Source organism: Falco punctatus (assembly GCF_963210335.1).
Source record: "Falco punctatus genome assembly, chromosome: 3".
Classification (NCBI taxonomy): Eukaryota; Metazoa; Chordata; class Aves; order Falconiformes; family Falconidae; genus Falco; species Falco punctatus.
Window position 1 is genome coordinate 36,881,501 of NC_137582.1, and position 576,716 is coordinate 37,458,216.

The 576,716-nt window shown below is 42.1% G+C and overlaps 5 protein-coding genes and 1 long non-coding RNA gene across 17 annotated transcripts; 3 read left to right on the forward strand and 3 right to left on the reverse strand.

Moving 5' to 3' along the window:
- Positions 1 to 5,184: 5,184 nt before the first annotated feature.
- Positions 5,185 to 27,213, reverse strand: LOC308060927. 8 transcript variants are annotated; one of them, XR_013926971.1, is made up of 6 exons: positions 13,159 to 27,213; positions 12,954 to 13,058; positions 12,475 to 12,608; positions 10,243 to 10,308; positions 9,455 to 9,633; positions 5,185 to 7,490 (listed from the first exon to the last, which is right to left on the reverse strand). It is a non-coding gene; the product is annotated as an uncharacterized lncRNA (long non-coding RNA). The 8 variants fall into 8 exon arrangements; XR_013926972.1 differs by having other exon boundaries at positions 9,455 to 10,308; XR_013926973.1 differs by having other exon boundaries at positions 10,243 to 12,608.
- A 32,795-nt stretch (positions 27,214 to 60,008) lies between these two features.
- Positions 60,009 to 89,913, reverse strand: ZBTB10 (zinc finger and BTB domain containing 10). Its single transcript, XM_080380555.1, has 5 exons — positions 88,709 to 89,913; positions 80,918 to 81,815; positions 67,799 to 67,972; positions 65,505 to 65,680; positions 60,009 to 62,751 (listed from the first exon to the last, which is right to left on the reverse strand). Exons 1-5 carry the CDS (start codon positions 89,645 to 89,647, stop codon positions 62,446 to 62,448), a joined length of 2,493 nt encoding a protein of 830 aa, XP_080236681.1. The 5' UTR covers positions 89,648 to 89,913; the 3' UTR covers positions 60,009 to 62,445.
- A 102,286-nt stretch (positions 89,914 to 192,199) lies between these two features.
- Positions 192,200 to 320,369, forward strand: LOC308060924 (tumor protein D52-like). Of its 5 annotated transcripts, none has more exons than XM_080380245.1 (8): positions 192,200 to 192,353; positions 220,170 to 220,285; positions 222,050 to 222,198; positions 223,007 to 223,108; positions 224,149 to 224,175; positions 229,101 to 229,142; positions 230,509 to 230,557; positions 231,612 to 233,112. In XM_080380245.1, exons 1-8 carry the CDS (start codon positions 192,332 to 192,334, stop codon positions 231,726 to 231,728), a joined length of 624 nt encoding a protein of 207 aa, XP_080236371.1. In that variant the 5' UTR covers positions 192,200 to 192,331; the 3' UTR covers positions 231,729 to 233,112. The 5 variants fall into 5 exon arrangements, with proteins under 5 accessions (XP_080236371.1, XP_080236368.1, XP_080236369.1 ...); XM_080380242.1 differs by lacking the exon at positions 192,200 to 192,353 and adding an exon at positions 214,528 to 215,184; XM_080380243.1 differs by lacking the exons at positions 192,200 to 192,353; positions 224,149 to 224,175 and adding an exon at positions 214,554 to 215,184.
- Positions 320,370 to 320,515: 146 nt separating this feature from the next.
- LOC308060923 (uncharacterized protein) lies at positions 320,516 to 373,216 on the forward strand (the record flags this gene model as incomplete). The annotated part of the gene is made up of 2 exons (XM_080380241.1): positions 320,516 to 330,759; positions 371,348 to 373,216. The coding sequence occupies exon 2, from the start codon at positions 372,290 to 372,292 to the stop codon at positions 373,214 to 373,216; it is 927 nt and encodes a 308-aa protein (XP_080236367.1). The 5' UTR covers positions 320,516 to 330,759; positions 371,348 to 372,289.
- Positions 373,217 to 373,279: 63 nt separating this feature from the next.
- Positions 373,280 to 376,816, forward strand: HEY1 (hes related family bHLH transcription factor with YRPW motif 1). The gene is made up of 5 exons (XM_080380240.1): positions 373,280 to 373,594; positions 373,715 to 373,790; positions 373,868 to 373,951; positions 374,065 to 374,146; positions 374,971 to 376,816. Exons 1-5 carry the CDS (start codon positions 373,392 to 373,394, stop codon positions 375,552 to 375,554), a joined length of 1,029 nt encoding a protein of 342 aa, XP_080236366.1. The 5' UTR covers positions 373,280 to 373,391; the 3' UTR covers positions 375,555 to 376,816.
- Positions 376,817 to 384,663: 7,847 nt separating this feature from the next.
- On the reverse strand, positions 384,664 to 444,710 carry STMN2 (stathmin 2). The gene is made up of 5 exons (XM_080380247.1): positions 442,631 to 444,710; positions 416,593 to 416,688; positions 415,783 to 415,955; positions 405,725 to 405,916; positions 384,664 to 402,904 (listed from the first exon to the last, which is right to left on the reverse strand). The coding sequence occupies exons 1-5, from the start codon at positions 442,647 to 442,649 to the stop codon at positions 402,845 to 402,847; spliced, it is 540 nt and encodes a 179-aa protein (XP_080236373.1). The 5' UTR covers positions 442,650 to 444,710; the 3' UTR covers positions 384,664 to 402,844.
- Between the last annotated feature and the right edge of the window lie 132,006 nt (positions 444,711 to 576,716).

A 576,716-nucleotide genomic window follows, 5' to 3' on the forward strand; every position in this document is an offset into this window, starting at 1 on the left:
CCTCTGTATGACTCTGTCCACTGTAATTGCAAGTGTGAAATTGTGAATCTCCCGGAGTGCTTGAGAAGAGAATTTTGCAGTTAGGCTTTGTGAGAGGGCTGGATGTGTACCTAGGCACATTTGTTTGGCTGTCGGAAGATGTTGGCTCAGTTTATAGTAATACCGAAGTGGCCGTGCTTTGGATGCGTCACTTAATGACAGGTTTAAGAGCTGTTAAGCACATGGTATTCAGCCTGTAATCCATCCCACTGATACCAGGCCCTGGGAGAAGGTTTCTCAGAATGGGATCCGGAATGGCCAACCTGTGTGAAGGGAGTCACCACTGTAGTCTGTGTGCTGTCAGCTGGAGCAAGCGCTCCTGTCTTTGTGTCCGGCTTGAGGGAGGTGGTTATCTTCATTAATTTGTGACCCACAGTACAGAACGCTCTTTGAAGAGTATTCTTTCATTCAGAGATCAAAATTGTTGGGAGAACTTTCATGTTAAAGTAAGTCACTGAATAGGTTGCGGTATTGTCAGGGCTGAAATCAGAAGTGGTGGTTTCCTTCCTTGCAGAGCCATGCTGCAGCTCACCGCCCGGGCTGTCACGGAGTCCTGTAACCTTAACTAAGTCTTCTTCCCCAAGATTTGTTGGAACCCAGCAAAGAGCCGTAAAACCAGGGCAGTGTGAGTTTGACCCCCAGATAAAGGAGGCTCTTTCCAACTCTTTCCCAACTCTTCCACTTCCTGAGCAAGTGTTTTGTTAGCAGACTTTTATAAAGAGGGTATTGCTCCATCATTTTCCAGTGGTATTTCTAACAGCACCAGCCACCCCTGTGTTTGGAAGGAACCAGACATGATCTCTGTTAGTCAGGGGGGTTGGGGAATGTTATTTAGATGTTTATCTCTACATGTCACCTAATGCTGTAGTTCCACAGCAGGTTAAGTTGGCATAAGCTTGTGCTACTGTTGAAAGAGCTGTCCCTACCCCCAGCAGAGACATTTCTAGAGAGAAATAGCCAGGGTTACGCTGGCTTGAACCACTCCTAGAAGCGCAGGTCTGTGTACAATGCTTGAAGGCTAGATCAGTATATGGCTTGCTGGATTTACCTCCGCTCCTCATGTGGCAGGCGTGACAATACTGCCTTTAGCCCACCCTGTCCTGGCTGGAGTCTCATTAAGGGCCTGGACTTGCGCATGCTCCTGCAGCAGCTGGCTCGAGAGCTCCACAAACAGCTGGTGTTTAGCACTACCAGAATACCCTTAAACAGCATTGATTTTGGTGTGAAATGGAGTATATAGACAAAAAAAGAGGAGTTAGATCAATAATTGTACGTGTTAAGACTACATCTTAACTGTGTCATTGCTTTGTTAAGCAGATATTGGAGAAGTTAAGGGACGTGAAAAGCAACCTTACTGGACCTTGCTCCTCCTTGACCCCGGGTGCATCCTGGAGCCAATCTGATCTTTGTCAGGGTAATCTTGGGCCAGGCAAGGTTTATTGGGGGGGTTGGGAGATGAGATCTCTGTATGAGATCTCTGGGCTGCAGAAAACCAGAGTATACTTCTTATCCAGACATGGTAGCAAGTAGGAAGGATCGTCAACTGCTTTGCTAGTGCAGTTTTTCAGCCACTTTTGATTACAGCACCAGTGTAACAGCAATGGGAATGCTGAGGAAAAGGTTCTTAAGGTAACTGAAGATAACTGTCAGCACCAATTGCACTACATTTTTTAAACTCTGTGAAAGAAGCAATTATGTTTTCTTGTCATCTGGTACTCATACGTTGTTTCATGTAAGAAAGTATTTCCATCATAGAAGGTGATGACTTTAGCACAAGTTAAGCAGCTGTAGGAAAACAAAAAGCCCAGTTGCCCGGTTTTCATGAATATGGGGTTTCTCATACGCTTGGCTTGCATAGGGCTGCAGTATTTAGATTGATGCATATTTTTGTCTCGCTTCAGTCACAGAAGGGAACTATCTGTATTGTTCTTCCTTTGTTTCTATGAAATATTGTTTTGTAGAATATAAAGCAAATGTAAGTTTTTTAAAAAACATTTTTTCTGAATTACTATTTTCAGGGCCAGAGCATTTCCTCTTTCACTTGGTGTAAAATTACTGAGCTTTAATTTGCTCTGCATTGCACTTTATATATTTTTTCACTCGTTGGGCCATGTATTTTTGATATACAAAACAATAAAGGTTTTGTTAATCTAGTTTTGACTAGAAATTAACTATGAAACTAAGATGTTTTTATAAAAATGCAAGTTCCATAAAATACAGCGTTTTTAATGATATTTTGAGAAATATTATAGCTTCTAAAATGATTTACTATTTGGTAAATTCAATACATTAATGAATAGCATGGTTTAAAATGGAATATGAATAAGCAGAAGACAAAGTTCTAGATATTGGATTTGCTTATATGCAAAACCTGCATTAGTTTAATTGATATGGGTCTTAAAAAAATTATCCTAATCTAATTTAAAGAAGTATAAGTCTTACTTGGTAAGCCTGGTTAAAATTAAAAGAGCTCACTGAAAAGTTGAGAACAGTTTAACTTAATTACCAAAGAGATGTGTTTTTCACTACACTAGTGCAGTGCTGTACAGTGGGCAGTCTGAGAAGCCCCTTGCCTCTGGAGGGGCTGAATGCATTCAAGTGTAAGACACCACCAGAAGCCGTATGTGAGTATGTACTTCCCTGCTTCCAACAGTAGCGCTCCAGCCTCTTACGCTTACAGGCCCACTTCCAGGTGGACAGTGGTATTTTCATTTAGTTTTTCCTACCTTCATCCCCTCTAATTTTGGGAATTGGTGTCCTAATGACAATCTTCCTAAATGAGCTAATGAAGAACTCATTTTCCCTGTGGTCGTGGTGTTAAACTTCCAGCCCTAATAGTATTGTATGTAGTTCAGTGTGAGAATTTTTAGATGACAGTTTCAACTAAACAAAGAACAGCTACTCTGCACCAGCACAGAATCCCTTCAAATCTTGTGGAGTATATTGAAAAATAAAGACCTTTTTTACTTTTACTTTGTCCAAACTCTTTATTCCAATTCACACCTAGAGAAGTGGAAGTCTGCAGTGACTGGAAAATAAGGCATGGCAGTAAAGAGGCAGGAGAGAGACAGCGGTGCTCTTATTTTCTTCCCAGGGTGAGTCCTTCCTGGGCTCCCCTCTCCCAGGCTGGTGGGCCTGTGTGCGTGCAGACCACCCACAGCTCTGAAGCCCTTGACACCATGATGTGAAATCCCTGCAAAAGTGCTTTGTCAGCCACTTCCAGGCATCCCCAGTTCCTTTTCAGAGACTTTCAGACATTCTGCTTTTTCATTTCAACATCCATAGGTAAAAGTAAAAGCTAACCGCTGCTCCAATAGCATAAGTACAGTCTCACCTTGGGCTGAAAATAGATCTTTAGGTTTGTAACCATGCTTCAGTTTTGCCTACAAAAGATGGGCAGGATCTGGGCGTTTCTGCATGCTGTAAATCTGTTGTGTCCTTCCAGGGACTGCTGGGAGTCCCTGGAGTATGGCAAGTGCACCGGCAGCGCCATGTAAGCTTCATGCTTAACGCTGGTGAGCACGATGATACCTGTGCCAAAGAGAAAGCATAGATCCATGTTACCCATATACATCGTACCGCTGAGCACTGCACAGCACTGCTCAGGTCTTGCAGTTGTGGGAAAAGCAAGATCAGAACCTTTGCACTACGCACAGGGTGCCTCTGCAAAGTTGGTTTGTGTTTGGCTGAGGAGAAAGCAGTGACAAGGCGGCGGTCCGTCGGGAGCACGAATAACACATCCATTGCCCGACTAGTTTCTGTGTTTTCTTGTATGGTTTGGAGGAAAGCTCAAAAGAGAAGACTTCTGCGGGTAGGTGAGGCTCCTCCGCAATCTGAGTCGGTTCTGCCCTCTGGGGGCACTCAGCCAGCACTCAGCCGGCACAGCAGATTTAAGTCTCTGGCAGTGGAAGTACCTTACCTGCCCGCAACAAAAAACTGTTTCTTAGTAGAAGTGGGTGGGGGTTCTTTCCTTTTTCTTCAGCTGAAGAAACACAGAACAAAATGCCAGCGTGCAGTCCTGTGTTAAACTCTCGCTGTCTCCCTATAGCACCGGCAGCTGGGAGAACTCCAGAATTTGGAGGACCTTGGCTGTAACTTGTCAAAAAGCCTCTGCAATCTATTGCCGCTGAAAATGTTTTAGCGCTAGGTCAAAAACAGACAGACTTGGGTTCTCCAAAATTACTCTTCAGAATTCACTGTTACTTTATGTGGAAAAAAAAGTGTTAAAATCTTTGTATCTGCGTCTGAGTCAATTCTGCCTGCTGAACCATGAGTACTGCCTGTGGACTTCAGATAGTAGGGAGTCATTCTCAGTACAAGTCATGACACTCCAAACATTTCAAATATTTTTCTTAGATTACAAACATCTGCAAAATTAGCAATGTGTACATCAGTGCCTAAAAGTCTATAGAAATGGTTGAGTTTAAATACTAAGTAGTATGTGCTTGTACCTGAAAGTTTAAAGAAAGACTAGACTACGGAATTACTAATTTGCTAAGTACTAGCTCCTGAGTTTTATTAATGCACTAAACCAGCTTTGGACGGAGTAACTTTTTCTAAGAGTCAAGGAGGAGTATTTTTTTCTCAAGTTATTCAAGTGGTTCAGGTAATGAGTAGTTTATTTCTGGTCACTGGGTTTTAGAAGGAGCAAATCTCATCCTCTTGCACTTCTAGTGTTCATTGTTTGTACAGAAAAAAATCTTTTCTGCTTTTTCATTTCCCAGTGAGAGATCAGTTCACTAGCTACAGGCAATGATTCTTCAACTAGATTGCAAAGTATGCTTTGATAAATTTACTCTCCTCCATATGAATCCTGATAATCCGATTATTATATTTTTCCTAGCTTCAAAAATGCCTTTGTATAATTTTCATAGATAGAGTTGAATAAAATTGCAAGGAAGAATCTAAGTCATCTAATAAGGACATTAACTGGTTTTTTTCCTAAGTAAAAATTAAGAACATAAAGAAACATCAGCTATCATGAACAAAGCCAGTCCGTTAGTGAGATAAATATTTGTAGAACATCTTGATTAGTAAAAAGCAGTGGTCTTTTTTAAAGTTACATTCAGTAGAAAACCACTGTCTTTTAGTAAGTACCACAAGTGAAAAAGCAATTTTTCTTCAGGAAAAGCACAAATGGAAAACAAGATTTAAAAAGTTCTTTTAAACCAAGGTTTTCTAATTGTCTTTAGGCCCATCCTGCCTGGTACATTACTGTTGCACGTTCAGGGATGCTCAGGACAATAGACATTCCTCATGGGAAGCAGCTAGTTCCAAAGTGTTAACTGAAATAAAAGCAAAAGTGAGCAAACTTGTAGAATTTTCTAAATACTAGCTCAGCTATTGCCAAAAAAGTAAAAAAGCACTACTCACTACTGAACTAGGATTTCAGCATTTTAAAAGAATTGCATTTTAATCTAGCTCACATACCATAGTTAAAACTAGATTTCTGTTGGTTTGTTTCTTTGTCTTACAGGACTTATACTTGTTAATAAACCTCGGATCAGGGTACACCAATACTCAGATGACCATGGTTGAATTGGAATCTCCCAAAATCCCAAATTCTATTAAACATTATTACAGAAACGACAATCTTCAAGTGAAAAACTACTTTATCTCAAAAAGCAAGAAGAAAAAGAAGTTAATTCTTTGTTTGGGAAATGCCATTCAGCTACCGTTAACTCCGGAGCTGCATGCTCAGCTGGTCTCCCGTAGCTTTGTCAGGTCGCATTTTTGTTGAAAGCAGATGGTGATTAAACTACATAGCAAAGAACTTTCCTTTGATCCTTGAAATTGAATGTATACAAACAAACTATGCATTTTTGTACAGCTGCATACTGTATCTTGAATCAACTCCAACCTTTTCCCCTAGGTTAGCAACCCCCAAACTTCAGGAGCTGAAGGTGCTCCCATCTCCTTTAGCATATGGTTGTCTCCCATCTTGTTTCTGCGCTCCAAAACCCCAGAACGCAGGATGGAGGAGTGCCGAGCTGCAGGGCCCCAGGGCAGAGTGGCTGGGGGCCTGTGGCTGAGGCAGGGACCCGGCATGCCCTGGGGGACCAGTTTGGACTCCCAGGCCCAGCATGGCCAAGCAGAGGGACGCAGTCCCTGTGCTCACTCAGCCGGAGCTGCTGCTGCTCCAGCCCCAGCACCTCTCACGCTTCTCACCAGTGTCTTGCATGCTCAGGCAGCGGAGTGGGACCAGCAGCTGCTCTCTCACGGGGTCAGTAGGAGTTTGCAGCAACACTAGAACAAGCTGTGCCAAGGAGGCGGCCACTGCAAATCGGGCTTGCAGCCATGATCCTCCCCTTCAGGAGAGCCTCTCCAGCCACCCTACCTGCCCAGGTTCGTTCTTACCACTTCTCCAGCAGCACACCACTTAGGAGGCATGGAAGGCTCCTTAGGGGTTGTGGTCTCACGGCTGAGACCTGCTGCTTCAGATGATATATTGCTCAAAACACTCTATACTTCGTCCTAATCAAAGACCAGATCTCAGGGCCGGGATGTGTAAGAAATGAAGGATCAGACCTTATTTTTTTAGCATACCATCTATTGGAAGGGAGTGGGAAAGGTGAAAAATGGGTATCTTGTTCTTGTGGCTGCTGTAATTAAATGAAGGAAGAAGGTATTGCATGAACATTACTACTTAAATTTTGGGTTGTTGCTGTAACATATATCAGCCCAGTCTGGCCAATGAATGAAGTGTGTTTCTTGCAGTTCATCCTACAGGAAGAAAGAAAAAGAAAAATAAAGATACTGAAAATATCCTTGCTTTAGAGCAGGGGTCCTCAAACTACGGCCCGTGGGCCAGATACGGCCCCCCAGGGTCCTCAATCCGGCCCCCGGTATTTACAGAAACCCCCCCCCCCCGGGGGTTGGGGGGGGAAACCAAGCAGCCGCAGATGACTGCCTGCCACTGCATCCGCGTGCCGGCCCCCTGGTTAAAAAGTTTGAGGACCCCTAGTTCACATTTAATTGAAAAATATTTTTGCAATATGTATTTGTATTTGATGGGCTATGGCCTTTAATTTTATATTCTTTACAAGGATTAGTGTGGAAATTTTGTTTTCCTATTTATTAAGCTACCTGCCCATGCTAGTTGTTCATCTGCATAAAGAATAATCCGCTACTTCAGAGGTTTTTAGGTTGCTGATTTTTTTAAACACTGTTCTGTTAAAAAAAAAAACGCAGTGTTTTTTGTGTGTTTCTCAATAGAAAAACAGCCCTTACTCAGGCCCCTACAGTGAGATCCATAGAACCCAATGACTTGAAAAAAACGCTGGAGGGCAGGTCTTCAGCGGTTATCAGCTGCCATATCTACCATAGCTGTGACCATATACATCAGCGGAAGACCTGCCCCCAGAAGGGTTCCGCAGAGGCGGCTGTAGGGATGCTCAGCGTGGCACAGGAGGCTCTCTGGCACTGGCAGATCTCCCTTACCAGGATGTGGCCTACAACAGCAACAGAAAGACACTATTGCACTTCTCTGCAATCTGCAACTGTCCCACGGGCTTCGCGCAGATCCATCTGCAGTCCTTTAAATCAAAGCTCTGACTGCAACTGTCAGCCCTTTGCTGTCACTTACTATCACAAAGTTAACTTTTTAAAATGAGAAAGAGCTTCCAACTCTGGCACTAATGGAAATACAGAATACTTTTAATATATATATATATTTGGAAAGTATTTGAAAAAAGTGTTTTGTCTTTTTTTATACAACTTTTAGCCAAATAGACGTATTCTGATTATTACTTCTGTGGATACCTGTCCACCTGTAAATAAACTCATATATTCAGGTACATGAACCTGAAGCAAAAAAAAAAAAAAAAAAAAAAAAAGACTGTTCACTGGCTATGCGCTTTGCTAGCTCTTGGTTCCTTTGTACATAAGAGGTAACTGTTTAAATGTTGGGTGGGGTTGTGTTTGGGGTTTTTTTTAATTATTGTTCCTCTAAAGAAAGAAGAAGAGAAAAAACTTTTGACTTTGTTTTCTCTTTTCTGAGTTAATACAAAGATTTTCTAACTTTTTACTGCAGAAATGGATAAATACCTGGTGCTATGTGAATTTGAATCAAACTGGCCATAGCAAACACACCAGTTAGAATGCACTTTGCCTGTGGCACACAATGTATTTTCTCAGAAGGGACTTTCAAAGGACCATCAGATGTTTACATTTCTTCTTGTTGCCCCAAATAGTTTTGAATATTGAAATATCTCCCAAAAATAAAATCATGATCCATTACTGATGCGACAAATCCTTACATTTAGGTATCTACGACAGGTTTGTACAAATACCATTTTAGAGATAGTTGAAATATTGGGCTTTCATACTTTGTAATGCTTTGATGTGACAATAAATATGCTGTTGCTATCTAGTCTAACCTCATTGTAGACCTGTAACTTCCTGTTTATGGTTATGTCATGAATTGCACTGGCTTGAATTCAGCCAAATACTGACTGTTCAGCTGAAATACTCCGACTGTTATGATGTCCACAAAACATTAATTAAATGCACTTGTATCTGACTGCCGCAGACTATGTCAAATTATTAATGTAATAAAACCCTTGTGTATAACTTTTGCTACTTGTTTATGGGAACTTTAGTTCTTTTACAGCCATGAATGTCAGCACAGCAACCAAGGACCAGCTCGAGTCAGCCACAGGCTTTGCATTGACTTCATTACAAACAGGACTGAATTCCTTCCCTTCAGTCGGTAGGCAGACATTTAAACACCACAGCATGAGCTAAGAAACACATGACAGGAATGTGGCCCTTGGATTTTAAGTTTTGGCCCTGTGAATTTTAAGTGCAGCATTTAGCTAGTGACTATGGTTTCCCAGTTCGAGGCTCATGCTATAAACCTGGTCTTCTTAATGCATTAAGCTAGCAACACTTCTGTCCTGCTCTTGCCTGGCAGTGGAGGAGCAGCGTCCCCCGGCACAGCAAAGAGCACTCACTCCTGATAGGGAAAGCTTCGTTTGAATGGGATATGCCTTTCTCATGGTGAAGTTAATGAAGTACTGCTCTAAACTTGGGAGTTGGGAAGGCATTCCTACACAGGGAGTAGTTTCTTGGGGGGGGGGGGAAGTATAAATTAATACCATTTCTGTGCAAGTTCTCAACTCCTCTTCTGGCTTTGTTAGGTCATATTTAGATTTTCCTTTGGCTAATGCATTCCTACCCACTGCTGCAAAGCCAACTCCAATATAAATAGCAAGGTTATTAAATTTAATGAGCGGTTTAATCACCTTTCTTCTGTTCGCATTTTCCTCCCTTCAAGCAACAGCTCCTCACCACACACATGCATACTTGGTCATCCATCTCCAGTAAAGAAGATCTCTAAACTCATCTGTTCTCTCAGCCAGAGGCAAAACAGCTTGGACAAAGAGACCCTGCCCTGGTGCCCAACAGCACATACCGTCACTGACAGTCTGGCCTGCCCAAACGGTCCGTTCCCCGTGCTGCTGAAGCGAGCAGCGAGTGCTCCTTGTAGCTTCTCTCGGAGTCAGTTGTCTTCGTAGCCCCACTCCTGCCGGGCAGGTACCCAAACCTGTCTGATTTGTATCACCGGATTAGGTAATCCTACAGCTGATTCCTCTAGATATAAAAAAGAAAGGGATTTGAAGCCATGTAATTAGCAAGGGAGCATTTTAGTGGTATTTCACATTGAATTCCACTAATTAAAAGAGATAATAATCTCTGCTTTAATTGATTTTTCTGAAGACAGGCAGATGGACCGTTACAATTTTCTTTACACAAACAACATGTTTTCTACTTTTGTACATTAAAGAAAAGAGATTTCATTTTAGCCCCAAATTCAATACCTCCACTCCCTGCTCTCCATGCCTGCACAGGCTTCGCCTCTATCTGAGCCAGTTCTGAAGAGTTTTAAGAAGTGACTACCCTAGGTGCTTTTGCTTTAGAAATATTTCACACCTTCATGTACTTCCTTTAGAAAACTTTGAGACAGAATGATTCCTTCTCTGTCTGGATCAATAACTTCCTCTAACCTCATTTCTTTTCATTAAAATAATTCACTAAATTTAAATTATTTGGGCTGCAAATACTCTTACCCGCAAGAACATTTTTTTGAGATGTCCTGTGCATTTTGTACTTCAAATGCTGTCATTGTCTTGCTTTATGCCACTACCTTTGAGACCTGTTCTCCAAATTTGGTGTTACAGAATCATTATGTTATAATCTTACTTCTTCTGCGAGGTCCTAGTGGAAATCTGCTGCACCAAACCAACTTTTTAGCAATGAAAATACAACCTAGAGAACAATAACATCATTTTAGTGCCCTTAATTGAAAGCATTATTTTCTAGTTTATTTCCTTAAACTGCCAACTTTTTTTCTCTCTTTCCCACCCACTCTTTTTTATGATGCCAAGAAAAATATTTAGGTTATAAAAATGCCATATTGGTTTGAAAATTGAGCTACATTTCTCTTCTTAGCTACAAAATAAAACCCAAACATTATGCTAAGATTTATGTTCTGAATTTAGCTTTGGAGAGGAGAAACAGAGAGAAAGAATATGCACCTTCCTGAATTATATTTTCCTGCTTTATCCCCAGATGATGCCACAATGAACGGATGCAGGGGTTTGGGTTTGTCATTTTGTTTTTTTCTTTTACAGTTTTTGGGGAAGGAGAAGAGTTTTCAAACACTTGTTTCAATGCAAGGCAAACGACAAGCAAATTGCTCACTACTCTTTGGCTCAGCTTTGCCTTTTGGTCACTGTAGTACAGCGTCTTTCTCCGAAACGAGACTTCATTGATTTTTTGCAAGGTCATAAAAACAAAACAAAACTTATGGATGAGGAGAATGGAAGGAACCACTACCAAGAATTGGGTTAAACGACCAAGTTCGGGTTTTAACCAACTCTATGGCCTAACTCCAAGTGTCTCAACATGACTCTGCAGATCACTGGTCCACCAAACTTTAACTTCACTATTTTTCAGTAATATGTGAACATTCCTTTTTGGCTAGAAGCAGACTTACCCTTCCTCCCCAGACTTTTTAACTGTTAGCATTGCAGGCTTTTTAGCTTTCCTGCATAGTACTATAAGCAGCATTTTTAATATATATATAATAATATAGGTAATCTATGTGTAGTAATATATGTGTGTGTACATTTATACAGAGTGTGTGTGTGCATATACATGAAAAGGATATCTGAACCATGAAGTTAGGTTTCAAAATGAGAACATGCAGAAAAAGGGAAAAATAACTAGAAAACAGTCCCTTTTTAGGAGAGATGAGATGAACAACACGTGCAAACTGACAGTGTATTACATACAACTGTTACTGAAAGCCACTCAGTGCTCACCGGTTTTATCGAAACGGGTGGGAGCCGCACAATCCCGACAGCTGAAAACTGTCGGGACCGTTCCCCTGCGGTGCAAACTTATGCAGTGCTGCCCTCTAGTGGTACGCAATAAATCTGCAGTCGCCAAACAGAGTGGCGGGAGTCACCACCACGGCGAGGCTGGAGAACTGCCGCTGGGTTGGCCCTCCAGACCCAGGCTGGGATCCCAACACAAAGAGCACACCCCAGAGGGCGGGCGCACACCCCCACCCTCCCTTAAAATCTTCATTTTTAACTGCTGAGCACACAAAATCCTACATCTTACGCAGCACTGAAACATGGTGAATCTGTCAAGTAAAAACAGTTCAGAAATTTGAGAATTTATGTAAATTCCTCACAAAGCGTCAGGAAAAGCTTTAGCTGGGAAACACTAGAGTAAGAGAAATTTCGCCATTGATCCTTGCAGATTAGAGCTGTGTTTCTATCATTTTAACACCAATACTGAATTACCTTGTTGTGTACAAGGCACGTCGCATCCCTCTCTTCATTACCGGTGGTTGCGTGCATTTGACTGATTAATCTGTGGAAGTCCAAGTCTCCTGCCTTGCTTCTGATATCTTCCTTGTGGCCTCATTTCCCACCAGCATGGTACAACACGACTGTCACAGTGAGGCATATATGCTCTACGTCCCCATTATTCACTACTCTAAGCACTTACCCATATCACTCAAACCACTTCAGCTACTCTACTTGGGCTCCAGAGGATCAGAAAATTAGTCAGCAAGTGAAAACCCAAATATTTTTAAATAAAGTCCCCCAATGGTGAGCCCATTTAAGGTCAGAGGAAGCAGATACTACTACCTCTGCCAGGTCAAATGTCAAAGCCCGAGGGCTGCGACAAGGGTGACAGGATTAATCACATTTGCATCCCACTCTGAGGTCCAGCTGCACTGGGCACCCTTTCATTTTGTTACACCTATACCTGTCCCACTAGACCTGCTTCCCACTTCCTGGGATACACCTCACCCACTCTCCAACTATGTAGGGCGTCCCCTGCCCTCAAAGCAGCAAGGCTCTCGCTAACAGTGCCCGTACAAGCAGTCAGTAAAAAGGGTACCCTGAGTCCTACCTCAGAAGAGGGAACAAATTCATTCCTGCAGCCTTGCTCTTTTAGCATTGTCAGAAAAAGCACATCTTCCCACTGCACCCTTGGAAACAGGAGCACACCGAGGATGCCTTCATCTTCCCACTCAGCTGGAACTGCTATTCAAAGGCAAACATGAGAGCCCTTCTAGTTCAAGCTCATGTACTTTAAAGTCTCACCCCCTCACAGTGAGCAGAGGTCAAGCCACCCCCAGAAATCATTGCCAGACATGCTTTTTAGTCCTTTTTAGGCCATCAACACAACTTCTAGCCATCTTAGAGCAGAAATCGGGTCTTTATTTTTGCTCCTCTTTATTTTTCCCCTCTTTTCTGTTCCTTGCAGGTTCCTTGTTCTGGTGTATGTTAGTATCGCCACCGTTATTTCCTGTCATGCCTGAGGTATGAAGTTAGTAAAGTGGTGACTCACGTAACCAAGTTTAGCCTGAGCTCTTAGCTAGGACTGACCAGGCTTTCTGAAGTGCTGTAGAGTGGAGTTTTCTGTTAGGAGACTCAAATGATGTCCTCTTCAGAAAGGACTGGTTCCTTCCTTCTGGTGACGGACCTCTTGACCTGTGAAACCAAACAGGATACAGAATAAGGGAAGGAAGGAGGAAAGAAATTGTTTTTTACTTCCACGGGTTTGGTAGCAATCAGAAACTTCCAAAAATACCTGCAAAATCCCACTCCCAGGCTGCTGCTTTCTTGGGTTCTCTTTTCTTTAAATGTTTATGTTTTCTCCCAGAATGGTGGTCAGGAGTTTTGGCATTTCAGGCTGAACTTACAGCATGTGGCTTGCTACGTGGGGTGATTTTCAGAGCTCCTCCCTCTGCCAGCCCTGTTGCTTCCCAAAGTCAGCAGCAAAATGAGAAGTACAGCCTCTCACTGAAGATGTTTTATATTTAGGATCGGCACTCAATAAAGATGGATTCTGCACTGCGCTGCTACAAGACACGTGGAGGGAGGCAGACCCTGATGCAATGTCAGAGCTGGGGAACTAGAAAGCTATCAGAGGAAAGCAAGATGAAAGTGGAAGGGAAATGAAGTAAGTGGGTGATAAAAAAATTCTGTTATATAGGGAGAAAGCCAGGAGGATCAAAGGATCTCTTTTATTTGCATTTTATCCTCATTTCTGTTCCTTGCAGTTTCCTTCCTCTGCTGTATATTATTATCACCTCTATTATAAAACTTTCTGGTTGCTTGAAATTATCCCCAGCTTTAATCTCGTGCTAGGCTCTTCCCCTTTGATCCAGTGCAGTACACGCCTTCTTGCCATATGACTGATTGTGTGACTGCTGCATATATATGTAAAAACACACTTTTTGTTTTTGACCTAATTTCCCCATCATGTCTCTAGTTTAAGTCTAGGCAAACCTGTGGGTCCTTCAAAAAATCCTTTCTGCTTACCTCAGGGTGGATTAATCTCCCCAAAAAAATATTACAAACTGAAAGCTCCTTCTAACATCTTCATTTTATTTTTGCACATAAGTTACAGTTATAATTATATACAATAGAAGAACACAAGCTACAGAGAGGGACACCTAATTATGCCCTTCATGTCAAAGCTAAGCCGAGTTCAATGAGAAGAGAGAAACCTGTTACTGGCAGACCCTTGATTCTTTCTCTTTTCAACTTATTTAAAAAAACAAAACAAAACAAAACAAAACACATACCTCCTCCTGCTGTTCCCTCCTACCAGCCTCTCCTGGGACCACAGCTTGCCCTGTTCCTGCAAACCAGGCATGATGCCAGGGCTGAGATATTACTGAAGAAGTCTGGGACCTGAAGGCCAGGAGAAGAGCCCTGCGATGACAGGGGACAGAGCAGAGTCAGTCAGAACATCAATAGGAAAGATGCTGCTTTTCCAAAGGACAAACCAGTGCCTCCTTCTTTGGTGGGAAACAGAAGGCAAAGCAAAGCTGCCCAGCTCAGCCGGGCCCTATCCCTCTGCAGAGGGCAGCTGCTGTCTCACAGGGCTGACCCCAGACAAGACCAGGTGAAGCCCTATTCTCTGCTTCCCCTCCTTCTCACTGGTTTTAGGTCATATTTCTTTCAGCTGTGCTCCACCTTTTTGTGTGTATGGAACACACTGACCCTGGTTGGCAAGAAAGTCTCATCTTCATTCTTCAAAGGGAACCCTGAAGGGACAGTTCGAATGGTCTGAAGTAAACAACTACATTTCGGAATGCTATAAGGAGTGTCAAAAACTACCAAAGCCCGCATAATATTTAAGCAGTTTGTAGCACAAACACTGTTAACTAAACCTTTCGATTTTAAGAGGAACACAGAATCATGAAATGATAGAACGTGACAGAAAATTTATCCTTTACCTTGATCACACAGGCTGAACTCCAGTCACACAGCTACAATAAGCACCCGGATAGCTCAGGAAAAAATGAGCCACTGAAAGGAGCTAGGACAGCACCTAAATTGTAAGTCTTACCCTGGCCTACACAATCTTCCACAAAGTAACACATCTTCCAGCAAAATCAAGCTTTTATTCTCCTTTTATTCTCCAGAGTATCAGTTCCTCCTTCAGATTCGTTCTCCAGCATTCCTTGACTTCCATACTCAGTTACAAACTCCTACCCATCACCAACACCACGTTGCCTTCACTATCAACTTCCTTATGAAGACGAGAGCTATTTGAGGGTTTAAAAGAGCAACAAGTGATTTCATCTTGTTTTCCTTCACGTGAGTTTTGTACTAATAAGCACTAAACAAAGGATCTGCAAAGATTAGAATCACAAAGCATATTTAGATTTTTTGCTTTAAGCTCTTGCACATGCAGCATTCTCTCTCTGGAATTGAACGGGACCACGGTTGTTTCTCATGCTGCTTTGCATTCAGATAAATCCACTAGTTAATAATGCAAGATGCAGCACCTCATTTTCTAGTATTCTTAGATCACAACATGACCTTGAACATCTTCCCACTGCCACCTTCACAGACTACACTGCAGAAACAAAGAATTTGCATATGTTATTGAGTTAAAAAAAAAGAGATACCGAGATCTTACCACCTCACACCCCTCACACGCCCTACTCCCCTCAACACATTAGCATGCATCAGATGATGCAGCACAGCTTTCTTTTACTCTTTTTAAAATCTCGAACAACGGTGAGTTTATTGATGCCACCCTGTGCTCTGCCCTGGTGATAAATTACATTCCCCTCTCAGAAATACACTTCACTTGATATATCATTGGAGGTTCTAACATCAAGAGCAAGAAACTGAATCTTGCTATGCAGGACTGAAAAGCCCTGCACTAAAACACCTTTTGCAGCTGTGAGTATCAACACCCACTCATCACCTTGCCTTTCTCAACCTTCTTTTTAGCAAGATGCATTAGTCAGGCTCCTGAAATAAGCACCTGCAGGGCTTATTTTCTGTTCTTGTGGTCTTCCTTTGAACTTAAGCCAGCCTGTACCTTCCCAAAACATTAACAACCATGGCAATAAATATATCTGATAAAAGTTCACAGAACATTAACATTAGCAAGCCAACAAATGGCTAACAAGTGTTGGAGAGCATTACATGCAGGGGATATGTAACAGACTGTGGAGGCCCTTTAAGACCTCCAAAGGGCAACTGCCCTCCTGGGGAGTGTGGATGGGCACAGCTGACATGAATTGACTCACAGGGCTGGCTACCCAGCTCAGAGACTTCAAAGGCTTCCAGTTTGGGAAGGGACCATGTTGTTTGCCTTGGTGATTCAAGTTTCGTATGATTGACTTGAAGAAAGAAAGAAAGAAAGAAAATGGGCTTTGTTAGTTCATTTTTGCTGGGTAGTGGTGGTCTGATTTTCTATGCTTCAGGAGAGAAATAATGTTTTGTGTGCAGTGCTACCAAATTAATAGTGGTAGCAGTTATCTTCATAGGCTGGTAAGAGGCATGACATGTGGTCAGTCTGCTAGATCACAACGTGAACAACAAGTTGTGGATGTGTTTTGGGGCTGGAGCTAGAATATATAGAGCATTGATGAAATATGTGTGCAAATGTGCTCTTTGTCTTATATGGTGATGTCTGACATCCATAGAGGGGGGGACAGATACACCGGGGGTAACTTCTGATGTTGTTCCCATGAGGTATGGGCTCTGGGGTTCTCTGTGTTAGCAGTACAAAGCAGAAGGGCTTTGTGGCCATTCTGGCAGCTCAGATTTCCTGGGGTGTCAGAACCTCACAGGCAGCCTCCCACTGCCAGGAGCCCAGCATTGCAGTGTGCAGGGAAATCCCATAGTGGCCTGCTCTCCTAGCGTAAGCTGGACTCCAGTCCCCTGAGTGTTCCCCATCATAAGGGGAGAGAAGTGAATCACTAGATACTGAGGTCTGCCTCGGGTTTGATGTTTTCCCTTCTGATCTTAAGGCGTGATCTTGAGTCTGTGTGGCAAATGCTTCATCAGGAGTCATGTGTCAGTAGCATATGTAAGGGCTTTTCTTTTTTCATAGCCTTAAGACTCAAGGCTGTGCTCAGTCTGTTCAGGTGCTGTTTTCTCTTGGATGCCCACAGCCTATATTTCATCTAGAATGATATCAGAACAATTCAGATACGCAAAGGCTATCTACCACATTCTTGTTGAACCGTATCTTAACCACCCAGCAAACCACATGGAAAACTCCGGTGGGAAGTGAATCGCACTCTGGCTAGTTAAATCTGCAAAGGGGGTATAGGCAAGCAGGGTGTAGTTATCCAAAGTGGAAGCTGGCCAGAGCATAGTGCTGTGGCTCCTCCTTGTTACTCCAGGTTACTTCTAGGGGAAGGGGAGAGTGTGCTGAGGACTGCAACCCCACAGTTCAGAAAGGAGTCTCTGCAGTGCGTATTGTTCACCTGCTGACTTCAAACGTTGTGTCAGAGCACAGATACAAAGGCTGTGGGGGAGAAGGATGCACAGGGACTTCAGAGGAAACACTTGGTTACCGTAGCTCTTCATCCAGACAGACGGGAAGAATTATTGAATTTTCATTGTAGGTGTCATAACTGCAGGTGTTGCTGGGAAATTCAGTGCAGCTGTCTTAAGGCATAGACAAAGACAGTAAAATTAGAAAAGCAGTACCTCCAGCTGAGGTACAGTCAGCAGTGAGGTTATTTGAACAGAAACTGGTATTCTTAATGACTTGTGACAGGAGATGAAAATACAGTTTCTATATTGTGAAAGCTGCAGTATTGAGGACTTCTGCTTCAATTTCACAGTAACGTTTCCTTGCTGCTTGTTCTATTTCAAATTAAACTGGCTTCTTGGAACTTCTGAATGGCGTCCTTCCACCTCTGCTCTTCTTCTGAGACTTCAGTTTTATTCTGAGCTGATGCAGAACTTGTGGCCATGCTGATTTCCTTCTTTCACAACAGAACTGATCTGCATGTGCTGCAGACAGCAAGAACTTGGTTACTGGAGGGGAAGCTCAACATCTGGGGAGAATCAAGTTGGAAGTGAAAATTCTGTCTAGGAAAACTATGGTAAAGAATAATCCAGTTTATGGTAGTTCTGTTCAGTAAGCATTTGAACACTTTCTTTTCTGACCAAAACTTTGAAGAGTTGAGTCTGGGTGTCCTTAGCCTGTATTAAGGTCCATTAATAAGAGAATGATTGTCAAATAAATTGTTTTACAGTTGCTCTAAAACTTGCAACAAAACACTTTCTGTGGAAAAATGCAGCTATGAAGAAGCTTCTTTTTTTTTCCCTAGGAAAGAACAAAGTATTTAGTCAGTTCAAACATGGCTTGCAGGAACACAAGGGAGACAAACTAGATCAGTTTGGTAGCAACCTGTTTGTGCCTAAGGCCCACAAGACATTGCTGGGTGATACAGTCTGAGATACTTAATCCTTTTTCCTCTGTGAGACAGTTCTTCCTGTCAAGATGTTTTCCCCTTAACTCTAGTCTCTGGCTGGAATGGAACACCGTACAAGGACAACCATGACTGTGTTGAATGGGATATAGATCCTGAGGCTTGTAAAGCAAAGGCACTAAAACAACCTCTGAATATACATCTCCACGTGAAATAAAGCTGAAATGAACGGTTCTGAATTAGAAAATGTCAGAATAAAACTTTTCATGTGAGAACATTTCTAAATATTTCATTGGGGATGGGGTGGGGTGGGGTTGGTGGTGGTGGTCTTTTTCTGTCTTTACCCTGAACTTGAGACAAAACCATAGTGTTGAAGTATCAGAACTTAAGTGTTCTGATTTCTTACTTGTTCAGCAAAACGCCTACAACTTCCACTGAGGTCAGTTCAAGTCAAAGTTTCCAAAAAGATTGAGAAGTACAATAGGAACAAAGCTCTACCCCAATGCTGGATTGTGCAGCCAAGAGGTAGGGTGGAAGATGTCTTCTTTCCTATAGTACGTCCTGCTAGGAAGCATCCTTTCCTCTTGCAGCTCTAGGATTGCACATATGCTTTCTTTGAATGCTGACAGAGTATGTAAAGGGGCAACCTACTGCAGTGTCCTTGTGCTGCCCTTGCCTTACGGTGCATTCACAGGTGAGCAAGCCAAGTGTGGTCCCCATTTACACAACCTACTGTGCAGACTGAGGGCTTGTTGCCTGGGAGTTGGAACACATGTGGGGTTCAAGGGTGCTCTCCACTGAGAAAACAGGGTGCTGCGGCTAGCCCAAAGGGCTGGCAAGATGTATTCATCAACAGAGAGCCGCTTCAAACCAGTACTGCTCAGACTGCAACAAGTGCAGATCAAAACTCTTCCTTCATAAGAAACCTCCCAGGTGCGGAAAAGCTGTGTCTTGAACCAGACAGGAAATGTGGCTTGCTTAAACCAGCTTGGTTCTAGCATAGTGAAGGCCAGTATAAATATATATATAACCATTTCTGAGGATATTATTATATTTCCCTGGCAGGTTATAGTAGGCAAAGATTTCTGCCTTGTAAACTGAGCAAATTATTATTTCTAAGGACAGGCCACCAGATGTTTCATGTCACCTAGTTTCTGATTTAAAAACAGTCTTTTTAAAACCTGACAAAGATGTCTGGTGGCAACTTCTTTGATCTGCCCCTGTTAAAACAATTCAATATGATTAATTAAATCTACATGGAAGGTAATGTATGCTGTCAGAGGGCAAGTGATGGTCCAGATTAATAGGACTTGGGTTAGATGTCCAAGGCACCTATCTTGTTTGTTGAGGTAATCACAATTATTACTCTGAGAACACTTCTATTCTGCTATTTGTGCCATCCATATGAGTATAATTCACATCTTTGTGCAATTCTGTGTTTCCTCTAGTAGAGGTAAAACAGGAGGCACCCTTTTGTCGATCCTGCTTTTTGAAAGGCCGGTGCTTGTTGGCCTGCTGTAAAGATAAAATTCTGAGCCCTTCTAGTGCACTTCATTATACCTCAATTGGTGGATCCTTTTTGCACAAGCTGAGGTAGGAAATTGAAGAATGGGCTTGTAGGGACAGCAGCCACAGGAAAAGAACAGACAAAAGATAAGACAGTCTGTGCTCATCATAGAGCTGTGCTTAGACACAGCAGAGGTGTCTTCTTTTAAGCCAGTGGTGACTTCTGTTTCTTTGGTCTATCAATGTACAGTTGGGAAATGTAACATGAGAGGCTTCAAAACTGGGTGAATTTTAACATAGTATTTTCTAAAGTACCTTGAAGTTATCTGAGAGATGTGATCAGACAGTTGGTGGCATGGAAGGGAAAAGGACTAGAAAGTAGCGGACAGCTAATGAGCACCTTGTGTGGAGAAAAAGGCAGGGAGAAGAGGAACTTTCCCAATGGGGAAGGGTGGGAAAACCAGTGAAACGTTTGGCTTAGATGGCAACATAAATGACTGGGGTGGAGGCCAAGACATTTTAAAGGTCTGGCTGATAAACTCTGTAAAGCACTGCCACAAAACACAGCACCATAAAACAGACACACAAGTGATTTGCTGAAAGTGTCTTAAAATTTCTTTCTTTTTTTTCCTCTCTTCAGCCTTTCTGTACTCCTTTAGCTATCTGCTGTACCTGTCAGCTGTACTGCTGTGCACTGTAGTTCAACCCTTTACCATGTTCACGTCTTCTCTTCTTGCCACTCCCCTTTAATGTCATAAGAGCGCACAGAAAGAGTTTGACATGTTCAGCCCACCAGCCTTTTTAAAAGTGGGATGGGAGAGGTTACTAGTGTCTAAAATATGGGTTGTTCCAAGGGGCTGGTGGCTTGCACACGTCATGTTGAAGAGTGCTATTTCTGTAAAGGACAAGAGGTATCAACTCAGGCCTGAAAGGCAAGAAGCAAACAAATAAGATAAATGAAGGACAAGTTCTATCATTTTGTTTCTTTCAATTCAGCGCCTAATACACTAATTTCACCACACAAAATATGAGCTGTGGCAAGTACCCCAGGAACTAAGAAAAAGGAGGAATGGGGATGTTTTCTTTTAGAAGTGGTTTTCATGAGAAATTCCAAAGATGAAGTGCATTTTTAGCTACTTATTAGCTTTAAAAATATGCTATACAAAAATCCATTTGAATTTTCTGTAAGATTTAATTTGAGTTCACATACAGTTTTCTACTGTTCTCATATTTGACCACTAGAATTGTTTAGGGAAATGTAAACATTTTTCTAAATTCCACAGTTCTGAAGAAAGACTGAAATTAAAAGGGAAATAAACAGATATGTGGCAGTAAACTTGTGTAGGTTGGAGGCTTTTGACACATACAACATCACGCACAGAAAGCCTTCCACTTAAGAGTGATGCAAAAGCAGTGACAGCTCATTTCAGAAGCAGTGCAGATTTCTTTGGGTCAAGCCAGGATGCCCCTCCTGTAAGATAAGGAGTAGGTTCAACAAGCATTTCAAAAGAGACTGCTCCTCCTCCATACTGATAAGGAAAACCCAGAATCTTTGAAAAACTGTTAACAAAAAAGCACAGTGGCTGGAGTTGTTCAAGGATGCCACCCTCACTGAAAGGTGGCACTGCTACGGTCACTTCATGGAAGCACACACTGACATTGCTTCTAGTGAGAAAATGATTACCCAAGAGTCACTTAGCTCTTCTCTTTGTGCCCTCACAGTAAGTCTGTGCTTCTAATAACTGCATTTAAGCATGCTGGTACCACTGAAAATTGAATATGTAGATCCCAGAGGCATCTTTGGAAATGTCACTCTTAAAACAAAGGAGTATATGAATTCAGCATGTTACCTGTGCAAGTCTGGATTAAACACATCCTGATTCCACACACATTCAGCTTTGTGCTGGAAATAGCTCTCCTTCTCTATCATATGCATGTGTATAACTTTTTCCTCAACATCTATGTCTTCCCTACATTAAAGAAGACCTGTCTTAAGTACATAGCAGGTAAGCCTTTTACTTGATTCATCAACTCCATAGCTCACTTGCTTTTCTACAGACAGCTGTTTTGGCGTATAAGGCTGCTTCTCTGATGAAGCTTCAAGTCAGCAAGACACTTTCTCCAGTGAAAGTCTGTGACTTAAACTCCCCAGGTATTTGTACAGCCTAACAGGAACAGAGAGGTGCAAAACTTCAGGGATTTTAAAGCTGAAGCTGCTTTAGAAGTGAGGACTTGCATTTGCTGTCTTGTTTTTAAGGAAGGACGTTTCAAGGTGCACATAGGCGCCCTTCTGTTTCCGAGTTTAACTGGACTTCACTGTTTTCAGGTGTGGCAACCTGTGAATCAGACAAATTAAAAGCATTTGGAGTTGACTGCACAGACAGCCTTCTTGCCTGAACAAACATCATCCAACCCTGAACGTGGTCTTAACCCTGAAAAACTGTCAAGTAATTGCTTTCAGTCTTAACTGATGCAATAGCTCAGAAGCGAGTACTGCCTGGCTTTTTCCCTGATTCTTTACTCAGGCTACTTGGTAAAAGGGCAGTACTAGGCGAGGCCTCTACTTTCCTCTGGTCTTTTTTTCCATTCCCTATTTCTGCTCTTATTATCACAAAGCCATATTCTCTAGCACTGAAGGAACACACTCATTCCTACAAAATTACTGTGGTAAGTGGAAACTTTGCAAGAAACCTAAATAGGTGACCACAGACATTATTTAGGGAGAACCCAGGGGGTTTGGAGAGGGAGGGGAAGGGAAGCTGGAATTTATTTTGTTGTTTTACAGCACTGGATCCCTAAGTTCGGCGCTTGAATAGCTGAAGCAGCATGCTGAAGGAGACAGGTTCCTGACATCTTCCTTCTTCAGACTGATGTTGGTCTCTCACAGACAAATGCTGGCAAGCTTAGCAGTAATGCCTGAAGCATGAACACACCCAGCTGATGCGACCACTCGCTGCCAGAGGTTGTAGGCTACTAGTAGGAGAAGAAAATAAACATTTACAGCTTCTTTCTCCTTCTACCTTGTAGCTCATATTTCACATCCTAGAGGAAACACACATTTTTCTGAAAAAAGACTGCTCAGATATATCTAGTGCAGCTGAAATCTGCATTTTGTTACTTAAATCATTATCCACTCTCTAAAGAAACCAGGCAAGCTCCTCTGTACACCATACATTCTTCACCAGCTTGAGACGCTCCTAACAGTTAATGCAGAGGACCGTGACCATTACACAGGAAAGGTGTAGGACAGTGAAGTACTTAATGAAGCTGAGATTTGTGACACTGCTTCATACTAGTTACCTGATTATCAAAACCTGAAACATCAACATTGTGAATCTATGGCCCTGAAAATGAATAAAAAGAAGATTTGTGCTGTATGTTAGGATCTCCTACCGCTTGCCCTGGCTGCTTCACCTCACTGTTTGCTCCTCAGCCTTCCACTCAAGAATTAGAATTTCCTCCCTTATAAATCATTTCAGTTACATCCGTATTAGCAACGTGAACAGGGTCAGTGCCTGTCCTCTGGCTCTAAGCGCCACTGACACTGCCCAGCTTGTGTACATGTGGCAGCATTCTCCCCCTCTCTTAAAACAAGTCTCCACGCTGCCTACTGGGAATGGTTTCTAGCTTGTACTCTCAGTAGTACTGGCTGCATGGACTGATGCCATCCCAAGAACTGTGCTGTCAGTGTGAACAGTCACTCATCAGTCACCACTTGTGCCCTGTTTAGCTCATTATTTTTGTATCAATTACTAAAAAAAAAAAAAAAAGGTGCTGTTCATATTTTCCTATTGAAGGGAACAAAGTTATGAAAACAATTTCTTTGAATACAGACTTACAGGCAGACGTGCAGTAGTAAGGCAGAGTATGGAGTGCTGTGGGGATGCAAAGAACAAGTGCTTCCAAAAACATATGACAGCTCAATTTGCATTTTAGGAGTTTTTAGACCATGATTTTAGGAACAACTAAAAAAACCCCGAAGTAACCATGTCTGGCAGCCTAACTGTTATTTACTAGGAACCATAAAATAAACTCTGGAGGCAATGTTATGTTCTTAAAGAGTCACTGGCAAATTAAGAACAATAGAAAACACACTTGCATTTCAAACCTATTTGTCTCCTGGTGTTGTATGTCACACAAACTGCAAAACAGATGTTATTAGCAACATTTTTTTTATTTTGCCTGGTGTGCTGGCCATCTTCGGGGCTAATTCAGTGGATCTTCTGCACAGCAACAGGAAGGAGAAAACATTTTTTAAAGTGTGATTGTAAAACCGCAAAATACCAGCTTGGGTACTTGGACACTTGTCACTGAAGCTGCCCTTATTTCAAACCAAAAGTAACCCAATAAACATGCACTAAACTCTCTAGATTCCCCACCCTGACCAGTCACCATTTCCTCAGCTATAGACAACCTTAAAACAGTCTTGAAAAAAACTGTCACTGCTGGATGGGCTGTGCTACTCAGTAAATAAAGAGGTTATTCCCTTCTCTACACCCAGAATCCTTAAACCTGTTTCCTCGTCTCTTTTTTCCATAAGACAAACAGAACAAAGGAAATTTCTGCCCGTCCAACTTCTGGCTTTCCCAGCGCGTTCTCCCGGGTCTGCTGAAGCATATTCATCTCTGGTGGGGCAAGCTACCCTCTCGCAGGGCCCAGCTGCCCTGTTCTCTCTCTGCCCTCTGGCAGGAGTCACCCCTGGCAAGTCAACAATGTATCCGAGAGCCTGCCTCTCCCTGGGGAACCCAGGCTGCCTCTCCACCGCGCAGCGCTCAGCTCACCTGCTACTTTCAGAGGAGGAAACGAATGCTGCAGCCCCTGTCTGGCTCAAGGGCTTTGCTGGGCTGGGCTGCCCCAGCAGCAGGCAGGACACGGAGGCCCCTGTCAGCTCACTGCCGCTCCTCAGGCACCAGGATACTGCCAGCAGCCTGCAGCTCCCTCCCAGGTGTCACAAGCAGGTTGAAATGGAGAAACAACTGTCCTGACCAAATCTGAAGGGGAAGAGAGGTATTTTTGAATAAACAGAGTATCTTAAAGGAAATTAGTATTTTAGTCAAGTGCTGGCTTAAGAGCTGTGACCTTTGCTTAGCCCCTTGCACAATTCTGCGAGGATGCAGTCTTCAATTACAGGCGGTGTTCTAGGGTGGGATTCTGGCATTGTTTGGTGAGCAGAACAATCAATGACCGCTTGGTGAGTGCCTGGTCAGTAATTTGATTTCTCCTCTGTTTTCCCTGTGCTTCTGTGTCCTTATACACCAAATACAGCCCCAACTCTGCTCTGCACAGAGAATTATTCATCAATGTTACTTAGGGGCTCAGATGACAGTTACTCACCAACATTAATATAGATGTTGTTACACACCTTTTGGAAACAAGGGGCAAGGTTTCACACCATCATTACTACTCAAGTGATGAGGGACTCAGGGTGTAGTTATAGGTAGTTATAGTTTCCTCCCACAGCAAAAGCAGTTGAAGATATTCCCTCACTCTCGGCCTCCATCTCCAGCTGTCCCACTCTCACAGCACAGTTCACTGCCTCCATAGTAGCGCTGATGCAATCATTTATGAGATTGGCCTGTAAATCATCTGCACTGCAGGCCCACAAACGGTTTCATTAGTGCATTTGGGGAGATGGTAGCTGCCCTGAGGAGGCCAGGAACAACGTACGGGCAGATGTGATGTGCAGAAACAGGCTCTAGCTTTGGTATCACAGAAAATGTTCATTTAACTAAACCTTAAGGCTGGTAAAGAATATGAACAAGGAACACTACTTTGGATTCTCAGTCTGAGACACCTCCAACATTTGTTTCTCTTACTTTTTCAGAGTGTCTAGCATTTTATTGCACTCACTTTATTGGGACTAGAAGTCTGGTGATCTCAGCTGTAGCTGTGACAGCGCAGGCTGGACAACACACCAATGGAGCACACACCTGCAGTAGCCAGCATGCTGGAGTTTAAGTTGCTTCCCAGCATCGTGCATCAGCTCTGTCACGCAGGCAAAAAGAGACTGCATTCTGCAAAGTGGCATTTAACTGCCTTGCTTCTGAGACCATTCCGTCTCCCTCAGACCTGCCTCATGTCGCTCACTATACGTGTTCCAGTTCTGTAAAACTGAAACAGGAGCCAGCCAGATAACATCCCCCTTCAGTGCCCAGCTACAACCGTCTACCTCACACACTGAGGAAGAGAGGCATCCTGTGGAAAAAAGACACACAATCATGCCATTGAAACCTGCAACGTAATAAACATATGCAGAAGGAGTATAAATTAAGAAGAAGTCCTGCAGCATAATTTTGCAGGTTGTATTAAAAGCAAAGACACTCATCCCATCATCTGAATTCACGTATGTTACCACACGATCATTAGCAGGCTTGATGAACACTGTAACTTCACAACATGCCCTTCTGTCATTTGAGCTGGAGGATTAACATCTGTCAGTGGCAAACTGCCATCTTTGATACAGATGAGCAGTGCAGGGACTTGATGGTTTCTCGCTGTTATTTGTTGACAGCAAAAGAGTAGCAAATTTTGGGTGCAGCTCCACATTTCCAGCCCAGCTGGTCTATTGGCAGGGGACATCCCACTCCTCTCAACTCTGCAGCAGTCAGTAGCCCCTCCACCATTCTGCTTCCTTGCCCTGGTTTGGGCAGGATTAGCAGAGGGCAGCACAAGGGATGAGGAGAGACGGAGCGAGGCAGAGGTGGAGGGCCTCGCAGCAGCACGCCAGCAGTGGCTGGCCCTGGGGCCAGCTCAGTGTGTGGTCAGTTTGCACCCTGCGGGGAAACGGGCCCTTCTCCACGTTTGGGAGGGGAACAGCAGCTGATGAATAGCCTTGCTGCCTTTGCTCTTCTCAGGCAAACCTTAGATTCCTCCTGTTGAAGCCACCGTGTTCCCTTCTCTTTGCCTCGCTTGGGAACCGTCCTTGGCTCTAGCTTCTCTGTGCCTTCCCATCCACACTAGATCCCTCCGTGCTGGCTGCACAACACATACTCCAGTCCTTCCAGCTGCTGCAGGAGGAGACTTGCAGCTCCACCTGCCTACACCAGATCCCGCCCGACCGCCACAGGTGCCCCTTCCAGCCCGCTGTCCCACCGCCGCCTCCAGCCCTGTCGGGTCCTGCCACGCCTCCCGGCCCGCCAGCACCCCCTCCGCGCGGCCTCCCCCCTCCGGCACAATTCCTCCCCTTTCAGCCAGGAAAAACTCCCCACCAGCGCGGCATGCTGCCGCTTTCCTCGGTTGTTAAACGTGAATACATGTAACAAGTGGTGCGCTGACTACATTTGGACAATTCCCGACCCCTCGCCCCTCCGCCCTCGAAACAGCACTTCGTGGCGTGAAGGAGACCCCCTTACGCAGCGCTTTGGGCTGACTTCTCTCGGGTTTCTCTCAGCCCCTCAGCGGGGCAGGACGGGACGGAGCCGGGAGCGGGGAGCGGGAGCGGGAAGCGGGGAGCGGGGAGCGGGGAGCGGGAGCGGGAAGCGGGGAGCGGGGAGCGGGAAGCGGGAAGCGGGGAGCGGGGGCGGGAAGCGGGGAGCGGGGAGCGGGAGCGGGGAGCGGGAGCGGGGAGCGGGCGCGGCGGGCCCCCCCGGCCCGCGGAGAGGGATCCCGTCTCCATGGCGGCAGGGGCCGTTAAGCCGGCTGGGCGGGAGGCGGGCGGGAGCGCCGGCGGGCTTGTCAGGCCCCGGAGGCCTCTCCGAGGAGCCAGGAGGGAAAACGTGAGGGAAACAGAGAGCTGATACGGGCACATCTTTTGGTTTTCACCCCAAAGTATCCTCTGTTACCACACGCAAGCCCTGAGGACAGCCTGTGAGAGGGGCGCAGCCCTGGGGGCCACATCAGTGCCTCAGTTTCCAAGCCAGCAGTTTTCCCCATCCCTGGGTAGGCTAGCAACAACGGGTGGCCTTTTCCAAGGGGAGGCTGGGTTTCCCCAGGAGATTTACATGCCCCTGTGAAAAACACGCCGGTGGCTTCCCAGGACCTGCTGCGGGGTCAGGCACCAGAACTGGGAAGTAGCAGCCAACACACAAATGCATGCTGTGTCAAGAAGAAGGCCCACAACCTGTGTCTTAGCCATTTTGGGGAATGCAGATTTCCAGGATAGCTCTTTTCCAAGCACAGACCAATACTCCACTCTCAACCATTTGAGTTTTTACTTGACCAGTGGGTCGAGGGAGGTGATTATCCCCCTCAGCTCCTCTCTCTGAGATCCCACCTGGAGTGCTGCATTCAGCTCTGGGCCCCCAACATAAGAAAGAAGAACAAGCACCTGTTTCAGAGAGTCCAGAGAGGGCCGTGAAGATGATGAGAGGGCTGGAGCAGCTCCACTATGAGGACAGGCTGAGAGAGTTGGGGTTGTTCAGCCTGGAGAAGAGAAGGCTCCAGGGAGACCTTACAGCGGCCTTCCAGTACCTAAACGGGGCCTACAAGAAAGCTGGAGAGGGACTTTTACAAGGGCCTGTAGCAATAGGACAAGGGGGAACGGCTTTAAGCTGAAATATGGTAGATTTAGATTAGATATTAGGAAGAAATTCTGTATTCTGAGGGTGGTGAGCCCCTGGCACAGGTTGCCCAGAGCAGCTGTGGATGCCCCATCCCTGGAAGTGCTCCAGGCCAGGCTGGATGGGGCTTTGAGCAACCTGGTCTGGTGGAAGCTGTCCCTGCCCATGGCAGCGGGTTGGAACTAGACGACCTTTAAGGTCCCTTCCAACCCAAACGGTTCTACCATTCTGTGTTTCTATGATGAAATACGTGTATTTCATGGAAAACTCAGTGATTAGTATTTGAAGGTCCCACTGCTGATCAATGCAGGGGATGACGTGGTCAAATTGGTCTGAAGCCAAAAATTATTATTCAAGGATATCTCTATTTTTTTTACATAAGCAACATTTCAGTCACAAATAAGACCAGAAGCTCCAGCAGAACTGTTAACTCTGCTCATTTTACTCACAATTTTGGTACTGAAATCTTCCATGAAAATGGAGAACAACATGTTCTTACAAACACCAGGGCTGTTGAAATTATATATGACATCATTCAACTTTAAAAAAAAAATCAAGATCATTAAATGTAGCCATCAATAGTGTATTGATAGTGTGTGCGTAACCACATACATTATGTCATTTCTTATTCCAGGAAACTTAAAGAAATCCACTGCTTCCAAAATGATTCACTCCTCCAACCTGGCACCCAGTTTCAAGTGAGTAGCGAAGAAGAGTAACACATCCTACACATTCCCTGCAAACTTTGTTTAAAAATCAGATTCAGGAATCCAGGGCTGGCAGTGCTCTGCCACAGCTGAACTATATACACGTATTGCCTTGTGCTTGATCCCACTTGGCTATGTAATTGTACAAACTTGTTTAATATTTTGGTTATTTTGTGGCTGCTAAGAACTCTCACCCAAATAATTTCAGAAGGTTGCTTTCCAAGCACATGTGAAGATTAGAAGCCCCTTAAGGTTCCATTTATGGGCTATTAATTATATTATTATTATTATTATTTATGTAATACCCTTCTGTGCTAAGTACTTGTGACTCCATGTGCTTAAGGAGCTTACTGGATGGATTCCAAAGTAAGGATGTTGCAAAGAAGGAGAGGAAAGAAAAAGCTTGCTGCTTTTTAGAGGAAGGCAGTACGTTATGTAGGGCTTGTGGAGGACGTTGTTGTATTTAAACATATAGAAGGTGGAAAGCGTAAGAAGAAGGGACAGTAGGTGGGTTTCAGGTGCTTGCAAAGTCAAATCATTGGGAATGAGAAGCTAAATTCATGACGGGAATTTAAAAGGTTCCAGGAGTTCCTTTTAACTGCTCTGATACCTAATAGAATCCACAGGTTTGAAATAAGAGACCTGTTCCCTCCTGAAATGCCTAACATCAGCAAGCTGAACAGGGATCTCTCTGAAAGAGCTGTAGGAAATGCTAAGGAGAGAGCCACAAGTTAACCCCAAGGGACTTAGGCTCAGATTCTTAGAGGTAATTAGGTACCTTTAAATACAAGTTAGACATCTAAATCTTCGAGGCTCAGGATTTTACTTAACTAACTCTGGACTGGAGGAAGTCTCCTTAACTGATTCACAGCCCTGAACCCTTTCCTGGATTTGGATCCTGTTTTGTCTTTCAGAAACTGAACAGGTCATAGTTTTATTATCATGACAATTAGGCTGGTGTGGCAGGGACTCCAGGAGTCTCCAGGAAACAAGAGAGAAAAAAGTGAAGTGGATAGGAAATGTTATAATCATCGCTTTCCTGTGGGGGAAAAAACCATCTTGCTTTTGGTCAGCAATGAGGTTTTCCTAATATAAGAAAACCAATAAACGTGAGGAGAGAAAGGCCTAATTTATCATGCAATGGAGCAGAATCTCAAAATTCTCATGTCCTTTGATGGACATCACTCATTTCACAGCTATATTCCTATATTCTGGGAATATAGGAAACTTGCTTTTATCCATCTCAGGCATAAAAAGCCTTGAAATTGCAATCAGAGTAATTTACACACTACATGCAGGAATCCTATAATATTTTAAATTAATTCCTTGAAATACTTATGTGTGTTCTTTGTTTTGGGCCTCCAGCACATACTGCATTCCACACACCAGTCTTGAGGGGTTCAAAAGGATTCATAGCATACATTTTCTGAGAGTTATATTATTAGAAATGTAGTCATATATTTGCTTCTGTATAATGTTCTGCTTTAAATAAATGACCTTCTCTCTTTGTCTCTGTCTCTCTCCTGTCTCTGCTGCCCACTGTCATAAAACTACAGTTTTTCTCTTTAGGAATCTTGAAATTTATTGTTTTGGCATTATTTGGAGTATAATACTCAGTATTTATGAAACCTTTCCTGCTGTAATGTCATGAGGTAAGTAAAGAAGAGCTAAATTTAAAAGCATCAAGGCTCATTTTGGTACAGTGTGAGAAATTCATAGTAATAGAAATGTTTCTGTGATTTAAGATCCAGTGGAAATAGTTTTCTTTCAAGTTCTCTGAAGCATTTACAGCCCATACATTACAGGTTTGCAACATTTAATGACATACCTGTTAGAAATAAAATGTTTGTTTCTTTTTCTTTGCTGATGGAGTGAGATTCTGGAAAACTGATTTCTTTTTTTTGTATTTCCATTTTTAATAACTTGGAATGGAGCAAACAGAACAAGCCACTTCCTGAATAATGACGCATTGAACTAATTCACTCTTTTTTCCACAAAAAAAAAGATGTCAAGTGCGAGTCTGAAGCATGCTCCTCTTTCTTGCTGCGCTTCCTGTGGAACTTCTCCTCCCAAAGGACTGCGGGCCTTTGCAGCTCCTTTCCTAGTCTCCACGCAGCTATACAGCTCCCATCTCCCTACCCCTTCTCCCAACTTCTTTCTGTCTTAAAAGCCTTTGCACTCTTTAACACCTGGCTAGACTAGAGCCGTGTATTTGTACTCATGTTGTGCACAAGGGAATTTCATAAGGGCCCTAACAATTACTAAGGATCACATCAAGCCCAGGTTATTGCAGCTGAAGAATCATAAAGGATCACAACCATAGTAAGAGAATTGCCATATCTTGGGAGCTGTATAGGACAGTCATAAATACTCCCACACAGTGGTTGCTGTACAGAGACTGTTCACTGTGGTGTCTCTTATGTGCTATAGGGGCTGCTGGAATGAATTAAAGGAGTTTGAGGGCTGCTGAACCAGATTCAGTCCTTGATGTGTGCTGATCCCCTAGAATCCAAACAGAAAAAAAAAGAGCTGCCAATGTATGTTTAGTTATTTCTGCATCCCTTCCCCCCGTCTGTGCCTTTGAGAGGTGATACAGCTCAGCATTTGGTGTCTTGTTATCCAAGTTAGCAGATGTGGTATAAATCTAAAGGGTTTTCATAGCAGGAAGTGGTAGGTGGAGACATCCTAAGGGCTGGAGCAAGGCTAAGACACAGCTGCCAGGGAAAATAGGGCGGGTGGGTGGGAGGAGGAGGCAAGAACATGCCTGGCAAGAGGGAGTCTTCCCAGGGATGAACACAGCTGAGAGGGAGAGTGACAGGGAGAGTGTAACTGAGCAGCGGTAGCTGGGGTGAGGTTTCTGCAGCACTCTATTTAAGGTCAGATGCAGAACCCAATTCCCTCCATCGCGTCGTAGAGAAGTTAAACTGGAGATGTGTGAATCTCCTATCTTATGCCTCCCTACCTTCCCCCTCTCTCTAAGTAGAAAAGGAAACTTTATGGAATGAGGGCATTGTTTCCTTAAAGCCCAACCACCCATTTCACTCATCCCAGCATTCCTTTCACAGTGTTTATTGATTGTGCTCTTGTTACCAGCAAAAGAATCTGAGGAACTGTAGTCTCTACTGGAGCAGAAAAGTGTTCTGAACTGAGACCTAGCTTTCAGCTTAGAGATGGAAAGTGAGCATCAGATGACATGCATGGAAATTCCAGCTGTGTTGCTTTCTTTATAGGGCCTAACACTGCATTTGTTCTTGAAGCCAGCTCCTGGGGAGCATCACTAGCAGGCCTGCTGGCACCTTCCAAGGACCAAGTTGGCTGGAGCAACTAGCAGCCACTGCTGCCCATAAGGATGTAGGGAAGATACTTAGGGTGTAGGCTGGTCAGAGGCCATGCTCCCACTAAGTCTGATTGCTTACCAGCTTCTCAGAGGGAAAAAAAAAATCACTAATAATTAGGTCCTGATTTTATTGGGAGATATTGCTACAGTAATTGAGAGGTCTGCCTGTGGGCTAAAACAGCTCTTATAAAGTTGCAAGTGAGAACTTGATACAAAGCACTAGTATAGGGGAAAAATCCAAATTTCAGTCAAGAACTGTAGATTTGCACATAACTGACATTGTCAATCCCATCCAGGAGCTCACAGGCTGGTGTTACAAGTAACACAGAAGTAGAGGAGGCTTTGCTGGAACTGGAAGACAAGGGCATGTCAGCTATGGGCTCAAAGGCAATTTTTTAAATCCACATGAGCGTAGCAATCTTTGACCTTGAGTCCTAAATCCTGGTACTCAGCAAAAGGCTATAGAGCAAAAGCAGATTAGGCAGTTGTTAAGGCTTTTTTTTTTCCTTTCCTAAATGAGTTACACACATCTGGGTTTAGTCCCTTTGTTCTGGGAGCAGTAACAAATATTTGTCGTATGAACATATTCTCTACAGACTTCAGGAAGATAGTTTGTATTAAAAAAAAAAAAAAAAAACCAACAAAAATATGCTTTTCTCCTTGTCTCTGCAGACAGACAGGCTCTCCCAAATTAATTGGAGCAGAGAATATAAAGAAGCTAGAGAAACAAGTCTGCCTACCGGAACCTGAGGCATCATTTCTATATATTTTTGCAAAAACAAAACTGAAAGCATAGGAACTTCAAAACTCAAGTGAATGTGTCCATCTAGGAACATATACTTAAAGTTTCTTCTAGAGGAAAAATGATTCATTTGACTTACAGTAGGAAAAGAGGATGATTTCCTTTGTTTAAGACTCCATGGATAATTCCTTATTTGGAAACGTGTGCAGTTCCCCCTGTTTGGGAGAATGTTTGCTGTTTCCTAAGGGTGTGTGCCTAGCTGTGAGAACAGCCCAGATTTTAAAGGCAGAGGACTTTCTTCCCACTAGGAATGCAGTCTTCCAAGCTGCTTCAGCCGCTTCTCTGTCCAACTGCACACTTGTCTTTCATTTGCATATTGAATTTAGTTATCTGTTTGGAGAATACAGATTGAATGACCATCTTGTTATTATGTCCTTGTTGGATCCTAAACTTAAAACAGGCAGATAGTTTTAGCCATTTAGCTGAAACAACAGGTGGCTTGATTAGAAAAATACAAAACATAGCAATAGATGAGAAATTACGCAGCTGGAATAAATTAAGTGTCTCTATGTAAAAGTCTGTGTTTACTATGGCTCCAAGAGGGTTTTGCGTTCATTCACTAAAGTGACAGCATAGGGATTTGTAGAATGGGGGTTTTATGCATGGCAGCAAACTAGAAAATGTCAAAGTGACTGGGAAAATTCCTTAGGATTTATGTTTTGAGTTAATGCTTAATCAGACTTTGCAAAAGCCAACCAATCTGATAGAGTGGTGAGATAGGCGTCAGGTCAGACACAAAATCCCTATTATAACATTGGTAATAACATCATAGCACCATAACTAGTAGCTTTGTTTCTGAAGTAGGCTGTAAAATGTGCTCTGGGTTGAAATACAGTGTATGTAATCAGATTTTCCTGCAAAACTTTTTTTTCTGGAGGGCTAATATTCCCAGCTGCTCGGGGGGGGGGGGGGGGGGGGGGGGGCAAGAAATTAAGAGAAAACCTCTAGAAGACACATCAGAACTCCATGCAGAAGGAAAAAACATAAGTTTGTATTTTTCATGGTCTCATTAACCTGTTAGTACTTCTGGCTTCCACATTTCTGCAGTATCAGAGAACAGCTGCATCTCACGGCTCACCAAAAGGTTGTTGGGTTCTAATATGAAACAATTGACTTTTTGCCTGAATTGCAGTGAATATTCACGCATTATTGCTGTGGCATTCCTTGGAGGGGATCTACATGCCCAAGAGCCAGGTGGTGGAACCTGGGCAGATGCTGTCATTTTGCAGATCAGAGCAAAGTCATGCAGGTAAGTGGACTAGTGCGGGATTTCTTCTGCTAGTACAACAGTCATGGTCAGATGTCCTCTCCAGACATAAAGATTTATGGGACAGAAGAGGAGAAGTTACAGGTCTTCATCCTGTTCTGGTACCATTCTACCTGCAAAAAGGAAGCTGTAGGCCTTATGTCCACATTCTGCATGTGGTCAGTAGCTGCATCTAAGAAAGACACAGTATGGAGGCTCTGGGTGGGCTGCGCATTCTGTATCTGGGCGAGTTTCTTTTACCAAAATGAAAAGCCATTCCCAAAACAGCTGGGGACCATGCTGTACTGTCAGCCCCCACTGAGGACTGGAAGGGAAATTAGTCATCTACAGTGGAGCAGTAGGAAAGAAAAGATAATAAACAAAAAAAAAAGTCCTGTGCATTTTTTTGTCTTTACTTCTAAACCTGAACTTTCTCCTGATGGAAGTAATGCAGCAGCCAAGGATTTCAAAGGGAGGAGAGGCATAAAATCGTTATTGTAGGTGACCTTAGCTCTTGCTTTCCTCCTTTTCAGTGGAGTATGGCAACTTCTTTATTTTGCTGTCTGCACATCAGATCAAGTAAACCAAAGACTGTCTGTACTGCTGCAGAGAAACGTGAGAAATAAGCTACAGCCTCATGTTACTTGGAGACCTGTGCTACAGGCCCATCCCGTCATTTGGCAGCTGTGCAGAGCAGGGCTGTACCCACCCATGCTAGGGGCACAGTTTTGCCATTATAACTCTTTAGTTAAAATATAAATATGTTTCCTCGATTCCTTCTTATGATAGCATGAAAATCTCTGAAACTTTGCAGTATCTGATACTTAAGTAGTCTGCTGCTTACAACTAGGAAAGTCTCTTCATTGCTGTTTTTCTTCCAACTTTTCACACTTTCTCCCAGATTTGGCCCTTTAAATCGCTTTGGTGTTTTTGTTTGTTTTTAATGACAGCTATTATTTTCCTTCTGAAGAAACTGCATACATGACTTCAGTATAAAAACCTCACAATGTAAATCAGCATCATGGTTTTATGAGTTTGTAGTTTGGCAGTATTGGTGATTTTTCTAAGAGATCAGAGACTCTCAAGTCTGTAATATACAACTGTTAATTAGGTTCTGCTGCAATTAAATCTAAATAAAGATTTGCTGTCTAAGCTATTTAGCTTTGTTAAGACTGTTCAGCCATCAAATAAACCTGCTTTGTTATTACACCCAAACAGCCTGTATCGCGAACATTCAATAAAGGCTCTTGGACCATTGTTTCAGCTTTACACCAAAAAAAGAAACCTACAGTCGCACTATTCACCGAGTTCTGATCAAATCAATGTGAGCCTGAGCAGACAGTACTTCTCACAAAATAAGGGCTGTACTGGGTTTGCATGGCAAGGTTCTGGTAGCAGGGGGCTACAGGGGTGGCTTCTATGAGAAGCTGCTAGAAGCTTCCTCTATATCTGGTAGGGCCAATGACAGCCAGCTCCAAGGTGGGCCCGCCACTGGCCAAGGCCGAGCCTGTCAGTGATGGTGGTAGTGCCTCTGGGATAATGTGTTTAGGAAGGGGGAAAAAACCTGCACAACTACAGCCAGAGAGAGGAGTAAGAATGTGTGAGAGCGACACCTCTGCAGACACCCAGGTCAGTGCAGAAGGAGGCAGGAGGGGCTCCAGGGTTGGAGCAGAGGTTCCCCTGCAGCCCATGGTGAAGCCCACGGTGAGGCAGGCTGTGCCCTGCAGCCCATGGAGGTCCATGGTGGAGCAGATCTCCACCTGCAGCCCATGGAGGACCCCATGCCAGAGCAGGTGGGTGCTTGAAAGAGGCTGTGACCCCATAGGAAGCCTGTGCTGGAGCAGGGTCCTGGCAGGGCCTGTGGCCCCATGGGGAGAGGAGCCCAGGCTGGGGCAGGGCTGCTGGCCGGGCTGTGACCCCGCAGGGGACCCACGCTGGAGCCAGCTGTGCCTGAAGGATGGTACCTGGTGTGGGGGACCCACGCTGGGGCAGTTCGTGAAGAACTGCAGCCCGTGGGAAGGACTCACGTTGGAGAAGTTCATGGAGGACTGTCTCCCATGGGAGAGACCCCAGGCTGGAGCAGGGGAGGAGTGTGAGGAGCCTCCCCCTGAGGAAGGAGCAACAGAGACAACGCGTGGTGAACTGACCACAGCCCCCATTCCCTGCCCCCCTGTGCTGCTTAGTGGAGAAGAGGTAGAGAAATCAGGAGTGAAGTTGATCTCAGGAAGAAGGGAGCGGTGGGGGAAGGTGTTTTTAGGATTTGGGTTTATTTCTCATTACCCTACTCCACTCTGATTAGCAATAAATTGAACTCATTTTCCCAAGTCTGTTTTGCCTGTGATGGTAATTGCTGTGTGATCTCCCTGTCCTTATCCCGACCAATGAGCTTTTTGTTATATTTTCTCTCCCATGTCCAGCAAGAAGAGGAGTGATAGAGGGGCTTGGTGGGCACCTGGTGTGCAGCCAGGGTCAACCCGCCACATTGTTTTCCAAATTTAACAGCACTTCAGATAGAAGTCATTTTTTAGACAGTTGTAATCTGAAGTGAGAAATGTGAGATGATGATTAAGACTGGCTGAACTGTAAGAACAAACGTTTTGTCACAATGCTCCTCAAGCACTCCAGAAATAGCCCCCTTTCAGTTATTTTCAGAGCGTGTATTTGTGTGTGTGTTCTATTAAGTCTACTCATTTGGTCAAAGTTATGAGTGTTAATTATTTGTCGATTTGGGCCAGTAATTCTAACATCTGCTTAACAATTTCCTCACGGTTTGTATGATCATCATCTTTAGCCTAACATAACATCTTGAGGTTGAAATGTTACAAGCCAGTGCTAACCCAAGGAATAAATATAAAGAAATAATATGACATTTCCTGATAAGTTTTGGCAAAGTTGGCTCTAACAGTTGCTGTGAGTATGAAAGCATTTAGAAAATGAGCACATTTACTTGTTACTAGTTGTCATTGCTTTACCCTTAGTCTTGCATCATAGGTGTTTTTTCCCCATAAAACCTTAAATTCCATTGTTGGAGTTAAGATTATGCAGGAATTCTGTCTTTTATTTTCTTTGTCATTGATAACTCTAATGGTTGCAAAGAAAAAGAAGAAATATATTCCATAAGACAGTGGAATTTAAAAAGAAGCAGCAATGCTTTAAGTTTTCCTATCTTCTGGTTTAGAGAGGCCTGACTTACTGTGGCTGCTCAGTGCCGCACATGGCTACACAGGCACTGTGAGGGCAGAGAAGCCACAGAAGGAAATTTACTAGTAAATTTTGCAACAGTTGGGAGTGTTTATATTTCACTAGACACATTTTTCATAGTAGCTGTTACTAACTCTTAGATTAAAATAAAGCCGTTGGATAAACACATTGCCAGGATTTCAGTAGGTTTGTTTGGCATTTCAAGTCACTTCTCTGAGCAGCACTCACCTGTGACAGATCACTATGACTACTAATTTAGTCTCAGCCTGTTTTACATTAGCTTGTCCTTTCCTAACTCCAGTGACAATTTGTTTATTTAGTTTGTGGCAGATGTGCCAAGCTTGAGGATTAAAAAAAATTAAGAACTTCTCCCTGCCCCACACCCCCTAGTCAGGTGCCACCACACACTGTGGTTATTTATTTTGGGCAACATTGTTAGGTTCTTTTATTTGCTTTCTGGTTTCCGAGCTTGAGGGTGGACCTGACTCACATTTTCCAAGTGCTGTGCAAGCTGTAGGACTTAGTTTATTTTTTCTTTTGAAAAGTTCTGTTCTATTGCAATTGCTCTATCCCTGCAACTCAAATCCCAAAAAGGGAAAATCTGTTACAAAATGAGCTGCAACAAAACCCACAGAAGCTGACACCTCCCCGTTATGCATTATTTAAACAAGGTGGAGACTTTAGGAGCAGTATGCAGTTGTCTGTTTGTTGCAAGATGAGAACAGTAGCATCCATATTATTTGTTGTATCAAAATACTATATTCTAGCCAGAAGAAAATTGCAGCTAGTATGTGATTCCAATTACCACATGATTTTTGGAAAGAACAAGCCCATACTGCTCTATTAACAAGCCAACGATTCCTGAACAGTAATTTATAATGAGAGCCGTCCAAAAAGGCTACCAGCATCCATCCAAAACCCATTGTTCACGCAGAACAAGTCTTGCAGAAGATGAAGGTAGTTTTCTAATTCTAAATACTTACAGCTCCCAGTTATATTAAATCCCTGAAGTGTGACTCCATAGCCTCTTTCCCCTCGAGATGTATGTTCTGTGGTGGCTGCCCTCTGCTACACTGCACCAGTCCTCCCCAACCAGTTTGACAAGGCAGTACAATCACCTCCAGCTTGGCTGGTCTCATTTATTCAGGCACTGTTACAGTTACTGCTCTTACAGTTCTGGCTACAAAGCTCTTACTCTGTGAAGAATTTGAGAGTAAAAACTTTCATCCAAGTGTACACAGTGAATTTCCACTCCCTCAGATGAAATAGCTCAGTAGAACTCATTCCCTCCCTTTTCTTGAGGTGCAAATGGGGAAAATATATTGCAGTCTATCACATTCAGGAAAATTGCTGGAGGAGACAGAGATTTTTCCTCAGCCTAATCCCAACTACGTTCCTTTTCTTTTTAAAATATGACCTAGTGTGCTTATAGCAGTTTCAATGCTTAGAGTGCTCTGCCATGGTCCCGAGTAGTATCTCCCAACTCCATTTTGTGATACTGATATTCTCATATATTGGCCCAATTTTTATTTGGTGTCAGACACAGACAGCCTAAAAAAGAAGGTGGAGCTCAAAACAGAGTGAAAGGAGTGAAGCCTACATTATATCTGCCACCAGCACAACCGAGGCAGAAAAAAAAATTACAGAAAGCTCTGTGCCATGCAACTCTCGGACTACAGCTCCACTAGACATACTCTAAGGCACCCAGTACAGATGAAACCTTCGCAGGCACAGAACCCAAAACATTAAACAATTACAAACCCATTTGAAAAGAAAGTTTGGAGATGTAACTGTCATTGCTGAATCAGTTATTGTTTTCAATTTGCCATATTGATCTAATTCCATAGAATTTCAGGTATCATTTGTCATCCTTGAGTATAAAGTGACCTTAAAAAGACTGTATGGACTAGTCTGCACTTAATATGCTTATGCTGGCTATAGAGCTGTGGCATTAAGCATATGAGCCTGTATAGTTCTTGGCATTTAAAGCAGGACTGTCATTCCCGTGCTTGAGGAAAGTAAATTGTGTCTGTATGCAAAAACATAAAACCCAGTACTAAAATACTGGGCATTGACTACAAAAATACTTCTAACTAGACTGGATTTGGCCAATGCTCTTGAGCATCCCCGCCCCAATACTAAAATCTTCATACAAATCAATAGCCACCAGCAACATACCATATTTAACTTTGCAATCAGGACAGAGAACGTGCTAAAATGGCTCATGGGAAGGAAGTGATGGTGCTTGGGAGTCCTGTAATTCATTGCAGGAGGAGCCAGGCAGGTGGTGTGGTTGGGTCCCGGTGTGGTTCTGCAGCATTAGCTAAAAACTGCAGGGTGTCAGTAGCCCTGATGCTGCACGGGGCTGAGCTACAGCACCTGTTGGCCCATATGCAGGAAATGCTTCAACTGCATCTGGGTTGAGCAGATTAAAACAGATAAAAGTGTTACCAAAGACATTTTCCTCTGTTACTTTTTCAGGGTAAATGTTCAGCTTATTTGTCTATGTCTCTCCTAAAGAACATGAAGTAGAGAACATTAAACCCATGTGGTCAGGTAGAGCCATTTTGTTGAAGAGTTGCTGCCAGTTTTAACATCATATATCATATTTGTGAGCATTTTGAGACAGTGTGCTTAGAGAATTGATGAAGATTTAGACATCCTCCAGGAAAATATCAGTCAGTCAAATTGTTTAGAGGTAAAAAAAAAAAAAAAAGTTTTAGCACACTGCGGTACTGGAAATATTTAACATGTCTGAATAGTGAGAGGATTTTGCAGATGAGTGAAAAAAGAGAAAGAAGACATTATTAGTGTTCTAAAGTACAGCATTACAGCACATTAAGTATCTTAAATGGCTGCAAATGCGATAAGGCCTAGATGCAAAAATAATAGGGGTTTCATTTCTTTAGAAATAGAAGCGATAATCTAGATCTCTGTGATGATACAAGGGAACAACAACAAAAAAAAAGTTGCTCCATGCAGATCTGCCTCCTGCTTTTTTGTAACCTCTTTCTAGTGCTAAAAGGGTTTGCCTATGCAGACACATATGGTGACATGTTTATGGTGACTGCATGTTTAAGTTACCATCTTGTCAGCTGAGTCACAATACCTGTGCCTGCCTCTAAGCCACTGCAATAACATGGAGTGAGACTGAATCATCACTGTATGTAACTTAGCATCCCCTGATTATCCTTCTTAAAACTCCTATGATATTTGTGAATAAACTGTATTAACCTCTGCCTGGTGATTTGACTCAGCAAGTCTCACTGCAATGCATTTTTGCTGCATGGGTAATGGCTGCAGTGAATATTGGAAGCAACGACTTGTACACGTGCATGCTCAACAAAAAATCCATAATATGAACCACAGTTACTGAAGTCTGCATGCACTATGCAGTTTTAGTTAGCACAGGCACGCACGCTGATGCTGCTGAGTGCTCCTTTCTTTGGAAGTTAAGCATACATTCCAGCAGACTTAAGGCACCAGCAAAGTGGTTCTGTAGTATCTTAAGAGAGTACAGTAGGTGAGGTTGCTTTACCCTTGTGTCTGCAAAGGTTACTGTCCACCTCTCCCCAGAACAAGCAGAGCAGAATAAACTATACATTCCTGTCTGAGCTGCTCCCGGTCCTGGCTCTTTACATGGGTTTAACCTACTGAGAAAGGTGACCCGAAGCTGCTCGCGAGGAGGCAGCTGCGGCACCGCCACGGATCTGTTGTAGCCTGATGTTGTAGACTGATGTTCTTTCTGCTTGTTTAGCGGATACACACACTCTGCTCACCTTAGCTATGATGTCCACCACCACTGTGGTGTGGTTCAAGAGAACTCCCCTGCTGTCTCAAAGCCCCTTACCGTAGGCTGGGCAGTTTGTGTCAGAGCTAGGATTCGAGCTGGGAGGCTCCCAATTGCTGGCCTCATCTTGCTTATGCCCAGGCTGGGTCTGTGGTGTCAAACTGCATTGTGGTTATAGGTTGGGGAGGGTCAAAAGATTACAAAAGTCATTTCACTGCAACACAGGTAAGGACTTGGATCCCCAAAAGCACTTTTTAATCCCTTGCTGTAAGAGTCTGGTACTTGTTCTGCAGAATATGCTACTAGTACCAGGGTCAACGTACATTATAAACCTCAAGTTTTTCCCTTCCCACAGCTATAGCATATCTACTCTACAGTTGGAAAACAGAAGCTGGTAGGCCAACAGTTCCAGTTCTGGCTACGTAAAAAACGAAATGCCAAGATGTAAATATTCAGGCTAATTTCTGACTTCTCTTGCCTATAGTGCCACTGCTTTCTAAAGCTGTTCACATTTCATTTTGACAAAAGACAAAATAAAGTTTAAGTCTTCAAGCCTTTTTAGAAACAAATTTTTGGCTCATCAGCAGAATACATGTTGTCCTTTGAGATGAGGACAGGATCATCAGTGGACAATAGCAGTGCACACAAGTGGCAGAGTGTTGTAAATTCACTGTTGTATTGTCTAATTTAGATAATAAATTACAAAATTGAAACAGAAGCTGTGATGGATTTTGCAGTGGAACTAATATGACCGTCCCTTTCTAAAAAAGTTTATGTAGGAAGCTCCAATAACTGTATACTTTTATGCACATGGTTAACATGCACTAAGAAAATTGAGCTTTTCATCCAGATTTAGCGACAACCACAGGCCTTTGTCACTGTTGATATATTTTTATAACAAGACGGTTAGGAAGAGAAAACTCCAGCATTTCAGATACCAATATTTCAGGTTTGTTGGTTTTATGTTTTATTGTACTATAGCTAAGTTTTAGAGACAAAAGTGCACTGGTAAGGTTGTTCCAATAATTAAAGCATTGTGAAATGCAGAGCGAGCGAGCCCTGGCTTTCCTTTTACAAGCACTTGGCACATCATAAATAAAGCATGAGTAAAACAAAGGAAGTAAAATTGTGCCGGCCCCCAAAGCACCTTAAAGCTCATTTGTCAGAAGTATTTTCCCAGTGAAGGGAAATTGCTTATAAAGAAAGACGCAAAGCAATTGATACTGGCAGCATTCAATTTGCCTATGTATCTTATCCATTTTGTTTTATTCTACTGTATCACAATTTCTTATGTTAGCAGCTGCATATGTGGTAAGTTCAGGTTAGATTAGGAATGAACACTTCTTTAAAAATTCTACAGTTTTTACTGTTGGGAGACTAATGCATTATGATCAAAGATGCATTAGATAGCTAAGCACTTCTAATAAAGTTTGAAGCTGGGGTGACCTACACTTTTGTAAAAGGGACTTACTCTTGCAGTATGAACTGGCCAGCAAGTGTTCCCCTCAAAAAAAAAACCAAACCCCAAAACCAAGGAACTTCTCATATCAGCCCATTCAGCTATTTCTGCATCTGTGATATATCTATTTGTTTTAATCCATTTTAGTTTTACATAAAGTCCTTCATTGAGTTTATTCAACATTAGGAGGAATTACCCAACACAAAAGATGTTTGTAATAGCCTGTTGTATATAATTTGTAGTGTGTGTTTCTGCAAACATATCAGTCAATTGAAACTAAAAGTAGCATGCAAAGAACTCTCCATCACCATCCCTGAAAAAATGCAAAACGTTTTTAGCAATTCTTTTAAAAGACCCTGGATCAGCTGGACAGAAAATTGGAAATTCAGATACACAGACCCAAAATCCATCCTCAGGCTACAGGTACAAAATTTCATTAACTTCCAAGTCTAAATATCCTAGATTTAAGGCTTGTATTCCATTTTTTTCCTCTTAGTGTGGATCTGCTGGTGTGCTTTCATTCATCATCAGCTCCTCCATGTCTGTCATGAGATACCTGTGTATTGCGTAAAAGAGCTACTTGGATCTACTTTGAGCTTACAAGACCCAAAAGCATGACAACGTGCTAGTTCAGGGCTCAATACTGACTAACGTCTGTTTTCCCTGTGAAGTCCTAGGATGTGTTTTCTGGCAATGGAACAGAAATGAAACTCAGGAAGAAATCTGAATTCCAGTAACCAACAGTTTTAGTTCTCTGTCTAGAGATCCTGCATTAAAAAAAATTGACATTTTTGCACAGTCTCAGCCGAGTCAGTGGGACTACCTTCTGGTGGGCCTCAGGTGCCCTCCTGCCTTAAAAAGATGGAAGCTGTAATAGCAACTTCAACTTGAAAATGAATGAAGAACAAAAAAGTTATATATATTTTTACCGGTATTCTACTACTGTGCCATTACATACTGTGGTTTCTAGAATAAATGCATGAGACCATGTATGTTTAAGCTTCTTTATTAAGCATTTTATGAGCAGGTATGACAGACTTGACAAGAAATTAATGGCTAAATATAATTTTACAGCTACATGTATTTTTATAGTTTCCTGAAAGTTAAAGTTTGTACAGACTTGCTTTAATTACCTAATTATAAAACAATTCATAATGCCAGCCAGCCATCAGTTGACATTATCTGTGTATGTCAGCACCAGGTTGTTTTGCTGAGCTTTTGCTTAACTCCTGACTCCCTTTAATTATTATACTCTGTGAATCTATCAAAGGTGAATAATACAGCTTCTCCCACAATAGATTTTCTGATATTTTCCACACATTACAGTGTTAATTATCTAATCATAAGCAGCAGGCACTTCTAAAGAAATTCTGATCTAAAGAACTGGATTCCAATCTGAGGATTTCCTTGGCAGACTTACTGTGGCACTGTTTGCCACAGCTTACTCATACACACGTGAAAGTTGCTATACCACATTGTTTTGCGAAATGAAAAATAAAGGATAAGTCTTACTCTTTGGCGCAAGTAGCTAACAAAAACCTGGAGTCCTCTGGATTGGTGAAGACAACTATCAACTGGCTTTTCCATGCATCCCTATATACTTAAACCCCGTTTCCCTCAGCAGAGAACAGGACGGATCATCATCATACACAGCAACATTTAGCTGGCAACAAATATTTTCCAGGCCTTTCTCAAGGTCACACACCCAGTCAGACCATTTAGGCTGGAAAAGACCTTTGAGATCATCAAGTCCAACTGTTAACCAAGGACTGCCAAGTCTATCACTAAACCACATCCCTAAGTACCGCATCTACACATTTTTTAAGGATCTCCAGGGATGGTGATTCCACCCCTCCGTGGGCAGCCTGTTTCAATGCTTGACCACCCTTTCAGTAAAGAAATTTTTTGCAATATCCAATCTAAACCTCCCCTGGCATAAGTTGAGGTCATTTCTTCTTGTCCTGTTGCTTGTTATATGGGAGAAGAGACTGACCCCCACCTGCCCACAACCTCCTTCCAGGTAGCTGTAAAGAAAGCAATAAGGTCCTCCCTGACTCTCCTCCAGGCTAAACAGCCCCAGTTCCCTCAGCCACCCCTTATAAAACTTGTTCTTGAGATCCTTCACACTTCAGTGTTGCTCTGGGTCTCCACCAGGGCTGTCTTTCAGCTCCTCTGCTTTTTTGCCTCATGGACTTTCAGAAAGGAATAGCCACAACAAGTACAATTGTTTTCTGACCAAGTAAAAGGCAGGCTTTTGCTCCAGATCAAGACACTTAAATTCAGATCTCTACCTGTCTAAAAAGGCTCAATGGAGTCTATAGAGGAATTCTGTTTACCCTAAAAGAGACTCTCAATACCTTGTCCCCTAAATGGCTTTTTAGTCTACATCTGAGCTGAGCTTCCAATGCAGTCAGTGTAGCGAGTAGCTCTCCACTGACTCCAGTGGAAGGGTACCTCAGATGTAGATGCCTGCATTGGTTTCTTGGCCAATCTCCATCCCATGGAATCAATTCAGGACTTCCATTCTTCAAAACATCCATGTGGGACTGGCAAATACCATGCAGGATCTACAAGTCACTCATACGCTTTCTGACCAGCAACTGAAGACCAAGTGAGATACCCTAAAACATCTGAAATTGAGCAGTTGGATTGAGCCCTAACTCCCTTCATGTGAGAAGGGTTTCTTTTATAATAGTTAAAAAAATCATAAGCACCTCCTGGGTTAAGTTCATCTTGTTCTGAAGCAGATGTGTGAAACGAATGAGGTGAACCTAGACAATCAAGGTGAAATGCAATCTAGTGCTGACAGAAATCTGGCCTGTATTCAGGGTAGAGACTGTGACTGTTTCATATACGTAATCGTAAATCAAGACTAGCAGCTACATTCCTCAATCCTAATGAAATTTTACTATTTCAGTCTTCCTAGAGCACGGAATTAGGTTCTCTTTGCTTTAATTAATAATGTGGCCCACATGCTTTCTCTTTGACCATTTTACTTCATTTTATTTTTTGCTAAGAAGCTTGGCCTCTTTTCAGAAGGAAGCTTTGATGCCTCTCCTGACAGAGCAACCCTGAGAAACACACAGAATTTTCATTCTTCACTTCCATCTTAGTGGCAGCAGGCAAATAAATAACGTTCAGCCAAAACTTGGGAAGAATGACAGCTGCACTAAGGTTTTAGGGACACAAAATCAAACCGTGTGGAAATGTCTGCCAACTCTGTCAAGGATTTAAACATCATTCTGCAGGCAGCACTCACCTGGGGCCCTCACAAAGGCATTTTGTTTATTGAAGGATCATTTTTAATGAATATGAACGTGTCTATTAAGATTAAGTACAGAGAGGTGAAACTATTTGAACACAGTCTATCACAAGACAAAAAGTGTAGATGGCACTCGAAATCACGCTGGGCGCTGTAAGAGCAGGCCCTGCTGTACTGGCTCAGACTGAACATATGGATCTTCCCATTTGTCATGCGCTCCAATGGTAATCAAAGGCAGTTGCATAGGTAAGAGCGTAGCAGCAACACTTATATGCCATACTTCCCTGAAAGCAACAGCAGCTCAGGGACTGGAGAGTATGGGACAACACCGAAGAGAGGACCATGACAGCACGGTTCAACAACATAGGTAGCTTTAAAAAGCAATATTTAGAAGCGATCAGTAGGCTAAAGATAAATGAACTTTTTTTTTTTTTTGTAATTTCACCAAGATCATTTATAAAAAAAGGTGAAGAACAAAGAACTGGGTCTTGCTGTACCTCATTTTGACACATACAACTGGGTCCATGCAGATTCCTGCAAATCAAATGTAATACGCCTACTTCACTTCTTGACAAGGATTAAAACAAATGGGATCTGGGGAGATGCTTCAAAGGGAAGAGAATGGGATTTTAGGAAGGTATTTATGTCTGAAAAAGAACTAATTGTTCAATTAAAATTAATTCTTAAAAGTGACTTAAAAAGAAGGCTCTCTAACATTCTTTCACACATTCTAATTTAACTGCAAATACTTAAGTTTTTCTTCCCCTCCCTCATTTTCCAAAGTGTTACTCAATATAGCAATTCAAGAGAAATTAAATCTGAGAATTCTTTGTGCCAATCTAAGGAACAGATTAAAATCTATGCAACAGCTATCTGGGTGACTGATTATTTTACACAAATGCAAATGACAGGAAAGCTGTTAATGAAGATGTTACACAGCTGAAGGTAGTTGATATTTCCATTCAAGACATTTCATAAAGAGAATACCAGAAAGAGCTAAACAAAACCAGCGACTATCAAAGAAAAAACCATTTTTTGAAAAGATGAATGTTGTGAAGTAATATGATCTCTTTGCTGTAATTCCTAAATTAATTTTCATGGATTTTTAGGAGTTGGAAACAGGGTGCTCAATCTGAAGTGTATAAGCCAGCCTACTTAGAAAGCATTTGGAGAGTAAAGGTTTTCACTGCAATCTTTGACCGATTCCTGTGACTGTCGAGCAATCCCCAAAACTCTGCATGACTTGAGGTAGTAAGTATTTAAACTTTCAGCATTCAAGTCTATGCCCTAAATTTCTTTTGAACCTGTCAGTATCTCAGAGTACTCAGTGATCAGTATCAGGCCCTCAGATATTAACAAAAATTAAACCCTGGATTTTTGAAAACATAATAAAACCTATACTTAAGTGCTTTGAAGAATCAGGGCATATAAACTAGTCAAACTTCTGGAAACATTTGATTAAGCTTCTTCAAATCAAAGTAGCAGCATTTTAAGAAGTTGGGATGGATGAATTAAATGTTTGCTTTGGATGGTTTGCACTGGATTTGCCAGCTGTCAAGAGTAACTGGTGAGAGTAGCAAACCCGTGTAAGATTGTACATGACCAGACAAACTAAAAGTGGCATATAACAAAGGGATGAGTGGCCAAGGCATACCTAATCAATACAATTTTGACTGAGTTCTAAAAATCTTATGGTAATATTAAAAACCAGTTGGGTTTTAAGTGTTACAACTTCATTATGAAGCGAAACACCTGAAGATAGGGGTGGTTGTTTTCAAGACGTCTCTGTACATGTTGCTCCTGACTATCACTACACTGACAACCACCTCTCGCTGGTTTACGTGGGAATCATTAGATTATGTTCTACAGGTTCAAAAAGATGACAATAGCTAAAATGCTTTTCCATGCAGGTATAAACCCCCCCACCTGTCATATTCAGAGGTGCTTAACTGAACTAAGCCACCAAGGCTTAACTAGGCATACCTTGCTGGAGCAGGCTGGGGTGCAGGGTCTACAGATACGGGTCCTGGGTTCCTCAAAAAACTCCAGAGTGCTCTTTCCTGAACTAAAAATTTATCAGTAAGCAGGACCCATACCAACTGTGCCAGTCAAATACCGGGTTGAAATTAATCTCCTAGATTCACATTAAGTCCATTGCCAAGAAGCAAAAATACTGGTTGCCCTGTGTAATCCAAGTTCAGCCTTAGTCTAGCACCTTTTGGAGGGCAAAGACTTGTGATCCTGGTGGGTAAAAGCCACTTCCACAAATAATTCAGTATCTGTTTGCCACTAACAGACAGGCCACATCAGCTGGGGGCAGAGGGGAGGGGGAAGACACCTCATCAGCTCCCTGGCACTTTATGACATCTCACAAACAGCTATTAAAAAGAAAAAAAAAAAAAAAAAAAAAAAAAAAAAAAAAAAAAAAAAAAGAGACAGACGTGTGTAGGGGGAATCTTTCAATTACACCCACTGATAATACTGTGCAGGTAAGAACAAAATCAGATTTGTCTGTTTTGAAACCTGCATCCCAAAGACGTCCCTTTCCTCCTCTTTTCTCCTCCCAGCAGAACTCACTCCACTGGCCTGGTAAAAGACACCAGCATGGCTGTAGTTATCCCGCCCTCTGCAAGGTAGGTATGGTTGCTACCCGCTTTGCATTATCACAGTACCATCAATGTGATCTCTGGAAGGTGCCCAATTTGTTGCCACACATTTAAAATGTTTATAAAACCTGGTTGATGAAGTTTCCTACCTTGTACAATCAAAGTTTGATTAGTGATTTGTGTGAACGCTAGAATAATTAAAAGGCTAGTTTCCAAGCTAACCCTCACTCTGAGTGCACGCTATTGTATTTTAAGCAACCGGGTACAACAAAAATCAAGTATAGTTTAGTTCCTCACATTACCACTCACCTTTATTTTTCACGTTCAATACACTTTAAACAATAATGATTGCCTGTCAAAGTGTAATTTCTACAAATGCGATGGAAAGTTTAATCACACTGAAGAAAGATTACAATCAACATTGCTGTGAGCACTTAATGTGATAAGGACGGACAGTAGAAGGTTTCTGAACAAGTTTTGCAGTACATAAATGCACTCCTTTATGTTAAGGTACTTTGATAAATTGTCACTTAAGTAGTTTTTATGCTTTCTAGGACCCAGAATAGGAAGGAAAATTGCTTGGCTTGAGAAATGGTACTTTTTTCAAGGGAAAAAGATACAAAATCCAATGATTACTTGGCTTTTCAAGAGATTTTTAAAAAATAAACAAATAAAAATTGGACTCTAGGCAGGTTCAATCAAACATAGGGGCCAAAAACCCCACTAAGCTTAGTCAGCTTTAGCTCTATGTCTACAAATGTGTTTTGCAATTATTTCTGTACACCATCCACACACCACAAACTGCTCTGTGATAAACAAAGCAAAGTGGACACTCAAGTCACACCAGACAGCTCCTTGTGTGTGCATGTCTCACCTGGACACTGTTTGCAGAAGGCAAAACCAAAGCTGTGATCTACCAAAATTATGACAGTAGGGTGTAAGGCAGTAGCACGATTTGGTCTCATGTTCAGTCAGCACAAGCATTTAACATACAGCAGTGCAAAATGGCTAATATTTCCATTGTGGTGACAGGCATTGAGCCTTCATCAGCAAGATGCTCAGCAAACTGAGCATTCTTAAGTAAACAATTTTATTGCTAATGTTTTCCAGAGGAATAATGGGAGCCTCTATGAGACCAGAAGCATCACAACACCCCATGAATAGGAATGCACCTGGACGGCTCTAGAACAGTGGTTATCAGTTTTTCCCCCTCCACCACGTTAGAAAAGGTCACAATAATCATATCCACAACTTACAGAGGTAATCCTGCTATCACGACTGTCACTTCCCCTCCCCCACCTCCAGTTACTGTCACTACTTCCAGTAAAGCCACTATACTGCCCCAGAAGAACAGTTCTAAAAAGGAATTTAAAGATTTTTAAATTTTAAGAGATTTTGTTGGTTTTGGCCTCATAACAAAAATTAAGCAGGATAATGAAGCAAGACAAAAAGTGTGTGAGAATGTGCAAGATTTCAGGTACTGCTTCATCAGCAGGAAGATAAATACTGCTATATCTCCCAGGCTGTACAACATCACACTGCTAAAAACATCAGTAGGAAAAACTGCCAGCAATTATCTGGGTTTGCAAATCACTTTCCAGTAACTACTTTGGAAGTTAAGAAATTCTGTGTCCTCATTTTGGTCTTCAGTAGAGTTGATGCAAGCAAAAGCAGCACAGCTCCAGGGTAACACTGATTTGGGACCATTTCAACCATGTCTTTTGTGACCCCATAAAAGTAGATCTGTAAATAGTTGTCCAGACTCCACACACCTCAAGGAAGTTTTCCTTTGAACTAACTCTAATTTGTTCCACGGACAGCAAAGTATTCATAGTTGAAGCCTATCAGGAGCACTCCTGAAGTGTGTCTTCAAGTTTCCTCCAAAAGGAACTCAATGAAGCGTTCAGAGCTCTGCAACATAAACTAAAGCTGGGTAAGCGGGGAGGAGAGTTCTGCCTCAAAAGTAACCTTCCGATTCAAACTCACCCACTGACTTGGATGCACACTTAGTTTTTGACCAGTGGTACTGGAAAGCAATGCCTTTTCTTTACCCAAACAGACTTAGGTTGAAATGCCTGCACCTTGACTCTGTAAGTGATACAACATAGTTCAAGACTTCTGGTCTCTTACCAGCTCAGAAACAGCCCGCAGCAATGCAAAGATGAGCATTGGGTGCAGCGTGAAGTTCTAATAGGAGCTGGACAGAGAGCCTTCATTGTTTCTCCCCGCACCAGTCTCAGAGGGTCACCTTTTCTTCAGTGACAGAAGACACCTGGAAAACTAAATTGCTTTTGCTTCATCATCCCCTTGGGTTTGGGTGTTATTAACATATAGGGCCCAAGATATTAAAGAATACTAGCAAAAATACTCAACCTTAGGGTGGGTTTGGGGTGGGTGTTTGTTTTTTTTTTTTTTTTAACTGAACAGAGTAATAATGAATTGCACTTCCCCTTTGCAAGGTGAAAAGATGGGATCCAAATGTCAAAGTTTAAGTTTAATGAGCATGTGATTCATGCAGTATTTCAGAACAATACATCATTCAAGTTTATAATTATGACTATGTATTACGCAAAGAAACCAAAAAACCCTAGAAGACAGCTCAAAGAAAAAGAACTTTCTACTGATTAAAAGTGTCTACACAACAAAATGTAAAGATTGTTGACACCTTGCAAAAGAAATGGGTCTTTTTTACGTCTTGACTACAGCAAAAGCCAGAAGGCAACTTGACAAGAGTTTTTTGTTGTTTTTTTTTTTAAAGCAAGTTCATTCAGTCTAAGGGGGGGCAGCGAAGGGTACTAGAAAAGGTGGTAGTTTTACAGTTTGCTGGAAAACAAAAAAATTGGTCACAAGTATGTGAAAAATTGGGGCACAGATGTATTTTCAGGAAATTATTATTCTGAAGAGGATGTCCAAGTACAGTAAATTCTAAACAAGCTAGACCTCAGTAACAGTGGAGTTGTCCTTTTTATAGCATCCATGTTGATTCCCTCATTATTTCTTTTAAATTGTAATGATCTGACAAGGCTGATTTGTACTTTACTTAGGTTTAACAACAGCAGTAGCAAACTGATAAAGCTTAAGAGTAAAGTAGCTTATTAGCACTGGCAGCTTAGCCAGCAAACATCATAAAAAGGATTTAAATCAGAAATTCAATCCCCACCCCTTGCTTTTTAGCTGATAACAGCAGAAGATACAGGAAACCAATGAATCAATCGCATCAGTCACTGACTGCTAAAACTGGTAAGAACCAAGAGTAGTACAGGCTTGACAAAAATCTGTCAATACTGAGCCTGTCATCCCTATCCTCTACATACTGTGTGATCTCTATTAAATAAAGGCAAGAGAGAGATCAGTTCAAACTTGGAAAGCTGAACATACCACATACGCCATCTCTCATGACAGTTTACTAAATATCTGAAGCCTCAACAACTGTCATGCACTTACCCACAGTATTTAAAGAGTGCAAATTAAATAACAGCAAGCTCAAAAGAATAACCCTCTCCCTGGAAAGAAAGTAGGACACCTGATGGACTTGCATTTTGTCCCTCAGAAACGATGCCAAGGAGAAAACCATGCACTGCCAAGGACAAACATTGCTTCTTAGCAGAGAGCAAAAAAGGACATGACCAAGCTTTCAGAAGAGCCTTCCATGTCACAAGGCTGGCTGGCAGTGTTTGTGCCCTAGTAGCTTGAGCTTTAGCGATACCTTGATTTCTTCCACTTCACTTGCCCCAAAAGATGGGCTGCATACTTTAATACAATTGCATTCTGTACCATGTTTTATTCATAATTGCAGTTGTGCCTGAAGGCACACATTCTGACATGGAACCAGAGATTGCTTCGAGGCAAAGTTGATGTTACATTAATATTAAACACATTAATAAGGTATTGCTTTGGCCATACTGAACATAAAGAGGTCAAATGCTCAGGAACAGCCTTTATTTTAGCACCTGAAAAACACTGTGCTGCTTCCTTTTTTTTTTTTTTTTTTTTTTTTGAAAGAATTATGTAGCCTGTCAAAAACCACCAAGCTTCAAGTTACCTGCCTACCAAATAAGCTAAACACACGGTATGAGGAGTTTGATGTTTGAGTTGGTACAGCAACAGCAGCTGAGAAAGGTGGAGAGCAGCTGCATTTCAAAGCTAAGCTCTGAGCTAGTCTCCGTACAGGAACAAAGGCAGGCACCCCGAGCTCAAGCTCGCTTATCTGAAGTAACAACTGCAAGATGAAACACAAAACCCTTGTTGCATGTGAAAAGGTACTATATATTTTATCTATCAATTGCATTAAATACTGACTACACACAGGGTGTCAAGCAAGGGATTCTCAAATGCTCATGTGGAAGCAGCTTTAAAAAAAAAAAAAAAACCAACAAACCTTAAGTTGGGAATTTAAACCAGTTTAAAAACAAAATCTGACCTTCACATGGCAACAACAGGTTGCAGACTAAATGCTACAGCCTACTAACATATACTGTTAAAGGGGATGAGGTGTAAGCTCAGACTTGAAATATCCAAGTGCCCTAGCACAAAAGTTCAAATTCCAACAGAGCTGACTCAGTCCTTCCGTCTTCCAAAGTACATAAATCTAATTCCATGCAGTTTTACTATGAAAGGAATTCTTAAAAGCAGGGGTCCTCTTCCCTGCTGTGCCAAAACTGAGGGTTCCCTCTCCTATGATATTTTCAGTTGTTCCCTGCCATTCTTCCTGAGAGAATGTCACATCCAGCCATCAGGTGGTTATTAAACATACTACTTTGAAATCCCAGTATCAAGTTACAGAATTACAAGTGATTTGCAGTAATTTACAGTTAGTGCAACATAGTTCCAAATACTGGTTATGTAATAAACCCTGATTTAAGATACTTCACCTAAAATGTTTTTAAAGAGTGCCATAAAATCCAAAATGAAAAGCTATTATTTGTTTGCTTACAAGTGATTTAGTAAGTTTTTTTTAGCATGCTAGCAATCTTCAGGACACACCACATTTGCAGGCAATTTACAGTCCAGAGTTGTTCGGCTGAAGTCGATGATACATTCACTTTAAATATTTACTGTAACTGTTCTACAGTCAGTAGGTGTGGGGAAAGCCAATCTTCACCAACATCAGTAAAGGCAAGGCAGCATCACAAAAAATAACCACCTAGCCCAGTAGAACATACTTAGGTTAAATAATTTCATTATTCTTTCTCCTTTCTCCATTATTTAATTCTTAATTATTATGATCACGTTGAGAAATATCAAGTGTGTTTTACAACTATCACCTCTCATTGAGCAAACCCAGTTTTCCCTAACTCTACAGGGGTTCTTCCTACGTAACTCCTTTCCAGAGTTTTCACATCTCCAGTAAGGAAGGAAGTCCACAGATCTAGAGGAACAATCACTTCAGAGCCAGCTAAGAGAAATAGAAAAAAAGATAATTACGAGCTGGATTGAAGCATTCCACTCTTGAAGAAGGGGGGGGGAAAAAAAAAAAAAAAGTATCCTGTACAAGATAAACAGGTAAAAGTGTTTCTTAGAGAACAGTTGTTTGAGATTTTAGCCTGTGATGATAAAGAAATGAGTCATCATCCGTCACAATGAATATACTATAGAGTTAAATCATTTGATGTGGTAACTTAAAACCACATTCACTTTTAGATTCTTTTCTAAATCTACATCAAAGAGGAGGAACTTCCAATAATTCTCATAAAACACCACAGATTTACACAGGTACTCCAATACTTGGGCTCTTTAATAGCATTTCTCTCACCACTTCAGGAGAGCTTTATGAAATATCTCAACAAAAAGGAAAAAGAGACAACAATATAACTGGGGGAAGACATATATGGGGCAAATGAACCTCGCCAGGACTAGCCAGAAGGCCATGGCACAAGCGGACAACAAAAGGGCTTTTAAAAAGCCCTGTCAAATGCTGTGATCAGACTACACCACTTCGATAGCTACTGTCAGCAAAGCAGTGCTAATAGTAACAACTGCAGTTAAGACCTGTGCTGCACTATAATGAGACATTTTTATTAACTTGAATGGTGTATAAGCACCAAAACTACCGTACCAGTTCAGACAGACTAGCAGTCTCTGTACTACTACTCAGGTTACAAAACTGAAATGCTTCAGAGGGAGGTGCAAGAAATTCCAAGGGAAAAGTCTGCTTTAAGTATGAATACATATGCCTTTTTGCCAATTCAGTTCCCGCCCACCCCCCCACCCCCCATGAGTGCACAATGGGCACCATGCCCCCTTTCCACATCTTCCACAGTAAAAAACATCATTTGAAGATGAATCCAGGGCAGAATAATGCCTTCCAACAGAGTCACACAACTTCTTTGTGAACATCACATATTCCTATCTTGCTGTTTGCAGAAAGTGAGTAGATCCTCTAGAGTTGTAAATCATGTTAGAGGTATGACAGCAAACATGATTTTGATTACAACTCCAAGTTTTGAAAAAATAATTAAATACGGCAATAGCAATTTTTGCAAACCTAGCCAGAGTAACATCATATATATCCCGTGCAGTTTATAAACATCTTGGCATATCAAGTCTCAGTAAGGCTTAAAAACAATCTTCCTAAATTCCAATTACTCAGAGATTAAAGATAAACCTTTCCACTCTCCCCTCTTTTCCAATTACCTCTATTTCTGCGAAAGATGACAAAAATGCATAGACATACTAATATGATATCCTATGACCTCAGCAGTCTCATTTTTCAAGTGGATGCAGAGAAAAACTTACCAAAAGATGGTATCTCAACACTGAATAAGCACATGCAGGTCACTCACCAAATCAACTTCCCTTAAGAAAATAAGTTACTTAAAGTAAAAGTATCTTTCAATTACAGCAGCACTTCAGAAGCATCTTCCTACATATTAGCAATGAAAAATATAGTAAGAAAAACATTCCCAGGTAGGATTTATTTTGTGACACTTCTTCATTGGTAACATTTGGCAATCTTTACTCAGGAGGAAGAATTCTGAGCTTGTTTGAAGATGTAACAACCTAGGGAGACAGTATCTTGGGAGAATGCAGCACATACTGACTGATAAAAGCAACCCTTCCAAGCTAGAGGCATTTTAAGAGTTAATAGGAGTGGGACACACTTACCGTTTTCCAATCAAGCTGGCAGTTTTGGTATTCAGTATTAAGAAAACCTTTGAATGAACTGAACTAGTACTATGACTCCACTGTATGAATTTGGGAAATAAATGCATTGAGGTGGTATAATTACACTCATTTGATCTGAAAATAACTTAGGCTGTTTCTCAGCGTAAGTTTGGCATCTTTTAACAGTTAATCTGTAGATGTTTTCAAGTTAAAGGGCTAGAAAGAAGATGACTGCTTAGAAGCTGATATTAGGCCTATCCTTTGGAGGTGAGCATTGCAAGAGTTAAGGAATTTACAACATCAACTCAACCCTGCTGCAAAGATAAGCATCTCTTCCTGTCCTTGATGAATGCACCTAGACTTCAGATCCATTCGGAAAGCTAGTAGAGACCATTTCATTCAGAACAAGCTTTTCTCATGACCCTCCTACAAACTTTGCAGCTCATCTTCTACAACTGCTTGCTGTCCCTATTTTAATTCTTAATTATACTACATTTGCTGAATTTTTACAAACATTTCTTCTCCTGCTGCTACTTTCTAGCTACAAAGTTAACACTATCCTGTGGAATCTGAAGCTCTTTTCCTAACATACTTAGAGATAATGTAATAGTTTACATATATTTAACAAGAAAACATCGCATTACTATATAGCATTTAATTAACAAGCTGAAAATATATTGAAGTCTTGAAACAATTCTGAGAAATGCCATTCAGATGATTTTAAAAGTAATCCAGAAGTTTGTTCAATGGCCTGCAGGTTATCTTCAAGGCTATCCCAAAACCAGAGCTATTGTCCCCGACAAGACATTTTTTTTTTATGTGCTTTATCTATGTATCAGATAGAGCTGTGCAGAGCCAGCTAGTCAGAAAAGCTAATCAGACAGAAGCCTTAGTCTTCAGAACCCTCTAGTATCCAAGTCAATACATACAAGCAGACTTGTCTATCCAGGATAGAGAACCTAAAGTTTTCACTAACAGGGCAAACAGAAAATTCCGAAGTTTTCAATCCTTGAAAGGACTTAGAAAAGGCTGATCGTTTTTTAACTTAATGAAACCACTTGTGCATTACCCACTAAAAATAACACTCAAGTAAGATGACAACAGAAGCCAAAGGATCAGTGCAAACACACATTCGGCATTATTCAGCCAAGCAGCTTTTGGGAAACCCAGGAGAAAGCATTTCTTCCAAACATCTCAGGCTGGTGGGGCTAGAGAGAGGAACAAAACACCAAGGTAAATGTTTTGGGCACACAGTGCAACGGCACTTCTGAGGGGATCCAATCCTTCTGGTACACACTAGAATGTCTAAAGTGTCCCTTAAGTGATCTCAAAGTTGCACTAAAGTTTGCCTAAAATCCAGTTTTAGGTAAACACACCTTATCTGGGATGCTGGTTTTTGGAAGCTACCTATCTTAAAAGTGATCTGCCTTATTATGAGAAAAGCTTAAAATACAACCTTAAAATAAACTCTACTTTCCATAAATGTAATTCTATATGAGAAGCAGAAATTAAGTCATTTGCAGCAAATGACTGTACATTAATACTTACCCATCCAAAGAATTCTCTCTGCATATACTTGTGGAGGGGAAGGAGGCAGGGCACAGTTAAAAATAGATAGAAAGAAACAGTCATTTTTTATATTTATTTGCAGCATGGTAACTTAAAAAGACTGGTGCGCATAGCATTAGAAGTCTGGAAATTATGTTTCCATACCAATGTTAGTGAGAAATTACTTGTGTCTGTATTCCCAAGTCACTAATCCAAATCAATTCAGGTAAGAAAAACATTAATATATAGCTTATTTTAAACAATTGCTTCAAATTGCAATAATGTTACATACAAAGTACTCAGCCATTTTTTTTTCCTCCAGTTTAGGTCATAGGATCCTTCTAGTGTATTTTACCTTTTTTCACAGAAAAGTATTTTTAAAACCCATAGTGAATTATACGTGGGATCTTCCAACATCTCAAAAGGTTCAGCTAGCAATGCCTGAATTAACCTGTGTTTTCTTTATTACAAAAAACTTATTTTATTATAGGTTTGTTAAAGGATACTATATGAAAAGCAACTTATGTCTTTTTTGTGTTCATTGTGTCAATATTTAACCTTTACCATACTGTTTAGTGAAATGCAGTAATGTGCTATTAAAACATATCAAAGGCAAATCTCAGTTCTAAGGAGCAAACATTTATCAAATAAAAAAAATGGGAAACTAATTACATAGTGAAGAGGGATATTAACAGAAGGCTACATCGTAAAATACCTACAGAAAACTACTCAGTGGTACTACCTCTACAGAGCATGAACCACATTCTGGAGACACAAAATAAACTCAAAAGTGGACTTCTTGTACAGCTTCTTCATCAGAAGCTTGTCACCAAATTGTGCTAGAAAGAAATGCAGCGGGTTGTCCGAAACATTCAAGTAGCAAACTAGAGGAATTGTAACAACTCAAATCCAAAAGCCTTTTTCTCATCATATTGCATTCAACATTTTTCTCCTTTTTCACCTTCTTTTGGCACAACAAGTTTTTTGGGCTGCTGCTGGTGTCAATTATCTTGCTTTCATTTCTCTTGTTAGTTTCCAAAGCTATTTAAATACAACAAAATACAATGTAACAGCCAATAAGGCACAGTTCTTGCAAAGTTATTTCTGCATCTGTATGGAGTCAGCAAACTATATAAATATTTGGTGGGAGACTCATGTTATCGAGTGGCAAGAACAGGAAAAGTCAAATGAAGCAAAACTTAAAGCAAACAAACCAGATTGGCCTCAATAAAGAAAATCCTATTAAAGGCCTTACCAACTTAAAGCTAGGCAAAGAAAGCATCTTCTGCTAACAGCATTACTGCTGTGACTTGCAGCTAGAAGCCTACTCCATGCCAGTGTCCCGGCCCCAAACTTTTCTTCACCTACGGGTAACACTGTTGTCAGAGGTAAGAGGGGCATGTAGTAATAGGTGAAAACTGCATTTGCAGAAGTATATGCATGTCAAAAAGTAACAGTGTATATACTACGGGGACCTGTTAATTTCAACTCTCACTTCTTAGGGTGCACCACTGTGCTGACAACCAAGTATCATTTCTGGCTTTCAAAACTGGTTTCACTTCAGGAAATGATTTTACCAGAAGATCTGTTTGCAAACTGAACTATGAAATTTTCTACACAATTAAAAAAAATGCCATTTCTCCTGCAAGATGCAAATGACATGACAACTGGAAGGAGCTTGCTATTGCATTGTAATAACATTAGCATAAGACAAATGCATTTTATGTTGTCTGTCCTCCCTACATCACACCTACTTTAATGAAAGTGAATTTACTTACTGATTTTATTTTGTTCTGCATTGCAGTTCCCTACCAGAAAGTGCTCTGTATGCTTATTTCTAAAAGATAACTGCCACTGCTTGAAGAGACAAGGTAAAAAACCAAGCAAACCAAAAAAACACAGAAGGGGGGAATCCCAACATCAGAACTCTGTTAGTCTGATTTTATAACATACCTGATTCTTTTCATAAAACTACTCTTGCGTGGCATTGCCCCAAATAAGCAAATCTCAGACATTTGGTTTGAGAAATATTTCATCAGAAGACAAAATAAAAGACTGGGTATCTTTTAATTTGATAAGGATGACAGTTAAAGCACACTAGTCTTTCTTCTTTTAAAGAGGAAAAAAAAGCCTACCCCCAAACTCAACACCAAACCAAAATTCACTGCCATGTTACTACAGCATAGCTCCAGTGTTTAAGAGGGAAGACTACGTCCAGTGCAAACAGAAATCTCTTCCTGCTTTTTATAATAAATAAACTTGAACTGTCCCTTTTAAGGTAATTATTTGGAAATTTACTTTTATCAATTTAGAGCTCCCCAAAGTAATATATTTAAAATAACTTTTGAATAAACAGCTCAGAAAAGATAGCACCCAAACAAATTCTTTTGGTTCTTCAATATAAGAACAGTGGATCTCCATTAAGCTATTTCACACCATTTGCTAAAGAACTAGTGTCACATTTCATTAGTCATCCCTCTCCCTCCAGCCTTCCTAAGGGCATTTTGATGCAACTTCTAAAAGCAAGCAGTTAAGTATCACCAAGGAATCAACGATTGTCACAATGCAACAGAATATTAAGGCCAGTGAATAACAACTGAATATTTATAAGTAACACTAATTTCTATCAAAGCCTGCTTTTCCAAATATAACCAGAACAAAAGCACAACAATTCTGTAGTGTACCAAGTGTATATTTCAATTTACTGTATGCAGTCTAACAACAAATTTGGTCATAATTTACCAGATATACATAAATGATTTAAGTAGTAAAAGAAGATTCAGTTCCAAGATAATAAGTTCATACCTTGAGGGGAAAAAAAAAAAAAACCAAAACAAAACAAAAAAGGAAAATACATTAAGAATGTAGAGCCAGGTCCAGTTTCTAAGCATTAAGTGAGCAGTATTCTAATTAAAGCAGATTTAGGTGAATTTCAGATATATATATATTTATATATATAGACAGATCTACCAATTGTAAACTATGATTTTAAAGGGGATAAATGGGATGGAAAAATCTTTATGCTATACTTACATATTCACAAAGCAGAACATTACTTTAACGTTTAAAATATTTTTTCATTCATATCATCTTTGCCCAACTAATTTCTACTTTGGACCCCACCAGAATTACACATTACTCATTTTAGTCTAGAACAATGAGAATAAGATGTATTCTTCAGTGTAACAAAAAAAAAAAAAAAAAAAAAAAGAAGGCACCCACCCTCCCCACCCTCCCCCAAAAAACTAATCATCTGTCAGGTTTACAATGATGTGGAAACTACTAATGAAACAAGTGGATGATAAAAAAAAGCATTTTAATTCCCATATAACTGTAGTTCAAACTTAGCTTCAATCAGCAAAAAGAATGTCTTAACATTATGTTACTGTTCTACTGATGTAAAGGACAACAGTAAAGCTTGTCTCTTTTAAATATATACCAACTTTGATCAGATGGAGCACCATTAAGATTCTGTCCGTCAAAGCATAGTTCAAAGTTATCCACACAACTAGCATAATTTAGTTACCCAATATAAAATAGGAAAAAATATACTCATTTTAAAATTAAACAAAGCTGAAAAATAGGGTGACCCTCAACTGGTTTTTATACAGTACTGTCACACTGGCCTAGCTATGTATCATGATAAATGCTCTGCATATTTACTCGTCATGACATAATAGTACATCAGATGTATTGTTCCAATGATTGCCTGAATTCATTTGCCTTAGGCTAGACAACACAGAGGAGTTTAAGATGAAGGTGTAATGCCCTCCCCTCCCTATGAAAGAGGCCTGAAATCATTGGTACAAGTATTACATGCTTAGGAAAAAAATCCACGTGGCTACAAAAATTCAAGTTTCAACGCCTCCTAGAAAATTTGAAATAAAGAGTGTAGGGAGTATATCATCCTGAAAAGTAGACAACTCAAAAAGCATTTATTTTGCTTTGGACTGTTTGTTTTTCTTAAAAAAAAAAATCCCAGCAAATTAAGTCAACAAGTTAAATATAATCGGTTTATATTAAAGACTAGCAACAACCCATTAAGTACAAAAGAATAAAAAATTATTTGTGTTCATTTTAATGACAAACGATGGGCACAATAGCCTAGTGTCCAATTCACATCACATAAACTAGCAAAAAACCGGACAAGTAAAATTATCAACCAAGAAGTCTTTTAATATGACACTTTCTCCATTTCTTGTATTTTTATTCTGTGGGACTGAGGTATACACCAGGGAATTAAAAAAGTTTGAGAGGAGGGGGCCTTGGAAGGAGGAAACATTATTACATCGGATACCTTTCAGCATGACTGTCTCCTTAGACTAAGTGGTAGAAGAGTTACCCATGCTCTGATCAGTCTACTGTTTCATTATTGGTCATTCCTTCTGCAAGATCATTTTGGAACTGATGAATCAAGAGCAACCTTCTTGAAAATTCAAGACTGTGAAGAAACAGACACTAAATTAATGCCATTATTAACTTCTCCAGTGCTTATCACCTATAACACTTGCCAGCATAGAGCCAAAAGTTTTAAAACCAAATTTCCATATGGTGTTGGCATTACCTGTGATGCATATTTAAATGATTGGCTTTCACCTATCAGAGTACGGGAGAGGTAAGGTTTGTATGGTAAAGACATGCTTGTGGAAACAAGAGCCACTAGCTCAGATTAGCTTCACTGGTTCACTGACAACGTACAAGTGGATTTGGGAAAGCTATCTTTGTATTTCCATACCAAGTTGCCATTTTCTTCATTCATGTTAACAGATACATGAATGTGTAACGTAAGTACAGTTACTACTATGTCTGAATAGGACCCAAGTAGCTATATCCTATAAATAATAAAAAATACATTTTTCTTTTCATAACTGACTGTAGATGTGAGGACTCTGTATAATTCAACCAAATGGTTGTATGCTGTACAGTCCTGTGCAAATATCATTAAAAAATTAATAATCCTTTTTTGCTATAAGGCTTTGACCCTACATTTTTCACAGCAACATAACTACCATCCAGCCTGTACCATATTTCGCAAGCCTTCAGTCCAAAAATTCAAATAGTCAATCCATATAGTGTCCATTTGCAGCACCCTGAAGTCATATGCTCTGTCAGTCATCTAAAGGCATACAAACTTCCCCAGATTCATCCCATCGAGACTGGTCGTTCTGTTCTTCTACATCATCACCAAGCTCCTCATCACCTTCTCCCACTTCATTTTCCTCGTATTCTTCATCCCTAGGGAAATCTGTGTCCTGCACCTGGTCTGCTCCCTCTTGCCCTCCAGGTTGAGATTTATCTGCACAGTCTACACAGACTCCATAACGTCGTGATCCATGTCTTATTCCAACGCTGGCTGCTAGCATGAAAATCTTCTTACACACCATACATTTATACTTTTTATCCTTTTTATGCACCTATATGGAAGAGAAATATTAACAGCTGAAAACGTATGTATCAGGTTGCATTTGTGTATAGTAGTAGAAAACTATGAATAATTGCCAATACAAAAAAATAATTTTTGAACACTTCCAAAAGAATCCCCAACACTGTTCAGAGAAAGAGAAGCACTAATAGACATCCATTTTGACTACATGAGCTATTGCCCACAACCAAACTACCTGCTTACTGTTCAGCAGGTAGCTGAATAGCTGCCTGTTCTGTAAGCAGGTGAGTGTTCTTTTTATGACTACTCACTGTATAGAGCAAGGCTCTGAAAGGCAATGAGAACAGTATAAGCATTTACGTTGCACACAGGATCATATCTCTTTTAGAAAACTGCCTTTGTAATTTTAAGTCCTAGAAACATTAAGAACAAGCAGGAGTTAATAAAATCTGCATGAATTAAAAAAGCAAGATCCTTCTTCCATGACACCTCTCTCCAAAATAACCTTTCCAGGTGCCTTTGGTGAATTTTTTGTCTTGTATGTAAGTGAGCTTGTGTGCAAAATCAGAAGGCTGCTGGTGACTAACTTAACTAAACATAGATTTAAATTTTGAATTCAGGAATACGTTAATTGTTCAAGTAACTGAATTCAGCAACCAGGTATAATAGTTAGCATCTTGGAAAAAAATTAAGTTGAAGACTTCTTTCTGCTGTCTAGTGTCCTCAAAACAGATTACAATTATGTGCTTAAATATCTCATTTGAGGTCACATTGAAAAAGTTACCATTTAAAACAAAACAGAAATTACCATGCAGGTAAGAGGAAAAAAAACCAAGATCAATATATAAAGTTACTTTAGTCCCACTGTGTAATCTGTACATCTGATACTACATGTTCTTTCCTCAGCCTCTAGACTTGTTATGATAATGTTTCACACAGAGCAGAATGTTTGAGGCATTTGTTGAACAGGGGGATAGGGGGCAAAAGAAGTGTTCTGACTCCATCGGGGACAGCACACTTCAGTTACAGCACAGGGCTGGGCTGAGCTCACTCTATAGCTATTTTCACCCTGTCTGACCAACTCCTAATCTGGAAGGAAAAAGTCTTCAGCTACAAAAACTTGTTAGATACTGTAGGACAGGAACCTGTAGTCCTAGCATACTCTTCCTGGTAGACTGCCTACCACCCACTGTTGCTACCTTCCCTGGTGAGCCCCAAAGGAAGGAGTAGCTACTGGAACATGTTACACTGTATCACCCACCAATAAGGCGGTAATGACCTAACCTCCTCTGCCCAGCCACAGTTACCTTGTACCACTCATCACCTCCATCCCTGCAGTCACCTCCATACACTACAGCACAAAATATCCTTCTACCTTGGTAACATTATGGGTACCTCCGCCCTTTGAGCATCTAAGCCTTCATCAGGTGGTATGGGAGAAGGAAGAAAGGCAGCAGTAGCAGGATGGAAAGATGCGTATCTAAGATGAAAGAACTCCAGTGGAACAAAAAAAAGACGCTGGTTCTAAAAATTACACAGGATCTGTTAATACAGCTGCCCTACCTTCACAACCATTTAAGGAATACTTAAAATTACTACAGTGGTCTCATAACTATCTTCTAGAATTACATCTTGGTATCACTCAGGTTATTATTTACTTATAATAATGTTACTAGCTAACAGGAAGTTCATTTCATGATAGCACAGGCTAGAAAGGAAAGTTAGAAAGACTTACACCAAAAGCTCTTTTCTGCATCCCCATTAGAACTTGGAAACTCACAACCACTTTTTCTACTTGCTGTGGAACAAAAGGCCAACTGCGAGAAGGCTACAGAGACTTGTGGAACACCCTCATGAGGGAGAAAGGTGGTCCACTGGTTCTCAAAGGGCTAAGGAAAGCTACCAAAACTGAGAAGTGCGATTTACCCCATTTCATGTACTAACCTGTTTTGAGTATCTGCAAAATTAGTTGTTTTTTTTAAATCACAGCTTGGAGAAATGTTATTAGTTTTCACCACCAACCAATATGATCTTGCTTTTATTACTCCCTTAAAACACACCCTGGACTTTATACAGTAAATATTATAACGAAGTCCTAATTTCCTTACAGACTAGACACAAAGTACCTGCAAAATACCCAAGACAAAATTCTCTCTGGATCCTCAGATAAACAGTACTCAAGTCAAATCCTGAGTTACACAACATGCACAGGGCAGGGTAAGCTCAACTGCTGATTATGGTACTGGTAGAATACAAGTCAGAAGGACATTTACTTTCTGCATCTCGGATATTTTTCATTCTTTCTGAACCTTACAGTAAATACTATACTATAGCTTTCTCTAGTTGTGAAGTAAGTATTTTGGAACTACCCCAGGATATCACGCAATTGCTGATTAACAGGGTATCCTCACAGAAAATGGTGGTACAGCATTACAGGACAATACGACATGCTATTCTATTACAGTAACACCAAGACAGAATTCCCTTTCGTTATCTACAGAATATTTACATCTCTTCATACGTCATTTTCAAAATCATCTTGATATTATCTCTATCAGAATTCCAGTGATTGTCTTAATTGATACTGCATTTTCCATTAAGAATATAAGAGGTACAGTTATCACAAAGAGATGTTTATCTTTATCCATTTTAGATTAAGATAAAACAGTTTACGTTATGGCAAATCAGAGAACAGTGTTTCTCCCAGCTACCAAAACATCTGAAAAAACATAAAGACCCCACTCATACATGTGCATACATACACACACACATGCAGTTACCTACCAAGGAATGTCTCTTTACATGTTCTCTTCGAGTAAACAGCTTCCCACAGATGTCACAACTGAAAGATCTCACGCCTGTGTGAATGAGCAAGTGTCTCTTTAGTGTTCTTCTGTATTTGGCTACATAATTACAGTGTGGACACTTCAACTTGTTCATGATTAAAGCAGAGGAATCACCTACAAGATAATAAGCCATCAGGAGAAAAGATGATGAAACACAAAAAACCTGTTTCAATATGTTCTGCTTGGTGCACAAAAATAAACAGGTGCCAAAACAATAAAGCATCCACGTGACTTCTCATCAGACAAATCAGGACAATGCCTGCCTACAGAAACCAAATACTGGTAGGTTCTGCACATACAATTTTGCTAGAAAAATACCTACTTCTAACCAAGGAATTTTTACTACAGAATTACAGATCAATTCTTTGAAAAGACGTTTTATTTCATGCATAAGAGTAAATTAGCTACAAGCTAGTGGTATTCCATTTTCTAGATGTCACCTATACCAGAAAATACTTTATTCAGGATGAGAAATCCCCTAGCTCTCCGACATTTAGACAGTCTTCCCCCCTAACCTTCTATTGAGAATTATGTGCAGAACTGCCTGCCAATATCTGACTCTACAGATAAATAAAAAAAGAAAGTCTAACTAAGGAAGAACAAATATTGACAAAAGGAGTAGGACAGTAAGAGGTAGCACAATTCTTATATAGCTAAAAAGGGAAGTTATTGGCTCAAACCTTTGCTATACCTAACTCAGTCTAATTTGGTCTAACAGCAGAAAAAAATAAGGAGAACACTAAACTTCTGGAAGTAGCAATATCCCATTTCTTTCTTATGATGGAAGAATAGGTATTTACATATCCTTAGGCCAAGGATAACAGAGCTTGCTCAAAGGATATGTGCAAAATGGGTTTACTACCTGTAACTGTGTGAAACTGAAAAGCACAGGATGCTGTGACAGTTATGAAGGTGGCCATACAGGAATGCAAGGATTATTCCAAGAATATGGTACTGGCTCAACTTACAACAGATGAGAAGTTATGAACATGATCATAAGCATCTAGAACAATCCAAAAAGCACTGGCTAAAGCTTCATGCTTATATGCATATGAGTTTTTAATGCTCATGCTGGCAGGAAGAAAGCAATTGTGTGTTATATGCATGGGCCTGAACGCCTTCATCTAAGATGACTTCTCTCAGTTTCAAAATCCATCATAACACGAAGTTAAATTTTGCTAATATTCAAAAGTTTGTCTTGGTATAATTGGAGCACTCATGCAAGCTGCATGTCAACAGTGTCACATAATGGCTTACATGAAGAAAAGCAAGTACAAAAAAAGTTTAAATTGCAGTCTTATACACATCAACAGGGGCATGACAGACAGGCAGATGTCAGGACCGTAAGAAATATGGGAATTTAATGGTTTAAGAACAGGCAGACCTCTAAACCCTTGCCTGCTACTGGATTGCACCTTCTGATGACCCAATTTCTTCTACTGTAATAAACCAAAATATTTAAAGTAAACCATAAACTACATCCCACTAATAGCTCAAAAGTTACAGAGAAGAAGTAGGCATTACTATTACCCAGTTCTTAAGATCCTCTTTTTACTGAAGACTATGTATGTTAAGGACCTAACAACAATTATTTCAGATGTGGTGTTTTTTTTGGTATGTTTTCAGACAGAAAAATAATATATAGATAATTGCCTGCTTGAACTATTAAGAAAGGCACAGAATCTGTGAAAAAGTAGGTGATATAGCACAGGTCTGAAAAGGGTTGTTTGATGCAGTTGTAATTCTTCAGTCAAAAAAGAAACAACAAATTCAAAATTCTTTATTGCAATGAAGTTTTTATTTTTAATAGCAAGAAGTATGCTGTGAGATCTACCTTTAACATTACATTTAATTCTGTACCTTCATCATCCAAGTGTTAACTTCAAAGCCCATTTACCTGTAGTTAGCTTACTAAGGTGTGTGCGTGTTTGGAGAAGCTATCAGATCATTAAAGACCTCAGGTATCTTCATATTCAGGCATAGTACAAGAGCTGATATAAATCATGTTCTGTTTTTACTTTTCTATACATTTTAATTCTTTTTTCTCCCTCCAAGAAAGTACTCCTATCTACACTATCCAGAAAGGCAAATGATATGGAAGAAGATTATGTAAACACTTAATCTTAGAAAACTCTAAACAAATTAATCAAATATTACCAGCAGTGACACAGAAGATAAAGAACTCCTCTCAGAGGCAAAAAACCAACATCCTCTCCCATCAGAGATACTTGCCATTTTCCCAAGCTTCTTTTGGCCACGATTCTGGCAGCAGTCCGTACTTGAAGTCACTTGAAGTACCCGGCAGCAGTCCGTACTTGAAGTCACTTGAAGTACCCGGCAGCAGTCCGTACTTGAAGTCACTTGAAGTACCCGGCAGCAGTCCGTACTTGAAGTCACTTGAAGTACCTATTACAAACACAGTCTTACTTTAGCTTCCCAGGTTCAATTCAGTCATGTTGTTTAGCAAAATATACATCCTTTTTAAACTGTGATAAAAAAAGTTTCAAACCTTAAAATAGTAATTATAATATTTTTTCACATAATCTTCAATATGGAAGTGAAGAAATAACTGCATCCATAATTTCAGTGAAATTAGACTTCTTAACTACTCTCCATAGCACCGTTTCTTCTCCCTATCCTGAGAAAATTTCAAAGACTTTTTCATACTACAGGAACCTTTATAGTAAGGATATTTATTCCTTCACTATTATCATGACAAAGCTAAGAAGTTTTCCACTGGCTTCTCTTTACAACTGTTTTGTGCAGTGACTTTGTCTGGTCTACCACAGGCAACCTAGTTGGTACAAAAGTAAACATTTTCTACTGGAGGTGTGATTTTCTTTATTACTTTAAAATACCTCAGAGGTATACAAAGTGCTTTAAAGACCTTTATTTAAATAAAGTATTCTACAGCTATGACTAAATCCTTTTTCAAATAATCATCTCCATTACTCTATAACCACATTAATTCAGGAGACCATAATTACTTGGAATATATCAGCTTAAAAAGACTAGCTTGCACATTTACATTTGGTCTTTAGAAAAGCTCTTCATGCAGTTTGCATGGTGTTTGTAGCTTCTTTCCCCTCTTTAAAAGAACAAAATCACTCAAAAGTAAACAGTGCCTTAAAAAGAAAGAGATCTTTGCTTGTTTAATTCTATACTCTTGTAACAAGAATTGCATGAGTGATTATGGAATCACTATTAACACAGTGGAGAGAAAAGAACTATAAATAGTACAATAGAAAGCTGCACCAGGCATTTGACAAAACCTTATCTGTGGGGCAAAGACTCTTCTGGCAAGAATGCAAATCAACCTTCCCCACAATACCCAAGACTAGAGTTTGTTAGAAAACTCATAAACCCATTACTTTTCTCACAGGCACACAGTTGTTAAACTGCAGTGGAAACTGGCAGATTTCCTTTTATTTGTCCGGGTGGTACTCAGGTCCTCACACTAGATTCCCAATGTCACTGTTATAAAAACTTTTGCGAATGGCTTCATAGCAAAGAGACACATTTTTACTTTCAAGTCTGAGACTGTGTATTTTAATAGTCTAAAGAGTCTTTCCTTTGCCCCTACACTGCTCATTCTAAGTGTTTTTTCCTGGAAAGGAAATTCTCTTAGTGTAAACTAGAATTTTAAGCAGCTAGTGATAAGCTGCATACTGAAACACTCAGCACTTGCAGTTTTACTGGAAAAAAATACAGGCTACAAATCCTTACAGCACTAGACACAGACAGTAGTTTCATTTACTGCTCAGACAGTGTACAGTTGGCAGCAGTGGTTTCATCTGCAACATAAGACAACAGTTAAAGAGGAAATCAATTAACAAATAGGAAGCTTATAATTCCATCCTATTTGTTAGAGAGTGGCAAATGCTAAGCAAAGCTGGATCACAACTGCCAAACTAGGTATTCCATCAGGGCTTTTAAAAAGCAGAGCTCGAGTGGATGAAGGAAGAGAAATCCCAGTATTTTAGCTCATCCACCTTGCTATTTTGGTACAAAAAGAAAGAAGGGGGAGGGAAGGCAAAGGTCAGGGAATGAATATCTCTGGCCTCTAAGAAAAAAAGTAGCAAGGAAAATATTCTTTGATTTTTTTTTAATTACTGACTCTAATAGCTGTTATGTCCAAAAGAGACAAGAACTCCTTACTCAATTTGGAGCTATGGACTCCAGCAATGGCATCTCAAGGAATAGAACACAGACACCCTACAGACATGCCAACTACACATTCCTTTGAGGTGAGTAGTAAAACTTCCTCCTGTAATATGCAAGAAAGGATTAGTGAGGAAGCAGTGTTGTACAGTTCTGGGCAAAAGCAAAAATGATTACCTCAGGGCTAAAAACCTCCAAATCAAAGCAAGCTTCAGGATTTAGCAGAGAAAAAATAAAAAACTTTTATAACCAGTTTAAAATATTAGACCTTTTCTTCATAGGTTTTTCCCCTCTAATAGAGCTGTCCTGTCTACTTGACTAGTGAAAGATCAGTGATCAAAATATTTCAGTCACTTTTTCCCCCACTTATGGGAGGAATATCTATAAGATTAACACACTAAGCCTTTACTGCTCACAGATGTAACATATATGCTGTGCACAGACAATACTGTATAGCTTCCTTCAAAATAAGCATACAAAGACTGACCATAAGCCAGAGCTGTACCAAGCTGAGCACATTTATAATGCTGTCAATTTGACAGTTCTTCTGGATCTAAGAGAACACGAATTTATTTAGGCACATTTATGCTCACAGCTGATATTGAAGTTTGCGGGAAGTCAGGAGCTCAAACCCCTGCACAGGTCTAGAACTTAACAGAAGACCCAGCATAGAGCCAAACACACTTAAGAGCTGTTGTATAGTGTAGGTAACAGCTACTAAATCTTTCTACTTCCTATTTGAAGAGAACACCTGCTATAACATGAAAGAACATCGGCACAGATACCACAAAAGATAAAAGGCTGTTACAGACACTTCAGTCTCTGCACAGTACAGGACTAAGGAGATCATAACTAAACCTAATGCTTATTCCTAGAATAATTCTTTGACCTAGAAAACCTGCTTTCTAGATTAAGCACACATAGAACGTGTTCAAAACAAAACAAAAAAAGGCATTTTTTATGTCTAACGGCTCATCCATACAGGAAATACATGAATTGCATATAGACCGTGAAGTGGAAGTGCAATACCTAGCCTCTATTAGTTTCCCCAAGTGGACATATAGCCTACATCAGATAAGCTTCTGACTGTAGCTGAGCCAACTACAAGATGTTACAGAACCCTGCGGCTTGCAACAACTTCTCCCACTCCTCCTCCCACCCAGGCTACTGCCCCCTGAAACCTGCTTGCAAAATTACAGGTATAGACATCTAACCTGTTCCAGTCAACTTAAACCCAGATGATTTTGATAGGAGACTGAAAGCAATTACGTATGTGGTTGTACTGGTAGATTGGGTGTGGAGTGCAAAGGGGGAAATAGTGACAGCAGCGAGAAACTTTTTTTTTTTTTTTTTTTTTAAGAAAAGGGTAATCTGAAGCCATGATGTTCTCTATTTCCAGACCAGGTCATCTGACCACAACATTCCTCTGATCTGAAGATACCTTGTTACAATTTAGTTGATTCGTAAAACAGGTATAAGTTAATAATTCAAGTGTCAGTTAAGCTCTTCTCCACACAGGGTAGAAGAATGGGTAGATTCTGGAGCTTCTATGTGTAACCTGATCTTAAAAAAAAAACCAACCAAACAAAAACCCACAAAAACCCCAAAACCAAACTCAAAATAAAAGCAATACAAATAAGCTGATTAACTATCAGCATTAAAATTCTCAAGATGTTAATTTGAGAAGAGATTAAGATAGTCTGAAATACAATGAAGTAGTTGTGTAGGCTTTTACAAAAACTTTAACAAACTTTACGGAAGGATTTTATGTTCCAGTGTATGTATTCTCTGGGAAAAGAATAACCAGAAGTCAGACACACCGACTGTCAGTTTTGAAGGCAAGAATATAGGGAGTATCACCAGAAAGACAGAACATATCTGAGCGGCAACATCCTCAGTTTGACAAATTCTGCTTTTTTTCCTGTAACCAGAAATATGCTGATTTTTTGAGAAAAGGAGACATCACTGAGTAGGGGATGATCAAGGAGATTAATGAGAAGATGAATGATAGAAGCCATTAAACAGGCCACTATTGAAAGGGATATGGATGTACAGTGCACTGAGGGAGAAAATATGAAGCTTTGCATTAGATACAGTTGGCTGTAATTAACTTCACTTCTGCTTATTTTATACATACAAACACGAAAAACAGTGCCAAAGCAAGAAAGAAAGAATACTATTTTTCCACCAGGTTTTCTCATATTGACTGCTCGTCCAAGTCAATTAAAAAAAAATGACAGGAAGTAGACAGGATAAGCAATTAGGCCATAGCTTTCAAGGATTGTAGAGAGCGCAATGGTAATCTACTGAGACAATCTGGATTGCTATTAGAGAGCTGGATTTGTTGCTTATGTTGGGTAACGTGACAGACAAAAAAAAAAAACAACCCACCACTGCCAAGACTGACATTCTGGGAAGGTGGTGGAAAGAAAATACATTGTACTCTGTTTGTTCCCAGAGTACTACACACATCTTTAACCTTGCTTCTGAAAAGGGGTTCTCAACTGTCTCTTGCAACAGAAGGATCAGACAAACTGAAGACATTTTGCCAATGCAATCTTACTCATACTCTGTATACTGCTCCCAATTGCTCTTAATTTTTACTGTTTCTCATTAACGAAAAAATGGTTTCTTGCTTTGAAAATGGAGGCAGTTCTGTCACCAACCAACCCGGCCAGATGACCATCAATTGATACCAACTATATTAACCACTTGCTTTTCCAGCTTGCTTATCATATATTCCCTGAAAAACTCCTCCCTGAGAAAGGGGTGCCATTCACATTAGAAAGCTATTTTGCTGATCTCTTCCCACAAAGGCTACGTCAGCAAAACACAAGATAGTAAAAGCTTTCCTCATCCAGACCATTTATTTGTGGGGCAGTTACTATTCTCGGGAACTATCACAGATTCAAACAAAAACTTAAATCTGAAGGGACCTCTGAAGATCACCTAGTTCAACTTCCTACTCACAGCAGGACTAACTTCAAAGCTGGACTGTATGTTGCTTTGGACCTTGCAAAGTTTTAAGTATCTGCAAGGATGGGAGATTCCATAAACCCTCTAAGCAATCTGTTCCAGCACAACTGCTCTCATGGTCAACAGTCTTCTTCATATACAACTGGAATTTCCTTACCTACAACTTGTGACAACTGACTCTTGACCTTTCACTGTGCATCTCTGGAAAGCATCTGGGTTCATTTTCTCTGTAACCCCCTTAAGGTGGTAGATGTCAGGTAAATCCCTCAGCCTTCTCCATACTAAATAAATTCAGTTCCTCAGCCCCTCCTTGACAACACATTCTTCATCCCCCTAACCACCTTAGTGCCCCTCTGCTGGGCTCATACAGCTCGCTGGCATCTTTCTGGGCTGCCCTAAACCAGGCACAGGATTTCAAATGTGGTCTTGCCAGTCCCGAGTACAGGGGTATTATCACCACTTCCTTCAGCCCGCTGGCTATGTTCTTGCTAATACTACCGCTATGAGGCTGGCCTTCATTGCTCCTAGGATGCACTACCGAATCACATTCAGCTTGCTGTCCACAAGGACCCCCTGGTTCTTCTCCACAGTTACTACACAGCCACTCAGCACATACTGATGCACAAGGTCGTTACTTCCAGAGACAGGACTTTATATTTGCCTTTGCACAACATCTTGAGGGTTCCTGTTGGTCAATTCCTATAGTGTTGAGGTCCATCTGAACAACAGCCCAACGCTGTCCCCCCAGTATATCAACCATTCCCACCAATTTGATGTCACCTGCAAATTTGCTGAGAGTGTCTTCCGCCCTGCTATCCTGATCACTGATAAGGAAGGATGTTAGAACTGTAGGTGACTCAGCAAGCTGTTTTTGGGAAAATGGCCCTTCTTGACTTCACTGTCAAGACAATACCTTCATCCATAAACTTCTGGACTATGTTGTAAGCTCAACGACCATATCATGAACACCACAAACAAGTCAATTTAAAGATGTATCTCAAGAGCTTTCTCAAGTAAAGTATTCAAGAGAACTCAAGGACTTTCTAATATAAACATTTCACATGCTCTTTTCATCATGTCTTGTATTTGAAGTGTTAATATAAGTAGGACTTTCAAGAAGATATACATCTGAAAGGCCGCATGGAACTCCTACAGACTGGCATTTAGGATTATGAACCTTCAATACAATAAAAAACACCAATCATTTCAGATACCCTGGTAACCAAATTAAGTGTCCTGGCATTATGTTCTGCTTCTTGCTAACTCTTTGAAAAAGCAACTACAGAACAAAATCCAAGGAAATGTTTGATTTGTCCTCAAAGCTGCCAGTGTCTCCCTAATAAAGGGGGTAAAAAAGCATCCAATTTAACACCCCGAAAGTTAAGTTTATTCCCATCTTAGCTGTGATACAAGGGTTCTCTACACAGTAAAGCCATTAGCTATGTCCTGCACCAGCATCAGAGTACTGCTATTGCCATCATTTTATCAGCTACATACTGTAGCTTGTAAATATATTTTCTTAAAGGAAGGATTAAGTGTCATCTTGAGGGACAGGAAATAGAAGAATCATCATGATCAAAGACCAGTGATGTCACTGTAGGTGAGACAAATACACCAAAAACTAATACAGGTCTTCATCTGTATTTATTCTTATGTAAAGACATAAGCACAGGTATCATTACCATGTAAAGACTGTTTTGGTCCAAACTTTTTTATGCTAAAACAGCTAAAAGGAAATGCTAAGGAGATTTTCACTTCATGTTAGCTTCTCTGATTGCAGGCAGTCTTAAAAGCAGTAGCATAATTGACCAAAACCCTTGGGTTGAACTGTTATCTCAGTATCATTCATTTCAGACTTACTTTGCCAAAGCCTAACTTTGTCCAGGAATATCAAGGGATTTTGTCTTTACACTGGGCTTAGGAGAAAAGTAAGGTACAAGACAGAGGTGCAAATCTGTAAAAATGCCAAAACAAACAAAAAAACCAACCAGACAGCCCAACCCTTAGAATTAAAAACAAAACAACAAAAAAAGCCCAAGAAAAACAACAAAAACCCCAATCCAGATACTTCCTTGGGAACTCTGCAAAATAGGATGTGGGAGCACCTGACAAATGAAGCTTGCCAGACTGGCGTTACTTTGTAAGGAGAGTGCAACACCCAACATTACTCCCTAGAGAAAGGGGACCAGCTCAAGTCAAAAGCAAGCAAACGTGTAACAGATTGGAACTTTTACACAGCTCACACTTTTCATACAAACGATCTGGCCATGAAAGGCAAATGTTACTGTTTTTTCCCCCCCAGCTTTAAAGATCACATTCTCTCAACACCCTCCAAAGACCTGGAAAGACTAGAAGTGACTGAAGTTCTGCAATTGTGGCTACATTTTTACAGTAAAATGGCAACTCTGATCTTGGTAACACCCCTCTCCATTGTTCTCAGTATGACAGGATGAAGCTTGTAACTAACAAAGCTGCACTGATGAAGGCTAGTCATTAAATTGAAATTGTCTGCTAAAGCTGTACTCCTACCAACACGTGTACTGCAAGTACTACAATGAGCTTTAGGGTAAACACATAGTATAAGCTTGCTATGATAGAGTATTTTACTTTTATATAAATTTCCACACTATGAACATTTCTGGTTGGATATATTTACTGATACCTGCCAAGAACCGGCACAAGTAAGAAATGCTGCCTGCCTCTGTCCTCCACCCCAAAAAATGACTCCAAGTTCTGTACACAAAAATTCCAGAATGTACACAGAGAATAAATTGTTGAGCAGTGAGCAAAACAACTTGGCAAGGAAACAGAACCTGAAGGAATCATTTTTTAGCCAAGTTACATGCCATTTCAAACCTATTCTACTCAGCTACCAACACTGAGGATAACCTACCCCTTACCTCAAATTTTAAAAAAAACTCCACAAAACCCCCCAAAACCAGACAACACACTAAGACTCTTAAGCCCAGAGACCTGAACAGCAGTTGATCAGTTTACATTCTATAAACTCCTCTGTGACAAAGCTACTCAGTGTTGAGTGCTCTCAGAGGGAGTTACAGTGGTGTAACTGAGCTGAATAGGCCTACCAATGCAGAAAGCCTACAGGTTAAGTAAGAAACTTAACAGTGTTACATTGTTTTTCTGTACCACATGTCAGTGAAGGCATAAAGAATATTATCTTAACATAAGTCCTTCATCATCTTTTAAGCTTTGTAAGTATCACAGGGGAATGGGATAGGCATATGAGGACAAGTGTGTAGGAGATAAGGGGGCTGTGGATAAAAACAAGGCTTCATCTTCTAGGGTAATTACTATCAGAAAAGCTTTTTAAAGGATGCTGCATTCCAATCTTCATAACAGTTTGAAAAAGCTCCACACCACTCTGAAAATCAGCTACAATCCAAAAGGATCTGAAGCATCTGGAGTAAAACCACTTTCACTGCTCAGAACGTGATAAAATTAATTAGATTTGACTTACTGAGCTAAGTCTTTGAGACGCAGGAGGGAAGCTAGCTGAAGAATAGCACAGGTAACTTCTGTGGCTAAAGTTATGGTGCCCAAATTAAGATATACGGCCCCCGGTTTTCTTTATTTATGGATTTGCTGTCATCATCATCACTATTTCATAAAGGAGGTAACAAAAAGTCAAATCAGTGCTTCAGACTGGTAACTTTTTAGACGCGAACGCATTGCGCCTGTGCTTCACTTGCACAGAGGACCAAAAAAGTTTTTCAGGAAGAAAAGGTCTGCAGACATCACAAACTTCTCCAACCCATCTACCTTGTTTTACTTGTAAAAAACCACAAAACAACCAAATGCACAACAGTGATATGCAAAATACTGCTTCAAATTGCAAGGTCAGTGGTTGACCATACCATGAGAATGTGACAATCTGTGGGATCATCCCCAGCAGAAGTAAATTTAATGAATTGGGAAGAGGTTGACCCCAGATTTTACTCTCTTTAGATTACTTCTAAAAACCTATGAGGGCTTCAATACCAGTTTACATAGGGAATGGGGCAAATGAAGTTAAAGGTCCATTAAGCAATTTAATTATTTCAAGCAGGGTATCAGTTGGAGATCTGAGGAAAACCTGACTGTGAGTCATAATACCATGGAACAGGAGGAAAAAAAGCTTCATTTTCTTAATACTGTTTTTCTTCTTTGTAACTCAGGCAGTCAAGTGGGGTTTATCCCTACAAGAAATATATACACGTCCAGGTAAGTCCACGAATCTTTATTTCTCCAAATACAAAGATACCTTGTCCTTATTGTAAAGTTCCGATTAAGTTGCGTTATGCTGTGTTATCATAAAAAAACCTTATGATCAGCCATTAAGAACATGACAAATTAGAATCACTAAACTTTTATGAACTGGAAACTGACTAAGAGATGCTGACTGCACTGTTATTTTCACCATGGTAAATGGTTAATTGTAGGATGCACCATGGCTGTAAACAGTGAAGACTTTTTTTAGCAGATTATCAACTAGAAGGGAAAACAGTGGAATAGGTGGTAATACTCAATGTGAAGAAACACAGCTATTTTAATTAATATATCTAAAACTGAAGAAGGCTTGAAAGCTTCAGCAAAAATAGATAAATGAAGTAAGACAGTATACGCAATTTAAAAATCCATCTCAACTTCATGGGAGTTTTTTGAAGCTCACAGTGCTACTTTTTACAGACAAAGTGTTAAATATAAACTCACTGGCAATGCCGCAAGAAGCAGCCTATAGATATCCGTAAGGATATGTCAGAACTCACATTCGGCAAGGAGCAGTTTAACCTGTTCACTCTACTGGGACAAGAGAGGTAGCAGATAGTCAACAATAAAAGCTTTCTAACTACCCAATACTTCCCTAGCAGTACCCCATGAAAGTCCATTTACTACACAATTCACGGCAGTGGCTTTTAGGGTGAATTTTTGTAGTGAGAGTAATGTTTTTAAATAGGCTTCCCATCTACCATATCTATGGTACTTCTTTCCCCTCACAAAAAAAACCCCAGACAACCCAAAACCATAATCAAGGACACAGCAACTCACTCTGCATGTAACTGGACCTCTCATAACCACAGCTGGTGTTGGTTATCCCCATCAGCACATGACAAAGCATAACAGTAGAAGCTCATTCTTTCCCTTTCCACCACTGAAGGGACAGTGCACTCCTTGGCTTTCATTGTAAGAATCTACTATTCTTTTTCTTCTCATAGCATTGTCTTAGATCTATTCCAGAAGACATTTTCTTATGCATTTTTAACTCCCAGTGCCTTTTTTTTTTTGGTAGATTTTCATCTTCACAAGAAATTTAATCCACAACTAAAAAGTTACCATATAACCTGCAAGTTACTCTACAACTCATTCTTGTCATTCTTCCAACTCTCCACTCCTCCCTCTTCCACGTTTTCTTGGGCATAGAGAGCACAATTGAAAGAAGAGTGTTTAAGAGTGGAATTTACCTGCAGAGCAAAGAAAAAGCTAGCCAGCTGTAGAGGAGGAAGAACTGAATGCTGAAGGCCAGACTGGGTAAAAGTTAAGCCCTACTTCCAATATCTCTTCTTGTTTCAAACAATGTGCATACATGTAAGAATTTCATAAAAGTAAAGGTCTTATTATAAAATTGTTAGATTGGGCTTCCAAAATAGTTCTAACACTGACAGAAAATATTACTTACTTGAGACCACTTATGTTGTGCTCTGAACATCCCAAGTAGATCATTAGTTGACACTATTTTACAGTTCAATGAAAGAAACTTCCCCCCCCAAATCACAAAACTTTCATTGGTTTTGGATGGACACCACAGCACGAATTCAGTGTGCCTCTTGCATCCAATACATTGCTCTTCAGCGAAATGTTGCATGAATGTATTTTGTAATTTAATGCTTTTAGCACCAGTTACTGGAAACCTTGGTGCTTCTGTCCAAAAAAACTGAATAAGGACCAAACTTGTTTAATTGTTACTGCACTGCCCATATCCTCCATTATTTCTTCAAGAAAGCTCTACAGCACGTTTGCATTCTGCAGAATGCAAACAAGTGTTTATTTCTGTTGCTGGGGTCATCATTTAGTAGACATGTGGTATTTCCAACCGTAAGTGAGGCTGAGTACCTACTCCATGTAAATCAGAAACAGAAATCACATGCTAAACTGTCAGTAATTTGATGTTTGTGCAATTAATATACAAGTTCTCAGCTCTTGCTCCAGACCCTCTGCTGCCCTTTTTCATACCACTGCAACTGAGTATGTATTAGCAATTAGTGTAGTCCAGCGCAGGCAGATTTGTTGTGTGGGTGCTGAGGACTCAACATCCTCACTATATACATCTAAAGGTGTTTTACTTAAGGTTAGATCTAACCTGGTGCTGTGGACCTAAGGCCTGTTAGCAGTTGGCACACAATAGGCACCTTTCTGAAACAACTTCTATTTTCATTTCAGCCAGAAGAAACTCTATGCAGTCCAAGGAAGCTTAGACAGTAAGAAAAGATCAGGAAATTCACTTTACAAGTGCACACTCCCAAGCTGAACTGCAAAGCTAAAGTACACCTACCCAGAGTTCAGAGATGAGCAAACCCCCTGAAGCATTTACAGAATGAACGTTAGCTCCGCACAGCTACTTCAAGAGCTGCTTCAGTTGTGCCACACTATTTGCAAACTTCGTGGATGTATCTTGCACGGGCTTCTCCTGCTCATGTGCCAGATGTACATGTCCACAGCTCCACACCGCAATGCTCTATACTGTTCCATGTCATTGTGGTGCTCACGCACATGTACTGGTATGGTACAGAACAGTGCAGAGCCACGACATGCACTGTGCAGGACTTTTATTCACCTATTGTCTCCTTGCCCCTTGGCAGCTGCCAGCCACACAGATGGGCATCTACAACACTGCAGGCAGAGGCATGTCAGGGCCCCAGTAAAAACAGCCCGTCCATGCAGCTACTGAAAGAGTTTTTCAGCCTTGTTTTTCAACAAAACTAAGGGTGCAGGAAGAAACTAACATCATCCCTCCTTCCACCAAAATAAATACAGGTTCCTAGACCCTCCCAGAACTGAGGTTGCTTTCTGATCTCCATTTTGTCCCTGGAATACCAAAATATCTGGAAATACTCTATACCCACAAATATGAGTGCCGATTTTTTTTTTTTTGCCCTCAATTCTACCCCTTGAACCTCACAAACAGAGGATATCCACAGTCCCTTGATGTCTGAAGGGGGCATACATTTTAAAATGCTCAAAAAATACACACATCTAAAAAAGCCTGTTCCAGCTATGTCTCAAATCCCCCCTTAATTTGACTCCTAAACCGTGGTAAGTTTTCAAAACTGCTAATTCATCTACATGATACAGGTAAACAGCAGTACTTAATATACACTTCAACTATTCATACAGTATAATAGTAATTCAAAAAATAAAACCCTGAACTTAATTACATTGCCCCAAACCCCAATTACACTGTGAACAGTCTGCTTATAATTCTTTGTGTGACCATATTTGTTTAGCAAACAGATGTTTAATCTTATTCTAGCATTTACATTAACCACAGAACCTTAAGGAAAAAAATCCTATTAATTCAGTCACTCTCAGTATTTGTTTAAAGAACAGTCCAATAAAAAGATACTCCCTCCACTACATGTCATCGTGGCATCTCTTTCCAATCTGTTTCACAAATCTGCTTTAAGTGTTTCTATTATACTAGTCACAATTACTCCATTATGTAGCCTCCCAGATACCCCTACAATAAACAGCAGCATAAAGTTGAATTCTCTTTCTGGGTGACACTCAGGTAAGAAAGATGACCAGAAAAGTCTTTTGCTAGTGTAAGGAAGGAAGTTAAAGGTCTTTTTGCTCTATGCAACCAGCTAACGTCCTTAACCACCAGTTATCACTCCTTGATTTTATGCCTAATAGCAGCTACAGACTAAATGTAAACAAAAATTTTAGTTTCTACCTGCTGGTAAGGATCCCCAACTCAAGCATCAAATGCGAACAGCATGTTACACACTGCACAGCACAGCACTGTCATTCCATTCTCTAGCCAAAGATACACTGCTGTGTCCCAAGGTGGACAATCAGATTACTGATTTAGTAACCTGACTGGTGTGCCGAATTTACTAAAAGATCCTATCCAACGTATTTTATAAAAGTTACATTGTCATGTACTTTATTCATTAATTCAGTTTTCACATGACATGATTGACATTAAGCAATATTTACCTGCTTCTTCTTTAATAAATGACAAATCTTCTTCCGGATACGGGACTGATGGTTGCAACACTGAGCAATCTTCTGAGTTCTCTTCAGTATTAGGTGGTATATTATAAATAAATCTCTTTGTAGTTTGGTTTTTCCTTCTTGCTTTTCCAGGCTCTTGAACTGATTGACCCTGTGCGCCCATGTCATTCCAAACGAAAACTTTTCCCTCACCTTGAGATTCATTTTCAGCCATTTCAGGTGAGCTGTCCTGGACCCAACTGCAGTCATTCATTTGGTAGCTTTCCATTTGGCCCTCATCAATAGAGTAACCATCATTCTCAGTTTTTATGCTACTTGCCAAGTTGGTAAGGTTCCGTGTTGCCCAGAAGCTGGCAACTTTCTGATCCCTTGGAGACAAACCATCCCTACTAACAGATCTTCTGTTGTAATCCACGACAACGGTCTCTGGAGCTTCTGATTTTATACTTATGTTTAAGGCATCTTTAATGAAGTTGCGGCAGGACTGGACAACCTCCGTCATCTGAAGGTAGCTGGCCACTGACATGACTTCAATGGCATTTTGGCTCGTAAGCACGAGGTTACCAGAATATAAGAAGTCCAAGATGACAGAAAAACCTTGAACAGCAACAACGTCTAAATAGGTAACAGTGGTTTGGTTACGGCTTTCTTTGTTTGTAAAGCAATAGAGAGTCTTAAAGAAGCGGCTGCCTGCAACCAGGATGTTCTTGTGAGCTCTGAAGACCCTCCCGCTCACCACAATATTAACATCACAAAGAATGCCTTTCTTCCTCTGCTCATTGAGCTCTTGCAGGAGCTGATAGCAGTAAGAGTTCTCATTTGGCCTGCTGTTAAAATCACAGTATCCTTCATTATTCAGTTCTGATGGTAACTCCGATTCCTGCAATTAAAAAAAAACCCACAACCATAATTAGCGTTTAATGAATGCTTTCCTTAGTCCAACACTATAATAAGGATATGAAAATAAACTGAGAACACAAATAACAAAAAAATCATATGAATGAAATTAACGTTCTTGGTCATAGAGGCAGGAATATGTAATTAAAAAAAACACTTCTGAAAACTAACAATCACGATCTCATTCTGCACCCTCCACCTCCAAATTTGAACCAGCACTAGCAGAATGGCCTTGAGGGCAAAGGAAATGAAATTTCAGCCAAAAGCAAGGAAAGATTTGAGTGTGAAGTACTTGTTTGTCTTAAGCCACATACATTAAAGGAGTCTCTTTCCAAAGATTTAAATACATGGCTCTCACATATCCAACCTCCCATTCTTCCCTAAAAACGGCCACTTAAATGGGCAAGTAGAACTCCGATAACTGATTCAACATTTTCTCATGCTCTCCCAACCACAGAATGCTTTAGGTTGAAAGGCAACTTAGAGATCATTTAGTTCCAGCCCCCCTGCCATGTATGTCTTAAAGAAAACATGTTACTGTAGTAGTTATAATAGTAGACGTATTCCTTACACAGTTCTACAAATTAATCATTTAGTCTTTATTTTCTGGTAGTGGCAGGTTTAGGATTAAATAGCAGTACTGCCTGACAAATTGACAGAATGTTGCAGGCAACTAAACAGAACTTCAGCTTCCTTTACATTATTTAACCAAGACTTTCTTCAGTCAAGCTCCACTGAAACTTTAAAGTAGCAACACCTTTAACTGGTACATACTTATTACACAAGACATGATCTCAAACATGGCTTCAAAACTTTGCTAAAAGTAGTATCAGACAATCCAACACCAAGAAATTAGTTGTTATTAAAGATTAGTTCAGACAGTGAGGCTGCTAAGTAACAGGAGATCTGAACTAGATATGACAGCATTTAGAAAACTTCTAACTGATGTTCAGACAATGATGATTCAGAGTTCCAACAAAGCAGCAGCTAGGACAAAGCAGAAAACACCACAGGCTGATGTATTTGAGACCATACTTGTATCGATTAACATGTACTGCCATCAAGAGCAGCAACAAAGAGAGAGTCTTTTCCATACTGGATCTCTAAAACTCTCTTCTTTCCCAAGCAAATAAGAACAGTTCAAAACTGGCTGGCTCCAATATGGTTTAGGAAGAGAGATCAGATTTCATAAATGATACCATTATTTTCTCCTCTTGTTTCCTAAAACTCCTCATAGATTGGGGGATTGAGGTATCATTAAAAGCTTGACTCCCTCAACATTACAGGTAAAAATCAGCATTAACAGGTAATGTTAATGCTGTCACAAGCCCATAATCTATACTGGCACTAAAATATATATTGCAGAAAAGTACTACGCTTAATTTGGGACTATAGCAGAAACCAGCCATATATACATATATATATATATAAAAGGTCACTTTCTACCACACAGGAATTGGTGCATTAAATCAGTACTCACACCTCAAGTTAAAATCCCAGTGTGGATCACTGGGATGACAACTGAGGCTGTAACTACATCCTCTAAAATAGTATTTACATCTATAAGCAGCAAATACTACCCAGCAGAACCAAAACAGAAACTACCATTTCAGCATCTTCTGCAGGCATTCCAGTTTATTGTCACATTCAAGTTGTTCCTAAATCTCTACCCTTCACAGAAATACACCTCAGTGAAGAGGTAGAAATAAATCCAATTAGGCTTTTATGTGACAACAAGCAAGAGATCTTTGTCCAACTTTGGCTTAATTTTTTCTGAATATGCTCCAACATACCCAATTACTCTTCCATATCAGACCTCTGAAACAGAAAGTATGTCCCAAACGTGTGACAGCTAATGGAGAAGCACTGTGTAGTTTCAACACACCTTGGATCAGATCAAGACAAAAATTATCATACCCTAAAGTGTTGTCACTCCAGTTAAAGTCAATCATCAGTGACTTGCACCTCACACAGTAAATGTTAGGTATGATAGCTGACCATTTCATTCTCTGAAAACACATTAAGCACTACAATTACTATTTTTTTTTTTAATTCTGCAGTGGTTTGGAAAGGAGCTGCAGATCACAAACGTGCTACAGAAACACAAGGCTGAAGTCTTCATTATGAGAAGATCAGAAGGCTGAGTGAAAATAAGAGACATTATGTAACAACTGTCCAAGCTACAGGGGTGTGTACGGGGGAAGAGATCAGTATTACAGCTTTACAGAAATGGGTGCATAAGCATTTTAAAAACTGTAATACTGGAAAAGAACTGTTTAACTGCTGGTATGAGAATGCCACATCTCAAATGAAATGAAAGCCCCAACATCTGAACAGTCTTCAAGCCTATGTACACCAAACGTGACAAGTAGCATTAACATTTACCGTGAGAAAAAAATATCCCTTGGAGAGTTTTAAACATCTCCCCTTTGTACAGGAGAAGTACAGTACCATTCAATCAAAAGTAAATGCAGAAAATAGGTACAGAAAACAAAAAAGCCCCTTTATTTTCAAGCTTTTGTTACTTATGTTGCACTCACGGCACATCATAAGGGTACTGTTTTTCAGATGAGAACCAAACACTAATAACACTTGCTTAGAAGTCAATATATTTTCAGAATACAGACCAAACATACCCATCACCTAAGTGATCTAACACCAAACCACTGACAGGAATTCTAGAATCAAAATCAGGACTACTTCAGTTTTATCTGTGGAAACTACAGCATTGTAAGTCTGAAAAGCTTCTCGCTGTAGGTGAGATTAAGAAGCAGTCTAACAGAACAGAGACTGCTCAAGGAAACAAATACTGTGCTCAGTTTCAATGAATTAAGAATCATCTGAATACACCCAAAGAGAAATTATTATTTCGTATATATAACTCACTAATTAAACTTGCCTAAAAGCTAAAAGGAGCAAAAACAGATGATCAAAAACTGCTACAGAAACTTGCTTTTCTTTCTCCTCCTGTGCCATCAGCATACTGTCTCCTGGGAGCAATGGGGGGTAGGGAGGGAGGCAGTGGTGAAGAAAAAGAAAAAACACCACATAAAACCCCCAATCTAACCATAGATTCCATCTCAACTGTATGTATATGAAAAGTAGTTATGCCACATTTTTGTAATCCCTTCCCCACTACCACACCTTACTCTACATCAGTTCCCTATGCCCCCAAATTAATCTCAGCCTGAAAAATGGATCCTCTAACAGAAGTGAACTATCAGGAGCTTCTTAAGCATGTGCAGCTGCAGAGGAAAATTATTTCAAAATACGGTTCTATCAACTGCACATATGATGCTCTGCTGCTGTTTTACATGCTGTATCACTGCTCACAGAAAACTTGACGATTTTAAACTGTTCAGTTAAGTACCTAACGTCCAATCAAGTAGTTCAAGCTCTGGTAAAAACACTACATAAAAATATGGTAAATTATGATCCTTACCCTGAAAGCCTGACTTCCTCCTCTTTTTTTTTTTGGCTCTGCGCAGAGTAATTCAAGAAATTAACTTAGGACACTATAATGCAACTCTTACATCTGAAGAAGAACTTCTATTCATCACTGCTCACAAAGCAAACAAATACAGTTCACATGGAAAAAATAACACATCAAAGGCCTTCCTCCTTTTGCAGAGCTTCTGCTATAAACCAACATGCCTGTTAGACTAGAGAAAGCTTTTCTGGCAGTATTTCCAAAGCTCAGCCTCAAATTATGTCCAGAGAGAAAATGTTTTAAGAAGCTGCTTTAAGGGGTAAAACCCCCAGCAGCCAATAAATCTGCATCTTACAGATCTAAATTAATCACAGAATTAAAATATTTTGCTGTGATTTCCCAGTAAGTGTCTATTTCTTAAGATTTTTTTGCAACACAATAGCCCATTCATTAAAAAGAAGAACCCACGAAGGTAGTTTCAAGCCGATTATAATTTTCCTTAAGCTTTACTATGGAGACATTATTTTAAAAACAAGAACAGAAAAAAAGTCAAGATTTTCGTCTTAGAAAGCAGCACTGACTGACAGCTCAATACCCTTGAATTACAGCAGCTGCAACCACTTGTGATGTATTTTGGCATTCCAAATTAAATGTATCCCAAAAATAAACTGAAATCATCACTCATTTCCTCATGAGTGTAATATCCAACAGACCTATAGAAATTTCCACTGCTTTACTGTCTTAACACCTACAATTTCCTTTTTGCACTTGAACAGTGGCACTATGCCATATGTTTATTAGCAGCTGCTAAACATGCCCTGCAGTTGAAGCTTGTCAAGTCAAGAAAACATGTGTGTTGTCTCTAAGACAAAGGCTGAAAGATCTCTCCCAAGTTTCATTAAATCTAAATGGCTTTGCGGCCTCATTATGTACGTTGGAAATATGGTCAGGGTACAAATTACCTACTTCTGTTCCAAGTATCTGGTACATTAAGGAAAAAATGGGGTTATTGTTTTGCTATTAATTTAAACATATGTATCAAGAGAAATTCAAGTGTTATTGAAAGTGTTAAAAGTGTATGGAAATTAAACACAAAAGCAGAAAGAAAACAAAGGGTCTTAATCAGATTTTTCAATAAAGTATAACCCAAAAATGCACCACAAAAAACTACACGTTTGAAAAATTGCAATTCCTTCCCTTGTAAGAAGTTTTAAATTGAAATGTAATTGCCCAGGGATGCATCCAGCACTGTTTTCCACTTGAAAACATCAATCTGTAAAGTTACTTCACAGAAGCTTACTTTGACCAAACTTTACCTTTAATACAGTACAAAAGAACCACTGATGCATTTCATCTATCCTACTGTTTCATTTATAATTAGTTACTTACAAATATTTTTTCTTAAAACTATCAGTGGTATAAAAGCAATAGGACAATAAAAGGTTAATCTCAAAATAAACATTCAGGGTGGTGGAAGGGGGGACAGAGTATTGGCTTGCATGTCACAGTAGCCTAGAAGTTAAAGAAGTATTTAGTGGTCTTATGACAGACTGGGTGTAGGAAGACAGAAAGAAAAAGCTAGTCAGTTTAATAGGAAAAACTGCTTGGAATATGTTTTATTTACACACAGCTTGATGGGGGTGAGAGAAACTTCTGAGTGTGGCATGAATTAGCAACACCTAGTGACACTGGAGGCTACAGTGACAGGACATACCTTTACGGGGTAATCATTCACAACTCAAAAGAAACTAGGCAACAAGGTGGCAAGGAATACACTGCAATAACATTAAACAAGAAAAACATTTTCAAAAATATAAAGAGTTAAAAGAAATAAGGAATTAAAGTTTCAAAATTAGAAACATGTTATTTCAAGCAAGTTTGGCTAAAATACTGCAGAGTGAATAGCAAACCCCAGATTGGAGGAAACCAATAAGATGACCTACTGCCATGAAATGCCTGTAACAATACCTGCCTTAGAAATACTACCTTTTCAGTAAATGTATTACTTATCTTGAAGGTGAGCATTGCATGTGTAAATGCAAAAATAGTATTTTTGGATAACTGATATTCATGCACCACAAGATTTTTCAACCCGCTCTAATAAAATCTACATTCACCTAACATTTTATCTGTCATCTTGACATCCTCCCCAAACATTAGAATCACATATTAGAAACACAGCTCTTGTCCAAGGTACCCTGAGCTCCTTAAAGGCTTCAAGCAATAAGCTCAATTTAACTACTGCGCAGCAATTTGTACTCGACACATTTATCCAACCAAGGTGAGCGTTTAATAAAAACCGAACTCTGAATAGCGAAAAACAGAGCCATCAGGAATTAGTTTTGGCTAACAGCTCAAGTTCAACCTAGCAGTTCAAGTACCAGCCTAACCTGAAGCACATTCATTAGCTTGTGCCCGCTGGCAAGTTTAACGCCAGCTAGACGACCTGCGTGAACTTTTTGCAGCGCACATATCCTTAGGAGGAAAGGCTACAGAAGGCTGGTGATTCAACACGAATATTCTTTAGGAGCTTTGTATCCACCTACGTTCTAGGGTTAGCCCTGCCTTATTCGCAATAGCTGCCAAGAAACACAGTAATTTTAAGTTCAGCGGGGAACATGATGAGTTTCGCTAGTCCTAAAGCATTAGAGGAGAGCTGGCATATTAACATGGCTTTCAGGAAACCACATGTTTATCTCGCACACCAAGCGACACTGCAGACTTCTTGCTCAGTAACTCAATCTAAAGCAACACAATCGGGGGGAAAAAAGATTTAAACGAGAAGGTCTTGACTACACAGTTAACAGACTAGTGCCCTGGGACCACGCCGTTAAGAACGGCAGAGCAATTCTAATTTCACGCTGGCAAGTATCCGTTTCACACGCAGCCGGACACTACGCTCCCTTCCCCGGTACCGCAGGAGGAAGTTGTAACGAGTGTTTTTAAATCACTGCTGCAACACTGGTACGCGTACGCAACTTTTTCCCACATTGCCGGTGTATCTTCGCGAGATAAACAGATGAACTAATGAAAGCGGCACCCGCTACCACCGAACAGGTGACGTTACAGCCACAAACAATAGCTGGTGCAACCGCTGCCGAGCTGCACCAGGGCAGCGCTGTGCTTGCCCAAACCCAGCGGGACAGTCGCCCCGAACGGGAAAGCGGAGCGGACTCGCCTCCCGCTGCGGAGACGGCGTGCGAGAGCAGCACGGCATGCCCGGGCGGCCGGGCAACAATAAACAGCACAGGAAGCCATTTAAAGAAGTTCACCCACGGGGGTATCAGGTTAAAACAAAAAGAAAAAAAAAAAAAACCAAAACCAACAAAAAAAGAAAAAGCCACCTACGCGAAAGGGAAGGCCGGCCTCCCCGCGGGACCCGGCCGGGAACGTCCCCCCTCCCCCGCCCCTCCTCCGCCACCCGGCCCGACCGCCGCGTCCCCTACCTGCTCGGCGCTGACGGGCTCGTTTAGGCGATGCTCGGCGGAGAGGTGGTGCCGCAGGAGCAGGGCCCGCTTGTAGTTGCGGGTGCCCTTGCAGAGCTCGTCGTGCCCCCCAGGCAGGGCCCCGCCGGCCATGATCAGCTCGGGAGGGGCGGCGGCGGCCGCGGCAGCGGTGCACCAGGCGCAGGACATGAGGCCGGTCTCCTGGCAGTAGTAGAGCCATGGGAACTCCTTGAGCCAGGAGCCCTGGAAGGAGATGTGCAGCTTCTGCAGCAGCGACTTGGGCCTGGCTAGCGGGAAATGCTTGATGCTCTCCCCCTCCCCCGCGCCCACGCTGCTGCCCTCCGCCTCGTCCCCTCCGTCGCCCCCAGACCGCCTGCTGCTGCTGCAGCTGCCGCCCTCGGCGCCGCTGCCGTCGCCCAGGCTGCCCCCTTCGCCGTCCTCCTCGTCGTCGCTGCTGTCACTCAGGGATCCCCCGTCCTGGACCAGCTCCTTCCCCTCCAGCAGGCCCTCCGGCTCCAGGCCCTCCGCGCCCTCCAACTCCATCTCCTCGTCCGCCCCCCGCCCATTGAAGTGTTTCCGCGGCCAGGCCGGGGCTTCGCAGCCATTGTTCGCGGCGGAGGGGGCGGCCAGGAGCCCCCCGCCGCCCCGAAAGGCCAGCGTCCGGCGGTTTCTCTCGGCGAACATGGGGCCGGCGGCGGGGGGCGAGACCGCGTCCTGCGGCAACAGCAGGTCCTTCTCGTCGGCGGCGCCCTCCAGCTCCTCGGCCTCCAGCCCCTCCAGCTCCACTTCCTCGTCCGCCCCGCGCCCGTTCAACGGCTCGGGGTCCTGCCGGTCCCAGGCCTCGGCCGCGCCGCCAGCCCCGCCGCCGGCCGCCGCCGCCGCGGTGACCAGGCCGCCGCCCCGGAACGCCAGCGTCCGCCGGTTCATCTCCGCGAACATGGCGCGCGCGCGCGCCCCCCGCCCGCCGCCTCCTCGCGCCCCTGGCCCGCCGCTCCCCGCCCGGCCGAGGGCTCTGCCCGCGGGAAGGGGGAAGGAGGCGCCGGCTGCCGTGCGGGAAGGGTGGGGGTGGCGGCCGAGAGAAACGGAGTCCGGCGGCTCCCCCCCCGGCTCCGGCCTAGATCACCGCCGCAGGCTCCCCACAATGGATCCCGCTCGGCGGCGCTTCCGTCCCAACAGGCCCCGGATCAGGTCGAATGGCAAATGAACAACGGACTGCTCCCACAATGCACCGGGAGAGCCACCGCAGGGGAGGGGGAGCGCGAGCGGGGGGCGGGCAGGCGGGGGGCCGGCGGGGCGGGCGCGACAGCTGGGGCGCGTCACGCGCCCCTCGCACCGCCCGCCCGCCCCGCCGCGCCGCGCGCGCCCCGCCCCGCCCGCCCCGCGGCGGGCGACCCCCCTCCTCCCTCCCCCCTCCCCCCCGAGGGGCCGCGGCCCCCCCCCGCTCCGGCGCGCAGGCGCGGCAGGCCGGCCGCGGGTCCCGAGGGGCGAGCGGCGGGGTGGGGGTGGCGGCGCGGCCGAGCCTCCCGGGGCTGCGCGGCGCGACCGGGTGCGGCGGTACCGTTATAGCCGCGGCGCAGGCGCGCGGGCTGCCCGCACGTGCCGGCGGGGCGGGTCCCGTCTCCTCCCTCCGCGGGGCGACGGCTCGAGGCGCGGCAGCGTGCGCGGGGGTGGGGGGTGCCGGGCGGATGGCGAAGGGCGACTCCGCCGGGCCCGCCTGCGCCCCGCACCCCCGGGCGACGAAGGGGAAGGGCGAGGGGACCGGCGGGCCGGGGTACAGAGCAGCTCGGTGCGCGGAGAGGCGGGAGGAGCACGGAGGGACGGCAGCGGCGGCAGTGGGGCGGGGGCGGGCGCGCCGCACCCCGCGGGGGTCAGGCGGCCGGCCCGCCCCTGCGGAGAAGGTGGTTCGGTGCCCCGGCCCCCCTGGCGGCTCTCCGGCGGGGCACGGTGTTCGGCGGCGCGGGCTGTCCCCTGCGCAGGTCCCGTCGTCTGCTCGGTGGTGTCGCCTCCCAACCTCTCTGGCACCCCCGATCTGTCCCCTGGAGCGGGGCAGAGTGATAAACGGAGCGAGCCTCGGTGCCGTGCAAACACCGCTCGGCGGTCGCGGATCTAAACCGCAGCCCCCCCGGCTTGCTGTGAGGGTCGTTAACTGCGTCCCCGCCGGCCCCAGGGCAGTAGGCAGCAGATGCCCGAGGGCTGTGGGCGCCTCCAGGTGAAGCGCGGCGTTGTGGCTGTCGCGTAATGCAGCTGCAAGTATTCGGTCGTAAAAAAAGATGCGGCTCTCCCCTGGCCTGGCAATGCGCAAAGGTCTGCGAGAGCTGGCTTGGGCTTGCGCTTCGGAGAGGACTTTGCAAGAATACTATAAATGCTATAAATACAAACTGCTGCAACCAAGAACGCGTTCCTCTTTCTGAAGTGTCCCTGGGAAAAGGAGACCTTTGGTAGAAAAATTTATACTTTGGAAAGATTAAGGAAATCTTTCTATAATTCTCAGGGGGAGAGGAGGGTCGGGTCTGTCGTGGAGAAGGACACTGTGAAGGGCAGGATCACGTTGCCGGGAGAGGAGCAAAGATGGTCTCAATTTGGGCAAGGGGGCAGAGGAGTGATGGGAGACAGAAGAATTTTGAAATTTGCTGTGCCTCACTGGGGCACAGGGTGGAGACAGGGATTCAGATCTGGGTCCGTGAAAGCAAAGGGTTCCCCATGGCACAGCCTCCATAAAATACAAAGCAGACCCGTATTTCATAAAGTTTTAGGCTTCGTAATGTATCAGTCAGTGTTTTTGCATTCCTCTGGCGCTTGGTCCTTGCCTGTCAGCATTTGTCAGCTAACTAGCGCCTCAGCACTTACCTACATTAGAATTTCTTACCCATTTTATAATTTTAAAGAAATGTTTGGTGTGGTAGATTATTTCTCGCTGTATGTTTAGTGCGGATTGCAGTGAGTGTATACAGAGAGTTTACATTAAGAATCCCTGCTGGGATTCACATTTAGAGAGCAGGCTACTTGTGATCTCAGGAAATGTAACTGGCACCCAGGACTGGTATGTTTAAAACGTACGGAGTGGACATCCAGGAACGAGCTGGGATAAGATAGAAGAAACGGTAGGATCATGAGCTCTAGGGTCCCCATTTTGGAGTGCAAAGAGCTGTTACTTGATTGCAGCAGGTAATCTAGAGTGCTCACGAATCGATACAGAATCATAAAATAATTTAGATTGCAGGAAGCCTCCAGAGTTCACTGAGTTCAAAGCACGGCCAACCTCAAAGTTACCATAGGTTGCTCAGGGAGCGCATCTCAGACTCTCATGGACTGTTTGATGAGAAGACCTTTGGTAATAGCTCCTCCCAAATCGTCTCATCATGCTTTTGCTTTGTCAGCTTGCTCAGGGGATTCCACCACTGTGCAGAGCACTCAAGAAAGGGAACTTCGCCGAATCATTGTGGCTAATTTAGTTGGTCTGTAATGGCTCTGTCTGTAATGGCAGAATTGAGGTTGTGTTGGTCCATTTGATGATTCCATTTTGCTGAAGTGTCTTCATGGACACAGGTCTCCCCAGGTAATCTTAACTTTTGCATAACTTTTTTTGTCACTGAATAATTTGCAAAAATTTTCAAACCACTTAATCTTCACTGCAGAAATTCTTGATTTCAGACTGCTTTGTTGCAAGGAGGTTTTTTATTGCATTCATGATGGGACTAAATATTTTAAAAAGCGTCATGAGATGCTGTAGCAAAAATGCATGTATTTCGTATAAACTTTAATTTGCTGTTTCTTCATCAACTGTTTTTCAGTTCCCCTATCAAATTCACATGCTGCTAAGGTTCGTAAGTAAAAAATAATCATCGATGTACACCTCATGGTAATTTTTTAACATACCTTTTTCACCCATAGTCTCTTGAGAGTCAGTAGTACTTACTGCCAAAGGTCATAAATTTGGACAGCAGCTAGAATGTCTTTGCTTTTCCACTCTTTCATAGGACAGTATAGGAAAGAAATCCTTAGAGGTCAACTGTCTTAGTCCTGTAGATAGCAAATGCTATTTTGTTCAGTCTGAAACCTAATTCTTCAGATGGAACATGCAGCTTCCTTATTTCTCCAATAGTCCTTTGGTTCTTTCTGCTTCTTTCTCCTATGTTACAGAAAGACATAAAAATCTCCAACTGTTCATTGGGAAAGAATCATACTGATTTGGCTCCCTGCAAATGAAAGGCTAGTGCTTCACACGAGAGAGCGGAATTAATAATTGATACATCATGGTATCTACACTGCTGCAGTGTGGCATTTTGCTCCAAATCTAGAATAACCCAAGTCTAGACTATACAGGTGCCAGTCACTGGTAGCACTTTGTGCAGGGTACATACCCTAGGAAGTCATCGCTTGACACTTATTTTTGTTTTCCAGGATCTAAAAATCTGATATTTAAAAATAAATAAGTAGGCATAATGCCATGAAAGGGAGTGAACATCAGACAAAATCCTCTTTATCACTCCAGCTGTATATGTATCTGGGGAGAGTGGTTTATAAAACTCCTGTGTGCATTAATATTGTCACTAATCAATTCCATATTTAATACTGCTTCTGTTATGTACTAAAGCCCATTCTACCAAAACATTTAAATCTGTGTTTGTACATTCTGCTGAATTAGGGTTTCAATGAACAAATTGCAAGCTTCTACACAAAGAATAGGATCTCTTTGCTTTTAGATGATAAAACACCTTGTGGAAGACTGAGGATTAAATTTTTATACCTGCATGATGCCTGATGTAGAGTACCCGGTTGATTAGGGACAGTGTATTATCCATAGGGGTAGTGAGCTTGTTGCACAAATCCAGTGTCTCCTTTTGTCACAGCTGAGGAGAGCTAACTCTTACAGAAATGAGTGAGGAATAAATCATGCCCTGAGAGACATGTTGCAGTTCTAGCATATACCAATCATAGCATTTTCAGCAAAATATTACTGACACTAGCAGCATGTTACATCTGGAAAGATTTCTGTCCTGAAATTCCTGCTGTGAACCTCAGAAATGCTTTTGCCATCAGGCTGACTCTTCCAAGATAGCGTCTGAAACCGATGGATTGTTGTCCTATCCCTAGAGCACATCTCATACAGTAAGGAAGAGTCAAGATTTTTTTCAGAGGGATTTCAAGTTTCACTAACATGGTTTCTGTGTTACTGGAAATCAATATTCCTGGGCATATACTCCTGCATATTGATGGATTTTGGAAGCTAGAAGATCACTAATGGGAGAGGAGGCTCTTTTGTCTCTCAAGCAAAAGCATTACTCTGCAAAATAGGCTGATCTGCTGTGAGGATCACACAGCAAGGTGTTGGACTTGGAGCCTTATTACTGGGGCAGGAACAAGCACATGTTTGCCCTGATACATCAAAAGTGGAAAACCAGATCATAGCAGAAAATAAATAGCCTAAGCTATCACTTTGTAGTATGAACTGTGCTACTTCACAGGTACCAGGAGGATAATACAATGATTGAAGCTCATGAGGAAGGACTTTGAAACCTTGATGCCAGCCCTAGTCTGAGGTTATGCTTACACTGCATGTTCAGGTGCTGCTGTAGTAGGCATACCAAAGTAGATTTTGGTGGCACAGGTTCAGCAGCCTAGGGAGTGCTGAGTGCCTTGGGAAGGCTTGTGTGCTGAGATTTCATTGCTGTCCAACCTGGCACAGGCACATCTGTTCATGTTGCAATCCTTGCTTCCAGATTACAATTAGAAAAGACTCTCAGAAGTGTGATTCCCAATAATAGAAGCTTGCACATTTGTACAGTGTCAGCAGAGTATTTGGACTACAATCAGTAGCTGTATCTGTAGTAAACTGAATTAAAATTGAGTTTCTGCAGTTACCTGTCTTGGAATACCTTGTAAGTGATATTTGGAAAGGTAAATCACGACCTTTTTCAGGTCAATTACTTAATTTTGCATAATCATACCTGGTGATCGTAGGTTAGAAAGTTATCACAGAATCACAGAATGGCCAGGCTTGGAAGGTACCTCTGGAGATCATCTAGTCCAACCCCCTGCTAAAGCAGGTTTGCCTGCACAGGTTGCACAGACTCATGTCCAGGTGGCTTTTAAATGTCTCCAGAGAAGAAGACTCCACAGCCTCTCTGGGCAGCCTGTGCCAGTGCTGTCACCCTCAGAGTAAAGAAGTTCTTCCTCACATCCAGGTGGAGCTTCCTGAGTTGCAGTTTGTGCCCGTTGCCCCTTGTCCTGTTGCTGGCACCACTGAAAAAGCCCGGCCCTGTCCTCTTGACACCCACCCTTAAGATATCTGTAGACATTGATGATATCCCCTCCCAGCCTTCTCTACTCCAGGCTAAACAGGCCCAGCTCTCTCAGCCTTGCCTCAGAAGGGAGATGCTCCAGTCCCCTCATCATCTTCATAACCCTCCACTGGACCCTCCCCAGTAGTTCCCTGTCCCTCCTGAACTGGGGAGCCCAGCACTGGACACAGCGCTCCAGATGTGGCCTCACCAGGGCAGAGCAGAGGGGCAGGATCACCTCCCTCACCTGCTGGCCACAGTCCTCCCAGTGCCCCCCAGTATCTCATTGGCCTTCTGGGTCACCGGGACACACTGCTGGCTGGTTAATGTAATTGCATTAACTTTGTATTTGCTGCAGAATAAAATATACATGTGGACAGGTGTTGTGCACGTAAGATGCTATAGCTTGTGCATACTTGTAAAGCTATGGATAGGCAGCGTGTTCCAGATCTAACTGTGCCATTTGAAGATTTTGCCAGTTCGCACCTACATGCTACCCCTTTGATGCTGTAGTTACAACTGCTATAGCTCTGCTGGTAAAAGGGTTTGTTTAAGAGCGCTTTCATTTGCTTCAGGCAAAGCGAGCAGGCTGGTTTAGACCTTCTTTGTTGACTAATCCATCTGACTTGTTGGAAGCACACGAGGGAGTGCTCACTTAATTCTTTTTGCCAACAGAGCTGTGGGGGTGGAAGCTCTCAGCATAGGAGTGGTAAGAAACAACTGGAGGAATATAATGTCACAGACCAGCACACCTGTCTGCGAGCGGAGTGCCAGTGCATGACTCAGTCCTGCATGCGCTGTGGGTATTATAGCTTTTCCAAACACATCCATGCCTTTTCTGTTACACGTTCCTGGCTTAATTCTTTTATACTAAGTACTTTTATATTGCTCTGGCAGTACAAAACAGTTTGAAAGCATCCAGAGGTGTTAAAGTCTTCTTACTCAGCAAAACAATGGGAAAAGGTCTAACAGGTGAATATCAATGACTAGTCTTGCAGAACTAAATCCATAATTTTCTTTTTCAGAACTTGAGCTATTCCTTTGAAGTGTGCCAGATGCATGGGGAGCCCTGGCTATGGGGTAGCACTACTGCCCCTCAGCCGAGGGATGTAGAGGAGTGAAGCTGGGTTAATTAACAACATACAGCTGTGGGCTGGCTTCAGGGGCGGTGGGTTGGCTGGTGTGGATAAGGTGCAGCTGTGACTGGTTCCTGCTAAGTGGTTAAATAGCTCTAAGGGGGATGAAAGAGGAGTAGCTAATGAAGAGAGACTGGGAAGAAGGAGGGGGAGGAGTGAGAGTGAGTGTCCTGGAGGTAGGAGAGACAAGAAGGCTGCAGCAGAGGCAAGAAGTGGAGGGACTGGCCTGAAGAGTATGAAGAAACAGCATGGATGGTAGATGAACTATTGAAACTTTGTGGGGGGTTGGTAGCTGTGCAGGGCAAGGCTTGGGAACTACTTACTGAAGTTAACCTGGTATGGGGGGGTAAAAGCCTTGCTACAGCTGGCTAGTTTTGGGAGTGCTGCAACAGAGGGACAGTCTGCTTCAGAGCTGTGTCACAGTAATTTTACGCTATTGGAGGAAGTCTGCATCGTGGAGTAGCATTCAGTCCTAGTTTGCATGCTTTCTCATGGTTGTTGTGTGTGTGTGACCTCAATTATTCTTAAACCTAGGGCAGTCCAGTTACACACAGGCTCTGAGAGAGTTTTGTCTGCCTGGCCGTGAACAGTTGTCCTTGTCACCCTCTTTCCAGGTGTATCTCTATTGTTGTACAGACTTCTTCTCTGGTTACATTATCACTTTGCCTGAAAAGCCCATAGGATGTGTAGTGGCATCCCTCCTTTCATAGATCCCCCCACTGCCTTTGGATAACTGTTGCTGTGTGGCAGATTCATTGCATCTGTTTTCTTCTCCTCTTCAGTGTTTTCCTTCTCTCTTTAGCTTGTATTTTCTTGGATGTCTAGAAGCTCCAACATCCTTATCAAGAGATTGTGCTTTATCTGCTGTTGTTGTTGTTACTACTAACTATATTGCTTCTTCTGGAAGGTTCTTAGTCTGATCTTTTTAATGTTGTAGCTTAGCACTCTTGGTTTTGTTGGTTTTCATTATTTTATTTTAAATTCTACACATGGACAGCGCTGCTAACTTAGTCACCTGCAGCCTAAAGGGAAAAAAAAATTCCCAGCAAAACTCTTGAGCATGTGTTTACCTCTAGATAAGTGTGTTTTCATGTGCTTCCATGAAGAAAGGACATAGGGTTTTGCTAAGAGATTTATTTTTTTTTTCCCCTGAAATAGGACTGGAAGAGCTAATCTGAAGGGTGCTGCAGGAGGTGGTGATCTGCTTGCTCCTTGGGGTCAAGTGCTGAGGAAACGGAGGCATTTTTTTCTGTATTCCTATGGCCATTTTAGTCTTAGCAAATGCAAGGCATTTCCTCTTAGTTCCAGTCCTCTTTTAAAGTAACATAGCCTGTTCCTACCTAAGATTTTTTAGTTTGTCTTAATCACGTATTTCTGGTCCTTTTGTCTGTCTTTGGGTTAAGGTGTTTACTCTGAATGGAAGTCGGCTCTGAAAGCAGCTGGATTTCAACCTTTAGCTGACTGGAAAAAGTAGTACATTCTTGATATTTCATGTCTTTGGGGTTTTTTTTTTATGGTCCTCCTTCCATAGCAGTCCTGTATTTATCAGTCTTTTTTAGGACAGATATGCTTTATCAGGGAGTGAATGAGCCAGGGGTCCTCAATCTGGCCCCCGGTATTTACAGAACCCCCCCCACCACCCCAAGCCCCACTGGGGGTTGGGGGGGGAACCAAGCAGCCACAGATGACTGCCTGCCACTTCATCCATGCGCTGGCCCCCTGGTTAAAAAGTTTGAGGACCCCTGGAATGAGCTGTGAAAGATACACTCTAATTAGGAAAGCAGTGAAGCTCCTCTTGTGGGTATTTAAACAACTGTGCTTTCCCTGTGACTTTGATCAGTGCCTGTTCAGTCAGGTTACAGCCTCCTCCTAGTGCTCTCACTGCACTTAGTCAAGTTTAGCCCCCTCTCTTTAGCCTACTACCCATCTCTTTATTTTTCTAGATGATCTTATACATTTTTGTTACTTCTAAGTCTGCCCATGGGCTGATGGTACTTTGTCTTAAGTTACCAAAGTTCATAGGAAGCGTCTATCTCCATTAAGCCTTCCTTATATTAATTACTGAGCAGTTATTGCAGTTATCATGGGCTGCAGAATCTCAATTGAATGGAGTTAGTCCACACAGTGGTGAACAGGAGTGAAACTTGAAAGTTCTGTTTATTAAAATGTCCTCGTTGTAGGACAATGTTTGTGAATCCCTGTCTTGGGAGGAGATAAGGAAACAACACAAACTGATTTATTGTGGCACACTTTGCTAGTTCTGCAATGCCATACAGCAGCCATAATTGTATTTGCTGGAAAGAATTCAAGTGATTCCTAAAAATATTTTTACAGGGTATCTTTAATCACTCAAAATCAAATTTAAACCAAAATTCCTTAAATTGAGTGAAATCTGTCAGCAAAGAGGCTAATGCCAGGCCAGTAAGGAACAGGGTTAGCATTCTGAAATGTCATTACTGATGTACTCGTTACAGGATGTTGCAGTTTCTGCTGTTGCTGCCAGACATGGTCATGCAAATCTCTTCTGGCAGTCTTTGGCAGGCAATGCACAGGCATAGCTGCAGTGTAATTCAGGCAGGGACCAAGGGGAAGAGACCCAGCTTTGAAGCAGGTCCCAGGGGAAGGAGGGGCAGCCCTGGGTGAAGCCTCCCTGCATTGCTTTCCGGAAGAGTTTTCCCCGGGGTCATCAGCTGCACTATCTGGATTGGCCCTGAGTCCAGGCAGCCAAACCCCCAGGAGGACGGGAGTGGGTTTAGAGTCCTGACACTCCATTTTGTCCCTGATGAAGTCCCCTAGCCACTTCACCAGCCATTTCCTGACCTACTGCTTCCTCCACCCACCCCACCCCCAGAGCTGGCTAGTGCGAGCCGAGGGGAGGGGTCCACAGAAACACTGCCTGCCTTTGCACTGTCCTTGTGCTATTCTTCTCCCTAATGTACATTTTCCCAAAGCCCTCGGCTGTGCCAGCGAGCTTCTTTCCACACAGAATGCTGCATGGGTTCCCACATCCAGTGTCAATGACCTTACACCTATTTCATTTCCCTATCCAAATTATAGTAATAGTAGTAATGCCCATATGGCCATCTTGGATACTCTGTTTAGGGTCTGGGAAAGTGTTGCCTAAACAGTGGTGGCTATTCCCTTCTCTATGGCATGGACCTGGAGTGTGTCTGCGAAGCATCAGCTTGCCCGGAGTATTCTTGCTCAACATCATTTTCCTCCTCTTCCTCTGCTCTGTTGGTAAGGAGGGGGTGTTGTCCTAATCTACTCAATCTTAACAGCCTTATGTTGCTGTGGGAAACATTGTTGCCTGAGGGGTGTTTCAGAAAGGCATGTCTCTTTTCACTAGGGGAAAAAAAAAAAATGTTTTTATAATATTGCTAAAATGTGAACTTTAATACTTTGTAAAATCCTGGTTTAGTCAGGAAAACTTCAGGCTTACCTCAGTTCAACTACTCAGGCTTTGGTGGAAGTTGTAAGTAAAGTGGAAAGCATTTAATTGTTTTTGTGTGTGAGAGAATGTATGAAGTTATAGTATTATTAACATAAAACAAAGTGGCTACTTGACTTTCTGTCAATGTATTCTGTAAGCAATCCTAGAAATTAGAGCATATATCATAACTGAGTTAATGACATTAAAGTAAACAAAAAAGCCCTGCAGGCACATCTATGCACATGGATTTAAAAAATTAGAATTGGCACCTTTGAAACATTTTGATTTAATCTAGGGAGGCTACATTTTCAAAACAAGATGCTAAAGCACTTGGTGCTGGTCACCCAGCTACATCAACATGCCCATTTCAGCAGTTTGGTTGGGTTTTGAGGATGTGACATAACGGTATCAGTTCTTGGGTCAGAAATCTCAGCAAGACAGAAGAGGTGGTCACAAGAATTTTTTTGAAGAATTTGTGCCCACTGTAGGTGCTGTTTTGAAAATGCACAAACCCACAGCTTGTTCACTTTACAGCTTGGGAGCAATTCTACATTTCTTGCTGACGCCCAAATGGGAGATCAGGAAGCCAGCAATGCTTAATCATCTGTTTGGCCAGGGACTCCTGTGTCAGCAGCCCATCTGTCGTGCGCTATGCTTGTATTCCTTCCACTCTTGGTTAGACAGCAGCTACACACTTACTTTTGCAGAATATTCATGGTACCAGGGAAACCCATGTGTTGGAAGATTGTAGCAACTCTTCACAACAGCAGCAGTTCCTTTAAGTATGCCTGGAAGATATTTTTTTGGGGTTTTTGCATTGACTTATGAATACTGATTGAAACTCGGGATCTCAGTTTGTGTTATTAGGATGCACTATCATCAGGAAACTGCTATCTAGAACAGTGGTCACCAAACTTTTTTGATAGTGTACCACTATCACTAAAAAATTTTGAGCATGCACCCCCAATATACATGTGTTTTTTAATTTATAAATTGTATGTAATGCTGTTACAAGCATTCCAAAACATACACAAAAATAGAAATTAAAGGATAAGCTAAAGATTAAATAAACACCTTTTTTATTAATGGTACAAAATGTATTTTCTTGCCACACCCCAAAGAATTGTCTTGCATACTCTTGGGTTCTCACACCTTACTTTCAAAACCAGTGATCTAGAAGGTGAGCTGAAGCTCAAAGCAGGAAAAAAAAAAAAAAAAAAAAGACAAAAATCAAGAAACAAATATTCACTCTTTGGCCTTGATGTATTCTGTGCAGGAGGTTAAAGACTTTCGAAGTCTGGTCCAAGACTAGGGAATGAATTCCCTCAGGAGCTAAGACTACCACAAACATAATCGTATAAATGTAAAAAAGATTTCTTTAAACTACCTTTATGACATAAACGCATTGCAACATATACATTAATGAAAAGCACCTAAATTATCAAAGCAAATCATTCTACAAACCTCTCCCCTGGGGCAGAGGAAGGGAGAACAAACATGTTGCTTAATGCACTACTGGAAAGCAACTGGGTATTGCTGCAATAGGGTGAGAATGTGAATAGACTAGCGTGTGACAGAAAACTGTTTTTGTTACTGTTTCTACTCGATTAAAAAGCTGCAATGTGAATTAAATGTTCATTTCAGGTCAACAAACATAATATATTCATTTTTTTAATTAGATGCTACATGTTTGGGATTCTTCTATTGTTTTTTTTCCTTCTGCAGTGGCATCCTGACTGGAACTGTAAGCAAATTACTGTAAAACATTGACTCTAGCTACTGTCTATAAATACTGTAAGTTTTACTGGTTGTAAAATAAGCTGATTTCTTCAGTTCAATTCAAGAGGTTTCTTGGATCATATTTCAGTAAAGCTGGGTTGCTTTGTTGGCACAACTCTAAACATAGATCAACCTTTAAATTACTTGCTTCCAAAATTAGTTCGAAGAAGTATTCTGAGTCAGAAATACAGTTAATACACAGGACAGTGAATCCCAGCCTTCCTGGAGGTACACTACTGTTTTACCTGAAGGATGAAGTTTGTCATCCTTGGTGTCTGGCTAACTCTCCCAGTCATTGCATGAGTTGGGGTGATCCTGGAGTTAAGAATTTCTCCGCCATTGGGCCCTTTGTGTAAAGGGAAAGTACTAGAAAAGACAGGATGCATGCTCCCACCTCATTTATGACAAGTCATTCACCCAGGATCTAGTTTGTAGGTACATGTAAGAATGGGAAAAGACTAATTTCATAGTTCATCCACCATTTTCCTGATTATGATAAGAAAGCAGTCTAGGTTTTAGAAGTGATTAGGGCTGGCTATAAACTTGTGTTTTACATTGGAAAATGTATTTTCTGAAAAAAGCTGGGATTTTTCTTGGCAATTTTTTATATTGTCATGGTATCTCTGTTTAGATGATGTTCATGGCAAATTACATCTTTCACTGTAGCACAGTGCTTTCCCTCTGACTACCTAGGCTGGTATGTTACAGAAGATGCAGTTTGACCAGCGTGCTGCTCCTGTGGGAAAGAACGGGGCATCTTTACTTGAAACAACAAGCTCTTTCAAGCTATGGAGCTACACCACAATAGGAAATGAAAGTTTAGCATTGAGATGACTGGAAGCAAAGATTTTTAGCCTTGTTTCAACATGATTCTCTACCACAATGTTTCCTAATCAAAAGCTTTGGAATTTGTGTTCTGTGCTTGTCCAGGATGTACCTCAAAATAGTACCTTTAAACAGTCAAACACAGCTATTGATATCTTTAAGTGTGGGAGACTAACCATTGGTAAAAAATACAACTGTGTCAACAAGTATAACAATAAATATAAATGCAGCAGAATTGACATCTATTAATAGATTCTAGTCTAACCCTGCCATGGGCAGGGACACCTTCCACCAGACCAGGTTGCTCAAAGCCCCATCCAGCCTGGCCTTGAGCACTTCCAGGGTTGGGGCATCCACAGCTTCTCTGGACAACCTGTGCCAGGGGCTCACCACCCTCAGAATACAGAATTTCTTCCTAATATCTAATCTAAATCTACCATATTTCAGCTTAAAGCCGTTCCCCCTTGTCCTATTGCTACAGGCCCTTGTAAAAGTCCCTCTCCAGCTTTCTTGTAGGCCCCGTTTAGGTACTGGAAGGCCGCTATAAGGTCTCCCAGGAGCCTTCTCTTCTCCAGGCTGAACAACCCCAACTCTCTCAGCCTGTCCTCATGGGAGAGCTATGCCAGCCCTCTGATCATCTTCTTGGCCTGTCTCTGGACCAGCTTTAACAAGCTTATGTCTTGCCTACTGCTGAAGTCTGATTCTTGGTGATGACTAAATGCTCGTTTCATGTAGGAAACGTTGAAATGTCAGCTTTCTTTGGGATCATAAAACAGGATGAAAACGGATACTGACACTTCCTAATTTCATGATTCTGAATTTAGCTTGATATAAAGCAAGATCTTCCTTGACAAGTTTTGCATAAACCTATCACTTAACTTTTCTCAGGTATTTAATTTTCTTCTGAAGCTGACTTGAGTATGAAGTAGGATATTTTTAGTAACATTTCCATAACATTTTGTGTAATAGCTCAGTAAGTATACTAGCAACTTGCCTCTTGTCTGGTCTTTCATAAATAATACATGTTTTGTATCAAAGCCAATATTTTAAATCTACAACAGACATAGAAGTCACAAACAAATGTTAATGTGGGAAAACAAAAATGCAGGATTAACTCTGTTAGTCTGTGAAATATTTGAATCTTGACTATATTAAACCTTATTTCTGAACAACTTTTTACTTTAACCTTTTACTCAACAGTAAGCTGTGGTGTGATGGTAAGTAGACTGGAAGATTTGTGACTGGAAGTATGGCTTTCTAGTATTTCTAGAAGTGTGTCTGAGGAAATCAGTGAATATTATTGAGAGTTAGCATATTGCTCAAATGGCTTTTACAGAAACATGTATTTTTTTCTGAAATTCTTGGCCAAAGCATCACCACTAGCCTTCTTTGCTTATATTCCTCAATTAATGCACTGGATGCATTTTTCTACTCTTTCAAGTGGATTAATTAATTCATGCTTGTGCAGTGTTTTCAAGACAGAACTGCCTACTGTGAACCACAGTACCCTATGACTGCTCCCCAAAATCTAATAAAAATTGTATTTGGCATAACTAATCTGTAAATGACGTGCAATAGTAGTAGGATTTTACACAGTGTAAATTTCGCTTTAGACTTCTGGAAAAGAATCACTGCTGAATGTTCGTTCAAATCTAGTATAGTTTTGGTTTTACCCTCATCTTAAAAAAAAATCATATTGTCAAGTTATATAGGAAATCACAAATGCACAAAGTTTCCTACTCTCACTCCTTCACCTACCAGCAAAGGTGGTTTCACACTTATTACCAGAAGGCTTTTGGCCAATGTGTGAACCCGATAAACACAGATGTAGACTCAAATCCTTTGAACTGCGGCTAAATACAGCTGCTGTCAGAGCTGGAAGCACAGACACAAGAATGGTCTAGTATTACATGGCCCGAAGTGCGTGTTAAACCAGGTAGTGCTGATGGGGAGAAGAGAACTACAGGTCCTTTAGCTGCTCCCCTTCCCCTCCAAGTACACATACCCCTGGATGTTGTTGTTGATGATAATAAAGAATGTTGTTATTATGGACCTACCACCATGTTGGGGAGAAATAAAAGTGCAAATTTGAGTGTCCTGTTCCAATTATACATTGAATGCCATGAAGTTTAGGCAGATGTTTGTGTTACTGCAAACAAGCTAAGGTATAAACAGGCAATGCCTCAGCTTCACTGTGTGGGTGTTCTTACTCTGCAGTGAGCGTGAAGCACCTTCATCACTGAGCATGTGGACCCACAGAATTACCCTCTGATATTCTTACTCAGTGTCCCAGTCTGTATCATAGGATGAAGCACACATGCTGCTGTTTACACAGTTTACATTGAGTTTTCAGGTCTGTGTCTTTTAAAAAGTGACCATGATGTTTCACTGTAGTACCCACAACTGACTTGCCAACATTGGGCTGCTTAGTCCAGCTTCCAGGCAGCAGCAGCAACGTGCTTCTGAGTTGGGAGGGTGTTCCTCATAGCCTCCCCCAGTGCTGGATGATTGGGTTACATGGTTCACCTTTAAGTTCTGTCGATGCTGTTAACTCTTCCAAAAAGTTTCAGGACAGTGGAGCTGCACTTCTCTGAGGTTATGACCCTGCATCGAAGTTGGGAATTGGCATGGACAAAAAAATCTCACAACTTGCATCAGGTGTCTTCAGTCTGTCACATCACCAGCAAATCCATGTGACTGCATCATCAAAACTTGCCTTCAGAGATCAGGTATTGTTGATGACATGTCTGATTTAAATCCTTGCCAGTTATCAAGGTAGCAAAATGCAGGAACAGATCAGCTTCCTGTTCTGGATCCATGTGGGGCAGCAGGGAGAAGAGGTGTGATGAGCCCGCAGAGCATGTCAGCAAACACTGGTGGAACAGAAGCCTAGATGCCCTGGGATCAGCCAGGGTAGACAAGCTCTCTCACAACACCTAATATGCACGAGCTTAGTGCTAGTGAGCATGGATGTTTTCTCCAGAAGTCCCAGCAGGTACTGTGTCTTACGGGACACACTAGCTGCTGTGCAGTTCAGTTAGGGTAGATGCTCATTAGCCTGTCCTAGTAAACTCTGCAAAGAGGAGGTTCCCTCAGACACACGTTCTTCAGAGAAGTATGGAATGGAGTAATTTTGCATAGGAAGGACGCAGGAGCTCAGCTGGAAAGAAAGTCTCTTCCCCATCCCTTTCTTTTTGTCACTGTGGGCACTTGCAAAATCTCTTCAGCAAAGCTGGCAAATTACGTTTTATCTGTGCCATTCAGCTTCTGGTCTGTGCAGGGGGCATGTGGCCCGCAGGGTCACAAACAAAATACCACATCTCTTTAAGGAGAGTTTTGGCCATTGAATCAGACCACATTTTGTTCAGCTCCTTTTAGGTGATACCACAGACTGGAAAAACTTCCATATGAAATTCTCCAGCAACTCCATTGTCCTAGAATTTCCTGCCAATAACATGGTGACCTGGTGTAGGGAATGTTTCCTCTGAACTGGGTGTGGACTTTGTGTGTCTTACCACTGTAATTCTTTGTCTTCAGTCTTCTTGTTTCACATTCTGGCATCTGTGACACTCCTTAGCATTGACTGGCTTCTGCTTTTCATCTTGCTCACACCTTTGGTTGTTGAATGGAGCTGGAGAAAGTCCAGGCTTCTCTCGAGTGCCTAATTCTTCAAATCCATCTTTGCAGGTTTGGTTTTGGCTTTTGTTTTTGGCTAATGAAGATAATGATACCAGCATTACTAAAGGTGATACTTGCTCACAAACTTTTATCTTTCTTCCACTCGTTTCCAAGGTCTGTCTTTTGCTTTCAGTCTCCTGTTGTGCAGATGCATTTTGCTGCATTTTTAACTGTTATTCATCCTTCACTGTCTGATCTTTTGTCTTGTTTATGGCCTATGCCACAGAATTTGTCCTTTCTATTTTACTGGGTTGTCCTGGTCCCATACCCAGTCTTACTGTGGGATTAAGCCAATCATAAACAACCTACATTTGCCTAAAATTCTTCTAATAAAGTCTTCAGCAGGCAGAGGCAGTGTAACAGTCTCAGTAACAGCCTGTCTTTTGCAAGGGATCCTGGCGCAAAGACCACTGTCAGGAAGCGTCTCCTGCATCCCAGCTGCTCGAACAGTTGAGAGACTCCCCAGATACCTTCTTGCTTGTGTGGCCAGCTCAGTTCAAATGCAAAGATGAACCTAGCCATGTGTCCTGTGGCAGTTTTTCTTCTCCATGGAGAACGATTGTTTTTACACCTTTCCTTTTTTCAGTCTTGCCTTTTACAAATTCTATATTTTATTTTGTATGTACATCTGAGTATTTTCTGCCTTGCCTTTATCTCCCTCATATGGTGGGATGATGAGCTGTTCCATTCTCCAGGAACCTGTCATAGGCTGAACAAGCATCGCCAAACCTTCCTTTCTTTTCAGGTTAGAGGCTTCAGAGTTTTCAATCTTTTTTCTGTACCATTTCTTCTGGGAGATTCCCTTGAGCAAGACTTTCTTTCAAAACATTTTGCTGAAGATGTGATTGCACCCCCTTTACAGTTCTTCCTTAAATAAATGTCTCATTTACTCATATCCTTCTCAATCTTTCATCTGCTACCATCTGTCATGGGCTGCGTATGTCCACCTTTTCCTTAGCTGGATAATAAGTTTTTTTTCATAGATCCCATCTTACGTTTCTGACTAGTCCTTTTCAATGGCTTGCACTGGCCAAGTTTTTTCTGTGTGGTTATGTTCCCTCTTTTCCTCCCTTCACAGACATTCCTCTGGTATAACTCACTCCAGATTTTCCTTAGGCTATTTTATAGGCTCCTGGCACTTGAGTATTCCTTTCTTTTCTGTCATTCATATGAGCTCTTCTACATCTTTTTAGTTATTTTTCACAAAGCATCTGGCTTCCCTAAAATCTGCATGCTGTAATGTCCTTAGATGATTAGCGGTTGTAGCACCACTATCCCTAATACATTTACACTGTGAATATCCTTCACTTGAAGTAAAATGTTGGCATGATTTGCTAAGTCTTTTCTTTTTAAACTTGTAAGAATCAAGCTGTGGTCGATCTACTCCCCTTATTTGTATGTTATTTCTGGCAAATACCTTGACTATGACATTGATTATATGCTCATCACCTGTGTCATATATTTATGGATAGAAGAAATCATAACTTAGAGACAGCAGAACTTTTTTCCACATGCAATCACAGAATGGATGCCTCTCTGCAAATTGTGTTCTCCAAGCCCCTGCTCAAAGCAGGGTCATCTAGAGCAGGTTGCTCAGAACCCCTGGGGTACACCCCCAGTGACCAGTCTCCAGCTGAGCTTTGCACCCCCATCACAGCCCTCTGAGCCCAAATTGGGACCAAGGACAAATCTGCATCCATCAGTGCAAATACTTTTTTTTTTTTCTTTTTTTTTACATTAGTGTATACAACATTGGATTCTGGTCTTTGCTCTAACTTTTTCAAGTAACACTTAGTAGTAGCAAAATCTTATCCAGTTACTATTCGTCTGCTTGTTAATTTGGGGTTTTTTTCCCCCCTAATTTCTATACTCGTATTTAGTTTGTTTTCTTTTGTCCACATGGGCCTGTCTGACTGCTGTGAGTGCTCTGCTAATGACACCGAGGGATAAGGGTCATTTTGCCAGACACTGGTACCCCAGAGTGTCCTGGCTGGAACGTGACACATCCATGTATACTGATGGGTTAAGCACAGGACCTACAGGACACCCACGCCCTACTGGAGCAGTAGATGGGGTCAAACAGGACTCTCTAGGGCACCTTGAGGGTGGTAAAAAATGACTCATTCAGGCAACTGAATTGAGTCCCTATTACCAAACCCATCTTTTCGACCATTCCCTCTAGCTGAAATGACTACAAATGTATTTTTTTCCCAAAATAACTGTTTTTCCCCACTCTAAAAGGTGTTACTATAGTCACACACCTAGATTTTCTTTGCAAAGTCTGGACTGTAACTGAAGCTACTACATCAACTTGTCTGAAGTTTTTGCAGAAAATAATTTTGGTCTAGCAAATATAGCAGGTGTGGGGAGCTGGGTGCTCCTGATCTGAGCTTGTTCCCAGGCTGTAGGCAAGCCTTTATCCTGCTTCTGGCAAAACAGTCTTATTGCCTTTTGAAGCCTCCCTAAGCTTTCACTTTTGCTCTAGCTGTGTACGCTGTGGTTTGCTAATTTAAACCGCTGGTTGTTTATCTCCATTGTCCTCCAGAATTTGCTCTTGGTCTTTTGCCAGGCTGCGGAACACACATGCCTATTTTGTGAGGAAAAAAAAAATTATTCCAAGTTTAAGTCAGGAGCTTTTTCTTTGTCTTGATTCTCTTCTTCCCATTGCTACAGATGACACAGATCTTCTGAGGCTGCTGAACCAAGAAGTAGCTAATCTGTTGTAAATGACCTGAAAGTGTTTGCCACTTGTATATTTATATATGTATATCTTATAGAAATATTTTATATATGTGGGTTTGTCCCAAGTTTAGTCTTTGTAGGACTGCAGTATATTTGCGAGTGTGTCATGTCAAGATCTTCTCTTCCTACGTCTGCACGTGGGATCTACCCTTTCTCCTTGCTGTCTGCCATCCAAGCAGAGCTGGACCCTTCTGGCCTGGCCTGCCCAGCTTTCTCACGCTGCGGAATGGGGGTGGGGGGTGTGGGGCGCTGACGGCCAAGTCCCAGACTGACTGAGGAAAGGTACTAAAAGCCCATGGCATCTGGTACCCCACTGCTTTGCATGGCCAGTAGCAGTCTGTGCTGGTGTATTTCGCCCCCTCCTCTGGGCCACTCTACATCCTCAGGAATCCCCATTAGTCCCTGGCCTCTGCATAACGAGTCGGGCGGTTCGGCACCCCTTGATGGTACCAGCAACTCCTGCGTGGCTGAGGTGGGGAGCGGCACCATCCATGTTAGGAACTCCTGTTGCCTGGCCAAGGTGGGGAATGATGGCAGAGATAATGAGTCATCCCCTGACAGCCCTGGAACATTCCTGACCCGAATCGTAGCCCAAGTGGAATGGTGCAACTGTCATTGGAATTTTGAAAAAATTACAGACTCAGATTATGTCTAGGATGGAATTTTATGGATCACCAGTCGTCTCCAACCCTATAAACAGTCATCCTAACTGATGCCCTTAGAGCTCTCCTGGACCAGAGTGGGTGCGACCAGCATCTCCCTCTGAGTGGGATCCCACTCACAGCTCACAAACTCCCACGTCTGTGATGCTAGGGGGACTGTCACTGACAGCTAATGACGGAGCCTGGGCCGATACCCCTGCCCCTGGAGACTCAACCCTTCGCCCGCAGACAAATGCAAAGACATTCAATGTATTTCACTGAACTCAATGGGAACATTTAATAGGTATACCTTTGTACGTTTATGCATATATATTATACATCTCCCTATATACGTATTTCCCTTATGCTTGTGTGTGTGTGAATTGATTTAGATATCTCATAACCACCACACTAGAAGTGTTATAATTTCAGATCCATAATTAAATCACCATTATAACTTAAGTAAATCCTATTGATTTGCTTTGTAAAACTTAAATTATTTGATGATTAATTGCTGCTAAAATCTTCTGATCGACCTTAAATTGTGAATAAACTTTCACTCTTTCTATATTCTTAGATATAAACTGTTGACCAAGTCTGAGACTAGGATTGGATCTAGCAGTACCTAAACTCTATCAAGAGTTTAGAAGGCAAGGGGGTCCACTCTGATCCTTGTGGCTCAACGGAAGGATCTCCCTTACCCTTTTGTCCTACTCTTTATATCACTTCCATTAGACATAAACCATCGACAGAGTCTGAGACTAGGATTAGTCCTAGCTGCACCTAAGCTCTGTTAAAAGTTTAGAAAGCAAGGGGTTTTACTCTAAACCTTGTGACTCAACAGGAGAATCTCCCTTACCCTTTTACATCTTTGATCCCTGTTTAAATAATTTCAGCTTAATTCTAATTCGATTTTAATTTGATTTTTCTTTGTGTGTTCTATCCACATCATAAGTAATAGAGTGAACCTTGGCATAGAACTTGGTGAAGCTACATTCCCACAAATTCATATTAAAACTATTTCTTTCATTCCTTTGATGGTGATTCCTTAGGCAACTTAACCTAAACCGCTCATCCATGACACAGTTGCAGAACAGAGCCCTGCCTGGGAGTGACAGAAAGGATCACACGGGAAGTCACAGCAGTGTTTTGCTGTGAAACATCTTTGCTGAGGAAATCCAGCGTTGATGGGCTAACAAGAATGGCTTCAATAGGAATCAGTTAATACAAACCTGATGCTAAAGCTGGGCTCTCAACATAAATCAACTCATCTAGAAGCTTTTATCATATTTGTCGGAAGGGCTCATGTAGGCAAAAAGGGGGAAAAAAGAAATGCTTGTGTGACCAGCTTCCCCTTCTGTAAATAGAAGAGGTCACTGCTTGTATAATTAGATCTGAACGCAGGATATATATTGGCACATGCAAAGCAATATGTCTAAGGAGAATAATACATATTTAGTCTAAATCTGTGCTTATGAGAGAGAGGTTTAGGTCACAGACTTCACAAGGTTTTCTATCTGGAGAGAATGGTAACAGATCAATAGGACAGAAGAATTTCTTTACCACCAATAGCTAAACATTCTTGTCTCCAAATCAGGTGTTGCCCAGTGTTTCTCTAAATAAAAGAGGTTTCCTGATCTTTGTCACTGGAAAAGGCACTACATATTGTCCTCAGGTCTGATTTTGCTTCAGGCCTCTGTAACTGGAGAAAGAGGGAGGTGAGGGGCCAAGAACCTGCCCAGTGCCATGGCCTCCTTTGTGACACTCTTTTGAAAAGAAATTACGCCCAATTCCTTTCTCTCAGTGGCAGCAGCCTTTTTGCTGCTCTGAGCTGTTTTAGTGGGTTACAGTTTGAGGACTGGCGTATCCAGCCTCTGGCTGAGCTGCCCTTCTTTTGCTATGAAATACATGATGAGCTGCTGAGGATGACACACGGTCTTGCAGAATTTTTGGTGGAAAGGTGCGAGCTACCCTGGCTGAGATTTTGAGGTAATCCTCCACTACAGCTCCCTGCAACAAATTGTACAGCCTTATTACCAGATAGCTGGCAAAGTGCGAGTGGTTGTTACCAGGGCTGTACAAATGGTTTGTGTGCTGTAAGGTTAACGCAGTCTATTGCTAGTACCAGGAATTGGAGACCTTTTCTTAATGAAGACTCTAGACCTACAATCATCTTAGGAAAAAAAGGCAGTGACAACTGTGAAGGCTGAGCAAAGACGTCCCAGGGAGGTCCTCATGGCATCCAGCTCGCCGGGCTGTCGCTGCCCTGCTGAAGCCACGTGTGGGGAAAGGAACCTAACTGAAGCAGCTCATTTAGTGAAAAGGAGACATGGGGCTGTATATTACTACTTTGTTCGTAAGATGACAGTGGAGCCTGGAACATTTCAATTTCTCTTTATATATACAGGGCATGGGTGTGAGCTGCAAACAAAATAGTCTTTATAAGGCAACAATTCCTGTGTGGCCGAGTCAGCGCTAAGCAAGGGTGATCCATGCTCTGCCCCTGCGCAGCTGTGGGCGAGTGGGGGAACCTCATGCTTCTCTGCACTCGTTTTTCCTCCTGTAGGTACAACAGGGTAGGGGAGCTGGGTGAGGTGGCTTTAGTGGCAGCCTGCACGGAGATGCTGGAGCAAGGTCGGGCTGTTCAAGGTGGGTGAGAGCTCGGGGTCCTGCAGATCAGTGTCCTGGCAGCCACTGTGCAGAAGGCGCTAAGGCTAGATTGTAGCTGAGAAAGAGGGAAAAGTAGTTTGCAACCTAAATTCTTGGCAGCAGCAGAGGCTGCATGAAATGGTATCAGCATTGCTGTGGCGGTGGTCTGTGAGCTGCAGAGAAGCCAGGATCCCCACTGCATTTGGAGTTAAATTCTTCCTATGCAAATGGCTTGCTGTCTTCTGCCCTCTGCTATGGCTGCTTATACAGGGGGGCAGTATAGGGCACTGCTGGAGCCATTTTTATCACCGACAGATTTGAATTGGTTCTAGCAACCACAGGCAACAATCCAGTCACCCTAAAAGTTTGTTGTCCCTGATGTGGAAGCACAGTTGCTCTGCATGCATCCGTGCTGTAGAGCAGCCCCCCTCCTCTTGCGTGTCCTGAGGGCTCCGTTCTGAGGTACAGAGAGTCCAGAGGTAGAGAATGCCTGGTTTCTTCCCAGAAAATACTGCATTCCTTAAAAAGAAACCCACCTTACACCAAAGAAGAGACATTTTTACTGCACTTCAGACTGGGCTAGAAGTCTAAAAAAGGCATTAAAATGATTTTCTTTATCTTGGGAGGTGGTATATAGTACACACTAAAAAAAATCTCAACTAAATATTCAAGATCTATAAGCAGCGGGAATGATGTATATGAGATTTACTTAATATATTTCAGCTGAAGCAATGTAATATATCTGCAGCTAAATCTGAAATTTTATGTCTTCCTTGTGTTGAGCAGCTGAATGCATTGTAACAGACTTCTGCCAGGCATGTTTTGGGTGCTAAAGATGGCATATGAAACCTAGAAGGAGCCTGGAATGTGCAATGTGAAACTGGTTAGATGGGCAGGGAAGATGTTAGAGCTGGTGCTCACTGTCCTTTGTACAGTCTCTGACTCTCCATTTGGAATAGTCACCATCATTCAGTAATAATTGAGTAAAATAGATACTGTAGAGTTTAAGTGGCTGGATTTATTCAGTGTGTGGTCTTTGTTGTTGCTAAAGGTTGTGAAAGCTTCTTATTGCAAAGTGTCTGTACACGGGAGTAAAACACCGAGATCAGTGCCCTAACTGCTCTCCAGGTGAAAAAATTGAAACTCTTGTCTTGAGAAGCAGGTCAGATTTAGAAATGTTAGATCTCTGTGGGTTCCTGGGGGAGTGAAAGCCTGAAACAGATGTCTTTTGTCACAGGAGACTGTAAAGGAGCTGAAAATGGCTAGAGAAGGCTCAGCTCATGTGAGAGTGGGTCTGGGGTGTTTTGTTGTTGGGAGGGTTTGATTCTGCATTTACTCAGCGTGACTTTCTTATTAACTTCAGGAGAGTTAATCCTGATCTGCTCCCACATGAGTGACAGCAGAAGCAAAAACTTTTTGCAATGCCTGAGACTAACAAGGTGCTTCTGAACAGGTTAATAGATGTGAATTAACACTGAGGAGCTAAGACTTGTTTGTATGACAGCAATGCTTCCCATTTGTAGTCCCTATCTCATTATATGGGAAAGTAAGTATCGTTCCCATTTTGCAAGTAAGAAAAGGGAGACAAATTGATTCAGCAACCTGCCAAAGGTGAAGCTGACGATTGTTGAAAGAGCTTGAAATAAGGGCTTATTTCTCCTGACTTCTGAGTCCTTTGCATATACTGATACTATTCTGTATATCAGAACATGTCTCTGCTCTTGTTAAAACTGTGGATAAACACCCACTAACCACCCTGATGTGAACTCACCATTGTATTTTTCTTGAATTACCCAGAACATTACAGTTAATGCCATCTGGACAAGGACAGATTACACCTTATCAGGAAGAAAGAAAAAAAAAAAAAAAAAAGGGAAGAAAAGTCTTTAAGGACAAAACTGCTTCTTCAAACTTTTAAACACACTTGAACTGGCAGAAAGATTTTGCGCCACTTCAACACCTTTTGTCAGATGGCTGTGATGCATTTGAGCTGGCAGCAGGAGCCCTCCTGCTGGAATTAGTATCCCATGGAGTCACTGCTGGGTGTAGCACCCCTGGAAGCAAAGGCACAATCAAATGCTTAAGCCTCTCTGATGGTGTTTTCCATCTGTTTCTCCACCAGCGTGCAACATGCAACTCGCCACCGTTTCTAGGGAAGCAAAACTGCGTGATTGCTTTTGTGTCTGTGTGTCCCTCTCATTAACATCTTTCAGTCTACTGGCAGCTTTGACCATATTTAATACAAAGGTATGTCTCGACATGAAATTATGTTTCTGCATGTCCTGTATAAATAAGGTACCAGGGAGAGGAGAGACCTGAGTTTGACTAAGCACAAGATCCAGCCTAGTGACTTCTGATCCTGACAGCTGGGTTGCACAGCTGAGCTTGTCAGAGGGCACGTGGCTGGCAACCATGTGTACCATGAACCTTGTTAAGGTTTTATCTACACAAGACAGCCAATCAAGAAACAAAAATCTTCAGGATAAAGGGCTTCAGTAATTATGCTACAAATGGCACCCGTTGGGCAAGAAGGGAGATAACAAATGTCATGAACAGCGGGCGTTTGGTTCAATTTTTTTTATATTATTATTTTTTTATAATATTATAATTCTTTTTTTTTACAAACTGTCTGGCTTTCCACAGATCTTCCGTTTTAACCTGTAATATATCCCCCTGATTCTGAGATAGGAGGGTGCTTGAAGTATGCAACTGCATATGCTTAATTGTAAGCCAAACTAGCTAACATATTTGCTCAGGAACCTCTTTACTGATGAAAATCATGTGTTATCAACTGAATATGTGTTTATTCTCCGAGCTTAAAGCATTGAATTTTTTAATGTAGAAGAAAGACACTCAGACTGTATTTTGAGGGGGAAAAAACCTGAAAGTTGAGAGAGATATTTTGGGTAATGTCCTTCACACAGCACACATGCTCCTATTTTAGGGTTTCTCCAGGAATAACATAATACTGGAGACACCAATCCTTCCCTCAGTCTTCAGCTCCTGAGCAGAACAAAGTGGATAAGCTAACATCAAGTGGACATGGCCTGTGATCCTAGTACCTAATTATTGTCTATGTCAGCAGCAACATGTAGAGCAAAAATTCCCTGACTTTTGCACAAGGGAGAAAGTCTCAGGCCAGACTTTACACTGACACTCCTTTCAGTCTTGAGTTGGGGCTCTGCAAACTCTCCATGGCTTTAAGAGTATAGGTTTCCTTCTTGCCAGTTGGTGTTAGTCTTGAATCTCGGTCCAATGTACAATGTTCAGAGATCCAAATGCTGCTGGTATTTGCATGGGGTGGGCTACTATGGCGGAGAAGGAAGAGAGTGAGGAAGGAAGGAAGAGAGAAAGGAAAGGAGGGACAGAGGAAGGGCAGGAGGAAGGATGGTTTAATGTTAGCTAGGTTACAAGGGCAAGTGCTTAAAAGAGGAAATTATTTTACTGCTTGTGCCACTGCAATTATTTCCCCTTCGAGCATGCTTAGGGTGGTGGTGACATTAATGTCAGAACTGTAATTAAAGTAGTTCATGTACTCACTGACAGGACAGCACAAAATGGATTTAGAAGAAAACAAAACTGCAATTGCACAAATCTAGTGTTTCCTAAATTCTAAGTGCCTGACTTTGCCATTCAAACAACATTATTTTTTAATAGCTTGGGTTTTACTGAGTCAATGCTACTTATAAAGCTGTCAGGATCGGAAAAAGGCAGAGAAGCCTCTCAAGGACGGAGCCAGGAAGCTTCACAGCCAAAGCACTGACAGCTGGAGGGGGGGATTTGAGGCTGCTTTTAGTTTTAAAAAGATTGATGCATTTTAAGAATAGGCCACCATGTCAGTGGCAGAAGAGAAACAATCTTTTATCCCACAGTAGGCAGTCTGGTGCAGAAAGCACCACCTGAACATCAATTCTGCTTTGCCATAAGCAAAGCGACCCGAGTGCCAGGCTTTATGAGGATCCCTCTGACCAGCTTTCTACCTGGTCCCACAGATTTCAGTTGCTGTCTGGCTTCCAAAGGTCAGCTGTGAGCATGTTCACCCAGAGTGTGCTGCCCAGGTGGTTAAAGCTCTCTTCTGACATGGGGTTCAGTCTGTAGGCTACACAGATACTTCAAAACACAGCCTCTAACTCCTCATCCTCAAAGGACTACTGTACAAGCTCCAGGTGTGGTCTTTCTGGAACCTCTCCTTGAAGGACCCTCTGTGGCCACGATGCCAAATGTATGAAGTGACATAACTTTTCCCCCAGTTCCATATATTGTTGGTGAAGGAGGTGAACACACTTGAGCAGGCTCAATTGCTGCTGGGGTGCATATAGTCCCTGTGGTATGTTGTCAGAAGAGAGGGGGAAATGCTTGAACTTGATTGCTCTCCAGTAATTGTATAGAGTGGCTGAGCAATATGTCATTCAGATTGGATTGCTTCCCAGGGCCAAGTGCTTAAAATGATGATGAAGTGGCATCTATGTTCCACCTTTTTTTTTTCCTTCCCACAGAACCTTTCTTACAGGATTTGCCAAAAGGAGAAGGCAGTTTCCTTTTCTGTATTTAAAAGACTTATGGGCTTTGGTGTGAGGAGAAAAAGAAACTTAGTTAAACCAGCGTATTCTTATTCATTGTTGTTCCTGAGATTTGATCCCACAATGCGTTTATAAGGACAGCACTGCTGTCCCATCAAGCATTAATGCATCCAAGTAACTTTAAGGAGAGCAGTCCTTGAGCTCAAATACATGTTGGAGTTAGGGCCAGCGTTCAGGAAACCACCAAGTCCACAGAGAGGAAACAAACTGTGAGAGTAGGAGGTTTGTCTGGTGAGGGGTGTCTTATCGATTCAGAGAAATGCCTGATGGGGAGATATAACAAAGACTTAGTAACAGAGGTGTAATAATATGACATAAGACATAATAACATCTAATAATCACATAAAAATATTATCACATATTATGTTATAGTATGACATAAGACATAATAACAAATAACAAAGAGAGGCAGACTCTTCTGAGCGGTGCCCAGTGAAAAGACAGAGGAAACTGGAACAAATTAAAATAGAATAAATTCTGTTTAAATTTAAGAAAGAACTTTTTTGACTGTGAAGGTGATCAAACCCTGGCACAGGTTGCTCAGAGCAGCTGTGGAGTCTCCATCCTTGGAGATATTCCAACCCCAAACAGGCATTGTCCTGGGCAACTCGTTCGAGGTGACTCTGCTTTGAGCAGAGGGTTGGACTGGATGATCTCTGTGATTCTGTGGCTCTGTGAAATCCACTTCCAAAGTAGAGGAAATTTGGCAGCCTTGACAGCGCTGTCTCCAGCAACAGCCAAGTCATCTCACTGAGAGTCCAGAAGCCATGGGCTGAATGCTGAAAGGCATTGGTGCACACTAGAAATCCTGCATTAATGATGTGATAGAATGCTTTCATTAATTAACTTATAAAGAATCATGGTAAATAATAGATCTGTGTATTGATCAAAACACTTGTCATACAGCAGAAGTGGAAATCTATGCCTTTGCCACTGTCCTGGGCTTCAGTATTTGTACACACAACTATGTTTCCTGCTTAACCATGCATGAGCTGCTAGCAGTGAAAACAGCAGAAATTGTTTCTTTAAAAATACATTGCTGTGTAATATTGTGCTTAAAATACTACATGTGTATTGTCCCAGTGACTTTGTGAGCGCAGCTCAGTGTTTCTGAGTTCTGCAGTGTTTCAGCATCTGTAGCTTGTGAGGCAGAGACATCATTAATTAAGGAACCCAGAACCTTTGGGGACATTTTTAATTACATACGTCAATGAATGTCATTTTAATGGAGCATAAATATATAAATAAAATCTGTGTATCCTTTTTTTTCACACTGTGTGTTCTCAGGCTGAAGATCCTCTTTCTTGTTATTTTTCAGTGAGGTTTAAATTCCTTTCCGTACCTTGCCTCACCCTTACATCATTCCTTAGATACCAGAGCATCCCATGAAATCTGATTCTGTTGGTTTCAATCTTTGGCCAGGCGTGTATGTACTGGATGGACAGACAGAGCAACTACAAAAGCTGGGATCATGATGGGAAGGGAAGAAGAGGAAGAACATTGCAGGTTTTTGCTGTTCTTTTATCCACTTTTTCTTTTTTTGCATGAGAAGCACCAATACTTTTTAGTTTGCATTTAGTTACTTGATACTGGAAGTAGCAAAGGGTCCATTTGCTACTCCTAGATAGTTATACAGCAGCATTAATAATAACATAGTTGTTTAAAATAAAAAATATTTCTTTGACAGCCACATCTTTATGTTGAACTTCCTGGTTACTCTTTTCTGAACATGTTTACCTCAATCTTGCCATTACTCTTGGATGTTAATCTAGCATAATTTTCAGATATTAACCATAATGTTAAGATAGATATTGAGACAAAGCCCATTGAAATAATCAATGTTTGATCTTGGACAAAAGAAACTCCACCTGCCAGCATTCGGGGGTGGGAGGCTGTACTCACCAGACACAGTGACATTTACATTGTATCATTAACATTTGTGGACTGTTTCTTTTTATTTTGTGCTGAAAGGGGCTACTTCTGTTCCGGTCTCAGTGCTAATTCGGAAGAACTCCAGTGAAATAAATAGCAATGACACAGTAGCATCCGTACAAGGGCAGAGCAGCTGGAGGAGGAAGAATCTGTGGTTAAGGCACTGGACCAGGATTTAGAAAATCAGAGATTGGTCTCCTACTGCACCACAGATTTCCTGTGTAAATTCAATATACAGCCTGATCCAGAAAGGCAACCACATGCCAAATGTACAACCCAGGTGGAATTTTACTGCCTAGACCCAAATGACAACAAACCTGCCTCATCCTGCAGTACCTCCCTCTCCTGGGACACCTGTGTTTTTACCTGTAAAATTCCTTAGATGCCTAAAAACTTATTTCCTGAGCCTCACCTTAGCTAGCCTGTGCTGGTCATTTTGTTGCTCTTTCATTTCCAGCATTGGGGTCATGAACTGAGCATCCCCTCCTTTCGAAAGGACCAGTCTGGTAGGTGACTATGCCTAATCCAGACTGACTGCTCAGAGTCGGCAGCAAGGACAGGCATTCATGTGAAAGTGTGTCCTGATGTAGGGCTGGTGTTGGTGCTGCTGGTGCTCCTTTTATATGAAATACCTTTGTCTACAATTAATCCTTTTCCCATAGGGTAGCGGACAACAAACATGAAGCCCTACAGCACAAGCTTCTGTTTATGTTACTTGGTCAGAGTAAAAGTCCTGCTTGTTTAAAGCCTTATGCACCAGATATCCTCACCAGCTTTGCTTAATGAATCCTACCAGTACATCTCACACAGACATCACACAGGCCACTTTCTAACTGGCCTGGTCAGGTTTCCTGTTGGCAGAGACAACTACTGTTTTTTTAAGCAGTAAGTTTGATGTTTGATGTCTCAGAAGTGCTGTGTGCGGTAACTCCATGCCTGTGCAGCCAGTGCATGCAGAAGAGACCTGCTCATGTGCAGCAACCCTCTCCAGAGGCAGCTGGTTTTCACAAATCCCCCCAAAGCATCCCAGTAACAATCCTGATGCTGCATCTGCACTGCAAACTGCTGAAACCTTTTCACCAGGGATCTGTGTGACAGGACTCCAAGGAATATCCCTGTCAGCCAACTTCAGCAGTTACAGAGAGATAAAGCCTGGAGGAGAATGTGCTATTTCAAATGGATGCACATATATTTATTTTCTAATTTGCTAAGGTTTAAGATTATGCAGATACACAGAAGCGGTTTAGCCTGGAGTTAAGGCAGCTATGGAGGGTGTGCAAACATAAAAGGGTGCATTGTTTTGACTTCTTCATTTAGAAAAATGATTAAGGGTTGTTGTTTTTTTTTTTTTTTACATACGTGCAGCAGGAAAGACAAAGACTGGCACGTTGCTATATAGAACTTATTTTCCATGGCCATTTAAGAAATTAGTGCCCACCCTTGACTGCCCTTGCTAAATGCTTGGCCAAGCAACTGAGAGACAGGCATAAATGGAGAATGTCATGGCTGTCACCCATCATTGCTGCAAAGCCCTGCCAGTTAAATGGCCATCAGAGCTTCGGAGCCAGCAGATAGCTCTGAACTGCCATCAGCACAATAGAAACGACACTCTTTGGAAATATGACTAATGGTCTTCAACTGTATTATCAAAATTTTTTATATTTATTAACTGCAAATGCCCATGCACATTTGAACCCTGGCACATGGTCTGAAGTTCTCCTAAATAACAGGTAATCCAGGAACAGACTGGACATTATACACCATCATACATAAATGAGTAACCAATTAAATTAAACTATCATCCTAAAAGCTTATATTTAGTGGCCAAGCTTTCAGGCTTCATCAGTAATTTCAGATTCTGTGGGAGAATTAACGTCTGCATCCTGACTTCTGCAGAGTTGGGAGGTTGTGAACTCCACCCACTGGTGACCTACTTTTTGGCTGTCTAGTCAACCTCCTCACAAGCTCTTACCGCAAGATGCCACTAGCAAATTACTGAGCTTGCATCCAGCACTCCTAACCACACACAAAACAGCTCAGTTTGGGAGCATCTTGCCAAAATAAGCACATCCTCACCCACATTGGACTGTCTGTCTGAAGGCAAAGGCAGTGAAATAGTTCTCTGGAATATGTTTTTTCTTGCTGGAAGGTAAAAGGTCCTTGTTTCCATGTTGATGTACTTCCAAACTCTGTCAATCCTATTCATGTAGAAATCCCTATTCTGCAATACACATTGAAAAGCTTGGCTTTGGGATCTGTTTTCTTCCCCTAGCCAGAACTAGGTGGAGTGAAGGCATCTTTGAAGGAACAGGACTTGTGGAAAACCAAGTTCAGCAAGTCTGAAGCAAAACAAAGCCCGGGGCACTCCCCGATTTGAACGGTGGTGTACCCTGCTTGCTCCTTGCCTGTGCTGGACTCCACTCCCACCTGAGAGTTTTGTCCACCCCTGAGGAGGCAGCAGGTGTCAGAGCAAAGATGGCCAAAGCAGTTCACTTGGACATACTGCTTCAGCTGTCTGCAGAGGCAGGCTGCTCTCGCTTGTCTGGCTGCCAAGTTCTGCCCAGCTCTGTGTGTGACATCTTACATTCATTTTGGAATGAACTAACGTGCACAGTTGCAAATAATTTATATGAACATATGCCTCTGCTTACAGTAAATATATCTTTCCAGAGCCATGGTAGGCAACTGGCTGCCCAAAATCATGAATTTTGGGGAAGCCCAGTGGGAATGGGTTCCAGTCAGGAATGCTGGATATTTTGATTGAAGGGTGGATGCGTCGCGGGGGGTGGGGGGGTTTCGTGGACACCATCTGGCATTTCTGTGTTTTCTGTTTGCTGCCTAAAGGCTAGGTGATGGCCAGGATTTGGGATAATTTTGAGGGTGCTGGCTGCAGGTGGAGGGAGTGAGAGGAAGTCCTGGTGCCTGGTGGTCTCAGCTGGATGGGCGGAGGGGCGTGCATTTCTGGGGAGAAGAGGTAAAATATGCTGGAGGCTGGGAAAGAGGGGCTGTAGCTGGGTCACTCCAGAGGACAGAGATATGGAGTCAGCCTGGGATTATTTTAGGAGAATAAGGGAGCTGAAGGAAATTTTTCAGGGAAAAGAGGAGACTAGAGTTCCTCTGATGAGGGGAGTTGCACTGATGGCAGGTGAGAAGATTTTCAGGTCTGTCCGTGCCTGGTTCTTTGTGAAGTGCCAGTATCTCTCTCCCTGACTGCTCAGGAGGCAGCAGCTGGAGGCACGTGGCTTCCTCCTGTGTTAAGCCCTGCCAAAGATGAGGAAACCCTCAAGATGCGATAAGACACATCTGATAGAGAGTTTATACTTGAATGTTTTCAAGCTTTTCTTTCATTCCACATGATAAATGAAGGAAAGGAAAAAGGAAAGCCTTGAGGGAAAAAAATATAAGGTTAAAAAACACCACTAAAAATCACCATTTTCATTTTTTGCCATTAAAAATATTTTTTTCCTGCTCTGAAGGAACCCTAATTGTTTAATTGACCCCAACAAGGAAGTGGAATTTCTGTTCTTTATAAACACTTGATGTGCTGACATTTTCCATCCTGAATTAGAATTAAAACAGCTACAGTGAGTAAACACTGTTTATTTTATTCATCAAAGAACTGAGACTATTTTGAGGGAGGGGTTGATGGAGGCCATAGTTTCATGTTATGTTTTCTTTGTGAGCAGTGCAGCCCTGGATATGTTTTGTTTGGGGGTTTTTTGGAGGTCTTTTAACCCAGTTAAAAGATCAGGTCACTGATCAGGTTTACCGGGCAGCCCTGCACACGGTCAGTGGGCAGTATAATATCAGCGCAGGAGTGGGGACAGGCAGCTCTGGACAAGCCTGTCAGCCAGCTTTGTTGGAGAACAAACTATAACGTGAAACTCTAACATCACCTGTTTTTCACCCATAAGTAAAAAGCAGTAATTTCCAGAATTAAATGTGATGGGTGGCTAACAATATTTGATAACTGCACAAAAACAAAGGCTAGGAGGAGAGGAAAAGTCTAACTAATCCTGAAGAAAGAGACTCAGGTCTATTGTCTAGGTGTATTCACTAGTTTGGGTTGGGGCTACATGTTTTAGCAAATAGTCCCACCAGAGTTCAGCTCAAGAAAATAGACATGTTTGTTCTTTAAGATAATTACCCTCATCAGCTCAGGATGCATGTTATTAATAGACTTTGGTATCTGATGACATTTTGGGAACTCGGTTTTGAATTGGCCTTACATCTGTAATTGTGCCCATAGGAAAGGCTGGTCTGAAACAATGTTCCTTTATTTACAGTAACTTCACTTCTGTCCAAACTCATCGAAGTCAGGTAGCTGCAATGATTTGTGCTGGTGATTGTTGATATAGTAAAAACCCATGGATTAATGTTGAATAGCCACATTCTGAATAGTTAGGAGAACAGGTTTCTTGCATGCATCAGTTAATTAAAAGGCAAGTGATAAAAGCAACTGAGCGTGAATTGCAGCAAAGCTGAGTTCCTGTCACCTGAGTCACCCACAGAAGGAGGAATTCAGAGCCCTTGCACGTTGCAGAATTTATAGTTGGTCAGGGGCTGGAGGGCTGCCTGGCATGGAACAAGGCAGCTGGAACTTGCCAAGGAGTAAGGACACCCCAGTCACATCTCTTTGCCCTAATGTGGTCTCAGAGGCTCCATCTAAGCTGGAGCACCCAGGCACGCTTTCAGATTCCTGCAACAGGCTGCACGTCTCGGTCACGTCCTGTTGGGCAAGGCACAAATACACGGGCTAACTGTGGGCTGCGGTGTGCTGCAGCAAGTACTCAGTCTGGATACCTGTAGGACCGAGACCCATCAATAGGTTGTAACGTATTTCAGCCGCTCTCCAGCTGAAACAGCAGCTGGAATATCCCCAGAATGCAGCCTGCAGGGACTGCCCATGCCCTGTGCTAGCTGGTGTTCTTGCTGAACAGTTAACGTTTCTCAGACACTTGCGAGTTTGTCTTACAGTACTCCTGTGACTCCAGGGTAGCAGAAATGAGTTCTAGGGAAGCGAAGGACCTGGCTGAAGCAGTTATTTAGTTATTTAGAAGTGCAGGTGGCTTAAATGCACCCTGGTCCCTGAACTTTAAGAAAGAGGGTAGCAGTAGACCTCTGGGAAACCCCATGGGATTTGTACCCATTTTGATGAGCTAAACAACAGGTGTGGCTTATCAATAGGAAACATCAAGACCAAGGACATGCAAGGTAATGCAAGTCAGAGGTGATCAGCTGAATGTTCTGTATTAAAACCTGTTTGTAAATGGATTTAGTGACACAAACCTATGAAAAGTTGCTCTGATCATATTCTGAACCTGCCCTCAGTATTAAAAGAAATTACAAAGCATTCTCTACACATGTATTTGAGTTCTGATTTAGAGTTTGCCCATCTTTTGCCTGCATTTTGAAATGCATATTCTTGTAGAAGAAAAATGACTGACCAATGTTTGCAGAGCAGACAATTCCTAAATTAATAGCTGTGTATTCATCTTGCATGTCTCCCTGTGAAACCTGAGGCCTAAAAATAACTGTGAAGTAGTAGAACTATCCTGACAAGAATATTTGCAAAATGTCTAACAGCACAAAGCTACAGTAGCAATCTGATTCTGAGTGTAAAGGCTTAGGTAGAAGATGTGTGACCTGCTGGTCAATCAAAATATTATCTCTCAAATTTGTGCTACTATCAAAAATTTCTCATAAATTGATGACCTTTAGGAATACTCAGTGAATGAATACATAAGAATGAATTTGTAGAGGAAATATGCAAAATCATACATCAATTATTTTCTCTGAGGTGTTAATTCAGATAGGTTTTTTTATGGAAGACAATGAAAATTGAATTAGTCTTGGACAATGAAAAAAAGGAGGAAAACAATAAATAGCAATCAAAACATGAAACGGTTCAAGCTTTTCAAAGATATTTTATTCCTCTAGAAGAGCTGAAAAGAATAGAGGAAGAGCCATGCAAAGTTCCTACTGCATTTTTGACCCTTATTGGTATTTTAAAACTAATCAGAAATTGCAAAGAAAAGGAACTTGAAAAGCTAATCTAAGAAAACAAAAATTACTATACCATCAATAATAAATCACTCCCCTCAACTCTGCTGTAACAGTATACTGGACAGTGTGTATACAAATACTAAAGAACTCGCATTTGCAGTTTAGTGAACACTATAGGGAATTTGTGCATATATATGTGTGCATGTGGGTATTTGTACATGTGCGTTTGTGTACAAATATACAGATATGCACACGTGTTTGCAAAAAAGAGAACACAAACAAGTTGGGGTGGAAAAGCTGTTTAAAAGGCAGAAACCTGTAGTGCAAATAAGGCAGAAGAAAACTGTTTTGAGAAATGGTAACACGTGTATCTTTTGCTTATTACAGTCAAACCAATGTGCCTAGAACTAAAAGAAAGCAGTTGTTGAAGGAAAGCTGTTATCTCAAGTAGAAAATGTAAGACAAACATCACAATCTTAGTCATACAGGTTAACAATACACATCACTGTCCCATTTCTGTAAAATTTCTCCTTCACATGATGTCCCAGGTACAGAGAAACCCAGGGCCATCTTCAGAGGTCTGGAGGTCTTGGGAACGGCAAGTATCCCGTGTCCTGGCTCCTAACATCCATAGTATTTACAGTCCCCTGGCTCTGGCTGGACAGATGGGCTGGTGTGCGCAGACCAGCCATGCACAGCTGACCGACGGGACCTCCTTCGGACTGGAGTTTTGAGGCCAAGTCCTGGTGGCCACACACTAAGATGGAGCAGCTAAATGGCTGAGTCTGTCTTTTCATCTGGCTTCTAAGCTCAGCCTTGGGAAGGGCTGAATGCATCTGCTTCTGGCTTTACAGCAGCTTGCATCCGGAGTTCACAGCACGTCCGTAACCAGATCTGTATCACACCTAGTTCACGTTGACCTTCCTCTGTCAAAGGTATTTAAAACACAGTCTACCAAAGATGGCAGCCAATTTGATGTCTGCAGTTTTAATAACAGCTAGGCTTTCCCACCAGTGCATGAGCTGCCGGAGGAGAGGCTGTCGGCTTCAGACCTCATGTGGTTTTCAAGTAGTTTCATGTGGTGTGTACGATATCACTGCATAAGCCAACTCCCTCTAGCTCCTTCTAAACATCAGTCTGCCTGTGATTTCTGTAGGTAGTGTGTCCTTCCTATGGTTCCTGAGCCTCTGTGTTACTGTTGTTGCATATTAATCTGAAATTTAAACATAGCTGATGCACAGAGATACCCCTGACCAGTTAGGTTGTGCCTGACTCCGTTTTCCATCTGTGCATGTATGTACTTCACTATGTGCCGTCTCTTCTGTTTTGATCCTAATATGTTAACCAGGCGGACGTGGTGTCAGCCATATGGTACGGTTTACTTTTGGCATCTGCTGGCAGAACACGCTTCCTAAGGGTATCTCAGAGGGGGAGTCACAATGGACATATTGTTCCCCTTGGACACCATGGCCTCTCTTCGCTAAGTCATTCTTCCGTTACATCCTTGGCAGAAGGAGAAGTTAGCGCTCAGTGGAGTTGCAGCAATTCATTTTTCACTCAATATTCACTTTAAAAAGCAGCAGAAAAAGGCAAATAGAAGGCAGTTTAGGACAGTTAAGGGTTTGGGGGTTTTCTTCTTTTTTTCATAGTGCTCTTCGATCGTGCTATGGGTAAGGCGAGTCTAAAGCAAGGCATAAAATGCAGCATCCCATGCAGTGAGCGTGCAGCTTTCTTTACACCCAACAAATGATAAAGCTTGTCATGTTGTAAGGCCCGCTCCACTTTATGACCAGAAAGCAGTCCAACAGCTATGTTAAAAATGGCTGTGCCTTCAGGCAAAGCTCAAACACCACCTCTCTCCTCAATGGATATGGAGCTTTTCCTCCCCAAACAGCCACCCTGAGCCAGGTCTGTTCATAGACTGGGCTGTCCTCACCCAGAGCCCAACAAAGAGGAAAAGGAAGCTCCCTCACCCCACATGTGCACTGGCAGCTGCCTCACTTTCTCCCCGAGAGCAGGGAACGCAGCAGCCAACTCTGTTTTCCTTGGACACAGCTCTTGCTTGGAGCTGTGAAGGCTGTGGAAGAGGGCTGGGGCACAGCGCCGCTCCTTAGCTGGTCCATAGCCAGCTGTGTGCACAGCGTCGGCAAAACACCGTGCAGCTGGGTGGTTTTTTAAAAAAAAGCCCATACAATGACGAAATGAAACAATTAATGAATACGTTCAGTATGATTGCCCTGGAAGTTACTTAACTGGTTATGCCCCACGTCTGAATATGTTTCCGCTTTATGGAGATGAGGGGTGTGAACCTGTGTGGGAGAAATCTAGTGTGCATAAGCTCACACTGCCTCCTGCATCAGACGACTTTGTTTTGTGCAGTTTCTCAACATTGTGCTTGAGTGTGTTGTGTATTCACAGAACTAGAGACAGCTTTGGTGTTAAGAAGTGATCTTGACAACAAACAAGATTTTTTAATTTCTTAATTTCTCAACATTTTCTGCTGCTAAAACCAACAAATCATTATTATCAAAAATGCTGAGATGGATTAGTAAGAAAGTCAAAAAGCAATATAGAGGAATGGGTTGGTTACTGGTCACACCATGAGGGTGAAGTATCTTAATCTGTACCTTAAATCCCTCTGTGCAACAGGAACCATTGAACTGCAAAGTCATTATTTTTCATATCCCACCTTTTATACTTTGTAGTTCATCAAAAGGTGGTCATATGTGGGAATGACTTGAGAGACATTCTGAACTGACCTAAGTTCTACCCTGCTTGCCTAGTTCAACCGGTTTGTCTCCATGAAGTGAGACCTGCTATTTCCTGACCTCTCAGGAAGACTTCTGGGCAGCTGAAATTTTCCTATTCCAGCCTCAAAGTCTGGCTAGTGACATCCAGTCCAGAAGTGTTAAATATGTGATCACTTGCTATTGTCTTGAGATCACAGCTCAACTGACGGATCCCATAGGGATGAATCAGATTTATTGACTGAAGGAAGCTGTTGGACCCTGCTGGATTAGTTAAGGAGGTGAAAGAAGCGTAACCAAGGAATGGGGCATTGCGGTGCAGAACTGTGCTGTATCTTTGGCTGCCACAGGAACCTCGTACATGCTGCTAAAATCAGACTTTTCAAAAGAGGCTACTGGTGCTGTATCTCTCTTCCAGACTGCCTGCTTGAGAGCTGGCTGCTTCATTTATGAAAATATTCTGGGCATCACTAATTGCATCTCAGCTATTAGCTGTGAAATAAGGAATTCACAGCAATTCTCTTCTTCCGGAAGAGGCACTGTGAAAAATAAATTAATTAGTGGTTGTGGTGTGCTTAGATAATAAGATAACACTTCTTCAGGACAGCCTGGGAATAAATTAATAATTCTGCCTTCAGAACAGCGTTTCAGTAGTGTGTAGTAGGTAAGGGAAGAGGGATTGAAAACTAGGATAGACCAAACGCACATGGGCTGTACCTCACCTTCCCATTCCCAGTTAGGCAATGACTCCAGCAAAGCAGTATGTTCTTGCATGACTGAAGACAAGATTAGTGTAAACACACTCTTTTACTTCTATCCTCTTAGTCCTGGCTACTATTTGTAAATATTTGGCTTTGCAGCTTCTAATGTTTTTTAGCTACTTCTTGTTTAATGGCAGCTAGTATTAAAACTCTCCAGATACACTAAAACAAAACAAAGTTCTCATTTTGTTAAGGAAATAGCAATGCTATCAGTACTGGTATTCTCAGGAAATAAAATCACGTGGAAATAAAATGAAAAAACTAGGAAAATGTACTCTCTTTTCCTGGTAGGTGTTACTTTATCTGTACCTCTTATGCAAATGGATTCAATTTCCTTTCACTTAGATATTCCGATTGCTTGCTCCTGCTCACAAGAGATCCATCCATGCAGCCAGTACAGAGAGGCGTAGAGAAGGAAGAAGTGAATAGGGTGGTACAGTTTACAAGCATTTTATAGTTGTAACTCATTAACAAAGACCTTGGTGTCCAGTGAGTGGAACAACTTTAATGTTCAATTTGCCCTTGACATTTTTCTTGCAGTGACACAGCCTTAAGGCAATGCCTACTGTGAATTTTATTGTAAGCCTATTTCTGATTATTTCTTTCCTTTTTATGAAGCAGGATGTCTGGTTATCCAGTAAGTGGCAGCAAATGGCTTAAATATTCATCAACAGTAAATTGTTATCCAGTGAATCTTTGACCAGTGAATGAACAAAAATAATGGATTTCTCTACACGACTGCAGTAGGTGAAAGAGAAAGGAGAGGTGTGCAGTCTCCACACTTGCTAACCCTCATAAAGAACTTGCTTTTAAAGTCCCAACCAGTAGAACCACCTCAGTTCACAAGCTGCTTTAGCAAAAATGAGGCATCTATTCAGTTTGGAAGAGCTCAAGCTGCCTAAGCCAAAAGATGATCCTTTTGGCTTTTTGGTGATGTCTTATGCATGTGTCTCGTGGGTGGTGAGGAAAGGGGGGGGGGGGGGAAGAAATGCTATGCAAATAACCATTTTTATCCCTCTTTTGTTAAATCTTAGGAAAGTAAGTAAATAGGAGAAATGAGGTATTCAGGAAGAGGAAGTCATAGAGAAATGCATTTCAAGATCACCTGGGGCTTCCCACTACTTTTCACTTCCTTTTGTACAAAAAAAAAGAAACTGGATTACAAACCAACATTAGTATTTATGAAAGAAAAGGAAATGGAAACAAATATTTGCCCACAAACTAGCTAAAATGGTATTTCAGTTTCTAAAGAGGAAATGTGTGAAAGCAGTATCTAAGAAAGAAGCTGTATCTGGTAAATTTTTTATGGAAAAACCAAACAATAGTATGTTGAAACAGCAATTAGAAACATTATTTTAAGCATTTGTCTTCTAGTACAGGGTATTTTTCAGAGTGGAAAGATATATTAGATTCACCTAATTCTGAGATGACAAAGCTCCAGGGCAGTGGGCTGGGTAGCAGGGCAAACCATTATCCAGCCATTCTAAGGTGTGCATGAGTCCACTGGTGAATTTCATGGGTAATTCTGGACATTCTCAGGTAAGGTAAGAGTTACATACTAGTAAGTGCTGTGCTGGAATAATCGCTTACAGTGAAACAGAGAGCCATTTGCCAATAGCAAAGAACGAGCCTTCATGGTTTTCATCCTCTTTCCAAGCAGATACAACTGTTTATCTGCCTGATGTGTAAGTGGTTACCTTGACTGTTTGTGATTTAAAGTAAGGCTGACAGGGTGTGGGGGGGGCTCTATTGTCATCGTTGTACAGAACATGTTCATTTCAGCACTGTCTTTCCATTTAATGAAAAGCACTCTGCTAAGATACACATATGGATGACTATGAATTACAAGTGACCTGAAGAAACTAGAAGGGGAGTCATGCAATGGAGATAATTCTATACAAACTGTCTTTCAAAGACACACATTGAGATTATCCTTGTAATAGATGACAGGTAATGGGTCCTGCTGAATCCATCATGATCACTTGAAGCTGCTATCGCAGGGCAAGGGATTAGAGCCATCTCCTGTAAGGTGAGCTTTACTGTATTCAGCCACAATTTAGTTCTCTGTGGATCTAGATGCTACAGTGTCTTCAATTTGAGCTGTTATTCAAGTCCATCTTGAAATGAGGTCTGGTACAGACTAGCTGTCCCTTCTCAATTGTGATAGTACAGTTTAGGATGACTACATAATTCTGGGGCTTGAATTTCTGCTCTAATGGCAGGAGCAATTCAAGGAATTAGTAATGATCTTTAAAGCTCTAGATGAGTGATGAGCTGATTGCTATCAAGGTTGTCAGAAGGATCTGAGAAGTACTTAGACATTAAAACAAAAAAGCACCCAATGGCAAGGCAGGGGTTTTGTTATTGTTTTGTTTTGTTCTTAATGATTGAATAACTGGAGGCAGAGTGTCTGAAAGCGAAGGCTTAGTTTTTCCCATGGTAAAGTCCCAGACTGAAAATCTTGGGGTCTTGAGGATGTGTGAGAGGTACAGAAGAGACATGCAACTGGAAGGGACTACCTGTGTCACTGAATCTAACCCCTTCTATCATAGGCAACCCTATCACATGCTCACTCAGAAAGTTTTTCCTCCAGAGGAGGAGTTGATGCACCTTCCTTGAGTCTCTGCCTTATCGCTGTGCAATGGCACAGGCAGCACTGTCACGCTGTACTACACTGTCCTACATCAAGTGTCTCACTCAGCCCAAAGCAGAGGCCTCCTCTGAACTTTCTGTTCACTGAATCTCATTTCCAAACTGGTCCATTTGCATGATGGAGGTCTCTGCCATTTGGGTGTCCTGCTTCCTACTTGGGAATAACACCAGGTAGGGTGGGGGTGAGGAGCAGCACTGTTTGCTGGAGCGGGTGGTGCTCAGTGGAGGGGGTGAAGTGGGTGGAACAGGAGAGACAAGAAAGAGCAGTGGAAGCATAAATGAGAAAACAAGGAAAAGGAGTAGAATAACAAAGAGATAAAAGATAAAATAAGATAAAGAGATAAAACCGCACATGTCCAGGCTATACAAATTACAGTTTACGTGTTTCTTTTGCCTGAAGCTGGAATTTCTGCTGCTATGCTTGAAGAGTTGTGGTGGTTCCTCTCTATGTGTTCTAGTACGAAATCACACTGCATACATACAGGTGAAGAGATTCATATTCAAGATTTCAGAGGATGCCTAAGCCAGGCCTTGCAGTGTCATGTTCACATTCCCCTTTGTCTCCCGAACGTACCTCAGTAGATGCACCCTTTGATCACAGTTTGCCTTTTCCACAGTCATTTCACAGAGCTCTAGCATAATTGTTCTGTAGCTGACTTCTGTGTATGGATCCTGCTCTATCGTTTCCAGTTTTCTCAGGTGCCGGGCCACAGTCTTCTGTTTTAAAGTTTTTCAAAAGCTTTTGGCAATCAACTTCCCCACCCAGCTACTGCAATTACTGGCACTACTGAAGTGTGTGAAAGAAGGAAATGTGGATTTTTACTATGGAAAGAAGTTCCTTATTTTTCAGAAAACATGTCTGAAGTGCAGTCGTAGTCCCTACTATTGGGCTGCACCAGACAGTGTGCTATTTTCAGTGTGATATCTGTGCTGATGCCATAAGATGGACTCTGAGGCTTCTTGCTCAGGCCATATTACTTGGTTTAAGTGTCCTGAGCAGTCAGGACACACTATGCTGTGCTTTCCGCATCAGGCAGACTAAGGTATATAATTAACCATAGAGCACGAGGAAAAAAGACATCGGTGTACTTGTAACCCTTTAGCAGGTATAGGTAACAGTAATAAATTTAGAGAGGGCATGTGTTCTGCTGGGACCATGGTCACATCCAGAGTGATGCAAAATCTGCTGGAGTGGGGCAAATGCGTTAGAGCATGCTGATAAATCTGGGCTGCTTTCACCTGCTTGTATCTATTCCAACAGTATCAAGTATCATTGTCTCGGCCAGTAGCCAAGACAATCTATGAAAAGCGGTGAAAACAACTGTACGATTAGCAGCCTTTGAATGACTTCTATTAAATCCTGGTGATCAGTGCACTTTAGTGCCACTCGTACAGATGTGAGATGTAAACCTCAGGACAGCTTGCCCTGAGGTCTGTGCTGGGACAAGATGGCACTTGCCCATAGGGCCACTAGCCTGCAGTCATGGTTTTGTGGCCTCCTGGCAGAGAAGTGACATATGCACTGGGGAGCTGATGTGCTGCTGAGGAACATCCACAAAGCAGCACTGTAATCCCTGCTGTGATGTCCTGGAAGATAAACAGGCCCAGCACTAATAAACTACACAATTTCCAAAATTCCCCACTTAGCAGCTTGCTGAATGTGAAGGTTTGCAGTGCTTCCCACAGCTCCAGACAGCAGCAGGTGCCTTTAGCTCAAGCCTGATCGTGCTTTAGCCTGCTTCGCTAAAGAAACTGTGGTCTCCCAGTTACCCCTGAACCTATCCAACGGCATTTCAAAGACAGGCTTGCAAAGCAGCAACACTCCTTATGAGTTTTCCATAAAGATCAGCTATGGTGCAGAAGAGAGACCCAAAGTCACCTCCTTCCCCAAGAGAAAGCTGGTTGTCACCAGCAGCTCTCCTGGATGTCTTCTAAAAAAACCCCCTGGGGGGCTGCTGGGGCTGTGGCTGGGCTCAGGGAGACAAGCAGATGTGGAAGGGGGCTGGGGGGAAGGGTGTTAGTATCATGGGAGTCTGCTACTGGTGATAAATTCAGCTTTCAAGATGCAAATCCACAGGAAAAGCAGAATGCATTAGTTTGTTACTTTGAGGAAACTTTCTGAAGTTGTTCTCACAGTTTTCTCATCTTCAACAGAGGCTGAGATTTTGTCAGGAAAAAGTACACTTAAAAAGCTTGGGACTGGAGGGTAGGTGATGCATCTGCTCCTAGCCATGGCCAAGGCTTTCTATACAGCCCTGAACAAGTCACTTCATTTTCCCATGCCTCAGTCACCTCATTTATAAAACTGGAATAAAGGTACCTTTTATCACCAATTATCTGTGGTAGCTATAAATAGAATTTCTTAATCAGTGCCAAATATATAGTATCTGAAAAGCTTTTGATTGATTGCATCTTTTCCCACACAAACTTGGTATGAGATTTCTACTTTTGAAAAATAATATGTCTTTCTGCACAGATATTTTTAAAAAATGACATTTAACATTGCTTTGGGTGAGATCAAGGCATTTAAGAAGGCATCCATAAACAAAAACAGTTGCTGACAGAGGAAGATTAGCCCAGACCATATGATCAAAGCTGATTTTCTTTTTTATTCAGAGAAAGATCCACTCCCTACAGAGATGCTGCTGATAAGTTCCTCAACCAGGGGATTGCCAGAATGACCCCACCACTGAGTGTGCCCTCAGGAGAGAACAGATTTACCTAGCAGCTGCTTAAAGCTGATTCAGCCTGTCACAGGCATCACATGCAACTGAGGTGTCTCAGGACAAGCTCAGGAGGTGAGTTCTCACAGCCACTTCACTCTCCCTTTCCCCTATCTCAGCTCAGTGCTTTCCCTGTGATATTGTTCCTCAAGGAAACTGTAAGTATTTTGCAATGGCTACGTGGTATATAATGTACACAGTGTTTTCAGCAAAGGGTCTGTCTATGCCTCCACCTTGTCTCCAGCAGCAAGCATCACTAGCTACGTGGCCTTCAGCTGGCTGGCCTTTTTGATATCATATTGACGATACCAGGATACCAGGAGTGACTGTCAGGTTTCCACTCCTCCTTTCTGGGTAAGACCCAAAGCAATGGCTTTACTGTCTTTCAATGTGGCATATAGGGAAACACTCTTTTATTTTTTCCTTTCCCCCAGCTTCCCTACCAACATTACCAAGTTCCTCTTTCAGAATTAAAACCTCTCTGTGTGTGGGAGCACATGTCAGAGCACTTCTATATTGCGGCAGCGACTTTTCCTTCCAGCACTTTGCAGCTTAACTTGCAAAACCAGCCCCTTCTGACACAAAGTTCAAAAATGACCAACATGGTCAGGGCCAGCACGGAGATATGCGCTTGCAAATAAAACCTGCTCGTGTCTGGATGGCCCCAGATTCAGCCAGTGACCTTTCCTTCCCTGGTTAAGTCCTGTATCCAGAAGGAACCTGTGCACCTGTAGGGAAGATCAGGGCAAGAGCCAGGAAGGTCTGTAGCTGCAAGGCGACAAGGTGGCCACTTGGCAGCAGTCCCTTGGGAAGGCTGCTGGGGGAAGATGCCTTCCCTTCTCAGCAGGGCCACCCTCTTTAGCCACCTTTCAAACTCCTCAGCCAAGCTTGAGCAGCAGCTTGTGCCTGACAGGTGTGCTCTGTAGAGGATCCCCTGTGCTTTCAGGTTTGGCAGCATTTCTGAAAGGGTTCTGCTTACCTTTTCCCAATAAAGCTTTTTTTCCCTGACTCCAGCCCGGAGCCCCTAAGCGCATGTGCTCTCCCTGTGCCAGACTTCACCCTTCTCTGCCCGGCAGCTATGCAGGGATCTGCTGCTCCAATCTTAGAGCACTGAAAGAACTAGCTAAGTAGCTCCTTTGCTTTGGGAGAAAGAGATCTTCATGAATATTCCTGCTAACCTAAGGAAAAGTGAATATACGTCCTTTGCTTCAAAACCTGTGCCAGGCTCCCTCCGCCTACTCACTTTTACCATGAAGCAGGGATTTTGGTGGACTGGAGGGCTGCATTTTGTGCAGAGAAAGACCAAATATGGCCCTTATTCCTGCCTCCTGGGTAACCTTAGGACATGCAAACGTGGCTTGGATTTTGTTGTTGGTGGTTGTGGATAAGGACTGAACTGCGGCGTTAAGCTTCTCAATGCTCAAGGAACACTAAGCCCACTATAACTTGCATGGTGAAATGTTGTTTATGCAGAGGATTAACAGATCCCTCAGATAAATGTGTTTGCTTTGATTGTTTATCTGCCCTGGGGAGGGCAGAGGAACAACCCACATGCTTTTACATCTAACTGTACAGGCTTTTCAAAGAAAACTCAGTAGCATGACTGGAGTTAGACTGCAGATGTCTAGTTTCTGTTGAATCCACTTATATTACACGACATTTTCCTACCAAGCTTGTACTTTTTCCTTGCCCATAATATGATTGTTTGGTTTCGTTTTATTTTCTGCTTTTTGGTAAAGCTACACTGAGAGTTAGCTACCTGTGTGTTCTGTGCTAATTATTTTTGTCGCTCATTTGGTGATGAGAGAGGAAATAATTCATCCTAGGAATCAGTTAGGGTTTTGCAGCATTTTATATGCCACTGAGTATTACTGATCTTGTTCCTGGATACAAAGTCAGGCCACATCTGCCAAGGAGAAGGAACCTGGTTTTCTGAGACTGCTATAGGTAGTCCTGGGCTCTCTGCAGGTGCTTAATTTGCTTGTGTTTGGAGGTAAACCTGCTTAATGAAAGCCTGATTCATCTAGGTTCTCAACCCCCTTGAATCTCCTTTGTGGTACTAAAGTTTCTAGGGATTTATCCCAAGTTATCATGTGCCAAACAAAACAGCTGGTCTGCAGCACACTGTGAGATACCCTCTGGCTGGCAAAGTATTTCCATTTCTTGCCTTCTAACATATTTGCTGCTTTGCAACGCGTGAGCCTGCTCAGCTTCACATCTGAGATGCAATCAGAGCTCCTCATGATGCTAACAATGCTCATCCGTAAGTGGGCAACTGTTGGAAGTACTGGGGACCTCCAGGTCCCTGTGATATTAGAAGATGGAGGGCAATGAGGAGATCGACAGAGTACATGGCTGAAAACAGCCTTTCGTGTAACACACAAGAGCTGGAAGCCCTGTCCAGGAGCCCCACATCTGTGTTCACCAGCCATTCGTGATGGCTGAGGGGTGGAGATTTTCGGAGGCCGTTCCTTATGATGTTTGTCTCTAGGTTATCAGTTTCCTTTCTACAGCGTGTTTATTCTTAATCCACCAAGACTGTGGCCCTATTCAGTGCCAGCAGCTTACGGTTCATTTTGTGTAAAAAGAGAACATAAAGGGTGTGAATTTATTATTGGCACTAACTGCTTGTTTTAACCATGCTATGGTAAATCCAAAAAGAATTGCACTGTTATTTTAAACACTAAGAGACATTTAAATGGATGAAACTTCATGGTAGCTCACTCATGACATGTTTTATCTGAAATAGTGTTGTAAGCTTTTGGTGGTGAGCAGCTGCAGTAACAGCATCCGCTTTAAAGCTCATCAGAATCTGATAATGTCTTTTTGCAAGGTCTGTGCACCAAAGAGGTTGTTTTGCAGCTTGTGTGCATGGTCAGTTTTCCACAGGTGAAGAGGGACACAGTAAAAGTTGCTAGTGTAGGAGAGACATGGTTCCCAGTGCTTGAGAGCCAAGGAGTGGAGCCAGCAATGCTGGGTGCCAATGGCGCTGGGTGCTGGCGATGCTGGATGCTGGCAATGCTGGGTGCCAGCAGTGAAGCTGGCAGCGTGTGGCTGAGTGGTTCTGTCCATATTCAACAGAGGGTGGTGGCACACATTCTGTAGGCAGCTTCTCCAAGTAACTTATTTACAGTGACGAATTCTACTGGCCTATTTTGCTTTAAACATCCAAGGATATTGGTGTAGAGACTATATGATTATGTTCCCACTGTAAAGGGATCTGGGTATATGTCCTCCAGCCGACACAACATGGGGTCCCTTCCTTAATATGTTACTTGATCCTCTTTTCCTCTCCTCATTTTAGGAGATGTGGCCTCATAGATACAATTGAAAATAAGAAAGAAACAGATGTGTGGGTTGTGTATGTCCATATACATGCTGTAGCTACTGCAGCAGTTTTCAAGTGTACTCTTTCCTCTACTTACTTAAAACTCTTTTCTCACCATTTGGTAACACCATCCTGCCCCACAAGCAGGTAAATGCTTTCTTTTCACCCAGGAGGGGGCAAGGGAAGGAAGCAACAAATAAATGAGGGAAGGTGGGGGCCTCACTCCCGCCCATCCCTTCCTCCATCTCTCCTTTGCCTCCTGCAATCCAACAGCTGCCATGATGGGGATATCTGCAGCCCCAGGTACTCTCGGTCTGGGAAGCAGCTATTAGGACATTGAGAACAGAGGTGGTATCTTTACCTCACAGCTTTTGTCCTCGTGATGGGAAAGGTCCTGGCTACCTCCTGCAGAGGCCACATCTGGGGATGGACTCTTAGCTGTGACCAGACTTCACTAGCTCTGTCTGCACCTCTTCCCTTTCCCCTGCAGCTCACATTAAAATAACTCCATATCTGTATGCCTCTACACCTGCACTAGTGTGGCTTCAGTAGCAGGGAGCTCAGTGTGGGAGGTGAAGCCCACTGGAGTTGTGCAGTAGACACTCCAGCAACAGAGCTCTGATGGGTATGGTTCAGCTCTGGTAGCTCTGTTCTCCTGGCTGAAGCCCTTTTCTATAGGGCTGTGCATGGGAAACAGGCCTGCCCTTGGCTGCAACACTGCTCCCTTGGAGCACAGGAGGTGCTCAGAGCTCTGAGGACCTTCAGCAACGTGCAGGTACCAAGATCTCTCTGACAGCACATGGGGTTTGTTGGCAGGACAGCAGGCAGTTGTGGCAGGAGGGTCGTGAAGGGGATTTGTAGGCTGGACTGTGGGCTTTGAACCTCTGTGCTGTGACAGCATAAATGAGGGGGAAAAGGTGCAGAAAGGAGTTGTCACCTTCTCGCCTGCTTGAGGATATGAATGGCTGAGTTGTTCTGCAGGTGGCTTTGGGTGTTGGGCTGTTCTTTGTTCCCAGGAATGCTGCACAGCTCCCTGGGAGAAACCCTCCCACCTCTGAATTTCATAGGGTTTTAAATTCACAGGTCAGACGATAACCAGGAAGACCAGATGCTTGTTTGCCTTCCCCCATTTCCCGCACCCCTTTAGTAGCTGAGACAAACCAGTGTGGGAGGCTGTAGCTGCTATTATAGCCGCCTTTTTTTTTTTTTTTTTTGTAGTTCGTTCAAATGAAGGAGCCGGTTGACTTTTTCATTTGCAGGCTTCCCTCTCCAGGCAAATGGAGAGAAACACAAAACCTTGCTCTTCTTCCAGCCGAGTGTCCACCCTCCCTGGGGCTTGTGTTCTGCATGGACCAGACAGCAAGGGTCAGCACTCTGTGAGCAGAGCTCTGGTGCTGCACCGTGGGTGATGCTCACGTATTAACTCACGTATGTTGGTCTAGTCTAGACACACTTTGCTACAGTTTATGCTAATTCTCAATACCAACACCATCTTCGGACCTGGGCACAAATAACTGAGGCCCATGCTATACCCAGGAGGGTTCAGTTAACTTTTAGATGAGTGTGTCAAAAACAGGAACAGACAAGTAGCTTGACTGATATAACAAAATATGACTGTATACTACAGACTTGCTATATCCATCCGTACAGATATAAATCTATTAGCTGGGGCATGGTAACAGTGCTTCAAATTTACTGTGAGATCCATCTGTGTGAATTCAAGGCATGCATAAAAGACCACCTAGATATAAGGGGGCATCCAGCTACATGGAGTGAGAAATAATAAATCATCAGATGCAAACGCTGGACACATTGCTCTCCTGTGTGTTGTTGACTGTTGAATCTACCAGCTCACAGCTTTGGGATCCAAATCTGCTTCTAATGTTACATTTTTGACTGGTTCTTGGGAATTTTTGAAGAAACCACAACAGCAAATTATCAGCTACTCTGCTGCCGATAAACCTCGAGGTATAAATAAATAAATCAAAGTATAAACCTGACACAGTTTGATTCCCTAGGCCTTATCTACTATAGCAACTTCTTCCTTAGATGTAATATAACTTATCAGTTGAAGTGTATTAGGCAACAGCCCTGGCATAGTAAATGCAGCTGATAACAGCAAAAAAGACACAACTTGTATGCTGATCTTGTTTTAAGAATTGCAATAACCCGTCAGAATTACCTGTTAAAGATACAAACTGCATTTATTAAATGACCAATTGCCCACCCTTTTGAGAGATCTGACTTTAGCTTGCAAACCATTAGAGCAATGAATCATTTCTCCTCTCAGTCCCCAGCACAATAGAGCCCTGCGGTTAGAAGAGCCTTCAAGCTGATTAGTCACACAGCAACTTGGGTTTCTTCCATGTGAGCACTTAATTAGATTGAAGTCTGCTAATTTGAGAGATAACAAGATGAGGTTAGCCCAGTTAAGTATACGTGGTGGTTTTATCTTTTGTCACCGCTAGGCTTCCCTTGTCTTTTTATCTTACAAGTGTTTAACAATTCCCCACAAGGTGTTATCAGCCCTCACCTGAAAGAAAAGGACCGGGGAGCTCCCATTTTGCGGGGAGCGGCAGCCCTGGGGGGAGGCCCTGCAGAATGGGCAACTCAATGAGCACTTTGCAGGCTTTCAGAGGGTGACAATGGCCAGTGTTTGAAGCCTGGTGGGGGGCTCGCTGCCAGTTAAATTGTGCCCGAGCAGACATACGCACTCCGCCCCCAGCTAGAGCCAGTACTGCATTCGCTACAGATATAAGCAGAGAAAGTGTTAATTGCTCCCATATAAAATACACTGACCGTAAAATTATGTTTAAGCCTGCCCTATTGTAAATGATCCTAATCGGTTTCAATGGAAGTGACCTTCCAGGAAAAACTGTACATCCATCCATCCATCCATCCATATATGTACATATACATGTATATAGCCTCAAGACATGTAGATGTGCCTAACTTGAATATGATCTCTGTACAAGTTTATCAGTAATTACAGCTGCAGAACTTGTTTGACTTGAAAGGTTTGCCGGTTTCATAATTTCTAACTTCAAACACCCCCAAATAATGACTCAGACCTCAAAACTGTTATTTAGGCTTTCAAAAATGTAAGGAACTTGTGGGCTTATTTGCTCACATTTCTTTAAGTCTTTGATACCATGTTTCACACTGCTAATAGTTAAGAGAAAAAGATTCCATGGAAGCTGAGATTCCCATCTGAGTTCTTTCCAGGAACCAGAAACATAAGATAGCTGTAAAAACACCACCACCACCACAACAAAAAAAAAAAAAAAAAAGAAAAAAGAGAGAGAAAGAAAGAGGAGAGGGGTGTTATAAAATCATAGGCTGGGAGACACCAGAGCTGTGTATTTTGTAAAGTACTAGGGATTTCCAAGCTAGGAGCAATTGTGCATGCTTGTGTCCAAGTTTGCAGAAGCCTGCAGCTCCTACTGATGTGAGGGCACAGGAGCTCACTGCTAGGACGAAGGCAGCTGCTCTGCTAAGGCAGGGAAGTGATGAACCCAGAGTACCTGCTGTTTATGTCTGAACGATCCTGGAATCAGCCACCACCGTTTCCTCCAGAAGCTGGAGATGCAGAGATGCTCCCTGACGAGCAGCATCTCTTGGTTAGTGGCACACCATTGGGACCCCATATCTGTTGTTCTGTGCTGGTGCTGAGTTGAATGATCCAGCACACAAGAAATCCAGACAAACTGATATGGGGTTGTGACTGCTGGTTATGATCTCATTGCATCTGCCCGGACCTGCAGAGGAGCTACAGTAGGAAGAACAGCATTTCTATAAGCTCCATTTGTATTTCAAAAGAGCTGACTTCAGCCTGCTCCATGGTTTGGAGGGCAGAAGGGAGAATAAGGACACAGGGCTTAGGCAATGCTGTTCCTGTGTCTAGAACAATGAAGAGAGAATGAATCAGTACGGATGAGAGAAAAGCTGTTCTCGCTTTGTTGCTCTTGTTATATTTATTATTACTAGCATTAGTATTATATATTAATGATGCTATGTTATCATTACCATATATTACATTATAACATATATTATTGTTATTAAATTTTATTTAGTTATTATACTATTATTATATATTATGAGGTATTATTGTTATAATAATATAATTAGTATCATTATTATATATTATGAGGTATAATAATAATAATAATATAATTAGTATCATTATTATTCTATTAATCAGAGAAAACATGTGCCTGAAAAAATTCCTCTCCTGGGAATGGTCACTTCAGGTCCAAGTAGAGTGAGAAATGCATAAGGTATGCAGGGAAAATGTTCCTTGCTTCTGTCTTGTGCTGTCTTGTAATAATAACTTGGGGCTTCAAACATGGAACACAGCCTCCCGTAATCCTGTACTAAATAAACACCAAAATGAAACAGTCTTCAGAAGTGCCTACAACTTGTGCATAAGGTATCTGTCCTGCAGAGAGAGGACATTGTTTTGAAAAGCTATCTGCATGCCTTTATTACAACCACCATATTCAGCCAGATACTTGCACTTTATTTTATTACAGTTTTGGAATTAGTTCAAGTCAGTCTTCCAGTCTCTCATCATGCTGTGATTCATGCAGGTCTCCCAGTTCATTTAGAAATTAATCCTATCTGAGGGTCAACCTATCTACAAAATTAGTCACCTGGCAAGTGCTGGCATCTCAGCTGTTGTACATGACCTGCTGCAGATCACTGGTAGCAGCATATGTAGTACCTCCAAGCTCACTTTGTCATGCTAAACCTCATTAGTTCTACTTAATTCTGTCTTTTTAAGGTTAGAATGCCTAAAAATACATGAATATTGTAATGATTAATTTTTCTCATGTTTATACTTTCTTGAAGTTCTCATTTGCGTAGGCTTTTTCACATGTGGCAGACTGAGGACTTGATTCACAAGCTGTCCATTTATCACCACCTGGTGTGCATGATCTTTAGGTATGCTTTTCTCTTTCCCTTAACATATAGGTGTTAAGCTCTCTTGTACATGTTTTTAAAAGGTTTTGATTTTAACCATCAGGAGATGCAGTGATTGGTCATCTAGTATTCACATTTTGGGGCTAACTTCAACAAATGACAGTAGCATGGGACAGATTATATGTATAACGTCACTATCACATTTATCTAACAATAATCAGACACCTGTAATTCTGTATTCATTAATTGATTTTTAACATAAGCTGTGCTATGAGATAGCATTCTCTTTTTGGCTACAGAACAGTTTAAAGGGGATCACGAGTTCTGTGTTTGGCATTGGGGTATTGTAGTTCAGGAGTAAAAAGGTGATGCTGTAAACTGGCGATGTTGGCCGAAGTAGATGCTCTCCCTGCATGTGTCTTTGCAGCGAATGGCATCACCACAGATGTAGCAGGCAGGGAACACTGAGAAACAGCCACAACCTTTCGGTATGTGCAGCAGCATGCTGTGCTGAGAATATTTGTCATATCCTACAGGTCCTACTAAGCTGCAGATGAGAAGCAAATTAATCTAGTTTCAGGCAACAAAGAAATTAGTACTACAGCTAGTCTTTCCATATATTTGTGTACTACATCCCTATGTAATTTTTATGACAGTTTCCAGCATGTTCCCCTGAAACATGAGAATGGGGGTCAATAAGTATTAAATATTAACATAGGAACTAGGTACTAATGTCTGACCTTATCGCTATTCTAAAATTGGATATTTAATAAACGTAATGAGACAGGGAAATCTCTTCTAATAGCATTATGAATCTTTAAAGTGCGGCTTCCCTTTGCTCCATTTCCTGCAAGGAGCTCCATCACAGCCTCTGAAGATACTTGCCTAAAGGCTGAACTTCATGCCAGTTCTTTTTAATCTTTTTAATATTGTTTGTAGCACAGTTTTCAGTGCATTGTCTTCTTTAGGTCCTTCTTGCTGCCTCTTCTTTCTTGTCTTCTTCTTTTTTCCAGTTCTGTCTTTCCTTGTTTTCCTTTTCTCTTTCCCTTCCCTTCTCCTCTTCCTTGTCTTCTTCCTCTTCCTATTTCTTATCTTCTTCCTTTTCCTTTTCCTCAGAAGGCCTTGCCCATCATCGTTCAGGCTATCTTTTTATTTCCTGGTCCACACCCATGAAGCAAGCTGGTACAGAGCTTGCTCCCTGCTGTGCACTCTACATGTGCACATTGCTCACTCTGGGGTCCCTGTAGCTCAGTCCCCCATGGCCACCCTTCTGAGGGCAACCCACCGTGGGCTGCCTACATGTGCGATGATCCCTCTGATATGCAACACCAACAGTTTCTAGAAGAGACTTCATAACTTGTCTGCCAGATGTTGGGCTCAGAACAGCATTGCAGAAGATCAGGTGAGGGGAAATTTTTATTTGACACTGTAGCTATATTACCAAAAGGAAAGGAGCAGTTTCTGGGCTCTGAAGCATGACACTGCACCATTACACTGGGAGCATGGTACAGGCATGGTTTGGCCCAGGCCAGTTTGTGCTATCCCAAGGGTTTCCTGGGAGCAGATCAGGAACTGGCACTAATCCTCAGCAAGCATTTTCCCAGTGGCCACCCTGATCTGAATAAGATCTGGATCAGAGACTTTAATATCATGGAGGTTAGCCATCCTATACAGCCAGCCTCCATGTGAAGAGGCAGTTCCTGGCATGCTTAATTTACTAGTACAGCTATAACAACCTAGAACACCCTTGAAATGGGTATGCGTTTAGCTTTTGCAAAAATATTCTCCCCCCCCTGCCTGTGGAGTGGGCCTGTGTTAGATTCTAATAGGTTTGAGGCTTGTTTCCAAGCAGCACGGACAGGAGATGAGCTTGGGCTCAAATGCCAGCTTGGGACTACTGCAGAGTACAGCACCTCTTTTCTCCCTTTGAATGTTCCCTCCATGTTCCCTTTCTGACAACTTTCTGCATGTTTCACTACCAAATTGATCTTGAAGTAGAAGAAGACAGATGTGGTGAGACCTGGTTCTAGTGAAGACTTGGTGTGATAGGCAGCAGCCTCCTTTCTCTGCAGACCTGCATGAGTGCCACAGGTTCAGCACATAACGCAAGACACCCATGATCAGAAGCCTGTGGTCCCCATTACGTTGAAACCTGGAAGTGCCAGCTGCTACTGATAAACTTATGGGGGTAGATCAACTCTTGGAGCTACTGTAATGGAGAATTATGAAGTAAATTGACACACCTGAGGGATGGGATGCCATTCAGAGGCACCTGCAAAAGCTGAAGAAGTGGGCCCATGTGAATCTCATGAGGTTCAACAAGGCCAAGTGCAAGTTCCCCAGTATCGGTACAGGCTGGGAGATGAAGAGATTGGGCGCAGCCCCGAGGAGAAGGACTTGGGGTACTGGTGGATGAAAAGCTGGGTGTGAGCCGGCAATGTGCACCCACAGCCCAGAAAGCCATCCATCTCCAGGGTTGCATCAAAAGAATCCTGGCCGGTGGGTTGAGGGAGGTGATTCTGCCCCTCTACTCCACTCTGGTGAGACCCCACCTGGAGTGCTGCGTTCAGCTCTGGAGTCCTCATCAGAGGAAAGACCTGGACCTGTTGGAGCGGGTGAGGAGGAGGGCCGCAAATATGATCAGAGGGCTGGAACACCTCTGCTTCGAGGAAAGACTTACAGAGCTGGGGTTGTTCAGTGTGGAGAAGAGAAGGCTCTGGGGAGACCTTGTTGTGGCCTTCCAATATTTCAATATTTAAAAAAAAAAAAAAAGAAAGTTGAGGACAGACTTTTTAGTATGGCCTGTTGCTATAGGACAAGGAGGGGTATTGGTTTTAAACTAAAAGAGGGTAGATTCAGACTTAGATACAAGGAAGACACCTTTTATGATGAGGGTGTTGAAGTACTGGAGGAGGCTGTCCAGAGGGGTGGTAGATGCTCCATCCCTGGAAACATTCAAGGTCAGATTGGATGGGGCTCTGGGCAGCGTGTTGTAGTTGAAGCTGTCCCTGCTCGTTGCAGGGGGTTGGAACTAGACGACCTTTAAAGGTCCCTTCCAACCCAAACCATTCTATGATTCTATGAAATTATGAATGTCATTGCATGAATAAGGTCTGTGACCTCCTCATGACGTTGTTTTATGGTGGTGTTTGTGTGGAATAGCTTTTTGAAACTGTATTTTGATGACTTCTCTGCTGTACAAAACCTTGGACTTCATTGATTAAAACTGGTACTTTCTACCACTGCCTAGTTAGTCCTGGTGTAGATTTAATAATATTAATCCATCTTGCCTGGAAAATGCATGAATTCTCGTTTCTTTCCCCTAATGGCTGACTTTGCTAGCATGGTGAACAATGTGGAATAAGGAACACCATCTAACTGTGTCTTATTCTAAGGGAACTTGTTTTTCGTCTTGTAACTTGGATGATGAAAGCTTTTGCTAAAGATTTTACTGAAATCTTGATAGAAAATAACTGTTTAGCTATAGGGTGAAGTAAATGCTCAGTGCTAAATGGAAGGCTGGAGGTGAGGATTAGTCTGTGTGACTCATGTCAATAAATCCAGTCCAGTGCATAATATGAGCTCAGCCATGAACAGTTTTCCCTTTAGGTTTTCAAGTAATCTTCATATAGCCTTGGGTTGTTAGGGCACCACATGAGAGCCCAGTTATAGTGTTGTTCGGCCAGTCTCTTTACTGCTTCTCTCAAAAATACCAGCTTATGTAGCCGCAATCATGCGGCTCCCTGCATCACCTGCTTTTCTGAGGGCCTCTGAGTGGCTCCGTGTGGAAACACAATACAGAAATAAAAGGTAAGGGAGAAGACGCGGTCCAAGTGCTCATTCCTGAGGCAGGAGCATGCGCTTGCATTTGTGTCAGCATTTGTGCTGACAATGGCACAGTGCCACAAATTCAATCTCAGGGACCCAGAGCAGGACTGTACACAGGCCATCACAGCGGCTGGTCACGCACAGTGCAAAAGCCATGTGGGAAGGCAACAGGAGAACCACTAAAATAAACATGACCAGAGAAGGATTATTGCAGCATAAAATCTTTGTGGCTGATTTTAGCAGGGGAAGACCACAACAGCAAACTAGTTACATCCCACAAAGGAAGCATGTCACATGCATGTAAATCTTTATGCACAGTCAAGCATCTTAGGGTGGGTAATGCATATGTGTAAATAACTCCTTAAAATCTATGCTGGTGCAAGTCCACCTAGCCATCTATTTCAAAAATGCTTAAAAAGCAGTTCTAAAAATACCACATGCAGTTGCTGTGGGACAAACAAGCTAAAATTTTCATTATGTTCTTATAAATGGACTCAACATCAGTGAGATAAGCATGAGTCTACTAGAAGAAAGTCCCTTCTTCGCTTCTAAGGCTGAATAAAAAAAGACTGGAGAGACATTCACACATCCTACTATTATTCAAAATAGAACTGTACATAAACTGTGGAGTTTGAGTAAAGGAAATGAGATCAGTAGCAGTTGTCAGGTATGAGTCATGCCTTCACAGTTTTTTGGACCATGAGAGTGAGCAACATGTTCCAAGCAATATGCTTACTGGAGTAAAAAATTCAGTCACCACAACCTATTTACATCAGACAATATTATTGTGGCTACAGCCTCCAGGGAAAAACTGAGCTGAATCCATAATGGAACTTTTAATAGCAAATAGAAGTAAATAGAAATACTGGGAGGAAAACTAATGTAATGTATACGGTTTATTTAAATATTTATAGAATAAATCTTGCTCCAGTATGCATTCAGAGTAACTGAAAGAAAAATCTAGCTCTCCCCTGTTTAAAATATGTACTGGGTAATATTTAATTCAAATAAAAAATGCTTATGATTAGACACTGTAAGGTTGCATTGCAATATCTAACGTCTAAATGTCTGGCTTCCTTAGTGAGATTCAGAATGCAGAGCTAAGCACCCAAGCTTCCTTTGTGGTGTATCAGGAAAGAAGTAGAGGGATGCAGAAAGAAGAAACTGCATACTAGTTTGTTGTGTGTGGTTTTTTTTTTTTTTTTTTTTTTTTTTTTTTTTTGTCAGCTGCAATTTATTGTGCACCTGCAGCTTCATTGTTCCTATGTATCACACAGGGCAAACTTTGCTTCATTTAGTCTAAATTTAATCAATTTCAAGCAGTCTTTTGCCTGACCTACATTAGTGTTTTTGTTGGGAAATGTGCTTTTGAAACAAATTGTCCGGGTGTCCCCACTTACTGCATCTGGTGTGGCATGGCTGGAGTCTGTAAGCTATACTCCTTTCAGATTAAATTAAACTGTGAGATGTGCTCCAGGAGCATGTCTGATGTGTTTGAACCACAAGTGCATGTTCAGTCCATTGGACCAGACAAGAGCTCATCTTAAGTAACCCTCCTAAAAGGCACCTAATGTAGATGTCAGGTTTTCAGCATGAACTGTTTCACTCTGCCGATCCGCTCCTATTACACTGCATTACACATGATGCAGACAGAGCCCTTTTCTCAGGTCACTGCAGGCGGCTTGGAAATTTTTTCCTGCTTCCCATTTACCATTGGCCTACAGCTAGCTTTCACCTTCACCAGCGTTCAATTGCCGCTTCAGAAATCATCAAATGGCTGCACAAAAAAAAAAATATCCAACCAGAATCACCTCTGTAAAGTGCAAACCACATATGAGTGGACAAGTAGTGAATAACAAGTCTCCTGGCTATGGAAAAGACAATGAGAACCAGCACTTTATGGATTGGTAAGAAAAACATCTTAAAAAGTTTAATACGCGTCTGCTTCACTTCCCCTTAGCTGCATAATCACTGATGCTTTGAACTCTCCCAGCAATCTGTTAACACAAGAGTACGTGGCAGAGCAGGTTTCTGGCAAATCCCAACTACCTTGCACCAGTACAGTCAGGCCTCCATTGGATACCCCTATACGATCAGCAATGTCAATACGCTACATAACCAAATGCCTCTGTTTAGCTCACAGAATCAGTTACGTAGACAGTTTGGGTCTCAAAGTGCTCCTATGGCCCAGCTTGGCAGGTTCTCCTTCTTTCCCTGGCTCAGCTATCATTTTCTGCACGGAGACATGCGCTCGGTGAGAGAGAATGGGAATGCCTTTGTACAGAGCCCATCCTGTGGGCGTGCTCGGCGTGCTCAGAGCAGATGGTGCCCCTTGCGCGGGTATGGGTGTGAAGAACCTGGTTTCTCAAACTCGGGCACTTCAGCATTAGGTAGATGCTGAGTTGCTCTCCACTGTCAAAGCAGAGCTACACCACAGCACGCTCTGAAACAGCACTTTATGTGTTTGTGACAGGATAAAGTAGGGAAGAAAATGGAAGCAGCTCCTGAGATTCAGAATTTCCTGGCTTAGGATATGAAGATGGAGCAGGTTGTAATTCATATAATTTCAGGGCACCTGAAGTTTCAAAACTGACACCTCTTTGAACCCACTGCATGTCAAGAGCAATGCAGGAGGAAGTACAGAATAATTATTGTGCAGCAATACATACTTCTGCTTATTTCACAATTATTTTCCACTGTCTCCTGAGTCCTGTTAGATCTGGCCTTTAGTTACCGTTCACACAAGTGATTAGAAGTGTATCTTAGTACTCTAATAGGAGCTATTTCAATCTGAAATCAAATAGCTTTCTATAGACAGAAGGTAGAGACCTTGTTAAGAACAGCACGTAGACTGTGTAGGGTTTCTCCAAGTTAAATGGAAAGAGAACAGCTTCTGAAGGCCATGATAGCTAAAAAGAGTAGGAACTTGCATAATGCATGGCATGAAAGAGTATCAGGAACTAAAACCCAGCCTGATGGAATGAGTTGCAAATGCTGAGGAAAGCAAGTTGGCTTTTGGAAGTGCATTAGAGGCTGGAAGCCAGGAAAAGTAAGAAAAAGTAATGGAGAGAGTTGCCCTGGGACAGATCTGAAGGCAGAAAATTTGGGCAAACAGGGCTGGGAGGAAAAGTAGTCTTGGAAAGAGTGAGCAACACAACTGTGTGCTGTCTGTTTCCAGGTTGTTTTGGGGATGTTGGCATGCATGTACTCCCCTGTAAGCAAACAGGACTGAACAATCAAGAATAACCATACTCATAATAATTTTCTCTTCTTGCTAGAAATAAACCCACATTGCCATTTAATATTGGCTGACTGAAACAAAACAGTCGTATAATAGGAGCATGAAAAGCAGGCTCCTGCTGTATTGCTGTATCTGACCCCTCATGCACAGGAATCAATGTGGACAGGGTCCCATAGCAAACATGTGTCTGGAAGTCATCAACCCTCCTCTAAGCAGCATCTTAGCTCTGGAACTGGTGGCTTCTGATTACATATCCAGGTCCAGGTTTGTCTTCAGTGAGAAGGAAACAGCCAAGCAGCAAGGTCTGAGATGGCTGTATGGCAGTTACAGGGTCAGCTCACACTGTAGCTCATCTGCAACCCCTGTAGCCCATGCCTCCTCCGTAACTATCAAACACTATATGCCTTTCCTTGCTTCAGAACTCCGGTGTTGATAACTGAACTCCAAAAAGTTGGTTCCCTGACAGATAGCCGCTAGACAGATTTTGGCGTTGACACCAATCAGCTAGTTCACCTAGATGACGAGCACTGTGCGTTTTACACATGCTTAATGCCATTTTGTTCCTCTGCATCTACCATTACGTTCTGAGGTTTGTGCCTACTCAGTTCCTTCCCCCACTGTCTCTTCCTGTCCCCTACCCGGCATGGGAGGCAGGCCAGGCTTGTGCCTTATTTTTGAACAGGCACTAGTGCAGCTGTGAGCCAGCATTCCTAAGTGCACTGTGCAGAGGCAAAAGAAACCTCGGTAGATGGGCTCTTCACTTGCCTACACATCATTTGATATGGTATGCGGACCCTAGCTCCTCCTGCTGCTCCAGACCATATGTTTACTTCATGGTCCTGTCCTCCATCCCTACCATCCCCAAGCTGCAATGCGGGATGAGTCCCATGCCACCCATGTGGGGCTGTGTGGCTCCCCAGCTGACCACTCCCCAGCTGGGGCTGCACTCACCCATCACAAACACAGTTCAGGGCAGGCTGTGTTAGGATGAGAAGGTCATATCTCAGGGACAAACAAAGCAGGACAATTTGGGGTCCATGACCAGCCATGCTCCGTCCACTCAGCTTTCCACCAGAGGCCATCTATGGCTCTACCTCTCAGCCTTAGTGCCCTGCAAAGCCTCAGTCTCCTGAGCCTTCATTTCTGCACAGTCAGCTTTTGAAAGCAGGTAGCAAGGCTGGTACACATCTTTTCAGGTGGGCTTCCAGGAACAGGGTCTGTCGCTGGAGCATAGTCTTCCAGGTAAATGGTCAAGGCAGAAAGGGACCAACTGGGATGGTCCTCACAGAATGTTTTTCTGCCTTCTCTGTTGTCCTCATGCCTGCCAAGGTGGCACGCTGCTTGCCAAACTTCTGCCAGCTCCCTGTTGCTGCCATCCCAGCCCATGTTACTGCCACTGCACCGAGTATGCACTTCTTGCGGCATATTCACTCACTGTTGTATGGAGTTATCTGTAATATGCTCACGGTGGGATCTTTTTGGCCATAGTCTTCCATGCTTAGAATATAAAAAAAAAAACCCTCTTTGAGTACCTCTGCAAGCATTTATCTGGATGGAGGTGGTGAGGGGGAACTGCCATACCAAAGCTGTACTGCAGACATACCTTGTTCCTGTACATACCTGTACCACATGCCTGTGAATGCCTGAGATAAGATCTTGTCCCATTCAGGAAATCTGGAGCCTTCTGATCTGTACAGACTTTGATTTAGGCAGAACCTCTGAGGTGGATGCCCTCTGTAGTTTATACACAGGTCAACACAAATGCATTCAGGTTTTGGGGTCACTGCACTGGAAGGCTGCTACTCCAGACATGTAGCTCCTTGCCACTATGGGGGAATTAGCTCCTTTTTGCTCTGTATTTCTGTAAGGGCTTAGTGGGTATTACCCACCTTTGCATCATGCCATGTGTATGGCATTAATAAGTCAGAGTGGTGGTGGAGATGATACTAGAAGGGCCTTGCAGAGCAGCTTGCAAAGACTTAGAAGAAAAGCGTCATGCCAAAGAGCATGGGATGTTCTCAGGATCTGTAGCAGGTGCTTAAGTTCAGTGCTTCTTCATGCGGCACCCAAAGGGGCACCCTCAGGTTTGATACAAAAGCACTATAGATATGACTCATGATTCCTCACAACACTACTCATCAGCAAGAGGATTCCTTAGGTGCACTGTAATTTGGTGTGCCAAGTTATTGCTCTGCAGAACTATCAAGATCTTGTCATTCAGAAAACATGAAGAAAAGTAAACCTTTATTTAAAAATACAGGCCAAAGCTATACGTGTTAGATAGTAACATAGCTCAGTTTCAGGGGCGACTACAAATCATACCCTGGGTTATAGCTCTTTTGACAAGCCCCAGCAAAATATATTTTAGTTTCAGACCCAGAAAATTGTTAATTACATGATTCAGTCATAACATAACATGCTTTAAAGGAATATCGCTGCCTGTTCCCTTTCAGTCAAACACTAAATAGAACCCTTGCGATGTGGCCATGAGTAGGTTATCTTGGGAAAACCTCAGCTGTTTCAAAGAAAATTACATCATGCCCACATGATATAATACCTTTCAGTGAGATAAATCAGGTTTAACCTGGGAAATTTTACCTGGGTCTAGTCCAGGGTAGTCCTTCTCAAGACCAGATGTTCGTTTTCCCATAGATGTCTCCAAGACCATTATTTCCAGACTTTTCTTTCCTGTCAACTCTATTCATGTAGTTACATCCCTAAAAAACCAGACTCCTCTCAGATGTATGTCAGCTGGGTCAAACTCTTTTGGTCAGATGCAGCCAAATCAAACGCTTATGGTCTGACCTTGCCATGGTGATTTTGAACTTTGTGCTTTACTCACCCAGACAATGTAAGTTAACAAGGAAGAGCTGCTTAGTAACAAACTCATCTGCTAGAAGTGGGACAGGCTCCTACACCAGCAGTACAACACAGCCCAAGCCTGCTCATCACCTGGAAGAGGGACAAATGAAATGGGGGTTGTAGAAGGAGGGAGGACATACACATTCAAGTAGGATGTTCCTCTTTCACATAAATGAGCTCTAAGGTAACAGATCTGTTTTAGCATAGCTGATGGAGATCCTTTTTCCTATAGAGTCCTCTGTGGAGACCAACTGACCCTTCAGATTGTGTCCACAAGGATAATGATAGCATTCACTGTTCCATAAAGGTCTCTGATACGTGCAGCAATAAGTCTTATGTCCATTTTTAACACCCTGCTTAATGGTATATTTATGGCAAGAAGAATGACTGTAGCAGAGGATATACAATGCTATATTTAGTGACGGACTTGTCTGTCAGTTGGAGGTCTCTGGGCAATGAAACTGTCACCTTTAGACTCTCATCCCTCAGGAAAATGGGCAGTTGTATCAAGCCTGCAGACAGCAAGCAGTGGTGACAAGACTGGCTCTCAGCAGGCAAGCCTGGAGGAAGGGTTCTCCCAGCAGCTTCATATCTCTGGCTTAGGAATGAGGGGAGAAGAAGAGGGGAAATCCTAGCGGAAAGTGTTGACACCATGGCTGTGACACCATGAGGGGAGAAGAAGAGGGGAAATCCTAGCGGAAAGTGTTGACACCATGGCTGTGGCACCATTTGCTTCAAAAAGGGGTAGAAAGCAAAGTCATAGGGATATCTGAGGCTATGAATGCAACTCCATCACTGTTGGTAGCTGTTATGTCACAGTTTTACCAGAAAGAAATAGGGGCTTTACCTGAAATCACAGATTATCATTGGCTGCACTGTGGGAAAATCCCTTGTTGAGTGGTAGCTTGCAACTTGCATATACCATGCAATGAGTGAAGTCAGAAACAAGTACTCTGTGTTGCATGTAATGCTGAAATTCCAATTAATGAGTGATAGAGAAGGAGGCTTAAAATGCCCTTTCATTGAAAAAGAAAAATCTTGATTCTCAGTTTCATAATTAGCCAATATGAGTGACAACAGTGACATGAGGAGCAGATTGAATATAAATGGAACATAACCAGCAGCAACGTCTGAAATGACTTTTGAAAATGGGAACAGGAAGTACAGAAGGTCAAGGAAAATGTCGTCTCAGTACTGTCCTGATGATGTACTGTTAACATGAAAAATGGGCTTTAGCCACAGCAAATACCAAGTGTGTAAAGCACAAGTAAGCCTTCTGTTGAATTATCAGCTGAAACAAAGGCAGAAAGAATCTCTGTCAAAAAAATGACTACAGTTCTACCTGTCTTTCTGGGCATCTTTAACGGCTATGCATTCCTAAACATAGGCCAGGAATCTGTGTATAACACAAGGAAAACTGCATTCAGTAGAAAGCGAAATGAAGCAGCAGTTTGGCAAACCTCCTGCCGTTCTGAAGGCATGAAAGAGAAGATGCCTTCTTCTCCTGTAATTTTAGAGGTAACCCACTGACTAAGTAACCTAGCTAGCAGTCCAGGCTACCATGTCACCATCTGGTATGGTGAATGATCTTCAGTACTCAAGTCACTCACAGGCCAGAATTCTGCTTGTGCTTTGGTATCGATGGAGAGTGTCATCCTACGCTTTGAGGGTCATTTAGACCAACCTGATGGAAACGCTGCCTACTTCTGTTCCAAGCCTTTACACAGCTCAGCTCCAGATATTTCAGCTTTATTTAGAGGCAAATAGGAGGAGCCTCATCCGTGGTTACTTAGCACTGGTGCTGTCATCTGCACCTCTTGCCTTACTGCCTATAATACAGTCTGACAAAAGCACTATAGCCTTAGGGGTGAAAAAAGAGCATTATTCAAGGCCCTCGTGCTGATCCTTGCCACCTTGGCAGAGGGAAGCCCTCTCTCCTCCCTGTTTATGCAGTCTTACTTTATACACAGCTATGATGATTGTGAAAGTATGTCACAGGAATTCTGGACAGAAAGCTCCATGCAAGGAATAATTTTTGGGCTGTCCTACCAGCTCCCCAGGGGTGTGCTGAAAGCCCACTTCCAGCTCTGCAGCTCTGGGCAAGCTGTGTAGGAACCTGCCATGTGGCCACTTCCCTCTCCTCACCTGCAGCAGGACCTGAGGGCTCTTGCCTGCATCTCTAAGGGGTAACTCTCACTTGGGAAATATTAGCAGAGTTAAAATGTTAAAACAGACTGGAAGAAAATGCAGGTCAGCTAGCACTGTCTTTATCTACTGTCCAAAAGCAGTTGGACCTGACAATCCTTAAAACCCAAGAAACATGGAAAACAAAAGCACTGAATAATAGTATATTTTCAAAGCATTCTCACACGTGTTCAATAAATGTCAGCTGCAAATGAAGAGGCACAGTGCTATGTATTTGTAGCCACACCTGGAACTGAGGTAAAATCTAATCATTATTACTCCAGAAAAGGGAGTTTTACTGACATGCCCTCTGTAACTTACCAAAAGGACTGAAAATGGAAAGACACAGTACAGGTAAAACATATTCTTTGGGCACAGCATTTCAACTGATATTTATTGTAGTTTATTTTTTTAAACTGCCAGCAACAAAATGTGCAGCTGGGCTCTGAGAACCAAATATCAAGAAGAACCTTGGAACAACAATGTGATGATAAAAAGAGTAGAAATGGATAATAAATCATAATTGATTAACAGCAAGAATAATGCCTGGGACCTAGCAATTATCAAATTATGTAAAGTCATTTGCAGTGAAGCAATTGCCTTCCACAGTATTTCTGATTTTCACAGTAAGTGGCCAGCTCTATTGATTCAAGATACATCTATAATGTCAGGAGCTAAAAAAAACTGTTTCCATGCCTTGGGAATGTAAATTCTGTTAATGCATGACTAGCAAATCCTGAAACCGAATATGGGACAAAGCAACAAGAACATTGACAAATACCAGGGCCAGGGTTACTACGACACTGCTATATTGTACAACAATGCTGAGGAATATGCTGACCATGCTGTTTAATTTATTTCCTGTTGTTCCATTAGCTTTAGTCTTAGACTTGCTATTGTGTTTAATTGATTGATTTTAAATTGTACTCTTTCATGTACAAATTTTAGAGGGGATTCTCTGCACTTCTATATTTGTGAAATGTTAACCTGTGCTAAAAAGGTGTGTGCTGCCTTGTAAAAAGTTGCTATAAGCAGCTTTTTGTTTGCCAAAAGGGGAAAAAAACCCACCCCACCTTGAATGATTTACTATCACCCATGAAAAACTTACCAAGTTACGTGATTATGTGAGAGTATCAGCTAGGAGCTACAAAAAAAAAAAAAAAAAAAAAAAAAAGATGCTTTATGAATGACTTATGGTACCCAGGTTAAGCACAAAGAGATGAATCTTAATGTGCTCAGCTGGTTTGCTCTTCTTCCTTTCAGTACATCTGCCATAATGAATGGGAAGAATTTGCAGAGGATTTGCAGGCATTCTGCTAAATGCAGCAAGACCTGCCTTAAGTCTGGGTCTGCCATTGTCATGTTTATCACTGTTACCATACTGGTGGGGACATGGACAGATAATACGCCCAATAAATATAGTGGCACTGGGGAACTTTGTAATCTTTGAAGTTATATTAGCCAAAAATGTACTTTGATTGGTACAACTCATTTTGTTTGGAAAACTAGTAGCAGCTAAGCTAATGAGATAACTCTGATTAATCCCTTGCTTACATGAAAAGGGACTTGTCAGCCTAGATAAAGTAACAGTATTAGCTCAGCAAAATTTTTAAAATGTAGAAGCCAAAGTGGGGCCTGAATAAAACTGAAGGCTCAGAATACCTCCTTGAAGCTGGACCTGTGAGGCAGAACTGGAGTCAATATAGCTTGAATCTTTCAAAAATTAATCACAGTAGATGAAGTCATGCAGTGCTGGGTTTCCTCTTCCTCAACTCAAACTCTCTGGCAACCAGGGTGCTCTGGTATCAGGCCAGCCTGGGATCCTGCTTAAGAAGAGTATTTCTGGTGAACAAAGCATGCATAAACCCAGTACGACAGCTTCAAGCTGCTTAGCATTTATTCACCATTTATTCTGGGTCAGTCAGAGAACAGCACAGGTCCCTGTACAGTCCCTGGTCCAGCACCCACTTCACAGGCTTCAGGACTAAGGATGGGGAACTTTATACTGATGATAAGAGCACGGCTACTGGTAAAGGGACCTGCAAGCAAAGAGGCAAATAGTAAAGCTTGGGTGCTCGTATCCTTTATGAAGCAGGCACACTGATGGGCACATAGCATGCTCTTACATAGGAGTTATTTTTCTAGAGGGATGTTCCTGTGGTTGTACATGGGCTCTCAAAGGCTCAGCCTGGACCCAAACAGGAAGTGTGGCATCTGTCCTCTTGTTTTCACCCATATAAAAGAAAATGCACTGGACATAGATTTCAGTCACTGGACCACAGATCGGCAGCTGGAAAAGTCTGAATTAAAACCCAAATTCACAAAGCTTTCAAATAAAAACTTTATTGTTCCACCTGTTGTAGCACTTGAGGCATGTGAAAGTCACAGTCAAACCCATTAAAATATTGCACAGAAGTTAAAACTTGCACAGGCAAATACAGTTAAATCATTGTGCCAAGCCAAATGCCTCTGCAAACACAGGCTTTTGAGAGGATTTGTCCAGCTTCAGGAAACTGGAAGTGGTGGGGAGGTTCTCAAGGCATGTACAGCTCAAATTCAGCTACATCTCTTGTTACTTGGAAGCCCTGTGGCCTATCAAATCAACCTTTAAACTACATCCCACATCAATACCAGTCTTTCAGAAACCTATGTTTCATAGGGTTTTCAAAAACACTATGGCTTAACAAGGTATGGACTATAGCTTTTCTTTTCTTTAACCTTCCCCTCTGATTTCTGCAGGGAACCTGCTGCTCCGGGTTCATCCTCCTCAAGGCTTCTCTGTCCACAAGGATCAGCTTTGAAACAGAGCACAGGGAGACGGGAAGGGAAAAGCAGATAGAAATGTGCTTGACAGCATGTAGAGCTAGAAACTAACAGCTGTCTGCAACAGAGCATGGTGAAGCTCAGCTGTGTTCAGACATCACCTACAGGGTGAAACCACTTACAGCCAAGCTGCTGAGGAAGCTGGGCAGCAGGCACCGACTATGTCTCTGTCACACCTTGCAGTTTGCTGAAGTGTTTTAGAGCCTGGGCACTAAAGGGAACTGATATAATGTCTCAAGTGTAGACCAGATCTACAGACAGACAAAGGAACAGAATTTAAGTTAGTCCTAAAGGTACAGCTGGAAAACCCACTGGCAGAGTTGTCCACATTCCTCCCAGTGCTGGATATCCTAAAAGACACCCACCACCTTTCCATTGCTCATTCAACCTGAACTGAGGCTCCTTTGTACTCACCAGGTGTGGTCTTCGGTTGTATCATTTCATAATCGTGCAGGATGTGATCTACTCCAGGGATTAATTAGAGCTGGTGAGGAGGCTGTGGTCTGTTCTCTGAGACCTTTGCTTTAAATATTGCAGGAGTTTATATTTAGAGCACATGGACACGGAAGGGAAAGGGCCTCACTTTACAATGCAGGGAAGGCTAGAGAGCCAGGCACTGCATTCTCCTGAGAAACAGTAAATAATAATAAAAAAATCATTAAGGATAGAGTAGCAGGGCCAAGCTAAATATGATGTATGAAATACAGGTTGATCAGCAGCACTGTGTCAGCATAGCTATGGATGAAAGTGTAAAACAAGAACAGACCCAGACTGCATGTTAATTTACATATTGCATTTGCAAAAACTTCAGTGTGGACTTACACAAGGGTAATGAAAGTTACCTTGTTGAATAAGGAAACTGGTATTGGCTGTAGTAATGATATAGCACTTTTGGTAATTTAAGCTGCATCTTTACTAATCCTGCCCAGAGAAGCTAAGGGGTTTTGTTCTCAGAGGAATAATACTGTGGTTTTAGAAAAAAATCCCAACAAAAAAACCACAAAAAACAAACGCCCAAGGAAAGGGTGTTGTTAAGAAGAAAAATATTTGGAGATACTGCTGATAAAAGAGGGGGACAATTTAAACAAGGGAGGAGAGATAGAAAGGAGCTGCGTTCTTACGTTCCTTTAGCAATCTCTTCCGAGGTGCCCAGACCCTCGCGTGGGAAGGTGCTTGTTGCTCGCTTAGATACTCCTGCTCTTTCATCCACTATCAGACTTCAGCATGGTACTTCCCAAATCTCTTGGGTGTGTTCTGCTGGCTTAGCTTTGATGGGATAAATTGGCTTCAGCACCCAGAGTGGAAGCATGATCCCATTGTGGTTTGAATGTGTTTATTGGGAATTGAGAAAAGAGAGAGGGGAGCCCGCTTATTCCTAAGGTGACAGCTGTCATTACAAACCTTCAGCCTCTTATTTAAAACCCTGTAAACAAAGAAAAAGCAGCTAGAACAGATAATCTGAAATATTTACTAGCACTTGCATTTGAACAAAATCTCGTATCATTTCTTCCAAGCTGCTAAGAATACTAAAGCCTCTTTTGGCATGGCCTTTAGGGTGATTAATGATGGGAATGAACATTCCTTTGGGCTACAAAAGGAGGAAAAGAGTAAAAAAACATCTAGAGCTCCACTGCTGTAGCTAATGTGCAATTCTATTTCCGTGAAGAAAAAAAAGACCCAGAAGGGGCAGAATTTTTAGCTTCATTCTCACCACAGGACAGATTTGATCCAAGGGACAAGGGTTTTGGCAAGGAAGGAAAACACCAGGAACACGGGGGTCGGGGGACGAGGCAAGACAGGAGCTCAGCTGTTACATTTCAGATTGTCCTGGAGGACTGGGCCAAAGCCCCTCTGACTCAGCCCCATGGGTCCCCTGGGAAGGCGGGTTTCCTCACATCCCAGAGGAAATCGGGAGCACAGTAGCTGGCTCCTGCCCCTGCCAGGTGGCTATACCTCCCACCCACTCACCAGGCTGGGCCTGTCCCACCACCCCAGCCAAGCGTGTGGAGCTGGGGGCACCATGGCAGCCCCAGCCCTGGCCGCCAGGCTCTTCCTGGGGATGGGGACAGGCGGTGGGGGCCCATGGCCGGGCAGGGCAGGGCTGTGGGGAGCTGGAGGCCAGCCCTGCCATGGTGTTGCTGCGGCAGGGGCTCACAGCCCAGGGGGCTGCTGTGGGGCCCTGGGCAGGTCTGTGGAGCCCAGGCGGGCTGACAGGGCCAGGCGAGGCTGCGGGTGCCTTGATGCTTTTTCCCCCTCCATCTTCTCAGGGATTTTAAGTTCTTTTAATGTTGTTCTTGCAGCTATTTCACTCCTTTTTTCCAGTCCTGATATGCACGTGACAGGTCAGCTGGTGGTTCTCTACCATCCAGCCTGGGCCACAACAGGGCTGGAGGCAGCGGGTCCTGCCGGTGCCTGCCTGCTGTCTCCCCTTTTTCCCTGGGTCCCGGCCCCTGACACCCCAAGGTGGTGTGGAGTCAGCAACCCTCCGTGCGGGCACTGCGCAGCCCCTGGCACCAGCCTGAGGCATGGGCGGCCAGCCCCTCAAAGGCAGGGCATGAGGGTTAGCAGGAGGCAAGGCAAAGAAATGAAGGGAGGACAGATGATGGAGGAGGTATTGACTCACGGAGCTGTAGCGGTAGTGGTGTCAGAGCTGTTAGTAATATAATAGGGGCGATATTTGGGGGAGAAAGGGATCATTCTGAAGCAGTAGGTTGCTTATTCTTCCAGCTGTTTCAAGTGCTGTAATAAAAGCAATCACTTTGTACAAACCTCTGCATATTGTCAAGTCTAAGGTGAAAGAAGGAGTAAACAAACAACTGGAGTGACATCAGTTGCATCCTGGTGCCTGCACTCCCCCCTTATATCTGCCCATTTAATTTATTTATGCATTTGAACTTGCTACATTTCCCCACTCCTTTCCCTCCACCTCCCTCTCTCCCTGCAGGGTTCTCCTCCCCCCTCCTGCTGCCTCCGGCTGGTGGGGTCCCAGGGCTCCCCAGCCCTGCCGCCCCTGCTCCTGGGGCTGTGGGACAGCTTGACAGCTGGCTGTGGAAGTTTTACATTGTGATAGTTTTCATGGGAAGGGTGGGTTAATTAAGTCATTAAATACTTTCTTATCTCTGGCAGGCAAAATTAGGGAGTCACCTTTACTGGAAGTATTTCAAAGCAGAAGAACTTCAGTTCTGTTTTCTCCTTGCTGCTCTTTCAAAGCCCAGCATTTTAAAGCACTGGCTGTTTCAAGCTTTAATGTAGCTTCTGTTACTTTTTGGTGTATCTTGAGGTTGATTGCACCAATTCTGCCTTAGTATTTTGTAACATAACAAAATAATTTCCTTCATTCCTCCTGTGCTACTACGTGTCTTATCAGGAATGCATAATCATCCTTTTGGTTTCTTTTACCTATTTTACAAAACTAAAAGTTTTACCCATGAAACACAAACAATTTAATTTGAACAATTAAAGAAAAACAACTCATCTACAATCCGCTGCCATAAATTCAAGACTTTTTCCCAGTGAGTGCTTTTGGGGAAATGGTGGTGACTGGACCCAGCAATGATTTGGTTTATTTTTCCAAAAAGGGCTGAGCTGAGCCGAGTCAGTAGTGTGCAGGATTGAGCTGGAACTGCTAAAAAGACTTTTCAAACAAGGCCTGATGAAAAAGCTTAAAATACTGTTCTCTAAAAAAGGAAAACAGCGTTTCCTATAACAGCAGAGATACTGAGTTTTTATTGCCTTTGAAAATCATTTGGTACTTAGGAATACATGTTGGAAGAGTAATATCATAGACTCTGCAACACATTTAAATTGTACGTTTTCCTTCATCATTTCATGAAAGATGCTTCTTATGTTTATTATTTCCAATATATGCCTCTATTGGAAAAGTGTAATGTCATTTTCAAATAGAATTGGTAAATACCTTAGTTTTAAATTCAAATAAACTATGGCTGAACCCCCAAACTCATTGCTCCCCAAACCAGCATATAAATTTTTAGGGATAAAGGGAGATATTGGATCTTTATCTGACAATGGCTGAGGCTTCTCATTTTCAGGCTTCCTTGAGCATGAAGGAGAATTTTCTTTAAAATCTTATTGTAAAGCAAAGGTTGAAATTCTTCACAATGAAATAATTCCTGAAAGCTTTAAAGAAAACACTAGACACTGGAACACATTTTATAGAATTTTTAAAATGCAATACAAATTTCATTGTCCTGTGAGAGTTACTTAAAGCAAAAAGTATCTATATCTACATCTGTTCTTTTGTTTGTTTGTTTGTTTTGGGTTTTTTTTTGGGGGGGTGGGGTGGGGCGTGGGTGGGAATGTGGACCAGGAAATATCCCAGTCTTCTCAGACAACACTGATGTTCTTCTCATGCAGCTATTGATCCAGGGGTATTTCAAAGACTGGGGGCTTGTGAGGTGGGCTTCATCAGATCCTTTGAAGTGTCTCCCCTGCTGTGTTTTTGTTATAAATTGTAATTTCTGAGTGTGGTATTGCTCGGTATAGTTATTATTTTCTGCTCTGCTCTTTTTGTACTTTATACATAAACTCCATCTCAAAATTAGGTTTAAAAGTAGTCATTTATATAAAGATAGCCTTCTGAAGGGCTCTTTTATTTACTTTTGTTTGCTTGGAGGGCAGACTTTTGCCAGAGTTGCCAATCCCTCTTCTGTTGTAATTAAACAGTACATTTGGAGCAAAAGGAAAATATGTAGTGGTTTGTTTCAGGAGGAAATGCTTGGTTTTATTTTAACAGATTATACTCTTGAAAAGGAACTGGACCAAAAATAGATCCTGAGCCAAATTCTGCCATTAGCTACGTCTTGCAACCTTAAGCACTGCTAGAGACGTGGAGAATGGGTCCCTGAGCAACTGCAGAGTCTGTGGTGGGGCTGTCTCTGCGGGAGAGGTGATCATAACCTTCCTCTGACAGCTAGAAAAACCGGCCTTTTGTCTGCTTGCCTGCCAGCTCTGACTTCTGCCTGCCTGCAGGGGAGAGGCTGGGTAACCTACTCTGCTCATGTGGTACCCCCAAGGCAGGGGGTCCCCTGGGCACATCACAGACCAGCTGTGAATGACTGCGGGGAACAGGGAGAGCAACTGCATCTGCGACAACCAAGAGATACCAGCTGAAATTACCAGTCTGATAAAATACACCATGGTTTTTGCACAGTCACCTTGAACTCAGCATAGAAAGTTCACGCACCTTGTTTCCAGTGCTGGCTCCCATAGGCAGTTTGAATACTTAATTCTGCTTTTGGAGATACCTATATGAACCAAGGGCTGGAAACAATTTTTAGCCAGTTATCTTGTGATTTAGTCTCAGTATCAAGATTTTGTACAATAAGGGCCCACTCTTGCTTAGTCTTGGGGTACCTCTGCAGTGCAGGTACAGGTAACTGAGCCAGCGCTGCAGCGCGGAGCACGCTAACTTCCTGCTCCCAGGTACCATAGTGCTGTTCTGCAACACAGGGACCAGGCTTGGGAGGCACATGAGGTTAGTGAAGGGTAATAAAAGCTTAATGATTTTAATTGCATTTAGTGTAATTCTTCCTCTCTTTTTAAAGAGGCAGACAAAACGCCCTGTATGTATTACAGTGACAATGTCCCACCCCTACTTATCGTTCTTCTCTGCTCCAGGTCTCCGTGAACACAGAAGTAAGGGAGAGGTGGGGATGGGGAAGTGTGTAATCCATTAGGGTGAACCTGTTTTTCTCCCTTCCAAAAAAACCCCAAATCACAATCAAAGAATTTAAACTACTGGGAGTTATAGCTGCGTATTTCAGGAAATCAGGAAATTTCAGTCAATTAGGAAACAAAAAGGAGAAAGGAACTAAAAGAATTCCCCGTGTTTGTCATCTGCTATGCATTGCCATGATTCAGCTTTCTTCCTGTTTGTGTGGAATGAGATGATGAGAGGGCACCTAATGTTGTTAGGGCTCGGCATCCTAAAAGGGGAAACTGTGGTCGGTACACCAACAGGTAGTTTTCAGCAGCTCACTGACAGGGAGCAACAGCTACTGTTGAGGATGCCCATGTTCAAGCTCTACAATTCTATCATTTTAAAGGTTTCATCTTTTGGTCCTCATCTCTATCTCTTTCTTACAAAAAGCAAAACACTGAACAATAGCAGATACCTAAGGAAGAATAAAAAAACAGGAAAAATGCAGAGATACTGTATAAAATACTTTAATGATCTGCAGCTACTTACAGCCTTGGACCACCTTAGGTAGAAGGGGCAATTTGTATTAAACAGTATTTCATGGCTTTTTCATCCTTTTTCATCTAATTGCTCCTTGAACTTATAGGAACTTCCCAGAGTCCTAGTGCCCTGTGACAAGGAGCTTCACAGTTTAACTCTGTATGGTGCTAAGAAGTACCTTCCATTATTTTAAGTGTTTTGTTTCATGCTTCCTGATTTTTTGTTTTGTCATAGAAAGCTGTTCTCTGTTTTTACTGTCTGCACTAACCATGATTTTATCAGCTGCTACTTTAAGTCCCCTGCCTCCTTAATTTCTTTTCCTTGAGGAACAGATGACCTGTAAAATGGAAGTGTATGAAATCCTTCCAGGTACGTTTATCAGAACATGCAGTTATGAAGTGTCTCCTTAAAACACCAAAAGCAACAGCCTTAGTCTGTGCTACAGAATCTTCTTTCTTGAAGGAACATTTTTGTGCAGGATAACACTCAGATTTGAGTCCTAACAGCAAGACCTTGACCTTCTGCCAGTCTAGTTGAACTAGCTTTACAAGTATTACAAATCCTGGGCTGGTTCAAAGATTTTGAACAACTACACATTTATTTTGAATCACAACAGCAACAAAATGTTCATGTTGCATTCCCATGACAACTTGAGTGACAATTATAAACTTTGGAGAAATGAAATGTTACTTTCAAGGCTTTTAGATAAAGGATCTATTTTAGGAAATTATTTTTAGTGTCTGCAGGTAGTGTTTCTCCTCTTTGGCTCTTCTTTCTTTAGTATTAATTGTACTATATTTCCCAACAAACTGCATCTGCCCTCCAGTTTTGGGAGACTCTAGCAGCTGTATTTATGATATGCAGAATTTGAAGGTGTTAAGAGTTGATGCTATTATGCAATGGCTCTACCGCTCCACCTGCAGGCCCGGGGCTTATCTTTAAATGCACATTTCAGAGGCAGAGGTACGTTAGAACAGTGTACATGTCCTGACAGCAGTGAAATTGAAGACCTGGCAAGAGATTTTATTGCTATTCTGTTTGGGAATAATTTTATGTTGGAGAAAGTGAAAACATTTATCTGGCACCTATAAACCACAACATTTGGTTTGAACGTGTTTTCCTACATGACTTCGCCCTCACATGCTTATCCTGGTTATGTTTGCAAGTGCCTAGGACAATGTTGGAAAACAGCTCACAGGTGCGTTGAAAAGCAAAACCAGCCCTTGCAGCCCTGCAAAAGGACTTTGGTGTGAGAACCCAAAGTGAAATCACACTTTATTTCAGACAAAGCTGAAAAGCTCAAGGACAGCGAGGAGGGTGGGACCAGCTGGGAAACACTAAGCAAATCAGCCTGAACACCCACATCTCATTCTACTCAAATGGCCTTGAAATGTGTTTACAGACAAAAGATCTGTGAATTGTGCTATTTGACTGTGCTGGTAATTACTGTAGGAAATCTGTGTAGGAAGCCAGGGTTAGTGTATTACCTTCACAAATCTTAAGAAGTTATTTGTTAAAATATTATTGTGTTAAGAAGCAAAGCCTTTCCTATATAGCATTAAATTTACTGCTGGCCTTATTTTGGTAACAAGCAAAGTACAAGGAAGGAGCACGTTGCAAAACAAAGCCACAGACCCCTCTGGCTCTGGAACTGCTTGCAAAACAGGACTGATGATTGCACAAGGAATCTGATCATGGCCACAGGGGAGATAAAATGGTATTTCAGATTCAGAGACGGCTCTAGCAAGGTGCTCTTGTGGCTAGTCAGATCTTCCTTTTTACTAGGTTGAGAGAGATGTCCGTGTTGCCTGTGGCTGAGCATGCTGGAAGGAGGCAGTGACGTTATGAGCACTAGCACCCCACTGTGCCTGGTTCTGATGGCTGTTCATAAGTGCACTTTCTTTGCTGTTTGTTACGCAGTTCAGAACCTGGTGCCTCACAGGCAAGAAAGCTTGCAGGGTATGAACACATAACACCTGTTTGCCTGCCTTTGCAGGCAGTTCTTACCCAGATGATCTCTTAGACCTGCCTTGCTTATGCTGCTAATTAGACTTCTCATCCTATAGCCGCAGAACCAATGCAGCCTCTGCCAAGAATCAATAAAATGCAAAGCAGCAGGCAGCTAGTACACAGCTCATTGGATACCAGATGCTCTTGCCAGGGTGCTTTCCTGTATCAGCACACAAAGAAACCTGAGAGGAATATCTGAAAAGGACCCCGTACTTCTAGGGTCTTGCAATATCTGTGCAATGTCTTTGGACACTGCTTTCCACAATTAGATGTGATGTGATTTTTAGCATTGTTACCATGGAAACTAAGCAACCTGGAATGACCCAACTCATCTTATCCCTCAGACCTATGCTGATCTGGGCACGAGAGACCCCTGCATGGTCTCAAAGAGAAAAAGCATCCACTGCAGCTGCAAGCCTTCTCCCAAACTTCCATTGTTTCAGTGTAAATCACTTTTATCCATTAATTTAAACTTCTTTGTTTCCATGGTGTACATGTTATCAGTGTTTGCACATTTGCTGCTGTTTGCTTTTTTAGTAGGTGTACTTTAGGGATACTAAAGTTGCTTTTTGTTCAAATGTAGGAATATTTTTGTGAATGTTTTGGGTTTCCTACACAGGATTCCCAAAGCATTTGCAGGACAGCCTTTGTACAGATTATGAACCTACCTTAGCCTTGTACCCCAGTGTTTAATATTCATGGGGCACCAAAAGCACAGCAGGCCCCAGTGATGGCTCATAACACAGTCAAATATGATGCACCATGGGATGTATGCATCCCATATATTGTGTCCCATGTGGTCAGGTTTTCAGAAGGGACATTAAAACCTCTGGAAAGTCACTAAGCCTTCATGTCCCAGCCATGGCAAAGCTTGCTCCTTTGCTTTCCCATGTGCTGTGCAGGATGCACAATTATGGTTTGAGACATGTATTGCTTTGTTGCCTTATTCTGCCTGTTAACTGCTACCAGCTCATTTTCCTAGTCACTTTCAGTCTCAGCTTCAGAGAGGAGAGTTGAACAAGTCTTACTCTGTGAGGTGGTAGAAGGCTTCTTTGCTTTCTGCAGGAGAGGACGGGGTGCCTTAGGATACGAGCAGGAAGGCTGACTCTGTTAACACGCATCAGACAGAAGAAGAGGTTACAGTGCTTTAGGGTCCCACGCAAAGAGGACCAGCCCATATGTCAGAGGTTCAAATGACCCTGTACTCACATAGCTACATCTTCCTGCTGTGTGTGGCATTCATTCTCCCTTGGAAAAAAACACCTGAGAGATCTTGAGACACAAGCAATGGAATTTACTGCCCTAACACCATCACAACATAAAGAGCTACCATGCCCATACCTGTCTGCTGGCAGTTTGAAAATGTCACAGCCTACCTGAGCAGTTGGGTGGGGTGGGGAGAGAAGAACCATTCAATTTGCCCCAAAGACTGAAGTTACCTGTGCCATGTGTCCCACTGAGACTCACCGAGCAATCCCGTGACACACAGAGCTCAGTACAACACAGGGAGCATTGCCACACTGAGCATATACATGGTGGAAAATTCCCAATGCATTCCCAGGGAAGCAGTGAGAAGCTCCTCTGTAAAAGATTGTTGCTCATGGAGATGCTCCATTTCATGTCAGACAGTATGAACCTGAAGGAAATAATTCTGAAATCACATCCACATAGGCATGTGAAGCAGACAGGAATCTAAATAACATACCTGCCCTTGGGGCGAGCTCTCCCCACATATGCCTTAGCATTTAACCCTTTCACAGTGTTTTTGTGGGGAGGCATACACAGCAGAAAAGATGGTGAGGGAGAATTCCTCTCTCCAGCACTTTGGGCAAGCATGATTCCACACAAGATTTGCAAAATTTCTGCTGTTAAAGTTAAAAAAGGAGGAGTGAAAAGAAAGTAAGCCAGCCCTCCTGGCAGCTTGTTCCCCTCTACCTTGGCTAATGTTTGCACGGGAGCAGGGAAATGTCAATGGGGCTCACAGAATCATTAACTGCTCCTGCCAAGTTTCATGGCCTCAAGGTCGCAGAGCAACTGGAAGGCTATGGGAGTGCAGCAAAGCAAGTCTGTTAGTGCTGGGGGGAACCAGAGCACCTTGTCCATGAAAGGCAGAGCTCTGTGCACACCTATAAATCTGCATCCAGGTTTGCTCCCAGGATTCTTCATCCCTGATGCTGACACAGCACTAGGATGAGAACACTGAACCTCCTAAAAGCTGATTCTTTAATTTTTTTATTATTTTTATTTTTCTCCTTTATTGCAGTTCCAGGGAAAAAATTAGCCCTAGATGCCTAACTGTAGTTATTGCCTGCTAAATTTCTGACATCATGGTCTAGTTGCCTTGTCTTCAAGGTCTTATTTTCCTGGCTGGACAATGTGCTCCCTGCTCTCTGGTTAGTACTGGTGTTGCTGAGAAGATTAAATCTAGCTCTTCTCCATGAACACCTGGCAGCTCCCCCACTTGCAGTGTGATTAATGAAGCATCTTCTGGGTGAGAGCACAAAGTCATCTCCTTTCCTCATGCCATTGAGCACATGCAGAGCCTTTATCTCAGGTCATTTGCTTCTTGTAGTCCACAAAGCAGAAGGAAGAATTGTTTTCTTGGTGTGGGACACATATTTTGACCCTATTTCTCACTTCCCAGCCCAGGTGAAAATAAAGAGCATTTGGGGAGGAGGAAACCAGATTTCTAATGCCCCCCACGCACCCCAAACTGTGTGCCCTCACCAATGAACAGATAAGTGTCTGCTTCCTCTAAGTACATCCCCTCTCCTACCTCCCTGACTCTAAGAGTCAAACTCCACCTGTGTTCCCCCTGCAGTGTTGGCATCCTGTTTCCAGGACCGAGCTATAGCTGCTTTGCTGCTTTGAGCTCTGCCTGGTGCCTGAGGTCCCTGTGCCAGGGATGAGTCACAGCACTGCAGCACAGCTACCCTGCAGTTTTCTGTGCCCAGAGCTTCAATCCCCAGACATCAGCCCAAGGCCACAGCACCTTCCTCCTGTAGCCCATCCTCCCTCTTTCCTTATAACATGACCTGGTGCATGGCATCCATGTGCACTGACATCCAGCCAGCCGGGAAGGTCTGTCTTAGTATTTACAAACTTAAAGGTCAGTACATCTACCTGGCATGAGCAGGAGAAACACACCAACCTTGTAGGAAGACTGATGTGTTACTGTGTGCAAGTTTACTTTTGTGCAATGTAAGCATGTCCCTGAGTTTTCAAGGGTTGCGCTCACCTGCTTTTTTATTGCAAGGAAGATGCAGTCATAAAGATGCTGCCAGCATGCAAGGCCCTCATATAATGTAATTAACGTTTTGACCACTGGATGTTACTCTTGCTCCAAACATCTGCAGGGGAATGCAGGCTAAAGGCTTACTGGCAAAGCTATCTTCTACTTTTTAAACCTAGAACCTAGCTAAATCAGACAGTGACCTGTGAATAGGTGGAACACCTATCACCATCAACTGAAGATGGATAGCTGGAAAGTTGTTATTCAGATATAAGGGAATGTCTGCATCCAGCAACATGCAAGTAAATGATGCAAGTAAATTTAAATGATTAAATTAACGGTACGGGACTGAGATTTTAGTAATGAAGCAGCAAGTGATTTTTCAAACTGTTATGCTTGGAAATTCTAGCACATCGCCCAACACAGTCAAATGGTTTTGTATGTATTATAGTAGTGGTGCACAAAGCCCAAAAATAAGCCACATTTTTTAGATACCTTCAACCATTTACACTGCACTCATTAACCACCTCCCATAGAACAGTTAGTTAGTAAGCCTTATGCATAAGCAGTTTCTTTTAAAAATTTGTGGGTTTATTATTATTATTCTAATCATATGCAAACATTTTTTAACACTTCCCAGATCTCCAATTATTTTTGCTCTCTACTTCATGCCTCCCCTTTGCCTTTGGGTACAGTTCCTGTGCACTTTGTGCATACACCTTTCACTGATGTAAAGCAAAGTCTTCCTACCAGATGAGCACAGTTGGTACAGTTGAGGGTGCCCAGAGCAATTCATTATTTATTGATTGACACCTCTGTGGAATACTTCCTTTTGTGCATACTGTGTTGCAGGAGCTCCTGTTTTCATCTTTCCCAAACAAGGAGAAGAGCCTTTTCAATATGCATGATAATTTGTCCACCATAGGTAGACACCATACAGATGAACAATATATCCACTATAGGTGGACACGACCATTACTACACTCTACATAAGATGACAGAAATTTAGTATGCAGCTGCACACCAGTTGTCCAGAAAGACGGTTCTGTGGGTTTTGTGCTTCCTTTTGATTCCTCACATATTGCAGGAAACATCCAGGAACTGTTCCCTCCGCAAGGAAGTGGTTTTTATAGTATCGTTTTACCTGTAGACCCAGTAACTTTATGCATTGTCTTATCATTCCACAGTTCCAGTATGTCCAAGTAAGCATTCTGAAGAACAGGTTTTGCACACTTTTCTGAGTTTTCCATGTGATTTCTGAGCCAGTTTGTTACATCTGAAGGTACACCTAGCTGGAAATCAGAGGTAAAACTCCTGCCTAAGATGTGAAAAGTATGAATGTACACAGACAGTACTCAAATTGGGAACTACTCAAGGGGAATTCACATTGCCTATTTTAGCTGCTTCAAGTTAATGATTAATGCTCCTAAAGGGGTGAGACAACTGATCTATGGCAGAAACGTAATCCAGAAAGATATGAAACTCATGATGGAGCTACTGGTTTCTGACCATTTGTGTGTTGAATGGCAAAGGGAAGGCTTCATCAATGTATATACCAATACAGCATAGACTTATTGGGAAAAAAAAAAAGAAGAAAAAAAAAAATCAGCTTTCTATTTTTGACTCAGTGTTACCACCTAAAAAGTGGCTGGCCAAAAATTCTGAACCACTTTCTTTATCTCATCCTAAGAAATTCTTAAAGACTTGATACTGAAAATTGTTTATTTATAAAACTTTCCCTCTCTCCGGTTTTTTATATCCTAGTTTCTGCGTTGTCTCTGAAAGACAGCTAGTGGGCTGATGGGGTATTTTAGCATAGAAGAAGTAGGAGTTTTTTAAAAGGACATGTAAATGTTTCTTTATATTTGAACCTGCTGTAACTGTATGCTTGCTAGGGCAGAGCAGTCTACACCTTTAACTACATACTTGCTTGTTGTCATGATTTACACACCAGATTAATGTGAGGGATAATAAATTAACAAATTGTAGCTCCATAGTGCATAATCCTCAGTGCTTTAAATTAAAACTGTCTGCTGTGGGCATGAGAGTGATCGGAGCAGAACTTTGCCCTGCAGGCACATTTTTCACCACCCCATCTGTTGCCCCAGATAACTAGGGATGGAAATGCCCATTTTGCTAATTTTTCTTTTAGGAGATTGTTCTTTTTTCTCCTTTAAAAATGGTTTTCTTATAGCTTCTTTCTTGAGACTATTGCAAATGACATCTGAAATACACCATTCAAACCATAGCACAGAAGTGGAATGCATGCTACAAGCAAAGCAGTGTAAAATATTCAAAGAATGAATTCTTGTGTATTTAGGTCAAGTAAACTGAGGGATCCCTGCAGTCACTTCCTCTCTGTGACTTTTACGTATTGTTACTCCTTAGTAATTATTTGCCTGGAATGTCTTCTTCTTTTAGCTCTCTTCAGCTGAAGAGTTGGTGGCTTGAAGTCCCTGAATACTTTTCTGTGTGATTTCCAGCAGCTTGAAGAAGCAACCTTAGCTTACTCTAACCTAGTGTAAGGCATACACGATACCCAGAGTGGAATATGTCAAGTTCAAAGCATCACATTGTCCTGTCCCCCTGAATCTAACCAGGAGCTAGTTTCTTGATTTCTTTGGAATTCCCCATGAGTTAATCAAAGTGAACTCTTGGCCAGATTAGGTCTGAAAGGTTTGGAGAGGTCAGTCCAACTGCAGGCCAGAGCAGCATTTATAACAGTTTTATCTACAAGAGCTTAGCTTTCCTCTCCCTTTCTTCTTTCTTCAGGATCATTATCTCCTGCTATGGGCTGGAAAAGCATCTGTTCTGGGAGAAGATAGAAACATGGGACACAAATTATTGTGAATTATTTGCCTTTTATTAAACCCCTTTGATTGTCTATTCTGGCATATGCAGGGCCAACACAGTCTTTTGAGAGTACCAAATTGTGCAAAATTCCCTCCACACACATTTTTGTCTCTTTATTCTTCACATATTCTTTGTGTAATATTGCAGCAGTGACAAGCCTCTTTGGCATCCCTGAATCTTGCTCAAAGCAACCAATATATTAGAGTTCGGATGAGAAAAGTTCAAACCACTCGTTTTCCACAGCAATTTACCAACTCATGGAATGAAAACTGCTAGATCAATAAATATACATAGTCAAGTTTTTAAGCTTTGCACACAGAAATACATGTCTAAGTCAGTGAATGTGTGAAAGCTGAATGGTTGAACATACTTGCATTGATCATTTCATGTAACTTTTCAAGTATGTATTCCTGCAATATTCCTGAGCTGTATTGCTTCACAGCTAAAGCTTTGCAGCTCCCTTCTACCTCATGTAAAAAAGACAGCATGGACCAAATACCTATCTTAACTTACACACATGTAGGATCCCTGTAGGATCTGAATGTCAAATGGCAATGTCCAGGCTTCGGGGATTGTACCAGCTGGTGCTGAGAAAGAGCTGATGTTGTTAAATCTTTGCAATGTGTGGAATGAGGATGGGGAAAATGGCCTTGATTTTCCTGATCTCCCATTCCATCACAAACTACATGTCCACTGCTACATTTAGAAAGAGGTGCCCTGGGAATTCAATCATTCCAGGTCCAAATGCTCTGACAGTGCTTGCTTCAAACTCTTCCTTGGGTGGTCTGCTCCATATACCCCTAGGACCCTGCCTCCTGACTCCTGCAGAAGTCTCTGAAGCTCTCCAGGGCACCACAGCTGAAAACCTGCTCTCTAGTGGGTTCAGGTCCCCATAAATATCTCTCCCACCCTCAGAGGTGGATAAGTGATATCAGATTCCTGATGGTTCAGGAGGGAATTGCTGGCCTCCACAACCAGACAGGTTGCTACCTCTTCCCAGTTGCTGGGAAGTAGTAGGTGGTGGCTGCTCTGTCAGTGAGGAGTCTTGTGAACATCAAAATTAACCTCTGGGTCAGGATTTTCCTGTCCAATTCTGCTCACTTTCTAAGTTCTTCTTTATTCAGACCTAATTTAGGCTCCATCTCATTTACAATGTGTGGCTACTCACCTTCAAATTGCTGATATTTAAGTAACACAATAAGCACTGAAAAGTCAGTTTATTTAATACTATAACTGGGCCATATGTCCGCTTTCTGGCTCTCAATGTGCCTGTTGTCTTCTCCATTGCAGTTTCTTATCACCACACACATTTATGCCGGTAAAATGAATAAAATGAAAGCAATCACATTAATTGGAGTTTTGCTACCTCTTTTCACAGATGTTACCATTGGTACAGAAGAAAGAGGAAGGAGAACTTACGCTGTATGCATTTCCATCCAGTGCTGCTGGATGCAGCCCCAGCACTGATGTGCACAGCCATTCCTTGGGGTCTCTGTGCAGGAAAACTTCAAAGGGGCAAGGGAAGCCACCGGGCTGCCCATCCACTTCAAGCCTACCTGAGATACCAGTCCTCACTTCGCATTAAAGTCACATTAACGGCACGGCCCCTCCTCACAGTCCAGACAAGGTGACAGATGTGTTTAGTGGTGGGAACAAAAGTAGCAATAACATGTGTTTTGTGGTTTTTTTTGCCAAGGATGGACCAGCTCTGCTCAGTGGATTAACCTACAAGGATAATCCCCTGGCTTTTCATACAGCCTGTAGAATGTTAAAAAACTCTTCCCGGTAGCTTATCTAAACCTGTCTTCTCCTAATCCCCCAGTTTTAGACTTGAAATTAAAATACACTCGCTTTCTCCTTTTATTGTGAAGTCACTCAGCAATTAGCCTGCTGAAGATTTGGGGAAATTTTAATTCACACTAATAAGATACAGTTCTCTTCTGCCTGCTATCTGTCAAAGGAGATTAGGAGAAGGTGGAGAAAATAATGTTTCTAAATGAGGATGGAAAAACTCAACCTTCTTGCCAGGGTGCTGGGCACATTTCTGGAGCACAGCCGGCTGAGTCCAAGGTTGGCTTCTCTGCTGATAAGGGCTGTTGTGAAGGAACACAGAAGCAAAGACCTGCTTCTCCTGCCTTGTGGGAGCTGCTTTTCAGCTGAGCCTTTACCTCTGGCCCCCACCTGTGCTACACTGCTGCTGTGCCACAGTGAAGCCCATGCTCTGGCTCCTGCTGCTGCGATTCTGGCCCTGAACCAGCTCCACCGACTCAGCTTCCTGGCTCACCCTTTGACATGTCGTGCTGCTGTGGACTTGCTTGGTCACCACCCGACTGCGTCTGACCCCAGTTACTGCCCTGGACCTGATCCTGCCCTGGAGTGGCTGTTCAGCACCCTGTCCCCTTGTTGGTGAGGGCTCTGCACCGCTGGCTGGGCTGCCACGGAGCAGCACTGCGGTCCTCGCAGCACCCTGACTTGCTTTTGGGCTTTCCAGAGAAGGATTTAACCCCGTTTGTCAATATTCCCTCCAATTCAAAACACAAGTGAGACTGAATTGGCCTTGTGCGGCCATGTGATGAAACTGTTTCCACCCAGCTCATTATTTCCAGTGAGTAATAGTAGATTTGTCAATATTTATACTGCATCCTCAGTAAAAGTCAGCTTGTTTAAACTGAAGTCATTATAAATGGCCCTGATTCATGCTGGCTGAAAAATCTGTCTGCATTTTCTAAACACTTCAGTCAAGTTAAAATCCTTGCATCTTTAGAACAAGAAATATCGTGTGTTAATATCTGTGTTAATATTTTCCCATTATGTAGATCAGAGACTGGGGGTAATGACATTAGCACTTTCCTTCAGCACTGTTTATAGATTTTTGACAGCTTCCTGACATTGATAAAGTGTGCTACGAAAATCAGAGTCAGCAGGCTGAAGACACTGACTGAGTTCTGTTTTTATTCAGCTGTCATGCCATGTCACGAGTAAATATTCACACGAGCTTCTAGTGAAGCAATGCCATATATGCAAACAGTGTCTGTTTCCACCGTAGCCTTTGCCGTGGCTGTATGGACACCACACCAGCAGAGAGAGAAGGGAATGGGGGTCCTGAATCACAGATCCACCCCTCCTGGTTTGTGGGTGACCCTGGGCAAAGGCACAGGACATACGAATTCCTGGGCTCTATGAGAATGGTGTTACCTTCCAGATGGCTATATCAAATAATAAATAAACATTTAAAGCCACTACTTTCACTTCATTTCTCATGTGAATAAATGCTCTCAGATTGACCTGCTTTATAAAACTCAACTATGAACTCAGCTGAGATGTATTATTTGGAGATCTCGGACATCTCCCATTGCAGTGTGTACCTCACAAAAAGCAGAGATATCTGTTTGCGTACTGGACTCAACGAAAACCATGTCCCATGGAGGTACACCCTGACTAGTTCAGGGATTGATGATGTGTAGGTGTGCAAGCCTGGGACTCGTGCTGCGGTCTGTATTTATGCTGCTTCTCAGGTAGATTTTGCAACCTGCAATGCAATTCCTTGCTCTGCAGCTACATTGCTGAAAGACCCAAAGCTAGGCACTGCAGAGCTGACCTGGAGTCACCACAGTGATGTGGCACAGCAGGTCCTTCAGCCTGCCATGACACAACAGGGTGATGGACAACAAGAGTGGCAGCAATGGTACCATGACTGACTGGGACTGTAAAATTTTCCATTTTAATCTGGTATCATTTTGCCAGTAGAGACAATAGGAATAAGCTTGTAGGAGTGATCTAAAAATGGTAACTAATGGGTTTTGAAAATGAGTTCTGAGCGTAAGTCATGAGATCTATGGTAAGCAGGTCTTGCAGCTTGATGTGGGAGCTATAGTATTGGGTGTTTTTTCTTTAAGTCCCACTGTCTCCCAGCTCTTGTTTACCTGTGGAATTCACCTCAATTTTTTTTCTTCTTTTCTTTATGGAGTAGAGTTAACTAAGCTGTTTTGACTCTAATGTGCCTGCGATACATATGAGGATAGCACCGTGTCATTAAAACTTCCCAGGAGGCAGAAAGATGACTCTGAGGACATGATCAATGCTCCCTCAGCCTTCTGGATTGGAAAAGAAAGTGAAAAGAACCAGAATTATATCAAACACCATTTTTTAGCCATTTTCATTATTTTAAAGATTTTATCCTGTCTTCAACAGTGGCAATGAGAAGGCAGCTATTTAAGGAGAGTGCATGAGCCTGGCCACTTTGCGCTGTTCAGCACATGTACGTTAAGTACATGTACATTAAGGCTGTGAAATGGTATGTTCTTGCCAATTCCTCTTTATTGTCCTGCTGTCCTTCTATAGGACAATATGTAAGACAAGATAAATAAAGACAAGCTATGTAAGAAGCCTTATGAGAAAGGAAGACAGCTGGAGCTTTGGCTTTTTTTCTCCTCCACCCCACGGTGCCTTCCTCCGGCTGCAGGTCTCACAGGTTTTTCCTGCCCTCAGGTCTGCTGTTCTCTTCTTTCCTTGTGCTCTGCCCTGGGTGAGAGATCCATTTGGTTTGCAGTCTGAGAAGCTGCAAGCAATGCATGATGAGCAGTGAGAAGGGATTTCACTGTCAGCAGACCAGGCTGCTGAACTACAGCTCCTGGAAACATTCATTGCACAACGCCTGGAGGTGCTTGGTGGGGAAGCCCATAAACATCACATGGAAGGTACCAGTGTTTCCCCTGGCTTTGATAAATGAGCATGTGTACTTTCCAAATGTTGTCTGATCACTCTGAGACAGCATAATTGCAGTGAGGTGGCAGTTGCTACAGAAACAGGTTGCTGGAAGAGCCAAGCAATTAGGCAAGTAAAAGCCAAGGAAATCATCTATGTGTAAACTGCCTTCCTAAACATCCACACCTCCTCTTATTTTATGCACTGGTGTGCAGATAAATGGAGTGTGTAAATAGGTGGAGTATTTACCATTAGCCAGTTTGAGATGTTCTTTTTTTATTTTGGGGGGAGGAGTGTACATCCTCTTTAAAAATGAAAGAAATGACCACTTAGAGACAGAGGAAGCTCTGTTAAAAGGTCTGTCTTCCCCTGGCCTTATTTATTATTTAGTTCTTCAGCTGATGTATTTAATACTGCAAGCCACTTGGAGACTCTAGTTTGAAAGAAATATGCTGCACAAAATGAAGTTTCCTCACAGGAGCAGGAAACAACCTCCAAATTTCATTGCTGTTTCACAATTAAATAAACCTCTTTACTACTGCTCTGCTCAATAAGAAAAATAATGTGCAGCATGTCTTTAATTTCTTCAAGATGCTTGCTATATGTGTAGCCCAATTCCCCTCTCATTTTCTGTTTTGATAGCAGTGGAAACCTCACACCAGTGAGTTGACTCTGACTGTATCTTGCTACATGCAAGAAGATAATTAGGTGTGTTATCTGTGATATTTTTCTCTTAAGGCTGAAATTGAATAGAGACACAGAGCTGCACACTGGTTTACTTCGTAAACCCTGATGATAAAGCACAGAAGAGCTGCAGAAGACACTTCGTTCTAGGCTGTTTTAAGTCAACAGCAGTAGATAATACATTAAATGGAGAGCACAATGGAGACACCACTGTATACTATCATCACAAGAAAAATAAAAATACACAGGTCAGTGTTCAGAGACAACAGCTGTAAATACTAGTTCTTCACTCAGGTAAGCATGTACTAGCTCCAGGCTGAGCAACCAAACTTTGCATGTCTGTTTCCTTCACAGCAAACAAAAATATTGCTCATAAAGCTACTGTGACGACCTCAGTTATATGAATAATAATCATGGACTAGTTAGAAGGTGAATTGCAGGACATGCTGCCTCACAGCTTTTGAACTCACACACTCTTTTATACCCTTGTCCTGGTTTCATCTGGGATGGATTTAATTTTCTTCCTAGCAGCTGGTAGAGTGGATTTAGTATGACAATAATGTTCATAACACGCTGATGTTTTCAGTTGTTGCTAAGTTGTGTTTATACTCAGTCAAGGACTTTTCAGTCTCTTGGGCCCTGCCAGCGAGAGGGCTGGAGGGGCACAGGACACTGGGAGGGGACACAGCCAGGACAGGTGACCCAAACTGGCCAAAGGGATATTCCATACCATGGGATGTTGTACTCAGCATATAAGCTGTGGGGAGCAGATTGCTGCTCAGGGACTGGCTGGGCATTGGTCAGTGAGTGGTGAGCAATTGTATTACTTCTGTGGGTTTTTTTCCTTGAGCTTTACTTCTCTTTCTCTTTCTCTTTTTGTTATCTCTTTTTTCAATACAATTATTATTATTATTATTATTATTATTATTATTATTATTTTGTACTTTATTTCAGTTATTAAACTGTTCTTATCTCAACCCACAGGTTTTACCTTCTTCTGATTCTCCTCCGCATCCCATTGAGGGAGGGAGGGAGTGAGTGGCTGCATGGTACTTCCTTACTGGCTGGGGTTAAACCATGACAATCCTTTTTGGCTCCCAACATGGGGCTTGAAGGGTTGAGATAACACCAGATCTGACAAAAGCATAAAAAAAAAAATTGTTACAAGCATTCATTGTGTTGGTTTAATAGTTGCTGGTCACAATGTTGATTTATTTGCTCTCAGAGTTGTGCGTGTTCTCAGAGTTGTGTTGTGCAGCACCTGACTTGCAGTAAGTTGTGCTGTTTATCACATCTGGGACCTGAGCTAAGGTTATAATTTTGTTGTACTTTGTAATACTGGCTTGTGATCTGAAAGAATTGCTGGTCATGAAACTAATCTGGTATGTGTACTCAGCATTGCTATCACCTCAGTACTTCGAGAGTCATCTAACAGGAACCATTAATAATTACACTTTTTTCCTCTTCTCCTCGGAGACCCAACCTAATGAGATATCATTCCACATCTTCCCCTTCCCTACCAGGTTAATTACAGTAGCATGTGAGAATTTTGAAAATTTTGAATATCCTGGGGATGTTCAAACCAGCATGGTCCTACTGCTAGGAATGCTGAATGTGTTCCAGGTCTTGTTTAAGTTTAAACAACTAGTTAAGAATACTACCCAGAGAACTGTTCTGAAGTTGGATAATTATGAGTAGCAGGGTGTGTGGGATAGTATGGGCAAGTACCTAGGACAGTGGGCACAGCCAGTGTTTAGAAACTTCACCCCTGAACAAGTGCAAAATCCAGAAAAACTAGTAAAATACTTGGAAAAAGTATGCTGTCACCCTGGCAATTCCAGAGAGGCACAAATCACTGCAACGTGCTGAGGCCTGGCCCATGCCTACCAAGCCCTGTTCAACACTCTTCAGTGCCCTCAAGGGGAAAAGAAGGTCTCTAGAACTGACAGCAAAATGACAGATGCTGTGGCTACTCCAACCCCAATGACAGACGCTGGCTGAACCAGAGAACCAACCCATGCTGGAACCAGTTGCCCCTATACACAAGAAGAAATGGACATGAAAGTCAGGTCATTTAGTAAAGGAGGATGAAGCAGAGCCATCACAAGAACAGGAGGAAGAGGCAGAACAAGAGGTAACCACAGGATGCCTATCCCTGAGTGAGCTGTGTGAGGATATGTGAAAAAATTTCAGCCATCATCCAGGTAAGCACATTATCACCTGGCTTCTTTGATGCTGGAATAATGGGGATAGTAACCTGGAATTTAAGGACAGGGGAGTCGAGCAGCTGGGATCACTTTCTAGGGGAGAGGGCACTGGCAAGGCAATTGGAAAAGGCACATAGGTCCTCAGCCTCTGGACACAACTTCTGTCAAGCATGATCTTGAACCTTCAAGAAAGATGTATGTCACCTAGCCAATAGAGAGAGGTATCTGGTACGTGAGGCAATTAGCCATCCTAAAGATGTTTTATAATGACCCAAACAACATGCAGTTACTCAGACTCAGACAAAGTCCAACATATATGATCCACATGGCAGAAATTTGTATGGAGCACATCATTGAGGCACTGGCAGTGGATGACGTGGCTTGCCAACTCTGGCAATATGAAGAAAATCTCTCTTCCTCCCTAAGAACTTGTGTCTTGGCTGTGAAAAAACTGTCAAAAAAGTGTGAAAAACTGTTCTAGGAGTTCCAGCAACAAAAAGAGGATAAGTTGTACACCCACCTGTATGGACCAGTATCTCACCTATTAACAGTAAGCTTTCTTCTGCTCAAAAGAGAGGATATAGCGGGTAAACACCGCAGATCACCCTGTGGTTTTACCTGTGGGACCATGGAAAGGACATGAGAAAGTGGGATGGAAAATCCATTTCAACCCTAGAGGCATGGGTATGTGAATTGCGAGGAAAAACAATCACAAATGGGGGTTCTTCCAGGAAAACTGCTGCTCCAGTCTCTAGTGGGCAGTTCCCCAGACAGAGTGGAAGGGCTGATCTTACTCCTGATCCTGTGGAAAGGAATTTGTTTTTACAGGAAGTGGAATCCTATGACCAGGACTAGACTGGCCCTGCCTCCAGCCAGGTGGGGGAGAGGGGCAACCAGGTTTACTGAACTGTGTGGATCCGATGGCCTGGCACATCAGACCTACAGGAGTATAAGACACTAGTAGATACTGGTGCACAGTGTACCCTAATACCATCACGCTATACAGGTGCAGAACCCATTTACATTTCTGGAGTGGCAGGGGGATGCCAACAGCTAACTGAATTTGTGGTTGAAATAAGCCTGACTGGGAATGAGAGGCAAAAGCACCCTATTGTGACTGGCCCAGAGGCTCCATGCGTTGTTGGCATTGACATCTCAGGGGAGGGTATTTCAAGGACTGAAAAGGGTACCAGTGAGTTTTTGGTATAGCTGCCTTGGAGACAGAGGAAGTTAAGCAATTGTCTGCTTTTCTCAGTCTCCTGAAGGACCCTTCTGTTGTGGGGCTGCTGGAGGTCGAAGAACAACAGGTGCCAATTGCTACCACAGTGGTGCACCAGCTGCAATATTGCAACTGAGACTTCCTGAACCCCATCTATAAGCTGATCCATCGACTGGAGAGCCAAGGAGTGATCAATAGGACCTACTCACCCTTTAACAGCCCCATATGGCCAGTGTGAAAGTCTAGTGGAGAATGGAGACTAGCAGTAGACTATCATGGCCTGAGTGAAGTCATGCTGCTGCTGAGCGCTGCCGCACCAGGCATACTAGACCTTCAAGATGAACTGGACTCAAAAGCAGCCAAATGGTACGCCAGCACTGATAACGCTGATGTATTTTTCTCAATCCCTTTGGCAGCAGAGCGCAGGCCATAGTTCGCTTTCACTTGGAGGGGTGTCCAATACACCTGGATTCGATTGCCCCAGGGTGGAAACAAAGCCCTACCATCTGCTGTGGACTGATCTAGGCTGCACTGGAACAGTGTGAAGCTCTGGAACACCTGCAATACATTGATGATATCATTCTGTGGGATAATAGAGCAGAAGAATTTTTTGAGAAAAGGAAGAAAAAAGTCCAAATCCTTCTGAAAGCTGGTTTTGCCATAAAACAAGGTAAGGTCAAGGAACCTGCACAGGAAATCCAACTTTTACAAATAAAATGGCAAGATGGACATTGTGAGATCCCAATGGATGTAATCAGCAAAATAAAAGCTATGCCTCCACCAGCTACTAAGAAAGAAACACAAGCTTTCTTAGGCATTGTGAGTTTTTGGAGAGTGCACATTCCAAATCACAGTCTGATTGTAAGCCCTGTCTACCAAGTGACCTGGAAGAAAAACAATTTCAAGTGGGCCCCTGAGGAACACAAGCCTCTGAATAAACAGGAGACAGTTCATGCAGTAACCCTTGGGCCAGTCCAGGCAGGGCAAGTTGCAAAAAATGCGCTCTACACTGCAGCCAGGGAGAATGGTCCTACCTAGAACCTCTGGCAGAAGGTGCCAGGGGAGACTTGAGGTCAACCCTGAGGCTTTTGGAGTCGAGGGTACAGAGGATCTGAGGCCCACTATATTCCAACTGAAAAAGAGATAGTGGCAGCTTATGAAGGTGATTGAGTTGCTTCAGAAGTGGTTGGGACTGAAGTGCAGCTCCTCCAGGCACCCTAACTACTGGTGCTGGGCTCTTCAAAGGGAGAGTCTCCTCTACACGTCATGCAACTGATGTTACATGGAGTAACTGGGATGCACTCATCACACAACAAGCTCGAATAGGAAACCCCAAACATCCAGGAATCTTGAAAGTGATCATGGACTGGTGGAAGGCAAAGATTTCAGAATGTCATCAGAGGAGGAGATGACACGTGCTGAAGAAGCTTCATTGTAAAATAAATTACCAGAAAATGAGAAGCAGTATGCCCTGTTTACTGATGAGAACTGTCATATTGTAGGAAAGCATTGGAGGTAGAAGGTGGCTGTATGGAGTCCCCTGAGAAAAAGACTGTTGTGGTTTAACCCCAGCCAGCAACTAGGTACCAGGCAGCTGCTCGCTCATTCCCCCCACCACGCAGTGGGATAGGGAGAAGAATCAGAAAAAGGTAAAATTTGTGGGTTGATATAACAACAGTTTAATAATTCAAATAAAGTAAAATATAATACTAATACCAATTGTAATTAAAAGGGAGATAAAAAGAGAAAGAAAAGTAAAGCTCAAGGAAAAGAAACCCACAGAAGTGGTACACAATGTAATTGCTCACCACTCACTGACTGATGCCCAGACAGTCCCCAAGCAGCAATCTGCTCCCCCCAGCCAACTCCCCCCAGCTTATATACTGAGCATGATGTCGTATGGTAAGGAATATCCCTTTGGCTGGTTTGGGTCAGCTGTCCTGGCTGGTCCCCTCCGAGCTCCTTGTGCACCCCCAGCCTGCTTGCTGGCAGGACCTGAGAAACTGAAAATTCCTTGACTTAGTGTAAGCAACAGCTAAAATGTCAGCGTGTTATCAACACTATCCTTATCCTAAACCCAAAACACGCACTCTACCAGCTGCTAGGAAGAAAATTAACTCTATCCCAGCTGAAAACAGGACAACCCTCAAACCACAGCACCTTGAGATCTGTGTGTGTGTGTAGGGGGACTGCCATGCATTGACTTCTCCTGGTTGTGTGGAAGGGGGTACATACAAATTGTTTCAGTGGAAGAAGGAAGAACAGGCAACTGGTTATTTTCTGAGACTCCTTACTGGTGCTAAGGATGTTATTATTTGTTAGGTTTTACAGAACAGACTAAAAGTTTTCCTTTGGTAGCAGTCCCTTACTGCAGTGCAAAGCAAGTGGCATTAAGTGTAAAATGCACTGCTTCGAGCCAGGAGCCCAACATACCCACCTGGTAAAGGCTTAAAAGCACAAGGCTGTGACCAAAGTTCTGGCCTGAACTTGCAGAGTCCTGCCCATGGAAACCTGATCAAGACCCCCCAGCTGCCATCTTTGACTCTGAGGATAAGGGAAATAATTGTGAGTTGGAGTAACCAAGTATTCTCATGGCTATGTGAGGAAGAAATGGAGCAGCTGGGACTTGATGCATATGCAAAAGAGGACAAACAAGTGTGCACCTGAGGGACTGGATGGGTGTGTGAATGGCTACGTTACAGAGCGAGACCTGGAGGTTAAACAAATCCAGACTGTAGCTCCATCCCCTGTTGTACTGCACACCAGGAGTTCTGCAAAGAGCTTTACATTATTTATCTTCCAGCCACTTCTAGTCAGCACCAAGAGGCAGCCACCCTGCAGTGAAGTACATCAACATGACCGCAATGACTTTCCTCCAAATCTGCCAAGAAAACCCACCTTGTTAACAGCACACTAAGAATGCTCAACAGCCTTTGCTGCCATGAAGGGAGCAGGATCTGTGAAGGTGATTGAGTTGCTTCAGAAGTGGCTGGGACTAACCCAAATCTGGCTATTAATCAGATCTATAACAGAAACTCAGACTGTTTATTTAGTGAAGTGATGGAAATTAAAAATGTGTAATGCAAAAATATGTTTTCAGAAGGTAGGGGGATTTTTCAGGCACAAATGTTTCATAGCTATTCACCCAGTTTGCATTTATGTATCGACCCAGAGAGCTGCTGCTGCGGTGAGAACTGAGCCTGGAGCTCTCAAAGCATCAACTGAGCACATCTTCAGCTGAAAGAAAGAGCTGAGAGATGCAAATTTGGAATGAGGGTGTAAACAGCTATATGTAAGCCCAGCTAATGCTATAGGAGGGCAGGGTACTATTCTAAGAGACGTAAGTTCTCCTTTAGGTTACCAGTCAGATAACTGCATGTGCACTGCTTGCAACTGGCCAGTGATGTTGCTTTATTGTGGTTTACATGCACACCCCCTCAGTGACTGCATGGGCAAAGAAGAATACCCTCATGCTTGCATTTAGCATGTGCACTGATGTATTATTCATGCACAAATATACAGGCTTTTGCAAACGAAACAAGTACCAGGATTTTCTCTTTGAAGTGAGAAAAAATAAAACTGAACCCCCCTCAGTCTGGGGGTGGTACGAGGCTGACTTTGCAGAACCACATCTGTGCCTCCTTGTTGCTGATGAACAAGGAAGTGTCTGCCCCATTTTTGAGGCCTTCTGGTGGAGGGTTAGGTTATCTGAGAAATCAGATACACTCTGTGGTGCCTTTAAACAAATGTATGTATCGTAGGAAAAGAACAGAAGAGGCCTGATTTCTCTGTTTTATTATGTCTGAAGTTGGAAGTATCACAGTATCATGATATTATAGTATGGTCAGGGTTGGAAGGTACCTCTGGAGATCATCTAGTCCAACCCCCTGCTAAAGCAGGTTTGCCTGCACAGGTTGCACAGACTCATGTCCAGGTGGCTTTTAAATGTCTCCAGAGAAGAAGACTCCACAGCCTCTCTGGGCAGCCTGTTCCAGTGTTCTGTCACCCTCAAGGTAAAGATGTTTTTCCTCACATCCAGGTGGAACCTTCTGAGCTGCAGTTTGTGCCCGTTGCCCCTTGTCCTGTTGCTGGCACCACTGAAAAGAGCCCGGCCCGTCCTCTTGGCACTCACCCTTAAGATACCTGTAGACATTGATGATATCCCCTCCCAGCCTTCTCTTCTCCAGGCTACACAGGCCCAGGTCTCTCAGCCTTGCCTCAGAAGGGAGATGCTCCAGTCCCCTCATCATCTTCATAACCCTCCACTGGACCCTCCCCAGCAGTTCCCTGTCTCTCTGGAACTGGGGAGCCCAGCACTGGGCACAGCGCTCCAGATGTGGCCTCACCAGGGCAGAGCAGAGGGGCAGGATCACCTCCCTCAACCTGCTGGCCACAGTCCTCCCAGTGCCCCCCAGTATCCCATTGGCCTTCTGCGTCACAGGGACACACTGCTGGCTCATGGCCAGCTTGCTGCCCACCAGCACTCCCAGGTCCCTCTCCACAGAGCTGCCTTTGAGGAGATCAGCCCCAGCCTGTGCTGGTGCGTGGGGTTGTTCCTCCCCAGGTGCAGGACCCTACACTTGCCTTTGTTGAACTTCATGAGGTTCCTCCCTGCCCAGCCCTCCAGCCTGCCCAGGTCTCGCTGAATGGCAGCGCAGCCTGCTGGTGTGTCAGCCACTCCTCCCAGTTTGGTGTCATCAGCAAACTTGCTGAGGGTGCACTCTGGCCCTTCTTCTAGGTCATTGATGAATAAATTGAACAGGACTGGGCCCAGCACTGACCCTGGGGAACACCGCTGGCTACAGGCCTCCAGCCAGACTCTGCATCGCTGATCACAACCCCCTGAGCTCTGCCATTCAGCCAGTTCTCGACCCACCTCACTGTCCATTCATCTGACCCACACTGCCCGAGCTTACCTATGGGGATGTTATGGGAGACAGTGTCAAAAGCCTTGCTGAAGTCAAGGTAGACAACATCCACCAGTTTCCCCTCATCTACCCAGCCAGTCATTCCATCGTAGAAGGCTATTAGGTTGGTCAGGCGTGATTTCCTCTTGGTGAACCCATGTTGACTGCTCCGGATAACCTTCTTTTCCTGCATGTGCTTAGAGATGATGTCCAGGATGAGCTGTTGCACCTCTGTTCCAGGGGTGGAGGTGAGGCTGACTGGCGTGTAGTTTCCTGGGTCCTCCCTCTTGCCCTGTTTGAAGACTGGAGTGACACTGGTTTTCCTCCAGCCCTCAGGCACCTCTCCTGTTCTCCATGACCTTTGAAAGGTGATAGAGAGTGGCTTTGCAGTAACATCTGTCAGCTTCCTCAGCACTTGGAGGTGCATCCCATTGGGGCCCATGGATCTGTGTGTGCTAGGTTTGCCTAAATGATCTCCCGTTCTTTCTTGACCAAAGGAAAGTCTTCCTTTCTCCAGACTTTTTCTCTTGCCTTCAGGGTCTGGTATTCCTGAGGGATGGCCTTAGTAGTAAAGACTGAAGCATATAAGGCAAGCTATAAAGGCTGAAGCAAAGAGGCCATTCAGTAACTGTGTTCTCTGTGTCCTTTGTCAACACAGCACCCACCTTATTCAGCGGTGGGCCCACATTTTCTGTAGTCTTCCTTTTCCTGCTGATGTACTTGTTGTCCTTGAACCTTCCTCACCAGATTTAATTCCAAACAGACCTTAGCCTGCTTTGTCGCATCCCTGCATGCTCTAACAACATCCATATATTCCTCCAAGTGGCCTGTCCTTTTTTCCATATCCCATAAAGTTCCTTCTTCTGTTTGAGGTTTGCTAGAAGCTCCTTGCTCATCCATGCAGGCCTCCCACCCCCTTTGCTTGATTTCTTAGCCATGGGAATGCACCTGTCTTCAGCTTGGATTAAGTGATGCTTGAATATTAGCCAGCTTTCTTGGAACCCCCTTACCTTCTAAAGCCCTGACCAATACAATTCTTCCAAGCAGGTCCTTGAAGAGGTCAAATTTAGCTCTCCTGAAGTCCAGGGTTGCAATCCTACTTATTGCCCTGCTTCCTCCACGCAGAATCCTGAACTCCACACTCCACCATCTCTCATGGTCACTGCAGCCCAGGCTGCCTCCAACCTTCACATCGCCAACCAGCCCTCCTTTGTTTGTTAGTAAAAGGTCCCACAGCACACCTGGCTTTGTTGGCTCCTTCAACACCTGCATCAAAAAGTTAGTATCGGTGCTCTGCAGGAACCTTCTGGACTGTGTGTGGCTGGCTGTGTTGTCTATCCAGCAGATATAAGGGTGGTTGAAGTCCCCCATGAGAACCAGGACCTGTGATCATGAGACGCTCTCCAATTGTCTGTGGAAGGTCTCATTGACTTCTTCTTCCTGATCAGGTGGCCTGTAGCAAACACCCACAACAGTGTCACCCATGCTAACCTGCCCCTTAATCTTTACCCATAAGCTCTCGACTCACTCTTCACTAAGCCCTAGGCAGAGCTCGATACATCTGTGCCCACGTGAAAGAGCAGCAGTGGATAGTAATCTGTCCTCTTGGCAAGCTGTGCCACCCTCTCAGCAACACCTTGGACCTTAAGTATGGTCTGCCTTCTTTGGGGAAAATTCAAGGCAGGATTTTTGCAAGGAGTTTCAAAGTGAGCTTTGTAAGACCAGGTAGGAACTATGCTAAGAGATGTAATGCAGCTAGCTTTGCAACAGTCTGAAGGAAAAACTAACATACATGAGCTATATCTGATTTGTGCATCTTGTATGTTGGAAATATGTTTCTATGGGAGATTCTGATGGAACTGCCTACTGGCTGGGTAAAGGCAGCAGGGAGTAAACATTGTTACTAGTAAAAGATTAATGAGATCGACGAATATTTAATCTCAGTGTTCACACTCTAATTTGTTGCTCTTATTTTCACTTCACATTCACATAGCTCAGTGAAATGCCTTGCCAATGAAAGCAGCTATATGCTTAGAAGCTTGAAACAAAGATTGATTCTCTTCAAGAGGCTAGATGCTACACTACCAAGAAACTGTGGGGCTTGACTTTTTGTTTGCAAAACAGAGAATAAAAAAATGTCTACTGAGGGAATTTAAAGGCTGGAGTTCTATGTCTTGTGTTATGCAAGGGAGCAGGCTTTTGCAATAGTCTTTTTCTGCTTATAAAATCCATAAACAATTTGCAGCAGGTTTAGTTAATTGTGGCATTGCCTTTTTTCTCCCTTGTAACCTTTTAATTGGACTCCTATATATTTCTTCTGGCTCCAGTTCTGCTTTTTTTTTGTCTGCTTCTAGCAAATTATAAATAATCTTTCTGTTTTGGTTTACCAGTAATGAAGTGGACCTGGTAATACCTAATCATCTCACAAGAGCATACTGAAAGTTAACTACAATTTGAAAAGCAATCCTAGATCCCCTGGTTCTTAATTACTATGTAGTAACTGCACAGCACTGCAGCCTTAAAAGTGATTTAGTAATGAGTTACTGAAGACATGACCTCATTTCATTCCTAGCATCAATTTTTAGAACATGAAAACGTTACATTTAGTCCATTTTCTGGAATAGAGTATTTGTGACTAAACTAATTAGCAGCAGTTAGTTGACACAGATGCAGTTTAGCGAAAGCTTTATCTACAGTATATTTACTACAGCAATAAAGGTACCCACTGCAGATGGTAAAGCATGTGACAAAGAAAGGACTGTGCTCCCCAATCAATATATTTATGTCATAACTGGAAACAGCTTGGAGTCTTGAGAATATCACATCATTCGAGGAGCTATAATTGAGCAAATGTTATTAAAGGAAGTTGTGGTACAAAAGTGAGTAAGTATTGAGAAGTTAGAAACATTTCTTCTGCTTACAAGACGTAGTAAAGAGCGGGGGTGGGAAAAGGAGAAATACAAAGTATTCCTAGATATACATGTGGTTTAGTAACTCTGCAAAGGAGAAAAGTAGTGACATTAACATCAAATTAATAGTTGCTTTATACCATTGTCTTTTATGTGATGAAGCTTACAGCAGTCGCTGCATCTGTGTGCTGAATGTCTTGTATCTCATGCAAAATAAGCCCTGTTACGAGTTTTGGTGTCTTAATTGAGATAAGCACTTAGGTACTCTTCCTTCATTGCAAAATGACGAAATAACCAGGAGACAAAATCTAAACCCATAGGGTGCTCTAGCTCTCCCCCTAGTGCCCCTGCAGCAGATTTAACAAGGGGTTTGAATTTCTATTTATTTTTTTATTTATTTATTTTTACACCACACCACATACACCCCAGTTTGTTTATCCCACACTTGCTACAGGTAACAGCCTTTTGCATGCACCCAGCCAGATTAGTTACAGGAAACGAGCTTCATTTGAAACCATCTCCAACAACCCTAAATGTATCGACACCCAAATGATTAAACACTGAAGGGTAATTCTCTTCTAAAGCACTTAACCATTCAGAAAAGTGGCCTTGGACTTCAAGACACTCAGGCATTTAAAGAGGTAGAAAGGCATCCGCAGATATTTTTGGCAACATACTGTAGCTTGTGGTGAGGTGGGAGCCTACGGGATTTTAAAGTCCCACTGGGCATCTGCTTATGCAGATACAGATATGCACACACAGGTATGATCTTGACCCTTAGACCCAAAGAAGTGTGAAGGCTTTATTTTCCACAAAAGGCTTTTAGCAGGAAATACACAAGTCAAAACCATAGACTCTTTGACTCGCTAGTCAGCTGATATCCAGCCTTCAAGAGGCACTTAGATGTTCAGTGTCTCTTTTTGATGGCACAGTTAATTGGGCACAGGCAATTCTGCTTCTAGGGATTTCTAATGCTGCCTCAGGTGGGCCATATTGCATAGGATTTCTGATCCAACATATGCCCCTCTCTGGCTGCCAGGACTTTGATCTATTAAGTGCTTTAGAGGGAGGGAGTGTGCTTGCTTGTCTCTTTTTTTCTTTTTTTTTTTTCTTCCCTAATATCCCAGGGATATTCACTTAGAATATGGCAAATATAGGTTTGTTGAATAGCTACAGTTTTTATTTGTCTGTGATACTGGTGGTTCAGTATGTACTTGTTTCCCCCGCCCGCCCCCCTGAAGGGGTTTTGAACTTGCACTTTGCAGGAGAGTGGCCCAAGCCAGCAGGCTGTGAGGAATGGGCTACCAGTTGAACCAGAGAGCAATATGGATACTGCTTTGACATCAGGGCTGTCATGTGGGGAGGGAAAAAAACCCTCTCTGTCTTTAGCTACATCACACAATATTTAACGAAGTCCTTAGTAGAATGCAGCTGAGTGACCAAACCTTTCTCTTGCTATAAGTTAATATCAGACTCCTTTGATCCTGTGAACATTTTTTTCATATGCAGTGGAACAACAGTTTCCATTGGAGCATTATTTCCATTGGAACATCATCCTAACCTCCAGCAAGGTGCTTTCCCCTGAGCTTGGGACAGATTTATGGGAGATAAGAGCTTAATTCCTTGCCTAGAAGAGATAGCTGAACTCAGGTTTAGGTTAAAAAAATCCTTCTAGGCACTGACTTACAAAGCTAAGCTGATGGTGCTCTTTTGCTGCATTTTGAAATAAAACATGGGACATATTCCACTTAGGATGGATTTCTCCCAGATTACTCAAGGCTGTGAATGAATGGAGGACATTTTGTGCCAAGTAAAGTACTACAACCCTGGCAAGGCAAAGGATTTGGGACAGATATCTTTAGCACTTAGTGCTTAGGTTATGTGATCTTCGTGATTCAGGTCTAAAATGTTTTGGGACATAGCTCTCTCAGTAGACGCAGCCCACCCAGCACCCTTATAGCTGTACAGCCTTGTTTGTGTATGCCATTAGATGAGCATAACAACTATCCTGAACCAGTGTAACATCCTCATCTGGTTCAGCTCTCTGTCCATAGGAAGGTATCGGTTCAGAGGGAATTGCATTTGTAACTATGGCAGGAAAGCTAAAGGTCGCCAAGGTTCTTTGAAAACTAATTAGTTCTCTTAAATCTGGATTCTTCAATGAACTTGGCAGTATTAATTCTTTGAAACCTTGGCCTTAATTCACTTTGGAATGCCTTGCCTGTTATTTTCAATAAACAGCTGATCTAGGGGGAACATACTGAAAAACTGGGCTCTGACTCCACAGCAGGACACCTAACCTATCTGTACGGCAGAGCACTGGCAAGGCTCGTATGTTGTGAGTGTGAAATGAAATGTGACGTACAGCTATAATGTGAGCTGCTTCTGCATTTGCTGCTCTATGTGTATTCACACATAATACACGTCCCTTGTACAGGACAGGCCCAGTCTCACTTAGGACAAAGTATTTTGAAGTCCTGTATTTAGGTGGGCAGTCCAAGTACAAATAGGCTTGCCTTCTACACAGGTATGTGTTTGGCTGTTTTTTTGATAACTGACTGGAGGAAACAAGAAATCGCAGGCACAAAGCTCAGTAGTTCGGTACACCCCTAGTCCCATTGTCCTTCAGTTTTGTCCTTTGTAGTAAAGACTACAAGACCTTCAGGGCAGACTCAGTCTTTTCTTCTCAGTTCATGTCTTTGTATCCTATTATCATAACTGGAGCTCACAGGCAATATTTGTACTACTTTTAATAGGCATCGGTTTGAGTAACAGATGCTCATTTACAATGATTCCATCTCCTCACTAGTCAGGGCTATGTGTAAAAAGGGAATTCATCATTATATTTGGAGATGGTGGGGTTTGAGTGTCTCTCTTCTGGACAGTACAGTTGGGAACCTGTTTGGGATCCAGTCCCACAGGTAGCCCCATTGCAACTTTGTGTGGGCCACAGTTGTTAGGGAACGTGAACTGCAGAATGCCTAAGGGGACTGGGAAGGGGGGATTTCTAAACTTAAGAGACTGTGTTCAGCAAAACACGGTGCAAGACCGCTTATGGTAAGGTTACACTTGCATCGAACAGGGCATGCCTCAGCCAGGCAGGTGGTGAGCCAGCAGTGGTCCACTCAGACTCAGATGGGATGGTGGGATTGTCACTGGCAGAGGGCACTAAATCAGCTCTCCAGGTAATACCTGATCACTAGCTCTTGCTTTTTGGGATGTGCTGGTGAAATACCCCTGCCCCTAAAAGAAGCAGTGTGATGCTAGCAGTTTCACAGCTCCACAGGTTGGTTCCTGACAGGCATTTCAGCACTGCCAGGGCTGCTGCTGCTAGTGTGAAGTAGCTGCAAAGGAGGGCAAATTTTAATGCTGTTGATATTCTTCCACTGTGATTACAAATCATGTATCACATATCAGCTTCTCAGTGAGGAACCTTGGGACTTCAGCTGGAGTAGTGTGGGAAAAAATCTATTATTTTCTTTAAAAATAAAAAGGTAAATGTACCATCTCAAATATCCGTTTGGGTTTATTTTCTGAAAGTCATAAAACAGATGTGTGGGATGAGCTTGTGGTGAGAATCGTATGTATAAGCAGATAAATTTCTGTGCTACAAGATGAAACAAGTTATAAACATGTAGGGATATATTTTGGTCTACTTGTTATTTTTATGGCACCATCAATACAACCTCCTGCTGCAGCTGTGCAGATCCTAGAATATAAGCAAGCGTTCTTTTCCCTACCAGATCTCATGTTCCGCAGATGCCTTGTCGATTGAAAAATACCTGGATTTGCTGCTGCTGTTTGTTATCCAAAGCAAGGACATCCTGAGTTGGCACCTCCTGACTCTCTATTGTGCTCTGCTCTGGCATGTGACCGCGCATGCTGGCCGCTGGTGACAATTTAGCCATTCACACAGCCCCATGCCGCGGAGGCCTTGCCGCTTGTTCTGTGCAAACATTGATCTGTTGGAACAATCAAATCCATAGATGTCAAGGCCGGGGATTTGAAAAAGGTGGAGTAAAAAGATCTATTTGGTAGCTTAGTATTCTCGGTAGTCTTGTAAAGCAGCCTGCTGGGCAAACTATGTAATAATGCAAACTTTTCTGCACTTAATGTTATTTTAGTAGAAAGAGCTCAGATTGCAGCTAGGACAGTTGCTGGGTTTCTCTTCAGCTGTTACAAGTCTGTTTAACCCGGCCACCACGCGTCGGCTTGCACGGTGTAGGTGCTCGGGAGTCCCGCAGGGGTTATTTCCCGTAGCGGCGCGCCGCCGGTGAGGGTGCGCACGCCCCGCCAGCCAGCGCCCCGCACGGCGGAGGGAGCGGGGCCGGCAGCGCGGCCCGCACGGCGGCACGGCTGGTGTCTCCGGGGCGCAGCCTCCCCGAGCGCGTTACGGCAGCAGGTTGTTCGGGTCGCTCCTCAGCCCCTGCAGAGCCGGGCCAGCAAACGCAAACGGCAGCGTCGCGCTGGTTGCAGCGAGGGGCAGCACCGCTGCCGAGAGCCAGGCGCCGCCCCGCAGTGAAAGCTGCAGCGGCGTGACCGAGGGGGAGCCCTGCGGCCGCAGAGACGCTGGCTGCGCTGGGGCAGGCCCCGAAGCCCAGGTTTAGGGCGCCCGGTACCGGACTGAAAGCGCTGCGGGCGCCTGATGCGAGGACCCGATACACTACAGGCTCGCCGGGCCAGGCGGCAGCGGCTGCGGGCCCGGGGCCGGGTGGGGGCTGGCCCCGCCCCGGCACGCCCCGCCACGCCCCGGCTGCGGGGCTGAGACCCCGGCGCTGCCCGGCCGCCCTCACCTGGGCGGGGCGGGGCCGCCGCACGTCAGTCAGAGGCGCGCCCCGCCCCCGCGAGCACGGGCGGTGCCTCCGCTGCCAACCAGCGGCGGGCGGGGGGAGGCGGCGGCTGCCGAGCCGGGCTGAGGCGAGCTGGGGCCGGCGCCGGGGCCGCCATGGAGCCCCCGAGGGACCAAGGTAGAGTGGCGGGGGGCTGCCGTCGCGCCTCCGGCGGCTCTGCGCGGCGGGTGGCGGTGCCTGGCGCTGCCGTGCGGCGGGGGGGGGGACGGGGGCTCCTCTCGCAGCCCTTCTGCCAGGGGCACGCTCGGCCCGGACCTGCCCCGCCTTGCCCTGCCCAGCCCCGCCAGCCGGCGGCGGGCCCGGCGCGGCCCGTGTAGCCCTCCGCGCCCCGGGGCTGGGCGAGGGGCTGAAGGCACCCCCGGGGTAACTCCCGTGGCGGGCTTGGGTCCCCCGCAGGAGCTGAGCGCGCCCGGCTGAGGGAGCTGCGCTGGAGCCCGGGGTCGGTGCCGGAGAGGGTCCCCGGCCTGTGGCGGGGCTGCGCCTGCAGTCACGCCGTCGGCTCGGGAAATGCGGAACCGGGGGCGGGTGCTAGCTTCGTGCCGGGCGGGCGGCGGAGCACGGCGCGGCTGCGGCCACCCCGCCTCCGCCGGCGGTGCCGCCGGGCCGCGGGCAGTAAACCCCGACTCTTCCACCGGGGTTGGGGAGGAGAATAAACTTTCTGTTTTCCCTCTGGAGTAAGGGCGGACCGCTTTCGTTTTACGAGCGTGCGACTTTTGATTAACCAGCACTGTTGGTAGGGTTTGCTCCCTCCGAATTCCCTGCGTGTCAGGGCTGCTCAGCAGCTGGCGTGGCCGTTTCGGCAGCCCCCCCCGCCCCCCCACCCCCCAGCTGCCGAGCGTGGCCGGGGTGGCACCTCGGGCGGGCGGCCGCCTGTGTGGCCCCGTCGGCGCGGCAGGCGACGGTGCTGGGCCGGCGCCCTCGTGCTGGGGGCGGCTGCTGTCCTGGCCCCCGCGGTGGCAGCGCGCTCCTAAACTTCATAGTTTATTTAAAACCCTGACCTTGGGGCTGCAGCCTGAGAGAGTAGTTGGTGCCTTGATGAGGGCTGACCTGAATGTGGGCCAAGCAGGATCTCTGGCTGTAAAAGCTTTTCCCACAAAAGTGTATGACGTATGTCCTACCGATCTGTGTATCCACCGGGAGTCTTTTGTAGGGTGTAGTACTGAACTAGACACCGGCTGCTTTCCACCGGACGAAGCAAGGCTGGCTGGGGTCAACGAGCTACTTTGTTCGAGTAAGCTGGTAGGGCTGCTCGGCCCGGCTAGGCATCCACACCCTTGGACTGATTGCGTTCAGCATTTTCCCACTGAGCATGCTTAGGGTGGTAGGAGGTGTTCACTCGCAGCGGCAGTGGTGTTGGAGGCATACAAGGTGCTGGAACCCCTGACTCTGTGTGGTCCAGCTTTCTGCTCTGCCAGGTGAGCTGCTTCAGGCAGCAGCCTCGAGCTGTCCATGCTTTTGTTTTAAGTGCTTTGAGGCAGCTGTAGTACACTTGTACAATTATCAATTACTTCTGTCTTTCTCTATATAAGAAAAAAGGGCAAGTTATCTTTGCCAGAGCAAAAGATAATCTGGTGAGGGGCTGAACCTCCTCAGGGTGATTCCTTCAACCATTCTGAAGTCCTGTGTCTACCATCAATATATATAAATTAAAAAAAAAACAACACACCTCAAACCAGCAACAGAAAAAGCCAACCAAACCAAATCCCCAAACCCTGTTCTTAGGGACTGACAAACAGAACTGTTCAGCCAGAAAACAGCACAGCTGTCGGTTTGATCTGTATTTTAATTCCAATTGCAGGAGCGTTAACAGATTTCAGTGTTTTTCTTGAAGTTTGTTCTTTGTATTTGAGCCTATTAAAAGGCGAACACTGTTACTGCAACTGCAGGCTCGGTTTTGAACAGCTTCTATTGGAAAAGGAAAGTAAAATACTGTGATCTTCTGAAAAGCTTTAGTGACAATGCCGACACTTTCTAGAGGCTTGTTTTGCTGTTAAACTAATTTTTATATAAATACTGCTTTGTATTAAGAGGGAACCACACCTCAGGCTGTGTATCAGAATAGTGTATGTAGTGTGACGTAAGTGACTGTTATGGAGCAAACATGGTGCAACACCTTCTTCCTCTATTGCCTTTTTGGATGAGGTGGAGACCTGTGGGTACAGCAGGAAAATCTAGAATAGCCAACACACTTGTGCCTGTTCAACTAATGGCTTCTAATATCCTGCTATTTAACCCATTTCCCTGTAGTACTTGTATTGAAAATTGTGCTTGATGAGATGGTATTACATACCAAAGCCATGTACATGGCTAAAATCCAGGCTGCCAGGTCCTGTCTCTGGGGCTGGCTTAAACATCCTGGATTGCTGCCTCTAACCAGAAATTAATTTGTTTAAAAGTGTGAGTCAGAGGTTTTACTTTCCATTGTTATGATGACAGCTTTCTCAGATAGCTAAAGTTAGGAGGTGGGAAGAAAATCTAGATTATAGTTAAGACTGCAGCCAAACTAGACAAGGCTAATGTTATAGGTGTATAATGTGTTTAAGTCTTCACTCTCTCGTGAGTGGTCAGGTACAGCAGCATTCCTTAAATAGTTGTTACTAGCCTACTATCATCAGCATCAGAACCACTGAGCAATTTTTCATTTGAAGTGTCTTTGTTTTCAGCAAAGAGATGTAAATCTGGTCTTCCACTGTGTGGACTCAGTTGCAGAATGGACAAATAACTGCAGGTGTGTTTTCTGTTTTCACAAAGATTCTGGCTTCCCACCCCTGTCACGCCCACCCCCCCCCAAAAAAAAAAAAAGAAAACCAAACTAACACACCCCCACCCCCACTAGTATACCTGGTTTTGCTTGCAAAAAGAGTTTCTCTCTGGCTTGCTGCCGCTATTACTGTTAGCACTGGTACAGTTCATCACTCACTGGAGAAATAAGGACGAAGCTGCCCCAACAGTAGAAGCAGTGTGCTGATGTGTTCTGAATAGGGAGATGGTGCCACTGAGCAGTCCCATGAAGACATGCAGCATAGCACAAACAGTTATCTAGTCATACTGCATTTCTGACATTGTGTTTAGGGGGTTCCTCTTAAGCTTCAGCAGCTCTTTGCTTATGTAATCCAGCGTCTTTCAAAATCTTCTGGCTTTGTGGGACTTAAGAGTCCCAAAACACTACACATGATTGTTTGAGAGAGTATGTAAGCATTTCTTTTCCTAGAGCCTTGACTTGCATTTCTGCTGACAAAATGAACTTTAATGCTCCCGTTGTGTAGAAATTACTTGTTGCAGGCAGTAGGACAAGACTTCCCCCATTGTTCTAATGGGTGAAGCTGCACCTTTTTCTACAGCTTTGTTTGTTTTCTTTATCACTAGGTACTTGCAGTACTGTAGATAAGAATTGTTTTTTCCTTAATGTACAATTGTGAAATCAAGCACTTGTAAGTAAATACAAGTGGACAGCTGTTGTCGGACCTTCAAAGAATGATTTCACTGAACTGAGTGTCTGTAGCAGTGACTTGAAAGAGGAAAAAAATAGAACAGTTACATCAGAAGTCCCTTGATCAGCAGCAAGTCTTCCCCTCTCTTGCATGTAAAATTCTGGGGGTGTGGGCGGGAGAGTCTTGTTCTAACTCAGGCTGAGGGCCCTGGCTTGATAGGGTGGTGTTGCTGGCATTGCTATCCTCCCCCATCAGCTGGTGCGTGAATGAGGTGCTGGAATGGCGTGGGGTGGGCAGCTGGAGGCTAGAGCAGTGTCAGCTGTTCCTGCCCTCTCCAGTGCTTGGGCATTGAAACATAGCTTAAACTCTTCATTCATGCTCGCAAACACACTTCAGGAAGAGGTGGAGGAGGGAGCCTGCCCAGCTTTCCAGCAGTGGAAAGAATCTGTTGCTTGTGGCATGTGTGGATCTTCTGTCCCGGTTCCCTATAACCGGTGCTGTCACATGCAGTCAAGACAATCCTTCACCCAGCTAGAGTAAAGGCTGCTTTCAGACATTTTGGGGTAGGGAAGGCTTATCTAAGGATCTGCTTCCTTTGATCCTCTGATGAGGCCAAGCTGTAACTAACTGCTCAGGGCTTTTAAAATCGCAATGACATGAAATTGATGCAAGTCGTGCTTGTTCCAGTTTCCCACACTTTGAAGCCCTGTGGAACAGCCCCTATGTTCCCCTTTCACCCACTGCAACCAACCATCTAAGCAATGGGAGACCTTGGAGGCTGGGTCTGACCTTGCTGGCTTAAAACAAAGCACTGTGCCTTGGCTCTGGTTTAAGAACTGTGCTGGTGCAGCCTGGGCAAGTGCCTTGCTCTGCTTGATCTGGGTGCTTTGTGGGTGAAGTGGGAACAGCTGATTTTTATGGCTGAAGTTGGCTGCCATCTGTTAACACCTCTCCTGAAGCTGGCCTGGGTATGAGTGCTACTGAACTGCTTTCAGCTGTGCCTGGAGACTTCTGAGCACAGCCCTTTCCATCTGGAGGGGCTGGCAGTAACCACGTACTGCACTAGTCTGCCTTGGGAATTTTATTTCTATTCATCATCTTGCTCCTGTCTATCTTGTACATGCATTTCTTTTTTTCTTGGCTTCTACAGTTGCTAAATACAGTACCCCTTGACTAACAGCCTCTGCTTCATGAGCCAGATTTAGCGTAGTCCTGGGAGGAGCGGGGTGATGGGGAAACACATGTAGGGGCTTCTGATGGTTTGTGTCACATGCTGACCATGCTGGGTGAGGGCACCCCAAAAGCTGCTTTGGCTGCCTTGAGTGCTGTAAAGACTGGGGTGTTGGGTAGGCTTTGTCCTCTTCAGTCACAACAATTTGCTCCTTTGATAGGAAGGGGTCTGGACAATTTTCATGGGGAGAGAACCCCTCAGCCAGCACCAAGAAGTCTTGTGTTAAGTCAGGAGACTAATTTGCGACATAAAATCAGGGAGCAGTTTGTGGATTGCTGATTTCTGAGGGTGCTGGACATTACTGCAGGTAAGGGAGGATATCAGCTGTATCTCTTAAAGTGATGTTTCCATGGCAGCAGATCCAGTACAGGGAGTCGTCTTGAAAGCCAATGTTTGCTTGACCAGCTTTCAAAAGAAAAAACCAAAACCAACAAACCCAAAAAACTTCATCTTTAGTTTAATAGAAAAGAGCAACAGTGTAGGTTGCTGAACCCTGTGCAGCAGATATCTGATGTGTATGGGGATTTTCATGTTTTTAAGAGCTCACCTCCAGGTAGGATGATGATGACCACACTGAAGTCTTTGCAATATGGGCACTTCTGTTTTCAGATTTGCTGGATGGAGGAAGGGAGGTGTTTACCCTTGTCCTTTTAATATCCTGCAGTGAATAAGCAGAAAAATATCAAACAAAGGGTGCCTGAAAGGGAAAGCAAGCATTAAGTGAGATTAAGCACTAAATTGAAATGCTCTTGTTCAGCCAAAACTGTCACTCTGTGTCAGCTTCAATTTAAGACTCCAGAGGGACAGCTTTCTCTGCTGTTAAAGGTAACAAGCATCTTCAAAGTCCCTTGTATCTGAGTGTGTATTAGCCAGAAAGATTAGGAGCCTTCACTCAAAAACTTTGTATTGGAGGGCAGGCTTTCAACCACAAGCCTTCTCTTTTGAAAAGGGCTGCAGTAACAGACCAGCTGCACATAACCTTGTAATCTGGATCTCTCCTGAAGGTTCAGTGTCACTTCTGCTATTTCCTCTTGCTCGTCTTCCTCCTCAGCCTGGGGTGAAGGGAGGTGAAAGAACATGCAGCAGTGTGTTGACTTTGGCAGTTTGGGAGTGGTACCACGAGCTAGGGTAACTGAATACTGGTGCCCTGCTGTGAAAACACTTCTCTCTTGCAGAGGTGTAGACAGATTTTTCTGCTATTGCAACTACAAGGGATGGCAGTTGTCTGCATGAGTCTGCAGCCATTGTCCTGGCAGGGGAACGGTGCAGTGGAGGGGACACTGGCTGCCAGTGAATGGTGGTGTGTGGAAAAATGCTTATTGTGCTGTTACTTGCTTCCGAACAGAAAGGGGGTAAATTGAAGCTATCTAGCAAGAAACCAGTACTACTATTATGGTGTGAATGCTGTCACTGAAAGAGGCAGCTTTCCTATTTCACAAGCAGACTTCTCTATTGCAGAGTGTGAGAGCAGAGCAAGAAATGTCCTGGATTCTCACTGACAGTGGAGTGCTGCAGCAAACGTGTACCCTGTCTTAGCTGACCCTGGGACACTCAGTTTCTGCAGAGCTGAGGTCTGTAGGAACATGCTGTGCCACACCTGGATTAGAGTGATAGGCTTCTGAACTGCCCCCCTCCTGCTTGTAGCCTACCAGAAGCACAAAAGTGTGTGCTATGCTTAAAAACTTCATAGGCAGAGAGGAAGCATGCTTTGTGTGTGTGTGTGTATATAAAGCAAATAATTTATTGTTTGTGTAACTGGAATTTTAGCAATCTAATTCAAGAATGATTATTAGTTTAGCTCTTGCTATGGATAAAGACTATGCAGATGAAGTCTTGGTAATAATAAAGGTAATGTTGTATGCACTTAGTTTTTACACCTTTTCCTGGTGTTATTCTCATGGCCACTGAGGCTGGTAGCAACATTTTTGGTGTATTATAGCAAGTTGTCAGTGTTGTCACTACTTTGCTGGGAAGAACAGGATGTTTATGGCTGCTTCTTCCTCACTGTATGATCCACTGGGGTACCTCTTTCACATTTGCTTTTTACACATTTGCTCTTTCTTTTATTGTCCTGTGAGCTCCATGTTGCATCCAGATCTACTATAGAAAGTGCCTTTAAATGTAATGTTAGATGTTATTTCTTTGCTGTCTTTGTTACCTCTAAAATAGTTTTGTTCAGCTGCAGATCTCCATTGCTAATTGATTACTTTCTTATAGCTGTAAGGTCACCAGTGTTGACCCTGTGTCCTGTTACTTATACCACGCCTTTGTCACATCCCATGTTCTACTTTCTGAGGTACACCAAGTAAAACAAAGCTACAGGCAAGTCAAGAATAGTTCAGACAGAGTAAACCTGACAAACCTCTGGTCCTGAGGCCTTGTAAACTTGGTTCAAAGCTTATGGCCTCTTACTAGTGATTGGCAATATGGTATTGTGGGATAACAAAGAGTCTGGTCAGCATCTGTAGCTTGTTGGGGGTGGTGGGAGAGGCTAGCAGAGGCAGAGCAGCATTTTTTTTTCCTGTTTTGCTTTCCTTTCTCTAGCAGTTAGAGGGGAATGGAGTTTCATGAGCCCCCTGAGCCCAGGATATAGATGAAAAGATGTGCCAAGGGAGGCAGCCTGGGCTGGAGTAATTGTTTTTAGTCAGGTGCGTCCCCTGTGCTTTGCTAGGATCAGAGCCCATGCTTGGCAGTGATCTCAGTTCATGAGAAAAAAAGTAAAAAAAAAAAAGGTGAAAAAGAAGCTTTGTGAGTAATGCTTCTTAGCTGCTCTTTAGCATGGTAAAACTGTTTCAGCTGTGCACCCTGGTGGTGTTGCTCATGCCTGTTTTGCTTTGTTTACTTTAGAAAAAAGTACTTTAATTAAACTGCTAGCAGGAGTCCCAAGATAAGCAAAAAGCAATCCTATGATTCCTCTCTCTTTGGCTGTTCTCTGCCTAAACGTATATCACATCATGGCATTAGAAAGTTGATTAACTTGATTAGGATAGCAGAATTTAAAAGAAAGGAGTTATCAGTGTCTGATGATCGTTGCAGTGCTCTACAGCAATCCAGTCCCTGGGAATACTCATATAATAGTGGACATCTGCAGCCGCTGGTAGGAAGGGCTGTGTTTGAAGAAGGCCATTTCTATAAACTTGCATCTTCTGGTCCCCTGTAGTCTCTGCAGAGTAGTTTAGGGTCCTGATATGTCACCTGCTTTTCCTCACACAGGCTTCCGAGAATGGAGCTGTACAAGGACTTTCCTATAAGCATCTTTAAAGAAGCTGTCCTGTAGGTAGGACCAACCAAAAAGAAGGGTCAGGGGTATGAAATGGGCACAGCTTGCACTGGCTGAAGTGCATCTTGGTCTTTAGTCACTGTATTGGTCTGTAGAAGACAAATCCCTTCAGCACAGTTCAAAAGTGTTTTGCCTGCATCTGAGGAGTTTCGAGAAGCAGGCTGAAGGCAGAGCAGAAGCCCCCAAATCAATTGCTGTTTTTAACTAGACTGCTGACTCTTCTGTGGGCTTTGATTACTGTTTGCGAAGCTTAGTTTTATGCCTGAACATAGACAGGCTTCAGTCTGCATGAGTGGATCACACACTACTGCATGCTGTTTCCATAAAACCACTTGAATCTGTGCTAGGCAGTCTTTAAAGAGGCTTGCTGAGCAGCTGATGTGTGCTCAGGGATGAGGAGCATCAGGAGTAGTACCAGCCTAGTGCACTGGGTGGGGAAGGAGCCTTATTTAAATATTGACTTTCCTTTTGCCAGATGTCACTGTCTTGGCAGAAGGAAAACAGGCCATTTTACTGCAATGTGCTTTGCTTGGAGCCATGAGCTCTTAAAGGCACCGTTCATGCTGTGTGTTTCATCTCCTTGACAAGCTGCTTGCAACGCTGGGCTCCAAACCCTTTTTTCGAGAGGACACTTGATCTTGAGTAAAAGGATAGACCTGCAGTGAGTCTTTCTCTTCTCCCAGGACTGCTCTGGCGCTTGCCTAGCAGGTATTTGTTTTACCTTCTTGTCTTCTGGACTGTGACAGCCCTTTGTGTCTGCTGCCTGAGCAGACTCTTCAGGTGCTGCACAGCTATAGTGCCTGGAGTAGGTAATGTACGGATCCTTGAGCAAGGGATGCATCCTGGATGTGTCCACCTGCCATATGCAGAGTGTTGGCATGTGGTCTGTCACTACCTCCAGAGGCACTTGAAGGAACAGGGAGCAGATGTTACTGCAGAGATAATTTGTCTGGACATCTGAAGAAGGGTGGGTGATGAGTCTGAAATGGCAAGCTGGGGTTGTGCTGCTGCCTGCCAAGCAGTTGCTCATCCCTGATCTTACTGAGCACAGCATGGATCTGGCGTTGTACGTCTCCCAGGCCCTGGGCCATGTTTGGACCCTTGCATTATATCTTTCCCACCAGCTCCTGCCCCAGGATGTGTGGGGACCTCGGCCCAAAGCTTGGGCTGGGGACGCACACCCCAAACCCAAGTTAAGGATGTGTGTGTGGGGATCCAGTGCTCCATAGAAGTTGGCCTTTAATTTATGTAGCTTAACTGCTGAGAACTCTAGTGTGGCTTCTAGCTGGCTACTGCTGTTGTATGATTTAAGTGCAGTAATTTGGAAGGAGGGGAAGACTTTAAAGCTTTACTGCTGTTTTCTCCAATAAAGCAATACTTAACTGCAGTGAAGGTGTCTTCAGGACACCCATGTTAAACCTCCTCATCTGAAGACTGAGGAAGGAATAAACAGTCCCTGCTACCACTCAAATAACTGTTTTTAGGAATCAGTGTTAAATACTAGTCTTTTCTGAAGTACATTTGTATTTCTTAATGCATGTCTAGCAAATGCTGAGGTACAGTGGTGAGACCTGTCTATCTTGTGAACTGCTCCTTGAGTTTTGTCTACTGATCTTGATGCTCTGCCAGGGCTGCAGCTCAGTATAAATAATGGTCCTTTCTGGGTTTGGTGCCTTGCTAAAACATGTTTAGCACTTTACTCAGTCTAGCAGAACGAGTGTGAATACTCAGGATGTAGTAGTAAACTTCCTTGGAAAAGTAAAATGCAGTGGCTGCATGTCTTTTTTTGAATAAGATCTTGATTTCTAGACACAAACAAGTCCTGCTTTCCTGCTCTTCATGTGAATATCTAAATACTCAGTCAACTGTGTTTTTCTTTTCTGAAGGAATCTCTGATTATTTAATAATAGGGGCAGAATTCAGTTTTGGACTGCATTGTTTCCATCGGTTAATTTGTTCAGAGAAGTGTGTCCACTGCAAATGCATCCTTTATTACTTAGTTCCAGCAACCAGTGCTGCTGTTCGATATAAACTTGTTTAGTGGTGTTTCCCATCAAGGGAGGAAAACCCCAGAAGTTCACAAGGCAGGTAACAGCTGCTAGAGATGCCGCATATGTTGCAAGGCCCTGCCACCATGTGCAGTGCCGCACAAACTGCCCTCTGGTTAGGTTGGTTAGGTAGTACAGGGTGATTCTGTAAAGAAGCAAGAGTTTCATGGCTTTGCTGGAGTGTGTATGGGAGTACTTGTTCAGTATGTTTCTCCATGAGTTGTGGTTCTGAAGACTTTGGTTTTAACAGTCCAGCAGTCCCGCAGGAAAGGCAGTCGGTGCTTTGAGAGCATGACTGGAACAGCAGGGGTGACCTTTTTGCTTAATGCATCTCTCTGGGTGCATTGCTTAATATCAGCTTCTGAGCTGTAAGTTGTTTGCATTAAGTGTATAATTTGTTCCTGCAAATTGTTCTGGGTCGGGCAACCCCCAGTATCAGTACAGGCTGGGAGATGAACGGGTTAAGAGCAGCCCCGAGAAGGACTTGGGGTACTGGTGGATGAAAAGCTGGGTGTGAGCCGGCAATGTGCACCCACAGCCCAGAAAGCCACCCATCTCCAGGGTCGCATCAAAAGAATCCTGGCCGGCGGGTTGAGGGAGGTGATTCTGCCCCTCTACTCCACTCTGGTGAGACCCCACCTGGAGTGCTGCGTTCAGCTCTGGAGTCCTCATCAGAGGAAAGACCTGGACCTGTTGGAGCGGGTGAGGAGGAGGGCCACAAATATGATCAGAGGGCTGGAACACCTCTGCTTTGAGGAAAGACTTACAGAGTTGGGGTTGTTCAGTGTGGAGAAGAGAAGGCTCTGGGGAGACCTTGTTGTGGCCTTCCAATATTTCAATATTTAAAAAAAAAAGAAAGTTGAGGACAGACTTTTTAGTATGGCCTGTTGCTATAGGACAAGGAGGGGTATTGGTTTTAAACTAAAAGAGGGTAGATTCAGACTTAGATACAAGGAAGACACCTTTTATGATGAGGGTGTTGAAGTACTGGAGGAGGCTGTCCAGAGGGGTGGTAGATGCTCCATCCCTGGAAACATTCAAGGTCAGATTGGATGGGGCTCTGGGCAGCGTGTTGTAGTTGAAGCTGTCCCTGCTCGTTGCAGGGGGTTGGAACTAGACGACCTTTAAAGGTCCCTTCCAACCCAAACCATTCTATGATAAATCACAGACACTTTCTGAATCTTTAATTGAGAAACTTATGTTAGCCTTGAAGAGTATTTTCGGACATCCTGCTTTGATACCTTTCTGTGTGGATTGCAGATGAATGCTAGGGTTGACAAGAGCAGTGGTGAGCAGAGAGATTTAGTTTCTGCATATTTCTAAATGATAGCAAGTGAAAACTGTTGGAATTAGTGCTCTGAAGCTGAAAGGTTTCAGTTGGCTTGCATGCCTGTCACTGAGCATGTTTTCTGGCATGGAAGATTTTTGAAGATTATATAAGAAAGCAAGCAACTTAAATGTCAGTGGAATCATCAGAGCAACCTGTTGAGTGTTTCTTGTAGAGATGAGGGAGTGTTTTTGGAGTAAACAGCAAAAAGGAGAGCTTTACCAGAATAAATTTACCATCATCTTAAATTCCATTCTAGCATGCTGGTACATGAGGTCTTTAATATGATTCTGTTTTTTATTTACAACTCGAGAACAAACTTTACTTTGGTGAATCACAGAAATGTACTTCCCTCCCATCCCTAATGAAAAGTACTTGCCTATTCAAGAAGCATCTTTTGAGAAAGTGAAAATACGGAATGGCAAGAGGGGATACTGAAGTCAAAGGAAGACCTCTGCATGTCATGAAGAGGAGGTGAGAAGACTATTTAAGCTCTTAGGGAGGGAGAACCGATAAGTTGAGGACAAAACAAGTTTCAGGTAAAATGACTAAACTTTTATAATCTGCCTGTTTTAAGGCAGTGTCACTAGAGAGGTCTTGTTTCGCCTTCATGCAAGGTGGTGGCAGCAGCATTTCTGAGGGGTGTGATGGCTCCTTAATAATAATGCCATATCACAGCTTCCTAGCTAAATGTGCATGCTAGAGGATTGACAGCTGGGAACAAGCAGTGTGCAAGTCAGTGCTTGGACTTTCACCTCTTCAGTATCCTGGTCCAGTTTTTATATGACAATGCAGAATTAAAAAAATTTTGAATTACATTATTAGTAACTATTTAAGCTCTGAATTATTCCGAGTGTTTTCTGTGCTGATGGATGAGCTATGATGTGCCAAACGTGATGTAACAGTAACCTGCTGGGTTTCAGCTAGACCAGTCCTTACGCATCAAATCTGAAAAGTTTAACAGTCTATTCCATTAAACTCAGACTGGAACATGTCCAGTACTTACAGTGGCTATGAATATATGATTTTGGTTTGGTGGGGTTTTTTTGTTGTTTGTTTGATGTTTACAGTTGTGAAATGGGGTATATGATGGGTTAGCTTGTGCAATAGAGAATGATGCTGAACTTAGCAGTGCAAAGCTTTATTCTTAGAGTTAGCAGTGATGTTCAGTTCTTGGTCAAATACTGTGAGGAGGCAACTTGTAGAAACAGTGCAGTGCAGTTTTGGACCAACTGCTCACTAAAAGCAGTGAAGGTGTGCTTTCTTTAAAAAAACCAAACATAAAAACCAAACCCAAACCACACAGAACCAAACACATCCCCCCCCCCCCCCCCCCCCCCTTCTCCCCTGCCCAACTTCTAGAGCTGAAGCAGTTTCCTTCAAGACACGCTGTTCAAATTTCAGTCCTTCAAACCCACTGCACTTCTTCCCTCTCCCTGTAGTTTCCATCATGCTGGCTGTACCAGAATCAGGAAAAACGTCTACCTGACTTTATGTTCATCTAGATGTGTCTTTACAATTTGTCTACTCATATACTTCAGTAAAATGTTTTAACTTGTTCTATTTACACCACTGTGAAACGTGAGGAGTCTGGAAATCAGTTTATCCAAGCATAATGATGATAGGAAAATTTACCTTTGTATAGAATGGACTGGGACACAATTAGATCATGAGCAAATATATGACTACTGCTTGGAAATCTTGAGAGATTAGTACTTTTCTGATCTGAACCTGTGTAGGCTGTAGAAAAGCAAATACAGATTGTCTGTAGTGTCACCCAGAGGCAGAACGTGATGCCTTGTGTCCAAAGTCTGATCTGATGGAAAGAGGTATGCTCAAGTTCTTCTAGGACCTGGAGATCTTTGAAAGCTCTATCTCTTTGTAGGGAATAATCTCTGGACAAACTTTCTTGACCCTTTTCCTTGCTTTCCTCTGCTTTTGGAGTGATTAGTGTTCTGTGACTGTCTGTTGCTTTTGTGTGACAGCAGTATCTCTCCAGGCTAACAGTTTAATTTACTGCCCTAGTCTGACTTGGAGTAGGAGCAAATGTCTCTTAACAGGATTTACTCAGCTCAAGCAGCATTAAAAGTCATTCGAGGACATACCAATCAGATAAAATCTCAGAGTACTTATTAATATAATGGAAACTTCAGTGGTCATAATACCTTAAAGGTAGTGCATTATCTGCTTTATATTAGAAAAAAATAAGCCAGTAGTGCAGTTGTCTTGTTAATGAATTGCCTGTGGTTCATTGCGTGCACAGTTGCAGAATTCTCCCTTTTAAATGAGATTTAAGAGCAGTTTGCAGAAATGTTCAAGCCCCATGTCTTGAGTTTGACCAATTTGCAGCCCTGGCAGAATGTGGTTCAAGGTCCCTTTGCTAGTGACAGCCATTGCTCCAGATCAGTTTGGAAGCACTGCAGGAATTGGTGCTGCCCAGCTGGGCATGCCCTGTAGCAGTATGGGCAAGTAGCAGCCAAACCCCATCTGGAATAGGGCAATTCAAGCACTGCGTGGTTGGATGGGTGACTGGTAAATGCTGGACTGTAGAGGAATAGGTAATGTATCTTGTTCGATGCTGCAGAGAAAACAACACAACTTTGTGTTTTCAAATGAGAGATACCCAGTAATAGTGAACCGCTGCATCAATGTGCAAGAGTTCTTCATACCAGCAATCTGTTGGTGTGCCATTAGTACTCCTGTGTTGGGCCTTTCTTATGTTTAGGTGAGCTCACCAAAATGCTGCAGTGGGTGAGAAATGTAAATGAGTAATACAGTAATACTTCAAAACCAACAATAGACACTGAGGCAGTTACATACCTTATCTGAGCAGATGAGCCCATACTTTATGGGCTCATCTGCTCAGATAAGGTATGTAACTGCCTCAGTGTCTATTGTTGGCTTTGAAGTACCTCATGGACAGGCTGGTTCTCTGAAGGGTTTGTGGCAAAAAGCATTGCTAGTCTAAAGGTGTGATTTGACTGGTTGAGGAAGGGAGGATCAGTAGCGTGTTCTTATGACTTGAGAGATTTCTGGGGCACGTATGATTGCATATTTATTGTACCAGTGCACTTCTTCTAGTTAAGCGAGGTTTTGCAGTTTCATGGACGTTTTGCACTATGTTCTCAGATAAGGAAAGTGCAAAAACATTAATAGGGTTTCTACACAGCTTACTACTTGTGATTGCTTGTGTTGGAGAAATTATACTTTGTGTTATGCAATTACACTTATTTGAAAGCACCAGTTTAAGATTTAAAGTTGGTTAGTCAAGGCCTCAGAAGAGAAGAGAATATCAACCTGATGGTTGCCATCGACATGTTACATTATTAAGCCAAAAGTTTCTGTCACACATAACTGAATAACTACATGTAGCTTAAGCAACGCATGTTTGGAACGTTTTGTGCCAGCTTTTGTCTGGACTGAAGAGCTTTGCTAGGAGAACCTGAGAGCAAGCACTAGGGAAAGTTGCTGGAGGAATAAAGGATGCTGCACTGGAGTGGTGAGGAATAAATTGAGGAGACTGAGAAGGAAATTAAAAGACTTCAGACTAGTTTCCCCAGGCTCTGTTTAACAGATAATTGAAGGGTAAGAGGAAGAGAGGTTCCTGATATAAGGTAGCTTTAGTGTAATGACACTGATGCCTAATTAGTCTACTTCAAGCTTTTCTTTGTATACAAGAGTGAACTCTTCCTGATGCAGAGGCATACTTTTCATGTTCCTCCGGGGGAAGGCGGGGTCAAGCAGTAGCGGATGGCTTTATAAAACGTATTTGCTAAGAGCTTCTTCTGTGTTAAAGGTTTGGAATCGTGTGGGGCCCAAGAAGTTGCTTGCTCATTCCTCTTGTGAGCAAAATGTAAGCCAGTCCCTCCTACGCAAATACAGGACTTTCCCCCCTCAGAATCTGGCCCAGTTGATCACTACCTTTTCCCTGCAGACTTCTAACTGCAATCAAAATAGTCTCTGCCGTTGTAAATGCACTTGCCTTGCTTGTCAGCTGTCATAATACTCCCGTACACTGGGGAGATGCGTGGAAGTGCAAAGTCTCTTGCGAAGTCTCTGCCCATACCTCAGTTTAGAAAGGATAGGAGAAAACTGAACTTCATTCTGTCAATAGACAGGTATTTGCAAATCTAACTCATAAGATGAAGGGCTGGCCACAGACCTCCTATGGGGCAGGACACCGGGACTCGCTTGTGTTCCTGAACTGTCTCTTTCAGGGTTGCAGACCTTGGAGGATCTGGGTGAGCAGCCTGTGACTTTGTACAGCTGTTGTCTTAATCACAGAATGGTTGAGGTGGGAGGGGACCTCTGGAGGTCATCTGGTCCAACCCCCCCTGCTCAAGCAGGGCCACCTAGAGCCGGTTGTCCAGGACCATGTCCAGATGGCTTTTGAATATCTCCAAGGATGGATTTTGTGAAGTACATACTCTAAGCCATGTTGCTTCCATCAAATTTTGTGCTGCTTAGGTGCTTCTGTACTCTGTACTTCTGTCCTCAATAGTAAATGGTGCAAATTCTGTGCTACACCAAATCCAGGCACGACCTTGGTAATTATGTGGTGGGAGCTAGTGTGTACTTCAGCCATTGGAGAGTGCTTGCTGGTATTACTAAGGTGCTTTGGGTCATATTACTAAGTGCTTGCTAAGATTACAGATGATGCTTTTATTTAGTGATTATCCTTTCAGATACCACAGTACATGATTCAGCCTAATACATAATTACAGCCTAATCAAATCTGCTGTGTTTTTAAAACTGCAGTATCATTGTCATGGTGGGACCTGATACAGTGGTGTGGGAATGGTGGACTTTTCTGGAGCTGCTTTTCAGAAATAGAAGCTCTGAGGTACAGTGTTGAAGAGGAAGGTTTGCTTTAAGGGTGCAAAAGAGCAGACTTGTCTTCCAAGGGAGGTTGGGAGTTACTCCAATCAAAGTCACTCAAGTAAAACTTTTAATTAGATTGCAATGTTACATACTAAAACTTTGTTTAAAACAATCCCTTTCTGCAGTACTGCCTTTTCTTTCTAATCTTTTTCCAACTGTCGTCTGGCTGCAGCTCAGCACTGTCTCTTCAGCATTTTTGACAAGTTCAGTCTCTGGCCAGGGATCAGACGCTAGAGAATGGCAGTGTAACTGGGGTAAGTGGCTGAGTCAAATAACTAAATACGTTCCTCTAAAATCTACCTGACTGTTCTAACACTCTTATCTCACTGGGAAATGTTTCTGTGTATTTGCAGAGTTTGGCTTGACTTCTTGGAAGTCAATGCAGTGCCCCTCCTGATCACTGGTTTTGGAGTGCTGGGTACTGTGTCCTTTGTCCTGGACTCTTCCCATAGTCTGGAAACACTTTTCACCTGCTGTTGCTGGAGTTGACAGATGTGGCTGCTTTGGCTGCTGTTTGAGACACAGAACTTTGCCATAAGTCTGGGATTTCTGCCTAATGAAAACCTTGTCAGTGCTGGAGCAGATATCTGGTGGTGGAGAACCTGTGCAAATGCAGAGACTTTTGTCTGATATGAATGGGTTGAGTCTTACTGTGGTATCGGCTTGTCCAGTGGCAAAATATGCTGGAGTGTGGATCTATTCCCTCACAAGACTGCAGGAAATGAGCCTGAGTTTATAATTGGATTGGGAGGAGAAGAGAGCAGAACTGCTGCCTTTGCTAAGATGTACATCAGCTGTCTGAAAGGCTGTGGGCTGAGACTTCGGTTTAAGAAAAGAGCAGTACTAGCAACCCTGTAATCCTTAACCGTAGCACTCAAAAGTGTTTGTGTTGCAGGGTGATACATCTTGGGATAATACTGATCATTCTAAGAAGGTTTTGTTTGTTTGAGCTTTTTGGTTGTTGGGTTTTTGTTGGTGGTTTGGGGTTTTTTTTGAGTAAGTGAAGGCAGCATTTAGTCAAGAAAATGCTGGAGAAGATATTTCTATATGAAGAATCATACTGGACAATGCTGTTGCATCATGGAGAGCTAGTCTAGAGGAAGCACGTCGGGGGAGGCTGAAGAAAGGAGGTTAATATGGTGGTGTTGAGTTGGACTCTCCTAGAAGATGGCAAATGCCTAAACCCTTAAACCACAGTCTGCTGACTATTACTAACAGGGCTGCAGAAGCCTGTACGCTTACTGTTCAGGAACTGGTATAGCTGTGTGGCTCCATTCATGTAATGCATAAATCTCGGGGCCTGAAAGCATTATCTGCTGTTAAAGGGGAGCAGAGAGAGCACAATATGGGAATAGGAGCATGAATGTACTGATTTAAGGCTTGCTTAGTGTTTGGGCTTCTGTCCTATTGCTACCTGGCTTCTTTCTCTCTTAATGCAGTTTTAAGGCCTTGGATCAGGTGCTGAAAGGCTTTAGTTGTCTGTAAACTGGTAAGACTTTGAAGATCAAAATGATGCTACACAGAACCTAGATTGGCTTAAGATGCTTAAGTAGCTTTATAGCTCTTAAAATGGCTTATGCCCTGTAAAACTCGGTTGGAACGGGGAGAGGACCCTGACTGTTGCTGCCTGATTGGGACCTACCTGGGAAAGATGGGGTGGGGGAAGACCTGGCTGGAAATCTTTACCCCAGCTGCAGTTACTGGAAGGCCTTCAGTCAGTCTTGCTTGTTAGCAGACTGTAGAATATTCAAACTCAGACCATGTACAGGCTGAGCAGGCAACTGAATCTTAACGGTCAACCTTGAAACAAGAGAGTGAATCTTTTTGCTATGCCTCCCAAAAAGAGCAAGTGTCTCTTCCCCCTCTTTGGCAACAAACTTTTCCCCTCATCTTCCCCCATCCTCTTTTGCTTGCTGAATTAAGTGCTGGATAATGGTAGCCATTCCAAAAGTATGGGCAATGGCACACAAGTTTGGTCTCTCTGTGCTTAAACAGGACACAAACACAGGATGTCCAGGATGGTGAAGGTGGTGTCTGTGTAGCAGCAGAACTCTGATTTAATTATGCACGGATCTTGTGGATTCGTTCAGGTAGCTTTATCCAAAGTATTGTTTGGATCTTGTGCTAGGGTAGTGTCTGTACTCTAATTCTGAGGCATTAGTAGTAGCCTTTGTATTGTGAGTTTAACTCTTTGTATGAAACACTACTGGATACATAGCTTAGTTTCTTCAAAGCCCAGAGGTGGTATTTAGTCACACTTGAACTGGATTTGGTTTCTTTAGGGTAAGAGGGATATAACTTTTTCATGTATAAACTATTGTTCTGCTAGACCTAAATGTGGGAAAAGCTTCCTTCTCTCCAAGGCTGCCGTAACATCTTATCCTTGCTTAGCTACAACACGGTAGAAGTGCTCTAATACTATATTGTTTTACTTAAATTGCTGCTAGGACCTTGGACTAAGGTGGAAGCTGCTGACCTGGATAGCAGGTGGTATCTGAAGAAAGAACAGTGTCTGAGACTGGAAGGCAAATACCTGCTTAACAGTGTTTGCTCAAACTTAATGTCTTTTCTAGCTGTGCAGTAAGGTCCGTCCCTTTTGATTCGGGCCATGCACAATCTGTGTTGGCTGTTGGTGCTAAATAGTTACCTGGAAAAGCTTTAAGCACACTCTAACCTTAACAGAGGAGATTACAACATGATTAATGGTAGGAGTTGTAATGGTAACACTTTGCTGAGGCTTGCTCAGCCTTCCTGAGCCACTTTGTGACATTCAGTTGAACTTGTCAGTAATTGGTTCAAGCATCCTTGACAGAAGTTATCTACCTCAATGCCAGTCTTTCAAACACTAGCTTCTAAAATGGCATAGATGGCTTCAGTACCAATCTCTTAGTTATCCCAAGTTAAGGCCAAATGAGTACTTGTTCTGGAACAGAAAAATCTTTAATCTCTTACATAGTGAGCACAATCTCACTGCTCCTTGTCTGTGGAGCAGGTGCATCCTTGGGCTTCAGGTACTGACTTGCAGCTGATACCTGCAGTAACTACTAAGGTACACCTCTAACAATTGAATTTAGTATGCAGGGCAAAGATCAAAGATACTTGAGCATCACAGTAAGTACTCTAAGCCACGTAACAGAAGTCTAAACTTAAGCTACAGCTCTAAAATGTATGTTTTGCACTGGGAAGGCAGAGTACATCTAGGAAGGTATGGCTCTACAGCCTCAGTTTTACCTCAGGCCAGCTGCATGTGTTCTGAATTACCATGAGCAGTGAGGAGGAATGCCATGCAGTGGGATATTTAGGCCCTGGGAGGGCCCTTTAGGAAGGCCTCATAATGAGCCTGTTTTCATAGTGCAGACATAGCTTGGTTCCTGCCATTGCCTAGCTACGTTCAGACTGAGAGCTGTAAAACTCGTCAAAAAGCTTCATGCTGCAGAGCAAAAACTTTCTTTTCAGTTCCATGTGGTTGCCATCTGTCATCCCATCCTGCTTTGTTCCCTTGGGGCCATCACTTTAATCTGGAAAGTCCTTTGGAGAGATTAATTCCTCCTCCAAACGTGCCACACTAACAGCTAGCAGGACCTATCTTCTTCCGTCTGCCTTTAGGCAGTATAGGGGAAATTCTGCCTTGCTCTGCCCGGGATGCCTGCGTGTGCTAAGCTGCTACTGGGGAAGAAGCAGATAAACTGTTACAGCTACTAAGGCAGTACTTGTCTTGCCTGAAGTGGATGAGTTAGGAATGACAGGTAGCCTAGAAGTTGTCCTACAGCAGGTTTGGTAGGGTAGACTGCAGTCCTTTCTTCTTACAGCTAGGTTGGCTTGTACTTCAGCGTGAAGACTGTCAAACTTCCGTAGGTGATAAAGAAGGTTGTTCTGCATGACAGCTTCCTTTATAACCAGGTAGGATGTGTAGCTGAGAGTAAGTGAGGAGCTATGGTCCTGTAAACTCCTGCAAGTAAGAGAGCCGAGGCTGATGTGTTTAGGCAGCTTGTTTGGGAGGTGCTATAACAACCCAGCTGTATGGCCACTATAAGGTAGATTAATCTGAGCAAAGAGGGTAGTTTGAAGCAAGGAGTGCTTGCAAAGGCCCTCTCTTGGCAGGGATCTTAGGACAGTAATATTTCTAAAAAACAGAGAATCATCTTGCATGACTTCTGGGCTCATGCTCAGGTTATGCGTAAGCCAGGGCAAAAGCAGAATTCAGCTTCTCATGTGGAGTCTTGGGCTTGTAACTCAGCAAACTTTCCCTGTAAGCCGAAGTTATGTTCTAGCGTTGGGCAACGTCCTGTACTTGTGTCTGCAACTACACTGAAGATGTGTCAGAGAGTTTGGCCCATATGCGCTTCCTGTGGTGATGACAGACCAGGTCAGCGGTCTCAGATTTGCAATCCAGATGTTTCTAGGGAGATGAAACCAACTTTTGCACAATAAAGATGCAAAAGAGTACTAGATTTCTTTGAAGGGATGGTATGAGGTAAAATTGAATGCAGAGAGTTTCCTGTAAATTACAAGAACATACGTGTTGACTCCAGTAAGTGCCCTTGGCCAGGAGATGGTAGTGCTGATTGTTAGCAGGGATGAGCAAATCTTTGTAAGGGCTCTTTTTCCTATGGTAGCTACTTTCAGGCATTGTAGCGTGCTAGCATTGACTGGTGTTACATTGAATGATTCTCTGGGGTTGGGAAAAGTTGTAGGGGGTAGCTTTACTTTCACACTTTTTCTGTGTTGGGAGAGTGTCAGTAGAACACACCCAGCTCTTCCAGTGTGCCACATCTGATAAGTTGTCATTTTGTCTAATCCAGTTAGTACAATTACTGCCCAAGCCTTTTGCAGGGAATGCAGTCCCCGTCTGCTGAGTTACAGGAGGGAAGGCTGCAAACCAGAATCAGTAGCTATTCTTACTAGCGTGTGTGGTTAATAGAGAGTATATTATCCCTGTAGCTATGTTAGTTCTCTGCTGCCTCTGGATGCTTTAACTAGAATCTGTGACCAAAGCTTTGACCTTTGTCAGGTGAACTTTGTAGTATTTCTGGCAGATGCCACAGTCACGTGTCGGAAATGCAGAGGGGCATTGCATTTTCCTCTTTTCAGTGGGTTCGGAAGATGGCAGAGACCTGTGTTTCTGGTTCTGGCACTCTCATTGTCATGAGACTGCAGGGAATCTGGACCAGAAGCCAGTGTAGGTCGGCAGCCTAAAGGAAGTGTTCTTTAATTAGCTGGAAGGTCAGTGAGCACAGGAACAGACTGCAGTGGAAATGGGAAGTTAAAACTTCAGAAGTGGTATGCTTTCTTCCAGGGAACACATTGTCGAGGCTTGACTTGGGTATGCTGCAAGGCTCCTTCACTTTTGCAGCACTGAGCAGAGGGTGGTGTGATGCCTCTGACTGTCTCTGTCTTAAAACATCACTCTTATGGTGGAGAAAAAGATTAACTTCCATTTGGTTATGCTTTTCTGTGTGCAGGCTGAAGTGAAGAGCCGAGGTGGAGGTGTGAGGCTGAGAGGAAATTGTTGCTCAGCTGTAAGGGCAATCTACTTACTGCTAGTAAGGTTGTTTCTCAGTGAAAGAAGCTGGCCTTGGGGAAAAAAGAAAATAGTGAAGCACTGCAAAACTGTGCTGAGTGCCTCTTTTAGGTAAGAAGTACTTCTGTTTCCCAGAGCTAAATCCTGTACCCCCAGCATGAAGTCGGATGGTTTACATAAGTTGATCTTTCTTCATGGTATACGTGTCAAAACATGAATACATTTCATCAGGACAATGCATTCCAGTGTTAATGGTTCATGGCGTAACTGGCTGCTCTGAATGACACTGGCTGAAGCACCAGGGATATAGGGCAGTGCACTTCAGTAATCTTTTTTGGAAAAAAACCCAATAAAACAAAAAATAAAACCAACCCACAAAAACCCCAAAACCTCTCGCATATGTTTAGCCTCATGGGCAAAAATCATAGTGCACATTAGCATGTTCATTACAAAACCTAGACGGTGGTTATAGCATAGCCTTCAGAGATGAGTGCTGCTTTCCTCTATTTTGAGCTCACACTAAAGCGTGATACCTGGGCAGCAGAGGCTGGGTTCTGGCTACTGATAATTACACTGGCAGAAGCAGCTGGAGAAGTAGTTACGCACACAGAATTTTCCATTAATCAGAGGAAAAAGTCCTACACAGATGGTATATAGGATAGATTATGGCTAGTAATCCTTTTGTGTCCTAGAAGATTAAGAATATCCTGGTGTAGCTGCAGTCAGCTGACCTTTTTTTACTTAAATCATTGAAAATTCTTGATGCAGTTCTGCAGAGGACCAAGGCTTTCCCAGAAGCCACAAACGGTGTGCTGTGAATGTTTGTTAAAGGAACGGTCTGTTCAAGTCCAGCACCGGCTTTACAGGAACTTAACTTTGTGCCGTGTAAACAGCAGCAGCTACAAGATGGCTAAGAAATCACTTGCTAGACAGCTCTATCAAATCTAACAGAGGCATAAGAGAGCTCAATTTTACGAGGAGGTATAGCGAGTGGTCATGTGAAGGAACAGAGGGTTTCTGAATCCTGCTGTCTGGGTCACCCAGAAAGCGAGGATGAGCATTTCAGTGGAAGAAGAGGATGGCTGCGCGTTCTGAATTTTCTGGCATGGATCTGTATGAGGATTACAAATCACCCTTCGATTTCAATGCTGGAGTGAACCGAAACTATCTTTACCTGTCGCCTAGCATAAACCTTTCTCCACCTGGATCGCCTACACTGGTGAAGTCTGGTAACTTCTTATTTTTTTTTTTTTTTTAAAAAAAAACTCTAGATGGAAAACTTAGATTAATATCTGTAAAAAGGAACTTTTCAAATTAAGAATCTATAAAATTTGGCTGAAACACCAGTGTAAATGAAGGTGAAAGCTGATCTGCTGTAACTCTGGTAGTTTATTAGCTTTGGTGTGTCATGTAGGTAGTATCTCATGCTATGCATTTACCAGCTTTACCTTATTTGATACTTCTTAATTCAGTAGAAAGGCAGAAAGGAAAACAAGGTGACCCAAAAAATTAGGAACAAAAGCACATCTTCTGCAAGATTGAACTATTTGGCTTAGTTTGACTATTAGCTTTTTTGTGGAGAAGGTAGGAATTGCATACTTAGTATGACTTCAGAGCACTGGATAGTCTAATGTCTGCTCTTGCCTTAGTACTGAAAATACACTGATTAATTAAAATGCCCTCTAAAACATTTACTATGTTCCACCTAGTATTTAAAATGCTGTAAATCTTATGCCTGCAGATACTAACTGTACTTGCACTCCCCTGAGGAAGTGGCTGTTGTGTGTTGTGCTGGAGCAGTGTCCATCTAGTGCTTAACCCTACTAGTTTCTAGCTAGTAAATGGTACAGAACATTTATGGCTGTGCCCTCCAATGCATCCTAGTCTGGTTTTACCACCTTTCCTTTCCATCATGTGCTGCCAGACATGATCTTCCAGAGTAATTAAAAATATAGAAAGCTTAGTCCTACTTCAGGTGTGACAAGGCAAAGCAAAATTACAAAGGTATTGACTTTTTATTTAATGGGCTTGTTCTTAAAAATCTTAAAGAAAGGTGCATCCCTTGGGGAACTAAAGGAAACCTCTGAATTTGTGAACTGGGGCCTCTGGGAAACAGTGGTCAGCTTTCACTTCTGCAATTACTGTATCTCCTATCTCTTCTAAAGCAGGGGGGAGCAGTCCTTTGTATCTGGTGGTGATGCATCACCAGAAGCACTAACCTTTGCTGGGCTTTTTTTTTTTTTTCCTTTTTCATTCACTTTGAATGAATGTATGATTAGCGTTTGGGAGAAGCCCAAGAACTTTTTCCCCTGAGCTGAAGAAGTATGTCTTACTTTGCCTTTTTCACTGAGATAAATGGGAAGCACTTCAATTTGATCTTTCTTATATGTTGCAAAATAAATATCCTCTGTAGCACTGTATGTTACTCAAATGTTGGAGTGATCTTAAACCTTGTAACAGCTTGTTCTCCTGAACTCTGAAGCGCCTTTTTTCTTTAGCTTTGCCAACTGTATAGTGACAGCCAAAATACTCATTCTGAGTGTCTCACAGAGAATGTGTCTGAAGATAAACCTTTGCGAAGGCTAACCCTCCCCCACCCCAAAGGCTGCTCATCTGAAATGACCACTACTTCCTTAAACTGCTAATGTTTACTGCTGATCTCTGAATTCAGGCCAGAAAGAGGTAGGAACCTCTGGTCAAAATAGGGCACGAACTTTGGTTGAAACTAACCAAAGCAAATGCCAAACCAGGAATGACTCCAATGCTTTGCCTACCCTGGAAGAATAATAGGCATTTAAGTGCTGTCTCCCTAAACGTAGTCTATGGAGTCCTAATCAACTAACCTTTTCATGTCTTTATTTGGGTCATATAAGTAGATCTAATAAACTGCTGGGATAATATGTTAGTATTAGGAATACAGACACCTAAAAACTGACATTAAAACTAGTTACATTTTCATAATACTAGATAAGTCTTCCCATTTTTCCCCCCCCAATGACATTTTTACTCTGTTTAAGAGTTTGAGATGCAAATTGTTCAGCTAAACTTGGTTATAGCAATCAGAGTACCAAATGACTGAATTTTGAGTCCTTTGCAACCCTGAAAATGCGAAAGAACTAATGTAATGAAAGGTAACAAGTTGGAAGCCAATAACAACAGTTCTGCTGGTGAACAGAAGACCACAATTGAGAAATGCTCTCTCAATAACAGACTGAGTTGAAGTATTTCCATCTGTTGGCTGACTGCTCTTTCCCTTTGTGGTTTCTTGCCCCAAACCCCACAAAAATGTCTAAGGTAGGCTGTGTACCTTTCCTTATGAAGCTTGCTTAAAGTCAGGATCTTACTGTCTGTCAGCCCTAGCTGATGGGTTGCAGCCACACCATTGTGGAGGTCTGTGGGTTGTTACCTTCTTGGTCAGGCTGCCTAACACTGCCTTCCTGTAGCACAGATGAGCTCTGTGTTCTGCAAGTATTGAAATGAAGGGAAGAATGGGAGCAAAGCAAGCAGAGAGGTGAACAGTTACAGGGGAAGAGAAGGGAGATGACAGAATAAAGATTTATGGAAGGTGTTTGCATACTTCAAGTGCAGCTAAAGAAAAAGTAATAAATGGAAGGGTGGCAGAAGGCAAAGAGGAGAGGAAGGCATGGTCAGATGTCCAGAGTGAGGTATGGAGGACTCTTGAGTAGCAGTGATTTCCTGTATTCCTAAAAGATCTAGAAATGGGAAGGGGAGGAGAGTTCATTCCCTTGCTTCTTACCATTGTGTCCTAAGTTCAGTGTAGGCAACAAGCAGCACAGACTCCCTTAGAACAATAGTTTTACAAAGGGAAGAAGGTGCATTCCCCAAACAGAAGCTATTGCTGCAGGAGACAATCCAGCATGTTTTCCTACTGCTGGATTGACTTGATCTATTTTTGGTAAGATAATCCAGATGACTTCATAACCAGATTTAACAGGCTCAGCTGGATGCGCTAATGCTCTTGGAGTCAGCATGGGCTTTTGTACTTGCAGACTTTCTGAAATGGCTTTTGCAATGGCAAGCTCTGTAGTCCTTGAAGGGCCTGCAGATGGAGAATAAGGTCAGGAGTCAGAGGCCAGCCTCCTGGGGGTCATACAGAGTGTCAGGGGAAAATGCAGTTTAAATGGTTAGTGTTCCTTCAGTATAGGCATGTGTAACTAATAGGATAAATAGCAATTTGACTAAAAGGTATGGCATTCTTAACCATTTGATGTATAAAACAAAAATTATCTGATTGTGAGACCTAAGCTGTAATCCTCTTTTTGGTGCTGTAGTGCTGTGTTTTGGTTTGGGCATTAAACTTGAACTTTTCTTCTGCCCTAGATTTCTGCCAGAAAAATAATGTATTTGGAAACCTGTAGGAACGATGTTATGTTTGTGTAGAAGACAGACATAAATCTCTGGGGAAATGTGGCGTAGATGTTACATATAATTGCAGAATGGGGTTTCATTTGCTTTCTGTACACTTCCTTCCTGGTGTGCTCTGTGGTAACTTAACATTTGCAAGTGTTCTGCCCATGTAGCGGTGTGCTTCTAGAGGATGAATGTTCTGGACACAAAGGCAGAAAACATACTGTTTCAGAAAGAACTTGTGGAATTGAGTTTTAACTGAGTTCAGTAACTTGATCGAGAACTTCTTTTCTTAGGCTTCACCTGCCGCTAGGAGCATGTTTCTTAGAATACCTACAACTAATTGCAGACTTACAGAATTGTTTTTTCCCTAACTCTTCAGTTGATTGTTATGCAGCTATTTGATATCAAGCCTCATAATGAAATCATAGTGGTGGTCTCATTGCACATTAATGAGTTTTTGGATTCCCAGACCAAATGGTAGTATGGAGTGCCATCAGAAGCTGCTGAAATGAGAATGGAATTTTATCTGGTTAATTACTATAGTGATTAGTAAGGGAACATTACTTAATATGTCCTCAACTTGTCTGAATTATAGATTTATATACATATACACACACTCACCCTCTCTTCTTACAAACTATCAATCCTCCTGGGTTTTTTTGCTTCTGTTTTAAGATTTTCTTTTTTACTATCTATAAAGCTATTTTACTTCTTGAACAGAGAATTAGTTCTAGGAATCCGTAACTATTCCACCATGCAGTCTCTCTGCAAATTAGAACAGAATTCCTTAATTCTGGCAAACCATGTTTAAGTCAGCTACAAGGATTCAAAATGGGAAGTCTTTTGCTGGAATATCTGTTTGTTGCATTAGAAGATGTTTAAAGTGATCTTACTGCAACCACTGAGGACTAGCAATAAATGAATCTTTAAAGCAAGCACATCATAGTAATACAAATAGTATTTTTCTCTCTCCTTTCCCTGAAGCTGTGAAGCTGAAATTTGAGGAAGACCATAGGGATGTTTGGGATTCATACAGAGGAGTTTGGCAGTGTTTTAGTTTCTGGATTTGGAAGGGGAAGAGGCGGCAGTGTGAGTGGATGCACATCCCCATCAGTCCCTTCCCAGCACTCCACTGCTTTGTCTGAAGTGACAGCCTTTTGTTCCCAAGCTCCTTCTCTGGGCTTCTCACCTGTCTCAATGTCCAGGTGCAAAACCAGCAGCTGACTTCTAGTTCCGTGGTATCTGCAACTTTCTAGCCACAGTGGTCCCAGTTACTAGGGTCAGAGAGATTGTGCAGGGTATGGGGGAAGAGTTCGTACTTGCAGTGCAACCCTCCGCTGTTGCTGAGCTTGCTTGTCACCATGACTGTTCCCAGTGTGCTCAGAAAGGGCATTTTTTTTTTTATCTGATCCAAAGAGCAGTAAGGGAGGGAGCCTCAGCTTTGGTCTTGAGCACTTCCAACGCTTCCAGAGTTTCTGTGCCACATGAGCAAGAGCGAGCAGAGTGTGTAAGGACTCCTGGGCAGAGGTTGTATAGGAACCATTGGTTGGGACGTTGTGTTCTGCACCTTGCTTTCTATGGTAGTGGGCTGCATTGTTCTCAACGTGTCTCCAGTCTCCTATTATAGCAGTAGCTGCAATTATATTGAGCCTTAATACAACCTGATGGAACGAAACAGCCAGTAAAATGCCTCTGGTTTCCTGTACGCTGTAGTACTTGGGGAGTGTGACTGGTGTCACATCAGGTTTTTTTGTGCACTGGCACAAAAGGGCTGCATATTAACATTACCTGCTATCTGGCAGACTCGTGATGATCTGACTCTTAATGGTTTATTCACCTCAAGGGCTGCTGAGAAGTGACTCTATACCTGAGGTCGGAGAGGATGCTGCTGCTACAGTCGGTATGGCAGAAACACTCTCAGAAGAAGAACAGGATGAACTAAGAAAAGAGCTTGCTAAGGTAAACCTCTTGCAAATAGCTCTTAAACTGGTTTTGAGAATGAAAATCTGGGGTAACGCTGTCTCTGAACATAGAGTTAATGCTTTGCATATTTATTCTGTGAATGTCTAAAGCTAGATATGGCACTCCTGTGTATTGTGGGGAGGGAAAGGGAAGGTGTCAAGGAGGAAAGAACAGCCAGTTCTGGCTGTGGGGAATTAAGCTAGAAGTACTGAGTATGCAGATCTTAAACCAAGATGTGTAAATGCCTAACCCTTTTTTTTTCCTCAGGTGAGAAGGGAGTAAATAAGCTGTCACACAGAACATGGTTGGCAGCCAAAACCAAGTGTGGTCTCAACTGGTGTGGAGTAACTAAAGCTGTTGTTTTCATGAAGGATATTTTGTAATAATATTGATGTAGATACTGTTATGCTAATATCTAACCACGTAACTATTCTTGTCCGTAGTTCATGTAACAGAATTTTTTTGAGAGGGTTTAAAGTAGTAGTCTTTGAAGGACAGTCAAATATTCAAGCCTGATACATGCATTTCAGAAGTTGTCAAAGTCAACCTTTGAGTCAATCCCTTTTCTTTTGTAGTTTTGTGTGGCTTTAGGACCCTAATAGAAGACACTGACTTAAGACCAAGATTGGTAAATGAAAGTTAGCTGTGAAATAAACGCATTTAGTGCAGTCATGGTTTTGGTAGTCCCGAGTATTATTTCATGCCAAAAAAAATCAGCTGAAGATGAGGGAAATCTAGTCCTGCTAGGGTTTGTCACGCTGGACGTTGAACAGGTATCCGAAAGAAAGGTGCATTGAAAATACTGGTATTTCCTCGAAGGAGCTTGAATGAGTGGGCAGCCTGATACTCTAAAGTAGGGTGGTCCAGTCTGGTTGAGGAAGTAGGATTGATGTATGCCCTCCACCTTTGTACTCACGACCTTAGTGCCTCTGTAACATCTGTATAGCCCACAGAATGGCATCCTAAAACTATTTTTGACATGTCTGGACGTGATCTGGTCATGCTTCTCTGAGAGACTGAAGTAATCATATGTGTAAGGAAGGAAGTATATAAACAATACATGTTTTCTAGTTGCTGAGCAGGTGCTGTGTTTTTGCTGTTGTGTTTTTTTTGTTAGTTTTTTTGTTTGTTTGTTTTTGTGCTTTGTTCTGAGTTTTTTTTGGGGGTGGGTGGTTTTTTTTCTTGCTCTTGTTGTTTTGGGAGGGTGTTTTGTTTTTTTATAATTGCTCAGTCTGCCACCATTTTCACCCCTGCTCTGGGGAAGGCATTCCTGTAGTTGGATCCAGCCTGCAGTTGTTGGCTTAAGCCACAAAAGAACCTTTCTGTTCAAGCAAGGAAGCAAAACTTGTGTGTGGATCAGACATGCTCTGAGCTTCCTGATACTTGTCATACATTGGTATCTCTTCTGATGTGGAAGGAGAATACAGGCTTGGCAATTGTCCCAGGTTTGACTAATCTTCAAGCTTCACATAGGCTAATGTTGTCTGAAGGTAATGACTTCTAACTATATAATCTTTTAGTTACCAACTTCCTTGTGCATATCCCAGTAACAGAGCTAGCTGCTTGTAGATTGCTTTTTCACTGGCTCTTGTTGTAGACTATATTGGATTTTCCTTTTAGTGTTTAGAAAAAACTGTGAGGCAATGTTAAAAATGTTAGCCCTCTCATTACTGATGCCTAGTAGATGTTTTAAAAAATACATTGTTAAATAGCTGGGTATATCGCTTGTTAACTTATCTCCCATCAACTCTGCTGGCACAGGTGGAAGAAGAAATCCAGACGCTCTCACAAGTGCTAGCTGCCAAAGAGAAGCATCTAGCAGAAATCAAGAGAAAGCTGGGAATTAACTCACTACAGGAGCTAAGGCAGAACATTACCAAAAGCTGGCAAGATGTGACATCAACCACAGCGTATGTACCAGTTTGTGATGATCGTCTCAGCTGTTGGGGTGAAAACTCTGTAGTTCTTGTGTGATGTCTAAACCCTCTGTTCTTGTGAAATCAGATGAGTGTAAATAACAAAGTTAAGTTGCACTAAAACTTACCTGGATAAATCATTATAGATTACTTTAAAGAAGGCCACTATTAGCTATATCATCTCATGCAAGATAAGAATGATTGACTGTAATATTCTATTACACTTTTTGGCTGACGGATCTGAGATACAGAGGTGTCCAAAGTCCAACAGAACACCCTTCTTTTCCAACCTGCAAAATTGTTGTAAACTGAGCTCGTGCAGGAAGAGTGCAAAGTCACAGTTAATGCTCTCGCCAAACACAACTGTTAGCTTAAGGTCTAGAGTGAAACACCTTCTGCAAGTAATGACTACACAGAATGTAAGAGGATGTACCTCAAACTTTTTATGGTGAAGTTTCTTGACAAAACCATTTGGTACAAGATTTTATATGCCTGGCACAAAACCCAGACCTTTTCTCTTTTTTGTGTGTTTTGTTTTTGTTAATGTCCTACAATAGCAGATCGCATCTTTTCTGCAGGTGGGGTAGTAGTACATGTTGATAAACCTGATATGAAGTCTGAGGTGGCAGAGATACTGTAGCCAGAAGGGACTGCAATGGCTCAAAATAATCTCTTAAGTAGCTTGTCCATTTGACCCCAAAGCTGAAGTACACATCTGGGTTTGATGTGAATTTGCGTACACTAAAAGGTTCCTTATGTTTTCTATTAAAATATCTACAGACTTAATTTTGTTTGAACACAGATACAAGAAAACATCAGAAACCCTGTCTCAGGCTGGTCAGAAGGCTTCTGCTGCTTTTTCATCTGTTGGTTCAGTCATAACCAAAAAGTTTGAAGATGTCAGGTAGGTTTCTTCAGCTTTTCCAAAGTATTTGCACTTTTGATTTAAGCAGGTGATCCCTGAAATTTATGCTGTTAACGTATCTAGCACTTCTAAGAGTTAATCTACCAAGAGCCCTTAGCATCTCGTTTAGCAGAGCTGAGCAACTTGCTGCAAAATCTCCTTATATGTCCTCACTGATGCAGAAGAGGTCTGTGGCGTGTATTTTATATAAGCATGAGAAGCAACTCCACTGCTACTCTTATTTTTCTGATAGGGTTACAGGTGGCAGTTTGTCTGCCTGCCTCTGTGTGATGCATGTAGCATTGCCATTTCTGTTCTCTGACTTTCTCAGCATGTGGAATACTACATTTAAACAACTAATGTCTTTCACTCTTTGTGGTTTGGTTTGTTTGTTTGTTGTTTGGGTTTTTTTTCCTGTCTTGTGTATGGATTCCTTTCAGGTGTGTTTTATTTCTTTGTAAGCTGTTTTACCTCATAGCAGGGGTTTGATTTTATTACCTTTTTACTAGACTATTGGCACATTAAAATTCTTAAATATGGGCATACAATGTATTTTGACTTGTGTCAAATGACACAGCCCTTCATGCAAATTAGGTAAGTGTGGTGGTCATTTTTAGCACTATTGTGAGCTGCATGCAAAACTCTATCTGGATGCAATCCAATCATATGCTTAGCTTACAACTATTTCTTTGATGATTTAATTCTTACTTTAAGTTTTTACTTTTTTATTTTTACTTTTTATTTTAATGGAACATACAGAAACATTCATCTCTGCTTGTAATTTGTTGCGAGTAGTGAATCAAACATATTTTTAAATTATTGGACAAATAAAAATTCATGCATTCTAACAGAATGTTGATGCATTGGAAAGCAGTGTAATAAAATCAGCCCTCTGTTTTAAAGTGCTGCCATTAACCTCTTTCTTGCTTTTGAGGTCTAGTGAGAAAACACTTTGAGGTGCAGCTACATAGTTACACATTTTTCTTCAGATTTATCAGAACTTCCTTTCTCTCTTTAATGCTTACTCTGGCATTGTGCAGACTACAGGCATTTTCACATTCCTTTAGGTAAGGTGGGCGCAAGAATTGTTTCTGAAACTAAGCATATAGTCAGACTGTCTCCATTAAAATCTTTAAATAAGTTTTGTCTGTAAAAGGTAATTTCCTTTTTTCTCCAGTGTTAATGTAAAACTGAAGCTCTCAATGTCAGGGAAGATGTTTCATGTTCTCCTGGTAACTATCTCAGAACATGAAATCATGAGAATACATAATAATAATTAGTCTCTCTTCCTTGTAAGAAAGGAATCTGTTTAAATGCTACTGCATGTTTTTTTGTAATGAGACAGAATATGGTTTTGAGGTCAATGGCATGCAGCATTCCTCTTTCTCTTTGTACACTGTTTGTGCTTTGACAGAGTAGAAATTTTCCCTTTTTTTGTCTGTTACAGTGGCTGTTTACCATTGTGATTCTAATCAAATCACTAGAGTCTAAATGTAAAATAATTTATGCATTCTTTGTTCATAGTTTGTCTAGTGCAACAGTAGTTATCTTTGAGTTGATTACTCAGTGTCTGGAGCTGCTGAAGTATTTTAGTTACCTTGTCTGCATTGCCCTTTATCTGCCTAGTCTAAGCAAATACTCAGTGTTAAGTTTTCAGTAGTTAAATTTCCTGTGGCAACTTCTGTCCATTGCCTCTCATCCTGTCTGTGCACACCTCTGAGTCTGGCTTCATCTTTTCTGTACTTTCCCACTAAGTAGCTAAAGACAGCGGGATCTCTAAAAAGATGTAGGGATCTGGCTTCTAGAATGCTAACTAGGAGCTGTAGCCTCAGGAGCAGTGCCTGGGGAGGAGATGGGCAGGGACAGGACGGGATGCTGTCAGAACTCAGACTCTGAAGTGAGCTGTTTGCTCAAGTACAAGAATAGCAGCCTGTCTGAAACAGTTACCCTTTAGCATCAGCGAGACAAACGGAGCCTGAAAGATGTCTTCTGTAACTTCTGGATACAGAGCTTGACTGCTCACTTAAGAGGGTTCACCTTTCTTCCTTAAGGCTATGGTGTTCCGCTACTAGTATTAATTATTGCATTTGGCAAGGACAAGCACAGACTTATAACCCACTTCTGGAATTTAATACTTCAAAAGAAGAGTGTCCCAATTTCGCAAGTTAGTAGCTAGGTGGGTGTTGAGAACTCTTAATCAGAAACTGGGCCACTGGGAGGGAGTCCACACTGTTGGTGTGCTTCTTGGGAAGAATCTTGGCAATGGAAATTCAAGGTATTTTATAAATTCAGGAGCAGCTGAGTTTAAAACAAAGCAAAAAAAAAAAAAAAAAGTGGGAAGAATTAGTGCTGTTCAAGACCTTAGTTGCACTTAAACAAGAGATTTAAAACCCTTGAGTATTTTTGCTTTCATGATGACCAAGTTCATCTGGGATTCAGTCAGTGAATTCAGTGTTGTGTTGACCACTCAAGTGGCATCTGTCTTTAAGACTGCACAAGTCTGAACTTCAGAAAAGTTTATATGCCCGAGTTCTTTCCTGGAAATGAGAATTGATGGGCCTGATACTTACTTGAATAAATACTGAATACGCAGGTGAATATTTATTCTTAAACTCTTATGTGGCTTCTTCAACATGGTTTTTCTTTTCTTGTACTGTTTTAGCTTAGGGACTTCTCAGCTTTAATAGCATGACTTCTGTGTTCAGCTACTTCCACATGTTCCATGCAGTAAACATCACATGCAGGTCTTAATTACTTTGCACTGCAAGAATGATGTTGGAGGGAGTTGCGAAAGGGAGTAAGGCAGCTGGTGGAGCTGTGAATTTGGAAAGTACTGAAACAGAAAGGAAGAGAGAGGACTGGTGGTGTGAAGTCTGTGCATTATTGCTTCCTCTATGTGTGTTTCTTCTGCTTTTTGTTGTGCTGAAAATGCACTTTGTTCCTTCTTAGGTTTCTCTTAATACCTTCATTCTTCTTTATAAGAATATCTTGAACTTTTGATGAGCTAGCTTTCCTTATATAGGCAACATCAGTATTATGTGCAAAACAGCAGTAGTACCAAGATCGTCGAATCACAGACTGTCTGAAGTTGGAAGGGACCTGTAAGGATCATCAAGTCAAAATCCCTGCTCCTTGCAGGACTACCTAAAACGAGATCATATGACTGAGAGCGTCATCCAGATGCTCCTTCAACTCTGACAGGCTTGGTGCCCTGAATACTTCCCTTAGGGAGCCTGTTCCAATGACGGACTACCCTCTCAGTGGAGAACCTTTTTGTAATGTCCCATCTGAAGTTCCCCTGGTGCAGCTTCGTTCCATTTCTTTGTGTCCTAAGTCAACTAGGCAGTCACTAGCATCATCTAGTGGAATGCTAGTCCTTATGGAAATATATGCATCAAATAGCAATTAAAATGATGTAAATTGTTGGTACCTCTCAGACTGATTTTGAGAAACTGTAAGTTATAGTGGATCAAGATAAAAACTAAATTCTGCAGATCTTTTGCAGTTGCTTTCAAATCACCTTTGGGTCTTTCCTCTAGCAATCTGCAAACTTCCTGAGCGTTGACTTTGTAATTAGCTCTTCTTGCACTGCATCCATACTATGGAACAGAAATCCATCTTTGCTGTGCTCTGAGACTGCAGAATAACTTTCTTTGCTTGCTTTGGAAATCTGTGAACTGCTGAATATTATCATTTATCAGCATATCAGCTGAAAACCTATCTATGAACAAAAGCAAATAACTGGGGCTTACACAGTCTTTAAGCCCCTGTTTTCCAGGCAGGGACTCTGGTATCCTTCCTTGTGCATTTTCAAAATGTGAGGCAATGTAGTAGCTATAAAAAGTAATTGTATAAAGGATAGGAAAACTTTCAATGCAATACAAAATACATGGAAGGCTGGAGAGCAACTTTTTGGGGTTTATATATATATATATATATTAAAGCTAGGGGCTTGCTCATGAGCACTGTAAAAAGGGCCTCTCTTTTTCAGACTGCCCAACTTGATAGCTTACTTGAGTAAGTGCTTTGATGTTGCATTCCGTCATTTATGAAAAGAAATTAAATACAGGTTCTCTTCTTAAGGCTTTTAAAGGTTTAACTGTGCTTCTTTGCACTACTTGAACAGGTGATTTGATGTTTAAAAAAGATCAACTGCATTTATCTAATCCAATTCTCTTGCAAACCAGATCATTCTGTGATAAAACTATATACTATCTTATGGTGACATTTTACAAGATGGATATGGAGTGTATGTAAGTGTACTGTACAACAGCAAGTAAATCCTTCACAATGTATTAATGGTTCTTCAATTAAATAATCCCTATGAGATTAGATTTCCCTAGACACCTGTTAAAAGATCTGCAATACATCACAGGTTGTTGCTTTTCAGTGTAAGCATGCCTCCAGGTTGTAAATATATATGGGGAAAAGAAGGTCATTTTCACCCTCTTTAGCCTTAAACTTATTCTGGCGGGGAGGCCCTTCTTGCAGGGTGAGGGGAAGCGGCTGATCACAAATGGACAGAGAACTGTTAGTATCAGCCTAATGCTGTACTAAAACTTTGCACATAGCAAGACCAGAACTTGTAGTAATCGGCAACACAGTGCGGAATACAAATTACATTCCGAAAGACAGTCAGTTTCTATGTGTTCTGGAAAAGCTTGTGGAAGCCAAAGCATCTGTGAAGATGAAACAGCAGAAAAGGGGTTGGGGAAGTGGAGGAAACACGGACATGCATTACTGGCGAGTGTCAGGACAGCATCTGGCCTTTGTGTATCTGATCCCCAATACACTACCTACAAACCAGCCTTCAGTTGTGCATCTGCCATAAGGGATCCCAACCTGAAGGGATCTTTTTATGTGTATAGGTTTTTTTCTGTCACTGTATTCTACTGATGAGCCTCCTGAAAGCATCTCTTAAAGCTCGTTTTGCAATGAACACAGAACCTTTTTGCATGTGTGAATGTATCTTCCGTTATGCTGAAATACGAACTGGAGTTTTGGAGGTGCAGCAAATGTGAGTGTTGGGGTTGTTTTTTTGCGCCGCCCCCCCCCCCCCCCCCCCCCCCCCCCCCGAAAGTATTCTCTTGAAAGACATCATAAAGCCCACTCAAAATTTCATTCCAAGTATATTTATGAAAAATTGTGATCAACAGTTTTTCTAACATACTATTGTGGAATTTGACAAGAAACATTTAATGTATAAGACTAATTTGTATCAAGAGCAAACAGGGATTTCCTAGAATATGAAAAATAAATTAAATTCCAGGTGGTCTTGCAGTTATTTGGGAGCTTCTTAATCCATATCCAGTCACCTTCCAGGAGTAGGTGTGTGTTGTCACTAAGCAAACGGTAACTGTACAGCCACTAGCAGGTTACAGAAATCCTCAGTGAATTTCAGAACAAGGTTGAGACAAGGACTTTCCCCCTGCCCCAAGGACTTTCCCCCTGCCCCCAGCATAAACCTGGCCTTGAATACAGATTGAGGTGACTGCTGTTGCTAGATAATTTATATTGACGAGTAGGTAATTTTTATTGATGAGTATGGAAATATTACACTGAATTGAAATGGAAGCCTTCTGAATGGAGGAATAATTCTTTCAGTAGGAAGACTAGTTGATTGGTAAGACTCTTGAATGTTGACTTTCTACTTGATATTGTCGAAACTGTAAATGCATGACTCTCACTGCTTGAGAAACTTAATGAGTAGGCAAACTGTTGCAGCTAAGCAGAATGCGTACTAACAAGCATGGCACTTGAATCCTTCTAAAAAGAAAAAAGTTGTTGCAGCTTTTGCTCTGATGTACTTGTGTGTGTGCATGGCTAAGCAATTTTAAAAAAGCAAAACCAAGCAGTTACTATAGAAGACTGTAAGACTGTTCAGCTATTTACCAAAGATAGTATTCAGAAGTCAGCTCTCTAAGACAATTTCTTCTCAGTCTGTCTCTCAAACTAACTTCTCGCTTTCTTTTTTCTTAATGCTGGCATTTAGTATACGCTCCATACAGCATTCAATTAGTATGCCTATTATGAGGTAATGTATGCATAATCTAGCTGTTTTGTTTGTTTATTTTCATGTGTGGAACCAAATCGTATTGAACTTAAGTCAACTACTGTAGATTTAAAACAAAACGGAAAAAACCTACCCAACTTTGTAATGGTTTTCCTGTACTAACATACGGGATAAAATTTGTTTTATTTCTGCTTAATGATGGTGGTTATCACGCATCTGGAATGTGACCAAGTGCACTTCCCTGCTGTTTGGAGAACTATGACAACTTTTCCCTGCCTGTTAGAAATGTAATGCTACTAAATGATTCCAAGTTTAAAAGGCAATAGCTTGGCATCTGTTTTAGAACAATGAAAGTGGACAAAAACATACTGTGGTTTCACAAAAAGTCTCTTGCTGACTTGAAGTGCTTGCCTTTTTCTCTCCCCTTGCTTGGCACTGTGTCCCTCCCTCTCCTGAGAGAGTCTGGTTTGAGAGAGAGATAGATATGTCACTGTGTGCTTTCCCAAATGAAAGAGTTCTGCTAAGTGTGGGTGACTTGCATAAATACCAAGCAAAGGGGTAAGGGAAGCTTAAGACCTCTTCTGAAATAGACCTCTCATCTTTACGTAATAATTTTTTTAGTCTGCTATGAATCCCTAGTCCTGGTCCACTGAAGGCAAGCATCTTCCATCCTGCATAAAGGCAGAAAACGTGCACAAGCTGTTGCGCAACTTGCAAATGGCAGTGACAGTTAGAGCAGAAAGCTGCTCTTCTGACCCTACTAAATAATAAACTGGCCCTCAGAATTGAAGATCCCAAGCTGTCCTGCTCTTCATATGCAGAATTTACCATTTGTCATCACAGCTATCTCCAGCACTTAAAAGGCAAGGGGGAGTCTCCCTTAAATTTAACATGTTAGCAAAAAATGCCACTGCGAACCATGTTTTGTTAATTGAACACATACCCTATTAAACTAAACTGATTTTCCTCTAACAAGTGAAAAGCCTCCAATTACAAGGCTTTCTTCAGCAATAATGTACTAGGCTATCCAGAAGTGGTGACTAAGCTTTTCCAAACAAATCCTTTAAGCCAGAAACCTGTTTGAAAACATGGGAATAAGTTCTCCCTTCCACGGGGTGATGAAAGATCCTATTGCTAAGCTTGGCAATGCTTAGTTGCCAAAGACACAAATGAGCTGCAACTTGAGTGTGTTTGAATTTTAGTTTTGTAGTACTTTGGGTGATCCAGATCTAAATTATTTTTAGGCTACTCTTAAAATAAGGAAAGACCCCCAAATAAACAAAACTCATGTTGACATTGGGAAAAGTAACTGTCTGCTTGTTTTCTGATGTTCATAGACTAATCAGATACGTTTTTAATTTTGTGGTTCCTTTTATTATTTTCCTAGAAATTCTCCTACTTTCAAATCCTTTGAGGAAAAAGTTGAAAGCTTAAAGGTAAGCATTACTAAAAAGCCTTGGGGATTATGGAGCTGTGGATGTGGAGAGAAGACTGAAGTGGACTCTGGGTAGCCTGTTTTTTAGTTGCTGGTAAACTGCTGAAGGTGCTTAGATGATGTCATTTTAAGTACTATGGAAATGGTTTCTCTGCCTAATGATTTGAGAATAAAAAATGGGCTTCCTGCACCTCTTACAGGAGGATGCTTTTAACTAGAAGGACTAAGAGCTAGCTAACCTGCACAGCCAGTATAACATACGTAGTAGTATGTAGCCAAAATGGTCTAGGCTTTTATTTCTGTGCCTCCCTAAGGACTAGTATCCTACACAGGAGAGTAGCTTGTGATATTTCTCTTATTTCTGGCATAAAATATGCAAGGGCTTTGTACCTTAACTTAAAATTTACTCACAAAAGCCTCAAGTGCCAGAAGCAACCATTAATAGCTTCTCCAGGTAAAAAAATCATGGTAAAATAACTAATACATCTAACTGGACCAGATTTGACTGTTCTTGTGTACACACTGGGTGGGATGAGAAGCTTGCAAGTGATAGCATGGGCAACTAGACATTCCACAGGGTATATACCATAGAAGGAAGCGGAAAGGCAAACCCATTACCTGGAGAAAGTAAAATAGTTGCTATGCTCCACTAAAAATCTTGGGAATTGCTGTTGAGACTGCAAACTGTTCAAGGTTATTTCTTGAGCAATACAGAAGCGAGTTATAACTCTGAATCTTTCAAAGGCTGCATACCTGTCTCCATTTTTAACTGCGGGTGTGTCAATCTGCAGACTCCCTGGGATCAGGGCTGCTTCATGTTTTGTGTATCTTGAAGTCAGAGGGAGGCTGCTATGTTGATCTGGTGCTTGTTTTCTGCATGATACGTAAAGACTTGTCTGTAGAGTATTATAGAGGTAGCTCAGTCCTGAAAAAAGCCATTCTGCTGAAGGGAGTTACTAAACTTACTCATGCACAGGTACTGATTTTATGCAGGTAAGTGTGTTTGGCATGTCAAATAACTGCAATTTTATGTTGAGGTGCTCTCTGTGTTCCAGTCTAAAGTTGGAGGAAGCAAACCTGCTGGGGGAGACTTTGGAGAAGTTCTTAACTCTGCTGCCAATGCCAGTGCCACAGAAACTACTGCAGAACAGACACAGGAGGAGACCCACTGAGATTCCTGCCTCTGTCCTGCTACCCACTGCCAGATGCTGCAAGCAAAAACTAAGCACACTTGTAACATTCTTTGCGCTCTTTCCACCAGATGTGCTTTTATTTAGCACATAGCTATTTTACCAGATTAACTGATACCAAGCTTGTTTGTTGGGCTCAAACTATTTTTGAAACTAAAATTCATTGTTTGGGGTTTTGTGTGGGAAGGGGAATTTTTATGCCTTTCAAGCGTTTAAAGGACTTATCTGTAATTTGAAGGCGACCTTTAAAATATAGCAATGAAAAAACCCTCTTTTGAGAAGTTAATTATACTGTACATATACTGTGGATACATAATTTCTTTTGAATCTGTAACTACTGCTCAACTTAATCATTATGAATCTACTGCCACTGCCAAACTGAAGCTTGTTACTGCACTCCCTTGTGATTTTTTCAGTTAAGTGTTGCCTGCACGGGACACCGAACTAGAAGGATCACTCCCAGCTAAAGAAAGGACTTCTGCTTCAGCAGGCTTTAAACAAGTTATTCACAGCAGGATTACACATGGGTAGGAGTGTACTGTCTTATGAGCGTGTTCCTCATACAACAGATGCAGATAGGATAATACATAACATCTAAAACTTACTGATTTGTCTGTGGCTTATCCACCTAGGAAACTTCTGACCATCACAAACGGAAGCAAGATGCCTAATAGTACTGGTTTGGTTCAGTTACAATAACATTTTCAGTCTTGCTTTTTGTACATGATGTTAATGTGGCAAGAGACACTCTTCTGAACTTTTGATCAGTCTTGAATAGATTCATCTTAGTTCACACATGGTGGCATCACATTTGCACCAAACAAAGCATGGACTGTAAAAATAAGCCTGAACACAAAAGTGGTTCTTTCTTGGGCATCAAGGGAATTGCTCTCAAATGCTAATGTTGTTTCCCTTGTAGGCTGATCGTTGAAAACATCTGCTACACAGTTTTGTTTTTTTTTTTTTTCATGTGTTAAAGGCTTGTACCACTAGCACCCCAATCCCTGGTTAAGACCCCAGAAATCTGTTTCAAGAGGTGCACAGTGTCATATCGCAGCATAGCTCTTACAAGATCTGTTCTCCTACCTGTTGCTTTATCTGATGTACTTTTCCAGGTTCTTGCATTTTGTATCTTTCTGGCACATGGCATCAGTATAGTTAGAACTCCCAGCAAGTGTTTTATCACTGTGCTTAGAACTGGAACCAAGTTTTGAAACGTTTGTGTGAAATCCATGGAGCTTCAACTGCCACAAATGTCTGGAGGGAAAAATGTTGGCTCCTGACAACCATATTAGCATGTCAGATGTAGTATATATGTTTAATCACATATGAGAAGCTTAATAAAAACCTGTATGTGAGGAATGTATTGTGTTGTGAATATGGAGGCTTATATAAATAAGTTGGTTTTATTTCTAGTTGAAACAGTCCTTTGAGTTTGGTTTCAAAGTAGTGCTGTACTAGGGGGAATGTGCATGGGTGAGCTTGGCATTTCTGGAAGAGACTAGGCCTAGGTTGACTTCTAGTAGTTTACAGAAAATTAAACTGCCCTGATTACACTTGGAAGTTCAGAAAATGGTTTGAGAGATACCCTCAGCCTCTGACAGATACACCTTGACAAAGCAATGGAGAATGGAATGACACAGTGAGTGGCGCTCTTCCTCCATAGGGCAGGTCCTTCTGGAACATGGGCCTTGTTCTATGGGTTCCTACTTATCTGAATAATTAGGGTCATCTCATCCAGAGTTGGGCTTTCAGGGTTGTGGAGTAATTGATTAATTTTTTTTTTTTTAAGGCCAGGTGCCTGTATCATTGGATCTGTAATGTAATTCACTCAGCTTTGCAGCTGCGGCCTCGTGTAACCTTCGGCTGCATCTTCCTCTGCCTGCACCTTCCCCTCGAGCGCAAGCAGCCTTCGGGTGGCTGTTGCAACTGAAGTTTTTCCAGGCTGTGCGTGTTAATGTCGCAGCCGCCACCTATTCCCTGCTCCTCGAGGCAGGCCTGTCGCCGCCTCTGCGTCTCGGCCGGCCGGGCCGGCTCCTCAGGCGGCTGCGGGGGCGGCGGGGCTCGCTCCTTCCCCTCACCCGCAGCCCCGCGGGCGGGAGCGGGCGCGCGGCCGGCAGCGCCTGGAGCGGGACGCGGCGGAGCGGGCAGCCGGGTGCGCCTTTCCCGGCGCTGTGCGCGTTCCCCCGCAGGCCGGTGGGGGGCGCCGCGGGCAGACGGGCCTGGCCGTGCCGTGCCGTGCCGCCGCCGCAGGGCGGAGCCCAGCGCCCCTCAGCCAAGATGGCGGCCGCCCGCCTCAGCCGAGCCCGGTGCGCTTGCGCCCGCCGCGTGCCCCTGACCCGCGCGTGACGCGGGGTCAGAGTTCAGGCTCCGCCCTCCACGCGGACAGCCATGGCGGCGCCGAGATGGGGCCTCGCCGCCGTGCGGGCCGGGGTCCGGCCGTGGCGGCTGCCGGCGGTGAGGCGGTGCGGCGGCGCCCCGCCGGCGGGAGCGCCGGGTGCCGGGACCCTCCCGCAGCAGACGGAGGAGCGGTCGGGCACCGGGACCGCGGCCCCCGGCCACCGGCAGGTGAGGGCGTGGCGTGTGGGCCGGGCCGGTGTCCGCGGGCGGGCCTGGCCCGGCCGCCCCGGCAGTGCCCGCCGCGGGCCTGCTGCTGCCGTCTGCCGCCGCCCCCTCTGCCCGCTGGCCGGCGCGGGCGGCCCGCTTCCCCGCCGCTGCGGCCCTTCTGCCTGCGTGCCCGGCTGATTTCGCGTGGTTTTCTCTCTCTTCTCGCTGCTTCACCCTGCGTAGTAAACATCCTATGGATGCGCGGAGAGTTTTTATGCTTTGCTTTTAACGTACTCCTACAAAAATCCGGTCTAGAAAGCGTGCAAGTACTTCTGGTTGTTTAGGAAGCAAGGTACAGCTCCGTGGGCAAAACTGCGTTGTGACGCTAGTCAGGCAGGGAGGATGTGGGAAATCTTTAATTAAACACTTTTAGCAGGCCAAATCAAAGAACTGTTAAACAGGCACTCGACAGATTTGTGGTGGAAATATGAAGGCTGATGTGAATGAAACACCTGTGGAAATGCATACGTGTGAAGGTATCAAAGAAACAGCAGGCCAGGGGTTGAAACAGTAGTGTGTGTTGGAGGCCACAGTTCTCCGGGAACTGGTTCGTGGGAGTAAAATTGAGGCTCATGATGTTTTTGCCAAGGCCTGTGCTGTGAGTCTGCAGCACAGATGATTTGTCAAGAGCAGACCCTGCTTCCAAACAACAACAGGAGGGCAGCAGGCTTGTCACATATGTGCCATTTGCTTTCCTCCATTTGCTCCAGCGTGAAGACAGGGAGAGACACAGTGAGCAGCAGCCTGCTGTTATTGAGGCTGCAGTGAGATTCTGGAGCAAAGGGCCACCCTGTAAACAAGTGTTGGCACCTGAAGGGTGTGAAGGGTTTGTCCAAAACCTAATTCATCATTGCCAAACAGGAAGAGTCTTGGAGCTGTGGTGGGGCCTCGATAGCTGGCATTCTTTGTCCGTGGTGCCAAGTGGTCTTGCCCCAGACCACTTTGGTTATACACTTCTTGTTGTGAGTCAGTGGATATGAGAATATGAGCTAATGAAACTTGGGAATGAATTAGCTGAGTGGTAAGATGAATGTAGAGATTTTGTGAATAACCATCACTTTCTCTGGCTGTTGAGTTGGTTTTCATTGTGCTGATTTTTCTAGTGCCTGTTGTGACAGTGGCCATTAGCAGATGTCTAGGGAAACAGAAAAAAGCTCTGTGTGTGTGTGTACTAGCACATTGCAGAGTATCTCTTCCAGGGTGAAAAATCCTGAGCTCTGACTTTTCCTCAAGTGGAAGTGATTCCATGCTGCTCTTGATCCTTGTCACATCTTTTTCTAGCTTTTCCATTTCTGTTTGACGATGTCAGGGGGTGGGGTTACTTGTATTATGCCCAGTAGGATATGGAGATCAGTGTTGTGAATTAATATTGCTGGAGTAGTTTAGTGCTGGGAGTATAGAACTAGAAATGTCTGTGTCACTGAATCCAGGACCTGATAACCCAAAATTACTGCATAAACTGTGACACTTTTACAAGGGCGTGTAGTGATCAACAAGAGATAATGACTTTAAACCGAAAGAGGGTAGATGTAGTTCAGCTATACGGAAGAAAGTCTTCACTATGAGGGTAGTGAGGCACTGGAATGGGTTTCCCAGAGGAGCTGTGGATGCCCCATCCCATCAAGGCTAGGCTGGCCAGGTTGGGTGGGGCTTTGAGCAACCTGGTCTGGTGGAAGGTGTCCCTGCCCATGGTAGGGGGGTTGGAACTGGATGATCTTTAAGGTCCCTTCTGACCCAAACCATTCTATGATCCTGTTTTTCATTGAATATCCACGCTAGCAAGGCGGGCTGTGCAAAGACAAAAGGTTTGCCTGAGCAAAGGTGCTGGCTCAGGTGGTGTCCAAGGCGGATGTCCACAGAAGAGTTTAGGAAGGGATTCACTTGATTTAGGTGTGGAAGAAACTGAATGCTACTTTGGGGATTTGGGGAGTAATTTTTTTGTTTTCCTTTCCCCCCCCCCTTTCTTTCTTTTGAAGTAAGAAGCTAGGAATGTATTCTATTTTGTTTCTATCTATAAATAAATTGTCATTAAGCCTTTAAAGGTTCTAACTGACTTGAATGCTACATAGCATTTACAGCATCTTTTCCAAGTGGAATTATATACACAAATAAAAATAATTCAATACACAAATCAAACTAGGAAAGTAAAATGAAGAGCTGGACTACAACTCTGCATTGCTCTACACTTTGCTGCATTATTTTCTCACTCAAACAAGAGGAAGACCAGTAGCTTGCTTTACAGTGTTGTGGTGATGTTAAAAGCATAACAATGAGATGAAGAAGATTGTTATGAATCCACTTTCGTGCTGTTCTTAAGCCAGTTAGCAAAGTGCTCAGTGAGCCCAAGTGTGATTGATGTTATTCACTGTTTGCTCTTTTAAGAGTGTGCAGGAGAGAGAGTGGGGTTTGGTGAGAATGAGTTAGCAGTGGAAGATGAAGTACTGAAACGAAGAAAATGAAGGGGGTCTGATTTGGAGTGTAATCTGTTGGTTCTGTGTATTTTTCTTGAAATCACCTTTTCACCAATTTTAACTGTTTTTTTGATTGCTAGGGGTGTTACTAAATAAACTTTCCACATCTGGGAGCAATCCTGATGCTAATGTGGCATAAAGCTGAGCAATACTTACGGGAGAATGTACTGGATGCTGCTGGAAAAACTGAAAGCATTAGAAGACCTTTTGAGAAAATCCTTCTGAGGGGAGCAACTTGCTCTCCTCAGGAGAGGGTGCGGTGGCTCTAGCTACAGTCCCTTTCGGGTGCCACGCAGCTGCAGGATCTTTTTCAGGCAGGAGAAAAGTGGTTGTGCTCATCCTTTATCTGAGTTGCAGCCAGAGGAAGGTTTGTGCTCCTTATCTCTGCAGGCAAGTAGACGGGTACAAAATGCTGCCTGGATTTTGGTGTACTTACACCCTTCAAGAGCACAGAGATGTTATTTGGGTCCTTAGTGTTTCTGTTTCATTTTGGGAGGAGGGGGGAGGCTTAATGTTTCGGTACTGATGTCCTGTGTCAGATGTTTTTCCCTCATTTTTGAAACGGAATGAATACTATGATACTTGGTAGGCAGTGGCTTATTTTAGGCAAATGTCAGGAAACTTGATAAATGGGTGTGTTGAGATGTGTTCGTCTAAGATGATTCAGAAAGCATGATGATATTTTCCCTAGGTAGCTTAGTAAGTTTTTTGGGCACAGCAGCAAATGCGTACTGCGGATAATGTTTCATAGTTGCCTGGTGGTATTTTCTGCTGTGTTGGTAATTTTTTAGGGTTTTGTGTTTTATTTTTCACCTTCAGTTTACAGTTCTGTTATGTTTTGCAAACAGAGCAGGCACTTAAATATTGATTGAAATTGTTAAAAATCAACTTGGTAGGCAAAATATTCTGATAACACCCACATGATGTTCAACTTTGTCTACAGCAGGCAGCTTACTTCTTACTGCTTTTTCCTTCTGCATTTTTATAATGGCTAAATTTTGTATTCTAAACTGAACAAAAAAAGGGCAAGTTTAAAGTTCTTTTCTTCACTGTGGAATTGTTTACAGAAATCTTTTAGAAGGACAGGAAATGCTTTAGGTGTTACCTGTATTTGCAGATTGAAGCTGCCTGCCTAGCAAAATGGGAAACCTTGACTTTTAAAAGGAAGGATGTGATGATTTTTGTTGATACAGGTAAAGAAATGGTGGTTGAGCTACTTTCTTAGCTAGGTTACCAACATTTGAAGAAAATGTTAGACTTAAATAACTAATTAAGAATAAATTGCACATTTTCGAGTACTGTGAACTAAATAGTCTAAAAATGTTTTGAAGAATGAGTGGGGAAGTTTGTCACATATATTTTTAGGTAGAAATGGGTTATCCCTATGTTACCTTGCTGCTGGTCTGCCATGTGTTACAATGTGCTAAAACTCTGTTGGTACCTTTTCACTTTACAGTAACGGTACAAACCATCAGGTGCGTGTCAGAGATCAGTGATGTGAGCAGAATCAGTGTCTTTGTTTCAGAAGCAGAGATCTTCAGCCTCTCCACCAGGCTGCAGGTCCCACCGAGGCAGGGATGCTGCGCTAGGGTTTTGGTGAAACTCCACACCCGGCACAGCAGAGGGCATTGCTTGTTTCTGGATCTCACAGAAGTAGCATGTTTGAGGAATTTCCTATTTAGTTCCTTGAATACCGTGTTTTAAGGAAAGCATTTATTAAGATGGAACATAACTGGCTTTGTCTAAAGTTCAGATGGAAGGGACAGGGTTGGTATCAATACATGATAATAACTAATTTCTGAAATAGGTAAAGTATTCTTGCAGAAACATAAGTATTTTTAAATTTACTTGTGTCAGCTACAGGTTCTTTCCTGAAAGGATTCAGAAATCTGAGGAGGGTGTCTATTTTAATTTCTTGTTACTATTAAAAAAAATCAATGTTCATAAAGAGAAGAAAGTAAAAACTTTTAATAGGTGATATAAAGAATTATGATATCTATGTATGTTTTAGGGGAGAGATTAAAAGCTAAAATACAAGTGAGAATTTTAAAGAAGTGTTCTGTTCTGAATATTCTGGATATTCTTTATAAGTGATGTGTATCTGCCTTGCTTATGCAGAATCTTGGCAACCTTGGTTTAAAATAATGTATAACACTGGATGTTTTGAAATCAAACATTAAAAAAAATAAGAATTATTTTTAATGTAATTATAGATGGGAGGTATTTCTTTCAATCTATCTTCCCACTTAAGTTAACATTTAGAAGATTATTTTACTGAAGTTGCAGTTATTTGAGAACAAAAATACTTAGTTATACTTGGTGCAATTTTCACTTGTAATTTTCACAGTGTAATATGTCTTAGGACACCCATAATCTTTGTGTAGATGGAGTGCTTTTCTAGTGTTAATGAATAACTTAAAAACATTTTTTGATTGATTACAAATATAACAGCATTTTATAAAACCTGTATGTCAAGCACAAGGTTACTCTTTTAAGTAGATTACCTTCTGGCTAGCATTCAAATATTGGAAACTGCTGACTAACTGAGAGTGAGTCTTGCCAGTTGTGGGAACTGGAATGAGTTTTCATTACCTGGAAGTTTCTCTTGGCTTACTTTGCCAGCTTATACAGCTGTGTTTGAGAAACTTGGGTTATGTCTGCCCCTGCTATGCTGTGAACGCATCCTGGTGCCTTCAGGTTCATGCTAAATAAGGACTGCATCGCAGGCTTCTTGCATCGTCTCAGCTAGATCTGCCTGAAATGCTGGTTTGCATTACAGTGGGAATGAGCCTGTTTGTCCTTCTTTTGACCTCTAGGAAGGAGCAGTTCTAGCTTGCGAATGCTCTGGCTGAGGCACCAAAACTTGGCTGTTCTGACTTGGGTTTGTCCCAGCTGTGGGTGCAGCTGAGTCTGTCGGATGACCGCCTTTGCATATGACAGAAATGCCTGCACAACAGAATTTTGTAAAACTCAACATGGTGTTGGAGCAACAGTCTCTGAAATGAAGTAGACAGACTTCTAATGTTGTTGGACAGCAGAGGAATGGTGCATGTGACTTCTTTGGAGAATGTAATTATACTACAGTAAAATTGTACACAATTGCGATAGGCAGCAGTGACTCAGGAACACAAATCCACATGGGCAGGCCCTGAGCACCTGGCACTGTTCTGGCCTTGGTTGGCATGAGGAAGACCGCAGCGCTGGAGAAGCAGCGGATGCAGTTGTCTTCTGGAACTAAGTCCAGATAGCTCTGGGTTGGCAAGTGATCACTTTGGCATGGCTGGAGGTCAGTGAGTGGTAGGCACGTGTGATATGCCTTGGATGACTGGCTGGCAGAGTGGAATCCGAAAATTCAAACTGTCTTGGCACTGTCAGAGTCATGGAGAAAAGCAAGTGAATGCCAGCAGCCTCTTTTTTTTATCATGTGAGATATCTAGAAGAAGGTGTATGGAAGCATAATGTAAAGGTTAAATGGGCACTGAAATCTGTCCTAGTGCTTATTATCAACAGGATATTTACATCCACTGTTGCTGGGAGATCCCAATTATTCTCCTACTGTGACTATTGAAACAGTATCCTGTCCCCCAGGAGACTGGAAAAAAAGAGCCTGGAAGGGCAGGATTGCGATAAATGGAGAAACTGTCAGGCTGAAGATAAGAAAGTGCTGTTGTGTGGCATTGCCAGTGTCCCGTTTCAGCATGGCAGCCCTGTAGAGCAGCCTAAAATGCAAGGACACAGATGATATTGCTCAGAGACATGATGCAGAGTTATGTCTAAGCAATCTAGCTGCACAGGCAGATGTTGGGCCCAAAACACTGTGGGCCGTTCATAGGACTGTGTGTGCTGGCATGATTTTGTTTTTGACATAATCCATGCAGTAGGTTCACCTGCTTTCCCTGATATAGAGACTAGGTGATTTCTGTTCAGAGTTGCACTGGAGGAGAGTTAGACGCTTTGGGTGTTCCGCAGGCTGTGAGTTTTGGTAAGCGCACACTGGCAGGTGTCTGTGTGCTCCTCAGTGTGGGTGGGAATCATACTGTTGAGATAGCTGATCCCAGCTCATTTAGGAACTGGTGCAGGCGTAGGGGAGGAGTGTGTGTAAATTGGAGGTAGGTGGGAGGAATGTGAAAAGCCATGGACATACAGGTTCTGGGCATTGTAGGAATCACCTCCTGGTTCCTGCTTTTTTTCATCTCTTTCCATATACATAAAGTAGTAAAAATACTTAAATAAGTATAATTAACTGAATTTGTTTCCTTTCCTGTTACTAATAAAGAAATTGTAATAAGACTCAGCTCTTCTTTTATTCCTTAAAGCAGAACATCAATAAATTTTTGTCTGTACTGTTGTCTTCACCTCTGTGTTTTCATCCGTTCTTTCTTTCCACCTTTGTGAAACCTTCATGTTTCATTAATCTTGTATTGATGCCATTGCAATGTTCCAATTTTTTGCTATAAAGTAATCCTTGAAAGAAAGACATAAATACTTTTTGTTTTAAGTTATGGGTAGAAGTTATTTAAATTCAAGAAAAATAAGCAGCTCTATTGTGACCAGATTATGTACTATTTTGTGTTATGAAATAAATCCCTAGCTCAGCATTGTTTAGTAGATGATCCTTCTGGCTAGCCAACAGCATATTTGCAAAGCTGCGTTTGAAATTCTTTATGGAAGTCTTGGTTTGCAGATTCTGCACTGTGTACCCAATCAAAATGTGAAGGTAATTGGAAAAACCTTTGTTTTACTACAAACACAAATAAGTTGGTATTGAGTCAACTAGTGCAGCAGATTGTACATTTATAAGATTTGTGGGTAAGCGGTGGTGATTTGGGTAACATGATAGTGCGTTAGCTATATGACTTTGCTGCTTTCTAGTATTTTAAATGGGCAATTGATTGATGAAGAAGCTTTAAAAAAGGGTCTAGAAGCAGCTGTAGATGGTTAACTTTCTTGATACAGCTGTGGTATCTTTCCCCTCCCCAGATGTACCCTATTGTTTTATGCTATTCCTCCTACAGACAGTTGCATAAAGTCACAGGAAAAAGTAGTAAAGTTTTAAATTGTAGTCACGTGTGGTGGTGTATGTAATACCACAAAATTCAGACTCAAACAAAATAGAGTATATCTTTGACTCTTCTGATAAGGGGCAGGTATAGCCATGATTGACTAAAAAAAAATCACCTGTCTTCAGATTTACTATTATAGTGCAGTATGTTGTAGGACATACAAGGTTAGTCTGTTAATTCTATTAAAAGCAATGTATGTTTTTTGTATTATGAACAGTCTTGATTTAGCAGCCTGTAATAAGACACTGGTGACTTGTCATTTTACAAAGTATTCTGAATAATTATGCTCTTTCATGAGTTTGAAGAGCAGTTAATAGACTTACCATCAAGATGCAGTACAAGAAATATCCATCTTCAAGTAGAAAGAAGGTGCAGAGAGCCTTCACAAGAACTTAAAGAGATTTCTAGACAGCAAAGAAGTTTGGATACAAAAGTGCAGTTCAGGAAAACCTGTTAAATATTATGCAGGGTGTACAAATCCCCTTTCTGTGACTTTTTTGCTTTTGAGATCTGCATGATCCTACTTGAAGAATGTAATTATGAGAGACAAAGGTTGTTTTCATCATAGTATTTTATTGGTTAAGTGCTCCATGTATTTGGTTAATTGTTATTTACATCTCTTTGAAAAATGTGCTTAGTTCACAAGATTACATTGTTCATTATTATGAGGACAATATATATACAAATATATACATACAAGTATACTGTGTGCTCTCTGCACAGCTGAAATACTTTTAATTAGAAGTTATTCTGTATGCAAAAATAAAATTAGGTTTGGAATATGCTGTATTCATTGGTCAGCATTGCAATGCGTATCAAAAGTTGGAACTTGATGGAAGGGTGTGGATGAACATAAACTGGTATCAAATAGAATATGATGAATCTTGCATTGTTTTTAAAATACAAGTGTAAAGGAGAGTAGGTTTAGGTTGGACAAAAGGGAGAATGGTGAGGGTGGTTGGACACTGGAACAGGTTGCCCAGGGAAGTTGTAGAAGCCCCATCATTGGAAGTGTTCAAGGTCACATTAGATGGGGCTTTAAGCAACCTGTCCTAGTGAAAGATGTCCGTGCCCATGACAGAGGTGGTTGGACTAGCTGATCTTCAAAGGTTCCTTCCAACCCAAACCATTCTAAGAAAAAAGCATCAATCGTAATACATGCATGTAAGATAGAAGCATCAGAGTTCCTATTCAGTATTACTTTTGATGGTTTTGACTTCTAAAGACAACTTGGGTACCCACTTAATATAACTGTCTAAATGGGATTTCCTAGAGGCTTTTTTTTTTTCAGTAGTATTATAGTTTACTTAGGACTATATTGAAACATAAAGTAAGATACTCTTCATTTTCCCGGGCTTGTAGCTCAGCTGGTTTCAGATAGATTGGCAAGAGCAGCTTTAAGTTCTCTGGTATATAGCTAAGGTTTAAAATATTGCCAGATTGTTTTGTCCAAGGCAAGCTGCACAGAGGGCTTACGGAGTAGATCATGCTCTCTCAAATGTTCCACAAGGGGAGAGGGTGCTCTTCTCCAGAACTTCAGGTGTGTTCCCAAGTTGCACTGGGACACAGACTTCTTTCTAGCACATTGCATGCAGGAAAGTCACTGCCAGATTTTACCTTCAAGTTAGCAGTGAGTGTTGAGATAGCTTAACTTCTGTACCTATGCTCCTTAAAGTCTAATCCTGCAGCATTTAAAAAAATGAGCCAGAGTTTTAATGAACAGGTCTTTACAAAATGCTGTTAGACTTGCACGGTAAATTAGTCATCAGAAAACCTAATATCTACAGTGAAGTTTACATGACGCTTTGCCAAAACACTTAGTCACTGCTTTTCACCAAGAGATGCTTAAATGCCTAATTTCAGCTTTTTACTTCCAGCCTTTTTGGCTGAAGAGTTTTGTTTTGCTTCCTAAAATAAAACCATGTTTCTTTGCTGCGCTGAGGAGAATGTATGGATGTTCCTCTTGATTGAAACAGCAGAAGTTTGCTTTGCTTTGTGGTAGTTCTTTGGGGATACTTGTAGTTTTAAGATTGTGATGGGAAATAACTCTGGACAGTTAAAACCCTAAGTATGCAAGGGTTTTGAAAGTTAATAAAGATTTAATAACAGTAAGAATGAAAACATAGCAGTCAATTTTCCTCATCCTCTTCTAGGCAAAAAGAGCTGTTTTCCTTTGCTTTTTCCAATCATAAAGTCTGAGGTTTTTTCCCCTCTAAATTTTGAAGTTTTGGAGGAAAAACTTTCAGTGCTCACATGCTGCTCTTGAGTACTGGTTTTGTAGTACCATATTGTATTAAAAGGTGGTTCTGTTTTCTTCTCCCCTCTCCTGCTTTTTTCATAACTTTCCTTTAAAAAGATGGTTATAGACACTGTTTATGTTTATTCCAAAATGATGTAATTTGGGGTTTGCTGCCATTGAGGGTACAATTCAAATCTCTACTCAAGTATGGGCAGAAATTAATGAATATGGCATCTGCTAGAATTTTTAGTTGCACTGATATTTCTTCTATTAGATTGTAGATATTAAATAATCAATATTAGTATATATTAGAATCCTTATAACTACAATAATTCCCTTAAAGGGTTCAGGTCATCATAGTGTAAATTGGTGTGCAAGTGCTGTCTTTACAGAAACTGAGCCTTGTAACAGTCTTCGCATAGGAAGTGATTCATATGAAGCTTTTTATAAATATCTTGCTTACTAGCAGGGAAGCTTCTGGTTTTCTCCTTGACTGCTTTCAGAGCTCTTCTTTGTGACTTTGCAGTCATTAATCTTAGATTTTTCCTTAAATCACTGCACTTTTTTCTGCTTTGAGTCATGGATCCTCCTTTTATGCTTTCTCTTCGGACTATTTTCCTTCAGTAGGTTTAATAAATAACACAAATCTTGGTTTTGTTTCAGCTTTGTATAGTAGTTAATTTTCAGGACCTTTTGTTAGCAAGAAGTTTACTTAGTTCTTTACTTTTATCTGTTTGTATAGAATAAAATGGAGAAATCTCTTGTTCAAAGGAAGCTGAAGAGAGCTTCCTCATCTTTGTGGTTGCCGCATTTGGGTTGTAAGTCGAATCTATTGGGCAACAGTATGAATGTCAATTGTTTGGGTTTTGGTTTGTTTTTTTTTTTATAAGGCAAAACCTCAGGCCACTAATCGAGGAGGAAAAAGCTAGATTATGGTGGGGAAAAAACGCAAACCAGTGGACTTTAAAAGAACAAGCCGAGTTCATGCTGTCTTTGATTGTAACTGTGTGCTGTAAGTGGGATGATGTGCTGTCACTTACGAGCCTTGGGTGAATTTTATGGCAGTTAAAACTTGTGTCCTAGTTTGCATTATGCAGAGCTGTATAAGAATAACCTACATGTTTTCTGTTACATGCATAGTTTCATGCCTGCTTTATCCATGAACATTTGGGTTTTTTAAACAACAGCATTTTAATACTTGCCTTGGTATATACTGCAGAGTTAAAATCAGGCTTCAAAAAAGGCTAAATAGCCTTATACACCTCTTGGACACTGGAGCATCAAGATGGTGTCTGTGGTGTGTATTCTGCATGTGTGCATAATGTATATTGTGCTAGTGATTTGCAAATTGTCCTTTTTAATACTACTTGAGACAAATGCTTTTTGCAAATAAGAGGATAACAGGTAATTTTATATTTTCTGCGAATGTCTCTTTTTCAAAGGGTAGAATGGAGATGGAGAAGAGGAGGTGCATGTCATACTGAAGAGATGATTCCTGTCTTTGTATAACTGTTCACATGAAACTCCAAGTGATGCTCCAGAGTTCTATTTTGTCTTAGACTTCTGATTTCTCCCAATACTACAAAATATAAGCGAGTCATGTACTGTATATGGCAAGTACAAGTATTTTTCAGATTTTGTTTCCTGAATTGATTTGGTCGAGGGGAGACTGAGAGCTGTACATCTCTGAGATAAGGGCCTGAGGCCTAAAATTTGAATGATTATATTCTGAGACCAGAATAAGATGTATTTGACTTCTCAATAAAGAGTCATCAGCATTAGACCAAATAGTTTAATGTATGAAAAGGTGGCGGCACCCAGAGAAATTACTTTGAGCTGTAATTGCTTGTATGTTGAAATTTCAGTCACTGTAATCATGTGTCAGTCCTCTCAGTGCTCCTCCTGAAGGCTTCGCCCTCGTTTCTTGCAAGAACTTCAGTGTGCAGGGAAACCATGGTCGTGAAAACAAAGCTTGATGCTTGTTCTTTGATAAACTTAGGAGAACATTTGAGCTGGCAATGCTTGTTATGCTGCTTCTGGATGGAAGGCTGTTGACTGTTGGATGTCAGATTTTTGCAGTATACTGAATTGGTCCTGTTGCCTTTAAGGTGATATCCTTCTGCACAGTGGAGTTTTGACTTGAATGCAACAAGCCCTCTGAGTAAAAAAGTATTAAAAGTACACCCAAGAGGAGTTTGGTAAATGAACTGCATGAATCACTGTGACCTGTTAACCTAGTAATGCCTACAACAACTTTTTTAAAAAATCCTGGGATTTAGGTGCGCAACATCTAACATCTAAGCAACTGCACACTTTTAGTAGTTACAAGGTATGGAAAACTGAGGTCTGGTAGGCTCGTAGATTGTGAAATTTCTTTAGGTTGCTTGGTTGAATTAAGTGCCTTATCAATATATACTTGGTCAGAGAGTAGCTTAATGTATTGGGGTTTGTTTTAATATTCTTTATAGCAGGCTCCCAGTCTTCCTAAATTAAATAATTTAAGTTGAAAGTGATCTCAGGAGGTCATCTGTTCAGACCCATTGCTCCAAGCAGGGCAGACTTGGTTCAAGTGGCTCAAGGCCTTTTCCAGTCAAGTTTTGAGTATCTCAAATCCATTAGGCCTTTACCTATTGTGGCATTGTACTAACTTGTTGCTGCAAATCAGTTTTCCCATTTTGTTGTTTTGTGTAACTAGTTTTGGACAGAAAAATCTTTCTAGCTATGGATGACAGTGCTGAGGAATACAAATTTGCTAATTATGGAGGGTTGTGTTCTTTGCATGCTGTTTGATGTCATTCACCCATTAACTGTAGCAGTCAGATTACCAATCTCCCATCCTACTTCCCCATGTTTATCCTTATCTCTCACATTCCAACATACATGATACTTGCCTTTGCAAGCAAACATAAAACGTGTAGCTAGGGTTTTAAAAACTTATTGCTTAGTGGGTGGGATAGGACCACCCTGTTTGTGTAGTCATAGGTTTTGCTCCAGAAATAGTATGTTACATCCTCCATTGGAGTAACTTCTTTCATTTGGATCTTACTGGGGTTTAGATCTATGACTTTCTCCACTCTCTGGTTAATATATATCATCTTGCAGAGTATTCTGTTATTGAAAGGGTTACTGGTTTTTACTGCACTATGCACACAGAAAGTGAATGGCATCCAAGTATTTGTGAAAAAACTTAAACCCGAGAAATTGGATGGAAAATCAAGCAAGTTAGGCATTTAAGAAGGAGTAGGGGGAAAATGCCTTTATACTTCAGGTTCTCTAGAAGAATGTGCCCTTTGTGTGTCTGAATTTTGTAATATTCTTCAATTTTTGCAACTTGACATGTTGTTGATGCATTGTCTATCACAGCTGTGTGCCTAACGCTCCTTGAGAATCAGAAGAGTGCGTAATAAAGTATGTTGCCCTGTTATCTTAAAGTCTTCTTTTTCTGTAGTGCTAATGTGGGAAGCCAGTTAAGGAGATTTAGAAATCATGGAGGAAAGTACTCAAAATGTCATTAAATCTCTTTAAATGCTTGAGGTAATTACTGTTTAATGAGATCTCCTTGAGGTTATGTAGAAAACTGTAGAGAACACTGTATTTTAGCTCACTCTATTTCTAGACTGTCCACAAAAGAATCCTTGATGGCAGTAGCCAGTGGAGTTTCTTGAGAATTCTTGTGTATGTAAATCAGATACTTCTGCTATTGAGAATTTCCTCTCCAGGTAGTGGAATGGATAATGCTGCAGACTTGTAGAGCTGTGTTAGAATTCAAACAGATTCCAGGTGGCTTCTTGGAAAACTGTCCACAGTGAAGAATGACCAAGGATTTATTTGTACATAGCATCTGTATCTTAGTGAGTTTAATCTCTGTTCTAATAAGGAATGACCACATCTGTCAGTGTGTAAAGATGGCCCTTGTGGGTTGGGTACAGAGATTATTTCATAGGCAAGTTTGTGAATGGGAAGAATTTTGTATCTTTATTTTTTCCTGCCAGAGAGATAAAGTAGAGGGATGTTGTTAACTAGAATGGACCATTTATAGGTGATAAAACCAGGAAATCCATAGGATGTTGGTGTAACCGTCTTCAGGATGTGGAGATAAAAATGTCACAAGCAACATTTTTTTAGGGTACGGAGCCTACTGTGTGTGCCACTGTATGAAGGCAACAAGAATGAGGTGAATGCCATTTAACAAGTATAATTGCCGAGAGATGAAGGAATTTACTGTATATTGTTCTGTTGGTTAAAAAAAGCCTCACTATTGCTCAGCACGTTCAATGGCCATTACTAATGTCATCTTTCTAGATAACTTAGGAAAATCTTCAAACTAAAATCAGAAGTTCTCTTGATCCTCTCTTCTAGATCACTGTTTGTTTGTTGGGTTTTTTTTCCCAGTTGATCTAAATATAAGAAAAAGCAGTTCAGTTAATGGAAATTGATCATCTAGCGTAGTGTGTGATTCTGCTAGCATTCATTAAATTAATCCAAACCATGGGTGGACCTCCTCACATCCTGTTGAAATATGAAAAGAAAGACTTGAACTTAGTGGGGAGTATATATGCATTAGCCTACAATGGTAACATCTGCCTTTTTTGGTGGTTTTTTATTATTAGTAGTAGTAGTATTTTGGTGTGGTTTTTTTCCTAAACCAATTTTCTTATTAGTTTGCCTTGCTATGAAGGATAGCTGAAAATATTCTGGGATGAAATTATAGTAGTCTGTATTATCCTGAGTTTGTATGTTGCTGCCTTGTTCTTAACTTTCTACTTGTTTGTGGGCACTCTCACACTCTTGTTTGTTCATCCTGATACTCGCTTGGTCCTTTGGTGATCTAGTTTGGAACTGAGACCAACAGAAAACCGTTCTTACAAGAAAGTAAATAGCTTCTGTTTGTTACATTCCTGAAACAGGCTTACTCTGGGGTAGTACAAGTTTCAGTGGTGGCATAAGGGGACAGGAGTTCTGTCTTGGAGGGAGTAGAGAGGGCAGGAGAGGGCATGGTGGTGGTGCCTGCTTGGTTGATTTAAACACATAGACTTGTATTCTAAATTAAGAAGACTTAACAGAGATTTTGGAGGACTGCAGAAATATTTTTGTCAGATGTTTGGTCTCATAGATGGAGCAGCAAAAGTATTTGGAAAGGTGATTTATTCTGAAACACTGGTTCCTGAAAAGCCAGCATCTCTGCCAGCTGATGATACTGTGCTTGTGTGCATCTCTTCAGTATTGTATATGCTGCCCTTCTGCATTTACATATGTGTATTTCTTAAGTCCCTGCAGGCATCTCCCTTTGATAATGTTAACTCTTAATTGGGAAGTTGTTTTTGTTTGTAGCACTCAGCTACTTCCATCTGAGAGACAGAGCATCTACTAGAAATCCTCTGCTATGAGCATTCCTGCTATCACTTTCTGAATGATTGTTTTCATTGGCATCATCTTCTCTAGACAAATTGACTTAAGTCAGGTGTGAAAGACAGAGAAATGAGATAACACTGGTTAGGGAAGTGGGGAATTGAACAATCAATTCAATGGATAAAGTAGTTGACCATCGAGTTTTGTTGTATTTGACTGCAGTAACTTGGTGTTGAGTGGCAAGGCATAGTCAAGATGAGATGTATCATTTTTGAAAACAATGATTATGTGCGTACAGGATAGTGGAAAAGTGTTCTATTACTTTACAGGAGCAAACAGTTGAATTCCAAACCAATCGGATGATTCTGCAAACTCACTAGAGTTCATAGTGAAAAAGCTGGTGGAAGACTATTACATTTTGCACTTTGTTGTACCTCAGTTTCCTTTAAAACAGGTTTTGGCATTTTCAGTATGAGGATTGATTTATGATCTCGTGCCCAGATGGAGTAATTTTTAGGGGGTGTTAATTTTGAAATGCTTACTTTTAGCTTATGGCTTATACATGGATTTAAAGTTGCATCTAGACTGCTGCTGCCCCCTCAATTCATATCATGAATCTCATTTAAATACTTCCTTTTATTGCTTCCACTGTTTTGCATGTATTCTTGGAGCACTTACAAATGCATCCTGTAAAATTAATTTTCATCTATTTGAATTTAAACTGCATTGTGAAATTCAAACAAACCTGCGTTTGGAACCTTATCTGATACTAGCTTTTCTGTTTAAAATCCTATTGCTCTGTTTGTGTTCTACTATCACCCTTGTTTTTGTGGTGTGTGTCCATACACCTGTGCAGACGTTGCACTTTGTCCAGCCCTTGTCCTTGGGACGCTACATTTAATAGTTCCTGTTTCTAAAGCAGCAAATTTATCAGGTGTCAGATCTCTAGCTTGTAATTCCTGAGGCTATGTCATGTCAGAACAACCCATGCTGTTTGTGCCTTCCAGCAGAGGTGTAATTCAAAACTGTCTCTTGTTTTGACTTCCCCAAGAACAAAAGCTTCCAAATGTACAAGTGGAAAACAATGGCATTATGCTCTGTTCACACAGAATATAGATGGATTTTCAGCATTCACTTGAAGTGGTCAATGGGAAAGTGTGTCATGCAAGCCAACAGATCTCTAAACGTTCAATTGCTTGATTATTTTTTTCTTATTAGCTCTTCTGCTGGCTTGAAATTAGTCTGAAATCTTGCATGAAGTAATTATTGGATCAGTTAATTACCACCAGATGCGGGGGGAAATTAATTTCATTTTTTTAATCTGTTTATCCATCTATGGAATTATTTCCTTAGTTTCACTTTCAGATTTCAGGTACGTGTTGCTTCCAAAATGCATTGACCCTTTCATTTGTTACTGGCAAGAAGGTTTTTCTTACTAATTGAATTTCACATCTTAAAAAGTGGTCAAATTTAGTCTATCAGGGAAGGTGTATCTGAGTCTCACTTAGATACAACTGGGTATTTTCACCTAACATACAATGCGTAGCCTGTGATAGTCAGGTTTTTCAGATCACAGAACAGAGATGTCTCCATGAGAAAGAGCAGGAAGATTTATGTTCTTCCATTTTCCAAAAGCTCTCTAAGAAGAAACTGGCATTTTATTTAGTTAGTTAATGAATTAAAATATTTACTTTGATATTGTAGGTGAAAAATGAGAGAATCACAGAATGGTTTGGATTGAAAGGGACCTTTAAAGATCATCTAGTTCCTACCCTCCTGCCATTGGCAGGGACACCTTCCACTGGACCAGGTTGCTCCAGGCCTCATCCAGCCTGGTTTTGAACAATTCCAGGGATGGGGCATCCACAGCTTCTCTGGGCAACCTGTGCCACTGCCTCACCACCCTCACAGTAAAGAATTTCTTCCTAATATCTAATCTAAATCTACCCTCTTCTAGTTTAAAGCTATTCCCCCATTTTCTGTTGCTACAGGCCCTACTAAAAGGTGATGGTTTAGCATTTTTTAATGTGTTGTATCAGTCCTGTGCATGCCTTCTACTTTTGCTGCTTTGCCAAAATGGTTTTGTTCTTTAAAACAAAGATTTAAGTATTATTCATTATTAAACAGCTGCATGAATAGCTGCAAGGTACTAATTCTGTTTTGGTTTTCACCAAAGACATGACAGATGTTCTTTTTCAGGAGCATCTCCTGACACTGGGAATGCATTTTCAAATCAACTTATGTAATCAATAGTAGAACTGGCAGATGTTTTCAGGAGATCCAAATTATGTTTTTGTGTGACTGAATTAATGAAAGCTTTACCTTTAATGGGTAAAATGGTTGGGGCTGGAGAAATGTATCAGGTGCCTTCTTAGAAGTCTTTACTAAAAATGTGCCAGACACTTGAAATCTTTGCTTGTAATTTAGTGAATAAATTTTGTGTGTTAAGTTTAATTTACTTCCTCCTTCTGAGAGTTTGTTTTGTGAAATGTTTTTTTATTATTATTTATTTATCTGTAGGTTCCTTCAGAGAAATCGGAATCCTTTGCATCTATGTTGAGACGCTCTCCTTTAATTCAGATGGGACCTGCCAAAGATAAAATTGCCATTGGTCGAATATTTCATGTTGTGGAAGATGATCTTTATATAGATTTTGGTGGCAAGTTTCACTGTGTGTGCAAAAGACCAGGAGTGGATGGGAAGTAAGTAATAAACTTACGGTAAGCAATTAACATATGTGAATGACATACTGAAATTCTTAGTTAATGGGATTTGACCATCTTCTGGACTGAGCTTGGGTAGTTCATATGAATTTTGTGGTTTAAACTGTAGAAGTTAACATGTTGTGCAGAATAAAAGTATGGTCACAGACAAATCTGGATAGCTCAGACATCATCTAGAACGCAGATTCCTTTGCAAGTTTGCATTGTTGCTATCTACATTTTTCCAGCTTATGATGACCAAGGGAAGTTACTGGGTGTTTTGTCACTGAGGAGAGGGGACATCACTATCATCTGAGTTGTTAAACCAAGCACTAACTATTGAAATACTTGAGAGTTTTGTGGATGTGGAAATTTAATCCCATGTAAATGGTAAGCCTCCTTAGGCAAGAACTTTCTGTGCTAAATGTATATACGTGAGGTGATGTACTAGGGAGTTTACACATTATTTGTGATAATACTGTTTATAAGAGATGATCAGTGCTAATGTGGTCAAATATTTCGTATTGTAGAAGAAGATTTTGTATAGACTTTGGTGGCAAGTTCCACTGTGTGTCCTGAACTAGAACAGGTGTCCTGGGGAATGCAGTAGTTAGAGCTAAAAGGTAAGAAAGCAACAAATTCTAGTGGAAGCGGCATTTGTAAGTTTACTGAACTGTCTTTAACGCCTCATGATTATGTACTATTCAAGAATATCTTGTCTATTTAATTTGTCTCCAGGTTGCTTTAATGCTTAGTTTTTAATATGTAGGCAAAATACCATGTGTTCGAATTCATAACATCACTATTATTGGTCCATCTCTTTTTCCCTCTTTCTTTTTTTCCTTGAGAGAGGAGGAATATCATTGTTAATCAGCAAGGTCACTGTGTCTAAATCGTGTTCCTGTGATAAACAGTTCTGAAATAGTTGGGTTTTTTTAAAAAAAAACCAAGATTTAACAGAAATAATCACGTTACTGTGCAAGTTTGTGATAGTATTTTATCAGAGCATTGTATACTCAACTTCCTTTTTTGGATAGGTCTGTGACTTTTAAAGCATTTGTGATTTATGGCCCAGGATGAGCAGTGTCCTTTATGCCTGTCACATTTGGCATCAGCAGAAGATTTTCTGTCTTTTGCTGCTGCTGTAGTGGTAAAATCCTTGTTGCTCTTTGTATCTCTTGCTATTCTAAATCTAGATAAGCTTTGCCTTTCCCAGTCCATTCTTGCATGTCTGAGGAATGCTTCTGCATTCATCTCAGTCTGTGGCCATTCATTTTGTTTTTATGGTAGAGTTCAGACTGAAGCTCCCTGTTCAGCTTAGCTATCTTTCTGCCAGGCCAGCTCAACTTTTGAACGTTGGGGAAGACCACTGTAGAGCATTGATGAATTTATCAGTTCCTTATGGATCAATGGCCTCTTTCTGGGCACCTTTTCAAGTCAGGAGAGCTTCTTGTCATGGTTTAACCCTAGCTGGCGACAAAGCTCCACATGCTTGTTCGCTCTCCCCACAGCGGGATGGGGGAGACAAGGAGAAGAATAAAAGTGAGAAAACCTGTGGATTGAGGTAAAGACAGTTTAACAGGTAAAGTAAAAGCTGCACATGCAAGCAAAGCAAAGCAAGGGATTCATTCACTGCTTCCCATGGGCAGCCATCCCCAGGAAAGCAGGCTCCATCACGTGTAACCGTTATTTGGGAAGACAAATGCCATAATGCTGGATGTCCCCCCCTTACTTTTTCTAACCCCAGCTTTTATTGCCAAGTATGACATCCCATGGTATGGAATATCCCTTTGGCCAGTTTGGGTCACCTGTCCTGGCTGTGTCCCCTCCCAATGTCCTGTGCCCCTCCAGCCCTCTCGTGGGCAGGGCCCAAGAGACTGAAAAGTCCTTGACTGAGTATAAACATCACCCAGCAACAGCTTAAAAGGTAAGTGTGTTACCAACATTGTTCTCACACCAAATCCAAAACACAGCACTGCACCAGCTACTAAGAAGAAAATTATCTCTGTCCCAACTGAAACCAGGACACTTGTCTACCCTGAATAAACCGAAGTAATGTCCTGGAGCCCAGATCTCTCTTCTGCCACTTGTCTTTCTCACTTTCCTTCAGTTTGTAAGCTCTTGGCATTGGTGGTCACTGCAGCTGAGGCTGCCATCAGCTACCATGTTCCCGGACAGTGTTCTCCTGCCCCGAGTAACGTGTCTGGTGGGAGACCTGCCCTGGCTGGGCTGTCTGGCACTTGTGGCAAAGGAAGATGCCAGGGCACTCACTCTGGATTGCTTGTTCTGCTCTGTGTTTGTTTCTGCTTGAGCAGACATCAGGACATCTGAAGTCCCCTGTGAGAATCAGGGCCTGCAGTCATGAGATGGCTTCTGGTTGTTTGAATGAGGCTTCATCCACTTGCTCTTTCTGATCAGGCAGCCCATAGCAGACATCCACTGTGATGCTGTCTGTCTTGGTCTCCTCTCTGATTGTGACCCATAGCTCTCAACTGCTTCCTGGCATGGTTCATAGCAAGGCTCCATGCACCATGCCCCATCCTTGCTTCCAGTGCTGCCCCCTTTGCCTTGTCCCATGTTTGCTTGCATGCTTCCTCCCAGGTTTGGGGAGCAGGCAACTTTGTACGTTCTCTTCAAATCCCTAACTACGATTCATGCTGAGCCTGCTGCTTACTTGTTTCCTTGTGTGGTGTTAATAGCTCATTTTGTCATGGTGCTCTGGGATACTTGGGTGGCAAGACAAATTGGGGGCCAGTGACGAAATAGGTCTTCCTAAAAAAGCTCCCAGGCAGACAAGTGTCTGCCAACTCCTTCCCTGCTCTCATCTTCTTCCTAATTAGTGTTGTATGTCTTTTTTTCTGGTGCATGTTGCAGGGTACAGGGGAACATGAGGCCTGGGAAAACTGCTGTTGGAGCAGAATCCTCAGTCAGTTGTCCATTGATGCTGGGAGCGTAATAAGGCTGGGGCTGAGACTGTCTTAGGCCAGTTACATTTTTGGCTGCCTGCTACAATGACAAAACCAAGCAGATCCATCTAAGGCTTGTTTCTACTTCCTTCTCACTGCTTTTGAGCGGGAGTGGAGAGAGGATAATTAACAGCCTGAGCGTTTTTTTTCTTTTGAAATAAAATTTGGAACTAAAGGTGGTAGTTCACAAAACAATACAGACAGCATTTACAACATTGAGAATGTAGTGGCAGTGGAAGTGGTAGTGATGATGCTTTGGGTTTGATGGACTTAGAGCATTCATTTGAGATGTAGGTGACTGATTCAAATCCCTTTTCTCCTCATTTCAATCCAGGAACCTGAATTTGTCTCTGACTAATTAAGTGTTTAAAGGCTATATGGACTTAATCCTCTAAATAAAAATATTTGTGTAAGAAAATAGATCAATAAAACTTGCCACCTTTTCCAATTCATTGTGTTTGTGGAATTGCAATTTCTAAAATTTACCTGGATTTGCAAAAAATTGCAGTCACGTGCAATCTTTTGTTCTGTTGTTTATCTTGTAGCTTGTCATAAGGTGCTGTGTCATAAACACAGTTGTACCAGTTCCTTTCTAACTGGGATTTGTAACACAATATTTGCAAACTACTCATGGAATCAAAAATAAACACAGAAAACTGCTGTCTTGGCTAGCTGTGTATGTCATCAATAGCATTCAGGTGCTGCTGAGTTTGGGTCTCCCTGCTTATTAAAAAGTAGTGGAAAGACTTACGCCTTTGCTTGTACAATTGCTTTGATCTGCTTATAAAGGCAGCAGCTCATGGATTTACAGAGTAAAGTTTGTCTAATCAAAACAAATACAGTCTTTTCATATGCCAGTGTCTTAGTAAGCGTGAAGGCTTAGAGTCTTTTGATGGACACTGGCTTCTCTTTGGAAGGCAGTAACTGCATTTGATCATCAGAATAAAGGTCAAACTAGTGCTAGAATATCTTCTACCAAAGCTTGAAAGTAACTGGGTGGAATTTGCAGTGTGTATTTAGATCTATACCAGCTTAAATTGGTGACTGCAGTAAGACTTTGTTACTGTTATTTTAGTTAATTCACTTGCTGACAAAAGTGACCTTATCACCATATTGTATGTGTATGTAATCAGAAGTGTTCACTGGTTTATTTGCAAAGTGTTTATTGTTCGTGTCAAGGAGAAGAATGGGCATTTTAATTTACAGATAACAGATGATTTCTTGAAGGCCATCAGTTCAGGACAGAAGAACCAGATTTAATCTTCAGACACAGAACTTCATGATATTATTTTTATGAAGTCAGTTTTGAGAGCATGGCTCTTTGAGAACCTGTATTCTGATGCTGATCTTTGGGTTTACTGTGTTGTCTTTTCAGGTATTTGGCAACCCCTTCAAAATATTAGTTTATCATCTTTAAAGGAAAAAAACCTCTTGCATTTATGTAAAAAGGTATCTTTACAAGGACGTGTGCTGTTGATATTTCCTAGATTGTTTAGCTTTTTCTCACCAGAACTCAACTACTTTCACGATACTATAATACAGTTTTCTTTTTGTCGTATAATGTCCTTCGCTCTTTGACTAGAAGTTACTTGAAAATAAACAAAAAACCTACAAGAGGTTCTTGTTTGTAAAACTTGTTCTCTTAAACTGCTGCGTCCTGATCCTGACAGTTGTGATTTCTTGGAATGTCTAAGTGAAAGACCCTGTAGCGTTACCACCATGTGGCCATAAGAAAGGATTCTTTCTTTCTCAAGACTGTCTTGTGTAAAAGAGCAACTACAGAAAAAGGTGTCCCTCACTTGGAAGATTTGAAGTAACTACATAATTTTTTTTTCCCATCAGTTCTTCTAAAGTAAACTTCAGCCTTTAAAAAAAAACAAACCAACACAAAAACAGACAAAAGAAAACACCACAAACTATTAAGTATAAGAAACCTTAGAACAATAATAATAGAAAATTCAAATTGTTTAAACATTTGAAGAACCTGTTAACTATTTTCTTTTGGTTTTCACTGTTTGTTTCCTTCTTCCTATCCTCTTTGGGAAAGCTGTTTTCACAGGATTGCAAAGAATATATTTCATTATCAACATTGATGGTATTGAGATAGGAAGCATGCATAAGTTTGCTTAGATAAAAGATACTGGCAAAATCTCACAGGGTTGGACAAGGGTGTATTTGATTATAAATATCAATGGCATTTTGTTATTTATTTAATGTGACAAGAATATTTATTACCCTTATGATTTCAAGGTTTTATTTAATATGTGCTGTACTTACTAAATATACTGTAATTAGTACAAACATGCTTCTTTAATACACTTTGACTTAAATGCTGTATTAAGTTTGCATTTTATGCCATCCAGCAGTTCTGTAAAGCATCCAGAGTGTATACAAATGAGAAAGGGTCTGTAGGAAGTAAGGGTGAAGTAACTTTTCAGCTATAGGAAGAAAGTGGTGTATTTTCTTTTTTCTTTTAACATGCAGAGGAAATGAAGTCCTAAAGAGGAAAGTGTCTGCCTTAGATCTCCAATTGAGCAACAACTTAATCCATGGCAAAAAGGTGCTGTTACAGCCTGCTTCTGCCATTATCAGATGGAATTCTTAAGAACCAGAAAATGTGGGAAGGGGTTGTGCTGACACTGCCTGTTGCGTGGTCTGCACCTGTACTGTTAATGACCAGTTCCCATCAAAAGCACAATGGCTTTCAGCAATTTTCTGAAATGTAGGATTGCAGGACCAGCTTCCAAAGGATTAAACTGCACCTCTCCATGCCAATGTAATGAAGCTTTACTTTCAAAGACTGCTGTAACCCTCCAGCAACTCCAGTATTATCAGGCTGTAGGATCAGAAAGACACTTCCTTTATGTTTGAGTATGCAGCTGGTGCAGGGATTTCCAGTATATCCTGTGGCGATTTTACTTGACACCTTTTATACAGTGCGTATTTGCCAAACTTAAGTAGTAGAGGAGGGAAGAAATCATTTGATGCCAGTTGTGATTTAGAACATGACAGCTTAATGAGCGTCATAAAACATTACCTAATGCTGTTTCTGTAAATTATATCAAAATATTTACGCGGTTTGAATGGCTGCCAGGGTTAATTTTATTTGGGAAACGTTTTAAATTCTTCTCTTTTTCTTCTATTTTTAAAATATTTTATAGATAAAGGCAGAATGGAATCCAGTTAAAACAATGTTTCTTTTTAGACTGGGTAATGTGAATAAGGCTGCCTGTTTTCCAGCACATTTGTTTGATTAAGACAGTCTTTAAATTTATTAGTGATAGTTGAAACTGTTTAAAAGATCTTGTAAGATTTAAAAAAAATCAATTTCTGAAAAAAACCCAGAGGTGCATGGAGGGAGATTTTGTGCAGGAGGGAGGATTTCAAGAAGGCACCATTTGGTTTAGTTCCAGTTTGCGTATTAAATAAAGTCACGGCATGTTAGGCTGGAGGGTGACTTTGGAGCCAACTGTCCCATTTTGATGCCATGTGAATATGCTTCTGGAACAATTAGTGCATCTTTCAACCAGAAGGAGCTACCTCGCACAAAGCACCAAGTAAACTACTCTCATGTGCAGCAAAGATACTTGCACATGGGAAGATGTTGGTGTGTGGTAAATTCACCCTTTGCCTGCTGGACCCTAGTTTTCCTGACTTTTGTGTAGATAATGGTGCAAGATTATTATGGAAAGGTTTAGAGAGACAATGTTAAAGACATAACCTTTCTAACTCTTTCTTTTAAAATTAAGTAAAGACCAGACAACTGGCAGGAGGCTGGCGGATAGAGACCCAGCACCCTGCTCCCTTCCTCGGGGCCTTTGCCAGAGGAATCACAAGCATCAAATTTACGCTTTAACCTGGTGTCTGTGACTAATTGGGAGAAGTCTTTGAGTAGCAGTATGGGCCATCTGCAGGACACAGACCTGGTGGCAGTGGAGAGATTTAGTGATGTTTTCCTTAGAATATGTATTTCTTCCCTATCCTGTACTTACTGGAGTGTTGCTGTTCTGGCAGGCTGGTACATGCGACAGCTTTCATGTAAAACTTTAAATGTTGATGGAACTATTACTGCTTAAAAAGAAAAAAAGTAATTACTGTGATAGATACAGGAGACATTTCTTGCTGCAGTAATGCTGATTTTAGTTTTACATGTTTGTTTTTACAGTGGTCTACTTCCTTTTTACTGTCTGTTGCCAGCAAAATAGCATCTATCTGTTATGTGTAATTCTCAAGGGGAAAGAGGAAATTGCTAACCAGCAGTACAAGTTATACAATAAATGATGCTTTTGCAAGTACAATTTTCAGACTCATGCAGATGCAGAAAAAACATGTCATATGAGACTGAAAACCTGTTGAAACTTAGTATTTTTTTTACATTAATATTAATGCATGTTGAAAGTACTGATGAAGTGCACATCATGCTGGGTTGGTGTGCAAAATTGCTTCTGATTTCCATGGTGTAGTCTTGCTTAGAAGAGGCTCAAGGTCTGCTGAGGAAAATTATTTTTAACGCCCACTTTTGGTAAGTGAGAAGAATGAACACAGTAACTGTACTAGCAGTATTTTCTGGTTTTATTTATGTGTACAAATTGTTGCTGTTAGCTCATCAGTATTAAATCGGTTGTTTCCTCCTTCATTGCTTTCCTTCTGTTGCAGTTTTCATTCCCAACAGATTGGTCTTTTTTTCTCACAAGCCTTTCTAGTAGTAACCACACTGTAGAAAAAATCTTGTAAGGTGATGGAGAAAATGTGTAACCAGTCTCTTACAGGGAATACATTATCTTCCTTCCTTCCATCATCTTTTGCTGCCATTGCCTCGTTCATGTGCTCCGTTGTTTACTACTTGTACCCCTTCCAGGCTTGTTCTCTGCATTCTTTTTTCCAATACTGATTGCTAATATATATTTCAAATACAAATATGATTTTACATTTATAATTAAAGTTTTATATTATTTTATCTATTCAGTATTATATAAGTTAGTAAGCCTTTTTAGCTTACATATTACTGCTCAGCTTCTTACTGCTGTTTCTCTACTGAACTGTTAGAATTTGCAGATTTGTTGTGTGTTTTTAAGCAGTTGCCATGTTTTAGAGGTGGCCGTGTTATAGCAGTATGTGGTATGTTTCTTCTCATAATGCTGTTGGAAAGCTTTATAAGTAATTGTCCTGAGATTTGTTCATTTATATACATAATTAAAGCAGAAATGATTACTAAAATACCTATTAACATAATCTTATTTAGTCAACATGAACACTTACCTGACCTTTCACACAACAATTGTTCTATTCTTTTGTCACCAGCTCTGATTTTTTTTGTTTGTTTGTTTGGAAAGTATTTCTTGTCTATCCAAAAAAGAAAAAGTAGTGTCATAGGAGAGCAGCCTGGGAGAATCTGGTCGGTTTATATAACAGGGATTGCCTTTGTGCCTGTAACTTCAAACAGTTTACATCCATCAATGTCATGTTGCTAACATGTTTTTGATACTGCCTTGCTCCTCCCTCACCCTCCTTTGGTTCCAAATTATCCTGCCTACTAGAGGGCAAAATTCCTCTGCATTTTGAAAGATGAACTTAAATATTGTTTTTGAATTGTTGAATAATTACGACCTGGTAAAATTTGCTGAAGTATAATACGAAGTGTGCACATGCTTGCCTGAATCTCTTCCAGTTTGTATCTTCTGTGGAATACATAACTAGACAGCCAGTCTCCTCACTGTGAAAACCAGTCTCTTTCTGTGATGAAAATCACCAGAATGTTATGTTGAAATTCTCTAAGGACCAAGGTGGTTTGCACTAGTCATCAGCAAACTTGGGCTTTGGCATTCTGGTCAGCCTTTGGTCTCAAACTGTGCCCAAATTCCAGGGAGAAATAGTAAACAGGACTGATCTTGTTGTCCTGTTCCCACATACCAACATTGCAACTTAAAAAGGAAGCCTTATTGTTTATCTTGAAGAGGGCTAAATGCAGGGAGGTGGGATGAACTCCCTTTTCTACAAAGCTTCTATATAGTGCAATTCACCATTGCTCCGAGCCCAAACAATACACACGGTGCCACTCTGTCTGCTGTCGGAACAATTTCAGCTCTCTTTATTTTTTTAAAACAGGCATGCAGAATAGCCATGTGATTGCAAACTTCATCTGTGTACTTCAGCAAATAACCTCTAACTTATTTATAGCAGCATGAATTTTGGAAATTATAGCATTTTTATCCCCTATGGACATAGCTTGGTTATTATTATTTGCTTGGTTACTTTACAATTGTGACTGTTTTTGCCACCCACTGTACATCATTCTTCAGTGGTTATTTTCAGCCACAGATGGAGGTATTGGCTTTGTGTGGTTCTGTAATGCACAAGACTGTGCTTCCAGAGTTCCTGGAGCCCAAAGTCTGTAAACATTTTTTTTACTATACTGTAAATTTTTCATCCCAGATAGATACTTTAGAGTTTAGTTAATGTAATAATACCGCAGGTTAGGTGTTGGGTATCGAAAGTACAATTAATCCATATTAATGAGGCACCCTACACAGCATTTGGTATGGAATAAACAGCATAGACCTGGGATTATGGCCACAGCAGTGCATGCGAGCCTGCCAGTCACTTTTTCATCTGTATTTTCACTTCTATAATAAGTTTAAAGTAGCAGAGAGTTATGGGATTTAATTGCCTTTGGAGGAAAAAAAATCTCACAAAACTTGTAGCATTTACTGGTGAAAATTTTGTGCCAGCTTTGTCTTCCCAGGGCATAATGATAAATGGGATATGGAATATGCTGTATAAGACATCTTGGGAGAACAAAGCAGTCCATAGGTGGCCCGGAGCTTTTCTGGCAGTGTCAAAGTCTGTAAATACTCTTTAAGCCACACTTCTTCTCATATGTGGACGTGCACTCATAATAGGGAAGAAAAGGCTGGAGAAACTTATTACTGCATTGGAAGGCTTGAGTGTTGTCTGTAAAAGTTGAGGTAGGTTAAACTCTCTCTTTTTGCCTAATCCAGCTATTGGCTGTCAAGAACCATAGAAACTAGGATTATAAAGTCATGATTTGGCAGAAGAATTGAAATTGTTTCTAGTATTTTGTTTTGAAATCGGTGAGAATAAATGACTTGAATCTCTGTATGCAGCATATTTGGAAATTCTTTTTTCTTTTGCCCCACACTTTAAGAAAGCCTTGCCATTTGCATGCAGGAAGATCTGTCCCTTAAGTACTTCCAGTAAAGTATATTAATTGCCTCAATAGCTAGACAAGGCTCGAGGAATCTCAGCCATTCTAGATGCAGAAGAACATGAATTTTAGTGAAAACCCTAATGGTCCCCAACATGTTTCGCTGACCAGTGACTCTGGGTGACAACAGATGAGGTAGGGACATGGTAGTTATATAGGTGTGTGGTACTTTTCAGGCGTACAGGGAACTGTACTTTATTAAACTGTGGAGCAATGTGCAGATGTTTCTGGCTTTAGTCTGGTCACTTTGACCTGTTACTGTAACAGATGTGTAGGTTACTGTATCTAAATGTGTAGGTTACTGAGGCAGTATAACTGCTTTATTAGGTTGGGTGTAATTGTGCGCTAAACCCTCTTCTTAGGATAATCAGTTGAGCTGCAGTGCTGCGCTAATGTGGCCTTTGATTTCAGTTTGGGAGCCAGCTTGGTCTAAACTAGCTCATGGCAATCCACTGAGGTGTAAACTTGCCCAAAGACAGAAGCTATTTAGTTTTTGGGTTGAGAAACCATATTAATGATGGTTTGGACCAAATGTGAATTATAAGTCTTCATATAAAATAGATCTTACCCAGGAAAATTAATGCTATCATATAACCATGGTGGTAATTAATTATTCATCCCTCTGGAGCAGTTTCAGTAAGCAAGTCTGAGAAGGGAATTAACACAGCTAGGGAAACACTCGGCAGGTAATATATCAACCTCGAGCTCTTCAGAAGGCATGAGTCAAGCCTCTCACAAATCATGATGTTAAAGTTGGTTTTATGTTTTGTTTTATTACTTTTGGGGTTCTTTAGTCTTTGAGTTCACATCACTTCTTTTTTGACTTGGCAGAATAGGAATTTTTAATTAAACCAACTTCTTTAAAAAGGCAATTGAACTTCTTGTGTAGCTGTACAACTGCAAGAGCCAAGACTTTAGGACACTCAATAGCAGAAAGATAGGATAAAGTTGTTAATATTGGCAAAACTAGAGATGATGTACAGAATTATTTTACTGATAATTCTTCTCAGTCTGCTATGTAATACTAAGATTACTCGAGCTGGAGGTCAGTAACTAGCAGTGTACGGCAGGGCTCGATACTGGCTCCAGTCCTGTTTAACATCTTCATTAGTGACCTCGCTGATGGGATGGAACGTACCCTCAGCAAGTTTGCCTAGAGTACAGAACTCAGAGGAGTTGTTACACAGGGTGGTTGTGCTATCATCCAGAGGGACTTTGACGGGCTGGAGAGATGGGCGGACAGGAGCCTTGTGAAGTTCAACAAAAAGAATTGCAAAGTCCTTTCTCTGGGGAGGAACAACCCCATGCACCAGTACATGCTGGGGCTACCAGACTGGAAAGCAGCTTGGCAAAAAAGGCCCTGGTGGTCCTGGTGGACACCAAGTTGAACATGAGCCAGCAGTGTGCCCTTCTGACAAAGACGATGAGTGGTGTCCTGGGCTGCATTAGGTAAAGCATTGCCCGCGAGTGGAGGGAGATAATCCTTCTCCTCCACTCAGTCCTGGTGAGGCCAGACCTGGAGTGCTGGGGCCAGTTTTGGGCTCCCCAGTTCAGGAGACCGTCCAGTGAAGGACCCTAAGATGATGGACTGGAACATCTTTCCAATGAGGAGAGGCTGAGAGAGCTGGGACTGTTCAGCCTGGAGAAGAGAAGGCTCGGGGGGATCTCATCAATGTCTACAAATACGTGAAGGCAGGGTACAAAGAAGACTGAGCCAGGCTCTTTTCAGTGGTGCCCAGTGACAGGACCAGAGGCACTGGGCACACGCTGAAACACAGGAGGTTCCCTCTGAACACTTTTTTACTGCGAAAGTGACTGAGACTGGCATGAGTTACCCAGAGAGGTTGTGGAGTCTCCGTCCTTGAAGATACTTAAAAGCTGCCTGTGGCCATTGGGGATTTAGTCATGCATTTGTATTTGCATCAGCTGTCTGTACAGAGGGATGGTTCATCAAAGGAGAAGTGGGTGTTGACTGCCACTTGGAATAGGCCCAGAAGGCTGATAAAATCAGTTCTGTTACTCCTACACACCAAACCCCTGACATGCTTTTGTTCCCCTGATGCTTTCTGTAACTCCTTGTCAGCCTATTTAGATGCCATTATCCAACTAGGGCACAAAGGCAGGTAAATTCCTACAAAGGAAGGCAAGAATTTTAAGGCTGAGTGTTTCCAAGCTGTGTAGGGGATTCAGCTGCTTTGCCAGGCAGCTCAGCAAACCTGAATAAAAAGGAAAAGTGGTGTTTAGAGGCAGAACACCCCTCTAACATTTTATTGCATGTCTGATATTTAAGAGAAATTTATTTTCTTTTCTGCTTACTAATATGCTAATAAAAGCAACACAGTCCTTGCTGCTTCTCTTTTTACATGTGCTTGTGTGGAACAAGGATGGAAATAGCAATTTATTATAATTTTTATATCAAATGTTTTGGAGGAAGAAGCAGAGGCAATAGAAGAACTAAAGCAACAGTTAGGTTGTACGTAATTGCCCTTACTATGTAAAGAGTGTGTGATAACACAGTCCCTGCTATTGTATTTGCTTGCCTGATTTTTCTTAAGTTGTCAAGATTAAATTTAAAAACCTAGGCAGGTATGCTGTTGTGCTGAAAGAATTGCAGTGTATGTAAAGACTGATATATTGGGGAGAAAAAAAACGTGTTACTCTTCTAAGAGTATGCAGTAGCTGTTAAAACTTGCCTTAGTAGATTTTTGAGTCTGTGTGTGGTCACTGCTGCCATGGCTCTGTCAGCATTTCAGGCATGATAGCAGCCAAGCAGGGATGCAGATGTCTGCTGCTTTGTGAACTTGCTGAACATAGTCATGATTTATGGACGCTGAAATAGGAGGTATGATGATAGTCAATCATGGAGCATTTTTGTAAAAAATCCCAAAGCTCTTTACTTTTTCCTTTTGTGATAGCTGTCAAGAGGCAAATTTTCTGTTTTCCTGTCTTAGCATTTTACAGCAATTTATTTTTTGTCTAAAGAACTCAAAATCCAGCTGCCCAGCTTGGGTGAGAAATAATACGCACACACGTATGCACACAGCCCCCAGTCCTCCAAATCCTGAAGGGATTGTTCTGAAGAATACTGAAGGTGTATTTTAAATTATCTGGTTTGAGACTTGACAGGCTCTGATCACATGGAAAAGTGCACATAATGTGGTCACAGTGCATGAGCACGTACCCACTTAGCTGAGAAATTGCAATATGACTGAAGGCAGGGAAATAACCACTGGGTACAATGAAAAATGCCTGTCATTTACTAGTGTTTGGTGACTTCCCATTAGTAGGGTAAGAGAAAAAGGGCTTAAGCAATTTTTCTTTGATTAATTATTTTTCTAGAAGGAATGAAGGATTGCTTACTTGTTCTCTGTGAAACCTCGTGTTCTTTATTTTCATAGTAGGTCGTGGGCTCTTCCAAAGGCAATGAGATCTTATGAACCAGTTTCACAGTTCATACAGACCTATATAAAGCATGTCATTATAGAAATGCACAGTGCACATTTATCCCTTCTGAAATCTTCTGGAAGTAATGGAGTGTTGATTTTTTTTTTTTTTTAAATAAATATTTAAACTATAATCTCCTACAACCTGAAATCCCAATCAGACTTTCCAGGTCTAAAGTTCATACTTATGAGGAGATGTACGTAGTATACAAGTTTGATTTATTTGTAATTTGTACTCATTAACTTCAAATATTCAGGCAGAGATCTTAATCTGAGTGGTAATTCTAAGTTGATTGCTAATCTGTCCTTCTACTTAAGGAGTTCAGTCATGGTTTTTCCTATGACTTTATAGAAGTTACCTAAAAGAGTTTTAATCTTTCAGATCAGGTAGTGCCTGCTGCCCTTCACTCATCTTCGGGTCCTTGGTGCCAGACTAGTCTACTTGCCGCCTAAGTACTAGATTTTGCTCTCTCCAAAGCCTTTCAAGGACTGTTCTTGGCAGCTGACTTGACAGGGCTGCTGGAGACGAGACTGAAATGTGCTCTGCTTCCTCCAGACAGGGCTCAGTAAACAAGCTGTGATCCTCTGCTTGACAGGAGGCAGAGCTGCCACGGCTGCCAGCCCTGGCGCGGGGGGGATGGAGCAGCAGTGATGCGTGGCAGCAAATACAGTATCCCATTCTGGGTCTTTTGGTGACTTGAATCACATGTTGCTGTAAAGTGAAGGTTTGTAATGCTACTCTGCTTCTACAAGATTCATTAAGATGCTAAGCTTTGGCCTGCTGTACACACCGTTGCATTTAGCTAAAACTAAATTATAGTAAGCCAGTGGAAGGGAATAGCATTGCTGGAGTAGGTTAGGCTAGGTTTAGCTTGCTAAGCAGTCATTTAAGCTTAGAAAAAAATGAAAAGGAGTTTTGCAGTGATTTATCATAGCATCATAAAATGGTTTGGGTTCGAAGGGACCTTAAAGAACCTCTAGTTCCAACCCTCCTGCTATGGGCAGGGACATCTTCCACCAGACCAGGTTGCTCAAAGCCCCACCCAACCTGGCCATGAACACTTCCAGGGATGGGCCATCCACAGCTGCTCTGGGCAACCTGTTCCAGTGCCTCATCACCCTCAGAATACAGAATTTCTTCCTAATATCTAATCTAAATCTGCCATTTTTCAGTTTAAGCCATTCCCCCATGTCCTATCGCTACATGCCCTATAAAAAGTCCCTCTCCAGCTTTCTTGGAGGCTCCCTTTAGCTACTGAAAGGCTGCTCTAAAGGCTCCCTGGAGCTTTCTCTTCTGCAGGCTGAACTACCCCAACTCTCTCAGCCTGTCCTCATAGGGGAGGTGCTCCATCCCTCTCACCATCTTCATGGCCCCCTCTGGACTTCCTCCAACAGATCCATGACCTTCTTATGTTGGGGGCCCTGGAGCTGAATGCAGTACTCCAGATTTGGTCTCATGAGAGAGGAGCAGCGGGGGAGAATCACTTCCCTCAACCTGCTGGTCATGCTTCTGTTGATGCAGCCCAGGATATGGTTGGCTTTCTGGGCTGCAAGTGCACATTGCTGGGTCCTGTTGATTGAGCTTCTTGTCCATCAACACATCCAAGTCTTTCTCCTTGAGGCTGCTCTTAATCTGTTCTCCACCCAGCCTGTATCTGTGCTTGGGGTTGCCCTGACCCATGTGCACGACCTTGTTGAACTTCGTGAGGTTTGCACAAGCCCACCTCTCAAGCCTTTCAGGGTCCCTCTGGATGGCATCCCTTCCCTCCAGCATGTTGACTGTACCACACAGCTTGTGCTGAGGGTGCACTCAACCCAGTGTCCGTGTTGCCGACAAAGATGTTAAACAGCGCTGGTGCCAGCACTGAACCCTGAGGAACGCCACTCATCACTGGTCTCTGCTTGGACACTTAGCCGTTGAAGCAACTCCTTGAGTGCCACCATCCAGCCAATTCCTTATGCACTAAGTGGTCCATCTGTCAAATCCATGTCTCACTAGTTTAGACAAGGATGCCATGCAGGTCAGTGTTAAATACTTTACACAAATCCAGGTATGTGACATCAGTTGCTCGTCCCTCATCTGTCAACACTGTAGCCCTGTTGTAGAAGGCCACTAGATTTGTCAGGCACTGTTTGCCCTTAGCAAAGCCATGTTGACTGTCATCAGTCACTTCCTTATTTTCCTTGTGCCTTAGCATAGTTTCCAGGAGGATCTGCTCCCTAATCTTGCAGGGTGCAGAGGTGAGACTGACTGGCTTGTAGTTCCCTGGTCTTTTTTTCCCTTTTTTAAAAATGGGGGGTATGTTTCCCCTTTTCCAGTCCATGAGAACTTCACCAGACTGCCACGACTTCTAAAATACGATGGATAGTGGCTTAGCCACTTCATCCGCCAGTTCCGTCAAGACCAGTGGATGCCTCTCAGGTCCCATGGACTTGTGCACCTTGAGGTTCCTAAGATGGTTCTCAAGCCTTATCTTCTACAGTGGGTGGTTCTGCATTCTCCCAGTCGCTGCCTTTGTCTTCTGTGGCTTGGGCGGTGTGACTGCGGTACTTGCCACTGAAGACCAAGGCAAAAAAGTCTTTTGAGTACCTCAGTCTTCTCCACGTCCAGGGTAACTAGGTCTCCTATTCCTTCCAGAGAGGGCCCACATTTCCCCTGGTCGTCCTTTTATCACTGATGTACCTATAGAAGCTTTTCTTGTTGCTGTTAATGTCCCTGGTCAGATTTAATTCTATCAGGCTTTAGCTTTGCTAAACTGATCCCTGGCTGCTTGGACAATTTCTCTGCATTCCTCACAGGCTACCTGTCCTGCTTCCATCCTTTGTAGCTTTTGTTTTCATGCTTGAGTTTGTCCAGGAGCTCCTTGTTCATCCGTGCAGGCCTCCTGGCGTTTTTGCCCACCTTCCTATTTGCTGGGACGCATCACTCCTGAGCTTGGAGGATGTGATCCTTGAATATTAACCAGGTTTCTTGGGGCACCTGTTCCCTCCAGGGCTTTACCCCACGGTACTCTACCAAGCAGATCGCTGAAGAGGCCAAAGTCTGCTCTCCTGAAGGCCAGGGCAGCAAGCTTGCTGTGCACCCTCCTTGCTGCGCCAAGGATCTTGAACTCCACCATTTCATGGTCGCTGCAGCCAGGGCTGCCCTTGAGCTTCACATTCCCCTCCAGCCTCTCCTTGTTGGTGAGAAGAAGGTCCAGCATAGCACCTCTCCTTGTTGGCTCCTCTGTCACTTGGAGTAGGAAGTTATCTCCAACACATTTCAGGAACCTCCTGGATTGCTTATGCCCTGCTGTGTTGTCTCTCCAACAGATACCGGTGTGGTTGAAGTCCCCCATGAGGACCGGGGCTTGTGAACATGAGGTTTTTCCTCTCTATCTACAGAGGGACGCATCCACTCAGTCTTTCTGGTCAGGCAGCCTGTAGCAGACCACCACTACAGTGTCACCTGCCCCTGTCCACCCTTGATCCTGACATGTAAGTTCTTGGTCTGCTTCTTATCCATCCCCATCTAGAATCACTCTGTTGAAAGATTGGGTGAAGCAGTTTATGTTTCCATTTTCCTCTTCTGTCGTCATAGGGCAAACTTGGAAGGTCTTTCTCTGCTGGGAATTTCCCGTTTATTATAAAAAAATAAATAAATGTGCTAGATGTTAATTCTTCTAGCTTTGCTGCTCAGCCTTTAGATCTGTGAGTATTACTGTGGCAGGGTATGTTATAACCCTGACAGTAGGTGAAAAGTGAGGATTTTCGACCTTTAAAGTGAACTCAAAATGTCCATTCAGGATTGTGGTTGATCAGATCCTTGGCAGGCTTGCAGGCATGCTTTAGCATTTGTACAAAGGGTTGGCCTGTTCTACATACACAGTGCTAGTGTGCTCAAGTGCAGTCATATGTCTTATAGCTAGTGTTCAGAGCAGGTAGGCCTGCTTTCTTTAAGGAAGGCCATATGTAGATACAAAGCGTAGAAATTCTTGTGCTGTTTTAAAATAAAATATCTGAGAATAACGTGATGGTCTTCACGTATCTTTCAGGTTACTAGCGCAAGTCGTTTGCCAAGTGTGAAAGTCATGGCTTCAGACTCCCCAAATCCTTATGACTAGTTCATACATAATGAAACTTTCAATTTGTGGGATTTATTTTTTTTCTGACATTAGACAGATCGATTTCTTTAACCACCTATAGAAGAAAGCCCCCAAATACTAATGTGATAACATTCCAGCATTTCGAGCTTAAAAAATAGAATTGAAAGGGCAGTAGAAAGCATGCTCGTACAGTCTTGGCTATTAGTGGTAAAATGAACAATGTTCTTTGTGTTCCATTTATGGAAATCCAGGGATTTGTTTAATTTAAAATGCAGTTTTCTTCTTCCCACCCCACCCCCCCCTTTTTTTTTTATCCAAGCAATTCCCAGTCTTAAAACATGTTAAACAATTTTTTCACTCCAACTTTATCATGTATGACTTTATCTGCAGTACAGTCTGCATGAGTTAAAGTGTAGTTGCTAACTCCCTTATTAGCTTCATGCTAATCATTCAAAAGTCTAGTTACCTTTTGCAAGCAAAGACTTCACTCCTTAGAATAAAGTATGTGTCTTCTGTTTTATACTCTAGTGTATGAAGCAGGTGAAGGTAACAGTTTTGACGTTGTGCTAGAGGGCTACTTCTGTTTCTTAAACTTGCTTATAGGGATGGTAATGTAAGTAATAGGAGTACGGTTTCCGTGAAGGGAAAGTTGACCAAAATAATTATTTGAAGAGTAGCAGTAATCTCTGTGAAGTGGTTTTCTTCTCTGCTAATAGTTAACTAATGTACAGGTGCATATGCAATGATATGTAATCATATGTCTATGATAAATTTTCCCTGACCCTGTATTTGCGCAGTCTTTGCGTTGTGTGAAATACAGGTGCATAACTATGGTTGTTTTTTGCTGCTCTCTCAGTTCCTTTAAAAGTCTTTGCAGTGGAGATTTAAAAGGACGCCTGCATTGTTACCATCTTTGATGCACATTTTGAGGGGTTGTAGGACTGTTGTAATTCTGTATCCGATGCGCAGTTTTTCTTCTTGGTCGTTGCATGTTGGCACAGAAGGCTCAGACACAACTTATACGACCAATGTGATCAAGTTAGTGCCATTTTATTGAAAGACTTGCAGCAATTTATACTCTCAGCAAAAGATACACACGCTACGTAGGCTTTGTTACGTAAAAAGTGATAGGTTAAAACTACTCGTTCACACGCTTCCACCTCCCTTATGATTGGTCCCAGTGTGGTGCCCACATGCTGCTCCCCCCTTGTGCAGGCATCCTGTTTTTTCTCATCTTTCCATCCAACTCCCCCATCTCTCCGAGAACACACAGCCTCCTTGGCCTTGCACATGTCCTTCACAACGCCTGCAGCTTGTTAGGGCTGTGGCCTGTTATTACAACCAAGTTATTCGGTCTGGATTGCTCATAATATGCCCGTTTTCTTCCAGCCACTCCACAGTTGCAGCCACAAATTGGGTCATGGTGGGGAGGGAAGGCGTGGGGGGGTACGTTGCTGTGTTCTTGTTTTTGAGGGCGTTACAGTATGTTCCTCAAAACCCCGGCACGGCGCGGCGGCTTTGCCCGCGGTCGGGAGCCAGCAGCACGCTGCCGTGCACCAGGAGCCGCGGCTGCAGCTCCGGGCTTCCCGGCGGAGCTGCCCTGCGCAGGGGGATCGGATCGGCCGCTGGCTGCCGGGGCGAGTGTGGAGCCATTCTTCCGCCCTCACTTCCTCGGCTCTTTAGCCCCCATTGAGCGGCGAACAGTGGCGGGGGACAAAAGCTGTATACACTGTACAAACAGAGCACTAAAGCGGCAGTACACTGACTCATTCTTCGCTCTGTGTGAGAACTGAGGGGGACTCTATTCACCGCCTTTGTGCCGGTGTCTGTCAACAGCGCTGTTTGAGGCCAGCCTCATTGTGCCGGCCAGTGTTTCTTATTGACCCGAGTCTGTGCCCGCAATGTTCCCAGGGTCGAAGTTGCGAGCGAGAGAATGTTTGAAAAGGGGTAATCGTGGGCTAAATGCGTTTTGCTGCATTGTCGTCTGACCTATTAAATCTAAACTGCGGTCCGCGTTCATGCAAACAGGTAATTATGTAGTCACAGCTGTGGCCATTGACATCTGGTTACCGCCCCATGGAAAAAGGGGATGGGGCGCTCGGCTCTCCCTCCAGGCTCTCAAGCGCTGAACTTTAATGATATTAACTGAAAATAGAGGGTGGATTAGTGAGACTGACAGGTCAACAAGGTGGATACTTTATCCATGTAGGCAGGAATAAGTGTGAGCGTGGTTGCTTGGGTATTTCTGTTACCTTATGCATCAGATTTTTCCCATAGCTGTGAGCTTGGCTGGGCTCTAGATCCAGGTAATATTTAGCGGTTTTAGATCAGGAGAAGCTGCAAAATACTTTTGTCTTCCTGTCTTGCAGAATAGCTCTGGAAACAGCCACTACGTTAACTAATTTAATTTTATTTTTTTTCTAAACCAAGAGACTTACAGTGGCTCTGATCCTAGAGGCTGGGTTGCCAGGATTTCCAGATGACAAACCTTCATTATCAATAGGCCAGCATTTCAAAACTTAGTTGGTAAGTGTACAAGGGTAATAAAACATTGCAGGCCATAAATTGTTTTAGGGCAACTGCTTTTTCTTTTAATGTACTTTGGAACTGAGGCGTAGTATTTGCATGTAAATTAGTCTGACACATCCTCTCTCTCATCCCCCTCTGCTCCCCCCTTCTCCCGGGAGGGAAGAGGTCTCAGCTTAACATACATAATTATTAAAACAGTGTGCTTTTCTGTCCTGTGCAACTTTCAGTGACAGGGTAGACAACAACCACTATGGAAATTAGGGGAGAGGGTTACATGGCCCTGGGTGACTTTCATGGCACATCAACGCTGGGAGCACACTCGGTGTTGGGCAGCTCTGTCTGCAGGGCAGGAGGGGAGTGCAGCCAGCTGATAAACCCCTGCTTTAAGGGATCTCTTGCAGGAATGAATGGTTAGCTGCTTCTCCTTGCATTTGCATCCCAGTGCTGCTCCTTAGGAGGCAATTATTCTGAAGAGCTATTGCAACATGGAGCGTAACGCAACAGGGAGTGTAGGTGCTACATGTTATGGCAAATATAATATATATATATGTGTGTGTGTGTATGTATAATACTTCATAGTTATGGGAAGACTGTAATTGCTAAAAGTGCGAAACTTGCTTCTGCAAAGGCATGTCTGCTGTTTCAGAGTGGAGGGCTGGCTCCATACTCGTGGAGCAGGGAGGGAGAAAAGCTGGTCTGCTCAGACTTGTGGGAATCTGCTTGTATTGTGGATCTCTACAATTGTCTTGTACAAGCATCAGTTATGTAATTAGCTTTTTCTCTTTTCTTGTTTTTTTACTTGATTTCTACGGTTTTCTGCTCCTTACAGGCTTCTATAGAAGTTACTGACTCTATTATGCAAGAAGCAAGTGTAAAAAAGCAAAAAACAAAAAGATTTCAAATGTTTCCAGAAATGTGTTAGCATTAGCATCTTTTTCAGGCAGTAGACAGTAAGGAAAGACTAAGTCACTGTACCAGCAAAAGTCAGTTAAAGTGTATCTTCACAATTATCTGATTCTGTGGCTCTCTGATCTTACTGCTGTAGGAAGGAATAAATTTCCTTAGAGACTTTTCTAGGATATACCAGGGTTATACACAGTCTCTCTGCCAGTCTGTCAAGACAAATTTTTCCAAATGTGCAGAAAATTCTATCTGTGCATTCCCCATCAGATTCATGAACTTCATAAAAATGCTAGATAGTTTTAGGGGTTTGTTGTTTCTCACCTATGTATCTTTGTCTCCTAAACAATTTGCTCATTTCTCTGCTTAGAAACAGAAAATAGTCAAAACAGTATTTCTCCTTTAGCACCTGCTGTTTTTGGTACCCTGAAGGGAATACCAAATAATTATATGTATCTAAAGGACTCAATTGTCTAAACCAATGTCTTCCTCAGGTGTGTTACCTGTAGAGGAGATAAATAAGACTGAAGATTTATCCTGTAGAAGTCTGTAAATGCCTTACACTCTTTAAAATGCTTCTATAACTAAGAAAACCTTTTTTACTCCAAATCTGAAAAGTCAGGAAGAACTTGAAATGAGAATTCATATCAGAGAGCAAGAAGCTTCCTGGCTAAATTGTTTTGACCCCTGACTTACTTAATAGTACAACTTGAGCAAACTTTTAACTGGGGTGCTCCAGTTTTGATGCCATGTGCATCCTGTGATGTCTGAGCTGTAATTCTGAGTGTTTTTAGGTAATTCAAAAGGAGTTATAAGAATACATTTTCCAAGAGGCAAGGTCTCTTGGTATGTCATCTGACTTATTGAAGTAAGTATTAACCACTGTAGCATTCTGTTATGTTTGGAAGGTAGTGCTGTATAATGAAAGGAAAGTTGAAAACTAGGTGTAGAAATAATCATGTTCTCCGTGGTTTGGAGCATTAAGGTAGTAGTATCAATGTAATCTGGAGCGGGGGGGTGGGGTGGGGGGTGGCAGGGAACCTTGCATGGTATATGCACTTGTATATGTACTTTAGTTTCATACTTCAGCAAACAAGGTATTATAGACAAATTTCTTGCAGTTCTAGAGAAAATAAGAGAGCAGAGAATGTAGACTTCTTGGATATGCACTGAAAACTGCTTGCCTGCGCATGCAATATGCGTACTCAACATCCTGGCCTGCACTTCACAGAGAACAACTTCAGTGTGGGCTTCTAGGTTTTTCCAGAATGAAAAATTCATAATGACTTTGTTGGTCTAATTAATTTTAATGAAAAAGCAGTAACTTACAGAATTAAAATGCAAATAAGCAGAAAGAATTTCAGTTAAAATGAATAATGAGGGGATTTGTTTGGGTTTTTTTTCTTGGAGGTGATAGTACTTGAAATGCTTGCTATTAAATGGGAAACAAGATTATCTCTGATCAACATTTAACAGCTTTTCCATTGTCTTTCATAGCAGCAGCATGTATCACATGAAAAACAGCTATTTATTATACCTTCTACAAATAATTCTGCTTGATTTTTTTTTAAGATTTATGTAGTGGATTAGATAATGATTAAGTTTTAATGTATATCTTTTCCTATTTTAGTTTACTATGAGTTAGCCTATGTGAGACTATTCACAATGCAACAACATTATCTATCAATCGGTATCGTATCTTTATGCGTTGGAAGTGGAAATGAATAATATTCTTCCTGAAATTAGTATACTTACTGGTAAAGTCAGTCCTAAATGTGATGCATATGTAGCCATGATCTAAATGGGCATAGTTCATGTACCTTTCTTAGAAGGAGAATGAAGTGTGAGTCAAAAAAAAGAAAAAAGATTTCTAAGATAAATTAGTTGGCTTGTTTCAACAAAAGGCCCCAGGATATCATAACCTACGTGTAAAAACAACAGTATGCTTGGCATGCATTGCCCCTGCGAGTTCAAAAGAACTCCGTGGAAACTGAAAGAACCTTTCTAAAAATATATTCGATGGCATACCCTTGTGAGTACAGGAAATAATGTTCTGATAGCACAGTGCAGGACAACCCTTTTCTGATACATAGCGTCTGTGAATTACAGCTATAAAGAAAATTAAGCATAGGAATGGACAGTACGGATAGATGAAGGCTTACCTGTCACCACTGCTCCTATTAGGATTTGTCTTTGTACAGCCTGTGGGAAAGGAATCATGGTCCTATGAACTTGCAACACAGCTGAATGTTAACCCTTTTCCTTATAAAGATTTTTTTTCAGATTTTACAAAAGTACGTTTATTTCAGCACTAGATCTTGTTAGCTAGAATAGTTAATATATAGCTATTCTATATATTATATATATAGCTGGAATAATAGAAAAGCTAGAATAGCACAAAACATTTGAAATTAATCTTACTAAATTTTTAAAACATTTAATAACTCTTAAGCCCACTAGATAGTTTATTTATTTTGGTTTAAAAATGTGCAATACCATTTAATACTGAGACAACGTTATGAGCATGTTCATGTAGCATGTAGTTTTCTGGATGTGTCAAAATGATGAGCTCGGATGCTGCTTTTACAGAAACACAGCTACAGGTATTTTAGTTGCTAACATACTGTCTAAAGGAGAGAATTTCACTGCAAAAAGGAAAAAATTGTTCACAACCGAGATCAGATCAGTAACAGCTTTGGAAGACAGCTCGGTTTTTCCTGCCATGGGGGCTAATGCACAGTAAAGAGCAAAGAAATGGGATTGGTTTACAAATTACCTCATTTAGACTGTGTAAAATTCAGATTTATTGCCCCAAAGTAATCAAAGCCTCCATTATGAAATACCTTGTTATACTGTGCAATATGTGGGCAGTTGGCTAGTCAACTACATTTTCTGGTTTTGTAACTCTTTAAAAGTTGAAACAGTTTGCTTTTTCCTATTGGTTTTATTGCATGTAGACATTTCTCAATTCAAGTTAAGACATCCCCCTGCCCCCGTTTACTAGAATGAAATTAACTTAGTTCATCTCTCAGTCGCATTGTGGCTTATATTGCTTTTCATGGGGGAAGATTTCTGTGTATAGACAGGATGCAGTGGTTAAACGGGGTTTTGGAACAAGAAAATACAGATAACTGTCGATGCAAGTCATCCTCGACATGGGCTTCCATTTACCCTCTCTGACTATTGTCACAGCTTCCCCTCATTCAGGTCAGTGGTGGTTATTCTTCTTGAGACCAATAGATAGTACTGATAGATCAGCAGATGTTGCATCTATATTTGATGTGTTGTAAAATAAAATGCAGCTCTCGATCCTTCAGAGTTCCTCATTTCCCTTACAACAGTGTTGCTGCTCTGCAGCCCTCAAGAATGAAACAAAAAACTACTTGGAGAGTAAAGAATTTTCAACAGTTTTGGTTTTTTAGAGGAATTCTGCTCTGTGATAATTTGTGACCCGTCTGTTTTTCTTTGAAGGAAAATGGACAACAGCAGTACACACCAAATTCATGCAGGAGGAATACTTACTTGCTTTTAGAAATGCTGCTAAAAGTCATAATGCCAACTCCCTGCTTAATTCATCTTCATTTGTAGAATTGGTGAGCTAAAAATGTGGAGGGCTTGGAGCCCTCAAAGTGCCAGTAACGGGAAAGTTGCTCTGGTATTTCTAGAAGGAAGATGCTTATACCTTGATTGCTTCTGGAGAAGGTGGGTGCAGCAGAGGGTTAACTCTCTGACATACTGAAGTGTCTTAATTAGAGCTTGGCAAAGAGCCATGGTCAATAGAAAATACGCTGAGCCTGAAACGGCAGCAGTAACTAGTGGTTTGAGCCTCTGGCGAGGTCTCCTGCATTCAGCAGTACTCTCTGCCTGTGCCTACCTGTTGTGGGAAAGCAAGATGCTGCCCAGATCAGACACAAAGCAGCTGAGCACTTTCCAGTCCTGCTTCACCACTGTAGCCTTAAAAAGAAAGGGCCTGGGGATGCAGAGGGGGAAATGCCTGTCAATAAAAAAAAATACATTATTTTTGCAGTGATGCCCTGCACATCGTGGCCTGCAGTTGAAGGGGGGTGGAGGTGGGGGTGGGCTAGTTAAAACTGTGAAGGAAATGTGGGTGTGCGCACTGTAAAGAATGAGTACAGTATTTCCCTTACAATGGGAAAATGGGAGATTTTGAAATTTGAGGCTGAGAAGATTTTAAAATATTGCTGACCTGTGGTGATGCTTTTCAAATTGGGAATTACTGGTTTGGTTTTTTTAAGAATTAGGATGATTTACTTCTAAGAATTATTAATAGATACTGCTTTCCCAAGGTTATGGCCTATTTATGGTTCTGGTGGGAAAAATATACTATCAAGTTGCCCAATTAATCTTATATTGTCACAGGATGGATGATACAGATTAAACGTAAAATGAAACACCAAACTTGTTATTTAAGAATGAAACAATAAGGCTGCTTATAATTTCAGGACTAGGTTACTGGATCTTACAATAAGAAATACAGGTACAGATTGTGATAAAATTGAGCTGATAACATTGTGTATGTAGAGGCCCATATTCAGAGACACAGTAGGGTAGGTGCTCCTCAAGCTGATACGTTTATATAGTGTGTGTAGAAAGTCATGTATTTTTACAGGTTTTTTTTAAAAAAAAGAATTTGTAAGACTGCTTCTTGGGGTCTGTGTGAATGTCGAGATGCCCCATACCTGTATGTGAAGGGAAGAAAAATGTGTTGTAAGTTTGAGAGAGTTTCCAGAGGTACCAACAGTAGTTAAGCTTTTCTGTGTCTCGCTGAATTTCAGTAGAAATTAAACACCTAAATCCAGTCTGTGAAGGCCTGAAAGTCATCTCCTTTTAGGTACAACAACATTAATAATGCATTGCAGTCTGACTCTACAAAGCCACACTACCAAAAATAGTCTTTACTGGTATTAATATTTAATAATAAGTAACAAGATCAAATAAAAAACATACTTGTGTACCTTTAGATCTCCAGGTAGACCCTATTCACTTCAGTGGGACTCTGCGTTATATAGTAAATCCTATCAGGAGCCTTGCAGGTCACAACAGGGTAGAAGTCCTGCTAATTAGTTAGGCACTGAATAGTCATTTAATCCATGCCAGTTGTGTGCATAACAATAATCTGTTATTTCAGCACCTCACTGGAGCATTTCTCAACTTTATAACTCTACCCTTGCCTGTTGAGCGATGGCAGAGTGGCAATGCTAGCGCTGGCGCTGTGTGTGCCAGGCTGGTGGGTACCATTATGGACCTGTTTTGCGCTGTTTGATTAGATTTTGGCTATATGGAGAGAAATCTAAAAAGTCAGCTGGGAATTACAGTCTGCACTTTCCTTTGATAAAAACCCACTTGGAGTAAGGTGTTAATGGCCCTGGAAAGATTACCTCCTGTCTTATGCTTTCTACTCACAAATTTGACTTTTTGCCTGGGATCAGGCATCACTTCAGAGGAACCCATCAGAACCTTCCAACAGTGGAAGTTCACCCTGCAAAGCAAGAAAAAGACCTGTTTCCGTAACATTCAATCATAGTACAGGCAGCTTCAGAAGAGAAGGACCTTCTTTGTGGAGGACACCACCTGCTTAGGTCTTATTGCATGAAGAAAGGTTACCTTCTGTTTGGAAAAGGTGATGTCTTTTAATTTATAGAAAGCACAGATAGTAAAGAATTCCAGGTCCAGTGGAAGTCTTCCAAGTACATGTATGTAATTGGAGTATAAATTGAACTTCTTGGGTTTATTCACGGGCATTATGCTTCTGAGACAGCCAGCTCTTCCAGTGTGGGCACTCTAGTTGTATGCCATGGATGGTTAAGTGTCTCTTCCCTGCCTAGTGAAGACATGGGTTATTCCTTCCAAAGGAACCACATGGGAAAACAGACAGTGTCCTTGAGGATGGAGATGTTTTCTTCTGACCAAACTGGTCTTGGAAGCATGCAGCTACTGCCAAGTTAATTTTACTGCAGAAGTTATGTGTTTACATTTTCTGTGTGTTTTCTAGGAGAAATATTTGGACACTGATCTGCTCTGCTTTTCCAAATGTCTGTGCAATTATATTAAATAGAAATATAAGAGCAAAGCCAATCCTTAAATGTATTACTGTAAACAGTTTGCATGCATGTTTGTTTGTTTTAAGGACTGTAACAAGTCTGTGTAAATTTGCATTTAGACACTTGTAAACATAACAGCTTGACCCAGTTATTTGAGAACAGTTGTTTTATGAAAGAACTGTTGAGGATCAGTTAAGGTCTACCATGAGAAAATACATATTGGAATGCATAATTAATATTTACAGTGAAAAATTCCATAGCTAAATTATTTGAAAATTAGGTATATAGCACATACGTTCCACTGATACTTTCAGTGTTTAGTGTCACTCTCTTTAATAAAACCCTTTTACTTGTAATTCTTGTAAACCAAGAAGAAAGGTTCATATTTGAGCCTTAGCTTGCAAAATATATTAAAGAATGAGGCTGAAATTTAAGAAGTCCTAAAGAGAAAAGTAAGTATTTGGAAAACTGTTTGCTTTTTAGATATACTTGTCAGGGAAATGTTTTGCTCATTTTATTATATTGATTGTGGAGAAATTGTTTGTGTAGTATTAGAATTGGGAAATCATTTGTGTAGCATTAGAATCACAATTAAGTTGCTCAGAATTGTATGTGTGCATATATAAATTTATATGTAAATGTATTCTGCTCAGATATTATTTCTTGGATTATGTGTTTTGTTTCAATCTCTATTGAACAGAGGATAGTGGTAACCAAACTATTGCCAGGTAAGGGAACGAGTCAGTTATACTATTAAATCGTAATGGATGTTGCATATTTTCATATTTCTTGTTCTGCAGCAGTGTAGTCATACGAGTTTGTAAAACTTGATGGTGGGTGAGAAACACATCTTACTGCTGTTTTCACCTACTTTTGACATGGTAAAATGGGGCACAACAGGTTGCAAGAATGAAATAGGGATCAAGATCCTATGTGCAGTGTAGGTGTTCAGCATCAGCAGACATTTCTGCAGCGTGCCTTTGCATTTTAGGGTTCCTCTCTGCGTTGTGTTTTATTATATGCTGTTCAGAGACTGGTGGAATAAATTTATCTGGAGGTGTAACTGAGCATGGGACCATTCTGGGCCAAACTTGAGTACTTGAAACACTGTCTTGGTATTGAGATTGAAATGTTGTTTCGCTTCAGTGAGGCTTCACAACACGTAAACTTGGGCCAATCTGGCCCTCACAGAGGGCTGTGGGTTTTGAGGTAGTATTGTATTCGGGTGACTTCAGTTAACGTTAAGGGGAAGTGAATTCGTAGGTTAAAAATTCAATACTTGATCTTTGGCTTTGTTGTGTGATTGCACAGTATTTTATACAGCACTGTTGCTGCAAGTTTTCGCTCCACTAAGAAAACTAATTCTTCCCTGTCCAGAGCATTTTCTGTTTAAAATCGTATATGTAAAGCAAGGACAGCAAAATTAGGAGGACTGCAGTTCGAAAGGATAAGTAAATCTCTCTACATGTAATCAATTCACTTTTAAATCTAGTAGAATCTCATTCAGCCTGTCATAGGTGACTGTAAACTTTTAGAAGTGGAATGTAATTTACTGTATGATAGTTGTAATTTTTTTAATTTAGGAAATGAAATAATTTCCTTCATTGCATTATATCTTGCAAAACCCCAGAAGACAAGGAGGTGAGTAACAATCTCTTTGGATTTGTTACAAATTGTGTAAAATGAATTTAGTTTTCTTTAAAAAATTAGTCATTGGGGTCAACAGGTTTTGTGGACAGAAGGGAAACAGTGCATGTCAGAAGCTTGACATTAGTTAGTATTTTTATGCCATCTTGGTGGCCGCCTGATAGCAAACTAGGAAGGTAGGAACTATACAGTACATGCAAAACCGTAGTGCATCAGTATCAGCAAATGGTTCGTTGTCCGAAGAAAAAGATACATTGAGTTTGCTTCCATAGGACACTGCCTTGGATTAATGGTAGCTACCGGCATTTTCATTAATGATCAGAGTGATGGAATACTGAGTGTGCCCATTAAACATGTAGGTGATACCAAGCTGAGAGAAGCTGCTTATCTGGTTTCAGATTCCTTTAAATGTAATATGGCCTTAGGTTTCAAAATTAAGTTGACAAGTTGGAGAAGGGGTCTGAAAAAAATAATACTGGCAATTAGAAGGTGTGGTTACAAAGTGTTGGATATTTGCAGACATCAGTTATGCAAATGGGGATCAAATGGTAGGCAGTAGTTATGCAGTATATAATTTTGATGTTACTGTAGATATGAAGCTAAATATGAAGCAAGAAAGTAATGCCCCCCCCCCCCCCCCAAGAAAAAAAACCAACAACTAAACTACCCAAAGTAATAAGGAATAACTTTTCCAGATGCATAAAAGGTGGTCCTTTTTGTTAGTGTTATTATTTTGATCCATTGTGACTTTTTCACCCTTCCTATGTTGGTGATCTGTACAGCTCCCTTTTTTCCATCCTCCCAGCCCACCTCTGGTCATCTGAGAAGCCAGTGAGTCTATTCTTTTGTTGAGATGGTTTCTTAGGCCTGGTGATAGGACAAATCCTAAGGTGTCATAGAACATGTTGGATTAGGAAGGTGGCATCACCCTGCCTTCGTTTTGTTGGGGAGAGCCCCATAGCTGCCATCATTGTGGTGTATCTGTGATGCCCTGTGGTCGGGACAGAGAGTCACTGGTCAAAAGACACTTTTGTGGCCTCTCAGGGCACTCTGTGAGCACGATTTTAATTCACTGAAGCACTGACACTATGCATGACCTCCTCCCATACCAGATGAAAGTCAGTCACAATGTGTTTTCAGTGAATAAAGTATGTTATTGAGGGTTTCCCTCAGTATAAAAGGATTAACTCTGTTTTTTCTACAGCTATTCAGTGACAGAAAAGATACATTTTTAATGTAGGAACTCTTGGTTTTGATTATGTTGAAAGAAGTGTTGAGTCAGATGCGTGCATTTTAAAAGGTATAAATACATGAAAGGAATGAGTTTGGCTTGCAGTTTTCAGTCACTTCTTAGGTTTTCATTACTTCAAATGAAAGAGGCTATACAGGCATTAAAAAATCTAAACAATTTAAAAAAAATAAAGCAAATTAAAGCAAGGTTGCATTCCTTGTGAGAAGCATGAACAACTTTTTGCTGAATTACCTTCAGTTTAGTTTCAGACTTATTTTTTGCATTGTTATTTTTAAACCAATTATTTAAAAGACTTTTTCATGTTTGTTTGAACAACAGAAAGTTTCCAGGACATCTGTATTTGCCTTTTTCAGTGACTAAGTTTTGCTTCCAGGTAAGTGATGAGATTCCTGGTCTTTGGGTATTTTGGTTTAAGTGTAGCTTTTAGAGACTCTGCATTCCTCTAATCACAGCTATTTAACTCACGTCTGGGGATATTTGAAAATATTTGAGGTTTCTAAGGTATTTTGAATGGATGCAGAACACAGAACTGAGAGGAAGGGAAGGATTTTCCAGCTGGCTGAGGACTCCAGACTTTTGTTGGATTTGCCTCCCTCCAGCCTGCCTACCACCTGATCTCCTTCCCCCAAAGCCTGTCGCTGTGGTTGCCTGTGGCTTCTGGTGGCAGAAACAAGAAGGTAAAACCAGCTTTTTGGGGTAAGGCAGCAGTACCTCTTGCAGGACGTGGTCTGCAGCAGTAGCCAGTGCCTGGGGAAGCTTTATGGACAGGGCAATGGCAGAACGGGGCTTTTGTTCAGGTTCCAGCCACCTGTGGGTGGAGGGACTTCCTGAGCGAGAGGTAGTGTCTGCATGGTTAACAGCCCTTCAGCGATCTCCCCTGCCCTAGCAAAACACTCCTGGAACCTCTGTCAACTGCTTCAGCGTCTGCAGTAACTAATGACAGAATATCCCCGCCTGTGTGATAAATGAAGGGGTTTTTTTCTTCGCTTATCATGCCGGTTGTATTTAATGCCCACTTATTCCTGCATTAGAAGCAACAACGAAGCATTTTATCCGCTCACTGCTTTCCGTGACTCAAGACTCATATGTATTCCTGTTTGTCACACAACATTGAAGTTTACCAGGGGTCAGGAGCAGGGGGCACTGGTCACACCATTCAGTCCTTTCTTTTTGAGGCTGAACTGTCCCAGCTGTTTTTTCCAGTGTTTTCTGAACACTTGGATTATAACTATATCCTTTCACAGGGAAGAGGATAAATGAAAGGGACACTTTTTAAGGCCGTTAATTTGTACAGCAGCAAAAAATATTTTTGGTTTAGTTCTCTTTTTTCTTATGTAAAGCCAAATACTCAATTTGCTTTTTGACTGAAGCAGAGTCCAAAGCAGGTGTTTTCTTTAAAATCATCTCTTGTAACTCCACATTCCTGTGCAATAGAAAGTAGTTTAGCATGCATGTAAATTTTGGGTATTTTCCCCTTGATGTGCAGCGCTTCACACTTACCTGCATTGGATTTCATTTGTCACTTCATATTCCATTCACACTACTCAGTGAGGTCCTTACGAATCTGTGACTAGCTTTATTTTTACTAACATAAATAGTTGTAACCCCCTTTCTGATTTTAGGCGGAGACTGCGTACAGGTTGCAGTATTAGTTTGCTGTGGGACTCGACTGATGATTTCCCTGTATTGACAAAATATCAACCACTTCATTCCTCATTTTATTTCCTGTCTTTCCCATTCCTCAGTGTGATGATTATCCTTATCCCATGACAACTTAGTGTGGTGTTCTATGTGGGGTGGATTTTTTTATGGTCTCCTTTGAAGGGACCTTCTGGAAATCTCTGGAAATCTAAGTTAACTGTTTTGGAGTGATACAGATCTATAGTTTGGCTCCTTTCAGCCTTGCACCAAACCATCTGATCCCAGTTGCGTAGTCTCTCTTAGTTTTCCCACTGAAAAGCGAGGCAGGAGGCCATCTAAGAACTGCCTCTCCTTCCCTGTAGCAGCTGGAGTAGCTGTCAGTACGCCATCTGGACTAGATTGTGCTAGTCTGACAAGGTGACCAGTGCTCTGGGCTAGGGGAAGAGGTAAATGAAATTTGAGGTCAATCCAGTGAGTGGGAAATGAGACACGTGAAAATTTAGAAGGATGTAAATGGGATGCTGGCAATCGTCGCTAGCATTCTATAGAAGTAGCCTTTTTCTTGGCACCTGGGCCGTTCTTGTCCACATTTTAAGCAATGTTGCGTGATACGGGACTGTTTGGGGAAGCTGGAGCAGCAGAGTCTTTGGAGTAGTCCCAGTGACTCCACTGGAAGTTTGATCATGCCGCGCATCAGAGGTTGCTGGATGAGTGAACCCACCTTGTTTAACTGCTGGCTGCTGTTTTAGGCTAGCCTGTCTGGGCGTCCGTCTTCTACAGCATCCTGCTCCATGCTAGCCTCTGTGCTGGGAGTGTCTCTGTCTCTCATATACTTGCAAGGGTGAAAATGTGTATCTACAACTTTTGCTATCAGCTTTTAAAAAACTTAATCTACTGCTTATTAGAAACTGTCAGTAAGAGGCGGGAGGGATACAGGCACGCACGGTAGGCTCCGTGTGCGGGATTATTTTGAAGGTAACTGTTAAATTAACACTTGGATCAAGTAGAACTCCAGGGTGTGGCGCAATATAAGCTGTGAGATCATTAGTGTCATATCAGTGATACAAAACAATGATGATCATAATTATCATGATGTAGTAAATAAAAGTAAATGGCATTCTTAACAGATAGCCGGTCTGAAGTAAAGGTACTCAGAAGAAATGAGTGTGATTAAAGCAGTGAATTCTTTGCAGTCATAAAGCCCAGGTCATCACCTTCATATTTTCTGTCTGATTAGTTCTGGGATTATTTCTGGTTCTGTTATGTCTGCTTTCATTTCATTACAGACACAGCTTCATCAAATATTAATAGTAAGGGGTGTAGGATAAAGTCTTTCTGTCTGGTTCCTTGCTGCCTTGTCAGCAATGGGAGTGTTCTGGAAATCATGGTCAACTGCTGCTGCAGAGCCAGCAGATGGAGAACAAGAACGCTACTCTGTTTCTATGTGAATATGAAATAAGAAGCCACTATTGCTTGATGAGGAAGAGGGTTAAAATCTAATTAGACAGTCAATACCATGAATAGAAAATCAGCTTTCAGAAGGTTAGATTTTGGAAATTTGAACCCCCAAATTCTGCCTCCCCACCCTCCTCAGTCAGTTATTTTCCCCATTAAAACAGTAAATGTACTCAAAACTTTCTGGCTGGGCAGACAGACAATTAATGTAACATGCAGTCTAGCAGTGTGGCTAGCTGCTACCTGAATAGTTTATTTTAGCTTTTTGCATCCTGCAGCTGATAGAAGGATATGATTGCAGAAGTACTGCTGGTAAGAATGGTTTTGTATTAACTGGGCTTGAAATTGGCACCTGTCAGGTATACATTGGGAAATGATTGTACTTATGTGAATAGTGGTACAGCCTCTCTCTGAAGGCAAACACCACGACCAGCTGGCAGTATAGTAGATACACCATTTTATCAATCAGTAATTTCCCCAGTGGAGTATCTCCTGTTCTGGTGGTACTCCTTTCTTGATTTGAAAGTTCAACTTTTAGTCATTTTGCAGGAGGTTGCTTTGTAGCCAACTCAAATCATAGCAGAAAGCATTAATTATATAGTGAACTACGTGACATATACTGACAAAAGTATAAAATTCTTCCCCAATATTCTTATCAATAAATCAGGTAACTTCTAGGATAATAAAAAAATGTGTATTTACAGTCAAAATTTTGATTAATGAGAAAGGCATCTTTTAATTCAGGTAATAATGAGGCTGTTAAAAATTCCTGGTTGGAAACAAACAGTCTACAAACTTCCTCGGGATTCCTACTTATGACCAGATTTTTTTTTTATTTAAAAGAGCTCATCTGTGTTCACTCTCTTTATCAAGCCTAAAACTTCTCACATGGAGTTTTAATAAGTATTTTGTGGGCTGTTCATAGCAGTGAGCCTTATCTTTTATAGTCAGTGTATCCAGGCTCAATCTCTCATAGTTTATAAACCTATGTTCCCTTAAGGTTTTAATCACTTTGAATATTAATTAGTGGGATAATGATCCCAACTGCACTTTGAAGATTAAAAGCAAAGTTTTGCCCATGTCCTTCTGTAGATCGAGGACAGTGGAGTTTTATTCTGGTTAGGTCCCATCTCCTGCACCCATTGCCATGTACACATGCACATTCCAACAACACCATGAGAGACATGGCTAACATCTGTCGCATGCAATCTGCTCTTTGTTTCTCTTTCCTTTTCCCAGGGGTAAAGTTTCATATGGAATTTTGTTTTTACAGATTTTAATTTGTATCTTATTTAAGTTTGCTTCCTAGAAGGAGCCTCAGCTGAAGGAATGCAACTTGTATTTGAAACACAAAGGTATGCTGTGAGGTGGTTCTCACGTAGGCAGGCACTCTTTGGAGCCTGTGTCTTGAAGACTTAAGTTTTGTGAATAAATACTTCCTTTGCTTCAGCTTCAAAAATACCTTTAAATAATAGAAATCTGCCTACTAGAAAGTCTTTTATATATCCAGGCCCCGTGTCTTGAAATACCTCTAAGCCCAAAGGATGAAGATCTTTTAATACAGTGCTGTGTTTTATAAGTCAGTGTGCTGATCAAAGGAGAGGCTTGATATGCTCCTGGTAACCTCTTTTGCCAAGGAACTTCTAGCTGTTGATTCCTCAGGAGTGGCTTGACGCCTGGAGGAGTGATGATACTGTTGTCCAAATGCCTGTTACTCACCTCTCTCCTATTGCCTTGATGGCTGGGAAACTGAGACTTCAGGTGGTTTGATGCAGTCCCAGAAATTAGCAGGAAAATGCTGTTCACAGGAGAAGGCAGAATTCAAATGCTCTTCTCAATTCCCACCACTTAGAGGAGATCTAACTATTTCGTCATCTAAGCACTGGTACCTTTGAGAAACAGTAAGAAGGCAGTGTCTGAAAGTTACTTCAGAAAAAGGCAGTAACCCTGCTTTCCTAGTTTAAGATGTATTTATTTCTGAGGTCAGACCAGGATCGATGATCACGTGACTTTTTTTTTCAATATTTGGTTATAGATATCACTAAGTATTATTTGAAATTTTATGTGAGACTTCAGTGGAGGTGAGACTTCATCTGTAATCAAGATCTTCTTCAAACCAGTATCCATTCTTCCAGTCAGGAAATGCCCTGCTTGTACAAAACCAGGAAACACGTGTGCCAAATTTGTAAAAGTTGGGTTGAACTGGAGGAAGCTTGCCAAGTTGTTTAATTGGTGGTGGAAGGATGGGGTCATGGTACCAAAGGAAAATTTTGGATTGTGTGTGATGAGAACAGGTCTTTGCAGTGCATTGGGCTAGACCCTGCAGTGAACTGTAATCAGAACTGATGAGGAGTGCTGAGTAATGCTGAGATGCTGAGCAATTCTTTAAACTCTGGTTTAGTAACTCATAAAAAAAAAAAAAGGTGTCCTTTTCCAGTCTCTCAGTTTCAGAATGACCTTTCCATAAACAGGGATTACATTTGCATTCTTTTTTATTTTAGAAAATTAGGCTGCTCCAAGGTGCTGTGAGATCGGTTGGATGAGAAGCATGGTGGCTAGAGTATTGTCACCATGGATATACCAACTCCTTTACTGATCTGCAGACAATACTGCTGTCGTCCAGTCAATTCAGGAGTTTGAGTCTTTATGGACAGATCATACCTAGTTGAATTGCTGAGAATTGTGGTTTTTTGAACGAATGCCTAAATCAAAGGCATTATTCAGGTTTTCCTTCTCTGTTGAGTCTGTTGTTTGTCAGGTTTTTCACTGTGAGTTGATATTGCATCTGCATTGCATCTTGGTTAAAACATAAAAATAAGTTTGCTTACTCTCTGCCTTCTACCTTGTACTTTAAAAAAATCACACCTTCGGATTAAAGGTAGGTTAGATATTCAGCCACATATTTATGCTTTAATGACTAATTTAGTATGATTAAATAAGTTTCTTTTTTGCTTATATTATTGATGTACTTTTCAAATTAATTTTCTTTATTTTCAAGGGAAGAAAAAGCTTAATACTTTCATTAATTACATTGTCAAATACCTGCATTTAATTGGATTTGGAAATACCTTTACATACATCTTTCATGCTTCTTGTCCCATGCACAGGGTGGGTGCAGGTTTTTGGCCTGCAATTTGACTAGAGGACGTTGGGTTTCGTCCTGGGCTTGAGCAGCTTTTGAGCTTGTGAAAAACTGAGCTCAGAGACAGCTCCTTCTCACCAGGAACGGGGATGATGTGATGATGCACAAGTGTTGTGCAGTGTGTATCCAAAGTGACAGTAAAAAAAAAAAACCAACCAAAACCCCAAAAAACATAAAAACAAAGGAGGGGAAAAAAAAGAAAACAAACAAACAAACAAAAAAAAACAACCAAAAAAGGCCTGGCTGCAGCCTGCTGAGCATAAGCAGCTGCTGCTCGCTGTCTTGTGCTGTGAGAGCACCTTTCTGACAGGTTCTCAGGCTCGGCTCCGAGGTCAGTGCGGGATTAGGATGGGAACCCACTTTGCCTCTCCTGACAGCTGCAGTGTTTAGTCACTGCACAGTGACTTCAGCCCTGTGGCTTCTAAAGAATGTTTAATTAGTTTGCCCGCTATCAAAAATTATCTCAAGCAGAGACACAAACATATGCTGGAATTGGAGAAGGCATAGTAGGGGGCTGGTGAAGGATGGCATCCAAAATAGTAAGAATAATTTTTTATATAGGTTGATAAACCTCAGTTCTGATCTTGTGATTGCGTGTTTTAGTGATCTATTTATTTACTAATTTTCAGTTTATTTGAGATTAAAGTCTGCAGCAAACCAGTGCTGTTTTCACAGATGTAGGTTTAATTTTGATGATTTGAATCGTAATCTAAGTGTTGTAATCTGGTATTACCGTGTTCTGCATGGTCTTTGTTGTGGAAGTAAAATTTAAAGTTTTCATAGGTAGTAATCCCAAACGGAAGAGGTGCTTTTGTTCGACGTAATTATTTTTGAAACGACCCCTGAAATCAACATTTCTTCTCTAATGAAAAAGTACGCTGAAGTGAACAAGTATGCTGCTGTTCTCTCCCGCGGAGCAAGAGGTTGGTGGGAACTTGAGGAGCCTTGAGAAGACACAAGTGTCGTTGTGCGAGGAGAGCCAGCCCGCCCCGCCAGCGCACTGTGAGCACAAGCCAAGTCGAACAAGTTTGTTGTAGATAAGTGTTGGATCTCTCCTGCTTTCCCCTGGGACTAGCAGTGTCTTGCTGTAAATTGTACTCCATTGCACCCTGAAATACTTCCTGAAAACCTGATTATTTTCTGAACAGCTTTTCAAACTGCACAAAATGTATTGGCAACCCCTCCTTTGGAAGTTTTCTGTAAGAAAACAAACCGCATTTGGAGAGTAAAAACCTTTTCACTTGCTTAAATGTTTAGCTGCGTGGCTTGCGGTGGGAGCAGGGATGTGAGAGGCAAAACATGGCAGCACTCGGCGGGTTTCACGACCGTGTGTGAGATGCAGCCTGCAGCCACTGCTTCCACTCAGCAAACCCCCAGAGAGTGATGCTCCTGTCCAAGGGTATTTTCCCACCAGGAGATTAAGAGGAGACTAAGGAGAGCTCATTGGCCTGCGGGGTGAGTTGCTGAATATTTGGGTCACATTAGACCAGCAGTGATTGCAGTACAGAAATATATGGATACACATTCATAGGAACCCTAAAGACATATGCCCAGCTACTCTGACTGCAGAACAAATTTGGGTTTTTTTTTCTATCTTTATCTCTTTTAACTTTTTTTCTACCTTTCTTTTATTGACTGATCTTAAGAATGGGGGTTTTTTTCCTATCATTTTAATTGTAGTCTCCTTGTGGTGTGGATAATCCCTATAATGAACCTCAGTCTATATTTATCTTGTTTAAAATTGTTCTGAATTACCATGATCTATATTTTTAAAAATAAGTCCTGAGAAACCTCGTGGCTGGTTTGTCATCTTCACTTGTCCTTCCCTCCTGTATTAAGCTCAATTAATTTTTCATTAAAAATATGTTTGTAGGCTTTCAGGGTAGGAATTGTATCTTCTTGCCTGTTTTGTGCATCCCTGTAATGAAATGCCTGCTGCTATTCATGATCTTGAGCTTGTATGAAGGCTTGATGGCGTTCTAGGGGAAGCAGCAGTTACGTGTACGTACTCTAGCTTGTATGAGTAAATGTCAATAAGATGTGTCTCTGTACGGCTTGTCATATCACATTACTAATTTCTGTTGCTGACTTTGGAATCCTCAAGTAGAATGTTGTAAATATTAATGAAGTATGTTTTTCTGCTATAATAAATTATTATTCCCATTTTATGAAAGAAAAAAAATCACAGCACGGAAACTGTAAGGTACCCATGAATACAGGCTTTTTTGGGCAGGAGTAGGAAGTAAATGAATTTATTATTTCTGTGTTTTAGCCAGGAGACATTATTCTTCCTGGCTGAAATTTGTTGATACACATCATAATTGAAAAGGACTCTACTGATAAATGGCATAAATGTTGCTATGGCTTCCCAGCATCTGTTTTCTGGCAGTCAAGACTGCGAAGCAGCTTGGAAGCTAGTGAAGCATCTACATCTGCTTGTGCCAATTTGCAGAACTGTGCTGTAATGGAGGGTGTCAAGAAAAATTCAACACTACCTTGTTCCTTAGTGTTCAGATTCTTACCTTGCTTAGTTGAGACTTGTAAGAATAAATTAAGATGTAATATATTAATTAATAATTTATGCGTAACATACTACATAAAAGTATGTAGTTATATCATACCTCAGCCAGTTGCTGGAGTTAAATGTTGACTGATGTTTTGCTTAATATAACAGATATTTCTGAATGCTAAGATAAAATTGCTGCGTCTAATCCTGTATACAGATGTTTTCTTATGTTTTGAGTAAAGATGTACAGAGAATTGCATTTTGTAAAAAAAGTGTAGGTTTCATTATTAATCCCAGTATTTATTGGCCATTGTCTATTGCAATTGTTTAGTGGGCTTTTTCTGTTTAAGACTTGTTCATAGGGAAAGGTTCCTGTTAAAACCTTAATTGCTTTAATTTCAGAAAAGTAAAAGCTGAATAAGAGTACTGAACTCCTCTGAGATACATAGAAACACACAGTACCTAGGGAAAGAAAATAGAGGAAGTCAAATTGTTCTCCCAACTTGTGTACAGATTGGAGTAGCCACTTGTAGAATATAATGAAAACAACCTGTATGAAGCTGCACAGTAATTATGCTATGAATAGAGGAGTAATAGCTTAAGACTGTTCTCTTCTCGACAGAGTGCATGTTGCTTGTGTGCATAGTTGTTGGGGATTGGCCCATCTCTGCAGTGCATCTGGGAATATTTCTTATGTGAGATTTTACTATGTAGGGCTGCATATTCTGCTGACAGTCGTTTCAGAGATAGGCAGAAGAGTTTTGTTCTTATTTTTTTCTCTATCCTGTACATCCTCCAGTTCCACATCATCTATACTGTAGATATGATAGTCCACTACCTGTCTGATGGCACTCAAATGGAGAGTCTTCAGGAAAGTAGGAGAGTACCTAACAGCAGGATATTCTAGCCATTATTTCTTCAAACCTAACTAAACTAAATAAAACCCTAAAATGTGCTAAAAATCTCCAGATCCTTCACTGGTGTTTTGAGTGTATGATGGAAGTAATCTTTTTTGTAACACTTGTGTGTGTTGGCTGTCATGTTAGGAATCTGGTCTGCAGCTAGGAGAATCATACAGTTGTAGTCTGGTTTGGGTTGGAAGAGACCTTCAAAGATCCTCTAGTTCCAACCCGCTGCCACAGGCAGGGACACCTTCCACTAGACCAGGTTGCTCAAAGCCCCATCCAGCCTGGCCTGGAGCACTTCAGGGATGGGGCATCCACAGCTGCTCTGGGCAACCTGGGCCAGTGTCCTGCCATACTTGTCGTAAAAATTTCCTCGTTATGTTCAATCTAAATCTACATTCTTTTAATTTAACCCCTCGTCCTGTCACTACTGGCCTTGGCAAAAAGTCTGTGCTTATCTTTCTAAGAAGACCCCTTTATACATTGAAAGCTGCAATAAGGTCTCCCCAGAGCCTTCTCCAGGCTGAACAATCCCAACTTTCAGAGCCTTTCTTCACAGGAGAGGTGTTCCATCCCCCAATCATTTCCAAGGGCCTCCCCTGGACCTGGTCTGACAGATCCGTGTTTCTTGTGCTGGAGGCCTCAGAGCTGAACGCAGCACTCCAGGTGGTCTGTCAACAGAGTGGAGTAGAGGGGGTGAATCACCTCCCTTGACCTGCTGGCCACCATTGATGTTGTCTTCTAGCTTGTGCAGCTTGCCATTCTTCTTCTGCTCTAAATCTTTGGATTTGGAGATATTTTGAAAGTGTCTGCTTGATTTCCTCAGACATTTCAGTGTACATTCGCGTTCAATACAACAGATGTATCGCAGAAAGAGGGAAATGCCATCACCATTTTGGGAAAAAATTACAAGAATCTCTTCATTTACTAGAGTCTTGGGGAGGGGGCAAGGAAGTTCTTGACTAATAGAGCAGTGGAGGATAACATTATTTGTAGTGAATTAATTTTACCTTTGTATATAGGGTATTGATAAAATGCAGCATGTCACACCCCAACGTATTCGCTTTCATGAGAAGTTTTGTGTGAATGACAGGGAATTGAGTAGGAAGCACTAATTATCAGCCAGGGTTTTAGGTATAATTGAGCCTATCATGAGGTGTGTGAGTGGTTTGTTTACTGTGTGCTTCAGTTCTGAAACAGAAACACATCCAGCAGCACAACAAAGAGCTGTCTTCATAAGTTCACTCAATTTGATACCAATATTAAAATTTATTTGGTATTGAAACAGTACGTTGCAGGCATCCATAATGGTACCAGTCATTTAAATGTATGCATTTTATTGCAATTTTATGCAGTATATGATCTTCAAACTTTGCCAAAAGCCTAGAGAAATTGAGGAGGGGTAGTTAGGAACACTGTGAGATTTCATTTTCTTTTATCTTCTGCTTGTCTTCTTTAATAAAGCAGTTGAATAAAAACATTTGTAAGACTTCTTTATCTAAAAGACTTCTTGATCAATTTATTTTTTCTTGATAATGCTGTGTGGAATAACCCAACAGGATATGGAGTATTTCTGATGATTTTAATGTAGATGGTTTTCATTGTGTATCAGGTATTTCTTTCTTATGGGAACTTTTGAAAGGCTCGGTTTCTAGTAAATACACAAGTATTGGCTGTTCCTGTGTTCTGTCAGCAGTTACAGTAGCTGTTAAATTGCATTTATACCATTGCATAGCCAGGAACTGGCTAGTTGAGAACAGATACGGCAATTTCTATATGGTTGAGGTTGTTGATTTTTCTTTCCCCAGACATTTGCTTAGCAATTCAGCCAGAATGACAGGAAGGTAGGGCATCTCAGCTTAAGTTAAATAAAGTCTGAAATGTTCTAGAGAGCAAGGGGAGACATGGTGTCAGTACTGTGGAGTACGCTGTGGGCCTGAGTCAGAGGTACCTGGCTGCATGGAGACCTACTAGTTGTGCCAGCCCAGTGCTGGTTCCCACAGAGGCACTGGAGGTTCTTTGCACCTGATTCAAACCCAGGCTTTCTAACCCAGGAGCAACCCCTTGGTCTCACTCTGGAGATGAGGCCCAAAGTCAAGAGTTGGCACGAGATGAAGAGCTGGTGCTGCATGAAGCTCTTCATGCCATCTTCTGCCCCTAGATTTCCCTCCACTTCTGATTCTTGTCCTGTGTTTGGTTCCTCCCTTGTGCCTCATATACTGAAGTCCACTGCAGCAGAGATCCTGTGTTTCTGAGAGATACTGCTGTCTATTTTCCACTTCTTTTCTCTTTTTACCACTTCTTCCCTGCTCCCAACTCAAAGAGTCTGGTCAGTTCTGCTGGCCCTGTAGTTGCCCTTTCAACAAAGAAGGGGATCTGAAAGCCCCTTGTGCTAGTAATTGCATGCAGGTTCTGTACCACTTTGAGAATACAGCTTATTCAGTGTTTGTCGTCAGCTGCAGCATATCGATGGAGATTGCTTTTTCCAAAAGCGATATAAGCTGCTTACGGTATTTATGCTATGCAGTGAAGTACAGGCTGCTACATATGCCTACTGAGTCAGAGCAGGGAAACCAGGGCATGTTTCTCTAGTGTGTGTGTGTGGTGTACACATGCGTGCTTTTCTCATGCACAAACGTGCTTGAAAAGCAACCAAAGAGGAAAGATCCTTATAGCTGTTTACAAAGTCTAGCTAGCACTCAGAAGTTGAAGAGTGCTTAATTTGCCCATCCATGCTTAATTTTCATCTTAATTTTTTCTGAGTCTTTAATATTGTTTAATGTATAGAACGAATGGTATTTATGTAATGAACAACTATGCCATGCTTTGAATAGTTCACAAAGAAAATAGAATTCCCTATTTCTTCTTGGCATTGGTGGGATATCATTATATTAATATGCTTCACAGTCACAAATGAATTTAATTTTTCAGGATCCTATGAGCAGGCAGGCATAGTTATCCTATATTTATCTCAGTTCACAAATGGGTAGCTAAGGATCAGAGATTAAGGATGCAAGTATCTGTTATAAATTCTGGGAATTAGATTACACAGCTTGAGCCATTTCATCTTCCATTTCTCCTCTGATTTTGATACCTAGCACTCTTCCTGCAGCTGTATGAACCGAGCAGCTGCCTTTGCAATCAGTGCCAGTATTAGATACTGGCCTGTGCCTCCAGCACTTTTCCTTCAGCTGCATAGGCAGGCAGGCAGCTGCTTTTATGTATTAATATGTGGAGTTGGCATTGGTTATTAAGGCAGCTGCTCAACTGTCCTTACAGCTGGAGGAAGGGTGTTTCCTGCTAGGAACAGCTCATGAGTAGAGAGACTTCAAAACAAGGAGGGTATGGCCAGCTTTTTCATCGCTAAGCTATATTGCTTAGAGCTGTGAAACTATTTGATTTCATTAGGAAGTGTAAACAATTAATGGAAGTAATTGAGTACATTGAACTTACCTACCATTTTTTTCTTCTCCATTTTATGGGTTTAGACTGGTGACAGAGTCACCATGTGACTTGATTTTTAAGCAGAAATGTTTCCATTGCTTAATTCTAACCAAATGAGTTGAAGTTTTGTACCGAATTTAAAATCTTGTAACACCATCTCTTTTAGTTGTACAATGATACAAGAAATGGGATCTCTTCACAAAAGTTTTAACATTTTTTTGATGATTTTCCTACACGGAGAGGTAAAACGGAAAGTAGTGCGTGGCTGTCCTTGCTTGTAGCACTTGGCTCTTTGTTCAGAGAACTTCTGTGGGGTTTAAAGACTCAAATGAGTTTGAACCTTGAGCTTTTACTTCTGCCCTTGTTTGGAGAAAAAGAGTAAGAGCTTGCATTATGGTTTGTGCAGCCTTTGACAGATGAAAGCTCTACTGTGCTGTATTTCATCTGGTCAACAACCAGTGGCAGCTTGGTTTTGGAAGGCCTTGTCCATATGAAACTTCCTCCTGTCAAATTCTCAAGTAACATAAGGCTTAGAAGAAAAGAATGGGGATTAGTGAAAAGCCTGAAAGTGCTGTGTGTGACATAAAGCCATGCCATCATCAGTAAATGACATAAAGCCCACCACTAAGCTACTTCAGACTTTGTAGATGGTGTTGAATGAAGTAGCAAAATTCTGCAGAGAGCACGAAAGTGTTTCTTGAAAGAGGAGAGCAGCGGGGAGAGAGCAGAGCGATATTTAATATTCTGCTGCGAATGGGCAAAGCAGGCTTCAGTGGCGCAGCACTGTGTGCCTCTTGAGTCTCTAGCAAGCTTTCATATAGGGCTAGTGGAATAAAGGAGGTGTTTGAGGAGTAAATAGGAAAGTGTGAGAGGATCTTGGTACTGGTGGGAGCACATTCCTCCATGCAACTGGGAGTCCTACGCACCATAAACTACTCTGGGAGCGTAAACAAACACCTCTTGGAAGAATGTGGCATGCTTGCCTTTGATGTTGCTGAGAGGTTTTGGAGTATGTGTTAAGAAGTAGTCTTCTTTTTTTCACACCCACCTCCTCATACCGCATAGTTAAAATTAGTTTATGTTCTTTCCTATGATATTTGCAGTATGCAGCGTGTGTTTTCTTTTTTCTTTTTTTTTTTTTGGGGGGGGGGTGGGGGGAGCTGTTACGGAAATCTCTTCTCCCTTCAAAAGTCTTCAGACCAAAAGTTAGGTTTGTCCTATACTGTTTTTAGGTGACGATTCAAAAAAACCCTTATTATTGAGTGTAATTTCTCCTTTGATATACAAATTAAGTTCTTTTGATGTGGGGTGGTTGTTCCCATAGTAAAGCAACTCTTCAATGCAGTTCATTATTAGCAAGCAATTGTTTAATGTGCACATCTGTTTATACTACGTAGGCAAAACTGATTGTGGTGCTCCCTAAGGGAGCTTGCCTCATACACTGTGTTTTATATCTCCTGTTACTTGTAATGGTGAATTCTGCAAGATTTTGAATGCTTGGAATTAAATTATCCGTCATCATTTTTCCTTGACTCTGCTGTTTGTTTATTTTACTTTCTGTATTGCAGAGAAGTTTCAAGCATTTCTGAAAGTGCGTTGCTGTGGGTGTTTTTTCATGGAGTGTTACCTGCCCTGCTTCTGGGCAAAACCTTGAAGTTTGGCAGGGGTAGCCTTCATTGGGGGGGTGCCTCATTCTGCTTGCACGACAATCCACATAGACTGAGCTAAGATAGTGGGTATTTGGACACGCAAAGAGATTTCATAGGTGCTTATGGTGAGGGCCTTCAAATGCATCAGCTTCTCTAAGCAATGCTCATCTCCAGACAGCTCTCCATTATTTTAGTATCTTTCAGTGTCTACTGGTTCTTCTCCTAGACCAAAGGCAACTTGAATGCTGACAGCAGAAAGACATGTCCTGCAGCCCGGTGAGGGAGGACTGATAGTAGTCAGGAAGAAACAGTGATTTCTGGACTTCTTATTGTTTTATTTCTCCTGGACAGAAAAATGGATTTGCATTTCACAGTCCTTCGATCACTGTGCCAGTCATCAGTCTTATGATTAGAGAATCAAGTGTCTTTTTTTGTGTTGGGTAATAGTTTGCTTTGCATGGAGTGATTTCTGGTAGTGCCAAGAATAACAGCTATTGGTAGTGCTGATCTTCTCAGGGGAGGAAGAGAAAACTGAAAACTGAACTGCAATTTTAAAAAGTTAGGCTCTTTTTTCTGCTCTATGATATGCTTCCCATAGCAGTACAGCCAGTGATGTTGATCAAACTTGAATGTATACCTAAGGGACTGAATTGCAAATTGGAGCAACCTCATCTTTAGCTTTTCAAAAGCTTATTTTTGCCACTTTCTTACAGCTTTCCTTCATGTCATAAATACCAGAATTAACAAAGTATTAAAGAAAGTCTTGTATTTCATCATTTTTTTAATTATTTCAGTATGAAAATAATTAGTGCCTGTATTTGAAACCTATTTCCAGCATAGAAAATTATTCAGTCATATCTTTTGATCTTTGCTGGAGGAAGAACAAAAAAAAATTGGCATGGTTTAGACAATTAGCTTAAACAATTAGCTTAGATATTAGGTGAACAAGTTCAACTGTTAGGATGGTGAAACTCTGAAAGGGCTTACCTAGGGGCTGTTTAAAAAAAACTTTCCTTTGTGGATGTTTCTTAAAAACAAGTTTGATAAATATTTGTCAGGGGTAGACTCCTTTAGTGTAAAAGGTAAGACTGGAAGTCTCCTCCCACCTTTAATTTTTCTGATTTTGGTCAAGCGTTTAAAAAGTGGCTGATCATTAAGGAAGACTTGCTTTTGAGACACTTCAAGACAAGTACTGTAGAAAAGCCAGCTTTCCAGTACAGTAGGTGCCAATAAACACTTCAAAGTTCCTGAAATAAATACTTATGTGTGCTGCATATAAAATACTGTGGGTTTTTTAAGCTTCTTATGTTCCCTTATAAGTCACCCAGATGGATGAGAAATACTCATAAATACAATCTCAAAGTAATTTGCTCAACTTCTTTTGTAAATGGCCATGAAATAATGGGGAGTGACATGGGAAGCTTTTGGCTGAAATACTGATACAGCTATTACCCAGAATTGATTCTGCCACCTCAGTCACAGTTTATGCATTTCATTCAGCTCTCATTCCTTTCTATATGCTTGATAATTGTTGGAAGAAGCTGAGGTGGTCAGTCATATGACCTTACCTCTAAAACAATTTACTAGCAGGCTTTGCTGAACTGTAACTTGAGTAAATATATATTTTCTGGCTCACCAAGAGCTTGCACTGTTTAACAATAACCTCATGATGTGCCTTCTCAACATCTGGCCCTGTAATTTCCTATTTTTTCTCATCTGTGCTATGAGGAAAAGTGGGTTTTATTGAAGAATGAACTGTAAGTAACAGCTTTGTACCTGGGTTGTTTTCTGTTCAAGCTAGAAAATGGTAGGGGGGAAAAAAAGAAAAACATGTGAACATCCAGTATCACCATCATATGGGAGTATTTGGTATGAGCCTACACACACATTATAGTTTAATTAAAATCTGTTATTGCTTGACTGCTTCTGTGTGCACATATGCACAAAAAAGTTGACTCCTGAAAGGGAAGCTCTTTAAGAAGGTATCTTGTTATTGCCAGATATATCAATTAGTCATTTCATAGAAGTTATTTAGATTATCAAAATCAGGAAATAAGTGTTGAAAATGCAAAAGATTATTAGCTCAGAGTTACTTTCTGTCCATCACTTGCTATGGCATACTCTAGCACGTTGAGTTACAGCACTGTCACTTCTGTGTGTTGAAGGATGGCATCTTTAAGACTAACATACTGCTACACTGAAAAATCTAAATATTTTTAGTCTTTTGGGGCATGCAGTTTAGTTACCAGTATTTGATATCAAAATGCTAAGCTGTGTATTACTGTGCAATTACTGTGCAAAGCAGTTTGCTGTGAAACATTTATTGTGAAACATCCAAGGCGTGAACTAAGGATAAAATCCAGGTGTTTGAATATTAAATTCTTTATTTGTATTAGTCCTCACTTTTTTTTTCTTTACTTTAACCAGATTTCTATAAAATATCAGTATTATAAGACGTTTTTAGTCCAGTGTTACCTTCACATTGCTATGTTTTAATATAAACATAGGTTGTAGTAGGAGTGGTGCTTGTACTGTGATACCAAATGACGCAAGTGTTATAAATTGTTATTTTTCCATCACAAAGATGGATGAGCATGTATTTGACATGCCGACTATGATGATGGTGTTCCAAGAACATTCAGTAAACAATTACTTGGTCTCTTCTCCAAACCCTCCAGCAAAATTAATTTTGTTTCTTAAGTAAGGCTGAAACATTGGAATTACGCCTGATAAAGCTGAAAGAAAACCACTGAAATAATTATTTGGAGCTAAATCTGTTCTCTATATCATTATGTAACAAGAGTGTGAGCTACTAACTGTTCATATAGTGAAAGGGATCCCGTGGAGTTCCCTGAGCCACTTCACTAACACTGCTGCAGCAGTGAGGTCACGGTAGCTGCTGCCTTGCCATTACCCCAGCTCTGCAGGGGTGAGCCTGACTGCCAGACCCCCACTGCCGTTCAGAAATGATGCTGCTGCATCTCTTGGCCACAAAAATTGCTCTTGGGGCAAAGAATCAAATGCACAGACAAATCTAAGTCCCCTTCCAGGGATTTCCAAATCCCATCTAACAGTAATTGCAGTGCTAGCTGAACTGTAAAACTTACGTGGTTTCTTTCTGATTTTTGCTGCAGTTGATGAAGCAAAGCCATTGTTCTGGCATTTATTTGCTGTTTTATTGGGTGTTAAGTGTGGCATGTTGCTAAAATCCTATATGAAATAAATCTGACTTTTTATATATTAAACTTTATGTATATTTATGTAAGTTTTATTTATATATTCCAAACAGCATGACTTTTCATATACTAAAATGATTCCTATGCAAAAAGTGATACTTTAAAGTTTAGTTAATTACTCCTATTTTGTCACGTCTTATTATTGAGATGATTTGATTTGATCAAATCTGTTCTGCCCATAGATGAAAGGCTAAACAAATAGATCACGTATTGTAAAAAGAAAGTTAATTCAAGTGTTTAAACATTTTGTTTTAAGACTTTAATTACAGTGTGGAACAAATAGTTTTTAACTGACATGGTTTTCTTTGTGTGTTACTGGCGCACATCCATCAGTACGGAGTTTGAATAACTTCACCTTAACTAGCACTCTTTCTTCTAATAGTTCATTTATTCCTAAGTGTGGTTAATGCTGAAATGGGACAGCATGAGATGTGGCTAAGATGGGGTCTGAAAGGGTGCAGCTGCAACGTGCTTAAAGAACTTGGTGGATCACAAGGATTCAGCATTACTGGAGCTGAATTTAAGGTTTCAGTCCATAAGCACTGCGGCACAGTGGTGGTAACGGTGCTGAACTTACATCTGTCCATGGGAGGACGTACGCTGTGCGTCCTGGTTGCAGGTTAAATTTCTACAGGTGATGAATAGCCAAGCAGGTACTGGGGATCAGTCTTGTAACGATGTAAACTTGTACCTGCCTCCTGGTGTTCAGCCATGCTTTGGGCACTGTGGGTGTTTTATCACTCACGTAATCCGAGTTTATTCCCAAGTATAAAAGAAACTGAGTTTGACCTGGGTGACTGAATGCCTGGTTTTGCCTTGTATAGTCATTATTGTGATAACTAACACCATTAGCTTCAAAAGTGTGGTACTGCAGGCATAATCTTTTAAAATGCATAAGTGAATTCTTTCAGAGTAGATGAAATTTTTCAGTGGAATTGACCCATCAATAGGTAAAATCGTTTATGTGTATTTTTTTTCCCCTTTTCCTTGTGTGAGAAAACTTTCAGAACGATTCTTTCCACCTCCAGGGTATTACGGATTACTTGGACCATCAATACTTTCCTTAAATCTTTTGTGGAGTACAATAAACCTCCCTGTCCTTTTTATAGGGAGAGTGATAGAATTTCACACACACACACACACACCCACACACCCCCCCACACACACACCCGCACACACCCTTTAAAATGCAGATAATACATTGTTTGGAGAAGTTTGTTTGAAAAGGTAGGTTAAGCTGGAATGAGTCGTCACCTAGGCACCCTCTGTGTGTGTGCATGTATCGGGAACTTGATACTGTGGGAAAGCTGCAAGGCACCTTCTGAGGTGATGGAAAAGAAATACTGTACTACAATTAGTTTTACTCACAAACAAGAATAGGATTTTGTTATCATGATTAATTGTGTCTTACTGTATTCCACCAGAAGGTAAGCAATAGCAGGAGCTGAAATTCTTGAACGGTAGAAAGAAAAGACTAACAAGTGAAAGGTATGGAAGCAGTCTTGAGGTCTCTGTCACTTTTGCTAACTAATATAACCACAAACTCTGGCTTCTGAGATAGGCAGAAGTGATAAGCAGGTCCCTTTTCAATGACCAAGCTTATTTGAACATTGATTGGGACAAAACCGTTCTTTGTTTTGTTGGTATTACTAAATCTTTAGTACAAAGTTGGCATTTAAACCAAGGGCTGCCTTTATTTACTCAAGGCAAATACGAACATTTTGGGTGCCCCTTTTCTTCTAGGCTTATAAACTGAATTTTCCATTGGCTTTCATATGCTTTAATGAAACGCCTCCAATATGATGCACTGGCAAGCCTGTTGTCTTTTATCCTATTTCTCCATCTAACTAGTTCCTCTTGATGTCAGTTACCAGTGGACAGAGGGATGGAGGGAGTCCCAAATTGTTTTTGTGGCCTCATTTTCTGCTGTGAGCAGACGCAGGCAGGGCCCACGCTGGCGTTCCCTCAGCCGCTTGCACTGGCCATCTCCCTTGTGCAGCCGCCTGTAGAGCTGGGGCAGGGAGCTGATGCAGAGGAAAACTGACTTTTTTTTTCTTTTATTAGTTTTCACATGAATCCAGTTCCGGATCTGGTTGGCAGCCATACAGCTTGCCCTGTCACAAGGACACAATCAGGAGTGGTCAGGTGCGGGTGAAGGAAGAAGGCTCAGGCTGCCCTTTCAGCAGCTCCGGTTTGTGCTGGGCAGGCAGTCCCAGCCTCATGGGCTCCAACATTCCTGCCACGTGCAGGGCAGAACAAAAATTAGAAGTGCAAGTGAGTCCTTGAGCTCTGTTGAGATAATTCACCACAGCAAAGCCAGTGCATGCACAGCCTCTACCACAGCTCTCCACAGTGCAGTGCCTAGGAGTCTGAGGGTGGTAAGTTAAGCAGTCAAGGTTTTCAAGGCAGCTTAGGGGGAAAAAAAAAGAGAGTAAATGATTAAAAATGGAGAACAAAAAGGTGCATGACCTGGAGAAGTGTGTGGAAGGGTGATGGATGCATATGCTGGGCTTCTTTGCAAGTATTTCCAGAACCGCTCTGTGATGTTCATGTGTGCCACCACTCATAAGTCTGCAGTAATTCACTGGCAGAATGTATTTGGTTTTCTATTCCTGAACAGCTTCAAAACCTATTAAAATACAAAACGCATTCTTACTTGTCAGAAACTAAAGGTGAGGATACCAAGCATCTGATCACAATTTGCTTAGAATGGTTTTCTGCATTTATAGAAAGGTGTAATGCATTTTACAAGTGTTTGGAATCTTTGGAGTCTTGAAATATCTTTCCAGTGTTTTTAAGAGTATAAATGTAAATATTCAGTAGAGTATTCTGCAAATGAACAATATTTTTTATTCTGCAAATAAAAAAAAAGAAAAACGGGGAAGGGGCTTGAAGTCTGTTTCTGTCATTTTGCAGATAATTTGGGAGAAACCTTTCAAAGCTACAGTGCAAACAAATCCTGATTGAACAAGTGAAGACCCTTGCAGAATTACTGCACACAAAGGAGATGTGGACTGTTTTCTTAACTAGCGAGCAGTTTTACAGTAGGGCTTTAAAATCAGGACTTGGAGGCAGTACAGAGTAACTGCAGTGGTGAATTAAGGAGATTGTGATACAAGGTTTTAATATTTTTTGCATATTGTCAAGGGTTGGGTGTAGAATGTACAGCAGTAGTAGGTAACAGAGAAAATGAGACAGGATCTTAACAGCTTCACTTTTTCACTCCTATAATACAGGATATAGGCCAAGGTGCTGGGTCTTCTAGGAGTTGGTGGAAGCGTTAGCTAGGAGCAAATGTTTTCATGGAATGCTTGTATCCTATGACACCAGCTAGAGAAACTTTTGGGGCCTTTTTTAAAATCAAATAAACGCTAATAAGGAGAAGGAGGGCAGAGAAGTTACCTGGGGAGCTTCTGTTTAACTACCTAAAGTTTGGAGGAAAACAGGAAAAGCAGAGTAGAAATGTGTTACATTTGTAAAGAAGAGTTACTGTTCTGAAAAAATTCCAGCAAATGAGAGGCGTTGCCTCCTTGTTTTGTTCTGTCTGTTCTTCATTATGTTGTTGGTTGGGGGTTTTTTAGCCCCAGTTCAGCAGCCACTTGTGCAGGCATATTGCACAGCTGTACCTGTAGTCCCACAGAAATTAGTAAGCTTATCTATGTCAATGACATGGACCAGAACTCTTGAATGCAAGCACTAGTTCGCAAATATTTCAGGATTTGCACAGTCATGCTCTGAAACTGGGTTGAGGATTTGGCAATAGCAATGAGGGGAAAAAGAAAAAATCTCCAAAAATTGTGTTTCTTATCTTTGATTGAATTCAACCATTTTAATCTTGTTTTCATGAGCATTTATATCAACTACTTTCACTGGAAACTGCAAAATAAGAAAATATATTGTCTGTATGTGCACAGATGTTGTATTAAGCAATTATTTTTATTTTCTGGTGATTTTTATTCATGCATACAACAGGTGAGTTATTTTTTTTCACGCAGTACTAAGCTTAAGTAAATACTCAAACTTTATTCAAGTATTTAGTTGTGTTTTAGGGAAATGAGTCCTAGTTTGGACTTAATTCTTTGCAGTCGCCTCTTCTACAAGGTGATTGGGCTGTTTAGTCCATTTGCCAGGATCTCAGGGCTATCACAGGATGCACTAGGAAGGACATCCAGGTGGTTTCATGCAGGAGGTGTTGCTACCCAGCCACCTCAAGCCCCTTCGTATGTGGGCTGGTTTCTTGCAGCGCTCTGTCATAGCCTTTCATGTCCTGAGTTCCAGCTGGACATATGAGCTTAAGTGCAACGCCGAACTAGAGCCGACTCTTCCTATTCAGGCAGCATTAGACCTGGGTCAATAAGAGCTTCTGGAAGTTGGAGCCCAATGCAGAAAGGTGTAATCAATCTTGATTTGGCAGGATCAGAGCTAAACAAGAGGTAAAAAAAAATTCCTTGTCCTTAGCTGGCTCTCTGAAAAGCCACTTTCACTGTGCCCCTTGGTGCCTCTGATACTGGGAGTCTAGCGCAGCTGTATCAGATCTGGCACCGTGGAGAAACAGTTTAGGTCTGCATGGTGTGTAAGTCAAGATGTGCCCAGTAAAGGTGCTTGGACTGCTTCCACACCCAGGGAGCTCTGCTAGACCTGAACTCTGCATGCCTGAGTTCAGCCGTCCCTGCACTGAGCTTCCTGAAGTGGAAGTGCTGGACTGGTGTCTCCACATCCAGAGTAAAATGCCATGGATAGCTCTCCTACATGACAGAGCTGTTTTATTCCCTTTCCGTGTGGACAGGAGTTGTAGGAGGTCCTGTAACTCAGTTTCCTCTCTGGAGAAGGCACACTAAGATAACACTGCACACCGTGAACAGAAAATGTCATATTCTTTGTCTAATATGTAACAGGTATATCAAAACCTGCCTGCTTTGCTCAAGCACGTTCCTCTCAGCTCTTTGAGAGGCTTTTAAAGGCAGAGCTCTGTTCCAGATTTACATCTCCTGGCTCCTTTTTCCCCAAAGGGATGGGGATGTAATTTCAGACCCTTGGTTAAAGAGTTACAAGTATTTGGGAAAACAGATAATTTGCTGCTAATTGATTCCCTGGGCTGCTTGTTCCCAGTTTTGGAGGTACTGCAGGCATTAAAGATGAAGCATGGAGCAGTCTGAGTTAATGGTCTCTGTCAGATGATTAGTTTGTACCACACAGGTTGGGAAGGAGCAGCTGGAGAATGGGCAGGAAGAAAAGGAGAGTATGGCGTGAGTAAGCATAGCTCCAGGGAAAAAAAATTACAGTTTCTTCTGATTTTTGCATGTAGCCATGAACTTGAACATATTTAAATGTCACTGGGCCAGGGCAATCCCACCACCAGAAAGTACCTTCTGAAGTGGAGAATACAGCAGCATTTTTCAATCCATCAGTAAAGAATTGTTGGATTATTTAAATAGTTGATTGAGTAGGTCTTATAAAAACAAAATATAAATGCTCATCAGTAAGCAATGGTCTTTGCCCTCTGTAGAGGGTCTTTCTATAATCACTTGCGTCCACTGGGCTGGTTTCCATTGCTTTACAGTTCTAGTTTCATGGTGGTGCAAGTTCCTGGTTCACATTGTCTTACACTGCTCTCCAAATGATTGACCCAACATTCAAAGGCAGCATTATCTGTACTTTTTTTGTCTGATTTTCCCCCCTCCTTTTTTTTAAACTTCGCTTTGTTCATAACCAAAGCTCACAAATGCATCCGTCCTGTAGGAGACATTTTATGATCTGTAGTTCAGAATTTCAGGAATGAGGTTTACATTACAGTCATAATAATTCGTGCTAAAGGGACAAGTAGACCCAGAATCCTCAGATAAGTTGATGAAAAGTAGATATAAGTGTTTTAACACCTAAATAAATCCTTTCTGGTTAAAATAAATCGAGGCTAAAACTAGTAACATGGGAGCAACTTAACTCTTTTCACTGGGCTTGGAGAAGTAGTTGATAACTGCTGTGGCTGTTTGACTCCCTTGTTCGGATTAAAAAATAAATTAAAGGAAGGAGGAAGGGAATGAAAGAGCATTTCCTTACCAGGCAGTCACACAAGCTATTGTCCGTGAGCTCCCCGCCCCCACTCTTTCACCCAGGCGCGCGCGCACACACACACACACGCACACAAAAAGCCAGTTTTGTGTCCTTCTGAGCACACAGATGTTCCTCTTGGCATCCCTACAGTATGGATAGGTTTTTTTGCAGGCGCAGAATGTGAGGCTTCTTTGTTGGAGACAAAGTGTTGCCTGTGGTGGGAATTGCTGCAGTGATGGGAAAGTATCGTAATGTATTGTTGGATTACTGTGGCTTTTTCCCCAGTGGAGACAGTACATTAAAGTAGCTTTGTGGGCAGGGAATTGTTTGAGCCAAGCCTGGCTAATAACACTCTCCCCTTGGCAAGCAGTCGTTCAAGGTATGGTTGGCATAGTTTGGACAGTCACGAGGTTTGTCCCAGGCATGTGCAGCGGTTTTGCTGCATTGAGTAGAGGTCTTACCAGCCGTCTTTGGTGAGCTAACAGAAGCGGTCTGGCTGTGAAGATAGAGCTGTCGTACTTTCAGCTCTTCATTTTTTAGTTGTATGAAGGTCTGATATGATACGTGCCTTCTCTGAATAATTGTTAGGACATCTGTTCTGGGTTTTCTATGTAATGGTTCTAAGAAAACAGCTTAAAAGTAGAAACTGATAACGTTAGGTGTTTTCCTGAGCTTTCATACAGAAAAGGATATAGCCCTTTAAAATTGTTTCTTGTACTGTTGTCTGCCAGAGAACATGGTGCTTCTTTGGGCACAGTTGATGACGTTGCCAACCTAAAGCTCTGAATCCAGTTCTTCTGTTGTTGATGGTACCGAGCAAGAGAAATACAGACTTGTCAGCTGGGGTCTAGATGAAGTTCCTTTTGTCCATATTGTGTTATTTTTTTTAACTCCATTCCTGAAATACACACAGATTTTGTCATGACTTGAACTCTTTGGTTGACAGTTTTATACCCCCTTTATAAATATATTTGGATATGAAAGGTCTGCCTATGTAAATTCAGTTGAAAGATTGCAGTTTAAGACGGAGAAAATGAGTTATGGCTCCATTTCAAAATGGCTCAAGAAATAGCTTACAGATGAAAAATTCCTTGAAGAAGCTGCTTCTAGGGAGAATTTGGAGGGGAGGCTATAGAGGAGAAAGTTACTTGACTGTGCAAGAACTATTAATTGTTTCCCGGTTTGCTCCTCTAATGACAGAAGCTCTATTCCTTCACTTTTTCTCCAGATATTTTTATCTATCTCTAGTTCCCTCACTGTGAACAAAGATGGAGTGATTTAATTTTCTGTAGAGCTTTCATCTTTCCGCATCTAGAAATAAAAGAACCACAGCTTTATTTGGTGTGTTTTCTCAGTCCATGTTTGTGTATTGTATTTAATGAGAACTTACCAATGATTCTCTATTGACCAGAAGACAACAAAAGTTACAAAAGAGTGCATAAGCCAACCAAGTAGATCAGGAAGACGGTTGTTCTCCTCGTAGGTGGCAGTTGTTGCTAGTTCATTTCCAGGCGTACTCTGCATACTGGATGCAGTTCTGCTGTCATGAATACACCTACTTTTTACTATTCTTAAATAAGCTTTTTTCATCCCTGAGACCTACTTCTTGTTTGTCTCTCCAGTTTCACTGAATTGCTTAGATTGTACTGACTCTAAGCCTTTTCCTCTTCTTTCAGTCCCCCTTTTAAAACTATAAGCATGCTCCTGTTTCTGTGTCAGTGTCCCCTGAACAGAATCCCCTTTGGAAACCCATCCTACCCTTCTGCTGCCTGTGGTTTCAGAAACTCAGGACACATTCTGCTGCTGTAGCCAGCAACACAGTTTCTTTCTTAGCTTTCCTTGGAGGTACCTCCTTGTCGACTTGCAACCTGCAACTGCTGGTTTTTGTCTGCGTGTCTCTTTTGATATATCCAGCTGTTCATTTCTTCTTCATTGCCTCCAAAACAAAATTTTCTGATGTTCCTTCTAAATTCCTTTTGATAGTTATGTTCAGGGATAATCTGTATTTTCTTAACCTCAAGCATTACAGCATTAGGTTAACCTTTGTCATTCCTAATATCTTAATGGTGTCTGGTAGTACCTTGTTTCATGCTATTTTGTATGCTTTTTCCCTCCCTTTAGTATTTCTAAAAGCTGCCCTTAGCAGTCTGAGCTCACTTCTGGCATGACTGCAACAGGTGAGTGGCTTGCTAGCTGAGCTGTCTTACTGTTAACTCCTTGCCTAGAGCCACCATGTTCTTCATGGATATTTTTAATATGTTTTCCTCTTTTGTTTCATATGTTTCATAAAACACATTTTTTAAAAAAACCTGAAATACCTGAAATACCTGAAAAACCCTTTTGCAAATCTGTCCCTCTCCGGACTCCAGTTAAGATCTCTTAATATTAGTTATTTTTAGCAGAAAGTGGAACCATCAAATACTGGGTTTCTCAGACAGGCGCATGGCATTCTGCAGAGGAGTGAGCCTTCCCCATGCTTCACACTCTTCCTTGCCAGTTTTTGAAAATCAAACTGACAATGTCAAACTGGTTTTATTTTTAAGGTGCCACTCCCCAGTAGGATTTTCATGTTGTCTCTGAATAGGCTTTTATTAACTGTGAAAGCCATTTGAATGAATAATGCAAGTGTTAGCTTACAAAGAAACGTTCCTGACCAAATCTGAAAATGACCCTTTTACAGGAGCTCCATGACCTCTTTTTCATCAGAAAGTCAGTTCGGTATTAGTCGCTATTGTTCATTCATAATGTAAATAGATGAGGTTGTTCTTGGGACATTCAGATTAAATGGACACTAACAAGGAATTGACACTTAAAGTAAGTGTTACTTGACATACCTTAAAATGGTGGGTAATATTCTGTGGTATTTATATGCAGGCATATATTCTAGATTTGTGCGTTCAGTGATGCTTCAAGATGATTTGCATGTACTGGAAATAGTTAGGTCTGTAATCTATAAGAAACGTTACAGTGGTGCTTTTTCCCTACAAGATCCCGTTTCATCCTCTTGTAGCTTTGTCAGACCATAGTGTTGATACTGTCAGATATTTTTAGCTAAAATCTTCAATTACTTCTTCACTGAGTGTCTTGCAGTTGTCTGAGCAATCTGCATATGCTTCATTTTATAGACTTAACTGTTACATAAATGTGACTTTACTTTTGCCACAGGGGAGCAGTAAGAGTGACTGAGCACACCAGAGGGCAGGTGTTACAGGCAGTGCTTTTGTGTTGGCACCAACAGTCGAAAGGAGAATTGGGAAAAGACATAGGAATAGGGAGGTCAACCGAAGAGGCTGGTACTTCTCAGCAGTCCTTTGGGAAGGAGCAGCCCTCCTGTGGCCTTAGCTGATTGATAAAGGGGAACCACATGGGTCCTCCAGCTCCTCTTGGCTTAGAGTCCCATCCAGTTCTTCCTCTTCGCTTAAGCCCACCGAGTCTTACCAACCCAGTATTCCCCACAAACCTCACCCACATTCTCCAAAGTTGTATTCCTCAACATACATCTCTTCTAGACCCCCTTCCCACCTCCCAGGCTTCCTCTGAGACCCCAGATCATTAGTGTCCAGCCTTCCCTCATCATCAGCATCCTTCCCATCTCTCCTGTTGGAGTCATGTGCAACTGAGAATCCAGCTGTTCAGCAGCTCATCTTCTGTCTGTCTTGTCTATGCCAGCTCTTAACATGAACAAGGTTACCAGCACTCAGTGCCCCTGGAATAGCCTCCCCACTCATCTTCTGTATCCAGCTCTCCCAAGAGAAGAATATATCCAATATATAGCTATGATGGGGTTTAAAGGCAAAGGACATGGGCAGTACTTGCTATCGGTGCGGATGGGAGTGTCAGAGCAGGGTTAGAAGACATGTCTGCAAAAACCTGCTGACAGTATGTGAATTATCCTGGTTTGCTGAAGTTGTTCCTGTATGACAGCTTCTCCAAGCTGTACAGACCTTGAGGGTTGAGCACCAAGGCTGGACAGGTTTTTAAATTCATTGTCGTTGTTCCCTTAGCTAGTGTCATTACCCAGACAGTCAGGAGGAGAAACGGTCTGATTTGAATGTTGATAACAACCATGTTAGGATTTTCAAAACCTACTATTTTTAATGCCTTATAAGAGACTTGCCAGGATGGCTGGTGCGAGGGGACTGGAATCAGCTGAGGGAGAAAACTGAGAAGCACTGCAAGAAAAAGAAGACAGCTGAGCTTAGTGGTGAAAGAGAAAACTTGTGATGGGGTAAGAAATGGACTGGGACTAGGATCAGTGAGGAGGCAGTAAGTAAGAGAGGACAAGAAAAAATGTCTTTAATAGTTTTTCCTGGGGTAGAAAAAGAACACCGGAAATCCCTGGTCAGACACCCCAGGGAGAGGGCGAGAGATTAGGGAAGTTATGATTAGGAAAATGGACTAAGTATAGAAAGAGAGTAAGATCGAGACCACGTGTATCAAGAGGAAAACTAGAACAGTATTGTGGTAACTGCATTTGAAATTTGGAGGGCTGAAGGTTTAGGGCTGTGTCCATGAAACGTGTCTGACTGAGACAAGGTCCCAGTGTGAGAAAGGGAAGGAGCAGGAACTGCAATAGAGATCACTTGCGGAAAGATGGACAGAAGAGTATGAGCTAGGGCGTGCTTCACATGAGTTTGTTCATTTTTCTTTCATCTTTTAATCAATTTTCCTGGCTTCTGGTGCCCATAAGCATGAAGAGCTATGAGGTCTTGTTGATGTTTTGTAGTATAATTGAATACATTTTTCATATATTTAAGTATATAGTCTTTATTTTTGAGCATTTTGTATATAAATTACAAAGCAATATTTTAATCAAAATAGTTCACTGAATAAACAGCAGAAAAATGTAACGATTTAGATTAAATGCTCAGATTTCTTTTATTTTAGAGTTATGTTTCCTCTCAATATGTTATGGACTGAGAAAGCAACTGGCATAAATTACTGTGTGATGACATAACTATATCTGATACAAGTTCTTAGATGACAGGAGCCACCTATGGCAAGTTTCGTTTGTCAAGGCTTACCTCACCATGCCATAGAGAAAAGGTTATAGTGTTCATCTTTGATGAGATACGAAGTAAATTTCAAAATCTAGACTATTCTGAGGATTCCTTCTCTGAAGAAGGAAAGATCCTGTCCCAAAAGTTTTAGTGAATGCAAATTGATTCTTGCAGAAACTGTAGCAAAAATTACAGCAAGATTTTTTTGGTCTGTTCTAGTAAGTATCGGAACTTTGTTTTTTGTCTGAATCGAAGGCAAATGTGTTACTTCTTAGAAGTTTTTCACAACTAAGAAGCTCCACTGAGAGTTTTGACTGTCCATACTGAGTAGAACAGAATTAGATTTAAATATCTTGATTATTGACATCATTGTAACAGCAGAGCTTGGTAATGTCTTCACAGTGGTTTGCTCAGGGCTTTTCCATGAGAACCATAAAACAATGCTTGTCAGGCTTTGCATTTACCTTCTTTTAGCTATAGGAATGAAAGCTTCCATGTTTCATTCACCTACGTCTGTGCCATTTTCAAGGGGCCACCAGTTGCCTCAATGGCCAACAGTGGAGATGCAGGAAACAGTGACAAGGCCCCTGAACTTGGGTCCCACAGAATGAAGATGCCAGGGTTTGACCAATATGTACAGTTTTGGGCAACTCCTTAAGCATAAACACCCTAATGATGGGGTGACCCCCAGATTCTGCTGCTGTCACCAGTCTGGTAAGTTACCTGCCCACCAAGTGTCAGTATGTGCAGTAGTGTTAATGTGTGTGCTTACTTCTGTAAGCTCCAGTTGACCAGGGGTATATTAAAGTGCTTCAAGGGTGTTCTTCACATCAGGATGTAGGTAATATCCCCAAATTCTTTCTGGCATTCATTTCAAATTTCTGCTTTAGCAGTGGTCAGACTAAAGTGGGGTTTGGCTTTGGACTTCCTCAAGGTGCATAAAGCACCTTTTGGTTTTAGGGATGCTTGCTATAGGCTCTGCTTATGCACTGTTGTTCAAAAACACAAGGTGACAGTGGCTGTTGTTTAAGCTTACGGTTTCACACAGGCTTAGAGCATTCTGTTAAATGCTTCCGTGGATATGAGAGGCTTTTATCTGCTTTTATCTAGTAAAGTATCTAGATCTGTGCTTGTATCTAGCAGAGCAGAGCCTTCTTGGTTGTGAAAGGATGGCTTTGACACAAGGAGCAAAAATATTCTGAAAAAATACTAAGCAGGAGTCATAAATGGTAAATGTTCAGAAGAAATGAGTGCATATTTGCTTGCTTAGCTCATGGAAAGAGGAAAACAAGCTGAGTAGGAAACAAATAAAGCTGAAGTGGCAGTGGGTTGATGAGTCACGAGCAGAAAGATTGAATTTTCCCATGGAATATAACCAGCAACTTTGGAGCATTTTTTGTGAACGGTTTGATTGCAGAGAACAGAGGTGCTTTGAAAATCCTAATTTGAATATCCATCCTTTATTTGAGTGACTGGGTACTGTGATAATAAATAATGGTTGAATAAAATTTAAGCCAAAAGGGATCTTCAGGTCATCTCTCAGGACTTCACTGTTTCACGAGACATGACATTTCAGCACGTAATTCTGAACTGAACTAACACACCTGTTTTGACATCCCTTCACTTGAGGCCGTCAATGGCTGGAAAGTCTCAGTGCTTGGAGATTTTTTCTAGTGGTTCATCAATATTATTGGCAAAATTGTGAGTCCCATTTGCATGTGATGGACTTTGTTTTCCTGCTGTTACATGCTTTTCCCAGATAGATTTAAGCACCTTTTAATACCAGTATTTTCTTTCTGTAAAGGTATAGACAGCTCAGTCTTTTTAATAACTTAACAGATCAAGATCTTCACATGGTTATTCAGTGTTATGCATGTTCTTTGTCCTCTCTTTAATAGCCTTTAAAGGAAGGTAGGCAGCAGGATACTACAGTCTCCTAGTATCTCTTGCCATCCCCTGTTCTGCTTTGTGCAGAATTCACACTGCCTTTCTACCGCCACTTTCTGCTGTCTTGCTCATACATGCAAAGCTGGAATTTGGTCTTTTTGCCCCGGCATTGCTTAAGAGCTCATACTGAGGGCGGTGGTGGTGTTACGTTGTGATTGCTGATCCAGCTGCTGGAAGCAGGGTTGCCATTGCTAGATGCACGGTGTGTACCTGGCTAGAAAAAGCCACTTGAGCAAGATGTAGATTGCTGCACAGAACTGTGCTGCCTTCAACTTGACAGCAATCTGCTAATCTATTCCGTATTTCTTCTGAACAAGAATTTTATATATACTGGCAATGAGTGAGGGGTTGCAGGGAATTGGTGTGCTCTTGTTGAGCTCCTTCCCTGTAAGGCATCAGAGGGTGACCTATACAGAAGTCCTATAGATCTGTGCCAGGGTAGCTCCCTAACCAGCTCTATGGCCTCTCTTTGCTCATGAAATTGAGACCAGTGTGGGCTCGGGCAGCATCTGTGAATGCTTAAAAATGTTTTTGAGGTACAAGATTTAAGTGTTCCACACACAGCCTTGTTCCACCCCAGCTGCACTGCTTTGCTGCTGGCTGGGGTCAGGTAGACGTGAACTTGCTTCTGGAGGTGCATCGTAGTTTTGGTATGACTAATGGGGAGCTGCAGGGTGATTTTGAGTGGATTTGAACAGTGGTAGGAAGAGCGAACAAAAAATCTGGAGAAAAAGTGATGGTCAAATGTATTCCGTTACCTTTGTTGTTGTATTTTTTCTGAGGTCGATAATGTGATGCCTTCCACATAATAAAAAAAAAAGAGAAAATGAAACAATTAAGAATTTATAAACTGTTCTGTACTGGACTCTGTTAAGGCACTGAAACAAACCCTCTTGAATAATAGGTCTGAAAACCACATTTTGAAATTCTTATGGTACAAAAGTGAAAGACATCAAGACTTCTCATAGCATTCTCTGAGAGTACCATGGCTCAACTCTAACCCTGTCTTTGGAACGTTTTATATATTAATCTATTTTGTATGGGAGATAATCCAGAGGTTCCTTTTATTGCAGTTTTCGAAAGCCATCGTTAGAATGTGTTGGGAGATGTTAAAACATAATGTTGCAAAAAACGTAAAAAATTAGAATTAAATGTCACCCTCAGTATAAGAATTAAAAAACAGATTTAATAGTTGCCTTCCTGCTCCATTCAGAAATGCATGTTTATGAGAGGTGGGACAGGCGGCATGGAAGAATGAGCGGTGGGTGAGAGTGGTCATGGCCAGCCCTTGCTAGTTTGTTCAGCTTTGCATTGCACAAGTTGCCATTCCAAAAGCAGTAACAAAATAGAGGGACTGTAAGCTAAAATATTCCATTTGTCTCAAAATAGAAGTCCTGTATTTTTATAGTATGGAAAGGGGATATCTGTGGATGCTTTAAAATCCACTTTTAAAATGAGTGGGAAATACTAGCCAAGACCTAGTGAGACTCAACCATTTCTGTAATTGCGCTGTTATTTTTGTAGCACTGTTTCCAAGACCAGAAGGTTTGTTACTTTAAATTTTAAACTAATAACTTGAGTAGTTTTAATAGAAAAAGGACTGCTTGCTAATTTGTGATCACATGTAGTTTTAAATATTACATAGTTTAACAAAATCCTTTAATGCCTACACCTGTAACTTAAAGTTTGAATAAAAATTTTAATACTGTGTAGTAATGAGGATACTTCCTCTACATGTGAAATTGCACACCTGCAAAAACTACTGTTCCATTTTGGTAGCAAATGGTATAATTAGGATCAAAACCCCATTTTTAGTTACAGCCTCCTTGTTTTTACATGCTCATTGCTTTCCAAGTTAACTCCCTTTGTAAACCTTCTGCTGTAGGCTGGAATGACTTTTAAATTAAAAAAAAATAAAAAAAAATTACCCCCCAGCATTCTTTAAAGTTAGCAAAAGCTGAAATATGTCATTCCATATCTTCCCCCTCCAATTTTATTATGTAAAAATATTAGGGTTTTTTTGTTTATTCATATATTTTAAGGGAAAATAGTAAAGTGACTTACTTTTTAAAAATCACAAGTTTAAAATCCTGACTAAAGAGTTTTGGGGGTTTTGGCTGTTTCTGTTAATTTATCATCAAGATTTTAAGAGATTTAAAACTTCTGTGAAAAAGGGATAGGATCAGGAGGGGCCAAGCTGCAATAAAAGGGATATAGTCAGTCAGAAGGAAGCTTCCAAGCTGCTTAGGTGTGGAAGTATATGCTGTGCTATTTATGTGTTCAGCAAAGAGAAAACCTACTTGATGTAAGTTAGGACACAGTAGTTTGATATTTATGTGCAAAGATAAAAGACCCTACTTCTAATGTAGTAAGAGGACATAAACGCTCATTTTTTTATTTGCTCTTAAAGGTTCTTTAAGCAGCATTTGCAAGGCTGTACTGTATGCTTTCTCTGTGCTCTTACGTGCAGTGTGATGTTGCTGATGTATGGTTGTGCAGACTTACGGTTCAAATAAGAAAAAGGATTTTCATCTTGATTTTTTTCAAATTCTTTTCTGTGGCAGTCCAGAAATTACAAAGAGCAATTATTTAGGTTGCCTCCAACATAACTTAAAGTCATCTTCTGGAAGTGGATGTTTGAGGAAAGGTGCACCTGTACCCAGTGCTTTGCCCACTCCAGAAGAGATGGAGAGAAGCCTGCAGCAGCACTCATTCACACTAGAGAGAGTTTTTTGGAGCACACTGATCCTTGGCTGAAGTTCAGGCAGAGGTTTCTGGTGGGTGTTTCAGTGGGTGCTCCGCCGACACTGGCCTGAGATGGGGTCACATCTCAGCAACAGCAGCCGGTGGAGTCCCACCTCTGAAGCTGTGTGTAAGACAGAGTCCTTCCATGCAAAGCTGGTGTTCCCAAAGGGTTAAAATTGGTAGCTCTTGTCAATAAATTCTATAGAAGTGGAGAAAGCTTTGACTCTGCTTGCAAAATAGTTTTTTTAAGTTCTGTAGAATATTCCTATACTTTCACTTATATATGAAACTAAACTACCTTTGTCTACTTTAAAGTGAATTTAATACTCTTACCTGGCAATAGGAAGCAGTAGGAGGAAAACGTGCATCTTCAACAGACACAGTGCTTGGGAGTTGGGCGAAGGTTAATGGCTCCTGCTGATGGTCATGAGATAGGATGATCTTGAATACCAGCATTGTTACTTAAAAATAAAGCAAGTCCTTTTGCAAAATGGGGTAGATGGTTTCTTTCCTTTTACACTGGTGTCTTGTGTCTCCTAGGACACTGTTGCTGAAAATAATAAAATGCCTGCTTTGTTTCTGGGTCCTGCTTCAAGCTTCTGCCATAACCATAGGATAGTTTTATCTGTTGAAAGGATAAATACCTTTGTGGATAAGAGTATGCTTACTATGTATAGAGCAACCTATAATTTCCTCTTGTTCTAAAGGTGTTGAGTAGACCACCACTGCATGCTGTGCTCATCTTACTACATTTTCTACATCTTCCACTTCTCATTTATTGTAAAGTGTTCTAGCTGAACAGAACAACTGCCACAAAACTAAATGTTTATATCCATACAAGTTGGCAGTTGTGGCAGCTCCATAAAGTGATGTTCTTCAGGATCTCTTTGTAAGCAGATATGCTGTGCCTGGAAGACCTTCTTTAATAATTAAGTACGATTAAAGTATCTGGAATCAGAATTGCTGAAGCAGCAATGAAGGTTGTGGTGCTTTCTATGAAAATACAATTGCTTGGATTTTGCATTACAAGTATATGCTGAAGTCGTGTCTGGAAATTTGAGCGGAGTTCTCTGCAGACTGTACAATGAGCAAAGTCTTCATAATGCTAAAACGGGAGGAGTCATGCTTAAGATTATTAACTTATTAGATTTATTAATCATGAGAAGCACAGTTTCTTCACAAATTTTCCTCATGGATTTTCCAGGCTCTAAATAGCACCTTAAAGGTTTTATTAGAAAAATAGCGGTTTCATCTATGCACTTGCAAAACACCTACCACTCTAGTCTAGCAATCAGCCCAAAAGGAACTGTTGCATGATGATAATAGTTTTTATTTTGGTTATAAAGATGGAGCTCAATCTCTTTCCCACTCTGTGCTGTCAAATAGAGAGAGGACTTCTAATTCAATTTAAAACTCATTCAGTTCAATCTTCAGTAGAAAAGTGTTGGACCCTGAAGCCAGTTTTCACAATAGTGTCCTGCTTTCTGTTACCAGTAAGATACTTTTCCTCTAGGAGGAAGGAGAGAAGAAAAAGGCAGAGAGGTGGATGGTCTTTAATATTTGTCACAGAACCGCTAGTTTTAGTACTATTTTTTATTAGGTTAAAAGCATGCCCATCTTCTTAAAAGCAGCACAGAATGTTGTTGTTCACAGGTCCGAGTTTAGTGTGACTCAAGCTTTAATAGTTTTATGCAGTCTTTACTTTTCAGTGACTTTTTTCCTCTTCTGTGGCTCTACTTTGTATATAGTTTCCTTCATTTCTACACTGTTCGCCTGCAGTCTTTTCAGTGCTTTTTCTCACCTGCCTTATCATTTATCCCCTCTTTCAAATCTTTTCAAGCATGTTTTTTTTCTCATTATAAGGTATCGGAATCATAGAACCATAGAATGGTTTGGGTTGGAAGGGACCTTAAAGATCATCTAGTTCCAACCCCTGCCATGGGCAGGGACACCTTCTGCTGGACCAGCGTGCTCCAAGCCCCATCCAGCCTAGCTCCCTTTTTCCTGTTTCCACAGACCATTTCTTCCTTTCAGATTTCCTTCTCTCCCTCTTATTTTGCCTTCTCTCAAAACCTACTCTTTCTCTCTCTCTTTTTTTAAAAAGTCTTTTCTCATGCCCCATGAACTCCTCACACTCATTGATGAAGGCAAAAAAGTCTGAGAATTTATGCCAAAGATAGTGTTAGGGATCAGGATAACTTAATGGTTGGATGCAAAGGCAACCCATCTAGCCAGTAGCTCTTGGAAAGGTAAAGGTTTGGTTCATGCTAGAGAATTTTCTGGAGATTTCTCCTATATACCCAAATGGCTAAAATCATGAGTCAGCTGGTATCTTCATTTAAGATTTGTCAGTGAGAAGCTTTCCTCTTCATTCCCCTTCTTATCTCAAAACATCCTGACTCCTTTGGGGAACTTTCTCTTTTAAATAAGTCTTAACAAATCCCAGAATGTACCGTCCATTTTTAAGGTCTTACACATTGTCTTTTAATTTTGTTTTGCCCTTGTCTTACTCCTCTGAAATGTTGCATATTAGCTTTCGTGCATAATTATCATCAGTTGTGAAACTGTTCTGGTTTGAAATGTAAGTATTTCACAGAGAAAGGGGCAGAATTGATCCTTTCCAGCTATTTAGGAACAACCAAACATAAACTGTTCTCTGTCTTTGGTAGCTGTGCCATGCTCTTTGCTGCAGCAGTGGTTACTTGCATGTTGGACAGATGAAGGACTTCACATTTATGTTTTTAAGAAAATGTGTGGTATTTCAACTGTGTTGATTCATGCAGATCGTCATAATGTTCATTGGCAGAAATCTTGCTGGCTGAAGTACCCTATGTTAGCTACTTGTTCAGAGTGGAGGTATCAAATGATCTTCCTTTGCACTTTTAACATAACAGTATATTATCTGGGATTAACCAAGAGCCACAGGAAATTAATGTAAAATAGAATTGACAGGGGAAAAAAAAGATAAATGCAAGGCCAGCATCTTTTCTTAAGATGTTTAGTTTTCCAAAAGGATCTTGGTTTGATGTGCCAAAGGCAGTTGAAACCCAATTCAGTTTTGCTCCATGCTAGAAAACAACTGTCAGACAGTAAAGACTGCCCAAGCTGAAGGTGAAAGTGAGCAAGATGGAATTGCATGCAACCAGGCTTCCCTGTTACACTTTCCCCAGTCAGGAACGGGAGAATGTTTCAAGCTTTCTCTTGCTTTTCCTCATGATGGTCAAGCTTGATGCATTTTCAGCTCTTCATGCTTTGACTATGGAAAAAAAGTGTGGCTTGAACATTGAAAAGCATATTTCTCAGTTTTATTTCTGGACTTTGATCAGTAGCTCTCCGGTAAAAAAGATGCTAGTATTTAAAAAATCTTCACTAATCTGGCATGGACATCTTGACACAGGGTCTGTTCTTAAAACACATTGAATGCGCGCATCTTCTGACTTGAAAGGAAGAAGGAAGAAAGAAGAAAAAGTGTAAAACAGTAGAACTCAACCCCATAGGCAGAATGTTTCTTCACAGCAGTTGTGGGGTTTCTCTTTAATTATATGTAATAAAAAACTTGCAGATGATACCCACTCTTCAGAGGAGGGGATAAGACAAGAAAAGTCCCCTTGCCTGAGGCCCAGAACTGGAAATAAAAACCATAGTTAGCTGGCATTATGCTTTTTGATTATAGCAATGTCACCAGTGATCTAATGATGACTTGTCGTCCCCTTTAATGATATATCATCCCACAGATCATTGTGTGCGTGATAATACAGTAAAATATTTTGATGGAAGACACGAACAGTTTCCTATATAGTAAACTGCTTTTCTGTAGAGCCTACGTTCCCTCAGCAGGATCTGGTGGTGCCTGCTTTTCCATGGGCAGGACTGTATCAACAGAGACTGGCTCTGTGGTGTTACAGAGTGTGTCCCAGCAGTTCCAGTGCTGAGGCATCACAACAGTGTTGGGCTTCCATTGCAGCACATTGTTTTCTGTGGGGCTGCTGCTTTGGTCTGCAGACAGGAGAGCAGCCTTAGGAGATGCAAAACCGTTGCCTAACAAAACTTACCTTCTTCTCCCCTTTGCTTTACAGAAAGTATCAGAGAGGAACGCGAGTACGCCTGAGACTGCTGGATCTTGAACTCACATCTAGGTTCTTGGGCGCAAAAACTGATACAACATTGCTGGAAGCCGATGCGGTGCTTTTAGGGCTTGCAGAAAGCAAGCAAACAAAGCAAAAGGAGTGAATTTCATGTAAATAAATGCGCTTTGTGCTCTATAGCAAATTACACAAATGTTTCCTCAGGAATTTAAAAGTGTCTGTCTGCCTGGTTATATAAATAACGAGATCAATAAAAGAATAAGCACATTGTACCTGATTCTTGCTCTGTTTATATTCACTCATCTTTCTCACTTTTTGCCTTTAGATTTCAATGTGAAAGGTTGATTGAGCTTCCATGGGTATTATTAATTCAATGTTTACATATTTTTGTATAAAGAATTCCAGAGTTCGGCTTCCCATCCCAAAAGGGTGTTGATCTAAGGCATTGTACTTCCATGGAGGAAATCCGAAGCTTGCTGTTGTGGTGCTCCTTCCAGTATGGTGTTTCCTACAGAACTATATCAAGGGTTCCTGATTTCCAAGTTGCAGTGCAGAATGTTTTACTGCAGATACTGGTTTTAATCTCTGTTATAATACATCATGCTTTTCTCTGTATCTGCATGAAGAACTAGAGGTAATTCTTTGCTTTGACTGGAGCACTCATTTCCAATGCATGTTAGTAAATTTTCTCTGGATGTTAATATAAACAAAAAGAAACTATTGCAATGTAGTAGGCCAAGCGTAGGTCTTAGGTTTCTGTAAGTGTATTTAAGATAAATGTAATGGGTATCTGAATGCACAACAAAAGAATCATGCTATGCTATTTCCAAATCTTTCAGAGCTTTTGCTATCAAGAGACCATTTCTTTTGATTTCTAGTATACCCACAGCTGAATTCTGCACAGTCACTTGGCGATCTGCATAGCGCCTAGCAGGTGTGCTGAGGGCAAGTGAAATTTGCCATTTATACCACTGAATTACAAAAGAAAGCCTGATTAATCTTCAAGTGTTTTGCCCAGATATTGGAATAAAATGAAATTTTCTAAGGTGGTATTGCCTTGTTTGTCTGTAGTGACTATGCAATGACAACATGTTTCTCGCTGTATGTACTAACTCAGCGAAATGTACACTGGCTTAAGTGTGTATTACACAAATCCACAGACACCTCATCTTTCTGCTGGAGCAGGCCATGTGAGCAGTGATGGAGCCACTAAAGGATGGTGGCTTCTGCCTCTCACGACTGAGTATATTGCTGTTTCAGCCACGTGAGGGAAGAGGAGATAAGGGATTCCTAAACAAGCAGGGTACCAGGGAGCCAGCTCCAGGCTAACATGGCTCACACACCCCTTTCCTTGCCTGCATCTGAGAGATACTTGGATGAGATGGCATCAGAGAGCAGAAACTGTGAGCAATTCTGCTAGATTGCAGCTGGCCTGGGGGTCAGATCGCCACCCGAACTCTGCAAGTCTTCATATGGCCCCCAAAAAATCATTCAGAACAGGATGCAAAAGCTTTAATAATTTTAGAATTCTTTTCCTAAAGCATTGTTATTTCTCTTTTAAGGGTACCTGCTGTGGGTAATTTCCAAAATACGTCTCATGCATGATCTGCCAAGGAGAATATTTCTGATATATATTTCTGATATAAGGTATTTATTTGCCCAGAAGTTGAGGAGGACTCATCATGGATAATGCCTAATCATTCTGAAGGGAATGGGCATGTTTTAGCAGATCCTGTTACAGTTTTGCAGACTGAAGTTCTGTTTCTGAAATCAGTAAGGATCCAAGCAAGAGAGAGGAAACAAGCAATGTGAGTTTGTTTTGTTGCTTTAATTTGCTCATTCATCTCCGTGATCTTGGGGGAGTTTGAACATGAATTTCATTGGGTGTTAGCCTCCAGGTGAAGAGTTATCCTAGCACTGGAGTAGGAAAAGAAGGCCTTTTTAAGAAGTCAGAAGGGATTTGAAATATCAAAGAGAAATCCTGTCTGTTGAACGTAACTCATCCTACATGCTTGATCAACCCTAAATAAGAGTGATTTGGGAGGAAATACATACATTAATGTTTTGGGGGCAGTCTAAGAGTTATTTCACAGTGGGTATCAAATAGTGATTTTATCAACTCTTCCTTGGCTAACATTTAGAGAAGTGACTTTTAGAGACTGTAGAAGTTGCTGTTTCAGATCCAGCTTAATGTTTTATTTGGAAACTCGCAAGTTCACATAAACTGATCATCTTACATATTGTGTGGTTGAACCTTCAATGGCTTGAGGCTGCTGCTAGCCTTTCTGGCCTTTGGAGAACCAGTCGTTCTCCCAGCTCATCTTTGGTGACCTTCAAGGCCATTGTTTATTGGACCTCTAAGCTGTTCAGACAAGAGTTGTCCCAGGGAGTCATCTCTGGGGTAGCCTAAGCCCACCACACATTTCCTCAATTCTGTACAACTCCCAAATGCAGAACTGCAATGACAGAGCAGGGAATTCTGCAATGTCTTTGTGGTGCGCAGTTGGGGTTGTGTTTCATACTTGTAATAGCTGCATATGCCAAGAATATGTGTAGACCAGAGGTCCTTAATGCAACGTAAGGAACAACCAACATTTGTTACTGAACAACTACAATGGCACAACTGCATGGTCCTGTGCCTATTGAGACTATTATCATTTTTCACTCCACTTTTTTACCAGAGTAGAAGTTGATAATGCAAACAGGTATTTCTAGGGCCGTCCATACAGAAGAATGAAAAATGCAGACACTTTTCTGCTGGTTGCCACCTGTCCCCAGGAGTTCACTCTTTCTTTATGACTGCATGCCTTTTTGCTCCTTCTCTTTGCATTTTCTGCTGCCAGATGCACACAAGCATATGTACAACCCATTCCTCTAAGTCTCCTTGTCCACATAGTTCGGATTCCTGAGTGGCCTTGCCATGTGTCTTGGTTTGGGCAGTCACATGCATCTTTTTGTTTGGAGGTCATTCTTATCTCATGTGTGAAGATAGTAATTTCTGCTAACATAAAGGGAGGGTAAAGCCGCACCAGCAGCTCCTGTGGCACTGTGCCTAGCCTGCACCGCCACCTGGAATACTCCTGTCACTCTAAGTATACTACATGTATTACTAGTATTAACCAAATGAGTGCTGCTGAGTCAACGTACTGAGTCAAGTGTAAATCCGTCGTTTTGCTGAGAATCCTGAGGCCAGTATAAGCCGAGTTCTGCAACTACATTCATCAGACTGCCAAAATTGGGAATTTTTCTATATATCATGCTATGTTTTATTCTAAATTTTGTTATTTTTGTCTCACTCTGAAGCAGTGACCAGATGAGCAAAGATAATTACTAAAATCACATGGATTTAACCTCACACAATTGATTTTTTTATTATGGAGCTGAGAAGACATTTGGTGTTAGCAGGTCGCTGTTTCTTGATCTGTCAGAAGAGTTTTTTTCCTATAACAGTCTTGATATTTGAAGGTGTTGAAGGTGGTTCTGCTCTGAAAATTTTCAGCTCTGAAAACAGCACAGATCCCACTTCATTAGCAGATACTCAATTCCTCATCTTCCTGTATCGGGCACTGCTTTGCATGCTGCCCACATCTCTTAAAATTTCCCACTTAAATTTGGATGAATGTGACAGATTCGCTTCAAGTAGTTGTAATTCATGCTTGATATGAGGTAAAATTTATGCTCGGAGATGTGATGGTGAGTGCTCAGTGAACAGCCTGGAAAGCATCCTGAGCAGAGGGAGGAGAGGGGCCGGCCTACTATCCCAGTCTTGCCGTCCCCACTCGGTCGGCTGCTGGGTGATTAGTCGCAAGTAGCTGTGGGCAGCTACAAATCTTAACTTCTACACAAGCAAGAAATGTTTCCACCCATTCTGCTAGGACACTTTTTTTAGGCCTGTAACTGAAGTGTCTGTGAACTTCACCCTACCCCACATCCACTTCTTACTGCACCCAAGTCTCACACCTGAATGTCTGTAGTGCTTTCTGGTTTTACAGGTGTGCTTGTAAGCAAAGTTAGCTTTAATAAATACAGAATCCAAGCTGTTTGGGGTTTTAGCTGAGTTTTAGCTGGGGTTTTAGTTTAGTTTGTGTTACTCGAGTCCTGTTTTGAAGGTTTTAATAAGTTTTCCTGAAATTCTACCATTTATTTTATGAACAGAACATTAAAACAGTTCATACATACTTGGAAAGCAAAACAGCTTTATCGTGATGGGGAGCTGGAAGAAAAATGGAAATAGTTCAGTGTTCTTTTGGTGACTGATGTGCTATAACAAGACCTGGTAAATCCCCCTGGGCTTGTCTGCGCTTTCATATTCCAGGCCTTTAGGTGATGAGATGGGGAAAAAGGGAAATGCTCAAGAAATCAGGCCTGCCTACTGAGAGCGAATCAGCATCTTGCCACCAAAGCTTTGGCACGGAGCTCATTTCTAAGGAAAAGAATACTTCACATTTTGCTTTTCTTTAGGGCATTCTGGAAAGTTTGGGTTCCTCCTCATTTCTTAATACTGCCACATTTATAAATCAGGCAAATGATTGTTCATGCTTTTTTTCTGACAGCATTATTCCCTCGTGCTCAGAAAGCTTTTCAAGTTGTCTGTTTTGGCTAGAGAGCATTTCTGCTAGATACAGCATGCACTCTGCATGTATTTTTTAGGGAATTATGCATTCTGGGGAAGGGTTTATCACATATGAAGGGTCTAGACTGCCCAAATGAGGCTATTACATTGTCAGCTGGCCATAACCCAAAATAAATATTATCCCTGGTATGACTGCATTAGACTAACATCAGTAAATACGCTTCAGTATTCTTATTTCCTTCTGGGTTGTGTCTTGTTCAATCAAATTGAGCAGGCTGGTGCGCTGGCTCTGTATGGCGGCTGTGAGGAGGACACGGGCCGTTTGTTACCGCTGCAGCCTGTCTGCAGCAGGCTGGGTGCCAAGTGCAGCCGAGAGGGACACTTCTCAAATGGGTTAATCGATCCAAGGCAGCCTTGGGGTGGATGCTGTAGTCACTCTGCAGCTTTGGGTTAACTGCTGAAAGCGGCAGCATATTTAAATTACTGAAAAATGTTGACATTGAGAGTAAAAAGGGTCTTTTTTTTTTTCCTTTCTCCTGTCTTGTATGAGAAATCAAAGAACTACTGAAAGAATCAACTCTGTTGTTAACTGCCTTTCACAAAACAGCAGCTCAGCCAGTTGAATCTTTGCTCATCTTCTCAGCCTCAAACCTCGCTGATGTTTAAGACGTAACGCATACAGGAATGTGGTATCGCACGGTCTCTGTCCAGTAACATGGGGGAGAAAGGTAAGGGCTTAATACTTCTCTTCCCAGGGAGAGGAGTTGCCATTTTCATGTCAAAATGACTAAATTGAATACAAATAAAACACAGAACTAAATGAAGTTGAAGGCCACAATCTAATGTGCCAAATACCAAAACGTACAGAGGCGTCAGAGAAGAGATTTCAGGGTACATCCCGACCTGCCTCACAAATGGGTGTATGGGCGTCTTGCTGGTCATGGTGACCGAGAGAGGTGCCTGAGGACTGGAGGAAAACAAATGTCACTCCTATCTTCAGAAAGAGCCCAAAGGAGGACTCCAGTGGTGGCCAGTGACAGGACCAGAGGCACTGGGCACACACTGAAACACAGGAGGCTCCCTCAAACATCAGGAAACACTTTTTTACTGTGGGGGTGGCCGAGCACTGGCACAGGTTGCCCAGAGAGGTGTGGAGTCTCCATCATTGGCAATGTTCAAAAACCACCAGGACACAGTCCTAGGCAGCCAGCTCTAGGTGGCCGTGCTTGAGTAGGGGAGCTGGACCAGATGATCTCCAGAGGTCTCTTCCCACCTCAACCGACCTGTGATTATGTGATCTGTTGGCATCTTATTTCAGATGCCGCTCTGAACACTGTTTCTTTTCATTTCTCTAAGACTGTAAAAGCTTAGAGCTTCTTCTGTATGCCCTGGCATGGAGGTGATCAACTCCTGAGCTAGGAGGGTATGGTCTTCACTTTGGGATGCAATTGCTAAAGGGCCGCAGGAAATCAGGGACCTCCAGAAGTGGCAAAGGTGGAAACTGGTACCTTCTGCATATCCTTGAGGCTGTCTTGCTGTTTGTTCAGCATGGCTTTCCCTGCAGTGGAAGAAATACTGTGGCTACTTCATGTGGCTACTGCCATCTCCCACCAAAGGTATCATTCTTCCTGCTTTATTCCTGCTGCATGCATGGACAAACTGGGAATAGGTTCAGTCAGACTTAGATTTCCTTAGGTTCAGGCTCGCGTGCAGTGTGGTAAGGGTGTCCATCAGCTCAGAGCTCGGTGCCGGCCCCACCAAGTTAAAGGACAGTTTTGTCGATTTGACTGCCAGAAGCATCTTGCAGCTGGCAGGGCTGTTCTTCAAGGGCGGTTTTTCAGAGCAGCAGTGATCCGTGGACTCTTATGTTTAAATGTCCTCTCCTGCCCTGTCACTGCTCACTCCTGCCTTCCCCGTCTGCCAGAGCCCTTATGTGAGCTCCCCTGGCTTGTTGCAGGCTAGCACGGATCTAGCTGTTAAATAGCCTGACCCGGAGAAGGAGGCACAAAGAGGCCTGCTGTGGTTTGCTCAGGATCACGTAGCTGCCAGCAGGCGCTGGCATGTCGTTTCATCGTCCCTTGAGGGCCAGGCTTTGCTGCCTGTGAGGGAGGGTCTCACACGCTGGTTTGGGTTCCTGTTGGCTCCCAGCAGACCACCACTGAGTTCACAGCAGCATTTGGGGTGGCAGAGTCTTCAGCAAGCTTGGGAGCGATGCGCTGCCCCGGCGCCCGGGTTTCCCTCGCCCGGGCGAGCAGGGGAGGCGAGGGCAGGAGCCCAGGGAGGCGGGTGGCTGCCTGGCAGCTCGAGCTGTGAAAGAGCAGCGTCGGCTCGAAATCTTTCCGCCGTGCCCTTTGCACCTCGGGCTGCGGCTTCTTTGCACACGCTGGATCACCGGGGAGCTGAAGTTTCATTTACCGACTCTGATAAAAGGTCCCCCCAATCCCAATTAGCGTTGCCGGTCATCCGCCTCAATGGCGGGTTAAACGGAGGTGCCCGCTGGAGCGGTGGGCGTGGGGCTGGGCGGGGGGCAGGCAGGGGAGCCGCCGGGTGGGCAGGAGAGCCAGCAGCGCCAGGGGGGCTGGGGGCACCCGCCCCTCTCCGGGGCGCTGGACCCTTTCAAGCGAGCTGTGGCGCGCCGGGTTCTTGTGTGAAAAACAAGGGGCACAATGCTGGAGTCGTAACCTCCTCACCCCTGACGGCATGGGAAAGTGCACTCCTCAGCTGTTGGGTATAGAAAGGCTGCTGCAGGCATGAGAAATGTTCATAAAAATGCCGTTTAGAGCCTGCCCTTCTACTCTGCACATGTCATCTTGCCTATCAAGCTGCCTAATTGGAAAATTAGGCTGGCCTTAATTTAGAGCCTTGAAAGCTCATGCCAATAATTTCCCAGAGACTTTTTTTTTTTTCCCCAATTATTATTATTAACGATTTCAGCACATTGGAAATCTTTATTTGGGGGAAAAAAAAAAAAAAAGAAGTACAGGCGGAAAGAGCAGATCTTTCATTTCAGAAAGACTCTCTGATTTCTGTGTGTGAGATTGTATTGTTGTGCATCCCGTGAATGATCATCCGGAGATGAATGCGAACCTCTGCTGTTTTCCATGCATCATTCCTTATTTGACTGTACGCAGAGAGCTGGGCACGTTTTAATTTACAGCATGTTATACTCTTCTTTTGGAGCTTAATGCACCTGCTATTTTCTATCTGCTGAGGCTCTGAAAACAGCAGTGAGACGAAGCTGCCTTGCAGCTGTGAATGCTTGCCCCCCAGGGTCTTTTGTCTGCTGGCACTGCTGATCCCGAGTCACCTAAGGAGACCTGAGGCGATGTGCAGGATCAGGCCAGCTAGCTGAATCCTTCCGGACTTGGATTAGGGCTCAGCCCTGCAGTTGGCCACATCCAGATAGCTGCAGTCTATCTCAGAGACCTCAATTTCAGACTCCATTTAGATGACGTGGTGAAGATCTCTCTGTGCCTGGGTACTGTCCATCTGAGACACCCCATGGGGTGAAGGCAGCGGTGACCATGCACACCAGGCTGTCTTGTTTATCCTTGGCTGTTGGGACAAGGAAGAAGGATTTCAGCTGACTCCCACTTACCCTCTGTGACAGGAGCTGTGCTCCACGGCCAGCTGGTCAGGGGCTGGTGGCAGCAGCATGGCAGGGCGCTTTTGTTGCTCCCTCCACGCGTGTCAGCAGTTGGCTGCATCGGAAGCTGGATGGGCTGACAAACCCTCTTGCCATGTCTCTTGGCAGCAATAGGAGCAGCCGACGTACTGTGGGGACTGAAGCACAACTTGATAAACTTGTTAGCCCTCCATTTCTTTATCCTGTTGCTGGAAGCTGCACGCATGAAGCATGGGAGTGGGAGAGGTCTATATCTAAGATGGTTTCCAAGGTATTTCCACTGGATACCTTAAGATAGATGCAGTGTGCTAAGGCCATGGACACATCCTCCCTAGGTCCTGCTGAGCCATCTGGAGAGGCCGCTGCTCTTGCACAACTGCTGTGCTACTTCACCCCAGAAACTCCCTCCTGAGTGAGTTTCCAACCAACTTTGACCCTGCTGTTTGTACAATTTAAGGCTAGTTGATCATTCTAGTTGCTTGTTTTGGAAGATATACTTCCATGGACAGGGGCAGGAAATGGAAGGCAGTTGCCTCTCCATCTCCAGAATAGTGCTGCTGAGCTCTGGGGCAAGAAGGTGCCTGTGGGTGAGGCCACCAGGCAAAGCTTAGAGGCAGGATGCAACCCCAGGGTTAGGGTTTGGCAGGTTCAGCCCTTCTCTTAGTGAAGCGAAGACTCCAAGCCTTCATATTCCACGAAAACTGTCACCACACACAGACTGGGGCTGAGATCCAACGTTGACACAGAAAGAAGAGTTCACCTAATGAATAGCCACCACCAATTATGAGGATGATTTTCCTTGAACTGTCCTATCCATCCAAGCTGTGACAGCCCCGTCAGCCTCGGTTAGGCTCTGGCAAGGCCATGGAATTAAATTTTCTGTGAGTTATACTGATGTCAATACAGCTTTCTACATTGCTGTGACTGACCCACAAATCAGAAGGGAAGCAAAGGTTGGGTTCTTATGGGTGAAAACCAAAATATTAGGGTAAAGAAAATACAGAGTACAAAGGGAAAACAAATGAAACTCCTGCTCATCTTGGTCTCTATCAACCCTCCCTGCAGGCATATAGCGTTGCACTGGAAGTCTCCCTGCGAAAATGCACCTGTGTGTGCCTGAAAGCTTCACTGCCATTTCACTCCTGCTGGAGGGCAAAGCCAAGCCCAGATGGGACACACAGAGCACGTGGTCCTGTCTTCATGAGAAATAAGTGTCATAGTTCCACCTTTATTGAGTGGTTTTGAAAGGGCAGAAGGTCTTCCTGGAGCAGAATTGAGTCTCAGGTGCATGGACCTGGGCAGATCAAAAGCATGGTCCCTTGTGCAACCCAGAGAGGTCTGTAGCGTACAGTATAGAATACAACTGTGCGTGGGTACTGAGTGGAGAAAATCGGGTGTAAAAGGCATTTTTTCTTCAATTTACACAGAAAGATAAAACTATGCGGCTAGCTATCTGCAGCAGTGCCTCTGGCAGCACCTTGCTTGTGTCTCCCTTCAACGCTGTGGTAGGACCCTGAGCTCAGCCGAGTCCCTCCTGTAAAAGGGCCAGTTGCAACGTCTCTGACCTTATTTTGGATGCCTTGTTTGATGGTAGCAGTGGGAGCGCCAGGCTGGAAGAGCTGCAGCTAAGCACCTGATGCAAACCACAGTAGCACCCTGTGAGCTCTGAAGATGTGCAGCTGGGGAGGACCTTTTGCCACTTGTTAGCCCCAGTTTATCACTATTTATACAAAAGCACAGTTATATGTACATGTTACCCTATTTGAGCTCCTTGACACAGGACTTGGTGGCCGTCCCTGCCAGGGATGTGCCCCCTCTGCTGCCCTTCCTCTGGGCAGGCTTGCACTTCACCAGTGTGCAGTTAGCAGGAGTTATCCTCCCTGCCTTCCGCCACTTACAATGGAAATTAGTTCAGCAGGATGAAAGGTTGATGGTGGGAAAGCATGTCAGAAAATACAATGCAGAGAACACAACTCTTGGGAGAGAGCCGTTTGTTTTGTTATTTGAAAGGGCTCAGGATTTAGCCAAGGGGGCGTAGTTATAATTTACTTTAAGGGATGCTGACAACTGCATTTGTCAAGTTAGATTATGGTCATGCTGTCATAAAGGATCACTCTGTTGTTTTACTGCTGGTGTATATACGCATAACTACCTTGGGCCTCAATGAGGATAAAAATATGGCTCTGATGTGCGAAAACCCATACTGCTGCCTGATTTCCACGCTGCTTCATGGCCCTTTGGCCACAGTGGGACTATTCAGTGCATACGTTTGAGCACTTGAATGGATTTTAAGTCTTTGTAGATCTGAAATAGCTTGACCTTCTGACAATCACACTCTCTTAATTACTTGTCCTAAATACAGGCGGGATGAATGGAATATGCCCAGACATTTTCAGACAGATGTGAGCTCAGTGCTGAAAAGACTGGGCTGACACAGGCACCTTGATCTGCCCGTACGCATGTTCAGAGGTAGGTACTTGTTCAGCAAAGTGACCTCGTGCCTTTAAACTTACGTTTTGCTATTCATTACCATGATTTTCCTACCAATTTATGCTACTGTGCTTATACAGAATATTACTATTTGCCATCCCCCTTCTTTTCATTTTTAATTTCAAACTCTAAAAGTCTGAGGATCGATCAACATTTTTTCTTTTCATTTCCTCGGAAGAATGCCTGTCACTATTTATATTTCTTAATCAGATGCTTTCTTTCTACTAAAAGACATGCATATTTGAAAAAGCCAAGTACTCCCAAGAAATCTGCCCGTACTGCAGCCCAATACATTTGCTGGGGGGATGATGCTTAGCAAGGTGCTTCTGGGGCACTGAGCCGTATGGGACAACTCTGAACCATTTCAAGCTCCTAACGTGAAACGCAGCCCCTCTCAGTCTGCGCACCAGGCCAGTGAATGCGGGCACACAGCTGAATACAGCAAGTCTGATTTGAATGTAAATGACAGGATTTAGCTACAGTCGTCCACACTGAGGTGCTAGTGAAGAAACAGCTTGGTCCTTCTGAGTCTGGTGTTGTGCTTGTGCCAGATCTCTCACTGTCCCTTCTCTTCATGGGAAACAAGGGATGAAGAACTGGATCGATGCACGGGTAGACAACTTCCTGTGCTATTTTTTTCCCATTACTTCCCAAATAATTCTGTCCCTTCTGCCCCATGTTTGTCATTCTTCATGCTGTGCTGCTGAAAAGCAGTAATTCAGCTTAGGATAGTTAAGTCTTTCCACCCTAAAGGGTTATGCTAAAAGAATTATTTCTGCATAAGGGTGGGTACATTCAAACACACCTCTCACAGCTGGATAGGCAGAATGGGATGTTGGCAGTGCACACCTTGCTCACCCGGAGTGGTCTGTGGATGCTCATGTCAGGTACCCACTGCGTACTCTCCTGAACAGAGGCCCTTCTGGAACACTACCTTTGGACTTTCAAAATCAGGTTGAGTTGATGAACCCTGAGGTTGTTATATGATGCTACATTTTTAGTATATGGATACTCCAATTTTGAGTCCGGCCATGCATTTGATCCCCGTGAAACACTTGGCCATGGCTGCAAGCACAGGTAGGTTTAATCACTGGAGCTTGCTCGCTGGCATCCAGCATTCCCCATCTTCTCAACTTCGTGGTCCCTTGAAACTTAAGCTAAATGAGAAGGTGTTGGGCTTTTCCTGGCTTTTTGCTACCAGAAGGACATGTCATTAGCTGAGCACAGGCTGACAGGCGGGGTCTGGCCAGGGTGGCGCGGGGCCTGCTGGGGCTGTGTGGTGGCACAGCTGTGCCCCTGCCCCAGCACAGAGCCAATTCTCCCCGGTACGGGGGCTGGTGGGAACACCTCAAATTAGCCATGTGGCCAGTGTTTAACCGCAACATTACCGATTCGCATCCGAACAGCTGACAGCCTGAATTATTTACTGCATGCAAATGGCAGGACCTGCTGTCTCTGTTAGTGCCGGGATCCGATTGCCACAGCCCATTAATCGTAATTGCTAGTTTGTGCTGACAGGAGCAGGGCCGTCACCCTGTGAGTGATTAGTCAGCTACTGGGGAGACCGTCCCCCTCCTCACCCCCCCCCCGGAAGGGGGCTACAGCTTTTTCTTTCTTTTTTTTTTTTTTTATTTAATTGAACTGCAAGGCCAAACCCAGTGACTGCCATATGCTGTGGCCCCCAGGCAGCACAGAGGAAGCCCCCTCCCAGGGGAATGCGGTTGCTTCGGGGCCTTATTGTCACCTGGGGTTTTTGTGAGGGCCACCCTGGAGGTGGACAGGACACTGTGTGCTCATGGGAGAAGAGGTTCCCCAGCACAAGTCCCACTGCAGGGAATCAAGGCCATCTGGCTTGCAGGGGACTGTCCCCCAGGGCATCCGTGCCTCTGCAGTGCTGCATCTAGCGTGACCGTAGATCCAGTTTTAAATGGCTAAAGCGAAGGAGCATCCACTCCCTGTCCTGTCTCTTAGATTTCTTCACCAAGAAGCTTCTTCATGACAGTCCAGCTTCTCTTTTCCATTTTTTCTTTGCCATTTCCAACCTAACTTTCCCACCCTTAGCTGGACCATCCCATACAACTGCTCAGACATCCTCTCTGCATTGCTCTGGTACATCTCTATAAACCCCTCAGGCTCTTCTGCAAAGCACATTTGGTTCTCACCCTTTTATGTTGATCAATCAGCCCTTTGTGAACGCACTAACTTTCAGGTTTGGGTGCTTTTGCAATGGGGAAGCTCATTGCTTCCTCAAATAGCACAAGCCCCCCACCCGAGTCACCCCAGCTGCCCTCCGGGGATGGCTGGCAGGGGGAGGTGGCCCTGGGCAAGGTCAAGTGTGTCCCCAAGGAAGAAGAGCAGTGCCTGCAGGAATTTAATGGGCAGGTTTAACTCCCAAAACACAGAAGTTAATGTTGTCTTGGGGTATTTGTAGCTGCTGCTCAGCTATCACAGCCGTTGTGAGTGCCTGGGAGGGTGGATTGCCAGCAAACACCGTTGGAGCAAGGGGGAGATGCAAATAAGAGGGGAGAAAAAGCCTGTAAAAGCCTGGCAGAGTGGGCTAGGAGGAAAGGAGGGAGGGAGGCAAGAGTGTGCAATGGTGGGTGCAGGGAACATGGAATGAGGCAGGAAGAGGAGGAGGAGGACGAATCAGAGGGACCAGGTAGTGGAGCAAGAGCACTTGAGCCTGGAGCAAGCCCAGGCCTGGGGAAGCTCCTCATCAGAGCTGGGCATGAAGGAGTAGGCCTGCTCGTTTTGGCTTGCAATGACAAATGACAGTTTTTCAAGTCATCGCCTTCTAATTGATGACTGCGTGAGAGTGCAAGCCCACATGAACAACTGTTGTTTGAATGGCTGGGGGATGAGGAGAGCAGGGGAAAAAAACCTCTGGAAATGGTGTAAGGAGCCTGTTTGGCATCTCTTAAGTATGTGAGCTATTTCAGGTATGCTTGTTAAACTTCTCCATTACTTGCCAGCACATGATACAACTATGCCTATGTGCATACAGTTTGTAAGAGGACATGTATCCTGGTGCAATGGTACGCAGGTTTCCTTTAAATCTATCATGTCAGGCCCCCATGTATAGCAGATGAAAATGAGATGTGCTGGTGGTTTGCTGCTCTTGTTGATACAAACTGTATTTAGTCTTGACCAGCTCTTGGACATTTGAGAGGTAGGAATCATTTTTCTTGGTCCTTTTCTTTATGTACTCTCTAGCACAAATCGCAAATAGCACAAGCTCTTTGTTACCCACCTCCCCTCCCTGTCAATCCATGTGCTTAGAATATGCAGATGAATCCAGGTTAAAATCTTGGAAAATCTCTGCTGGGGGGAAGACATCATCTGATTCCTTCCTTGGAGCACAGGCTTGATTTGTCTATCTCGAAATATGAAAGGCATTTGTATGTTAAGCAAATACTTAGCAAATGCTTATTCCAGCCCTACACAAACGTATGCAGCTCTCCTACCTGCTCAGTTTTCCCGGGTATATGAGCATTAAGGTTGAGATGCAATTGGTTTGTTTCCTTCTGGTGCTGAGAAAACGAGATGGCTGAGGGCAGGTGTGACTGATAGAGGTCTGAAACATTGCTTTATGGTAGGGAGTGATGGTTCTTCCAGTGCAAGGAATAGGGGCATCCAATAAAGCCAGCAAGAGGCAAGTTCAGAGTGAGCAGAAGCAAAACCCTTCTCCAGGTGATGTGTAGTTGGCTCCTTGCTGCAGGATGCTGGGGAGGCTGAAAGCATGCACAGATTGAAGGGCAGACTCCAGAAACTGAAGGAGAGCAAAGCTGTCAAGGGTTGCTAAATGCACAGAGGCTGCTGCTGGCCGAGGCAGATCTGCCAACAGTTGGAAGCTGGGCAGTACTGGTCTGACCCAGTACAGCTGTCCTTGTCTCAGTCATCCACCCCAAACAGGGGACCTGCTCTCAGATGAGGCGCCTGGGCCTCATCCTATGTGCTGCATCAACCAGCTCCGGTTGGCTAAAACTGAGCTTCATCCATGACATTCATCTAACTCCACCTTTCCTCTGGGTGGGCTTCAAGAGCACTGCATCCTCCAAGGCATTTATCAATGCTTATCTGTGTTTAACCTGGGTAGGAGCAGTGACTGGCCTGAAAAATTACTTTGCCTGAGCTGACTGGTGGAGGAGAATGGGCATCTCATCTTCCTGAAGAAAAAAATAATAAGGAGGAAAAAAAGAGGTCACAACATATTGAATTTGATGTCCTCTTTACCTAGACCTCCCACCTCTCTGAGGCCTGGCACAGACACTCCTGAGCAATCTTCCCTCAGTCAAAGCTGCTCTGATGTCTGCGGGTATTTCCATGGCTGAGGTGATCACTTTGCCCTCATGTGGAGGAGTTTGTCCCCAAAGCCCTGCTGCTCATGATGCCTGTGGGACTGCTCTGGCTCAGAGGAGCTGTTTCCATCACACATAAACACCGGTCATGGAGCACCAAACTGCAGATGCCACCTTGTACACCTAGGTCTCCTCAGAAAGCACCGTCAAAATTGCTCTAAAATAGGTATGAAAACCTACTTGGGAAAAACAAACCAACAACAACGAAACCAAGCAACTTTTTCAATTCAGTTATCAGATTTCATGATTTTTCATTGTTTTGATCTCACACAGCTTATTTTTGAATGATGGACATGGCGTAGACACTCTAGAAATCTCATTTGAAATGCTAGAAAAGTCTAATTCTCCTGAAGCTATTCCAGCTTCATCTTCCACATTGGTGTTGTGCTGGGACCCATTGTGCTGGCCAAGGCATAGAAAGCTCCTCAGCAGCTCTGCAGGTGCACAGGCTGCTAAACAAAAATGTTTTTACAAGGACAAATTCACTAAACAATTTTAATTTGGATATTTTTCTCTCTTTACATGAGTGACCTTGTGGTACGACCTTCTGAAATGTAGTTCTGTGGTGGTGGCATGCCCCATGCTCCTGCCAGCTCTGCAACGTGCCATTTTTTTGCGCTTTTCAGCACTTTGCTTCTCCTTTATGCTTGGCTTTTATAAGGAGCTATGCAGCAGAACAGCCTGGGAGGCGGGCAGGAAGAAGTGACACTTTGATTGACCATTTTACATAATCTTTGACAACAGAAAGGTTTTAGTGACTTGGTACAGCCTGTACTCAACATAAAACCCAGTCTGTTATCTAGAAGTGCTTCGATGGTGAGATAAGCTGTTAATGCTAGTGGAGGAACATTACTGAATAAGAACACAATGATGATTTTTTTTTCCACTTCCACTCTTTTTTCTTTATTTAAAACGTTCCCTTGAGCATTACCTGATAGACTTGAGTCCTGCATCAAGTCATTGTTTTGGTTGGACAGGCTAAGATCTTTTCCTCATTTTAGCTGATGCTAAAATCGCATTTTTTTCCTTCTTTTTTAAGTAACTCAAGATATAAGCTAACCAAGACACAGAAGTGTTCCAATCTGATAGAAAGAAGCTTTTACATCCTAAGAAGTAGGCCTTTGTTCCAGATTACAGGGATATGTATTAACTAGAGATATTAATACTTAAGTAAGAGAAAACTTTATATAATGAAAATTTCCCCCTTTTTTTTTTTTTTTGCTGAAACTCTTGCTGAACTAGCAGCTGGTGTACTCCATGCCAGGATGTATGCTGATGGCTATCTAAATAACGTTCACATTATGTACATCACAGACGAGAATGATACTAAGGCATAAATCTATCACCAGGGCCATCTTTTGGGGCTTATCATGGAGGAATTAGAAAGAAACCTATCTGTAGTCACCCCAGAGGTGCCCACATTTTCTGACTGAGTGGTGGGAGAGCAGGGAGCAGGGCTTTTAGCTTCCTTGTATCCAAAGGTGAGGGGAATGGAGTCAGGCTCCAGCATCTGTCCTTTGCATGTGCACCTTAGTTCCCAAGTCTGCTGGTTGTCCTCAGCTCTGCAGAAGGAGGATGTTCTGCAAGACAGTGCTTCTGCTTTGGCATCAATGGAGCGATTGGTGCCCTCATGAAACTGGCCCTTCCCAAAGAGGCCCTCCATGAAGTCAGGGATGCTTGTCTACATGAAGGACATCTCAGCAGGTCTGTCACACCACACACGCATCACCTTTGTGTCAGCTTCATCCTGCCCTGCCAGGAGGGGAATGTGGGGTCTGGAGGGCACCAGGGAGGACTTCTGCAGAGGGGGCTGGTCTGGGTGGGAATTTCATTTTTTCAGGGGAGAGGGAGGTGTCTGTGATGCAAGACGATGTGTGGAGAGATATCTGGGTTGGGGAAGGACTGGTGAGAAGAGGCTGGCCCTCAGGAACAGCAGGTTTGAAGGAGTGCTGCCCAAAACCTCAGTGCTACAGAGGAGCAGTTGTGAAGCCCCTGGGCCCAGTGGCTCTCCAAACTTGTGATGCAATGAAGTGCAGCTATAGAGGAGGCAACAGTTCTGCAAAAATGGCATTGCAGAGGGTAGCAATTCAGCATTGTCACGTTGTGGCAGGGAAGACAAGTGTCCTACTGGGACGTGTAAAAGGAGAATAGCTTGGCAGGATCTACAACCTCATCCCTCCACTATGCTCACGCTTGTGTGGCCTCCACTGGGGCAACCAGTTCCAGGGGGGTCAGTTGTTGGGAATGCAGAAGAAAACAGTGCTCAGGGGCCTGGGGTATGTTTCCGAGGAAACACTGAGAGATCAGCATTGTTTGGATTAATGAAAATGTGGAGGGCTTCAACTACATATGCATCAGCTGTGGGGACCAGCATTCTCCATGTCCATGGAAAGCAGGAAAGAAAAGTGATGGTTTAAATTGCAGTAGGGGAGGACTGTATTAAGACTTCATAAAATAATTTCTATTGGTAAGGAAACTGAAGGAGTAGGATAAATTGCCTGAGGGAATTTGTGCAGCTTTTGTTACTGGAAATCTTTAAGGACAGCTCAGACACATTTACCTGGCGGCTCTCCTGCCCTGAGCAGGGGAGTAAGAGAGATGACTTCTTGAACTCTCTCCTTTTCTAGGACCTATTCAGTGGAGGGTGTTAAACATGTGCTTGAATCAGACTGGAGTCGTTGGCTTTGTCTTGGCTAGGATACAAATGTTATAAAAAGTGTTAAAATTGATCCATATTCAGGAAAGCATTAAAACATACGAATCATTTCAGTCACGTTTATCACCCGGTGGGTTTTGTCTTGCGTAGGAAGGAAAGGGATGGTAACAGAATGTCTTAATTAACACATTTCAGAACTCCAGTGTGGATGCAGTCGTGTAGCTTTCAACATCTCCTTGCCAGTCAAGTTGAAAGCAACGCTGCCAAAACTTTCCAACACATCTTTAAATTTGGTTGAGGACCAACCCGGAGGGGTTTAAGCATGCACTTAAAATGAAGCATTTGCTTAGTTTATGTGCTGCCTGCAAGGGTGCCAGGTGGGGAGTTTTGCATCTGGGGCCGGTGCTCACGCGTGCGGAATGCGCCCAGCCTTTGCCGGCTGCCCGTGGCCCCACAGCAGCTCTGCGGCTGGGACATGCAGCCCCGGGCAGGGGCTGCTCTCCCTGAATCTGCAGTGGCCCGGAGTTTCTGCCCAGGAGGATCAGCATGCCCAGCACCCATCAGAGCAAATGGTGTGATTGCTGGTCTCAGCAGAGCGCAGTGACCCTGGCAAAGTGGCAGCCCTGACGGTGGTGAAAGTTTTGTCTATCCTCCATCTGCCCAGGGACCACCAGGATGTGCAGGACTTTGCCAGCAGCTCTGCTGGATGCTGGGTGCTGAGTCCTGCCTGCCCCAGCCCTCAGCCTCAGTAAGTGGGGTGCCTCTGCTTCATCTGCTCACATTGCTCCATTCATCGCTCCAAGTAAACTCTACTGTATTTTTTGTTTACCTCCAATTTTTTAATTTGTCCAATTTATTAAACAACTCACTGCAGAGGATAAAATTTAATATTGAAAGTAAGGCACAGACGTTATCCAGGAAATGCCTAATGAATGATGAAATGTGAATTAATTAATATTTTCTTTTGCAAGGTGTTTTGGGTTTTTTTTTATGTGAAAGTCCTTCTCTAGATCCTTCACAGTTGGATATTTTCCGCTTACGTTTTTGTGGTGTGAAGTTAGTGGAAGAATATAAATGACATACTTTTATATTTTAAAACACAGTATTTACAGGATAGAGACACTGTGAAATACTTGACCACCTTCATTCAAAAAGGAGATACATTCAATAGACATGAAAATGTTTTCCTCCACCTGTGGAATGAATAAGAGCAATTGCTTCACACAGCTCACACTGGTACTTCTCATTTCCCTGTCAGAATATGATTTGTATCAAACAGTTGTTGTGTTTGTGTCCTATCTGATTTACCACTTTTCATACATTTTTTCCATGCTGGAGACTGTCTTCTCTCTTGCTTAATTTAAAACCACCCACTTTTTTTCATACTGTAGCTTGTGTGCCAGAGTTTTATGTGTGCCCCTAGTATCTTTGCTGACCTCCTAGGTTCCACAGGATATATTAATTTCCTCTGAGCGACTGCAAAACCTTACTGTTTTTTTGGCAGAACTTTAGCATGACTTGAAATGTGTGTCCAACCCAAACAAATGTGATTTTTTTTAAATACCTGGTGGGTTTGCTTTTTTAAGCTATTTATGGGGGTGCTAGATGGTAACTTGTGCAGCATCGGGCAGATGCTCCCAATGGTAATGCTCAGAGTACAGCCTGTTTTCAGTCTAGTGATTGCCCTGCACTCTGGGAAACATTTAGCTACGACCTTTGCCAGCAAGAGGTCCTGTTTTATGGTAGATAGGTGTCAGCCAACTTCACCGCAGATTGTGGGGGTTTCTGTGCGCACAGGGCTTTGCCTTCTGCCATCTGATCACAGAATGAGGACCTGAAGGACCATGTCCTTCTGGATCCACAAAGCCACTGAGCAAGTCCCTGCTCTGCTGTTGTAATGAGTGGCAAAACCTGTGTTAAAATCAACAGGACTGGTATTTTTCCCTGAGTGTTTCCTATGATACAGGCAGCCAGGGAAACCATAGGTAATACTGTAAACACTGGAGCAGCCTGGTGTAAAGAAAGGCTGGCAAGACTCTGGGGATGAGTCAAAACTCAATTCATTTTTAATCCCAGGGCTGGCTGGCGGTTGCTATTCTGTTATCAACCTTTCTTCTCCCCCCAATATTTTGATCCCAAAAAAAGAGACTAAAAACAATAACTGCTTGGTTAGCAGAGGTTTCTTTTTAAACAATATAAATAGATGAGTACTGCACTGCCCTACACGGAGAGTTTGAAAAGGGTATTTAGAAGGCTCCTTATGTTAAATGAAGTATAAGAACTTTATTGGTTTGTAGGTTGTAAGTGCCTGTGGCAATCCAGAGACAAACCAAGACCAACAGAAAAAAAAAAAAAAAAGTACCCTTTGATAAATAACCTTTCCGTATTAAATGCACATCAATCTGACATCAACAATTAGCTGTCAGGTGCTTGGCTTTGCTAGCAAAGGCCAATTTTCAGATTAGTGCTAATTGCAGGGCGGGCTGACACATCAACTCAGAGCCCCGGTAGCTAACGGCCAGGGTAGGAGTGGACTTCAATAGTGGGAGCAGGGGAGGGCTGAGGCTGCCCGTCTCCAGCTTGCTGGCAGTTTGACTGTAGACTAAAGTAATGGAGCTGGCAGGGTGGAATCAATTACTGGCCAATGAAGATTTTCCCACAGGTTGAGGCTTGGGAAAAAAAGGACGTTCCTGCTGCCGAGACAGCTGGCATGGACTGTCCACTGGGAAAGGAGCCTGGAGAATGAGAAAAAGAGGGACAGTTCTCAGTGATAAACTGGTGACAGACTATAAATTATGAAAAGGGGATTTGGCAGAGGATTTAGAGCTTGCTACCTCTGCTTTTCCCTCCCCCAAGATTTTAATGCCAGCCATGTTCACCGAGTCATTCAATTATCTTAGTTAGAAAATAAGAAGTGTTAAGAGAAAAGGCTCAGAATATATTTTGCTGAGCAGGATGCGCACACATGTGACCTGAGCTTTTAAAAACCTTTAAACCAGCACTTTCCCTCCAAGCAAACCTTCAGACTCAGCCCCTTAATGCAAAGCTTTCTAACGCTGCTGTGTCTGGCGCTCACTCGTGAGGCAGCTGGATTTCTGCAGTGCTTTTTCAAAGGTCACAAAAAGTTTTTCCTCTTTGACCAATCTGAAATTTCTTTCCCTGCTTCTTTTCTATAGCAGTTCACTTCAGTGCCAAAAAAAACCTGTAGCAGTGCAGGAGTGCATCACCTACCTCTGCATTTTGCTGCATCTGGGCAGCAAAGTCAGTGATGTACTTGCTCTGAAGAATGCTGTCCTTCACTGGCAGAAAGAAATCACCAAAGCATTCGTGGCTGGGAACAACCAGCTCTTTTCGTACTGAAAATAGTATGTTTATGTTCTCAAATTAAAATATAACAGTTTAAGCATGCAGTCAAGTGAAATCTGTATATAAAAGACTGACAGAGATGCCAAGCTAAAGACGCAGGTCCTATTTTCCCTGCTCTTTTTGAATGTGTTTCTGTATTAGGATAAGGATCAAATTGTTTCTTTCAGTCTCCTGTTACTGTACTCAGAGGAGTTTAGTTAGAGAAATCAGCAGGCGACATGTAAGCACTTGTTTTTTGCTCTGTAACATTTACTCCCAATATTGTAATCAGAAAACTAAGAATCTTCAGGTTCTTTTTGTAGCCTCGTTATAACTGAAAAATATCTGCAGTGGGTCTCTTGTGAGGCTGATGAATTTGTCTGGGTTTTATGTCTCTGTAACTGCAATGATGACTGTGTCTACACCAGCAAACCTGATACTGGAGGTGGGTATGTGCCTGCATGCCTGTGTGCACACCTGGGCTGGTGAATATTTTTCTACTTCTATGCACTCCAAAATAGAACATAACGAAGGCATCCAATCACCCAACAACTACCAAACAGTTTATAGACCTTTATTTTGCAGTGCGTGGTGGCACAGGGCAGTTCACCCGAGAACAATGTCAATGACCCTGCAGTGATGGCTCCTGCTGCCCCAGACCAGGAGTTGCGTTGAGCTGTGGGCATGGTAGTTTCCATGGGCTTCTTTTGATTTTTCTTCTGTTTTCTAAGCCAGTACGATTCGCTTGATTCACAATTTTGAGCTTTCTTTCATGGCCCTGAGGGATACAAATCTACTTTTTAATGAAAGCCGAGATTCTCACATAATGATTTCCACTCAGGAGCTGTGGCTTTAGGAAAAACACCCGTTATCACAAGACATCAAGAAAAATCTCAGGAGCGTTGGCAATGCTAAGTTTAGGTTAGGCTTGAAAGACTTTGTGGGAGGTTTGTAGAAAACATGACTTTGTGGTTTACATCAAGTTTAACTGGATCTTTCTGAAACTTTCCAACTGTATGTATCAACAGACAGATGGAAAGGAGCTTGATAGGTAAGTCAACTTTCAGGGTCTGAAGGATTTCTCTTGGCTGTGCCCAGGAGTTGGGAGAAAATACAGAACAATCCAGCAGGCACCTGGCTCAGCCAGAGCCCCTTTCTCATTCCCATTCCTTGATGTGGCTGATCCTCCCCTCACCTCTCTGCCTTTCTCTTTTCCTCTTTACAGACACCAGAACAACTCCCATTGCCACCTCTCAACCATGGCAGGGGAGACCAGCTCTCCTGGGGGCTTTTCTGGTTGCTTCCTTCTTGGCTGCAACTTTGGCATTTGTGCCAACCCTGATCTTCCCATCAGAGCACCTGGGATCCCACTGTACCCAGGCTCAGGCAACCCTGCACCGTGGCCAGGGTGGCCACCACTACGGCCACTGCCACCATCACCACCACCACCAGAGTCTACTACACAATAGTTCAGCAGGAGCTGAAGTCCAGCCGCTGCTTTTTACCCCAAGCTCCAGCACTGGCTGATGGTCTCTTCCCTCATTCAAAGGGTGTGTTTAAGGGTGAAGAATGAGGTATTGCTGCTAAGGCAGATGAGATGTGATGGTAGTGTCAGTTAAGGTGATACCACAGGGAGAAGATTGCTCTTGGTCCTGCCCTGCCTTCCATGGCCTCTGCTGGCTCTCTGTTTCCCTCCCTTTCTCTCTCACAGCTGTACCCACGTGCAGGCTGGGGCAGATGTAAAGGTACACATGGGAAGTACATGTTGCTCTTGGAAGAAAGGTCACGTAGTATCTACTGCTGTTTTCTTTGTGAAGGATGACAGATATCCTTGAGTCCCCATGGAAGGAAATCTGGACCTGATCATTGGGGTTAAATAAGAGGCACAGTGACAGTCCTGCTTTAGGAAACCCAGCGTGCTGGTTTCATGGCAGGGTTATTCTTGAGACAAAACACAAGGACTCCAATTTTCAGAGGTACCAACTGAGAAGAGTTCAAACTGCTAAATTTCTAGAGTGGAGCTGATCCAGCTGCATCAATATCTGTTTCAATTTTTTTTTTTTAGCAAGGGGAAAAACAAAAAATGATGTATGGATGGACTCAGATCAGAAGATATGTTTCCTTAGCATAAATAAAAGTTTATTATTTATCTGGGCATGCTGCTGTGTGCCCAGCCTACTCTGAGCCTCATTGGTGGCATGGTGAGACAAGCAGGGGGACGGTCTCAGAATGGGCAAGTCCCTCCACAGGATTGTGCAATGGCCCAAGATGCAAGGGGTGGCATTTGTGGCCTGAGGTCATGGCTTGCACAGACATTTTCATGCATCTTTCTGAAAAAGGCATTTGAGGGAGTTGGGTCAGAAACTACTAGCACTGCTGAGGAACCATCAGTTGCCCAAAGCATGCTGGGCTATTCCTAAAACCTGATGGTGTCCTGGCCTCACTACTGCTTTTTCTCTTCTCAAATTTCTGGCAAATCTGTTCACCATATTGTATTAGAAAATTTTGTTTTCTGAGATAATTTAGAGACTTACCTGACCCTGCTGACAGGTACAGAGGCTGAGCAATTTATTCGCCGAGAGAGGTAGATGGGGCAGTGTTCCTCATTGACTGCAGCCACAGGAGATGCCAGTTTGAACTGCAATTTACTTCCTCGAGTCAGACATTCCTCATGGGGGATCCCACGGGATGAGCAGCCCTGGTGCTTGTTTTGGGGTTAGCCTGACAGGTGGGAATGGTGACTGTGGTACTGGCAATTAAATACCAGCAGAGCTGGGGCGTGCCATAACTTTATAAACTCAGGAACAACAGTTCCTGACTTCCTAATGATTTAGGGCATGCAATCGAAGGGGGTTTAAGTGTGTCACATGCATGTTGGCCTGGCAGCAAATCGGTTTGATTGAACGGAGCAAAAATGCACCCTCAGAGGTTTCCCTCTTGGCTGCGCTGAGCCCTGCAGGGTACCTGCAGCTCCTTGCCAGTGCCTAATGGCAGGGAGACGGTGGACTTAGTTAAATCAGGTGATGTCACGGCTGCAAAGCAATGCAGTGAGATAAAAAGAGACAAATTCAGATCTGATGGTGTCTTGGCTATGATTTTTCATTATAATTGCTGAGGACTGTCTTCTGCTGGCTGCATCCTGTGGCCATTGCTTGTTAAGGGAATCTCTGTGGCTTTTTCGGCTTGGTCTTGACTGTTTTGTGACTTACCTTATAATAGATTCACCTTCCTCATGTGACAGGTAACATTCAGAATAGGAGAGAGGCTCATTAATGGATGTGAATGTGTGGTAGACAGGGCACCAAGATGTCAGGAACAAATCCAGCCATAGGCTGGTGGCTGCGATGAGAGAAAGGTGTCTGAGCGACAGGACAGCCTCCCCCCATCATTTCCATGGTGTAAATCTCTCATTAGCTGCATTCGAAGTGCACTGGAAGGTGAATAGATGGGACAAAGCTGATTTTAGTATCAAATAGGCAATGCGGGGCTATTGTACTGAATGTGTAATTTATTTTTATATGTAGTTCAATAAAATCCTCAGGGATAGGCTTGCTTCAACATTAGGCCTGGCTTACAGCAAACTGCCAGAAGTTTTAATGACTCTTATTCAGCCTTGGAAGAGGCCAAATAGGCCAAAGGGGAGATGCAAAGCTCTTCCACTGGGTAAGAGAATTATTTTCATCATCCAAAGTGCTCTCTCCAGAGTTTTGCTTGAAAATCCCCACTCTCCCCAGAATAATTCAGAGCAACTCCAATTGCAGAATGAAAGCCACTTGCAGCAGGTTCTCTGTGGGGGCTTCTCCATGCCTCAGGCATGGCTCCTACTGATAAAAGAGAAACACATGAAGTGGTCCAGAAACCCTGTAACAAGAACTGTGGCAGATATCCATGCTCCTGGAGGTTCTTCCCATATCCCTTGCCTCTCCCAGGGAGATGGATGGGGAAGTATGTCTGGTTGGTGGAAAGTCAGCCAGGAGGGCTACAAAGCCTCCCATCGCTTCTGTTTTCTTCTGTGCCCCCAAGCCCTTCAGACTGGAATCGGCCAATGTAACGTCCCTGACAGCTGTAGAGGCACTTGCACAGCGCCGGGAGTCCTGCCGGGCATCCCAGCAAACACAGCTGCCGGGGGTTGGGGGGGGACGGGGGGGGGACTGACGGACCAGGCAACAATACCGTGGCCCAGAGGATATCTCCACCCAGAGACCTGAGCTGATTCCAATCTTGAAATGCTGAGGAAACAATTGGAGCTTTCAGGCTTAGGTACAAGGACTGAAAAAGGCTCTGGAAATGTGGAATAGTATGAATTAACTGTGAGCATCCTGAACAGATCCTGTTTAAATGCTGGCACAAAAGACTTCCCTGACAGGAGCCACCCTTGCCATCCCTAGGGATGTTTTCTAGACAAAAACACAACATAAGCTAAAAACCCCACATAAACACCCCAAAACTGGTTGCTAGCACCAATTAGGCTCCACCTTCACAGGCAGGGTTGCATGTCCCTGCTCACATCTGAAAGCCATATTGCTTTGATGTGATCCAAACAGGCTTGCATGCACATGTTGAAGCTCCCATGGTGGCAGTGGCTGTGGGGTCACCAGTGCCACCAACAGCCAGTGACCTGGGACAGGGTCTGCAACGGTGGAATCGCACTGTTTCCCTAGCTCATATACCTCCTTTGAGTGACTTTAAGAAACTTGACTTCTGACAGTCTTTCCATGTCCAGAGCCAAAATGTGAGGCATTTTAAATGACTTACTCAAACCAGCTATGACTCACGCGAAAATAAAGCATTTCTGGATATGAAAAGACCATTTATCCCCTCTACACACAAAACCATTTTTTCCCCCTCTCCACATTGTAAGCATTTTGGGAAAGGGGACTTGTTGTCGCTCTCAGTTCAGGGCTTTATGACCATGTGGCATGTGATTTTTTTTCCAAAGGGAAATAATGACAAAGCATCTTTCTCCCTTTTTTTTTTCTCTGCAGAAGTTCGGGCTGTAAGAAGATTAAAATTATCAGGATTTTCTACTTCTTGTTTCCTTATGTAAATATGTAAAGTATCATGACTGGGAGGGATGAAAAGTTGTCTATGAAACACTGGTAGCTGACAGATTAAAACTTCATATCCTAGCTCGTCATCTGTTAACCTGTTCATCAGCTCAGTATAAAAAGCATTTCAAAATATTAATAAAATGTAGAGTAAACCTGGCTTATCTCTTTTTCCTATTTCACTATTTGCCAATATTCACTATTTAATTCAGATTAAACCAAAATCTGACTGCCCAGGAAGCTCCTCTGACCTGTCCTATCCTTCTTTAGCCAAATGTTTCTAGTATTTATTCCTTAAGAGCTCACGCAACCTCTGGCATCTGCAGAAATGAGATCCAAACCTCAGCCTGCTCTATAGGGATGCTAGCATATGGCCTTGCTCGTTGGCCAGGATCGGCACAGACGGGTACGCAGAGGGGCGACGTGACTTACTCTGAACACCTGATGTCACATGACGATGCTGCTGCAAAGCACTCTCGGAAGGGCTCTATTCAAGATTTATTTTTGCTCCTCTAAGTATCTTTTAAAGTCACTTCTGCTTGTTTGTTCAGCTTTCCCAGAGTCCTCTTTTCCCAGCTTGTTTACAGTTGGAAGGCCTTTTGCTTATTGCTCACCCTAATCTCTTGCATCTTTACTGAGCAATGCTGAACCTACTGCCCTCATCCCTGTCTCCACTTTACTACAATTGATTTAGCTTTCTTTATGGATCGCCTCTCTGTGTGTTTAGCTTTTCTGTCTATTCACAATGTGTTTGCAGTTTCCAGGATCACAAACGTGCTTCCAGGGAGTTCTTCCCTTGCAGAAGGATCCTTTTTCCTAAGACTAGCTCCAAAGACCAAGCTGTCTCTAGCTACTCCCCCATCAGCCTTATGCCTGAGGCAGACATCCTCTGGTTTGCTCCTGATTAAGGGCAGTGTTCCTTTCCTTCAGCCTGTGAGGAGACCACAATGGCATTGGTCCCTGGGAACCAGGTTTCCATTCCTAGCCCTCCCATGACCCAAGGGGTTCATAAGCTGTGGCACTGCTTTTCACCATGAAGCTTCCCTTCTCACTTCCTCCCTCTGCTCCCTCCAGCCATGGCAGTTTGCCTGAACCCCTTTTTTGAACCCATTGTTGGCTTTTTCTAGAAGCCCTTTTGAGCCACTGATACATGTTTTCATTTTTCCTTTCTGCAAACATAAAGACTGGCACTGTGACATTCTTGGCATATATAAACCCCATCTCCTAATTGCTCTCCTCTGCATCTTTGGAGGTCTATATAGCATCCATCTTTACTTTTCTTGACCACAATGTTTTCCTAATCTCTATGCTTCCTTGGCTTAGTCAAAGTATTTGCTTCCGATTTCAACCCTAAAAAAAAATCTGTTGCTCCCCTATTTGTTTAATTTCATAAAAGAGAGGCAAACACAAGCTCTCTAGCTCCTTATATTCAAAATTCCCACTTTCCCGCTTCAGTAAAGTTTATATATATATATATATATATATATATATATATAAACACTTCATCCATTTATGTCACCTGCACAGTATAGGTATCTTAATGAAGACAATAATGCTAGCTCAGCTTTTTATATATATATATTCAGGTAACATGCAGTAAAGCATGTTGCTAGTCTTCATTCTCCATTACAAGGTATTTTCTTTCTCTGCCAATTGCTAATTGGGGAGTGCTTTCCCTATATTTATTTTTTTCATTCCTTACAAGTATCTAAGGTGCTTACCAGGTTGCTTTTCTGTAGTAGCAGGTAATTTATTTGTCTCCATGGAGATAAACCATTGGCACTTCTATTCACGCTGTTTCATCATTTCAAAATACTAATTATCTCAGAAATCCTGAGGTTCATGCCTGATTCCCCATCCTGCCCAAAATCCTTATTAAACCCTCTAAACTTAAAAACCTAAAAACCGATTTTAGATTTTTAAAGAAGGAAGAACACTTACACATGTTTGGTGAGGGTTACTTATGAAGAATATCTTGCAGAATACAATCATGTAGTATGTATTTATATCGTGTCTTTCCTCAGAAAGTGCTTTTGAACCCTTAAAATGGCCACAATAGGTAGAAAAGGATGTCATATATATGACTGAAATGCATAACCCCAGACATGAAAACACTGCACTTTTGAACAGCTTATCATTGTAGGCTTCCTTTTTAATGAACAGACAAGTAAGATGAGCACATAAAATTAACCTCCTGTCAGTATCTCGCTATTTTCCAAAGAAAATGATCTGAGCTATAGATCTACCCAAGGAACTTATATCATTCCTCCAAGTTGAAACCGATGAGTTGTAGCATCCTGATGTGATCTTTGCCTACCTGGACAGCACAGACAGCCTGAATTCAATGACTCTTATGGTGTCTGTGCAAAGAGGGGAAAATTGTCTATAAAAAGAAGGAAAGAAGAAAAGGCACTTCCACAAATCCAGTGGATTAAATTAACATTCAGTATGTTAATTCCTGCCTGCACTTTGAGATGGAGCTGTATCTCAGCCTTACAAAAGGAAAGAAATTACAGCCTGGTTTGCAAATTTGGTTGTTTTCTGTTAAGTTAGCTCCTGAGCTTTCTGACTCCTGCTAACTTTGACTCAAGCCTGGCTTGGCACTCTCTAAAACCAGGGATTGTCTCCAGTGACTTCTGGGGATATTTGCTCCATCCTGAATTCTTCACCCTCACCACAGATGCTTTCAGAAACATACTACAGAGCATCATGACTCTATTTAATTTTTTCCCCCTAGAATCAACATCCTTTTTTTCCCCCATGGCTGAAGGAAACTCTGGCTCAAAGTGGCTTGGAGGACAACATTGAAAGGAACATGCTGTATTTTCTTCTTTCTCTTCTTTGGAGTAAAATATTCTCAGGGGCTTTTGGATGGTCTTCCTTTTCACTCCCATTGCTGAATGAGGTTGTTGGGCAGAGGCAGCTCAGCTCTGTTGTGCTCTGCTCCACAGTCCCGTGAGTAACCAGTGCAGTGACTGATACTGCAGCCTCTCCTTATGTGCACAGACCCTTTGAAGTCACTTCAAAGGGGTTGTTTGCAAAGGGGCTGCAGGTACAAGGCAGTTAAATATGGCCAATACCATCTCTACTGTTTAATGATTCAAACATTATTTCTTATGAGCAAACAGAGGCATTTTTTTATATTGTTGACACTTAGCAAAGGGCACTCGTGCAACATTTTCTGACTCAATTTATCATCTGCCCTAGGCATTCGTTGCACTTTGCTCATCATTAGGGAAGAAATAAAAGCCATTCGTTAATCCCCAAACCACTTTGTTCCTCTATGGTCCTTCAAAGAGCAGGGCCCCTAAATGGTGATTAAGGACTCTGGAGACCTTTCTCAAGAGAGATTCCTTTCCTTCCCCCTATCAGGCAGAAGGAATCAAATTCTCAAGCTGGGTAATGTTTTTTTTAATTAATACCACGGGACTGAAAATAAAATAAAATAAGATAATTATATGGGGCTTTTAACCTTTATAATAGTCTTTTTATGTTGCCTTTAAATAAAAAAAAAACCCCTCTCTCTGCTCATCTTTTGAATTTAGGGTGATGGTGTTAGGCTGAGGCAGAGATGACAGGAGCAGGGAGTTAGACTAAGCTCTACCTGGTCTCGGGCTGGAGGAGCGGGAAGATGTCCTCGTGCCCTCTTGCTCTTGGCCCTGGAACGTTGTCTGCACAAAGCCAGAGGAACTTCAGTTCCTCCAGCAACACGGGGACAGGAGAGGCTGAGACTTGGGCTGAGCCCCAGCCCCACAGCGGCAGCAGGACGTGGGGCTTTGCGGTGCACACGCTGCCTCTCTGGGAGCAGCTGCCCACGTGTGGAGCCTCCTCTCCCCAGCTCTGGGTGTTTGCTGATGGACATGAACTCATGGCACAGGCAGCTGTGGCAAATACTTGGTTTTCTGCCCCCTTGGTGCAAGTTGAATTCTCTCATATATGCACAAAATGTGGGGAAAAATACAGGCATCTCTGGTCATTTGCACGGGTGTGAGTCAGGTGCTGGGCAGAAGGTCAGCAGAAAGTACTCACCCCAAAAGTGAGAAAATTTAGAGGCCTCCAATTCTATTTTATGAGTCTTCTGGTTTTTATCTTTATGCTCTTTCTTCTTCTCTTGGAGCCCTTTCCAGTAGCATGTGCCCTATGAATACAGACTCGAGACATGACCTCTAGTCAGAAGTTTTCTCTCCTTCCCAGGCAGGATGGTCACATTTCTTATTTTCCTTTGAGCAAGCAAAGCTTTATTTAGCTCTGTTGCTGTTAGAGGCTTGGGGACACAGGTGCATGTGTGGGAGGGCGGAGGCACAGCCACAAGTTGAACACTCTAATTCGCTGTCAGAGGACTTTCCTCCTTTACCTCCACCTCCGACCAGAGAAAACAAGGGGGTTCAGAAGCAGCCCTGTATGACAAAATGAAATATGTTTCACTTCTTACAGCTGGCTTCAAAAACTCAGTGTACTTACTAGAAAACTGTAATGAGTCAGTAATATCCATGAAAGGAAAATAATTGACACGGTCCTTCTTATTTTAGTTTTTCTAGGTCTGCTTTGTTTCAAGTCTCCATTTTAGGAGAACAGTGGGAAAAGCACATTTTTACAAGCCCCCTCCTGATATCAGTGAAACTCTGATACTCATGTTAAAAAAAAAACAAACTGGGTCACCTCTCAGGTAAGGGCAATGGGACTGGAGTTGTAAGGGGGCTGCAGAGCTGTCACCACTTCCTTTGGGCAGTGCAGGAGCTGGAAGCCTCCAGCTGAAGGCTCAGCCCAGCGATGCTGGCTGGTGATTCCCAAAATGCAGCCCAGGGACCAGCACTGCCCTGCCCCAGCTCAGCCAGCATCCCAGCCTGAGGATGCAACATGCAGAATGGGTCTTTTACTGGGGGCTCCAGTTTTGGTATAGCCCCTCCAGAAATGACCCCCGGGATCTTCTAGAACTTGGTGCTGTTGGTGCCCGTGGGAGGGGGGAGGAGGAGGAGGAGGAGGGCAGTTCTGCAGCAGTAAGTGAGCAGAAAAGCTTTGCTGTTACCTGCAGTGATTATCACGGCACTTTGCCAAACCTGCAAGGAAGACTGGTTTGTCCCTTTTCTACAAACCACTGGCCAAACTACTACTAAGCTATATTCCTCTCTCAGTTCAGGCCCTCTGGTGTAACTCTGGAGTAAACTGGTGCAAGTCAACAGAGGCTTAGCAGCGCTAACCGAGCAGAATCTTTCCCTTTGGTTTTTCTCGCCCCTGGCGGGTTCATCTGTCATTGGGAAGAAGCAGAAACTTATAATTAACGGAGAAGCAGGAAGGGAAAAGCAGAGTTCAAAGCCGCCTGCCAAAAGAAACCGATCCCAACCGAGTCTCCCATGATTGTGTCTGGGATGACAATCGCAGCCCAGCACTTCCAAGGACAGCTTATTGTTGTGCCGTGCTCCCCGTCCGCTATTGTCCGCCTGCCTTGCCTGCCTTGTTGGGCTGTAAGCTGCCAGCCCAAAATCAGGACTCTCCGGGGGCCAAAGGTCAGCCGGCAGCTTGGCACTCCGCCGGGACGTGTGTGCACAGCGCTCACACGCGGAGCAGCACAGCGGCCCAACGGGTTGGAGCAAACCTGGGGGGCTGATCCCTTCCTCCGGGTGCGTTTCTGCACAAGTGCCGGTCTCATTTCGTCCGCATCAAACGAGCCCAGTTTAACCTGTTCAAAATGGGGTTAAAAGGGGTCATAAATCTCTGCGGGAGTGGAGGATCCGCAGAAAACTCGATCTGATCTCTTTTACATCTGTTTCAGGTTCTCAGCCTTATCTGCTTCAGCTGCCTTTGCTCTTTGTGGTCGCACACAAATGCCATTAAACAAAAGTCCTTTTGCCGGGGCTGAGTGGCAGGTATAGGGTGACCGTGCTGCGGGCGCGGCGGCGGCGGGGGGGCGGCAGCGGCGGGAGTCGGTGCCGCAGTCAGCCCCCGCAGCCCGCCTGATTGACATTGTAAATCTATACAGAGGGGTTGTTTGAGGGGAGCCTGTCAGATTGACAGTGTAAATGTGTAACACACACACAGCCTGGGAGAGAGGAGCCTGCCGGCGGGTGGGAGAGCGCCGGCGGAGTGTCGGTCACACGGAGATTGAATTACAGCTGCATTAGATCAGAGCTGTGGGAAACGGCACCTCCTAAACACACACGGCCCCGGCGGGCGGGCAGCTGCGGGGCCGGGCGCAGGGCAGCGCCGGGCGGAGCTGCCGCCGCTCCGGGAGCGCTCCCCGCCGCGCTCCGCCCGCACGGCCCCGCCGCCCGCACGGCCCGCTCCGCTCCGCCGCGGCCGGCGGGTGGGGAGAAAAGCCAAAAAGAAAAAAAAAAAAAAAAAAAAAGAAAGGAAAGGAAAAAAAAAGAATGAAAAAAAAAAGAGGAAAAGTCCGGGGTGGGAAAGGCGGGACGGCAGCCCCGCAGCTGGAGGTGTTAGACTCCAAAGGGGATTTTGCTGGCTTTAACCCATAGCTTTTCAGATTTGCGGGTTTATAGCGTTTCACTACCGCTGTGGGGAAGAATCTTAAGACCGCCCCGGCCCCTCAGATACCCATCGCCGCCTAATCCTCGCGATGGCCGTGTACTGCGCTGGCATGTCACAAACCCGCGGTATTAATGCCTGCGAGTGCAGGGCCGGGGGCGGGGGGAGGCGGCTGGAGAGCAGAAACATTTTAAGCTCTATTAGAAAGGGCAAAAAGTCAGCTGGCTTTGAAATGAACTCGCTCAGCGGGAGCGGTGGAAGCATTTCCAGGAGACAGCGGGAAGGCATTTGTTTTCGCGGCTGGCACCGGAGCGCCGGCTCGCCGTGCCGCGCACAATGCGTGGCCGCCCGCGGGGCCACCGCACCCCGGCGCCCGTCCGCCCGCCCCGCCCGCCGCTGCGGCCGCCCCGCTCCGCCGGACCCCCCCACCCGCCGGTCCCTGCGCATCTCCCCGAGGGCTGCGGGAGCAGGGGTCAGAACATGACCAGAAAGGCTCCTATCCATAGACCAGATTGCTTTGCTTGCTTTCTTCTTTTAATTGTTATTTTTATTATGCAACCCGCCTTGCAGGACAGTATTTTTGATTTGATTTTCCAGTGTCTCCTACTTTGCATAATCCCTTCTCTGCCCAACTCTACTTGCAAACATCGCCCAGTCCATTTGTGATTTCTCAACCTCCAGGCTAATTCTCATAAATAAAAAGCAAACCAAAGAGCAAGACAATGCCTGACAGTGGAGCCAAGGCTCCACAGACTCTGCAGATCCAGAGGGCAGCTTGCCCTCAGCTACAGGGCAGGATCAGACCTACACTTTGCAGCTCTTGAAGTCTCAGAGACTTACTGCCAGGCTGATCTGCGCAGCTTGGCTGAAAACCAGAGTAGCTGGCAGCGGGGAGAGGCTGTCGCCGATCTCATGCAGTTGTGGGTCACGAACTGGGAAAGATGTAGAGGTACGCTATGACTTGTAGCGAGTGACCCTGCAATATAACAGAGGCATTTTTTTCCCGCTCTTCCCAGGCACTTACAGACTGGACTGGAGTCCTACCCTCTCCACTGGTAGGATGCTCCCAGTAAAGGCAGACACCTGGGCACCACCACATTTTGTCACACTGAGCTGCAGAATGAAGCGACCAGTGAATGACTTGTGCTCAGTGTGAAGGCCACACAGAGGGCCACCATGCATTCCTTGCCTCCACATCAGCCAGAACAAGACTTCCCCAGCCTGAAGTCGTTTCACCTCCTACAGACATTGCAGCTGATCACAAAATCAGTCCTTAATTGCCATGTCTCTGAATGACTCAGGTCCTTGAAGAACCTTGTACCAAACCCACTTAAACTCAGCCAGGTTTGGCTGAGCTGGCTTGGATGACTAATTCCCACAGGTCTGGTGGCAGATCTGCTGAGGTGGGTGAGATGGGGGGACAATGAACACTTTGAACGGCAACTGCTTCAGCTGTATCAGCTGCAGCCAGACCAGCTTCAGGATCCCTGTTCACAGCAGGACGTCCCTTGTCACCAAGACTTCAAGCTGGCGGGCAGTGGGCTTTGCCAGTCTTCCACGATTATCCAGGTTGTCAGTTTGTTCACCAGCATGGCTCTAGTCCAGTCCCCAATAAGCAGAAGGGATGAGGCCAGTCTCTCCTGAGGGGAAAGAAAGTTTAGTTGTGTGGGTATAAGCTGTGTTGTGGCACTTGGCCTCATGAGCCCTGGCCTGTTTATTTAAGAATATAGACGTAATCCAGGTAGAGTAAGCCCAGAGTTTTTACAGCAAGGGTTTGCTGCTCCCAGCTTACAGACAACCTGACACATGCCTCACGCTGCTTTGGGTCACAGGAAACTAAATCTCAAGACAGAGCCTGGCAGACGCTGCAAGGAAAGTTTCCCCTGCAGTGCATCTTTTGTTCAGTCCCCTTGGTCACAGGCCAGCCAAGGTCAGGGAAAGACACACAGAGATGGACAGATCTTTATGTCTCCTTCTGTAAGAAATGTCAGTGTTACTCATCGTAAGGGGAGCTTTGAGCCCTGACTGCTTGCAAGCCTCATCCACACAGGGTTTCTTACTGCTTATCCAGGGTTCCTGACAGTGCTGTCTGCTGCAGTACTTGGGGAGGATGTAACATTCAATTTCATGGTTGTTCATAGTTTGCTCACTTCTGGAAAGAGCGTAAGGATTGTTCCAGAAGTTGTTGGTAGGCAGCAAACCACAAATGCATGTTGTTTTGATATTCATATTCTATGAGAACTGGAAAGATGCATGGGGCAGCATCCCCCAGTTCTCTGCCTTCAAGCTCCAGTAGCCTGATCTTGCCATTTTGCCAGTGTCTCCTGGTTTGCATAATCCCCTCTCTGCCCAACTCTACTCTCAAACATCGCCCAATCCTTGCTGGAGGAGATCAACCCAACTTTCCGGGGAAGCTGACACAGCCCTGTGGGAGAACAGTAGAGTCCAGGTGCCCCATTCTCTGGCTAGTGACTGGGCCTCCTCCAGCTAGCACCAACCATAGGCAGATGTTTCTTCTTGCACATAGACGTTTTTTGTTGAAGTCTCCCAGCTCAGCCTAGGACTTCCAGGAGGGAAGGCATTACTCCTTCAGGTTAAGGACTAGGAAACCTTGTTCAGTGCCAAATCACTGAAAAGCCTTGACTGCAAGGAAGAGAGGAGGTGCTTCTCCAGCTTGTTGACAGATTTGGGGTTTGTCACAGCTCACCCACTGGATAACTCACTGATTCTGCTCCCTGCTGCTGTCACTCAGGGGTAACCATACACTAGCAGTCAATCCACCCCTGTGCAAGAGCAGCAGGGCGACAAGGCATTGCTTCCACTGCCTCACAGGATGCAGCCAAGCAGTTGGTTGTCCTGAAAAGAGAGAAACGAATTCTTCTGAAGAATCTGATAGTTGACAGCAAAGCATTACAGAAGACAGTTTCTTGTACAAAACAAAGAGTATGAAAAAGTAGAGGCTTTTGTACTGTGCAAGTTTTAGAGTCGGAAAACTTTTCATGGCTTTATGAGACTTTTTCATGGCCTTTATGAGAAGTGACCATCAAATGAGGTAGGAAGTCAGAGCTACAGGTGCATTTGAGACTCAGACGTTTTAGCAGGTTTGGCCTTTGGGTGCGAAGGTGCTGACACAGCGCGGCAGGGCAGGAGGCAGCACAGGGTCCATTTGCAGTTCTGCAGGTGATGGTCAAGGCACACAATGCAAATAACTCACCTTTGAATTTCCAGTGCCATCAGGACTGAATCAGTGTAAATCCACAAACTCTGGCCATCACAAGCTTTCTGTGGAGTGTTTTGCAACAGTAAATAACAATTCCTCAAAGCAGAACTCTCTCCAGAATAGGATTTTGGAGTGAGAAGTGCTTCAATTTGTGCAAACTTTGAAATGAACATGCTGTGTCAAAGTCACTGAAATATAATTGAGTTTTGATATTTGAGTTAGTCTAAAGCATCATTTAAATAAAATCAGTGTTAAATAAAATATTGTGAATCTTTCCTGCTTTATGAACTTGCAAACATTTTTGAGAATTCAGTTTAGAGTCTGAATGCTTAGTATGAGGGGTCCTCCAAAGCTTACCCTGTAACTTCAGATAATAACCACCAAAAAGGGATATCAAGAAATAGGATGATGTTGTCCTTCAGGCAATTTGAATTTATTATGTCTTGATGAGTTCCTGACTGTTCATTTACCTGGAACAGGTAACTTTTCTCCTTGTTTACTGCCTGCTTGCAATATGATTTCTCTTCTCATTCTCATGATATGTTAAGGATCGATAATTCTGTTTCGTGTTGGGGCTGCTCCAGTTTTCTTGAGAGATGCAGCAGTTCAGCTAGGGAACAACCCAGTCCTGTGACTTCTCTGCAGACCTCTCCTATCTCACATAACCACTAATCCCTTTCTCAGCTGAAAGCAAACCTCCGTGTGAAACGCATTGGTTCAGCCACCTCAGCACACCCCTTTCTTTTATTTTTTTTTTTTTTTAACCTGAATTCCTGCTGGCTTCCAATGCAAATCGTTTCAGTCCTGGTTCATAATGGAGCAGGAAGGCTTTACACTGCAACAGCATTTGGTTTTAAAAGTGCTTGCAGCGCTGGGGAAGCTCACGGGTTGCAGCCAAACAGAGCAAGATCACACTTCCAGGAAAGTATGACTAACCCAATTTCCACATTGACTTAGCACACAAAGTGCCCTGATAAATATAGCACCTCGGAGGTCATAGGGATGGGGTGCTGGGGGTAGAGTTCACTTAATTTATGGCGGGGCAGTGCAAATCAGGGGATTCAGCCATTCAATGTCAACTCTGTTATCGGCACCGAGTCACTGCATGTGTGAGGTTAGCTAGTATGCATTATAAGGTTGCAGAGCTGGATGTTGTTTCTTAGGCGGGCGAAGAGATGCTACAAAAATGGGGCAGTGTGCCCATCAAAGCTGGTGGGCTGCTGATGGAAGAGAGCAGGTCTCAGAGGGGCGCTGAGGAGAATGACACCAATGAAACAGCTTCTCAAGGTGGACATCTGTGAATGCATGCTCCATGAGCTGTTTAGCCCACTTTGAACTTCAGGTGCCAGCAACAGCTACGGCAGCAATAGCCTATGGTCCTCAACACCCATTCCTCTAGAAGTCATTCAGGATGTTGTGTGGCCAAACAAGATAAACACCTCTCTTCTCATGTGTGCACATGCCACCCAAACAAGGGGTCCTGTGAAGATGACCCTAAGGGACCTGAAAGAGAAGCCAGGTGCTGTTGCTTTCACCTACTTAAAGCTCCTCTGATCAGTCTCAGACAGCTGCTCTCTCCTCTTTCATTGCCCCTTTCCTCCTAACAACCCGCCTGGTACTTCCTTGAAAAACAGTTTCCCTGTACAAGAGCTAGTAATGAAACATCTCAGTATTTTCAGATAAAACCAAACACGTTTTCTTGAAAATATATGGTGTTTGCAGAACACAGAGGTGGGCAGTGTCTTGGCACTGCCCCTCCCTGTTGAACCTACCCAACCTCTCTGTAGCATCTCCACTGGTGATGAATGAGGACACTTCTGCCATGCACTAAGCGCTGCCTGGTGCACCACTAAGCACCTGTGCGCTAACATGGGAGATAGCGCATCACTGTCATGTACACTTCTCTGTAGCTTTAATTAAAAGAGGAAGGATTTACAGGAGCATTGAAAGCATTGTAAGAGAAGTTTTGCTTTGTACACTTCTGAATTTTGATTCCTTTCAAAGAAAAGTCTACAGGAATTTGTATCTGAAAGCGTTCACGTACACCTAAAAGAAACAAACAGCAGCCTTGTTATTTACCATGTCCGAAACCCACTGGAAACTGGAGAGCAGCCCACTAAAAATACCAAAAAAGAAGAAATCTTGTGTAACGAGTGAAGCAAAGGAAGTGCAATCTAGTGATTAAGGCAGGGGCAGGACTGCCAGGAGGTCCTTCTGGCAACAGTTTTATTCCTGGCTTTACCACAGGCTTCCTGTGCAACTGGGCAGGGGCTGAAGGGCCGGGCAGTGTAAGCACATCTCAGCGTGCACTGGGAGCAACGCCAGGTCAGGGAGCCTGGGGTCAGGACTTTGCTCTTGGAGCAGCTTATGAGCTGCTCTCAAAATCCAAGCCAAGGAATGCAAGGCCATTGCATGGCCCAGTCTGGGGCAAGGGTCTGGGGAAGAGCCACCACGGGAAGGCTGTCCTGTGCTGAAGAGAAGATGGGCATCGTTTCGGCCACAGCATCACAGCCTCTGGGCAGGCTGGCTGGCCCCGCTGGAACAAAGCAGGGTTATGAGTTATCACTTTCTGAGCCCAAATCTGTGCTGCTCAGGGGCAGCTGAGCAGGGTCTGGCCTCCTCCTCTGCACTCACAGTCCCTCCTCATGTGGTCGTGGTGGGGACTGCTGGACTTGGGAGACTTTGTAAGGCTGCCCTCATTGAAGCACAATTTCTTAGGGGAAAAAAGAAAATGGGATTGAAATGCAGAGGATCATTTGTGGTCTAATCAAAGGGGCTTCGCCTTCTGCTCTCATCGCCTTCCAGCTCAGTTTCCCCTCCGCAGGCTGGGTGAGCCAAGTGGGAGAGGGAGGGACACGGATTCAGAGGCACCAGCCACCCTATTTATGCCCATTGCACATTAAAGGTGGCTGCCCTGGGGTGTCCATGTCCCCGCCACCAGCCACCTCACCAGGCTCAGATAACAAACACAGCCCCGGCTGCACAGCAGATCTGTCGCGGGGATTATCTGCTCGTTTGAAGTGAAATTTAGCTGGTCTTAATCAGAAATCTAACCGCATCAGGTTTGCATTAGCTTGTGCGGAGGTAGTAGTTTCACACGCTGACATGGTAGCAATTAAGCGAGTCGCTACTGGTTCTTACCCCAGGGTACAACTTTTTTTTTTTTTCCTTGCAGATTAGTGGGGCTGTGTGAGTTTCCACATAGTTTTCTTTCCTGTAGACCCTGGCTATTTCATGTTGAACCCTCTGGGACCATTTATTAGACCACACAAATGGTAATTATTTCCCAAAGAGGTGGACAGTGTTCCAGACCTCTAGCACGGCCAGTTATAAAAAATGTTATTAATCTGAACAAGGGAAGGGACTTCACTAAAGCCAAAGAAGCCTTAAAACTACACAAACACAGGGAATGAAAAATTTTTTGAACAGCAAAACCAGAAGATAAATATTAATTTCAAAATGCACCATTATGCCTTTCTTGGCATGGGAGGTGAGAGCAAGGGAGAGCTCCTCTTGGGTCCCCCTTTATTTCCTACCTCAGCTCCTTGGCTTGGACAAAGCCACAAACCTCATCTCCTCTTCACGTAAAACCCTCCCAGGGGACTCAATTATAGCCTGGTTACCCCTCACGTGATCCCACCGGGAGAACTCATGTTTATTTTAAGACCGAGGCTGAAGGCCTGACATGCGGGAAGGGGTTGGATGTGTCCCACCCTTGGAGACAGCACTTTGTATGTAAGGAAGAACTCTGCACGGAAAAAAAAGGTGAGATCCTTAAGTTACAGCCAACCAAGATGAACAGACACACAATCAATTACCTGAGCTGAAACTGAGCCCCTTGCCATTATGAGAGCAAATGCTTTTCACAAGACACGCTGCTCTCAGATGAATTTTCAGCATGTGACAGGTTTTCATCTTGAGGACCACATGCCTCTGTGTGGTAACTATCTTTTCCTAAACAACCCTGTGTCTTGTAGATGCTGTAATGAAAGGACTGCTGTCCATTACTTTCTAGAGTTCCCTCCTACAATATTCTGAGGCAGTCATGCAGGGGAGTATCTTATTCCAAACCCATTGTGTTTCTCTTGGCATTTGTTTAGTCAGGAGTGAATTATTTTCCTGTGAATTGAGGGACAAAATTCACATCTGTTACCTCAGAAGTGTGAAATTCCATATTCAAAATTTCTTCCACCTTCTAGACCAAACCATAAAAATACAGGAAGAAGAAAAATTACTAAAACAGTAATTTGCTGCCTGGTGAAAGGCAATACACGATCATGTTACCCCGATGTTACCTTGTTAATGTACAGTAACTTAATCTTATTAAGTCATTTCATACCAGGCTGACATTTATTGATCCCAAACATATAGAGAGTCACTTACTGCCAGAGAGGATGGACCTGAGCTAACGTTGCTGTTGGATGACTTGGGCAACTCCTCTGAGTTCCCTGAAAGCTGTTTGAAGAGCTGTCATCGCTCATGCACAGGACTGGCCGCAGCAAGGCTTCCATATGGGGATCTGCCTACCTGAGACGCTAAGCGCTACCACAGGCACAGCGAAGCCGAGGGAGAGGGTAGATGCAGGAAGGCTGGTATGGGTTTTCTCAGCTCTGATAGCAACGTTTCGAAGAGGCTACAACATACAAATAGAAATAACACATGAAGCAAGGAGGCCAGCATTTCTAATAAGCTCAGTTTGGATCTTCGCAGCAATGGCCACAACAGCTGTTAAGTCCGTAGAGCTTTTGAAAGGCAAACATTAATGCTGGCGAGCACAGGTAATGGCAAATCCAGCTGGAAGCCACCAGATGAGGATTTTCTTGAGATAGCAAATGGCCTGCTGTAAAGACCTGACTCCTGTCACGTTTGTGGGCTCAGTGAGTGTCTCCACTGCTGCTCCTGCCTTCCAATGCAGCTGGCAGGTGAAAGGCAGCCCAGGGCCATGTAGGTCTCCTTTTGCTGCTACATGCTCTTAACACTCGGTCTTTGGCACCACTTGGAAGAGATGTTCATGTCAAGGCTGGATTTCCAGATCAGAGATGCAATTTGGCTCCATTAACACCTGTGTCATCTGGAATGAGGGCTGAGCTCCAGGTCTGCAAGGTCTCAGCTCCAGCAGCTGCAAGATATACCTGGCTAGGGATCAAGTCCATGGGCTTCTTATCTAAGAAGGTGTATTTTAGCTAGCCTGCATCAAACTCATCCTGCTACCTGCAGCGATGTGGTGGCATGAATGAGGCCTCTGGGAGACCAGCCATAGCCCTTGGTAGTCTTTTCCAGCTGGTGGCTGGTTCTTCTCAGCTGGGGTTACCTGTCAGCACCTTTTGCATGCTGTTACGTCTAGGCTCTGTTCTGGGGAGCACTCCTCCTCTTCCAGCTCCATGGGATCCTGCGGGCTGTCTATCTCTGTAATTAATAGGACTATCTCTGATATCCTCAGCAGTGTAATGGCTGGTTTTATATTCTTGTAGCAGTCTGACTGGGAAAGTGTTGTAAGTTGCCTCAAGGAAGATGGTGTGTGTGCGTATGTGCCGAGAGATTTAATAGAAAACATAATAGTTATGGTTTTTAATGCCTCCTCCATGGTTTTGCCAACTGAGTGAAAAGCAACATAGCATTTTCCACATTAGCGGCCCCAAATCCAAACAGACTCCCTGTCTTCCTCTTGGCTTAAGTTTGGATGCTGTGTTTCTTTACAGAGACACAAGTGACAAAGACTCCGATAAGCACAATTTCAATGGCTTTCTAAACTTGCCCCGTAACAGAGCAGGGGTGTTGTATTTTGTAGGGCTTACAGAGTATTAAGACAAAATCAACTAACAGTTCAAAGGAGGCTGGGAACAGAAATTCTTGTTCCGTATGTTATACCATTCCTGATGGCAGCTACCGCTTACATTTCTTGCTGTTTACTTTTCAAGAGGTCAACAACCAGTGTCCGCAGGGAGGGCTTACCTGGAAGTTACAATATTCCAACTGTGTTGTTCCTTTCAGCATCTCCCATCTTTTACTGGCCCAAGGTTATAACTCTCTTTCCATATTTTCTTTTTTTTCCCCCACTGCATCAGAACTACTCTCTTAAATTATGTACATATATGGTTCCCATTAGCCACAGCCCCCCCCCTAGTATTTACGAAAAAGTATAACAATGAAGATATTGACTTCCAGTTTTGAGCCACAAGATTTATATTCCTCCAAAGTAAATACTGTCCTTGGCTGTGCCACAGTCAATATTTACCTTGAGCAAAATAAATCTTGCTGACAACCAAAACCTGAAGTCAATATTGGCTTGCTGTAATCCAGCTGGTATAAAGTAATCAGTTTCCTTTATATTACCTGAATGCTTTATGCAAATATTTTCAAGTTAAAGGTAGGCTCTACGTTCCTGTATTTGTAAATGCAGTACTGAAACCATCCCCCCATTTTCAGTCATCACAAACCCAAGAACTCTCCACGAGCGTATGAAAGCTCTCCTATCTCAGAAACAATCTGTGAGTGACTGATTAACTATCTAATCTGTGTACCTATGCTGAGGCCCATTACTCTAGTGTCTAAGAGTCTTCCAAATCCTTAAGAGAGGCAAAGTTTACAAAGGAAGGGAATATCTTTTACTAGACCAGGTGATATAGCTGAGAAAGTGGATAAACTGGGCACACAAACCTTAGATCTGAAGATATTGACTCTTCCTAAAAAAACTGTGTCTCATTTATTTAGAACATCAGGTCTACAGCGATACCATTGTTACTACTACCTGTAAGGACAGAAATAATTTCTTCCTCCTAATCCACGGGGAAACATTTTAGTACTTGAAAGAGGCTCTTTTTAAATTGATTTCCTCTGGTAACCAAGCTTTGGCAACCATGTCATTTACCTGCCTTGCTGTTTACCCGTCTATCAAGCAGACATTTTCCACTCGGTAACGTTGAAGGCTGTTGGCCAACACTCACAGCCTGTGACAAATGGGAGGTTCAAACTAATGAAAACCCTACAGGTTTTATGCAAGACTGATGAAGAGGGACCTAGATTAGTCTTCCACTGGCCATGCCAGAAGAGTCGATCTGGGTAGTCAGCATGCCCAAGCCCTCACGCCCGCAGCAGCACTCTGCCTCCTGCCCATGTGCCAGCCTGTGGGCGCAGGCAGCAGCACTGTGGAGTGAATGGGCAGGTGCAGATATTGGGCCAGTATCAGGATATAGAGCATCACTGCATAGGAAACAAGGTTTATAAATTCTGCTGACCATGGGAAAGCACCATTTTAAACATTCTTGTGTGTAACCAAGCATACTGTACCAGTACACACACACACAGAAAGTTGAAATGAGGTCATTCACTTACTTTGTTGTTCCAAAAGGGGTGGGCATCTTCGCAGAGTGTTTTGCAATGGACCCAGAATCCTCTCTTTTAGCTGGAGCTATGTTGTTTCACTGCAGTGGCTGTTGTAGGCAACTGTGGCCACGAAGTCTGAGTGGAGCTCCCTCAGGCAGCTAAACCATTCTCAAATAGGCCTTGCATATCAGGACAGAATCACGAGCCACTTTCCATATTCAGTGAGAAAACAGGAAAAAGAACAGAGAGCTTTTGAATGACTCACTGATGGGCTGGGCTTGTTTTGTTGTTCTTGCTGGAGCTTTTTAATTTCTAAATATAAATAATGAGTTGCAAGAACTAAAAAATAATTTACTAGATTAATTCCTGATGAAGTTTTGTAATTGCTACAGTGCACAGAGTTGCTTTGCTAGATTATTTTTCCTTTGGTTCAGGTTACTTGTGCAAAGATGTTGGTGGTCCTTAGAAATCCTTAAAAGATATCTGAACACAGCACTCACCACTCCCTGCAGTGCAATTTTGCCTGATTAGCAATCTCTCTGGGAGGTCAGTGGCTAGAATGGTTCATGAGTTGTATTATAAAAGAAATAAATAATCATACATTATAATGTTTAAAGCCAGTAGAAGACCACAGGTGCAAAAGGCTGCAGACTTTACGGACTGTTAGTGCTACGTTAAAGCCTAGTTTTCCCCTCAGTAGCCATTGCCAAGGAGAGGCATGCTTTCCACCAGGAAAAGGAGGATCTGACGGGACACTGCTGAAGACTATTTCTTGTCATGGTTGTCAAAGATACAAACCCGGGGCCAAGTCAGGGGTTATTTAATGGAAATAATGAAGTTAACAATGCACATGCAAATGCCCTCCATATTTCTATAGGGTGCCTTCCTCGCCAGCCACCTGTTTCCTCAGTAAAGCAGGCTGCGATGCAGGGTGGACTCTGCAGGTCTTAGCCTCATTAAGCCTCTACACATTCACGGTGGGTGAGCCTGGCTCCAAGGCAGACCGTGCTTTGCCACCCATGGAGCACCAGAAGTGCTTGCCCATCTGCAGAGGGCTGGGTCACCAGCTACTTGGTCACATCTCTCCTGAAATTCTAGCTCCTTATCTCATCAAAAGTTAGACTGCAAATATTTTCCCAATTTACCTACCAAAGCAACTGGAACTACTCTGTGGATGTGAAGTCCTTGTAAATAGCAAAAGTGGTTGTGAACAGAAGGCTGGCTGTGCATGATGGTATGAAGATGGCAGCTCTGAAGCCTTGCAGAGGGACTGTAGAACACTTCTTTTCCATGGCAAAAAAATTACCCAGCCTTGCTCTGGGCCAGCCAGCCAGCCTGTACCCTCCGTAATTCAAAGTATTTTCCTGTACCCTGAGCTGAAGAGGGTATCACAAGACAGGTAACCCAGAAAGGGGGCCCAGTTTCTAAGAAAAAACAGGGTTGGGGGATGACATAAACAACGACATCCAATATAATAATCAAAGAGGTGCCATTTAAAGCTGAGCTGACTCACAGGGAAGTGTTTCACTGTTTCCAAAACTTAGGACTTACGTTCCCCACAGAAAGGACAGGAAAACCCCAAACCAAACAGGCTTAAGATACTTCAATTCTCCCTGCCCCAAGTGAAAACAAAACAAAATTTTAGAAATACTGGAATTTCCCAGAGGATGGAAATTCAGGTTTTTACCTAGCTGCAACCCCACAATGGCGGGGCAGACTCAGCCATTTCTTTGGGCTTTTCCTTAGAAGTTACCAGAGCTGTATAGGAAAGCACAGGCTATACTTGGACTACGGTTATTAGCAGCAAACCTTCGCTCTCACAAGGTTGCACCTGGTGAAAGAGAAGCAAATGCAGCCTTAGACCCTCTCCTGTTTCTGGGTGAGCGCTTGGCTCTCCCCCTGCAATGTGCTGGGTTAGGACCTGGCTCCTTCTGAGCACGCCCGTGTCTTCACCAAGCCCGATCGCAGTGGTAACGCAGGCATTAGGGCATTATGCACTCAAGCCAGCTGCCCAGGGCTGAAATGAGCAGAGCCCCAGCTACGACTGTCCCTACAGGGGATCACTAGCCGCAGGAACCCCCTCCCCTGGTGCAGCTGTGGCTTTTGCCCGCACGCTCTCAGCCCCCCGCTTTTTAACTCAGCGTGTGAAACCGGAGAACACGGAGGGTCACTCTAGACCGGTGGGACAAGGATTATTAATGCCAGAGGAGCACGGCCCCAGGGCTTGCTGCCTGAACTAGAAAGACGGGTTTCAGCCAAGGCCACTGACATGACACCAGGGGTCGGTGGGACCCTGGTAGCTCCCACCGGAGAGGCTCCAGCCCGGTGCCTGTGTGGGCTGCATGCTGCCTGCACAATCTGAGTGGGGTTTCAGCATTTGAAAAGCACCAAGGTTATGGGTAGGGGGATTTAGCTGGAGATTTAAAAGAAAAAATGCCTAAACCAAATCAAATGTTGAATCTAAAACCTGATCCATGCACAGGTATTTGGTCTCCCCATGTGACTTGGCCTTGCTGTCAGACGCCTGCACTAATAAGCAAATGCATGACTCAGGTAATTCTTCCTCTCTCTCTCCAGGTCTCATTTTGTTTTGCAAGCCATGGCATGATCTAGCTTTAGCCTTGCCATAAGAATCTGACTCACTTCCTAAGAGGGCAGGCTAAAATAACCTGAGGACTTTTTTTTAAAGTGCTGCTTTTACCTTCTTAGCCACAACAGAAAGATATTGGGGATTTCTAGAGGAAAAAAAAAATATTTAAAAATCGTTTGTTAAACACAGACGAGGTGTTCTTTCCGGCCCGATTTTCTTTGACTCTGTGCGTTGCTCCTTTTCAGAAGAGAAAATCTGTGCTGCTCCTGTGGCTAGCGTTTGACAATCAGCACTTCTCTCTTCCCTGAGTGGTAAAGCCAGGGGGAGGGAGAGGGCTGAAAGTAAAGCAAAGAATTGTTCAGATTGCCCAGATCCCTCCAGGAAGTGATCTTTCTGCTTTTACTCCAGACACACGCCTCCCAGCTAGCCAGCAGCTCCAACTAATTAGCACACGTGATGGGAATAGGAAACAAAGCCACAAACAATAGTAGCGTGGGAACGCAGTGTAAACTGCAATTACATAGACCCCCCCCTCCTCCCCCCACCCACCCCCCACTCTGCCCTTCTCCAAATAAATAAATAAAGGCATAAATAAATAAATAAGTGTATAAATCTGAAAAAGCTGCCAACAATACAGCAGATAAGCGTGGGAGGCAGCGCAAACTGTGCTGGGCAGGAGGTGAAGATCAGCTTTTGCAGGACGAGCAAGAGCCAGCTATTATTTTCATTCCATACCTCAAGTATATCGAGGCTGCTTCGTTTCCTTTTGTTCAGCATCGGGGCACAACAGAAAAATGTGTTTGGGGAATTTCAGCACTTGCCAGGTCATGGGGGAGGTCACTCCACTTTTGTTGGGAGAGAGGCAGAAGAAGAAAGAGGGCAATCAAATATCCTCCTTGAGACAGCTTACAAGCACATGTCTCATGCTGTCAGGGGGCTAGGCTCCAGTGTGACACTTCCAGCTTCTTGTCTTCCTGCCAAGCTGAATATGTTTGGTATACATTATATATGTGAGAAGTGGTCACCACTTCCCTGGCCGACCACAGATTTAAGACATGTTACAACGAAGTAATTGTGTGGGAATAAACACATTTGCTGTGGTTTAAGCATTAAGAGTGTGTGACTGTTTGCACTTGCTTTAGAGCACCGTCATTAATACTGGCTGTGGAGGTGTTCATACAGAACTCATCATCATGGCATCGCAGTGCTCTGACAGTTATGTATCCAGAGGCATGTCCTAGCGATCTGGTTTTGTGACAAGTATGCACAAGGGATTTTTATTGCGGCTACAGCACTACGAATCAAAAGAGAGGCCTGGGTATGCATGGGAAGTTACTGCTATAGCTGACCTGGGATGCTGCTTTGGTAGCTCCTGTTCCCATGTGACTCAGTTTATTTGGAATAGATCTTTTAGGTGGGCCTACTTCAAAAGAAAACTATTTCTCCTGGAATAATTTTTCTTCCTTAAAAGCAGATGAAATGAAGGTCACTCTGAGAACAGTGGATCCACGCAGGGTGTTGGTTTTGCCCTGCTATATTGGTCAGCTCTGCAGGTTCTACAAGTCCTGGCTTTTCTGAAAGTTGTAGGAATACTGGAGTTTTTAAGTATCGTGAACAAGTCTGAAATGAGGCACCCTGCAGGAAAATACCCTCAGTGTCAGTGCAGGTCACTTCCATTTTGTTATTATGTTTTTGTGGCACTTCAAAACTGGCTTGAATCTCAGAATTAGCTGCTTTATGACCCCTCCGTTTGGAGTCAAAAACTCTCAGGTCACATGCTGATACACATGTAGATTATTTAGGAAATAAAGGTTTCTCTAACAAAAAGTAGGTTCGGTATCTAACTTTGTACTGGCAAAATCAGAGCGGCACTTCTGTTGTTTATTTTTATCCTGGTATTCCATAACGTAATGGAAGAGACAACTGATGATAGGATTGATTTTGATATCCTCCCATGTCCAAATACTCTGCCTGCCTGGAATAAGCTTTCAAAGCTTTCACATTCAGACCAGTTAAGCTTAGTCTTTATTTTACCTAAAGTAGGCAAATCAGGTTACTTTGCCAGGATCTCCATGATGAAACCCTAGCCAAAATCCTGAGCACCTTGTGGCAATTAAAAATCTCTGGCACTTTCTCATTCTTGTCACACATACTGAACGTCCTCTCACAGTTCATTACTCTGTGACCGGGGCATGTCTTACGTAGTGGTTGTTTCCCCAGGTCTAACTTTTGCTCAGGTGGCTGATCACTGCAGGACAGCAGGTGTCTAGTACATGCTATGGCAGAAAGGTGGGACATGAATACAGGTTATCATCTGGGAGAAAATAAAAAGACTCTTTTCCAGGAGTTAGTGCTTACCATGTCAGATAGGTAATATCCACCATTTTCATTTAACTTGTCTGTGCAATGGTCATCGGAGCCTTTAATAGCTGGTACCTTCAAAAGCAATAAACTATTACTTTGGTTTGCTTTATTCCAAACTGTACTTACCAACAGCTACAGGGCATGCTCAACTTTCATTTTTATTTTTGCATGATGAAATTTAGATCTAGGAAACTTGTTAGGAAAAATGATTATTTCTATTTGCCAGAAAGTCAGGTTTTCCCCTTGAAAGTGTGTGCTTTTAAATAACTGTTTGCATCGTGCCACAGATGGTCTGGGAGTTGTTTTCTATTCTATGCTTCCTAGCAAGAATGTATAGCACACACACATTTTTCTCAAAGCTGCATCTTACTGGCAAAGAAAACTCAAAGTAGGTCTCAAAGTAAACTCTCTGGAGCAGGGACTTCCATACATCAGTGTAACACAAAGCATGGTCTGAATACTGCTCTTAAAACACTGAAGTTGCAAAATTGCACAGAAAAAATGGCTAGTCAGGCTGTTCTTTGATGGACTGCAAGGACTTCAACAGCAGGAAACCAGAGCAGGTTTCTGTATGATTATTTCTCAGTCCAATTATGAGAAAAGTACTGCAGGAACAGAAGAAAACTGTTTCAGCAAACTACAGAGAGCTTGATTGAAAAAAGGTCAGCAAAACCAAAAACACATTTTTACTCTGTGATACCTGATGCAAACTGCACTCTGATGCTGAGGAATGAACAGGGGGATAAATAAACTGCCCAGCTATGGTGAAATTGTCACCTTGGCAGGATGCTGTCTGCAGGTGACACACATCTGTGGCCATTTTGCCCTCCAGCATTTGGCAATGATGACAGAGGCTGTCCCATCAATAACATGTTAGTGAATTTCTTGTGTGATTTTACACACAAGGTACACTCTTACACACATGGACATTACGTCATATTCCTGTAATTAAAAGCAAAGGTGGATGCAAATCAAACCAGAATTTTCCACCCTACGCCACCCCAAGTCAGCCCCCTTTTGCATCTGTTACCAGACAGCCATTACTTAACATGACCTGGTGTCATTCCTCATGTTGGGTCTTGGCCTCCTTCAGTGCACAGGGCAGGCTGTACTTTAGGAATGGGAGACGTGATGTCTACTGGAAGAAGCTGCTGTCTGTAAGAGCCTTGGCTCAGAGGGAAGCTTGCATAAAAAGAAAAAAAATGAGTTGAATTGATTGGAAAGGAAACCAGGTGATAAAATAGCCGATCTGGCTGTTCCTCCCTCAAGTCAGAGGGCTGACTGAGTATGAGGTACCTTTGCCTGTCAGCAGCTTGGATGTGTATTCACAGATTAGCCTTTTACACAGTTGTAGCCCAGGTCTGGGCTTGGAGGTGAGCTGAAGCCTAATCAGGTAAATGCAAAGACTGTCTACTTTGTTCGGAGCCATCCAGAAGGGAAATCTGCACTGCTGCTGTTAGTACGCTGACAGTGCTAGCCTTGCTTATTTATAGCTACACACTACTTGCAGAAAATGAGAGCTGAAACCTATGCTGCAGCAGAAGTGTTGCCGCTGGGCCATTCTGCTTACAGTAGGGACTTTGATGTAAAAATTATCCCCATCCTTGGCCGGCTTGAAGACAGAAACATCTTGATGATGTGGACATCACTACAGATGCACATGAGTGTGTATAATGTTGATTGATGTCCTGCTGCAGTGGCTGCTCACCAGCACAGCGGCACACAGTATCTGCAGGGCAGAGCTTGGGGCCAGCAGGCTCAGAGAGCACCCCAGCCTGACTTCCAAACTGGGTACCTGGACCTCGGCAACACGCAGACATGAATTTCAGTGTTCAGCTCCTGAGAAAACACATTTACGGTTGTAGTACTGCTACAGGTCGTGCAAGAAGTTTAAAAACCTCCTCCGTGGCTCCCATGCACTTCTCAAGCGCTTCCATTCGATCTGTGCTAACTTGTTCTGAACCGTGTCAGTGGCACCAATGATCCACACGTTCAGCCAGGAGGCAGTAAGGAAAAATACAGGATCTGGAGCAGCAGCAACTTCTTGCTTGCAGAGCTGATGCTGCAGCTCGATATACGCGGGGGGAGGGGGGGGGGGGGGGCGGGCGGGGAGGGGGTGTCGCGGGGGGCATTGATGCTCTCGCCTGGCTGCAGTGCGAGTGCCAGAGCCACCGGTTGAATTGGGCACAGTAACCATGGTAACGGCGAGTTTCCGGGACTCGGGGTGACAGGTTGATAGGATTACTCTTCAAAGCACTTGCTCCCTTGGGAGAGAAGACGGAAAGGAAGGGGATGGGAGTTAATTTATCGCGCACACTAGAGCAAGGGTCAGCAGTGGCAGGTCTCCGCTGGAGGAAAGCCTGCAGCAGCAATAACCATCCCCTTTCAGTGGGACCCTGGCCACCACCGGCATCGCTGCAGGAGGCACTCAGCAAGGACAAACGGGAGGCGCGCACAAAAGACGACTCTGCTCCCTTCCAAGGGACTGACTAACAGTCGCTGCATGTCTCAAACTTGAGTCTGCTTTGCCGGGACGGCTTTGCCCTGTCCTGCCACTCCTGCTTTCAGCACTGGGACAGCCAGAAGTGGCTGCGGTGCCTGGAGCTGGAAACGCTGAGTTGTGCCAGACCTGGAAGCCAAAGGGGAAAAAGGCGGGGGCAGCGGGGGAGGCAGGCACACTGGCATGTGTGATAGGAAGGGGTGTGGGACAAAATCCTTGGATGGTGGGGTGACTGAGAGACAGGGATGGCTGTAGTAAAAGGCGAGCGTGAGAAGGCAAGAGGGTGGTTGTGCTGCAGTGTGAAGCAGGGAGATGGGAGGCACCGTGGCAGTGTAGGGGACAGGAGAGAAGGCTGTCATCTCCTAAGGTTCATTGCCTCATTGCTGTGAAGGTATCAATGGGGGCTGAAGTTAAGCTCTTTATAGAAGTGCCACCACCTTCTACACTGTCATTTTAATTTCCTTTGACTTTGGCAAGGAAAGAGCTGCTCTCCCATCTGCCCTGCCCTCCTGGCGAGAGAGGTGCATGACAGCGCTGTCTCAACATGTTCATAATTTCTGGCTAATAAAACTTCCCTTTGGGCCACACTTAACAATTAGACCAATGCTGAGGACCAGGCCCTGCCTAGTACCAGAAAAGCACAAGAGTAATTTAAAGCTGGTTTTGTTGTCTGTTCCTCCTAGTGCTGGATGGGAAGACTGAAACCACACACATTTCTTATCTTCCCACGGCAGCTGATAGCCAACTGAAGTTGCTTACACCGAGACCCAGCTACACTCTACCTGCCCATTCCTGTAAATTACTGGGAAAAGTCGGTGTCTCCACAAGGTCTGAAGGCATCTTTGGAGGCTGCCTGGCACCAGTGGTTCACAGAGCTAAGGATGGGGGGCAGCTCCAGGATCTGACTGCTGGAAATGTGGGTGGCCAGAGCTCTACTCACAAGTAATGAATGCCTAATGCCAGTAACCTCTTTTACAATGTTTTTTTTCCCCCATAGTAGGAAGAAGACATATACATGCCTGGATGGGAAAAGCCAGATATGTCATTTGCAGGCCAAAAAGGCATAAACAACACTGCGCCTTCTAGTGACCTGGCTTTTGGTCCTGTAAAAGCAAGTGGTGCAGACAGAGGTGTTTCACAACAAAAATACAGAGGCTGGCAAGGTGGATTCAGTAATGTGGTGCTGACACAAGCTTAATTATAGCACTGCAGAAAGGATATATTTATGAAAACTGTATTGTGGGAACAAAACATTTCTATCGCCCTCAGCTCCCTAGAGGTGGCTGCAGAACTGTTTCCATCTTAAATGCAACTCTTCTACTGCCTTTAGCCTGGTCCTTGCTCCCATTTCCCTTCCCAGCAGAGATGCTTTGCAAAAACACGGGCAACTGCATGAAATCTGGAGCAACTCCGTGCCAGGAACTTTTACCCAAACAACTGGGAGGCTGAAGGCAGCTGTTCCAGGATCCTGAAAAGGGGAAACCTGGGTTTGTCGATTCTTTGCACCTCACACTACGCACAGCTTGGTTATCCTCCAGCCCCTCCAATTTCAAAATGCAGAAGAGTCCACTTGGAAGAGAGGTGCCTTAGTTGAAAGGCTTCATGTAAATGAAAACTCAATTATTATGAAACCACCTCAAAGAGTACACCCCCATTTCACCTGTCCCATTTTGCCAGCACCTCCGCCCGAGAACGCTGGCAGAACGAAGAGGCCTTGTGCTGGGGCACACGGCACCCAGGCTCGGGGCCCCGCTCAGCGCCGGGCAGCGTGTGCTCACCGCGAGCAGGGCCTGAGCTCGGCAGTCCGGCATGCAGCGCTGGCCTTCCCCACCGCCCCGGCCTCCCGGCCAGCACCGGCACAGCAAAGCGCATTTGCCTTCGACTTCTTAAAAACTGCTGCTGCTTCTCCCCACCTCCAAAACACAGGAGGAGACACCGGGAGCGGCTCTGCCCGGCAGGTCTGCAGTTCAGAAAAGCGCAGTGGGGCGCCTCCCCTGCGCTGCCCGAAAAGCTGCCCCCCCCGCCCCCCCCCGAGCTCCAGCGCCCCCCCGGCTCCGGGCCGTGGCCGACCATGTCACCCGGCTTCCGAGGCAGCGCAAGCGGCTGCCGCTAGGGCTTCCTCCCCGCCTCACGCGGCGCCCGGGGCCTCGCTGCCTCGGGGAGGCGCCCCGAAGCCACGCCGGCCTCGGAGGCGGCAGCTGGCCCCGCGGGGCGCAGGCGGCCCGCAGGGATCGGGCTACCGGGAACCGCGCCGCCACGGCCGCGGGACACCCCGCGGCCGCCCCGCCGCGCAGCCGCCCCGCGCCGTGCCCCCCCGCGCCGCCCCGCCGCCGGCTCGCCCAGCCGGGGGTCCGCCCCGCCCCCCGCCGGCGCCCGCACGCGGCGGCCGCCGCTGCCGCGCGCCGCCCCGCGCCGCAGCGCCGCCGCCCGCCGCGCCCCGCGCGGCTTTCCCACGGCCGGCGGCGCGCGGCCGCGCCTCCCCCGCCGCCCCGTTCCCAGCCGAGAGGGCGGGGCCCGGCGGCCGGCCGGCGGCGGCAATTGGCCGAGGCTAGGCCGGCGGCGGCCAATGGGGGCGGCGGGGGCCGCGCGTGGCGGTGCTGAGCGGCGGGCGGTGGCGGGCGTGCTCTGCCCGGCTGTCTGCTCGCTTGCCCGCCCGCCCGCTGCCCGCCCGCTGCCCGCTGCCCGCCCGCTGCCCGCGGCGGGTAAGAGACGAGGCGTGGGAACGCCATGGGGGAGACGGGCGCGGGGCGAGGCGCGGGGCGCGCGCTGGGCGCCCTCCTCCCGCGCGCCCCCCGCCGCCTGCCCGACGGCCGCCCGCGCCCCGCCGCCGCCGCCGCCATGAAGCGGGCGCACCCCGAGTACAGCTCGTCGGACAGCGAGGAGCTGGACGAGGCCGTCGAGGTGGAGAAGGAGAGCGCGGACGAGAACGGGTGAGCGCCGGAGGGGCGGGCGCCGCGGTTCCCTCCCCTCAGCCCCGCGGAGCCCCGGCACCCCCACTCCCCGCGGGGTGGCGGTGCCTGTGGTGACCGGTGTCCCGCTGCTCCCCGCAGGAACTTGAGCTCGGCCGCGGGCTCCGTGTCTCCCTCCACCAGCTCGCAGATCCTGGCCAGGAAGAGGCGCCGAGGGGTGAGTGCCTGCGGCCGGCCGCGGCTCCGCGCAGCCCGGCCCGCCCGCCCCTGACCCCCCGCTTTCTGCCCCCCCAGATCATCGAGAAGCGTCGCCGCGATCGCATCAACAACAGCCTGTCCGAGCTGAGGAGGCTGGTGCCCAGCGCCTTTGAGAAGCAGGTAGCGCCCGGTGGCCCTCCGCGCTGCCTCCCCCTCTTCCCGGGGTGGAGGGTCACCCCTCTTAACGTCTCTGGCGCTGCCTGCAAGGTTCCGTGCTTCCCTTTCTCTCCTAGGGATCAGCCAAGCTGGAAAAAGCAGAGATTCTGCAGATGACTGTCGATCACCTGAAAATGCTGCATACAGCAGGAGGGAAAGGTAAAGTTTGGTGCCTGACAGCGGGTCAGTGGCTCCGCAGAGGGGCTGCTGCGAGAGGAGCGCGTTCCCTAGCATTTGGTGTGCAGTGTGCTGTGGGAGTGCCTGGAGAAAGTGAATGGGAACTCTCTTACGTTTTGTCAGGAATTTGGGACTTTCTTCTACTTGACAAGATTTGCAGCGTCGCTGGCACTGTAACATTTTACAGTGCTAGCTCCGGGTTGTTCTAGGGGAGAGTCATTACGAGTCTCTCTAGTGATGTGTCAGCACTGTGAAGTGAAGCGGCTTTTGGCAACTTGGAAAACACGAGGTTTTTGTTGTGGTCAATTATTTGCTTCTCTAACTTTATGAAAAGTTCAGAACACAAACTAGGAAAATATACAGGATGAAATGGGTAGTGAAGAGAACTAGCAGCAATGGTGAAATGCACTTTTAGGGAAAAAGCGTGTTGCCTGCAGAATTCCCCTCTGATAAGCTAGTACTAGTGTTTCTGATGAGTTTCACTGAACTGTGGTTTTGCTTGGACTGGGGAGACGTGGAAAAAACAAAAGTACTTTCCTCCAGTGATAGTGTCCAATTCCAGTTTAAAAATGGCAGCCTGTGACTGGTCTTGGGACTTGCAGCATCACAGCACAGATATAAAAGAAAAGCTTGTTGGACAAAAAAGAAGGAAAAAAAAAGGAGCTTGGCAGCTAATCTGTGGTTGGGAATACTAACCACATCCAAGTGAAGTATGCTTATAGGGGAGGGTGGAGTGGGGAGGCTACATGTAGGCAATGACTAGAAAACAACATCTTAAGAGTCCATTTTTTGTTCTTTTCTCTTAGGCTATTTTGATGCTCATGCTTTGGCTATGGACTATCGGAGTCTAGGGTTTCGAGAGTGCCTGGCTGAAGTTGCTCGATACCTTAGTATTATAGAGGGTCTGGACGCCTCCGATCCTCTGCGAGTTCGACTTGTGTCTCATCTCAATAACTACGCCTCTCAACGGGAAGCAGCAAGTAGCGCACACACTGGCATTGGACACATTCCTTGGGGCAGTGCCTTTGGACATCACCCTCACATATCTCACCCGTTGCTGCTGGCTCAAAATGGGCACGGTAATACCAGTACTACAGCTTCCTCCACAGAACCGCATCACCAGACCAGAATTGCTGCCCCACATGCTGAAACTTCCTCACTCAGAGTGCCCCCAAATGGCAGCGTTGGACCAGTGCTCCCGGTGGTCACATCTACTACCAAACTGTCTCCTCCTCTCCTCTCCTCCATGGCATCTCTGTCTGCATTCCCCTTTTCGTTTGGCTCCTTCCATCTGCTCTCCCCCAATGTGCTGAGCCCGGCTACACCGACGCAGTCGGCAACCCTTAGCAAACCATACAGACCCTGGGGCACTGAGATTGGAGCCTTCTAAGAACTAACTCTTTAGTAAGGGTGGGGAAACCTACAAACCTAGCTGAGCTGGGTTATGCAACGCTTAAAGTTGAAGTTCTTAATAACTGGGACAAAGGTACAGCTTCACCTTAACTAAGTTTGTCTAAAAACTGTCTCTTTGGATTTTTCTTTTTGTTTTCTACATTTTTGTATTAGGAGTTTGTTGTTTTTTTTAAAATAGTTGCTGAAGTTGTCCAAAAATAAAATTACAATAGTCGTTAACGCTTGTGTTAGATTTGTGCTGAGCATTTAAATCACTTTTGTAAACAGTTTGTTTCAAATGTTTCATTATTCTTGAGTGTGTCAGACTGCCTTTTTATGAAGAGATATCACCTATTATTGTTAGCAACAGCCTAGTTTAGATATTAATTTTTCCAAGACCACTTTTCTCAGCATTAACAAGCTGTGGTTTTGTTAGTATTGTGACATTGAGATGTCCTATAAAGAATTACTCCTTTTGTAAACTATATTTGAGTCTTATATTTCTGAACAAAGCGTTGACAAATCAGATGGACCAGCTTGACCAGGTTTTTCTATAGAGCTCAATTTCTGTTTCTTCTGTAGTGGTTTGGTATATTTGGTGGTCTTATTCTAGTCCCTAGTGGACATTTACTCACATCTCAGAACTGCAACACTATTTCTTCCATGGAAAGGAGCAGTACATGCTTTAGGGCAAACTCTAGAGTGAGGATGGTGCAAAAGCCAAATTATATTGGTGGTGGGTTTAGTTGCTGGGGAAGTGAAGGGAAAAAAAAAAGTTGTCACCTGTAGTAGTCTTCCAGCCAGAGCTAGTCATATGCACATCCATTTCATAGGGCCAGATTCTGCTCTGAGTTACAGTGGAGTAGTTGTTCTGTGACCCTGTGTTCTTGGGTAACTGAGATCAGACTCTGTCCCTCTGCGAGCTTCAAATTTGCACCTGGAATGAATGATGCTGGTATTTAAAGAGCCGATGGAATGGCACAGTGGGGAACCATTCAGTGCACAGCCTTCTTGCTCTACAGATGTATCCTAAATGGTTGATTTTTTCTGTCATGTTTTAGGTGCAGTTCAGACCACTTCTTGTTCTGTAAGGGCTCTGCTGAATTCTTGTGTGAGTGAGAGTGTGTGCATGTACATACATTTTGGTTGTTTTCATGAGAATTTTAATCTGAACAGGTTTTACCTAGTGAGATTCACTGGACGGGGTTTGACTGCTCTTGTATTTGTGTTGTGGCTAAATAAAGGAGAAAGAACAAAGTATTTTAAATGACATGATTGTTTGATATATATCACTGGAGAATTCTATGCCTCTGGGTGTTACGGGAGATGTCAAACAATTGCTACTTAGTCCTGCTGTGGGCATTTGTATTTACTTTTTTCTCAAATATTATGGCATACTTAGCTACAGTAGCTGTGTACATGAAGAACTGCAGTGCCTCAGGCTAACAGTCGAGGGAAGGGTAACGTAGGAGTCATTTTGTGTGTCACTTCTACTTGCCTGGCAGTGTGTGGGTGACAGCAAAGGCACCAGGGTTACTGCTAAAGGAGAGGTTAAAGCTGCACTACACCTGAATATTCTTACTGTTTTGTATAAATATTAAAAAGTGATCATCTTTGCAGAGGCCTTTTCTAACTCATGTGTCACATAGCTCTGTAACAAAGTCTTGTGCCTAGCAGTTGGGTTTAGCTTAATGTTCAGTGCATTAGTGCAGAGTCTACCCAGGGTCTCTTGACTGATCCTCTGTTTGTTATTGAGTGGTACTACTAGTGTCTTACACGTTTTCTTGAACTAACAACCTGTCAGGCTTACACGTAGATAGATTTTCTCCAGATGTGGTCTGTTAGAACATCAACAACTTCTGGAAGTACCTTGCTTCTTTCCTGTACATTTGAATTTATAGTACACTTGTGTTGGTAAATGGCACATCCTTGTCTGGATTTAGCTCTGCCAGAATAGCAGAAAGAGCTCGGCCCTGTGGGAGACGAGAGCTTTTTTTAAAGAGGGGCTCTCGGGCCAATTAAGGAGTGGCATTGATGAGAGGCTTTCTCGGAAGGATTGCCGTGAGGCTGGAAAGAGTGGGAGAGCATTCAAGTGCGTAACCTTGTTTTACCTTCCTCTCTAGGCTGTAGGAGACCACTGCTAGAAATGAAATGCAAAACGCTGTGGGAGCTAGAAATACATAGGTGTTATTAAGGAGAGATTATAGAGCACAGTATTTCATGTAGAAACATGAAATAAGAGGCTGTAAATTCCAAATCCAGTTTCCTTTTCACAGTGTGTATTGTCTCCTGTTTAATTATGCTCTGCCCTGTCCTTAATAGGTTTTTATACCAAATTAACAACTCCTACCTAGAAGATTGCTATAGTGCATGCAACTATTCTTTAGATCTTTTAATAAATGGCAATGCTTCTCAGCCTTTTAATGGTTATTTCATTGACATTCAAATGACTTTGCCTGCCTCTAAATAGCTGGCTCTTTTGTGTAGAAAGACCCCTATAATTATTTTTGTCCCACTATCCTACTCTTGAATGGACTTCAGAAGCAGAGAGTGCAATAAAAGTTTAGCTGCTGGTGTTTGTCTCTATACCCACTGTCTTCTCTTTCCATTACCAGTGGCAAAGGTATTAATGAGAAGTACTAATTTTATTCAACTGTTGCACTAAGTCTATATTAATTTTTAGGGACTCAAAATCTACTGATTGTTATTGTAGAAAGAGATGAATGGATTCTAGCAACTGACAAAACCTAGTAATTCAAATGGGGAAGTGCAGGACTGTATTGCTACTTGTGCTGCTAACTTACTAAATTATGCTTGGCAATCGCTTAATCCATATCTGTTTTGTCAGCTGTGAAAAAGGGATGGCAGTGCTTGTTTTCCCTTCATCAAGACACAGTGGTGGTTAGAAATTTTCTATACGAATGACAATGCTGTTGTTTCTCAAAAACTACGGTTCTGAGATGTGTGGCTATTTTTCTTTCCTGTAGGATGCTAGGTTTCTACAGACAAAATGAGAAAGGCAAAATAAGCTTGCTTCTACAGACAACAGATATCTCCTGAACCCAAAACATTTATTTGTTTACCCTATTGCAAAAGAGCAATTCAGGAGCACAGGCTTAACCAGAGGGATGCCGGAGAAGAAAGGAAATGCATATGTGACTTGATCCCATGACCCCCTGAACTACCTTCAATTGCTTTGGATGAACTATGTCTGTCCGGAAATCCTCAGGCTAAAGCTTTGTGTGGGATTTAAGATGATGTGTATTTCTTATAAGCTAATATTATCTTCCTTTATCAAGGAAGCTGGATTTGAGTGCAGAATAAATTTAAGAGGCTGGTGAGTGCTGCATAAAAGCAGGTAGAAACCTTTGGAAATCATTCTGCGCTGTGGCGTAAAGGCACAGCTCATGAAAGTGACATTTTTTAGCTTTTGGAAAGAAGCTGTCAGTAGTTCTTAAGACAGTTTCTGTTCAGTGCTCCTGTCTTAACACTAGTAAGTATGACAGGGTTTATTAGGATCATGCTGAAAACCCCATGAATCCTGGCTATTGCTCTCTTGACTCACACATCAGCATGCGAGTCCCCAGGTGACAGGAGCCTTCCTAGACTATTGCATAGTGGTGGGAAGCCTGCCAGGTTTTTTTTTGCCTCAGCAACAAACAAGCCCAAGTGAGCACTGATAAACTGAAATCCTTCTTCCTGTTTTATATTGTGTGCATATTCACAAGTGCTGCTTGCCAGAAGCTCCCAGTTTGGATTGTAACATACTCTGTATGGAGCTGGAAGTCTGCAGTGAATAGTGTGGGGGTCATGGGCTTTCTGCTGGAAGGCAACAAAAATGATTTACAAAGCCCTTTTCTGAGGCCATACATGAAAGGTTGTGGAGATGGGTTGTGGTACTTGTGACTCAGTACACCAAGGCATGAATATGTCCATGTATTAACCAGCCTGCCCTGCCTCATGCACTACATGGGGCAGTGTGTGCGCTGCCTGTAATTGAATGCCACTCTCTCTCCATTTGCCCAGCTTATAAATAAAAATTAGAGCAGTCCCTTTCTTCTGGAGTCAGAAGATGCAGGCATTGACGCATGCTTGCAATATAGTAGCTTGACTGCGGTAATAAATGTTGAAATGCCAATGCTTAGTAAGATACAGATACTTGAAGGTGTCTTTTGGGAGTCTGAAGTGTTCATTTGGTGAAAGCTTTTATTAAGGAAGTGCTTGAGTATTATATGTTGTTCTCTCATATTCCAGCTAGTCCCACGCAATTTTTCTCTAGCAAATTCTGCTCATCATTCTTGCAGCTTGAAGCAGTGGACCAAACTGCCTTGCTTTGACCTGTGCTGTGTACAGCTTGCCCAAGCCCTCCCAGCAAAGTAAAGTTCATAGGCAGTTGTTTTTTCATTTTTCTTGATTGCACCATGTAACACAACTGTATAATGCGGGGGGTGGTGGTGGGGTATCTATGTGCTCAAAAGAGCTAAGCACTGGGGGCATTCCGCCCTTAACCACATTACGCTGCTTGGACCTTTTCAGACCAGGCCACTTTCTTCAGGTGAAGCCTCCTGGAAAGGAAGAGGGGGTCACTGGAGCCAGCTGTGCACATCTGCACTGCTGCTCGTCGAGGCAGCCTCAGCACAAGGAGATCTCTGCAGATGACTTGCTTCTTTCCGCATTGGAAAGGCTTCTTGGAGCTTCCAGATAGCTTGTCTCTCTCCAAGGTAAGCTGTAAAATCTAGGCACAGACAGTGGCAACAGGTTAAATGCTGACAGTACGTGCATTTCTCTGTTTTGCACTGCTTTCACAGAATAAGGGTGCTGGGAGTAGAAGAGCTGGTGAAACAGCTCTGTGAGAGAATGGCAGGGAGCAGGAAGGAAGGCTGATGTGCAGGATCAGAGGAAAACTAAGGCTGTGAACAGATGGATGAAGACTTGCATTGTTTGCATTGCCTGTTGCAAATATATGGAAATGAGTGACATCAGATGACAAAATAAGCTGCATGAAGGTATGTAAAGGATTCAGAGTAGGGAAGGCAATACTCTTGGTATTCATAATTCTGCTCAACAAGCCAGAATCAGATGAGCAACATAGAAAGACTGAGGCACATAATTTAAAACCAGTAAGGTGCTGAAACAAATGTGTGTGAATTTCTTCATTGTATTTGATGGGTCATCTTACTGGCTAGGGAGGAACCAGGGCTCAGATGGACTGTCGCTGGCTGTAAGAATGCATCACAGGATAATTTACTGATTGCATTTGTACGATCTGGTCAAGTGAGTGTAAGGAGTTCAAGGAATTAAAGTGTGGTCCATGCATGAGAGGGGGCTTGTGACCCAACTTGACAGAGAATTTGATACGTCAGGATAACTGATACAAGCACCTAATGACTGGCAGCCACTTCCACAAATCTCTCAGCCTTCATCAGTGGCTACCACCTAGCTGCTGGTGCAGCCACTTAGCTCCTGGATTTTGGGATGGTGTTTCTGGGCATGCGTTAGCTGTCTACATAGTTATGAGGTCTCCTTCTCCATCAGGTGAGTAGGGCAGCTGCACATTCAGTCCAGTAGTGGAAAACTGGCTCTTCTAGTGAAAGTGAGTATGGAACCTGCTTTTGAGATAAGGAACATCTGGTAGAGAGAATGCAGGGTTGTTAACTCACTTTGTATTATATATCTACTATTGATAGTGCAGATAGTAAATTAGTAATACTGCTTCTTATTATCATCAAGCCTGTCTTCTTTAACAGAGGCCATTTCAGAGCCTGAATTTCAGTATCAAAAGATGAAATGAGAATAATCATAATCTGTTGTTGTTCAGCAATGGTTTTGTAAAAGTTTGTGGGATTGGATAATGATTAAAAATGTAGAAAAAGGAGCTGAAGTGTGTGCTGTAGGAACTCTTTTACATGGTACACAGCAGGTAGATCTATTTTTTACTTCATCAGGAAAACATCAATGTGATTGAAGAATGTTCCCTGTGTAATGCAGATGCCTAACTGTCTGTAGATTGCTCCTTTGAATTTCTCTGGGATCCATTGCGTCTTCTGTTAAGAGGAAATTATCAACAACAAGAGGAAATCCTGTACTAGTACTGAATAGTCCTTATTTTAAAGGTACTTCCCTTCTTGTGGGAATTGTATATAATCAGAACAACACTCCATAAAACAGACGAATTATTTTAGAAGGAGACAGGTCAGCCTTTTATTTAAAAGGTCTGACGTTATTGTACATAAGAAAACCAATTGTTAGAGTGGATGACATTCTTCCACGAGCTGCCTGTGCTTCCCAAAGGTGGGGCAAAGTTTAAGGCATTGGTAACAGGAAGCTTGGGCTCCTTAGAGACTTTCATGCTTTCTGGAGCACGCAATGACAAAAATACTCTTTTTCTTCCCAAAAATAGCACCAGGAATAAGAATGATTGTACTTTACCCTGTTAAGGACTGGAATAGGTGGAGATGCAAATGATGCACATACATGTTGGACAAAAATAAATATCCATTCAGCCGGGGTGGGCACGAGTAAGGTGCATTAGCCAGCGGTGTGTTGGAAAGGCCATGCAAGGAGAAAGAGCAGCTCTTTTGAGGACAAACCCTTCCCTTCTATTAGGTTTCCAAGATCTGACCCTCTGTATTTCAGCTTCAGCTGCACACACCTTTGTCATCACACAAACCAGTACGGGCTGAGCAAGGGGCAGGCGCAGCTCCCACCTGAAGCCAGGGGCTGAGCTGCCACGTGGCCACGACTGTCCCCCAAGATTTGGGGCATGAAATCAACAAAGCACACTGAGAGGTGTGATTATAGATCTAAAGCTAAGTGGTTGTCACTTAAATCTGTGCCTGTTTCAAAGAAGAGGGTTGAAATCCCTGAAATCCCACCTACCTGCGGCGCCCCGCCCCCCAAGCCCAACCAGCCATGAAGCTGTGAGAGCCCTGAATGAACCACTCACTGAAATAAATTAAAGGAAAATCTGTTACGGGGCTTTAAAAATCTTTGGGCTGTTGTTGTTTTAGGCAGAGCTTGTCTAACTTTTATCTCCTCTCTGGGAAGTAGGGAGGCTCCCTGCTTTGTGGTGCTGACAGAGGTCTGCAGGACTCTACACAGCCCCCCCGGCCCGACCTCATCCTGCCAGTCACCAGACTGAAGCCTCATTTTCTGCCCCTGCAGCACAGCAACATCCCAGGCTGAAAACACAGCTTCAATGGCAGGGCTGGCTGAGAGCCACAGGGGCCCAAGGCTGGGAATTCCCATGGTCTGCCCCCAGGGACAAAGCTGAAGGAGTGACGCATCAGGTTTCCGGGTAGAAAAATCTCTGCTTTTTTTTTTTTACAGCATCAATATTCTCATAATGTGCTAGCCAGACAGTCTGACTTTATGCATTTTTTAAGCAAAGAGGGAGCAATAGTGAAATTATTCTTTAGCTTTCATTTTGGCTGTATACTTTCTAATGCGAAAGAAAAAAAAGGTTCAAAATCCTTTCCTGCTGCCAAGTCCTCTGCTAGGAAGCGCAGCCTTCCCTCTGCACGATTTTCGTTGCCTTGCGTGAGATAGAAACCCAGCCTGTACCAAACGGCTGCTGAGAAAGCTGTGATTCAAGCTTTATATAATGAAATACTTTTTATACCAGAGTCTGTTGGGAAACAGCCTGTTCAGCTCCAGCTATCTGCATTGCATTAACTTTTATAACCCAAAACTCCCATCAGAAAGGAGATTGTTACGAGATTGTATTTGACACATCCCAAACAAGGTTCCTTCAACAACTGCGCCTGACTGGCAGAAAAAGGCTAGAGAAGACTTTGCCAGGGGCTAGTGCCACCTCAGATTTAATTCTTTGGCGACAGTGCCTGCTCCTCACTCGTTTGTACTAGAAGAACTGTTGCACCATTGCTGCTAATCCTATGGGACAGTGAGAGGTGATGAAGACAAATTTGTACACCTAACTTGTACCCAGCACCTATCCCCACCTTGTTCCAAGATGGCAGAAGCTGCAGAATGAAATGTGTTCCAGGGGAGTGGGTAGGGCACAGGGGAAAAGCTGAGACCCCTTTTATGTTGAAACCTGACTCTAAAGAGGAGGTTTTGATTAATAAACCTCCTTCTCCCTATCCCTAGGGCTTTTTAGTCTCAGCAGTATGACATTTGCCACCCCACCCCCCACCCCCAGTTATGTGATATTTGCAGTGTCCTGTGGAGGTGTAGCACTACGTTCTGCATAGGGAGTTTGGACTCAGAAAGTTGAAAACCAAATAGCTGAGTTGCTTATCTGAGGGGTTTCAGACTGGGTTGGTTTATTTCTGCAGGACTTCAGCAGTTCCTGGATTCAAAGCACAGCTGCTCCTGACTTTCTGGAAGACATAGAGTGAGTTCTTCTTCAGATCAGACCGAGCTACTTCCCGCGTCAGAGTTTCAGGCAATGAGGAGCACAGGGAACATTTAGGAAGCTTTTCCTAGTCTCCTACACTTAAGCAAATGTAAGCAAAAAAAAAGAATCCAGATCCCACAGTACCCTTCAGTACCCTTAACTTTAAGACTCTATTTCACACTCCAGAGTCTCCTAACACATTCAGCTATTTCAGCAACAACTGGAGTCCTTCACTATTCCCTGATGAGAAGAAATCCAGCCAGTGGTTGGAATGAAACAGATTTCTTAGGCAAAATTAATACTTCCCTTAGATGTGTTTTGTGTGTTTGATTTCACAACTCAACACTGTATTTTTAACACATTCTTTTGTATATAATGTAGTAGGTCTCAAATAAATTATATGAAAGCACAGCTTCCTTTATGATGTCTCATATGTATGGTTCATCAGTAGGGCTGAAGGTCTTGGACTTGCTATTTAAAGCCCTCCAACTGAGAGGGATAGTTGGTGACACGTAGGTTATCTTCATATGGACCGGTTCTAGAGAAGAGTGGGTTTAAGGGGGAGAAAAGTATCCATCTGAGGAGCTCTGTGTGGGGGTGATGGTGGAGGATGCACAGCTGAAGGCTCTGTTCAGATGGCACAAATTGCAAGTGTGGCACTGGGTCATGGTAGGGGTATGGGGAGGTGCAAGCTGGGATCCCAGTGGAAACTTGCAGTGACAAAAATATCTTTTTTTCTGTGAAAATCGTGAAAATGTGAAAATTGGCAGTTAGAATGCAGATTTGTGAGAAGTTACAGGCATGAAAGGAAACTGGCTGGGACTGTGTAATTGAGGAAGGGCTCGTGTGTGAAGGGAGAGGATACTCTTCTCAGTCTTCCTCGTTTTCCAGAGATGCCATGGTGGTTACCAAGGCTGCATGACTCATTAGTAACTTGGACACCAGAGGTAGGTTCGCCACCAGCTGGGCTGCACCTTTACTCAGACTGAAGTTGCCTCCATTCATGAAATGAACGTAGTTACTTGGATGAGAAGCTGGCAGTAAAACATTTTTCCTTTTGCACAAGGTGACCCAGAACCTGAATTGCCGCAGACACAGCTGTGCTCTTACAGTCTTCCTTGGGCACAAGCAGTACTGTAGTAGATTATTTTTCCCCTGACTAATTGCTTGTTTCCCTCCTGTTACCTCTCTAGTTCTACTGCCTGATACCAGGAACAATCACAGATGTGTAGCCCTACACGTGGCTCGGTTGCTTCAAATAGCTGATCTGTACCTTGGAGTGATGGCGAGAACCTATACAAGAAATGAACAAAGAGCCCTTTTAACCTTGGGTGAGTAGTCTCTTCATGATGTGTCAGGAAAAAAACCATATTTTGGACAGGAGGCTTGTTTAGGGGTCCCTTGTAAGAGAAGAAAGACTAAACCTCCTTAGAGCAGGTAGGAAAATTTTTCCGGAGGACATGCAAAAATATGTCTCTTCTTAGGGAGCGTACAGAAAACACATTACAAATTAATGTCTCTGGAACAATTTCATTTTATGCTCTGGCTTTCATAAGACAGAGGAGGAAGGCTGTGAGGCAGCAGAGCAATCAGTGTATTCAGTGGCATGGCCCATGGGACCAAAGGAGTGCTGTTTGGGGCGGGGGTGTTGGCTGCACAATAGCAATGGAGCTATTTGGGAAACGCTTTCATACAATTTTATGAGAGAGAGAAAATAGACGCCTATAGAAATAAATTTTACAACTCTGTTGATTTAAAAGAGAATGAGAGTGCAATGAGGGTGCTTTTGTTCCAGCAGAGGACTTTATAGCATGTATTGTCTCCTGACGTCTCTGGCTTTCTGCAGGTTGGGGTACAGTGGGCTGACTCCCTTTGGTTTTCTTTCCCTCTAAGGCCAGCAACTGTGTCTGGGCTCAGTTCTAACATGTAGGGCACAAGGGAAAGAGGATTTCCTTAAAATAAACAAAACGAACCCAAAAACCTGTGCAGAGGCTTGGCACCATGGGTAACAATTGAAGTTTCACCCTGCTGTCTTCATGGGGATGAGATCACTGTTGCAGTCCAAGAGTGCCATTTCTTCCTGGGACCTGTGGGATCAAGTGTTGAAAATGGTCAAAACTTCAAAATAATAATTTCAGTACCACTGAGTACTGAGAGATCCCTTACAGAAAATAATCTAGTGTCAGGAAATAACTTTCTGCTCTGGAGCTGTACTGGCATCTTGATGGAGCTAGAGCATTACACTTCTGCAAATACCTCTTCCAGATGAGAAGTCATGCTTATGGTCTTAATAGGTTTGAATGAACTGTTATTAAAAAATGAGAAAATACTACCGGGAAGCCCAGTCCGAAAAGTGGAATGCAGTGCACCCACTGGACTATCGGAGTCCTGCAGGCTCACAGACAAGCACGCCTAGAAAGTAACAGCAGTTGTGGGTGTCACTGCAGATCCTCCCTCCCGGACCCTGAACTTCTTTCTACAATCTCAGAGGTAACCTGGCCTGTGCATCACATGCAAGGGCTGGCACGGCGTGACCTTAACAATGTGCGCACCAATAAGGCATCCAGATGAGCAGGGAAGGATCAGTGTTAACAATTTTTTTCCTAACAGATGCTTAATTCTAGACAATTTGTCGAACAAGTGCTGGTATCAAAACCGAACCAGGTCACTTTGACTTTTAAGAGGCAGCGATGCCTTGGCTAGGGAGGAAACCTGATGATGGCAAAGCACAGGGTTTGCCTCTCATGTTGCTGAAGTGCCAGAAAGGAAGCCCAGGCTTCTGGGAGGGAATGTTTGCCATCTACTTCCCTCTGTTGACTGAGTTACTGAAGTACACTAAACTTGGGTAAACTGAAGGAAAACCCGACAGACAATAAAGCGGGGTTGAAAAGCAGACAATAGGCCAGATTCCTGGCATTTGTGAGCCGGTGGAGGTTTGCTCAAACTACTGCAGTGGCTGAGGACTGACCCACTTTGCTCTTAGTTTAAGCAGCCTCCTTTATATAAGACCATGCACTCAAAAAGAAAAGACGTCTGATGTGTACACACTTTTGCAGGTGCTTCATCTTTTTAATGTCTAAATAATAACACTCCAACCTCAACTTTTCTTTGCATCAAACTGTCAGTCATTGCTGGCACTTGGCATAAAATCAGGGAGGAAAGCGAAGCAGAACTACAGTATTCTTGTTCCAATGCTGTTCTTAAAACAGCAACTTCGTATTAGTCACCACAGCTACCAAATGTGGGCAGTAGTTCAGGAGAGCTTTCCAAGAGTATTGCTTTCTGTCACTGAAATGTTGGTAAACGCACACTGGCGGGAAGGCTCAGTTTCCAGTCCTTCATGGAGTGCGATAGAAATGTAATATACATTACAGAGAGATACTTTTCTTAAACCCTAACAGCTCATTTGCACTGGAATCAAACAGCATAATATCCATCATCCTGTCCTGCTCTGCCTTGACCACAGAGTATACATTTCCCTCTTCTGGGCAGGGAGAAATGGCAGCAGTGACTCATGTTTGACACTTATGTCATTTGACATGAAAACCATTTCCACTGGAGACTTGCAAGACCCTGGCTTGCAGTTTCTTTTGTTTTCTCACTACTTCTTTTGCACCCTCCTACGTGACATTGTGTTTGAAAATGCTGAAAGAGATGCTCAGTTGGCATAATATCCACATGATGTATTTTCTGCTGACAGAAGAGTGTTACTCAAAGGGGCTTCGCCTCTCTATAAAGCACCCCTCAAATCTGAACAGATTTATGTTTGTGCTGGTTGCCTGAGGTGCACTGCAAAACAGCACGTCTGTGCCCAGGAACAGACTTCACCCGTGACAAAGGCACCTCCATGGCCTCGACACAACCCTTCTTCTGGGCGTACGGGTGGCTTTGAGATGTCCCCTGAATTGGCTGAAAGAGCACCACAAGCTCTGCACTGTCTTTTGACAAGTGAGCTGAAGTGCCCCATGACCTGCTGTACACTTTGCTGCAGCTCACCCTCTGCTGAGATGCTCCTGCCTGGGAAAGAACTTAGAAATACTGTGGATTTCTTTAAGAGAGTAAATCTCATAAAGCTTTTTGGCAACAAGATGCGATCATCTGCCCATCTGCAGAATATATTGGCTGGCCACCACATGGTAGTTGTCAAAAATAGCCATGGGATCTCCTGAACGTGCCAAGGAATGCTGCAGCTCTTTATTGGTGGCCTTTGATCAGAGGCACAAGCTCATGATTTTCTTGGCTCTGTTTAGCAGATATATGTTTTAGGACTCTGGTTTTAGCTGTCATCACCAGGCATCATTTGTTGTTGTCTTTACTTCGAGCCTGCTCTGGTACATACAACTACCAGTGGATTTTTTCAAAGGTCAGTCATTTTTTAACACTGGGATGAACGAGGTTCTTCCCTCATTCAGCTCCTACATGGTGCTGTGCTCACTTGGGGTACCCTGCCAGAATCCTAAATAATTCTAAATGACATGGAATCACTATTGTGCTCTCCTACTCCCAGCAGTTCCTTCTGGTTCCCTCAGATGTTCTGAGTGATGGACCACTGGGGCCACACCCAAAACCATTTATCATTAAATCAAGTGAGTATAAATGTTCTGTCATTTACATCTCTCTCCAAAAGGGCTGATAAATAAACTCCTCTTTGGGATGGATTAAAATAGATGTAAGTAATCTTTGCAGTTATCTTCACAGATGCCTAGCTACAACCTATACAACATGTCCTTGACTTTGGTTTTAGCTGTTAACGTAATGGAAGATTCAGATAGGATGCACGGGGCTGTGGCCTGACTTTCTACTTTGAGGATAGGTTGGTTTGTGACTGGGAGTCGTGGTAAAGCAGACAAGCTCCTCCATGCATTTCTTCTTGCTGTTGACGTGAGACCAATGTTGCCTTGCATTCAACACATGAGGTCTTGCTCTTAATACATACTACTGCTTAGATACTTTGTTAAGATGTAGAGTCTGTTATTGTCTGTATGTATTGTACCAAACCTACTGTTCTGACGGCTTCGTTAATAATGTAACGAAGACTGATAAACTCCTGAGAGCTCTGGCAAGCTGGAAGGTAGCTCACCCAGAAAGTTCATCTGTGTCAGAGAGTGAAGAGATGCAGCTCCTGAGCTGAGTCCCACACAGAGTGACACAGAGATATTTAATCAGGTAAATGCTTTCTTTGTAGGAAGCCAAAGATGGTATTTCGTTTGCTGATACCGCTTTTTTTTCAATTTGCAGTCAGATACAGCTACTGTTTGGCTGCATGTGATGAATGAAAGAACGATTGCCATAGTTCCAGATCAACAGCAATGTACTTTCCACTTCAGGGAAAATTATGCCATGGTATCCAGATAAAAAGAGGATGTTGTCTGAAGGGCTGTAGTGTGTGCCTTTTCTTATTTATTCAAGTGACTCTAAATGTTTCCTTTTTACAGTGACTCAGCTTTTCAGCTATGAGGTTATGAATGACCTGTTTGGAGCTTGATTCAACATTTACTGACACTGTAGTACACATTTCTGTTGGTATTAGTGAATATTCACATCAAATCCTCCATTAGCCATGCAAAGATCAAATGAATGACCACATCTCTTAAATGTTATCTTGTCCTTTTCTATGAAGTTTACAGTTAATTTTCAATTGTGTGGTTTTTAACATGCAAAGGTTTAAATGTATAACTGAAAAGATTTTACTTTGAGGATTAATTTATTGTGACTGTTATAGCACCATCAGTTTTTCTTTAGAATAATAAAAACTGAGATAAAGTTTCAACATCAAAAATTCATTCAGTATTTCCTTAGGGATGAAAACATAAATATCAAAACCAATTAAATCCTAATATAATACAGAACATTTGCAGCACTTACTAGCAATGTCCAGTTAAAGAATTCCATATATGCTCAGAATAACACAGCGATTTCATTTAGGATAGGATAGGATGGGATGGGATGGGATAGGATAGGAATTGGACTGGTTCAATTGGAAGGGACATACAACAGTCATCTAGTCCAACTGCTTGTCCAGTTCAGGGCTGACCAAAATTAAAGCATGTTATTAAGGGCACTATCCAAATACCTCTTAAACACTGACAGGCTTGGGACATTGACCACCTCTCTAGGAAGCCTGTTCCAGTGTTTGACCACCCTCTCAGTAAACAAATGCTTCCTAACACCCAGTATAAACACCCGCATTCTCTTTTAAGAATTCATGAAAATGGTCTTGGCTTAAATAGATTAAGTAAGTCAGATTGTGATTAATGGGAAAGGGAAAGAAACTTATCCTTAAGTAATTTTGCAGATCCACATCTGGTTTTTGAGAGGCAAAGTGGATTATTTGCAAATTAAACACTTCTTCAGTTTGACAACAAGTTTAGATTCTATGCAAGTCCTTGTGTGTGACTTAAACAGTTTTCCATAGGGTAAGCATTGCACTCTTTCAAGAAGCACCTATGAATTGATGAGGTCCAAACACCCAAAATGATGTGTTACCTTGTTATTTATGTTACTTTACCCCCTTATGCAAATCCCAAAGAATGACCTGCATTTGCCATGAAACACTTTTACCAGGACCTGTGAGTATTTTCTTGTTTTATAGCATGATGGACAAAATACAGAAGATGGGGTAACCAGGCATATTTTGGAAATTGTCTGCTGTCTCCTTCACATATTTTTCTCTACCGTGGTCTCTGAGACCTCTTTTGTTGGAAAATATTAAGCAGTTTGTAGTAAGGGTGGTGGTGTCCTTCCTAAGATGTTCAATAGCACCTGAGAAGTTATTGAATTCACATTTTCTTATGACTGCTGTACCAAACGATCCCCAGTGCCATGCACAGGCTTACTCAGAGGATGGTAACTTGTAAGGGTACCTAAGGCACTTGTTTGGGGACTTGGACCATCAGAGAGGCCCACTTAACTAAGGTAGGTAGCATGTGAGTCCTCCAAAATGTGAGTGAGAAGACAAAATCAGAAAAGCTTTACTTTCTGCTTTGAGTTGCCTTGAATTTAATGCCATGTATAGGAATGGTATCTGTGCTTCCAGTGACTTTTCGAAGGCATCTTAAAATCTGTTAGCGGTGGCCAGATAATTGCAGCTAGCTGAATGCAGGACATTTTCACCAGAACCATGTACATATCTGGCCTGCTCTTTGCATGGGAGTGGCCATTCTGTGCCGTGCAGGTGTCCTCTGGTTCCTGAGGAGGCTGTTTCTGTGCTCGGCTATAGACTATTTCTCTTCTTGTACATGACAAATCCTCCTTGCTGGCCCCTTTGTCAGAGGGTGGGTTTTTTTCTGCAGTGTTTTCAATAGTTATGTGAAAATAATTTTATAATTCCATATGGTGTGGTTAATGCTTCATAGATTATATTGCTTTAGGGACATATCATACCCAATGCCTATGAAGACACGCAGGTAACAGTTTCTCCAGTAGCAGGCTGATTGCTACCCTTGCTATTGAAAGTGCCACATCCTTAATTTTATAGTGGACTTGTTCCTCAGATTTAAATTTAATAAAATACCTGTGATTACTGACATGGTTACCTCTGTGGTGTAGCAGCTATCTCACGCAATGCAATAAATAGCATGAATATTCATGGTATCACCCACATACCCACTTGCTTTTGTCTTCCTAAAGCCTGTCACTTCATTCATGCAACTTATCTCCATCTCAGACATTTTCTCAGAAATAACCCTCAAGATGGTAAGATTCAAGAGCATTACCTAATTTTGAGAAAATTGTGGAGTTGTTCTGACTCTTCTGTAGGCATTTTGATATTTCAAATTTATAGTTTTTCTTTAAGAACAGCTGCTGAATAAAACTGCAACTGCTCTAGCTACTTGCAGCTGTATTTTCAGCCAGCCCTTGTCTGGCTGAGTGTAATGGAGATAATTTCATATTCAATTTCTGTTTGCTTTCTTTTAAGACCGGTGTAAACATAGAGGTCACCTGAAGAACAATACTGTCTTCATAGTGATGCAAAGAGGCGAAAGCATGTTCTAAGCCTTTTTCTTAGTGAGATAATATGCACTGTGCAAAGGCTTTTCTGTGCTTTCAGTCAGCTACAGCTTCTACTAAAAGGCTAGTGGAAAGAAAATAAGTCATTGTTAACACCAGAATAACGAATAAATCACTGAATGAGAAAGATCATGTTTTCCCGTGTTACACAAACCAAGAAAGATTAAGTTTACGGGTATAGCCATGCTGGGAATCAGCATCAGATTATTTGTGTTTGATTTCCACTGCAGGGAGAGAAAGATCAATACTACATTCTGCAGAGATCAATATACTGCTTAGAAGCATGGTGTGTTTCTTTTTTAATCATTCATTTTTGTTTACACTCCAGATCTGTACATCATCCTATGCTGGGCATAGGACTTTAAAGCTACAAAATGCATACAGAGCTCTGTCAAGATGGGATACTTAGTTGAATTCTTGGTTTTGTCCTGCCTTTAAGTCCATTGGAAAATAGTCTGAAGTGTGGTGGAAAAAAGGAGAGATACAGGCTACACCTATGTGGTTTATTCCCTTGGGAAGCAATTATCTTTGATTCAGAAACCTCTTGCCTTTCTCCTTTTTCCTGGAGAATCCGTAGAGGATTACAGGTAAAATAGTATCTGGCTGCATGGTGGTCCCCCTGTGTTACAGGACAGGGGAAAGCAGGGATCCCCTTCCAGCGAAGTGAATTATTTTCCTCCAAACTAAGAAAAATCTAATTTCTCTCAGAAACGAGTAAAATAGGAAGATGAAAAAACATTCCCTATGTTTTATTGGCTCAAATAAAAAGAGAGGTATTTTTCTAGTATTAAAACATAGAAAAAAATCCAGTTTTCCATATGAACTGGGACAGTGCTCCATGCTTACAGCAGTAAGCAGTAGCATCTCTGGGTGACCTGTGCTACCTAGGAGGGTTTTTGTGTGGCAGCTGTTCGCCCCAGGCCAGAAGCTTTGAAAATTGGAAATGAGCATGTGTATCCATGAGTCAGGAGAAGAACCATCCCACTCCTGAGACACTGGGTGGAGGGAGGCTCCCTCCTCAGGGGAAGGACTACGCTTTGGCTGGTGACTGCCAGGAACAGGAGCTGGCTTGTGCAGGCCAGGGAGGCACATCTGTACCTCCGTGTGTGACACCGTGGAGCATGGCTGTTGAAACAGAACAAGCCTCAAGAGTTGCACTGCTTAAATGGGGAAGAAGTACAATAATTTGGCAATGTATAGACAAGCAAACTGTACCTTTGAGGGATGACTCTGCTTTCGTGCTGGTGTTAGAGTAGGGGGTGGGTGACTAGGGTTCAGAGTGTTGGGGAGCTGCTGGTCTGGAGGAACAGAAGATCTTTATCCAGGAAATTTCCCTTGTTTCACAACAACTTCAGAGTTTCTTGCCTGCCTGTCTTTTTTTGAAAGAACTGATGAGCTTCTTGAAGACACAGCAGATAGCAGACACCACTACCAGGTAAAATCAAACACCTGTGGGGCTTACAGTCATGAGATGCTACAGATACCAGAAGTTTTGCATTGGCCTGAAAAAGTGATTGGACGTCTTAATAAAAGAAAATATCCATCAGGGATATTGAACATACTATGTAATTATTGCTCAAGCAGCTTTAGAAGTGCATATTGTTGGAGCCTGGAGGAGCATTGCCATGTGTCTGTACTGTTGCTATACTCATCTTTGAGCATCTGTAACTGGCACCAGTAGTGGCTGAGTACTGGGCCAAATGACTGCTTGGTCTCAGACCCAGTGCTGCTGCACTTGTAAGTGAAGGTTCTAAAGATGCAAAACCTTCAAGACATCATTCTTGCAGTTAGGGACTTGTCTAATCCAGAGGGAAACAGTAGGAAAAGAAAAAAGAGTCTGGAAAAGCTTAAAAAAATCAGTCAACCTGTTGGGGAGCCCTGCTCAGAGCTACAGGACAAACCCGCAAGTCCTGCCCACACTCTTCCCATCCCACCCACCTCTGGCAGAGGTCTTGGCAGGGAGGTGCAGTGAGGGAAGTGGCCGAGTGGCTTTGGAAGTCAGCTTCAGCATCACGGCAGACAGCTGGACTGACCAAATGCCTCCTGGAGGAGAGAGGGAATTAGATTCACTTTAATACCCACAAAACTCACAGAACACCCAACGACTAACTGGGCTTTAATAGAAAAATACAGCAGCAGCCAGCCTGGCTGCAGGAAGAGTGAGGAACCATGATATGGGAAGCCTTGACCAGAGGAACCTGCTGCACTGGAGGAAAAAGAGCTGGAGTCTGGTTGAGGACAAAGTGCCAGCTCTGCCTTGACTCCAGGGTCTGCAGAGACCTGCGCAGCCGGGGTGGCTCTGCCTGCCCACTGCACCAGCCGAGCCAAGCCAGCGGAGAGCCGGAGCCCACCAGCTGTGCTACAGCAGCTGGGAGCTTGCGTTGGTGTGTGCTGGGATTCCCAGCATGGAGTTGCTTGACTGGGGAGATCCTGTTTTCAAACTGGCTGAGCTCAGCCAGCTCTAAGCCCAGGCCAGGGAGCTTAGGGCTGTTTGAATACGTCCTTGCATATGGGACACAAGAGCCAGCAGATGCTTTGGGCAATGCAAAGGACTTTGTATGGCCAAGACTGCTTGCTACATCTATGAACATTAAAGATGCTTTGGCGTGGAGGCCAAATGGTGCAAACAGCCCATGCCTGGGTAAACAATCAGAGCGTCCAAACAGTGCAGCTGTGTGCAGGCTGCCTGGCGGGAGCGTGGGACTCCCCAGCCCTGCCTGGGACCTGCCAGGCACAGCGGCAGCTTGTACTGACCAAAAGCGTGCCTGGCAACACTGTAAACACCGTGTGTTCCAGAGCTCTGGAAGAAGATGTCTGGCTTATCAACTTCTTGGTAAAATGACTAAGTAGAGAATATGGTATTAGGTGGTTTTTTTGTTTTTCACTGCCTCCTAGTCCTCCACAACTATGTAGCTCTGAAAGAAAAAATATCTGTCTTTGGCCTTGATATGGAGAGACTGAGCACCCTGGATAACCATAAAAATAATGGGAAATAATAAGGAAGAATCTCTGTTATTTCAATGTTGTAGATTCCAGCTTGGCTTGCTGATGAGCTGTATCAAAGTATAGAGGTACCCTCCTAAGAAAACACAGATGCCTGCCTGCCTTCAAAAGTCGTAATGGATCCTTTCATAGAAAATTACTAACTTTTTAAAACTAGTCCAAGCATTTGATTATTGCATAAAGCACGAGGGTAAAAATGCACTGAAAAATACAAAAGTATTGTAATTTCTACAGTCAGCTCTGATACGGAGCCAACAGCTGGCCAGGACCTGCAGGTAATGCCCAAAGCTGACGACCCGCTGTGAGCTGGGGAGTGCAGGGGCATGCACCCATGCAGTGGTGTCAGTGCTGAAGGGCATGTTGGATGGCTCCAGAGTGCAGCTCCCAGGATGCCCTGTGATCCCACTGTCCTGGTTTCAGCTGGGTTAGAGTTAATTTTAATCCTAGTAACTGGTACAATGCTGTGCTTTGGATTTAGGATGAGAACAATGTTGATGACACGCTGATGTTTTAGCTGTTGCTGAGCAGTGCTTACACTAAGTCAAGGACTTTTCTGCTTCTCACACCACCCCAGCAGTGAGTAGACTGGGGGGCACAAGAAGCTGGGAGGAGACACATCCAGGACAGATGACCCAAACTGGCCAAAGGGATATTCCATACCATACGATGTCATGCTTTGTGCATAAACTAGGCAGTAAGCTGGCAGGGGGCCACTGGGTGGGAACTGGCTGGGCATTGGTCAACGGGTGGTGAGCAACTGCATTGTGCATCACTTGTTTTGTGTAATCTATTATTATTATCATCATCATCTTTATCATAATTGTTATAATTCCTATAATTATTATTATTAGACTTTGTTTCTCTTCTATTAAACTATCTTTATCTCAACCCACAAATTTTACTTTTTTACCCCATTTCTCTCCCTGATCCCACCTAAGGGGACAGGGGAGTGAGTGAGCGGCTGCGTGGTGTTTGTCTGCCTACCAGGTCAAACCATGACACCTGCACACATATCACCTTCCCACAGGACTCTCCTGACATCCCAGGGATTGGGGGCGAGCTCAAAGCAGAAGTGACACCCCCACCTTTGCCCTTGTCCTCCCCCAGCCCGGCTGCTGCTGTCAGTTTTCTGCTGTCTCCCAGTGGCAGTTGGCAGCCTCCTCCTTCTCAGCAGTTCCTAAGGGATGTCTTCTTCCCCTACAGCTCTGCCGCAGGCTGTGGCTGCACGGGCAGGCACCCAAGCTGACACACCGGGCTGGGTTGAGTCACACCAGGCTGGGCTGAGTCAGGCTCCCTCCAGCTCTGGTAGGGTGTCCTAGGGCCACAGCACAAGGAAGGCTGAGCTGGCCCTTCACGGGGACATCTAAAGGTCTAACAGAAACTGTTAATTCAGGCACAGGCTGTGTTTTGTCCCAAACCTGTACCTGAAGGCAGAAGACATGCATTTATCCAGTGCTGCTCCCAACCTAATGCCTATGTCAGGAATCATATGCAATCTGGGTAACCTGTTCTTGGTTAATTGAAAGCTGTTCATATGCCACTGCGCTCCACTGTTTTTTTCATCATTTGCAAATGTGTAAGTGTAAAACAGTGCAGGAAGAAATGAGTTGTTGAGTCCGGTTGCTTCTGCTGTGAGCATCACCCTTTCCTAGCCTCCCTGAAGTCCAGCTGAAAAGCAGTGAGGTTTTCCTGCTTCCATCCAGCACTCAGGAGAGCTGGTTCAGACTTACTAGGAGTAGGAACCAGCTCCTGAACTCCAGACTAACAGAACACCTAATTTTAACCTGTTTATTTAGATGACTATCTTATCCTTTGGCTTACATACAATACCTGCCCAGTGCTGTATTCTTAAGGAAATGTAGCAAAAGCAACGAATTTTGCCCAAGGAAAAAGTTCTATCTTTTATGTTTTATATAAACCCAAATCCAGATTTTAGGGCAAATGTAGAGCACCATCTCCACGAAGCAGGTTTCAGGATAGTGCACAGCTTGACAGGCTTTTCAAAATAAAACCGTCAGTACTTGCCTGTTAAATAATCAGAGCTTGCCCTCTTCTGGTCACGGGCAGTTGTACACGGGGATTTTTTATGAACGTGTGGAAATTATTATCTAAAAGACTCATTGGAAAACTGCACATTTTGAGAGTTAATCTTATTGAAATATATTTTATTATATTTTACTTGTTTTCCAAAAATTGTTTAAAAAACTGTTGCAACTATAATAGTTAAAAGAAATTTGAGGTGTAGCTCATTTCTTTTCTTATATCGTACTTGTCCAGGCTGTATCTTGGATAATGCCTTTCATGTCCTCTATCTTCAGGAGCTGCCCAGAGGCTTCCTTTTCTGCTGCTTTCCTTTCAGACCCATCTGTTGAAAGCCAGCCTGTTACAGCAGGAAGGCGTTTTGCAGCAGCTATTTACTGCCCCCCAGAAGAAAGGACCATGGCATCACATGGTAAACTTGAAGGAGGTAAATGTTTCCCTAAGTAAATTATCAGTTAGGTGCATTCTTGGACATATGAATAGAAAAAGGAACCTCCATTTATTTCCCCAGAGGAAAAGTTAAAGCTCACACGCTATCAGAGCATCAGTGTAACACTGCAGTTATCAGTGGCTTACACACAGACATTTTATTGTACATTGGAGAACCCCCTAATCTATTGGGAGTGCATAGCACATTCCAGTTTCTGTTGCACATGCAGCTGTGGGTTACATTTACTCATATACTGTAGGTTGGATTTTAGCCCCCTCTGCCTTGTGCCCCAGTTCCAAGTATTAGAGGGGGAGTGGAGAAAGTTCAGTGTTTTGAAGAGAGGCAGCTTCACAGGTGACCATCCTCCCTCCTCTGCTGGGAGATGAAGTCCACTTTTCAAATGTGAGAATAGTTTCATGGTTCATTTAGCCCCTGATCTGCTGATGGTTTTTGATGCTAGCTTTTCTTGCGCTTCCCTATACTTCTGACTGCTTTTATCACGTCCGTGGTCTTTCTTCTGAGCTGGCTGCTATGTGTTATCTGTTGCTTTCTAGGCATGTTTGAAATGTCAGTAATACAGATATTCCCCTAGTCACGAGAGTTTCTGATGATGGTGTTGCAATTCCTGGCTACTCCTTGTTCCACACAAGAATATCAGCCTTTGTTGGTCTTAACAGCTATCCATGCTTGTGTCACTCATATTACAGTGGAGTTAAAGCTGAAAACGTCTGGACTCAGACTTCAGATTTCAAAGCCACCATCTACCTTATATAAAGTCCTAGGGTAAACTGTGCAGCAGACATGATGGATATCCTTCAGAGGAAATCCTTGAGATCCCTGATGTTTTTAGAGATGATACCCATTATTAAGGCAGACCACTGCATGGCACTATTGCACCAGCATCGGTGCAGCACCGGCCCTGAGGCCGGGGAAAGATCATCTGAAATTGTCCCATTACCTGCCTCCCAGTATCCCTTCTGCTGAGTGAATGGCTGCCTCCTTCCACCACTGAAATATGACCAGAATGGGACATGTGCTGCAAGATGGAAGTAGACCCTGCCTCTTCCCATGCAATCCTCTCTTCCTTCCACCATATACCTGATGAGAGGGTTTGATTCGACATGGTGATCTAACAACAGCTGGATAAGAAAGAAGATGTTCATGCTGCCCTAAATGGAGGTTTTAAACCATGTCCCTCTCCTTCTGGGAAACAAGAGACAAGTACTTCTCTTCTCTGTATGGTTTAAGGTGCTGGAAGTAAAACCCTTTTCCTCACTGGTCTCAGAGCCCATCTGTCTGGCAGGACTGGTAACAGGCAGACAGCTCTGTGCACATGTGCATAAGGTGTTGCTGTACAACAGTGATGTGTTTGGGAATTCTGGACCGAAGGAACAGCTAGGTATTGCTATTTGGCTCTACAAAGGTTAGGATTTTGTTCCAGTCATCAAAAAAACCAACCATCCTTCACATGACAAGAAGCGTGATAATGCTTATCAATGTCTACAGGTATCTTAAGGGTGGGTGCCAAGAGGACAGGGCCGGGCTCTTTTCTGTGGTGCCCAGTGACAGGACAAGGGGCAATGGGAACAAACTGCAGCTCAGGAAGCTCCACCTGAGTGTGAGGAAGAGCTTCTTTACTCTGAGGGTGACAAAGCACTGGAACAGGCTGCCCAGAGAGGCTGTGGAGTCTCCTTCTCTGGAGACATTCAAAACCCACCTGGATGCTCTAGGTGCAACCTGCTCTAGAGGAACCTGCTTTAGCAGGGGGTGGGACTAGATGATCTGCAGAGGTCCCTTCCAACCCAACCATTCTGTGACTCTGTGATAGTAAAGGGGAGAAAAAACGCATTGATTTCAAGTTCTGGATCAGTGATGGGTTTAAACTCTACATCCAAACCTCCTGACCTTGGAAATGTTTGACTTGCTTTGGGCACACATTTTGTGGCTTCAGTTGGACCATGTGAAGTGTGACAGGTCTGAATCATTCCTGTTTGATTACTCAAGCAGTCTCCTCATGGCAGCCTTGACATAAGCGATGAACTAACTAATAGGAAACGGAGCCCTACCCATATTCCGAGGCGTAGTCCTGGGCTCTGCACAGACCACAGGTCAGAAGTGCCTTTCTACACGTGCTACACATCTCTGCCCTGCTGCTGAGCCATCATATATTTCAATGAGAGGAGGGAGCATCGGTGTGGCACAACGCCAGCGCTCCAGGCTCCCGCCTGTCCTGCGGGAGGTTTCAGGCAGCTTATGGAAAATGCTCTGCATGTCAGCATCAGCCACTCATGGCTCATATCATGTAGTTTGACAGTTAATCAAAGAAGCAGCCTATTTTATTTTTTTTTATTTAAAAGTCCTGAGCACTCCGCTTGCTATGGAATTGAAAAATAAACTGAGATTATTTCAAGTAGCCTGAACGGTAATACTTTAAAAGTGGATGTTTTGAATGATTTCTTTCTTTTCAAGGACATCCTTAATCTGTAACTCCACGTGAAAGACCCATGGCACCAACATGCTTTTGGTACCACAAGCAGTGAGGAGCTAGGAAGGCAGCACTAAAGCAAAGTACAAAGGAAATAATGTAAAGAAACAGGAGTAATAGAAGGGAACAGCAGCTCTCCAGTTACTTCTTTTTACTATTATAGATTAAATATGCAGTGTCTTTGCAAACAGGCTTTCAAGATATAGTTGTACACAAATAAAATGAACTCTAGACCCACAACTGTTAAAAGATCCAAGTGAACATGAGCAGAGCGTGGGCTCTGAGATGCGTCTATGGTGCTCACACTGCCTTGCTCTTCCCTCGTTTCCCTGGTGCAGCCTTGGTACCTGTTGAGCATCATTCCCCCAGGCAATGCCCAGGTCTGGGGTGAGCGTGTGCTGGGGACCATCCCAACGGGCACTTTGGGTGTGGACACCCTCGTTTGTGGGAGAAAAGAGTTTAGCCCCATGGGGGCGATGCAGGCTGCCCTGCTTGGCCTCAGCAGCAGAGATTTGTCCTCGGCCTGTTTTCAGGGCAAGCATAGCCAGGAGAAACAGGAAAAGGGATTGAGGCATGACCAGAGCTTGCTATATCAGTAGACAGGAAAAACTGTAAGTGACTTGCCATTGGGAAATGTACAGGGAAAATACAGGAGCCCTCAAACCAAGATTATGGACTTCAAATTGGAATATAAGCTTGATTGAATGACCTTTTTTACCGGGGCTTAAAGCAATGTACAAACTTTAGAGGCTTGGCAACTTTGAAGCTCATGACATCCAGATTCAAAGTTTGCTATTTGGCCTTTCTGCCAGGTTACTTCTTGCCAGAAAGACAAGGAATTTAGGCAAGGAAACGCAGCTGCTGTAACAAGTTGGAGTACTGCTCTCATTCTGCGGTACATAGCTCACTGCACACAGAGCTGAGCTTGCAGCCTTGCACCTGCATCAGCTTCTGCTGCTTTTTGACTGCAGGCCGAGTCTGCCAGGGACATAACTTGGCTCTGAAATAAAACAGGTTGCATGGGTCAGAAACCGACTGTTACAGATCTGGAGCTTTTGGCCCATCCCACCAAAAGAGCAAGTAAATGGTGCCACTTTTGTGACTTTAAATCAGAAAACTAATCTTAGAGATAATTCTTGATCACCTGTCCAGTTCTAAATGGGGTCCAATTCAATTTTATATCTCAGTTCTGCAGCCCGGCAGCTTCCCTAGCAATTCTGTGTTTTTCAGTGAGTCCTGTAAACGAATCCCTTTTACCCTGAAAATCAGTGTGTTAACAGCCAGAATCTTGCTGCAGCTATTGATGTATGCACCCAGAGCTACCTTATTCACTTTTCTTTCCCCAGATTCCCTTTTTTTTCCCCAATATTGAGTCAAGATTAAGAGGTGCATGTGCATGTGTGTGTAGTTTGTTCTTTTTTTTAATAATCTCAGTGCTAGAGGTTACATTTATAGGCTCAGTTTATGGGGTAATGTTTCAAAACAACCAGCCTAAGCACTGGAAAACACATAGCAGGGGTTAATCCCACATTAGCAAAGAAATAGGCTTGTTTTATTCATAGGTCTTATTTAAGTCTCATTTCCATGCTTTTATGACTACACTAGGTTTTCATCTCACATGGGCACATGTCAGAGAAGTAATGGAGCGAGAGAAGAGACAAGCCCTTTTTCAGTTCACAGAACCCCAATTCTTTATTAATCACAGCTTGCTCACAATGACATACAGGAAAATAGCACTAATGAAGAGTAGAATATGCAGGCAGCAACCTCCAGGGGGGTAGGGACAACTTCAAAACTGCAGCTATTTTGGGGATGGTGTAAAAGGTTTAGTGATATTGTACTTGGCACAAGCACCCTGTCTAGTCATTCGTCCTGCTTCAGCCCTCTTAGTCCTAGATGTCTGTCACTAGGTAGGGTTGGCTAACACTGAAGAGTAAAGGTCATGATGAATGGAAGTCAGCAGTGTCAAAAAAAAAGGTAACGACTGGCTCATGGGTTTCAGGTGAAATATTTGGTAGCCTCTTGTATATTACGCATAATGTGGTAGCATCAGATAAGTATCATAGATCATGGCACCTACAGATAAAGCCACTTGATGCTATCTATTAGTTGCTCCATTGATAAATTTTCAAGTGGTGAATTAAGCTTGGTTTACAATTAGCATTTATATGGCAGTTTGGCATCATTCAAAATTTGTCACAGCTTGATGGGTTACAATGTGTCTCTTAAATTTGCCCCAAACTGATCCCACTTGGTTTCATTCTGTTGCACAGCCGTATTTGTTGCCTCTCACTTCAAAATCAGAAGCAACACATACTCTGCACGGCAATTTAACCTCAATTATACAGCACACTACAGAGTCCTGCAGCATAAGCTGTGTTTAAAGAAACTACATTTTAAGAGCCTTTTGTCTTGGACAGCTGAATGTGAAGTCACGATACCTGTGAACTAGTCACTGTTTCAACAAAGCTTATCGATGGCAAAGCAGTCTAGGTTATTAGGCAATGACTGGTCTCTAGCACCATAGAACTACTACTGACCTCGTGGTGGTTTGGAATGAAAGTCGCAGGGAATGGAATTAGACATGAGGTGCTTCATATGAACAGACCCAGCAAATTCAACTGAGTGGAAATAGACAACATCAGAAGCCTGTTACAGGACATGTAAGATTATGAAATAACTTGCATAATGCAATACTTGTATTTTTTAACAAAAATGTAAGTATTTACAAAATAAGATCCAAGTTTTTTAAACATCAAGCAAACCATTCTGCAAAGAGACCGCATTGTTTTTGTTTTTATTTTTGTTTCTTTTTTAAAGTTTTTTATTGAGTTCTTGATTTTTATTTTTTTTTTTAAACCATGTCATACATTTCCCATACTGATATCGCATGATCCATAATAATATAGGCAGGGGGAGTTTACTAATGGTGGGGATGGGTCACATCCACCATCGCTGTTTTCAGCCAGACAGTTCCACCTGGAGCTCCTTGTTTCTACGGACCTCTGCAGCATGCCTCTCCTGGAAAACATCAAGAAGGGAAAAATCAAACCTCTTTCTCATTCCATCTGCCCAGGGAAGCTCCTGATGACAACCTGTTTAGGTTGTGCATTTGATGCTTGTGCAAAACTTGTTTCACAGCACAACCATCTTTAAAGGATGCAACTCCAGAGAGGTGTCATCCACCAGACCCGCCTGAGGCACATTTGATGTTTAACATTCTACTTATGCTGTGGAGCTCAGTCCTTTATCTGATACGACCTTATAATCCTCAGCACCTCACAGAGTTAAATTTTAAAGGCCCACATAGAGAGCTGCTGCATGCAGCGTAAAACGTGCCATGTACTCGTATTTGCCCTTTGAATTCCCAGATGTTGAAATACAGGAAAGGATGAGTGGGCTTGAATTAATTGCTTGAACAGTGTATGCAGAAGTGTTGATGACTGTGTTATCTGTAACATTTAGGAAGTATAAATAAATTTAGTATCACCAAGAGGGGTCAATCTGAACCTCTCAAACATCCCTTTAGACCGTATGATGAAACTAGTTGTCCTCTCCATTTTTTCTCTGGCTGTGATGGAGAAAGGATGCAGTTACCAAAAACAGTGCTAGACCCTTCTGTCCACTTTCAGCCATGTTTTTTTCCTTTTACGAAAGCAGTCATAATTAATTAAGACTTATTTGAGCCACTGTATATTCAGACACTTCTGCGGAAATGGATCTGTGGTCAGGAACAACAGCTGTCAAATGAATTCTGCTTGAGATGTTTATAGAACTATGATTTTTGGCAGCTTCTGTGTTTTTGGTTTATGCTTCTGTCCTTTCAACTATCAGACTATCAGACTTCTACCTCTTGTGTCTGATCACTGGGAAAAAAAAAACCCAGACATCCAAAGGACAAGCACAAGATGCCTACAGAAGTAGTCACTTAGCTGACCTTAGTTTAAGGTACTCCCTAGACTCCATGCTTTAGAGTCTTTTATGGTAAAAAATGCACAGGAGGCAACAGTTACATTTGTATTGTTTGAGTTGGACTATGGATCACAGGCCAAGGCAGCTTATTGCATCAATTGAACTTGTAAATCAGTTCTTAAAAGATCCATAATTCTGAATGCTAGAGTTTATAAGAGTTGTTCCTTGAGGCTCCTATTAACTGCAGTATACAGAAGTTATTTTTGATTGCAGGAACTTCTAGGCACCAGTACCTTGTGGCATCCACAGTTCTGTATAACTTTTGAAGATTTGGACCCAGATATCTCACTTCTTTTCCTGCATATTCAAGGGCTGCTTTTATGTTGGCAAAACTGTATAGTTATGCAATTCTTAATTACTCGTCTGTACAAACATTCCAAAATGAGTTACTGTCATCTTTGTCCAGAAGCTTTCTTTGGATTTCATGCACGTATGCTGTCATACTGCTGTGGAAATGGGGTTTAACAGTCTGTTAATATTAACCTAGGACAGAGAGATGCTTCAGCTGTCCTTCCTATTTCCTTTTGGACCTCAAGGATGACTAATTGGCTTTTGCCTTTGTTTTCATGAACTTTGGAATATGTGCCTGCAAACTAATCTAATGCAAAAATGTCAAGTAATCTGGATAGAGTTCTTAAGCTCAAGTACCAGCCCGTTTGTGTAGTTACTTGTACCATCATCCTTTGGTTTCTGTTGTTTCTTTCGTACTCTCTGAGACTTTGGCCTCCACCAAAGAAGCAGAGGTGCTTATGGAGAAGATCTCATTGAAAACCCCTGAGAGCTATTTTCTTTCTGTTAGTCAATTTACTCACATATTAGAAAGTTCATCACTGGGAGAAACAAGTGATCACTCATGCAGAACTAATTTTTTTTTCTTAATACTTCTAAATCTTTATTTGCGTGTTTCCCTCTGGTGTGTGGAAGGGTTGCTTTGGAGAAGGGCCCTCTTTGTCCTGCATGGTGGGGTTTGTGATTTACCTATTTCCTCTGGCTGTACCAAAGATCTCCAAAAGAAAATTTACACTCTTTTTATTGCAAGTTTTATGGAAGAACAGACCCCTTTTGATATATAGGGAAGATTTTTCCCCCACGTGTTTTCATCTTCCTCCTCTGAGAAACCAAGAACTACAGACACAGGACAATTGTTTGATTTGACCGATGAGTTTTCTTAAAAGCCCAAATCTAAACACAAGTGACCTTTCATTTGTTCACAGCACTTTTTAAAAGCTAGAAAATCAACCTTTCTCTGGAAAAAGTCCAGCCAAGGCCATGAAGATTAGGAAACTGGAGCATCTCAGTCTCTCCTACAAGGAAAAGCTGAGAGAGCTGGGCATGTTCAGCCTGGAAAAGAGAAGGCTCGGGGGGATCTCATCAATGTGTAGAAATACCTGAATGGAGGGTGCACAGAGCCTGGCTCTTTTCAGTGGTTCCCAGTGACAAGACCAGAGGCACTGGGCACACACTGAAACACAGGAGGTTCCCTCTGAACATCAGGAAACACTTTTCCATTGTGAGGGTCACTGAGCACTGGCACAGGTTGCCCAGGGAGGTTGTGGAGTCTCCATCCTTGGAGATATTCAAAAGCCACTCGGACATAGTCCTGGGCAGCCAGCTCTAGGTGGCCCTGCTTGAGCAGGGGGGTTGGACCAGATGACCTCCAGAGGTCCCCTCCCACCTCAACTATCCTATGATTGTGTGGTTATAAAAGTTCAGTCTTTTTCAAAAGTGAGTGGTGGTTTAGATAGGCATCAGGTGCTCTTAAAATTCATGGAAGTGTAGCAACTGAGATAAGAGCTACCCACAACATCCCTTTGAAATGTTCATAGGTTTTCCTTTCTAGTCTAAGGTGAGGAGTGATGGTGTGGTTACCTTCTCTTGGAGACGTTCAATAAGAGCAGCTAAATTAGCTTCACGGTTTTCTTTGATCTGTTCCATTTTCAGTATCAGCTTTTCCTCTGCCATTTTGCTGAAGTTATTGTTCTCCTCCAAAGCTTTTTGAAGCACTTCTCGCTCATGTTCCCTCTTCTCTGCCAGATGTTTCAGCACCTGGGCCTCCTGGGACTGAAAACAGAGAGACAGAAATACTGATACGGAGCAAAGTAAGCCCCATAGGGCAACAGTTCACTGCTTACGGAAACTGTGTAAAGTTTGTTGCTTGGTTGTTCCATGCGCTGTTTGGAAAGATCACTTCTGGGTATAAACCAGATTAGATTTAGTAACAGGGGCTGAGAAGCACTAGCTAAATGTGGGGTATGTGCCTGAGGTGGCAGCAGCAAAGAAGTGTCCATAGCACTTCTGTTAATAAGAAATGCTGTCGTGTTACTGCTCGGGGTCGTCTGGGTTACTGCAGTAGTTGCTCAACCTCTGACAGCTGCAGTCTTTCAGCTATGAGCATTTTAGTTGTAGGGACAGGGGACTGGGGGCTGAAGGCATGTACAGTGTTAAAAGGGAGGTTGCCGACACAGGAGAGAGGTACATTTTCACCTAGGCTGGATCATCCTTTAATGTGCCTGAATAGTTAGTAACAGGCTTTGAAGTTTACTGTCCTGAAAGAGACAGAATCAATCCAGACAATGTGTTTCTTTTCCTGTGATATTTATGTTTGTCTTCACCTCACTGATCAGGAAGGGAAAAAAAGTGTGGTTTTTTTTTTTTTTTTTCTCTATAGAAAATAACAAAGAAGCTATTTTTAGTTAAAAGTTCAGATTTTGCAAGGAAGATGAAAACTGCAGGTAGGAATGAAATAGATGCAGCCCATGCACAATACTGTGTCATTCTTCTTTATAAACTCATTGCTCAGAACCATAAGCTTTGTAATTTATTTAAAATCAAATTACTAATATGAAACCACTAATCCTAGAAAAGAAGCCAAAGAACTTGCAGCATTGGGCCCATCCTCCAGGGAAGCCTAGTCAAAAAGACAATATATTTCAGAGCAGTTATTTGCAAATGATAAACAACATTGTAAGCTTTTGGATAAAATTAATTAGAGGGAGCATGAGAAGGAAACAGAAAACAGGGAATGGAATATGTCTCCAGGAAGCTAAGGGCGTATTTCAGTGCAGATCACAATGCACTGTTGCCATTGTTATCCGTAAAAATGAATTAGTCTAAGGCCTAAAATAAGGGCTTTAATCAATAATTACAATTAGCAGTAATGAATCCTATTAAATTCTATCATGTGGCTTTAAATGGGGTGCAAAAAGCTGCAATCTTTTACACGAGTGAGATCCAACTAGGAGGAGAAAATGAATATTTTAATGAAGGTAAGAGATACATAACGCCAAATGCACTGATGAGGCAAATTGAGCAAATTCTAGAAAAGGCAGAAAAACCCAGGCAGAACATCTTGCAGCAAGACACTGGAGTAAAATATATCTGGCTTTGAAAGGCTGTGATGGCTTGCCTGAGATCAGAGGAAAGCGCTGCTTTCATCCATCTTGGCCACTTAATATATTTGCTTTTTCCTCTGGCCTGGTTGCCATTAAGGGCTCATTTCTCAGCCTGTGATCCCTGGAGCACTTGTTAATAGGAATGGCCTAATGAAATGGTTGGTAGCTTCCAAAGGCTCTTCCTGGCTCTTACCCCCATTATAGTATATGCTGAACAGAGAGTAATAGAGCAAGCATGTTTCAGATCTTTGACTCAGAGAAAATAACTGCTGTGCAGGCCAAAAGATGTTGCAAAGAGAAACAAAAAGTCCCCAGACAGGTGCAGCCGAAAGCAGAGGGAGTTTCACTGGTAGAGAATACAAGGAGGATGAGCCAAAGGGCAAAAGAATTGGGCAAAGAGGGAGTTTTGTAGACTAATTGAAAAATCATAAAAGCCCCATAAGTCTAACAAAAACATAAATAATTTTAATAATCATATAATAAAAGTAGGTTAGTTTGGACCAAAATACTTCATTTCAGATACCTGGCATTCAACATTTCTTTAACTGTAGGCTATTTCAAAATGTAAAAAAGTTATTTTGAAAGACTTGGTACAATGTAAAACTGAAACAATTGAACATCTTCATATTGCTTTACCACTTTTGGATCAAATTGAGTGGCTCAGTTTGACCAGCACTTGTGAAGTTATTCTGCATTTTCTGTTTAATTCAGTATTCAATGGCAACCTTTCATCTACTTTTGGAAAAGTTACTGTCATTAAATTTTGGTTGCTGATAGGAATTCTGTGAACCCTTTGCTTAAGTGATCTAAAAGCAACTTTGATAATCTAAGAATCTATTTCCCTTCCTGTTGGGAGTTTGCATAGAAAAGGTGCCATGATAGTAATTGTAATGTTCTCTCCCTTGAAGAGTTTAAGAAATGACTTGTTAATCTCAAAGGCTAACATTTCATGGTGTTTGTATGTATATGTAATATACATTATAAAATCAAACCTTTTCAGATTTGGAAAACAGACATTTCCAACGACATTCAGGGCCCGTGGAGATACTATAATAAAAAGTAAGGTTTGGACTGTGCCTTCAGACACCATTTTTGAAAAAAGCATTGGCTTTCAGTGGGAAGTAGCAAAATGCCTTTGAGACTTTGGGGCACTTGCCCATTTTTCAGGATTTATTTTCTCCCATTCAATTGCTTTGCCTTCTGGAACTACTTCTTATTATCATAAATTCAGGAAAATAGTGAAAAATTAGAGTTCCATATCAAAGTACACACAGTTCTGGAGGCTATGCTGACAGACAACACGTTCAAAAGTAATCTGTCCAATAATGCATGATAATGATGAAAATCCTTATACTCGCATTCAGTATTTACTGGATGCAAATTGTGCTTGGCACCAGTAAGAGTCTAAATAAAAGCTAAACCAAGCCTTGGGAACAGACTGCACACCCATTAATGTGATTTTCATTTACAATATGCCTTAGATGGCATCCCTTTTCCTCGTTTAAAATCTTCAAAGTAACCACCGCTGGTTCAAAATAAAGGGACCCCCCTCCCCACCACGAAACACCCATGCGGTAAAGTCTCATTTATGCTCACGTCCCCTTTCTAACTCCATTGTACCCCTGCTGTGAGCCTGCCTGTTTCCCTGGTGTTCAGACCAGTTTTGAAATCCCCTTATGACGATTTTGGAAGGCGGCTGGTATGTTTTTGTACTGGATTGTCAACCTATTTTCTGTTTCCAACATATCTGGCAAAAGAACTTGGCCACCCTGTCCGTTCAAAGTCTACTACATATGCAGAAATGGGTAAATGAATGACCCCAGATACCCAGTAGGGCTGGGATTAATAGACTCCCTTGGTTGTTTGTGTTGGCTTTTATCTGCTGTGTTTGGACTCCCACAGTCTCAATACAGGATTCCAACATATGTAGGAATTTTTATTCCAAGTTTATTTTCAGCATTGTACTGACTGAAGTGCTGGAAAAGATCGTTTCAAATCCTTGATAGTCCGTGTTCTAACACATTTGTAAATGGCTTACGCTAAGAGCTTCTTGCACAGCTATTGTGAGAAAACGAGTGAAAAAAGGCTGGAAATGGGATGATAGATAAAGAAAATTAATCAGGAAAGAAAAGTATGAAATGGTGGAGAAAGAAAAAAGCAATATTCAAGGTGGAATATCCAGAAGACTTTTTAAATATAACAAGACATAATCAATGCAGCTGTAGCTACAGCATCTAATAATAGATGTGGAGGAATAAAAATGCTGGTACAGATACCTTTGCTCCTAGACATGTACTGCTGTGTTAAAAAGACGGCTCATGAAGGCAAACTCCTTTGATATTCATGTCATATCTGTAAAATATCATGGGCACCCTGAGTTTTCAGAGATGTGTGCTTCAAAAGGTAATGCACATCTCATATTTAGCTGGCCAGAGATAGATGCAGAGAACTAAACATTCACTTTGTGAGCAAAATTATTTACTGAATTATTACTGAAACTGGCTTTGGAGATACATATATATTTTAGTTATTACTCACAGGAAGAAAATTCTACTTATCTGAGTAACAGGTCCTTTATTTCCTTTCATTTATCTATTTTTCTTTGACATGTATATCCAAATATTGAAGCCATTGACGCAGAGATAAAATGAAAGGATTACTTTTAAGCAAGAAATGTGCTCAGACAACTGCTTTTAAACTAGGAATTTCAGTTCAAATGCATTCACTTTAGATACTAGGATCCATAGTTACCAGGATGTATGAGGCACGCTGCCAGTCATGAGCACTTCACTTTCATAACACATTCATTCACTGGCTGGATTTTTTAAAAATTCAGTTGTTCAGTAGAAGCTGCATTACCCTTGGTATTCTTCAGTGCATTGTGTATTTAAGGGATACTATTAATGAAGCAGAATGTGAACACAGAATTAAAGGCTCCTACTGCAATGTAAATGCCAAAGCGAAGCCTAGGTATTAATCAGAAAGAAATGGTGACTTGAAGTAGTGATGTTTGCAGGGGAAGGAATTGAAGTAGGGGTTTTTCCATGTAAAAGCAAGGGAATGGGCTCAAGTTAGACCTCACTCATGGCACTGGCTTCTAATAATCTCTGCACGATTACATCTTATTCCTCACTGGGAATACTATTATTTCTGTTACAATAGCACCTGTTCTGGATGTTTTGAGGACTCACTGTCCCAAGCAGCATGCAAATACACAGGGAAAGCAGTTTCTCTCCCAAAGCAAAGAAGGTCTAAAGAGACACCAAGAAGAGGGGGATGCTCCTGCTCAATGGGATCACAGAGCAGAGAAGTGAAATGGCCATATGGCAGGAAAGTCAGAGACATCTGAGCTGGAACTGTAGGTGAGGTCCTGCTTCTACTGAAACTAGATCGTGCAAAAGTTTGCTTGAATTTAAAGATTTTTTATCTTTTTTTTGTCCAGTCTGCCAAGGGATCTTTGGGTCAGGGCTACTTAGAACATGGAGTAACAAAAAACAAAGAGCCCATCCACAATGTGATTCAGGAAAATTCACTTTCTCTTCCTCAACTGGCACACAATTGCTGCTTTCAGGGTTGTGACCTGTGAGAGTGAACAAGGCATGTCAGAGGGATGCAAGAGATACCACCTGAGCCCTCTGTCTGATGCTCACCCACCTGCTCAAGAGGTGTTTCATGATCTCCTGCTGTCTGAGGCCTGGCATTTTAAAGGTAATGAAGATAAATTTCAGTTTGTCTTATGACTGTTCATTAGCAGCAAAGCCCAGGGCAGGGTGAAGCTTTGCCAGCACTGGGACGTATGCTCTCTCTGCTCATGACTACATGTGCTCTGAGACAGACCCTGTGGCACCTAACATCAAAGCCTCTCCTAGCTGGTAGCAAACATTCTCCTGCAGGCACGTACTCTACAGGCTTATGCTTTTTGGAGGAGCAGCTGCAAAGTGGCTTGTGGTTTTGGCTTTTGCAAATGTTGGAAGTGAAGCACCATGCATGGAAATGCTGCAGTGTAAATCAAAATGCGGCAGAAACACCCGGTTCCAGTGCTGATTCCGCAAGTATTACTGGGACCTTTACATGGAAAAGCACTTCATGCTGTATTCCTTCCCCACAGCCAAGGGCCAGCAGTAACTGAAAGGGAGGTCAGTACATGGGCAACACAGGAGGCAAATGTCTTGGAAAATGTCTCAGCGAGCGCTTGTCCTCCTGCCCAGCCTGCTCGTATACAGATTTGGTGGGAAACCAAGGAGGGGAGCAGGAATGAGTTGAACGAAGAAAGCAAGCTCCATTTTTTGCCAGGGAAGGTGCCCATCCCTTCTCTGTGGGAAGTTTTGCAGGCCCCATGCAATGTCTAGGAGGAAGCATATGTCCCTCAGCACTGCTGCCCTCTGCGCCTTAGTGAAGCCTTTTCCCCCAGCAGCCTGCTGCACCGTGAGGTAAGGCACAGGTGTCTTTTTTGATGCCAAAGGAGAGATGGGTCAAGAGTGCTAAGAAGTGCCTCTGGGCAGGCTGTGGGGCTGGCTCAAGGGGCAGGGGACTGGGTGCTGAAGCCTGACACAGAGTGCAGCCACGATGCTGGCAGAGATGCCCTGGGCTGCCTGCCTGCCTCAGGAAGCACAGCCAGCCTTGCCCGGGCTAGGCTGCATGGGTGCTTATCCTGCAGCGTTGCACGGTAATGGTATTAAAACCTCATGTAGCTATAAGTCTATACCCAACAGCATGAAAGTTAAAAAATATGACTGTTCTCCTGCGTTGTTCATAGCACTAAGCACTAGGGATAAGCCTGATTCAATTTCATCCCAATACAAAGATATTAAAAGGATTTAATTGCATTCAATTTTTCTCCCGTAATCCAAAGTCTAGTAGAAATTTGTGCCCCTTTAGTGTTTAATTTGTATGCTAGTAAGTTGAACATGGGCAGTAAAGATATATAATTTGACATATGGCATTTAAAGTCAAGGGTAATAATAGCTGAACGTTCAAGGCCAATGGGTAAAAACTGATAAATGTTAAAGACTCTGTAAGAAATAAACTTCTGCTGCATACAATGACACTGTGCTCTAATTTCTTAAGTGGGAAGGATGAAAAGATCTTTCTGATTATCCACCAAGGTGGGAAAATATAGCACACATATGCCAAAAAAATAATGGGATAATAATGACATGCTGTAAAGAGGATTCTATAAATGGAAAGGACAAATCTATAACTAGCCCAAATGGGTCTCACAGTGTGGTGCAAAAGGAAAAAAATGCCTCAGGTGAAACTCTTGGTTTGGTCATGAAACCAAGAGAGTGTGAGGTCATGACTGTCAAGTGCAGTAGAAAATAAGAGGGAGAAAAAGAAAGAGCCCTGTAAAAGCCTATAAGGGAACACACAAGAATGATAAACATGAAACAGCATAAGCAGGGTGCTGCTGAAGTGCATGTATTGCTGTAGACATTCTCATGAGTTTGAAAATTTGTTAATGAATACTGTCTAATTAACAGAGCACAACCTAATTCCTAAACAGTGTGAAATCAATTAGTATTTTTTCCAAAAAGGCAAATCTCATCCATTAGTTACACTTGATTTTAATTAGAACTGTGCTGGAAGGACACTATCTAGAATGGTCATGCCTGACAGCTGTTGTACATAGATTGAAAGGTATGATAACGGCTGCCATGCGGGATGTCAGGGAAAGTCTGCATGGTTTGTCTAGCAGCAGAAAGTGGAAGATGCTTAGGGAAAATGTAGATGAAGTTTGCAAACCTGCCTGGTCCTTTCCTTTATATATATATATGTATATATCTCTCTCTCTCTTAACAGAGAGACAGATAGATACAGCTTCCTAGCTTTCAGCAGTCAACAAGTTACATATTTTCTGACCCAGAGGCTGCATGCATATAATCTTTTCTTACAAGGTAGCACTCTATCAATTTTGCTATTACCTTTTTGAAATAAATAATACTTTAATGATCTATAAATATTCTGTGATAAAAAATATAGCTTGATTTTATAGTACATGGAAAGCTCATCCCCCCTCTCTGTTTTGAAATTGCTGTCTGATGATTTCAGTGAGGGTTTCTTCCCTTTGGATTGCATGAAACAGAATATAACTGTTCTTATTCATCTTCTCATTACCATTCATGACTTTGTAGACTTCTACCTCATCTTTCATTTGTTGTCTCTTTCCAAGCTGAAAAGTGAACCATTTCATTTATCTTTTTATGGAAGATTTTCCATTCCTCTGATTGCTTTTTTATCCTTCTCTGCATTATACACTTTCAGGACAAAAATGAAGGCAATAGTTAAGATAGGAGAGCACCAGGGATTTTAACAGTGATGTAATGAAGTTTTTTGCTCTGTTCTTTGTTCCTTTCCCAGCAATTTCTGCTGCAATGCTAATGTGGGGGAATTTGTCTATTAACATAACCAGTTATATGTTCATTCAAAATGAATATAGGTCCAAGGGGAAGAAATGGCAGGTGTCTGTATTGCTATCACTGATGACCAGATTATTGCACAACGACTTTTATTTTAGGAAGAAATGAATAGTAATGAAATAATTGAAATGAAATCTCTGGGACATTCAATTTATATTTCCCACTAAGCGTATGCATAATATCAAGCTTCTTAATTGCTGCCATTTCATTCTGTGTCCATATCTTTGCTTGAGTATTTGTATGCAGCACAGAGGCACTTCACATATTGAGTCTTTGGGGCATACCATCACTTCGGTCTATGAAAGCTCATATTTCTGGTCAGGTGCTAGTGCAAATGCATATTCCTTTCACATACAGTCATGTCTTTTTACTGAAATTAATACTCTGGCAGAAGTATTTCTTCAAAAGAAGCAATAGTGGTATTGTGTGTGCATTAGAAGCACAGTCGTGTTAGCAAGGCAGCAGAAATGGCAAATGTGGCAACACTTCGGTATTCATCTAAATTAATTGTTCACATTAGTGAGATCCAGAATAGCCAGGTTTCACTGCAAATCAAAACTGAGGGTGAGGTTTTAAGGACCTGTCAGTAATCCAGATCTACTGATTTCAGGGGACTCACATTGCCACCATACACCACTGTTAACCACTGAGTTTCCTGGAACCGACCCTGATCTGGTCAGACAGGTGTGAAAGAAGAGAATGGAGCTGCTTTTGTTGGAGCTGTTCCATGTGCTGTCTGTGGCATATCTGCTGTCCCTGGACTTCTGCATACATTTTTGTCCATATCTGGAAAAGATTCTGTAAATGTCAGCTTTAATAATAAATCACATTGTTTAAAAGATAAATGAAAGGCTTAGAGACCTCAAAGCTCATTTCATTTTCAGATACCTGCTACAAGGGACTCCATGGGCAAGTGGAAGGGGTTTCTAACTCCAGTTTAACTGGTGCAGGCAGATTTACCACAAAACAGCATTGATCACCTGGTTGAAGGACACAGAAAGTCCTTCTGTGGCTCTTGAGGCTTCTCTCACTTCTGTGGCTCTCCTTTTGTGCCATAGCAAAAGGAGATATGGATTAACCAGGACAATATTACCACAGCTTGAGTTTTCTGTGGCCATTGCAGCCAGCCGTGACTTTCCTGAAATGGTGCAACACAGCATAAACACTGGGCCCATACAGAACACTGCTATTTTTCAGACTGGCAATTCGTTCTGGCTATGGTGAGTGTCTCATTGGCTTTGCCTGTCACTGCCTGACTTATCTGATATAGAATTTGGCCTTTTACCTTCCAAAAAAACCCCCAACCCCAAACATAAAGCAATCTGAGCTAGCTCTGACTTAGAACAAATAAAGACCTCTTCAACACATCGGTCATGATCAAAGCCAAATAAACAGTTAAGACTTCCTGCTGCATGCACCCTGCATTTGCACTAACCTTTGCGAAGACAGTGTAACAACCCTTCCAAACCCTGTGTGACAAACATTGATTATGAAACAGGGTTTTACCATTATGGGTAAAGTCATAAAAAAAGTGAAGACTTAGTCTGTACACAATCTTACAAGGGCTATGCATGCTTGCATCTTCATTCGAGTGTGTGGTGGATCCAGAACACTCTTTATTCAGGGCTGACATGCCTCCATGCTGCATAAAGAAGACATTTTAGCTGCCTCAGGAAGGGCTTGTGAGTAATTTCCATGGGTGTTACAAGGAGTCAAGATCTGGTAGCCAAGACAGTAGCTGTCTGAATTGCACATCAGTCTTTTAAACTTAGACACCAGAATAATTGTGCTGTTTTCAGCAACTATTATAGATGCTCTATGAGCCACTTACATTCACACAGTAAGCATGTGTATTTGAAACCACTTGGGCCTCCTGCCCAAAGTGATCTGTATTTTGTGGTGCATACTTCCCAGGCATCAAAAACAGTGAGGTTTGTTTGCAAACTGCTGAAAAAAACTGAACCCATTTGCTTCTTTAAACATGTTAGCATTTTTTGTCCATGCAGACCACTGTGAGTCAGTGATGGTAATGGAAAACACAGAAATGGACAGGAATCTTGGCTGTTATTCTGTACACTAAGTCAGGTCTAATTACAAGAATTCTTTTAAGGAAAGATACCTTTCTCCTCTCCTCTGCAGCCTCCAGCTTTTTCTGGATCTCCTCAAGAGAGAGCTCTTTCTTCTTTGGAGAAGCTAAAGTTCGTGGTGCTTCTGAGACCGGAGATGGCGGCTTGAGGATCAGTTCAAAGGCCTGGCCTGAGGCACGTTTGTTGATTTGTTTCACCTCCATGTCTGCACAATGAAGTGAGAAATGGTAAGCCCTTCAATACCTCAGGAGTACTGAGGAGACAAGTAGCACAGATATTAGTGTAGGATCAGAAGTACAGACAAATGACTTAGCATCTTTTCCTTGGGCGTTTTAAATGCTGTGGCAGATTATGGACTGAAAATGGTTCTCAGGAGAAGTACATTCCATTTTATCTGTAATAGCTTAATTATACCTTAATCTCATAAACGTAAAAACTTACAGCGGTTTTGGAAGCTTAGTGGGGTTCTGTGCTGTTTCACACCCCCTGCGAGCAGTGCCCAAGCTGATTAATTTTTTAAGCATGCTTTCATCTTCTCTTAGTTTCCTTGGGAATTATGTCAGCTGTGAAGAGCTGTAATTCTCAGATGGGTAGTAGGAAAAGTACAGCTCGGTATGAGAGAGCTAGCTTTAAGAGTTTAGTTAGTTGCTATTAGGAACAATAGCCAGCATCACAGGTACTACACGATCAGTTGAAAGTAACAGCCCAAACCAGCAAATAATTTGTTAAATCAGCAAAATACTCCCTGACTAACACTGTGGACTAGGATAGTGAACTGAGTCATTTCCCAGCACTAGCACATTGCCTGACCTGCAGGATGATTTCCAGTGAAAATCACTCACCATCATATTTATAGATGTTCATGTTGCGAGGTTCTGGGTAAAAACAGGAGCAGATCAGAGAAAGCATGGACAGCTCCTTCATCTTTTCCTTGTAAGCTGAAATGAGAGATCTTGTTAGCATGCTTCACTTCCCTGGCTCCTCCTTGGTGCATCTCTACCTGAGGTGACTGGCTGGGAACCAGCAAATCTGCTCTATCACCCACCTGGCAGATTTCTCTAGAATATTTACTTTCAACTATTTTTTCTGAACATTGAGTCTTTATCAAATCACATGTGAAATGCTCAATACTGCAGTCTGCTGCTGATCTATACGACCTCAGCCTTGGGTGTAATGCAGACAGTCCTCTCTGGTTTATAGTATGTGAATGTGGCTACCAGGAAATGTATTTAGCATTAGAAGAGTGCTATGGCTCCAGCCTCTCCTGGCAGGTGGAGAGACATGAAGCTCTAACAAATTCTCTGACATATCTGAATGCAACTGAGAACAGCTCTGAAATGCTGCCCATGTGTTGCCATAGGCAGATGCTAAAGACATTATCTGTTACAAATGAAAATGTCATCCAGATAATTAAAAATAAAGCCAGAAATGAGCACACATTTACCAAATCCTTTGCATAATGTCCTTAATATGTGTAACTACTTGAAACAAAGCTTTTTCCTTCCTCACTTACTGGCCAAAACATATTGCTTCCATCTTCAGGTCTAGTGTATATCAGCTGAAGCAACAAATACACTTGCCATTTACCTTTACAGTTACCTTTACTGACTTTGTAATGCCTACAGGTCCCAGTCATGGGCTGAGGAGGAGTTGGTCTAGAAATGGTGATACCAATACATAATCATTATACAATGTTCTCCTCTCACTCTTTCTAATTGCTGTCATCCCAGCTTATAAGTAGGAAAATAGTCTTCTATCTGCTCACTTGGCCAGCCAATGACAAAGCCCAGGCACGAGCCAGCTCTCCTGGGTCCTGGGGCAACACCCTTACCACTGCCCATGCTGCATAAAGTATATATATCTCGAGGGGGGGTGTTGCTTAAGAATTCATCTTGGCACACACAAATCCCTGCTACTATCAAAATTGTATCTACAGAGGCAGGCACACATTTGCTGCCAGCATGCAAATACATGGCTTAAAGTATAACTGTGGCTGAGAGTATTGTACTTAACAGATCAGACCAAATTAATCCTTGATGTTGCTAAAGGAAAACCGGGCAGGCCTTTGATATTCAGGTTGTGGATACGTATGAAGCTGTCACTCAGCCTTTCTCATGGACACTTTTATGCTTTTTGAATTTGTTTCTCCTACTCAGAAAGGCCCCTGAGGTTGATGAGGGCTTGAGAGCCTTTGGATGCTGCTCAGTATAGTGATATTTGAATGATCCATCAGTTCAGGAATGGATTTCTAGTTGCCAGTGGATAATCAATTAACCTAATTAAACTTTGCATGGGGGCTTCTGATCATGGATACTAAAAAACCCATCTAAAGGACATCCAGCTTTTTGGAAACCACTGGTGAAAGTCAGCATCTCAGGTCAAGGGTGTACTGAAGATTTTGCTTTCTGTGAACTGAGGTTGTCAAGGAAGGTTGGACTTGACAAGTTTTTTGGTTTGAAACTAAGTACCAATTTGCAAGGAATAACTAAAAAATCCTCTGAAGAGACAAATCATGTCCGACTAATGTCTGTTGATAGTCAAACATATTGAATGATATGTTCACTTAGGCCTCCATCCAACAAAGCATTTAACCACATGCATAATTCTAAGCACACAGGTGTGGCTGTCCAGACTGTCCATTGAGGACAGCTGGCCCAGCAGGCTGCCCACACCACCAAAACTGCATCTTTTTCAGCAGGGCAGTTGTGGAGTGGGTGCACATGAGACCCCACATGCTGCTTGGGTGTCTGCTACACATACAGAAAAAGGACACTGGGCTGCGTGTTAAAGACATAGGATCATAGAATCATAGAATGGTTTGGGCTGGAAGGGACCTTAAATATCATCTAGTTTCAACCCCCCTGCCATGGGCAGGGACAACTAGACCAGGTTGCTCAAAGCCCCATCCAGCCTGGCCTCGAATGCTTCCAGGGATGGGGCACCCACAGCTTCTCTGGGCAACCTGTGCCAGGGGCTCACCACCCTCACAATGGCCATTGATGCCACAGGCTGAAAGCTAAACATTCTTGTACAAGGTCTGCTCTATCACTCCTACAATGCATACCTTGAAATATCTTTGTAGACAGAGGCATGCAAAGCAGCATCCTAGGAATCCTGCCTTTTGGGGCCTTTGTTACTATTTTTTATCTTTGCTTGACACTGAATATGTCTTGTTCTCTAACAGCATTTAAAACAATTAGGAAAAGGTGTTTGTTCTCCCAGCTTGTCATCTGCAAAACATGGCTGGAGAAAGATACGAACGCACTCAGCTCTCCTTCCTTTCAGCACAATAGCTGCACTGAAAGCATGCTGGCAGAATCATTGTCCTATTTCATTCTGGCCACTGACAGAATTAGGATGACTTTCCATGCTTTACAAGCATTACATTTTCTTTTTTCATGGTATTCATTTAGTCTCCATTTGCCCTAGAAAGTCCTTCAACCATAGTGGGAACTTGGCTTGACTACTGCAGAAAGTTCTGGAGGCTGCTGCAACCCTGGGCACCAAACAACCTGCTGTGTTGACAAGTACCCTTTTTCCTGTTGGAGACTTAAGGGCTGAGGGCTACAAAGGAACTGAAGAGCTACCTCCTCAGGCATCCAACATCAGCATTGTGATGACTTGTCCCCTTGACCAGGCAAAGAACAGCTTATGTGGCAGCACTGAGTAGCAGAGGCCCTGCTTTGCTCACCAGTCCTTTCCCTAAAGTGCCGTAAATTATAAATAGAATAAAATAAAAGCAGTAATGTTAGCCCAGTTAGTCGTCTGATTGGAGTGGCTGGCCCATGTCACACAGGTTGAACAGCTGTGCTTTCCCAAATCCCGAGGTGTCAGTGTCCTAGTCATGGAAGCCTGTTGCCTCAGAAAGAAACATTTTTCTATTAAAAAAGCAGCACACTTAGGCCAGAAAGCCAGCAGCATAGCATTTAGGCAATCTTCACAGGACCTCTTGTGTTAACTGAAATAGGCACAAATATTATATTGGAGCTTTTGAAAACACTTGAAGACAAGCAGTGATTGCAACAAAGTTTACTTTCCAAAGGTGTTTCAACTGGCTTGCTAATTATATAGCTCCTTGTGCAGTCATGTGGGGCACACATAATTCCATTAGCTGTGCAAGTTAAATGAAGGAAAGTAAATGATGGTAACTGTAATACTACAAAAGCATTGATAAAGAAAATTGCTAGAAAATAACAAATGTTGACAAAAGACAGCAACAGTATCTTCTTAGTTATATGCAGCAACATTTAAATGTTTATGTACATTAAAAGCTTCAAAGTTGGGCAAGAATGGAACACTGGTTTTTGTTAAAACCATAAAGGTTTTCAGTATTAGCAATTCTTGCAGTTTTGCTGTGAATATCCTAGTATTTATGAGTCTTCTTAAATTCTGAAACTGTGTGATTATATCAGAACCTCATCTATTTTTTCAAAAATAAATTCCTCACATTCAGAGTTGCAGAGAAAGCCCTAGAAATATTACCTAATGCTGCTAAAAGTTTTGACAGCTTCAGAGAAGAAATTCAGAGAGCTCTGAAAATCAAGAATGTATGATTTTTTTGGTTAATAAGTCTCAAATGCACCTTAATATCATTGTTTTAAGCCAATCTCATCATTTTCTCAAACCTCAGGCATTATTTTAATAGCTAATTTATAAAATGTGAAAGCACTGCCTGTGTTGGGTGAACATTTCCATGCTCTTCGTGAGCTCTTTACTTGCTGGTCCAGGTAAAATTTCTGGGAGACTTTCAAGGGTGCCAGCGCGATGTCTGCTTGAACAAGCAGGGAAGCCCAGCAGGACTGGATATCCAGAGGGAAGCAATTCCAAGGACTCCATGCCCATGCTGTATATATTTTGGGGGTCTTTTCTTTAGACTAGTTCCACCCCATGGTCTGAACAACCATTAGTGCCTGAGACATAGTAGATAAACTAATACACATCTCCCAGTTTCATTACCTATCAAGTAAACCAGTTTGTGCCCTCTGAGGCTGCTCTGTGGTGTGAACTAAAGCATGGTCAGCTGGGGTATTTTGATGATTCTCTTTGAACATGGTTTTCTGATCTCAGATAATGTGCTTATTCAGATACATCCCATATTCCTCCACTAATGAGAGAAAAGTAGTCCCGTTGCCAGTCCTGCAGCTCTCTTGCCCTTTAGTGAAGCTAAGAAGAAAGGGTGCTATGGCTGCCATTAGAAGTCAGCAACCACTTAGTTGTGGCTGGAAGAAATAGGACAATTAGGGAAAGCACTGGTAAAACCACCCTGTCTGTTCTCATCTGTTATCCAGTAGCTATAAGGAATTTTTTACCTGTTTACACTGTAAAATGAAAATCTGTCCTGACTGACAGGCCATGGGCAATTTGGGTCACATTTTGTTCCTTGGCAAAGCACAGCTAGGACAGATTGCTGTGTCACAGCAGAGACCATTATTCATAAGCAAGACTATTTTTAACACATGAAAGCAGAGAGATAAGTGTAAATGTTACTTACAATTAACATCTGATGAAGGCAAATCTGTTGATTCCTTTTGCCTTACTGAATCCAGTCCGCCTATAATAAAGTGTTACTGATCTTTGACACTTCAAATTCCACTAGCCAACTAGTCTTGAAGCTCTGCACACCTGAAAGGAAACTGCAACTGGCACGTTGCCCACAGTCAAAATGTGCAACCTGTAACACAGCTCAGCTCCTTGCCAGGCACCTGTGAGACTGTCAGCTGAGTGAACTGAAACCCTGCTTTGTTTTCTGCTTTGGAAGAGACTGCAGAAGTAAGAAGGTAAGAGTAAGTAAAGCATGAAATACAAGGTAGAGAAGACCTACCACACCCATTCTTTGAATCAGTTTCTCACAGATGTTATTGACAAAGCAGTTTGTTACAAATTTTCACTTTGTTAATGCTCCCTTTGAGGTGCTAGAGTTTTTGATTTGTCAAGACAATGCTTTAAGTTACAAAAAGCCACGCCATTTTGTGAACACCAACAGGCACACTCTGTTGGCTAGTAATTATTTTTTTTTATAATCCATTTCAAGTGTGCTGCATCCTTTTCTGTCAAACAAAATGGTGTTATATGATCATAACTGTAGTTTTTTCCCCATAGCTGGTGGTGTATTTGAAGAAAGCTGCATGATGAGTGCTGGTAAAGTGGTGAAAGAGCACATGGGACTGGGATAAGCAAAATTCAAGATGGGGCACGAGTGACAGGTATTCTACATATCATTTAATTTTTGGCACTCGTCTGAAATGTGTGAGTCTGGGATTCACTTTAATTAATGCTGGACATCTAATATTTAAGACAGCTAGTTTGCAGCAGTCATAAAAGCTTTGGTTTTAGTCAATGGAGAGAGAAGCACCACCAGAGAGGAACTGTTCCCGTTCCAAGAGAGATGTCTAAGATAAACGAATTAGGTTGTGTTAAAGCCAATGTATCTCTCTCTGCTGTCAGAAACCCTAAGGATTTATAAGCTTATGGAGTCACTAGTGATGGAGGGAATGAAAGCAAAAGCCCCTGCAAGGAATACATGGAATCACAGAACCATAGAATTGTTTAGGTTGGAAATGATCTTTGAGATCATCCCTCATGCTCAGTCATGAGTGACATCTCATTTTGGTCGTTCACATAGGTGTGATTACTGTTTATGTGATCAATGTTACACATTACTGCCTCTCTGAATGCAAAGCACTGCTCAACAGAGAATTTGGTGTGAGTCCATCTCACAACCTTATGTATATGTGTGCTTTTCCAGTCTCCCCCTCCAAAATAGAGGTTCCTTTAAATTGTACTAACAGTGTATGGGCTCTGTAATGCCCTACAGTGCTCACCTGTTTCACTGGTGAGAAAGATGGCATGGGACCCTCAGTCACCCGAGGCCATTCTTTGGTGGCTAAGTCTTTAAAATTGCACTGTTCGTGTACTGCAACGTAGTTTAACATAGAGACAGGTACAGAGCTTTGGTCATGTCCCCTACCCTTGAATTTTTTGATGTTTCTGTATCTAAGCCATAGAGTAAGCAGGTACTATGAAAAGGAAACAAGAAACAGAAAAAAACAAGGAAAAGAAACTGGGAATTACTGTGTTTCCTCTGTCAACAGTGACTCTAGCGTTTCCTGCCATATGTCCAGAAAATGAAAGAACTTGGACAGATCTAACATGCTTTTATGACAACTGAGAGTTTTAAAAAGCAGTTTTAGGCATTGATTTCTGTAACCCTCATGACTGTTCTGAGTGACTACAGCTACACAGGTTTTGGCAGAAGTATTAGCAATTTTATTCTCTCCAACAAGAGAACATTTTAACAAACAGCTTTAAAACAGTTTGGGGTAGAATCAAGAGTTAGTGTCATTCATAAAACCACAGGATGGCAGTGAAATCAGGGAGCACTGTAGCACCGGTTCTTCAAAATTCAAAAAAAGATGCAAGTGACAGATTTGACCCTTCAGCTTCCTATTAAGACTGTGTCAAATTGTGCCAATGAGCCCTGTCCTCCAGTGCAAGTCCTTGCATACCACTTCTATAGCATAGTTCAGGTAGCATAGGATCTGGCTGGAAAACCCATCCCAAGGAATACACAAGCAGCTGTTTGCATATGCAAAAACTGCCCAATAATGACTGTCTTATATCTACGGAGTGTCAGTGCAAACACATGCAAACATGCAAATTGGAGGGTGGCACAAGTTTGACTGATAATTGCCCCTAAATTTACAGCTTCATCACTGATCATGACTATGGATTTTTGGACTAAAATGCATTACTCTGGATGCCGTGGTCAGTGATTTTTACTTAATGTGTGTATGACCGGATTCAAATGGTTTTGTTCACTTTGTCTTCTGATGTCAAAAGGTAAATACGTAAGGTTACTATTTTGTATTATTCAGATTTATGTAATTTGCACTGCTGAAGCAATGAGAAAAATAATTTACTGAGCCCTGACTGTTATGGTCATCTGTGACATGAATTAATGGGGTTATTTTGTTGGGCTAATGCAGCCACATTGTAAAAATGATATTTCAATAGAAGTTTTTTTTTTGGCTTTGGGGAAAAAATATCTTGTCATGGTTACATGAAACAAATTGTGATGCAAATGCTTTGCCATAGTCACTATTAGAGATTCTTGGGTCAGACTGTAGTGCCTGTTTAAAGAAATGAAAACACATACGCTTCCTTGCAGTGTGCGGGGACAGACATGTGCCTGTCCAGAGCCTGTTGGTGCACTCAGGGCCCCGACAGCCTCACCACACTGCATGCTGGTGGAAACATGGGAAGAACAGACAAGAAAGCTGTGGGTAAGCTTCTCCAGCTCTGCAGAAACTTGTCTGCAGCAGTGGCAGAAACAGATGCTGCTCTTTTTCTTCTGGGCCACCCCTTTGGAGAGCCAGTGCATCACACTGGCATGAGGAATCCCTTAGCAGTTCAGTTCCAACAGCCCTCTGGGACTGAGGAGGAGGCAACATTGTCCAATGCTAATACAGAGGTCTGTGGCCCTCCTGAAAACCATTTGAACTTCAGGAAACTTCAGCCAGGGTGAAATTCCACATTTTTTTCCCCCAAGGGGAGAAGGCCTCCTTCTTTAAGGTGTGCTTTGCCTTTGCAATTTTTTCAAGTAATATCCCACCCTATTTCCCTCCCTCCCTCCACACCACTTCTCTCTTTCTCCAGTTCTCTTCCCATTGAGCTTTTTTACGGAGGAAAGGATCTGAGCTACCAAAACAGACTTTGAAGGCAATGGAGAGGATGAACAGCGAGGAGTAAACTCCAAGGCTACAGTACGCCTAAGACAGCTTTACTTCCTGCTGGTTAACCAAAAATAACTGTTTAATTTTTTTGCAGAGTTCAGCCCCTGTTTTTCAGATGCTTTAGCAGGATGCTGATGTTTAAGCTGCTGGACTTATGCCTACCTTCGTAAGAGGCCACCACAGCCATAGATAATTCCTGATACACTATTATCACCCAAGTGTGAGAGGCAGCCTCGTACAGTAACCATTCCACTATCTGCAGTCATGTGTAAAGCACAGAAGACTGCAGGAATTCAGCTATGGGGTGATGTGAACCAAAAAGACTTTCCTGAATGTGAACTAGATGGAAAAAGATCAAGGGAATAGGCTGTGGCAGCTGCACCAGGAGGAAACTGCCCTCCTAACTTGACTCATCTGACCTGTTTGAGGACTGTTGGTTTTGTTACATACCTGCACACAGGGGAAAACAGTCTCTTTTGACTGGTATTGTAGCAAGCTTGGCTTTGTCTTGTTGTACAGAAAAATCTTCAGTTTTACTTCTAGTTTAGCACTAGTGATAGAGTAGTAGCAATGGTTCTGCATATATCATTCTGGGTCTGATCCTATCATTAGTTTTCCTGTTCTCAAGAAAAATCCCTATCCCCTGAGACATCACCAGAGTCTTATGTGAATGATTTAAGAATCAAAACCTTAAGCCCTGGAATTTCTGAATGGGCAGATTTCCTTTCCAGGATTTAATACTCATTGTGTGTAACGTATCTCCTTCTCATCATATGCTTGAAGTGTTGTGACAAATCCTTTTGCCAGTGCACAAAGCTGTTAAAACTCTTCTACTTCTGAGACAGGTTACATATTAAACAGCTTAAAAAGACAGATATTTCACTCCAAAACTTCCACTAACATGGCTTTGAAGATCCCGCCTGGTAAGCAGCACTGAACCAGAAACTCAGCCTTCATTCAGGCTAAAAGCAGTGTTTTCAGGCCTGCTAACGTTCATGTGTGAAGGCCAGAGAAACAGAAGGCTTCTCAGAGGCTCTCCCCCATGCACCCATCCCAGCCCTGCTGTACACAGCTTATCTTGCCTCAGCATTTCTGAGATCTGGGGCTACCACCTGTACTAGCCTGCTGTAACAGCAGCCTAGTAGAGTTTGCTTCAGGACTCCCCTGCAGCAGGACAACCCCCAGATTCATGATCCTTCCCTCAGAAGTGGCTGTATAGTGCTCAGGACCCCCCCGAGCCATGCTGTCTCCTGGCTGCAAAGCGGTGGTGCTTGGCTTGGTCCTGGGGCCACGCTGGTGGTTGAGGCACCAGGAAAGGACTTGCAAAGGAGGTGGTACTTCTTCGGTGTCTTTGTAAGTGTGGTGTGGGGTAGACTAGGTTACAGCTTGGAAGCTGCAGAGCCTGCAGGAAGCCTGCTTTGCCCTGGCAGCCCTGGCGTGCAGGTGTCAGCCACCACAATGGCAGCATGCCTAAAGCTTGCTGCTGATCCTAGCACTACGTGGGAAGTGCAATTCTGAGTCCTCATGTGGAGCTCACCAGCTTCCCCTGGAGCACCCAGCAGTCAGGGTCTAGGCTATCAGAGACGGCTGCTGTCTGCTGGAACTCTTTTAAGATCATCTCATTATTGTGTTGTGGGAACATATGGAGGCCCAGCTGAGATCTGCACTACTTTCTGCACAAACATGTCGGATATGAACACCCTAGGACAAAGAGCTTATGGCATAAATGAGAAAGACAGGCATGGGATGCTGGGGAGAAATGAGCCAGAGGTGAAAAAAAAACTGCCTCAGGTCACAGAACCGCTCTGTAGGGAAGCTTCATGGAGAACACAGGTCTTCTGATTTCTGGATGAGTGACACCTCACAGGCAGTCTCTCTGAGAGTGCTGCAGGCAAAACGGGTGCTGGCTGGTGAAGCCCCTAGACTGAGGATGCAAATATAGTATGATGAAATAGAACAGCAATGGTTTAGTTATGCAGCCTACTATGATCAAACAGCATCTTCCCAAGGTACAAATCATGCTATGGGTTCTGTTGTAGCACAGTAAGACTGGGTTACTAGAGCACAGTGTGATGGAGCTAGCTGCCAGCATTTCTTTTATTTTTCTGAATCTCACCCTCAGCCACGTATGTTTGGAAGGGTGGCATTTATTATTTTTTTTCTAATGATCTCTTCAGAGGCTTCCACTGACTTAATTTTGCATCACCCTGATGATCCCTTTATGTAGGCTCAGCAAACTCTTCCGGGTCTTGCATGACCTGGCCATGCATCACCCACTGACATGATGTCATTTTATTCCATGGCGGCTGTATATTATAATGCCCAGAGAGAATGGCAGTTCTGCTACTGTTCCTTTTCACCTGGATACAGTAGATCCTTTCTGGATTTGTACTAATATTATTTCAATTAGGTTATGAAATCCCTCCCCCTTTGGACTGAGATTACAGTCAAATTGTTCTAAGAGCCATACTAAGCTTCTTGAGAGAGCAAATTTTTAGCACAATTACCCACATGTTCTAAAAGCAAGCCATTAATACAGCATCAAGCAAAGGAATGGCCCAAGATGCTTTAGCAAAGCAGGCAGTTAAAAAAGAATGGGTAAAACCCCCAACTTTTTCTGTTTTCATGATTTAGGGAGCCTCAGCTGTTGTGGAGTACCTCAGTCAAGGGAACAGAGATGCATTGCTATGGTGCCAGTTCTCAGTGGCAGGCTGGTCCTTGCTATTCTTCTGGGATCAGATATACATGTGATTTTAATAGAACTGTAAGTCAGATATAAAATGTGTCTTCCTTTTATAACTCGTGTGAGGGTTGTAACCACAACCCTCAGTAATACACAGCCTCTGCCACTCCAAAGTGCAGGTATCTTTGACATCTTCCAGTATTTAAAAAATTGTGCTTTGAACTGATCAAAATATTAGTCTTAATTTAAGACTCAGAAAACAATAAGAAAATTAAATTGCAAGGTGCATTTTTTTTTTGCTTTAGGCAAAGAAAATACTGAGGGCAGTCAGCTAAGTAAAAATTTGTGTTTATATTGTATGGGATAAATGCAATTATAGTTTGCAATAGGGTTGGACTCTTGATCTTTACATTCCAGTAATTAAAGGTATTCCTTGCTTGCTGAGTCATTTCATTGAGTGCAGAACATATTGCAACTATTTTCACATCATAATTACCAGGAGAATCCATTTTACAGACAATATGCTACTGTGAGGGCCATGGAAGGTACCCCTCAAACTAAGCATTTCATATCGACTAGAGACCCATTTTATAGTGTCTGAATAGCAAACGCATAGAAACATTCATTATTTGGTTTATATATATGTGTATACATAAATGTGTATCTATATAAAGCTTTTTTCACAAACATTTACTGGTTGATTTTGAGCAATCCACATATATTTGATGTACTTAACCCAAAGCCAAATATGTGTAACTGCATCTTTATACTACACAATCACTCTTAGTGGCTGCCATGACTACCGACTAAATGTCAAAATGCAAAAGACAATGAAAGGAGACAGTTTGAAAAATCCAAATTTCTTCTGGGTTTTGAATAGAATTTTAATGTTGTGGGACATTTTAAAAATAAGGATGTCTCATCAGTTTGAATAAAGGCATTAGTTTGCTTTCTATACACAGTTGCAAATGACATATGTAAGTAGATTACTTAAAAATGAAGGATTCCTACCCTTGCAATAATACAGACAATGGCATACACATTGTAATTGCGTTAATTAACAACAATATTTTAAATCTGAATGCCAGAACAAAATAAGCTCTTAGTAAATGACTTTTAAATTTCTGTATAATAATTCTGATATTAGAGTTTGCCTGTTGATGTAACTCGTATTTGTGGAGGATTTTGCTTTAAACCCATGGAGTTGTGATAATGGAACCTGTGTTGCAGATGCCCTGATACTCTGTTTTATACTTGGGTGCATTATACTGTATAGCTTAACTCCCTTTTTTTATAATGAAGGTTATAGAAATTTAAATGCTTTTATACAAATTTGAGAGTATATGTTAGAGCAAGGGGCTGCATTTATGTAATTAAAAGTTATTCCAAAGGACTGAATTTCTGGGTTTAGAGAAATTTTGTCTTTAATTTAAGAAAGTCTCCCTACGCAGGACGCCTGTCAAGGGGGTGTTTATCTTTGGAGAAATCCTTTGGTTCAAAAATAATGACTTTAGGTTTTGAAGGACTTTGAAAGCACTGCACAGAGTAAGCAAAGATGACAGCAACTCCCTGATCAACCATGTTGAAAGCGGCTTCTGTAAAATTCATCTTTTCGTTTGGCATTATCTCCTTGGAAAAGCATCTTTTGGCTAGTCCCCAAATCTAGAAACTGGGGCTACTTCTAGACATTTCAGTGTTCAACACGTTCACCATGAAAATCTATTTTCATAACATTTAAAGACATAAGATAATTTTCTGTTAGTCTTCTACACAGTCCTAAAGAGAGTACAGATGCCCAAGTGAGAATTCCGATGATGTTTCAGTGTGATGCTATGTAAACTCCTGATTGTCAGTGCTGAAAGATGAAGCCTAAGCACCAAAACAAGAATGGATACTGGGCAGTGATTTTTTTTAAAAAAGTAAATTTACAGAAATAAATTCAGCATAAGTAGGTTGGCTCTGAAAGTCTCACAAGGAAGAGTTTTTTTGCTATTTCTTCCATCTTTCTTTTAAAGGGGTCAGATGGGGAAAATGGAGAAAGGAAGCAGGCCAGAACCAGCAGTGTGTGCGAATCAACAGGAGGGGACATTGGGTTCACCAGTGGTTGAAAGTGTTTGCTGCTGTGGAGCTGCACCTGAGGTACTGCACCCAGTTTTGGGACCCCCAATTTCAGAGGGACATGGAGGAACAGGTGAAGGTCTAGTAGAGAGCTGCCAGGAAGGTGAGGGACCTGAAGCATGTGGCCTGTAAAGGGGTGGTGGAGGCAGCCAGGTTTGTTCAGTTTGGCAAAGAGGTGGCTAAGGGACAATATACTAGCTGCTTGCAACTATTTGGAGGAAAGATCCGTGAAATGACAGACCCAAACTCTTCCAGATAACAGAAGGAACAACAGCTACAAATTGTGGCTTGGGAAGTTGTGAGATCATCCATTCAGGAGCTGGCTAAACAAAGTGATGATGGTCCCTCCTCAAACAGGACAGGCTAGATAATTTCTAGACGTCCTTCCAACCAGTTTCTCCATAGTTCGATTCCCAAAGTGAGCTCAGTTTTATGTGTGCCATTGCAGGAGGGAGGGCTTACTAGCAACTTAGAGCCCCAGCTGTACTCCTCTTCGTTATTCGCATCTTTTAGTGTTTGCTACCCTAACAAAAATCCATCCCATCTCACTGGACCTCTGCACCATGGCTATCATTCAGGATTTGTACATTAGTTGCAGACTTTTGGTGAGCTCATCCCCATCACATTACAGAACCAAATCCCTCAGGATCCCTTCCTGGCTCTTCCCCCAACCACTCATTCACTTGCTGCCCTCCATCCTACTTCTTCTCTTGCAAAAGAACCTCACGGTTTCCTTTTGCCACATTCCAAGAGCACCTCATTGGGCTGTCACTAGGAAGAAACTGCAGATGTTCAGCTCTTGGACTTCAGATGTGGCCATCACCATAGGCCATTTCTCCAGTCATCCTACCTCTTTCTGAAATGCAGTCTTCCAAGTAACCTTTCAGATCTGGTAAAAATTCTCTCAGCATTTAAGCTTGCTTGGAAAGCAAGCAATAAACCATATAGAATAGACACAGGCAATACAAAAGATACATAAAAGCAAATAAAAAGGGTTGAAATTATTCTTTTACATTTTGGCTTTGCCTCATTGGGAAGATTTTGTATAGCTTGTGGAGTCTAAATGATCATTCCATTCTTGGAACCGTTGCAAACAAAATAGCAGCCTGGTCATCAGTGAGTATTAACTTAAGTAACACAACAAATCTGCTGTCTCTGCAAGTTTTGTTATTGAGCAAAACTGTAAAATCATATTGGAAATAGAGTATGTGGATATAAATGTGCCTATTTTAACCAGAAATTGGCACAATTGAAAACCTTTATATAGGTCAAACTTAGGACCTAATCCAGACCATAAAATAAATCTGAGACATTTATTTAATGGGACATTATGGGAAAAAGCATATGCAAAGCATGTATGTTTCAATAAACTTCAGCTTGAGCACCCATTGAGCTGTGGTCATTTATCAGTGGTCCCCCAGAAGCCCATCTAGAAGATATGGCCCATGTCCTGCATCATTCAACTGTCACGAACTTCTCCTAACTCCCAGTAAAATTAATTACAATAGTTGGACGTTTTTGCCAGTCCTGATCTTGAGCTGATTAATACTGTGTTACTAGCAATCAGATCATTCACAGATGAAATACTAGCCTTGTTTTAAGTCAAACAAAAAGTCCTCTTTGACTTTGGTGCATTTAAGTTTTATCCAATAGATGCTTTCTGGGGGGCTTTCTAAGATGAAATTTTTGCATTATTTGTCACATATATGTGGCTTTTAGATTTTTCTGCATGATCTTTCACTGAACCATCTATGCAGGCATTAATACTAATCACCTGATTCATATTTCTGCTATTGTATCCTGCCATGTCTTTATGCATATATTAAAACATTTGATTGCCTCCATTAAGAAAATAATGATACCACTCAGCAGCATATTGTTAAAATTTATCATAGTTAAGCACAGATTATAAATATTATTGAGTACTTTAATCAGAAGATGTGTAAAATGAATGAGAAAAGAAAAATAAAGAATGACGGCCTCTTCTTTGAAACCATGCTGATGGTGCAAAGAAATTAGTATATTATTCAGAATTTATTAAATTGGCTGAAAGAGAGCATTTGCTGATGGGATATTTTTGTTACAATTGATGCTACGATAAAACTAGAACAGGAACCATTGTTTAGAGAAAGTGAACTCTGTTTTAAGTAGCTTTGCTCAGGTTTGCATGATAGAAATACATTGATTTTTGAAGATGTAGAATAAATGTCTATGTTATAACAATTTATGTGGACTTCCAGTAATGAGACTGCTCCCAATTAAATCTTTCGTGATCCACCTCTGTTCTTCATCTTTCTCTTCTCCTTCCTTCTTTTATACTGTTTTTCAATTTAGTGATTTTTACCCTGTTCTGAAATATTACTGAAGATTTCTAGAATTCATTTGTTCTGTTGCTTTATTTACCTCTCTGTAGCTATATATCTATCTATTTCTCTGTTTTTCTGCAGTACTAGCCTTCACTTACACAGAAGAGGATCTTGATAAACCCAGAGACACCACTCTGTTACTAAATTAACCACATGAGGAGCTGATCCCTGCAGAGATGCTTCATTGATTTCTGTGGGGCTCTGCTGTGAGGGTGTTTGGCTCATTTAGAATAAAAAAGGTGCATTGTGCACCAGCATATCTCAGCATCAACAGTCTGTCATTAAAGGCAAATCAGAACTTCTTCTGTGTTGTTCAGACAGTTCTTTATAACAAACTTATCAAACTTCCAGGACTGGTTTGCCCATCCTATTTTTCATTATCTTCTAAAAGTAGCAGGAGCTGGAGTTACACAAATGTCAACTCATAACGGCTTGCTTTTTCTTTTTTGTTGTATAATCAAATTCTTTTTCCCGTATAAAAAAGCCTCTTTTCCTGCATAATCAAATTCTCCTTAATTAGTGTATCTGGCTTTTATATGACTTTTCAAAATAATAAAGGAAATGTTTCCTTCCTAAGCTGATCCTTCAGGAGATTTAAAAGGGGGAAAAATAGGTTAATCAGCTGTAAATCGACATGGGTCTACTACCATAGGTTTCCACTGGTTTAGGATCTAATTCTAGCCAGACTGGTGTTCCTGGCCTTTGCATATCTTAGACACTTAAATGCCTGACCACACACCACAGTGAGCCATTGCTATTTCCACTTTTATTTCTTCCACTGCATTAGAAAATACGGGCGTCCTCCTTCCACTGAACATCACTTTGTTAAATTACAATGATCTGCCCTACAGTTTTCTTGGCTGGAGGGCTCCCTCTTGGTGAATTTTGGAGAAGCTTTTAGCAAAAATCATTTCACTGTTTCTGGGAAGTTGACTAGGGTGAACTAAATAAGCACTTACTCTATTTGTCTGAAAGGCTCTATCACTTTGTGCCAGGAAATCATTCCTCATTTGAAAAACCTGCCCAGGCCTGGCTGTAGAATAAGTATTTGAAATATGTGATTTCAGGATTCAGCCATGGCTGGGAGAGACATGTCCAAGCTTTACAGCCAATTTCTCTGAAGACACTTTGTGCTGGACATGACTAATTCCCATGGGCTGAGAGCGATGCTTCAAGGACTGCTCCTCCTGTTTGCTGTGGACCAGAGGAATGGTGGAAACTGGAAAAAGAAGAGGAAACAACTATCCTGTGGGCTTAATTCCTCCTCTTCTGGCCCCACAGAAGTGTGAAGGATTATCAGAAGGGCTGCATGAAGGAACAACAGTTGAATTTGCCTGATAGAAGAAACTGCCGAGAGCAGATGATTTAAAAAACAAATAAATAATTAAAAAAAAAAAAAAAGGTAAAGTCAGTCAGGAGATGAGGGGGTGGGATGATTGAAACTGGACCAAGAATGAGGGTGACACAATGACTGACTGGATAATGAGACTGGGTTGAGAAAATGAGGGGATGGGTACCAAGGAAACAGATTGGGGCTGGAAATCAGTAGGTGGTGGGGAAGAAGCAGATGGAAAACTCTGATTAGGATAGCAGATTGTTCACAAGAAAGTTCAGAGTCATCTGGAAAAGAAACCTTCCTGACTGCTAGCTCAGACTTTCCTTTAATATGTAAATGACAGTAAAAGACTAGAAAAATATTAGAGTAGCAGTTCAGGGACAGACTAAGGTCCATCTGATATAATATTCTGTTTCCAGGGTACTTTTTCTTAATGTTTTATTTTAATCTAGAAAATCATATCTGTGTATCTACATAGAAATGTACTATATGTAAATTTGTAATCTTTGTGTTGTAGATAACTCCTATTTGCTTCTCTAAATGCCTTGAATTTTCTGCCAGGGTTCAGTATTTAGTCTCAATATTGCAATTTTTTACCCTTGACAGTGCCGTTCACATCCTTTTTTGCAGAAATCAGGATGCCAGCAGAGCCAAGACCTCTGGAACAGCATTGCCAAGCTACGCAAACTGATAATTACAATTCGCAGAATGCTTAAAAGTACTTCTGTCATGTTTAAACCTGTTTTTCAGGCCTCCCACCACTAAAAGGTAAAATTCTTTACACTGTTAATCTAATGCAGTATGATTCCCTAAGTAAGATATTTCCCTTAATGTTTCACTGCAAAAAATGTGAATGCACTTCAGAATGGAATAACTTGAATCCTCAATGCAGATTAAAATAAATATCTTACTATTATTTTTCTTAAGAAGTTATTATTGATATTTTACTGGGAAAATAATGTTTAGAGGTAGATCATAGTTTCCACAGCAGGAAGCTATTTGCTTTGAGAACAAGTGTTCTGTTGACAAAGATTAAACATTTCTGTTTTTAAACCACAGTGAGCATGAGCTTCTTTCCTATCTACAACCTATAGTATTGAAAGCTCCTTGACTGCAGTTTTGACAGCATCAAAAAATATCTAAAAACTTCAAAAATATATTAGCTTAGAAGTAGTCTTTTATATTACATATACATAAATTGAATAAATGTCAGTACCTAGAGACAAAGACTGTATATTCAAGTGACTATAAACATGAATGCTGAGTGACATCGGTTGCTCTTTCTTTTCACATGAATGATGGAAGAAACAAATATACCAAAACAGTTAAATTTGATATTTAGTAAAGACTAATAAAATGGGTTACAGAAGTGAATTTCTCTTCCAAAAAAAGTCTTTGAAAAATTATACAGCTTGATTCATGCATTCATTTTGAATTAAAAGATTTCCTAGGAGCACATGTTTCTTACAGCTTCATTCAGGTAACTGAAGGATTGGCAGTACAAAAATACTAGTAGCCCAAAAAAATTAATTTTTGCTGCACTTTTAGATACAAATGTAGGCAAAAAAATTTTTGCATGTTTAACCTGGCTGTGGTCTTTACAGTCTTTTGAAAAGGAAAAAATAATAATAACAGTAATAACTTTACACACTTCAGGGAGCCTTGCCAATGAAATCACATCGGGAGATCATCCTAGTGGAAACCAGAGGATGAATTTGAACAGGTGTATATCAGAAATCTTAAGCCAAAAGGACAATTTATGTTTTCAATAACTTTAGAAAGGGTCAAAGACAGTATCAACATCAAAAGTTATAGCTACCTAGACACTTACTGACAAATGAATATATTTAAATGTAAAAAAGCATCTAAGGGTACTTTAGCCAGCTTCAGATAAAGTATACTTTAGTTTAAGGTAAATTCTCAATTTGTAGACTTCTACACCAATAAGTAGTATAAAATATACACATTGTTTGTTACTTTTTCTTTACCTAAAAGATTCCCTAAGGATTATGAGAACTGCCTGAAAAGCACGGAATGCTAATACAGCTTTAGAAGGTAAATTGCTCTGTTTCCTAATCTGATGAGCATGAATTTTTGCAGCTTCTCATATGTGAGCATTGCTACACATTTCCATGCAGTATGGAACACAACCTTGAACCACAACTCTGAGGTTAGTATGTGAGAGTACCCCCATCTTAATGTAGAGAAAGTCAAGCCATAAAAATGATTAAGGGACAAATCCAATAAAGGAGCTATATACCTAAAATTACATTTAGAAAAAATCAGGCTTCTACATTCAAAATACAGATTTTGCAAATTCCCACATGGCTGCAGAGAGGGCATGAAAACCCATAAATACCACAAATTGTGCTCTTCAGATTGGTGGTGTGTTACAGGGTGCTACATTTTTGTACGAGCAAGGGTGCCTCAGACTTGATATGTTTAATCCTCTAACACTGGGAAGTGGGTGTTCTTCAAACCCAGACCCTGTCCTCTGAAGAAATCTGTGTAGCCCATTACCTGACAGCATGTGGCACACATAGATAGGACAGGGTCCTTCACAAATGCAGGAACAGCCACTGCTTTCTTTTAAAATGCAGGTGTGGGGAAACATTGCTGGCTGTCTTACTGCTGCCCTTTGGGACAGCTGTCTACAGTGACCCCCTTCGACTGGGAAATGCCAGAGCCGGGTTCAATCTCTTTCAGAAATTAGGGGATCCAAGCTGAAGGGTCTCAACTGCCACCCAAAGAAACTCAAGTTTTACTTTCTGCTCCCGAAACTGTTTCTATTTTGCTGTATCATGCAAAATCCAGTGATGATCCCATACACCCAGTGTTTCCAGTTACTAGGAGGAGGTCATCCTTCCTCTTGTGTGCCCTCTTGTCCTCACTCCACCATGATGTTCTTCCTATAGGAGGGTGGAAAGAGGCCACAGCTTGGTGGCTCTGATGTTCTCTGCAGAGGCAGGACAAGCAGAGACAATCCAGCACCACACTCGGAGGCTAACCACCAGCTGTTTGACTGAGGGCCAGGAGTGCACCCATTGCCACCTCTTTTTCCTCCCACCATGATGGAGAAGATCGAAGCAGGGCTTCTCTGCAGGCATGGATGAAGCGCCCAAGGGATAGTTGAAGTCCCACAATTCCCCCCTGCATTTCCCTCTGGGTCAGTGAGTGGTGAGTACATTTACTCTGGGTAGACCTCATCGATGTGCTGTTCAACCATAAGCCACAGGTGCCTCAGAGCTTTACTGACTCTGTCCTCAGTCACCTCCCTAAACTAAAGACCTGCTTGGGCAAAACTGGTGGAAAAAACCCCACCAAACCCCAGCAATCCTGTTTTGTGATTGTGTGCATGAAGGATCACAGTTTCTCCACACAATAACTGCTACAACATTGATGGGTTTTGTGTATTAGAATGAGTGCATAAATTATAATTTATTTATGACCTTCCTGGATTAGACAGCTATACCTTCAAAAAAATAACATTTCTAAATGTATTCATCAAAGACTAAAGTTTTGTGTAGATGCTGTGCATCAGTTTAAAACTGCACATCTTGGCAAAAAGAGCTTAAATTCACTTCATTTGTTAAATTCTGTATTAGCAGACAGGAAAAAGAAAAACATAATAAGTGCAAAAGAAAATGAAATAATTACAGAGCAGCTTTGTATGCTGGTATTGCTTAGATACACAATGTCTTGAATATTTTGTTCCCAGGAGCCAGCATTTCTGCATTAGTCCATTTTCTTTTGACTGAGGATGCAGGTCTGTGCAGATTGAGGTCTCCAAAGCAGTTTTTTCTGGTTTTGAAAAATGCTGAGCAACCAGAGCAACAGATACTGCCTGCACGGCAGTCATGGATGCTCAGCACCTCGCAGGATTGAGGTATGTGTCCCAGGTAGAATTGCTGGCTGGTGTTCACAGGGGAACTCACATCTCCAAGTGGGATCAAGACTAAGTATTTTTAAACTGAATGGAAACCAACAACTCAGACTGTATCCACATTATTCATAGCAGGAGGTGTGTAGCCTAGCAAGAACCGTGAATACCAGCTGTACCTCCAAATCAGCTACCAATGTCTGTGTCCCCATGGGCTAAGGATCAGCTGATAGTGTTGAGGCCAGTGGCTGAACTCGGTTGGCTCCAATGAAGCAAGACTCATTTGCAAAGTTGACCCATCTACCATCCATTTTATGGATACTGCTGAAGAAGACACGTTCTCTACTAGCCACCTAATGACAGCAACAGTTTTTGTTTATAAAGGTGACTTGCATGGAGAACTAACATTGGATTTTTGAAGGTAGTTACTGAGAATTAAGCAAGCACTGCTGGTTCACGATGTAACATTTGCTCCTTCTTAAAGCACTGGGCAGTACTAGTGAGGGTGCCAGGAAAAGGGCTTTGAAGCCTCACAACATAAGTTGAAAGGTAAATGTACTCAACATATATACAGCCTGGGGGGGAGCACACTCTGTGAGGAGACTTGTTGGAGGACATCACTTCCAGCTACGTTGTTGCCCACTGGTCACAGGGCTAGGAGCCACCCTCAGTCCCTTACGTTTGAACAGTGGCTTTCTTGCCACTTTTAGTGGCAAGCTTTTAGTGAGTTAATTTTCCAACTATGTCAATCGTTTGAAGTGACACCATTTTAGGGTGCCTACTTGAAGACACCTAGGGCTTGATATTTTTCAGGAGTGCAGAACATCTCTTGTTCCTTTTGACTATGCACTAATAAGGTAGTTAAATTAGACCTACATGAAAATGCTGCACAGGTGAAGCATTGCCCAGACCTACCTGTTGTGGGAACCCTCTGATGTCTGTGTTTCAGGCTACACAGTAATGTCTACTTGTCACAGAAGGCTTTTAGGAGAATTAATTAGTTAATTTTGTATAGTCTTTGAAGGCTAAAATGCTATCTAAATATATTGCTGGATATGAGTGTCCATCTCTCTTCTGTAATGAGTTTTTTTAAAAATTAATGCTATTAATTTGAAAATGGAGAATTCTTTTCTAAAAAAATGAATATAAATGTCTCCTGAGAAAAAAATATAACCATGAGGTTACATTACACATGTATTTACAGTAAAAAATAGCTGCGCAAAATGTGATCTAGAGAAATATACTTTTGTAGTATAAATACGAAAGAAATTTAAAAAAAATCCAGGCTTCATTAATTAACTGAAGGAAATTAAAATTGACAAAATCAATATGAATGAATTACTGGAATACATTATTAAACAGGGAAGCCTTTAGTATAAATAGACCTTGTATTGGGACAAAGAGATGATGGAGGTGGATGTGAGAGAACATTTTGGAAGTGTTCAAGCTGCTGAAGTTTGTTTTTGTTTCCTCAGCATATTATGGGATCTCTTCCACAAGATGATGGAATAGATGATGCTCCATCCTCCCGCCTGTACACTTCACAGGATAAGTAAGGAACTGCTATGAGGCAATATAAATTCTTAGCCATAGGGACTGTTTTAAAAATTATTACCGCCTCATTTCTCAATAGCAGGAAGAGTACTCTACTCTAAAAACAGGAAAAGAATGTGAAAAGGTGCTAATCTTTATTTCTCCAGTGAACTGTACTTGCCAGCGACTTTATATTAGCTTAGTAATCAAAATTGTCAGAAAAATAAACTAATTGGAATGTTTCTTCTGCTAGATCTTGACAAAATTTGGAACAATGGTGTCTCAGTCAAATCACATTTCTGCTAACATTATAAGACAATAAACTTTTCTGAATGTCTGCATTCATTCTCATCTTAAAGTAATTTCCTATTTGTCTATTCAGATACATAATCTTCTGACAGTTGAAAACAATTCAGTACTGGCTTGTGTTCATTTATTTATAAAAGTGAAATAATTGTGTTTATTTATAAAAGGGAAATGTTAAAACCTTCTGCTAAAAACTGCATAGTATGGAAAGGAGCATGTTCAGTCCAAGTTCAGCCTGGTACTTAGCCATATGTTGTTTAACCTGAAGCTTGTTGCTGCCATTGATGTCCAGATGACTACTCATGTGCAGTTGTTGAAGATCAATCAAGTGTTTAAGTGCACTGGCAGATCAGAGGCAGATTGCTTACCCCTTTGCAGTAAAAAAGTCTAGTTAGTAAAATAATTGAACCAGTTAAACTCAACAATCATACACTTACTTATGACTTCATGTGTATATTTACATACCAGATAAGCCAGCAATGTAGTACTCTGTTAATAGACAGGCTTAGCAGTGACATAACATCCATCAAGCTAAGTATGGAGGTCTGAGCTTGTAACTAATATGCAAATGACAAAGCAGAACAACTCTGAAGTACTTTCACAACAGTTTAATCAGTCTTACTGAGATATGCAAAGAAGGCAGCATGGGGCTGCCTGAATTCCCCATACCCTCATAATCGCAGCCATTTATCAGCTCACAGAAGTCCTGACTATCTCAAAAGGAGTCTGAATTAAAATCCTTTTAACACATTATTAACACATATCCCATGTATTTCTGTTAAACAGCTTCCTCTAAAATAAGAGCTGTAATTGGGACTTAGACTTTCTGTATGATAATTGTCTGAAGATGTTTTCATAATAAATATTATTTAAATTAGAAGTTTATCCAACCAGGTCCATGGCCTATCAGGTCTGTAGTGACCCCACCTGCAAAAGCTGCTGATTTATGTAACATATGTCCTGTATGGCAGGGGGCATAAGGTATGAAGGAGTCCATCCAGACAATCCAGATTTCATTTGGAAGATGGCATCAAGGGGAGGGTGCGATTTAAAAGCCTCCAGAATTTCTGTACAGTCCTGTCATATGAAATTTTAAAATAAGATGCACAAATATAGATAATAGGGGTGTGTGTGTGTGTGCCTGGTACACATCATTCATATGCTATGTAAACTAAATAGAAAGAACTTCATGAACATCCAGAGTGTCCTGAGCTCCAGAAGTTCTTGTAGCTGTTGAAATTCCTGTGTAAACCAAAGGAGCTTTCCTTGAAAACCTTTTATTTAACAAAGCCTAGGAGAAAATGAGGCTTAATTTTGCCTTCTATGGCAGAATATATACACAGATTTAGCAAGGTATTTAGCATCTGCCTAACCTGAGTTATGTGAAGAACACTGTCCAAAGCCAGTAGGACTATTCACATGCTCAAACTCAAAGACACCTGCTAAGTGCCTTGCTGGACCAGGGCCAGAAACATAACAGTGGGCCAGCTTAAGCTGATTAGAAATGTTCTGTTGGCTTCAGTGGCAGCAGGATCCAGCTTTTATTGCCGCTTTGCAAAATACGGTGCTCAACAGGGGAAAAAAATCAGGCACTGTAGTCCTTTCAGTGGTCTATTGGGTAAAGCTTGAGTACAAAACAAATGCAGCTTAGTTAGCACTAACTGGAAATGTGTGTGACTGAGAATGCATCTATTTTTCCGTATGAAATTAAAATTTGTTGCCTTGAAGAAACTCTTGAAATAAAGTGGCTTATTCTAATAGGCTGTGTAGGTCCCAATTTTCTCTACAAATAAATATAACAAGGAAGAATAAAGTCGAAAGAAATGGTGAAAAGGATCCTCAGCCTCTGTGAGTTTAAGGAGGGAAGACACTTTTAATAATGTATTTTCCATTTTTTAATTGAATGCCATTGTAACTAGTATTTTTAGAACGCCCAGCCAGGTAGTTACATTGCTTTTTATGGTTCGTGTATGTAGCTTGTTAATCAGGTATTAATAGGCAAACTGGTGTGACACAGCCAGTTTGTCTCTGGGCAAACCTAACGATTCCAGGCATCTCTCTGGCTGCAGAAACCTTTATATTTATGTGCTGAGAGATCATTAACTGTAGGCCGATGAGCCCTTTACTTCCCTAGTGACAGAATTCCTACCAGAGCCTTCTGCAGCGATAAGTCTCTGACTGACTACAAATTATCAATACTGATTACCAGATTGCTGCAGTGGGGAGGGGACGGCGTGCTCAGCACTGCAGGGCTGGCCAGGCTCCCACAGCCCTTGTCTCCCTCCTCTATTTGCGTCTACAGCTGCCTCATGCCTCGTTCCCAGGGGTGCCATGGCCAGGTTAAAACGCTTGCAATCCATGCCGATTATTCCTCAGGAGTGGAACATCAGCATTCATGGAAATAAATGTATAAAGCAGCAGCAGTTACAGCCAGTGCCGGGAGAATTCGGTGTAACTTTGTGTAACGTGATTAGGAGCGGTAACAGAGTCCGCACGGAATGGGAATCAGAATGGGATTTGCTTCTTGGGGGCGCGTAATAATTGTGTCGGAGCTCTCCATCCTTATTTTGTGGGATTTGTGTGTGCGTGACTTTAATGGTGAATGATTGTGTGAACTAGAATCTGAATGCATCAAGCATAGAACCTGCCTCACTCTCCCCCCCCCCCAAAAAAAAAAAAAAAAAAAAGAAAGAAAATAAATAATAAAAAAAGAAAAATCAAGGAGCAATATGGTCTGGATGCTTTCAGCAGCCTGACACCACGGCTGTTCTCCTTCTCTCCCTCCCACACCCTTCCAGTGCGATTTTCCGCTCCCCCACCCACCCCACCAGCCTCCCTCGAACAAAGGGGCCGGGGCCGGGCTGCTGCCGCCCGTCGCGCCGGCCGCCGGCGCCAGGACAAGGGACCCGCGGGCGCGGGGCTCCCCGGGGCCGCGGCTGCGGCGGGTACCGCGCAGCGCCCCCGCCCCGCCCCGCCCCGCCCGGCCACTCCCCGGGGCCCAGCGGGGGGGCGGCAGGGGGCGGCGAGCCGCGGCGGCGGGGCGCAGGGTGCGGCTGCTGCCCGGGGAAGCGGGGTGGGGGGGCCGCGGGGGGTGGGAGGATGCTTGGCTTGATCTGAAAAACGCACGGTAACAGCAGCCCTGCAAGCTGCCCCCGGGGAGCGAAAACCAGTGGGAACTGGTGGAAAACACCAGCTATGCGCGGTGCGGTGACCTACTTCAGCCGCCCCCCCGGCGGACTGCAGGTGCGGGCAGAGGGCAAGCGGCGGCTCCTTGCGGCCCCCCCGCAGCCCCTTGCGCCGGCTGGGCGCGGCCGGCCCGCAGTGCGCGCCGCCGCAGGTGCCCGCCCCGCCGCAGCCCCCTCGCCGGCACCGCGGCCCCGGTGCCGGCCTGACCCCCCCGGTGCCGGGTCTCCCTTGGTGGTGCCTCCCCATCTCCCTCGCCTCTTCTGCCCCCTCACCCCTCCGCGGGTCGCGGCTCGTTTCAGAAGCAGCGGGGAGCGCTGGCCCCGGCCAACGGGGGCTACGGGAGCGGCAGGAGGCGTGTGATAGCAGCGGTAACTTTCCAATTCGTATCCTTTTTTTTTTTTTTTTTTCTTTTTTCTTTTCTTCTCCCTTTTAAATGCCGCAATCTATATATTCATATTTAAAATAATGAAAGCCGTTTCAAAATTAGGCTGTGCTTATGTGTCGACAACCCCCACCCCCACCCCAGCAAATAATTAATCCGATCTCGGGACGTTAAAAAAGCCCCGGGATCCCGCACCCCCTCCCTTTTTTTCTAATCCAAGAAATTAAAAATATGTTTAGCGTTGTCTTGATTTTTTTCCAAAATTCAGGCACACTGAGAAGACCACCCAGTGTAGGCAGCGGTCCTAGGAAATAGTGGCCTTGGTAGTGGCTGAAGAAAAAGAGATGCGGTTTCTTACCCATTGCTGTTTTAGCCATGGTGGGATGTGCAGGCTCTCAGAGGCGGTGAAGGCAAAGGGGTCCAGCTACAGCAGTGGAGAGAGGGAGAGAAGACTGAATAAGGCACTGAGTCAGCAGAGTGGGGCTGTGCGAGAGAAGGAGCAAGAGGCAGGAGCCCATGAATAATTATCGCTCCTCTACCCAAGCAGATTGGCTCTAGAGGTCCCCTGACATGACTCCTGCAGAGCCAGAATCTCCGGGCATTAAATATTGATCCACCAATGGTGCTGGAGTACAAAGTGCCAGAATGCAGTTTGAAATGGAAATCAGTCCTTGAATACCTTTCCCCCCTTGGTCTGGCTTTAATAGTACATTCCATGTCAAATGTTTTATGTCTTACATGAAAAAAGCCTATTGGTGTTGAAGGCTCTGCTGTTGCTACCTGTAAAACATGCACAGATTCATTTTAACACATTTTATCCCAAAGATATGACCAAAAAAAAAAAAAGAAAAGGGAAAAAAAAAAAGGACACACCCACCTCCCAATGCAGGGGATTTTCTGTACCATTTCAGTAAACCAGCTGCTCATATTATTTTTACCTCAGCATCCCAATTCCTACAAAGGTATACAGATACCACATACAATTGTTTTCTACTCAATGTTTCTGCATTTCAGTGTTAGCATCCCCAGACTCAACCCTGGATAACTTGAACTCCCCTAAAACTTGGGGAATGGCCACAGGACCTGCTCACGCTCTTGAAGGGCTCTGGAAAGGCAAAACCAGGACGAATGTGAAAAGAAGTTGACAGCCATTTCCCTGATGGACTATAATGAGAGCCACTGGGAAGCTGTGAGCTTGATTCACTTGATAAAGTGTGTAGAATGACACCTGATGGGATTATTACATGAAAGGGGATGGATGCATTCTAAAGATTCTCTCTACATTGATTTTAAGGATTCTCTATCCCCAGCAAGAGGAAAGCCAGTGACATGATCATCAGCCACTGAACAAATGTGGGTGGTTAACTGAAGTTTTTGCTAGAAACATGGCATTGAAGGGACCTATTTGCACATCTGCTAGGGCTGGAAGCAGTTGGTGGCCTAGAGGAGATGGTATCCAAGATGGTGGTACAAAGAGGAGGACACTCCATCTTTACCTTCTCATCTTTACACTGTCCAGCAGGAGCTTGTGTGCCTCTCCCAGGGGAGAACCAGCCTTATTGTCAAAAGCTTACGGTGATAACAGACTCCCACACTATTTGCAGACAGACTGGGAATAGGGCAAATGTTCAGCTTGGAATCTGGAAGACGTTTGTGGAATTGTTCCATGGTGTGTATGGGTGGGTGAGAAAAGTAGGGGAGCAGGCAGAGGTGGAGCTGTCTTCTCTCTCCCAGAGCAGGCAGGGCATTGGCACTGTTCTCCTTCCTTCAGCACTGCCATTTGCACAGTCCATGCAGTGTGCCATCACTAACTGTGATGCTTTCCTTCTGTGTGTGCTTCCCTAGCACAGGTAACACAGGATTATGCTTTTCAAGCTTCCGTGAGGTAAGCGAACAGCATCTTTGAGTAAAGCAGGGCCCAATGCATGAGTCTGAGGCCAGCTTTCTCTTCTGAGTCACTGATCACTTCTGAATTGGAGGACCTAATTGTGTTGGGGTTTTTTCTTTGTTTGTGGTTTTTTTTGTTTGTTTTGTTTTGCTTTGTTTTTTCCTTCAGATGAGACTAGTAAAGCCTGGAAGTGAGTTTGGGGGGAGAAACAACCCCGAAGCACACAGCCGAGAGGCTCGCGTGGTTCTCCAGCATGTGAGCTGCCGCACGGTGACGCGGGATGGCTCCTTGGGCTCGTCGGGAGGGGATGAGGCAGGGCTGCTGGGATGCAGCGGGGAGCTGCCTTCCTGGAAGGCCCAGCTCGCCCGGAGAGGAGGAAGGCGGCGCCAGGGGCCCTGTAGCCTTTTGGAGTGAAACACTTGTGGGCCTTCAGCTGTGTGGCTGCGTGTGGGGTGGGGTGAGCGGGAGACAGAGGCGTCGTTGTGGCGGGACGCCTGCAGGGAGAGGAGCTTATTCCTGAACGGGAATGGTGAGAAACCACCGAGTGCCGCGCGTGTAAGAGCGCAGGGACAGGGACACCTCAGGGGCTGGGGAGCCGCACCCTAACCAGGAGACACCCCCCGGCCCCCGGCGCTGCCCCGGCTCAGGGGGTGCGTGCCGCGGCGGGGGCTGGCCCGGCCCGGCCCGGCTCGGCCCTGCAGGGCTGGGCGCGGCCCCGGCGGGGCGGGGCGGGGCGGGGCGGGTGCCCGGGCGCTCTCCGTGGTTCTGGAGGCGGCGGCGCTCCCCGGGGCGGGGGCGTCCCGGCCAGGGCGGGTCGGCGGGGTGGGGGACGGGCAGGCAGGGAGGGCGCGGGCAGGGAGCCCGAGGGGGGGCAGGGGCAGGCGGGGAGGGGGCAGGGAAGGCTGGGGAGGCAGCCGGGGGCAGGCGGGGAGGGGCGGAGCGAGGAGGGGCAGGCGGGGCGGGGATGGGCAAGGGCTAAGCGCGGGGCGGCTGCTCGTCCCCACGCACCCCCGGGCCCTTGGCCAGCCCTGGGGGGCTCGGTTGCCCGGGGGCGGGGGGCCCACCAAGGCTGCGCTGCCATGCTGCCATGGTGCGTCTTGGCTGGGCTCGCCCCCCGCCGCGGCACCCGGCACGCCCAGCAGGCAGCCCGCCCGCCTTGGCATCTGTCTCGTTAATGTAATTCTGCTTTTCCTCTCCGCCCCGCCAGGCCAGCGGCAGCGGGCGGCGAGCAGAGCGGGAGGGAGCCGGCGGTAGCTACCGCCGCAGCGTTTCCTCGCTCCCTTTGGCGGCGCCGCCGCTGCCACCCGCCGTGCGGAGCGGCTCCGATGACTGCCCCCGGGTCCCCAGATCCCCCCAAGCCCCTTCCGAGGCAGCCGGGCGGTGCTGGCGGGGGGTGTCGGGCCGGGGCCGGGGGCACAGCTCGGCTCTGCCGCCGGAAGGGCGTACCGGGCTCCTGGGCCCGGGGTTGCCGGCAAAGCGATGCAAGAGACGGCGTGCAATCACTGTCGTGTCACACCCTTGGCACGTAGGGCAGCAGGTATTAGACGCCCCATATATCATTTCTGATCCGCTGCCACTGGTCAGCGTCATGCCTCACGTAAATTTTAGAGGAGCGTGAATTAAGCTCCAGCATGTCCTAGCAAGGCTGCAGCTTGTTTTCTTTCACAGGCCGGGCCTTCTCTTGATTGACATTAAGATGCATTTGCCGCCCAGCCTACCTCCGGATCTGTGGGTGTAGGGGCTGCAGGGATGTGCTGCTGAGCAAAGCGTTCCTCAACAGCTTCTGCGTCGTAGTGGGATATAACCGGGCTTTCATCCCACTCTTGTTGGACGCTTCTTCTGTGGCCATGGCCAGATCACTGAAAAGCTTTTGTTCTTTTTTCCTGTTTGTTCTTTTCTCCATTTGTTAGAAAGGATCTCACTATTTTTTACCCCCTTGCAGACAAGGAAGAAGGGGAGGTGATACTGGAAAGATAAATGTTTATGCAGCACTTTGAAGACTATTGTTGCTAGGTAAATTAACTACATTGGCACCGAAATAATACAAATGGCAGAGATGGGAATGGGTCATGCATCTCTTCCTGTCTGCCTGTGCTTTGTGTCTCTGCTGCATAGGCTGGGAGGCTGTGCAGCCTTGTTTAGCTTTATTAAATAACTTGAGAAATCTAGCTTTTTCTTATTGACTTTTAGGAGACTTGTTTACACTTAGCCTTTGTCATTAGGAAATGTAATGGACCTTATTTAGAGCAGCTGAGATTTCCCCCACTGCCCCTCCCCCTTTGGTCACTCCTACTTCTTTAGGCCTTCAGGAGCAATTTCTTTTTGTGCCTATGCAGTTTTAGAAAATAAAGCAGTAATTAGTTCATGATTAGCTTGTTTTCACCCCTATTGCTTCCAAACCCTCACTAAAAACTATGGCAAAAGGTATTAGTCAGACTGTATGACGAGGTCCTCAAAAGTCAGAGAAGAATGGTGCCTGTGCAACCTTAATTACACTTCCTATGCATATATATCATGATACAGTTTTTAATGATATATTCACATGCAATTTTTTTCCACTAGATTCTCTGTACATGCATAACAAGATGGATGGTACTCCCTTGGTGAGCACTATTTGGTATTTTATTTTCATTCTGTTCTCATAAAACAGAACCTTGACACAGTCCTCTCTGCCCTTTAAAGCATGGGCACAATGAAGGTTTTCTTGAAGAAGTGTCTGCCAGAATGTTTTCCTAACATGGGTGAAAAAACCTCTTGTCTAGCCTTATTCTTCACAGCAGGTTAAGTACAGATTAGAAGATTTAGCATAGTTTGTATTTCAGTTGGCAACTAAACCCTGTGTGTTTTAATGTGAAATTCAGAGAGACAAGACTACAAATGTGTGTGTGATTTTGTAATTTTTGTAATGTTTTGGCTTTTTTTGTAACATTTTCTGAATCTTTCTGCAGAACTCTATAAATACACCAGGCAGATGAAAAGATTAGCTGTGTACTGAAAGCATAGGGAGAAAGAAAGAGCACTCATACATATGCATAACTGTGTCTTCTATCTGAAGCATGGTCACCATTTTCTTCTTGAATTATATTTTTCTTATCCTTTCATTTTACTATGTAACATTTGAGTTATGAAGCAGTAATGGGCTGTTATGTTTCCATTAGCATTTCTCTGCTTCTGAAATTGTGCTTTTTTGCTGGGCATAGCCTATTTAAAAATCATCTTGTTAAAGCTTGATAGTGGCTTGATAATTCAGCTGCAAACAATGTCACCACTAGTGGTTTCAGTTGCTGCTCATTCCACATACGTGTTGGAATAGTGTAGATTTAGTGCTTGCCTGGTTTCATGAAAGGTTTTTTACTTGCACGGCTGCACGTGGTGTTCCTTTCAGCAGCATTCAGGACCACTGTGGGGAAGCTGAATAATGGTATTGCAGTATTTGCCTCTATTTCTTTTTCCTAGAAATATGTAAGCAGTGGCTTAATGCTCACACAGGGATTGTACGTAATGAGATCTCCGTCAGCACCCTTGTCCACAAGACATGAGCTACAGCTGTGCAAGGATGTGTGATGGGAGCGACTTGGTTGTACCTAGACTCTGTTCTGTGCTGCAAATACATACACCATAGGCCTTATCATGGAAGATGGGGCAAACTGAGGAGGAAAACAGTTGTGTGATTCCAAATAAGGACAGCATGTTCATGAGATTGTAAAAACTGTTTTGTGGGATCGGACCAAGGGACCATCTACCCAATAGCCTGTAAATTGTATATCCTCCCCTTCCAAGGCCCCACCAGCTAAAAGGTTTTTCTAGTCAGTGACGTTCTTGCCTTGGGTGAACCTGTCATCAGCAGCTCTTAGAGGAGGCAGCTTGAAGGGGAATGCCAGTGCCTGTGGACTGATTTCGGTTTTCTCATCCTGACCCATCGCTGGGTGGGCCACTGCTGGGCAGGCCCCTCCCCCCGCCCCCTATCTTTGCATACAGTCCGAGTGCCCACAGTGCTATTAGAGATGCTCAGCTTGATGTCCTCCTGTGAATCCCTATTTTCTCCATTTTTAGTCCCGTGACTCTCCCCTGCTTTGTTATTTCCACTTCCATATTCTCTTGCATTTGTTTTCCCAAGTTTTTCTCTTTAGTTCACTGTTCGCTGGTAAAGTCTTAGACTTTTTTTTTTTTTCCTGTAGAAGGGCTGGTACCTGTCTCTGAGATGGGAACCTGTTGTAGGAAAAGTAGCCATAAACACAGGCCTAGGAGTAGCAGCAGAGGGTGAGCATATGTGATAAAGCTCCTGTTATTCCCCAGGTATATGCAGTTTGAGGCCTTCCTGTGGTCTCTCTACATTTAGTAACCCTCTAGTAGTCCAGCCTGTCTCTATTAATACTGGCTGTAGGTGAAGGCAGGAAAGCTGAGTGGAGAAGCAAGTGCTGTGCTCCCTCAGGGCTCCTTCCAGCCACTGACTGCTCTTAGGAAATGCCTGAGACTGATAACAGTTTTCCTACTCAGTAATCACTGATGGATGTTTCCTTCTGCTACAACATCCACAATGTCCTGTGGCAGCTCGTTCCACAGGGAGGCTCCTGGGTGTGTAAAAAGGCATCTTCTTTTGCTTATTTTAAGCATGTGTCCTCCCAAGACCTATTATGTTTAACTAGATGTGGGATGCTAGCTATGCTTTCAGTCCTAGAATCACAGGATTCTTCACTCCCTAAAGTAAAATATAATGGAGAGAAGAATACCAGATCCAATTCTCCTTTTAAAATGGGAGGAGACAAGTAGATGATGCAGAATGAGTTAATTAGGCTGTTGGGGGGCAATGCCATCTGCTGCACCTCAGAGGTTCACAATTAATTTTTCGTAGAAAAACAAAGGTGGCAATATTCAGCATATCTAAATCACAAGTCATTCCAAGACCAGGAGGCTTAGTTTGAAAGTGTCCTCCAAGTGTCCTCTTGAAATGAGATATATACTGGCATGTTTCTGATCTGGTTTCCTGACTGTAGTTTTCTGAACAGAAAAATGCCTTGTGTAACAAGAAATCAACAATAAAATTATGCTGTCAAGTGACTAACTAGCTTTGCTCTGTCTCCCTTACTGTTTGCAGTGAGAAAGTATACAAGTAGTTTAACTTTCTTTTGCTTTTTTGTTCTTCTTCAGATTGACTAGATTTCTTGTGACTGTTGGCTGGTTATCAACTGTTTCATCATGGCTTTTGTCTCACACCCCTTGGAGAAGACCAACAGACTATTTGATGCTCCAAGTATGTTCTAGAACACTTTTTTCTATGTAGTCAGGCATATCTATAAATATGTGTGCTTTAGGACAATAAGTATTATGTTATTACTGGCTGTCAAACAAGGATCCAGTTCTTGATATCAGGCTCAACATCTATTCTTTTTGCAACTAAAATTTACTTTGACTTGGTGATTTACCACAGTAAAGATAACAGATGATGATTAAGGAAAAACATTCTAAAGATAGTTAAAACAGACTTTGAAGATAGTAGTTGCATTTGGGTGAAATTCACACTTAGAGGGAAACAGTAGCAGAAACCCACTCTGAGAATGAAGTGTAGGAGAACTTTTTTATTTCTAGTGTTGCCCTTAGCCCATTAAAAAGTTTACAGGAAATTTCATTAAACAACTGTTTTTGCTTACAGCTTTGCCAGACTTCATTATCATCACCTGACATTTTCAGTGGAACATGCCCATTGATTATTGTTTGTGTTTGAAAAAAAGTCAGCTGAGATGTCTCAGCTGGTTCTGAGGAGAAATTTTATGCTATATGACAATGTTTTGCTCATTTCTAGTGATTTTTTTCTTGGAAATGCAGTAGCATGCCCTACTCTGCAATAGATAATTGAAATCTGGCAGGCAGTTGTTTTGGTAGCAGAGGGATGGACTGCCTTTCCACTGTAAAAATCCACTTAAGCTTGGCAACATTTTAATGACTTAGAAAAAACTGTGCTTTATATTGCTTTTGGAGACACTTGCTAAAATCTTTACAGCTAAAATGTCTATAGTTCCTGTCTTCACTGAGAATGCTTTTTTTGTTGTTGTTTGTTTTGGGGGGGTTGGTTGTTTTGTTTTGTTTTTTAACAGTATCAGTCTCATGTTTTGGGACTGAACTGGTCAGGGAAATAGAAACTGGGGTGGACCAAATGCTAATTATGAAGAACACAAAGACAGAATAACAACTGGAGTGATGAGGGAAAGCAGGTACTGGCTGGACAAAGAAACTGCAATGAAGAAGCCTTTGGGAACAAGGGTAATTAGGGTTGCAGAAGCAGACAAGGGAAAGAGTGGGGTTGTGAGACAGGGCCTGGCATTTGTTTGCTGAAGAGATGAAGGACAAGGATTTGTGGCATAATGTGGGGAGGTGGTTGCCTGGCAACCTTAATTCGGTCCCCTTATGATACATGTGTGATCACATATTGGTTTTATGCAGGATTTCTGGCTCAAGCGTTGTGCAGGGTAGACCTGCTCTAGGGATGTGCTAGGGCTGTGCAGGAGAGAAGTGGTGCTCGCGTGGCTCTTGCCTCATTTATTGCTTGAGGTGGGAAGTCATTAATAAATGAAGCAAGGGAGGGTAAAGGAAAGTCGTGTGACTGAAATAATTCACTGTTGTACTGGTCTTTTCCTATCTACTGCTAATATAGCCACTTAAACCAGTTCTGTGACCTCTGTATGTGGGACCTCTAATAGCTTCTAATTACCTAATTTTTAATGACCACCTTTAGAGTCCTAAATCCAATTTGCTTAGCAGTCACACCTGTGACTAATGCTGCAACCTCTGTGTTTGAAATATTGGTAAATACTTTTAAATTGCATCTATGATGTCTCAGAGAGGACATCTAAAATCACTGCATACCTCTGCCTCTAATTTTTCTGTGCCTCCACACCCTTTATTTTAGACAGCAGTAGTACCTCTTCTTTGCCACTGTGGATTTTTGTGAAGCTAAATTAATTTGCATTTGTGCAGCACTTGGATATTGAAGTGATGAGCACCATTGAGAAGCCCTGGAGGAAATTAATAATTCTGCCATCATAACACAATTGAATAATGGGCAGTAAACAAAGCATGGGCCACACAGTAAGTTATGAGGTGAAAGCAAGATATTGATTAGCTGTTTGGTGAATGAAGCAGTGGTCCTATGCAAAAAACAGTGATTAAGGACTGTCAAAATACATAGATACAAGATGTTATTATCACCCTTGTGCAGAAGAGATTTCCAAGAGGAGGATTAAACAATGTACTGATGCCCCACGTGCCGCCTCCTGTCTCTAGGGCAGGGTTGTTTGGATGGTATGGAGTTTCAGGCTTGTGGTGAGTACTTTAATGGCTATCCTATTTTAAATGTGTAGGGTTCATGAGTACACTTTGTACTGAGAGTAGAGGGTGATGGAGGTTTTGGAGGTTGTTGTCCTTTGTGGGAATTTGCTCCATACTGTGCCCCATATAGTCACTGCCTCCGAGTAGCATGGTTGGTTACACTAGTGCTTGGGTAGATATTTAATTGGTGCCATGGAAAATAGTGGCAGTGCATTAACAGCTTGTACCTGGTTGGAGATTAAATAAACATCTTTAATGCTACTGTTTCAAGGAAAAGGGTGTTACAGTAAGAGTTAGAGGTAGGGAGCTACTGGCTTAGTAACTCACAACAAAAGTCATTCAAGGAGAATAAAGGATTATTTCCTTTTGTATTGACTTTTTTGATATACACAAGATGGTTTTTTTTGGTAACATCTGCTCGTGGGTACTGTAGGTGTGGGGCAGAATAGAAGTCTACATTTTGGATCACATAAAATGTCTCCCCTTGTTTGTTGGTGAAGCTCTGAATTTACAAAAGCCCATGTACCACCTGAGTTCTGACTTTGTGGCATGGGTGATGGTTCTGCTGACTGGCATACATCTGACCTTTCCCTTTTTGCCTTTTTTTGTGTTTATTTTTATAGTCACATCTGCAAAGCCCGTAGAGTGCAGTCCCATGTTACAAAGTGCCCCCTCAGTTTTTGTCCTGTGCCATAATTAAAGCAGACCTTTGCATTTGCCGCATGAAGGTGGTAAAACACCAGTGCTACCAGCAACTGATACTATTTATGCTTTTTGCTTTGCATAGCTGTTTCCTTTTTCATGTCTGGAGTTTGAATGTAATCACTATGTCCAGAAGGAATGAATCTTTTCCTGTAAATCTTCAGACAAAGAAGTAAAAGGGAGTCTTATTAAGCCACAGAACTTGAAAAGACCATGAGCTATTATTCATATGAGCTAATTCAACAGCCAATTAAAGCAGTAACTCACTTTTATCTTTTCTAGGGCTGAAAAATTCCTGTCTGACTTCTGATTTCCTATTCAGTCAAGTGCTATTAAATTCAAGCCATGTAAGAGCTCTAACTTTAGCAAGAAAATGGGGGGGAAAAAAAAGTGCAAATGTTGCTTGCTTTTGTGAATGGCTCCATGGTATGTATCCATTGTAATAACCAAACATGGAAAATCACATTAGATTAAAACTTCCAGTTCAGCAACTGAATGGGACTGCCTAGGAGTGCGTTTTCATACTGCTTTTTTAAACTTAAATTCAAATTTTTCAAAAGTCCTTTGACGTGTGGGGTTTTGAAGTGGACTACTTTTATTTCTCCAAAGAAGCTGGTAGATAGAGAAGTCTGGGTGGGTCAAAGTGCTGGTAACCTACAGATTACAGCTTCATTCAACACATAAGAACTCTTTTTATCTGAAGGGTGAAAAGGAGGGATGACTGAGGGAAGTTCCTGGGGAACAAATGAGATTATAAATTGAAGAGTGAAGCACTCCCTTTCTAGGGAAGATTGAGGTAGGAATCTACACTGGCAGATACATACGTACTGCTACATATGTACTGTTAGTACTAGCCACAGTTGTATTCTGTGGACTATCATAGAATATCAGCTTCCAAAGGCTGTTCACTTTTAGAGTTAGGTCAATTTTAGGATTGGAAATATTCCATTGCCTCAAATTTCAGAATTTAGAATACCACATTTATATGATCGTTTGCAGTAGAAAATCCAGCTTGCTTACCCAAACTTTTTTTGCTGTCCTTGGTGTTCTAACACATCTCTAATGTATAAGTAACAATTTGGTGCGGACTGAAGCTCACAAACCCAAGAAAACTAAGTAAACTCATCTCCTTTAGAGGCTGTTCCATCAAAATATTGCAGCTTATATGTGACATGAGATCATGCAATGTGAAGAGGGTACTACAAATGTTAACAGTATGACTTCCAGGAGTACAAATTTAAGGTCTTGGATTTACAGAATGAATAGTTAGGCAAGGTTCAAATTCCATTCTTTTAAGATGTGGATCTTCTGAAATTGCTTGTTAGATGCCTGATTAGCAGTGAAATTCTGGCAACAGGACTCACCGAGCCAGAAAACTTTGAACTCCTTTAGCTGAAATCCTTGCTCCACTGACTGTCTAGAAAGTACCTCTTCAGATAAAGATTCTGTGCTTGCTATTGTTTTCTTCAGTCTCTCTGGTCAAGCAACCTTTAGACATTTAACGCCGTTCACATGTATTTAGTGCATTTCCAAAAATCAAAGCATCAAATTAGTTCAAGTTGAAGTGTATCTTACAGAAATGTGTTACATGAACATAATGAACTTGTATCCCTTGTGAGCTTTTTCATGATATTCCTCAAGTACCTTTGTGGATGGACTGAACAGAATAGTAAATCAGAGACTTTCTTTCATTTTTTGAAAAAATACACAGTTACTCTTACACTCAAAAAAGTGTTTGGCAAAATGACATATTAGGCATATTTTCCTAAAACTTATCTAGAAAGGTATCTAGTCTTAACCCAAAGGCACTGAGAGATGAAAAATCCACTAATATTTGTGAAAAATATCTAGTTTTTAATTTTAATTTGTCTGCCTTCTGAGTCCATCTTCTGGTTTTCTTTGTGTCTTTTTCTTTCCAGTCTCTTCTCAGTTCCTTTCCTGAAAAATTAAGATGATCTAGCCCCTGAAATTTCTTCCTTTAAGGCATTATCTTAGGCCTGAGCTTTATGGCTGCTCTTAATCCATTTCTGTCCTTTTTCAACATCTTTAAAAATATGGTGGTAGACAGGGACATATTATTCTAAAATTATTTCATCAACAGGCAAAAAATGCCTCTCTGCTTTTGCTCATTTATTTTCTTTTAACATGTTCAAAAACTGTATTAGCTTTTCTTGCCATAATGTACCTGCTTAAGAGTTCATGCCATTTCTCCACTGGGACCTACAGATCCCTTTCAGATGCTGCTTTCCAGGTTATATGCTAGACAGCCTATTTCTGGATCTATACCTTTGTATTGGAACATATTAAAATGCAAATTTACATTATTTGCAAAACAGATTTATTTTTCGACACCATCATTACTGTAGAAATCATTTAAAGTTAACTGGTAAAAGAAGCAAACCAAATATTCTTTTACATCTTATTTTTAACGGTGTCGTTTCATCAAGAATCAGATTCTGCAATTTGCACGTTTCATGAGTAGCTTTATATTCGTATGTAGGTAAGTAGAAGATATCTGAAGTTAATGAGAAACTCTCCCTGATTTCACTAGGACAAGCAGGAGGCTTCTCAGTAAGCCACTCCATGAGCATGAAAAAGTTTGAATGTGATGTTTGCAAAGAACTGGGGCATAGTGTCATCCTGGTAAGAACTAGGTTTAATTCTGTGAACAGTTTCATTAATTAGGCCTATTGAAGGTGCAGTAAATGCTCCATTCGATAAAATGTCACCAGTTCATAAATTTTTAAGGCTGAAAAGGGTTATTACTTTCTCTGAGTCATTCTGCAAATAATTATTTATGAAGCCACAAATTTTATTAGTATTTTCTTATCTACTATCATCAGTTTAATAGTCTGATTTAGATTACCAACAAATGCTGTTTCACATCTGATTTAAAGTAGATCCCTTTTTTGGGTATCTGTCTGGAAAATACCTCTTTGGATAAAGATGCTGTGCTTGCTATTTTCTTTGGTCTTTCTGGTTAATCAGCCTTTAGATATTTAATGTAGTCACATGTATTTAGGGCATTTCCAAAAATCAAAACATCAAATTGGTTCAAGTTGAAGTGTATCTTACAGAAATCTGTTATGTGAATATAATGAATTTATATCTCTTGTGAGCTTTTTCGTGATATTGCTCAAGTTCTAATTCCTAAGACTAAGTAAATACAAATTTTTAAATGGGATTCCTGTGTATAATATGGATCAATGAAGTATTCCTGTGTTGCCAAAACAGTTCTGATTCCAGACATTGAGTTTTACTTGCAATCCTTCTTCTGTTAATAGATTTTACAAATGGAAGAAATTCAATTGTCTGAAAGGGTGATAAGAATCCTGAGCAGCGAAAGGAATGCAGCATCCATCACTTCTGAGAAATCATGTATCTCTGTTGCTAAAAAGTAATAATTTTGAAAGTAATTAAGGCACATTTTGGAGAGCTCAAATTTTCAATTCAGTAATGCATTGAAATTGGCATTATTAACCATCAGTTGTGGCAGCAGTGATTCGAAAGTGAGAATTGTCAGTTAAAAGTTTGCAAAATTCAGGAGGTTTGAACTAATATAGTACAGCCCGTTCCCTTTTTCATCTCAGTAGTCTTCTATCTCATCATTGTATCAACAGGATAATAGTTTATCCTGTGTCCACAGTGGCTCTAGAGGCTAAGAATTTGCTTTGATGAGCTCCTGGAGAAGAAAGGACTGCTGCATAAAATTAATTTTTTAACATTAAGGTGGCATAGTTGTTTGAAAATTTTGATCGTGATGAAGAATGGAATTGCTATGAGAGTAATACAGCAAGCAATTTTTCCTTTTTCCTGGTGTGTCAGGTTAAGAAGATTTCATTCCAGTTTTATAGTTATGGAAACTGAGGTCCAGTGGTAACGTGACTTTTGAAAGGCCTCAGATTGACAGTCATCATGTTTCACTGAGAAATTTATTTTCTTTACTGAGGAATCTAGGTGCTCAACTAAAGGCTTGTATATTAAAAAATCCTCTCATATAGTAACTGTCCATCTTCTAATATGATTTTATTTCATCCAAAGAAATCCAGTTTGCATGCTCCACTCAGTGGTAGGAAGTCCATTGATACATGGATTCCTGATAGGAGCATGGAGGTGTCTTACTTCTCTGCACAGAAATGTAATTTTGTATCCAGTTCTTACTCATGTTTTAAAAACCGTTCAAAGATCTGAGAGAACAAGGCAAAGAACTACCAAAATGATTCATGAGCTGTGAGAAATATCTGATCCCATGAGAAATAAAGAAACTGGCGTATTAGTGAATTAAAAACAAGTCTCAGAGGTGACCTCATTAAAATGCATGAGCATATTCACAATAAGAAAATTCTGAGTACTACAGAAGCGATGGCTAGAAGCTGTCACCAGCTAAATTCAAATTAGAAATTCTGTGCCCATTTTTAACAGAAAGAGTAATTAATCATTGAAATACATGATGAAGGGAAGAGATGGATTCCCCATGTCTCATTTTCAAATCAAGACGGGATGTCATTCCGGAAGATGTATTTAAGTCAAACACAAAGTTACTGAGGTGGGTACAAAGGTAATGGCCTGTGATAAGTAGATCAGGTTAGGTGATCACAAATGGCACTTCTGGATTTAAGCACTGTGACTCCATGGGATCATGCCTCTGCCAAGAGCTGGGTGAGCAGCTAGTGTTTTTTGCATGGATCATAAATTGTACTGCTTGTAAAATGCAGGTTGCCCAGCCCCTACACTAGTGTCATTCAGGCGTGTGTGGAATGTGATCTAGAGGAACTTCTATGTGATAATCCTAGCAAAATTAACTGGACCAATTCAATGACCAGAGAAGACACTGAAGACTGTTGGTTTTCATATATCTTGGATCAGGTGACAAAATTTCGTCTATTAACACAGTATAAAGACTTCTATACCAGCTGAAGTCACTTGTCCATGTGGCCCTCTAACCTGTCTCTGATACCAGCCGGGTTGTTAACAGTGTAAGAAAAGAGCATCTATAGAGAGAGATGTAACAGTTTGGGTTGGAAGGTGCCTCAGAAGGTCTCTGGTCCAACCTGCTGCCCACAGCAAGGCCAGACTCTGAGGAAAGACCAGGTTGCTCAGAGCTTCCCAGCTTCTGGTGATCATTGGTCAAAAGGTTTCATAAGCAGCACCTGGAATGCTGTGTTTGATGCCCTGCTCCCCAAATTTGTCTAGGGCTATATATGTTGTCTGTCCTTGGATAAGATAATAATGGTTTCCACAATTGTACAAAAGCCTTGCCTCACTGTACCTTAAACCTGCTCTTTACCCACAGTTTATCCTGTGAGAAATAATAAATAATCATTTTCCTTCTTTCATGGTCTACATTTTACTAAAGATCTAGTATAGTCCCCTTCTTTTTGCCTGGTGATAAAATGCAAATACATCTTTGTGCTCTACCCCCTTTAATATATGAGATTAAAATGTGATGTTGATAACATTAAAAATAATGGAGCAAACACACATTGTTCCTAAAGGTCTTAGCTGTAATGAATTTTGGCTTCACTCAATAAAAAAATTTCAACAAAGCAGAGCCTGTTCAAGACTGAGTAAACTGTGGAAAATCAATTTTCCATGGCTGCTTTGGCCTTGTGCAAAAGCTTAGTGGTTTTTACAGTGAACTAAGCCTTTTGTTTTATTATTTGTTCTGCTTATAAATTGTGAGGATTGAGCTAATAATTTACAAAGGACAAACAAATCTTGTGTGACAGTTTAATCACCTAATTAATATCTTAAGTCAAGAATTTTATTTTATTTTGTTGCATTTGTGGGATTTTGCACATTAACACCTGAGCAGGAACATGTAGTAAAATGTATCATGAATTTTATCAGATGTCAAAACCCATGACACAGCTTAAAACTATAATTTTTACAATGAAATTATGTTTGAATAATTGTCATGTCGTAAAACAGCAGCCCTGTGGAGGCTAATGGAAAACTACATTTCAGTATAAAAATGAGCACTGCTCCCAATGCATTAATTGGGAAAATTACCACTAACTTTGCTGAGATGAGGTTGGGGTCCAGTTTCTTGGAATAACAATCTGATTCTGTTGTGCACACTCATGTGCCATAAATCCTCTGCATGTCAGGGTGCCAACTTTCAAGCCAAAGTATTGTACGCTGTGAATAAGCTTGGGCTCAGTCCTACAGGCTGTGGATATTAGTGCAAAGAGGCCTGAGAAGAGAGCGTGTATTATTTGCTTAGCAGGAGTGAAGCTGCGTTTCTACGCTCTGCAGAGCTGGAAACACACATAGCCCCAACAGGATTCCGTGAGTGAGCAGTGACAGGCAGCAGGGTCTGGGGAGGAGGAGAGACCCGGCCACACCACAGTTCATTCACTGCAGTTGATGAGAACAGCTGGCAGCTCTCAGGACTTGATTTGATCCCCAGTAGGAGGTGGAGGTAGCAACCTCCTTGGCCAAGGCTTGCAGAGCTCATCTCTGAAGAATTTTGGCTTAGAAGGATTTTGGCAACAGTATCCCAAAAAGCTAGCTGCTGAACATCCCAAGGTGGATGCGAGGCTTAGCTTTCACTGGTGTCTTGTGTTTGTTTCCCTCATCTTATTAAACTGGAAAAAATAATTGTCGTGCTCAGCAGCTCAACTGGTTTCTCAGCAGAGTTTTTTTAAATCAGTTTGTTGGCTCCCTGAATGACATAAAGTTATATATGATGGTTCTGACCAGCTGCATTTAGCAGGCATATTTCCTTAGGTTTATTCTGGATTTATACCAAAGATAACACTTTTACAGTGATATGTAATTTTGGGTTAGATCATTGTGATACCAATGACATGAACTGTTTACAGTGATTTCTGAAACTGAAAGCTTGCCTGAACATTGGCTTTTATTACTAACTTCAGTCAGCTTTCCTGAAAGCTTCACTCAAGCTTAGGAAACTCTAGGTTCATGCCTGAAGGTCTTTGCTTCAAGGCAAACCCAAATGAAATTCAGTGCTTCCTCCGGGTATCACTTTGAAATTTAGAGTTCATTTGAAAGTTCCTGCAGATACTTCGGAAATTCTGTAGTGTGGATGCAATGGGAGCTATCCAGGATCCTTGTAGCCTTGGGTGGGGGGTATTAAACCTTTCAGAAGAGTTAGGAGCAAGCTGTATTTCTCAAAATTAGGCATTCAGGTGCCAGTCCTACTCCCATTACTCCAGTGGTGAATTGATTGATTTTCTAGTGTGTCTCAGAGAAGCGTATGTGCATGAGTGAGGAAGAGAAATAGAGCAAAAAAGAATACTGCTTAAAAAGAATATTGAAGATGTCTGCTTTTACACTATCATATCCCCAGACCTGTACTGTGTTATTCTGTTTGTGGGATAAAAAGAGATTACATCTTTATATACACATATAACCATAACAGTGAAGGAAAATACCAATATTTGGTTCAGTTAGTGTTTTGTCTCAGACGGTTTTGAGTTTAGGATGGAAGGCCATGATGTGTGTTTATACAATCATTTTCCAGGTTTTGCCCCTGAGATTGTCAGTAAATGTGTTCATCCCATTCACCTAGCAATGATTGCTGTAAAGCTGTCAGATATTGCAAAAAGAATTGTGGGGCCGTTACCATGGTGTGCCCTGCTTTAGCTGCTGGAGTAATAAGCCAATTCAAGTGAACTGTTATGTAAATGTCCTTGTGGTGAAAACATCAACAGCTGGAAGGACAGGACCCACTTATTAAAAAAATGAGGTTGCCTAATCTATTGAGCTCCCTGAGGAGGAAGAAAAATGGCTTCAGGATAGTTTTACTGAGGAACTAAAGTTTGATAATGGGACCTTCATTTTAGTAAACCCAGGTGTAAAAAAAAGGTAGAGACTGAAAGTTGAAAGAAGGTGATTTCAGCCTGTAAGCATGGTTTACATTTTTAACCATGGAGGTTACTAATAATCTCAATTATTTCTCAAAGGTTGTGATGGTTTTACAGTCACTGGCCTTTTTACAAGTCCAAGTTTTCTTAGAGGTATGTTTTTATCCAAACAGAAACATTCAGGACACATCTATAGTTATAGAAACAATTGTGTTACTTTATCCCAGTACCCTTGGCTTGCTTGGCAATTGCTGAATCACTTGTGTTTTTTGACTACAAAAGGCACAATGACATTATGTGCATTGGCTTGTATATGGTTGCTCTAAGCACTGCCGTGACATGAGCATGGGTACTTCACTGAGGTAAAACCAGTCACATAGAGAAGTACATTTCTATGTGCTGCTTTTATCTATAATAATCATTGTTTGCCGTGTAGCACTTTCATGCGCCAAGGCTGTCTTTCTCTCTTCCTCTGAACTTTCATCTGTTTGGTTGTCCACCAGTGGCACCTGGCTCTGAGGTCACTGCAGCCCCAGGTCGGGTGGCAGGGGAGAAGGAGGTCAAGGTGGTCCCACTATGTGCTGGGAGACCTCTTTCTCTTCATGCTGCTGGTATGAGGGAGCACACCATTGCAGCCTTCAGCTCCACACAGCAGGTCTCTACCCAGTGTATATGGGACTGTGATTTGGATAGCCCAGTGCCGGGACAGATGTCAGGAGATGAAGAACTGAGGTAATCTTGCCTCTTCTCTTCCCCCTTGATCAGTCCATGTCTATGAGGGTTCTGTATTATTGCTTAAGTTCTATGGAAACCCTTGTGCTGTTCTGTGCTGCATCATCTGTAGTGTCTTTTAAGACACTGGGATATATAGAAAAATAACTGTAACTTTAATAATTTCTAACACATTGTCTGAATCTATTTCAGTGAACGTTTGGTGAGTGCTGATGAAACATACTATGTGTCCTGTCTAGGAAATCTTACATCCTTCAAGTCTAGTTACTAGTAAACATTCTAGTTAAAAATTGCAATATTACATAGCAAATGTAGGGGCATACACTTTTTCCATGTACAGGAGAAACGGTAAAGTTTCAATGCCCATGTGTTCGACCTTCAGCTAAAAAGATAACATAATAATAGTGATTGAATGTTCAGCCTATTTAAATTAATGACAGCAATGAGAGAGGTGCATTAGTCTACAATTGGCTTGATGGTACCCAGCAGAATATTCTTCCCTCAAAAGTTCTTTTTCATCTGACATGATTGCTTTCCCTTTCTATTCTGTGGGGACTCACCTCCAGACCTGCTGGGTTTAGAATCAGTCCCATTAGTCTATTATTTTTCCTTTCAGCAATGACATCCTCTTTAAAACAGGCCCCTCTTATATAGATTTTAAAGGTTTTTTGTGGCTTTCATCGAAGCCTGACAATTACTAAACCATCTGTAAATTAGCCCTGTTGCTCTTCAAGTCATTGTGGCATTCTTAAGATTTTACCTTGCCTCCAAGGTCTTTCAGGAATGACTTCTATTGCTCACAGACCCCCGCCCAACCCCTTCAGCCATGCTAAGCATTCCCCATTGCTGTAAACATAACGACATTTTCAGTGCAAATGCTTCATAGGCCCTTGTGCACATAAGGATGTCTCCTCTCACCTGTGAGACCATTGCAACAAGGGATCTTTTGCTGTCAGTCAGAAAGTGCAGTGTAAATATACATTGTTAATGGGCTTTAATAGCAATAAGCCCATAACTACAAAATAAAACCCTTCTGGCAAGGCAGGGATTGAGTAAAAGTCGAGAGTCCTGAGTGCAGCATCACCATCAAGTCCTTGTCAGATGGCTTGTAGTTCATCATGTGAGCTGGCTGGTTTTAGCTTGGTTTCTGCGCATTTTCCTCTTTATTAAATCTTTTCTTTATTCTGCTTGTGTTTTTAGTCTTCTTCATTATTTTACAGCATGTTGCCCCTTATTCCATTTTGGGAACTTCTTCACTGTGTAATCTGTGCAAATGGCTTTCAAGATTACTTTCAAGCTTCCCTTGAAACATTTTCAAGGGCTTACCAACACTTCTGATTTTCTGTTTTCTTTTTTTTCCCCATCTGATGTCAAAAATATTATAATTTCCAATGGATCGTCACTTTACACTTTCAGCCTCCACCTGTGTTCAGTTTTTCTCCTAATGTTGCAATGGGGTCCTGATTTTTCATTGTATTGTAGGACAGCCCATGCTGTTCTGCCTTCTTCATTTCCCTTTGTAGGGGATGGGCTGTTCTTGTGCTTCCAGGAGGTTGTTCTTGAATAATTTTACAGAATGTGAACATGTGGTGCTGCCAGAAAGTAGGAGGTCAGAACGCTTCTTGCTGATGTCAAATTAAACATAATTTCCCTCACTGATTTGGACCCTTGTTCATTGTTCTTCTGCTGAGGACCATTATCCTTGTAGCAGTTTAGTCAAAAATGTCTCTGCAGAGGGACATGGGGAGTTAGCCTTCATGTATACTTGTGTAGAGCGGTGAGTGAAGTTAATCTTTCATAGCTAAATAAGAAAACAGGATGAAAAATGTTTAGTTTTTCCAAAACAACACAGAAAACTTTGGATTCATATGTTCCTCTTGGATTCTCATTGGCCATTTGACAAAGGGGAAGGTAATAGATGTTATGTCTGTCTTGGGGATCTGCAGAAATGTGTGTAGTTATGAGAGTCAGGAAGCTGCAGTTTACAGTTGTAGCTTTACTACTGTATCTGTTGAAATTTTGATCCATTAATCTCCTTTTTTGTATCTTGGATTCATTTTTGATGATAAGATGGCATAAACAAAACCTCACAGAAGTGTTGTGAACATTAATTAGGGACTGTTGACTAAACACTGGCTATTTACCATGTGGACTGATATATAGACATGCTATTTTTTCACTATAACCGTAGAAGTGAATGAACATCCCAAAGGAGAATTTTATGGTAATTTTAAATTATCAGCAAATAGGAATCATGGATTATCAGAAAATCTTGAATGCATTTCTCCAGAACTGTTAATGACAAAGCAGAGTATCTGGAGTTAAAATCTTTAACTTTAAAGTAGTTTGATTTTCTATTTTAAAATCAATAACTCTTGCTACTGCTGGTGGGGTGTGAGATGTTATTCAGGTCATTTATTCACTATTGCTGATGGAGCAAGAGAAGTCAGATACAAAACTAGTATTCTTTATCATACCCAAAATGAAATTTTCCAACAAACCTATCAGATGGGATTGGATTTCGTGGAAAATTCCTTCTCAGCATTTCCAGGGAACCAATCCCCTATCAAGGTGGAGCAGAATACATAACTGCTTTAATTTTACTGTAAAAATAAATTTATTGTATCAATTAAAACAAAGATGAGCTTATACAGGTTTTTTTTGAAAGTTTAGTTGGTTCAGTAGTGTTTGATTTCACAGGAGGAAGGTGCCTGTGAAATGAGGGAAGAGAGATTTCTTTTTCTGCCAGTTGCGGTAACAGTCTTATGGTTTTTTTTCTTCCCACTGAGGATGGTGACCCTTTGTTAAAGTATAGTGTGATAGGCTATTATCTTTTTGTCTTGTAAGTAATTTTTATGCTTTTTTGGCAGACTTCTGATTCAGAAGAATTTGTACTGAATCGTTATATGAAGTCCAGTTTTGTGCCAGTGCTAGGTACAAGGTGCATCTTGTAACCATTGGTGCATCCCTGGAACATTGCCACAGCAGGACTATGTGGTTTTTGATTTGGGCATGTGCTTGAGAAGCATTTCCATTTGGAGGGACAAAATGTTTCATTATTTAGATAGCATGCATCAGATCAGTGAACGCTCCAGAGTCACTCTGCTTAATCAACTAATTATGTTGCCAGCTGTAACCTAAACTAGCATCCTCTGTGAGTCATATTAGAAAGCAAAAGGACATTGTCAGGAATTCCTTCAATTCCTTGTTTCTGAGGGCAGAACAATAGTTAATTTGATCATTAGATAAATAACTGTATATATTTTCAACTGTAGTTTGATAGTGTGTTGTACAGAACAGTCTTTGGATGCATCCCTTGGTGTCTCCCTAGGTTCTACAAAACCCCAGGAAAAAGGAAAGAATCTCTGTAATTAAAATCTATTGTCTTGTTTTTAATGGTCTTTTAAGTCTCAACTCTAAGCAAAAAAACAAAAACCCACCAAACCAAAACACGCTCCCCCCCAGCCCGAAATAAATCTCATTAGAAGTAATCCATCTTCCTCTGCATCCTTTTTGTAAGATAATCCTGTCAGCCTTTCTCCTAATTTTTAACATGTCAACCACTTGGTAATAGGATCCATTTCCTAAATAGTTTTATATTGCCCATCCCATCTGTGCTATGCTGTCCTCAGTACTTCATGACAGAGAACATATTTCATGGTAACAGCTGAAGTGGGAGACTGCTATGAAAACATTAAAAGCAAGTTTCTATTTGCAGTTGTAATGGAAATTACAATAAAAATTACTTACAGAAATTGCCTGTAGAATACTTTGCAGTTGCAGTTCTGTATATAATAAAGATTGATTGAATTCATTGTAATGAATATTCGGTGCTTTGAAATCTGATTGCAAAATGGCTCAGACACTTATATGAAGCACCTGAGGGACTCTAAGGTTTTCTGTTTCCCTTGACACACCAGCTAACGTTTCTACATTAGCCGGTACTGTGGTCCAGAGGGAGCAAGGTCTGTACGGTGAAATGCCATGAGACCTGATGTCCATACTGAATGCATTTCAAGAATTTTTACTGTGGACTAATTCTTGTTGTAAGCATTGAAATAATGTTTCTGAGAGCTAAACAATAATCAATTTGATTCAGTTTTTTTTCTGGAGTATAGCTTTTTGTTTAGTTAAATTCAGAATCTCAGCTCCAAAACCCTTCTGTGGTGCAAGTCAAAGTGATGTAGGTAGGGGATATCAAGACATTTACTATTACGTCTTGCACATAATAGCACACTCCTGAACTGAACTAACGAAGGTGTACCATTTCACATAGACCGTCGCTTCCAGAGAGCATGTTGTGCAGAGAGGGTATGTAGCATAGAGGTGGGTGTAACTCTGTAAGGGGTTTTGTTCCTTAGTAGTCCTGTGTTGCCATCTTTGCTTTGGATCAATTCCTCGTTACTGTCTATCCCCACTGACCAGGCTGGTTCAGCTTCATGCCTGTCAGAGGACAGAGAAGCCTTCATGAGGTGCAGATGGATATTTGCTCTATTTTTTTCTGAGCTCTCCTGCCTCCTATTGTAGGCTGCAGTTCTTGATGGTATTTTTTTCACCCAGGGCTGGATTGGATAAAGTGAATTGCAGAAATGCCCAGGACTGGGAGAAGCTTGTTGGTGGGGGTGCAGTACTGTATGAGTTTAGATATTTTGCATACAGCCTGAGCTGCCTTCCACGTTGCCAGATAACTTAGGAAAACAGTGACAAAAAATAGGTGTATTAGTAAGGCTCATCTTTACAGTATCTATGTCGCTTTTAATAACATTTTCTAAGTTTGCTAAATGTCAAGATGTCAAATCATATACAGTGAGCTTCACGTTATCGGCATATGTTCCTTGACCAAGTCATCTGGGATGAAACTCCAATCCCAATGAGAATTTTTCACTCTGAAAAAGGGAAAAAGTTAATTTCTGGCATATTATTCTCAACTTTATGCTTATGTTTTCATTTAATCTAAGTGCAAACTTCTATTGATCTCTTCTGGTGATTTTTTAAACCAGATTTCACTTTTTCATGTGCTAAGCATGTTGGAAGGCAAAGTCAGGCTCTTCCTTACTCTGCTCTGCATTAAAGAAAGCTGGATGATAATCCCCCTTCTCTTTGCCTCCTCTCCCACCCCACACCCTGACCGATGGAAATGGAACCTTTGTAGGAGAGAGGGAAATGAATCTTTGAGGTGAAAGACATGTACCAGGTCAAGCTCAGGGTCCAGCCAGTTAGCTGAAGCTGGAGAAAGAGTGTGTCCCCCATTCATACGCGGAGTGGGGCTTTTCCCTCCCATCTATTGGATGCTACAGGCAGGTTGCTGCCCGCCTTTTGTCTTTATTTCAAAATGTGGGAGCTGTGCCTTCTAGCTTTTTGTGGGCTCTGGCAAGTTTCTGCAAGTAACTGTTCTTTTCTCTGAGTTCAGTTGAACTGAAACAAATAGTACAGGACAGACCAAGTAATTCAGGTCATCCCTAACATTTTAGGGTGCTTTATTTTTAAACAAATATAAAACAAAGTAGGTCAAATAAATCAAACAGAACATTTCAGCAATGGATTTAGTTTTTAACTCTTTTAATCCCCCTTTTAAAATGCTGCAAAAGAATTTTTTGGGGTGGTTTTTTGTTTGTTTGTTTTGGTTTTTTTTTTTGTTTGTTTTTTTTTTTGTTTTTTTGTTTTTTGGTTTTGTTTATGTGAGAAGTCTAAATGACCCCTTTTGGAAAGATTGAGCAAAATGCATTTGGAAAGGTAAAATTATTTATGAAATTAATTCTTAATGTGCAAGTAATTTCACTGTCCCTCATAAAAAACTGTATTAATTGTCTCTCTTTCCACCTATTTTTCTTTCTTTAGCCTCCAGTCCCAGCTATTGTTATAATTGGCAGCTGTCATAATTGTTTAAGTCTTTGTTGAAGGATGTCAAAACTACATATTTAAAATTCATTTGAAATAAATTAGTCACATTTGGCAAATATAGCTTGTTCATCAGTTTATGACATTAGTATCTTAATGTATTTAGAATAAAATAAGGGAATAATTTAGCAAAGATTAAGGTGGCATCTGAAGGACATGGAAAATTTTCCAGTGAGGCTATGTTTAAATAGGTTTGCTCTAACTCAAAATATTTGAATGTTTACCTTGACCTGCTCAGATCTGCTCCAGTAGGTAAACTCCAAAGAAAACGTATTAGAAAAAGCTCCATAGGTGGAGCTGATGGAGGAGCACTGAGTCTCTGAATCCTGCTAAAAAATAAGCAGGTGTAAATGTTGGGTATTAAATAATTCAATATTATTGGCATTTAAGTTATCCTAGCCAGAAACAGTCAGGCAACAAGAGAATTTTTCTGTTAGCAAATTGAGCACCCAATGCTGATGTTTTCAAGCTTCACTCTAAAGACCTGGGGAATTCTTGCATTATTCTTGGGGTCTTAAAATAAGGCAATGTGACAGTGCCATACAACAGTTCACACAGTCATGTTTATGATGTTCACTGAAAAATGTCTTGGGCTTCACAAACTAAAAAGATGAAATCTCTTGCAGAAGGAAATTTGGATGCCTCTCTGGTTAGGCGGTAGCTAAGTGCTGAGTGTCCCCCTCAATTTCCACTTTGCATGCAGTGGTTAATAGAAGAATGTAATGTTAGTCCAAAAGATGTCTAGGCAACCGTGTCCTATTCTGAGGCTTTCTTATACTGATCTTAATTTGTAAAGCAGAGCTAATAACCTCCATTACAAATATTGGTTTTATTTGCTTTGAAATGAAATGTAAACATTCTCTTTGAGTTCAGCGTGGAAGGACCACGCTTAATAGCACTTCTGCTGGCTCTCACCAGGATCAAGTTGTCCTGAGGATTGCCCATCTGCCTGGTAAACAATAAAATACAAATTATCACCATTCCCTGTTTGGGGTTTTTTATGTGCAAGTTTTCTGTTTGGGGGCACAATGGTGGAAAAAAAGATGAAAACAAGAGGTTCTTGAACAGTGTTAAGCTCTTAGTAGTCCTCCCCAGATATTACTCCATATGCTTTACATATGAATTACTCTAATCACCTCTGGGATGGCTTTTAATGCATATTTCTATTTTGCATCAGGAAGGGAAAAAATATAAATAAAACTCCCAAAGGTGGAAAAAGGCTTATCATTTGAACTAAATAATGAAAGAAGGAGCACTGTGGACAAGGAACTAAAAAAATACACCAAAAGGAATATTAAATCAGAGATGATGACATGATAAAAACATAAAACTTGTACATTTTACTATTAATCACTTACTGTTATGGAAATGTATGCAGTGGCTCCACTATGATGCATGCAAATCTTTGACCCGTTCTTCTGACATTCTCTATTTGCATGATCTTCATTAACTCAACCTTTTTAGGTCAGCTTCAAGTGCTTCTGTACTTGTATTTAAACTAAAAAAAAAAAAAAAGCACAAAGAGAAAGAGAGAGAGAGGGAGAGAGAGGAAAAGTGTTCCTACTGCAATGTAGCATCATACTATTTATTACCAGAAGAGCATGCCTGCAGGAGCTTTGATCTGCTGATGTGTGTCCAAGTCTCCTGGTGATTTGGTGAGAAGACATGGAACTGATGCTATGTGTAAGCAGTTTGTAATTAATTTCTTTGCTGTGTTGTCTCCCAGCTCCCTGCTTATTCTTGGAGGGGTGTAGTGGAAAGGTAGCAGGTAAGCACTATCAGCTTCCATCTGCACAATTTTTCTGAATGTGTCTGTTAGAAGGACAAACTTCCCTCCACTGCCTTATTTCATGAAGTGGGGAATTTAACCTGTCAGCTCCAGGGACATTACAGAATTACAGAATCACAGAATGGTTGGGGTTGGAAGGGACCTCTGGAGATCATCTAGTCCCACCCCCTGCTAAAGCAGGTTCCTCTAGAGCAGGTTGCACCTAGAGCATCCAGGTGGGTTTTGAATGTCCCCAGAGAAGGATCTGTCACCCTCCAAGTAAAGAAGTTTTTCCTCACATTCAGGTGGAACTTTCTGAGCTGCAGTTTGTGCCTGTTGCTCCTTGTCCTGTCACTGGGCACCACTGAAAAGAGCCCGGCCCTGTCCTCTTGGCACCCACCCTTAAGATACCTGTAGACATTGATGATATCCCCTCCCAGCCTTCTCTTCTCCAGGCTAAACAGGCCCAGCTCCCTCAGCCTTTCCTCAGAAGGGAGATGCTCCTGTCCCCTCATCATCTTCATAACCCTCCACTGGACCCTCCCCAGCAGTTCCCTGTCTCTCCTGAACTGGGGAGCCCAGCACTGGGCACAGCGCTCCAGATGTGGCCTCACCAGGGCAGAGCAGAGGGGCAGGATCACCTCCCTCACCTGCTGGCCACAGTCCTCCCAGTGCCCCCCAGTATCCCATTGGCCTTCTGGGTCACAGGGACACACTGCTGGCTCATGGCCAGCTTGCTGCCCACCAGCACTCCCAGGTCCCTCTCCACAGAGCTGCCTTTGAGGAGATCAGCCCCAGCCTGTGCTGGTGCGTGGGGCTGTTCCTCCCCAGGTGCAGGACCCTACACTTGCCTTTGTTGAACTTCATGAGGTTCCTCCCTGCCCAGCCCTCCAGCCTGCCCAGGTCTCGCTGAATGGCAGCACAGCCTGCTGGTGTGTCAGCCACTCCTCCCAGTTTGGCGTCATCAGCAAACTTGCTGAGGGTGCACTCTGGCCCTTCTTCTAGGTCATTGATGAATAAATTGAACAAGACTGGGCCCAGCACTGACCCTGGGGAACACCGCTGGCTACAGGCCTCCAGCCAGACTCTGCATCGCTGATCACAACCCCCTGAGCTCTGCCATTCAGCCAGTTCTCGACCCACCTCACTGTCCATTCATCTGACCCACGCTGCCCGAGCTTACCTATGGGGATGTTATGGGAGACAGTGTCAAAAGCCTTGCTGAAGTCAAGGTAGACAACATCCACCAGTTTCCCCTCATCTACCCAGCCAGTCATTCCATTGTAGAAGGTTATTAGGTTCATCAGGTGTGATTTCCTCTTGGTGAATCCATGTTGACTTTTCCTGATGACCTTCTTTTCCTCCACAGGCTTTGAGATGACCTCCAGGATGAGCTGTTGCACCTCTGTTCTAGGGATGGAGGTGCGGCTGACCGATCTGTAGTTTTTGGGTCCTTCTTTCCCATACCAGAAGTAGGATTCATAGCCATTTCTGCTGAGGTCCTGCCAGCGTGGTTTTTTCCTGAATTCAGGCCTTTTGGGATCCTAAATAGTTTAGGCTTATGCTTCATTTTGAAGAGAATTCACATGCATGTCCCCATGCTGAAATGCTTTATTGAATCACTACAACAGAAAGGGACACTGCACAAAAATGAATTGCAGTACCACAGTGATGAACCTCGCTAAAAGAATTTATCCTAGGGCTTTATTCTATGGTTTTGTTACTAATCTGTTATTACCATTCTCAGATAGAAAATCCCACAAACTGCCATTCTTTCTAGCCTCTAATATGCAGTGTCACATAGTTACTTGTAGAAATACTTGTTAATTTTGTCCAGGAACATTCTAAATATATCTTACAGGAGTGATGGCATTTCCGGAATGCTTTTAAAATGCTTACACACTTTAGACCCAATAGGTACTATAGCACAGTGGGGAGCTCTACATGAGACTGCAGTTTCTGAGAAATGTCAAGTCAGTAAAATGGTCAAAGCACTGAAATCCTGCCCTATAAGACATGCTGAAATTTCAGAAATTTTGCCTTACCCTGAATTAAGATGAAAAATCAACACTTTGGAACTTTTCATGATTATTCTGCAAACCTTGCCCTGGTTAACCACACCCTTTTGATGATCCTATAGGTAACTCAGGTTGTATCAAGTTTGTTTATCAAGTTGAAATGGAGTACTTTAGTAATTTCATGAGCAAATATCTGGATTTTGCACCAGTTCCTGCAGATTGCTTCATCTGAGAACTAGAAACTTGTGGGAAACACTAAAATTAGTGCTAAAAATGATGGTTTAGTTAAAATTTAATTTTTTTGGGGGAAATTACACAATATTTTTTGGTGCTGAAGTTATATTAGCACTAGAAATCTGAGTGATCCAGAGTGTACCTGAATACTTTTAAAAATTATTAATTATTAATTTATGAATACAGAAATTATATAGGCATTTGTGCCTGTAAGAATGCCCATAAGAATGTAATTTACCTGCATTTCTTACCTTTCCCAGCAGTGCTGCTTGAAAGAGAAGACAGAATGTGGGAGAATTGAATTATATCATCAGAAACTGAAAATTCCTGTAATGCTATGAAGTATGTCTTAGAAATAAAGCTATGAAGAAGTGTGGCTACCTGGAAGTCAGAGATATATCAGCAGTCACTTTCAGTAGATGTCTTCTATTTACAAACTGATGAGTCTGTATTTGTGAGTTACCTTACTGAAACATTTATTTTTGTGTTGCTTGCTGACTAGCAGCTCCTAAGCGGAGACTGAGGCTGAAAAGATTCCCAGAGCTGAACAACTCCCTCAAAAAGCATCTGTGTCTGAGGATAAGTGTCTCAGAGAAATCCTGGGGCCCATCAGATCTGCAGTACAGGGTAAGCTGCTGATGCAGTCCCATGAGTGCCAGCTGGCGATGATTTCTTCAGGAGCACATTTCCAGCAGGCTGTGATTACTGGTTTTGGTAGATGCTCTCGTTTAGCATCACGGCAGCTTTCTGTGCCTGAAAAGAAGAGCAGGTGGGCAGTAAACTTGCTCTGGATAGAAAATTACCCCAGATCAATTACTGACTGGCTGATGTTGCCTAAACATGATCTTTGGCTTTGTGTAACAGTTGCACTGATGCTTGGTGCAGGTATTTATTATGTCCAGAGCCTAATCTTTCATTTAATCTTTGCACTGAAAGTTGTTCCAATACATATGTTTTCTGATGCTGACAAGGTCAACAAGCAGAATTTGCTAACACTGTCATTGGCTTCCTTTGGAGACTGGCAGAGCTCTGTCTTGCAATGACTTGATCGTAAGCTGGGAGCCACATTTACATGCTGGCAGGTAACATGAGGGTGTGGAGACCACAGCCCTCTGACTCTTCCCATGAAGTCAGAGCCCTTCCACTTTTCTAAGTTGTTGGCTTCATTTGTGATAGGGTCATGTAAACTGCTAGGTCAGAGCTGAGATTTAGGCATTTTTAGTGTAAAAAGTGAAACAGATTCTGCTTTGCAGTATACCCCGTTACTTTAGGTTCTATCATTTCTATAAGATCACAATTTCTGTAAATGTTTTAGCTGATTAAGTGAATAGAAGAAAAAAACCTCCATGCCACAAAATTTCTAACTCCTGTGGGAGATCCAGAAATGGAAATCAAGAAAGCAGAGTTTGGGATGTCACAGCTATGCTGGTGGTACTTGTCCAAAGGCATCCTCAACAAGGCAAAAGCTGAAAGGGGTTTTAATCACCCCTCTGTCAGAGTGAAAAAAACCCCAGACAACTACAGCAGAGCAGCAAGGTAGTGATTTTATGTAATGGTACATTATATAGGTATCTATGTGGCTCCTGGAAATAAGGAAACTATTGCTCAAGACAGTGAAGACAAAGGCCAACCTTCTTAGCTAGGAACTCATTGAAAATGTATGGTGGTGAGTGGAAGCGGAGTTTGGTAGCTTATAGTTATCCATGTGTGGCTGTAAGTCAAGGGAAAGTGAGAGAAGCTAAAGATTAGGGTGGGATAACCCATGGGGTCCTTCATAGACTGCAGTGTGGGTATCTACTCCACCATGGTCTTCTATGGGCTACAGAAGGACAACCTGCTTCACCATTCACCTTCTCCACAGGCTGCAGGGGAATCTGCTCAGGTGACTGTGGCACCACCTTCCCCTCCTTTTCTGAGTCTACAGGGCTGTTTCTCTTGCATGCATGTAACGTATGTATATATAATGAGACTGAGACAAGAAAGCCATATTTTACCATCAACATCTCTCAGAAACAACTTTTGGAACCTGTGAACACCAGCTAATGCCTCAGCCCCTGTAGGAAATATTATATATAACTTAACATTTAGAGCACTGGATGAGTGGAGTGAATAAATTGTAATTTTCATTTGAAGGGAATATTTGAAGAAATTGAAGAGCCAAAATCCTTTCAAGAGTGTTTCTGGATGTCTGCACATATGATTAGCTAACGACTCAGTTTCTATGGAGCAATATATCAAGAGGCAATGCACTGTATAACACTGCACATCTGTAAGTGCCACAAGCAAGAAAAGAATACAGTTAGCACTGACACAGCAGCACATTAATACACAGTATAGATCACTAGGCCCATTTTAGAAATGAAAAAAATAAGCTTTCAAGTACCTTTAGGGACCTTGCTTTTATTCTTTTTTCCTTAGTTTCTTCAAAGAGTCAGAACATGGTTTGTAAACATAATCGAAGGCTTAAAGGAGTACTCAGCACCTACATCCAAATTTCCTGGTGGTCCTCATAAAACTGCTGGGCTGTTTCTGAGTTCCAGAAGAAATTGGTTTCTTTACATAGTTAGGACATCTGCCTGGTTAAAATCAAACTGGAGCTCTAGTGATGACTTGTGCATTTTATTTAATGGCTATTTAACATTTAATCCATAAACGGTGACTTTTGTCTTGATTTTTGAGAAAAACTACCTGCAGAAGATGTAGACTTGAGAACCCCGAGTGAAAGGATCCACCTCCTCACAGCACTTCAGATGCTTTGCAGTCCTTAGGGGTGGCAGAATTCAGAAGTCATTCAACTTTCCCTAGTGGTTAGGGTTTAGTAGCTCTGGCCAATCTTCACACTTAGCTGTCATCACACTTTACACACAACAGGTGAACTGCTAAGGGTTGGCAATGCCCCTGCAGGGAGCAAGTCCACAGTGCAGTGCACAAGCAACCTGACTAAAACTGCACTTGAAATAAGAACCCAGACAAGAAAGGCAGGATCCCTGATGTGCCATTTCTTTGTCTTAAACACACGGGCACCTTACTTGTTCTAAAAATAATACTTACTTAATGTCTTTGCTTTGTTTTAGGTATTAAATAATTAACTTGAGAGATTTTACCTCTTACCTCTAGGTGTTTTCCGATACATAAAATCATTCCAAGTGACAATCTGTCTTTGAAAAATTGTTGCAAGGGCAACACTTTGATCACAGGAAATTTTAAAGCATTTAGAATCTGACAGTCAAGCATATATCTTTCCTAAACTAGGAGTACATTGTAATGAGAACAGTCTTCCCAAATGCATCTGAAACTGAGCAAGAAAAAATCTGGTTTTTGCCATGCACTATGTGGGATCAGCTTTCTGCTGTCCTGTGTACAGTTGCAAAGACATGCCTCATGAAGTCAACTCACTGACAGCCACTCTGACTCCCACACTGGCAGTGTAACAATAAGAGCAACAAAATTCCAATAATATGGCAAAGCTAGCCCAGGATAGCTGTTATGAGCAAAAAATATACAAGTCTTGGTTAAAGCAAAACAGGTTTTGTGAGCTTTGGAACACAACAGAAATATATTTGTGAGACCATCTGCCATTTTGGCTGCATACAGTGCTTCAGGACATTGCAAAAGTGGAAAGACATCTCCTGGAAAATCAAACTTGTTGAATGATATAGCAAGATGTCCTTTGAACATGGTGATATGACTACAATTCCCATTAAGGGTCATGGAGAAAGAATTTGAAGAATACTAGACAGTGACATCCTGATCTCCTGTATTGCTCTGATGTTTCAGCAATGCTAATGGCCTCATTTCTTCAACATGTACCTTAAAAAAAAAGATAGGGTTTACAGGCATATAGTATTTTATAGGAATATTAAATATGTCTACAGTCTATCACTCTAAAATGGATTGTGACACTTGTGCTTGTTATGCAGATAGGGATGTTGTCAGTCTTGTTAATTTATCAGACTGAAGGACAAATCTCCCATTTTTTCACTGACAAAGCCTTTTAGGAACTTGGCTTTTCCCTGCCTCGGTACCAGTGAGAGTTGCCCAGCTAATTTTAGATTCAAGTAATATTTTCAGATGGATTGGCTGATTTCGCTTATTCCTGAAACCCAAAAGTGATGTGACTTGCTTACGCTTGGCATGAGATTTAAAGAGAAAGTTATGCCCTTAATTCTTCTGTGGAATCTGTTCTAGGCTCCAGCCTTTGAGGCTTTGGCTTTTTATTCTGAGATTGTTTAAAGAGCAAAACTATCTTTGCATATGAAACTGATCCTTGGCAAAGTTTAATGTTGCCTCAATGCCTGTCTAACTTTTGCTGCTACCAGAAAAAATGTTCTTGCAGATGGAGACTACTGTTGCAAAAAGATTTTCTGTATTTGTGCTTGAAGTGTCAATAGGAGTTGCTCTATTACAGAGCATAGCTGCCAAAATGTTAGGCTAGTGGGTTTGGTCATCAAATACTCTTCGAGTTTTGACAAATTTGCCTTTGTTAGCTACTCAAATATGTCTTGTTAGCAAAGGGGAATACGACATAAGAGTTCAGCTAATAGTTGCAAGGGGTCAGTTTCCACCTGTCTGCACATGAATGGCATTTTTTACTGTGTTCTTTTGTGCTGCATACGGTTAATGTACGAGAGACATTAACATCCTAGTGAAGAGTTACAGTTAGAGTCTTACTATACTGTATAATATAAATACTATATATGGTTACATTCCCTTATACCATTAGTCTTTATCACTGTACTGTGCAGTTGGAGGGCAGTAGAGGTATGTGTGAAGGACATTTTGCTGAAAATATTTGTCAGCTATTATACACAGCCAAATCAAGTCCCCAGACATATATGGTATATACCTGGCAGGATCTCAGCTCAATATTCTAATAGGTACTGTTCAGAAAGATACTATTGATCAAGCTTTACCTAATTCTGTATACTTAGGTACTCACTACGCAGTGTAAGACCTTCTTGTGTCATGGTTGGTTTCCCAATCAATTGAATTTATCTTTGACAGGCAGACTTGTAATTAATTACACAGACTTGTAATTAATTTTGTAATTTATGAAATATTTTGCACATTCGTTGTAAATAGATTGATTTCCATCTTATTTACTGGTTAAAATAGAGGAAATAATGATATATTCTACCTATATCTGAAATCTCTATGCTAATGTTGATTGAGCAGACATAAGACTGTAGTATCTTAGACTGTCTTTGTATTTTTTCATTGTCCCATCTCCTAAGAAAAATTACATATAGAAATGCATAAATTTATTTTGTCCTCCTTTCTTTCCTTGTACCTGCAAGAAAGCCAAAGGTTAAAGATGCAACATGAGCCTTAATGTATGGTTAGAGGACTGCATCAGTCTCCCTGGCATCTCAACACTCAAGGTGCTTCTACTCTGGCCAGCTCCAGTGCTGCATCAGGTGTCCTGTATTTCTAAAATGATGGAATGAAAACCTCCAAAACAGTAGTAATGGCATTTTAAGGAAAAATTAGTCTCCTAGCTCTGCTCCCTGATGCTGACTGTATGAGCAAGGAGCAGGAGAGGATTAGCAACTTCAGCTTTTGACTGCAGTGAAACAGAAGTGAGAAGCTGTGAAACAGATTGTGATGTGAAATTAATGGAGAGTATGTTGAAAGAGTGAAAGCATAGATGAGGACTGGAGAAATAGAGGGCCAAAGAGCTAAAGTTATACAGATGTGGTTGAAATATCATAGTCATGAAGCAGGGTATGAAAATAAGGTTCCAGAGAGCTGCTCTTCCATAGCAGTGTGACAGCTTTTTATTGTTTGTCACACAATGGAAAAAAGCTGGTGCATGAAAGCTATGACAGCTGTAGACAGTAACTTTAGTTTTGATCAAGGCTCAGTGAAAACGGGTGGAAATACAAATGATTATTCTATAATGACAATGAGAAATATAGTTGATGACACAGTCTCAGATCTACTGACTTGAGAGCAGGGCCAAAGTGATATGAAGACAGGCGGAGATCCATGAATAAACATCCTTGAGATGCCAGGGGAACAATAACAAGACAGCTACTGGTGATTATCTTTAGGTGCCTATTGAGGTGTTCAGAGCTGCAAATCAGTTGTCAGCTATGTGACCATGAACGCAGGTCCTGATAAATTATGCTGCATGCTATCCCAAAATATGAATAGCAAAACTAAACTATTTCCTGAGTTTGATTGCACAAAGAAATGTTTACTGATTGATGCACTAACTGTGTATCAAGCCTAATAAAAAAGGTGTCTGCTATTCTAAAGAGCATCCGGCTCTTTATGTGCCAAGGATGTCAGCCTACCATGCACAACGGATGAGTGGGTAGAGTGTTTTAGTCAGGTATCAGAGGACATGATAGAGCACTTCTTAATTAGACCACAACCTTTTTTTGGCACCCTGCTTCTTGTCTAGGAGGAAACAGCAAAGTTGTAATGCCTGCAGCCAAAAAGAATATTTGTGTTGTGAGACTGGGGTAAGGAGGAAGAAGAGAAGTTTCCAGGTGGCCTGAATGGGTACTGTAACCCATTCTATGTAACTATAATACCCACAGTCAAAAAACAGGGGACAGAATTCCAACAGACTTCAAATATTGCAGGGAGGTTTGGAGTACAAGCTATTTGCAAAATGGCAAGGATCCATGTGAAATACTTTGAAATAGAAGCTGGTTGAGCCACAGGTGCAAGAAATAGTTTTGTGTGAGGAGAGAGGGAATGCAAGGCTTTTAAGTAGCACCTTATCTCTGTAAGCCTAAACTGAGCCTAATCACAGAAGTTATCAGAGGAAGTGCAAATAGGAAATTGAAGGACAGTACAACACTGTAAACCTTTAGATTATGTGGTACAGAAGTTAAGGGATGTGTTCTCCCAAGGATGAAGCAAATGCATCTGTTATCATATCTAGACACTTCCATAAAAATAAAAAAAGTCCTTGAATTAAGGTCAAAACCCAGAGAAGCTGCCAGTCAAAAACAAGAGCTAAGTGAGATTTAAAAATAAGAAATGACAAAGGAATCCCATATCCTGAGGGAACGGTAAGTAGTGATGTCCTAACCCAGATGGCTTTCTGGTAGGTAAACATGAATCCAAATCTAAGATATATTGAATGGAGTGTTAAATTTGCAAAATTGCCATGTCTATATTGTCACTGCTTTTAATCAAGGGACCTTAATGTATTCCTCTGACCAGAAGGGTTAAGGTGAGACAGCAGGCAACCTGGCCTTTCTACATCTGGAGTTCAGAGTAATGTCATCTGGTCAGGGTCAGTGGATATAGGTTTGGGTTTTTTTGCAGCATTCGGTTTGTCTGGCCCCATCAGGAATGCATGAAGACATGTTCAAATGACACTATGATTTTCAGCGAAGAATGGAAAGACCAGCTACATGTGATCATGATTTTTTTTCTGAATTTTATTAGGCAGAAAGAGTGAGAGCAATCCCTGGGTACTGTGCGTGGAGTGCCAGTGAGTTTTGTCCTTTGGGCTTCGAGACAAGATGCATATAAAACACAAGACTGAATAATGCCCAGATGCAATGCAGACAACCACAAACAGAAAGGCAGATGTATGCATTTTTTTTGTGTATTGGGTAGTTGTATCTAAGTTCTTCGAAGTGGTATCACTGCTTCCAGAACAAAGAAAGAGAACAGCACTACTGCTGATGGTGCCAGAATTTCCAAGCCATTTATAGTCCAGACAGATACTTCCAGCAAGGTAGAAAGAACTGCATTATATTGATATAACATTAAATATACTTTTAAATATAGTATTACCTTAAGCACAAAGCTATCAACCTAAGAAAAAGCATATTCAGCTATTGAGAGGGTGTCCTTGCCAGCTGGTGGGAAATTACAAGCCTGATTCACTATCTACTAAGCACTTACTTGCCGTTGATGGATATTATGTATCCCATCCTCCTTGGTAAACAGTTGTAATTATAAATTACTGCTATGTTCCCTCACTTACAGCTCTTTTCCTTTTCATTTGAACATGGCTTTGGGAAGGTACAAAGACAGGTTTCTGACCCTCACCATGGTTTTAGGTGACATGGGGAAGAGTTGCAGTGAGAGATTAGGCAGCCTATATGAATGCTCATAGTACCGCCAATGGAACAGTGTCTCTGATTTGTCCCCCAGGGAGCACTGCCCACTGAAGTAGCCCCTCCATCCAGGGCAAGGCCGGGTCTGGCCTGAAGTGAAAAATGGACCTCTGGGAGAAGGGGAAGGTAGAGATCTAAAAGCTGGTCATGGCCAAGAAGCAAAAGGACAGAGATGGCTAGGTAGGTAAAAGCAGCAGCCTCCTGGGGAAGAAAGCCTGAAAAAGGCAGCCAGAAGTGCCTGTCATGAGAAAACATCTAGTGACAGTGGTGCAAAGTATCAGCTGAGTCCCACACAGATGGTAATGGAGATAAAAACCCCAGGTGTTCTCAGAGGTCTTCTTTCACAGGCAATCTACAATGCTGATGTGCTTGAGGTAGAAGAGGGCAGTAATCTCTCCGCTTTATGTCTGCTGTAAGGCAAATGCCCAAATACCATCATAAAGCATTTTTATGAGCTTAGGTGGTCCCGACTTTCAGACGTGCTCATTTACCCATAGTTGAGACTAAGGCAAGAGCAAAGAGCAACTAGAAATCTAGCCATAGCATGTAGGATATTGACAAAGCTAAAAATAAGTCTCTGCCTTCAACACAGGAATATCAAAGCATTCCTCACAGCTGATATCAGTGTCACAGAGAAAGGTAAAGGCACAGATGAAAAGAGAACATCTGATGTCTTAAGAAATGAAAAAGAAATAAACTGGACATTGTGCAAAACCACTTTTTGACCTGAAACATGATGGCTGGTAGGAATAAGTTATAAAAAGAGAGATAACAGCAAAAAGCAGCAAGATGTCACAGCACAAACAAACCAGTACGCTGTAACAAGGCTTTTACCGTCAGTTAGTGTCTACTGTCCGTGCTGTTTTGCCTTCTTCCAGAGATCAGACAACACTACTACTACTCCTCCTCTATCCAACCCCCTCTCCCACCATCCTCAGTGCTATTTAACCACTTAGCAGAAACAAGCTACAGCTGCACATCATCCATGTCAACCAACCCACTGCCTTCGCGGCAAGGCCACAGCTGCATATTATCAATGCTAATCAACCCACTGCCTTCATTCCTCTACAGTAAGATGCTGCTACAAAGCAACAGATCCACTCTACCTTTAAAAATAATCTGCTGCCTCGTGTCCCAGGCTCCATGCATGTCAGGGCTATTTACAGGCTAGAGTTTGCAGTGAAGACCCATGGCCCAGTACTGCCAGCCTTAAAGCTAAACTATGTGACAGATCTGGAGTGCTCTGTCTATTCAATGCTCCTGTAAGCACTAGATACAGGTGTAGGTCACTGCAGAGTTAAAGCTGCTTTGGCATCTACTCATGGTTTTTGCTAATGAACCATCTGGCTTAGTAAGAGAGGTAATTCAGCCACAAATCAGCAGTTTTCTGGCAGATGTTTGCTATGTCTTAATTCATTTACTCCCGGCTCCTCCTTTTGCCTTGCACAGCTCTCACTTTGCCATTTGTCTCCATTCTTTCTGCAGAGGTAGCTTGGATTACAAATATATTAGTCTCTGGGACTATTATTATAATTAATTCTTTCTAGGTTAAGAACACCAGATTTTAGCCTCTTGGAGGTATAGATTTTCCATCCGAAATGAAGGTATGACATCTTCTGCAGGCTCTTCTGGGGTACATTTCTGTCCTGGATGTACAGAGTTAAAAATGATAAATATTGCAACCTACTTACCTCCTCTTTGAATTTCCTTTCAAAGGCTATTTAAGGTTATGGACAGCATAGTTTTCCTTATGACAAGGATGTAATCGTTTTGAGGTGCTGAAGCATGTCCAGGGAAGGGCAGTGAAGGCGGTGGAGGGTCTGGAGCACAAGGCTTATGAGGAGCAGCTGAGGGAACTGGGGGTGTTTAGCCTGGACAAAAGGAGGCTGAGGGGGGACCTTATAGCTGTCTGCAACTACCTGACAGGAGGCTGTAGGCAGATGGGGGTTGGTCTCTTCTCCCAGATAACGAGCAACAAGACAAGAGGAAACAGCCCCAAGTTGTGCCAGGCAAGGTTTAAATGGGATGTTAGGAAAAATTTCTTCCTTGAAGGGGTGGTCAAGCATTGGAACAAGCTGCCCGGGAACGTGGTGGAATCACCATCCCTGGAAGTATTCAAATAATGCTTAGATGTGGTGTTAGGGCCATGGTTTAGTGGTGGACTTGGCAGTACTAGGTTAACAGTTGGACTTAATGAACTCAAAGCTCTTTTCCAACCGAAATGATCCTATGATTCTGTGATTTTGCTGTAGAAGAAATAGAGATGTGCTATATTCTACTACACTTTTGTAAGTTATATGCACCTTGTTCACAAATATGTCCAAGGGATCTGGAATAAATGTTTAGGAAATTGGGCGTTGCTCTTGGAAGAAGCTGAATTATATGTTGGTGTAGAAGAGAAATTCTGCAAAGGAGAGAGAAGCCTCGTGATCTCAGGGCACTTTTATGAACTACAACATCCTATTTAATTTCTGCCCTTCATTTTATTTCAGATGATACCATTTATATGCATTTTCTTTTACTCACCTCCTCCTTGGCTCTGGGGGTAGTATTCCATTTCCCATGCAATTTACATGAAAATTAACCTTTCACATTAGTGCAAATCTATGTGGGTGGAAATCATATGGTCTGTACATTACTCTGTATCCAGAGGCTTTTGAGCAGACCTTGGAAGACATTTAGTAAAAACTAATTTGCTATGCTTTCTGTAATAATAGATCCTTTCCTAAAGCTGTTCATCTCCAAGGTGTTGCTGTACTGAGTCAGCATGGATTTTAAGATTTTATAAAATGTTACCTGTGCATCTAGATTTTTTTTATCTGAAACGAAAATAATAATAATTAAAAAAAAAGTTAAGAAAATGTGATAGAAAACTTAGGGCCTTAATCAATAGCTGTGTGGGAGACAACAATGTCTGCAGCAGGTATCAGCTTCCCAAAGGATTGCTTTTACCTATTTGTCTTCTTCCTGCAAGTAGTGAGTTTAATGGATAGAGTCTCTTCAGGTGGGCAATCACAAAACTATAATTTTTATTTTCCTGACAGAAAATTGCATCTCTTTTTCCGACTAGAAAATGACATTTCCCCTAGAAAATTCTGATGCTTTTGCATAAGTGGTTTTCCTTGTCAGAGTATCTCTCTGAAGCAACATTTACCACTGGTTTTAACAATCTAGGCAAATTCTTGAGCAAATTCTCCTTCTTCAGTCATTTACTTTTAGTTAGCATGCTGCTCTGGGAGTACCGTTTCTCCATAGGTAGCTTGGGAAATAGGTGGAGACCATAGTTCCTCTGTCTTTAGTGCTACCAGATTATTTTGAGGATAAGAGAGATGCTTTAGAGATGGTTTTGGTCTGATTTTGACTGCTTTGGAAAATTTTCCAATAATTCATCAGGAAGGATAAATAAACCTCTGTGCTCAGGGTAACAGCTGAACGTGCTGGAGGTGGGGTGGCTGTAATGGTCTGGCCCTCATTTCTACAGGTGCAATCGCCTATTCTTACCAGTACAAGACTCCTCAACAGAACAAATTATGATTATTGTGTTGTGTCTTTTCATGTCACAACTAGAAGAACCTTGGACCTCTCTTCATCAGACTCTGTCCTGTCAAGCTAGCAACATCCATGTTCTGTGGAGTACTCTACCTCTTGTTAACAGCTTTCCTTCCTTAAAACGTGGGTATCAGCAGCATTTACCCAGTGCATTTAAGACTCCATTTTACTTTGTTACACTGGATGTTTCAGAGATATGTATTACTGGAGATCTCTTTACAAAGAGCTGTTAAGAGGAGATTCCTCTCCTTCTTACAGTTCTGCAGCCTTGTGAACACCAGTGGTGCCAAACCACATGCTGGCCACTGCTCCTCATCATTTTCATGGAGATGGTTTCATCCTTTGAGCAGAGGCTGACGGTTGCTCATAATCCTCCCTTCTTAATGAGAGGCAAGCTTTGCAAAAAGGCAGTGTGTTCAAACCTGAAAACGACAATTAAACAAAGAGTAAGCATTGGCTTACACCACCAAAAATGATGAAAGTCATAGCTCTAGCTAGAATCTTAAATTCTACTCTGTTCCCAGAGAAGTCCTCCGATATTTTTTTCCCCTTAAATTCCCAGTCATAAAACACAGCAAAACTGAATGTGGATGTCAGTGAAGAACAGCACCGAGGTCCTTAACTTTGATATTACAGTTAAGTTTATATCAGACTCTTGGTAGATATTTAAGTAGATATTTTTGAAATGTTTATACTCTTATGCACAGGTTTTGTATTTAACAGCCCTATGCTCAATGGACCTTGAAATTAATTATAGAACATCATTCATCTAAATTATCTGACAACCTCTTTTGCTGCTTACTCTCTTTGAAAACTTAAATGTTATCTTTTTGTCAAGACAAGTTGTTGTGAAGTCTGAATTCATTAATAGGGAAGATCCCCTCAGCCATCTGTGAAGTACTCGGGGGCAAGTATTTCAGTCCTCTAGAAAACCTTAGCTGTGTGATGCTGTGGGGTACGCAGATGTTTCCAATGCCCTGTCAGAAAATCCCATCAGGTTGCAGGTTATAGGTGACCCCATTTGCTTGCACTAATTGGATTGCACTTGGATTTCCCCTGGGTTTAGTAGGGAAAGCATCTCTGATAAGGGATGAGAAGAATAAAGCTCATATGCTGGTATCGGCTGTTCTGCTAGGAAAGAGAGGGAGGAAGAGAAACTTCCTGTGCAGGTCCTGAACCTGGAGCTACGCAGTGAAAGCACAAGTGTTAGTACTTATGGTCCTGATTACAGTGATGGACAATACTATACAGAACTGTTTCTTCTGTACTTTACCTGAAATCCAACTCAGGCTTCCCTATCTCTTTCCTTCTAGAAAATAGTCTTTCTTTGGGCATTGGGCCCCCTCTTTCCCTCCATGCATAACATACCTACTCTGACTGATGAGAGGGGCTGGGTGGACAGCCCAGTGTCACTTTGCAGATTGTTAAAGGAGAGTTCAGGGAGGGGCTTTGCAGGATTTGTGCATAGTCCTGAATTTGAACTGGAAACAGAGTCTTAAGCCAGTCAGGCTGCCCTGCGCTGGGAGTACAGTCACCACGAACACTGCTAAATATTCAGTTAACTACTGGTGGCTACTGTAAAACCAGAGGACAGAGTTGCATCGTCTAACTTTGGTTTCTGGGGCATTCATTTTAGGAAGACAGTCATCCCTTTCTAATCACAATTACAGACACTCACAAAGGCTGATTCTGCATCACACTCTGATCACTCCCTGTGGCAGCAGCATAATATTACCAGAATCCTAATTAAGTTTAAAGTGAATCCGGGCTGAACCTGGCCTGTGTCTGTAACAGTGATGAACAATAAAGCTGCCTTGCCAAGCATCTCCAGACTGGCAAATGCACAGAATAACTTCCAGTTTCCCAGAAAGCAAAACTTGCTGCATCAAGAGCCTCGCTTACTGGGAACATATCCACAGTTGTCCTGCAACTGTAGGTCTCATACTTTTTCTCACCACAGATATCAGCTTTCTCATAACTTATGTTCCTCAGGAGTTATGAGATCACTATTAAAAGGCAATTTCAGTGGAGAGGGACCTTGACTACTAACTGTCGCAGGACTGTGGGTATTAAGATGGAGTCATTTAGTGGCACTTCCAGCAAAGGTGAGGTGAAATTCACATTTGTGTTGACTTTCCCATTATTGCAACCCAGTCAACAATGTCTGAGAAAAAGGAGTCAGAGAGGGATTAAACCTCAACTTGTTTCAAGACAAAAAGAAGGCAGGATGACAGACAAAAACTGGTATTCATATACTCTGCAATTTCATATAAAGTGGAGTTAAAGATTTTTAGATCTTTAGCAGATCTCAAAGCAGTTTCCTCATATGCATTGAGTAAAGTATGTGTTTAACTGTTATGCTTAACATTGTTTTCATACACTTTTCATTTTGTCACACCTACCTCCTGCTACTGCAGGAGGCAAAAGTTTACTGATGACTGGAATGCTGAACGTAAGTGATATAGATGTGCTGTCCTTTGTATGGATTGGTTAGTCAAGCTGGAAATATATTTGTTGATGACATTTTGTCAAAGACCAAAGGCAACTGCAAATATTATTTATAGGTAAACAACCTATGTTTTTCAAAAGCAGTTCATTTAGATTCTTTAGTTGCATTCATGCTTTTTGGAAACAGTGTTCTCCACCTCTAGACTTATTTTCTTCTCCTAGGTAAGTTGTTGCACAAGAATGTGGTGCAACCAAGATTTTTCATTCCGAAAAATCTGATGCCTGTTGCTTGCTGAGTTGTTAGTTGTCCTGGTCAAGTCAGACAAACTCTTTAAATGTTTGTCCTCACATACAGTTTGATCAGGCAGGTGAGCAAGGTTTAGGCAGCTCTCTAAGGTGGTAGGTGTGGCTGTTCAGGTTACTCTTGCAGAATGACCATGCTGCACTGCCTACACCCAGCTTGATTATTGAAACCAGACTCACCATTTCTGCACACTCAGATCTGCTTCCTTCTGATCCTACTCTATACCTGCTTTCAGAACTTTGTTTGATGTACTTCAGCTAACCTTATAGTAAAGCGAAATGACAAAAATCAGAACCAGAAAGACTCTTACCTTGTCCATTTGTTTTGTAGTTGATTTCTAAGAGAGGTTTGCATATACTCACAATGAAATGTCCATCAGACTGCCCTAGTTTCCCTTTAACATTACTAAAAACCACACAGACAGTCTGAGGACCCACACATGCTTTGCCAAAAGTTTAGTGACTTAACCAACATACAGATAACTAGATAGATGGCATTTATCAAGAATCTCAAAGTATAGTTCAACGATTGTATATAAAGATATACAGACTCTCAGAGAGGAAAAATCAGGTGTGGAGTAAATGGGAGAGGCGTGGCTGGCCTCACACACACACAAACACAGAGATAGATACATATAATCAAACTTGAATTGAATTTACTTTCCCTAGATCATACAGGGTATGAAATTTGTCTTGGTCCTGCTGAATACAGACATTTCTGTTTACTCCTTTGCATGATGCTCATCTTTTAACCCTATACATATTTATTCCTAGTTTATCAACTGAGTTCTCAGAAGAGGTAGAGAACTGCTTACTGCATTACTGGGAGCTATTTACTGCATTATTTCTTGTGACGCACTTTGGGGTTTTAGGAAAAGAAATATGTTTGAAGGAACCTGGTTACCTCTGAGTGTACTTGCACTGTCCCATAGATATCAGATTGATTTGTAGAGAAACACTCTTCATTTTAAAATTATCCTCACTAGCAATATTTGATTTTTAAGGATTGCAGAAAATGGGATCAATGAAAGACCTGTTTAGAATATGCTGGGAAGACAGAGTCAAAACTGCCAAGCCCTGGAAATTCTAAGAGTTGCAAAAATTAGAGGCTTTTATTGCTAGAAAAAGTGGCACTTATAGCAATCTGTCCTTTTTATCTGGCAAATATTTTCAGTGAAAATAATATACTGCAAAGAAATCTTTATGCTTCTGAGCAAAACTACATTGATCAGGAAGAACAGACCTACTGATGCTGTGAATAACTGACTTTTCATTTCCAGGTACAAATGACAACGCAGCCTTTTCTGAGACTCAGAAGATGCATGGAAGTTCAACTTTTACTCCCCTTTGTCATACTACTTTTATCATTGCACAGGGGAGAGTCATTGCATTAGTCACCATACTGTCATCATTGCACAGGGGAGAGTCAATGTTAAGAGTAATTTTTTATATGGTGAAGAGGCCTTTAAAGTTGCTGGGGGAGGGGGACCTTAACTGATCCCACTCCTACCAGTTTGATGTCAGTGGCAGTGATAGATGCTAGAGCCTGGAGAGGGATTGCAGGTCAGCAGGAGAGCAGCTTATAAGCAGCACAAAGGAATTCCAGCCACTCCAGCTACTAAGTAAGTCAGTTTCATTGGGGGCCCAACTTAAATTCCTCTATGCAAACACATATAGCATGGGGAATAAACAAGAGGAGTTAGAGGCATGCCTGCAGGGCTATAATCTTATTGGCATCACAGAGATGTGGTGGGATGTCTTCTATGGCTGAAGTGTTGTAATGGAATGATACATGCTCTTTAGGAAGGACCAGCAGGGGAGATGAGGAGGGAGTACCACCGTCTATGTCAATGACTGGCTGGAGTGCATGGGGCTCTGCCAGGGGACAGATAAACAGCTGACTGAGAGCTTATGGGTCATGAGCAAAGGGCAGGCAAGGGCAGGTGACACTATAGTGGTGGTCTGCTACAGGCTGCCTGACCAGAAAGACTGAGTGGATGCGTCCCTCTGTAGATAGAGAGGAAAAGCCTCATGTTCACAAGCCCTGGTCCTCATGGGGGACTTCAACCACACCAGTATCTGTTGGAGAGACAACACAGCAGGGCATAAACAATCCAGGAGGTTCCTGAAATGCGTTGGAGATAACTTCCTACTCCAAGTGACAGAGGAGCCAACAAGGAGAGGTGCTATGCTGGACCTTCTTCTCACCAACAAGGAGAGGCTGGAGGGGAATGTGAAGCTCAAGGGCAGCCTTGGCTGCAGCGACCATGAAATGGTGGAGTTCAAGATCCTTGGCGCAGCAAGGAGGGTGCACAGCAAGCTTGCTGCCCTGGCCTTCAGGAGAGCAGACTTTGGCCTCTTCAGCGATCTGCTTGGTAGAGTACCGTGGGGTAAAGCCCTGGAGGGAACAGGTGCCCCAAGAAACCTGGTTAATATTCAAGGATCACATCCTCCAAGCTCAGGAGTGATGCGTCCCAACAAATAGGAGGGTGGGCAAAAACGCCAGGAGGCCTGCACAGATGAACAAGGAGCTCCTGGACAAACTCAAGCATGAAAAAGAAAGCTACAGAGGGTGGAAGCAAGGACAGGTAGCCTATGAGGAACACAGAAATTGTCCAAGCAGCCAGGGATCAGTTTAGCAAAGCTAAAGCCTGACAGAATTAAATCTGACCAGGGACATTAACAGCAACAAGAAAAGCTTCTATAGGTACATCCGTGATAAAAGGACGACCAGGGGAAATGTGGGCCCTCTCTGGAAGGAATAGGAAACCTAGTTACCCTGGACGTGGAGAAGACTGAGGTACTCAAAAGACTTTTTTGCCTTGGTCTTCAGTGGCAAGTACCGCAGTCACACCGCCCAAGCCACAGAAGACAAAGGCAGCGACTGGGAGAATGAAGAACCACCCACTGCAGGAGAAGATAAAGTTCGGGACCATCTATGGCATCTGAATATGCACAAGTCCATGGGACCTGATGAGAGGCATCCACAGGTCCTGAGGGAACTGATAGATGAAGTGGCTAAGCCACTATTCATTGTATTTGAGACATCATGGCAGTCTGGTGAAGTTCCCACTGACTGGAAAAGGGGAAACATACCCCCCATTTTTACAAAAGGGAAAAAAGAAGACCCAGGAACTGCAGGCTACTCAGTCTCACTTCTGTGCCCAGAAAGTTCAAGGAGTAGATCCTGCTGGTAACAATGCTAATGCACATGGAAATTGAGCAGGTGACTGGTGACAACCAGCAGCCAACATGGCTTCACTAAGGGCAATTTATGCCTGACAGATTTGATGGCTTTCTACAGCAAGGTAACAGTGTCGGTGGGTGAGGGAAGAGCAACTGATGTAATCTACGTGGACTTGTGCAAAGAATTTGACACTATTCCACATGACATTCTTGTCTCTTAAACTGGAGAGACATGGATTTGATGGATAGACCACTTGGTGGATAAGGAATTGGCTGGATAAGGAATTGGAGTTGCAGTCAATGGCTCAATGTCCAAGTGGAGACAGGGACAAATGGCCTTCCTCAGGGATCAGTACTGGGACGAGGGCTGTTTAATATCTTTGTCAGTAACACGGACAGTGGGATCAAATGCACCCTCAGCAAGTCTGCTGACAACACCAAGATGAGTGGTGCAGTCGACATGCTGGAGCGAAGGGATGCCATCCGGAGGGACCTTTACAGGTCTGAGAGGTGCAAACCTCATGAAGTTCAACAAGGCCAAGTGCAAGATCCTGCACATGGGTCAGAGCAATCCCAAGCACAAATACAGGCTGGGTGGAGAATGGATTGAGAACAGCCCTGAGGACAAAGGCTTGGGGGTGCTGGTGGACAAGAAGCTCAACATGATCCAGCAATGTGTGCTTGCAGCCCAGAAAGCCAACTATATCCTGGACTGCATCAAAAGAAGTGCAGCCAGCAGGTCAGGCCAGGTTGGACAGGGCTTTGAGCAACCTGGTCTAGTGGAAGGTGTCCCTGCCCATGGCAGGGGGTTGGAACTAGGTGATCTCTAAGGTCCCTTCCAACCCAAAACATCCTGTGACTGTATGATTGTACGATTCATGGTTTCCCATCCTTTGCATTGCTGGACCTTGCTTCCAGTCCAGGTGGCTTTACAATTGCTTTCCAAAACCATGTCAATAAAATCTCCAACCTGGAAATCTTTCAGGAAATCCATGCCAAAAATCACCTCTACTGAAGGACAAGATTTAGTAAGGTGATATGGACCTGCTGATATTTTTTCCATTATTAGACAATAATGTTAATTCTTGTGAATGAACTAGAGACCACCTGCTTTTCAAAATAATTTTTTGTTTGTATTGAGTGACAGTCTGATAAAACCCTTAGAATTAATTAGTTTACAAATAACTGATGAACCATTTGGCATCTTGAAATCCTTAATTAAATATACCTACATTACCAGACCTAGGAAGAGAGAAGTCAGATATGAAATAATTCCTATCAGTGAAGGCTATGGGACAGTGATCAACAACCATTCCCTTTGGGTGGCTCTGTGCCTTTATCACCCAAGTTAGATATATAGTCAAGAATAAACCAGAAAGGAACAGTTGCAAGCTACATGTGGAATTGTAGAGGAATGAATATACAGCTGTGGGCTGGCTTCAGGGGCAGTGGGTTGGCTGATGTAGATAAGGTGCAGCTGTGGCTGGTTCTGTTAAGTGGTTAAATAGCTCTAAGGGGAGCAGCCAGTGAAGAGGGATAGTGTGTGTGTTCTGGAGAAGGTAGCAGAGGCAAGAAGCAGAGAGACTGGCCTGAAGAGTATGAAGAAGCAGCATGAACAGTAGATGGGCCTTTGAGACCTTGTAGAGGATTGGTGGCTGTGCCAGGGCAAGGTGTGCTAACTACTTATTGAAGTTAGCTTGGTATGTGATGGTAAAAGCGTTGTTGCAGCTGGCTAGTTGTGAGAGTGCTGCAACATGGAATCTATTGAGAAGATGTGTAGATCCATTTGAAAAGATTTAGGTCAGTTCAGGCTTTAAGAATAAACATTTAAAGACCAAGAGTAATGTCTGCAAGTAACTCATGCATTTTCATTGGGTTAAGTGCAAATATGGAAATATACACCAGGGTAGATCTGACCCTCAGTGTTACCCAGAGCATATTCCTTATTCACAGAATGCCCTCTAAAGGATGAATGTAATAAGTAATCTTATTTGATAATATACATTCGCATCTCAGAAGATGCTGGGGAATTATTAGCCTTTGACAGACTTCCTTTTGGCTTTGGCAATTAGCAGAAATGAAATTGTTAAGATTAAATTTATCCTTTGAACCATGCATAATTTTAAGACTTTTTCTATAACCCCATAAAGCAATGAAAGAAGCCAAGCATTGAATTTTCAAATAATTGTGCAGTCATTTAGCAAGCTCCTATTGAAGCTGTTCAGTCTATGAAAATGACCTATATGGAAATGAAATTCATGGCCTTTAGAGCTCCTTTGAAAAGTGTGCCCTCTTTCCCCAGCATCTGAAAATAGCATGTGAGTATAGGGAGTTGTTGAAGGTGGAGAGGGGGAGCAGGGTTTGTCGCACTGCTTAAATTATTGCCCACATATGTTTTAAGTTAGATTGAAAGTATCCTCAACATGGAGACTATTGCATTGTTAGTGCTGGGAAAGTCAAATTGCTGTATAATGCAGTGCTGAAGCCTTTCAGAGGAATAGCAGGGGTCTGTGCCTTATTAACCAAGCTTATTGATGCAGGTAAATGAAATGAAAGTCAGTAAAATGCTGATGGAATGGAGTTCAGTGAATTGTTTAGTCCATTCCATGCTGGATTGGTGTCTACCGTACATTACCCTCCACCCTGCCCAGCTCAGTTTTAAATAACATGAGTCCTGATACTTTTCTTGTTACATTTGCAAAAGTAATGGCTTCTTCCTTCTGTTCACTTGATGGGCTAAAACATATTTAAGTGGGAAAAAACCTGATGGTAAGCCAGTATTGGTCTGAATTGCACACAGAGTTCATTAAAGCAGTAGCCACCAGTGAAAGTTTATTAATGTGTAAAGGTACTTGCAGATTGGTCGGGATTCCTGGTGGCAGCTGAGCAGAAGTAGCCACTATGGGAGGAATTTGATAAAGCTGCAGTTTGTCATGATTACAGCATTGGATGTAGCAGGCACATGAAAATACTTGTCCTTACTCATTGACAAATACATTATTTCTATCACACAGGAGGGAGAAACTTTGAAAAGAATGAAGCAGAACTGAAGATGTGGATTGGATATTATTATATAAAGTCAACTGAGTCTAGGAAATCCTTCTGGAAAAATCCACTGACTACAGTAATTTGCAGACAGGTGTATACACTGTAGGATCCTATAGGCTGACTAAAGGAGATCAGAGGTGAAATTTTCTATTTCATAAAAATATCGTAAGTAATCAAGATTCCTGTTCCTGTTGAATACTAACAGACCTTTCAAAAATCTGTTTCAATGGTTGGACAGGGCAGGGCTGCGGGAGCTGGAGCCCAGCCGTGCTGTGGTGCTGCTGGGGCAGGGGCTAGCATTCTTCCAGCTGCCAGCTGCACTGGGCTCAGTGGGGCACAGGGACTGTGCCTACCTTCACCACCACAGCCCTGAACCAGAATGAACCCGGCTTCATCTTGGCACGAAAAGCAGCAGCAGGGAGGTTGTAGGAGTCTATGTTAAAGCAGTGGATCCCTGTGGTTACAGAGCTCTTGAAATCCTGGCTACGTGAACGGCCACAAAGCAGGGCCCCAAGCCACTGGTAGCTGTGTGAAATTAGAAATAAAGGCTTGGATGCACTATTGCTTTAGAGAGTGCTGCTGACGTTTAGGATGTGCATTTGTCCTAAGGAAGTCTAAACTCTCACTGATGCACGGGAAGGCATTGGAAGGATGAAGTGGCTATTACTGTCTCAGGCTAGCTACTATTTGCAGCACAATCAGAAGGTATAAAGTATTTAAAATGCCTCTGCCTAATTATTATTTCTATGAGTGACTATCAAAGCCTAAGTAGCACAGGTGACAGACTTTTAAGCATGAAGTAGTAAGCTACCTAGAGAGAGACATACTTCCTCCTCCTGGAGTAGGTTTGCAGTATTTTTATTTCAGTCCAGCTGGCAAAGCCTTGAGCGATGCCGTAACATCTGGAGGACTATCTAAATTCTTCAGCGCTGTGGGACAGGGCCAGAGGATGACAAACCTTATCCGAAGAAACCTTTTTTTGCAGTTCAAAAGGCTCCTTAGGGTTTACACGGTCCAGGCACTGGGTCACCAGTACAGGCTGGATTTCATCCACAGAGTGAGATGGAAAGCTCAGCACAACGCACCAGTTATTGCCCTCCTCTTGTGATGCAGCCTGAGAGCAGAACCCTCCTGGCCAGGCCCCTTCCTGGCACTGTGCATCGCCAGGCCTTCCCCTGTGCTGAGAAAGGGTCGCCAAGTCAGCGTGTCAGAAGCCCAGTTGGTCAAATAAAGCCATTCCTGCTTTTCTGTGTTAGTCTTTTCTGTCTGGGGTTCTCAGCACTGGGATCTTTCCCTGCTAGAGATGGAAAGGACAGTGTGTGCGAGCAGGCACCACCTGCCTGTGGGACATGCCGAAGTGTGTTCGTGCTGAAGACAAGCAGTTCAAGAGCTTAGGAAGGTGCTTTGGCTGCTGCCTTTGCTCAGGGAGAGCCGGGGAGACTAGGTTTGCTTCGACATCGACACAAAGAAGGCCAGGGAATTTGGGTTAGCTTCTTTCTAATTAATCTTTTTATCACTTTTTTTCAGTTGAGACTAAATCTATTTAAGGTTCCCTGCTGGTTTCAAAGAAGGAAAGAAAAAGGTTTTTAATTAGAACTGTACGGTTCATGTACCTGATGAATCAATAGTAATTGAATACAGTGGAAGCTTCTTCAAAGCAGACCCGTGGAGTATAGTAAATCCTTCCTTTAACAGGTTTAGTTCCATGCCAAGTGATCTTTAAAGAGGATTCTTCATCATATATTGGCCTGAATGTTTTTCCCATGTTTTCTTTAGAGTTTATCCAGGTACTAAGTGCCTGGATGACCAGTGGTATTAATTGTAGCCATTTTTTGAGATGTGGGTATTAGACACGGTCACACACATAATTGTTGATTAATACACTTTCTAAAATTGTGATCTTTGTATGTAGTTTTAGGAAGTGCTAAATGGGTTATCCCTACAGACTACTGGAAACGTCCTATAGATTTTCATTTAAATTGTTTTAACCACTACTTTAATTTAAAAGTTAAGACTACAGAATATCTTAACCAACAGATCGGAAAAAGCAAATTCATGCCATCAGGAGAGGCCTTCCTGAATCAGTGAAGCCTTAGCATTACGTCAGACACTCTTCCTTAGTGAAAAAGAGATTCATAATGGAGCACACTTCTCCAGATTGAGAAATCATTGTGCCGTACAGAGGTTTTGGAGAAGATCCTTCTCTAAGGAAATCCCCCACAGCTGCTCCTTCAAAGAAAAGCCTTCAAGTATGGGTGCCGACCTTCAGAACTTGTCCATGATTTTTGAGGACATTTTGAGGGCATTTGAGGACATAACCATAACAGGTTTAGGATATAATAGTTAGTGCCTCACTGACGAGAATGACTTCTCAGCCTTACCAAAGGTGCCTTTATAGTGTCTAGCTCATTGTGATATGGTCACAGATATAATCTGCATTGGCTTAGCTGTCTTTGTCCTGCTGTGAGTTCATCTGCACTGGCAGCTTGCAATGGTGTACCTGCACGGTTCACAGGGCAGAGCACTTGAGCAGATCTGTGCTAGCTCTGCTCAGTCCCCCTCCTGTGGAAGCACATGCCAGCCAGGATGGAGGGGACTGTGCAGGAACAGCTCAGCACATAATGAAATATAACTTTGATTTCTCCAGTAATTCAGTTTCTTCAGGAATTTCACTGATGCCCAAAGGATTTCTGCCTTGTGCAAACCAAGCTATTGTTCTGTCTTGTTTTGGGATTTTATGTGGGGTCTTTTTGTGGCAGATTAAGGAAAATAAGCTTTTCAACTGAAAAGCAAAGACATTTTGACTGTGACAGAGTGAAGAAAGTTCACATATACACACACCAAAACCACAGTGTGCTGTAGATGCACACCTTAAGGTAATTCATCCACACTGCAAAGGCTCAGCCTTCAAAAGCACAAGGGTGTTTGCCTCGAAAAGGACTGCTTTGTAAAACCTAAATCAGAGTATAAGAAAACCTAAGCTTTCATTTTCAAAAAGCTCTCCAGACTTCATTTTTATGAAGAAAATGCAACCTGAAGGCATGCCAAGACTATAAAGCCATAAAGCATTAACATGATCCATACATATATTTATATATAAAATATTGCAATTATAGAATATGGATGTTTTATTTAGCAGAATGTATTAAGTGTGCTTAATCTCACAATTTTCAGTTTAATATCCTCCTTCTCAAGGGTCTCTGTGCTGATTCTGGAACATTCATAGCTATCAACATAAAAAAAAAGCCTTCCTTAAGAAAGAAAATTAAAAAGCTACAATGCAAATTTTTGGACCAAGTGATTGAAATCTGAAATTAAAACTCAAGCTTTTTTTAGTTAAGCTGTTTCCATAAAATGTCTGATGTATCGGCTAGCTAAGATCTGTGTTATGTCCTGCCAGAAGATAGAACCCAGCTGCAATGTCTCTTTAATATATATATATATATATTTTATTTTCAAAAACTTTTTTTCTAGAACTTATCTTCTGGTGTTACGTATTAAAATTAATATAATTCAGCAGATTTATTAAATTTAGGAAACATTTAAACAATTTAACTCTCACAAGGGTCTTGATAAGTAATCTAGAAATTCTCAATATCTCAGTGTAAAAAAGAAGTAGCTTAGCTGTGCTTATTTGAACCTGATTTATTATTATCAGAGAATGCTGGTGCCTGGAGCACCTGAATGTCCTTCAAAAGGTAACTCATGGTAAGTGGCGAGGAACAGCCAAGCAGTCCAAAAACATAATTAACTTTCAGATGCATCTTTTCTGATATGATAACCCAAGGTTACAATGTGTTCTTTAGATGGTACTAGTGTTCCCAAATTGCATTTTGACTGGAAGGATCTGTGCTGGAAGGAGCTGTACCAGAAGGTATTTTCCAGGATTCCTTTCCAGTTGTGGCAAATTGTTTATCTATTAGAAATAGGATAAACGTAGAGGAAATTCCTTGCTCCACTGATGTAAAAACTCCCTCTCATCTGAGTTTGTTTGTCCAAGTGGGTTTATCTCTTCAAAAGTTGATGTAATAATGTATAAGTGTATATAATCATGTTTACATGCTTCAAAATAACATTGCGGGGCATAAAAGGCTGATTAATTAACTTTTGTGCTATGCAAAATTTTTCTATCAATTCTTAGATTTCATATATGTCTGTCAAGAAGCAGATCGATTGATAAATGTGAAGAGATGCATACAGGGAAAAGCAATTTTAACTCCACGTATAAAATGTTGTGTTGTGAGAGACCATTATGACTCAGGAATGAGACCTTGGGGAGATTATAGGTAGTACCATCAAATTGTCAGCTTAGTGTTCAGCAGCAGTCTGAAAAGCAAACAAATGTTCAGAAATGTTAGGAAAGGAATAGAAGAAAAAACAGAAGACATCATTATGACAACAAATACATTCATGATTTGCCCATACCTTGACAGCTGTGTGCACTTCTGGTCCTTCCATCTTAAAAAGTATATTCTTAAAGGGGAAAAGGTTCAGCGAAGGACAATTCAGAGGTATGGAACAGCTTCTGTATGAGGAAAACCAAGGTACATCTACCCAGTTTTAGATCAGATCAGGCATCCGGTTTTGAAAAAATCTTCAAATCATCCTCATTTACTGCACTTTTATTTCAAACACAGGACAGTCTTGGGGCACCCGAACTGAATTACTTTTGAATGAAACAAAACTAGCTCATGTCCTGGAACATGTCTAGCAGAATTCTGGAACATGCCTAGCACAATCCAGCTGCTAATGGGTATACAATCTGCAGGACCAATTTTGTTAGTTGCAAGCAAAAAAGCTCCCCCCCTGCCCTGAGGATGCTGGAGACTCTGCATCAACAGTTTTGTTTTACAAATGCACTCCTATTATCTATCCACTATATAATGTGGGCATAGCTGAGGTGGACTTGGACACTTCAACCTGAAAAAGAGATGATTTATTGGAGGTATGAGAGAGGTCAACACAATTATGAGTGGCATGGAGAAGAATGCTAGAGATCAACTAGTTGTATTTTCAGATACAGATCCCATAGAATTAGGTATGACATTAGTTTGGATCAGGTTCAAAACAAAGCAAAGGATGTGGTTCTTCATGTGACATGCAGTAGACCTGTGGAACTCCTTGCCAAAGGATGTTTTATATGGATGAAGTTTAGGTGGGTTTGAAGGCAGACTGGATAAGTACTTGGAAGAGAGATCTGCTGGCATTTAGTAACTGGGTTACTGATCGTGTCAGGATCGGGAAATCTCTTGGGCTGAAGGTGGCTAGATCACATAATATTTCCTTTTTCTTTCTCTTCTCTACATGTCTGCTTGTGATTACTGCTGGAGACAAAATGCTGACCAAGGTAATCCCTTGCTCTGAGCTGCTGGTATGTCCTTTCTTATGTTATGATCTATATACTTTTTTATTATTTTTTTTTTTTTTAAGAAGTGCTGTAAAAATGATATTTGAATAGACAGACTTGACTTTTACCTTTGTGGCTGGTGCTGGTGCCTTCTATACTAGAAATATTTCTCAGAAACCAGTGCATGTTAAATTAAAGTGTGTTTTTCTGAAGAAGTTTTAAATGAGTCATTTAGATGATTTTCAGCATCACAGGCTACCTAGACTCTAAATGACTGCAACAATAAAAGTTATTCATTTGAAGCAGCCACAATTTCCTGATGATATTTTATGTTCATTTCGATTTAAACTTTATCGTTGCAACACTACATAATTTCACAGGTGTACAGAAGAGCTGGGTATGTTAAATATGCAGTTGGAGAGGAGGAGGGGAGATAGCTGAGGGACACCCCAAGTCTTCTTAGCTTCAAGGTTTATGTCATTCATGGCAAAATTAACATTTTTTTTCTTTTATATATATATATATATATATGAATGTGTAGTAGTGAAATAAATCCATATTTGGGTTGAACACGACAATTTTTAGCAATAAACAGCAACACTATATCTGACATTTATGACACAATGAATGCAATGTCTCAATGTGATGGTCAAAGATTTGAAACATTCTCCTTAGAAATACAGTATAGTTAGGTGATGCTGTGCCAAAGCCATAAGAGGATTGTCAAACTGAGTCAAAGAGCAATTGTTTTAGGGTGATGAGTTAAAGCTCTGTGCTTTGGGAGAAAAAGGAGCTTGCTTGATCTAATAGTCAGAAATGGTCAGCAGCTTTTTTTTTTTAATTTATTTTTATTTTTTTGTTATTTTACCCAGGGTGCAGTGCTTCCAGCTACACCGTTTTCCCAGCTGCTCTTAGGGGAGATATATGGTTATGGAGGGGCAGCTGTTTGTAGTGCTGGACACCTGTTCTTGCTGCACAGGGTGTCCTGGCTGGCTGACATGGCCTTGGGTGCAGAACATGGCTAAATCACAGCCTGGGGCGGCATTGCTACAGGGAATACTTTTTATTGCAGCTGAATGACTAAACTAACCAATAACAGTAAATATTTAATGTGAGTCAGGCAAGCCTTATGAGTCAACACTTCACAGTATTACAAGATGCATTTTCTTACAGTTGAGGACTTTAAATTCCTGTAACTGCTCTGCTGGTAATGATCTCAGATGATGGGACGGCACAATCTGGCTGTGTAGCTCTGTCATGGACCAAGTCATTTGGGTGCCAGGCAGTGCTCTGGCTCCCTATTGCTGGTGTGGTTTGAACTGTGCTTAACCAGAGAGCAAAGCACCACAAGAGACAGAAGGGTTGCCAGAAAGAACATACTTCCACTCAGGCTTCTGGCTTGGTATGCTGAAAAGACTTGTCATTTAAGAGATATGTAATATTCTTTTTAAAGATAGATGGTCTTAACTTATTTTTAGATACAATTTAACATATAGTGGGAAAAGCGTTTATACAGATATTGGTTATCAGCACCTTGCAGTTGTCAGTTTTTAAACTTGCAGAGGGGAGAGAGACCCGCAGAACCTTCTGAGGGTCATTTAGAGAGAGCTGAACCTCAAGAGGTTGATATATTCCTGCTGCCAAGTTATCCTTTGATTGTGATAAGAATGACTTCATCACCAGTATTCTGCTCATGTAGCTGTAAATACTTGCTTTGCTCTAGGAGAAAGCTGTGCCAGAGTTATTATCAATGCACATGATACCATGCACCAGGTGTTTTCAGTATGAAAAATGTCTTTGCAATAGCTCAGTAGGAACATCATTTCAGAGGTTTATTTTGTTTATTCTCATTGTACCTTGTGTGTATGCAAGAAGGAGTGCACATTCACTTTAATGTAGGCAACTAGAAATGAGAAAAATGCTAAAACACTAGAAATGCATGGGTAAAGCACCTGTGGAAAGGCAATTGGGGAGAAATCAAGATTAGGGAACACATTTCCATTTTCCCCAGCATTTTTTAAATTGAGGGATGATATAAAACAGAGAAACCTAACCTTTGACTCCACTTTCGTTCAGATGTTTGATTTTTCTCTTATTTTCCCTTCTAATATGACAAAGATTTTCATTTGATCATGAGATGTTTCTGTCTCTGAAGGTAGAGGAAAGGGTTAAAGCTCTACCAATATGTCACCATTTCCTCCTCTCAAAGGCTGCGATAATGTATGGGAAGGTCTATAAGCATGGCATTTTTGTATTTTAATCCACTTCCATTAAATTCTAATGACCGGTTGCTAAACGATGTCATGCATTTCCTGCTCCTGTTATGGGGAGCTGGTTTATAAAGCAGCAGCTTGGAAGGGAGAAGGAAGCAGTCAACTCTGGAATTGATTGCATTTCTGATAGAGCACTTTTGTACTGTATCCCTGGAGAAACGCTGCGGGTCATAATGGCTTATGTTCTCCTTGTAGCTGCAGCATAACAACTTACAGAAGTAGAGCAAAGACAGAAGAAAGATCTACCATCTTTAAACCTCTCACTAGACTCAGTTCGCTCAGGGTTTTTTTTGTTTGGTTGGTTTTTTTTTTAAGAAAGCAGTTCATTATTTTAGTGGAGGGATATGTACAATACAATGGAAACCTCTGGCTCTGAAACAGCTGACGTTTATAAATTGGGTGGGAGTATGACCCGCAAGAAACATGTCCAATTTGATCAAGTGATGTGGAAAGGGCAGTTGAACAAAAGCAGTATTTGCATACATTGGGATGGCAGTAATGATCGGGTCCCTTCTGTCTGTCACATGGATTCATTAGAAATGGGCCAGCCATTAAGCTTTGATTTTCAGTGCAGATAAGTAATGAACAAGCAAATAAAGGAAACAAAGGCTGGCCACACTGCAGAGCAGTGTGGGGATCTGATTATGTGGAGAGGCTGGCTGCCACCTTCTTGGCTGGCTGTTCAGTGTGAGGGGATGCTCCCCACCATTTCTGTTTCCATAACTGTCCTCAGTCAAATCTTAGTAAGAAATGTGTGGGTGTTACATGTGTCTTCCCTGGAAAATTGCTTTCCTTGGTTCCTGATAGAAATCAACAAGACAGTCTCGGGAGTGAAATCTTCCTGATGCGCCAGATTTAGTGAGTGCATGGGTGTGCAGAAAGCGTGTAGAAAAAAATCTTTTGAGGTTTATAAAACACATGGCATTTGCTGTGGTTTCTTTTTCCCATTTGCAAGTGTGTTGGTCCTGAGAAATATATAAAAAAAGAGATGGTTTTTACCCTTTATTTCTGCAGATGCCTGAAATTTTAACATGGCACTAAAGGCCTGTGCCAAATAATAATCGGCACTGGATATCAATCATTCTGCTAGTATCAGACTGTCACAAGCAATGTTTTATGACCAGACTGGTGTTAGCCTGAGCAGATTTCCCATGATACACTTACACAGTAGCTCAGGCCAGGTTTTCTTTAATACTCTGGTAATTTGGATGTTCATTGGACCATGAACTGCCTTGGCACCAAAACTGTAGGTGGGCCAAGATGTACTGCTGTGACCAGGGCAGGGCAAGGCTACTTAAAATTTACTATTAAATGTACCTCTGGCTCCTACTATATTTTAGGAAGGTCACTTACCTTCTCTTTGTTTCAACTTGCCCATTTATGATACGATGATAATACAACATCATTAAGTGCAGTGGAGTTTAACAAATAAATATTTGCAAGGCATTTGGAGATCTCCCATAAAAGGTTTTGCAGTAACAATGCCTGAGAAGGCTGCAAAGTCTTACCAGTGAAGTCCTTAGTGGCCACCCAGAGATGAGACTGCTCTTGAAAACTCTTGAGAGAGGAAGGGGTGGAGAAGGGGGCCTTGGGCAATGAAAAGTGAAACAATGTGGAGGCAACACCCTCAGTGACAGAGATGAGGACTTTTTCTCCTTTGCTTTTCTGATCTGTTGAGTAGCACTTAGCACTGTGTGTAAATCAATTGCTTTCAAAGCTTTTCATGTAGGAGAATCTAGCCTGTTCTTTTCCCCAGAATTGTAAAAATAAGCATGTAATAGGGATGACAGAAAGGAATGTGCAGCATATGATTAATGGAAGCTTGATATAATTGATATGATTTTCACTAATGATGTCACTAGCTCCTAATGATGTGCAATCATCTTTACATTAAGGACAAAAATTAACCCCCCAAATACAGCTATCTTAACCTGTCATTGATCTTTTGTTATATCTGCTCTCCCAAGTCCTAGATTTGTGTAGCAGTGGAAAAGGTACAAAGTAAACAAGCAGAAAAGCACTTGAGATTCTTAGTTATTACCTTTTTTAGCAAGGTGATTTTAAAATTCACATACATGATTTATGTTGTGTTGTTCTCTTGGATGTTTTGCTTCTTGCAGTCAACACTGGGCTGAGAAGATGAGGGTTTGTGGAAAGCTAAGCTTGCAATTCCTACCAGAGTTGAATTGTAAGGATTCCTTGTCCTTTTTGCTGGTGCTCCTTTTGGAATGATTTAAATGAGTTGAATTGATAGTTTATTCTGTAGAGCCAGCTAATCACACAATAGTCCAGGAGTAAGTGGCAACACCAGGACAAGTCAGGAAAAGAGTAGGAAAATGCTAGAAACCTCAGAAGAATCACTGAACATCAACTCTGAAAGCACAGTGCTAACTGTGAAAGGAGTATGAGTGACAACAATGGATTAGTGACATCCATTCTCTCTGCCCTTTCTCTATACTGAAATAATAAAGTAATTTATTGAAGAACTTGTTACTGATTGCCGGTTAATGTTTATATTTGAGAAAGGAATGATATTAGAAAACACTATATTCATATGCCATTAAATTTGGTCATAAGACAGAGATTTTGGCAAAACAATCAGAAAAGGACTACCTGATCTTTAGTTTTGAACTTCCTTTTTTACTCATTGAGAATTTTTTAATGTGATGAACATGTACTGCTGGAAAGACACATCCCTATTTCAGTGCTTTTCCTACTTGGGTCTCTGGGCTATTAGGAAATCAAATTTTACCATGTTCCCTTACATTTGAATGCAGCTGGGCTCTCTTTCTGTGCAAGGCAGGAAGGAGGAATTGTCACTATTAACATATCTATTTTCCATGGGTCAATTAGGTGGGTCATATCATCTTTGTAGCAGCAAAAAGACAATGTCATGAGTGTGAGGAATCTGGAATAGAGTAATAAGACTTTTCTCATATGGAAGCCAAAGAAAAGCATGGTCTATAGAACTAGGCTTTTGCCCAGGGAAGTCAGAGAGGTGACTGCTTTTCCCAGGATCTTTCCTTTCCTTCTCCCTCCTGGATGAGGGATGGACTTTATCTGTAAGGTTCAGGAGAGGTGTTAAGGAATAGCTGAGTTAGGAGTAGACTTATTAATGCTCCCTTATTTCCAGAAGCTCTGGTCTTTAATGGAATGATGATTATTTGCTTCTATTTCACCCATCAGTAACAAACCCCCGCCAAGGAATAGCCCTAGATGCAAGCTTCAGCAGAAAGGAACATACAGGAACCTGAATGCAATCTTTTTGGCAATTTTTATAACCTTATTCTGCCCACCATTGCTGTAAAAAACCATAAGTACATTTCCAATTCTTCTCAAGCTACTATCTTAGAGTTCCTGAATATGTATTTTACATTAACAACTAGTATTTACAGTGGGCTCGCTCTCTGTGCATTAAAAAACATAAGTAGCATCCCTAAGGAAATCAAAGCATTAGGATCATGCAGTAAGACCTAATGATAGTTACAGAGAGAGAAAGCAAAGTGACGCTGTGTTTAATGGAATGCCTCCACAGCATCTCACCCCTTTAGATGGTGACAGATTATATAGCAACATACCCTAAGCACTATAAGATGCAGCCAGCATGTCAGGTGAGCATTCAAAAATCCTATGAGCAGACCAGTCCCTAGCTAGAGTCACATACTCAGTGCTCAGGGAAAAGTGTTGATCATGATGCACCAGGCAAAGAAATTTAGGCATTAAGAGAGTTATTTTGTAAGCATGGTATCCTCTTGATCTATATGTCCTATCTTTTTTTTTTTTTTAAAGCCATTTTGATTTACATACTAAGAAACAGGCAACCCAGTGTCTTACTAGCTAAGCTATTTAAGTAGCTGTTAAAAAAGTGCTGTAAATTCTTCAGAGTTTTTGTCTATCCAGGGTCCATTTTTACCCTTGGGATCGCTTCATGTGTTTGTTTTGCTAGATTAAAGAGTGGTCTGTCATCAGAAATCTTTTCTCAAACAAATATTTGTAGATGACAAGAAAGTTGCCTTGTCTTGTGAATAAACTGAACAGGACAAGCCTTTGAACTCTTTCAGGATGAGGCATGTTTTCAACAGATTTTTAACAGTACAGCTGGTTACTACTAGTATATTACCAGTTGTGTATATAATATATATATAGTATATACTTTATACACTTTTTATATATAATATTTAATATATATATCATATATATTACTAGTATATTACTAGCAGTCACAGTTATGTGCTAAACAAAGGAAATATTCCCTCAAACATCCATTTCTATACATCCATTTCTGCTTGCTGTCCTAGTTAGGACAAGGTGCAGATACAGCCGGTCTGACTTAACTGATTATGTATTGGGACTCTGAGACCCTTCTTACTGTCACTGCTTTCATGAATTCTTTAGGTAAGGTTCATAAATGTGTGACACTCCATCTGGATACATTCAAATGTGGTGTTAGAAGATATTTTGTTGCCTTCATTTTTCTAAAAGATGAACTCTAATGGCCTCTGTCACTCTCTAACTATGACTATGGCAAGTAGGTCATGCAAAAAATCTCTCTTCTGAACATTCTCTGATTTGGCTTATTTCATTCTCTCCACCAAAATTCTGCTTGCAATTTTAGGTCTCCTACCCAGTCATCTAAGACTGTAACAGAGTGATGCTCCTGTATTCTGCTCCAGCTCTGCAGCACGCTGGTAGTAGAGTTTCTTATATATCTTGTGCCCATCCATCACTGGGCTGAATCTTCTGTTGTCTATGCCCTATTACTAAAATCTACTGAAAGGAGGAGGAGTAAACTAGGAATTAGCCTGTTTCCTGGAACGGGAAGAACGTTGTACATTATTGCACTATTCCTGCTGCAATGTTTCTTGCACATTCACCAGTTTTCCCTTCCCAATCAGCATTTCTCTTCCCAGTCAGCATATGTCTCTACCTCCTCAGCATCAACAAATCAAAGGCTATACTTGTACAGCTTAACATAACTCTAAATTCTCTGGATATTTTTGCAATTAAATCTTGAAAAGTAATTTCTGTTAAAATATTTTGCCTTATAATATAATGTGTTCCGAAACTTATTATTTTTTTAACATATGTCTGATCCTTTTAGTTTAGTGTGAATTTTGGATACATTTTCCTACTGTAAATAATGTATCCATTAAGCCGTATGTTTAACATTGCTCAGCTTCCTGTTAGTATTTACCCTGCAGTAATCTTCAGCAATAGAACAATGAAAGGTTCTGTTTATCATTTGGTGCTCATTTATTATTAATCTAAGATTTGACAGACTCCAAGACTCTATTGTTCTTTATTACGGCACATAAGTGAGCTAGAGGAACTGACAGATTTTTCAAGTTTGATGGAACTAGTCATATGTGTTTTTCTAGAGTATTGTTTTTCTGAATACACTATCTGCTAAAGGAGACCTTTTTGTGATCTTTTCTACTACTTTTGATCTAAAAATGTATCATTGGAAAACTCTATTCCAAATTTAAAAAATAAAGGGAAATAAAATAAAAAGCACACCATAAAACATCTGTGTTCTACTGGCATAAACTGATTATTTTTTTTTAAATGTCCTGTAATACACCAGAGAGCAGTCAATATGTTTTTCATGCTTTCTAACTCTGAGGCCAGTAAATCACATAAAGGTGTGGTAGTTTTGCTACATTTGTAAATTCCCATATTTTTCTTGCATCAGAATTCGTATTAAGGAGACTATATTTCTAATGGTTATCCCCAATGTTCTTTTCACAAGTATGCTGAGCTTCTAAATCTGAGTCCAGCTACCACTGCTACTCTCAGGGAAATTAAAACAAATGAAAATGCCTACATAACAAATGATAACATTTAGCTGCTTTGGGAGTGGGTACTCCGGATGTGGAGTTTTAGCAGATACAATTACTTTACCTGCACCATGCCCTCCCTCAGTATATTATCTCTGGCGCAAGATTTTCTGTTATTTCAGACTGCTGTTATCCTCCTGCTGTTTCATTCGGAATGTGTCTTAGTGAGATGTGTCGTCTTCATGCAGATAATAACCACTTACCATCCATCTCTGAATACGCTTGGAATCTTTCAGTCCTTAATCAAAGCTGTCACCTGCTCCCATTGCCTTACTCAAACTTATTTGTCTTTAGGTTTATTTGACCTTTTGAGGTAGCAATGTCAGGTCTGAAATGCTTTTCATCTATTTAGTGCCTAATATTGAGCAATATACATAGAAAGAAATTTTGTAATTTGACAGATGGCAAGGCAAGTCAGAGTAGTACATTCAGATCAATTTGTGGTTTACATTCTTGGAAATGGTTTTAGTCTTTAAATTGACTTTAAATTAAAGTGGGCTTTAAATTGATGCAAAGCACTTACTGAAACAAAGGTAAAGATTTATCAGACATCTGTTCATGGTTAAATATAACAGCATTCAGGAAGGTGTGTACCCACATGACATTTTGCTCATCATTTTTTCTTTGAAACAGTTGTAGAATTGCTAGTTGAGGTTTTTATGAATATTGCAAAAATCAAAAGATACCCAAGAAATTGAGGAGACAGATAGTAAAACCAGATAGTAAAAAGTAAAATTTTGAGGCTTTTTTAAGTCTCAGACTTTCCACAAAAGACTGACAATTATTCCTATGCCAATAATTCAGATCTGTTCCCTGTGTATACTAGCTAAACTAAAACCTGCCAAGCAGAAATATATCCTTTGCATGGTCAGACAATTAAGTTCTGTAGGTGCAGAGTACACGGGATGGTTTGTGTCCATCCTGCTGTGAGCGATCTCTCTCTTCACTCTCTGTGTAACCCCAGCAGAGGAAGCCTGCAAACCCACCAGTTTTTATTCTTCCCCAGGGACCAGCATGCTGTGAAAGTTGTACTGCTCAAATGATAAGGTACAGCCCAATGCAAGTAGGGGGGATCAGAAGGGTAGTCAAAGTATTCTTGGAGCAATTGCCAGAAAAGACCCAGGAAAGCAGGTTTTAAAAGTTTTCGTAAGCTTTCTCATATAGTCGCAGGCAGATGGGCAGGCAGGCATGAACACATAGGTATGTGCCCCCCATAGCCTCACTCATAGCTGTGCAGTCACGTGCATGCACACACACTTTTGCTCCCAGTCTAAGTCCAACCTGGAATTTGAAATAGATTATGACCTTGTGCTGTGGGAAGAGCATCTGTATGTGGTTGCTGCCAGCAGTGGCAGGGGAATTTGAAACACAGAACAGTGCATCCTAATGGTCTCATAATCCTAACAAAGTTAGCCTGCCTCCATAACAGAATCTGATTATGGGGGAGCCCAAGATTGTCCCGTGCATGATCACAATCTTCTTAGCCTAAAAATAATGCAGTGAAGAAAACAGAACATTAAAGGCCTGATTCTTTTCCTAGAACATTTTTGAGTAGTGAACACCTATCAAGAGCATATTACACTACAGTGGTAAGGAATTGGCTTTCATGTTCATTGTTAGCATTTTGAAGGTTACATTTGGTCCCTGGGTTAGAAGCAATTAAGCAAGTGTTGTGGCTGGAGTATGATTCTTTGTTATTCTTTTAGATTCCTCCGGGAATGTCATCTGAGTCCCAGCCACCAATGGAGGAGGCAATGGGGCTACTGCAGGACTAACCATGCTTTCCATCTTCTTTTGATTGTCTTGGATTTTGAATTCACCCTGGGACTGAAGTCACCCTGTCTGTACTGCCACTATATGACACTGTTTTATGGGCACCAACAGACAAATTATGATGCAAGATTTGATAACTTTTCCTGTCTTTATAGTCATGGTTGTCAGGAGAAATTCATGACCACTGTGAAGGTACATTTAATAGGATCCATATGAGAACACTGATAGGTAGGTAGATGTCACTTGTAGATGGTAAATTATGAATGATTTATCTAAACTATGTATGCTATAACACTATTAGCTCATATCATACTGACAGATTCACATCATGTCTGAGAAGTCAGTCACTTTATTTTTTTGAAATAACAGTGTTAGTAGTAAACAGACAAACCATTACCGAGTCTTCCATGTGACTGTCCATCCCCCACATCTTCTAGCATCTTCATTTACTTGTACTGTAGAAAGTGATGATTTCCCAGCCCGTAGAATATAACTCTCTTTTTTCTTTCTTTTTCTCCTGGAACAGCAAGAATGCAGTTTGATGTGTGCTCTGCAGAGTATTGGGTTACATCTGTGACATGAATCAGTTTTGCCTCACTTGACCACAGACTAGTTGACTTGCTATTACTTGTCTGCATTGAGACTTTGCAATTATTAAATCACTAAACTTATAAAATATAGGTTGTTTATTTCAAATCAAACATAACATGAGACTGCATGGCATCTGTAATACAGAAACAATTCACTAAAAGTGTATCTGTGCTCCTCATGTTTACAGAGTTTATAAATCCACCATCTGATGCTTCCAGGAAATGCTGCTGCATGCAATGTGGAGGAGATCAATACCTTGTTGGTAGGAGATTGCCTTTTTGTTAAGTCTGGGAGATCGGTGTGTTCAGAATACAGGGGGAAGGGCTCACAGTTGATGATTTATGTCTGAATCGGCTCATTTTTTTTCTGGTAGAGTCAGATATTCCTGTTCTAAGTTTTGTTTGGTAGGTGCCTTTAACCACAACATCCTAAACTAAAAGTAATCGTAGTCTGATTTCCCACCTCCATAGATTTCCTCTCTGTCTGTCAAGAAAGCAGAGAACCCCATTCTAGTAGATTTGCACTAAATCTGCAAGTGCCTTATAAGGAATCAAATATAAGTTTCCTGAAAAAAATGGCGATACTAGACATCTTTGATGCATTTTAATATAAGAAAATATGAAATCTGACAGTCTGTGTGTGCAGTGAGGACAACCAGCAGTAAGGGTTAGAGTTAGGGTAGAACTAGCATTACTAATGCATTACTGGATTTAGCCAGGAGATTTAGGTTACAGGGGTCTGCCCTTGTCTGATATGCGATACAGAGCAAGGTGTTATCCTTTTTCTGTGCTTCTGATCACCAGTCTTTAAAACAAGCATACAACTGCTGACTTACTTGGGGGGGAGAGAGAGGTAGAGAGAGTGGGGAGAGGGAAGGAGGGATTCTTACTCCTCAGGGGAGTAAAAATCACTCTGATTCATGTAAAGGTATTATAGACCTGTAAAGGGAGGACAGAAAGGGGGATTGTTTGAGAGAAGTGATGATGTCATTTATGTCAAGATGAGAGCCAACTTATGAGCCAAAAATTGTAGAGTAGGGATGCAAGGTGATGTGCTCTGAAAAGGCAATGCTGCAGCATTAAGTTGACCAGAATCAGGTTTTTCTCTTCCTAGGCTACTTTTTTTGCCTGACAAGTGGCCACAGCAGATAGTTTATTAAAAGGGACATCAAGAAGGGACTTGGTTAGAATGTTTAAATGTTTTCTTGGTTCAAAAATATCCAAGAAGAAGAAGAACCAGCGGCTGGAAGTCAAAATCTCAGAAATTAAAATGAAAAATAGCATGCACATTCAAATTGAACGTGGATGGCTTTTGGGAAGATAGGCTTTTGCTAGACTCAAATTATTGCACTCGGAATGGGTGTAATTGAATGAAATCTTTGGCCTCTGGTAGAAAGATGCTCTAATGGTTTCTTTGGCTTTAACATGGGAAGCTATAGCAACAAATGACTGCAGTAATAAGATTCTCTCCCTTCATTAAATGTAGTAGTTACTATTGAAGAATCTACTATTGTTGTCTTCCCCTGAAAGTCTGTGACACAGAAATTTAGCTCCAGAACCAAGGCAGGTTGCCAGGTTGAGCTGAATGAATGTCCTCTTCCTTGCTGCAAGTGAAGGTGGCTGTAATCAGCCAACAGAAAAATGGCTTTCAGTGTGGTAGTAAAGGGCAGAGTTGAGGTTTTCTGTTCACCTTCCTTAAAATGTCATACTTTTCACAGAATCACAGAATGGTTGGGGTTGGAAGGTACCTCTGGAGATCATCTAGTCCAACCCCCTGCTAAAGCAGGTTCCTCTAGAGCAGGTTGCACAGAATCATGTCCACATGGGTTTTGAATGTCCCCAGAGAAGGAGACACCACAGCCTCTCTGGGCAGCCTGTGCCAGTACTCTGTCACCCTCCAAGTAAAGAAGTTCTTCCTCACGTTCAGGTGGAACTTCCTGAGATGCTGTTTGTGCCTGTTGCTCCTTGTCCTGTCACTGGGCACCACTGAAAAGAGCCCGGCCCCGTACTCTTGGCACTCACCCTTAAGATACCTGTAGACATTGATGATATCCCCTCCCAGCCTTCTCTTCTCCAGGCTACACAGGCCCAGCTCTCTCAGCCTTTCCTCAGAAGGGAGATGCTCCAGTCCCCTCATCATCTTTATAACCCTCCACTGGACCCTCTTCAGTAATTCCCAGTCTCTCTTGAACTGGGGAGCCCAGAACTGGATGCAGTGCTCCAGATGTGTTTTAAAATATATTGATATGGTCTGGTTCCTCAGCATTAAAAAAAACAACAACCAACCACCAAAAATGAGAATCTGCTTTCTCTTCTGGGTGTGTGCTGGGTTTTTTTGTTTGTTTGGTTGGTTTAGTTGTGGTGGATTTTTGGTTGTTTTTTAGGTTTTATTTTTGATATAAATATCAATTAATAAAATATGAATTTTATTAAATTCAAAATAATTCTTTAGTTTCAGGTTTATAGTTAGTGTGCATATAGCACAAATTATAGACAACATGCAGTGGATAAAATCACTATCTGAAAGACTTTCAGTGTAAAAAGATGATGTACATATTAGTCATTTTATGTTTTCTGAGTTCTGGTTAGTGAGATGCATTGCACTATCTACAATAACATTTCCTGCAAACGTATAGTAAAAATTCATGTATTTAGATTTGTGTATGTACAATTGCATGAATTTGTAGGTGAAAGGCATCCTACTACAAAGCCAAATGAATAAAAAATTTGTGCCAAGATCCCTAGATTCTGCATCACTGCTGGGAATGTGGGCATTTTGCAGGAGCTTCAGATATGTTTAAATGAAGGTTGAGATCTGAATCTGGACAGATAACCTTCTGTTACTATTGCTTTATTATGTCGTGGTGTTCCCACTCTTTCTGATGATCATTTCCTGCTTTCAGAGTTTCAGAGTTAGCAGCCCTTCAAGATAAACGATGTTGCCGAGAACTGTGTCCTGTTGTAGTCTGCTTGCTAGTGCAGGAAGACATGACTGTTGCAGTTGGTATTCAGCTCACATTCACAAGCTTTTCCTTGCACTGCAAAGGCTTTGCTAGAGCTGCTTTTGTGCATGATGACAGCCAAGTACCTGGAACATATTTTGCAGCAAGGGACAAACTGCAGAGTCACCAAATCATGTAATGTACAGGACCTTGCCTGTAGCAACAGATCTACCTCTGTGAGTTCACATGGATACTTAAGTATCCATGTGGATGTAATGAATGCAAATAAATTAACTGTGCATAATTACGTGCTTACTAACGCAGAGGGAAGTAGGTTAAAATTTCATTTGTCATGCTAAACCATAAGTATTTGTAAGCCAAAGGAGTAAGGCTGGGGTTTTTCTTGTTTCTCCTTGCAAGTGGGTTATTTTTTTTTTCCCCTAACTCATATCATCATTCACCTTATAATGAGTCAGATCTTTGTGCATGGGCAGGTACATTTTAAGAATATTTTTAGTCATTATATTGGGTCTGGCTGAGATACAGTTAATTTTCCCCGTAGCAGCCCTCATAGTGCTGTGTTTTGTATTGATAGCTAGAAACTGTTGCTGACACACCAGTGTTTTGGCTACTGCTGAGCAGCACTGGCACAGCATCAGTGCTGTATCTCCCACATTCCCCCCCCCCTCACCACTAGGCTGGGGGCTGGGCAAGATCTTGGGAGGGGACACAGCCAGGACAGCTGACCCAGACTGACCAAAGGGACCTTCCATATGATACAATGTCTGCTCAGCAATAAAAGCTAAGAGCAAGGAGAGGAGAGGGGGCATTTGTTGTTATGATGTTTGTCTTGTGGAGCAACTGCTATGTGTACTGGAACCCTGCTTCCTGGGAAGTGGCTGGATATTGTCTGCTGATGGGAAGTAGAGAACAAATCTTTTGTTTTCCTTTGCTTCTGTGCATGGCCTTTGCTTTTGTTTTTTTAAACTGCCTTTATCTTGACCCAATAGTTTTTTTCCATCTTATTTTCTCCTTCCCCATCCTGCTCAGGAGCGGCTTGGTGGGCATCTGGTGTCCAGACAAGACCAGCCCACCACACTCATTGACAATTTACATCATGACTAATGGATGACAAATAAACTCAATGTCACCAATTACAGGGTCATCTGCAGCTGGCTAGGGATTTTATTTCCATCACTATATATACTGTCACTACAGAAACACAGATAATGAAATGCACAGGAAAATGATGATTCAGTATTCTGTTATAAGCAGTACTTTCCCGCAGTTGAATGCAAAGGCTGTGAATCCCTGTGCCTAAGAGCGTAATTGGAATCGTTAATTATGAGCATGGGGCAGAAGGCTTCATCTTCATCTGAAATTTGCCTTGAGGTAACAGGGTGGTATCAAACGCTTGTCCCTGGCTTCTGGGCATCTTTAATTACCTGCCTCCAAGTTTCTAAGCACTGGGTCTCCCTCTCTGTTGTTACCATGACAACATCCCTGCTGTCAGCATGCTGAACCTTTCTGTCTACGGCTCCGGTCACTCGGAAACCCTTCCAAGTAGTTTAAGCAGTATGGAAATAATACAGATGTATAGAAAAGTGAATGCATAAAGAACATGCATTTTCTTCCTTCCCTTATGGCTCCTGGGAAGCAAGTGACCATGGGGAGTCCTGCAATGTATACAAAAATCTGAAACGCTGGCTTGGTTGTCTTCCTGGATGACAAAACCTTCTCTCCATGACTTGTTAAATCTGTCAGGTTTCTAGTGAAGTGTTGCATGGGGAAAGAGTGAAAAAAAAAAGCAGTGGAAGGTGGGGGAGGGAGTAAGGAGGAGACAAGGGAAGTGCCTGTTTGTCTGCTGCCAGCTGAGACCTGCCTGAAGCACCTGGGGCTTTCAAGTCCCTGCTGCTGCGGCTCCTGTGTGTGCCTGGGGCTGAGCGGGTGAGGATGTAGTGAGAGTGCCCAGGGTGCAGTCCCAACGGGGTGTTCAGGACCCCTGGTGCAATCTGCTGGCCCTAAATTGGTCCCCTATGGTTTCTCCAGATCGGACTGCAAGCCTAGATTTGGGTCTCTCTCTCACTCCTAGGACTGTGCTTTTAAGAGTTGTGGGTCATAATGCACCAACACCATAGCAAATAATATGAAAGATCACTTTCTTTGCTGCCTGTTGTTGCACCTGAATGCACTGGCCCTTTGTTGTTGTGCCATCTCACTACCTGAACTGGCCAAAAGACAAATTTTATTTCTCAGTTCTTGATGGATGAATTAAATTCCTTGGATCCAGCTTCCTGTGTGTATAATAGCAGTTACACTGCAAAATTTGCGCTGTGATTTTCACAGATCCCCTAGAAACAGATGCAGCAGGAGTAAAGCTTGTCTGTGCTGCTGCTGTTACAACCCCCCCAAAATAAGAGCTGTCCTCAAGTCTCATCCTGTACCCTGTCACCCAAACTCTTGCTGTCTGCCATTTTTTTGCCAATGCAGGAATGACATATGTCTATGTATTAGTAATGGACTTGGCACATTTTTGGGTAGAGTATGCTAGAAAGTAAACGAGCAGAGTTATGGATATTCAGATGAATCATTAAAGGCATGCTAAACCTTACAGAAGATGATTTGAGGAAGAGGGGGAGCCTAAAGAGACTATTGACCCATTGGCAATCATGCTTACTACTTTCCACAGTAAGGATTCTCTGTCTTCCAGCTAGAGCTGAAGGCCATCTGGGTTGAGGGAAAGTCTGCAGGCTAATGCAAAGAAAGATTTAGGGAAGTGGAAATAGATGTGTAGAACCTAGTATTTACTGTCTTTTTTTTTAGTTTTGGTGTTTTCTTGAGGTGCAGGAAAAAATACTTTGTTTTGAAGAAGCTGTTTTGGAGTAATTTTGTTGTCTCAGTTGTTAAATTCTTTAGCCTTTCAAGCTTAATTTCTTTGATTAAAATAGAAGGAAGATTTGAGGCAGAACCACAAAGATTTGGTTTTGAAGGGGTAATGCTGCATGGTTTTGCCAGGCTGAAAGCAGGGAGACAAGAAGTCTTTCACCTGACAGCTGTGGGGCAAGGGCAAAAAAATCCCCTCTCATATAGCTGGATCTATAGCATTGAGTCTATGTAAAGCAGCAAAGAATTGAACCCTAAAAAAGAAATTATTTCAGTAAGGATCATCTCGTACACAGTGGATACATGATGAAAATTTTGAAGTTTCCATCTGATGGCTCCTGTGGATTTCACCTTAGTGATTCCAGGTCTGTCGTTTGCAAAAGTTGTCCTTCTGTTAACCTCTCTACCTCTTGGCAGCAAATTAGACAGACACATACACACAAAAAAGCAAACATACACCTATTTTAGGGAAATCAAAGAAAAGTGCTCAAAGAAGTCTGCCACTTACTATTTATTTTTATAGTTATGTATAACATTATAAACAATCAAACCCACATAATTAATAATTTCTGCATACTCATGCTTTTTTAGTACATAATAGTGGAACTTTAATCCTTGTCTGTGTTACTACATCTAGTCATGCATCTACTATTTATTTAAATCAGCATTTTAGGAAACACTGTGTGAAGAAAAACAAAGAGCATCTGAGGAAGGGGCTGTTCTTGAGCCCCTTGTTGGGTCAGAGTCATTCACAGGATCACTAGAGGGAAAGGCCAACGTTCCTCCTACAAATGGATGGGGACCTGTGGTTGCTGTGAAGGACCGATGCCCTGGCTCTGTACACTGCTGGACTTCATGGGTCCTTAAAAAACTTGGATCCTGGCCTAAGTTTTGCAAAATTCTCTTGCATGAGCTGAAGCAATACCCTGCTTTGAACCCTGAATCTAAGTATTTTAAAAATAAATAAAAGCTGTAGCTACTCTTCTAAACCTATATTTAGGCACCTGAACAAGTAAGTGACCTGATTTCTGAAGCACTGAAGTAAAACTCTGAATTAAGCTTTTTGCTGACATCTGTGGGAGTTGTTATGTGTAAAAACTTCAGAAAATCAGGTCATTCATTTTGCAGTTCTGAATTTCGAGTAGGAATCTAATTCTGTGCTCTTAATTTTTGAAATCTGAGTGTGCCTGTAGTCTATGCTCAGATCTGACTTGGTTTGGAGTTGGATCCAAGTTTAAAAAATAACTTGTGGAAAGCTGAAAAAAACCCAAACCCTCAGCAGCACTACGTTTGCTAACTTTGTAAGGGAAAGAGACCATAGAAGTGTAATTTAAGTGTTGTTGATGATAGGAGTTTAGGTTACATGTTGGCTAAGGGAAAGAAATGCAGGAACTTCATTGCCAGCACCTTTCTTTGCCTAGCCAAAGTATACGTTTTAGGATTTTACATCTCCTTTCTTTTTGCTGCTTTCTCCTGTGTTTCCAATCTCCATGCTGCTTTACAGAGGGCAAAAGCAGAGAGCAGATCTTGTATGCCAGTGAAGCCCTGTGAGATGTTAGTTTACTTCAGGCAACATTGAAACCACCTCAGTATCAGTACCCTGGCTGTGCTGTGTCATTGCTTCACTAGGGACAAACCCCACTCTGATGCCTTGCTGCCCCACTGGTCTATGGCCATCCTACCATAGCTCAGGATTGTGGCTTCAGTCATAAATCTGCCTTGAGCCTCCTGCCTGCCGGTCCTACCTACTGCCCTGCTTTGCCTCGGACTGCCTGCTGGATCGGCACTCAGATCTTCACTGCACCCTCAGGCACTAAACGTGAGGGCAGAGGGTCCATGTGGCAAGTACCTTCTCTGATGTGTATGACCAGTAGGTATTTGTTCAGAGGGGATGACGTATAGGCGTGTAAAGAAGGAAAACAGAGAGTGAGGTTACTACTAAAAAATGTGATGCTTTTCCTTGTTTTTAATTTAGTACTTTCACACCACCTTTGTTTAGGTGAGAAGGCTGTGAAGAGCTGTTTGGAACAGAAAGAGTTACTGCAGCTTAGCAAGTCAGCTCTCTATGTGCAGCTGTCAAGGCAAATGTGATGGAGTTTTAAAAGCAATGAATTTCACTTAACAAGTTCTATGCTCAAGTTTCAATTGCAAACGTTCATCCCATGAACTAATACAACAATTTAGTCCATTTTTCTCCTTAGAAATCAAATATGAATACATTCTCTACTTGCTCATCTGTTGCTGACACCTGACAGGTCAAGCCAGGAAACTTCCCTAACTATTGATGGTGATTTGCAAGAGCTTGTACTAACAAATGGAAAGCAGGAATTCAGATATTGTAACAACTCATATCCTCTGTGGATTAATGTGGCCAGGGGACATAACAGACATCCACTGAGGGCTGTGTGTGCATTCAGGCATAGGTTACTGTCTTTTCTATCTTCATCAGTTAATATGAACTTGACAATATCAATCAAACTTATTAACTTTCTCACCTCTTTTATTATCTTATTTATTTGGGTTGTAAGTGCTTTGGCCCATGAAAAGTGTTTCATCTTCAATTAATGCAGTTTGCCCTGGCCTCAGCTGCATCTTTAGATAACGCTTCCATATGACATTATAAAGTGATGATTACCAGTGACTGATGGGATGATTCCTGTTCCATCTGAGTAGCTATATAAAACTTTATGTGCTGCCATACAGAAAATGGGTAAGGCTTGGTCATGTTCTGAGTGCACATGGACTTCAGCTGGCCCTGCTTTAGTCATTTACAGAAATTTAATCTGAGCACAAGGAAGTTTATCCTAGAAACCCCAGTTAATCCTTCTGCTTGGAGCCCATTGAGACCTCTCCAGTTATTACAAGGGTGCATGGCAGCCTGTCAGTAACTTCAGTGGGAGCTAGTCACTGCCCTTAGCTTCAAAGAAATACCTGGAACAGCTGAAATGCAGGAATGCCATGTAAAATATCTGCTTTGAGATCTTCCTCAGTTATTAACCAAGTATCTTCATTACTGCGAGTGCTCCTTAATCATTTGAGTGTGTTGCCACCTCTAGTGAACATAATAGTGATATTAGCTTTTTATGTCATCCTTATTTTCTCCACAGCAGACTGCTAGCTGTATGAAAATACTTCACTTTTAGTGATGGTGCACTGCTTAAATACCGGTATGTATTGAATAGTGAAATCAAAATAATCAAAGCTGACAGTATTAACATCTCCAATACTTTAACTATGTCCTTGTTAAAGTTGACAAACCTGGGCAGGACGTACTGCAACACGCAGTCTGATCACATTTGCAGATGCTTGTGTTTTTCTTCTGACTCTCCCCTCATCCCATGGGAGGTGAGCAGCTGATGTGAACACTTGAAGCCCTGGATCCAAATGCATTTATTCATGAGAGGCTGTTCTTCTGGTTGGCCATCCTTTCCAAGATGGTGATTATATCATTTGCTTTGCATACTGAAACATAGTGCTCTTGTGAAAAGGTGCATATAATTTAAGTACTGCATAGAACAGATGCTCTAGCTAGCATCTTGCATGAGCTAGAATATACATGTGGTTGATATGCACAAAAATAATCTCTATAAACAGAAAAAAGAAAAAAAAAGTAAGAAAAAGTTTTGTCTTATCTAGTAAACTGATATGCTCTCTAGAGTATGATACCTGAGGGTAAGTACCATAGCAGGTTTATATCCATGACTAAAGTTTCAGGAAATTGTCAGGAAATTCTATTTTGACAATTTTATCTCTGCCTTTTCTTAGATATATTTCTTCCACTAATTAATAGATAACCTTTTGTCATTTGTGTCTGTTTGCAGTGAGCAATTGTAGCTAAGTAAGTCCTTCTTTGAAGAGGAGGATGGATTTTCCATCTATTTTTGTTAGATTAAGAACAGCCCCAAAGCCCCTCTTCTGGCAACAAAGAACCTAGGCTTTCATGAATTGTAACCATTAAGTCCCTCTTATTTTTAAGTACACCTCTTCCTTCCACCCACTTTTTTACTATCAAATGCAATGAAGAAAATAGTCAGTTCTGGAAAAAGGTCAGTCCTGTCACTATTACATATTTATCAATTATTTGAAATTAAAGGTTTCTTTGTAATTGGCTCAAGATTAGGAATGTAATTTCATTCCAGTGTGGACTGATTACAGCATTTTTTCCAAATCATTTCCCCTTGTAAATGACGTTCAGTTTTAAGGCTGATGAACAAGGGTGTTAAAAAATGTTGTGTCAAAGTTGCGTTTTAATGGATTAGCTTGCTTTTAACAAATAAAATATTTTTGTGGGGAAGTTCTTAGTCTTCCCCCAAAATTTTAGCACCTATAACTTGAAAACAACAGCAAAACCCATTAATATATCCAATACTAGAAGTGTAATTCCTCTTTCTCCTAGGCAATGTTAAACTGGCTGTTTGACAGCCCCATTATTCTCCATAGCTTGGGTTCCCAAATCAACTTGTCCCTTACTGCATTTCAGTGGTCTTTTTTTTTCTCGGTAATACGATGAAGAATTTCAGTAAGAGGAAAAATATTTTTGCATCTAAGAAATGTTATCCAGTTGTGGAGTCAGTCTTAAAAAGAATGATAGGAAAGGTCAGTTCCAAAATTTTTATAATCAAGACATTCTGTGGCAACTTCTCTGCATGATCTTTTGAGTTTTCAGTGAAGAACTGATGTGTTTAGTTTAAGAATATCATGTTCTGGTTTTGAAATTTTTGCAGAGTTGCTAAGTTCTGTGGGATGTGCATAGAAGAGCATGTTCTATCTGGCATGTAATTTCTACTTGGAGCCAATAGGTGAAAAAAAAGTGGAACTACTGTTTTACATCATAATTACCAGCAAGAAGAATACAAAACATAGTTCAAAGATCCCAGTGGAAGAACAGGAAATCAAAGTTGTTTCTGTTTTCAGTGCAGCAAAACTGGGTATGTCATATCTCATACCTAAAGCTGTCTTTCACCACTATGTATACATGCACAAATGTAGCGTCATTTAAGTATATATGTATGTGTGTGCAAACACTTAATGTATGTGTACAATTGATGAGCCTGAGTATTCAATAGTTTCACAGGGAAAAAATTACTTCTGGGTTAATGGAAGTGATTCACTTAAACCTTGAGCTTAAAGTCATTGACTCCTCAACTTTTTCATTCTTATATTTTATTATGCTTACAGGTTAGGTACTGGATCAAGAAAAGATAGAGTATTTTTCTGCAGTGAATCACTTTTTGCTATATTGTGGACTGTTCGTTGCTGGAATTTTAAGAAATTACAGTATACAATATAACAGTACCTCCTAAAATCCCCATTCTCCTGTCTGCTTTCTGCATAATTCACCACTCTTCATCCCAGAACTTTCATACATAATTCTTTGTAAATTTACACTACATGCTTGTGGCAACAAGCGATTTTTTACTATGCAGTTTGATCAGCAAAAAAAGAGAAGGTTGAAATTCAGCAGCTGCAGTGCCCAAAGACCTACCTCTCCACCTGCTCAAGAATGGACATGCTTCTGTAGGTTTTCTTCAGATCCGTTCTGAAACTATTTTTCTTGCAACTTGAACTGGAATTTGGGGATGAATACACATTTTAATTTTTGTCCAAAGCTGTGAAGAAAACAAAATATTTGTTCATATGACTGAAAAAAAAATAATGAGGGAAGATTATATGTCTTTAGAAACTTGCCTACATGGAAAAGATAGTGTTTGAAACTAAGTAAAAGGCATATTTAGTTACTTCTAAACATGTATTTTTTTAATATCTGTGGTTAAGCTATTTCCACACTTCCTTGAAAACCAAGTTCAGATATGGATAAATTCCTGACAAAAATAGAAAACTTGGGCTAAACTAAAAATGAAACTGTATAATATACCTTAGTTCAGGATTTAAATTACCAAGAGGTTCGCCCAAAGGCTGACTGTTGGTTTGCATATTGTTTTAACCTGAACAATGCAATCTCTAGGTCAGCTGTGCTCCCACAGAGAGGATGAGGGCTTAAAGATTTTTAAAATAATTATTATTCACAAAAAGGCCTCATCAACTGCTTCAACCATTCACAGATTCATATTGAATTCAGATACTAGTGTGCACATAAGAAAGAAGAAGAAGAAAAAAGCTTCTTAAATTTTTTTCTGTTTAGAAAAAGAGATATTTTTAAAAAGACTAAACAGACTTCAATATAGGTACAATGAAACATTTAATTTCTATTCCAGTAAAATATTCCAGTCTGTCCATCCTTAAACTTTTTTAGAAAATATTCTCCAGTAAATGGAAACTTTTCTTTCCTAGGAACACAGACACTTTTTTCCCCAGATTGTCATTGATACAAACCCAATTTTTTTCTGCAGTCTTAAACATCAACTGTAGTGCTAAAATGATGGAAATGAAATGTATTAATGTAGATGAATGTAAGGTTACTTATTAATGTAGACTAATGCATAGTTAATATTTCTGATAATTAAAAAACATATTTTAAACATTCCATTAGTAGAATCAAAATAAACCCAGGTTATTTATAGCAAAACATATTTGTCAAGAATTATAAGTGAACCTTATTCTGAGCAGTGAAGGTAGAAGGATGTTTCTAACCTTTTCTAACCTTTGCATCTTCTTATGCTGCTTCTGCTCCTGGGCCTGCCGGCGCAAAGGAGGATGCTGGCTGGAGCGTGGCTCGGTGCCCGGGGTGCAGCACTCCCGCCGTGCCGCCCCTTCTGCAGAGTGCTGTGGCAGGCAAGCGCGGCTGCTTCACAGCTGCTCTTAGTTGGGCTCCCTTCACTTTTAGTGGCTGCCTGATTTTTTTCTCACTCCAAGAGGGATCTCTCTGCAGGAGGGGCTATAGCATCTTTGTGGAAAAGGTTAACTTTTATGATAAGTCCTTTTTGATTTTTCTCAGGCATTGCAGCTGGGTGGACATTAAATCACAGTCTGTTGATGTGGCAAGTTCAGTCATTTGCAGGAATAAGGCCATTTGGCCACAGTCACCATTCATGCCTGACCAGTCACAAATTTCTCTGACCTGAAAACAAAAAAGATTATTTCCAATGACTTGAGTTAAAGACTTTCCACACCTGGTTTTAGACTTATTAATGATTTGTTATTTCTCAGTCATCTTTTCAGGATGAATGTTGCTCTTTGACATTTGCTTTAATCTTCCAGTATAAACAATCACATTGAAATCTCATAAACCAAACCCCAGAACAGCTAGTATGACATTTGCTCTACTTAGATAAGGGCAACACGAATGCAGTTAGTTTTATTTATATTTGTGTAATTTAAAACTTCTAAGAGATAATTAAAGTGCTGTGTTTAATTTGTTTCAGTTGAAGTCACAAAACAAGGATATCCATCCAAAATTTAAATACCTTACTCCTCTTGTGGAACTTTGGGTTGTAGCTGTGTTTTGTGTTGCTTAATCAGACTGGGTCCAAAAAGTGGAAAAATACCTTCTTTGCAATAACTGGAAATGACTCCACCTAACTGGTTTTAGCATACTTCTCATTTTCATTCTGGGCTAGTTAACTCAGTAAGTGAGCACATAGTTCAAGTTATAGTTTCAAGAAAAATACTTGAAATATTTCTTAGAGCTCAGACTTAGAACTCTAAAATTTGTATCCTGGGTTGTGGGTAGAGATACAGATTGCCAAATTGCCCAAGAACATTGAATTTGGACCATTAATTCTCATCAGTTTCCTCCACTGTCAATAGTGGGTTTCCAACAAAGAATTCCACTTTTTTTGGATGTCTTGATATTTTCACTTAATTTTGCTGAGTTTCACTGGGATTTCTAAAATGTAAACCAAGGATTAATAGGGGAAGTGGACGCTTCATGGAATATTTGTAAGAATACAAATTTTGCTAGAGTGTAACCAGAACTTTTATGAAAAAGAGATATCACTGGGATGAAAGTGAAAATCAAGAATACAGGAGACATCAAGGTCAACAGAAAACTGAGGGAGATGATAAGAAGCAGGAAAACCAAAAAGAACTTTAAACATGCACCTGAAAATTGCAAAGGAGATAGTAGATTCTGTGCTGTGATACAATTCACCTCTATCCACAGCTGTTTTAACAGTCAAGGTGGAGAAGTGTTCACTCTGTCCTATGTTTGCCTGCTGAGAATGCCTCAAACTGTTTGGTTTTTTGATAATATTTTTAGCACTTGGTTAATACAAAAATGTTTTCTTCTAATAGTGAGGTCTTACCAGGACACCGTCTGCTCTTTCAGAGCTATGCATGTATAGTTATAACTTCTCTAAATATAATGCATGTGTTTCTTCTTTCTTGGTTTTGATAGGTCAGGAGCAAGCATGGGTGAAACTAGGGAAAAGAGGCATGAACTTCAAAAGAAAGCAAAAGTATGAGTTCTGGAAATAAAACTTTTTATTTTTTTTAAACAGATATTTGACTACTATTAAAATATCAGTGAACTTGCACGGGTAAATAATGCTGAGGTTCTGCACACATGTATGCAATTAGTTAAAGGCTTATTTGCTTACCTGGAAAGATTTTGTACAGCTGGAAATGCTTCAGTGAGCTGAATAACTGCTGAGTGATGGGGGCTATTTCCAGAAATATGGTGTCCAGAGGTTATCACATAACAGAGCAGATGAAGTGAGCTTTCAGGAAGATGTGTAATAAAGTATACTTAAGGACATCTCTAGAAGGCTAAATAATCACCTTTTCATTTCACAAAAAAGCAGTTGAAAAAGAATACCTTCTTTTTCCATCTGATGGGGAGACACAGAGCCTTTTTTCACCATTTCTGTTTTACCCAAGGCAAATGCATTAATCCCTGTTGATTGCAGGACTCTGGCAGTAGTGTAGCAGCACTGCACTACAAGAAGAAGGAGCCTTGTCCACAGGAGGAAGAGGGCTTCTTTACAGGGCTGTGTGCTGTGTGTACCTTCAGCTATTTGAAAGTCAGATGCCTAGTCTAAGCAGATGCAAAAAGAGGCTAGGATGAATCACTATCTGGAGATAGCCACTTCTCTTCGTTGACCACAGGGACAGTCAAAATGACTGGCTAAGATGCAATGCCTTTCAAATGGCTAAAACTAAGGGAGCTGAATCCCAGTCAAATACTACTGTTTATGTACAAATGTACAAGGATGCTCTTTTGTCTCATGCAGCTGTGCCAAGCTTTTTCTTTTGTTTGTTTGTTTGTTTGTTTCATTGGTTATTGAGTGTTTTAGTTTGGTTTGTGGTTTTTTTTTAATATATATTTTTTTATTATTATTTGTGTGTGTTTGTGTGTGCCAAGCACATCTGAATGCAAAGAAATGGAAGGAAGTAATATTCTGTGAAGAATCCACTAGGAAATAATTCCGGGGAGATCTGTAATGCATACTTGGATATTAATGAAAGATATAGGAGAATGCTGTTCACCAGACCTCTTGGCTTACTGCTGATGTTTGGTCATTGCTGAAGGCTAAGGAAGAAAATCCGGGATTTCCTTTGAAACAGTTCTCCAGGTTGTTAGCAAGATGTAGAGAACAGAATAAATGGAGCAAATTACAGCAAAACGTGCCTCAGTGTGTGAATACAGGATGTGTTACAACAGGCCAATAATGAGTATATGCCCCATGGCAGGAATCAGACATGCCAAGGGATGTGATGGATTAGGTCTCTAACGATCTATTGAGAAGGTCAATGTCTGGAGAATATGACACCACCTATGTAATTCTAAGAGATGAAAAGGTGAAAGAACATGAAAGAAAATGCTTTTATGGGATGGAAAAATCCCTAAAAATTAATCAAAGTACTTATATTTGTTAGTATAATTTATTTTTCCATTTATCCATACCTGATTGCTATGTTAAAAGTGTAAGTAGTTCTTACTATGTGTATTATTGATTCTTTGATGAAATGCAGATACTAATGGAGTAATATGCCCCTTTATCTTGCGAATTCTTGGGAAATTATGAAATTAATCAAAATTTAAAATTAAGGTGATGATTGACTTCCTGTGATTAGCTAATTATTATTTTATGAATCTCTAACCTAATCAAATAGAAATTTGAAATTTTAAATTTCTTTAACATTTTTCAGATATATTTATCATAGTCATCATCCTGGGTACACTCTCCATCACACACATGCCCCTGAATTTGAGCACAAATAATCAGACTTGCCAGGTGCTAGTGGGAGTGCCCCATGCATTGTAGTGGGGAGGATCAGCTGGGAGATCGTGGTCAATGGAGGGAGTGATCTGGGCAGGGATATTGCCTTTCCCTGCCCTTCATCATGCTGCTGCCAAATTAGTTCCACTGGGTTGTCACTTTGCTCCTTCCAACCCAATCATCACCCCAGTGCTGGCTTTTCTTTTTATATCACATCAAATGTGAAGCTCTTGACTTCACCTTGAAGACCCTTCAAAGCTGCACCTTCCCTACAGATCATCTATAATTCACAGAAAGTGTCATCTCTCAGCCCTGATAGGTCACTGATGCCAGCTTCAACGTTCCCTTGTTAACATTTCAAACGAGCACATTCATGTCTTCTCTCATGCTGCCTCCAAGGAGCTTGCAGCACACGTTGGCGAAGCTGCCTCATTACCAGACACTGCTGAAGGCTGTCCCTGGCCAGGGTGCCTGTGACAGCCTCCAGACAATAAGGCTGCTGTTAGCTGTACTGCCCACCCTGTGTCTCATCACTCCCATCCCCTCCCTAGCTGGTTGTCTCTTCTCTGGTGTTGTCAGGGGGTTGTCCTTTTTCCCCCCGACCTTGTACAGAGACAAACAAAATGGGGTCCTTGACCATGTTGGTCCTAAGCACTCTTGGAATAGTAGCTTGTAAGAACAGAAACGTGACTAGTATTCTGGAGCTTAGTTATTTAAGACCTTATGCTAGAAACTCTTGACTCAGTACAAAATCTGTCAGGCACACACTTTGTTCAGTAAGATGTATTTCTGTCCCACTGACTTCAAATAGAGAGAGCGTGTGTTTATTTCTAAGCGTGTGGTTAAGTATCTGGCTGAATCAGGCTGTTAAACAAGCCACAGTTTGGGTGTGATCAGCCATGTCATCTTTGCGTTGGCGTATGCAGGTCCCTCATTGCTACCCTTGCTCTGTCAGCTGCCTGCAGGCGCTTCATGGGGAATGCCATGGGCACAGCAGCAATTAACCCTGCAAGGAGGAAAGGTGGAGAAGGCTTTGTTCTTAGGGCTCGTGCTTGGCAAGAGGGTTGGGTCTTCAATTCAGGATTAATTACAAATAACCTTTGTTTTTGCATAGCTGCATCTGTGCACCTGTGAATAGAATTACAAAGAAGTGGAAAGTGATATATGATCAAAGGGAGGCTGGGGGCCTGGAGAGTGAAAATTATCGAGCACCTCTATAAATATGCTCAGGCAAGCCATCACGTTACAGAACTAGAACACATTTGTCTTCTGGCAGACCGGTGTGACCTCTGTGACTTACTTTATGTACCTGATGCTGGAACAGACTCTGGAGTAGGAGAAAATGTGTTCCATTCTAGTGGGTCTAGGGCAAAGGGAAGGATTATTTGTTGCTTTGAATTTAGGGAATAAAATACTTTGGGATCATAATAACAGTGCTGGGTATATTCTACAGAGATGTAAATGGTCAGTAATGGCACTCTATTAATTTCTGTCTTATTTATGGAAGGCCCAACTGATTGTATTTTGGATTTTGTTGCTGTTCAGGGTGGCTATTATGCAGTCATACGAGGTTCCTATTTTTAATGCTGTGAAGTATGAATACAGTAAGTAAAGCAGCAAAGGAAAATGTAAAGAAATCAAAATGATTGGGATGACATGCAGGCATTCTCCAAAAATGCTTAAATATGGGCTGGACTGAAATCTTGTGCATCTCCTGGCATAGCTTTAAGAAATCAGGATGTCATCTGAGCTTCTGTGATTAATTAGTCTGTATTTACTAGTGACTGCACGTCTATCAGGTTTGCTCTTTTGGCCAAGTGACACACAATTTCATGTCGAGTCCAGGCCCCTGCTCTGCCCTTCTCTGGGCAATATTAAGCCTCAGGGGAGCTGCTGGTCACATCCTGTGTGCTTACTGCCATAAAGCACAGTGCTGTGACAGAGCTGCAAAGATCCCATTTGTTCCAGGCATTTTTTTTAACCAATACATGACCTTTCTGCCCTGGTCAGAAAACCCTCAAGAATATAAAAGAAAATTATCTGTCTTTTATAAAGTAGTTCATAAAAGAAGAACGTTAATTTCTAAACATTTCTAGAGTAACTGCTTTAGAACACTATTTGTTTAATTAGACTTTTAAAATGAGGTTTAGAAGGAGTTATCGTGAGGAGCACAGGTTTGTTTGCTCCACGATATCATGAAACACTTTTTAAGATCATGCTGAAGAAATACTGTATTACTAACTGAAAGTAGGAAGTAAACAGGGATTACTTTAAATAAAGGATAAACAAGATTATTACTGGTTTCCCAGTTATTTCATGATTATCTTCCTAGAGAAAAGGTACCTAAAGTTTTAAAGTGGTAAATGGTGGTAAAAATGTAAAAGAGTGAAAAACAGAAAAGATAGATTAAAGGTTAATGGGAGCCTCAGTTACTGACTGTGACAAATTTTCTAGTAAATTGGGAAATCAAAAGGCTTTAAGTTGTCAGAGTCCAATTTTCATCCAATAGAAGGGCTGGTGGGTGTAAATCCCCACTCAGGAAACCAACACATTTTGTTGTGCTTTTCACGTATTTGTAAGTCGCCTGCAGTGATTCTCAGCAGAATCTTCTGTGTGGGAATGGCTGGAGAAGATTGCATTCAGAGGGCATTCTACACCTGGAGGGATGGCATTAGTAGACACAAGTGAAACTGTGAAATTGTAGCTGTTAAAATACAAAGCCAATCCCCACAGGCCACCATGTGCCCAAGGAGGATCCATAAATTGTTGTCCATAGGGTCAAAAAATGTCCAGATCCTGAGAGCATCACCAGTCTCCATTGGCCCTGCCTGGCCTCTCTCCAGCCCTGCCCATGTGCCCAGGAGCCGCATTTCAGCACAGGCCTAGGCACCATGCCTTTGCCTGAGCTATACTTTAGGTTAACCCATGCCTTGTCGTTGTTCCTTGGATGGATGTTGGACCCGTGTGGTAGGCTTGCCTCCACCCCTTTGTCTAACTCCATCTCCTGCAGCTCTTTGCGTGGGTCCCTGGATGTACCTCCATCCTGATTCATCACCTTGCCTTCTCTGGGACTGCTAACAAAACCTCTTTTTACCAGTATGGCCACAGCCCTGTCCAGATCCTGTGCGACTGTGCTAGGAAGAGCACAGTCCCACCAGTTGCAAACCAGCAGTGCTTTAATAGCGTGTTTCTTCCGAGCCTGGCGAACCTTCTGTGTGAGTCATTCCCTTGACAGCAGCGATGCGCGTGCATGTGTGCTCCTGGAGAATAAACAAACTTTTCATGCTCTGACCCCAAAAGCTATGTTTTAATGAGCTATTGAAAAGCCGAAGCTTCCTGCTGCAATACATGGTATCCTGTATACATGTTATATATACATTGCAATAGGACAGCTCTTTGTAAATTTTAGGGGCATAATCCCAAATGCTGACTTAACATTAGGAGACTTTTCTTCCTAAGCTAAGTAGTCAAGAGAAAGAGGGAAGAAGATACAAGACGGCTAAAGTAAATTTCTGCTCTTTAATGCTCTCTGGAGGATCTTCCCTCTTGGCAGAGTTACTGGACCCCAGGATACAAAGTCCCTGAACTAGTTTTCCTTTATAAATGCCACCCTTGGCTGTATCGTTAACACACCATGTAAGACCTGGGGTTGAATGTTTCAGTCCCATGTTTTGAATTCCCGCACACCCATGGCAGGCTTTTCAGTTAGCTCCGCAAACCAGAGTTTGTGTCTGTAAGCAGAATCACATAGAATCACAAAATGGCTGAGGCTGGAAGAGACCTCTGGAGGTCACCTTGTCCAACCCCCCTGCTCAAGCAGGGCCACCTAGAGCGGGCTACCCAGGACCATGTCCAGGTGGCTTTTGAATATTTCTGAGGGAGACTCCACCTCCTCCCTGGGTAACCTGTGCCAAGGCTCAGTCACCCTCACAGTAAAAAATGTGTTTCTTGATGTTCAGAGGGAACCTCCTGTGTTTCAGTGTGTGCCCAGTGCCCCTGGTCCTGTCACTGGGTGCCACTGAGAAAAGTCTGGCTCTGTCCTATTTGCCTCCTCCCTTCAGATATCTATAGACATTAATAAAATCACCCATGAGCCTTCTCTCCAAGCTGAATGGTTTCAGCTCTCTCAGCTTTTCCCCATAGAAGAGATGAGGAAACCAGTTGCTTAATGGTCTTCATGGCCCTTTGCTGGACTCTTTCCAGTATGTTCATGTGTCTCATACTGAGAAACCCAGAAGCAGTGGTTATCCATGATCTTTATAACATAAAAAGTGTTCTTATGGAGATGTTGACTTCAGATGCAGCGTGAGGCAGGACAGAAAGGCTGATTCATTGGAAATGCTAATGGTTACAGCACAGTCAGAGTCTTTACCATCTTCGGCATATATGGGAGCAAATAAATTTGGTTTTCATACCACAGTATCTCTGGCTGAGTTAAGATGTTAAAGCAAATAATGATGGTCATGGTCAAAAGGACCTTGGAGTCATTTCAGAACTTTAGGATTATTTGAAAGTATTCACTATTTGAGTCTCAGAATGGACCTTTGCTAGAAAGTCATGACAGATTTCTGTCACACAAGCGGCTACCATGGAGAAAATTTCCTGTCACTGGTATCACTTTCATGTGTGCCAAACTTAACAGCCAAAATCCACTTCTAAGTGTACTGGAGCACATAGGTAACCATATACTTTTGCACAGTCATAGACTTATGTCTACAGTGCAGCATTTAGGCAGACCACTTAGCGATGACATTTACCATAGCTAAAATTAGAGCTTAGTGTTGAATTTGTTTAAAAATCTCTTTTGGAAGAGGAGAAAAAAAATGAAGATCAATAAGAATATCCAGAAGAAAATGCACGGAATAGATAAGTATTCACAAATACATTTCACTCAGTAATCATCTGTGCATGTGGAAGATCCCAGAAAAACTGCAAGAAACCCACAGAAGTGAAAAAAAACCCATGAAAACCAATGTAGGAGATATGATTGGATTGTTGTCTGGGGATTTCAAATTCATCTTCTGTTATCATTACATATTGATGAAAACATGTGAATCTGTCCATAGAAAATGTCTAATGGCTCCTTCAGACTGCATGTGCAGTGCTGCTGGGAGTCACAGAAGAGTGACAGTTCCGCTGATCACAAGTCACACTCAGGAGTCACAGAGTGCTGCAGCACTGAGTATTTCTTGTTGACTGTTAATGTGTTTTGCTAAGAAGTCATGAAATAATATATTGAATCATGCTGTCCTGGTTTAAGACTTGATGATCTTAAAGGTCTAACTGGTTCTATGAGTTTAGGTATCTTACATAAATAAATTTATTTTTTTCATTTTGCATAGTAATTACTTCTTGTGTTACTTTCCCTTGAGAGTCATCAAAATGATGTTTTAACAAAAATAACAGCCTTAGTTAGGTGGCTAACAAACCATCATTGCTCATGAGAAGTAGGTGGCATTTATCCATCTTTCATGTCTTGTTGTCAAGAGATAAAGCAGTATGAAAGGACATAAAAGAATTTCTGAAATAAAAACCCCAGGAAATCCAGTTGATGTCTTATATGAAGAACGGAAGCAAAACGAGTTACGAATTTGGCTTAATATGTCTCAACTGGTCATCTCAGTTAACAGTACATTGGAGAACAAATTATGTTGAATGTGTACAATAAATAGTGAGCACAAAAGACTACTTCAAATGCCAGATATTGTGAGCTTTCCATATATTTGTAGAAAGTAAAGTGATTTCATGGCAACTACATAATTTATACCTTACATTCCTTTTTTGATCAAAGAGAGTATTGAAATGTATATATTTTTACTGGTACGTACTAGCATAATGCAAAGTTTGGAAAAATCAAATGAAATGGCATTTCAAAACAAAATGAAAATATCTTTCAGTCAGAAAATATCAAAGTTATTCCAACATGGTCCACATTTTTTCCTGTATGGTTTTATTTCAAAATGAAACTCTAGTAAAATGTCTGTGACAGAAGGACACCCATCAACGGGATGTGAATAAGTTCATTACATTTTCATGTTATCGTGCAGAGGTCCATTCAGATGACTGAGGCTGTGTAATGTCTGGAAGAGTTGTGTTCCTGATTGTGCTGCAATGTCTACTCTTTAGGCCATTAATGTATATTAATTCATGTATACTCAAAGTGCTATCTTGGAGATTAATCTAGGTTAACTAAAAAGCAAAAGAACAAGCACAATAATAAGCTCATGTTCCTTGTCTTAATTAGTGGAAAAATATTTTATGTCAGATCCCATACAACGTGATGATGCACTGCTCTGATCCAGTCTCTGTCTGCAAACAAGCAGAACAGAACGTGCAGTGCCTTAAGCACAAAATGGTAGATAGGTTCTAAGACAGCTTTACAAACAAACAAAAATGTTACTGAAAAACTGTTCTAATAAAAAAGATAGTTTTAACTCATGACTAAGCGTCAAGTAATATCAATGTAGAAATGGTCTACTTTTCTAGTAAAGCAACTAGATAGCAAACTTATGTTTTAGCTCTTCCTACTTTACATCTCAGATTTTGTTGCTGAAGCCAGAGCAATTTGAATGGACTGAACTATAATTTTAGTAGCAACTGCCTTTTAAAAGGAATTGATTCGTCCTTCCTCTTGCCATCAAGTTGACTTCCAGTGCAGCCACTCTGAAATGCCATAATTTATTGAAGCTGCCAACATGGTCCATTAAATTGGTCTGCACCAGTTTGCTAATGACACTGAGCCTTGTTGGCTGTTTTTAACCATTATCTCAGATAGTGTTTGATAATCTTCTCACAATGATCACAGTGTTGTCTCCTTTGTTCTTCTGGCAGCAGCTGTGTTTGTCCTCTCTGGGATGCTTTACTCCAGAGCATGTTAATGATGGATGATGAGCATCCTTTTCTGGAGTAAGAATAAAGAATAAATGACCTTTGTTGTTCTCTTTTTCAGCCATATTCACATTAAGTAGATCTACATTCATGAGGTAGATTCTCCATTTCATAAGATAGGTTGCCAAAAATTTTGCTTTAGAAGTACAGGCACTTCAGATCAGCTCTTGACATGAGGATCTGTACTTAGGAGACTTGGCATGATTGGGTGAGACTCCGGGTGACTGGAAGAGATGATAGTTGCAGTTGTGGGGACACATGTAGAGGAAGGCGTCCTTTATTGGTCTAGACATGAGGAAACCTCAGGAAGTAGTTTGCGTCAATACTTTGCTGTTTGATGTCATTTGAATGCATCCTTGAAAACGCTAATGTGGTTTAAAACTTACAAGTCATTTGCTTCCCTTTTCTTCCTGGTATTTGCTTTGAAGTAGCTTGCTGCAAGTACCATGGCTGAAACTGTTTAACTTCATGGTTGGCTTCGTAGGCTTTCTTATGCTTATTGAGGAAGCCAGTACATTTAGTTTGAAGTTTTTACTGCTTTTTTTGTTTCTTGATGAGGGAGAGAAAATCAAATCAATTCCATTACTCACAGAAAGAGAGGAATGTGCTTGTTTCCTACAGATTTGTGTCTGGCATCTTCATTGCCTAATATTAACAGCCAATCCAAAGATTGCGGGGGGATCCTTTCACTAGCAGCAAGGGAAGACCTACGTGGATGGATCCATCATCCTGTATCCCTGTGTCTGTGCCAGTTCCAAGAACAAAGAACCTGTCAGCCTGACCTCAGTGCCAAGGAATGTTATGGAGCAGATTGTCTTGAGTGTCATCACACAGCACATACAGGACACCAAAGTGATGAGGCTCATTCAGCATGGGTTTATGAAAGGCACGTCCTGCATGACTCACCTGATATACCTCTGTGACAAAGTGACCCACTTAGTGGATGAGGGAAAGGCTGTGAATGTTGCCTACTTAGACTTCAGTAAAGCCTTTAACACTGTTTCCCACAGCATTCTCCTGGAGAAACTGGCTGCTTATGGCTTGTATGGGTGTACTCTTCACTAGGAAAAAAAGTGGCTAGATGGCCAAACCCAGACAGTGGTTGTGAATGGAATTAAATCCATTAAAGGCGGGTCACAAGTGGTGTTCCCCACGGTCAGTGTTGGGGACAGATCTCTTTAATATCTTTATTAATGATCTGGACAAGGAGATCAAGTGCACCCTCAATAAGTTTGCAAATGACATGAAGCTGGGCATGAGCGTTGATCTGCTTGAGGGCAGGGAGGCTCTTCAGAGGTGTCTGGATAGGTTGAATTGATGGGTCGAGGCTAATTGTATGAAGTTCAACAAGGCTCAGTGCCGGGTCCTGCACTTGGGTCACAACAGCCCCATGCAGTGCTACAGGCTGGGGAAAGAGTGGCTGGGAAGCTGCCTGGCAGAGAATGACCTGGGGGTGATGACTGACAGCTGACTGAACATGAGCCAGCAGTGTGCCCAGGTGGCCAAGAAGGCCAACAGAATCCTGGCTTGTATCTGCAATAGTGTGGCCAGCAGGACCAGGGCAGTGACCATCCCCCTGCACTGGGCACTGGTGAGGCCGCCCCTCGAATGCCGTGTTCAGGTTTGGGCCCCTCACTGCAGGAGGGACATTGAGGGGCTGGAGCGTGTCCAGAGATGGGCAGCGAAGCTGGTGGAGGGGCTGGAGCACAAGGCTTATGAGGAGCGGCTGAGGGAACTGGGGCTGTTTAGCCTGGAGAAAAGGAGGCTCAGGGGGGACCTTGTCACTCTCTACAACTACCTGAAAGGAGGCTGTAGCGAGGTGGGTGTTGGTCTTTTCTCCCAGATAACTGGCAACAGGACAAGAGAAAAGAGCCTCAAGTTGCATCAAGTGAGGTTTAGATTGGATATTAGGAAAAACGCCTTCCTTGAAAGGGTGGTCAAGCATTGGAACAGGCTGCCCAGGGAAGTGATTCTCCATTCCTGGAGGTATTTAAAAGATGTGCAGATGTGGCATTTAGAGCCGTGGTTTAGTGGTGGACTTGGCAGTGCTGGGTTAAGAGCTGGACTTGATGACCTTGAAAGTCTTTTCCAAGCTAAATGATTCTATGATTCTATGACACATCTAGTAGCAGTAATTTTCATCTTCCTTGAGAACCATAATCTGTATGATATGCTAATGATATCCAGAAACAATGTATTTTGAAGTATTTAAAGGCAGGTCATGAGATTTACTGCTATTCTAAAAAATGTTTTATTCAGAGTGCATCCGCATAATTTATTATACTGGTTTGTCCTCTTGGGACAAATTTACTGCTTACTACACAATTCACAGATGATATATTTCACAAGTCAGTGAGATAACTGACTAGAAAAAAAAAAAGTCAAAAAGCACCCTCTCCAAATTCCATATAAGAAAAGTATATAAAAATACTGGAAATCATCTATGTTTTATATTTTTTCATGCTTTCAGCAGGAAAAAAAGAAAAATATGCATGAACAACTCTAATGGGACATGATTCAGAAATAAAAAAATTGCTCCTATCAGTTTTCAAATAGAACTGACATCAATATTAATATTAATAAAAAACCACAATACTGCATGTTTGTTTCTAAAGAACTCCATTTAAAGTGTAAGATCACATACCTCTGAAATGAAGTAAAAAATATTTGTTATGTTGGAATTAGATGATTTTATGAATGTGTCATTGTTTAAGAATTAAATACAGAAAGCAAGTTAAATTTAATTCCCTAAGTTTGAAAAATGGTTATCCAGACACTGGGGAGTTCTGACTTAAATTTCTGGAAATTAGACAAAACTGTTCTCAGAATCATGGTAACTGTGAGTATATGCTGCAGTTTCATAACACACTGCTAAAGAAAGTCAGCCAAATATCTCTAAAACACTATACAGAAAAGAAACCTTCCTTTATTTTGGTTAATGACACCATTTAAATGATCTTTGAATACGGAAATGGACTTTCTAAACCTCTCAAAGACCCTAAAGATTTGGGATGGAAAGAGAAATCACACAATAGAAATCACAGCATTTTGCAATGGGCTGAAGACTGAGGTGAACTGGGAAACGACAGAATGTCTACTAAGAGGAAATTATTGTGTTGTTCATCAAGCACACTTTCTGAAGGAAAGCCCTGAGTGCTGGTGGCTGAGAAAATTAAGGTTTAATGAAAGATGGCATAGAATATCCCATCAGCAATAAAGGACATTAAAAAAAAGGAACAGGAAATTGGAAAGGAATTTTTTACCTTTGTGTGTGCGTGTATACTTATATATGTACATACCCTCCTCGTATTTTTGCCTATACACATAAGCATCCATGTGTTTGTATGAGTATACATGCAGGCTGATACACAGAAGGAAGGCATTGCCTCCTTTTGAGAAGCACAGTCTGAGATAGAGAGTCAAAAAGGCAGTAATACCAGCTTTAAAGAACATGGAACTGAAGCAAAAAAACCTATATGTTGCAATGATGTGATGTTCCAGGGACCAGAACACAAGAAGCTCTTCAGGTGAAATAGTGACTTGAAATTCTTTCGTTTTTCCCAGTCACTCATTTTGACAAACTTTTAGGAACTTAATAGGCTTGGAGGCTTCTGTGCCTCTTTCATATTTCATTAGAATATGCCTATTAGATAAAAATGTCTATAAAAGGAACTACCTCTTTAGGAAACCAGGTTGAAAAATGGATGTAAGATGACTTATTTGTGCATTTGAATGGAATAATGGAATAAAATTACTGCGAAGAAAAATTAGCAATGTTGAGAAGAATGCCTTAAACATATAGTGAAGTGGAAAATGATAGTCCCTAAAAAAATCAAGATTGTTTTCTAAAGAATTTTAAATTTATTTTATCTTTGAGATTTATGGAGAATAATGAAAACTGTGGCAACAAGGATGTCAGATCAGTGATTACAACCCAACAACAGCTGTACAGGTGGAAGGGCCTTGTAACCTAGTGAACCATCTCCAGTACTGTCTGTCTATTGGTATGGTTAAGGAAGGAAGTCCAGGGCATCAAAAGCCTTTCTCCAGTACACTCACCCGTTTTCTCATTCCAGCTTTAGTAAGGAGCTGGTGTGATAGAGAGCCTTACAGACAAAAGGTGTGCTGTCTCTCTTTCTCCTGTGCAACAAGCATATACACTAAGAGCATGAGAACAAATGAGAAAAGGGAGAGACCAGACACAAAAGATTCATCTTTGTCTGTATCTTCCTCCATTACTGGGAGACCAGAGAAAACCTGGAAGAGCTCATCAAACTGTTCGTCTTGCTTTAGCAAGCTCTAGAGCTGAGGAAAGCACTTGAAAATGTAGTTTTGGCAATAACTCATGGACTTGTAAGAAAATTTCTCACTTCACTGGAGCACATCCCTTCCTCACTGCCAGACTTCTTTTTAGGAAGTCTGCAAAGGAGGAGGCCAGAGAGGAGTGACAGTAAGCTTTCTTCAGCAAGCAATTTCTTGATGAAATTATAAAAGTAAAATATGCTTTACAGAGGTCAAAATCAACACCACTTTGGCTCCTATATTAATTTGTGAGCCTTCATCAAAGGAAGAAAGAGAAGGAAATGTAGCTACATCCCCCAAGAAGTCCTATTACATTAACTGTGGCAGTCCCAGACCTCAATGCTGTTTGAAATACAGAACAAGAGAAATCATCCCTGTCTTGTTTCATAACAAAAAGCAATGGACAAAATAAATGAAACAGATGTATTGACATGGAAGCAGTCTTCCAGACTTGAGGACTTTCTTTTCTGAGGAAGCTCTTGCAGTCCAAGAATTTTCTATCTCTTTTCATGGTAAAGCAGATTCAAGTGTTTAATCATCTTTTAGGAGTGGGTTGCTTTGTATTTGTAAGTAGTCAAAATGTGAGATAATCTTTTTATTTATTACATGAAGTTACTCAAGAAGAGTTCTGTAAATGTCTACCTTTTTTCAGATTTTAAAGGTTCAAATAATGTGCTTGATACTGTCTTTGGGAACTTACTCAAAATAAGAAGCTGTTAGCTAGTAAGAGTATGCAGTTATTTTTATTCCTAGAGAAATGTGTCCACATTCTGCTGTTTTGAAAAAATAAATTAATATCCAAATAAGCAATATCTACATCATTCAGTATACTGCCTTGCTCAGGGTCAAAAATAAACATTATGACAGATCCAAGTGCAAACTCTGGGCAGTATTGAAGACTCAGATTTGTCTACAGTAGAAACAGATGAGAATAAATAATGTATCATCTAGAAAAACAGACACAAGGAATTGAGCTGCATGATTAGAAAATTTTATTATAGTCTCCAGACATTTGTTTTAATATCAGTCATTTACTTTCCATCTCAATCCTCCAAAACAGAAAATTTCAAACTCTACCCAGTAAGAATAATAAACCAAAGAATGTTTTAATGCACACGGATCGTAAAACACTTCAAAGGAACAAACAAGACACAAATGTTAACAAGTGAGTATATGTTTTTATAAATTTCCAGTCCATGTATCTATCCAAATTGACTTTGCTATTGTGACTGTGACATAGACATAACCACGGCCACAGATGCTTCAGGATGTACCTGCTCTGGTGTGGACTTATTCACAGCCACAGACACTTTGGGGTGCCCTGATCCCATGTGGACTCAACTACAGGTCACAGTCACGTCGACTTGAGTTCACACTGGAGTTCCAGCCTGTCCAGTGCAGCAGCACAGAAACAGCAGCGATGCCCTGGCCATCTGTCAGCCCAAGTGCATTGCCATTGCTGTTATCAGAATGTTCCCAGGCACTGCAGGGTAAGGTGATAAGCAGTACAGCACTACAGCAAGCAGCGAAAGCAAAAAGCAGTCACTAATGAGCGCTAGACTGTAATATACAGTAAGGCAAACAAGCCTCATGGCAAGCACAGGAGCTTGATGATTAACAGCTAAACAGCAGTAACAGATATAAATCCAAACTAGCACATTCCAATCAAATCTGTCACTATCTCCAACACTTCAATCCCCGCACTGGGCACCAAAAAGGACTGTTGTGGTGTAACCCTGGCCAGCAACTAAGCATAACACAGCTGCTCACTTGCTACCCCCCCTCAGTGGGATGGGGAGACAATCAGAAGAGTAAAAGTGAGAAAACTCATGGGTTGAGGTCAAGACAACTTAACAGGTAAAGCAAAATATGTGTATGCAAGCAAAACAAAACAAGAAATTCATTCACTGCTTCCCACCGGCAGGCAGGTGTTCAGCCATATCCAGGAAAGCCGGGATCCATCACGTGTAACAGCTACTTGGGAAGACAAATGCCATCGGTCTGAACATCCCCCTCTTTCTTCTTCTTCCCTCAGCTTTCCATTGTTGAGCACAATGTAACATGGTATGGGATACCTGTTTGGTCAGTTGGTGACAGCTGTCCTGGCTGTGTCCCCTCCCAATTTCTTGTGCACCCTCCACCTGCTCACTGATGGGGTGAAGTGAAAAGCAAAAAAGGATTTGGCTCTGTGTAGGCATGGCCCAGCACTATAAAAACATCCCTGTGTTAACAACACTGTTTTGGTCACAAATCCAAAACATAGCCTTATACTAGCTACCGTGAAGAAAATTAACTCCATCCCAGCCAAACCCAGCACATATGACATTCCAGCAATATTTACGTTTCCAGTATCTGCCATTTCTTTTTTTGGTTGTAAACCACAATTCACTGAAAACGCTATGTTTCAGCTAAGACTCTAGTGGAAAAATTTTCTTAGGATGGAGCTTCAGATCTCAGTAGGAACAATGCTGTCAAACCATCTTCAGAAGATGAAGACTGGTCAATGCGGTTCACTCAGCATGCTGAAGATTAGGACTTAAGTTTCCGTTTTAAATAGTCTACCACATTCTGGAGGATGCTCCTGTCCCTAGATTTCTGTGTGGTTTTTCTCACTTACATTCAAAGCAAAATAAAAGAAAATCCCAAACAAACAACAAAATAAAGCTGCAAATGGCATTGAATTAGTTTGATCATGAGACAAAAAACAGCTGGCTGAGGTTTCTAAGGCATTTCTTTGCCGTTAAATCAAAATGGCACAGAAGTGCTGGCACCCTTACCAACAAACACTGCAAAACCGGGTGGCCACCTCTACAATATTAACTGGAAATGGGCCCCAACCCATACCAGTTCCTGAGCTGTGAATGGGAGAGTGCTGTGTGACCCCTGCTAGGGTTTGTTTTAGCATTTTTATATACAATATGATTGTAATTCCTTGCTTGGTGATGTTGCTTATTACTGATAAATTCCCAAGAAGTATAGCCTAAAAATGTCTCTGTACAAGAAAACTGCTAATATCCTGAATTTATCAAGCAGAGACTCAAAAATAAAATAAAATAGAAATAAAAATATGATAAGTTTAAAGGTTTCGTGCAGCTTTTCAAACTGTGGTTCAGTTGATTTCTTTAAGTTTTGAGGTGAGACATGAAATACAACTAAACCAGGGAAGCTGCCTGCATATTTTAAATAATTTTCTAGTATCTACTGAGATAGAAATGTATTTTGCTTCACTGTTCTTTTTGTGTAAAGCTTCCATTAAAATCTGAGGATCAAGTAGCTGTAGTGTCACAGAATGCTCATAGAAACTGTGAACAATATAGTGCAGAAGTATTTTAATTCATACTTGTAGCAGTGCTCATGTATAAACCAACCAAGAATGAGGAAAAAATGCTCTCTATCACTTAGGATTAAGTATTATCATTCAGATAATAAGCAGTCATCTTTTTGGATAGTCCATCTCATTTCTTACACACCAGTTACTCTCTGCCATGCTCAGAAGAGCTAGTAAGGAATTTCTTATTATGATATCATCATGTGTTGTTGGGAGAAAGTGGAATATTTGTGTTTGCCTCTTTCATCCCTGAAAAAAGGCTTGTGGAGGGAGTTCAGAGCTGCTATTTAAGATATTTTCTTCTTGGACTGTATGTTAGAACCTCATTCTTAAAGGAGGATCATTGATTTTTCCTTTCTATATAACAAAAGATTCTGGCAGCATAATTTTCCCTGGGTTGCTACCTACTGACATTCATTATGAAACATGGAGCGTGTGTCAGTTCAAAGTCCTCCGCTGACTCGGACTGGTTTTTGACCAGGCTTAAGGACACAGTACGGAAGTGCAGTCAAAAAGAACCACCTTCACAATCTGCTTGTCGTTATTCCACGAGAGAAAGGAGAGAATAAATTATTCATTGTGAAACACTCAGCCTGCCCTGGTAGGCAGCCTTTCATAGCATAACAACTTTAAATGAACTGTTCCCCTTCCCTCCTCCCAAAAGTGCCACCCGTTCTTAATGCATAGTGACACTCAATTAACGTGATAGGCAAGTGACCTAAATGCTAGATACGGCCCACTAAAGAGAGCACATTTTTTATACTTCTAAATATTTTATAGATATTCTTTTTTTTTCCACAATCAGAAGGAAAAGGTCTTCCAAAGTATTTTTTGTGTGTTAAAAGGAAAAAAAAACCACAACAGAGTAAGAAGATGCTCATTGGAAAGCATCGGTACTGAGGATATTCTCTTAGAAGATAGCACTACCTACCTGTAAGCAGGTAGAGTGCAAAGATCCCTAGGTGATTAGCTATCGCACAGTGAAGTAGTCTCTTTCTCTTTGCATGAAAAATTCTAGCCTAAAAACCCTGGAATGATGAAAATAATGGAAAAAAGTGGTTTCCATAAACACTTCTGATTTCAATCATTTGACATTTTCGATGGTGTCGTGCTTTAACCCCAGCTGGCAACTAAGTATCACACAGCTGCTCGCTCACTCCAAACTCCCCTCGGTGGGATGGGGAGGAGAATTGGGAAAAAGGTAAAAGTCATGGGTTGAAATGAGAACAATTTAATAATTGAAATAAAATAAAATATAATAACAGCAACAACAACAACTGTAATGAAAAGGAGAGGGAAGGAGAGAGGAATAAAACCCAAAAGAAAAAACCCCAGGTGATGCACAATACAATTGCTCACCACCCACTGACCAATGCCCAGACAGTCCTCCAGCAGCAATTGTGCAGGCCCTGGCAAACTCCCCACAGTTTATATACTGAGCATGACATTCTATGGTATGGAATATCCCTTTGGCTAGTTCAGGTCAGCTGTCCTGGATGTGCTTACTCCTAGCTTCTTACGTATGTCCTCACTGACAGAGCATGGGAAACTTGGGAGTCCTTGATTTAGAGTAAGCACTACTTAGCAACAACTAAACCGTCAGTGTGTTACCAACGTTATCCTCATACTAAATTCAAGACACAGCACTGTACCACCTACTAAGAAGAAAATTAACTCTATCCCAGCCAAAACCAGGACAGATGGCAAGCTATTTTGTGGGAAGATGTCAGAAAAGCTTTTAGTCCCAGGCTTGGAAGTCAGTACTGTTCCCATACCTAAAATATGCATTTTGCATACTGAATTTGGTGGGTTGCAATCTGCTCCCTTCCTTCCTCTTTCTTCCCCTTTCTTGCCCTTGCATCTCATATGCCTACGGTCTTATTTATTGCCATGCTTTAAATGTGGGTGAGCATGTTCTTGCATGCCAGGACTTAATAATTTGCCATTATATCATGCAAACACTGCTTCCTCATAATGCACAGCATGCTTAACTGCCTCCTCCCTCTTCCTTATAGACAAAACTAAGGGAAGCTTTCCAATGACCTTAACAGTTTGTGAAAACAGGCCTGGCTTTTACAGGTTTGAACAGGTTAATGCTGGGCTATTATTCTAGCTGCATGTAAATACCATCAATCAGCTTCATAGTTTTCATCCATTGTAAGTGAAACATCAGGCACTAATTCTTTCATTCTTTGCAGTTACATTTTTCATCCTTTGAAACTCTCTTGGGTAAATATACCTTGGCCTGTGAGGCAAACCCTTTTGCCGCTGAGAAATGTCTTAACTTTTTCTTTTGCAGGCCTTTTTTTTTCCCTTACATTCTTTGCAGATGTCTTTTTTTGTTAAATGGGCATTTTCTAAGGTTTGGTAGAATCACACAAAAGCAAATAGCTGACAATTAGCTATATGGAAGGGTGTTCTGGTTGGCACACTGAACAGATACCTGGGAGAAGAGGTCCTGGCTTCTGCCACAAGCTTCCCACATAGCCCTAAGCAAGTCATTTCAGTGCTCTGTTCATCAGGGAGGTGGGAGATGTGATTCTACTTCCATTTCTAGCTTGTCTAGACTATGAGGACTCTAGGGTGGTCTCTACATTTACATGCATTCTCTAATACACATGTGTTCCCCATAACTTGGTTTGCACCCCGATATTAATTAAAATGGCAAAGATCATGAGGGATCCAAACTCCAAAGAGGGAGTTGAAAATTATTTTTCCTGAAGGGTGATCTCCATAATCTGTTGCCAGGTGCTGGTGTGTAGATTGCAATGTCAAGCAAACTCTGTTGTAACAGTTCTGTATTCTCAAATGATGCTATCAATTTGTGATTGAAATTGCTAGCACAGTGCTGCAGCTCATGACAATTTTCATTCTGCACTGTTGCTTAGGTGAAGTAACAAAGGTTTACTTTAGTTAAGATCTTCCAAATTGGCAGTCTACAGGGAACTGATTAAAAAATGCAAGTGCCCCTCCCTGAGGCAGCCAGCTGGGAGAAAGTGATGTTTGGCACATTAGCACAGCAGTGTGCAAAATGAATTCCAGGTTTCTCCCCATTGATTGCCCTTCTGAAGGCACTAATCCATCCCCACTACAGCTGCAATGCCAGCATAGGAGCGCGCAGTTATAGGCTCTCAAGCAGAATTTAACTGTCTTCCCTCAACATCCTGTTCTCTCAAAGCTGACATCCTTGAATCAGATGCCGCCTGCCTTCTCAGTCCTGTGTGACAGACTGCGTGGCTCTAATAACCAGTATCTAAAAGTTTCATCAAATGACACTGTGAATAATTTATTGATGATTGTCTTGCCCTTGAAAACTGTCAGCATTGTGTGTTACAGCACCGATCTGACCATTTCTGACCCATCAGGGCTGACCCTGGGCTCCCTTACACTCCTTCAGTATCATGTCAGCTTTTAATTGTGCTTTTTCAGAGCTTTTACAAATCCAAGGCGACTCCATTCACGTACATAGACGTTTCTGTGACAGTTGTTTTCCCGTTTGTTTTTGGCCTTGAGAAAATAGTTCTTCCCCTATGGAAGTCTTTTCTCTTCCTTTTGTTTTGCAGAACATCACATCTTACAGATGGTCTATGGAGTGCTTTTAAAACACCCTGTGCTGAACAAAACATGCTAACATGCAGTTTTAGTTATTCATCCATTTGGAAGACCAGAAGTATAGATACTCTGGTGTTAGCAAAATCTTGTTATTTTGAGGCTGCCCACTAAAAAGAGTGGAAAAGTCAGGAAGGCAGCCTTCTATAAAGTTGTGTGTTATTACATTTGCTCTTCTTGTTTATTCTTTACTATACATTTCTGAAATTAAAGTAGGGGGTGTACTTTTCACTTCAGCTAGCACTTGGTGAGCATTCTGGTAGAGCTCCTCTGCTTGACACTCCCCAGGCAGCAGGCACTAACGTTTTAAGACTAGAGTAGCCTGAGGCAAGCCCTAGTGACATTTCTGGCTTTGGCTATCCCCATGGATGCCACCCATGTAAGGTTGCCACTAGATAAGGCTTCAGCATTACCTAGAATCAATTTGGAGTACTGGCATGTCTCAGTCCAGCCAAGATCTGGCTTTCTCTGTAGGACATGGAGAAAAAAAAAAAAAAAAAAAAAAAAAAAGCAGCAGTAGGAAAATCAGTTTGGGGATTTTTAGGTTTATTAACGCTAGTACCTATCTTTTTTTGGAGCACAAGAGCTGGAGTCACATGTCAGCAATGAAACATAAGCATGCCATGATCAGCAGATCCACGTTAGAGGACACATGGCACTGCCTCTACCTTCTGTGTCTGGCACTGGCTCTCCCTGGCTTGCAAATGAAAGCAGTGGCTGCCCTTGCTCCTCTGCTATGCTCCTCTGCAGGTAGCAGCATTTGGGGTGAAGTCTGTGCTCTGAGTGTTCACATCTCAGCCCAGCACCACTGCCTTTGTCTCCCCACCAGATATCTCTGGGCCAACCTTCCCTGACACTGCAAGCCACCAGGCTGAAATTCTGCTGAGATGGCCCCTGAGCTTCCTGGGAAATCAGCTTGGCTCCCAGGGGCAAAGGGCAGATGAAAAGTTATGGATACACCACCTTCCCTTTTTACATTCCACCTCTCTCAAAACTCCTTGGATTTTCCCCAGCCCCAGAACAGCTCTCTCAGTCCTCTCAGGCTAGTCCTTGGTCAATAGCTTCTCATGAAATCTTTCTGATCCTTCTCAGGGATCATGCCTGGGGCCTGCTTATGTCAGTGCTGCAGAATTTCTTTTTTGGTATTACAGGTAAAAATTATTCTGTCTTCACTCTTGAGATGGCAACATACGATTTTGCCTCTGAGAAACTCTGTGTGAGCTCTGTGCCATCATATAACCTGCACCGACATCCCTGCATTTCCCAGGGTCTTAAATGTGCCCACGCCTAGAACTCTACTCTGGTGAGTACCATGGCTGACAGAGATCTCCTTTGAGTAGACATTTACTCCTTACGGATGTGTGACAGACAAAGCAACTTGCAAACCTTCTAAAAGCAATTATTTCTTAGGTATTATGAGAAAAACACAGATCTAAATTGACTACAAAACATCTCTCCACAAACAATATACTTTTTGTAAAGATTTCTTTTACCCCGCTTGAGTAATTTCAGGCTTGTGACTAAGATCTTGAAGAAACCATTGTCCTTTGTCCTCTTCTGTCTCTTCTTCCCCATACATGTTTTCTTTTCTGGAACATGAATCCTCTTTTCACCAGCAGATCTATAGCTGTTATTCCATAATTATTAATGTTGCTTGAATAACTCATGATAAATGAAGATTTCTGAGGAAAGGTCTAATGACCCTTCATTTCAGGGACTATGGTATCCATCCATCCTGAAGGACTGGCGTGAAGGACAGTATTGGATAGCCTTTCACTTTATAAATGTGTTAGGGTTGAAGGAATGAATTCTCAATGCAAACTAGAACAGAAAAGAGATTTCAAAGAGATCCATTTAAAAATTATTATTACGGGAGTGTATTTCCATGGAAGTGTTATAATAGTCCAATTAGGTTTATCTTTGTTTTCTTTGTAATTACTTTCTCTTCAGCCCCCAAAGGTTCTCCTTTTCATTTTGCCATTCTGTTCTTAGCAATTGCTATTATTGTTTTAATAAATGTTTTAGCCCATTATGTAACCTCTTTGAAGACCTTGTTTTGTATCTATGTGAGGGAGAAGAGTGATAGAAATTGACTGTGATGAGAGGTAGCACGTGGGACCTGGCTTGTGCTTGCAAGGACAACTAAGTTTAACAGCCTTACCAGGTTGTTGAATAAAGCAATATAGGTTTAGGGAACTGAAGTGCATCCTCATCACACATCAGAAGTTTGCTGAGCTTCTCTGTTTTAATCCATGAACTGTGATAATGATAGAGCTTCAAATTTGCCATTACAGTTTATCATGGCTTATTTTAGCTTGTGTTGATTACTGCCACCTTAGGAATAAGATCAATAAGGGTGCTGTAAAGTGTAGACAACAGTTTGTGAATGACCCTGAACTCTTAAGGCTTGCTAATTCCCAAATGAAGTCATCTTTAGCAGGCTACTCAATGGAGCAGTGATTTCAACAGTAAGTGAGCTACCTTAAGATCCAGCCGGAAACAGGTTTTGTTTTTGAGTCGAAGTGTGTGCAATGAATATGATCACTTCAAATGTGTTTAAAATTAGTATAATTGTACAGAGTTAAAATGCTTTGCATCAGTTCCAGTGCATTTAACAGTTCTGGATGTTATACTTTACAATTATTGAGTCAAGATTTACTCTAAAGTTTGGATTTTACAGAACATGATTAGTAAATAGGAGATATGCATGAGAAGACTATGAAATTAACACCACTGTGCACTCCTATACGACAAACCTGGGTAATGGGATAACCTTCAGTACAATACCCAGACACAGGTCCATATGACAGTTAGACAAGATAACGTACCATCTGCACTCAGCTTTATTGAAAATATTTTTTCTTTCTTTTCTTATCATTGTTTCCCTTCCATAAGCAAAATTAAACAGCCTGTCCTAAGATGGAATCACACAGCAATCTGTTGAGTATATGAAAATTATGCCTTATTGGAAGGGATGCAGCAGAATTGCAAAGACTGCAGAGTGCTATTAAGCATCAGTGAATATTTGGCAAGGTTTGTTTGGCTAATTCTCACTTTCCTTGAAACACTTTGGGAGTGGAAGGGCCAAGAGTTAGTAAGCAGAAGCAACAGCTTGTTGTTTCTCAGATTGCAGTTGAAGCCTTCCTATCTGCTCAGTGCCCCTCTTTGTGGTATTTGAGGATTTTACACCAGAAATGGGAAAAAGTCTGGAAGGCAAGACTGTGGTCAGCTTTCAGTTGTGTGGTCACCTCTCAGTTGCATGGTTAGCTCTCACTTCTGCTCCACAAACACCAAATGTTTTATGTGCAGTGGACGGGGAAGAGAATGGGAATCAATAGCATAACGGTTAGAGCAGCATCACAGTAAGATGTTCTCCAGATCCTCCCAGGCAGCTGTCTAACCTCTGTACTACAAGCTCTTGCTTGCTTTTTAGCTCAATGGAAAGTGAACTCCATTTCCCAGGTATGAAGCTGAACAACAGTAACAGTCACAGGATAGGAGTGGAAACCACCATTCTGTATCCCAAGAGTAGGCTCTAAAGAAAGAGCTACTAGAGAAGCCAGCGTGTGGCTACAGACATATTTCTTTTGGTACTCTGTTCTGAAAACAGCTGTAGGTTAGGGCATGAAGGAAGACTAGGTGGAAAAATGTCTGCTTTGTGGATCTAGAGGAATTTAGTAGATTCCTCACTACCCTGAATGCAGTCAAAGCACCCTTCTTCAACATGTCTGGGACTTGACTCACAAGACAACTGCTGCAGGCAGAGGTTATATCTCCAGAGAAGCAGATGAGAGGGAGCTGGAGTACATAAACCCTTGTAAAACAGTGTCTAAAGGAAAAGTTAGGAGATGTTTGGTAGAATCGTCATCCCTGGAGATATTTAAAAAACATGTAGATGTGGTGTTTAGCAATATGGTTTAGTGATAGACTTGACAGTCCTGGGTTAATGGCTGGACTTGATCTCAAAGGTCTTTTCCAACATAATTGATTCTATGATTCTATATTTAACATCATTATATGATCACCACAGCCTGCAGTGTTTCAGTATTTATTGGGTTTTTTTCAATGCCCATCCCAGGTTTAAATCCCAATAGATCTGTGTTACCTAGGATCCAGAAAAGTAGCATGTTTGTCTGGGAGCCACCTAGAGATGACAAGGTAGGTAGCTCCTCTGCTAAGATTTTAACCAGTATCTTGTTCTTCTCTGGGGTTTGAGACTTTAGCGGTATCTTCTTTCTACTGCAGGGCCTAAGCCCAGAACCCTCTTTCAAAGGTAGTACCCCATAACTTTTCTTTAAGGACTGTTGTCATGGGGGTGTTGTTTTCCTCCTTCCCTACATTTTCCTAGCCTTAGTCTGAGTGGATTCAGATCACATCCTATGCCCACCCAGCTGTAAATGGAATAAGGCAAAAAGAGGGGAAGGGCAAATTTACAATTTTAGGCAAGACAGGCTGAATAAGAGATGTAAATGGATGAGAAGTGTTGGACTTTGGAATCTGCTGGACTCTTTCAAGGTGGAGAGTGAAAGCCACATTTTTTTGCGTTACTATTGTTTCCTCTAATCCGTTACGCTTACAGCACTTGAAAGTTGTTGACTGCTTATTCCCTTCTGTGAAAAGCTTCATGGAACAGCTTCACAGAATATCACATTGTGTTATGAAATCATCTGCAAAAAATGGTGCTAGATGTTCTAAGGGTGAGTTGGAGTGATGAATCTCTGAATGATGTACAACTCAAGCTGCATGAGTTTGGGGAGAGTTTAATGGCTGTGTGGTTTCCTTCAGAATCATTGTTAGCAAAAACAAATAGAGGAACAGGGTTTTGTTTGTTAGCTTGCCGTAGCTAACTCATCATTCACAAAGTGATCTTATTTACCATATCTATATGGCTTTTCCAGATGTTGAGCTGATTTGCATAAGCTTTTTTTTTTTTTTTTTTTTTAGCTTTTTGTTTTAATCAGACAAGAATATGATTTTGTTCTGGTACCATAACTGGAATTCTAACATGGAAGGCTTTAACTTATGTATATGTGACATAGGGAAAGGAAAGGAAAGGAAAGGAAAGGAAAGGAAAGGAAAGGAAAGGAAAGGAAAGGAAAGGAAAGGAAAGGAAAGGAAAGGAAAGGAAAGGAAAGGAAAGGAAAGGAAAGGAAAGGAAAGGAAAGGAAAGGAAAGGAAAGGAAAGGAAAGGAAAGGAAAGGAAAGGAAAGGAAAGGAAAGGAAAGGAAAGGAAAGGAAAGGAAAGGAAAGGAAAGGAAAGGAAAGGAAAGGAAAGGAAAGGAAAGGAAAGGAAAGGAAAGGAAAGGAAAGGAAAGGAAAGGAAAGGAAAGGAAAGGAAAGGAAAGGAAAGGAAAGGAAAGGAAAGGAAAGGAAAGGAAAGGAAAGGAAAGGAAAGGAAAGGAAAGGAAAGGAAAGGAAAGGAAAGGAAAGGAAAGGAAAGGAAATCTTTAGCAGTTGGGTAACTAGGACAAACAGTATGACTGCCCTAAAAAAAATGTTTACTAGGATCTGTTGCTGACCTCTAAGGAGGAAAAACACATTCAAACCTATATTTGTACAGATAGAAGAGGTAAAAAAATTAGAATACACTGATCAAGGGGAATTCTAATTACTCCTACACTGCTAGAAATCTGAACTTCAGAACTGAACTGAATCCTAGGGAAAGAAACAAATCTGGAAAAAGAGACAGCTTACCCACGAGTGCTTAAGAACAAGTGATCACTCTGAAAGTCAGAGACAAGATGGGTCTGCTCAACAGGGAATAGCATAAAAATATTTTATGAAGTACACTTCAAGGGAAAGGAGCTCAGATGAAATGACTAGCATCTATGATTCTTTCAGAAATTTGCGAGTGACAAGTGATAATTAAGAGATTTATAGTCAAAGCATGTGTGTGCTTAGAGTCCAGGATTACACCAATTTTTCTTTTCCTCCTTTTTTGATTTAATTTTGGAGAAGGTTCCAGAAGCCTGTTTTCAATTCTGTTTATCCTCTGCCTAGAGAAGACTGAATTTTGCTGCTTTAAACTCTGTTTGATGACTGATGTTCTGAGCCATTTTAAGTTTATATCCATCTAATATAAGATCCTACTTTTGTCATAGTATCTACAGCCAGGCAGTGATCCATTAAGGCATCTATTTCCCAGACACCTGATAAGAGTTCCACAGTATTGAATGTGTTCAGCCTCACATAAAGGAACAAAAAGACAGAGGATGCTAGGAAAATAAAAGATCTAAAAACAAAAGGAAGACACAGCTGACCACATAACTTATCACTTGACCTGAAAAAGAAACATTAAAATTTATGAGGCAACAGAGGCCCCTTGTACATGTACCAAGAGACATACTTTGTTTTTGGAAAACCCAGTTATTCTCCTAGATCTCTTAATCATTAGAATAAATATGCCAGATTTTCCTGTGCTTTTCAATCAGACTTCTAAAGATATTCCTTTAGAAGAAATATAATGGCAAAATTATGAAGACAGTCAGTGTCTGTAACTTCTTGGGAAATACAGTTCTGCAAGTATTTATTGTCTGTATTATTAAAGGTCATTTTTAATGCTAGCTTAAAATAAATGAGTGTTAATATTTCAAAACCACTTCTAAAACTGATTGCAGATGCACGACTGTGTCTCCTACATTGTTTCAGACATTTCAGACAATAATTTTTCTTGGCCACAGCGCAGTGTAACCCACTCATCCTCCCAGCCTACCCATTGTCTGCAGCAGTTCAATAAAGCAAGGTGGAAGCCACATGGGGGATACCAGCAGACCCAAGCCTCCGCTCAGTTATACAAGTGCAGGAGCTGCGGAGTTCTGACCCTGAAATTCACTTGCACAGGGGCTGGTAGCCTGCTTTTGCAATCCCATTTTCAGGATCCAAACTTCCAATGCAGTGTGAGCATACTACAAATTGTTCACTTCCATAAATTTGCTTTTACCTTAAGTAGTCTCGTCAGAAGCAGGTAAAAGGTCTTTCCTGCTCAAAGCCACACTAATTCCACAGCTTTAGCATCTGAGTCTTAGTTCAATAAAAGGCTGTTGAGAAAAAGTGCATCCATAATTCCAATCCTCCATCAGCAAGGGACTGCAAATAATAATAAAAAAATCTCATTGTAACAGAGGTCCAGGATACCATATCAGTATAACCAGCTTCTTGTTGAGAAAGCTGACCTGAGTGGCAAAATTACATCTTTAAAATTCTGGAATATAAGACGCCTCAAACTGTGATAAACAGGAATTAGCAAGACTCACAATCTGAGCATCAGGATCAGGTCCTGGGCAGACAGAAAGTGTACCAGACAGAAATACACTGGTTTTAGGACACTCCTATACCTGACAGATACATAAGCTGTTCCCCAGTGCTCTCTGTATCCCTCCCTTCGTGATTTCCCTTTAATCAACTTCAAACTCAGGACAAACCTCTTTACCATTAAAATCAATGAAAGTTTTATCAGGAGAGTTAATCTTGCCTTCAGGCTTTCATTTGATTTCTTTCTTTCTTTTTATCTCCCTCATGTTTTACGTCAAAGCACACAGTGCCAGTGCAACATCGGTTGGTCCATTCATTCAAAGGTATCCTTTACACAGTCTGGTGGTATAGTTTTTAGAATTTAGAAACTATGAACATAAAAATGAAGCTACTGTAAAAGTAAGACAAAAAGAGAGAGTTATATATTTTGTGAAAATGTTTTCAACAGTAATTGCATTTTTATTTCCACTGCATTTTTAATCCAAGGGTCTCAGGATACTTCTACTTCTGCAAAACAAAGGGGAGTCCTGATTATTGCTGTCTGACACATGGCAAAAGTATTTTCATGATCAGATTCTGACAGGTGTTGATAAGTCTTGAATCTGAGCACCGGAAAGGAAACACGGTGTAGGAAATACTCTATTTTCTTACAACAAGAGCCAGTTTTTGGAAAGATACAAAAATGACATAGGTGAAATAGCACAGAGCTAAAGGCCTGTGATTCCCAGAGGATGTATTGAGCTTGGGAATGATCAATCAAGAAATCAATATGTCAAAACTCTTAGTATGGAAGTTAGATTTAGATAAGGAATAAAATAAGGGATGGATCTAACTATTCTCACTGACCTACTTCATAAGTGCCTGAATCCTGTGAAAGTTGATCACAAGGGTGTATTTTCACATCATTATTTATCATACTCAGTATTCTTTCCTCTTTGTGTTTCTCTGTCTCATCAAAAGATAGTATAAGTGAGTATCACTCACATAACAGAACTTAAGAATGGAAGTAGCTCTTTCTTCCCTTTGCAAACACCTTTTGACAAGTGAAGGACTTTAACAGCAATCATCTTTGGAAAAAAAAAAAAGCTGTTTGTAGCTTTTGATTAAATTTTGTCTGCATAACTAGACAACTCCAGTCTCAAAATACTAAGTTTTTTTTCTTATGTCTAACCTTCTTTTGTGAATTTTCAACATTTTCCCAGGGTAGCAGAACTGTCATAGATCTCTGTATTCGAAGCCCTCAGGGATGTTGCACTGGCTGACATGAAGCAACATGGTTGCACTAACCTCTTCGGTTCTTTGGTCCTATTTACTCCAAGAAAAAAAAAAAAAAAAACAGAAAAAAAACACCAAAACAAACAACTCTTCAGACTGGTTTTAGGGGGCTGTCCAGTAGATTTAGGGTTCATTCATTTTCTTTGTAATACTGGGCAAGGTTGTCTTTATAAAATTATGAAGTATTGCAGTCAGACACACAGTGGCCTGAATTGTTCTTAAGGTATACCACAGACTTGCTGTTTTTCTTTTATGGTTTTGGTTTTTTTTCAGTGAGAGCAATTCAGAATTGGTAATTTGTCAAGTGGCTTTGGGAAATTCCTCTTCCCAATCAGTAAACTAGGCTAGTGTTGATCACGTTTCTCAGGAAAGGAAGAAAAAGAAAAAAAAACCCAAAACATTCCCAAAATTTTACTGTCATGGCTATAGAACATGGCTATATGTTAAACATTTTTTGTATAGCACAGAGGATAAAAACATCTTAGTGGGATGCTGTCTGTGTTTAAAATGCCCCAGTCAATAGGAATGTTCCTGGAGTGAAGACTCTGGGGTTGTTAGTCCAGGGATGCTGCACTCTAGAAATACAGGCATGGCACTGCTGTTGGTGTTACACTGTCAGCAGAAGTATTCTTCATAAAATGGCATGGAGGTCTGATATCTGGGGTATACAGATAGCAGTGATTATTCTGTCTTAACCAGATGATAAGCCAAGGGTGCGATTTTCTACCAGAATGACAAAAGGAAGTCAAAAAGATGAGACCAAGTGCACTGAAAAGGTAAGAACTATGAGTGAATGTGGAGGGCTAGGATATTAGGTGCATGAGAGGACGTATGGTGTTGCAATGCAAAAGAAGCAAAGGATATGACTTCTGGAAAAAATAAAAAATACTGTTAATAAATAGGCCAGTGAAGAGATAACAGTGGCTTGATCAATTTAGCAAAAATCTCTGTAGCTGAGTAGCAGGAACCCCAAAAAGAGGGAAAAATATTAAAAAAGAGAAAGGTGAAATTAAAATATTTTCTCCATGATTAGATTAATTGGGCAATGGTCAATAAAGATGGAAGTTCAAACTCCATTCCCTTTCATTGCAAGAAGGTGGAAGGAATTGTGAATGTGCTCTACAATGGCGTACAAGAGGAAGAAGTGTCATTTTTTGGCTTGATTGTGAACTACCTATTTATTGATACCTTTTGCCCTGGAGGGACTTTGTAAATGAGGCCTCCAAGCTGTGTGTGCAGAGCAAAAGGGATTTGGAAATGTGAACTACTAAAAATAATAGGCTGGGGTGGAAGTTGCCTAAACCATTCAATAGGAAACACTAAGAACAAAGGAAGATCTTAAATCCTTGCACATGGTAATATTCTAGGCACCGGAGGCAGCACTACTGAAAATTCAGAGATCTGAATCTGTGCTAAGGGTAAGCATGTAAGATCTTTCAAAATAGATCCTCAAACAGCTGTAATACAACATTTTTGTGTCTCTAATCCACAGGCAGAAAATAGAAGCAACTTTGCCAGTTCTTCCCTTAGCAGGGCTAATGACTCCAAGAATCATTGTCGCCGCTAGGTACTGGTCAGATCTGCCACTGACCCTGTACCCTGCTTCCACATCATCATAAGATGGTACAAAGTCTTATTTTAACCAGATCTGGCAAAATATGAAAAGTCAGTGCATCTTGGAAAACTAGGCGGAGGTTTGCATCTAAATATAACAAATACGTAGAGAGATAACACATTTATTTGAAGCAGAACTTCTACAAATGCAAATGGTATGAATTTGCATAGCTAGTAACTCAATTTTATAGAGCTGTAAGCTGGGAAAAAATGTAACAGAAAAGTTAATGGAAGCATTTAATAAAGGACAATGAGCAGGCAACATAAATCTGAGCAGGAATGGACGTTAGAGAAATGTATGCAGCAGCTCACTCAGTACAGGAAAGATTCCTTAACTGCAGGACATTTAGCATAATAGTATTGTGCATAAAAAGGCCCATACACATTCTAACAAATCACCAGCAAGTTTATTTTAACTTTTATTGCAAGACAATTTTGAGAACTTTGGTAGGATTTGCAAGGATTCTGGGAGACTAAGATAGATGTTTTAGATGTGCATGTATCAGGATGGCAGGTGTCTTTACCTTACCCTTTGTAAGATAAAACACCAGAAATGAGAAAAGCTCATCTGTGTTCTCCATCTATCCATCCCTTGTATTTCATTCACACACGGGGAGGTCTTTATTACTCTTGTTGCATCCTCTGTTCAGAGATGCATTCTGCCTTCCTTCCAGAGGAGGAGAGGGAGGTGGCAGAAGAAGATCTAACCTCAGTTGTTCAGAAATCATGCCCATGTGGTTTCCTAGAAGATGCTTCACTGAGAGCTCTGAGAACTGATAATTGAAGCATAACCCTCTTATAACAACCATTTACAGTTTCAGGGTAACTGTGGTGTGAAGATGGAGAGCTTGGTTGCCAAAAAAGCAAAGCCAGACAGTGTGCTGCTAGTCCTTTTGCCCATGGACTTCCATTACAAATCTTTTAAGACCAGAACTTGATTGGAAGCCACAGCAGTCTGATCCCCTTGGGTCAGAAACACTTGCGCAGAAGAGTTTGTACATGGGACCACTTCAGTTGGAAGGATCTTTGCTCGAAGCTGAGGTTCTGCCTGTTCCTTTGTAAAGTTTTGGAGGAGACCATTACAGGTGTTTATAATCGGTGTCCCTGCAGTAAGATGTTTTATTACTGAAAGCCTAATTCATTTTTTTTAATTAATCCTTGAAATGAGTAACACTCCCTTTGACATATGCTGGGGTCCTAACTGACTAGAAATTGAACTTGGACTTCTGAGTGTGATCCACAAATAGTAACTGTACACATCAAGAAGGAAGGAAATGTTTGTTACAAAACCCCACAGTATGTGCGGTTTCATCTCTCCCTGTGTCTTCGTATGTATGCACATGTTCATGGACATGCACACACACAAAAACACACACTGAGAGAGGTGAAACCTCTTAAGTAGCTTTTTGTAGTCATCTACCAAGAGCAGGAAATTATTTTGATGGTTTTAAATATGTTTCTGAGGTCTAACAATTGTCTAAGAAGGTATCTATAGATGGCATCTATGAGGTGCATTCTATAGCTGTTAAACAAAAGAAAACACATTCAGGTTAATAGTAGTATAAGTCTGCTAAAAAAGAACAGTAAGTGCTGATGGAAAATCCCTCCTTTCAGATTTTACAAAGGAGTTATTTGTCATTGTAAGTTATAGCTTTCATAATACTGGAAAGTCCATGTATGTAAACTACCCTTCCTGTATGAAGTCTCATTGACTTCAGAGAAAATAAAATAAAATGAGTCTGGAGTGACCTCAAGAGGTCACTGAGTCTATCCTTTGTCCCAAACCAAAAGCAATCACACCTTACATAGTTAGTTTTTGTCTAACCAGCTCTTGAAAATTGTCAGTGTAGACGTTCTGTAACCTTTATGGACAGTCTGCTCCAGTGCTTAGTAACCCTTATGAATAGAAAGTTTTTCTCGACATTTATAAGTTTCCCTTGCTATCATGCAAACCCATCACTTCTTCTTTTCCCACTTCATACAAAACAGAAGTTATGTTTTTCCTTTTTGCAGCTCTTTTTATATCTTCTCTCAGTTTTACCATCCAAAAGCAAAAGGTCATTTAAATCTTTCAACTCAGGCCACCATTTTGTTTGGGAAATAGTGAGTATGGCCTTCCTCATTGTCTTCCTCTGGATTTCCTTCAAATGACTCATCAGGGAGGCCTCAGGCTTTTTGTGGTAAACTCTTATTATCTGCTCATGAGCCAGCAAAATTGGCACTGAGCTCAGAGCTTACCAAATCCAGGTCTTCTCCACAAAGGTCCTGATTTTTATAAGAGTGAGTTTAGAACTATTCATCATTCTTTACGATAATGCCCTGTGCATGTTAGATCACCCTGTGAATGCCCTTGCGGGGTGAAGGAAGGGAAATCAGGTCAAATTAGGCTGAGCCCTTTGCTCAAACAGACATATAAAGGACATTTTGGAGGCATAGTTAAATGCATGTGGTAATGAATAGATTTAAATCAGAGTTATCGCTGAAAAAGCGATCCTCCACCTTGTTTCTTCACAACACTGTAATATTTTACAGCTAGAAAAAAGTATTTGTTACAAGATGCATCAAAAGATTTATTTTAAGGTATAATGAAAGGTACAAAATAAATTATTCTGTGAAGGTTAATTAACCACACAACATTTTTGGTTTAATCATGGTATTATTAGAGATTTCTTCTCAGTCAGCTAGATACTGATGAATACTGTGGCAAATATTTGATGTAATTACTCTGGGTTACAGGTACAGATGTGAATAAGCAATTCATTGCTAAACAGTATTTTTCAAATTGAAAACGATTTATCTAATATGCAAGAAACATCCTGTGATTTCACTGTAAGTGTAGCATTGTTAGGTGATTTTTTTTTCCTGGTAGCTGCCATATACTTAAAAGTGATATAGGATATCTGAATACCTATGGCAAACATTTCCGCACAGTAAACGCGGAGGCAATGATTGATATCACTGAAGGACATTTGATCCTGAACGCATGCAATTATCGCAAGGTATGACATGGAACTGAATAAGGTTCACAGTTTACATTACTCTTGAGAACAAAAAATTAAAGGGGATGATTGAAATATGCTGAACTGGAAACTTGTTTGCTGATATTATGCCAAACATTTGTTTTGCAATGAAGGAGCTGGATTTTCTAGTGATGTGAAATGGTAAGCCACAAGGAATTTGTCCCTGTGTTTTCAGACTGGGCATGTTCTGAAACTGCTAGCTTTTGATTCAGAATATCCCAACTAACATAGGGCAGTCAGTTCTTGTGAATGCTTTCATCTGAGTTTATTTCTTTTCACTGTTCAAGATGAACTCATATGCTGGCATCACTCTTTGTTACAGCACTATGGTTTGAGACAAACTGCGTATCTACTGTCTTAGCTTTCTTCTTTTGGAAAAAAAAATTAGATTTTAAAAGAGAAAATATTCAGTGCACTTTTATTCTGGTCATAAAATGAAATGTCAGTGGTTTTTTCTCTTTTCTCTATATTATAAAGAGTTACATGCTCATTTTCTTGCCAAAAGATGCATTACGTGCAGTAGACTAATCTGTTTTTAGAAATAGCATACTTGTCACCATCCTGCTTTAGAAACTGTATTAACATTAAAGCTTTTATTATTTCTATTAGCAGAACATGAATAATGCCCTTCAGAAAAACAATTAGCCACCAAGTTTGGCTGAGCATAACACAGGTGATTGTAACTGCATTGTGTGCATAACAAGTGAATTCAGCTCTTGATAATGGGTATCTTTGACAATGGAGGGATACATGTGTGCATCCCATGTGTTTCCTGAAGTGGTGTGGGAAAATTGTACGTAAGTGAAATAATTCCTGATTTTACATAAGTCACCAGACATATTTGTAAGTGTATATTTAGCAATCCAAACTAAACAGACAGGAATAAGCCAGCATTTTTTACAAGACTAACTTTCAATAACACATCAAAAAAACCTAACAAAGCAGTTTTCATAGTTATTCAGATTAATTCATAATCCTTTGGGAAAAAATCATGCTGTGAACTGATAGTGAATATAAACGTCTTCCTTATAACCACACTGTCTTGGCACATGTAGACAGAAGCCAGTTTGCAAGTAAACATACAAGCTGGGAGAAAAATTGGAAGGAGCAAACTGGATTATGATGTCCAGTTGCTGGTTATCTGAGGTGAACATATTATATGTATTTTCATAATGTCACTTCCCATAAATTGTTCATAAACCTTGATCTTAAAATCACTGTCTGTTCCCATGTATTAATTCCACATGGAAAAGTATTTCAATACCTCCCTTGTATAGTGCACAGATGCATAGCTCTAGCTGCCAGTCTAAATGCAATGCACACATGTTATTAATATTCCCAGAAATGTCCAATCAGGACAATTGATTTTGGCTCCCAAATGATCCTGGCAGTGCTGTGTGTGTCTGGCCGGGCTGGCAGTAGTGTCATGACATCATGAACAAAGTATCTTTCCACAATGCAAAGGCCAGAAAAGGGGTTGACAGTCTGTTTGTCTGTCTCATACTATTTGTTTGTCTGACATCTGTGCACATCTACAGAATTGTGAAGATTCATGGAGGACAGACATGTATTTATTTCCAATTTTATTGTGGACCAGTCCGTGCCATAATCTGCCTCTGAGACAAACTAACTCTGAGCAAAAAACCCGTACTGCATGCTATTGCTTTAATCACAGATTCAGAGTCACAAAAATGGTCAGGGTTGGAAGGGACCTCTGGAGATCATGTAGTCCTAACCCCTGCTAAAGAAGATTCACTTAGAGCAGGTTGCACAGGATTGCATCCAGGTGAGTTTTGCGTACCCCCAGAGAAGGAGACTCCACAGCCTCACTGGGCAGCCTGTGCCGGTGCTCCATCACCCTCCAAGTAAAGAAGTTCTTCCTCACATTCAGGTGGAACTTCCTGCGTCACAGTCTGTGCCCGTTGCCCCTTGTCCTGTTGCTGGGCACCACCAAAAAGAGCCCAGGCCCGTCCTCTTGGAACTCACCCTTAAGATATTTATATGCATTGATGATATCCCCTCCCAGCCTTCTCTTCTCCAGGCTAAACAGGACCAACTATCTCAGCCTTTCCCTATAAGGGAGATGCTCCAGTGCCCTCATCATCTTCGTAGCTTTCCACTGGACCCTCTCCAGTAAAATGGCACGATTTAACCCTCAAGTATTTATTAAAAGAGAAATATGAGTGTAAACAGTAACTGATACAATATATCAATAACTAAATTCAGCAGTGAATTTTATGTTGCTGTAATAGTTTTAACTTGTGGATTACCTGACTTATACTTTCAAGGTTTCATTGTTCTATCTGTTTATCTAGTAATTGTCTTTTATCTTGTGAATAGCTGTGAAATGAACATTTTTGGGTATTGAAAAGGTCTGTGTGTGGTTTTGTGGTATATCTGCATGCCTACCTTTTTTACCCCAAAAGTCTGTTCGATTCTTTTTGTAGTGTTTATGTATTGCTGTTTGTTACTAGCATTTGAAGACTTTTCAGCTTTAACGTTTAGATGAAATCATAGGTCATTTACCTTAGAATGCATGCTAAGAAGTAATCAACTGTAGCATCACTTTATTGATGGTGTTTTGAAAATCTTCCAGAAAAACTCTTTGCCTTGTTCTGTAGTTCATTCTCGTTGCATTGATTTATGTTAAAAATACGTCCTTGGGTTCCACAAAAGCTGCATATTAGTGTTTGGCATCTTACTATTCTTTATTGGCAGTAATAATAAAAAAGGATAATGTTTCTCATTAAAATACTACAGCCATTAGCACAATTTAATTCAGATAAGTACAACAGAGCCATTAATAAGACACTGTAATGACGTCAAACACCAGCCACAAAACAGGAACGTTCAGTTATATTCCCATGCATATTTAACAGACTGAAGCCTTGTTTGTGATAAGGACCAAAAATATTGAAAACAACTGCTTAATTACAAAGCAAAAGGGATTTCAAATTGAGACAGCCAATCCAATTTGTGAAACAGGGCAACACAGTAAAATATTTTTTCTTCTTAAATTATTTCCTATGTAACTTCTATTAATCCCATAACAGAAAATTTTCAGTGACAAGACAGACCTTTATTAGCCTCAGGTTAAGGTTTCCTGCTTTAGACGATGAATACCAATGAACTCTATATAAAATAACTAAAATAATGAATATGCCAAAGAAAATGTATGCAGGACAGCAGCAAATGTTTTATGAGAATGACAGTGTTATTGTATTTAAAAACCTAGAGACATCTTTGGGGAGATGAACCTGTGTCAGATGTGAAAAGAAGAAAAATTGTTAAATATTTTCAAGTATTTAATGAAACCTCTCATCTGAAACAGGCTTGCTAAATTATCTATTGAAAATCTAATTAGTAAAGTGTAGCTCTTAGAGCTTGGATTTACTCTTTCTGAAGTGACCCATATATACCTCATACAACAGGATATCAGAAGAATTCCAAAGACTGCAGAAATTGCTAGGAGGTATTAAGGTAGTGATTTCATCTGTCCATGTAATAACAACTGCATAATCTTAATCTCATTTACATTATGAGGAAAGCACTAAATTTTGTATATTGAGAGACCCCAAAAATCTGATTTCTCCTCTTCCATGAAAGCTCAGGTTTTTGCAATTCACAAGTGACAAAGCACCTCCAAGAAACCAATAGCAGGCACCACTGACATGGTTTCCTCCTGCATTTACCAACATTTTGCCATCAAGTAGTGTTTTTCTGACTATAATTTGCCGGCAGAAGTTTCTTACTTTCTGAAAGCATGAATTCCTGCAGACAAATATGGCAATAGTTAGCTTTTACTGGTGATGGACTCAGTCTTCTAAAAGGTGTTGTGCTGCGGGCAATGACAGTAAAAGGGAGACTAAAACCATTATTAGTCAGGATACCTGGAACAATTTAGTATTTCTTGATAGATTTCTTGATTGGAATTGTGCTTAAAGAAGGTTATTTTCCTCATGAAAACTGGACTAGATATGTTGCCTTTTCCTGTCCCTTTTCTTACTTCCCAGGGAAAAAAGATTTTATGTGTATGTGCACGTGTATATGTGTTTTGTGTGTGAGAGGGAGAGAAAGAAAGGAAAAAAGTATAAAAAGTAACAATTAGTTGGAAGAAATATACTTGTCAGAAGGGAGTTCTGGGAAAGAGTCTGAAAAAGCTAAAAAAGCTTAAGTGGTCAACTAGAGGTTTTTGTCTTTATTCTGCTTGATGCATCATTTAAGGCATTAATTACCAGTGAGAGAATGAGAAAATAGGAAGAGAATAATGACTGATCATGATTAAAGTACTGAGTCACAGTCAAGCATCATTAACAGTGGCAGGTTACTGGTTCAAGAAAATATTGAATTTCCAAGATATCTAGGGAGACAGCTGGATTATTTACAGAAGGGACTTTTTTTTTTCCCCATTAGGACTTCACATATTATAATGATATAATATCTTCCCTTAGTAAACTCCACATGCTTCACAGTGAATTTTCTTTGAAAAATGAAATACATAATGAAAGAAAATAAAACCCTCAAACATCTTAACTGGATTTTTCCCACAGCTATAGGAAGCCCTTTCACAAATCCAAATTAAAAAAATTTAAAGAAAGATTCAGCGATTTAAACAAGTCAATGGTTACATCTCCCAAAAGCTATAAACCCAAGGGTTTTGAAACATAAATTCCGTTGGAGCTGTGAGAGGAGACCCAGCCTGGGGACTCAGGTCTTCGTGGCCCCTCAGGGAGACGCAGGGGACTGGGGAGTGTGCTGGGAATGGGCTGCAGTGTGTTGAAATCAGGCAGTACCTGCAAGAGGTCATTACAGAGGGAAGGTAGGTGGGAGTAAGAACTAGGAATGGCCTTATGGCCTTTGTCTTCACAGCCTGTTTAACGCAGGTCTCCTAAGGTGTTAGCATCTCGTAATCCTCAGCATTACTAAAAGGGGGGTGGGGTGGGGTACTTAATGCAGGGTGATTGGAAAGGAAAAATAGTTCCTAGTCCCCTAGCACCTTACCCCTTTATGTACTTGCATATAGCTTTCCACAACCTGAACTCCCACCACTCAGCAGAGGAGCAGAGGAAATGTCCGTACTTTTGGACCGCGCCCCTGCACATGGCTGGCTTGAGAAGGGAAGGCAGCACATGCTGCTGCAGTACAGAAATATGGAGAGAACAAGTAAGACAGCTCCTGCAGCACTTAGAGGAAATATAACTGTGTCAGATTCTAGGAATAGACTTTTCAAGGACAATATATATACTATTAAAAACCGGATTGGCAAAGATGAACAGGGCAAAGATGTGCTCCCTGCATGCTAATGCCAATGGGCTGTGCTACAGACCAGCATTTGTTTGTTTCTCTCTTGTTATCTACTGCAGGTGTTCTCTTATGCCTGCATTTTCATATCCTGCCTTTAACATCATTTATTGTTTTCTTTCTCTCATTTATTTTTTTTTTCATATTAGTCCCAGGAAATGCATTAACCGCCCTGCTGGTTTAGTATCTCCTTGCTTCAGGAAGGTAGTTTTCAATACTTTGTACAAAGATTAAACCATTCAGTCAAAGCACTTGCCTTTCTCGTATTTATTAAAGGAGAGTATTTATCTTGCCTGTACATTGCTGGCAGATTTTCCTAGAAATACATCTTCCATTTGGGAAATCTTAACCTCTAGTACAATAAATGCAGTAACTGCCACTGCAAAACATGGGCGAGACAGACAGGTACCAAGTGAGGGAAAAGTATAAGAACCCAGGTATTGTTTTTATCTTAAGGAGACAGATTGTGATTATTAACATTTTCTAAATCCCACTGAAATCTCATTATGCCCAGTTAGTTAAAGTGTAGCAATCTTCCCATTCTCTCCAGAAATGCAGTAAACCAGATAGTAAAGGATCCATTCTTCAATGTGCTGGGGAAAGGTAAGTAAGAAAGGGAGAGGGCTGACAGTTATTAGCAATAGTATTGTCATTTAAGAATTCAAGAGGCTCTCTGAGGAGCTGAACCTGTGTCAAATGTGAAAGGAAAGGGTTTTGTGAAATAATTTCATCCCTATAATGAAATTGCTGACATGAAATCTCCCAGTTGCTGAATTATTTAAAGGAGAAAAAAGTAGTAAGTAAACTTGTCTCAGAATCTGCTTTTGCCTTTCCTGAAATAATTGCTTCTGTATTTTCTGCTTGTGTATTTTACTCTGGAGGCTTTTTGCATTCACAAATTCTAGGTGGGCTTCCACCCAGTATAGGCTTTTAAGAGTTTCTCTTATGAATTAAATCATACAAAGTAAATAGTGGAGGTAGCCAACAGGTTAAACTTGGGATGCAATGCCCAGTAGCTGCAACCAGAGAATCTTTTGGGGCATATATGTTTTATGTGAAGGAAACCTGCAAGGAGTTCTCGTGCTGACCAGCCTCAGCTAAAGTTCTCCTCGCTCTGATCTCATATAGGCCAACTGGACCTTACCAAAGGTCTTTCAAACGAGAGGTCAAGTCCAAGTTCTTACTAGAATGGGCTGAGGTGTCAGAGCAGAGTTCACTCTCTTAAATGTCTGTTTATTTTTCAAATGTTTCTTTTACTTAGGTTCTGCCTAAGCGTGGTTCACGAGTTGAATTTCTCTGCATGGAGATTTGGTTTTAGCATAGGCACAGCCTGCAGAAGGCTTTTTTTCTGCAGGTTTGGGCACTGACCGCACTGCAGACACACGTGTTTAAGTTCAACTTCTTTCCAGAATTTAGGTAGTTTGATGAGGACAGTGACAAAACACCTATTACTGCAAAAGCCCTTTACAGTTAACACTAAGGGTAACAAGGTAACAATTGTTTCTGCTGATCTGTCCTTGTAAATATTGATTGGGCATTTGCCTTTTGTTTGTGTTCAAACGTCAGTGCTTATGACTCACTCGATCCTTAGCAATTTTCCTTCACACCATTACGCTAACACATTTCTTTGGTGAGCTACTGCAGACAAATCTTTTCTAATATGGTTTTCCATCTCCTGTGCAACATTAAATCTTTACACCCTGCCCCCTCAAAACTCAACTTTTTTACTTCAAACCCTAATTACTCAACTGTCTACTGGTTTTTACTTTGTCTCTGTAAAGTGCAATTGCACATCTAACACATATGGTGAAAAAACTCTGAAAATTCCTTAATATTTTAATGAATCTAAAAGGCTTTTTTTTTAACTGAGACAATTAGGAGGCATTTCTTTTAATCCTCAGGTGCACTGAAAGTGATAATTTATAGTATGCTATAGTTTTTCTCCTGTTATTTAGCTATTGTGTTTTGAACATGAGAGTATTTATGAACTGTTTAGCATCAGTTTGCAACCTCACATCACCCCTTGGCTTTCTTACAATGTCTGAGGCGGTAAAGGTTGTTCAAGTAGACCAGTCCATGCTTTATGATTCAGCATCTCTTTTACATCTGAGTGATATGCTGGGGTAATGCAGCACAGCGATTGCTGCACCCCCTGGTTTAATCATTATCTGATGTTGCATGAAGTCATGGTAACAAAAAGTCCAAATTCAGTATCTGTTTGCTTTCTCACAGCACACTAAGTGTCTGATGATTTTTAGCTCCTAGCTGAAATCCAGCAGGACACAGGTTCATTTATTTGCTTTCCTTTTTTTTTTCTTTTTTTTTTTTTTTCCCCATGAACTAGATGTTTTTCAGATTCTCTGGTCTAATCTGGTCTAAGAACTTTGTGGTTTGGGACACTGACATTTCCAGCTGCACATCTGATCTGATGTGACTGTCTAAAATGTAGATCTGCCTTTGTGTCTGAATTAGTGGCCTAAAATAAGTTTTTTAATGTACACTTGTAAAAGAAGATTCATCTAAGGCTAGAGCAGCTAAGATAAAACATGCCCTAAAACTGCCTGTATACCTATTTCATACTGTTAATTACAAGAAGAACCTCTGGCAATGAGGTCAGAGGTAGAATTCTTCAGTTTAGATATCAAAAGCGAGGTCAGTCTAAACCCCACAAACCATGTATCTGGGAAACTTAATACATAGGTTGACCTAATGCCTCTCAAGTCCACCAGAAATTTCTGACGTCATTCATGTGGCTTCCATTTGGGTCTGTAGCGTCAGTTCCAAGAGCTTTTGCTTTTTTCTTGCCTGCAAATGACATCAGGCCTCATCTTATTCAAGGAACTTTTCCACTGCTTCTGAGACTTCTGTGAACACTCTGTGTTTTGTTCTTTTCAGATTTTTAGCCGCTCTTTTCTTACAGCTCAGAAGTATAAAGCTACACACTGAGAGGTAACAGCTGACAGACTGGAGGAATTGACAGCTACTGCTCCCACATGTGTAGCTGTGGCCCACCAGGGCTTCCAAGGGATCACCTTCCCTCACCAGGAGGTTCGTTATGGCACACCACCCACTTGTTTAGAAGTGTCATCTCTTGAGGCTGTGTCATGGTTCAATGCTGGGTTAAGGGGCCTCTTTTTATTCTTGATTGCACTTGAGTCTTTAGGGAAAGCCCTACCATACTGTACAAACCAATGATGGTTAAGAAATTTCTCTTTCTGCTGCTTTCTGGTGTGCCACCCTTTGCTTTTAGTGCTTGGACTTACACAATCGACTGGGACATCCATGAACCGTGATTGAAATCTCCTAATGAGAGGCTTGGACACCTCTGTTGAAAAACACTGCTGACTTTGTTGCAATGCCATCACTCCCAAGAGAATAGTAGTTAAAATCTGCCATATAGTCCTGTATTTCAGTCTAGATAAGCTTGACTCCCCAGGACTTTTGTACAGCAGGCAGTACTTTTGAAACTGTCTTTCATAATACTTGCTCACAGAAATTACATTGAGTTTTGAGGCCCAAATTGTACACTCAGCACAAATTAAGAGGAAGTCCTTTCTGGTTAGAGGTTAAGGTTAAGAATATAAGTAAAATGTTTCACTAAGGACCCATGTCCTCCTGTTAAAAACCCTGCTTGCACTGATTATTAAAAAGTACAGCAGAAGGTATCATATAGTCTTTGGTTGACATTATTCCAAAGCCTGTTGAATGATACCTGTAAAACTAATTGGAAAATTTGTTTGCCTATAGAGTCCCCACATTGTAAACCATCATCACAGTCATCCCCAGCTGACACCTGTAGTGTTATGCTAGGCAGGTTGTCCAAAACTAGAGGAAGCAAGATATCACCTTATTTTCTGGTCTTCAGAGGTGGTCCCTTTGGTGCAGTAATGTAATACTGCACTATTGCAGTACTGCAGTACTGGTTTACATCTTCGTTCATCCTATATGCATTAGCTACATAGACGACCTATGGACAGGAGACTTGTTATTTAACAAACTAGTGATTATTAAATGAGCAGGATTTAACACAGAAAGAAACAGTGCAGAAACAAATGGTAAGCGGTGGACTGTTACATGTAACATTTTTGTGTACCATCATTCTGGAGTTTGTTAGTGGATGATAATGTTTACAATAATTTAACATGTTCTCTTGGATTTATCAGAATCATAAAGCTGGGATTCCTGCTTAGTTGCTGTCTTCTTCTGGCATGCTAACATCTCTAAACGTAAACAGCATATCCATAGATTTACTGTGCATTATAGCCTAAGCTAAACAGTCTGTGAGATACAGGGGTTTAAAACAATTTTTGTCATTTTCTTCATTATTAATGCATTGCATCAGGCCACACAACTGCTTGTATCAAATTTACATGTATATGTTTATACTATAGCTCTGTAGTTAATACAGCTTCAGGCTATGATGCAGAGCATTACTGAGTGTTATTCTCTGGTGTTTCACTGCTAATCCTCTGTATAACATATACATTATATGCTATAGCATTTCTAGATGCAACTTAGTTTTATAGTTCTGTAAGCATTTTTATTCCAGCCTAATACTTCTCCTTCAACTATTTTACTTTTCTTATATATTGTCTTTTGAACTTACATTTCCAAGTCTTAAACTTTTTGTATTAGTTATTCTGAGTTTGAAGGGCTCAGCTATTTTTAATGCAAGTAAATAAAAATAATGGACATTCCTCTAACCAGAAAAAATATTATACCGTTATTGAATAAAATCATACAAGGCCTTGCCAAAACACTGATGGAGGGGTCATTTGTATGACTGATGTTGTCTCTTAATGATGCTGAGAGATTCAGGGTCTACATTAGATTCCCCAAAGGATCTGCATCAAAGATCCCTCACCGAACCAGAAGACATGCATTGTTTCATCCGGCAAAAAGAGGCAGTGATGTAAGTGGGGAATAAATGGCAAGAACTTTACACTGCTGAAGAAAACAGACAAAATGCAGAGATTTAGATACATCTGCCTCATCAGTTCAAAACAAAAGGGCAGGAGAACTGGAAACCTTCAAATGACAGTTTCTATCGACCAAAGCAATAGCATAATCTCATTAAAAGGAGTGGCATGGGAAGATGCAAAGCTGCCCAGGGGCTTCTAACTGTTCTAGTACTATTTGTTCACCCTTTATTTAACACCACCATTAGAAAGCCTAATGGACTGTTTATATCAGACTATTAGACATATGGCAAGATCTTTAGTAATTGGAGTGTGATATATAGTAATGGGCTATTGTTTGGTGCTACCTACAATGAAGCCAGTGCTGAATACTTACTGCATGTTCCAGGTATGAAGACACAGGAGATGGGGCTGCCAGAGATAGATGTTAGGGGAAACAGGCTTTCTGAGGCCCCAGAAGCTGAAACATTAGATGCTTGTTTTATCTGGAGTTTTTACACAGCACAGTGAGTTATCTGATAATATCAGCTTGAGGCTATGCTTAGATCATGTTTCTTCAGAACTCTGTCTGGAAGGCTATGCCAGACAGCAGTGCCATTAACTATATATTACAAATGCTCCAACAAATTAGGTAATTAATTACAATTCTTTTCTATAGGAGAGGCCATTTGATATTACTATTCTTCCTACGGTAGATTAGGTTTGATGATGTTGTATTATGATATTCTCTCTGAGCCATTAAGACCTACTACTGACTTTGGAGAAAACATACTTAAAAGCAGGCGTTTTTTATCATGTTTCAAATACATTTCTGAAGTAGTAGAGATATTAGTAATGTTAAGTATTCTTTCATTTCCTCTGGAAAATAAATATCAAATTTACTTGACTGCAGGTAAATCAAAATTTTGCAGAGGACTTAAAAAAAAAAACAACAAAAAACTCTCCTCCTTCCACAATCCCCATTTTTATCAGGCTAGCCTTTGTGCTTCTTCAGACTATGAGCACATTGTAGGTTTAACTGGCCATTTATTTTTGCTGTAGGAATGTAATGCAAATCAACAAAATAAGAAGGTCATGTAACCCCCACAATTAACCATAATTGTAAACTCCCAAACAGCAGTTAATATTTGTTTTCTAGCTTTTGTAACAAATTTAAATAATGATGTCTATATAGCAGAACAAAATCCCATACGAGCTTGATCAAGTTCCTTAATGCACACCTCCATGCTGTGGGGCTGTGGGGTTGTGTCTCTGCAGGAGAAGGTCTGGGGCTGTTTCTTCTGCAGGGTGGAGAAGCAGTTGTATTCCTTTGGGGAAGACCAAGGCTGGCTGCCAGCACTGCTGGCTGGTGAGCTAGAAGGCCAGACCCTGACAGAGGAACAGTCCCTACTTTTCCTTCTTAACTAAGTATCTGTTAAGAAATGGAGCAAAAGACTGCAGAATTTTGGACATGTAACCTTAAAATTATTCTGTGCAAAACAATAGGTTGTCTTTGGATGCCAGACATTGGCATCAGTGAGGGGTACAAATTGGAGAACTGATTCTTCTTTCAGAGCAATTTAATCTCACTTCCTGACATAAGTTTTCAGCTGATAGACGGTTCAAGTCATAAATGATTAAAAGGTCATGAATGCCTACAAATTCCTGAAGTGTAACATCTATAGGGATTTTGACTAGGAATAAAGGGCAACAAAGCAATGAAAATGATTCTCCTGAAAGTGAAAAATTGACTCAGTAATCAATGAACAGGAGAAATCAATACCAAATTTAAAGAAGAAAAATCAATAGCACGCAAAACGCATGGCTCCCCTTTTGCACAAGTTATCCTACTAAAATTCTTTCTCATCCTGTGGCTTGGAAAATTCCAGTGTGTCTGCATATAAATTCTCTTCCATCAACAATGTCCAGTTCCCTTCTCCAGCCATATTATTGGGAGATGGTGGATATGGATTGGGAAAAAGACAGAGAAAAAGCACACACCATTGTCTCCATTTCTACCACACATTATAAAGGAGAACTGTTCAGAGTTGTTTTTTTTTTGTAGTGGTCATGCTGCATAACAATTATTCCATCCCTTCATAATAGGGTAGTATAAAGGTTCTGCTGCTTAAGTAGCAGTCACAGTGGCGTCAAAATATAAAATACTTATCAATGATTTTTAAAATATTATGATAATATGAAAAGCATTGTTAAAATGTTGGACAAAAAACTAACACTGATAAAGCAAACTTAGAGAAGGATCTTATAATAACAAATTACTGAGCAATAGAACATGATGAAAAACAAGACACTTCAAGAAGACAACTAGTTCCTGCTGTATTTAGGAAAACAGAGAAATTTTAAGTAGAAATCAAATTAACCTACTTTCTGCTGAATCTTTACTTGCTTACAAGAATATGTTCAGTGGATATGTGTAACTGAGAGTTTCAGTAAGAACTTAGTCACATTTGCAACACAGTCCAACGGCACTGAGCAAATGGAAATAACTGCAGGTTTTATGGGCTTTCTTTGCTACAGTTCATCACCACAGTGAAAATTTCATTGTGGATCTAATTAACATGAATGGAAGCTAATAGGATGGCTTAAAAAACAATTTCAATTGAAATATATTTTCCCCTCCATAAAGACATCATTGTGTGCAGTTTTGCCTTTATAAATGCTTCACTCTAAAGCATTTACTGTTCTTGACAACTGAAGGGGCAGAGGGTGGACAATTTCTTGCACAGCTCATTACAACCACAATCATAAAAAACAAATTCAGATACCTGCTATCAGAGAGTGAAAGAATCAATCCATCCCAAGGTTAAATTAAAATCCAAACCAACTTGCTAAAGGTTCCTTCACAGGGCAATTTGGTTTGTTCATCATGGTTGTCTTCCCAGTGAAACATCTAGTAAATCATATGTTGCATCAAGGTAAAAAATCTTCTCAACTATCTAGATAACAGTTCTCAGAAATGCAGTTCTTGTCAGGGTGAAGTGGGTCAATTATTCATAAAAGTGTACAGTTGTCATATGGAACCTCCAAGAGAGATTTTGAAATTAATTTCCAATTGCTGAAATGAAACTGGGAACTGAAAAGTTTCATAAACATTTTCAAAAGAAGGCGCTTATTCAGAAAAATGTAATTTTATTAATATTAATCAGAATAAATATTATAAAAAGCAATAAATAATATATAAACAAACTAATATAAAAAAGAATAATTAATATACCTAAAAAATTTGATACACACTTTGCAGCATATATCTAAAGAGCAGAAATGCAGAAAGGAATGGCCAAGGAAGTGTGTGAAACTGCGGTACTAAAATGTGAGAAGCATTTTAAAGGATTCATATTTGATTAATGTGAAAAACTTCATCCAAAGTTCTGTGCAAACATCTGCCAACTCGCCCTTACTGTAAACATTCATCTACCTGCTTGTTCATTATTATGTTCATTCTGCCCATTTCTCTTTCGCCATTTAACCATGTTATATCTCAATTGACAGTTGTAAAGTGCTGCTTTTAATAATGGATTCCTTCTTTCCTCTTGCCTTTATTCTGTCTCATCTTTTTATGTTTCAGATCTCTAAGAGTCTGGTTTTTACTATGCATTCAACACTTCGGATTCCTTTTTACTTTTCTGTGTGTGGTTTTTTTCCCAGCATGTGATAACTTTAGGCCAGATAGTTATTGCTTGCCAGTGCAAGGCAGCCTACCTGAATTTGCAGTAAATGCAGTGATTTTGCACTGTCTTAATGACCAAGCTCCTTTCCTATGTTTGCCTGGTATGTGACTGACAACACAAGTAAGAGTGTCTGTATTTCACAGTTCACAGCTACACGGATAACACTATGCTCTCACTGTGCAGCAATTTGTCTGTTCCTTCTTGAAATTGAGGGAAGAAATTTTCTAGCCTCACCACATTTTTGTTGAGCAGTGCTCCAGTTATCAAGGTGATGAGGTGTTTTTTGGGGAGAGGGTGTTCCTGATTCTTCCTCAGGCTTCAAGTTATCTCTTCTTTCAGAGAAGCTGGGATTTTGCATACCTTCACATGCTGCTGCCAGAAGTCACAAGAAGTTTTGGAGCAAACGAAAGAAATGAATTGTTATGCAGGACATCATAAAAAAAAGGAGATAATGTACACCTGGAGGTATGACTCATATTAATGACAGGCACCTAATCAGACCATAGCTAGAACCTACCCAAAGTCATGTTCCCATGCTGGCCAACTGACTGAACAACAAGACTGAAGATGTCTTCCTGTCACTTCTTCTGTAGCAAGTATACAGGTCCAAAGATTAGTATGGAGACAGAGCTTTTGGTGTTTTCTGTGTGCTGCTACTTTTTATGTCCTCCTCATTACATGCCTTAGACTTCCTTAGCCACTATTGAGTAAGTAATGACAGATTTACAAGAGTTAACAGACTGTGACTGTGCCGTTCTCTCAATGATGGCAACCCATGCCAACATTATTCATGCTTTACCTGCAATCAGGATGTTGTACTCTTTCCATAACTGCACCTTACTATTATTATTCCTGCCTTTGCCACCCCAAAGACATCTTCAATGGACTTTACAGGGACTCAGTTACTGACACACCTGGAAAAGGTCCAGATGATACTCTTACAAGAAGAAAGATTCCAGAGACACTTGATTACCAATTCTTACAAATGGATAAGCAAAAGGAAATTGAAGAACATGTTTTTCTAGGTACTGAATATTATAACAGTATTAGGCTTTAGTAGTGTATTCCCTCTAAACCATATAAGACTATCATTAATGATTAAATAAGTAATCCTTGTTTTCACTAAAAAGAGGCACATTTCCACACCTCGTTTTTCAAAGAAATATTCAAAAATGTGAATCAAGCACAATACATGGGATGTCACTTGCCTGAGTCCACAAAGACTGAAATAATAGCCCTAACATTGCCAACATGCCCCAGGCAGCTCAGTACAACATTAACTGCAAGCCAGGCTTTTCAAGGAAATACAAGGGGGAGTCTGTGCGTGTTTGGGAATACAAAGTGTGGCTGGCCCTCATCTCCCACACACCCAGTGCAATTCACTTGCTAAAGCTTCTGGGGCCTCTCTGTTGCTGTCCCTACCTCTGTGGGATGAAACGCAACAGCTCTTGAGAAGAGGAGATGGATGGCGTGCTGCCACAGTTGTTAAGAAAGCCATCCCAGGGCCTGTTCTTCTTCATCTGAGTAGCAGAGAAGGTTATAGCCTAGAGTTAAAAGAACAAATATATCTTTTTATCTCCAGAATATGTCAGAAGGCAGTATGTGTCTTTGCAGTTCTAAACAGAAAGTTCTACCACATCCGAAGGTAGGAGATGATAGTCCAAAAGGCAAAGGAAATTTTGCATGAAAAACCTTTTGCATCTACTGTTGATCAGAAGACTTGAAAAATACAGAAAAGCAACTATTTCATAACATGCCAGAGCTTACTAAGAAGATACTTACCAAGACAGTGTTCAAGGATGGCACCAAACGACATGGATAATAAATATATTCATTTCCATGGTTGCTTAAGGTCCAAATTCTTGTCTGAGCAAGGAGCACAAGCTTCAAACTCAGAACATTGGCTGGGAAGTCACTAAAAGATAAAAAAATCAATGACCAGTTTTATGCACATGAATTAGGACACAGAATTTTATTTTTATTGCTTTAATTAGAATTTGTTTACAATTATAATTTGTTTACATGTATATGAGGAATAGATTACTACTACCACTGTATTTAAAAAATAGATACAAGTATTATGCATACTCTGGAATAAGCGAGCCATCCTGATATTTCCAAGCATCATTGACCCTAGGATTTAGATTAAACAAAGGCAAGTTTAAGTTTGTATCCTATAGATAAGGAGTGGTAACAAGTACAGAATTCTCCAAGAAATAGAACTGTGTAAAAGAGACCTTTTTAAAATTTATTTTGTTCTACGCCTGAAAAGTCCAAGTCCTATGTGCAGTGGATTTATGAGTGGGAATGTATGGAATAAATAGTAACCCAAATATGATGCCAGCTGTGGCCAGGGCAGATGGGCAATGATGTCACAAGGGTAATATCTGCAATGAGTAGAACAGAAGAGATTTTGTAGCAAAACCCAACATGATCTATAGCTTTCATAACGCTGACAACCTTGGAGTGGATGGCAGGTTAGGTGTACATCCAAACTGGACTTCTTAACATGGAATTCTCTAGACTGAACACGTGGGTGGAAAAAGGATGTCTTTCTGAGTCTAACTTGACAGGGGAATAGTCTTAGGTGAATAGTCCTCTCTCTTCCTCTTCCCTCTTTCTTGACATATAGTTGCTTAGGTTTTCCAGTTTCCCAGGGTTTGCACAGTTTGGTAACTGAGAAACAAAATGTTTAGCAAGGTTCAAATTTAGTTTTTCATGCTCACAGATAACATACTCAGTGAAGATCTGAATCATCCTTTTATTTATTCTGGAAAAGCTTCCTCAGACTGAATTTGACTGTTTCTGCCATTGACATCCAGCACATAAACTGATACTCCTTCTGATCCCAAATTTATCTGTGCACATGAATTGTACACATAAAACGTGCTAATGTGAGAGTTACACATAAAGCCTTTGTCTGCTATTTGGGCGGTATCCTCTGACTGGATGTAAAGACTTTTTATCCCCAGTTGGATTGTAACAATAAAAGTGAGTCAAATAAACAATTCTGGGAAAAGTGTTGGTGCAGCTGTGACTAGTATAGCACAGCAGACATACTTGCATATTTATAGGGATCTTTTCTTCTTGCTTAAGAGTGTTTGAAATTCCTGCTTGCATGTGCTCAGAACTGTATAAAATCTGAGGCACACTTCACAGGCCAACAAGTTAGACTATAGCAACCACAAAACTAAATAACTTTCTCTGCAAAGGAAAGATGGAGACATATCATCAGACATACATTGTCCTGATGACATCGCACAGAATGCACCAGCCAGTATGATGGGACTACACCTACTGCTTGAGATACAGGGTAAAAAAGTTTTGCCAGGCAAAGCAACACAGCTCATTTTACAAGAAAACTGAATGGTTATCAGCTAATTAATACTAATGCTTATTTATGTCACCTGTCATGAGCATACCAATAGGGTGTTTGACAGTAACATTTGCTGAAATGCCATTGAATAGATTGCAGGAGAGCTCTGAAAAAGATCTTGGTGAAATGATGGGAATTCCAAGGAGACTGGTTGATTTTATATACAATAAAATGTGCTACTCCAACTTGTAAAAAAGAGATGGTTGAACTGGGGGGTGGAGAGAAGGAATGAAATGCAATGGCCTGAGAAGTATGCCACAAATTCCAGGAGCTGAGAGAAGAGCAAGGTTGTACACAAGTTGTTCCCAGCTAAATGAATAAATACATTTTTCTGTTTGCGCTGTTGTAAGGAATAATTAGCATTTTTATATATTATTTATTTGCGTCTGACAGAAGATGTCAAGAAGTTGGTTTTAAATGTTATGCTTAGAGTCAATACATTATTTATTCAATCTGGGTTTATGATGTGTGTGGGTGGTATTTTCATTTTGGTTTTAATGTGCTTTTAACATCACTGCAGCTCCCAGGATTTGCATAGTTTTCCCTAGAAAAGCAAAATACGGTTTTCCTTTTCTTTAGTATTTGGTTACTCCTATCTCTATGTTAAACCAGGTGAAAAGAAGACAGCTGTCTTAATCTCTTTAATGTGATTTATAGTCATTGGAGCTTATGGTTTTCTTCTGGATAAGCCTTCTTACTTACTCAGCCATTTCACCTGTTGACCTATAAGAGTTTTTCCCAATCTCCTGAAATCAGTCTGCTTCATGATAAAAAGTCCTGTGCCCTTTAAAATCCAAATCAAATTCTCAATATAGATTTAAAATGCAGTTTAAATCGCATTTTTTAAGAGAAATGTCACACTTCCATACTAAGGAAGGACCTGTGCTGAGTTTTATTTTGAGATTTGAAACGAATACAGATGATTCTTTTTCAAGAGCCGCATAATATTATTGAATTGTGACCTTTTAAGTGTTTGTTATTGTACTTTCACCAAGCTATAGGCTCTTTAGATCTTGGTTACTCCTTAGTAAGTTTTGAATTCCCCAGTAGGTCGCTTGGTCTTAGCTCCTTGAATGGAAAGAAGAGGAAGGGAGGGAAGGGATGGTACCTTCATTAGAAACCTCCACTTCATTCTGAGAGTCCCTGTAAATCAATAATATGATAACACTTAAATTACACAGTTTGTGAATAATTGCTCTCCTGTAATTTTGCAATAAATATGATTAACATTTGCCATGGAATGTCATTAAAAGCTCTCTGCATTAATTACCTTTATCAGAAAGGAGGTGCAGAAGGTAAGGTGGTGCCTTTATGAACATAACACCCAATTAATAGCAAAAAATAAAAACTGTACAATTTGACAATTAACCTAGAGCTTTGTTTCAATTGTGTCATACATGCAACAGGAAGAAGCTCATGATGAGCAAGGAAGAACATGGGAAAGGCCAGAAGCTGGGACCATCCCTTAAGGTACTTCCAGTGAACAATGGAAAGAATCCTTATTCATAGGGACAGGTAAAATGGGGCACATAAGAAGACTGACCACAGTGGCACATTGAGATGTTTCTTCCTGCACTGGATTCAAAGGCCTCATGAGTTTGATTCCAGCACATTGATATTGAGGGGGGCAAAACAGCTTTTGCATAAGTGTAGATCCCTTTTTTTCTTAGTGTCAGAAAGCTTCTATCTAAGAGTGCATTATTTCATGCACTGAAGACAATCAAAACAATTCCATGAAACAAAACTTCAGAAAATATCTCATTTATCATTTTGAAATGTGACAATAAATCTTAATCAAGGGTATTCAAATGGCTCTGTTTCCTGGTGGTGATGGTCTTAAATATTAATGGCTATACTACACTTTGTGATTGATATTTAACAGCAGAGGACATGTTCTTGGAACCATAAGTTAGTCACCTGTGCTTCTGGTTAACATGAGTCATATTTTCATAGCAATTCAATGGTAAGTTATTTCTTTGATTAATATGAATACTATTCAAGCTTTTGCTTTTTCACTGTCTCTGCAGCGCTGTCTCAGGTATCCTGACAGCCTGTGTTATATTTTCATTTTATTCAAGTAGCGGCAAACTAGTATCTTACTAGGGTCTAGTAATTTCAGGGTCTAGATGGAAAATCTCATTAAATTTGTTGCTGTTGCCTTTCCTGTTTTCTCCATCCACTAGAATTTCTGAAAGAACAATTATAATGTCACAAATCTGCTGTTTTAATTTGAGATCAGACAGCTAGCTTGTCATGTAAGTATTGTACAACTGCCAACCAGACAGGAAAAAAATGTTTCTTAATTTGCTAGGAAATAATCTTGTAGTAAATCAGCTTTATGAGGAAGCTTGCACAGTAATCTATCAGCTCTTTGCAGTTAACTGCTGTTTAATGTACTATGAAATTTGGACCTTGATCCCATTTCAGCTACAGATTCACTCGAACTTTGCAGCACTTTGCTTGCCCCCCTGCTAAATTTGAGGGTGAATTGAAATTAATACTGTGGATGCCCTGTACACTACAAAGTAATGACATTTTTGTCTAGTGGTGTTATTTTCTAACTATCATGGCAGCTGTTTATAAGAGGGTTTTTTCTGGCATAGAAAGTGATGAAAAATGTGAGAAGGGTGAATTTAGGCCCTCACTGGGATATTATTTTTTGCTAATGTGCCCACAGAGGTCTGGTAAGGTGAAACACCTGTTGCAGAGCTCATATTCTCTTACCAAAGCACAATTAATGGGACTGGGAGATTGTATCAAAGTGAACATCCATGGGCAAACTTGAATATACACAAATTTTAGGGAGTGAAAGAAATCCATCTTATTTCTATATATTGTCTTCCTGCTGTTATTGGCAAAGTCTGGTGTCAGCTCTTCTTGATAAATGCTATGTCTTCAACAGCTGAACTGCAAAACTGTCAAATTGAACACGTCAAGTCCTTGAGGAGATTCGTCATTAATCACTGTTCAGTGATTAAATTCAGTTTTTATTATTCACACATTTACTGAAACTACATGCTTCTTTGTCTTCTTCCCATGTAATAGTTAAATGCCTTCATGTTATAAAACGCATTGTATAAGAAGACTTTTTGGTAAGTCCAAAGTGTTTTTTACCTTGTATGAGCCAAGCAGATGTAGGTCACATTTACCACAGCAAACTGTAGCATTGTATATTATACAAGGTCCATACAGCAAGAAAACACAATATGTTTTTGATAATCTACAATATTTAGACTCTTTTCCCAGATGAAAAAGATGTACGCCTTCACAGGTCAGTAGTTAAAGTTTAAAATATTGTATTTGTTTTGGCTTGAATAATCAATGGCACCTTCCATCCTCTAAAAGCATTAAGTAATAGCATTTTGTACTTTGCAGGGTAGAAGATACAGGGTCCACCACATCAGATCTGATAGAAGAGTTGTAATGCAGCCTCGTACCTCCATCTACTCCATGTATAGGCTAGAAAAGTCACCGGTTCTTTTCCACCCATTTTTCTTTTGGATTCAAAATGTTCAATGGTTTTTTTGTATGCATTATGCAAACTGATTTTGCTCTTAAAAATACTTCTATCTTGTACTTATTTTACTGTTCATCGGGGTGCCCTATGTGACCCCTCTGTTTTTCAGGGAACTCTTGATTTCAGTCCAGTCAGTGGATTAGACAGATGTTTGAGTTTCTCAAGCCTTTGTAGTACCTCCAGCTCTAACTCTTCCCTAAATACAGCTACAAACGAACCAGCATGCGTGAGTTCATTGCTGTACTGTGGGGATGTTTTCAGGTTTTCCTATGCTATAAACCCAGATCTGTGTAGTTCCCAGTGTCTGGGAGATAAGCCAGCCTTTCCATACTCCTTATCTGCTATCTTAAAAATGCAGTAGCACAGTAGGAGTTACAGGAACCACCAATAGGGAAACATTCATTAGGTCTTATCACAGCTAAGTATATTTTATAACACGCTGAGAGGAGTCTTGTCCTATCAAAGCAGTGGAAAATGTCTTATGTTTTGTGGTTTTGGTTTTTTGGTTTTTTTTTCATTTGATTTTCCCCTTCTATGCATTTGATACCCTTTCCATTGCTTTCTCTGCTACCTGCAGAGCTGGCTCAAAGCTCCTCACCAGAGCAGCCAATGTGGATGTGAGCATACAGATCAGGGCAGAGGCAGGAGCAGGCTCGCTGCTAAAGGGAAGGGAGGTTTTTGTCCCACCTTCCCTCCATCCCTGCACTTCCCACAGCTATAAGGCTTATATTTCACCTGCTTTACAAACATATCCTCAGTCAGATCTTCCTTCTCACTTTTTGCAGCCAAAGGAACCGCCAAGTCTTTGTCATGAGAGAGTGCAGGCTGGACAACACACCTCCCCAAGGACCACTACCAACCAGCCAGCTATCCTCTACCTCTACCATTTTCATTTTTGAGTACCTGATTTTAACATCCTGTCAAAAAGCTTTTTATGCTTCCTATGAAAGGTATGTTCTAAATTATTTCCTCTCAGAAAATATTCCTTTCCACATTGCAAGTTTCAAAGCAAAGCCCCTATTCAACCAAGAGCTTCTGTCTGGGCTTCAAGCATTAAATTCCGCCTCACATCTTGACTTTACAAAAGTCAGGACTTCACCTTTTCTCTCCTGCCCTGCACGCATTGCACAGCTGCCTGGCTGCCTGTCTTCCCTGTTGCTTTGCACACCCTGCCCAGTCACTTGGCCTCTTCAGGAATGGTTGGAAATGAGGAGAAGCTGTGAGCAGTGGACCCACCTCCTCTTGGTGCAGCCTGTGGGGAGCTCCGATTCTGCTCCTTACATTTGCTGCATTCCCCAGGGAGGTTTTGGAGCCTTTGGCATACTTTAGTAACACAGCTGGTCTTTAATGTTCAGAAATGAGTGCTGTGCAACATCTGCAAGGGATTTAAGATTGAATTGTTTTTAAAAGCCTCTAATGGATAATTTGCTAGATACTATAACACACTGTGCCCCCAAAGTAAGAGAAAAATCACCCTTTGGAATCTAGTTTTGTTAAAAAAAAAAAATTATGAAGGTAAGCTCTGACCGGTTTCCATGGCTACCATCTACTGTACATCAGTATTCGCTGTGACCAGCATTTTAAATGGCCC

What these genes read in the sequence shown, in the direction of transcription:
- ZBTB10 (XM_080380555.1), bottom strand. Translation starts at nt 89,647, where the DNA reads ATGTTCGCGGAGATGAACCGGCGGACGCTGGCGTTCCGGGGCGGCGGC. An exon ending in ATTTATTAAAGAAGAAGCAG is followed by an intron (nt 67,973 to 80,917) that starts GTAAATATTGCT and finishes TGTTTGTAATAG; the next exon opens with GTACTTCAAGTGACTTCAAG. An exon ending in ATGTAAAGAGACATTCCTTG is followed by an intron (nt 62,752 to 65,504) that starts GTAGGTAACTGC and finishes TCTTCCATATAG; the next exon opens with GTGCATAAAAAGGATAAAAA.
- LOC308060924 (XM_080380246.1), top strand. Translation starts at nt 215,034, where the DNA reads ATGGCTGCGCGTTCTGAATTTTCTGGCATGGATCTGTATGAGGATTAC. An exon ending in AAAAAGTTTGAAGATGTCAG is followed by an intron (nt 223,109 to 230,508) that starts GTAGGTTTCTTC and finishes TTATTTTCCTAG; the next exon opens with AAATTCTCCTACTTTCAAAT. An exon ending in AGACCAGGAGTGGATGGGAA is followed by an intron (nt 252,178 to 320,083) that starts GTAAGTAATAAA and finishes TTTGCTTTACAG; the next exon opens with AAAGTATCAGAGAGGAACGC.
- HEY1 (XM_080380240.1), top strand. Translation starts at nt 373,392, where the DNA reads ATGGGGGAGACGGGCGCGGGGCGAGGCGCGGGGCGCGCGCTGGGCGCC. An exon ending in CCAGGAAGAGGCGCCGAGGG is followed by an intron (nt 373,791 to 373,867) that starts GTGAGTGCCTGC and finishes CTGCCCCCCCAG; the next exon opens with ATCATCGAGAAGCGTCGCCG. An exon ending in CCAGCGCCTTTGAGAAGCAG is followed by an intron (nt 373,952 to 374,064) that starts GTAGCGCCCGGT and finishes TTTCTCTCCTAG; the next exon opens with GGATCAGCCAAGCTGGAAAA.
- STMN2 (XM_080380247.1), bottom strand. An exon ending in CTGCAGAGGAGAGGAGAAAG is followed by an intron (nt 405,917 to 415,782) that starts GTATCTTTCCTT and finishes CTCTGTTTTCAG; the next exon opens with TCCCAGGAGGCCCAGGTGCT. An exon ending in TTGAACGTCTCCAAGAGAAG is followed by an intron (nt 402,905 to 405,724) that starts GTAACCACACCA and finishes GATGTTTTCCAG; the next exon opens with GAGAGGCATGCTGCAGAGGT.